The sequence below is a fragment of the Schistocerca serialis genome, chromosome 4, assembly GCF_023864345.2.
Source record: "Schistocerca serialis cubense isolate TAMUIC-IGC-003099 chromosome 4, iqSchSeri2.2, whole genome shotgun sequence".
In the NCBI taxonomy this organism is placed as follows: domain Eukaryota; kingdom Metazoa; phylum Arthropoda; class Insecta; order Orthoptera; family Acrididae; genus Schistocerca; species Schistocerca serialis.
In genome coordinates this window covers 405,593,937-406,170,652 of record NC_064641.1, presented here as the reverse complement: position 1 = coordinate 406,170,652, position 576,716 = coordinate 405,593,937, and the positions used below count along the sequence as shown (strand labels likewise).

The 576,716-nt window shown below is 41.3% G+C and overlaps 2 protein-coding genes across 2 annotated transcripts; one reads left to right on the top strand and one right to left on the bottom strand.

Moving 5' to 3' along the window:
- The first annotated feature begins 162,506 nt into the window (after positions 1–162,506).
- On the top strand, positions 162,507–312,149 carry LOC126473809 (uncharacterized). Its single transcript, XM_050101113.1, has 6 exons — positions 162,507–163,384; positions 209,618–209,850; positions 223,355–223,644; positions 235,989–236,223; positions 249,329–249,537; positions 310,153–312,149. Exons 1-6 carry the CDS (start codon positions 162,673–162,675, stop codon positions 310,295–310,297), a joined length of 1,824 nt encoding a protein of 607 aa, XP_049957070.1. The 5' UTR covers positions 162,507–162,672; the 3' UTR covers positions 310,298–312,149.
- An 11,782-nt stretch (positions 312,150–323,931) lies between these two features.
- On the bottom strand, positions 323,932–433,755 carry LOC126473702 (uncharacterized). Its single transcript, XM_050100942.1, has 6 exons — positions 433,650–433,755; positions 397,097–397,300; positions 367,577–367,872; positions 353,109–353,454; positions 339,772–339,873; positions 323,932–324,935 (listed from the first exon to the last, which is right to left on the bottom strand). Exons 2-6 carry the CDS (start codon positions 397,273–397,275, stop codon positions 324,803–324,805), a joined length of 1,056 nt encoding a protein of 351 aa, XP_049956899.1. The 5' UTR covers positions 397,276–397,300; positions 433,650–433,755; the 3' UTR covers positions 323,932–324,802.
- Positions 433,756–576,716: the final 142,961 nt, after the last annotated feature.

The following is a 576,716-nucleotide window of genomic DNA, read 5'->3' as shown; positions in this document are numbered from 1 at the left end:
GAATTACAACAGTGAATGTCAGAAATCAAAGCATAGTGTCAGTCAGAAACGCATACAGAATGTCAAGATTGCAGTTAACTTACATCTTACACAAATGAATGTAACTGTCAAAAAATTTTCGTTCAACGCAGATCTGCAAATTTCGAGAACTGCGATTCACACACAGGCGGAATTATAAGAATACTGGCAGGGATATAACGTTGCCCTTTATTAAGTGATTACTCTTATTTGCAAAAATCTGACAATCAGTGCGCCACTATGCTTTAGATTCACATCTCCCATTTGGCATTTTTGTGTATTTGCTTGTGAAGTAGTATTCTGACGAGATTTCCACCAAACAGCCGACTGAAGATGTATTTGATCACTTGTTATTTCCAATGCTCCTTCATTGGACTAATCAAATTTTCCGTAATTTAGATTCTGATTCGGCAGGTATTATTAAAAGGGAATGAAAAATATGATGCGCCAAACATCAATATAATCACGGCATTCTTTTCACGGCTGATATGTTAATACGTTACGGCAACATATAACAAACACTATCTAGCAACGACTTTTTATCTGCAGTGATTACATAGGAGACTTTTCCTTAGCAGTCCAATCCCTCTAGTACGACGGAAGCATAAACGAAGTTTTACGAGCTCACCAGACAAACCATTAGTCACCCACATAAGACGTCATACTGACGGTGGGTAACACCACCTCTAGTTTGATCAAAGCCTCAGTTCGGCGATGAACAGAGTCCACAGGTTTCTTCAGATGCGCCATCCAAAGTTGAAGCATCGCGTTAATGATAAGATCCCGCAGCGCTACCAAATTGCAGGAGTACTGACTGCTACGTATCGTTCCAAATACTTCCTGACATTTATACGGAATTAAGACAGGGTGATTTAGCGGGACAGTCGAGAGTCGATATGGTCCATGAGTGCTCGCAAACCACTTATGTGTGCATGCAGCCCTGCGAACATTGTTGTTGCCATCTTGGAAGATACTATGCACGCCTCATGAAGACGTGAAAGAAAGGGCAACAACTGGTCACAGAAAATGTTCAGTTAAACATCCTGGTTCATGTTACAGTAGCCTGAATGAGTGAGACTAATTGATGACACAAAAAACGCACCCAAAACATCAGAGAACATTCTTTCAGCTGAAATACATCCTTCACGCACCGCTGGTTAAACGCCTAAATACACTCCTGGAAATTGAAATAAGAACACCGTGAATTCATTGTCCCAGGAAGGGGAAACTTTATTGACACATTCCTGGGGTCAGATACATCACATGATCACACTGACAGAACCACAGGCACATAGACACAGGCAACAGAGCATGCACAATGTCGGCACTAGTACAGTGTATATCCACCTTTCGCAGCAATGCAGGCTGCTATTCTCCCATGGAGACGATCGTAGAGATGCTGGATGTAGTCCTGTGGAACGACTTGCCATACCATTTCCACCTGGCGCCTCAGATGGACCAGCGTTCGTGCTGGACGTGCAGACCGCGTGAGACGACGCTTCATCCAGTCCCAAACATGCTCAATGGTGGACAGATCCGGAAATCTTGCTGGCCAGGGTAGTTGACTTACACCTTCTAGAGCACGTTGGATGGCACGGGATACATGCGGACGTGCATTGTCCTGTTGGAACAGCAAGTTCCCTTGCCGGTCTAGGAATGGTAGAACGATGGGTTCGATGACGGTTTGGATGTACCGTGCACTATTCAGTGTCCCCTCGATGATCACCAGTGGTGTACGGAGAGTGTAGGATATCGCTCCCCACACCATGATGCCGGGTGTTGGCCCTGTGTGCCTCGGTCGTATGCAGTCCTGATTGTGGCGCTCACCTGCACGGCGCCAAACACGCATACGACCATCATTGGCACCAAGACAGAAGCGACTCTCATCGCTGAAGACGACACGTCTCCATTCGTCCCTCCATTCACGCCTCTCGAGACACCACTGGAGGCGGGATGCACGATGTTGGGGCGTGAGCGGAAGACGGCCTAACGGTGTGCGGGACCGTAGCCCAGCTTCATGGAGACGGTTGCGAATGGTCCTCGCCGATACCCCAGGAGCAACAGTGTCCCTAATTTGCTGGGAAGTGGCGGTGCGGTCCCCTACGGCACTGAGTAGGATCCTACGGTCTTGGCGTGCATCCGTGCGTCGCTGCGGTCCGGTCCCAGGTCGACGGGCACGTGCACCATCCGCCGACCACTGGCGACAACATCGATGTACTGTGGAGACCTCACGCCCCACGTGTTGAGCAATTCGGCGGTACGTCCACCCGGCCTCCCGCATGCCCACTATACGCCCTCGCTCAAAGTCCGTCAACTGCACATACGGTTCACGTCCACGCTGTCGCGGCATGCTACCAGTGTTAAAGACTGCGATGGAGCTCCGTATGCCACGGCAAACTGGCTGACACTGACGGCGGCGGTGCACAAATGCTGCGCAGCTAGCGCCATTCGACGGCCAACACCGCGGTTCCTGGTGTGTCCGCTGTGCCATGCGTTTGATCATTGCTTGTACAGCCCTCTCGCAGTGTCCGGAGCAAGTATGGTGGGTCTGACACACCGGTGTCAATGTGTTCTTTTTTCCATTTCCAGGAGTGTAGATCGTCGGGCCAAGAGACCACCAGTTGTCTGTGCTATACACCTTACACGGAGCTACAAAGCGACCAGTTACTCACATGAAGGGGGAGAGGGAACTAATATTTTGTCTGGTAAGCTCATTATACAAGAGACGAACGGTAAGAATTTCATGAGAATCGTACGCACGAGGTAATCTTACGAGGATTTCTAGTCTGAAGTCTATAGGTAAATTATGCTCTTCTGCACATTTAGGACACTTTAAATTCTTCTTTACATTCCCATTATCTTCCTCTCGTTTTAAATACAATGAGGTGATATAAGTCATGGGATACCTCTTAATACGGTGTCGGACCTCCTTAACTCCAAATATCGTGTGGGATCTCCTTTTGCCCAGCGCAGTGCAGCACCTCCACCTGGCATCGTTGGAAGTTCCCTGCAGAAATACTGATCCATGCTGCCTCTGTGGCCGTTCACAATTGCAAAAACGTTGCCGGTGCATGATTTTGTGCAAAAACTGACCTCTCGATTATGTCCGATAAATGTTCGGTGGCAGTCACGTTGGACGATCTGGGTGGCCAAAATATTCGGTGGAACTGTCTAGAATGTTCTTCAAACCAGCCGCGAACAACTGTGGCCCGGTGACGTGGCACGTTGCATCCATAAAAATGTCATCGTTATATGGGAGTATGAAGTCTATGAATAGCTGAAAATGGTTGAAATGGTTCAAATGGCTCTGAGCACTATGGGACTTAACTGCTGATGTCATCAGTCCCCTAGAACTAGTTAAACCGAACTAACCTAAGGACATCACACACATCCATGCCCGAGGCAGGATTCGAACCTGCGACCGTAGCGGTCGCGCGGTTCCTGACTGCAGCGCCTAGAACCGCTCGGTCACCCCGGCCGGCAGCTGCAAATGGTCTCCAGTTAGCCATACATAAACATTTCCAGTCAATGATCAGTTCAGTTGGACCAAAGGACCCAGTCTATTTCATGAAAACACAACCCATAAACTTGTGGAGCCGCTACCAGCTTGCACAGTGGCTTGTTGACAACTCAGGTCCATGGAGTCGTAGAGTCTGCGCCACACTCGAACCGTACCATCATCTAGTACCAACTGAAATCGGGACCCATCTGACCAGATCACTGTTTTCCAATCGTCTAGGGTCCAACCGATATGGTCACGAGCCCAGCAGAGGCGTTTCAGGCGATATCGTACTGTTAGAAGGGCACTCGCGTCAGCCGTTTGCTGTCATAGCTCATTAACGCCAAATTTTTCTGCATTCTCCTAACGGATACGTTCATCATACGTCCCACACTGATTTCTGTGATTGTTTCACACAGTGCTGCTTGTCTGTTAGTACTGACAACCCTACGCAAACGCCGCTATTCTCGGTCGTTAGGTGCAGATCGTCGGCCACCGCGTTTCCTTGATGAGAGGTAATACCCGAAAGTTGGTTTTCTCGGCACACTCTTGATGCTGTAGATCTCGGAATATTGAATTCCATAACGATTTCCGAAATGAAATGTAGCATGCTTCTAGCTCAGACCACTATTCCACGTTGGAAGTGTCTTGATTCCCGTCGAGTAGCCATAATGATGTCGGAAACCTTTTCACATGAATCACCTAGCTCCACTAACGCACTGGCCTTTTATACCTTGTGTACTCGATACCACCGCGATCGCTACATGGGGACACCGCTGTTCCACTACTTTCGTCATCACAATGTAATTAAATTGTTTTAACTTACTTTGTGAAAATATTACTGCTGTTTATGCTTGACACATTTCCATTAAATATGAAGTAGTCCTCTATATCATTCTGTATACACATCTTCTTACAACCAGGATTGCCATTGACACTAAAGTCTTTATACAGGGTGAAGAAAAATTGGTGCACTCGGTCTTCGCAGTGCGATTCCTGACATGCTAGCAATTAAAAAAGTCTCTCAAAATATTTCGTCCTGTGCAAGTTTCCGGCGGTAAATGGACGTTAAAGGTTGGCAATGTGGCAACATTGTAATAACATGTACAGTAACTGTCACTTCGGCAAGTAGGAGTACTGCTGTATAGATCGTGCAGTGGTTAGTGTTTTGGGTGAGCATACAGGAGGTCGAGGGTTCGGTTCTGGGTCGACGTATATTTGTTTTTATTTGCCAATTTCATTCTGCCATACAACACTGTAGCATACACCATTTCTTAGGCCAAACCTATCCTACATTTACATAGTACAGTGATTTGTAACGGAGAACGAAATACAAACTTGGTGAGAGAAGTCGGAAGTAGACAACTGAAACAAATGACCTGTCACAGGACAAATAACTACAAAAACAATATCAGTTTCGAGATGCTAAAGATGATCGCACGGTTAAATAGCTCAACATCTTCTAGTCGTTTATACTACATGCAGTACGTCCGCTTAAATGTAAAACGTAAGTAGCCAGTGACAACAGTAATTTCCATATTAATGACTACATGACGTTTACAGTAGAATACGTCATCCTCAGAGCAGACGTTAAAGTGACCCCTGTGCACGTCCAAACATTGCGCGACCCTCTGGATGATAGAGGTCTGGCCGGCCGGAGTGGCCGAGCGGTTAAAGGCGTTACAATCTGGAACCGCACGACCACTACGGTCGCAGGTTCGAATCCTGCCTCGGGCATGAATGTGTGTGAGGTCCTTAGGTTAGTTAGGTTTAAGTAGTTCTAAGTTCTAGGGGACTTATGACCACAGCAGTTGATTCCCATAGTGCTCAGAGCCATTTAAACCATTTTTTGATAGAGGTCTGGACTCTACGTAAGAAGACTGCATCCACAGATACAAGAACAGCATGAACACGCGGTATCAGTTCTTCCGTGTGAGTCGGCGGAGTGGAATGCTTGTGTTCCTTTAAGTGTCCCCACAGTAAGAATTTACGAGGATTTAGGGCAGGTGAAAGCGAAAGCCATACTACTGGACCTCCCCGTTCCAGCCACTTCTCCGGAAATGTTCTGTCCAAACACTGTCCCACATTAATTCCAAATTCTGGAGGTGCACTATCGTTTTGGAACCATAACCTCTGCCGAACATGAGATGGAACATCTTCCATTGCATCAGGTAAATAGTTTGAAAAGAATGCATGATACCTTCCTGCAGTCAACCAGTAAGCAACGAGCAGGAACCGAAACTCCTGTCCCCCCAACATTCCGGTCCAGCCGTTGAATCCAAAGCAAACTTGATATCCTAGGTCGCGGTCACTGATGACATGCTGGTTAAAGACACATTAATGGTAGGCATTGTGCATATGGAAGACACTCACACGAGTGATCACTGCTTCATCCGACCACATTACAGTGTTCATGAAGTCGTCGGCTTCCTGTTGCCTTTGGAACCATTCACAGAATTGCATCCGTAGACGGTAGTCTGCATCATGCATGTTTTGCCTTAAGGAATAATGATAGGGAAGCAGCCCATTCTCGTGCATCATGTCAACTACCATGTGTTGCAAGACACGCAGCTGCCTTGCTACACTACGTGTACTTAGCTGGGGTTCTTGATCTATGACCTCCAGAATATCTTCCTCAGTAGCTGGAGTAAGGCGAGTCCTTGGACGACCTCTGTAACGCTATGATACAGGGAGACAACCTGTCTCCCGAGGGCGAAGCTGCAGACGACGAAACACATTTTTATCTGGATGACGTAGATCAGAATATCTAGTAGCATATACATGGGCGGCAATACCATCACGGTTATCAGAGGCACCAAGAACCAGAATCATATCCACATATACATCGTCTCTGTATGCCATACGTCTGCCACGCTATTTTAGAAAAACACAAGAGGAAAATACGACATATGTAAATACCTCGAAGGAAACGGTCTATTGACACACAGTCAACATAGGTTTAGAAAACATCGTTCCTGTGAAACACAACTAGCTCTTTATTCACATGAAGCCCTGAGAGCTATTGACAAGGGATTTCAGATCGATTTCGTACTCCTGGATTTCCGGAAGGCTTTTGACACTGTATAACACAAGCGGCTCGTAGTAAAATTGCGTGCTTATGGAATATCGTCTCGGTTATGTGACTGGATTTGCGATTTCCTGTCAGAGAGGTCGCAGTTCGTAGTAATCGACGGAAAGTCATCGAGTAAAACGGAAGTGATTTCAGGCGTTCCCCAAGGTAGTGTTATAGGCCCTTTGCTGCTCCGTATCTATATAAACGATTTGGGAGACAATCTGAGCAGCCGTCTTCGGTTGTTTGCAGATGACGCTGCGTTTATCGACTAATAAAGTCATCAGAAGCTCAAAACAAACTGCAAAACGATTGAGAAAAATATTTGAATGGTGCGAAAAGTGGCTGTTGACCCTAAATAACGAAAAGTGTGAGGTCATCCACATGAGTACTAAAAGCAACTCGTTAAACTTCGGTTACAATAAATCTAAAAGCCGTAAATTCACCTACATACCTAGGTATTACAATTACGAACAACTTAATTTGGAAAGAACGCTTAGAAAACGTTGTGGGGAAGGCTAACCAAAACCTGCGTTTAATTGGCAGGACACTTAGAAAATGTAACAGACCTACTAAGGAGACTGCCTACACTACGATTGTCCGTCCTCTTTTAGAATACTGTTGCACGGTGTGGGATCCTTACCAGATAGGACTGACTGAGTATATGGAAAAAGTTCAAAGAAAGGCAGCACGTTTTGTATTATCGCGAAATATGGGAGAGAGTGTCATAGAAATGATACAGGATTTGGGCTGGAAATCATTAAAAGAAAGGCGATTTTCGTGGCAAGGGAATCTTCTCACGAAATTCCAATCACCAACTTTCTTCTCCGAATGCGAAAATATTTTGTTGACACCGACCTACATAGGGCGGAACGATCACCACGATAAAATAAGGGAAATCAGAGCTCGTACGGAAAGATATAGGTGTTCATTCTTTCAGCGCGCTATAAGAGATTGGAATAATAGAGAATTGTGAAGGTGTTTCGATGAAACCTCTGGCAGGCACTTAAATGTGATTTGCAGAGTATCCATGCAGATGTAGATGTAGATGAATGTACACGGAGTCTGTCTCGGGTGCGTTACTCCGCTAGCAACTGGTGCCTCTCTGGGGAACAGCGCTTAAAGTGTAAACACGCCATTTATCGCAGTGAACTGTTCTGAATAACGCACATGACCTCTCTTACAGCGTTTGTTCTACATGATTCATCCCGACACTGCTAATTGTTAAATGTTCGTTTTCGAATTGCACTATTTCCCCATTGGTATTGGACGTGATGTTTCCACATTTCCATCGATAATAATAATAATAATAATAATAATAACAGTAGCACACAGGTATTAAACAACTTGCTTTTATAAGACTCAATGTTGAAAGGCATAATTAGCGGTTCTATGGTGATAATGCATACAAATGATAACCGAGTAGGAAAATTATTTGCAAAGCTCATAGCCAGCCAAACTGGTGACGAAAGGTCCTAACGAAATGTAATGGACCTGAACGTGGGAAGAATAATAGTTGGTACTGATCGATGGGACCACTGGGAGACAGAAAACAGATTTGCAATCTATTAATGCTGTGATGCGGGACAACTCGCGTCCACGACATGCAAAAGGCTTAAAATAAAAAGCCGACCAATAAAAACGACTGTTCTTTCATTTCTTTGCTCGTAGTACGTAAGAGTAAATGTTTTGTAGATGAATCACTGTAATCGTTGTATGACGAGCAAGTCAACAGATATCGTACCAGGCAAACTACATTTATAAAATAAAAACAAATATGCCTTGGCCGGCCGCGGTGGTCTCGCGGTTCTAGGCGCGCAGTCCGGAACCGTGCGACTGCTACGGTCGCAGGTTCGAATCCTGCCTCGGGCATGGATGTGTGTGATGTCCTTAGGTTAGTTAGGTTTAAGTAGTTCTAAGTTCTAGGGGACTAATGACATCAGAAGTTAAGTCCCATAGTGCTCAGAGATATTTGATTTTTGATCTGATTTTTGTAATCTGAATGGGGACGCGCGCATTCGTCTTCGACTTTATTCTGTAATTTACTACGCACGACACTGTTTGTATTTATGGAAGGTAACATTGGTGTAAAAACATCAATGTATTTATTGGTTCATATCTACGTCGCCTAACTAGTTACTTTTCCCAAGACGTACGTTTTTCGATTACTTATGTTTGTTTCGTCTCTACAGGAGTACTGCGGATAACGTACTCGCGGGTCTATGTTCAGTAGGCCAGTTTATGTTGGTTCATGCAGCTTTTTCCCTCTACCCCTCCTTCGACGAGCTAGCTCTTGCTGAAGTCTTTCTGACTTCACTGTTCACTCATTATTTTGTGTTTCTTTTTATTAAATAACGCCTTTCCGTACCACTCATTTTCACATGGAAAGCGCATTGGTATCTAACGTTTGTACTTCATTCGGCTGTACTGCAAGCGTTGCTTAAAAGTGTTAAAGAATATAGGTCTGTCAACTATACGACTACTTTTGCTGTAAGCAGTTCCGAGTGAATCTGTACTTTCTAAGAGTCCCCTACTCGTTTTCACCAGTAGATGCCCATCATTAGCGAACGCCTTGAAATATTTAGTATTTCACGCAGAAGTCTTACCTGTAGAAAAAACTGTGGCTGTAAAGTACCGTACCCTCCAAGGCGCTCCACTGACACAGCGAGGACCTTAATGGATTCTCAACGCAATCACGAAGTCGTGAGAGAGCGCGACAAACCAGTAGTTATTAACACTTCTGCTGCCTGATCATCACCCACTGACACTAAAAGATTTTGTTGAAACCCTATAAAAGGTTGGAGCTGTGTGGATCGTGGCATTTCTCGCGATGTGCCGTTGAACTGAGCAAGGCGTTTTACTGTCAGTGGGAAGTTTTTACGTGGAACTTGTCGGAAGAGTTCCGAGTTAAGGGAAATGTTTTCCTTGTTGTTCCTTCTGTGTCTGACGCCGCTCCGTTGTAGTGTGGCTAGGACGGTTACCGCAAGACAATGGACAACAGTTGAGAGGCGTCTCTCGAGTGACAGTGACGTGTTGCGATCGGTACACCTCCCAGGTGACGAAGTGGCGACAGTGGAGCATGTGAGTAGTTCTGTGAACGTTAGTGGAGATTCTAGGTGGTCGGCAGTGCCCCGCCTCCTCATCCAGGCCGGAAGAGCCATCGTAAGAGACGTGTTTTACTCTGCCAATGTGTCCAACTCGACTGGCCGCAGAGTTGCCTCAGAGACACTAACGGACTGCGTCTTGGGCCTGTCACTTCCTTGCTTCGGTAGGAAACTCATTTTCTTTGTTGATCTAATAGACAAAAAGGACAGGATACGCTTGCTAGGAGACAGTGTGGTTTTGGTCAAGCGAGCACAATCACGAAGTCAGTACGGGGACACGGATGAGGGCAACGAAGTAGCCACAAACGACGGCGACTCTGCACTGGAAGACCTGGTGGTGGAGCGGTTGGAGGACTTTGCCGAGAGCCGCGCTCTTCGGATAAGGATGCCTGCCTGGACTTCGGTCACAGTGTCGCCCGGTGGAGAAGAGGGTACCAGCAAAGAACTCGACTTCGTGCTTGACACGGAGGTCAAGGAGGAAGAAGAAGGTATGTTCACTAGTGAATGTTTCCAATAATATCGCTGTCCATTTCCCTCTATATTACACAAATAAAAACAGTTATTTGAGCAGCTACGTTGTAAACAGTCAAGCTATAAAACAGATTCCTACTTCGACTACACAACACCTGCTTTTCTTTCCAATGAACCATTCCCTGGATTTTTCTGCAGTCTTTAATTGGTTTTAATATGTCTCGTCTTGTTAACATGATATTCTGTCTTCACTTCGTCCTATAGCGTTATAACATCACTTCTAAATTTGATTCGGCTGAAAAGGAGAGGGCATAAATTTCTTCAGGTAAGCAGCATCAACCTCAAGCCACTCATAGATGATCTGATCTAAAGAGCTACCGAATTGCGAAAGTGATGACTGATACGTTTCTCCCACTGTCAAATATTTCTTTTGGGACTACTATCGGGTTACTTAGCGGGCCAATCAAGATGCTTTAGAGTAACCCAGCGTTCGAAAAACCATAAACGCGTGTGTGAAGCACTGCGTGCATGGCTGTTGTCGTCCTGAACGACGATTGTGTTCACAGCAACCCCTCATCGTGATGTAGCAGGAAGGGTGACACTTGATCACCGATAACGTACAACCAAACATCCTGGTTCATGTTCATTGTAATCTGAATGAGTGGTCCAAATGAATCTTAAAAGAAACTTATCCAAAAATATCACAGAACCACCACTGACCTGGACAATACCCTCAACACACAGCGCGCTAAATGCCTAACAGTGCAGTGGGTGCACCTGACATGTTGCATCATCTCAAAAGAGGGCAAATCGCAACTCACCAGCTCCCGCTACTCATCTTCAGTTACCTATTGTCCATTTTCTAGTTTGCAGACATGGAATTTCATGAACCACTGTGAGCAGTTGTCTTTTGCTAGGCATCCTGTACAAATGTCCAATCGCGTAATTCAATTTGCCATCGTTGCTGGTGAATTGATTGAAACGGACATAGATCCATTGACAGCCGCAATTCCTGTTGCATTTGAAACCGATTGTCATCGAGAACGTGTGTTGCTCGTCTCTAGTCCCTGCGGCTACGAGGGGCGTTCAGTAAATAATGCAACACTTTTTTCCAGATAGCAGGCCGGTTTTATTCAGGATTCCAGTAGACTGTATTATGCCCCATTCTTTCGGCTACAAAACCATGTTTTTCAACATAACCTCCTTTCAGAAGGACAGCCTTACCCCAGCTTACTGGGAGGGCACGTATGACCGCATGGTACCACTCTACTGGTCAACGCCGGGGCCAAAACATAGCTGCATCAATAAACTGCCCGTCATCCACGTACTGCTTCCCGCAGAGGGCATTCATTGTTGGGCTAAACAATTGGGAGTGGTAAGGTGAGAGATACGAGCTGTAGGGTGGATGAGGAAGAACAGTCCAATAGAGTTTTGTGAGTTTCTGTCGGGTGTGCAGACGTGTGTAAGGTCTTACGTTGTCACGGACGACGAGAGGTTCGTTTGCATTTTTGTGGCGACGAACGCGCTGCAGTAATTTCTTCAGTTTCCTGAGGGCAGCACAATACATTTGAGAACTGATCGTAGCACCATGAGGGAGAACATAAATAGAGTAATCCCTTCAGAGTCCCAGAAAATCCTTGCCATGACTCTACCGGCTGAGGGTGTGGCTTTGAACTTCTCCTTCGGAGGAGAGTTGGTGCAGTATCACTCCACGCATTGCATGGATTTCCGCTTTGTTTCCGGTTCGGACTGATGAAACTATGCCGGCCGAGGTGGCCAAGCGGTTCTAGGTGCTACAGTCTGAAACCGCGCGACCGCTACGGTTGCAGGTTCGAATCCTGCCTCGGGCATGGATATGTGTGATGTTCTTAGGTTAGTTAGGTTTAAGTAGTTCTAAGTTCTAGGGGACTGATGACCTCTGAAGTTTAGTCCCATAGTGCTCAGAGCCATTTGAACCATTTTTTGATGAACCTATGTTTCATAGCCCGTGACGATTTTCGAGAGAAAATTGACGCGATCACCCTCATAAGGCGCAAGCAGAACCGCAAAGAAGGTCCTTCGCTCCTCCTTGTCATCCTTAGTTAGTCGCTGTGCGGCTGGTCCCGGCGGAGGTTCGAGTGCTCCCTTGGGCATGGGTGTTTGTGTTGGTCCTTAGGATAATTTAGGTTAAGTAGTGTGTAAGCTTAGGGACTGATGACCTTAGCAGTTAAGTCCCATAAGATTTCACACACATTTGAACATTTTTTGAGTTAGTCGGCGAGGAACGCAGAGAGCACACACCATTGACTACGCCAACTGGTGAACGAGTGTGTCGGTACTACCAACAGAGACGTCCAGTTGAGCAGACAGGTGTTTGAATGTGATCCATCGATCATCTCAAATATAAGTGTCCGCACACTCCCACAATGCAGGAGTTAAAGCCTAATGCGGCCTGCCGGCACGTGGGAGATCGGGCAAATTTGCGCGACATTGTTGCGATAATGACAGACACTTCTACCAACGACTCACCGTGCTTTTGTTCACTGCCAAGGCTCCGCAGACATTCTGCAAGCGCCTGTGAATATCTGATGTTCTGGTTTTCCACCAAATGAAACGCAATGACAGCTCTCAGCTTGGAATGAACGTCCTTTACAGACGCCATTATGAAGGGTACGTATAGCACCGCCATCTATAGGAACTTCATGAAACTATAGGAGGTTAAGCGGGAATATTCCACGAAGTGCCAAAACAAATTCCGCATTTTTTCAACCGAAATTTGGTGTGAAATAAATGTGTTGCATTATTTATTGAACACCTCTCGTACCACTGTTCTTACGCCATGTTGTATGGCAGCGAGTGGAACACCATTCCTCACAGAAGCCATGGACGGTTCGCACTGATTCGCCGACGAATCGGCTAACTTCGTTCATAGTGTGAGAATCGACACGCTCAAATACGACAGCTTCCTTCTGACTTTTCTACCGTTTCCACGTCAACCCATCTTACCGCTCTAATTCCATATGACCAACTAACACATACACTATGTGATCAAAGGTATCCGGACACCCCCACCTTCATTTTACTCCAAAGAAAAACCAGAAGAAGAAAAACTTCCATATAGCAGTAATACATCCAGAAGGTGTACAAAAAGTCCAGAAACTGTCAGAAATTCCAGCTTCTGCAACTGATGGCTCTCGTCAAATTGCAATACAGGCTGTTGTTCTCAGCGGCTATGACGGTTGCCCAGCCTATTCCGGATGAAACAAGGAGTATTAAGTGCCCCGTCCTGTGCCGATGCATTGCAGAAAGTGTTGGAATCAGATGTGTCAATGAACGTTCCAGCAGTTTCGAGCCGCATTCACCTTCGCTCCTCAATCACAGACACCTCTACCAACGACTCACCGTGCTTTTGTTCACTGCCAAGGCTCCGCAGACATTCTGCAAGCGCCTGTGAATATCTGATGTTCTGGTTTTCCGCCAAATGAAACACAATGACAGCTCTCAGCTTGGAATGAACGTCCTTTACAGACGCCATTATGAAGGGTACGTATAGCACCGCCATCTATAGGAACTTCATGAAACTAGACATTACAAGCAGTCGGTATTTGGTAACTGCATGTCACATTTCTCAGAACCCCTCTTATTCTTAGCCCTGTCATCGGTTTTCTAATGGTGTCTTACAGTTCGCTAAAAGGTTAGTGAAAAATAGGGTTAATCTTCTCCTTTCTATACCCTTTATTATTATGTTAGTCTGAGAGGCAGACTCCGATTTGAAGCCAGCAGCTGCACGAGTCAGTTTCATAAAGCCAATTTTATGATCGTCCATAATTTTTATTTACTCTTTGTATCAGTCTACATATCATCTTCACGTATAATAACATTATTTAGAATAGTCTACTTGGCAACGCTTTAACTGGTGCACCAAAAAAGTAAAAGGCATATAGACTTAAGAAACGTATCTTCGTAAATTGTAATAATCATGTTCCACCTTTTCCTGTACCGATCTTGTATGTAGAATGCCTTCAAAACGCAGATGGCACTCATTTGTTCGATATAGATATCGATTCAGATCGTCTTCCCCTGCAGTTTTTACCTTCTACAGCTATCTCGTTTACCATGGAGGTTATTCCCCGATGTTTTAAGCCATGTCCTAAAATACTATCCCTTCTCTTCAGTGTTCTCCATACTTTCCTTTATTAACCGAATCCGCACAGGAACTTCTCCTTCCTTATCTTACCAGTCCGCCAAATTTTCAACAGTATTCTGTTGCACCATATCTCAAACGCTTAGTATCTCTTCCGTCCCAGTTTGTGACGTCCATGATTCGCATTAAATGGCAAACAATTTTATGATATCTCACTGTGATCAGAAAATATGAATTTGTGATAAACAAAACATTATCTACAAGCACCTCCTGGTGGTTTTGCAGTATGACTTTTTTCAAATAGTTACGAGCTTCAGGCCTTTATATGCACTACTTTATATTCTCTTTAACTTCACGACTTCCCCTGCACTAAGTCTGACTTTCTCCCCGTACCACTAGACATTACAAGCAGTCGGTATTTGGTAACTGCATGTCACATTTCTCAGAACCCCTCTTATTCTTAGCCCTGTCATCGGTTTTCTAATGGTGTCTTATTTTCTCACAGGTCGGAAGAAAAAGAAGAAGTTAAAGAAGAAGTTACTTAAGATACTGAAGAAGGTGGCTATCGGACTGGCAGTGGTCTTGGCGGCCAAACTGCCTCTTGTCCTCATAGCGATCAAGTTTATAGCCATCAAGGCGAAGATGATGAGTATAACAGCGATGGCCATGCTGCTGGTGCAGAAGCTGATGATGAGCGGAGGCGGCGGCGACGACTGCAGTAGCAGCTGCGACAGCGGCGGTGGAGGCGGCGGCGGCGGCAACGGTTACAGGCCTTCAGGTGGCGGAGGTGGAGGCGGTGGCTTTGGCGGTTGCGGCTGCGGAGGCGGAGGCGGCGGCGGTGGCGGCGGCGGCGGCAGCTGTGGATGTGGAGGCGGTGGAGGAGGCGGCAAACTAGGAGGTCTGGGAGGTGGCCTGAGCAGCCTTACCAGTCTCTTCATGAATGGTGGCGGAGGCGGTAAGGGAGGCTGTGGTGGAGGCTGCGGCGGAGGCGGCGGCGGAGGAGGCTGTGGAGGAGGTGGCGGTGGCTGTGGGCGCGGCTGCGGAGGCGGCGGATGTGGAGGCGGAGCTCCTCCTCCTCCTCCACCGCCCCCTGCATACGGGGCGCCGTTTGGTGGAGGAGGAGGTGGGAGCAGTTATGCTTCTGCCCCCAGTTCCAGTTACGGTGCACCGCCCAGTTCAAGCTACGGGGCTCCTTTCGGCGGCGGGGGAGGTGCAGGTCTACTGACCACGGGTGGTGGCGGCGGTGGCGACAGCTACGGTGCCAACAGCCAGTGGGTCTCTGCGTGGTCTGAACGAAGTCTCGCACACCGTACGTGGCCTGTTCAAGCACCTGTAAACGACACCACCGTCGCGGAAGATTCTGTTGTGGCTAGCATCATGTAGTGGCCACATGGTCACTAGATGTCAAAACAGGATTAGCCACTCGTGCTGCATAATTCACCGTTCCATAGATTTTATGTACATAATGCGTCCAAATAATTTATTTCATTACAAAAATGTGAAAAACTATTGTAATAAGATTACGCCAACATATTTTATCACAAAGTGAAATCATTTCTCACCAACCTCTTATTATGTAAGTACTTATTTATTTAATTACGATTGTTCATTAAATTACACAAATGCAGTGTAATAATGTCAGTTGTTATTTAATCCTAGAAAACCCTTGGTATCCTTTTTACACCAGTTTTCTGAGGACATCTACGGACCTATGAAACTGACGTTAGCCGGAAACAAAATGCAGTGTCAACAGTACCTGAATTGTAGAAATCTATTATTCCATCACGTCTTATGTACACTACAGCTGCGGAACATATAAACACATGGGCGGTTATGGGAAACAAAATAAAGACTTCTCATTATAATTTTAAAAATTAACTCCTATCCCATCACAACGCTTTATACCTAAACCAAATGTGAGTGCTGATTTGGAGCTTAACATTGTTCGTTCTGTTAAATATTTTATTGATCAATGACAAAAAATATGTGCGTAAAAGCAAGGGAAGCGATCCCAATTATGTGCAGACTTGAGTTCTTCATAGGTCGATGGTTTCTAGCGAGTAGATTACTCTGGTCAAGTGCCTGTTGTCTGTTAGTAGTGTTAGAAACTGTTTAGTTCTCGTGTGGTGGAGTGTATTTGTACTGACGTTGTACTGCTGCATGGATTAGTTAGGTATTTGTAGTTCGTTTGTTGCACCAATCAGAAAATATTTTGTCTGGTCCTATCGCTAACAGTCATTCGTTACCTCTGTGACCTTATTCTACGTTTCAATAAAAAAGTGTCCGCTCCCGGTAGCTGAGTTGTCAGCGCGACAGAATGTCAATCCTAAGGGCCCGGTTTCGATTCCCGGCTGGATTGGAGATTTTCTCCTCCAAGGGACTGGGTGTGTGTTGTCCTAATCATCATCATTTCATCCTCATCGACTCGCAAGTCCCCGAAGTGGCGTCAAATCGAAAGACTTGCACCCAGCGAACGATCTACCCGACGGGAAGCCCAGCTCACATGACAATAAAAAGGTTGTAATGACGATTCTCCCTCCAAATGCGGAATAGCCATTTCAGTCAGAACATTACACGAATTTTCCCGCTTAGGAAAACAATGGGAAATCGGGCTACTGTAAATTAAACAAAATGAAGCTTCCTCTCGCAAGAGACGATTCTTCACAAATTATGAAGTCTTTAACCAGTATCACTTTGTCAATGTGTATGTTATTCGCTCTTACACGCAACAGACTCATGCTAATGTTGTATAGCTTCTTAGATGATTATGGTACATTTTCTACGCCAACATCATTCGAGTTGCAGATATCAGGGTTTTCTACACCTACATCTACATCTATTCTGCATATATACATATGTACTTACATACATATATACATACATACTCTGCCAGCCACAGTACTCTCCATGGTGCAGGGTACCTTGTGCCACTAGTAGTCATTTCCTTTCCTGTTCCACTCGCTAACAGAGCGGGGGAAAAACTATTATCTATATGCGATAGTAAGAGCCGTTACTTCTCTCTCTTATCTTCGTGGTCCTTAGGCAAAACGTATGTTGGCGGTAGGAGAAGAGTTCTGCAGTCAGCTTCAAATGTCGGTTCTCGAAATTTTCTCAAAAACGTTTGGCTAAAAGAACGTCGTCCCCGCTCCACAGTGTCCCATTTGAGTTCATCAAGCGTCTCAGTAACACTTGCGCGACGATCGAACTTACAGGTAACAAAACTAGCAGCACGCTTCTAAGCTGGTTCGATATCTTCCTTTAATCCGACTTGTTCGGATCACAAGAACTCGAGCGGTATTCAACAATGAGACACACTTGTGTTCCATACGTAGTCTCCTTCTGCAAAATTCTCTCAGTAAACCGAAGTTGAACATTCGCCTCCCCTACTACCGTCCGTACGTGCTCGTTCCATTTCATGTCGCTTTACAGCACTAAATCTAGATATTTATCCGAGGTCACTGTGTCACGCATCACGATACGTTACAAGATTTATTTCCTGTCATTAATAATACCAACCAGAAAATTTTCAAAGTCATCTTGTATTCTCAGCGACAACTCCTTCCCGTACACCACAGCATCATTAGGGAACAGATCACTTACGTAGCTATATAAAGAATAAGAGCAGTCCTGTCACACTTCCTTGGGGCATTCCTAATAACTTACTGGGATCTATTACTAAAGAAGTCTTTGAGCCACTCAGATATCAGGGAACTTAATCCGTATGCTCGTACCTTCGTTAACAGTCTGCAGTGAGGCACCGTGTCAAAGACTTTTCGGAAATCGAGCAGTATGAAACCTGCAAGTTGTTTTCTCAACTGACTTCCTTTATCATTCCATTGGGATATGTGGTTGCCAAATCGATCTCGCTTTAGCTGTCGTTAATCTGTGTAGTTTTCAACGTGATAGAGCTTTCGTCTTAAGCTGATAGTCTAAGATTTATCATTTATCTGAGTCTGCAGTTTCTTGGTACTTTATGGAAATACCTGTTCGGATATATGTTCGGAAACTTAATCCAAATTCTACATATCTTCTGAACATCATGATTCTAATATTTTTGAGTAGGTATCATTTACGAAGTCTTCTAGGTACATTTTACATGTCTTACTACGTCATTTTTATTGTTTATCTCAGACGTCATTATTATGTTTTCACCCTGTTAAATGATCAAAAAGATCGCATAACTGTATTCGCTTGGATATGAGCTTCAACTAAGCTTTTTCAAATAGAACTATAGTAATCTCTGTTGACAGTATCGTAGTTCTAAAACAGACTCACTCAATTGCAGATTCACTCTTCAAAATCTGATGAGTTGTTTCGGACAAATTACTACATTTAGTATTTGGAAGTTATTTAAAACTGACACTAACCACACTTGGCTACATATGCTTGGACGACACATCAACCTGAAAGCAGAGAATGTGGCACGTAATGATGATCTAGCAGTTAACTACGACAACCCGCTTTTGTTTCTGCCAGAGCCTTGAAAGAAAGGTGCCCATGAAAAACTGAATGGATCTGTCAATCAAGGAATTGAGGTATAAACATTGTTAAATAATATCATCGGATCCTGAGTTTAAGGTCAAGATAGCAACTTACATTTCAAACTTACATCAGCAACAACAGAAAATAAATAACGAAATTATGTGGTCATAAACCCTTACCTAAAATTCCATTTATGTCATCAAACATTCACAATATCCACCGTCTACTGCATTACGTATCTGCTGCCGATGGTTTAAGGGCTTCTGGACAGACTGATTCTTTCGACGTTATTTTGCATGCATCATGAATGCAATGTTTTTGATCTTCTTGGTTCGTCGGAACTTGAGCGTAGACTTCATCTTTGAGGGAAAATTCCAGTGGTGTGAAATTAGGCGAGCGTCAAGCAATAACGCCTCCTGTTTAGTGATCAGGAAAACGCCACAAACGAGTATTGATCTATGCATCTCTTTTACCTGTTAACGTTTCTTCAGTGTAGCATTCGCTAAACTTTCTCTCTCCATTGCCTCCGATGTTAAACCTGCGGCGGCCAGTGCGGTCAAATAATGTATATTCCGTACATTCAACTTTTGTAAACGTCTCTCCAACGGTAAAGATAATTCTCAGACCAAAGAACCTATTGTTCTGATGCCACATTAGAGCCAAGCATTAGAATACCATGCGTCTTCTGTAGTCCCGCTGTTTAATCTACAGGCGAAATGTACTGGATGAGGATGGAAACAGTTTGCGCGCAAAATGCGAACAAGTCTTTGCCGACTTACTCCAGAGGCGTTCGTAGAATGTCTAGAGCTAACGTACCAGAACATCTATTTCGCTCAGTGCGCCCGTTACGGGCCCTTTTAATAGCAGTTTTTTTTTCCCCCTGAATTGTCATTCTTGTTGGACACCGTCGGTCGGCACACGCTTGTGCCTACAACTCAGCTGTTCTCTTCGAGTTCCCTCTGCATTCTCTATAAAGAATTAGACATCTAGCTTCTCTTGATTTGTGAAAGACATACATTTTTATTCAGACTAAGCAGTACTCGATACGTGGTAACGTCAAACACAGAGTCAGAGCCACACGTCCTGTGTACGACTTTTATACCGGAATCTCGGCGATGCACTACTCCGTATCCTTCTTACCCATTTGTCACGTATTTCGTTATTCTATGACTAGCTTTGCGACCGCTGCTTCGCTCGCCTAGACTGTATGGCCTGCAGAGATTTTTTTGTTCTCATTTCATCGAATTTTTATGTCGTTCACAAATTGCAACAGTTTCTACGCTTTTTGCGTTAATTAAGGCCATGTAAGCACGGTCTCTTTCGAATAGGCTTCCGACCAAAAAGCGATTCTGGCAGCAGTAATCCAAAGCTTGCTAATCATGCTTTTTGCATTGTTTTGGAGATATTTAAACAGTACCTTTCACCCCTAACAAATATTAATTTACATCTAACCGAGAAGTGAAACACAAATTTTCATAAATTTATTAATGTAAGGAAACATTTTCTTAAAAATTTCATGCCCTATTGCACTCCCTTAGGGGTTGAATTTCCAGAAACACTGAAACACGTATTTTTTTTATTTATAACCGAGAAGTCGAATACCAATAGTCATTGATGCATCATTCAAAATTATTCTTTAGTAATTATTTATTTTAAAGAAGTTTTAGGCTCTATTTTACCCTGTTAGTGACTTAATTTCCAAAAATGCAGAAGCACATATCTTTTTATCTTCTGACTGAGAAACCAAATACCAGTTTTCGTAAGACTAGCTTCAAAATTCCCTTACGAGCGACATACTTTCAACAAGCCTTTCATCCCCTTAGGAGTGAGAATTCCGACAATCCGTTCTTAAACTATACCTACACTGTAAGATCCAAAAACTCTCCAAACTTCAACTATCTATCCTTAGTGTGTTGGGCTGGGCTACGATGAGTCAGTGAATCACGATACTACTTCACACCCTTGGGGGGTTTAATTTCCAAAAACATGGCATGTGTACGTTTTATTTCTAACAGAGAAGTCAAATACAAATTTTCATAGATTTAGCTTCAAAAATGCTAGCACATTGAAATATTTCGTAAAAGCTTTCATCCCCTGTTTCATCCCATAGGTTTGAATTTACAAAAGCACCAAATTTAAATTTTCATAGATTATGCTTTGAAAACGCTTACATAATAAAATATTTTCATAAAAAGTCTCAGACTGATGACCTCAGAAGTTAAGTCCCATAGTGTTCAGAGCCATTTGAACCATTTGAACCATAAAATGTCTCAGCCCCTATTTCACCTCCTTTGGGTTTCAGTTTGCAAAAACATTCAAGCATCTGTTATTTTGTTTGTAACCAAGAAGTCTAATAGCAATGTTCATAGATATAGCTTCAAAAATACTTTAATAGTCCTTTAATAACGTTATATTTTCAAAAAAAGCTTTCACCCATTATAAAGTATCAGGCCCATAGGCTTAAATTTCCAGAAATCCTGAAACACTTATTTCTTTATTTCTGGCCAAGAAACCAAATACCAATTTCTGTAGGTCTAGCTGCAATATTGCCTTAATTGCTACATTTTTCAGAGAAACCATTCACCTTTATTTCACTCCTAAGAGTTGGAATCTCGAAAAACCCCTTCTTAAACGACACCTGCGGTATAAGATCCACACCTTCTCCAAATTTCAAGTTTCTATCCTTAGCGGCTTGGACTGGGCGATGATGAGTCAGTCAGTTAGTCAGCCTTTTATATATAGAGATGAAATCTCGAAATTTCGCATAATACACCAACTGGTTTCATATTCGGAAAAGATAAATCCTAAGTTCTAAATACTGTAACTGCTTCGAAACTGCTAATTCGACTTTGAAAACTGAAACGGTGTTGAATTCGTCTCTTTTATAACCACAAATTCGCAGGAGAAATTACTACAATTCCTATTGAAAAACTATCAAAAGAGATCCCATTGCTTTGGACACAAAGTTTATCGTTAGAGGTGCAACCATGTTTGGATCAATAATATGCACTTTTCTTGGTCGCTAAATTCTTGTCATATTATTTATAAGGTGTTTTGTTTTAACATCACATCATGAGCTGGATCTGTGGTCCAACGAACTAACATTAGAACTGATGGACAGACTTTTCTAAAATAAGTGTTTATGGCACGTTCTGTGAAGCATAAGCTGAATTACATACATTATGGCTACATACTATATCATCGCAGTTACATCTAACATAACAACAATTGACAAACTGGCTCTCTTCGAGAGGAGCATTACAAGATAGATATGTGCTGACATCGGATGGCTGATACGAACTGCATATGATTTCCTTCAGCATTTTAATGTGGAACACTTATTCCCACCATAAATATAATTTTTGCCTCTACATATTACATTATAAAACACATTTACAGTACAATTTTTAAAAATAACTAAAACTGCAGTTAATACATGCGTAACAGAAAACATATTGCTGCAGTCTTAATAATATAAACCATAAATAGCGTTCTGACATACATACAAGAGAAGGAAACTTTATTTTGACGTAGGCAGAGGAAAGAATCGTTTATATGACATTCTAAATAGAGGCTCATATAAAAACAGTAATTATAGTAACAGCAGAAATAATATTGACAGTACTGACAAGAATACACATTGTGACACGGATGTAGGTATTGTCCTAACATTTTTGCGAAATTTGTGTTCTATAAATCAGTTTCTAATACTTGATATAAAATATGTGTAACGTACGTAGTTTTGCCCAGGTATACGATGAAAACAAAAAAAGCATCAATAGTATTTGTGATGCAACACATAAAAAATCCTGGGTGACATGCAAGTCAGTTATTACCTGCACATGCAAATGAAATAAATCCCCAAGAAAGCGACGCTGTATAAACGGAGGCTGCAAGTCTCTTAGTGAGGATTGTTTCACAATTATATGCCCAGACACAAAATTACGGTACCTCAAACGTGTCAGGAAATTTCTCAAGTGAACAAAGTAATTGGATGACACCGTATATATATTTCAAAAAAAGATAAAAGAGAAGGAGCAGTTTGATGAAATTATAAAACTATAAGTATTACATTAACGAGAAGGTAATCGTGAATCCAATAAAACTACAGATCATATACATAACACCAAGACAAGCACAATTACAATAACAAAGAACACAATAACATGATAGAAAGTGTTACAGTTGCTTGGTGGCAGCGCTGGAAAATGGAAACCCAGATCGCTACAACAAGAGGTTTAGTGACGGAACAGAATATCCTGTAAGTAATGATGTAATTCGAAGTCATAGGGCGCCACAACCGTTTATGACGTAAAAATACGCTTTCGCGATGTATTTACTGTGTAATTGTATGCTGTAGACGGCTTCATAATATTTCGCTCCAACAAACTTCGTAAGTTTATAACACAACATATTTTACTTTTTAACTTGAGCTATATTAATTTGTAGTCAGTTTTAAAAGAGCGATTTCAAATTAGTGCTTGCAACAAATTACAACTGACAGTTCTGCCGGTAATTCATGTGTTGCTAAAAATCTGCAATTATTTCTGCTTAGTAGAAACTATATATCCCAGTCAGTTGCTCTATTTCAGTATACAAACGACCTAAGTAGGTGGTGGTCCAATTTTTTTTCAGTTACTTTTTTACTAACTTATTGTTCGTAAAAGGCAAATTGAGTAATCTCTTTGGACTTTTGCATTCCCCTCCTCTGCCTTTCTTCACTCCCTCTCGCATCTGCCCAGCCCCCCCCCCCCCCTCTAATGAGTCCTCGTCCTCCGTTGGCTCCTTCCCCCCTCCCCCCCATTTCGTTTTTCCTCTCTTTCCTCCCCCCCCCCCCCCATTTTCTTTCCCATCATCTGTCCAGGTTCCCCCCGTCTGCCCTCGGCTGTGGTGTGTCATGCTTGTGCCAACTTTTTAGTGCAGTGTTCAAGTGAGTGTTCAGTGTTGTGCGTATTTCCAAAGTGTTGCGAACAGAAATCATGCTGTCACTGTGTGTGATTTTTATATCTCTTGCGAACAGAAACCAGACTGTCGCCGTGTTTTTTAATTGTCTGTCTATTATTTTTCCTGTCTGTTTCCTGTGTATTTTATTAGCATCACCAACCCTTTGTTTTATGTTTTAAGTTCCACAGTTTTTCGCCATTTTACCATTTCAAAAAATGGCTCTGAGTACTATGGGACTTAACAGCTGAGGTCATCAGTCCCCTAGAACTTAGAACTACATAAACCTCACTAACCTAAGGACATCACACACATCCATGCCCGAGGCAGGATGCGAACCTTCGACCGAAGCGGTCGCGCGGTTCCAGACTGAAATACCATTTCAGTCACCGATTTTATCGCCTGCTTTCACTATTTATTATCTTCATTTCTTTAAAACAAATCCCATAGGCTGAAGAGCGGCGTACTAAGCCGCTGCCAGCCGGCCCCCTTCGGGGGGAGTCGAAACTCAATAAGGAAAAAAAAAAAAAAACTAGTGCCCAAATGAGTGCGGATAACACCTGACGATCACACTGCGGCTGACACACAGGTCGGCAATACCAGCCGAACTGACTCGGAGCGACTTGGTTTCGGAACGAGACAATACTTATCTCTTGAATTTGACAGCCTTTACGTGTTACCTCACAGATACTTCATAGAAGTAACTATTTCCTTATTCGTAAGGACACAAAACACAGAATGACATATTTAATTATCTACCGGTCTAAAAAATATTTTTTCTAGCTGCGTGAATGGAGCAAATCAAAGTCAGTCAGATAGTTTCTCTCGTGAGTAATGTTTAGTTTATTGGTCAGATAATGTTTCAAAATTCAAACCGCTTAGCATCTGTCAGTGTTTAAATAATTGAATCAGTGTGTTGTTAGAAGCTGCCTTCAAATATTACAGAGAAACAAAATAATGCACTTAAAAATACCACCACCTATTGAAGATATATTTGTCAGTTTTTTCAGTTGGATATTAAAATTTTACGATCACGTTGCAAACTTAGCATACTATAAACTAATACTGGTACGTCGAAAAGCCTATGCAGTAACGTGAGTAGAGTAAGGTAGAACAAAGTGGTGATTCTCATATTCAATAATGTATCACAAGAAATATTTTATGCGAAAAATAAAGAAATACCTCTCTGAAGACCTACGTTGTGACCACTTTTTGCTACAAATTGGTGTAATGTACCCTGTGCCACCGCAACGTACCTTCGTTTGACCATCGAACAACTGCTGACGGACGACATAGTAGTAAGTATCCCTGGCGCAGAGAAACAAGTCAAAGAAGAGAAAAAAAGTAAGTTACCATGTCCGAATGGAATCTCAAAATGGAAATGAGCATATGGCATTGCTGGCCGGGTGGTCGCAGCCGGGGGAGTTCGGCTGCCAAGTGCGACTCTTATTACAGGCGACGCCACACTGCAGCACACTGGGTGACTCGAGTGCCGGTGATGAGGATGACAGCACAACACCCAGTCCCCGATCGGAGAAAATCTCCGACCCGGGCGGGACTCGAATCCTGGCCCGCTACGTGGAAGGCAAGCACGTTACCATCCGGCTAAGCAGGCGGACAATGGAATCCCAGTTCGGTTTTACAAAGAGTACCACTCTACTACAGTGGTCTACCACTTAGTTTGCATTTATCGGAAACCTCTCGCCCAGCACGATGTCCCAAGCGACTGAAAAAAGCGCAAGTGACTCCTGTATATAAGAAGGGTAAAAGGACGGACCCCCAGAATTACAAACCGGTATTCCCAACAGCGGTTTTCTGCGGAATCCGTGAACACAGTCTCCTTTCGAATATAATAAATTTTCTTGAGACGTAGAAGCTTATGTCCACAAATTAGCACTGTTTTAGAAAGCCGCACACTTGAGATACACTTGAGATGCACTTTTCTCACATAATTTCCTGAGCACTATGGATGAAGGGCAACAAGTGGATTCCATATTCCTAGATTTCTGAAAAGCGTTTGACACTCTGCGTCACTGCAGACTGTCAACTAATCCGAGTACTCGGGTTTGGTTCCCAGATATGACAGTGGCTCGAAGACTTTTAAGAAATAGAACCCAGTAGGTTGGCTTCGACGGCGAGTGTTCGTGTGAGACAAGGATATGGTCATGAGTATCTGGGGGAATGATAGGACCGCGATTATTCTCTAGATACATAAATGATCTGACGGGTAGGGTGAGCAGCAATTCACGGTGTTTGCTGATAACGCTGTTGTGTACGGGAAGGTGTCGTCGATGAGCTACTACAAGAGGATACAAGAAGACTAGACAAAATTTCTGGATGGTGCGATGAATGGCTGGTAGCTCTAAATGTAGAAAAATGAACGTTAATGTGGATGAGCAGGAGATCCAAACCCACAATGCTCGGGTAGAGTATTAGTAGTGACCTGCTTGCCACAGTCACGTCGTTTAAATATCTGGGCGTAAAGTTGCAAAGTGATATGAAATGGAACGAGCATGTTAAGATTGTGGTAGGGAAGGCGAATGGTTGACTTAGGTTTATTGGAAGAATTTTGGGAAAGTGTGACTCGTCTGTAAAGGAGACAGCACTCACGACGCTAGTGCAACATATCCTCGAGTACTTCTCGAATATTTGGGATCCATACCAGGTCGGATTAAAGGAAGGCATAGAAGCAATGCGGAGGCGGGCTGGTAGAACTGCTACCAGTAGTTTCGAACAATGCGTAAGTATTAAGGAATGCTTCGGAAACTCAAATGATAGTCCCTGGAGGGAAGGCGACATTCTTTCCTAGAGACACTATACAGATAATTTAGGAAACAGACATTTGAGCCGGCCGATGTGGCCGTGCGGTTAAAGGCGCTGCAGTCTGGAACCGCAAGACCGCTACGGTCGCAGGTTCGAATCCTGCTTCGGGCATGGATGTTTGTGATGTCCTTAGGTTAGTTAGGTTTAACTAGTTCTAAGTTCTAGGGGACTAATGACCTCAGCAGTTGAGTCCCATAGTGCTCAGAGCCATTTGAACCATTTTTGAACATTTGAAACTGACTGCAGAACGATTCTGTTGTCGACAACGAACATTTCGTATGACTATGAAGGTAGGATATAAGAAGTTAAGGCTTATGGAGGCAAAGAGACAGTCATTTTAACTTCGCTCTATTTGACATTGGAACCGAAAAGAAATGACTATAGTCCGATCCACGAACGATGGCAGTTCGCGTAGTTCGAGTCGCGAACAGGGACTGCATTGTTGTCTGTTCCTAGAGACAGTTGCGGTACGCACATACACACAATTTTTCCTTGATAAAAGGGTGTATCCTGCAATTTATGTCTCTCGCTTGCTTGTGTAGAATTTGCCGCTTACCAATACCATCTGTGATGACAAGCCGCAGCAAATAGAATAAAAATTCACTAAATAATTCGCTGCAGTCACGTTTAATGTTTGCTTTGGCTACAAGATTCAGAACAGAGCGCTCAGAACACTACTAAACGCCAGTGCCGGATTCAAAAGCGCGGGACCTGTACCAAATTCTGATAAGGTGCCCTTAGTTTGTTCAGGTCGTATGGCTTAGGACACAAAATAAAACAAGATTGTTACAAGTAAAATTTTCTCGACTTAATTTCGGCAAATTTAGAAATAATATAAGTTAGATCAGTGTCTCTGAGCAAATCGTATTCAGTGTTCATTATACTGAGCTTAATTAAACGTTCCTCTCCCATTGTATTTCTTAATTAATTTTTAAAGCGCTTTAACATTGAAAAAGAACGTTCTTCACTGCAGTTGGTGATCATTAAAGATAAGTAACTGCGTAAGGCCATTTGTAAATTCGGAAAACAGGATCCTAACGAGTTTTCCATTAAAATTTGTAAATTTGTAGTTCCAAAGCTTCGTTCTTATTTCTGTCGACAGCAGCAGCGATATCCGTTTTCAGCAGTCCCACGAGCTGTACCTGTCCGTCGCCTAGCGACGCTTCTAAATCATCTGCGTAAGTATTCGCAATATTAGGAGTTCTTTTCAAGATCTCTTCTGCTGTAAGAGATTTAAGGACCCGTAATATTCCAAAAACATTAGTCCCATGATGGTATTTTTCCATGCGTTTAGCTAATGCACTCAGCACATTGGCAAAAATGGCTCTGTGCACTACGGGACTTAACAATGGCCGGCCGGAGTGGCCGAGCGGTTCTAAGCGCTACAGTCTGGAGCCGCACGACCGCTACGGTCGCAGGTTCGATTCCTGCCTCGGGCATGGATGTGTGTGATGTCCTTAGGTTAGTTAGGTTTAAGTAGTTCTAAGTTCTAGGGGACTGATGACCACTGCAGCTAAGTCCCATAGTGCTCAGAGCCATTTGAACCATTTTGAACTTAACAATGCAGGTCATCAGTCCCCTAGACTTAGAACTACTTAAACCTTACTAACCTAAGGACATCACACACATCCATGCCCAAGGCCGGATTCGAAAAGTGCCTAGACCCGTTCGGCCACAACGGACGGCAGCACATTGTCAATTATCGCAATAAACACCTGAAATTCAAAATATTTTCCATATGTTTGATTTTCTACAACTTCATCGAGTGCAATTGACCCACTAAAATGGTCGTACTTTGTATTTCGCTTGTGTAGTCTTGAAGTTTGTTGCTGATATTCTTCACAGCTAGTCAGGAATTTGGCTTTTGCCTCAATTTCTGAAAATGTGAACCTCATTGCTTGGATATACTCATGCAAGGATTTATAAAGTGCATAGCCGGTGCTCAGATCTTGATCAGACGACTGCAGCTAACAGCTGGTCGCTTGCAAGCGTTCTAGGACTCTGTTCCATGCGACATACATTATTCCCGTTTCCAACTTACTCATCTTCAAAACCAGTCCGTGAGCCTTATTGCGGCACTCTACCTTTCGATGCATATTAGTAGATATGTCATTCAAAACATGATGATCGTATCAAAACCAAATAAAAGAGCCTTTGTAGCATCAGCTCTGGCCGACCACCTAGTGACCGATAACCTTTTCACAATGGGAATTTTAGTACTATAATTTCTCAGTGCTTTCAAAAGAAGGCCCCATGGATAGGTAGAAGCGGAAAAAATATATAGAGGCTTTCAAGGAAATTAAAGAAAATGGATGCTTCTATACAACATTCTGCAGCACACTTGGTGACTAAATGTAGCGAATGTGAAAAACAGGGAATTATTCATTGTACTTATTTATATCTTTAATTATTGCTTCTAAGTCGGTGTACCTGTCACTCATGTTACTAGCATTGCCATAGCTTTGACAAAGACAATCTTTGATGTTAATGTCTTTCTCTGTTAAAAAAGATAGTAAGCTTTGGGATAGTTGTTCAGCAGTATGACCTCCCATATCCAAAAATTTCACAAATCTTCTCACTGATGCGGATGGTAGGATATGGGGCACTTTCAGAGTCAGTTGATCTGCGTGAGATGTATCAGGAGTAGAATCCAACGCGACTGAATAGTATTTGAATCTCTTAACTTCGCATATAAAATGATCCAGTATGGCTGATGAAATTAGATGGATAAATTCCTCGCACGTTGTTTTTGACAAATATGACATATGTCCCTTTCCTTTACTTGCGTGAATACGTTTATGTTGGACCAGAAACATCAAACTTTTATATTAATTCTAATGAACCTAAATAATTTCTGTTGTGGGCTGAACCAACAATTTCATCACTACCACGAAATGCTAGCCCTCAGTCAGCTAAAAAACTTGTTGGAAGAGTGTTCGCCAATACTTTTGTTCGCTCTCAGTTTGGCTTACAAGCTGAGAATCGACACGTTCATCCTTGTTTTTTCGAACTAATCGGGTAGTTATAGCTTTTCTATACAAATTGCTTTCTTCACGTCTCTTGAGCAAAGTATTTTCATTCTTCCAGTCATGTAATCCGTCTTTCGTAAACCGTGGCGAGCCGTCAGGATCTGCCACTTTTACAAACAAAACAGAATAGTCGTCCTTTGCTTTCTGAATAGCACAACCAGTCCCTGATGTAAATTTTATTCGTTAATTTATGATTACACTACTGGTCACTAAAACTGCTACACCACGAAGATGACGTGCTACAGACGCGAAATTTAAACGACAGGAAGATGATGCTGTGATATTCAAATGATTAGCTTCTCAGAGCATTCACACAAGGTTGGCGCCACTGCCGACACCTACAACGTGCTGACATGAGGAAAGTTTCCAACCGATTTCTCATACACAAACAACAGTTGACCGGCGTTGCCTGGTGAAACGTTGTTGTGATGCCTCGTGTAAGGAGGAGAAAAGCGTACCATCACGTTTCCGACTTCGATAAAGGTCGGATTGTAGCCTATCGCGATTGTGGTTTATCGTATCGCGACATTGCTGCTCGCGTTGACTGTTAGCAGAATATGGAATCGGTGGGTTCAGGAGGGTAATACGGAACGCCGTGCTGGATCCCAACGGCCTCGTATCACTAGCAGTCGAGATGACAGGCACCTTATCTGCATGGCTGTAACGGATCGTGCAGCCACATCTCGATCCCTGAGTCAACCAATGGGGACGTTTGCAAGACAACAACCATCTGCACGAACAGTTCGACGACGTTTGCAGCAGCATGGACCATTAGCTCGGAGACCATGGCTGCGGTTACCCTTGACCCTGCATCACAGACAGGAGCGCCTGCGATGGTGTACTCAACGACGAACCTGGGTGCACGAATGGCAAAACGTCATTTTTTCGGCTGAATTCAGGTTCTGTTTACAGCATCATGATGGTCGCATCCGTGTTTGGTGACATCGCGGTGAACGTACATTGGAAGCGTGTATTCGTCATCGCCATATTGGCGTATCACCCGGCGTTATGGTATGGGGTGCCATTGGTTACATGTCTCGGTCACCTCTTGTTCGCATTGACGGCACTCTGAACAGTGGACGATACATTTCAGCTGTGTTACGACCCGTGGCTCTACCCTTCATTCGATCCCTGGGAAACCCTACATTTCAGCAGGATAATGCACAACTGCATGTTGCAGGTCCTGTACGAGCCTTTCTGGGTACAGAAAATGTTCGACTGCTGCCCTGGCCAGCACATTCTCCAGATCTCTCACCAATTGAAAAAGTCTGGTCAATGGTGGCCGAGCAACTGGCTCGTCACAATACACCAGTCACTACTCCTGATGAACTGTGGTATCGTGTTGAAGCAGCATGGGCAGCTGTAAATGTACACGCTATCCAAGCTCTGTTTGACTCAATGCCCAGGCGTATCAAGGCCGTTATTTCGGCCAGAGGTGGTTGTTCTGGGTACTGATTTTTCAGGATCTGTGCACCCAAATTGCAGTTCTAGAACAATATATTTGTCCGATGAATACCCGTTTATCATCTGCATTTCTTCTTGGTGTCGCAATTTTAATGGCCAGTAGTATATGTGAAAAAACTTTCTAAAGAATCTTATCTTATTTTCCTTCTGCATATTTTTATTGAAGACAAAAAACAACTTTTCATATACTGAAATTCGCTGCTTCCTTTTATAATCCAATAATCTCTGTCAAAGTTGTTTGACCACTCACCATTATCGTTAGAATGCATTTTAGTACCACTTTGTGTTCCACCTGTACAAGATGCAGTAACATCAGAAGCCTGTAACACTTTTTCGACTTCTCCTTGTCTTGAAGTTGAGCGGTGTGGTGTCGGATGCATGAAAGGGGTTTGTTGCATAAACTAGATGCCACTAAGAAGCTATTGGTGGCCATCGAGGTTAACTCCGTCACACCGATTACCCCGTTCTTCATCATGTCGCCAGAAACATTATTAATCAATTGGCAGAATGTTGCGAACTTAACCAAATGGTGAGCTAATTCACCTTTTCGCTAGTCTACTTGCAACAAACAAATGCTGTACTTGAAATGACTGTTAAAAAAGAAAAAAGAAGAAACCTCTAACTTGACAAGAGCTTTCGCGCCCAGGCCCGTAACATTTGCTAACTCCTGCTACGTGACTAATCCGGCACTGGTTAACGCTTGCCGCCATCATTGGGGACTCGAGCTATACTCGTTGTACAGGTACTCTCCGCCACACACTGTATGGTGGCTTGCGGAGTACGGATCTAAAACAGGGTCCCATGTTTGTTGTTTTTTGTTTCCGGACACAATTTGTGAGCATCTTTAAACGCTAATATCAGAAACGGTGGTAACCGGCTGCAACAGACCGTCTTCAATCGGATTTTTGTACTGAGACGAATATAATGAAACCCGGTTTCAAAGTACGTTAATTAATTCCGAATGGTCACTAAGTGATAAAATGACTGATGATAGCTTCTTATAGGTTTTGAAGCCAATCTCATCTCTAGTATTATGCGTAATCTCTGGAAGTACTGTCTTACTGAGAGAAATACATTAGACGCTTTGATAAACACATTGGCCACTTTTCCCGACGAATAGTGTCATTATTTTACCCGATTGGACTCCATGTTGGCATTAGCGGTTTACAGAGGAAACTATCAGACCGGGAGGAACAACAATGAAATATATTTGTAAGCCAAAACACGTTGTCTAAACATTTACTGTAGAGTAAGTGAGGTCGCAACAATAGTATAAACGATTTACTTTATATCTGACGACCGAAAAACATGTAACTTTTTTCTAAAAAATAACGAAAGAAGTTTCCTCTGTGATAATAATGATGGTATATATTAGAACCAGCGTGACTACTACTCGCCAGGCTGCAGCACTGCTCATGACAAAAATTTGCAAGGTTTGCTTTTCCCGCCAGGAATAATTCAACTCACTTTCCCCTACGTATTTTGGAATAAGACCTCTCAATCTTGTCCGTGATATATATTGTTCTCTTTTTCGCCCCTCATAGCCCAAACCCAATGCTCCTGATTGTCTCATCATGAGTATAATTCATCCGTGGAAAAAAGTATTCCAAAATGGAGTAATACGAAATTGACAGAGCTGATGTGTACAGTAGCCACCTGAGTAACAGTTCTGTTTGAGGGCATATAAGCCATAAATGTGCTGTCTACATCTACATCTACATGTATACTCTGCAAATCACATTTAAGTGCGTGGCAGAGGGTTCATGGAACCACCTTCAAAATTCTCTATTATTCCAATCTCGTATAGCGCGCGGGAAGAATGAACACCTATATCTTTCCGTACGAGCCCTGATTTCCCTTATTTTATCTTGGTGATGTACGTCGGTGTCAATAAAATATTTTCGCATTCAGAGCAGAAAGTTGGCGATTGGAATTTCGTGAGAAGATTCCGTCGCAACGAAAAACGCCTTTCTTTTAATGATGCCCAGCCCAAATCCTGTATCATTTCTGTGACTCTCTCTCCCATATTTCGCGACAATACAAAATGTGCTGCCTTTCTTTGAACTTTTTTGATGTACTCAGTCAGTCCTTTCTGGTAAGGATCCCACACCGTACAACAGTATTCTAAAAGTGGACGGACAAGCGGAGTGTAGGCAGTCTCCTTAGTAGGTCTATTACATTTTCTAAGTGTCCTGCCAATAAAACGCAGTCTTTGGTTAGCCTTCCCCACAACATTTTCTGTGTGATCGTTCCAATTTTAATTGTTCGTAATTGTAATACCTAGGTATTTAGTTGAATTTACGGCTTTTAGATTAAACTGATTTATCGTGTAACCGAAGTTTAACTCGTTCCTTTTAGGACTCATGCGGATGACCTCACATTTTTCGTTATTTAAGGTCAACTGCCACTTTTCGCACCATTCCGATATTTCTTCTAAATCGTTTTGCAGTTTGTTTTGATCTTCTGATGACTTCATTAGTCGATAAACGACAGCGTCATCTGCAAACAACCGAAGACGGCTGCTGAGATTGTCTCCCAAATCGTTTATATAGATAAGGAACAGCAAAGGGCCTATAACACTACCTTGGGGAACGCCAGAAATCACTTGTTTTTACTCGATGACTTTCCGTCAACTACAACGAACTGTGACCTCTCTGACAGGAAATCACAGATCCAGTCAGATAACTGAGACGATATCCCATAATCACGCAATTTCACTACGAGCCGCTTGTGTGGTACAGTATCAAAAGCCTTCTGGAAATCCAGAAATACGGAATCGATCTGAAATCCCTTGTCAATAGCACTCAGCACTTCATGTGAATAAAGAGCTAGTTGTTTTTCACAGGAACGATGTTTTCTGAACCCATGATGACTGTGTGTCAATAAATTAACTAAAAGCGTACTCTTAGAAAACACGTCGACTGAGACTCTACATTTCTTACTTTCAGAATTCCGAAAAATTCACTGGTGCGAGCACTACTTTGTATCATTATTTTTCCAACGGGAACACACTCGAGACATTTATTTGCTCTCCAAGAATGGAAGACTCCAGCGCATGACGCACCTGACACAGTTGTTTCTCGTACGAGGAACTATGTACTTGGATGGTGCTGCTACACGGCGGCAAGTGGCTGAACTGTAGGGTGGAGTTGTCTTCCAACGGTACAATATACTCCCAGTAGGTGGCATCACGATGCAACTTGCGCACTCAAAGCTGCAAGCTTAACGTTTGGTGTGCTTAAAAATGTTACATGTTCACTTTCTAAAAACAACTTTTTTCTCTGTTTACATTTTTCTGGGACTAACAGCAGTCCTCAATGCTGTTGTATGAGGAAATAAGAGAAAGTGCTATAAACTGACGGCGTTGCTTAAAATGTTCCGAATTTCTTCATCATTGTCATACCTCAGTGGTACGAGAAAGAAATGTAGCTAGCGGAAAACCATAGATAGAAAAATTTTTCAAGAGGTAACCGTTTGGTGTGTTTTAGATGAAGTAAATAATTCTAAATGTGAAACTTCAACGGGTTTCGATTACGTCTGGCGAACAACAACCTGTGGCACAAGCCCATTGTTGTTTTTGGAAAATAACTGACACTTGATAAATTCGACATCCTTACACACGATTACATGAGGTAGACTTTAGCACGTCTCCTTAAGCTCTTCTAAAACGTTACCCTTCATAAACAAGTATAAATCATATTTAAGTCTACACCAACAATCTTTTCGTAAGACATGTTCTGCTTGAGTTATACTTGGGCTCATTTCTTCTCTGCATCTGAAATACTAGCTATATTAACCAATAATGGGAGAGAGAATCAGGAAGCGCCATCATATTGACCGGATTTGTACAGACACGCGCGATCGATCACGTAAATTTTCTGTAGTTAATGTAAAGTCTTTGAAACCTTTAATGATAGCTTGCTCGGTGGCAACATGTGTGTTATACAAGGAAGAATGTGAGTAAGGATCCAGTCGACGATTCATGGCGATCACGACAAACGTAAATCTGAACAGCTTGGAAAGTTTCTGAACTCTGATTGCGAGTCCAATACATCATAACAATTACGCGAAGTAGCGGGTATGAAACGAAACGTCTTTTCTCTAATAGGCTAAATAATCGACTGTTGAAAATTGATGTCGTCTGCGGGTCGGATTCTTTGCGCAATGATATAAGGGATAACAGACGTTTTTGATAACAGTTTTTATTTCATGGTTTACGTGTGAAGCTGTTTACTTTTGAAGGGACAAATGAGATAAAATACGCAGTTATTATCGTTATCTTCAGTTCGAAGATTGGTTTGATACAGATCTCCAAAATTCTGGGCAATTCACTTCTTCTCTGCATAGCTACTGCAACCTGCATAAATTTGAACCTGTTCTTCTTGGTATTTCTCCACAATGTTTGTCTCCCTCTATTACCAAAGTGACGAGACCTCGATGCCTCAGGATGAATCCTGTCAACTGATCCTTTCTTTGATCTCACAGACTACTGATATTTAGTGTCTTAATCTCGAACACATCTACTTTCTTTGCAGTTTGTGGACGTTCCTGGAAGACATCATCGTGACAGGAGTATCTAATTTAAAGAAGTGCTTCTGCCAACAGAAAACCTCGGTGAAAGGTGAACATCGCTGTGGATCGGTCCCCTGCTATTCGAGGTCAGACGATGAAAGCGTTCAGTAGCGGTAAGGGCGAACGTCGGCAAACAGTCCGGACAAGTGGCAGTCGTGTCGGTACTGTGTCTGAACATTCGCGGCCACCACAGCGGTGTCTCGCTACACGGAGGGTGCAGAAAAGGTACCACAAAAGTCAGAAAACAAGCAAATTTTAACGAATACACTTACGAGGAATCAATAAACAACAAGAATACGAGATGCTTGTTTAAGGTAATGTGTAATGTTGAAATTTCAGGCATGATTTCCAATATAAAATCTTTCGACAACTGGGCTACAGCCACAGTTAGGATGCGAATTGAGGGATCTGTCGACAGTGGTCTGGTCTGAAGAACACACCATAAAATGTTTCTTAAATAGTTCAGAGTAACTTCGAAAAGTTTTGAATTATGTTCATCCTTCATCACAAGGGCTAGGATTTTCATGATGGGGCACATATTTTCAGTAAGACTGGCAATTTCTTAAATACATGTAAATCCTTGTTAATGAAAAACCTAAATGAAATACTGTATGTTCCTGAATCAGGTTTGGTCCCATTGGTAAGCAGTTGTGCTCAGAGAATGTATATACATCAAGCAATAGACGGTACAACAATAAGTCGCAAATAATGTTAATTGCATATCCAGATTTCGATCACTGTGTGGCCATCTTCTCTGCAGTTAATGTAAGTTAAAACACTATAACCACTAATTTGCATAAATGTGCACAATACTACATATTTTACTTAAACAGTTTCCTCATTGTGAACTCAACCTTTGACATGAATTGTCCAGCTGGGACTGTGTGTGTATATGCGGTTTTAAGGGTTTCACTTACATTTACTGCACTTAAGATTGCCCTTTACTACTTGATGTAATTTATTAAGTAATATTTATACACATGTGACCATTCCTCTCCAATGGAGCGTAAGTGCTGTCATATTCGATATATTTTTATTCTTTCAAAAACGAGCTGAAGAACTTTTCAAGTCCAATTTCTTTCTTCCGAGCTACATTTCTCAGAATTGAGAAACTAATTTTTTCCCTGGAAAATGATAAATATCTACCTCCCTTCTCAAGATGGAAATCATAAGGAGGGATAGACGGCTAATTAGAAATCTACATTTGAACCAGAGAGCAGGAGTAAGAATAGGAGGTGTGACTAGTGAGCAAATTGAATTGGGAAGAGGTGTAAGACAAGGTTGTTGTTTAACACTAACACTGTTCAGTATCTATTTGGAGGAAATTATTAATGGAAGTTTTGATGGAAGGAGAAGAATTTGTATAGGGGGTCGGAGAGTGGAGTCTACAAGACTTGCAGACCACATGGTTCTGCTGGCAGAGAGTGCAAGAGAGATGGAACAAATGTTAGATGATCTAAACACAAAATTATAAGAATATGGAATGAAGATTAACAAGAAGAAAACAAAAAGCATAGTAATTGGAGGAAAGGGGAGAAAATGCTGTTTGAAAATAGGGGGAGAGAAAATAGAACAAATGAATAACTTCAATTACTTGGGAAGTGTAATAATGGATGATATGTATTGCTCAACAGAAATTAGGAAAAGAAGTGCAATGGCAAAAGATGGATTCAAGAGAAAACAGAAATTACTTTTCGGACCACTAAACGAAGATCCGAGAAACAGTCTTGCCAAGTGTTACATCTGGAGAGTCGCATTGTATGGTGCGGACACCAGGATGTCGAGGAAGGAAGATGAAAGAGGATTGGAGGCACTAGAGATGTGGATATGGAGAAGAATGGAAAAAGTGAAATGGGAGACTGAGTAAGGAATGAAGAAGTATTAAGAAGAATTGGAGAAGAAAGAAACAAGCTGAAAGTCATTAGAAAGAGAAAAGGGAACTGGATTGTACATTTTCTGAGTCGGGCTGTTTATTGAAGGAAGGAATAGAAGGAATGGTGGAGGGAAAAAGGGGAAAAGGAAAATGAGGATATCAAATGCTGGACAATGTCCAAGGATACAAATATTCAGACATAAATAGACTGGCTATGGACAGACAAAAGTGGAAGAGGCATAACCCATGACAAGACCTGCCGTAAGGCAGAATACCTACTACTACTATTATTATTATTACTGCTGCTACCTCCCTCCCCTAATTTCGTTGGATTTCACAATACGGGTTTCACCATTGCGCAACAGTGAGTTTGCATAGCCTATTCTTATCTGATGAGCAGGTAGCTGCTTACGCCATTATGGAGCCTGGACTGGATACAAGTGTCGCGTTGTGTTATTCAATCTAGTTGAAGTCGGTAGTGCGTAAGCACCTGAAGTGAAGCAAAGTATTCAAGTAAAATTACAACAGTCAGCGTTTCAGTAAGGTGGAAAGTATTTTCGACTTATGGTAGAATACTGGATTATAAACTGTGAGACGTTAGAGTACCTGTAGGTAAGTTATTTAACGTTCAGCAGCATGTGGCAACAGAAAAACACAAACGTGGAGGGCAACGGATTGAATATGGAAGAACACTACAACAAATTCTTCTCGGGGAATCCCGCCAATATTATTCACCATTCTGTGAAGAACTTTGTATGGCTTTCTATTGTGCTGACATTCCCTTAAGGAAACTGAATCATTTAAAATTTCTTTTATTCTCAAAAAAAAGTACACAGGCAAACCTCTTCCTGATTCTTCCACGTAGAAAAAGGAATAAGTCAGCCGTACCTACGAAAAAACAGTACAAGAAGTCAGACAATGTGTTGTAAATAAATAAAATATGGCTATCAGTTGATGAAACCACAGACATTATGGAAAAGACATATTGCAAATGTCATTGTGAGAACTTTGGAAGATGGGCCAGGCGAAAAGTCCCTAATAAACTGAAAAATTTAGAACATCGAAAAAGAAATAAGTTTTTCCGGCGTTAGTAAAATCTTCGACAAATGTTTGGGTGACATATGACTTGAAGCCATTAAACATGGCACTTGAACTACTACTCATAACGGGTGCTGCAGCTCATATGGTGAGAGCTGTCGATTCACTAGAAGCATTAGTTTGTAAAATGTTGCATGTGGCTTGTTTAGCCCACGCTTTACACAGAGTTGCAGGAGATTCATAGTAAACCCAGTGACAAATTTACTGGGTGTGCCAAACTGGTATTTCTGAAAGACCTTTCACATGTTGCAGTATTTAAGTTGTTAGCTCCAGACATTTTCATACCACCATCTCCCATTTTGAGAAGATGGGTGTCCTGTATTGATGTCTGCCAGAAGTTCAACGTTGTGAAAAGCATCATTGATTCATTCGGTAGCAGTGACGTTGCTTCAGTTGGATTGACCCAAGAGGTAATGTGTAATGCTGAAATTTAGGACATAATTTCCAACATAAAATAGAAATTTCATCTGCCATAACTGCTTTGTAGCATTGAGAAAAGAAACATCAAAGGATCTGTAGAAGGTGTTGGGAAAAAAAGACAGAGGGTATCATACCCTGCGTTCCATTTTAGTGATCTGTTGTGTGAAAAGTTCTTTCTTAATAATTTTGATTCGAGGGATATCGTCAGTTTCAAATACACTCTTTCTGTATCAGCTGTAGCAGAAGCGACGTTTTTGAAGTACAAGGGTCAGTAGGTTGACAATAGCAAATCGTTTTTATTTGAAAGTTTGCACATGGTACTCACTGAATATTGCAACCCAGAACTGATAAAGTAAAACTGAGGACGTAAAAAAAACACACCATAGGCTAACAGTTATGATGATATTAATAAATATCACATTACAACGCAATTTTGTTTCTCACGTTCATTATATTCTTAAATAGGTGTATTACTTGATAACAGCGAATTTATCTCTGTTTAATATTTTTAGTCCATATATTTTGGGCTTGTTCTGCATATGTTTGTAAATTCTTGGTCATAAGAATATTTTTGTGCGTGTTATGGTGATTTGTAGATCATTAAAATAGTTGCTCTACTCAACATTTTTAATTTTGTCTCATCTGAACTGGGCCATTACTTTAGTTGTCAAAAAATGCCCTTGTCTTGACGTTCTAGTTTTCTTTGGTTTAGTGATTTATGTTCACAAGCGCTGATAAATACAACCTGCTCGTTTTTTACGGCACAAGAAGTAAAACCTCGTAATAAATAGACTGACATAATACTCATGATAATAGTATTAGGTATGCGTAACGTACCTTAACATTGGCAAAGAGCAACGTTTTTCGAAATAACGTTCCAACGAGAACCACCGCTGATAGTCATAAAATGCAAGCAAGCTTTCACCGCTGCTGTTTGAATTTTAGGTCATATTTGTTCTATAGGCATTAGGCCGTGGTCCAAGACATGTTTATGTTCCTAACGTTTCGTCTTTCAACGAACCGACCGTTGCCTGGAAACGTATAATCAGCTCGACTAGACTGAGTTTGCAACTGCCTTTGGAGTCCTTAAGGCCTCCGACGACGTCTACAGCACTGAAAGACGAAACGTTAGGCAGAAACATATGCCTCAGACCACGGCCTAACAAATATTACCAAAAATGCATTCTTGGTACTATGGGTAAATTCAGGGAATCTAAATCAGATGGACGGGTATCTGCTAAACTTAAATGCACTTGATGCATCACTTCACCATGCGTGGTCGGTTTTGCTTATTTGCAATCAGCATGAGAAATTTTACATATATGAAGCATCTTAAATGTCCCATGACTGAAAGTGTGGTAAGTTGTAAAACACCTCTGGGCAGCCAAACTGTGACATTTTCAAAAGATTGGATTTCTAAGTTTTCCTTTGTGGACGTCTAAAATAACAACATGCTTACACGCCCTGGATCTCTACGCATGCACATCAATGTTACCCGAATGGATTTTCACTCTGTAACAGTGTGTGCACTGATTTGGAACTTCCTGACAGATTAAAACTGTATGCCGAACCAGTATTCGTGCCTGGGATCTTTGCCAGGCTCGAGTCCGGGCCAGGTACTCAACTTTAATCTTTCAGGGAGTTTCACGTTCTATGTTGTCTGATGTTCCAGAATCAACACATTAAGAAACCCCGTTTAAGTTGAATGACGTCTGTTATATACTACATTTTTGTCGCAGTGTCAAACTAGTTTTGACCTCATGATCACTCCTGTGCCTTTTATTCATCTAAAGTAAGCATCGTTTCGCTTTGAAAAGATACATTTTATCTGTAACGAGTCTCTGTAATCAAAATGTTCAGTTTTATTTCCATCTTAGGACTATAAAAATCAATTCCATGCCTTCATTTTTTCTATTGTCTACTTTAGTTTTCCTTTTACCAACAGTTCTTTATTCTTTCAATTTGTTTTTTCTTAATTTCCTTCGATCAGCAAGCGTTTCCTTTTTATTTCTCTTCTACTAAAAACTCATGCAGTTTTGTACCAAATTTCCGAGTACTGTTCGGTTCACGTCCTTCCTCAAGTGTTTCTGTCATGTCAATCTTTCTTTCTTGGATTACTTGGTAAACATTACTTTGGTAGACATGACTGCAAATTAGTGTGACGATTCAATTATCACCATACAGGCGAAGAATCTCCTTGCAGTTTACTTACATTGTCGATCTTTTACAATTTGTAGAGCTCATCAGTCTTTCTACGTCTAATACGGTCTTTCTTTGTTCTTACTGATATCAAGCTCCTTGACCATAGATGTGTTCTTCGTTCTTTACTGTTTTTCCTGGTGTCCACATGATAACTACTATCTTCTCTCACTACAATATTCAGCATCTGCTTGTGTTGTAGTCTGTGTGATTCTTGCTACTATAGCTGCTGTCGTAATTTCAGGCTCGTCACTGCCGATTTATGAGCTAGGAAAATGAGAAATACTTTTTTTTTGTTACAAATTTGATTCAAGTTTGTGGCAACAAACGCGAGAGCTAGTCATGGACTGTGCGGCTGATCCCGACGGAGGTTCGAGTCCTCCCTCGTGCATTTGTCCTTAGGATCATGTAGGTTAAGTAGTGTGTAAGTTTAGGGACTGATGACCTTAGCTGTTAAGTCCCGTAAGATTTCACACACATTTGAAACGTGTGAGCTAAGTGACGTATCGTATTGGAATATACGCCTTACCAGCCTGTTTCGATAGTTTGGTTATTTATAAAATCTACTATTCACTATGTAGCGGACAATGCGCTCTCAGAGGAGGGCTGAACCGTAAAAGCATCGTTCGACTCCTTGTCCAGTACACAGTGTTACTCTCTCTGGAGGCTTCAGATTGTCCGTTTATTTCATAAGCTTCAATCTATAGAGCAGCTACAACATTTCGTAGTGTTTGCGAACAGCTACCGCAATACAATTACGCGCATATTCGAGAGGTACGCTAGTAAAAAGTGTAAGAATTGCCTCATAGTTTCACAGTCGAGTTAAATCGAGAACGAGTACATGCAAGATTATTAACATCAACCCTTGCAGACAGTTTTCCTGAAAGCCTACGCTAGTCTCACTATACATTTCAATTTTGTATGCCTAGACACATGGAGGACGTATTCTTTCCAAAAGTGTTATACTTGTAGCAGCCAAGAGCATGCAGACAACGCTTGCTGGGGCCAACATCGTAAGCACGTTAGGACTGGTAATAATCTTGGTGTGGTCCATACTGCCTCCTCCCTTTATAGTTGAGGAGATTTGTTTCACAGTATCTAAGATGAAGAGGCGCTTATAGCTCTTACGGTACGTATTTTACAACCCATGTTTGCTAGCCTTCTTTTGCTTCGAATGATCGTCCTGTCATATCCAGGAATATCGGCAGTTCCTCCCGAGACATCCTGTCGAAGAAATCACTGGAGGCTGTAGCAGGTTCTTCATTCTACAGAGGTATCGGTGACCGAAATAAAGAGAGATCTCCATATTATGCTGAAGCCACTGATTTTTCTCTTCGTACCTGCAAGCTTTTTCAGTTTTACGTAAATATTTTTTCTCTTCCAGTGTTCAGCATCGTGAAACATATTTACAGAAAAAATAACAATTGTCTCTTTCATTATTCCAGCTCTTGGGAATTTTCTTCCAACGGTACTCACGTAGATTGTGGTTAGTGGAAAATCCAGTTCAGAATCACTTACTCAAAAAGAGGTCTAGTTTAAGCATTCCTTTCCTTATAAAAAGTATCATATGTCTCATTGAGTCCGCAGCTCGTGGTCTCGCGGTAGCGTTCTCGCTTCCGGAGCACGGGGTTCCGGATTCGATTCCCGGCGGGGTCAGGAATTTTTCCTGCCTCGAGATGACTGGGTGTTGTTGTATCGTCTTCATCATCATCATTCATCCCCATTACGGTCGGAGGAAGGCAATGGCAAACCACCTCCACTAGGACCTTGCCTAGTAAGGCGGCGCGGGTCTCCCGCGTCGCTCCCCTACGCTCTGTAAAGGAGTATGGGACTTATCATCATTATGTCTCAGTGAGCAGATTTACGTTTTTTATTAGTCAAGACCTTGAGTTCCTTTACTTAATGGGGTTATGTGATCTGCATTACTACACATCTCGTTGATGGGAGCGGGGCTGGAGTACAGTTTCAACTAACATCATTATCACTTCCTTTCTTTTCCTTAACCCCTATCTTGTCTATTAAGTGTTCGGATGGAAAGTTAATCTCACCGGACGAAATATGAACCATCCAAGGAGAAGAACACAGTTGTCGCTTTGGAGCGCTGTACAGCAGAAACCATGCGATCATGTCATCTTTCACCGGAGTCGTAGGTCGTAGTAGTGAAGTGGTGCCCATCGTTGTATGGAATCCAAGTAAGATGGGTCAGACACACAAATAATTGCAATTTCAGAAAAAATGAATGCTTCATTCGAAAGAAAGAGCTTCACAAGTCAATAACACGTTGGTACACTTGTGGTCCTCATGCAAGGAATCATTTGGCTTGGCATTGACTGACAGAGTTGTTGGATGTCCTCTTGAGGAATATCGTGGCAAACTCTGCCCAATTGGCGGGTTCGATCGACAAAACCCCGAGCTGGTTGCTGGGCTCTGCCCATAATGATTTTAACATTCTCAACTGGGGAGAGATCCGGCGACTTTGCTGGCAAGGTAGGGTTTGGCAAGCACTAATACAAGCAGTGTGCGGGCGGGCTTTATCTTGCTGAAATGTAGGCCCAGGATGGCTTGCCACGAAGGGTAACAACGTACCACTGTGCTGTAACGGTGCCGCAGATGGAAACAAAAGAGGTATTTTTTTGCTATCAAAATAAATGGCACCCCGGACCATCGCTCTTAGTTGTCGGCCTCTCTTGGCGAGCAACAGTCAGGTTGGTGTCCCACCACTGTCTGGGATGTCTCAAGAAACGTATGCGCTGGTCAGCGGGGCTCGGTTAGAAGTGAGATTCCTCCCTGAGGACAGCTGTGCTACACTTAATGATATCCCAGGATGAAGACGTGTCTGGAGACGACCCAGACAGCGTAGGGATATCAACCCTTTTGTCTTTCATAACAAGCTACCCTGGGCTTGCATTTCAGCAAGGTAATGCCCGCCCGCAAAGGTCAGAGATTCTACTGCTTGTCTTCGTCTTTGCCAAACCCTAATTTGGCCAGCAAGGTTCGTGATCTCACCCCAGTTGAGAACGTTTGAAGTGTTATGGGCAGGCCCTCCAGCCAGAATGGGATTTTGACGATCTAAGCGCCAATTGGACAGAATTCGCGTCGACATCCTCCAGTTCCAACAACTCTGTCAATTTAAACAAAGCCGAATAACTATCTGCGTAAGGACCAGAGGTGGACCAACACGTTATTGTCTTGCTCAGTTTGTGAGGTTCTTTCTCTTGAACAAATAATCGAGTTTTTGTGAAAGTGTAATTATTATTTGTCTGCACTTGTACATCACATCTCCCGATTTTCGTTTCATTCTTGGTTTATCAGGGCTTAGTCTCGAATATGTTTACAAGGAATTCTGTAACAAAAGAGTCATAAAACAAGGCGCAAGAACAATTGTTGTAGAAAAAACAAAACCAACATAGGCAAGAGATGGGGTTTTCGCCTTATCATGGCAAATCGTTTCTAAACCTACAGATAAGTGAAAGCAGGTTTATCTCAACCAGTTTCGGAGCAAACATTACAAACAGAACTGCACCCACAGAACATTTTTAAGGGGGTTCCACGTAAGAGTAATTGCTCACGGCACTTGCCTGCAGAAACTCAATAGTAGTTAACTGAAGTTATATAGTGTGGTTCAGCTAGCGATTTTGTTCCTTTTTAGATGAAACAAGGTGTCGGAATTCACGGAGGGCCCAATAAGTCGTTTAACAAGCAGTGTGTACAGGAGATAGTTCAGGCTGAACGTGCTGCTACGATGTTATGGGGACGTTTTTCGTAGCATGACTGGGGCCTACTCATTCGGTTATCGAGAACATTAATCACGTTGCTTACTTCAGCATCGACGCTGACCAAGTGTTGCACTTTCTTCTACATCTTCAAGATGAGTGTGCTCTGGACATCTCATTTTACAAAATAATATCAGCCGTGTCAAGCTGCACGAATATATTTCTGGTCTGACGAACATTGGGACACCTTACCACGCCTCCTCTGGCCAGCTAAATTCCATTGATGATGCCTTGAACTGAGAGCCAATTGGAGTGAGGTGATAAAATTCATGGGATACCTCCTAATATCGTGTGGGCCTCCTTTCGTCCGGCGTAGTGCAACAATTAGAAGTGGGATGGACTCAATATTTCGTTGGAAGTCCTCTGCAAAAAACTGACCCATTCCCCTCTATAGCCATCCACAATTGCGAAAGTATTGCGATGCAGAATTTTGTGAACGAACTTGTAACAGCAGAGCTCCATAGCTCTACTGACATAAATATTCTTTTTTTGTGTGTTCTACCTTTTATCATTAAGATATTGCAAATACTGTTTGATTGCATTGATAGAACAAGAGTGTTCGCTTTTTCCTTTGTAAAAACTTTGATTCTATGCAATGTAGTGTATCTGTCATTTAAATTCTTTGTCTCATTTGGAGGGAGACAAAACTTACTGTATATATTTGGAATATAGGTGAATAATTTTTTGTATAAATGTCAATATGTGCAAATGTTCTATTTTATGTAATATGTTTTGTTGCTGTTATGTAAATTGCTGACCTTCACTTAGGGTTCTTAGTTATTTTGTTTGTAAGAGGTGTTGTGGTTCCCGTCGGGAATGGAAGCACGCAGCGCGCGCAAAATGTGGTTGGCATGGATAGAAAGGTGGAACCAAGAGTCAGTCGGAGATGACCTGCTGAACCACCAACAGCCCACGAAAAGGTTGTGAATTGTGCTGGTGCCGAGAGGGGCTTTTTGTATCGTTTTCCGATGTGCCAAAGCCTCGGATGGATGCAGTAACTAGCTGGAATCATGTTGGAATTGATATCTATAATCGCCACCAAGAAATGACAGAGTTCAGTAATTCTACCTGCAAATCCACCATCAACATGCAGTCGCCACCACATTGGGTAATTACTGCAATGGAATAGTAGAACTATAGTAATGTACTCAAATGTAGGGTAAATTACAACTGAACTCTTGTACCTACCGTGATTTATCCTCAGTCACATATCCACTGAGGGTCCCTCCCATGGTAAAGTGCTTACTGGGTGTCCGTTATTGAAAGCATATTAAAGTTAATGTGGCAATAGAGTGTGCTAAAATTAATATTGTTTGTTGAAAGGATCTTACAAATATCTCAATTTTGTGTTTCACTGCAGTAAAAGTTCAGAACTGCAACTGTTGAGAGTTACATGTTCATGCTTGCTAAGTGCTTGTTTCACAAATGTAATGAAAGTGTGTTAATTTTTCTCTACTACAGTGGTCAAGAATAAGCCCCCCCCCCCCCCCACACACACACACACACACAATTGAAAGTAGTCCAAATGCACAAAGTTACTTAATTATAGAAAGTTTCAATTACTCCTGCTATTCCTGTCAAGTTCTGTATAGTACTGGTTTCCTCTTGTGTATTGAAAGTGCTTATTAATAGTGTAACAGGACCCAAAGTTTGTCTATTATCCTAAGTTAAAGAATGATTAATAGAAAGACCACTATCTATGATAACAGTAACTTCTTTTATTCAAAGGTCAGTGAAAAAGTGTTTGTTAGTGAAATACATTTAACTTTCGTTCTAAATAGAAAAGTATTTAGCTGAGAGAGACTTAATCTATGCCCAGCTCAAAATTTTGCAGTGAACTACATTTACAATTTTTTGTCAGATAGGAAAATGTTTGAAAAGTAATACTGAACCTATGTCCAATTTATGAATCTACAGTGAATATTGATAGTAATGTTATTGAGACCATTCATTTTGACTATGTCCTGAAGGTAATAGTGTGTGTCGTTATCTGTTATATTTATGCAAATAGTTTGTTCTGCTCTGTCAGCTCCAACCATAACGCGAACATATGCAGGTGCCAGAGTTCATTGCACTCTCGTGAGACAAAGTATAGGCTGTGTTTGCAAATTGAAGTTACTTATTTTCAGTTTCTTGAACAAGAATGTTACTCATTCTTATGCCTAATTAGGCTGGCGACCGTTTTTATTATCATTTGGACAGTGTGGATAGGGAAATTATTGTTTGTTACTGTTTAAATATTTACGTAATTCTGACTTTCACTTCCGATAATCCACCTCCTTTAGGTATATCACAGTCAACACAACTAAAGTCCTTTCAGAGGGTAACACTGCACTGTTGCTTTATACCATAATTGCTTTAACAAGATAGTTTCATTATACGATCTGCCTCCAACTTTAAGGTTATGGTATAGCAGTAGAATCGGACGGAAGTGTTATAAACTGACCCCTCGATTATGTCCCATAAATGTTCGGTGGGATTCAACGCGGGCGGTCTGTGTAGCCAAATCATTCGCTCAAATCGTCCAGAATGCTCTTCAAACCAATCGCTAATAAATGTGGCCCAGTGACACGACATCGTTGTTGGGGAACATGAAGACCATGAATGCAAATGGTTCCCAAGTAGCCGAACATAACTATCTCTAGTCAATGATCGGTTCACAGAAGACCCAGTAGATTCCATGTAAACGTAGCATTCACCATTTGGAGCCACCACCAGCTTGCACAGTACCTTATTGACAACTTGGCTTCGTAGGGAGTGCTCCACACTCGAACACTACTATCAGCTCTTACTTACTGAAACTGGGACTCATCTGACCAGGCCACAGTTTTCCAGTCTTTAAGAGTCCAAGCGATGTAGTCACGAGCCCAGCAGAGGCGCTGCAAGCTATGTTGTGCTATTAGCAAAGGCATTTACGCGGGTCGTCTGCTACCATAGCCCATTAACGTCGGAATGTCATAACGGATACGTTACCCGTACGCGCAAGATTAGTTTTGGCGGTTATTTCAAGAATTGTTGTCTGTTTATTACCACTGACAACCCTACGCAAACGCGGCTGCTCTCGGTCGTTATGTGAAGGCAATCTGCCCACTGCATTGCCCTTTGTGAGGGTAATGCCTGAAATCTGGTATTCTCGGCACCCTCTTGAAACTGTGGATCTCGGCATATTGATTTCCCTAACGATTTCCGAAACGTCTAGCTCCAACTTCCATTCGGCATTCAAAATCTTTTAATTTCCGTCGAGCGGTAATAATCAAGCAGGAAAACTTTTCGCATTAATCACCCGAGTACAAGTGACAGCTTCGCCAATGCACTGCCCTTTCACACCTTGTGTACGCGATACTGTGACCATCTGTGAATGTGCGTATCACTATCCCATAACTTCTGTTCCCTCTGCGTATTTGGTCCAGCGGACGAAACGTAGCAACAAATATCCCCGCAATCTGGTAGCTCTGCCGGATGTAATAGTCAATGGTTCAGCTATGTAGAGATACCGGAAGAAATGTGTGAACTCTTCTCCTCGACGAACTGAGGCCTTTACTACGGCTGGAGGCGACATTACACTGTATCAGCTTCACGTCTCACCGGAGTGATCATTTTTTGTCATCTGTGCTTATCTTTTGATTAGTGCGAATACGCTGCTTGGTGGCCACGTGTATGAATTTGAAATAGAACTTGATATGAATGGGTCTAAACGTTAGGACTACCTCAGCTGTTTCAAATGTAAACAATGAACTTTTATCTTATGACAAAGATTCCGAGTATTGGTGGGGGCAAACGAAATAGGTGTAATGACCTATATATTCGAGAAACTGTTAGTCAGTAAACAGTACTTAGCAACACTGTAGGTGTCCATAAATTTTTTTAGCAATAAGCAGCAGTTAGAAGCCACAGAGCAGTGCTGATTGACAACTATTTTGATACGGATGCTACGAAATTCAGCCCCATCGTTCACGGTAGTAGCCGTCACTGATAGCAAACAAACATTCCCACTATTCAGACTGACACTCACTCATTAAATATTGAGACAAAAACTTTTATGGAAATGCAGTGGGTCGACGAAAATGTGGCAATACCGAAAACACAACACATTATCATGTCAAGCACTGTGTAGGAAATCCAGTCGCATCCACAACGGCTTCCAGTCGTCTAGGAATGCATAAATACTAGTCCTGCATGGTTTTCAAGCGAATCACATACCACCTTTCCTACAAAACAGTGGCAAGTTCAGGTAACGACGATGGAGGTGGATAGCGATCACTTCAACCTTCTCTCTAAAGTAGACCACAAAGGCTCAATACCAATCAGATCTGGTGACTGTAGTGGCCAAGGAAGATGAGAAAATTTATCCTCCTGGTCACAAAACCAGATCTGGACGATGCTAGCTGTATGAGCAGGGCCCCTACCGTAAAGGAACACAGTTTCACCATTCGGGATGGAATTGGCCAGTCAAAAGGTCACATATTCGACGGCAACGCGATCTTTCAGAGTAACCAAGCGGCCAATGGAAAACCTCGATATGGCGGCTAAAATCATAAGCGAACCCCCGCCACATTTCACTCTTTGACGTAAACTCGGAGAGAAGTTGGAAATAGTGTGAAATAAGACTCATCCGACAAAATAACATTCTTCCATTGTTCCATAGTCCAGGTTTTCTGGTTACAAACATTTGCCTCATGGATGTGCGTGTTTGGAATTCCGAATTCCAGCTCGCCCTACAACTCCTTGCTTCTTGCTTACGGTTTTTTTTTTTTTTTTTTTTTTTTTTTTTTTTTTTTTTTTTTTTTTTTTTTTACGTGGCTCACGAGTGCAGCACACATTTCTGCAGTTACTTTTGCAGCTGTCGTCCCATTATTGGTCGCCTCAACCCTCTTCGTTGACCGTCTCCCACGATATTTCAAAACACTTTCGTCCACATTGTGACTTAGCGGAGGATGTTTCTGTGATTTCTTGTGTGCATCATAAATCTTCGTTATTGCGCCGCTTGAAACAGCAAACACTTCAGCTCCCTTACTTATCGAAGCATCTACCATACGAGCGCCAACAATTTTCCCACATCCGAATGCACTGAGTTCTGGCACAATACACTCGCAACTGCACAGAACACTGTGATGACCACGAGTGACACTTGTGACGTAATGAGGACATCGCACATTTGTCGTTCGCGGTCAGATCCAACAGCGCAACCTGCAGGTTTGGCTAGAATCTTCATTTGTATTCAAGCACGCATTTCTCGCAGCGTTTTCATATTTTTTCCGCCCCCTGCATGTCAACAGAAAGTAACAAGTATCATTGCACTTAGTGATTTATCAATAAGTTATTTTATCCAATAATATTGCCATATGGTATGATCCACAAGTGATCCATATCATGCACGTATAATTCCCATGTGCTTACTGACAGATTCCTGTAGATATTCACCTTCATTTATTGTACTTATGTAATTACTCGAATATAGGTCTCTGGCTTCTATAAATTTTTTGAATAGTGTCATCTTGCTTTCAGTTGTTAGTGTTTTATTTTACGACAGCAATTTCCGCTTTAAACCATTTTCAAGAATAAGATTTGGACACATAGGTTTACGTTGGTTAGAGACAGCAACGTAACTACGTTGCATTACCATCTGCCTGCGTAGCCGAGTGCTCAACTTAGACGGCTGCTATGCGGTGGACCACGGTTCCACACCGCATATGCACGACGCCGTAAGGCATAGTATGACACGGTAGCTGGTAGATATCTCTTATGCCTTCACGGCCGGGTGAGGAGCCCTTTTGCTTCTATTAGCATTACTGTGCAGAACATGTTCTAGCACTCTACTAAAAATGTCACTTTCAGTTCTCTGCATTTTGAGTCCATAAATACCTCAAACCATTAAAATATTAGGAAATAATGAAGTTTAAGACCTCAAAATGTTAAAATTGCAATAAGTTTTCCGTAACATAAAGGGTACAATTTTTTAACTATATGAAAAAAATGTAAATTAGTTACATACTACGGCGTGCTTCCACTTTATTCAACATGTAAACGTCGGTACAGGCGTTCGGATTTAGATTATGACGTGTTCCATATGCCTGCCGTCATTGGTGATGATGTGGCGCAGATGAATAGCGAAATACCGCGTGACCCGCGGAAGTGTCGGAACATCGATGCTGTCGATGACCTGCTTAATGGTTCTTTACAGCTCCGCAACGGTTTTTGGGGTTATTGCTGTACACTTTGTCTTTACTATACCCCACAAAAAGGAGTCGCATATGTTCAGATCCGGAGAATATGGCGACCAATCGAGTTCCATGCCAGTAGCCCCTGGGTAGCCAAAGCCAGATTACGATCCCCAAAGTGCTCCTCCAGAATATCAAACATTCTCCTGCTTCGATCGAGTCGAGCTGCGTCTTGCATCAACCATATCTTGTCGAAATCAGGGACGCTTTGGATAATGGGGATTATACTATTTTCCAAAACATTCACGTATCGTTCCGTATCCACAGTGCCATCAACGAATATCAGTGACTGTACATGGCATAACACACAGTCACCCGTTGAAGGTGGAGAGACTTCTCGATCGCCAAATGTGCATTGTCAGTCCCCCAAATGCGCCAATTTTGCTGATTGACGAACCGATCCAAATGAAAGAATGCTTCGTCGCTAAACCAAGCTATAAATGCGCATACTAATTCCCATCACGCCCCGCGGCCAACCGTGAAGTTTGAGCATTCTAGCGCAAACCGTTCAGAAGTTACGAAGATTTTATTTCATATAGTTCAATATATGTCACCCTGTATCTAACAGTTACTGTCGACAAATATTACCAATCGTGTGACACTAAATTTCAGAATGAAAGAGGGTTTTGTGAGACCTATAAGTAGTAGGCAATATCTTTTCCGGAAAGAGTAAACCTTAAAGGGAATGTCGCAGCGTAGCGTCCAACTGAAGACTACAATATTTAAGCTGGAGTTTACAGCGGGCAGCAAGAAAAACTACCAGCTGGAAATCTGCCAGTAAATTATCTAAAATAGTAGTAGCTAAATGATTTCGAAAATTATCACAACATCAGGTAGGTAGGAAACATGCTGATAACTGGAAATAAATCTAGAGCTCGAAGGCGTATTTGATGTAAGGAAACCTGCAACTTAGAGGAATATATATGTGTCAGTGGAACGAGCTTTCGTGTGAACGAAAGATCATAAATTATCACAGGCTTACGGTTCGTATGATTGCCTGCAAATTTTTATGTGCCTTTCTTATCACTGAAATTCAACTTCTTCTTTTATTATTGTTTCTAAGACTTGCGCGCGAATATGTGAGTTGTATAAAATTAAAGCGTCTTGTGTTATAACGTGTCTATTCTGAACAAAAATGTCTTTCTCTTTTGTGTTGGCAACAAAAAATCTACTGACAAAACCTTCTTAAAACCGTACTTCAGCGGTTTTATAACAGACATTTTGTTGTAAACCCATCAAAAGCTGTTCAGTCTCATTTCCTTTTCAACTTTTTAAAAAAAAATTATTATTCTGCTACTAGTTTCAACCTTGTCCCATCTGGCAGCTCCTGGACATCAAACGTAATATGTCTGTGCAAGTTTCTTAAGAAATTGCAATATGATTATCACGTCAGTCATCATGAACTTACTTTTAACAGTTTTTCTAGTGAACACCACATGTCTACACTTTTAAGATGTAATGCACTACTATTTATCACTGTAAATATGTACGGTCTTACGTTATGGCTGTATACTTGTCTATTCATGGTGCAATGATAGTATCTTGAACTAACGGTGTTTATGTTTTATAGCATTACAGCCTAACGTTCAGTACATTTACTTGATGTTATATTCCTATTGAAAAGGATATTTTCTTAATGAAACTAGATAATTATAGCAATGCGAGCTAATTTTTACGTAACGAAAACCTAATATTTTGTAAAATTCGAGTATCACAAGAATTAAAACAATTTTTTGGCCTGCAGAAACTGTTAAACGTATGTCTTGTAAGAACTGAACAAAACTTTGGAAAAATGTACAATAATTATATTTTATTGTAGACTTACGTGAATTGTGTAATAAATATTTTCATGTATTATGTTTAAACATGGTATCTAGAATATGGTCAATGCTTCGATAGCTGTATGCTAATGATATTAACATATACATTGTCAAACATTAACTTATTACGAGATACGACCATTATTTCAGAATAGGAAGTTAATTGTAATATAAAAATGCACTACAAAATTGATAATTTTAAAGTACGAGTAACAGGTTGAGTATTAGTATGCTTGGTCCCTAGAAAATATAAGTGTCATTGTCGTTTGAGACATAGTTGCTACAAAACGTTATGTGTCAAGCCCAATGCATAAATACAGTCATTATGTGTATACGAATGAGCGAAAAAGTGTAATGTATTTATAAACATAGATCATTTAATTTACCATAATAAACATTAAAATGTGATATGCAAAAATGTTTTATCGGTTGGTGACGATAATTAAATATTTTATTAGAAATGCTGTTCGAAACGGCATACACCAGTTTCCATGTAGGCTCGTTAAAGTCTTGAAGTCAGATGTGTCATGTGGGATAAGACTCTCTTTGAATCACGGACGCTTAACATGATGGACAGAGCGTCCCATTCAATCATGATATTAAGATCCACTGAACTGACAGATAAAAGCACTCACTTAGCAAAGGTACCCGACACCCAAACATTCAGTGAACTGTCCTTTATAGTTTAGTCGAGTACGTTGTTCTAAACTGGCTACGCCAGAATGAAAGACTCATCTTTCCCATTCTGACTGAATAAAGTTTTAGGATCGGCTCTGAACGTAACTGCGGAACATACATTAGAGCCCTGCTTGATACAAATGTACCATCTCCTGTCGCCAGATGATGGTAACGTCATCGTAGGAAGATAAGAGAGACGTGCTTTAATGATCAATAGTAATCTATATAGCGAATTTCTCCTTAAAATCAAATTTCGAACAATAGCTTTCATATGACTAGTTTTGACTCTAAACTAAATAACGACGGCACCAAGAGAAAGTTATGGCAACAAGCTAAGTAAAAGAATCAGGGATGATTGTAAATGTTTATTAATGTGACGTGAATGTTTTGGAGCAATACCACATTTCAGAATACTGACAAACGTCATGAATCGGAGAAGGGAGAAATAAGGTCAGCCTGAGTATAGAGATATCGATGTAGACGAAAGCTTTGACTAACATAGCGTTCTCGTTATGGTTGTAGTTGTAAAAATACAGACAACAACATATGTATGCAGGTGCATGTTGTTTTACAGAAGAAATAAATAAACCCATCCCAGCGTTTAGGGAAACACTGAAAAGACCACAGCCGAATGAATGGACACGTATTTCAATGCAGCTTCACTAGAATACTGCACCGTATCCCCCGGTACCTCGGGATACGAGACCAGTTACTCTTGTCTCAAAACGACGAGTGACGTCGATAGCATCCTTTACGAACATTTCTTCTTCTTCTTTCATCATGGTCTAGCTCATAGGCCAGTTCCGTCTTCTAAGCATCCAGCCATCTTCATTGAGGTCTTGCTGTGGATATTGCACATATGGGTTAAAAATTTAAGGCTTGTTTTGGTAGCCTTGAATGTGGCATTCTTTATAGATGTTCTAGCCAACTTTGTCTATTAGTCATCTTATCATTCACAGCACATACCCCAATCTCTGATCTTATGTCTTCTTTTCTTAGACTATCTAATCTTCCGCAGCCCTTAACTCCTCTTCGATACTTCATTTCTACCGGTTGGATTCTACTTTCTTGCTTTTTAGTAGTTGACCAGGTTTCGCTTCCAAATAGTGATGTTGGGGTGGCCATTAGCTTATAAAACTTCATTTTTGTGTCTTTCCTCATTTTATTTCTCAGTGTTCAATTAATTGTTTCGCGTATCATTTGATATTTCTGCATTTTATCGTCAATATGGAGTTCATTCTGGTAACTTATAATATTTCCAAGCTAATTAAAGTGACTCACTTGTTCAGTAGTTTGTTTCCTATTATGATGTTAGTTCTCAGTGGTTTTGTCCCTTTGAAAGCCATCACTTTTGTTTTTGGAATAGATTTTTCATTCTTCAGAAATTTTGTTCAGTCTGTAGATGGATCTTTGTAGCGTAGTCTCGCTATCCTGTACAGTTGCAACGTCATCTTCGAAAAGCATCATATTAAAAAATATGTTAAGTGATAATCTCAAGTCGAGATCAATTTTTTTTTTTCGTGTTTCAATCATGTTGTCAGTATTGTTGTATGTGAGGTCCGCCAGTTATGCAAAACATCGTTTCTCTCAGGACCCATAACATAACCCATTTGCATAACTGGCGGACCTCACATCCCATAATTTTAACTGTAAACACGGCCAATACAAGGAGCTGCAAATCAAAATGATGGACATATTGTCAATGTATATATTAAAAAGGGTGGGTGATAAATTACATCCTTCTTTCTCGGCATATCTTCTGATACAGCACGGCTAGTCTTCATTCTTATTTTTGTACCTTTATATTAGCTTTCTGTCACATTTGCTATTTGCTGAGGGTGTCTATTCCTGTGGAATATGTTCCATAAAATTTTCCTGTCTGCATGGGTGAAGGCTTTCTCTAAGCCTACAACTGCGATGTATGAACTCTCTCTCTTTTTCTAGAATTTGTTTAAGTGTAAAAACATAATCGCTGAAGGATCTTTCTTTTCTGAAACCATTTTGTTCTTCAGATAACAGATTTTCGACCATCATTTGCAGACGTTGATTAATTATGTGGTGTAAATTCTGTAAGCAGTGTCCACTAATGTTATACCACGATAGTTATTGCATTTATTTCGTTTATCTGTTTTAAATGGTGAGATGACATCTGCAACTGTCAATGGTTTTGGGATTTGACATTTTTGCCAACAAATTCTGCTAACATGAAGAAGTATAAGTTTTAAAAATAGTCATCCGTATTTAAGTAACTCGGTATTTATGCCGTCGGGGCCTGTTGCTCTCCGGTTATTTGTTCATACAGAACCCCGTTTAGTTCTTGGATCGTTACGATATCGCCATCATATGGTTCCTCCGTTTCAGGGGGTCCTCGTCTAAACCAACGTTTTCATTAGACGAAAGCTGTTTATAATCTGCAAGCCATGTGTATTCTGGTATTACATTTAGGTTTGTTGTCCCTTTGTCAGTTCTATTTAAATGCCTTATCGTTTTGTAAGCTATGGGCTGTCTTTCAAGCATGTCATGTTCAATTCTGGTCACGAAGCTATTCCATCATTCCTCATCTGCTTTCCTGACAATGGTTTTTAATTTATTTCCTTCCTCTTTATATTCTTGTTTCGTTAATTCTATTAGGGATACTACATCTACATCTACATCTACATGGATACTTTGCAAATCACACTTAAGTGCCTGGTCGAGGTTTCATCGAACCACCGTCACAATTCTCTATTATTCCAGTCTCGTATAGCGCGCGGAAAGAATGAACAACTGTATCTTTCCGTTCGAGCTCTAATTTCCCTTATTTTATCGTGGTGATCGTTCCGCCCTATGTAGGTCGGTGTCAACAAAATATTTTCGCATACGAAGGAGAAAGTTGGTGACTGTAATTTCGTAAGAATATTCCGTCGCAGCCCAAATCCTGTATCATTTCTGTGACACTCTCTCATATATTTCGCTATAATACAAAACGTGCTGCCTTTCTTTGACTTTTTTCGATGTACTCCGTCAGTCCTACCTGAGAAGGATCCCACATCGCGCAGCAGTATTCTAAAAGAGGACGGACAAGCGTAGCGTTGGCAGTCTCCTTAGTACGTATGTTACATTTTCTAAGTGTCCTGCCAATAAAACGCAGTCTTTAGTTAGCCTTCCCGATAACATTTTCTATGTGTTCTTTCCAATTTAAGTTCTTCGTAATTGTAATACCTAGGTATTTTGTTGAATTTACGGCTTTTAGATTAGACTGATTTATCATGTAAACGAAGTTTAGCGAGTTCCTTTTAGTACTCATGTGGATCACATCACACTTTTCGTTATTTAGGGTCAACTGCCACTTTTCGCGCCATTCAGATATTTTTTTCTAAACCGTATTGCAGTTTGCTTTGGTCTTCTGATGACTGTATTAGTCGATAAACGACAGCGTCTTCTGTAAACAACCGAAGATGGCTTCTCAGATTGTCTCCCAAATCGTTTATATAGATAAGGAATAGCAAAGGGCCTATAACACTACCTTGGGGAACGCCTGAAATCACTTGTGTTTTACTCGATGATTTTACGTCAATTACTACAACCTGTGATCTCTCTGACAGGAAATCGCAAATCCAGTCACATAACTGAGACGATATTGCATAAGCACGCATTTTTACTACGAGCCGCTTGTGTGGTACAGTATCGAAATGCTTCAGGAAATTGAGGAATAGGGAATCGATTTGAAATCCCTTGTCAATAGCACTAAGCACTTCATGTGAATAAAGAGCTAGTTGTGTTTCACAGGAACGATGTTTACTAAACCCATGTTGACTGTGTGTCAATAGAACGTTTCCTTCGAGGTAATTGATAATGTTCGAACACAATATATGTTCTAAAATCCTGCTGCATATCCACGTTAACGATATGGGCCTGTAATTTAGTGGATTACTCCTACTACCTTTCTTGAATATTGGTGTGACCTGTGCAACTTTCTAGTCTTTGGGTACGGATCTTCCGTCGAGCGAACGGTTGTATATGACTGTTAAGTATGGAGCTAATGCATCAGCATACTCCGAAAGGAACCTAATTGGTATACAGTCTGGACCAGAAGACTTGCTTTTATTAACTGATTTGAGTTGCTTCACTACTCCGAGGATATTTACTACTACGTTACTCATGTTTGCAGCTGTTCTCGATTCGAATTCTGGAATATTTATTTCGTCTTCTTTTGTGAAGGCATTTCAGAAGGTTGTGCTTAGTAAATCTGCTTTCACAGCACTGTCTTCGATAGTATCTCCATTGTTATCGCGCAGAGAAGGCATTGAATGTTTCTTGCCGCTAAGATACTTCACATACGACCAGAATCTCTTTGGATTTTCTGCCAGATTTCGAGACAGACTTTCGTTGTGGAAACTGTTATAGGCGTCTCGCACTGAACTCCACGCTAAGTTTCAAGTTTCTGTAAATGATCGCCAATCTTGGGGATTTTCCGTCTGTTTAAATTTGGCATGTTTGTACCTATTAATTTTACTTATGTTGTTCTAAGTCGTTTACAGAGGAAAGTGTAACGTCAGGCGAACGCTTGCTTGGTGCGATCGCGAGACGGCCCGTGTTCTGGTCAATGTGATGTTTACCCTCGCAAACTTATAAATAGGCACGAACTGGCGTGAAATACAGCGGGACTGTGTGATTAGCTAGCAGTTTAAAGAAAACAACGTTCAGGAGGCGAAGAGGCTAGCGGGGCATGCCGGAAACTGGTTAGCAGTGAGTTAGACACCGCAGCAGCGACGGAGAATTCGAACGTGGTATGTGGACCAGGGGCGTGCAGGCGTTGGGCAAACGGATGCTGGATCCGGGAAGCGGCCTTCCTATGTGGAGCAGCGGGTCTGGCGGTCGCCCTGAACTCCCCAGGAGACACGTGGACCACCTGTCCGCTGCTCGGCTCCACCACACAGTGCCAAAAGAAACAAGTAGTAGATCACTCCGTACTATACTGAGCAACAGAATTAAAGGATTACTTTTTCGAAACCCTGTAGTTCCCATCCACAGCATCGCCTTAGTCTGAAATATGGCTCAAAAGTTGATACGACTTTGTAATGATGCAAAAACGTGGTGCCCTGTAACTTCACCCTCAAGCTCGGAGACGCTTCAAACAGCAACATGCGACAAAAAAGGGCACAGCTCAGAAGCTCATGTGATGTGTAAGGCGGGTTAATGATGCCACATTGGCACCAAGTATCACAAAATTCTGCTCATCGCCACCTTGGACGTGTCACGCGATCGGAAGGTCGTCACACTCCCTCTTGTACACATTTCGCCCATTATTTTGACGCCTATGCGATTAAGGTCAGAAACACGACGCCCAGCGTTTAAATCATCAACTCTTTTAGGAGTGGCCGACGAATACATTCGAGACACACCGTCTCTCAGAATCAAAAATGGTTCAAATGGCTCTGAGCACTATGGGACTTAACAGCTGTGGTCATCAGTCCCCTAGAACTTAGAACTACTTAAACCTAACTAACCTAAGGACATCACACACATCCATGCCCGAGGCAGGATTCGAACCTGTGACCGTAGCAGTCGCGCGGTTCCGGACTGCGCGCCTAGAACCGCGAGACCACCGCGGCCGGCCTCTCAGAATCGGCACAAAAACTCCGCAGGGGGTCAATGAAACCAGCACTTCCCTGGGGCGTTGTGTGCGTAGCCTGTTTATATGTTGGCAGCGCTTTAGATTGCATTAATATCACTGACAGCGCTGTGCGCCGTCTGTAAGAGACCCTGAGGCTGGTCGGACTCGCAGTTAGAAGTTAACAGTCAGCAGTCATGGAGGTTAGAAGCAGTGTTAGAGCGATTGGGCGGTCTGGACGTATGTACGTTATGGAGATATAATATTGGTTGGACATGGATTGTAAATGTGGGCAACGGAACTATTGACGATTACATAATTTTTGTAACTGGATGTCACATGATTAAGGTAGAATCCGCTAAATACATGGTGTGCTCTGCAACAAAATCTTTCCTTGGTTAACCAGATGCCTATTAGTAGTTAAGAGCCTACAGTAGTTAGAATCTTTTTATTTAGCTGGCTGTGTGCTTGCTGTTTTTCCTGTAGTTCGTGTCATGAAGATTTTCTGTGAGGTAAGTGACTTATGAAATGTGTGGGTTATTGTTAGGATTTCTTGTAAATCACGGCCATTATTTGCTGTTAATTAATAGTCAGATTGCGTTACGTTTGTATATTGTGGATCATAAATGAATAGAATAAGTCTGAGTTGTATTTGCCAGGGAAAATGCTGTAGGTCAGTGTTGAAATGATAAATACAAGCAAAGTGACAGTACGTTCAGTTTCACTCAGCAGTTTGAGAAGGTTCACTTGCATTCAGTTTCTCTCAGCAGTTTCAGAATTAAATAAAGAAGTTTCAGTTGATTCTTGCACGTTTCGCGGACGGAAACAACAGTTGAGCAGCAGGAAGCCGTTCGTTAGTACCTGTGACACTGCTGACAGCATCCGGTGTTTGAACCATTCTCCACGTACATTGTGGGGCTACATCCTCGTCGCAGATCGGCAATCGCTTTGAGACTCACCAATTACGGATGGCCTACTGTCAGGCGCAAGGGCAGCATTGTAGTGGTTTTTTGATTTCTGAGTCAACGTCTCATCCTCCAGTGATCACGCCACAGGAGGACACAAAAGAGCAGCTCTAAAAAAGCATTATATCCCTTAGTTTCTTTGTCTCACGTTCAGGTTTCACCGAACGGTTTCGATCGATCGCTCTTGGTTCCAGCCTGTACATGAGTGAAAAAAATGTGGTCGCGCTGCGATCCGGGGTGTGATCACGTTCAGGGAGGGTGAGGCCCGCAATGTACTTAGAGAAGGGTTCAAACGTACGACAGAGTCAGCAGTTCAGCGGTTGTGACGAAAGTCTTCGTGTTGCTCATCGCACTGTGAAATGTCGTTTTCGACCGCCAACTGTGTGAGAGGCAACGCCCCAGGGAAAGGGTGGTCTGATTAACGCCCTTTGTGCCACTGCCTGCGAGGTTCTCGTGCTGATTCTGAGCTGCGGTGTGTCTGCAATGTTTTCCTCGGCCACTCACAAGAAAGCCGTGTGATTTCAACGCTGGGTGTCGCGGTTCTGACGTTCATCGTATAGTCGTCAAGAGAACATGGGGCGTGACGACCTTCCCATCCTGTGATACGTCCACGGTGGTACTGAGCAGAACTGAGGTGCAATTTTACACGTCACACGAACTTCTGAGTTCTGGCCTTGTTTTCCGATGTGTCGACACCGTGCTGTTTCAAGCGTAGGCCAGCCCGAGAGTGACGTCACAGGACGCCATGCTCTAGCACCATTACAGACAAATACCGTATTTCAGTGCCTGCGTTACGCAGAATTACTATGCAATGGTGCTTCGGACATGCATGCGTGTCCTAAGGAACATATTGATCGTAATTTGGAATAACACAGCCACGGAAACATCGTATTTATCAGCCGACCCCGGACAAGAGACTTTCAAGCAAATGTCTCCACTATACAGGATGTACGAGTACAGGTTACAGGCATATGGTTGACGACACATGGAAGTTTCGGTCTGGCCACGAGTCGTGCTCGGATGGCCAAATGGAAGGCGACCGCTCGCGATAAGCGGGAAGGCTGGGTTCGAGTACCGGTCCGGTAAAAATTTTCATTGGCGTTATTCTGTTACACTGCTGCTGGTTGTCCATATTCGCAATTATGAATGCATTTCATGTATTACAGAGGAAGTTATACGAACCCTTGAGCGAAATTTCAAACTTAAGGATCGCAATGTGTTGGAATTACGGGGTTTCGAAAATGTGGTGCTTTAGTTCTGTTGCGCAGTGTATCCCCTGGCGCTGTTAAGGTCCGAGAAAGAGCTAAAAAGACTCACAGGTACATGCCGTATTCTTTGATTTCCAGAAGGCATTTGATACAGTCCCGCATTGGCATTAAATGAGCAAAATATGAGCTTAGTATCAGACTAGATTTCTGATTCGGTTCAGGATTTCCTCCCAGGCGCACTTCAACACGTCCTTAATGGAAGATAATTTTCAGATATAAATGTAATTGCTGGTTTACTGCAAAGAGCGGAAGGGACCATTACTGTACCTACTAATTTTACTTCTGTTACTCTCATACTTTTACGGAGGAAGGTAGAATGGGTAATGGTGGGGCCTTTGTGAGGCTTTGTGGTGGAGGCATTTTTAGCGGGTGATGCTGCTACTTACAGGGTGCCTGTATTCCAGAAAAATGTAGCGAAATGTGGAGAGACCTGCACGGGATCGTCGACTGTTTCAGGGACAGTCAATTGACCAAGAACGTAAATAAACGTTACGTATGTTGTGAAAATAGGCGGAGGAGTTCGCTATTATTCTGTTACGCCTTTGGCGGCAAATCACCGGAAACCATAAAATACGTAGGACTACCGCCCTCAGATGGAACAACCGCATTAAAAAAATGTAAATAAGGAGACGCCAGACTGAGCTTTGTTAGGAGAATCTTAAGGAAATTCATCCATAAGAAAAGCCGCTTACAAAACACTTGTTAAGTGATTCTTGACTACTTTAGTGTCGGACGCGTATGAAGTTGAATTGACAGAAAAAACAGAGAATATCCAACAGAGAGCGTCGCATTTCGTCAAAGGATCGTTTAGTCGACGAAAGCGTCACGGATGTGCTCAGCAAGGTGCAGTCATAGACGCTGGAAGAGAGACATTGTGCATCACGGAGAGGCACTCTAAGAGAAGTGGGGCAACATACACAGAGATGACAAAAGTCGTGGGATAATGATATACACGCATACAGACAGCGGTAGTATCACGTACCCAAGGTCTTAGGGCAGTGCATTGGCATACATGTCATTTCTACTCAGGTGATTCATCTGATAATGTTTCCGAAGTGATTATGGCCGCATGACGGGAATTAACAGACTTTGAATGCGTAATGGCTTGGGAGCTAGACGCATGGGGCACTTAGTTCAACAAACTGTTAGCAAACTCAATATTCCGAAATCCACAGTGACAAGAGTGTACCGAGAATACTAAATTTTTGGCATTACCTATCACCACGGACAACGCAGTTGCCGACGCCCTTTACTTAACCACTGAGAGGAGCGGCGTTCATAGAGAATTGTCAGTGCTGAGAGACAGGCACCACTGCGTGACATAACTACAGAAATCAATGTGGGACGTACGACGAATGGGCTATGGTAGGAGACCACCGACGCCGGAACCTTTGGTAACAGCACGACATCGCCTGCAGCGCCTCTCCTAGGTTCGTGACCATATCAATTGGACCCAAGTCGGCTGGAAAAGCGTGGCCTGGTCAGATGAGACCAGATTTTAGTTGGTAATAGTTATAGGGTAGTGTGATGTAGACCTCACGAAACCGTGGACCGATCTTGTTAACAAGGCGTTGTGACAGCTGATAGTTGCTCCATAACGGTGTGCGCTGTATTTACATGGAATGTCCCGATCATTGACTGGGAATTGTTATGTGCGGCTATTTGGAGACCATTTGCGCCATTCATGAACTTCGTGTTCCCAAACAACGATGGAATTTTATGGATGATAATGCGCAATGTCATCGGATCGCAGTTGTTCGCGATTGGTTTGAAGAACATTCTGAACAATTCGAGCCAGTGATTTTGCCACTCAGATCGCCCAACATGAATCCCATCGAACATTTATGGGACATAACACAGACCAATTCGTGCACAAAATCATGGACCGGCAACACTTCCGCAGTAATTGTCGTTTATAGAGGCAGTATGGCTCCATATTTTCGCAGGGGGCTGCCAATGACTTGTTGAGTCCATGCCAAGTCGAGTTGCTGCTCTGTGCCGAGCAAAAGAGTCCCGTCACGATACTAGGAGATATCGAGTGACTTACGCCACCTCGCTGTATTAGTTTCTGACACATAAATCTCAATAATGATCACGACGGAAACACAGATAAATTACACATCATACGAAGGTTTATCGACGTTGGTTCAATGCGCCCCCATTCGTGAATAAGGGAAGTGTGAGAAAGATAGTGGTACAACAAGAAGCTTCCGCCACACATTGTAACGTCGGTTGTGGAACATAAAACATTTAGATCTAGATGTCTCAACAAGGACAGAGTGAAATAACTGTACATAAAAGGACTGTAATTCATTGATTATGATACTATCAGGCCTGTTGATGTATCACTTCGAGATAACAAACCATCGTCCAGAAATGACTAAACTCAAATTTAATAGCAAAAAAGGGGACCGTTGGTATGCTGACGATCATAAAAATCACAGGAAACAATGCTGTATAGTAGTTATTCGGCTGTTGGAACTGGTGCACCCAGCTTCTCTGCAGGCATGACTGTACCACACTAAATTCTGTCGTACCTGTTTAAATAACCACTGCACAGTTTAAACATTATCAGATGCAGTGAGAGTTCATCACGGAGACCAGTTTCGGCAAGTGTCTCGTACTGACGACGTCCCAGGTGACTTCGCAAGAAAATTCAGCTACCAGATAAACCCGTTTCAGTCGACCTTAGTTTGCACAGTAAATTTTTCCGAAGACAAACTGTCAAAAATAGGCTTTCAAATATTGTAGCTTTTTGCATCCTGCACATGGTATGGACGAGAAAGTAATGACAACAACCTCATAAAAATAATCCCTCTCTGCCAGGTTGAAAGCGTGACAAACTCGAACCTAAGACCTTCGGTTTTTGCATATCTTGATAGTCCATTTGGGGATGGGGGATAACTTCTGTGAATGTTTTTCTTTTTTTTTCAATAACTGCTTGTACTACTAAGTTTTATTCCACACCTGAAGCCAAGTCACGCAGGCAGTCAGTGCTAACAACATCTAACATTCTTTGCGTTCTATGTTTCTTCAAGCAATGGTTTTAAGATAGTAAGAAGGTCATCTATCACATATCCGTTATTTGATATCGGTAGTCAGTGACTGTCAGATCTGACTTGTAAGAAACAGGTAGGTAGAAAAAGAAGGTGCCATTTCGAAACTGTGATTAAGTCTTTCCGTATCTAATTACACTTGTTCCAGCGGCTGCGTGAAACCCATTTTCCACGCTGTGCAGAGATCTGCGGCCTCTCAGTTTTCACCAACCGTTTACATCGGAATGTCAGTTACTCTGAGCTGCTATATGTGCGAGATATTTCCCTGAGGATGAAGGCCGGGATTAGTGTTCAGTGACGTCAAGAACACTTTACTGAAAATTAAACAGAAAATCATATCTGAAGGAGTGTTTTCAAGAGACGCATTCTACAATAGTGATATAAGAGAGCTAAGAAACCTGGAAAATAAAACTTCCTGGCAATTTAAAACTGTGTGCCGGACGGAGACTCAAACTCGAGACTTTTCTCTTTCACCGACAAATGTTCTACCGACTGACCAACCAAAGTACGACACTGGACCCGTTATCACAGCTTTACTTCCGCTAGTACCTCTTCTCCCACCTTCAAACTTCACAGAATCTCTCCTGCGAAACGTTCAACACTAGCACTCCTCGAAGAAAGTGTATTATGGAGTCATGTCTTAGCCACAGCATGGGGGGATGTTTCCGGAACGAAATATTCAGTCTGTGATGATATGAAACATCCTGACAGATTAAAATTGTGCTCCGGACCGAGACTCGAACTCGGGACCTTTGCCTTTCGCGAGCAGTGGACCTACCTACTCAGCTACCCATGCGGTGTAGTCGGATAGGTATATCACTTGCCCGAGAGAGGCAAAGGTTCGAGTACGAGTTTCGGTCCGGTAAATGGTTTTAATCTGCCAGGGTATTTCATATCAACAAACACTCCGCTACAGAGTGAAAATTTCGTTCTGGAACTTAGATAATGTCGAAGCGTTTTTTGTAGTGATACAAGTCTCTGAAAAGTGAACTAGAGCACAATTACTTTCTATTAAGATAAATGATGAAACATTTCAGTCCAAGAAAAGTGCCTAAATGGTGATTATTTTCTTTCCTTCTCAGTAAGAAGTGCTTTTTAGGTACTGCACTATTCGAATAAAAACTTATGTAAGTCATGTACAAAAAATCAATCTGCTATTTCAGTGAGCTGTGTCTTTGAAGAGATTTTTGTGGATCGCATTGCATCGCAGAGATATTTGTGCTGAGAGTTGATGCTTATTTGGTAGACTGATATCCGCGCACCTAAACCGTGTTAAGATACTGCAGTATCAACGTATGCGGTTTCGAATTCTTCTTACGCGTAAGTGGTTGTCAGGCAGAAAATTCTTTCTAAACTACTAAGGAAATATTTTTAGAAGGCAGGTATTTGTTTTCTTAACACTCTTTCAGCAAATGAACTCATCACATTTTTATTTCACATTATTGTAAAACCAAAATCGAGTGCTGTAGGTGTGTACTAAGTAGTATAAAACAGAGAAGTCGCTTGAATATAAACTATGCATGCCCTTAGAAAAGTGTCTGCTTTTCACATTGTCATACATTTCAGTCTGCAATGCATCCACCAAATATTTCCCATCGAAATGCTACTGAAGGACAGGTAAATTTCTGTTACTGTAGTAGTCAACATCAATTTTTATGAAATATCCTGATGTTAACCCACGTCTCGAATATGCGATACACGTGATAACATATAAGCAGTTACTCCATTCAGTACCTGTTGTAGCTAATAAAAGCGTTTTTTTGTGGTATACGAAAATTAATTGAATTACAACGCTGGACTGTTTTAATCCAAATCGTTGTAATACTTCTTCAGGACACGAATATTTCCTTTGATACTACAATCTGATTACTGTTTTAATGCAGACAGATATATTTCGTAGTTGAGCTAATCTACAAACATTAATTTTCCAGAACGATGTAGTAGTTCCTCCTGAAGTCACGTACATTCATGTTTCCATATTTAAAAAAAAAAATAAAGGACGTAATAAAATACGAAACGTGGTATTAGTAATCCAAACAACGTTTTACTTTTCTTTTAATCTGTTAATTAAATACGTAACGTGAAAACAATATGTTCCAAAAATTCTCGAAGTTTTATTGTACGTGTTTCGCATCAAAATTTAGTATTCAATATTTAGTTGTCAGTTTTCTGATCGTAATAGTGTAGTTAGTTTTATTTTGCTTAAAGCGGAAAATTGCTCCTAATGGAGGACAAAAATTACGAATATGCTCCTGTTTATTAAAAGACACTGGCTGGAAAGTGGGGTGCCACATGAATCACTCTACCTTCCTCAGCGTCTACAAAAGTTTTCTCAGAAATTTTGGCATACGAACATATTTGCGTTCTTTTTAACATGCAGCTCACCTTTCACTCCCATAAGCTCTCCTACCTGTAACTCCCTCACGTCCACTAGTCCATCGCTGTTTGCCGCTCATACCCATCCACTCCTACTTGCCCAACCTCACTCACTCATTCAGCACAACTCATCGTCATTATCGCTTTGCGTCTTTCTGGCAGTGTCCCCTGTCTCACAGCTGCAGTCTCCCCCGTTATGTCTTACTAATACTGTCTATTCTCACTGTCACTGTCTCCCTCCTTCTCTCTCTTAGGGCTACTATTTCATTCATTCCTTTCCACTGCTGCTGTCTCTTCTCACTGTCACTATCTGTCTCTTCCTCGTTGTCACTGTTACAGGTGCTACAGGTTTTGTCTCTCATTACCACTGACGTTCACCCACCTTCACTTTCTCTTTCTCTTTTTACTCATCTCTCATTAGCACTGTCTCCTGTATTCCTTTCTTAGCAGCATTTAGTCACTGTCAACTCTGATCCACTTCCACGGAATGCCTCTCTTTCAAATGTTCAAATGTGTGTGAAATCTTATGGGACTTAACTGCTAAGGTCATCAGTCATCACTGCTTAACCTAAATTACCCTAAGGACAAACACACACACCCATACCCGAGGGAGGACTCGAACTCCGCCGGGACTAGCCTCAGTCCATGGCTGCAGCGCCCCTGACCGCTCGGCTAATCCCGCGCGGCCCTCTCTCTTCCTCTCACACTCTCTTCGTCTCCTTCTCTCTATACCACAACCGCTGTCTAGTATCTTCCTGTATTTATTACTTTTCCGTCTCTTTCCCACTGCCACTCTCACCTTCCCTCTCACATAAAAAGCATGGATATGTTCACATGCCGAATTTTTCGGGAAAATTTACAAAGGTGCTGAGGAAGGTATAACGAGGCTGCTGGTACCTACTTTTCAGTCAGTCTTTTAAGAAACAGGAGCATGTTCGCCATTTTTGTGCTGGTTCCCTTTCTTTCTCTGCAGCAACAGAGCACGTCACTCATATGAAAAGAAGTTCATGGGTCAGTAAGAGTGTGATAGTTTTCTTGTGTGAAATTGAAACAATGCAGAACCTTATAACCTTATACCTCAGATTGAATTTTATATGCTCAGAAATTCATAAATTTTGCATGTGTTTCAGTACTGATGATGATGATGCGGTCCCATACTACGAGGAGCGTAGGGGACGATGAGGGAGTCTGTAAACACGGCTGAAAAAAGGTGTAGTTGAGGGCCAGTATGTTAGCCACAGCTGCGGGCAAATTGGTTTGTTAGTTGACGATTCCCTCGGATGAAGCATTAGTCGACATGGGAATTTGTCACTAGGTAACTATTAGCCATACCTAACTTGTTACGTTAATTTGTAATAATTGCATAAATTGAAACAGCTCAGATGGTCTGAAAACATACAAAACGTGACTGCAAAATAACTCGATTTCTTCAGATGATCATGTGTGACTGATTACATTTATGAAGACACCTTTTCGCAGTTTCCGTACGATTGCAACACTGCACGGAGTCGCCAATTCAAATGGACTTTGTCCTCACACTGGCCATTACGCCTGACCTATAAATTGTCTGAAATTTCTAGACAATTATTTGTCTTAGCCTTGACATGCCTCAACTGAAACACCCTTTTCTCCACTTATGAAAGAGCAATAGGTGGCAGCCTCACTACGCCACTTAATTCGCGCAGTGCTCGTAACGTAGCAGGCGGTAGTGGATATGGTCGCGTGGGTAGGTGGATGTGGCCGGGGGGGGGGGGGGGGGGCAGGTGGGGGACGGCGTGTCATTACTGGAACCTTCAGCGAAGAGTGTCGCGTGTTAAAGGGCTGTCAACAACTAAGACGATAGAAAGCGAAAAAAGAACAAGTGATCTGATCTGCTTATATCGAGATGGAATACAAGAAGTATGACCAACAATATCGAATTTTTATTCAGTATACTTAAGGAAGAAAAATAGGTAGAGCTTTTACAACAGCCGCAGAAAAGAAACTAAAGGGCTCAATAGATTTAGTGGAATACTCAATGATCTGTCGTAGGGTCCTATAGGAAAAATGAGCATCAGCAGGAACAGCAATTTTTACAAACAACAAATGGAAAAAAAGTTTCACACATATTGAGGGACGAATGAAAGGATCATAGCAGGTTTAAAGTGGAAAGAGGGAAGGTGACGTTCTTTTCAAGAAACACAATTGAGAAAATTTATAGAACCGACATTTGAAGCTGACTGCCGAAAGATTCTACTGTCGCCAACGTACATTGTTCATGAGGACCACGAAGATAGAATACTAGAAATTAGGGCTCATACGGATGCATATAGACAGTCGCTTTTCCCTCGCTCTACTTGCGAGTGGAACAGAAAGGAAACAACTAGTGGTGGCACAGCATACCCATCGCCACGTGCCCTACGGTGGCTTGCGGAGTATCTATGTAGATGTAGACGTAGATGTAGATGCATTAAATGTCACATACACTTACTCAGCAGAATATGGAAGGGGGAGACGGACAGCTATGAAGTTTTGTGAGAGACAGTGAACTCCTTAACGACTTTGGGGCTATTGGAGAAGACATGAATGGTAGAGCAGGAAATGCCCCAGCTGTTAATATTATGGGGAAAGGGAGAGAACGTGTTAAATACAAACGGCAAACTGCTGCGAGACTTCTCATGTTTTAATCACTAACGGATAAGGAATTCATTTTTTCTTGTTGTTGTTGTCGTCTTCAGTCCTGAGACTGGTTTGATGCAGCTCTCCATGCTACTCTATCCTGTGCAACCTTCTTCATCTCCCAGTACCTACTGCAACCTACATCCTTCTGAATCTGCTTAGTGTATTGATCTCTTGGTCTCCCTCTACGATTTTTACCCTCCACGCTGCCCTCCAATGCTAAATTTGTGATCCCCTGATGCCTCAAAACATGTCCTACCAACCGATCCCTTCTTCTAGTCAAGTTGTGCCACAAACTTCTCCCCAATCCTATTCAATACCTCCTCATTAGTTACGTGATCTACCCACCTTATCTTCAGCATTCTTCTGTAGCACCACATTTCTAAAGCTTCTATTCTCTTCTTATCCAAACTGGTTATCGTCCATGTTTCACTTCCATACATGGCTAACTCCATACAAATACTTTCAGAAACGACTTCCTGACACTTAAATCTATACTCGATGTTAACAAATTTCTCTTCTTCAGAAACGATTTCCTTGCCATTGCCAGTCTACATTTTATATCCTCTCTACTTCGACCATCATCAGTTATTTTACTCCCTAAATAGCAAAACTCCTTTACTATTTAAGTGTCTCATTTCCTAATCTAATCCCCTCAGCATCACCCGATTTAATTTGACTACATTCCATTATCCTCGTTTTGCTTTTGTTGATGTTCATCTTATATCCTCCTTTCAAGACACTGTCCATTCCGTTCAACTGCTCTTCCAAGTCCTTTGCTGTCTCTGACAGAATTACAATGTCATCGGCAAACCTCAAAGTTTTTACTTCTTCTCCATGAATTTTAATACCTACTCCGAATTTTTCTTTTGTTTCCTTTACTGCTTGCTCAGTATACAGATTGAATAACATCGGGGAGAGGCTACAACCCTGTCTCACTCCTTTCCAAACCACTGCTTCCCTTTCATGCGCCTCGACTCTTATAACTGCCATCTGGTTTCTGTACAAATTGTAAATAGCCTTTCGCTCCCTGTATTTTACCCCTGCCACCTTCAGAATTTGAAAGAGAGTATTCCAGTTAACGTTGTCAATAGCTTTCTCTAAGTCTACACATGCTAGAAACGTAGGTTTGCCTTTTCTTAATCTTTCTTCTAAGATAAGTCGTAAGGTTAGTATTGCCTCACGTGTTCCAACATTTCTTCGGAATCCAAACTGATCCTCCCCGAGGTCCGCTTCTACCAGTTTTTCCATTCGTCTGTAAAGAATTCGCGTTAGTATTTTGCAGCTGTGACTTATTAAACTGATAGTTCTGTAATTTTCACATCTGCCAACACCTGCTTTCCTTGGGATTGGAATTATTATATTCTTCTTGAAGTCTGTGGGTATTTCGCCTGTCTCATACATCTTGCTCACCAGATGGTAGAGTTTTGTCATTACTGGCTCTCCCAAGGCCATCAGTAGTTCTAATGGAATGTTGTCTACTCCCGGGGCCTTGTTTCGACTCAGGTCTTTCAGTGCTCTGTCAAACTCTTCACGCAGTATCTTATCTCCCATTTCATCTTCATCTACATCCTCTTCCATTTCCATAATATTGTCCTCAAGTACATCGCCCTTGTATAAACCCTCTATATACTCCTTCCACCTTTATGCGTTCCTTTCTTTGCTTAGAACTGGGTTGCCATCTGAGCTCTTGATATTCATACAAGTGGTTCTCTTCTCTCCAAAGGCATCTTTAATTTTCCTGTAGGCAGTATCTATCTTACCCCTAGTGAGACAAGCCTCTACATCCTTACATTTGTCCTCTAGCCATCCCTGCTTAGCCATTTTGCACTTCCTGTCAATCTCATTTTTGAGACGTTTGTATTCCATTTTGCCTGCTTCATTTACTGCATTTTTATATTTTCTCCTTTCATCAATTAAATTCAATATTTCTTCTGTTACCCAAGGATTTCTATTAGCCCTCGTCTTTTTACCTACTTGATCCTCTGCTGCCTTCACTACTTCATCCCTCAGAGCTACCCATTCTTCTTCTACTGTATTTCTTTCCCCCATTCCTGTCAATTGTTCCCTTATGCTCTCCCTGAAACTCTCTACAACCTCTGGTTCTTTCAGTTTTCCAAGTCCCATCTCCTTAAATTCCCGCCTTTTTGCAGTTTCTTCAGTTTCAATCTGCAGTTCATAACCAATAGATTGTGGTCAAAATCCACATCTACCCCTGGAAATGTCTTACAATTTAAAACCTGGTTCCTAAATCTCTGTCTTACCATTATGTAATCTATCTGATACCTTTTAGTATCTCCAGGATTCTTCCAGGTATACAACCTTCTTTCATGATTCTTGAACGAAGTGTTACCTATGATTAAGTTATGCTCTGTGCAAAATTCTACAAGGCGGCTTCCTCTTTCATTTCTTCCCCCCAATCCATATTCACCTACTATGTTTCCTTCTCTCCCGTTTCCTACTGACGAATTCCAGTCACCCATGACTATTAAATTTTCGTCTCCCCTCACTACCTGAATAATTTCTTTTATCTCGTCATACATTTCATCAATTTCTTCATCATCTGCAGAGCTAGTTGACATATAAACTTGTACTACTGTAGTAGGCATGGGCTTTGTGTCTATCTTGGCCACAATAATGCGTTCACTATGCTGTTTGTAGTAGTTAACCCGCACTCCTATTTTTTTATTCATTATTAAACCTACTCCTGCATTACCCTTATTTGATTTTGTATTTATAACCCTGTAATCACCTGACCAAAAGTCTTGTTCCTCCTGCCACCGAACTTCACTAATTCCCACTATATCTAACTTTAACCTATCCATTTCCCTTTTTAAATTTTCTAACCTACCTGCCCGATTAAGGGATCTGACATTCCACGCTCCGATCCGTAGAATGCCAATTTTCTTTCTCCTGATAACGACGTCCTCTTGAATAGTCCCCGCCCGGAGATCCGAATGGGGGACTATTTTACCTCCGGAATATTTTACCCATGAGGACGCCATCATCATTTAATCATACAGTAAAGCTGCATGTCGTCGGGAAAAATTACGGCTGTAGTTTCCCCTTGCTTTCAGCCGTTCGCAGTACCAGCACAGCAAGGCCGTTTTGGTTAATGTTACAAGGCCAGATCAGTCAATCATCCAGACTTTTGCCCCTGCAACCACTGAAAAGGCTGCTGCCCCTCTTCAGGAACCACATGTTTGTCTGGCCTCTCAACAGATACCCCTCCGTTGTGGTTGCACCTACGGTACGGCCATCTGTATCGCTGAGGCACGCAAGCCCCCCACCAACGGCAAGTTCCATGGTTCATGGGGGGTCATTTTTCTTATGTCACCAAATATGCTAAATAACCAGGGCTGAGACACGACAAGAGATTTTTTTCTTGACAAATTAGAAAAGAGCTGCAACATTTACAGATATGAGAGTACACAGGAAATGAATTGAGTACACACCATTATTCGTTAATGGCAGTCATACAGGTTAAAGCACAATGGACGAAGAACAAGGCTTCAAAAAACCAGGAGACTAACATAAGGAAAACATATTTGATAAAAGTAAATTCCATCAGCAACTTTTACGGAGAGGGGATAGATTAACAATGTAATAAAATACGACAAGCCAAGATCAAGAGTTGGAATGGAAAAAAAATATTTAAACCGTAACAGAGCCTACAGCTGCAGAGGCTCTACGACATCGAAGACAAAGAAAGAACAAAGAAGGACTGAACTACTGGAATAATGATGAAGACAGGTTGACGAAGAAGAAAAACGTGTACTTGAACTGTTGACAAAATGGAACAGCTGAAAATAGAGAGGAATATAAAATACTTGAAGCCACCAAGAGTTAAATTAATGTAGGTATGTCAATATTGTTGAGCATGGAAGCATAAATCTTCAGGAAAATTAGGTAAGGATGTTCAGTAATTATGATTTCTGTTTTTCGCCTAAGCGTTAGTATAAATGAGTTGGCTGATAACTTGTAATTCTTGAGTAACCCCGGAATGAACGTAAACTGTTTTGAGAAAAAGGCTAGTTAGATACTTCATGTTTGTAGCTCTTACGACTTGTTAACAGAGCTGTATATAATTTGATGATTTACATTTATTTTGGATTAATGAAGTTTGGTAATACTTGCTGTTTAAATCTTATTGTTTGTGAATCAACTGTGAGTCTTGTAGCTCCAAATGTCAGATGTTTTTTAAAAGACAAACTTCACTTGCAACATAAATTTGCTAAGAAAACTAAATGTTAATAATTCATCATAAAATTTACCACCTCCAGTCCAGGTCATATATATTTTTTTAAAGAAGTTGTATTTTCTTAAATGTTCTCCTTTATCAGCCAAATGAATTTCGTGTGCATTTCAAGTATTATGGCCAGCATTGCACACTGCTGAGCCTCTAGTTGGCATATTCACATTTTTTTATGAGAGACCAGAATACATCGCGTTACTCTGTTGCTGCTTTAGAAGTAAGACAATTTGATTTATTTGTTATGTGAACAGGGCCTTAGGGTTCAGTGCTTAAGGGGCTGAGCGTGTTTTCCAGTGACTGTATTTCTTGATTGGTATTGGGAATTGCATTGCCGAATCGATTCGTAAAGTTTTGCTAACAATAAGACGGAGTAAGCACACCACTTGCACTTACAACATGCAACACGACAATTCGAGTTCTGTAGCCATTCTACAGTTCAGACATTCATTCAACGTAATCGTAAAGATATCATTCTCTCTAGAGAAGCTGAAGAACTATATCTAAAAATTAATAAAGAAAGCGGGAATAGAGTCTTTTCGGAAATGGTAAATGATGTACGTGATAGACAGGAATTTGCTTATAAAATGATGAAGAAATTGAATAGAAATATAAAAGATTATACTAAAAAAAAGCTATAAGTAAGACACAATTGCTTGACTGCTATAAGAAAATCTGAACAGGAGACGATGTAAATAAATATCTGGACGAAAATGATATGAACTAAGAACAGAAAGAGGCAACATTACATAGCGTATAAATGAATTAGAAGATGTAATGCATAAAACGATAAACGGAAAAACGCGGGAACTAATTAAATATGAGCCTTCCACACTGAACTCAAGATTTCTCAACTCTACTATAACGGGCAGGACAAGTAAGAAAATTCCAGAGTACTGGGGATTAGCCACAATATAAACTGTGTATGAAAAGGAGACAGAAGTAATTGCGAAAGCAACGTGGGCATCTCTCTGATCAGTACGGGATGTAAAATATATTCTAAAAACAGGGACCAGTAGTAGTCGATCCTTGTCCAGAGCGTCAAATACAACTTTTTTTTAATTCTACTCTGGCTGATATTTTAATTCTACCATTTCAGACGCCAATCTGTGATTCACTTACAAGCTTGTATTTATTCAACTAAGGCGTTAAGATGTTTTCATAATTCATTTTATATACTTTTCAGAATGATGACAGCACGCTTATTGACCGGTAGTTTGCTGCCTTCTGCATTATCTTCCGTTAGCAGACGCACACTTTTTGCCTGTTTCGTTGAATACTCTACAAATTTCTCTTATGTGAATCACGCAATTATTTTTAATAAGGAAGCTTGTATACCAAGTATCCATTGTTTCAACACACAGAGAGTATTGATAGTTCATTTAATCATATTGACGTTTTATTTTTAGGTTTTTGTATAGTTTTAGCGATCAGAGTCAGTGGTTGGTGATAACATTATTGTACTTAGCGCATAATTACTAACGGCGTTTATTTGTTTTTGGGAATTTTTATTGTAGTTTCTCTGCACCACTTGAAGAGTGATCATTTACATAGTTTTCTAGATGCTGTGAATCATTTATGACGTTATCTTTTCGTTATCAGTATGTTATTATGCCCTTGCTTGTCTCTTCCTATTTCCTGGAACTCAGGTAGTTGAGGATTTGGGAGAATTACTTAATACCCGCTGTTATCCATTTGTTTTTGTAAGATTTTGCCGGCCGGAGTGGCCAAGCGATTCTAGGCGCTACAGTCTGCAACCACGCGACCGCTACGGTCGCAGGTTCGAATCGTGCCTCGGGCATGGATGTGTGTGCTGTCCTTAGGTTAGTTAGGTTTAAGTAGTTCTAAGTTCTAGGGGACTTATGACCTCAGAAGTTAAGTCCCATAGTGCTCAGAGCCAGTTTTGTGAGATTTTGCCACTGGTTTGTTAGTTTTAGAAATGTCTTACGAGGAGTTTAGGATAATCTCTCATTTGCGAAAAAGACAAGTGCACAGAACATTTTTTCAACATTTCTTTTCTTCTTCTTCATCTTTTCCGCATTATTATTTGTTCTCTGGTTTGTCTACTTTAACCGAAGTTATGGGATTTAGGTTTATTTCCGATGTTTCAGTTTTTGTGCGTTTTGAGAGATACGGTTGATTCTGATAGTATTTTTAGTGGTAGCTTTCCCCTATGTGCTGACTCAGTAAGTCACTGTCTGTTCAGGTTTGCCCCAAAGCATTTTTACTGGAAATGGGATATCTTCATAACTCAAATAATTGTGTGGACAGCGTGAACCCTCATATATAACCCATGTTCTTAGTTATCAACTTATATATCATCTTTCCCTTTACTTTACAATGGAAAGCCCGAAATTCTGGCACGTATGTATCATCATTCAATGATGATCGTAACTGATTTTCCTATATGTAACAAAACCTGCTTTCAGAGACTGAGATAACTGCTACGAAAAAATCGTCCAGAAAACATTCGTATGTTCCGTAGTCATAAAATCTGAGTGCAATCAATAAAGCGTTGGAAATTACACAGTCTATAGTAAACAATGAGAATTTACACGGTCGACGTCTCAGCGACATTTTATGTTGTCAGTGCAACGGATACGATTGTAAGCATTATTAAACCATTCTCGCAGAGTTAGACTATACAAGCATTTCCATAGAATGTGTGGACGTATCATCACAGATTGCGTTGCGAGTAGACATGTGATGCTGTACAAAAAAGAAGGTTGTACGAAATGAAGAACGTGGCACGGGTGGAATAAAAATTATTTCTCACGGTGATACATAAGTAGCCCTCTAAATGAGTGAAAATTAGCATCCCACAGTCAAATCACATAAATTTAATCACATGCACCCTACGACAGACAAATTTAATAATATAACACGATGAAAACCAGTAATTACAGTGTGCGTCAAAGGCTACTATAGGGACTCTATTTCTAGCAAATACCTGTCCATTCATTGTAATTCTTGATAGTGGTAGTTAATGAGTAAAGTAGTAGTAGTTACCTAAAACGAAAGTTGCGCGTAATTTGTATAAATTTTGTAATTGGTCAGTTGCATAATTACATCTGTGCAATAGGTGCCATTATGCTACCTTATGTTCTTTTGACATCCGCAGTATAAATGGCCAAATAGGCACAATAGAGGCACCTGACAAGTTACCCAATGTTTTTGTGCAGGTAATGTACGAGAAGCTACCCGCCAGCGAAATCTAAAGCAGTATCTGACAGTTACGTTATGGGCACCTTGTGGAGTTTGTAATCTGACACCAGATTTCCCCTCATCCTGGTACGCACCAGTCTCGCCAGGGATCAGGTTCGTGGTGGTGACGACATCCGGTTCGTGCCAGGGAACGGTGCTGGGCAGTAAAGAAGAGCCACCAGGAGCAGGCGTTGCGCAAGTGTCTGGTGGCCGCTGGGTCACAGCTGGCGCCAAGCCGGTCTCAGGACGCGGTGATGGCAGCCGTCACCAGCCTACCAGCCTGCACACCGTCGTCAACGTGAGGACGGAACGTTTTCTTACAGTATTTGATGGACTACAGTGTTTTCACTAGAGGTAGACCTGTTTCAGACCCACGTGCTGGTAGTAAAGCTTCTAACATAAGGCTCGCCACCCAGAAACTTCAGCCAAACACGATCTAAGACTACGTGATGCCCTTTTGAAACTGAGTAATTCTGGTGGATTCATTACTAGTGTATATCGTTTTGTTGGTTTGAATCTCGACATAATGGTACTTAGAGTCACCTTCTCGCACTCCTGGAGTCCCCTTGTCTAGTAAAATAATTTTGAACCGATAGTTGTCAAGCGCTTTAAAATATACTGCATAATTTTAAAACAAATTCTCGTTGAGCATATCAACAATATAATATTGCTAATCGTATTTAAGTAGCAACAATCCTAGTCTTTAATCCACACAAAAGCATTTAAGACCGGAGTGGTAAAACTAAGTAGAATGTGTAACAAAATATTCGTATAAACGAAGCTGAAACCTAATTACATGGATCTGCATTCTAACAGTTTATTTATTACACAATAATCCGAAGCGAAGAATTAAATGTAGTGAAGAGCAGTAGTCGAACGGGACCATGAGATGGCTTCATGCTAACTCTGCAGTTGGTAAACATTGATCATTCAGCTCACTGACCATCACAGCATGAAACTACTATGTAACTGAAATGTATATAACCGTTTACATTACGCAGGAAGTACTGAATCTTTAAGGCAGCGGTACATGCAGAACAACATCATAGCAAATCATAACTAATTTCCGATGAGCGATAAAACTGAGGACCAGTTCAGAGAACTCTAACTCTTTTGCAAATGGTTTATTCATATGTTAAAAACTGCGTTCAACTAGAACGGTGTTAAACGTAATCATCTATTCAACGAAATTAGCAGCTGCCAAAAGAATTTCAATAATCAAAACTAATCGTTCCACATAGCCAACCAAATTATAGCATGTCTTTAAGCGATAGTGGGTCAGTCTGTTAAAAGTGCAACAGGAATATGAATTAAAAGTTAAATATAAAATGGCCCTTGTTGTCACACATATCCTTCTCCAGGCTGAATTTCGCAATACGTAATTATTTAGTAATCACAAAGAGCTGACTACAAAATGAACAGCATAACATTCTCATGCAACACCAATACACACACAATCACACACACATACGTAATGAGTAGTCGGTTATTCTTACACTTAACTTTCTCAGGACTACCGTTAAGTTTTATGTAGATATAAGAAATAAAATGTTAGAAAATACAGAGTCAGGGGAAAATATTAAAATAAACAATAATAAAAACGAATCGTTTAAGTATAAAGAGATATTAATCGTCGATAAAATAATGCTAAAGAATGTCAAACAAAACGGGCGTAATCTTAGCGCTGCAAGGATAGATTACAGAAATTCGTATGAAAATACACCGCACCACTGGATATTGAAATGTCATGAGCTGCAAAAAAAGACTCCAAAACTGTTACATTTGTTTAAGTACTGGTACAGCATTTAGTGGTGTTAGTTGCATGTAGCTTGGAAGTCACAAATTTGGCAAAATTTGTGCAGTTAGAGGAAACCTTTGTGAAGACAGACCAAGATCACTTATATCAGACGCGCACTTACAAATACCTAGGTTCGGAGCAAAATTATGAAACTCTACAACAAACACTGAAGAAGAGAGTTCTTCTACAATACTACACGAAAGAAAACCTGGTGCTAAGAACCGACCTCTACTCCAAGAACAAAGTCGTGGCTATATGGTCACTAGCAGTTCCTGCAATTGGAAACAGCTTCCGTCTCGTAGACTGGACCCAATAAGACATTTTATGTGCAGAACATCAAACGCGAAAGTTGTTAATCATGTAAGGTGTTGTACACCCCAGAGCTGACATCTACAGACTATGCGTGTAGTGTAGGGACCGCGGTTTGTGTGAAATACAGGTGACATCCTATAATTTCACGGATAGATTTGCCCAATATGTGATCCAGCCTTTGAATCATCCACCAATATCTCTGAGATAGCAAATGGAACCAGAGGAGGTACTCCGCAAGGTTTTTGTGTGTAGAGACTTCAAAAAGTAAGTTATCCATGCCTTCCCATGCTAATATCACTGTGCAAAGACGTAGCATAGAAAAGAGTACATGTTATGGCTTTTCTGCAAGCATAGCTCCGCTGCGATACAGGTGACAGATGCATCACAGTGTGCGACTAGAAAGGCGCGAAAACTGCAAACATACTCCTAAGCTGAAGCACTCCAGACTGTACGACTCTCGTGGGCAAAACTTCTAAATTACAAAGAGATTCATCGTGATTTTTGGCCGTGTATGGACAAAACGCAATGACGCACCCAGTCTTGGTGAAATGGTATCAACGAGTTGCCAAGGCTGCACATTCGTGGAGTATGCTGATAGGGAAGTTCCTATTTTTGTTAGTCTGTAAGGACATCTAAGGGGGAAGGAGATTTTCCAACGACGAAGTCTTTCACATGGCGGTTTTCGAATAGCTTCGTGACCAAACACCGCATTTCCGTCGCCGAGGAACTGGACGATTGGTAGAGCGTTCCGAGCGTTGTTTACAGAGATATGATGACTGTATTGAAAAAAGGTGTCGTATATCTGTGTGACTTTGAAGTGTAGTGCAGCATTCAATAAAAGCTTCTTAGCTTTTTCAAGTCCCTCATAAGACGGTCGCGAGAAGTTCTAACAATGCAGAATCACTGATACGAACACAAGCATTGCAACTTAAAAATTGAAACTGACGACAAGCTGAAACAAAGCATGAGACAAAAATCCTGTGGCTTAAAAGAGGAAGAAAAAACAGAAACAAAAGCTGTAATAGCAGATCCACAAGATTGAGCCTTGAGGACGAAGAACTATGAAATAATTACAACAAGAATGACTCAAGACTATATATATCGATTTTGTAGAGTACGGTTACTGAAGAAAACTTCACAATCCATGATCGCTAGAAGAGCATTTTATTGGTGACAACGTAATGACCACTGTGGCGACAGTTCCACCTGGTGGACATATGTGGTGATCGTTGTGTTTTCCCCATTTCTTTGCCAGTCATCAGCTGGTGGAGAACACGAATACTTGTAATCGGCGGAGAACACTTATGTTTATGTTACAGTAGTTTTACTTTTCACTACCGATACGTTGTACTAGAGGAAAGTGTATACACAACGTGAAACGACTTTCAATACTGATGGACAATATTTTGTAATATTTTAAAGCATAAGATCCGATGATGACAACATAGCTCTGTCGAAACCGGTCGTGTAATAAAATGCTTTTTAGTGATCTTGGCTTGCGAATATTTCTCCAGCTAGCATAAATTGCAGATCTCCCCCATATTGACAATGTCAGGAATATACATTTGTAGAGTACCTTCTGAGGTCATGGGCCACATAATAGTCTGTCCTATCTTGCAGGAGAATGAATACTTCAAGACGCACTCTAAGTTGCACTAACAGGCTGAGTAGCAAATGTCTCCAATAAATGGTACGACCACTCACAAAGCTCCACGTCACCTGGACGTAACACTGTCCTGAAAGAGAACAAACAGATACTGCCCGAAGTGCTCCAGTAAGATGCCTGAAATCATTGAACGACTTACAGGTTAAAGATCACACTTTTTAATTTGTTTATTTGCCCTGTGTGATCGGAACATTAATCGTAAGCTGTGAAATCAGAGCTCTCTGTCATCCACTGCAGGTGGTCGTCATTCTAGGAAACTTCTATGAAGAGATGGCTCACTGGATCCATTCAGGTGGTATAATTTGCAACGTTCTGCGTTGTACACATAGCTGTATTAGCCAATGACTAAAAGTGGGACTGCCAGCGTCAACTGAGGACTTGCATGAGAAAATGACACCGGCTTGAATAGACTGGACCTACAGAGAATCAGTCGTGGCCTTACATCTCCACCAAACTGAATGATTTTAGTTGTGTAGGTCGGAAATAAGAGGGTATAGAGGAAAGTGCTCAGAAAGATGGTGGAAGGAAGACAAAAGAATTTTCTAATAGCATTCACGAGTGATGGAATAACATAAGCATGAAAAAGCTCAAGAGGCAAATTTCTTGAAGAGATCAAATGGAGAAAATAGTGAGTTATCAGCAGCTTCTCCATCAGGAAAGATGGAACTCTCTGAGTAGGAGCTGGTGCTCAGCGAGAAGACAAGAAATCCATCACTGTATACCACTATGAGACGACATCGGGCTCGTTTGCTGAAAGATCAGCGCACACCAACGTTGACAAAAGAGGCTGTGGTTGACCGTGAAGAACATAACAGAAAATATTATTATTACCATCAATAGAATTACCTGCTACAGCGAGAAGGAAGGAAGGAAGGAAGGAATGAAGGAAGGAAGATTGGGTTTAACGTCCCGTCGACATCAAGGTCATTAGAGGCGGAGCACAAGCTCCGATTGTGTCAAGGATGAGGAAGGAAATCGGGCGTGCCCTCTCAAAGGAACTGTCCTGGTATTTGCCTTGTGCGATTTAGGGAATCACTGAAAACATAAATCTGGATGGCCGGACGCTGGTTTGATACAGCGAGACGTGATTTGGGTCCAGACAACAACATCAGTAAGGAAAACTTTTTATGAGTTGGCATAACGTCTTTGTTTAGCGCCGTAGAATGCCTGCGTATAGAAAGACGACCCAAGGTGTGCCCGCGCTAGCGCAGAAGCCCCCGCACCTATGTGTGTGTGTGCGTGTGTGTGTGTGGGAGGGGGGGGGGCGGCTTTCGTGGTTGTTAAGAAGACAGGAAAAAAGAAGAGAGTCTTTTCAGCTAATCACTAACCGTCCTTAAATGAGTAGACAGTCAAACTGTACTATTCCGTGATTTTAAAACGCAACCGGACTTCATTTTATAAGGCAATCCGCTTCATCAAATAAACCTAATTAGTTGGTCACTCTTCAGGTTTTCCGACAGTGTGATGGAAGTGTCTGGATATCGAAGTAGTGATTTGCTTTGTAAGTAGCGAGATTTCCTTCTGTCTCAAAAATGCTGGAACTGGAAATCTCTTCCCAAATTATCCCTCTGCCCTGTTATCAGCTCGTCCGGTATTTGACTAACACGTCCCGTACCACACGTGGGTCTCCATGCGAGCAGTCGTTCTGTCTTTATGGGTAGGCAATGAAAAGTACGTTTGTGTGTTTTTATGTAGTAGAATAAATGTATCTGGTTGCTGCGTGTTGGAACTTTATTGTCTTATACGTACTTAGTAACTGCTCTAGCTAAAATACTGGAGTAGCTATTTTGGAGCCACGCAAGAAATATTAATTTACTGGGATGAGTTCCCTGCAGTTCAGCCTTGCCAAAGGAAAATCAGTTAGGATACGATGAAGCGCCCACCTCTCAGGCGCCAAAAACGTCGTAGGCACGGTGTTTCATACAGTTGGGGCATTTTACAGTTTATGATGGCTTGCGCCTCGTGTGTGAATTCCTAAGGGACCAAACTGCTGAGGTCATCGATTCCTAGACTTACACATTACTTAAACTAACTTATGCTAAGAACAACACACGCATCCATGCCCGGGGGAGGGCTCGAACCTCCGGCAAGATGGGCCGCGCAAACCGTTAATGGCGCCTCTAACCGCGCGGCCACTCCGCGCGGCTGATGGCTTGCTCTGAACAGTATACAGAAATATGGCCTTCGAGAGTATTCCACAGGCAGACAGACGAATCTGGAATGTAAAATTGCGGTAACATCACCAAGGGCTCACACGAAGTCTAGAGTTATTTCGTGGAATAGAGCCGCTACTAGATGGGGCTCGTCATATGTGTACCGCCCAGTCACTTTAATGTGACGTTCACTCAACCAGCTTTTGCAGCACGGATCGCTCTGATACTTGCAGGAAGAGAGTCAATGAGATTCGAAAAAGTACCGACAGATGTGGAGCCATGCAAACGCAAATGCCGTGGCCAGATGCACTAGGTTTCTTGCTTCAGGATCCGTGGCGCGAACAGCCCGATCGAGACGGTTCGTCCGTAGCTCGTGGTCTAGTGGCTAGCGTTGCTACCTCTGAACCACGTCGTCCCGGGTTCGATTCCCGGCCTGATTGGTGATTTTTCTCCCTCCGGGGACTGGGTGTTTGCGTTGTACTCATCATTCCATCATCATTCATGAAAAGGGCGAGATTAGACTGTGTTCAGATTGGGAAAGTGTACGGACGCTGATGACCGCGCAGTTGAGCGCCCCACAAACCGAACATCGACATCATCAAGACGGTCCAACAAATTCTAGATTGGGTTTAAACCTGGATATGTTAGCGGTCAGAGGAGTATAGAAAACTCATCGTGGTGCTCTTGGAACCAAGTACGTACAATGCCTGCTGCGTGACGCATTCCATTCTCCTGCTGGTAAATGCGATCTTGTCGAGGAGAAAGCAAACTGCATGTAGGGGTGGACGTGGTCGCCAACGGTAGATGCATACTTGTGTTCACCCTCTGTGCCTTCCAGAATGAGAACGTCACCGAGGAAATGCCATATAAACTTCCGCACTCCAGAATTGTTGCAGGGTTTTTGCTTTCAGAAGTTTCACGTTGTACGCGCCAAATATACACGTCAAAGATAATCTCTCCTATGGAACATAATACATGATTAATCTGAAAAGGCTACCTGCCGCTAGTCAGTGGACGTCCGGCTACGGTGCTGGCGTGCAAATTCCAGCCTTCGTCGCCGACCAGCAGTCAGAATGTGTGCATGAACCAGGAGCCTGCTGCGGAGGTCCGTAAACAGCAACGTTCGTTGAACAGTAGTTGAGGAGACACGGTTGGTATCCCTTTATTTCATCTGGGTGGTCAGTTGGTCAACAATTGCACGTCCATTCGCCTGTACTCGTCTCCGCAGCTGTCGTTCACTCCTGTCACCTACGACCAGTGGTGAACCACTGTTGCATCGGCGCCGGTTTTGGGTAGCGCCATTTTGCCATGCGCTGCTGTAACCACGGCAGCATACGAACTGTTTATAAACCTACTCGTTTCGGAAATGCTTCCACCCTTGACCCGAAAACTAATGATCACGTCCTTTTGGATGTCAGATTTATCCCTCCGTTTCCGCATTAGTACAACGGCGGTCTTTTACCGCGTCCCCTCCTACACGCTACACACACACACACCACTGCTAGTGGTACCACCTGCCATCTGTGAGTGTTTATTCCATGCTGACATCGACCATAGGGGGTGGTCACAGTAATGCAACTGGACTGTGTAAATGGTAAAAGCTTGTAAGACATTTTAAATACTGTCAAAGACATGGTGATCGTCGGCAGGAACCCACACAGTTCCAACACATTACGAGTGAAAGAAGACAAATTAATTTTATATGTTCTTACGTTGACAACCAAGATAGGACAAAATATCGTCCTGGTTGAACGTAGTCAACTCTAAATTTATTTACGTTTGACTTTACACAACAATCAAAAATGAAGAATGAATCGCAGGCTGAGTTTCAATGAGTAGATACACTTTTTTTTTTTAATTTAGCATCCCACGAACAACAACAATTACATTAAAACCGTAAGTAATTCTGCCGTTTCTATCGTTTCAGCATTACGCATGCTGCCAGTGTAGGGTCATGGCACATATGTGCACCTGTAAATCTTGTCAGATACATTGGCAAGAGAGACGGTTGAAAGCCTCCTACACAACCAATTTTCTCTTATTTTCTCTCAGTTAATACCGTTAATTTCTATTTTTAAGACTTTCCCTTTACGAGACTTCTGTTCTCGATTTGTAGCTTGCCTCTATTATCTGTTTGGTTATTCTTTCGCAGTTAAGTTGTGAGTTCACGAACATTTCGCTCTCATTTCAGTATATGGCCGAAGGAATCAGACTTCAGGAATTGTGAAATCAACCCTGTCGTCCAGGACTGGATGCCACAAAGAGTGCAAATTCACCACGAGAAGGGGAAACTCACAGGCGTCTATTGTCTATTGAGGCCCAAGCGCTGTAGTGTGCGAGTGAGACAGACGAGAACCTACGTCTTAGGGAAAGCCTGTATAAGACTTTTGTGTCCAGTGAGACGTAACAGTGTTAAATATGGCGGACCTAAGATCGGCCATAAGGGAAACATTTATGAAAAATATTTAATTTGTAGAAGTGCAAGGAGTCAAGCCACAGTAATTTTGATCTGCCATCCTCCATAAATTTTCATAGTGATCCCAATAAAACTTGAATGTTGATAACATGTACAATAGTTTACGATTTGCTGTTAAAATGAAATTAACAAGTTTTGTAAGAAAGACCTGAATGCTAAAATCTGAACGCTTTTGTCGATCTTAACGATTGACATTTCATACAGAAGCGCATCTTTAACATGACAAACGTTGTAAATATCAACTTTGTAACTTTATTTATTTAAGAGATGTAGTACATTTAATTTATCAGTATTTTCAGTAAGCATCACATCATCATTTCCTCCACACAAAACATATTGAACGATCACAGCATGACACCTTACTGAATTATTAGGTAATTGAATATTTGTTGTAAAGTTTAGTGCATAATAGTTACTTTTGTTCTTTATTTATTTATCAGAAAGCACATTGATGCAAGGCTACGGGCCGTGACACTCAAAGTTAAGAAGGAAATTATATTCGTTTTGCGTAACAGAATTGTTTTATTATGTAATGGATATTATTGTCATTTTATTTAGAACGTAAAAGTGGTCAAGCTTTGATTATTTAAATATGTTAAAGTGTAAAGTAATGTAGAATAAACTGTAGCCAATCAGATGGGCGGCTTCAGGAAAGAGATCTGATCAATCAGTTGAGCGAAAATGTTCAGCGCGCGGGAAACGCGGTCGGAGACGGACAGAGGGCAGTGCTGGTCGAGACATCAAAGGGGACAGTTTTGGTCTAGACACCAAAGGGGCAGTACGAAAGTGGGCGGACGGTCTTTAGGTAGCTAGGAAGTTAAAGGACTTAGAAAATTTCGAGTTGTGTGGTACTGCGAAAACTCAGTCTGAGCGGTGAGAAGCCGCGCGCCTGGTGTGAGCTCTACATTTCGCTTAGTTAACGAGTTGGACTTGTAATTTGCGATCAGATTGAGAATGATCGAACTGTGTCCAATGGATAGGCGTTCGAGTGTAACAGTAACTCTAAATACGACCAATTTCGCTATTTGTTTGATTTCTGAATAAAAATTATTCTAACCAAATAGCAACTGTGTGGCCTACTTCATTTATGGGTCTTTAATTTAGTTCCCGATATTATTATTATTCTTATTATATGTTATATCGACTTTGTATTTCGCTAACTTGCCATCAGCCAGACAATTTAACCAAAGTGTCACAAGTATCTAATTTAAGGCGTGTAATGCGACACTTGCAGTTCACCCCCTAGATGAGTTTGAGCCAAGACATTTCTATGAAGGGCACCCGCATGCGAGCCCTAACATATATGGGATGTTAGCTCGCAAAGTCAAACAGAGCAAATGCCACAAAGTGGCTAATGACATTCAAGTTGCGATATAAAGTCACTACGTCCCACCGCAAAAAATTGGCCCCTTGGAAACACCGGTCTCTTCCTGGGAGTGTAACAATGATTCTTCACTGCTCTTTTTGAGCAAACTCGCTGCCTATTAGTGTTATTAATCTATACTATGGCCATCTGTCTAGTTGCAGATAAGTTTGTACGTTACTTGTGAAAAGGACATTACCTAATTGTTCCATACGCAAACACAAATTACTCCCTCCCTAAATGCACATAAAAGTAGAAACTTTCAAATTACACTGTACCACGGATGAATACAATAGAACACTGCAATTTGCAATGCTGTCTTATATCAATATGTCGACTAAATTTCGACGAACTGTAGTGAGAAGACAAAATTAAACACATTCCCTCAGACTGTACTGCGAGTGGGACAGAATGTTTTGTGGACTTTAAACAGACTCTGAAATACATGAATAGTGGTGATAATAATACTAAAGTAGCACAATTAATATTTCTCGAAGTTTATGAATGTACGAAATTAAGAGTCATCGTAGAGGAACGTGGAATGTGATTCGAAACTAAGTAATAAAATCGTATGCACGATTTATTTGATGTAGCAATACACGTGCAAGAGGAAAAATAAAACGGGTCTTGAACATGTTTTATGACTATCGTGGAGCTGACCCTTGTTAATGAACAGGAGAGAGCTGCTCGTCACAGAAGCCGGTAGCTTCTGAGTGAAGTGGAATGAGGACTCAGTTTTCCATTTCTTCAGATGAAGCCTGGCTCAACATGCCAGCGATAAGTGAACTCACAGAACATGCACCATTATGAACCCGAAAATCTCTATCTGTACTTTGAAGGAACGTTTCTTAATCTCAAGATTGGCGTTTGTTGTGCATTGTCTCGTGTCCGTACCGTAATTCGAACCTTTCAGCACGGTGTTAATGCTAACCGGTTTGTTTAGAAATTGTTTAATCCACATATGGATCAGCTCACAAAGATGAACGACTGTACGGATATTTGCACTTGGATGAAGCAACGGCACACACCGCTTCGGCAATTTTGTCATGAGTGGATAAGGTGTTCGGTTATGAGCTGACTAGACAGTTAGCGGAAGCAATGTACGAGTAATCTCCTGGTAACCTCGATCACCTGAGATCTCTCTCTATCTCTCGCTCTCTCTCTCGCTCTCTGTGCTTTTTACTTGTCGGATAAACAGGTCAAATGTACTCAAATAATCCTCACACAATGGAGGAGCTACAACAGAGCAATGAAAAACGCTGTTGCTTCTACCCCTCAGAGAATACTGCGACATGCGAATTGCACAGAATTACAATATAACTAACCTTGAAGTTTTTACTATTTCTCCTGTAATTTTAATCCCTTTTCCTAACTTCTCTTTGGATTCCCTTACTGGCCGCTCAGTGCACAGATTAAATAACATCTGGGAGACTCTCTACTTTTACTTCCCTTTCACGTCCTTGCAGTCTTACAACTACACCCCAGTTCATGTACAATCTTCAACAAGTGCATCCTGATGAAATATTACTTCACATGTTTTTTCCCCAACTGATCGCCCCCAAGTTTTTCCATTATTCTGTAAATAATTCCTGTCAGTATTTTGTGAACATGATTTACTAACCTTAGGGTTCGGTAACATTCACACCTCTCAGCAATTTAATTATTATACTCGCCTAGACGTCAGCGTGTATTTTGCGTAGCGGGTGGAGAAATTTTTTCGAGTTGTTTGTTCATACAGCTATCTCAATAATTTTGAGGGAAGGTCTTTCAGCAATTTGTCAAATTTTTCTCGCATTAACATATCTCCTTTCTCATTTTCATATACCTCCTTCTCCATTTCTATAATATTTTGAGTTCATTTGCCTTTTTCAGAACTTCTTTAAATTCCTTTCTTCTTCCAGCCGTAGTACTTGTTCGCCATCTGCGCTCTAAATACTTCATGTAGATGGCTATGTTTTCCCAAAGGTCTCTTTAATTTCCATATGGGTATGAATTGTGTTTCCCTTAGCCATCCTTTATTACCCCTTGTCCCTTTATGTCAGTCTCATTTATTTGATTTCTGTGGTCATTTTGGCGCCTTCATTATTAGCATTTTTTATGTTCTACTTTCGTCAATCTCAGTGTCTCCAAGTATTTCTATAGCCCTTTGTTTATTTTTTTCTGTTGGATCCTATGGTCTTTCCACTTTTTTTATTCTCAGAGTTACCCATTTGTCTTCTACTGTATTCCATTTCCCGGTTTTACTCAATCGTTGCCTAATACCGCTTTTGAAACTCTGAACAGCCTCTGGTGTTTGAATTTATTTCGTCTTATCTTCTTACTTTCCAACGTTTATTAAATTTATTTAGTTTTGTCCTGCAGATTATAAAAAATAAATTGTGGTCAGAGTCCACATCAGCCACTAGAAATCTTTTACTGTCTAAAATCCAGTTCTGAAATTCTGTCTTACCACTGAAAGGTCTACTGCAAACCTTGTGGTGACTTTAGGTCTCTTACACGTACACGACCTTCTTTCATGTTTCTTAAGCCAACTGCTACTGTAACAGATTAAAGTATGCTCTGCACAAAACTGTGTCAGGAGGCCTCCCCTTTGATTTCTTTCCCACAATCCATGTTCTATTTTCTTCCTTCTCTTTCTTTTTCTGATTTCGAACTCCAGTTCTTCAACAGAAATGAATTTTCATCTCTCTTATCTGAATAATTTCTTTCATCTGACAATACATTCTTTCAAATTCTTTATCTGTGGAAAACGTATGCACATAAACGTATACAACTGCAGTGCGTCTTGACTTGTTACGATATTATGGCCCAGTATAATGCTTCGGAGAAGTATGGGAAACGTTTCGATAACCCGGCGAGGAAATGTGTGTCACGAACTTCGGTAGCCATCGAAAGGCCTCAGGCGCTGATTTCGGAGGACAAGGGGCAATCATTGTATTGAATGTCAGTGAGCGAACGATGCGTCGGATGGCAGAGGAGAACTCATAAGAGCCTTTTAGTCCAAAACTGGCTCTCGGGTAACGTCGACATGTTCTGGTCAAAGTCGTTCTGGTCCCAGAATAGCCAGTATTTGAACCTCGTCGACTACTATGTTTGGAGCGTAGTCGAAGAGTTACCAGTAAGACGATACACCCTAACGTCGCATCTCTAGGCATCGCAATCGAAGAAGCTTTTGCGAATATTGACAGAGCTGTTTTAAAGAGAGAGTGATATCGCTTCATGACAAGTCTGGAGGAGGTCATTGTGGGAGAGGATTACATCGAGTAATGTTACTCTTGAAAGTCACCGCAACTTACACGCAAAAGGATTTTCGTTTGTACTTTGTTTTAATAAATTTCCTTTTTTAAAAAGTTCCACTTGTCCGGATTTAAGCGCTGCACCCGTACGTTTCCCACGCTGTTCATAGTAACTTATCCATATTCATAATTTGTTATGCATTACCACAACTTGATTTTGTGTTGGTAATCACCCGATCAGAAATCCTACTCTGCCTATTACACTTTACGAATACTTGCTAATCGTAACTTCAATGTTTCTATTTCTTCTTTTAAGTTGTGTAACCTACCCACCCACTTAAGCGGTGTAACATTCCATGTTTAGATCATTAGAACGATAGCCGGCCGAAGTGGCCGTGCGGTTAAAGGCGCTGCAGTCTGGAACCGCAAGACCGCTACGGTCGCAGGTTCGAATCCTGCCTCGGGCATGGATGTTTGTGATGTCCTTAGGTTAGTTAGGTTTAACTAGTTCTAAGTTCTAGGAGACTAATGACCTCAGTAGTTGAGTCCCATAGTGCTCAGAGCCATTAGAACGATAGAGTTGTTTTACTGATAGATCGGATATTTCCGCTCCTGGATGCCACCATCATTAAGGGCCCATTCTCCTACAACACTCGCATGAACGATTTTACGATATGCTATTGATATTTTTTATTCTTTGGGACAACTAATGAAACAATCATCGTAAATCATTTCGCATATTCTTTATTGATTCTAGGACAACATTTTCTGGATTTTTAAGAAGTCCAGTTATCATTAAGCTCCCAATCCGAGGAGTTAAAGTTGCCCTGTCCTAAATGAGATGTGTGCATCATGAAAGTCTTGCAGTCAGCATGTCTTACATGAAATATTAAAAAAAAAATTCTTAATCTGTAGGATATAGCACACAGATAATAGCACAGTTTGTTTTATATTTGACAAAATAGTAGAACGGTGGACATTTGAAACTAAGGTGTAGTTTGTCGTCTGTTTATCGTACATTTTTTTGCAGTGACAAGTGAATAAATTAAGGTTAAAAACAATAGCCTACTACGCCTTGCGGAAAAGCTCGAGGAGTAATTCACTCAAATTTCGGAAAGATATCCTTATTAGTGTGCTGCAGTCCATTCCATCATCTTGAGATACACTGTATTTCAAGTTGACGGAATGGATTCCGGGCACACTAATAAATATATCGTTCCGAAATTTTGATTAATTCCTCCTTGGACAAATCCTCAAGGTGTGATAGATTATTTCTTTAATTTAATCATTTATTATTACGTGTTGCAAAAAAGTGAACAAAAACACACGAGAAGACTGCATCTTTGTTCCAGACGTTCGCTGTTTTATTAGTCTGTCAAATTTCAAAATACTGTTCAATTACTCCGTGTGCAGCATGGTACAGAGAAAAAACATCCCTAAGCTCTGCAGTCCGCGCAAATACATATTACTGCTAGTCTAACCCCATCATTTCCTGACGTGAAATCTAACGGTTCTAACCCTCGTTTCGTATTCAAAACTTCGCACTTCACGCCGTTCTCACCACAGCTGGTTCGATGATTGCGGCTGCAGATGCCGCGATGCCGCTGCAAGTTGCATACATAGAACGTTGGTAACGTAGTATGCCTCTACATCTCCCAGTGCAGAATGGGAGACTTAGGTCTCGAATCAAGGCAAGCAACTACTCATTGAAGACTTCCCGTCTCCGAATACGAGCGACTGCTCTCTACAAACCAGCTGCTCACCGAGGAATGAGACTGAGTCCCTCTCCATAGCTGAATCCTGCCTCGAGCATGGATGTGTGTGATGTCCTTAGGTTGGTTAGGTTTAAGTAGTTCTAAGTTCTAGGTGACTTATGACCTCATATGTTAAGTCCCATAGTGCTCAGAGCCATTTGAACCATTTTGAACCTCTCCAGCACAGAAGATCCAAATGAACGTGCTCCACCCGAACCAGACCTGCGCCCAAACTCTCCCATCAAAGTTCTCATCTAGCTGTCGCGTTCCTCAACCACACCAATGCAAGTAAAAAGGCAAATACGTTACTTTAAGTGCTATATGCTTTCACAAGACACTGGAAAAGATATTACGTGCCCTAAAACAACCTGCAGCCACCTTCCTAGGCATCGTTCTAGCAAAGGAAGTTTTCTGGCGTCCCTTCAGCCGGCTGAGCACGGCTTGAAGGCTTAGTTTTAAAACGCAGAGGTTGTTTCTGCGTTGTTCACTCCCTGCTTCTAGAGAAAAGACCTTCTGTAGCGAGACTGTAGAGCTACATTCCCTGCCATTTTCAGACAGAGGTGGATGCCACAGCACCCTAGTAAGTGGCTCGGCCAGGAGTCGCATGCCTCACTGTACCACATCCTCAGCCAGGCAGGTTCCCAAACAGGAGCACGTCGTACATTCCTCTCTTTGGACCAGTGCGGAGGAAGGGAACTTTTGGCGAACGCTAGCTTCCTGCCTTATGTGGCAATTCCACTTATACTAAACTCGAGAGAAAAGTAAGGAGATGAAATCAGCTAAAGGAACGACTACATATTAACGGAGTAATAACTTATTCCCTATTTGTAAAGTAGCCAGATGTCGAATGAGAACGAAGTCATGTAAACTCGATTTTAATTTAGTGAAATATTAAATTAAAAATGAGAAGAGATGGCCCAGACAATGCTGATGACCCTCTGACTTCCCCAAGTCTGCCTTTTTCATTATTATCTGCAACTAACTAGAGGCCACGTGCTCTGGTACCCCGCTTCTACCTACAGAGCTAATGCGCGCTCACTAAAAATGCATCAGTTGTCTTGAAAACTGCTAGGCTAAACAAAAATTCCATGGCTGCGTACACGAACTCACTTGTGAACTCTTTGAAAGCTGTCAAAAGTGGCAGTGGTAGAAAAACTTGATGGTTTACACACTCGTAACTTGATACCCTCAACACTTTCAAAATCACTTCCATACTGCCCGCGACTAGCTTATTACAACCATGAAGACTCCAAATCAACTCCCGATTTCTCGGCATCCTCTCCACGAAATTGTTTTAACAGCTGTGACTTTCAGCCAATCATCTTTAGGAGCAGAACTGCAGGCACTGTTATTAACAATTGTCTGCTCCCATATCAGTATTCCTGGGACGGCTTTTCAAAAGTTTATTTCCAGCAGTAACCAGAAAACATCTGATATAATGAGACCATCGAAGCTAGCATGTTGTCCCCTCCCTTTTGCGAGGATTACAGAATTACCAGTCCAGCATCTCCAGACTGTACAAAGCACTCTCTCCCCAGATTCTAGAAACTGGCTCTGGAGATCGCAGTACTAAAAGTGCCAATACATGGCTGTGGCCAGGAATGGCGTGCTAAGCACTGATTTAAGTATCAAATAGAGCAACAAATATTTACAGCACTTACAGCGCGTACCTGAATCCAGGACAGTCGAACTAGCTTCGCAATAGTAACCAGTTTGTTGGTGGAGACAGAGGCAGCCTGATAGAAGGTGGCAAGATCAGTAAAAAATGGAATAGGTCTTCAAGTCTAAACGCTGATGATAATGGTGACTAATTATCATAATCCGTGTTCCTGATGAAAATCATTGGCTTTATATGGTCTGGGAAGCGCAGCGTGGGGACACATTAAGATCGTTTAGACATTTGAACACACAGTGGAGGGAAGCTAAGTCTGTCTTGTACAGCGACTGAGCTCATTTCTACGAGGGCTATTCGGAAAATGAGGAACGATAAGTCGCGAAATGGAAACCACAGTGAAAATCAACACCGTTTTATTTGCAACAGTTAGCTACAACTTCCAGCTACTTATTCCATAGTCGCCGATCCGACTTAGACGTGTGTCGTAGCGTTTTACCAACTTTCCAATACCCTCGTTACAGAAGGCAGCCGCCAGTGCTTTCTGCCAATTCTCTACGCTGGCCTACAGCTCGTTGTCTGTGCCAAAATGTTGTCTTCATAGCCAGCGGCTCATGTCAGCAGAGATGAAACTAGAGGGAGACAATTATGGGCTGTATTGTGGGTAATCAAACATTTACAACTGAAAACAATGCAGGAGCATCTTCATTGCCCCTGTAGAATGCGGCTGAGAATTGTCTTGAAGAAGAAAACGTTCGACAGTTATGTAATGTTGGCTGCATAGCTCCAGGCGAAATTTCTCACCAGACCCTCGTACTTGGCGGGAGACACTATTGTTCTAGGTATCTTTGTGTGCTCCCTGTGTGCTCAGAACTAAAAAGAACAACGTATCACGATCGACGGGCATACTAGACACACTCCCCAACACACGTGTGCAAAACTTCATCGGATTTTCACTGTCATTTCCATTTCGCGACCGATCGTTCCTTGCTTTCCGAATAACCCTCGTACTGCAACGATGCTAATTATTATAGGCGCATAGGTGTCCGTAAGGGAGAAAGGGAGGTGGTAGCGTCTGCCAAGCATTTTGAATATTGTTTTTGAAGATTTACTACATCCCATCCGTTAAGAATGTAGAAAGATGAATCTATAGTAGACTTTCTATTATGTTCAAAATTCTAATGTATTTCTAGAAATGATTGTCTCCGATTGTTCTGAACCGCATGCGAGAGTAGTACAATGACTTTAGTAAATATTGCCTTGTTTGACTCAATTTGTTAACGGCAAATTATACTGTTCTCTCGTCGTGCTGGTGGTTTCGCCATTGTTTGTCTACAGTCTCGATTGGGGGAGAGATCTTTACAGATTATTGGTGAAACAGAGTGACAGATCGTTTCTCTGTTGCTTCATTGCATAACCCTTCAAGGATTACAGGAAGGGATAGTTCCAACACCCAGCACAGTACGAATGTGAATGCATTATACCTGTCCTAAAATCGTCCCAAATTCCTAGATGAACTGCCCTTTCATTTGCGGGCATCTTAATCTCAGCATTAAGTCTGCATTTGACCCTTCAATGCTTGCTGAAACATCGCTCTGTTTTACATAGTAGAGTGATTGTAATGGAGTATGGACGAAATGGCAACGCTATACTGTAGGTGTATTATTCACTTATACATCATCTACCGGTCCAAATACAGGAAAAATACACATTCCCGGGGTCGAGTAAAGGTCAAATGAGATCGCAAAGGTATGTGTACATTCTTAAACTATATGTTTCTTAAGCTATAGGGGGTGATCAAAAAGTTTCCGTTTGAAGGCCGTACAATCCAGAATCAGTATGCTAATAAGAAAAAATCGCTGTGAGCACTGAGGCAATCATCCCACCGACGCCACAGGTTGAAGATACCCGTTTGGTAAAACACCGTGTCTTGAAGCGTGAAGAAGTCCGTAACTGGCTGCTGCGCATCCTCGTCCGACAGGAATTGTCGACGCTTCAAGGTATTTTTTAAGAGACCGAAGGCGTCATAGTCGCTCAAGGAGAGGTCAGGGCTTTAACAAGGGTGCTCCAGTGTGTCCCACTGAAATTGGGATAACTTCTGCGTTACGACATTTGTGATACGGGATCGATCGGCGTCTTGCGTCTAACAGCTACCAGCAGGGAACTTGGTACACCATTCCACAACTGTGGTTTTCGACAGACGTTCTGCCATAACAATTATTCATTCTCTGTTGGGTATCTACCGGTGTTTGTCCTTCGGCAGGCAAGAAAAGAATAACAGCATGTTGGTCATGTTTGGACGTATATGATAATATTGTCACCATAGTCCACTCATTTACCGGCCGCACGTCGAAAGACGTGAATGCCACACTAATTCCTTGTCTACATGTCGGTGCCAATATGCACATATCCGGGCCGCACTACGTTGCATATACGCTGCTGCAACGCCCTCAACCGGAAACTTCTTCATTCCCTTTGTATAGGGGGTGCAAAATGGTTCAAATGGCTCTGAGCACTATGGGACTTAACATCTGAGGTCATCAGCCCCTACAACTTAGAACTACTTAAATCTAACTAACCGAAAGACAGAACACACATCCATGCCCGAGGCAGCATTCGAACCTGCGACCGTAGCAGTCGCGTGGTTCCCGACTGAAGCGCCCAGAACCTAGGGGGTGCAAACCCGTGCGACGTCCAGTCATAGTGTTCTCTAGTCAATTTGGTATTCTACACTATAACGTTCCAAACAAGGGAGTGGAAGACCGTTCTGGTTGAGTCCTAAGCTCTAAAGAGTAGCGTCCACCACGCATTTTGATGGTTGTTTTCAAACGTTTCCTACATCCATCCTCATGTAAATAATGCAAAAAGGTGAATATTACTTCAAAAAAATATTGACTGGATAAATACCAACCCATTGAAGATACAATAAGCTTTGTGTAATTCCTGTCAAATTGGGTACGACACGTTTTCAAACTCAATGTTCCGTATCAAAATGGAACTATCACAGCGTTTCCCTTATTTGGACGCAGTTCTCCGAAGTCTCACGTCTGCTTTTAAAACAGTAAATGGATATCAGTAGTTTTAGATACAGTAAGTTTAGTGTAATTAAATTTAATTCTTGGGGCACGATAAAATTTCTAACTCACGGAGTAAATAGTTTGAAAACTGCCAGTTTTAAAACCTTTTCCCTCTTGGTAAAATTTCTACGGGCGTCTATACGTAGATAGAACGTAAGTGAGGACATATGCAACGTTGCAATGCTTAAAAAGAAACAAAAGCTTACAAAATCCATTGTTCTCAAGGCCATGTAACTAAATTTTACACAGTTGTTAAGAAATATTAAATGGATACACATATACGTTTTCAAGCTTATTAAAGGTATAAGTCTTTACTTATAAACAATGGAAATTTTTTTCAACAACGTGAGTACAAATCTTCATTCTTTTAAAAATATGTCTTAACGAAATTAATGTATTTTTGTTCAAAGTTTGATATAGCGTTATTACAAATATTTGTGTAACAGAATCTTGTTATATCCTTTTGCTAGATTTTTACAGCTTTCTGTGGAAAGATATATCTTAGGGCTTTTCTCTTAAATAAATTCTTTACTATTTTAGTAAATGAAAATCCCTTCCACAGAATGTATCACTATAGCACTGACTAATAGCATGCCAAACTTAAGTACTATAATGTCAGTGGTTTGTGAGGAAAAGGGGAAAATGAATCAAAGATTTGACAGTGCTTATATTAGACCTTACATTATCTGGATCAACTAGTGCAAACCATATGCATTCTCCTCTTCATCCACAAAGAGTCTTTTCTTTGGTTGTCCTCTTAGGTTAACCAGATTTTCGAACTGAGTAGCAGTAATATAAGCTGCATCTATTCTCCTGCTTTCGATTTCCTTCAGTATCGACAGTGTGAAAGCTCCTGTATCATATCCCAGCCCTGCAGAGTCTGTAGTCTATCAAGATATGCGCAGTTAAAAAATAAGAAACATCATACGCTGCAAGTTCATCAGCGGTTGTGGAAACAATGTTGTCTTTGTTGTGGCACGGTTTTGCTATCAGTGAGTTGTAGCTTTCATTGGCATTTTGTGTGTTTCCATGTACTAGCTTTTATAGAAATTCCGGATCTGCTAAAGAAAGAAATGTGACTGCAATAAAACTGGAGGAAAACGCCACAGGAATAAATAATATGGGAAACGCGAAGCAACAAAAGGGCATGTCCCTGTCCAGGCTTTTGTTAATTATTATTTTTATCTCACTTCGGACTGGAACTGGAACGTAATATTCAGGAATAGGAATTTCAATCTTCTTCTTGTTCTTCTTCTTCGTTTGCTGCTGCCTTTATCCCACATTGTGCGCAGGGTCCGCAGGGTCAACTATGGAATTGGCATGGTTAATTTTAAGGGGTGGCCAGATGCCCTTCCTGCCGCCACCCCATACCCCCCAGGACGGAAGTAGCGTACCCCAGCTGTATGCATCGAGTGTAAATCGTGAAATAGTGTTAAGGTGTTTCAAATGTCTGCGAGTCGTGTAACTGAGGTGGGACCTGGAGACCAGCCTGGCATTCAACTAGTATGATGTGGAAAACCGCCTAAAAACCACATCTAGGCTGGCCGGCACACCGGCCGTCTTCGTTAATCCGCTGGGCGGATTCGATTCAGGGCCGGCGCGCCTACCCGAATCCAGGACGCAGCGCGTTAGCGCTCTCGGCTACCCTGGCGGGTAGGAATGGGAATTTCAATACCATGTAGTAAATGAAGATGCAATAACAATTTTTTTGCATTGTTGATCATTTTCTCGTAAGTCCCCCTTGAGATGAAAGAGAGCTCTGCAGTGACAGAAATGACAAAGAGCTGGCAGTTCTGTTCAAGCATCGTTACAACATTGCCTTACTAGACTATGCGAGTTCCAGAACAAGACGATTCGCTGTGTTGTGGCTAGCCCACGAACAACGTTGTGTGGGCGGTGGCGCAGTATACCGGTGAAGGCACGGACAGTCAGACGGCTCTGCGGTGGGGCGGCCGCTGCTTCCGGTGTCGTGTCGTGCACGGCGTGGCCCACTGACGGCCGTTAACAGCAGGTCGAGGCCACGGCCGGCGCATGCGCAGCCTTGGCTGCGGTGGGCGCGCCACCGGTCACAGGGCACCGTTGCTCCCGCGCCGTCGCAGTCACGCCGGACCGAGACACGGATACGTGACGTCGCGGTGTCAACTAGCGCCTCCACGTAGCACTGGGTCGCCATTCCTCTTACTGATGACAATTATTTGCTGCCACGTTATGAGAGTGGCAGAAGAGAACAACTGATGTACAATACACTATTTTATTCATTACTCTTAAAGAACACGACGGCTAATATGAAAATTCCTGGCAGATTAAAACTGTGTGCCGGACCGAGACTCGAACTCGGGATCTTTGCCTAGAAACACGACAGCTGTTTCGGTAAATTATACTGTAAGAAATGTTACAACCTCCCACAACCTCTTTTAGAAATGATTTTATTGTACCGTTATTGGTTTCGGGCCTGAGCCCATCGTCAGACTGTAGCATTCATTTCTTGGTAACTTTTACATTTGTGTCTTAAAATATAATACAGTTTTTGTGGTTATGTAGGTTACAAAAGATTTTAATTTGATTCATAACTTACAGCAAACTTTGCCGGCCGCGGTGGTCTAATGGTTCTAGGCGCGTCAGTCTGGAACCGCGCGACCGCTACGATCGCAGGTTCGAATCCTGCCTCGGGCATGGATGTGTGTGATGTCCTTAGGTTAGTTAGGTTTAAGTAGTTCTAAGTTCTAGGGGACTGATGACCACAGAAGTTAAGTCCCATAGTGCTCAGAGCAATTTGAACCATTTTTTATAGCAAACTTTACAGAAAGTTTTGAACCATTTATAAGCTCTACACATAATACTTACTTCCCGATCACGAGCTGCTCGGGGTAGCCGTACGGTCTTGTGCGCCTTGCCACGGTTCGCTCTGCTCCCCGCCCGTCGGATGTTCGAGTCCTCCATTGGACATGGGGGTGTGTGTTGTCTTTATTGTAACTTAGTTTAAGTTAGATTAAGTAATGTGTAAGCCTAGGGACCGATAACCTCAGCAGTTTAGTCCCATAGACCCTGCCACGAATTTCCAATTTTCTCGATTACGATATCATTTTGTTTGGCCTCCTGAGGCCGTTATCGGAAACAATTGGTGATGTTGCAGTAAACAAGTACTGTAGGACGTTTCAAGACAGTTTTGCTGTTTTGCATATAGCATTAAGTGGTTCAGCGTGTCTTCGTGAAAAATCACGATTAAAACTCACGATAAACTGACCGAAGAGCCCTCACTCCAAAGTACATTAATCTTGAGGGCGACTAATATTTGCCGGCCGCGGTGTTCGAGCGGTTCTAGGCGCTGCAGTCCGGAACCGCGTGACTGCTACGGTCGCAGGTTCGAATCCTGCCTCGGGCATGGATGTCTGTGCTGTCCTTAGGTTAGTTAGGTTTTTAGTAGTTCTAAGTTGTAGGGGACTGATGACTTCAGATGTTAAGTCCCATAGTGCTCAGTGATATTTGAACCATTTGACTAATATTTCATGAAAAGCTCTCACTATATATTATAAGAAAAATGTTTGATTCGGTTTTTCAATCCATGTTGATCCATGAGCTAAACTAAATAAAAGATGACGGATACATTTGTTTACATCGGCGGCTGAATTAATGTGCCAAAGCTGGCGCTACGGCAAAGATACTTCTTTGTTGTACAGATGATTTTAAAACTTCGTAGTGCAGATCATTTTAAACCTTTACATTTAAATACTTAGGAAGGAATATTGGGTTTAACATCCGGTTGACATAGAAGTCATTAGAGACGGCGTACAAGCTCTGTGTCGAGGATGGGTAAGGAAATCGGCCATGTCCTTTTGAAGGAACAATACCAGATTCACGGAAAACCTAAATCTGGATGGCTGGACGCGAGTTTGAACTGTCGTCCTCCCGGATGCGAGTCCATCGTGCTAACCACAATTATTTAGTTCGAAAGCAGCAGGTAATGACCAATGAATAATATTCCCTCTGTCTGTAAACTATTATGCCTATCATTTCACAGTATAAGAGTTGAGCTAACCTCCAAAACGTAATACAACTCTTATGATTTGAAATGATAGAAATAATAATTAACTAAGAGAGGGAATTTTCTTCATTGGCCATTACCAAGAGGTTTCAAACCTAAATAAAATGATCTGCACTACGAAGAAGTACCTATGTACTAACTCCAGAAGCATGCTATATCTGTACGCATGTCATGTTCTCTGGCAAAACAGATCAGCATCGGATGTAAATAAATGTATCTGCCATTTGGTTTAGCTCTTGGATCAGTACGGATCGAAAAAGTGAATCAAAGTACAGCTTTTCATGAAGTAAGTACAATGTATATAGCTGATATATAATGTAAAACCTTTTGCAAACTACACAATCACAAAAGCTTTTTTATAAACTTAGAATCAGAAAATAATTTGTTATATTTTAGGACACGAATGTCAAATTTTCCAAGAAGTCAACGCTACCGTCTGACGATGGTCTCACACCCGAAACTAGTAACGTTACAACAAAATCACATCTAAAGAACTTGTGGCTGGTTGCGTTTACTTCCTACGGTGTAGTTGCGAAGCAGAAGAGATCTAATTATGCACCCAGGCCGCAAGAAAGTACTTAAAGGTTTAAGCGTTCACCAGTACTGAAATCGGACTTGTATTATACACTCCTGGAAATGGAAAAAAGAACACATTGACACCGGTGTGTCAGACCCACCATACTTGCTCCGGACACTGCGAGAAGGCTGTACAAGCAATGATCACACGCACGGCACAGCGGACACACCAGGAACCGCGGTGTTGGCCGTCGAATGGCGCTAGCTGCGCAGCATTTGTGCACCGCCGCCGTCAGTGTCAGCCAGTTTGCCGTGGCATACGGAGCTCCATCGCAGTCTTTAACACTGGTAGCATGCCGCGACAGCGTGGACGTGAACCGTATGTGCAGTTGACGGACTTTGAGCGAGGGCGTATAGTGGGCATGCGGGAGGCCGGGTGGACGTACCGCCCAATTGCTCAACACGTGGGGCGTGAGGTCTCCACAGTACATCGATGTTGTCGCCAGTGGTCGGCGGAAGGTGCACGTGCCTGTCGACCTGGGACCGGACCGCAGCGACGCACGGATGCACGCCAAGACCGTAGGATCCTACGCAGTACCGTAGGGGACCGCACCGCCACTTCCCAGCATATTAGGGACACTGTTGCTCCTGGGGTATCGGCGAGGACCATTCGCAACCGTCTCCATGAAGCTGGGCTACGGTCCCGCACACCGTTAGGCCGTCTTCCGCTCACGCCCCAACATCGTGCAGCCCGCCTCCAGTGGTGTCGCGACAGGCGTGAATGGAGGGACGAATGGAGACGTGTCGTCTTCAGCGATGAGAGTCGCTTCTGCCTTGGTGCCAATGATGGTCGTATGCGTGTTTGGCGCCATGCAGGTGAGCGCCACAATCAGGACTGCATACGACCGAGGCACACAGGGCCAACACCCGGCATCATGGTGTGGGGAGCGATCTCCTACACTGGCCATACACCACTGGTGATCGTCGAGGGGACACTGAATAGTGCACGGTACATCCAAACCGTCATCGAACCCATCGTTCTACCATTCCTAGACCGGCAAGGGAACTTGCTGTTCCAACAGGACAATGCACGTCCGCATGTATCCCGTGCCACCCAACGTGCTCTAGAAGGTGTAAGTCAACTACCCTGGCCAGCAAGATCTCCGGATCTGTCCCCCATTGAGCATGTTTGGGACTGGATGAAGCGTCGTCTCACGCGGTCTGCACGTCCAGCACGAACGCTGGTCCAACTGAGGCGCCAGGTGGAAATGGCATGGCAAGCCGTTCCACAGGACTACATCCAGCATCTCTACGATCGTCTCCATGGGAGAAAAGCAGCCTGCATTGCTGCGGAAGGTGGATATACACTGTACTAGTGCCGACATTGTGCATGCTCTGTTGCCTGTGTCTATGTGCCTGTGGTTCTGTCAGTGTGATCATGTGATGTATCTGACCCCAGGAATGTGTCAATAAAGTTTCCCCTTCCTGGGACAATGAATTCACGGTGTTCTTATTTCAGTTTCCAGGAGTGTAGAATTCGCGGATCACACACTGAAACGTATAAAACAAATGAAATACAATACATACTTTAAAACAAGCAGAAATTGTCTGTACGTATCATACTTGGCTGCACCCGTCAGCTCGACCTCTTTTCTGCTGTGGATGCCAGAGCCGGTTACCGGTGTCCGGTGGTAGGGGGCTTTTCACAGTCTGGAGATGATGGCTTGGACTTCCCGTAATCGTTCCTACTGGGTTGCCGTCGGGACATACTACGCAGGACTAATTTAGTTTCACTTGCAACACAAACTCGCGCCGGAGGCTTCCGACCGTTATATGAATTGCGAGCGCGTCCTCAGCACCGCTTTTTGCTCGCTTTTAAGTGCAGACCAGATTCCTTATTTACGTCTTTTGGGACTAATATCTTTCTCGTGATGGCAGGATTTTCCAGCATAAGTCGGAAACAAAGTTTTGAGAAGTCTTCGCAGAAAACAGCACCTTAATGATGAAGTTTATTAATGATAGCCAGAACTGACCTATGATAGATCTGTATGCTGCTCCGAAGCCTGATTAGCTGAAAGGGATAAATATGAAAACAATTCAGTGGTGCTGCTAGGAGCTCACTGAATCGAGTACTCAGGCAGCAGCTCCATGGGGTGCAGAAGGTGAGGTTTGGGCCCTACGGGGTGTGTATACAGTGTGAGGCATTTACTATTGCCACCTAGAATAACTCCAAAGGTATGATAGTAGCTGAAAAGTTTGTGGGACATAACGTTAGTTTTTTGTTGCTAGGTGGGATCGCGTCGGAGATATGAAGGTCAACTTTGTTTTTTTAAATGGGATGCTATAGTACGGTACTTATTTTCTGACAACGGCTGTCGAGATGAATCCAATGATGTGTAACAGTAAGGTCTTTGAAGGTTAACGAAGATCAAAAAGGTGGTATGAACGTCGATTTACAGAAGGTGTTCAAAGTAATGACCATTGGTATAACCGCAGTGCTGCAATCTTCTAATCATGGATTGAGTGGTATTCCTTATCACTTCGGCACTTATCGAAGCACATGGTCTGACAGTTCTCTCTTGTATATCGCGCAAATAGTAAATATACGCCGAATACGGCGTATGCATCTAACGTGCCATTGACATGTAAACGCCATTCGATGGTTTTGCAATACGACACTAATAGGAATGGTAAGACTAGTATCGTTGAATCAAGCTAACGTGAATTATCTATTCCTTCGAAGAACAAGTCGATTTGCTTCTCATTTACGGAGAATGCAAATGAAATTCAGTAATAGCTAGAGACTTAAAAGCTGAAAGATATCCTCAACGTACACACCCTACACGTCGTACGTTTAAATATGTGTGTGATTGAGAACGACTGGATCTTTAACGCATCGGAAATATATGCGACAAAGGAAAGTTACTAACGAGGAAACGGAAATTGGTACTCTTGTCACTGTGGTTCGAGATCCTTGTGTTAGTTCGCCTCAAATAGAAAGGGAATCTGGTATGAGCCAGGGTGGTTTTGTCCGTGTTCTTCATCCCCATAAATATTATCCTTAACATATCAGCCTCCACCACCTGGTACGGATTGTACACGTCGCATTGAATTCTGTCGATGGGCTAAACTTCAGATTCAGAGGGATGACACATTTATTAAGTTGATTTTAGTTACTTACGAGACTACATTCAGGAATCTGGAAATGTTAATTCGCATAACATGCATTATTGGGTAACTAAAATCCACGTCGGCTGCGGCAAGTTGCACACCAAAAACCGTGCTCGGCGAATGTATGATGTGGGATTCTGGAGGACAGAATCGTAGGCCCCTATTTCATGAAGGAAATCTTAATGGTAGGAAGTACACCACATTGCTGCAAGTAACATTAGGTAAGTTATTGCAATAAATACCTTTAAAAGCAAGGAACAGAATGTGGCATCAAAGCTATGGGTGTCCTGCACATTTTTTGCTGATGGCTAGAAATGAATTGCAGAGACAATTCCCAAATCGTTGGATTGGACGCGGAGGAGATGTGTCGTGGCAGGCTCGTTCGCCAGACATGACGCCTCTGGATTTTTTTTTTTTTTTGGAGGATTCGCAAAAGACATTGGTTATAAAGACGTTCCAACTACACCTGAAAATATGCGAGAGAGAATTGTCAGAGCATGTGCTTCGATAATTGCCGAAGTGATGAGAATACCATTCAAGATTGCAGCACTGCATTGATACCAATGGTCATCACTTCGAACACCTTCCGTAAATGGACGTTCGTGCCAACTTTTTGACCTTCATTGACCTTCAAAGATCTTACTGTTACACATCATTTGATTCGTCTTCATAGCCTCTATCACAAAATAAGTACCAAACTATAGCATCCCATTTAAAAAAAAAAGTTGACCTTCATATCCCTGAAATGACCCCACCTAGCAGCAAAAGACCAACTTCATATTATAGACCTCGTTATCCCAAGCAGCTTTTGTTCGACATGCATTTCAGCTACTATCACACTTTCGGAGTTGTTCTAGGTGGCAATAGTTAGTGACTTATCCTGTATAGTCGGTAGTGAGTCATCAGTCGTGCTCCACTCTGCCTTTAGGGAAAGCTTTGACAGAGTTCCCAAATGTGCACCCTTGCGCGAACATCACAGGTTGCTTAATTCATTAGAGAAGGTAAACTTTTTTGCCAAGATCACTAATAATAACCTTCATTCTCGATAATCGGTTTCGGTAATTAATGCTATCATTCTCAGACCTGTAAAGATTTGTTGAGCGTGACAATGTACAAAACGATTGTAATACGCAATATCAGGTACAGTATGAAAGAAAAAATAGAAATACAACATACCTCGCCAGTTATGTTATTGCATATTTCTTAAAATAGCAGCAAAAGTTCTCTTTCTCTTGAATAGGCAAGTACGTAATAAACTAGAAGACTGAAGCAACGGCGCGTCAAGACTAAAGCAACTACATACACAGCTATTCGCTGCGTATATCTATCTTCACTCACATCAGAGCACATCACTGGAACTAGGGCGCAGTTAGGGTGGCAGGCTTCGACCAGTGACGGGAAAACGCTGATAACTGAAACGACATGGGTCGCTAGTGTAACTTGTGCATTCTTTCTTAAAATAATTTATATCGTTCCATTACGGTGTGCTAGCTTAGACGAAATTAAAAAATTGGCAATAATTAATTAAGGCAGACTCCAAAAATTATTCTTATAGCGTTAATTAAGCAATGCACCTAGATCAATGCTGACTGTGTATTTGGTACAGTTACGGCAAACCGACAAATAATAGCTTACTTAAGACAGGGTTTAACAGTTTACAAAAACAACAGGCACGCCTACAAACCCATTAAACTATTTAAATTTTCTAAAAAAATTTACTATTCTTAAAAAATCTGGGATAAAAATTGCAATATGGGCTCCAACAACGTCAATAAAGCAACAGTGTAAGCTGTGGTTGCATCCAAAGAAACGACAATGTACACATATGATAACACAGTAAAAATTCGGTATAAAATTCGGAAATATAATTATCAGCAGAGCTTGCACAAAGTCATTTGTTGGTTGGTTGGTTGGTTTTGGGGAAGGAGACCAGACAGCGTGGTCATCGGTCTCATCGGATTAGGGAAGGATGGGGAAGGAAGTCGGCCGTGCCCTTTCAGAGGAACCATCCCGGCATTTGCCTGGAGTGATTTAGGGAAATCACGGAAAACCTAAATCAGGATGGCCGGACGCGGGATTGAACCGTCGTCCTTCCGAATGCGAGTCCAGTGTCTAACCACTGCGCCACCTCGCTCGGTAAAGTCATTTGTGTAACCAGGGCTTGTATCATGTCATTTAAGAGGCAGTGTAAGCTGTGGCTACGTCCAGAGTAACAACAATGTACTCAGTTGTAACACAGTGAAAATGGGAATAAAAGAATAAAAAATTAACCATTATTTTTTTAATTTTTTTAAAGATGTGGAGATATAGTTATCAGCAGAGCTTACACATGTCGTCTGTGTATCCATCCATGCTGCAGAGAAACCTGAGTGAAAACTTTGTGATCCAAAAAGGAATAATTACAGCAATAATGCAAACAGTTCAGCGAGGCAGCAGTAGATCGACGATGTGATCATCTACTGCAGAGACATAGTTTCCCCATACAGTACAGTGTGAATGCTGATATCGAGGAAGAGCTCTAAAGGTATGTTTTTAAAAAATGCTAAATAATTATCGTTAGCAGAAGCAAAAAAGTATTCTTATAGTACTCATTATATAATGTACCTGCATATAAGTTGGATTAATGTTTGATGCAGTTACCAGAAATGATATACAATTGATCACTTAGTACTTGCTTAGTAATTTATAAAATCCACAGACATTTATACAGCTCTCCGAAATCCACAAAAAGATTTAGAGATTTATTTTACATTCCGAAAATTGCAGAGGAAATGTTGCGAACGGAATAGCCAGTAACCTCCCCCTTCGTAATAGGCGTACTAGACTGCGATATAATTGACAGTGATAACATATGCTAATTAAATTTTTCCCTGAGTAAGTCTATCGTTACCGAAGGAAAATAATGCCGGTTAGTAGCAGCAAAGTGTACAACAGACCCTTCTGAAGGAGGGATCTGTTCTAAACCTAATTTAAATACTGATAATAATTTTGAAATGGGTGGAATGTAGTGCAATCGCTCACGAACCACACAGAGGGAAAGAGGGTCCTGTGCAATATTTAATACAAATAATATTGACTAGCAAAAAATAACGATAATTAAATGGCCACTAGAATAAAGAAATTGTGCACTCTTAACTTGTGCTGTATCTTCAGTTATTACTTTTGCCAGTGACCTTTTACTTGGCTTTAAGTGACTGAAGTTAATACTCAAAATTGCTAATTCGTTAAGCCTCTGTTAAACAGTACAAGAATGAACAGTTACTGAGGCAGCAAAATTTAAACTGAAACTGGTCACTAGCAAACAAACAAAACTGGTAGTAAATAATTAATTTTCGTATTTTTACTACACTCTGTGATTGCGTGGAAAAGAAAGGGACGCTGCTTGGTAATAATGTCTGAAGACAATGACAACACAGATGCCCTACAAGGTTTAGCTACTGCAGGTTATTATTCATTTAAGTTAGTCAAACTTTGTGAAAGAAATGTTACTGGGTAAAGCCTGCACATTGATAGTTACGATGTTGTAGCTGTGCGGACGACGAAGAATATATCCGACGACAGTGCTGAACTGCTGCTGCAATAGTTAGGATTGCAGCTTCCTCTGCGTATTCCACTCATACTGTGCTCTGAGTACTCGCAGATTAACGAAGTTGGATCAGCTACACTGTCGCGATCATAGCTGCACACGGCATCTGAGGGAGCGCCCGACAAGCACTTCCGCACTCTTTCATGACTCAGGCTGCTCTGCTTCCTCTCTGCCTGCGATGAAGACTCTCCATACACAAAGATAAATAACGGTACAGCTACTGCCATTTCATCATTTCCATCGACACATTTAAATAAACTTCCTAGCAATTTACAATATGTTCGTTATAATTACAATCAATTACAGTCAGAAATAAATACACTGTTACATCAATTCCGAATTAAATATACTTTCTGAAATAAAGCTTGCAGATTCAGAATAAGCAGTACAGTAGAAGGTATCAACACATATTAAATAGCGAAAATTTTTGGATGGTGCATAAGGCATTTTATCTGCATTTTCGATGTTACAGGCCACAGAGTCACTTGAGCAGCAGTGTATGTTGCGGTCATATCTTTAAAAAGAGGCAGTAGTTGCAAGCTGGGCTTATTCAGTCACTTAGGTAACAGTCTATGATGTGGTTACGCCTAAGTGAACACCAGGTGAATAAAGACTACTGAAACAGTAGTAGCGCACTTAACGTGGTAGCAGTAGACAGACGATATGATGGCCCACACCAGGGTCACAATCTACACTTGAAAAGTATTTCCTTGGGTCATCACGATAATTAAGTAATGGGATTAAGTCAATAACAGCACGCTGACCTATACGACACAACTATCAGTAGTGAAAATGAAGTCGTTTGCTAAGTGTATGAGACTTCAATCAACGCTCGGTTACTATGTTGTGTTAAGGGTATCATGCACAGTATTATTGTTCCCTGCCAGGAATTCATATTTTCATTACTTAGTATAGAAAAGGTATCAAGAATATTACATGTGGAATAATGCGTAGCTCAAGTTGTACTTGAATAGTGGTATAATGGAAACTTATTGGAGCACGCTACCTGCATAGGCTTCCATAGACCTGGCATTGGAGATAAGGAAAATATAAACCAATTAGTTAATGAAAATAGCAATTAGTTGAATGTAAATAAACCAGTCCCAATGGAAAATTTAGAGTAGTGTTATCTGGTAAACGAATAACAAAAACGGCCACATGTATTAATTTACGGGGTCAGCCACAAGTGCGCCCAGATAAAGTACATAGTGGATTAGCGTACAACGGGGTAGGCGATTCGGAGATGAGAGAAATAGCCTCACTAGACAGAGAAGCAGTGGTCCAATGGTTACTACTGTACGCATTATGCAGCTGGACCGAGAAAGTCGTGAGCCAATTCAACAGTTCAGGAATAGTCTAGCTACGATAAGTAGTGGATACCATTTACAGCCATTACATCGACGCAATACAATAACAATGCCGTGGCCCGGCGAATACGTGCACGCCAGTAGACCGTAATTCGACTACAATAAATACAGAGATTACCCGAAAATATGTTCTCCACCCGTTACACTGAAAACTGAAGGCCAACACAGAGCACATCTCTAGGTATTCAAAAATGAAAGTAGAAACTAATCATTTGTAAAGTGTATCATACCTCGAATAAAGCTCACTCACTGTGTTGTAATAAGGTTAGCAAGCGTTTTGTGTTCACTGCCCGTAATTGCTTAATATTCCACTTTTCTCGTCGAATGTTGCTTTCTAGAGAGCGTATAAGTCGTCTTATCTAAGCGTGGGGCCAGTAGTTAGCTGAAGGTGCTGCTCGAACTCGTTTTCAATTTTATTTCTGTTACGTCTTTGTAAATATTGTTCTCTACCTTCTGACGTTCATGATTGTAAGTTGTCGGATAAGATATGAGGGACAGTCAAGTGAAAACCGAACCCCCCCAAAAGCTCGGGACCATGGGATGGCTCCACTTAAAAGGCTGCAGCGATTTGGTTGGTTGGGAAACACTAACATCCCAGATACTCCACCGTGTGGTTTTCACGTCTTTGGCGACGTGCAGGACATTTATGAACGTCGGTTTCGGTCGGACGAGGAAAGTGCAAGAGTGGGTGCGGTCAGCGGCCGATCGTGTTCTACGGAACAGGAATAAATCGTCTCGTCTCCCAGTGGAATAAATGTCTTAACGCCTGTGGTAATCACTTTATGGCGGGTGTTCGGTTTTTAATTGACCGCCCCTTATGACACTGAGAAAGATATAAAAACTGAAGAGTTGTGCAAGACAGTCTCTTTGGCTTTAAGGGTAATAAACATCAAGACGATACAATGAAAGCGTGATTGAAAAGTGTCGTTTTTGCGTAGTACTGCATGGAAGGGAAATCTTCCAGCAAGTAAAGTCACATTTCTACACACAAAGAAAATTAAATTAAGAGTAAAAATACTTAATATCCTTTTATAAACTGACTTTTTCCAGGAACGTAACTATAAAAAGCTAGAATGTTGTCTTGAAACCGGAACTAGCCACACATTTACTTGGACTCTTCATTTAAAGACACGCCGTGGCCTGTTTTTCGTCTTAAAACATCACTATGTATTACCAATGCTTTAACGCTTTGCATTGTAGTGTATGTATGGTGCTGTTCTGTAGACCAGGCTAATGGACATGGAAATCATCGTATACAAAGATGGCGCGTGCACTGATATTAATGTTATATAATTTCTTTTCGTAAGACGTAAAAAGTGCTAATTCCACTGGATGGTCACCAGATGTTCGTTTTAAAAGCATCCAACATGTGAGACGAGTTGCTTTTGAAGGCTTCAAGCATCCGGTGAGAGTACAAATAATCACTAACCAACTGAGAAAATCACACGTTGAGGACAACGTGAGTAGATTATCGTAGCACTGTTTAATCTTTGTGTAGAACAGGCACTGGAGCTAATACAAACCAAGATCAGAAAAGAACGCAGATGGACATGGTAATGAACGTCGGAAATCGTGAATATTGATAACAACGAAATGCAACAGGAATGGGAAGACGATTCTGTCATCGAATTAAAGAACATCATGAATAGAGAAATTTATGAGTCCTGAAAGACTGCAGTTTTTACTCCGACATTGAAAGTTACCGCAGTTACACGAATATACTGCATCAGACAATGCCCGATCTACATACTTAACTCTCTCCGCTGGCGTGTCAACACTTCGGTCACACCAGCATGGTTTTGAGATGACTAGTTATGTGCGGAAGCTGCGAATCAGCTGCCCACGAATTAATTGCTCAGTTCACTGCACTGAGTTTTGTTAATTGCACCCAGAACTATTCATTTTGGAGCATAGGATTCCCAGTATTCACAGAAGAGAGGAAAATATAAGGCGATAAGAACAATGAAATACACTCCTGGAAATTGAAATAAGAACACCGTGAATTCATTGTCCCAGGAAGGGGAAACTTTATTGACACATTCCTGGGGTCAGATACATCACATGATCACACTGACAGAACCACAGGCACATAGACACGGGCAACAGAGCATGCACAATGTCGGCACTAGTACAGTGTATATCCACCTTTCGCAGCAATGCAGGCTGCTATTCTCCGATGGAGACGATCGTAGAGATGCTGGATGTAGTCCTGTGGAACGGCTTGCCATGCCATTTCCACCTGGCGCCTCAGTTGGACCAGCGTTCGTGCTGGACGTGCAGACCGCGTGAGACGACGCTTCATCCAGTCCCAAACATGCTCAATGGGGGACAGATCCGGAGATCTTGCTGGCCAGGGTAGTTGACTTACACCTTCTAGAGCACGTTGGGTGGCACGGGATACATGCGGACGTGCATTGTCCTGTTGGAACAGCAAGTTCCCTTGCCGGTCTAGGAATGGTAGAACGATGGGTTCGATGACGGTTTGGATGTACCGTGCACTATTCAGTGTCCCCTCGACGATCACCAGTGGTGTACGGCCAGTGTAGGAGATCGCTCCCCACACCATGATGCCGGGTGTTGGCCCTGTGTGCCTCGGTCGTATGCAGTCCTGATTGTGGCGCTCACCTGCACGGCGCCAAACACGCATACGACCATCATTGGCACCAAGGCAGAAGCGACTCTCATCGCTGAAGACGACACGTCTCCATTCGTCCCTCCATTCACGCCTGTCGCGACACCACTGGAGGCGGGCTGCACGATGTTGGGGCGTGAGCGGAAGACGGCCTAACGGTGTGCGGGACCGTAGCCCAGCTTCATGGAGACGGTTGCGAATGGTCCTCGCCGATACCCCAGGAGCAACAGTGTCCCTAATTTGCTGGGAAGTGGCGGTGCGGTCCCCTACGGCACTGCGTAGGATCCTACGGTCTTGGCGTGCATCCGTGCGTCGCTGCGGTCCGGTCCCAGGTCGACGGGCACGTGCACCTTCCGCCGACCACTGGCGACAACATCGATGTACTGTGGAGACCTCACGGCCCAGGTGTTGAGCAATTCGGCGGTACGTCCACCCGCCCTCCCGCATGCCCACTATACGCCCTCGCTCAAAGTCCGTCAACTGCACATACGGTTCACGTCCACGCTGTCGCGGCATGCTACCAGTGTTAAAGACTGCGATGGAGCTCCGTATGCCACGGCAAACTGGCTGACAGTGACGGCGGCGGTGCACAAATGCTGCGCAGCTAGCGCCATTCGACGGCCAACAACGCGGTTCCTGGTGTGTCAGCTGTGCCGTGCGTGTGATCATTGCTTGTACAGCCCTCTCGCAGTGTCCGGAGCAAGTATGGTGGGTCTGACACACCGTTGTCAATGTGTTCTTTTTTCCATTTCCAGTAGTGTACATTTCATGTTGTGAGATGGAGAAGACATTTAATGCCACATGTCGACCTATTTTTGTGAAGTTATTTCTCTCAGTAAAGAAAGCTCCCGTTCCAAGCTCCACTGCTGGCAACCAGACACGGACAGTCAACACAAACCGGCACCTATAGGTGCAGTCGAGCATCAGCGAAAGTGGCTAAACGACATGCGTGTAAGAGAGGCAGTAGTGGTGTACCGGTAGGATGCTGGTTGGTGAGTAGAAAGGCACTGGAACCGTAAAATAAAGTGTACCACAACAATAATTTATTAACAAAATTATTAAACCTTTTACAATGAGGAAAAATCAAATACAATTGTTGAAATGCATGAGAGTGTTATCACAATTAAGAAAATAACAAAGGTCGCCCCACGTTATGAAACGTAGCGCCCCCCATCGCGCCTATGCAAGGACGAGAGCAGATAGCTCCATAAAAACAACGGGTCGTGACTCTAGCATGACAGATGTTTGATTCCGATCAAGCAAATCTGTTTGTTCCAAATAGTAACGAGTATGGCCGCAATATGTCGGCACAAGCTCCGTCCTGAGCATGTTGACTTGCTTGCTGCAAGCCCATAACGGTCAAGCTCTTAATCTGGTCTATCCTCCGTAACAGTGTGCGTCCCATAGGTCTTCGGTTGTCGACATCTCCTTCCTGCGTTGTTCTTTCCATTGCGTCTTTTCTTCTGGCAATGTGACCAAAGTATTTCAACTGACTTAGGTCGACACGTATCGACAGTCTTTCTTTGATGCCGAGTTGCCTCAGAGTCGACTCATTAGTCCGATGTGCTGTTCATCGTACTCGAAGTAATCTTCTATAGGACCATATTTCCAGACCATAAATCCTGCGACAATTCGCCATCGTTCAAGTTTCTTGTGCATAGGTCGCGGTAGGGAAGATTAGAATTTTGACGAGGGTGAACTTCGTCTTGGCAGTCATGGAGATTTCCTTCCAGATGCGCACAAGGTTTGCTGTACAATTTCTGGTAGTCGAAATGCGCCTACGGATTTCAGGCTCGAAAACTCCAATATCAATGACAACAGATCTCAGATATTCGAAGCGACTGACGACCTCGTAGCCAGCAATGTTTGTGATGTCGGATCTGCTGTCATTATGGTGATCTACAATCATCACCGTGGTCTTTGTATTGATGATTGCAAGACTATATTCTCTGCTTTGTTCGGCCAACCTTCACATGTTGGTTTCCAGTTGATGCTCGTCTGTTGCAATTATCAGAGTGTCATCTGTATACACGAGATTGTTAATTTTCTGTCACCTACTACGATGCTGTCGTACCAGTCCTCATAATGTGGTCAGTATATGCATTAGTAGAAAAGATTCTGTGGAGGCGTTATTGAGTCATAGTGTCTCAGGGTTCGAAAAATACAATTGCAGGATCAGGTTCAAATGGTTCAAATGGCTCTAAGCACTATGGGACTTAATATCTGAGGCCATCAGTCCCTAACTAACGTAACGACAGCATACACATCCATGTCCGAGACAGGATTCGAATCTGCGACCGTAGCAGCCGCGTGATTCCGGACTAAAGCGCCAGGAACCGCTCGACTACAGCGGCCGGCGTAGGATCAGGTGTACCAGATTTCTTGATGTATCTATCTTGAGGATAGTCCACAGCTTTCACCATTTTATCTTGTCGAAAGCTTTCTTGTAATCCACAAAGCACATGAACATCTTGATATTATATTCCCTTACCTTTTCTATGAGTTGCATCTTCCGGCGTAGGAAATCCTCAGTAGTCAAAGCCCTATATTTTAGAAATGAAACTATGTTCTGTGAATATTACATCTTCTCTATCCTTTTGTCGTTCAGCTCTCGGTCCCGACTTGCATAATATGTCACGTGATTTGTAGTTAATTCAACAGTGACAGTTTATACAGAACATTCGGAATTTCTCGTTTTCCTCTTTCCCATTCGTACACCATTACTTTGCGACACTCCACTGTCAATTTTTGCACATAATTCCGCTAAGTTATTAGACCTTTACGGAGCTCTTAATACACGCGTCCAAACATGATAGAGGCTGAGCTTCGAAGCACCCTATACTCCCCAAGGCAGTTCACTTTGTCCATAAAATTCGTGCCAATGTACTCCCCTCTTCTCAATGGCTAAGAGCCATTACAGCCAATGATCTGTCAATACAGAACCGCACTATCCCACGTCTGTTACTATAAACCAATCACAACATAATAGCTTTTCTGATTAACAAATGTATATAAAAAACATATATATTTAAATTACTTGTCTCTCTAAATAACTGAATTATCGTAATATGTTTCTTGGAGTATTTGAGATAGCATTCTATCACAGATTATCAGTTTTGTAATCGTTTTGGTAACAGGTTCTATTAAATGCAATAAACTGTCTAGTACGAGTGACTGTGATTGCGTGTGTGTCGAAATTGTAATTTCAGACTAGCACGGACTTGGTGGTGTTTTGTATGAAAGAATCAGCAATACATTGAAAATTTTCACTCAGAAACAAACTATCCGTCAAAATCTCAGTTAATCTGATACGAGAAAACATTTGGTGCGACTGTTGCGACGTGCAGTACAACTATTTTCCGCTTAATTTTTTCTCTAGCCGAGGAACGGTACTCATTTTCTAAATCAGTAGGTGTGGACTGCATTGCAAAAGAAAAGAAGTTCACCGAAAGGTTGGAGGACAGTTTTCTGTAGGAAGACGTTTTAGACCTAACCATTGCAGTTGGAGGTCGAAAATGAAATTATCAAATAATTCAGATACTAATCAGTTGATTCCTTAATTTTAATCGCCCTATAACGTAGCTCGTTAACAGTTAATTCAAGAACATCAATTGTCTATGCTTCGCAACTGAACAGACGTCTTAAGGTCCAATAATATGAAGATTGCGCAGCGAATCCAAAATAGAAGTTTTAAGCAATCGCAGCGCAAAAGTTACCAGCGAAGAACAATAAAACAATTATTCTTAGCAATTGCACAAACCGCTAAGGCCCAATTTATTTATTCTCGAGTCAGAAACATACAAATTTACAGTAACCATACACATCAATATACAAGGGTGTCCCTTTTATCCTGACCCCCCTAAATAACTGTTCGTTCAGATGCAAATTACAAAATGTTGCAAGCAAATGTTCTTTAGCCGTCAGAGGGACATCAAACAGAATGATTGCCTTCGTTGTAGCTTTGTTTTTTACAAAGATACGAACAGCGGTATGACTTTTTTTAATTGGCACCCTATATTTTTTATTAGGTAATTCATTTCCTCTTCTAAAGACGTATTCAAAAATGTGTCACAGTGTACAATTCACTGAAACGCAACGTTATTAATTACATAACACAACAATGACGTTAAGCTCCCAGCGCTTAATGCAGGTACTCGGGATAATGGAACCCATCCACGTGCTGACGTTGACAGAGGACAAATGTAAACATAAGTAGAATGCACCCCCGTCATTCCGTCAGCCATCGTCAGTTTAAGAGTTGTGTGAGTAGAATGTACATCAACGAAGAGAAGGTAGAAATGCTACACATCTATGGGGAATGTACGTTAGCAGAGCAGTAATTGCAATACTGTTTTCTTAAGTCCTTTAGACCTTTTAAATACTGTTGTGTAGATTAGGCATACAGTAAAGGCTGTCCTTCCTACAAACTGCATCGACATAACTTTTCTTTTATTGTAGATGTTGTTGAAGGCAGGCGAAATGCTACGCAGGCAGCGGAACTGTACAGAGAGCGATATCCTGAAAGGAACCCACCTTCCCGATGGATGTTTTCTCGTCTTGCTCTGACGCTTCAGGAAACGAAAAGTTTCAACCCACGACAACGCAATCGTCGTAGCACTCGCACAGACGAAGCTGCCGAAGTTACTGTTCCCACCTCCGTTGATATGAATCCACATGTGAGCACACGGCAGCTTAAACAGGAGGTTGGTATTCCTAAAATCAGTGTACATCGTATTCTTACACGTCATCGGTCCCATCCTTACCACGTACACCTACATCAAGAATTGCAAGGGAATGATTTCCAGAATCGTGTACAGTTCTGTCAGTGGGAACAGCAGCAAATCTTCGCCAATCCGAACTTCTCCAATGTCCCATTTACCGATGAACGTTCCTTCTCAAACAAAGGACTGGTAAATACAAGGAACATACTGTACTGGTCCAGTGACAACCCACGATGGCTTAGACAGGTGGAACATCAGCGTCAATGGACGGTTAATGTACGGTGTGGGATGCTTGGTACTACTATTACTGGCCCTTATTTCATCAATGGCAGTCTAAATGGCACAGCGTATGCCAACTTACTTAGACGAATTCTTCCTCCTCCTCTGGATGAAATGCCGCTAACAACGAAAATGCTCATGTGATATCAACGCGATGGATTTCCATCACATGATGCCTTTCGTGCACGTCGTGTTCTAAACCGAAAGTATCCTGCAAGATAGATTGGTCGATGTGGAAAAGTTACTTGGCCTGCTAGCTTGGCTCAAATGGCTCTGAGCACTATGGGACTTAACTTCTGAGGTCATCAGTCCGTAGAACTTAGAACTACTTAAACCTAACTAACCTAAGGACATCACACACATCCATGCCTGAGGCCGGATTCGAACCTGCGACCGTAACGGTCTCGCGGCTCCGGACTGTAGTGCCTAGAACCGCTTGGCCACTCCGGCCGGCGCCTGCTAGCTCTCCTGATTTAAATCCTCTGGACTTTTTTCTATGGGGATGCATTAAAGACGTTGTCTTTCGCGATATTCCAACAACTCCAGAGGACATGCAGGAACGTATCGTGCTTGCTTGTAATTCTCTTCAGCAGGCAACACTGGAAGCAGGAAATAATTCTTTCCTTCAACGAGTGCGCCAGTGCGTCTGAGTAGACGGTCACCACCTTGATCTCCTTTGAATGTTCTACACCTGGACAATGGCGCAGGAGAGTCAAAGTCAATTTTGTATTATGTTTTACTTGATTTTTCATTTGTTTTCTGACAACTCCAGCAAGTGGACGAGTTTGTGATCCCGGGCTCAAAGTCAGTGTTGTGTTATGTAATCGATAAAGTTGTGTTTCAGTGAACATTTTCGAATAGGTCTTTAGGAAAGGAAATGAATTACCGAATAAAAAATACAGGGTTTCATTTAAAAAAGTCATACCACTGTTCATATCTTTGTAAAAAAGAAAGCTACAACGAAGGCAATCATGCTGATTAATGTCCCCGTGACGGCTAAAGAACATTTGCTTGAAACACGCTGCACACACACACACACACACACACACACACACACACACACACACACACACACACATATATATATATATATATATATATATATATATATATGTATGTTGTTGTTGTGTGTGTGTGTGTGTGTGTGTGTGTGTGTGTCTGTGTGTGTGTGTGTGTGTGCGTCTGTGTGTGCCAATTGTATTTATATTACATGTGCCCAGCACTTTGTAACCTCCAAGGCGCTGGGAGTGGCTTACAGGAGATCGTTCGCCGTGCAGGATGTAGGGCACAAAGGGTATTGAAGCCTGTGGCTTGTGGCTTGTCCTTTTCGCCGACCCGTGTGGCCGAGCTGTTCTAGGCGCTACAGTCTGGAACTTTTTTTTGTGATGACACGAATAACACTCCATGGGCCTGGCCGCTGCCTTCCAGCTATGTTCAGCTCAACTAAGCACTTGCATGTGCTCGGTATATGTTTACCTCCAGTTGCCCACTGCCCACTGATCCCAGCAGGTCACTTCCCCACAGCTAGCCGCGCACTTCTCTAAATCACCGTCAGCCGTTACTTACGCGACCTCTAGCGGTCAAGCGTCCTCTGGTCTCCCAGCAACGGACAAAAGACAGAAACCGGACAGATATAATCGGTAGCTGGCTGTCACAGATGTCTTGCACGCATGGCACAATCCTCCTCACATTAAGTCAGAACCTGCGGGGGCAGGAGCAGCAAGGTATGAGACAATTCCACAACATCCTAGATTCCAGTGGTGACCTTCGGCTGGCTGATATGAGCCCTGCTTAATTTACCAGTTGAGAGTTGCAGGATCAGCAAGCTCACTGATGAAGTGATTCGGACCACCTCGTGTAGTCCCAAAAACCAAGGTAATTTCTTTTCGTGGAAGTGACTTCAGTCTCCTCTTTCTTTGGGTCCAAAAGTTTATAAGGTAGACTCTGCGTCCCAGACGTACCAAAGTCAGACCCCAATTCTTCTACTTAAGTATAAAACATAAGCATAAAATAAGTTTGACAAGCACTGAAAGCGTTAAACAATATTCGAATAAAATAAAGGAGGCCAATGAATTAAGCCAATTTGGCAAGCACTAATCACTAAATACTGTTATAATCAAATGCGAAACCATCAGTATCTAAACTTCAGGAAAAAATTCATTAATAGACTGGAGGGTCGAACGTAGCGAATTAAACGGTAATGCAAATGTGACTTTGGAAGGCATGGTCTGATGAGTCTCATACACAGCGATGTTAAAGGCAAAATTAAACCAACCAATCATTCATTACACTTTGTCTGCGACCTCCCATGGTAGATGGCTAATGCCGACATATGATTGCGGTTCAGGTGCTCTGCAAATCAGGGTTGTCAGTAGTAGGGAGTGGTGGTTACATGAGACATAGCGCTTGTAAAACAGAGACACCAAAGCTGCCGGTTGTCACTAACCAGAGCTTTCGGTATCCCAAAGATAGAGCAGATATGCCTAAGAAGCTTAATGGTTACATTCTTAATACCCACCCTACTTGTCAGCCGTCAAATATAATGGGAGAAGGCGCCCACGATCAGCAACACGTACCGATTACCTTGTTTAGTTTGGGACAGGGGAACAAGATAATCAAAGAACACGTTCCCCATAGAGTGCTCCACCTTATCAGGGCTATGCTTCCTGGGTGCTGGGCTTGGTTTTAGCTCTCAAGTATTGCCACTCTGCCGCACTAATTTGTGGCAATTGCCATTTAGTGTAGGCCTCATAATAGCCTTATGCACCCCCAGGTGCTCTCCACACAGGAAACAATGACAGTACCTCAATATTCGAGACATCAGCTCCTGGGGCAGGCATTCTGCAAAGCAATTCCTCGTTAATTGAATACATTGGCACCTCTTCCTCTCCTTTCAGCTGCTGTATTCTTTTCAAAAGGGAGGATCGGTATTCTGTTTTCCAGCTAACCCTCCAAACAGGCTCGGAATCTCCCTGAGGACTGTCCCCACACAAGTCATTCCTTTCTCTCACTGAGGAGTTCTGCTGCCACAGATTCGTGTGGGAACCTTCAGCTAGGGATATAAGCCACGCGGTTAGCTGTACCCGTTATATGATTAACGTTAAAACGGAAGGTTTTTATCTGTGCACAGCTTGTCTAGCTATCCTTCCCGTCTTCCATGGCCTAGCTAGTGCTCACGTCTCGATTGTCAGTCTCTAAATGGAATGGATGATATTCAACGTAAAATTTGAATCATTCCAACCCAACTAAACGGCTAGTGCTTGTAGTTATATAATTGAATGTGATGTCCTCTACAGATAAAGATCTGAAGGTGTAACAGCTAAGCCTTCTCTCTCCCTCCTCCTCATGTAGGACGGCCGCAAAACCAGAATTGTAGGAGTCTGTCTGCAAAATAAATTCAGTGATGACATTGCTTTAGCTAGGACGGGTCCACCAGCCAGTGTTGCCTTTAATTCAGCGAAGAATGTCTTGAATATCACCCTATTGAAAATGCTCACCTGTCTTCTGCTGTGGGTTAAGGAGGGGACAGCCAGCTCCGTAAATTCGGGAATGAATTTGCGGAAAATGTTTCCTGTCCCTTTAAACGTAGCTACATCCTTTTTATCCTTGAGTATGGGGAACAGATGAATAGCTTTAGTTCGACCATGGTCCACTCGCGTACTTTCACAGGACACAAGATAACCAGGAAACATCTCTCGTCAGGCCTCGTTGCTCTTAGCAGATTTTACGGTCAGTGTGGCTTCTCGGAGACGGTGAAGGACTAGACCTATATGATCTAAGTTCCTCAACGAAGGTTTTGTTGTAAATAACCACATCGTCTAGACATACCTAAATTTTAAGTCGCCCAGCACAAAAACCAGTAACGGCAACAATACAGCTGCTCAAGTAGCCAGCACAAATGGCAGTCTTCTGTATTCAAACAGATTACAATCTGTGCAAAAAGCAAAAAAGGACATGGACTCCTCCGTGAGAGACACCTGGTATTAGGACTGATTCAGGTCAAGAACAGTGAAATATTTGGCCCCTGCAAACCACGTAAAACACTTACAATGGTCAGGCAGTGGCACGGATTCCTGAATCATCTTTTGATTCAGTGCCCTCTAATCCAAAACTAGCCGGTACTTTGCCAGAGGGTTTGCGAACCAAAATGATTGGTGATGCGTATGGTGAGACCGACGGTCAAGTTACAGCGTATGGTGAGACCTACGGTCAAATTACACCATCAGCCTAAAGCTAATCAATAATTTTTCCTAATTCTCTCATCTTCATTAGTGACAACTATAAGGTGACTGCCGTACAAGCAACGGATGTGCCTTCAAGATTTTATACTGGATTTATTCACCCGAAACTCCTTCAACAAGGAATATCCCTTCTCTTTATTCAACTGGGGTATACCATATAGCGACCGCACTGCCTTCTGCAGAACACTGCCCACTCTTGTGCCGCTGCCTGCACAAAAAATACTCCCCTGGCCTAAATTTGAAAATAATTGCCCTGTCTAAGTAATTTAATATGCACGAGATGAGCTCAAGAAAATCGTACCCTAGCAACGTGTCAGTGTGCAATCCTTCAATAACAGTTAATTCTGTCGGCAAGAGAGCCTCTGAATTCCAAAATGCAAATGCACCTTGTCCACCACCGCTAATAACCTTCCATTCACACATCATACTACAATGCTGTACATGATACACTTTGCTGCACCTTGCCATTTCACCAGTGATGCATTACTACCAGAATATGACAGTGCACAAACCGGTTCACGGTAGCGCACATGAACGAGGTCAGTCTGTGCAAGAAACTTGACTTAACCGCATCGTTCCTTCGCACAGGCTCATATAATGGCCTACGATGGATGGCGTCAACTCTGCCCATTCTTTTCTCATGGCACTGGGCAGCCCAACACCAAATGCTCAATTTAGCTGCACTGAAAAAATGCTCTTTCATAATTTGATTTGATATTAGGTTGTTCAAAACCAGACGGATGACCTTGTTCTTATGTTCTAGAAATAGAAGGTGCCAGAGCACACTTCTCATTTTGAATGGTGTACACAAACCTATCTAACTCAGAGATAATTTGGGTATAACTGGAAAATGAAATCTATGACGTGTTCTCTGGATGCATCACTTCTGAAATGTTAACAGCAGCTGATTCAGAACATCAACGCACAGAAATATCATGATGCGAACATCTTCGGTACACCACACAAAAATTTCATGATCTTCTTGAACCCACTAAACATATCGACTCGTTAGGTCAGTACAGTATTTACTAGACAAAGTTTTACCTAAGAATCTCCACCAGAACTCACTCATTGTTTGACACATACAAGGGTTCTCTTTGTTAGGGGTTAGATAACGTTATATTTTATTGAATTAGCAATGCACAACTTAGCGGATTGGTCTTTCAAGTGCACAGCTGACCGTAATAAGTCTACCAGTTATTCATTAGTGCCAATAGATAAGCTAGCGATTTATAGCACCGAAAGGCCAGAGACGGTTGGGTAACATGAAGAATAATTTCCGCACTTTTACCTACCCCAAAAAAACCGACAGACACTTTTTACTGATCAACCTGCCAGTGGCAGCCGGTGATAATGTGCTAATGTGTTACAGTACACTGGAAATATCGCTCTAAAATTATGCCAGTTCTCTTCGAGTGCATGATGGTATGAAAATAAAATGGACGAAAGCAAGTTTTGTAGAGTTTTCTTCGCGATAACTACAAACCAGTATCGAATGATGAAATGATGGTCAACCGTGTTATGGTCAACTCAGAAGGAGATGCAGGTGTCTGTTTTCGTCTCTGCATCCGCTGATGTGACGTCATCCCTGTCGACACTGACGGTGCTACATTCCACACAGCACCACATCAGTATTTTTCTTTGAGCGGCCCATGTAAAGTATTGTGCAAGCATAGAGTATGAGAGATTGCAGAGCAGCACTTGTCATAATAGCAATGTGGCTCAATATTTTAGCGTTTAGACTGATATTTCGTCTGCTCAGGTTCGAATGGCAGTTTTTTTTTTAATTTTATTTTATCCCTCTCATTGTTGGATACAGACGTAATATTCCCTAGGAGAGGAAGGACCGAGAAAAATAAGGACTGATCATCATTCGTATTAAGATTTTTGTTATCACTCCTCAGGAAAAGGAACTTTACCGTTTAGGCCAACAAGGTTTTGACCTATTCAGAAAAAATCTTCAAGTTAGATAAAAGAATTTAAGAACAATTACTGTTAATTGATAAAAAAACTTTTAAAAGGTTCTTTCCCTTTGTTAAAAGGATAAACGATTAATTGCAAAACTCAAGAATGCTCCAAATAACAGTGTTTTATAACAAGTATAACATGATAGGAAAACAGTCTACGAGACAGGCAGGCAAGAAACATCTTTAGAATGTGTTTGACTAAAATACAGCAAATAATTCAGGTTTATCTAAAACCAGTTCATTAAAAGGAACCCAAAAAAATTAAAGCTGCCACCACGCCTCGGGCAATGTGGTCCGGACGGAAGGCCCCGAAATTACTTAGGGCAGGTAAATGGTCACGGCAACCACCTCCATTTACACTTGATTGTAAACAAATTCAGTGTCCAACCGAGATTCAGTTTCAAATCATGCCACGAGGCGGAAACGGCAAGTACTTAACCGTCGCGCGGGACGGAAAACTTAGCCGGAAGAGAGCACCGAACGGTTAGCTGCTGAACCTCACCTACATTAAACACAAGCTTGGTTTTTAAGTTTAGCCACCAAAATACTTGCAACATGATTTGCCCTCGTAAGAAACATAAGCTTGGGGCTCCAAATAGCTAAAGAGAGTGATTTGGCGATTTAGTGCACAATGCACCAAGCAAAAAAATTTGAATTTCACGAGTTGTGACACATTGACACTGAACCTGAAAAAAATCTGCTTAACTCCAAGCAGTTCAAAAACCCCAATAATTTATTACACACGGTCAGGCCACAACCATATGGAAATTATCAAATTAAAGCGACACGCTCCTCAAATCGCCCAGCCAGACATAAGAACAGGCAACAACAGGAGGCTGAACAGGGTTCCATGTAGAAGCAAGGCACAAACACGATCAGGAACAGGAACAGTCACAATTACCACGCTCATAGCGATGAGAAAGATCAACCTTTAGGAATGCCGCATGGTCTCGGAGTCGAAGCGATGAACTAAAAATAGCTCAACGATCATAAAAAGCCACTGTGCGGTTAAAAACGTGGAAAAACTTGGAGCCGCCAGGACATGGCGTGGAAGAAGATGACGCACCCCCCGCCTCCAAATCTCGCCGGCCAAAGAAATAATGTATCCATTCCCGTTCCCGGTGACGTCCCTCGTGTCCGGAAGATTCTCAACCAGGCAAACTTGGAAGTCACAAGGTTGACCTATGCTGTTCCTTGCTGCTTCTCTCACTGCCTCTCTCGGAAAAAGGTCTCAACGGTACTCGCAGAAAACGTACCACGCACCCTTCATGTCAAATATCGTGTTCCAGGAAATGTGGCGCGAGCTATCTACCGCGCAACTGTTCACTTTTAATTATAGAAATTACATGCTCTCTGCATTTCTTACTGAGAGCGGATTTGTTGTTACTATACTGCTCATCTATGCTGCTACCATTACTGAGCGATGGCACTGCGACCGCTATGAAATACTAGTCAACCGATTTTAAGAAAACTATTATAGAAACATTTCGCTTTTGGACATCTTACAATTTGGCGTATTCGTCCGACAGAGGACTGAATTTCTTTTCGTCACTGTGTTGCACCAAATGAAGTAAAACATGTCTTAGCATAGAATTACATTAACTTTGCGTATGGTTGATTTTAGCCCAAACATTACTATACATGAAATATAGATATCAAAATTTAATTTACAATTAAGAACAAAATGCTATCACTGTTCGTTCTCGAGTTACTGAATTTTAATCCGATAGTCGGTCGCGCACGATGTGCCCAGTTCTGTCCACACAGTCTTCCCAGTTGCTATGAAGTATTTATCATCCGATTTTCAGAATTTAAGTTAAAAAAACATATTTTTGCACATCTTACTGTCTAATATATTCACTTGATAAAGGATTGAATTTCTTCTCGTTATTAGTTAAAGTTCCTGTGCTGCATCAAATTAAGTGAAGCATTGCGCAAAAATTTTAAGCAGTTAAAAATGTGTTGCATAAATTATGTAAATTGAAGTTGGATGGGGGAGAAAAGAAAGGAAAGAGAAGAGACTATTGATACTAGCTGTGTTGGGACTTCATGCGGAATCAGCGGCGATGAGAGAAAATGCTTGTTGGACCGAGTTTCGAACATTCGATCTTGTACTTACTATGTTACATCAGACAAGCTGGACGCAGAATCGAAGTTCGGTTCAGTGAACATAACACTCGAACGGACGGATGCGGTGGAAATATCAAATTTTGCTACCCACGTAATCCAGAGCGGACATGCAACTCTGTCTTACTTATCATATGTTAAGTTGTTGCATCACGAAAAGAAAGGAAGGGTTTATCGACCTGTTCGAGGAGGTTGAGATTTTTCATCATAAAAGATTGGTCATAAAAGACATACGAGTATACGTCGCTGTTACTGCCACAATAAGGAACACATCAGTGGTATACATCGTATCCGCGACTTTTCAAGCCGGCACGAATAACTTTTATGAGTGCTATTTTAACTTATTATACTGCTTTCATATTTTTATTTGCTTCTGATTACATAACGTCAAAAAATTACACTGAACTTGATTATCTTATTCCTTAGTTGGTTTCGTAAAGTACATTAGCCCAGAGAGGACGCACGTTTGAATAGTACAATCACATATTCATTTAACCCCTGTTTGTTTGAATATATTTTATTGCCCATAACACTGATAATTTCCTTTATGATGGCTAACGTATTTTTACAGACTATACGATTTTAGTTGATGAATAGGAAACCATGATTTATTGTACTACTTTCATTCCTTTACATTTTAATTATCTTGGTACATTATTTTAATACTGTACTTTTCGCTGTCGTTTGAAACTGTAAATGTATCTCCTTGCAGTAGTTTGTAATGCTAAAATACTTTACATACTATCCCGTACTTACTGATTTTTAGCGGATTACACTTATAGCGTCACACATGAGATTTGTTTTCTATGATTTAACCATTACGTGTGGGTTTATTATTCAGTACATTTAAAAATGAATTATATTGCTTCACTATTATTTAAATATTCATCAGTACTAAATAGAGGGCACCATACATCTCTGACCCATATTTTCTTCCTGTTCAACCATGTAAGCAAGTAAAAGTTTCAGTTCATGTTAGTCTCCTATATGGTCTGCATCAACCAACATTGTTTACTACGTCACACTTTGGACCAATGTTACTTGTTGTTGTATAATATGTAACTGCATGATTATTATGTTCATCTTTATAATACGTTGTTCACTATCAATATGTGTCCCTGATTCTCCTGTTTTGTAATTTTTAGCACTGAAGATGACAACATAATGGGTGAAATATAGACCTTCTGCAACAAAAGGAAAGAGCTCACTATCGATTGCTGTTCTTTTTTCCATAGTCTATCTTATTATTAACTCGGCACATGAAAAAATATTAAGAATGTAACTTACTATCAAGCTTATTGTTTATTGAATGTCATTCTGATTAACCTTTAGGATAGTGCTCAGCTGAATGTTTTGGTGTGATTTTAGGTGTCGTCAGCTAGTGGTGCTGTTGCTTGAAATGACATCAAGTTGATTACGAAGCTCTTCACAGTGCTTCCATTTCCCGCTCATCCTTTACTATCAGCAGTTTAGAGGTGCATGACGTCGTTGCTGCCGGCTCCGCGCTTGGCGAGATTGTCGGTTTCTCATATCCCACTTCACTCTATGGACGTCGGGTGTTCCAACATGGCGTCCGATGTGAAGTTTTTTTTTTTTTGTTTTTTTTTTGTTTAGGAAATCTGAGTTTAGAGTATTAAATGGAGGATGGAAAAGCATACATGTATCAGCTCAATACCCTCAGTCACAAACAACTGAGTGCTCCACTTGTAACAACAACAACGCTGTACTATTATACAAATAATATTTTTTTCTGATTTTTCGATAAATTAGTGTAATCGATGTTCCGATTTCATTTCTTTTTTTTTTGTTTCATGCCATTATGTTAAAGAAACTGTAAACAATTTTCAGTGTGAATACTAATGTTTATGTCAAATTTCAAGCAATATTGTAATAGAATTGAAGTGTAACAAACGTTGAATCCATTGTAACATGTTTAAAATCGTAATTGTGCGTCTGGTCCATACGTAGGCAATGTGTTAGGATATGTAGAATGCAAAACCGCTGGTGAATACCCTGTCTGTAGGGGAGCGGTAAAAGGTGGATGGCAGGCGAGCGCGGGAAAATGCACACGGGCGCTGCACGGCACAACGGGCTCAGCAGTAGTAGTCGGAGTTGGGCATTGGTCTGAGCAACACGTTCTGGATCGAGGAGGCGATCCTGGAAGACGTAGTTTCATTGAGCCTCGGATATGCCGTTCCGACGCCTATACAGCATGGCAAAATTCCATAGGCACTAAATGGAAAAGTATTGCGACGCTATGAAGAAGTAAAGTGCCGATACATCAAGAGCCATTGCTGTGGTTGTATGTGTGCTCCGTGCCTCGCCATCTCGCCGCCCGCCAACCACCGCATCGATATGAACAGGTTGAAACTTTTAGTACTGTATTCATGTGGACCAGTGTTACTTTTGTTCCAGACTGTTCAATAACAACTTAAATTTTACCAGAACTGTCCTATCATTTAATTATCCTCACAACTAACCTAGCCAGGGTCCTTTCCAAATGTTGTGCAATCCGAGTGTCCCGAAATGAAGAATTAAAGTTTATGTTAATAATAATTACCTGCAGACCTAGCTATGTTAAAATGATGTTTAAAGAATTTTTTTGTTAATGAACTAATAGACGAATAACAAAGCTCTGACAAAGTTGGAAGATAATTTTGATATTGATTTAGTAGTGAAGTTTAATTATTTCGAGACAGATATAATGGTAGGAAATAAGACAAAAAGAGTAGTAAATCATATATTGGAAATCTTGAGGACATAATGATTTCAGTAATTAATTGTTTTAATACAGTGATCATAACAGTTTCAGGGTCCCCCCCCCCTCTTTTTTTATTCATTTGAATTCTGAAGTGTTCTAGACTGATTTGATCAGCAAAGTTAAAGTCAATATAAAAAACCAAAATTTATCAGTGTTTTACCTTTATCAAAATTGACATTGTGTGTGTGATTCGAAAGTGCTATTTCTAGGGTAACCTATGCCCGATTTTAATCAGATCAATAGACAGTACGAAGTTTTGTAGTAAACATTATAGTGTAGTGTTATGTATTTAGGGTTTATCCCTACCAGTACAGAAAGTGAAATTATCAGTTCAATAGATTTTCTGGTTCTAAAATTTACCATATTATGCTGTGTTACTACGTGTTGTTTTGCTTGAACGTATATCAACTTATACAGGGAAGAAATCAGTTAATGCCTAATTAGGCTGGCGACCATATTATTAACAAATTGGTAGCATCTTCTGTGTTGTTTCTTGTCCGTCCTGACGTGTAGTTGCATTTCGGACTTGCTTGACGTATCATTGTTATTACAGAGTGGGTGTAAGTCTAATTTGCCTCCATTCAGGTACACGCGGTCGATTTCTATACAACAATCCTTTCTCATAAGGTGAAGCCCGTCAACTTACCATAGTACAGGCTTTAATGAGTATCGTGTGCAGAAGCGCAGCGTTACACACTCCCCAACCACAATCCTGGACGTTTCACCTACGTGAAATTTGTAATAAGCTACCGAGAAGCATTACATTAGCCACAGCTGGCCGCTTTAAGTACAGTGTTGCGACATGTACGTTATAGCAATATGTACGCAGAAGTACTGCAGAACGGGCTGCAAAACATACAGTGGCAGTAACTGGGGAGAGGGGGATGCAGGACAGTGCCACCAAACCAGGGCTAGAACTATGTTATGAGCTACGTGACTAGGAGCGAGAAAATAGTGCAACAAATACCCTTCGCCTCCTCCATCCAGGGAACAGCATAAATGACTGTGAATTTTGAGACAGAGGTATTCGGAGCCCAGCAGTACTACCACGATGCCAGGGCTACGTTAGGCGACAACAGGATGGGGTGCTGACGACTGCAGCCATGGTTTCAAGACCAGGGAGGGCAGCAGCCTCTCGCAGCACCGTGGAGGGGTCGGTACCATAGCGCAGCGGACCCGCCGCCTACGCCAGCCACCGTGACACTTCTACCAGGAGGCAGCAGATCATACCCCGTGCACAGCAGTCACCCCTCGTCACCACGAAAGATGCAAGCCACGTTTGGATCATGAGCGTTTGACATCAGAGGGCCGACACAGCCCTGTCGAAGGAGTGCGTTATTGACGACTGAGCCTTGGCCTACTGATGGGCCACTGGGTCATTTCACAGTTCTGACGTCAGCATCACTGGGCGCCGACGCAAATACCGTCCGTCTGAGGGGAGGGGGGGGGGGGGGCACCAGCTATGTACTGACTGTCGCCGGCCTGTTGGGCCAGAGTGGGGCACGTTCGTCTCTCATTGGCGACGGAGAAATGTTGTAATCCAAACTAACAAAGTGTTTTCTCAGTCAGCAGTCTGCCCCTCTGGCCCACCACCCAGCCCCACCATCGGCCAGACGGATCCTACAACTGAAAGTAAACTGAAGAAGGAGATACATAATAAGAAAAAGCAGAAATGACATTAGCGATAAACTTAACATCAAAATTTGTACTATGAAGTAGAGAACGTTAAGAAATTTTGCTACATTGGAAGCAAACTAACACATAATGGACGAAACAAGTAGGATGTAAAATCCAGACTTACATAGAAAATAAGTTTGCTAGTATCAAACATTGCCATTAATTTGAAAATGAAATTTATGGTAGTGTACTTTAGGCGCCCTGCCTTCTGTGGTAGTGACTCATGGTTGGAAAACCAGAAAATAAGGCTCTCGAAGTGTTTGAGATGATGAAATATGTCTCATTTCACCAAGAAAGTACTTCCATAGTCCTAAAGGGAGATTGAGGGTAAGACACGGATTTGAATACATCCAACAAAGAAAAGTGGGCCTTAACATCATGTATGTATCCATGCAGATTATGTGAATTGAAAACTTCCTGTATGTTCATTACTCATTTTCATATGATTGCACAGCTTTGTCATCTCAAGTTTCTACAACGGTCCCTTTGCTTTCGTATGCTGGATGCCTGATTGTTTGCAACAATTGGAAAATGTGGTAATAATAAAAAAAATTCACTGCAATTAATAGTGGTAAAACATGATTTTGATAAGTGTCTGTAAGCTGTGAAGAAGTCTCAGCAAAACAATACAACAAATCTAATAATGAATAATGTTAATTTGATGACCAGCTGTGATTCCCAGAACTTAGAGGTACATGAAGAAATGTTGGTTGTATAAATAGCAATTATTTGTTCCTTATAAATTGAACCTATAAAAGTTTGAGAAGCACAAACGAATCTGAGGCATCCCTTACTGAAGATACCCGTTCTGATTTATATATTTCTTTGCTACCTTTCAGTTATCTCATGTTCTGTGTTTGGATGATCTTTCTGTTCAACCAACCAAGGTTATATTTTGCTGCCCCGCCAACTCGCTTTCATCTTTAATGTCCTGCGCAATCCTAACGAGGAGCATTACCACTTCACTCCGAGCACAAGACTGCCATCAACTTCTCTAAGTATTTTAAGATGGTTGCACCAAGTTTTAGGAATACTGTCCCATAATTTATTTTGAGAAGGATGTAAACTTTTTAACTGAAAATTTTGGGAAATTCTAGAAGGTAGTAAAATTTAAATACAAAATAAACAGCACAACGTTATAGACGGTCATGTAAACATATCTGCGGGTAAGATTGTGGTAGTATCAACTACATTAAAAGTGAATGTGAATTCAAACTGCGAGAAGAGTACAAAAACGTACCAGCGATAGAAAAGTACTCACGCTAACAGAAATATATGTATACATCGGGTGTCTGGCCATGAAAGTCAGTAAATATGTTCACAAGAATTTATGTTCCAACCAGGTTTTTTTTATTAAAAACTGCCACAACAGATGTCGACAGCTGCTACAAAGTTCAGATGGAGTTCCCTCCGTTATCCAACTATGAGTCTAGAGAAGTTAAGACGTATACATAAAACACAAATTAACTAAACCGTTGCGAATCATGATAGTAGAGGTATCAAATATCACGTTACCGTTATCATACTCACTTGCAGTGCAAAATTTCCTTGTTGTGGAGTTTCAGTTTATAATAGTAAGAATTAGTTAAATGGGGCCACTTACCGTGGTTATGGAAAGTAAATGACTAGCGACGCGATTGATGTCTATAAAAGATTAGTATATCTCGTACTAGATGTCAGAGGTATCGCTAATTTTGGACCATAATGCACAGTTTCTAATCAAGAGGTCATGTCGTAACTTTCTATGCTCATTAACAAATGCACCTTTCTTAATAGCTCTTGGTAGACACTTTAAGTGTGACGTCCATTATATGCCTTCTGAAGACAGGAAGCTACTATATGTTGACCAACCTCACCGTTTTGTCTTGCGTTAGTGACTAAATAGTGACATCTATCGACGACTATAGGGAAACACGATACAGAACATACACCAGTATAAGACAGCATATGTGAATATTCCTCTTCAGCAGTTATTCACCCTGTAAAAAGTAAGCTTCTTATTGTACCAATCGAGTGGTTGCAAGACTGCTCAAGACTAACAGAAATCAGAAAGTCTAACAGGGACATTCCAAGATCATCCTGCCGTAAAGATCTTGAGGGATGGAGCTAGGTTGGTTAATTGCCCCTTGCATCCTGCCCACGGTCGTCACGCGAGACGCCCGTGGTTGCTCTCTACAGCCTCTTCTGCGAAGCGACGCTCGCCAATTTCACGCCAAGCTGCCGCCTCTCGTCCCATAACGCAACCAGGCTAGCTAGCGGGACCATATCAGCCCTCAGGCCACGCCCGGACTCTTGCTGCTGACGCACGTAAGATACCTGCTGGAAGTACTCCGAGGCGCTAAACGATTGTAAATGGTGCAAGAGGCCTTGTGGGGTCTTCATATCGCCGATACACGATGCAGTCATAGGCAGCTTATCAGTCTCACTCGTGAATATATGCGCTGCAGTAACTTTAAGGTCCGCCGTCAAAATATTATGACGAACAGTACGTCTCATTAATAATCAAGTACCAATCATAATTATAGTAATGAAATCATACACATTTCATCCAACCAAAACATGTGCATAAGTGTAAATTGAGTTTGCAATAACAGTACACAACAATTCTGTTAAACAACTTATTGCGTCAGGATCTCTTAGATACCATTACCCGTTTCAGCAAGTAGCTGTCATTTTTAGACGTGTTTAATCAACTGAAACACTTCGTACAGTCTGTTTCATGATATGGCAATATGATGTACATTCTTTAAAATGTGTTGAATGACTTCCAAAGCCAATGTGCAACAAAACTCCAGTGAAAACATACCTTACAGTCGTATTAACAATATCCACACGAAAACATATTGTACAAACATCGCTGTAGTAATGTTAATATGACATAAGGTACGTCATAATGCTCGATCAAAATGTAAATCGAAGTTAACCAGATCAAGGACACCATCATCATCATTATCACCATCATTTTATATTCGGGGATTAGGCCCTTTGGCCTGTTCCGACCTCCGTTTACCTTTACCTCGGTCTTCCTAGGCCTCTTCAGGCAGCAAGTCTATATGGCAGAGAAACTTTCGGAAACATTGTGTTGTCCATTCTTTCGAAATGCTCTTCCCATTTGCTTCTATACTCGTCAATCTTATTCTGTATTGCAAGTATTTGTGATTTAGTATATCCTGGTTTTTTAATTTTAGAAAGGAATGTGTTTCCCAGTAGTGCCCTATGAAATTTCTTTTTTGTGGCTTGTCTATGGCTGTGGTATTTTTGTCTAATATCCACGTGTCACTGCCATATACAATAACCAGCACTGCCATCACCTTGTACAGCTTCAGCTGTGTTTCGGTCCGCGCTGTTTTCAGTGTTCTTGGAATAGTTCCACACACTGCATGGTATCTTCCTAACTTATATGAGAAACGACGTATTACAGTCTAAAGAATTAAAATGTTGAACATGTTCTTAAATTTTGTCATCCAACATAATCATTGCTTCTATTGAGCGTTTACCTTGGAATGCAATCGTCATTGATTTTGAGGTCGAAATTTTAAAATTATTCTCTATAAATATTACATAGTAAATAAATAGCTCTTTGACGATTATCTTCAGATTCTTGCATAATCACTAAGACATCAACATATGCTATAACTTTTAATGTGGTCCTTCCTAACACAATCCATGTAATGACTGATACTTCTGTATAGGATATCGTCCTTATAAACGTTAAAAAACGTGCGTAATAATAAATACACTTGTCTTACTCGCTGGTTAATAATTATATTTCCCCGTCTGCAACTTGCTAAATCGAGACTGTAGCAGGTGTCACTATAAAAGCTTCTTATACACGTTACTATGTGTTAAGGATAGCCCCATTTATCCATTATATCCCATAGTTACTGCCTGTCTCCCGTATCGAAAGCTTTCTCAAGATCTACAAATGCCATATAGATGGCTAAATTGCATTCCCTTCTTTTCTCTTTTAGACGTTTCATAGTAAATACAATATCAGTACAAGCTCTTCCTTTTCGAAAGCCATTCTGTTCTTCTTGAAAAAGTGACTATATTGCTAGGTTTAATCGTTATTTAATATAACAGTGTATGGTTAATAAGTTGAATTTAATGTACTTTTACGACGATAAGTTGTGGGTTTATTTCTTTTCCCTCTATTAAATACAGAAGAGACAGTTACCGTTAACCATTTGTCATGGACCCCTCATTGTAAACCAACAGATGTTTAAAAGTTGAAGAAGACGGACTTTGAGTACTAGTTACAGTATATGGTATAGCTCCATACAGTAATGCAGAACAGACCTCCAAAATAGTGCGTTCAGTTAACAATTTAACAATTCAAAATTTTTGGGAAAGCTTGCAACAGCTATATTGGGATGAGGTGTACAGGGAACAAGATGCTAACTCAAAATTTAACCTGTTTCATGATACCTTTGTGAGTATATTTGAAAACAGCTTCCCTAAGAAAACAGTAAAATGTAATTATAGGAAACCATGTAAAAAGCCATGGCTTGTCAAAGGGATAAAAATATCTTGTAAACAGAAAAGCGAAATGTATCTTATGCCTACGAGGAGTAATGATCCTGAAACAGTGAAACATTATAACAACTAGTCACTGTATTAAGAAAATTTATTAAAAAGTCCAGAAGTATATACATTATGTCTGAGATCAGCACATCGGATAATAAAATTAAAACAATTTGGAATATTGTTAAAAGGGAAACAAGGCAACTGAGAGCACAGGAAGACTGTATTTCTATTAAACTTAATGAAAAGTTTGTTAACAAGAAGTCAGAAGTAGAAAACATTTTTAATACTCATTTTTAAGTGTTGTAGAGAAAATAGGATCCAGCTATTCAATAGAAAATGCAATTCAGTATATGGAAGTGGCGGTGCCTATGCAGTTTGATAAAATTGAAATTCACCCCACCTCTCCTACTGAAATTAGGAAAATAATAAATTCACTCAAAAGTAAAAGCTGACATGGAATTGATGGCATTTCCAATAGAGTACAAGAAGCTTCTTTCCATCAAATAAGTATGATTTTCAGTCATATAGGCAGTAGCTCACTGAAGCAGGGCATTTTCCCAGATCGACTGAAAAAGCTATTGTTAAACCATTGCATAAAAAAGGGGATAGGTCTGATGCTAACAACTAACGCCCAATCTCACTTCTGACAACTTTATCCAAACTTCTTGAAAAAGTAATGTATTCAAGAGTAGCATCACACATTTGTAATAATGAAGTACTAACAAAATATTAATTTGGTTTTCAGGAAAGCTTTTCAACAGAAAATCCTTTATATGCTTTCAGTGATCAAATATTAAATGCATTGAATAACCTAAAATTACCCACTGGGATATTTTGTGATCTCTCAAGGGCTTTTGATTGTGTGAATCATGAAATTCTTGTAGATAAGCTTATGTATTGGGGTACAAGTGGGACAGTGCACAAATGGTTTAATTCATACTTAATGGGAAGAATGAAGAAGGTTGAAATCAACAGTACAGATAGTCTGCAAAAATCAGCAGAGTCCTCTAACTGGGGAGGTATCAAAAATGGTGTCCCATAGGGTTAAGTCTTGGGTCCCATATTGTTCTTAATATATATTAACGACTTTCCACTCTATATTCATGAAGATGCAAAGCTAGTTCTTTTTGCTGATGATACAAGTATAGTAATCACATCCAACAAGCAAGAATCAGCTGAGGAAATTATAAATAATGTGTTTCAGAAAAATTTAAGTGGTTCTCTGCAAATGGACTCTCATTAAATTTTGGGAAAACACAGTTTACACAATTCTTTGCAGTAAATTGCATGAACCCATTGATAAATATGGACTATGAACAGAAGTCTGTTGCTAAGGCAGAATACTCCAAATTTCTAGGTGTGTGCATTGATGAGAAACTGAATTGGCAGAAATGCACGGATGATATCCGGAAACAGTTACATTCAGCTACTTACGCTATTAGGGTTATTGCAAATTTTGGTGATAAAAATATCAGTAATTAGCCTACTATGCCTATTTTCATTCACTGCTTTCATATGGCATCATATTTTGGGGCAATTCGTCATTAAGGGAGACAATATTCATTGCACAAAAGCGTTTAATCTGAACAATAGCTGGAGCCCACCCAAGATCACCTTGCAGACATTTATTAAAGGAACTCAGGATATTCACAGTACCTTCGCAATACATATATTCACTTATGAAATTTGTCATTAATAACCCATTTCAGTTCAAAAATAACAGTGAAGAGCATAGCTACAACACTAGAAGAAAGAATGATCTTCACTATTCTGGGTTAAATCTCACTTTGACACAGAAAGTGGTGAATTATGCTGCCACAAAAATCTTTGATCATTTGTCAAGTATCATTAAAAGTCTGACAGATAGCCAACCTATATTTAAAAGCAAATTAAAAGAATTTCTGAATGACCACTCCTGCTACTCAATAGAAGAATTCTTAGATAAGAGGCAGTAACTGTAAAAAAATTAATTAATTATTTTGTGCAAAGAAAACTTACTACAAAGTGACACTTTCCACATCGTTACGAAATGTCGTATTCATGATCTATGGAACATGGATTAATGTATGTATCTAGTCCTCCATGCTTTATGAGTTCTATATTTAGACCCTCTAGCCCTGCTGATTTCTTATTTTTTCGTTTCCTTTTTTATTGTTCCATCTAACTCTCCAAAAGTAAGTAAATCAATATTTTTTACTAATTCTCCGGACCTATCTTCAGGATTAGTAGAAATGTCTGCGTCAGAGTTAAATTAAATACTTTTGTAATGTTCAGTCCGTTCATTATGTATTATCACGTCTATTCGTGCGTTGTCCCTGCGTGGTTGATTTAAATTCCTTAACAACTTAACGGCGAAGTGTTGTGTCCCACACACAATGTGTTGTCACTCACGAACTTTATCCAAAGGTCTGTATGTGTTCTTCTTTTACAGTATTTCCAGCAGCTCCTACAATGTTGTCTACCTTGATCTGTTTTTAGCTGTAGGCGCGTTTCGTAATCTATTTGCTTATTCCTGAGGGCCATTTCCATTCCGTCATTCTCAAACGTTACTTTCGTTTCCAGGTGGATTGTTATTGCCCAGTGCATCATCTGCTGCTCTTTTCTTACAGTTCTTAATCCTTTCAATTCTTCATTAATATCCTTCTATGTTTCATTTCCTAGTAAATATATGTTCAATATTTGGTGACAGGAGTCTGTTACTGATTTTTCTTTCAACAGTGTAATCTATAATTTCACTCTTTTTTTTTCTAGTTCTGATTTGTTTCTTAGTTTTCGACCATTTAATTCTTAAAAGCAATTTGTTCATCAATGAATAATGGTCGCTATGTACTGTTACATCATTCATACAGAACCCCCTTTTCTGTTAGCTACCACAATATTTTTGATTGATCTAGAACCTCCATTGCTCCAGGTGTACAGATGAATATCTCTGTTCCTAAAGAATGTGTTAGTACCTTCAAGGCACTGTATGTGTAACACGCTAACCTTATCTTCTAACTATTAGTGTTAAGTTCAGCTTCCCCAAACTTTCATACAGGAGTGTTCCCACTTAGGGCTTTCCAGTCTCCACAGAGGTGCAGTACATCTGTTTTCTTAATCTCTTTGAGGACAGATTATAATTTATCATACAATTTCTCCATCTCTTCTTTTCTGCCTTCTTCTGGATTATGAATCCCTTTTGTTGTCACGTGGTCTCTGGATATTTTAAAAACAACTCATATAACGAACTCTGGAGAAACTCCAAATGGCCACATCGCTAGTAAAGTATTTATTTAGATCTTGGCTGTCTGTAGTTTCTCCAGGCTTCACTATACTACAGGTTAGCCTAATTCTAGCAATGGCAGGAACATATGTGTGCCCACAGAAATCAGTCGTTATAAAAGCTGTACGATATCATTCTTTTCTTTCCATTTCTATCTACCATTATGGCTTCCTGCTAGAGCTTATACTTTGTTCCAATCTACTGTGAAGTAAAGCATATTCTTGTAGACCTACTGTTTCCTGTACTTTCTGTTTCGTTTAACTTAATATAGCCATATTTATATTCTTCTTTTGTGTAGACACCTCTGACATTCCAAGCTGCTAAACTGAGTATGTCTGCTCTTCCACATCCTTTGGCCCTATCCTTGCCGAGGTTGTTTTCGTTAAATCTGTCCAAGTTTCTTACTAACTGAGGCTTATGTGTGAAGTTCCTTTGATACAGAGAGGACACCAACCCAGATGCACAGCACCAGCTCGGAGAACTTGGGAGGTTTCTTTTGGGGCCTCCTGCCCTTGGATGGTTGTCTTCCTTATTCTTAAAGGATTCCTATCCTGAATTACTTTTGGAGTTTCCTTCTCCTCCTACGTATAAAACCCCATGCGAAGGACTGCTGCTTCCGCTCCTTAGTCTACAGTTGTGAAGGCTTGATCCCACCTTGCCTTGCACAACGTTATAGTCTTCAGTCAGAACCCGAGAAAGTAGAAGATGAAGAAGAAAATGAAAAACACCCACTGACCTCAAAAACTATAAGCATCAAGTCTGAAAAAGAAGTTGGCTAGTGGAAGCCAAATGAAAAGAAAACAGAAAATTCTGACACAGGTAAGGGGGAACAGTGTGAGATTTAGGTAATGGTCCATGTGGTTGCTGCCCATATACTCCCAAAAAGGGAGCCCCTCTAGATCAAGGAAGCAAGCAAACTTACTAGCACTGTGTAGATGGGCGTACAGTCAGCGAAGTTGCCACCAGGTAGCAGTATGATAATATGTGGAGTGTAATAGAATACCCTAATTAAATGGAGGAAATTTTCTAAGATAGTAATTTAAAGACAAATGATATAACTGAACAGGTGAAGAATTTCTACCATGCTAGCAAACGCATGGAGCAGGGTAGCACTCGGAGTAGTGGGCTCCAGTTGAGGAAGATTTTAAGTCACAATTTTTTTATTTCCTAGAGGCCTACAGAAAGGAAATGTGGAAAAATAATTTAAAACAGATATTCCAGTTAGTTCAATGAAGTTTAACCAAAGCACCCTGAGCCAACCAAATCATGATCAAATAAAAAATATTAGTGAAGCAAGCAGTGAACTGAAATCAATTAAAAATATTTTTAAAGTCTTGCCTATGAGGGGTATAGTTTCAAGAAGGAAATTACATTTATCAAAGAAGTTTAGAGTTATCAAAGCAGTTTTAAACCAACCAAAGAACCAAGTAACATTCTTTATTTTGATAAAATCGCACACGACCGGCTTTGAGGAAGTATATCTTATCTTCAGGTGCCTGACTGCGTACGAGAAAATCGTTTTTAAAACGAAGAATGTAAAGAATAAGTTATTGTTAGTGTTAATTCTCTCTTTGCGATATTATTAGTTTTTCATAATATTACATCATTTGTAGGAGTCTTCTGTATAAGCAGCTTCAGTGTTATTACACAAATTTTAATAATTTTTCAGCTCTAGCTACTAATTTTAAATTACTATTTTAGTATTCTCTCCCTTTTAAACATTGCATGACATCAAATTACACTTAGTTATACTATACCGCCGCCTGGTGGCACGTTCTCTGACCTGTGAGGCCATGTACCTAGTGCCAGTCAGTTTGTTTGCTAATATGATCTGGTTAACTTTGATTGAAACTATGACGGGGCATTATGACTTAGATCTCATTCAGTTACTGCACCGATGTTTGTACAGTATGCTTTACATTACATTAAGTATGATAATACTGTTATGACTGTCTGACGTATTCTCTTAATTTAGACACTACTTGTTTGTATGCTGGTATGTACTGCTAACTGCTGATGCATAATTATTCATGTTAATGCTATTGTATTCCGAAATATTACTGACTTATGACTATTTATAGCACTATCTAGATCTGAAGTTTACCGTTTTAGCGGTTTAAATTAGTGATTACTGTTTACTACACTGTGATCTTACCTAAATAAAAGTTTTAATAAAGTCTACAGCACTGAAGTTTACATATCGCTATCTCCAAGCTGACTATGACAGATAGTTACAATTATTATTTAATACAGCCAGTTTCTTGACCGAACAATCTGAGCTATCGTGCCGACTGCTTGGCATTCCGAACAATTGTCGTAGCTTTAGTGAACTAAACACCCTCGGAAAACATTCAAGTCGATTTTCCTCGAGAAGTTTTGAGTGTTGCATTGCGATGCTTTCGCACCGTAAGTATGAGAAATTACAAAAACTCGATTGTAATACGGTCTCCTTGTTAGTCAGTAAATGTTTTCTGATAATTACTTTGGTTGACTCATTTATCCAGTGAAAAATTTGCGAAGTGTCTGACGTGGCAGATCTTAGTCACTGACTTGTTGGACTTCCAACACACGTTCTCACTCACATTAATGTGACCACCTGTCGAAAGTCGGAATACCCACCTTTAGCGGCGTGAACCACTTCGAGACGTGCAGGTAGAGAGTCAATGATGTTTTCAATGGTACCAACAGGGGAGAGGGCCATGCTGAATCCAGTGCTGTGGGCAGCTACGCTAGTTTTCTTGGTTGAAGTTCTACGACCGAACAGCCCGATCGAGATTACCCTACAGATTCCCGATTGAGCTTAAATGCAGGGAGTCTGGTGGTCAAGGGAGTATGTTAAATCATCCTGGAGCTCTTCGAGCTACGCAGGTACACTGCGAGCTGTGTAACACGTTGCATTGTCCTGCAGGTAGGGGCCATCGTGCTGAGGAAAAAACGATCTACACATTGACATGGACGTGGTTTTCAAGAACAGATGCATACTTGTGTTGGTTATTGTACCTTCCAAAATGACGAGATCGACCAAGGATTGCACTATTTCCGCGGCCACCGATACTTTCAATACGCCCTACATTGGTAGTGCTTGCCACCCGCCGACTGTGAATGGTTCTTGCATGTTGACGTGGGACATAGGCGGTGCCTACATTAGTGTGCTTGGACCATGTAGTTTCTATTCCTAATTGACCCACATCCTATCATGCTTCTATGTATCCATATAGTTTACCGGCTATTAATATTTTTCGACTTTTCCTCTATAGACTATCCTTGTTCTTACTTAGTGTTAATCCCGTCTAGCACAGGGTCCTCTTTACGCAAGAGTTAGAAAGTTTATTTTGTTTCTGGTTGTGGCCGGATGTCCTTCGAGTCGTCTGTTACCAGAGAGAGGGAAGTTTGACACGCTCCCCGTCGATAAAATGCGTAAACTTTATTCTGTGTGTGATCGTATTTTGACTGTTTGTCTACGTATTTTCTGAGGCCGAAATTGGGGACCAGCCCCGCTTTTACTTAAACGAATGTGGGAAATCACCTAAATACCACACTGAGGCTATCCCACGCATAAGCCATGGTCTTTAACCCTACGTCCATATTCGATCTTGGCCTTGCTTACAGTCCTTTCTCACAAGCAAATGCGCTGCGTGTTACACTACACTCGCAGGTTAAACTTTAATGCATAATCACAGAGTGTTCTTGTAACTGATGTATCTAGAATACGCATAATCTACTAATCTCCTCAAACAGTTAATCTGAATGTCTTACCGTTACATGAAATTTTTGTTTTTCAATTTGCAGCTGGGAGCCAGCAGTTATTTGTAACATCTATACTGGTTTGTTGTTCGTTCTGTTTCCTCTAATATAAGCCTAACGGTAGCTCATTATAAAGATCGTATCTTGAATCTTTGGTTGCAGTTCTGCGTTAGAAGTACCATCTCTTGTTGGATCACCTGTAGCTCTAGGCTACTATCACGAAGTTGTAATGGTGTAATTAGTCCATATTGTTATTCTTGGTCACTTTCCCGACAGACTCTTTTCGCGGTATCTCAAGTTTTGCTTCCTGTATCGCGAGAAAACCGAAAACTTTTTCTGTGAATAAGATAGGATGGTCTTGTGAGGAGCCGTCAATGTTGCCTGGTACCCGGTATGTTTATTCTACACTCAAACAAATTAGATTGTATACGATGCTATTTATGCTGACTGATTTTCTACGGGTCCTTTCGAACAGATGATAAACTTGCCTAACTTCAGCAGATATGGATGTCTTGTATTTTGATATTACAGTACACTCTCATGTTATGGACATGGCTTACTGCAGAACGACAGAAACAGTGTGCCGACAGTTGCGAATAACGTAGAAATCGCTTGGTAGATGGTGAATCTTGGGGAGAACAGTATTGCTGTCATATTTCGGGGGTTATATATAAATCCATTTTTTACACGCGAGATTCCAGCTTCCCCCTCCCCCCCCCCCCCCCCCCCCGCCACCCCACTCGCCCACTCCCCACACGAATCATGGACCTTGTTGTTGGTGGGGAGGCTTCCGTTGCTCAGCGATACAGATAGCCGTATCATAGGTTCAGCCACAATTGAGGGGTAACTTTTGAGAGGCCAAACAGTCGTTGGTTTGTTAAAGAGTGGCAGCATCCTTTTCGGTACTTGTAGAGGCGATAGGTTGGATGAGTAACTGATCTGGCTTTGTAATATTAATCAAAGCAGCCTGGCTGTGCTGGTACTGCGAACGGGTGAAAGCAAGGGGATACTCCAGCTCTAATTTTTCCCCCAGGGCATACAGCTATACTATACACTAAAATAATGATGGCATCCTCTTCGGTAAAATGTTCTGGAGGTAAAATAGTTCCCAATTTGGATCTTTGGGCAGGGACTATACAGGAGGATACCGTTAACAGAAGAAAGAAAATTGGCATTCTACTGATCGGAGCGTGAAATGTTATATCTCTTAATCGGACAGGTAGGTTAGAAAATTTGAAAAGGTAAATGGATAGGTTGAGGTTAGATATAGTGGGAATTAGTGAAGTTCAGTGGCAGGGTGAAGAGGACTTCTGGTGAGGCGATTACAAGTTTATATATACAAAATCGAGTAGGGGTAATGCCAGTGTAGGTTTCATAATGAATAAGAAAACAGGAATGTGCGTAAGCTGCTGTGAACCTATAATTGTAGACAAGATAGACACGCAGACATAACTCACCACAACAGTAGAAGTTTGTATGCCAACTAGCTCCGCTGATGATGAAGATATTGAAGAACTGTATTATGAGACAAAGTAAATTATTCAAATAGTTAAAGTAGACGAAAGTTTAATAGTGATGGGGGACTGCAATCCGATAGTAGGAAGAATAAAATAAGGTAAAATAGTAGGTGAATATGGACTAGCGGAAATAAATGAAAAATGAAGCTGTCTGGTAGAATTATGCACAATGCATAATTTAATTATGTGAATGGTCTCTGTTGGATTCCTTTCATGTTAATTTCTTAAATATGTTGTCATTTACGGCATAAATTCCTCTTCTAAATTTACTGTGGTGTTTCTGACTATCTGGGAGGAGGCTGAGCAGTGGAACGTGTCACTTTTACACATAAACAAGAACGATCTGTCACACTACTACATTTTAAAGTACAGTTTATATGTAATTCTTATTTGTAATTCATGTCACACAGTCTCATACGGAACCTAAACCCGCTTTCTTTTATATACGGTATATGATAAGATACTGTCATCCCCCTTCCCTTCTGTGTGAGAGGATGAATGAGCAAATGTATTTCTAGTTGCATGCTTGAGGGTAGCAGACAAGCCTGTCGGCTAGAGAACAGTAGGACCAACGTCGGAACAGGTAGCTACGCTTTCTAAAATCAGAGAGGTTTCTATTCTTAGTATGGACCTGTCCGCCCCTTGTCATGTTGGTATAGGAAGCTGCCTCTCTGGCCACTTCCGTTTGTATTTGTGAGCCACCCTCAGGAAGGGACCACGTCAAACTGTCCGCGGGCGAGCGTGTGAAGTGGTAAGATCTCCAGTTAAGCACGTGTCTGCTAAGTCTGCAGGACAATGGATTTCTTAAGTTCAGCCTAACTGAAAATTTAATCACCTTCAATTCAGGTTTAGCTCTAAGATATCTAACGCTATCTTAAATTGCAATGCAGTGTAATTCGAGTGTGAAGTTCAGAATATATTCCGGTAGTTGCTTTGTCACTACTTTGTGAGTAAAGTGGAACCACATGTAGATCAGTAACTCTAACTAGCATCATCAATCTTCAATGCGAATGTGCGTGAGATTATAAAGTCTTGCCTTGACAATATTTTTCAATATAGCAACTTTTCTTTATGTTCAACCCACGTGGGGTGTACTTTGTGAGACCAGTACCACGTGCTTATACAATTGTTTGACCCATCAGGTTAATAGTAAGACGATAGTAACCAGTTCGAGGTTTTCCTTTTGTAAATTGCTTTTCGATCTAATTGATTTTAACTATCAAAATTATTGTGTAGTTACATTCTTTGTGTAAATTTTGGGGGATACATTTATTTTGATTAGTGTGTCGCGTACCGGGTATAAATTGAACGAATGCAGACACTTAACCAAGCTAAAAGTAGGCGGTCCAACAACTTAAGCAACATGGACCAAGGGGATAGTTTGATTTCGAATATTAACGCGTCAGATGGTTCCGAAAATGCATTGGGGAATACTTCAGAGGAAATGCAAAACAGGACAAACGGGCTCACATCAGAGCCAGAAATTAATTTGCCTCCAACTAGCCAAATTGATTTGGCAGAACTCATGAGAGCCTTATTGCAACAAAATAAAGAAAACGCAGAGAAATCTGAAAAATCGATCCGAGAGCTAGGCGATCAAATGACGCAGAAATCTGAAAAATCGATCCGAGAGCTAGGCGATCAAATGACGCAAAAATCTGTAAAATCGATCCGAGAGCTAGGCGAACAAATGACGCAGAAATCTGAAAAATCGATCCGTGAGCTAGGCAAACAAATAGACGAAAAACTAATTCAGCAGACAAATAAAGTCGACAAGTCGATGCAGAATGTCCGATGATATCTCACAAAGAATAAACAATCTGGCAAGTGAAATAAAAAGTGATATTTTGAAAGAATTAGGCCGTACATTTCAACAAATTGATGATTGTCTGCAAGCCTTAGAACAGGGCAAGCGGAGTCGCGATGCAGAATCGAAAGAGAGCGAAGAACAGCTACTTGGGAATTTCCAAGCGCTGAGAGAAGAATGCCAAAGGAAACGGCAGCAGGTACTCTCGAGGGTCCAGGAGGCGGAAACGCATTGTCCCGCGTCCATTAGCAACACAGTAGCGGACAACAGTCTAGCGATTCACGCACTCAAACAGAAAGTAGAACAATTGAAGCAGACTGGGGCGGAGGACCACAGACAAATACATGATAAGATTTCGGCATTAGCGGAGATCGTAGGCATGATGAAGGTGACAGAGAGTGATAACAATACTACACAGGTAGTGGCCGCAGAGACCGAAGAAGTGCGTTCGCTTCTTAGATTTCAGAAGGGACAGTTCGAAGTGAACAGGCGGCACAAAGCTGTAACAGGCGAATTACAAGAACGCGTGGCGCATCTGGAAAGCTGGATTGGGTGTGATTCCAAACTCGCCAATAGCACTAAAAATAGCCGTACGAACAGTGCAGAGAGGGACTCCGGCCAAGAGGGAGATTTTGACGACAGGGAAGAATGTATTTTGAGGCGCTGACATAAGAAAAATAGAAACAATCAAGGTCCTCGCCGGGAGGAGAAGTGGGGATTTGATTTCAAACATTTCCTTATGGTGAGAAAGTTTGAGATATTTCAAAATTCGCAAAAAGGAATACATCCACAAACATGGCTCGAGCAATTTGAGTTCTGTCTTCCCCCCGACTGGGCAAGTTCACATAAGATAGAATACATGTGTGGCTATTTGGAAGGCGAACCGGCGATTCGCATGAGGTCGGCAGCGCGTCACTGCAACTCCACTCGGGAGTTGCGACAAGCCTTTCTGTCCGCCTATTGGTCGGAAGCGGCACAAGATAGGGTCAAGCATGGCATAATTATGCTGCCAAATTTGAACCAGTCTGGTTTTGGCAGCCCAGCACACCTATTCGACCACATGCTGCAGGCAAATCAATTTCTATACGACCCATACGGGCCTGCGGAACTAATTTGGATATGCATCACCAAATTGCCGAGGCACTTGCGCTACATCATCCTTGCAAAGAGGACGTGGAAACGTTTAAGACACTTCTCCAAGAGTTGGAATATAATACAGCAGAATGCCCGCCTAATCAGGCACAAAGTTATTATGGGGCACAGCAGCACGATCGCAGTCGTGGCCGTAGTACTAATCAACGGCGTGACTGGTCGTCGCGACGCGAAGGGAACAATAATCGGGACCGGCCGTATAGAAACTGGTGTAACAGTCGCGAACACAGGTGGAACAACGGAAATGATCGAGGACGTGGACAAGATCGTGAACGCTACAGGTACAGCAACCAGAATCGATACTACGATGAATACGGTGGGAATAGGACTGTAGGCGGAGCACCTCATGATGTTGAAATTCGGCCGGCTAACCCTAGACATAATCCAGCAAATGGAAATGAACAAAATCGGCAATGACAAACGATCAGCGCAGAAGGCGCCCAATTGGAACAAATGAGCGACATGGCAAATGAGTAGAAAGGACAGTGAGAGGTAGAGAGGACAGTGAGGAGAAAGAATTGATTAGTTTAAATTTGTGGCGTATGCATTTTGAATAATATGTTGGTAAAAATAATGATAAAGATGTTTCTATGTGATTGATTGAAGTGATGTTTTTAGTTTTTTTTTCTTTCCTTGTGCAATTAGGATTTAGGTTGGTTCAAATGTGAAGATAAAGGTTTCTTTGTGAACGAGTAAAATGCTGTTTATGGTTTTTTTGTGTAAATTGAAAAGAGTCGCTCCTGAGAGATGCAAGATCTGTGTTGAATTCATGCAAAACTCAGGGGAATATCCGATCTGTGGGTATTAGGTCTGGCAAACCCAGGTCCCCAGCTGTTAGTAGCCGTGTTTCCGATTTTCTGCTTTCAGTGCTACTATCTATCTATTAATATTCTATATCTGTCAGTATAAATGAGGATATCTTACTATAGTATGCGTGCTGTATGAATATTTTAAGATAGGAGAACTCTGAGAAAGGAATGAGTAAGTTTAGAATCTTGAAAACAGGATGCAATACAATTGTTTAAGCGTTGGCTTCCCAATATGCAATGATATGTTAATATTGATGATATATGTTTTTTTGTTCTTTATAGCTGAGTAGGTAAAGTGCTGTCTGTGGATTTCGTCAGTATATTGATTCCCTTCAAGGTGAAAGAAGAATTGTGGTTTGTGTAATTTACGTGGCCCTGAAGTATTATTGTGGTAGTCAAATACAAGCAGTTTTTCAGCAAATGGAGAATGGAACAGAAATATGGATCCTTTCTGTAGTCTTGATTGATTTTGAGCCAAAGCCTGAAAAATTATTCTGTGTTAATACTTGTCCTAGAAAAGTGACGTTTATGTGTTTTGCTGATGCTGTGAGCATTACAGCTTACTGTTTTCGCTGGTGCGGGATGCACTGCAGCCTATATGATTTGTACTGAGGAAATTTCCCTCTTGAAGGTAGAGGAAGATTAAATAATTTTGATTATGGGACCGAAGGAAAGCTTGGTTTAAGGTAATAAGGATGAAGCAAAACATTTGTCATTTAAAATACAGGAGGATTCGAATCTTTTGTGTCTGTTGTAAGTTCAATATGTTAAGATGAAACTGTTTTACAGAATAGAGGAGACCACAATTTTGCAATTCATGATAAATGAATCCAGAATGACCAGCACAGGCGAAATAACTGATTTGGAAGCGAAAGGTAACTTAAAGAAGGAACGAAATGGGTAAGAAAATGTAGTATAACCTGTATAATGAAAATATTTTTACCCTTCTCAGAGTCATCTGTGTGCTTAATTCTTGTGATAACGTAATCTTAGATGAAACTGTCTTACTGTTTTATGTATGAACATATGAGTATGATAAATGTATAATTGCGAGTCTCTTATCAGGTGTGTCAACTGGTATAAATGTTTTGGCGTGCAAATAACCATTGTTCTTTTTACTATTTATGTTTAAGGAAAGTTTCTCCATATTTATCATGCAACAAGACATATGCCGCGAGTGTCAAGAAGAGGACGAATTAGAACAATGTTGTAGTGGTATAAACACGGTGTTAAAGTAGCATTGAAGTAGCTTGTTGGATTAACTAGTAGTGGATTGAAGCAGAATTTTCAGTAATACATGTTTATGGGTAGTTAGTTTGTAGTATAGACAACAAGTGTGCATGTGTGTGTGTGTAAATAACATGTGAACCCTATGATGCCCTGACCTGTACTTGCACAAGGCATAATCCTATTCATTTTAGTGAATTAATAAGTAGCATTTGATTTATAAAAATGCAAGTGAACCACATTAGTGATGTGGATTTAGAAATTATATTGTCAGTTCATTTAATTTTTATTTTTTACATTGTCAAGTCATTTCACTTTTATTTTTTACATTGTCATTTAACTTTTATTTTTATATTGTCGATTCATCTAACTTTTTTACTCAAAAAAAATTATGTCTCACTTTTGTTCTTAAAAATTGTGAAAGACAATACTAAGTGGTATTATGTATGACATTGTGTAATCACATAACTATGATGAACAATTTCTGTGAATGCAGTTGAGAACGTGAAAGCGAACCGGGTAAACTCTTACGAGACAGCAGAAGCTGCCGGACTAGTTGTAAACAGGCGGGTTTCCCAGCAGGACACAGTGTCAACCGGGCCACTTCGGGAGCGCGGTCACAACAAAAGAAGGAGACGGGCAAACACTTTCCCTTGCACCCGGAGCTAATGGCCGGCCGCACCAGTGCGACCCTTCGTGGAGGCGATGACCTGAGATGGCCGAGCGGTCCACCGCGCGGAAATCCATCCGCTGGCAACGCACCACACGCACGCGACCGTGACAAGATGGCGGATGCGCACTGTCAAGGGACAGTAAATCATAGTTCGATGTTCTCTGGTTGCTAGGGTGGCACAAAGAAGAGCCATTAAGCGTCATCCTTGCCCAGGAATATCAAACTGGTGAGCCAATTGAGGATAAGAATTTAACAACACAAGGGGCGTGGAGCCTTTTGACATGTACTGTCCAGAGAAATTGGCAGACTTCAACGACGCCTATCAACATTTCCTGACGGATGCCCACTGTCAAGCGACAGTAAATCATGGTTCAATGTTCTCTGGTCGCTAAGGGCGGCACAAAGAAGAGCCATTAATAGTCATCCTTGCCCAGGAATATCAACCTGGCGTGTCAAACGAGGATACCGCATGAATTTGACGACACAAACATGGAACCAAATCGAGATGTACGTGACACTGGCCACCAAGAGAAACTTCATGAGAGGGTAGAGACGGCGGGATTGCACGCAACAGATGGACAAAAATCCCTACTTACAGCAGCGGCGACAAACCCCCCCCCCCCCCCTTATAATGTGCCTCGGAACAGTGGAACTACTGAGTGTGTCAGTGAACAGTGATTATACGGTTCCTAATCCAGTGCGTATATGTGTGTTTCTGTCAGAGAAACTCTGACTCTTGTGTTTTGCAGGGGTTCGATTTATTGGTGTTTATTAGACTGACTCTTGTACTTTGCAGGTGTTCTATTTATTGTCTTTTTTGAGACTTTGACTATTGTATTTTGCAGGTGCTTTATTTATTGTTGTTTTTTTTAGACGTTTACTATTGAACTTTCGGAGTCGTTTTATTTATCAATGTTTGTTTTTGTGTGATGTATTAGATTTGTGAATTTTTGTTTCGTAAATTCATTCCTGTGGCATTGCTTCGTTTATCAGTCAGATAGCTATTCATTCTCATTGGACTGTGATCGATTAGCCTTTGCATGGGTCATATTTACAGTGGGGAACCCCATAATGGTAACAATCACATAATTAATTGTTGTTTTGGTATAATGACACAATGATCATTGTTTGCTAACTAACTGAAATATAGTAGAGTGATTAAATTAGTGCCACAAAGTTATTTTAATTCTGCAAATTATTAGTTTAATAAGATTTATAATTTTTTTGCGATAACCACTTTGTAAAACATGTTTTATCTCTTTTTTTTTTTTTTGCTTTTGTGGATTGTGCATTGTAATGTTCTGATTTATAATACTAATGTTATTTTCATATTTTTTTAAAAATTGCTGTGGCACCTTCGCTATTTTCATAAATTTTACTTGTTAATAAACAGTCATAAATTTTCCTGTGATCAGTTGGCTCTTGCAGTGAGCAGATACTGGTGAACTCCATACGGGTAACAACCAGAAATTGTTTTCATATTAATGACACAGAGACCATTGTCTTTACTTGCTGACCGAATTAGGTCTACACTATCTTTTAAATAGGTGTCACAGACTGTTTTTTTCTTTTTGAAATTGGTAGATTCTAAAGATGTGTTGAAATTATTGTGTTTTAGCAAGTAGCTGGTGACCTTTTCCCTCTTTTTTACATTTTTGGTTTTAGTTGGGTGTGAGAAGCCTGCTTGGGAATGTCCTAGCATGGCCAGAAAATTCCCTTCACAGTCTTCTCCCGGAGCGTTGGGGTTATGAAAGGTCTCTGTTGGATTCCTTATTTCTTAAATATTTTGTCATTTATGGCATAAATTCCTCTTCTAAATTTACTGTGGTGTTTCTGACTATCTGGGAGGAGACTGAGCAGTGGAACCTGTTGCTTTTACATATAAACAAGAACGATCTGTCGCACTACTACACTTTAAAGCACAGTTTATATGTAATTCTTATATGTAATTCATGTCACAAAGTCTCATACGGAACCTACATCCGATTTCTTTTATATACTGTATATGATAAGATACTGTCATCCCCCTTCCCTTCTGTGTGAGAGGATGAATGAGCAAATGTATTTCTAGTTGCATGCCTGAGGGTAGCAGACAAGCCTGTCGGCTAGAGAACAGTAGGACCAACGTCGGAACAGGTAGCTACGCTTTCTAAAAGCAGAGAGGTTTCTGTTCTTAGTATGGTCCTGTCTGTCCCTTGTCATGTTGGTATAGGGAGCTGCCTCTCTGGCCACTTCCGTTTGTATTTGTGAGCCACCCTCAGGAAGGGACCACGTCAGTCTGTCCGCGGTCAGCGTCTGAAGTGGTAAGATCTCCAGCTAAGCGCGTGTCTGCCAAGTCCGCAGGACAATGGATTTCTTAAGTTCAGCCTAACTGAAAATTTAATCACCTTTAATTCAGGTTTAGCTCTAAAATATCTAATGTTATCTTAAATTGCAATGCAGTGTAATTCGAGTGTGAAGTTCAGAATATATTCCGGTAGTTGCTTTGTCACTACTTTGTGAGTAAAGTGGAACCACGTGTAGATCAGTAACTCTAACTAGCATCATCAATCTTCAATGCGAATGTGCGTGAGATTATAAAGTCTCGCCTTGACAATATTTTTCAATATAGCAACTTTTCTTTATGTTCAACCCACGTGTGGTGTACTTTGTGAGACCAGTACCACGTGCTTATACAATGGTTTGACCCATCAGGTTAATAGTAAGACGATAGTAACCAGTTCGAGGTTTTTCTTTTGTAAATTGCTTTTCGATCTAATTGATTTTAATTATCAAAATTATTGTGGAGTTACACTCTTTGTGTAAACCAAGTTGACCACATGAAGCATGTGGTGTAATCATCAAAATAGCCCTCAGCTATTCTTTTCGGGAAGATTTCACAGAGAGTTGGTATGAATTTAGTATACCAGTGTGTGGTAATTACATGACGGACAGGATTGTGCTACGAACGTAACTTCTTTGGGTGAAAATTGAATCGGTTGGTTGTGGTTAATTTCCTCTTGCATATGTTTCAACGTTCTTCATGTGTTATTTTAAGAATGCAGTGTTGTATGCAGTCTCCGAATCTTGGCTCCATATTTGATGTGTTCCGTAAGATTACAATCTCACATTTTCACAATCCTAAATAAGGCACCAGTTTAGTTATGAATCAAGTTTAAGATGCTGAAATTTCAATGATCAATGTTAAAATAAATTTCCAAAGATAAACTGATTTATTTCTTTTTATTTAAATTCTCTTTTATATATATATATCACAGGTTGTCGTATGACTGTTAAAAGATTATAATTAATGTTAGTCTGGTTGGGAATTTGGTAAGCTAGACTGGATACCTGGTGAAACAGATGCGCAGTAATGCAAGGTTAACTTCCCCAGACAGCTCACAGCTTTTAACCCGCTTTTATTGAATATCAGCACCGTAATGAGAACAAATTAAAGTAACAACATTACAACAGCTAACACTTGGTCTAAGGATCATGAAAGAAGGTTTTTTACGTGGAAGAGACCTGGAGACACCAGATGGTTTCCGATTGATTATATAATGGTAAGATAGAGATTTCGGAACCAGATTTTAAATTGTAAGACATTTCCAGGGACTCTGAACACAATTTACTGTTTATTAAGTGTAGATTAACACTGAAGCAATTGGGAAAAGGTAGGAAATAAAGAATACTGGATCTGAATAAGTTGAAAGAACCAGAGATTGAGAGTTTCAGAGGGAGCATTAGGGAACAATTGATACTAACAGGGGAAAGGAATGCAGTAGAAGAAGAAGAAGAAGAAGTAAAGGCAGCAGAGAATCAAATAGGTAGAAAGACCAGAGCTGATAGTAATCCTTGTATAACACAAGAGGTTTTAAATTTAATTGATGGAACATGAAAAAATAAGAATGCAGTAAAAGAAAGCAGTCGAAAGTGGATATAAAAGTCTATAAATGAGATTCATAGGAAGTCCAAAATGGCTAATTAGTGACAGCCAGAGGATAAATGTAAGGATTTAGAAGCGTGTATCACTAGAGGAATGATAGATACAGGTTACAGGAAAATTAAAGATGGCTTTGGTGAAAAGAGAAAGGGAAGCAGCCGTGAGAATATCGAAAGCTCAGATGGAAAACCAGTCCTAGGCAAAGAAGGGAAAGCTGAAAGTTGGAAGGAGTACATAGAGGGTTTATACAAGGTAGATATGCTACAGGACAGTATTAAATAAATGGAAGAGTATGTAGACGGAGATGAGATGGGAGATATTATACTGCGTGACTAACTTGACAGAGCATTGAAAGACCTAAGTCGAAACAAGGCTTCGGGGATAGACAACATTCCTATAGCCCTACTGACAGCCTTAGGAGAGCCAGCGCTGACAAAACTCTTCCCTCTGGTGAGCAAGAAGTGTGATACAGGGGAAATACCCTCAGGCTTCAAGAAGAGTATAATAATACAAAATCTAAAGAAAGTAGGTGTTGACAGGTGTGAAAATTACCGAACTATCAATTTGATAAGTCACGGTTGCAAAATACTAAGACGAATTCTTTACAGATGATTGGAACCAAATGGTAGAAGTAGACGTTGGGGAAGATCAGTTTGGTTTCCCGCGAAGTGAAGGAACACGTGAGACAATATTGACGCTACAACCTCGTATAGAAAATAGTTCAAGGAAAAGCAAACCTACTTAGTAGCATTTGTAGACTTAGGGAAATCTTTCGACAATGTTGACTGCAATGTTCTCTTTGAAATTCTGCGGGAACCAGGGGTAAAATACGAAGAGAGAAAGGCTATTTACAACTTGTACAGAAACCAGATGACAGTTACAAGAGTTGAGGGGCATTAAAGGCAAGAAGTGTTTGAGGAGGGAGTAAGACAGAGTTGTAGCCTATCACCGATTTTCTTCAATCTGTACATTGAGCAAAGCAGTAAAGGAAACCGAAGAAAAAATTTGAATAGGAATTAAAGTTCGGGGAGAAGAAATAATAACTTTGAAGCTTGCCGTTGTCATTTTGAGTTTGTTGGAGACAGCAAAGGACTTGAAAGAGCAGTTGAATGGGGTTGACAGTGTCTTGAAAGGAGGATATAAGATGAACACCAACAAAAGAAAAACAAGGATAGTGGATTGAAATAGAATTAAATCAGGTGATTCTGAGAGAACTGGATTAGGAAACGAGACACTTAAAGTAGTGGATGAGTTTTGTTATTGGGGCAGCAAATAACGATGATGGCCGAAGTACAGAAGACATAAAATGTAGACTGGTCATAGCAAGAAAAGCGTTTCTGAAGAAGAGAAATTTGTTAACATCAAGTATAGATTTAAATGTCAGGAATTCTTTTCTGAAAGTATTTGCACAAAGTGCAGCCATGTACGGAAGTGAAACAGGGACGATAAACAGTTTAGACAAGAAGAGAAATGTGGTGCTACGGAAGAATGCTGAAGATTAACCCGCGAGAACTCGCGCCTTTAAAAGTTACGCGATTGCTCTCGTGTCGAGCATTTTGCTCACACTCAACAACCAGACTGAAATGTACCTAAAATGTGTAAATTATTGTTATTTTTATAAAAAAACACTCATATTTTATGAGTAATTTATTTATTTGCAGATCACAACAATGAGTTTATCTACATTGTTGGTGATAATATTAGGACAATTACAACCACTAGTCTTATGAGGCACTTATAATTTTTTTTTTTAAACGCAAAGAAAACAAGCATTTCTTATTACTTAACTTTTGTGACTTAATCTTCGTCATGTATCTGAGCTTTGCACATATCACAGCATGTTCACTGCAGAAAATTTTTTGACAATGCCTACAAGCGTTTTTTGTCTTCTGATTTTTGCGTCTTGGACCGACCTAACACATACCACTGGGTACTTCAGAGTCTGAAAATTCAGTTTCATTGGTAAATCGTTTTATAACTTGCCTTAGAGGATAAGTTTTGCATTGTACTCCTACGCACAATTTGTAGTCGTGTTAGCTCTAGAGCCAGCGTTTTCAAGCACTGTCTCCTAGTAATAACCACATCTGTATTCTCTTTATATGTTATCTGACTGTTTAAGCCAGTAATACTTAAAATTTAAAAAAATAATCTCAGTGGCCACCTACATGCTACTCCAGCCAAGGAATATTCTTCTTTAGTCGAGCCACCACATCGACACTTCCTTTTGTCCGATTACAATACGTGATGATTTCGGATTTTGCGTGTTCCCCAGTTGTTGGATCAATCTGATCATTGTCATGGTGTGTACTTATCATAAGCACAATATTTTCCTTTTTTTCTTTGGTATGTAGGAAACCAGAACCTTGTTCTCATGAAAGCCAACGATACTACTGGGTGTTGATCTTATTTTAGTATCTGGGAACAAAGGAGGGATTTTTTTCTTCTTCTTCCTGAGAGTACCAACTAAAGTTATTCGTTTGCACATCACTTCGTCAGCCAATGGAATCGAGGAGAAATAATTATGAATCGTTATATTTCTACCAGTATATAATATACCTTGTGATAAACGATTCACGACAGCAGATGCAGTGTTATCGATGCTTTTGGTTGCTTGCCTGGGTAAATTTCTACATTACTTGTGTAAAAGAGAATTTCAGTCACGTAAAGCATACACCTCAATTCCGTAGTTGACTGGTTTATTTGCTATGTACATACGGAATTTACAGCAGACTCGAAGCGCTTCTAACGAAAAAAGAAGTGCTGCGTACATGATGCAGAAGGGTGTGTCACTGCTCTCCTTACGCTTCATCATCCAGGTACGTCTTCACGTATGTCGTATATTATTCCACCGAGAATCTGACTTAGTCTTGTAAGCTCAGTCAATGGGTGTCTTTTCCTGCCTGTTGATGATCCAGCTGCGTGGAGGGTCGCGTAGGGCACTCTCTAAGTAATTAGAAAAGTACTATCCGTATTTTGGGTTCCGTACGATCTTGCAATGACGTTCTTGTACGTAGTTCCAAAAGTCGAATACATCTTTAGGTCCATCGCGAAATAAGTAGTGTACCGCATGCCCACGGATCCACGTGCCTGCGTTGGTTTTGGTGCGCGGGAAATACTGTTTATCCGGAAATAGTAGAAACTGAGGTGCAATGTGTTCCGGAGTCACTCGTAGAAAATACGACAAAATTTGTCGCACAAAGCGCCATACGTCTTCTGCCGCACCACATGTGAGACGGTGTTCGTCCATGTCTGGCATTCCACAGTCTACACATAGAGGCGATTCCGCCGTATTTATCTTGTGGAGGCGTGATCGGGTGATCTGTTTACCGTTGACTGTGATGTACCATGTGCATCGGACGTCTGTATCCAGTGTAACCACGTGTATCGTCAGGCACATCACCTTCCAATTAACCTGTGGGCTTTTGGTCTCCACGATGATTGGTCGGCGACTCTGCTCTAGGACGTGATATATATCCCGCGCCGACGCCTGTTTGGTCGGTGGTACTGTGATACGGAGGTAGCTGTGTTCAATGTAAAAGCTCCCGAAGAAGTAGAAGGGTGGGGGTATGTCTTGCGACGTCAGTGGGGGCATAAGGGAGGGCGGAGCTAAGGACTCCAGCAGAAAACCTGTCAAACTTTCCGGGTGGTGGCGCCACAGCTTGATGTGCGTACTGACATACAGGACATCTCACTGGAATTTGGTTTCTTAACGGACTCATTAACTATTCTGTTTGGCGCATGTCTATTTCGAATAAGGCCAATGATGGAAAACTCACATTATGTTCTATTACATTACGAGACAGACTCTGTAAGTTGGTAAAGACTCGTACACAACAACTGTAGAGGAAGCTCTGGTACTTCTATGGGTATTCAGCAAATTCCACTATTATCTGTATGGAGCAAGGACGACTGTGTACAATGATCATCAAGCTCCAAGTTTTCTACAAACATGCAAGCATCTACACCGTAGATTGACTAGGGAGACATTATCATTGCAAGAATATGACTTTTGCATAGTTCATATTAAGGCCAAGGAGAATATTATTGTGGATGCTTTATCCTGATCACCAGCTCAACTAGAACCAGAAATCACTAAGCCAGAGCAAATGACATAATTTTCTGTGCTGTTAATAAAAGATACGATGATACCAGAAATACTATTTAGAGCTATTTAGAAACATGTCGTACCTACAAGATTCTGATGTACGTAGGTCTACCATACGAAGAAAATTTAAGCAAGAGGAACTAAGCTAAGGCAAACAGTATTATAAAATAGTGCATGGGGTAATATTCCATGGGGCGAATGATTAGCCTGGTAGCTAGTGTGTTTGTATTACAGCAGATTACGAAGAGAAGGTAATATCGTACACTTACTATGCCTGGGGCCATTTTAGTTTCTTGAAGTGTGCAAACAAACTGACAACTTATTGTTATTTCCCGGATCTTAGGAGGAAAATTCAACAAACAATAAAAACGTGTGTAATGCATCAAAAGTCAGAACCCAATAATAGAGGAAGTAAAGGACTTTTACACCCGATAGTTCCCAAAAAAATCATTCTACATTGTATCAGTTGATGTCTGCGTCCCTCCCAAGGGCTAGAGGGGGATGCAGATATGTTGTGTCATTCTCAGACACCTTATTGAAGTATCTTAAAATATATCCAGTTAAGACAGCTACTACTAAACCAATTATAAGCTATCTGGTAAATGACTACATTCCGCATATTGGGAAACTACAAGCAATTTTGTCAGATAATGCAGCCAATTTCACTTGTTTCCAATGGAGAACTACTCTGGCACATCATGAAATTGGTCAAATTCTACATCCAGATATCACCTAGAACACAGTTCCGTAGGAAAGACATTCAGAGAAATGGGGATGTAATAAATGGCAGTCTCTGTGGACAGAGTACATAAAAATCTGTGAAGATATAATGAACAATATGTCACGTAAGAGAACTCAGTTCACTCCAGCAGAATTGATTTTTCAAAGGAAAGAGAGGACGAATAGATAGATAAAATTTCCGGAATAGAGAATGATAAAATGCTGCGGGAAGAGATCAGACAGGCATTGATCATTATGAAAAGCAAGGCAATCAGAAGGACAGAAATCTGTAACAAGAAACGGATTCGTTTGTAACAGTTTAAGGTTTGAGAAAAGTTACCAATGTGCCTCATCATTACATAGATAAAATAAGAAGTGGCAACTTCTTTATTAGGGACCGTTAAAAATAATGAGATGTCCGCATCCTGGAGTGTATTTGCTGGCGTATCCATGAACGCAACGCCTTAAAAGGCTGAGTCTCCATCACAATTTGAAGAATTTTTATGCTTAAAAAACTTTTGCAAAATAATAGTGAGCGACGTGAAATAAGCAGAATTAACCCAGAAGCGGACAATAATAAGAGCATGTGTAAGTACGAACAGCATGGAGTTGCAATGAACTTATACGTAAGTAAAGAAAAGTGTAGCATAGAAAGGGTAATTATCACTCATTTCAAGAAAACTAATAAGATACCTATTAATAGGTTAACTGAAACTATTTTGTATATGTGTATGTAAATGTATCTGTAATTAATCTGTTTCTTTAAGACCTGAGCTGAGATAATAATACAGTATAATAATAATCCACAATTTTCTTAAGTTTTTCAGCAAAATATAGTTATTAATTTTTTTTCTTGATTGTAGAGATTCAGAGTAAAAGTTCAGGATGAGACCAATTGAAGATTTTTATTTACGAGACAACGTATACTTTCACTTAAAGCAGTCAGAAAGAATTAATGTCTGAAAAGAAAAGACTGTTACTCATACGTGAGTGTACTCGTAGAGGAAGCCTTAGTTTGAGTCAGACTAATGATAGGTCATGGAATGTGGATTGTACAGAATTTCTAGACCAAAGACCGTCACAGCGTAGTACCAGTACTTAAAAAACATTGGCTCTGGGTGTGGTGGCTTTATATGAAATGTCGCCCATAATTCTCTGAGTTTGAGGGTTTGAACGTGGTCGTTTCATTAAAATTTCTTAATCATTACAGCAGTTCTGTGAAATGGTAAAATAGATGATCAAGATGTAGTCGTTTTCAAAACGAATAAGAAACAAAAAAATCCGCGTTGAGCTTCGAGTGAAGAAGTGCTGCAAGATGAAAAGTTAAATAACATGGTAATTATGATTCACAGCAGCTGAGAGAATCTTGACGTGCACTGGTACACGAAAAGACTGTCCGTACAGAAATAAAGCGTGTGTAAGTTTGCTGGACCGAGGACAATACATGAAAATATTCTGCGGCATTCCTGTATTATAAGAAAATGTAAATCGCAAGGAGTTACTGATTGAAAAGTAAAGACTGTTACTCAAAAGTGAGTCTACTCTCAGAGAAAGTGTCAGTCTGAGTCAAATTAATGAGCGGTTCAAGGGATGCGGATGTAGAAGGAAAAGTATAGTCGGAATAACATAATGAGAACGAATAAACCGTCCGAATCCGAGAATTCAGTCAGTAGACCAATGATACCTACTAATCCGTTTTCTTTCAACTGTACTGCAGTTTAGTACTGACGATCGTTCGAAAATTTGTTGCACGTATTACCCGCAATTGATGTGGCATTCAGTCACCCTGTTCCTGTCCATTCCATACTTCACAAGCACCGAAGATGTCTGACTACTCATCCTTCCGAAATCCAAACCCACACCTCTTCAATCCGACATCCAGTCACCAATATCCGACTGCACCTACCTCAGAAAAAAAACAATTTAAATAAATAGTTCAAACGAAATGCAAAGAAAGTTGCGTCCACCAGAGACTGTTACAACAACTACAGGAAAGAACCTTGACTGTGTATACAATAATGTATTACTGTGTATGTACGACGCCAATGTATGAATTCTACTTCTCTAGCGAGACTGATCACAGTACTATACTGTAATCCACAATAATTGTTGCAATAGTATTCAAGTAATAAATGAATTATTATAATATGTAAACTAAGGCAGAAGATCCTATTTCCAAGGTTTTTAGGATTTCAATCTAGAAACAGCTCTAGAATAAGCAGGCTTGAAGGTCCAGTGCAACTAGTCCTTGGCAGCACTAACGGTTTTGAGAACTAATACATGGTACTAATTGCAATAAATTTCCGTCCTTGCTAAAAAAGACAATTAGAAGATTAATGTCTTTATTCTACAATGAGATAAACTATAACTGAAATAAGATTTTCTATGAACAGTTGTCTAAAGAACGCTCCATTATCTATAACAACTTCTCAGATCTGCGTATTGTGGAACATTCGCGTCACCCACGAAGAGACTGGTATGCTTTTGAATGATAGTGAAGTGTTTAGGACAGTAAAAACTTCGCTTCCACGTGCGACTATTGTGGTACATCATGAGACCGCGTGTGAACGGGAGTTTTGTGCCTAGTGGGAGAAGAGACGACAGGTCGCTAACCGAAGCGTTATTGTGTGATACAAATGTTTAAAAATATGATTACATTCCACTCTGAGTCGAACGCTGATAATCGGTAAACTACTTCTGTTTGCTATGTCAGAGGAGAGAGACGGACGTATTATAGATACGCGGAAAAAGTACATATAATTTTCAGTTACTGAAATTTTTATGTTCAAATATCTACAGGGTGAAGGTATCTTACGATAGTAAAAGAAAGATTTTAATTGTCAACAGTACAACGAAGTTTATTTAAATGTACAAAAGTTTAGTTGAAGTTTTATTTTAGTCACATCTAAATACGAATCTCATGTTTTGGTATGATTCACGTAAAGCAAGCTGAAAAGTGTGTACTGGAATCTCGGGGAGAACCTGCAACTTACTCGTTCAAATTTTGAAAGTAAATTTTCAAGAATAAAAATATTTCTTCTACACATAATTCCTTCACCTCGGAAATTCAGTAGACACCTGAGCCCTGTTACTGCATACGAACGGACGCCGTAGAGACTGAGCTCTAACTAAATCATCAATCAAGTCAATCAGACAACGAGGAATGAGTTCAACTTTACCGGCTTGTACAATATAGTAAATGCGGAATGTTTTCGTAGCATTACCTGGGTGATCTCGATTTTCTGGAAGGCACAATGGATGAACACAAGTATGCATCCATCCTTGAGTCCTATGTCCATTCCTAAAGGCAGTTTGTCATTCCTCGGCACGATGGTATTTACCAGAAGGTCGATGCGACGTGTCACATAGCTCCCAGTGTAAGGGCTTATTTCGAAGAGCACCAGGATCAGTTTACTGTACTCTCCAGACCACCAAACTTCCCGTTTTTAAAGCCAACCGTCAACCCGTAGGGCCACATCTATCATGTTGTTAGCACTATAAAACCTACATCTACATATATACTCCGCAAGCCACCCAACGGTATGTGACGGAGGGCACTTTACGTGCTACTGTCATTTCCTCCCTTTCCTGTTCCAGTCGCGTATGGTTCGCGGGAAGAACGACTGCCGGAAAGTCTCCGTGCGCGCTCGAATCTCTCTAATTTTACATTCGTGATCTCCTCGGGACGTATAAGCAGGGGGAAGCAATATATTCGATACCTCATCCTGAAACGCACCCTCTCGAAACCTGGACAGCAAGCTACACCGCGATGCAGAGCGCCTCTCTTGCAGAGTCAGCCATTTGAGTATGCTAAACATCTGTGTAACGCTATCACGTTTGCGAAATAACCCTGTGACGAAACGCGCCGCTCTTCTTTGGATCTTCTCTATCTCCTCTGTCAACGCGACTTGGTGCGGATTCCACGATGATGAGCAATACTCATGTAAGGTCGAAAGAATCTTTTGTAAGCCACCTCCTTTGTTGATGGACTACATTTCCTAAGGACTCTCCCAATGACTCTCAACCTGGCACCCGCCTTACCAACAATTAATTTTATATGATCGTTCCACTTCAAATCGTTCCGTACGCATACTCCCAGATATTTTACAGAAGTAACTGCTACCAGTGTTTGTCCCGCTACCATATAATAAAGGATCCTTCTTTCTATGTGTTCGCAATACATTACATTTGTCTATGTTAAGGGGCAACTCCCTGCACTAAGCGCCTATCCGCTGCAGATCTTCCTGCATTTCGCTGCAATTTTCTAATGCTGCAACTTCTCTGTATACTACAGCATCATCCGCGAAAAGCCGCATGGAACTTGCGACACTATCTACTAGGTCATTTATATATACTGTGAAAAGCAATGGTCCCATAACACTCCCCTGTGGCACGCCAGAGGTTACTTTAACGTCTGTAGACGTCTCTCCATTGAGAACAACATGCTGTGTTCTGTTTGCTAAAAACTCTTGAATCCAACCACACAGCTGGTCTGATATTCCGTAGGCTCTTACTTTGTTTATCAGGCGACAGTGCGGAACTGTATCGAACGCCTTCCGGAAGTCAAGGAAAATGGCAGCCACCTGGGAGCCTGTATCTAATGTTTTCTGGGTCTCATGAACCAATAAAGCGTAGATGACCACGAAACTGGAGTTACCATGATTCCATATTCCTCTCGGTACCTTCCACAATCTCGCTGACTCTTTTGCTGCACATCTCGCGCTGCAGAAGGTGGTTACTCCGGCTTCTGACATTAATGTGACTAGGCGGTGTATAACCAAGGTTTCCACGAAGTTATCCATCGTTGGGGAAAAAGTTTCACCAACTTCATCACCAAGTATCGTGGTCGTAGCTTGGTAATTTTTGAGGTGTCAATTAAAACTCTGTGAGCTCCCTTCTAAGATGGGAAGTCATTAATACGCCAGTAGAAATTTGTCCCGAATCACAGATGATGAGAGCTGCATATGACCCTTTGCTCAGTATCAGTTAAATACTCATCGTACTTCGGGAGCGATAAAATGTCCACGGTCAAATGAGTAGAGACACATCGTAAGAAATCTCATTGAGTGAAATCCTGTCATTCAGATGTTTTATATGTGATCAGTGGAGAGTCCACTCTGGACTCCAAATCGTGACTAAGTATCTTACATATGCAGATTTGGTCAACCATTTTTATATCCATTATTCTTGTTGTAACTTCACGTCATCTGGGTTTGTATGTGGCGTACTGAACAGGACACCGCCAGGGATATTAGACCTTACTAACAGTGGAGTAAACACCGGTCAGTTGCACGGCACCTGCTCGGGAGCGATAAGGCCGAGTTTCGCCTGGCGGAGACGGCGCGCTCCCCACTCGGCGGTGCGGCCTACTCTGCGCGGCGCGGCGCGGTGGAGGAAGGAGGAGGCACTTCTCCGCCGGCCGACACGCGGTACACAAGTTCCGGCGGCTGCTGGAATCTATCTGCCTACAGTGCGGTTGCGAAACGCGTCGCCGTTAAAACCAGCGGGCGCGGGGCTGGCCGGTAACTCTGGCCGAAGACGCTGTCCGAGCGCGGGCAGCATGCAACGGCGCTGCCACCTGTCCGTACTGCATCACTAACACCTGCCGGATCCCTCGAGCGGAACCATGAGTGGGAGTGTCGGATGGTCTCGCGGTGCGTCTCTGTGGCGAGTGCTGTTCGTCTCCTGTCTGCTGCTCACTGCCGCGAGAGGACAGAATGATGCCGAGGACCAAGTGGACAGTGAAATCGATAGGCTAGACAAGCAGAAGCACTCTGGACTTACGATCCTCGGGAAAGTAGTAGAAGCGTTCGTGAAGCTATCGGCGCCGCGGATGGGAGGATTGAGTGGCAACAGTAGTAACGGGAACGGAAGCACGTGGTTGTACGGCGACAACGCACTGTGGCGGCAGCTCTTCACCAGCTGTGGGTCGGACTTGGGACTGCGCTGCGTCAAGAAGAACGTCTTTCTGTATCTGGACAGGACTGTTAGCACCGTCGGTGACTTGCACATCACCGACAGCCTCGTCTTCACCAGGAATGGCGACCTGGTGGAGAACAAATACTCGAGGGGCAGCAACGAAGTGGAGGACAGCGACGACGAAACGGAGGCGGGGCGGTCGTCATCCATCGACACGTTCGCCGGCGTGACGGACGCGCTGTACGACAAGGGCGCGGCCTTCCTGCAGACGCACGACCTGACGCTGCAGCTGCCGGAGACGCTGTTCGGCGGCGCCGTGCTGCGCCTCTCTCCGCGCGCCATCTCGCAAGATGGCGGCGCCCTCATTACCGTCGAACCGCGGCACGACGCTGCGGAGCCCAGGATATTCTTCAAGAAGCGTGAGTGCCATTTGTCAGGAGATACACTGCGTCCAGTATCTCTACCGCTATAACAAGTAGAGTAATGATTTATTCAGATTCCCAGTAGCAAACAATACTTAACTTCGTGACTAATTTCGTATTTTATGAGAGCTATCGATAGTTCGTAATCTGCAACCAGTTGCATAAAAGAAATTTTATTTCCTTAACGGATTTCAGGAACTTCAGAAGGTTATAGCTATCGCATTATTTGCGAGTGTCAACAATAGGATGCATACAGCATATTGCTCTGGTCATGTGGTTAAAGGGAAAAAAAAGAAAAATATACAAGGTATTAGGGTCTCACTGCATATAATTTTATTGGATGCTGAGGACTGTGTACTGAACGTCGTTATATCACTACTTACTTCATTTTCAGACTATTAATTAATGCTATTAAGAACAGTATTTTAGCAGGTTGGTTAGTACCTCCTAATAAAAGAAAACTGTTAGCATATATTAACAGGCACTGTCCACTTAACGATGCTGTTATGACTGTGGAGAAAACATCTGGTAGTATGTGACTCTTTTCCAGTAAGACTGTTCTGTTCAAATGTTCAAATATGTGTGAAATCTTACGGGACTTAACTGCTAAGGTCATCAGTCCCTAAGCTTACACACTCCTAAATTATCCTAAGGACAAACACACACACCCATGCCCGAGGGAGGACTCAAACCTCTGCCGGGACCAGCCGCACAGTCCATGACTGCAGCGTCCTAGACCGATCGGCTAATCCCGCGCGGCAGGAAGACTGTTAAAAAACAACTAACACACTGAAGTAGGCACATATTAAGGTACCAATGATCACAATATCTGGACTTATCCCCCCCCCCCCCAGACACACACCCAGCGTACAATTTCTTTCAGACAGTCCGTACTTACATGTTGTCATTACTTTTCCACGTAGTCACCATCCAAATTCAAATAGCTGTCGTACCGCGATACCAGCCTCTTCATCCCTGCATTAAATAATGGTGCCACCTGGTACCTCAACGAGTTGTTGACAGCGTACTTGAGTTCATCGTCGGTCGTGAACGGTTGAGTAGCCCGCCAAGCCTTCATTTTAGTGACGAAATGAAAGCCGCTTGGTAACAACTTCGGCCTGTAGGGAGGATGTTGAAACGTGGCAGCCATAAAAGTGTGAATTTTTCTCTGGTTCGATTCCAGGAATGGGATCGTGCATTGTCGTGAAGGAGAATGATTCAAAAAATGGTTCAAATGGCTCTGAGCACTATGGGACTTAACAGCTGTGGTCATCAGTCCCCTAGAACTTAGAACTACTTAAACCTAACTAACCTAAGGACATCACACACATCCACGCCCGAGGCAGGATTCGAACCTGCGACCGTAGCAGTCGCGCGTTTCCGGACTGCGCGCCTAGAACCGCGAGACCACCGCGGCCGGCGAAGGAGAATGATTCCTTCGGTAATCACCCCCTGCTGTTTGTTCTGCATTTCTCTTCGAAGTTTGATTAGAGTCAGTCAGGAAACATGGGAAGTCACTTTGTCGTGAAGGAAATTGAGTCCTTCGGTAATCATTCCTCGCTGTTTGTTTTGGATTAACCTTCGAAGTTTGATTAGTCAGAGTCAAGAAACATGTGCCGCCACAGTATTTTCACGCCAGTATCATCACCATTCCTTTGCGATCTCAAAAAAATGTAACCATATTGGATAGAGTTATTGGGAGAAGGAGTTCGCTTGCACTGTTTGGACAGTTCCTTACTTTCACAGTTAACATACAGCACACGTGTTTCTTCCCCATTCACGATTCCGTTCAGAAATTCCACCCCCCTCTTCACGGCAACGCTGAAGAAATGTCTTTTAGTTTTGTGAAAATCAATAAAGACGTTTTGTCACCGACCATACACAAAACGTTTGATAACCTAACGTCTCTGTGACAATGTTACATAGCTAGTCCTTGAAATCTGAGGCCCTTCTTCAGAAAATTCGAAAATTTGTGAATCGATGTCTCGCATGCACAATTTAGTCAACATGTTGCCCAAGTTCATCAGTCACATCTGAATGTCTTCCTCGACCATTTTCATCATGCACGTTTGTCTGACCTGCACTGAAATTTCTGCATCACTCCCTCATAGTACCGTCACGCACGACTGACTCCTGCTGCTTGCAGGTGGCGAATGACACAATGCAAATTGCAAATGGCGCGAGAAGCATGAACACTGTTTGTTTGAATCGCTAGCTGCTTAGACACTGTCGAACAAAACAGAGCTGTCCTTCGAAAATCACCTTTTCCAACAACGCAAGTTCCATGAAGATACAAGCATTTGTTTATCCCAACCGGAGGTTAATTTATAAATATTCACGTATAATAATGGCCAGGTTTGGTAGTGGGTATTGACACATATAACTGTAGGCCGTACCTACAAGTACTTCTTGCGATTACTTCTGTTATAACATCATCTAGAAGTTGTGATGATATACATCTATATATACAGGGTGACAATGATTGAACTATATGAAAAAAGCGTACTTGCAGACTACGTGGTGTAAACACTTTATTAAAAATGTAAGCGTCACTGAAGATATTCAGATTTTGGTTATGACACGTTCGAAATTCTTGCCATCAATGGCGATGGTGTGGCGCAGACGAATAGCGAAATTCTGAATGACCCGCTGAAGTGCCGGAACATCGATGCTGTCGATGAGCTCCTGAATGGTTGTTTTCACGTTACTAGTGATTTGGGGTTAATGCGGTCTCAACAGTTGTTCGTCTGTTCGTCGGTACACATCTCCGCAGCCGTTATTCATCTCTGTCAAATACGGCCCGTGGTGCACCATAGTTGCCTCGGTGCTGGTTTTGGATAGCACTGTTCTACCATGCACTGTGTACTTTAATCTCGGCGGCGCGCGAGTAGTTTACAAACTTAGCTATTTTGTAAATGCTTCCATCCTTGCCCCAAAAGCCACTGAACATTCCCCTTTGTGCGTCTGATAAATCGCTCCGCTTCCACAAAAGACAATGTCTGCACTGTTATCCACGTCCTGCCGGCCTCGCTTTACATCATACCCTCGACTGCTAGTGCTCCCGTCTGCCGGCAGTGAGTGGTTATTGAACGTTGACGTCAAAAATGGATGGGGGGGGGGGGGGGGGTGGTAGCATTAATGTGACTGGACCATGAATAAATAACACTGAACAACAGGAGGCGACGTGAATAAAAACCTGAATGAAAATTATAAGCACGAAGAAGAGGAGCCAACTGCAGATACAATAGAAAAGAAGTAATTAGAAGATAATAAAAAGCAAACACCATCCAAACAGACCTTGAAGGCGCAACCGTACCGACCGGTCGCAGTGTTATCCTCAACCCACAGGCGTCGTAGTGACGGGGGGGGGGGGGGGGGGCATGTGGTCAGTACGCCACTGTCCCGGTCGTTGTCAGTTTTCGTGACCGGTGTCGCTACTTCTCAGTCAAGTAGCTCCTCAATTGGCCTCACAAAGGCTGAATACAACCAACCTGCCAACAGCACTCGGCAGCCCCAGACGATGACCCATCCAAGTGCTGGTCAAGCCCGACAGCGCTCGACTTGGTGAACTGACAGCAAGTGGTTTACCATTGTGGCAAGGCCAAGATGCAAAGCATGAAATGAAAAATAAGAAAACACAGGCCAGTGATGGAACTAACACAGAACTAATTAAATGTGCATCTCCTACACCGAAATCCTGATACCTCAATACGTTAACTGATACTAGACAAATATGAAAATTCCAGAGGACTGGAAATTAGGTACAATAACACATATTTACAAGAGAGGAGACGGAAGTATAAACGGCTGTCAAATGAAAACGACAGGGATGGAAAAGAGTAGGTAACTTCTTTATTACAACAAAAATAATTGCCATAAGTGTTAATAGATTTGATCCTTGTGAGATAAGGCGGTCAGTGCCTTCGTGGGAAAATGTTTGCGGTGCCTACGGAACCGTGATTATATCTAGACGTGCAGCTCTTCGTCCGAAGCAAATAGAGGGCCACGAATGTCTTCTTGCAGGACTCCAAATGTATGGAAATCACATGGGGAGAGATTGGAAGACTATGGAGGATGTGTGAGGGCATCCCAGCGAAACTTGGAAACATGTAGGCATAACATTCCACTTATTTCCAGTTTCTGGATTTGTTTTAATTACCTCCCACCACATGTTCCTTTTGTCCTACTGGAGTTTCATATCATTCTTATTTTAACATTTTTAAAGTCCTTAAAATAATTGATTTTGTATTGCATTGGTATTTACTTTTAAAAATGGTTTGGTTTCTGGGTATCTCCAGATTATCAAGAAAGCTGTCAGTATCTCACAAGCTTATGAATGACCGCCATTACATAAGACAAATTTACCTTCCCCAAACTTTTTAGCCTGACTGAACTGATGTTCTTTATCTTCTAATATCACAGTAAAAATTACAAAAAAATATATTACTCAGTGCGAATGATACCTACTGGAGGTAACTTTTCCAGATGCGGAGTCAACACCACAGTATCAACAAGACTTGGAAACATTTATCTACGCAATGAATTTACGAACAGATATCTAATTTTTTTTCTGGTTGTCTGTGCCTTTTTCTGTAGTACTAATAACGTCATCAGGGAGTAACTACACGGATTAGAAGTGCCGTGAATACAGAGGTGTGCCTAAATGCTCCTCAAACCAGGAACAGCCCTGTGTATATTGCTGTGTATATACTGGAAGATGGGAATGTCCACAGCACAAGATCCAGAGGAATGCGCCAGATTCGGTCACCGAGAGTGTTTAAATACATTTCCTGTCACATATTCACGGTAACCTGAATGAGTGAGATCAAGTCGTAGTCAGGACAGCATCCGAAACTTCACAGAAGCACCTCCGGTCATAACCGCAGTCTCCAGCCACTGAGATTTAAACGCCCCACTGAGTTGTCAGTGCAATCGAAGTCTTCCAACATCTGAAAAGAGGGACAGACTTTCCGTCTGGTAAGCTTTGATATATAGTGATCATCCACACTTGTCACCACAGGTGGGAGAGTTTGGTGCGCGCACACGAAATTGTTAAAAACCAAACAAAAACAAAAAATCAATTTTGTGTGCACGCACCGAATTTTACTGAAAATTTTCCTCTCCTATTACAGTTTAGCTTTCAGGCTGATACTTTGATTATTATAACATTGGTTGAAGTGCTGTCTTTGGTCTCACTGCAAATCATCTGACCGAAAGAGTTGGCGCAGTGGTTAGCACACTGGACTCGCATTCTGGAGGACCGCGGTTCAAGCCCAAGTCGGGCCATCCTGATTTAGTTTTCCCATGATTTCCCTAAGCCGCTTCAGGAAATGCCATGATGGTGCTTTTTTAACGAGAATGACGGTTTCTTCCCTATCCTTCTCTAATTCGATATTGTGCTCCGTCTCTAATGACCTCGTTGTCGATCCGACCTCCTCCTCCAAATCATCTGCTAAATGGCCCATTTAACGGTGGGTTAACTACCCCAGTGGCCTTTTCACGCCCTCTATGCACCAACGACATGTGGCTCTCAGATATGAGCTCTTGTGAAGGTACATCATCCCATAATACACACACGCGCATACATACACACAGAGAGAAAGAGGCATATCAGTGTAGACAGTGTCAGGCGTTCTTTGTTTGGAGGGGTAATTATTTTTCAAAATTTTACGTTCACTGTAACTCAGCAGTTAGACGAAGTCAATTCTTTGCATTAAGCAGTGCCGTAGAATAAGCCAGTAGGGAGCAGGAAGCCGGTTCCCACGGACAAGGTAGTAAACGGCCGTAAGGCGTGATGGTGAATCAGGATAGTGGAGAGGCTAACGTGAACCTTGAGAACGGATCTTACCACACAGTAAAAATGTAGCGGAACCATTAGTGTTCTCACGAGAATATCTGATTTCATTTTATTAAATATTAATGATTAAACTCGTCTTTTGGGATAAATGGCGCTCGGAGGAACCTACAAGTCATCAGGGCTTCACCACAATGATAAAGCTAAGCAGTAAACTAGCAAATTCATAAACAAAGAAGTGTTGTTAACTTACGACGTGTTACGAAGTGTTACGACGTAAGCAAGAGATTTCGGCTACGCGCCAAGCTCTCCAGCCGGCGATAGGACACACTGTCAGCCTGGTAATATGTGAAAGTTGGCGACAGAATGTATTCAGGTACTGTTCAGTTATAATATTCGGCTTTACCATGCTCTCGGAACTTATTAACGTTTTGAAATGAATCGCTTTATGATACTAACTAGCTAAACTACTTCAGAACAAGCTTCGTAAGGCCCACGTTACCCACCGAACACCGTGTCATCCTCAGCTGGTAGGTGTCGCTGGATGCCGATATAGGGGGCATGTGGTCAGCACACCGATCTCCAGGCCGTTGATAGCTTTCGTGACTGGAGTCGCTATTTCTCCGTCAAGTAGCTCCTCATTTGGCTTCACAATGGCTGAGTGCACTTGCGAACAGCGCTCGTCAGACCTCTATGGTCAACCACCCAAGTGCTTCGCAAGCCGGACACATTGGTGTTTAGACGGGAACCGGTGTTACCACAGTGACAAGGCCGTTGACCTTTCATAATGCCAAACTGTTACTATTTTACGGTGTTCCACATAAACACATTGTACTGTCTTCTCCGAACTTCTTTCACGTAAACTAGCTGCACGCGCCACTAATTAGAATCACAGGTCACCTGCTTCCATCATGTGAATAATCTACTGCGCTGCTAGGTCTGTTTTTGGAGACATCATCTGCGAGAGATTCACAGAGCACAGGTAGGAAGAAACGCTACGTGCCGATTGCCTAAGGTAATCCAAGAAAGGATCATTTTAACTAGTGCTGTCCGTGGTGAGAAGGCTTGACCAGGAGATATGTCACGTATGCCACTTTCTACAGAGTCGCGATCGAACTGAAAAACTTCTATCAAGTGAGAGGGAATTTCGCAACTTTTCAATGTGTCTGCGAGGAATGATATACCACTCGTACGCACATAACATGACGTAAGAACAGTGGTGGTTAAAATTGTTACCATCAGGAAACTGTGACGAATGACACTATTTTCAGTGACAATCAGATTCAGACCCTCGAGGAAGTGATGTTTGCAGTGAATGTAAGTCCATCTCTAGCGAACGTTTCGAGGGAAACAGCACGCAACGGACATTTGAAGTTTGATACTTCGCAAAAGGCTACTGCTCGCAGTGACAAATTGAGCTTCATGTCTGAAATGGGCCAAACTACACAGAAATCTGAGTGCAATTAAGTAGAGGTGTGCAGTGTGATTCGATGAGTCGTGACTGTGTTTCTCTTCAAATGACGGAAGGCATCAAGTGCGCCGACGATCCAGTTGGACATTTAATTCACAGTGTCTGCAGACTGCAGTTCAGACTGGAGATGCTTCTGTGAAGTTGTGGGTGCTGTTCGCACTGTGACTTGGACCCACTCATTCAGATTACCGTGAACATGTGACAGGAAATATGTTCCAACATTTTCGGTGGCCAAGTGTTGCCCATTCTTCTCCATCTTGTGGAAGAATATGCTGTAGATACTCCCAACATTACAACTGCCATATGCACAGGGCACATCCTGTTTTGACGGGAAATTTAGGTACACTTTCACATGAGTACTGGTCCGCTAAACCCTCTGATCTAAGTGCGATAGAAAACATGTGAGACTGTTTTGGACAGGGGTGAAACGTAACCATCAACATTTGAGCAATTCGGTTCCTGTACAGGATCCGATCACCAATGAGAAGTTTCAGCTGGTATGGCCCATTTGAGGCAGTTACCCTGCCAGACGCGTAGTTAAACGGTATTAGCGTCTTCTCTCCTGAGGGTCAATGGCTTTTCGTCCAGTATTGCTTCAGTGCAGTAGGATGTAGGTGCCGGAAAGCCGGACTAATGTTCGCAGATAAGTCTCACCGCAAATGGAAGAAATTTGTCGCTGTGGGTAGAAATTTACGAGAAATTGTGTCTTTGAAGGTTCTAGACAAATAGTTGTTCGTCTGCTAGATTTTCAGGGGACAATGTTCGATCGTCTAGTAGAAGATTAATCAATGATCGCCCACCTAGGTGACGCTGATATGCTCACTCCGAAGAACACAGCGTGAAAAGGCAATCACACGAGTATCACAAAACTGCGGAAGTAATGGGGCCAGTTGCTTATGAGCGAAAAGTTCATATCCGTCAAGGTATTACGCAGCGCAGTATTGCAGTTCGTATTGTTCAGACCTCTTTCAACTGTGACGGTGTTTCCACCAGGCGCAATATCTGTATCTGCTGTGAAGAATGTAAACCACGGTTGTCTCAGCAACGATTCTCTATTAGTTCGTAAACTGGAATTCAACAAGGCAGCTAATTTGACTTTGTTTTCCGAATAGTGCATGTTGCTTGCATTCAATTCGAGATGTGCAGATATGGTTGCTATACATTATACCGTTTGCCCGCGAAAAGATGTGGTTTCAACACGTCTGTGCACACTCCTACACTGTTCTGTAAGCAGCGGAACATCAGAGATGCTCGTCGCTGAATTGGGGTGTGAGGTCCTGTCTCATTACTAGGGCCATCTAAGTCTCTCACCTCTATGGATTCTTTTTTTCGTTTTTTATTCTGAGCATTTGCTACGACCTTCAGATGTTTCCGTAACGTGTAAGTTGTTTATGTAAAAAAAGATAAGTATTGGTTTCCGACCACTAGTTCCTTATCTCATGGTACTCTGTTTTAGATCCTCTGATAGCTGTATAATTTTGAGCTTCAGATTTGGGAAAACCCTGTATATACCACACACACGATACAGTGATACAGGAACATCAATACCTAAGTCCCTAGAGAACACTCACTATCGAAAAGGAAGTAGATCTCACTGCACAACCAATAACACTTGTGTTACTCATATTATTTATCAATAATATTATGAAATCATACGGTGCATTGTTTCTTAAAGAATATTCTATGTCAGTCTGTTCTCGCCATTACCCCATAGAATATCGTACTATAAATGTTTCCGTTTGATGTACTTTCTTTAAAGGTCTAAAGGGCCCCGATACAAGATTAGTGGTAGTCTAGTTCCGACATAAAACGGACTGAGCATGTGAAAGCGGTACTAAAGTGAGATGCACCTCGGAGGGAGGGCGGTGAAGCGACACACAGTAGCAAGGAATGATGTATCATGTAGTACTCCAGTCAACCGTGCCATTCTGTATGCACTTCTGGGCGATCACTGAACATTTTGTGATGATTTTCACGTTAATTTACGTATGGTGAAGACATTTTGCCGTTTTACTTTTCATTATGAGTGATGTTACTGGCGACAGCTAATAAAGTGCATGAGAAGCAGACACGCTGGCCCAATGTGTTGAATTCCTTAGTGTTGCCAGTTACTACGATAGGCAATGGCTGGAGCCAGTTTTGTAAGACAGAAGGATTACTCATCGTCTCTCTCTCTCTCTCTCTCTGTGCGAGTGTGTGTGTGTGTGTATGTGTGTACGTGTGTGTGTGTGTGTGTGTGTGTGTGTGTGTGTGTGTGTGTGTGTGAGAGAGAGAGAGAGAGAGAGAGAGAGAGAGAGAGAGCGCGCATAATTCATTGTACACCGGCCTTCTTCCTTTCACTGTAAGATAGGAAATGTGAAAGAAAAATTTATTGGGGTGATTCTGGTAAAGTGCATTGCTATTGCACCTGTTGCTAGTGGGACCTGGATAACGTCTCCCACATTTAATAACTGTAATGATAGGTATGGCGTTAGATATCGTTCGTATTCACAGACGCGCTGCTAAATTGTAGTAGGCCACAGCAGGTCATTCAAAACTTCAGCGGAACTAGTTAGGGAGATTCAACAGAAAATTTGGAAAGTACTTACATTTTTCTGCAGAACGATGACAGGTAAATTCGAAAAACCGGTTTTCGATGAAGGCTTTCGCAATAATTCTACAGTCACCAAGACACGTCTTACGTACGAACTACGGAAATAAGAGAAAAGAAATTAAGGCATATATCAAGACATGTGTACGATCCCTTGCTCCATACACTAATGTAATTCAGGAGATAATAGTGACAATTTCCCTCTGACATACACTGCACAGAATCATAAAGTGTGTAGGTGAAGACGTGAATACAGATTATGACACTCGTAATGTCTGCAGTGCACTTTTGGAAAACTGTTATTCTCGTACTGACAAAATGTAGTCGCATAGCTGAAGTCGACACAGCATAATTTTGTCATTCAGCCAACCGTTTCACGACATGAGTGGAGCCTTGCACGACAGCATTGTCAGAATACCACAGTAATACTGCGAGAAGTGGCTCATTGTAATTCCAAGTGCTTCAACTAACTCTTTTCTAAGTATTATTTATAAGGACACTATATATACGTTCATCTGACAAGTTAGCATATTAGTGAGTATCGGAATAGCATTTCAAGCTAACAATGTACCTCTTCTTTTCCACCTTAGACTTAATTCCTTTCAGACATCACTCGCAGGACTAAAAGGCTCGTTGGGATTGAGAAAGGGGATTCAGCATTGCATGACAGTATTCCTGAAACATACAGGGTGAAAATTATTGAACTATATTTTAAAAAAACGTAACTTAGTTACAAACTATGGCGTGCACACACTTTATTCAACATGTAAACATCACTAAAGATATTCGTATTTAGGATGTGACATGTTCGGTGTGCCTGCCATCATTGGCGATGATGTGGCGCAGACGAATAGCGAACTTCTGCATGAAGTGTCGCAGCGTCGATGCTGTCGATGACGTCCTGAGTGGTTCTTTTCAGCTCACCAATGGCTTTGGGATTATTGCTGTACACCTTGTCTTTAATATAGCCCTACAAAAAGAAGTAACATGTGTATAAATTCGGAGATCATGGTGGCCAATCGAGGACCCTGCCAGTTGCCTCTGGGTACCCCAGAGCCAGAATGTGGCTCCCACAGTGTTACTCCAGGACATCAAACACTCTCCTTCTTCGATGGGGTCGAGCTCCGTCTTGCATGAACCACATCTTGTCGAAATCAGGGTCACTTTGGATAATGGGGATGAAATCATCTTCCAAAACGTTCACATGCCGTTCGGTAGCCACCGTGCCATAAAGGAAAATCGCACCGATTACTCCTTGACTGGACGTTGCGCACCACACAGTCAACCATTCAGGTTGAAGAGACTTCTCGATTGCGAAATGCGTATTCGCAGTTCCCCAAATGCTCCAATATTGCTTACTGACGAACTCATCCAAATGAAAGTGGGCTTCGTCGCTAAACCAAACCATGTTCGAATACTAATTTCCATCATTTCTCGCGGCCAACCATGCAGTTTCGACGTCCTAACGCAAACCGTTCAGCGGTTATGACGACTTTATTTCATACAGTTCAATAATTGTCACCCAGTACCAAGAAGATACACTCAGAAGGTGCAGGAAGGATCACAAAAATGGTTTCGCAAATATTACGCCCCTCATATTTAACGCCGCTTATGTATATCGACACAGAACGCAAACTTTACTCTTACGTCTGTGTCCACTACAAAGAAACAAGCTACTTACGAGAAGTTACAATGAAACAATCCTCAGCAAGAATCCACAAACAATTAATTCAACGTACTGTTAAGCATCCTATAATCCTCGCATAAATTATTCACAAATTTGGAGAACTGTCCAGGCAAAGGGTTTATCCATCAAATATAAGAGCTGTGTAGCTACATATCATTATTGTAACTTACTCAACCCTTACTAATAAACGTAAAATCAAACAGACCCCCTCAGACTTGTGTGAAGTGTGGAATGTTGAAACGAACGTCGAACGTACAGGCTGATTATAATTAGAGATCCAAATCACTGTAAAAAAGAAGAGTCCCTGCTCAGAATGATGTCAGATTTGAAGGAATATTATCTAAGAAGGGGGAAACGTTATGGAAACAAGAAGTTTAACGAAAATTTTCTTGCTAGGTGGCGCTATAAACATAATAACATGGGATGGGAAAATCAGTTTTTAATTGTCCTGAGGCTAAAAATCGCATAAAAAGCAACAATGAAATCGGTTTTTAAATGTCCTGAGGCTAAAAACCTCAGAAAATGTAACAGTGACATCGGTTTTAATTAGAGTGTGACTGGCACGAAACGTGTTCAGTATGCAGTCCACAGCTTTCTGCCACGACCTGAAATCGAGAAACAGCATGCTCCACATCAGATCGGAGTGTCTCAGCTCTCACATTCAGAATGCGTTGGGCAGTGCGTGCCTTCAATTCAGTTAAGTTCGTAACTAGAGCACTGAATGCATCATCTTTCAGATAACCCCACAGCCGTAGCCACTCATGTTAAGCTGATGTGATCTGGAAGCCCAGACTGTAGAGAAATAACTGCCGATAATTCTAGCATTTCCAAAATGCCTCTGCAACAGCTGCTTCACTGGTTGAGCACCATCTTGCCTAAAAATGATCCTACCCACACAACCTCGCTGTTGAAGGGTTTGAACGACGCTGGTAAGTAAAAGGCTCTCATAGCGTTTACCAGTGATGGTACAGGTAATAGGACCCGCAATACTCATCTCCTCGAAAAAAATACGACCATATGATAAACGATGCCGTAAACCCCCAGTCACTTTTGCAGATGTTGCGGTAAAGGTTGATGCGCGAATTGATTTTCCGTTGGTGATATTCGGCAATTCTGTGTATAAAGCTATGTCTCTGGAGACGGAAATCAGCTTCGTCTGTCCACAGAAAGTTCCATTGCCATTCATTGTTGACTTCCATGCGAGCAAGAAATTCAAGAGCAAACGTTTATCTTAGTGTCAGGTCAGCATGAAGCAAATCCTGAACACGAGTAATTCAGTGTGAATAGCAGTGCAGAATGTTTCGTAGAGTCCGCAGCTCGTGGTCGTGCGGTAGCGTTCTCGCTTCCCGCGCCCGGGTTCCCGGGTTCGATTCCCGGCGGGGTCAGGGATTTTCTCTGCCTCGTGATGACTGGGTGTTGTGTGATGTCCTTAGGTTAGTTAGGTTTAAGTAGTTCTAAGTTCTAGGGGACTGATGACCATAGATGTTAAGTCCCATAGTGATCAGAGCCATTATTTTTGTTTCGTAGAATTTATGAACCGTGCTCACAGGCCTGTCCAAAGTTCGAGCAGTGCCCTGTGCACTGCACGTTTGTACACCACCGCTGCTGCGCGGAGCGGCCGCTCCGTTTGAGGCGCCATGTCACGGATTTGGGGCCCCCTCCCGCCGGAGGTTCGAGGCCTCACTTGGGCATGAGTGTGTGTTGTTCTTAGCATACGTTAGTTTGATTAGTGTGTAAGTTTAGGGACCGATGGCCTCAACAGTTTGGTCCCTTAGGAATTCCAACATTTTTACGTCACCGTACGATGCTGTGGCCACATCTTCCACTGACGTCGGATCAGTTGTTTTCCTCCCTTTGCCACACTGAACTTGAAAAGAAACTGTCTTTTCTAATTTGGCGTCTATTCTCTCCAGACCCTTGGCAGGCATCAGGTTCAAATGGCTCTGAGCACTATGGGACTTAACATCTGAGGTCATCAGTCCCCTAGACTGAGAACTACGTAAACCTAACCAACCTAAGGACATCACACACATCCATGCCCGATGCAGGATTCGAACCTGCGACCGTAGCAGCCGCGTGGTTCCTGACTGAAGCACCGAGAACCACTCGGCCACAGCGGCCGGCCAGACATCAGGCCAACGCCTTTTTTTTATATATATCCTTGGGTGTCCGGAACTTCCTGCAGAGCTGTTGGCGCACAGTCACCGTCCTAAGGTTTACCCGCAGCGCGCGATCCTGCGTTGAGACATGCCGAGCGTCTCACAAGGGAACCTCCCCATCGCACCCCCCTCAGATTTAGTTATAAGTTGGCACAGAGGATAAGCCTTGAAAAACTGAACACAGATCAATCGAGAAAACAGGAAGAAGTTGTGTGGAACTATGAAAAAATAAGCAAAATATACAAACTGAGTAGTCCATGCGCAAGATAAGCAACATCAAGGATAATACGACCTCATGAGCGCCGTGGTCTCGTGGTTAGCGTGAGCAGTTGAGAAACAGGAGGTCCTTGGTTCAAGTCTTCCCCCGAGTAAAAATTTTACTTTCTTTATTTTCGCAAAGTTATGATCTGTCCGTTCGTTCATTGACGTCTCTGTTCACTGTAATAAGTTAAGTGTCTGTGTTTTGCGACCGCACCGCAAAACCGTGCGATTAGTAGACGAAAGGACGTGCCTCTCCAATGGGAACCGAAAACATTTGATCGTAAGGTCATAGGTCAACCGATTCCTCCACAGGAAAACACGTCTGATATATTCTATACGACACTGGTGACGGCATGTGCGTCACATGACAGGAATATGTTGTCGACCCATCTAACTTGTACACTTGGCGAATGGGTAAAAAGATTCTTCTACCTTGCCCGATTTAGGTTTTCTTGTGGATGTGATAATCAGTCCCAAAAAAGTGATGAAAACATAAGAGTTTGTCACATAAACTGCAACAAATGAATGCAACAGTTTCCCAGTCGCACAGTTTTCCCTGTGCTCTGTCAAAACATATGTTTTTAACGTTTTCAAATTTTTCCGTGTGTAGGCCGTCAAATCCTGCATATGCCCAAGGAAATCTGAACATGTCCTGGAATTTTGGAGAGCGAAGATGATTATGTGTGAGTGCCTGAACTTTGATAATTGTCTGAAAATAAAAAATTAAACTTTTCGTTCCAGGGAAGACTTGAGCCAAGGACCTCTCGCTCCGCAGCTGCTCACGCTAACCACGAGACCACGGCGCTCTTTAGCTTATAAATTCCTTGATGTTGCTTATTTTTCGGATGGACTACTCAGTTTGTATATTTTTCTTTTTTATTTCATAGTTCCACACAAGTTCTTCCTGTTTTCTCGATTGATCTGTGTTCAGTTTTTCAAGGCCTATCCACTGTGCCAACTTATAACTAAATCTGAGGGGGGTGCGATGGGGAGGTTCCCTTGTCAGACGCAAACTGAGGAACGGCCGTGCAACCTGCGTACTTTGTTTTGCACGTTCTACTGCTTACAGCCTCCTGTAATGGTTAATTGTAGTTGTGTTCCTTTTTTTTCCTTAACGTTTCCCCGTTCTTCGACAATATTCCGTTCAAATTTGACGTCGTATTCTGCAGTGGTTCGTTTTCTACAGCGCTTTGAAACTGAGACTATAATTACAGTATAACCGCCCTGTATATATCTACATAAAAAAGAACAGTACGTGGAATTACGAAAGGAAAAAATCTCTCAAAAGAAGATAAACGTCAACCAAGTTTTGCGACCAGATTAGAAATTTTTTCTGAAGCCATCCACAATGCGTTTATCTTCCTTGTTGGACACTTGAAATGTTTTTCTCGAAAACCCAATGGTACTGATATGCAGGAATTTATCGACTATCTGTCAATGCAATATTGAAGCCTTAAATCGCATGTAGAAACCAGATGGGGACAGTCAGTGCACAATTATCTATTTACAAGATCAGCAGTTCTTTGGTTGGGTCGGCAATATGCTTCGATATTTCCGGCTGAAGAAAGCTCCAACACTACACACACAGTTAACAAAAGTAGTAACTTACGATTTATGAAGTATGACATGAACAGCGGTATCACGATGAAATAATATTTATTTCAGTTTACTGGATTCTGCCATCAGTTAGCAAAGTATTGCTTAGTTCGTTATCCCACACTTACTGGAAACGTATTTGTATGACAGAGAGCTTCCTTATTATTATTAAAACTCTACTCGATAGTTGTTGTTGTTGTTGTGGTCTTCAGTCCTGAGACTGGTTTGATGCAGCTCTCCATGCTACTCTATCCTGTGCAAGCTTTTTCATCTCCCAGTACCTACTGCAACCTACATCCTTCTGAATCTGCTTAGTGTATTCATCTCTTGGTCTCCCTCTACGATTTTTACCCTCCACGCTGCCCTACAATACTAAATTGGTGATCCCTTGATGCCTCAGAACATGTCCTACCAACCGATCCCTTCTTCTGGTCAAGTTGTGCCACAAACTTCTCTTCTCCCCAAGTAGTACTCGATAGTACATCTGAATTTTCCAACTAATTCCACGTGCTCCTCAAGGCTACACCGGTTCGCAAGTACCATGTCCCACTCTCTAGTCAGACACGATCACACTAAGCCACTGCCACCTTCGCCTTCTCATCCAAGTCTCTCTCTCATCCCCCCCCCCCCCCCTTCCTTTTCAATCTCTCACTGAAAAATCACATGACTCTCTCTGTCTTCTGAACGACCACGCAGTTGGCTGTTTCTGAATGCACCATTTGCAGCTTCATCAATGCTTCCCTTCCAGATTCCAGACGCACTTATTACTTTTGTCTCCCACCTAATAAAGTGAGGTATTACGTAATCAAGATTTTTAAGTTGTGAACGAATTTTTCGTTTACCAGAGAAAAATTGACAAATACATTATTGCATTATGAGAAATCGCATTACAGACAGCCTATTGGTGATAAAGAGTAGCCTCTTTCGCACTGATGGTGACATACCGTAGTGTGGCATCCAACAAGATACCGATTGCGTTGGGGAACCACCCTCCCCAAAAGAACCGCTGCCTCAGTCATCTCATATTAACCGGAACTGAGTCCATCCAGCTGGAAGTTCGCCCAAGGTGTCGCAGATGTGCTCAGCAAGATTAAATCGGGTGATCCGAAATGTAGCTGCAGATCGGACGTGGTGGCTTGTAGCGTGTGCTGAGCAGGAATACACGCCTGGGACGGAGTCCTGTACACTACACAGCAGCGAGTGTCTCATGGATCAAATGGCTGATCACCCACTGCTGCTTTCCACCTCTTAATTGGCAAATAGCATATTGTAAAGTGTCCTGTCAATTCTTTTTAATTTGACGTATTACCAGTAGGAAGTAAGTGACTTTTGCAAACGTTTATATAAAACTTCATGACGTCACGATCGTTAAGAGAAATGAAGAAAAAAAAAAATTTACCCGGTTCGACAAGCGCGACTTCGATTCGGGTACACAAGCACCGACATGTAGGCAACGGATTCATGTGGCATTCGTGTCTTTCCAACGTGCAACGCACGTGGGCGACACTCGAGCATCCGCCCCATAGTCCTGAACTCTACCTAAGCGATTATCAAGCAGTCGGTCTCTTGAAAAAGGCCTTGAAGGACCGAAGATTCTTGTCGGACGAGGAAGTGCAGCTGGCAGTTACAGGCTTCTTCACGCAGCAGGACGCGGTGTTTTGCCAAATTGGTATCTTCAGCCTTGTTCGTCGGTGGGATGAATGCCTCAGTGCTCATGGTGATAGTGGCTGATTGGCTTATCGACTATGGACTGTACGGTCTGCGAAAGGGAAGCTTTTGGTCGACCCTTATATCGCTTATACAAACGATCTGACGGACATAGTGAGCAGTAAATCTGCGACTGCTTGCTGATGACGCTCTCGTACACTGGTATCCGTCGTCATTGGAAGGCTGTAGGAGGATGCAGGATGACTTGGACGGAATTTGTATTTAGTGTTGTGAACGGTAGCTTACTATAAATGTGAAAAATACAAGTTAACTCAGATGTGTAGAAAAAACCAATCCTGTAATGTTCAGGTACAGTTATAGTGATAAGCTCTTTGACCAAGTCAAGTAGATTAACTACCTAGTCTTAACGTTACAAGGTGACATGACCGAAGTCGGTTGTAGGGAAGTCTAACGGTCCATTTTGGTTTATTGGGAGAATTCTAGGACAGTGTAGCTCATTTATATCATCTGTAAAAGACGCCATGTCCAAAACACTTGTCTGTCCCAATGTTGAGCGCTACTCGAAGCAAATCAGATGCGTTCTGCTAAATATGTTGCTGGTAGGTTCCGCCAACATGGGAGTATTTCCAATATGGTACGTGAACCCAAATTGAGTCCTTCGAGGGAATTGCTATTACGAAAGTTTAAAGAAACCAGAATGCGCTATTGACTGCAGAACGACCTTACTGCTACCAACAAAGACCGCAAAAACAAAATAAATCAGGGCTGGTACGGAATCATACCGACAGACGTTTTTCCTTCGCTTCATTTGCGAGTAGAACAGAAAAAGGAATGATTAGCAGCGGTACAACGTACCTTCCGCCACGGACGATGTTGTCAGTCGCTCTATTTTGTCTCTCTCTCACCCTCCCCCCCCCCCCCCCCTCTCTCTCACTATTTCTGTCTGTCTTTCCTCAACACGGAAGAGTGTTAAATGGCCCCCGGTAGCCAGATGAAAGCTCATATTCAGGGTCCTGTTTCACTCGTGATCATCTCTTCTTCATTATCTGCGTGAAAAGTACAGAACAGAACAGAATGGAAGGAGAGAATCATGAATGTACTACCAGTTGTGTTTCTTCAACTCTACGAAAGTAACGTGCTACTTTATTGCGACTGATAACCAGTTTCAGCTTTGCAGGCATCATCAGAGCTAAAAATTATAGCTGCAACACTTAGTACGTGTGTCCTGACGAGATGCTGCTGTGATTCTTAGATCTGATGATGAATGGAAAGCGATCACATACAAAATAATGCTTCAGAACTATTCCTAGTGCATTTTCTTAGGACTTTTGCAAACGATATGTTATTAACTGACATTTCATTATAACAAATAGCTCTAGCGTGATAAATCTTCGATTCATCTTTCCCTTAAAACGTCACACTTTCATAAAACGCAAGTAAAGCCGGAACCATTTATCAATATCCGTACAATAGCAGATGACCAAGGTTGAGTTTTATAATCTAATCCGATAGGAAGGTCACAGATCTACACTGTAGGTCCCAAGTGCCTCGTTTCGTGTGATAGGAAACTTAGTCTGCAGTATGAGACAGGCGAAATACCCTCAGAGTTCAAGAAGAATATAATAATTCCAATCCCAAAGAAAGCAGGTGTTGACAGATGTGAAAATTACCGAACTATCAGTGTAATAAATCACGGCTGCAAAACAGTAACGCGAATTCTTTACAGACGAATGGAAAAACTGGTAGAAGCCGACCTTGGGGAAGATCAGTTTCGATTCCGTAGAAATATGGGAACACGTGAGGCAATACTGACCCTACGACTTATTTTAGAAGCTAGATTAAGAAAAGGCAAACTTACGTTTCTAGCATTTGTAGACTTAGAGAAAACTTTTGACAATGTTGACTGGAATACTCTCTTTCAGATTCTGAAGGTGGCAGGGGTAAAATACATGGAGCGGAAGGCTATTTACAAATTGTACAGAAACCAGATGGCAATTATAAGAGTCAAGGGACATGAAAGGGAAGCAGTGGTTGGGAAGGGAGTGAGACATGGTTGTAGCCTCTCCCCGATGTTGTTCAATCTGTATATTGAGCAAGCAGTAAAGGAAACAAAAGAAAAATTCGGGGTAGGTATTAAAATCCATGGAGAAGAAATAAAAACTTTGAGGTTCGCCGATGACATTGTAATTCTGTCAGAGACAGCAAAGAACTTGGAAGAGCAGTTGAACGGAACGGACAGTGTCTTGAAAGGAGGATATGAGATGAACATCAACAAAATCAAAACGAGGATAATGGAATGTAGTCGAATTAAGTCGGGTGATGCTGAGGGAATTAGATTAGAAAATGAGACACTTAAAGTAGTAAAGGAGTTTTGCTATTTGGGGAGCAAAATAACTGATGATGGTCGAAGTAGAGAGGATATAAAATGCAGACTGCCAATGGCAAGGAAAGCGTTTCTGAAGAAGAGAAATTTGTTAACATCGAGTATAGATTTAAGTGTCAGGAAGGCGTTTCTGAAAGTATTTGTATGGAGTGTAGCCAATGGAAGTGAAACATGGGCGATAAATAGTTAGGACAAGAAGAGAATAGAAGCTTTCGAAATGTGGTGCTGCAGAAGAATACTGAAGATTATATGGGTAGATCACATAACTAATGAGGAGGTACTGAATAGGATTGGGGGGAAGAGGAGTTTGTGGCACAATTTGACTAGAAGAAGGGATCGGTTGGTAGGACATGTTCTGAGGCATCAAGGGATCACAAATTTAGCATTGGAGGGCAGCGTGGAGGGTAAAAATCGTAGAGGGAGACCAAGAGATGAATACACTAAGCAGATTCAGAAGGATGTAGGCTGCAGTACGTACTGGTAGATGAAGAAGCTTGCACAGGATAGAGTAGCGTGGAGAGCTGCATCAAACCAGTCTCAGGACGGAAGACCACAACAACAACAACAGTCCGCAGTGTGAGAGAGACCGCCTCCGTTTCCGTTTCACTAACAGCTCGTGTGAGCACTGCCGTCACAGGAGAACGAGTGACTAAAATTAGGAAGTGCGTCTGGCATTCGGCTGAAATCGGGAAGCTTTCACGTGACATCCCTCGCTCGCTACGACTGAGACGCCATGTGGGTTTTTTCCGTATTATAATTCACGTATTATGAAAATATGGTGTTTTAAGCCAAAGGCACAGTGAAGATTTACCACTCTAGGAGCGATTTGTTATAATTAAATGCCAATTAATGACTTATCGTCTGTAAAGACCTAAGAAAATCCACTATAAACAGTTTTGAACTATTACTTTGTATGCGCTCGCTGTTGTCCTGTGGTTAGAGACGTGTTGTTGTAGATCTGAAGGAAGTAGATTCGTATCTAGGTACATGATTATACTTTTTTTTCAACTTCACGTTTTTACCACATTCTAGGAGTTTTTCATTCATACAACAGATGCATCTTCTCCAATATTCCATGTTATTTATTTATAAGAGTGTGTTCTCTCAGTGAAGAATTCCTTCCACTATGCTACTTTAGTCTGATTAAGAAACTGAAGATGAAATTGCTGCGAATGTAACAACCAGCACTGACATTTGTATTCCTTCTTGTCACAAAAGTGAAAAGATAGGAGACGTCGTAAGAATCAAACCAGTTGAAATTTGCATATGCCGCTCTGGAGTGACGTAGTGAGACATCTAGGGACCCGAATGTAATGTTGTCAATTCCCGCTAAAAAATTCACAGCTGTTGCGTGAGCAGGCTTCCCTCGAGCACGGGTAAGCCATTAATAGTGACGTGTTCTGTGACGCTCTGTAGCCTTCGGAAGACCAGCAAAGTAGAGCAAACGGCCTACGCTGCCCACGGAGGAAGTGACTCTGCTCCACGATAGCGTATGTCCATACACCTGCAAGGTCTGCAGGTGTAATGTTCAATTTCAGATGCGAGTTGCTTGAGCATCTGACCTACAGCCCGGTCATGTCGCCCTGTCCATGTGTTTGGTTCGCTGAAGAAACATGTCGAAAGTAAGCGCTTCAACTCGAACGATGAACCGAAAGACAGGGAACCGTTTGGCTCGTGAAAAAGTGGGATAATTGTACTCAAGAACTGTCTGGTGAATTCCAAGTACAGAGGGGGCTACGACAGGGAGATGTAATCTCTACAATGTTATTTAATTTAGTTTTAGAAAGGGTGATACGGCAAATGCCGATAAACTCAGGAGGAACAATACTTAATCGTCGGCAAGTTCAAGTGGTAGCATATGTGGATGACGTAGCATCAATGGCAAGGAATGCAAGGGCCCTAAGGGGGAACTACGATACGTTAGAGCAAGAGAAGTAGGTTTAGAAGTAAACATAAACAAAACAAAATATATGGTAATGGGGGAGCCCAATATAAACGGACAAAAGAATTCAATAATAATGAATGGGAAAAAATATGAACGAGTGAAAACATTTAAATATTTGGGTTCTGTAGTAGCAGTAGAAATTCAAGAAAGGATAGCGAGTGGAAATCATTGCTATTTTGCCTTGCAGAACGTATTTAATTCCAGGAATGTTAGTAGGAATACAAATATAAAAATATAGAAGACCACATAGTAATATATGGATCAGAAGCCTGGGTATTGACATTAAAGGAGGATAACTGTTTATTGAGATGGGAAAGAAAGATACTGAGAAGGATTTTTGGAGCAGTGAGAAAGGTAGATGGCTGGAAAGTAAGAACAAATGTAGAACTACAAACACTTTTTGGACAGGTTGCTATTTTTGTTAAAATTAAGCAGGGAAGAATAAGATGGGCAGGACATGTACAGAGAATGCCAGAAACTCGGAATGTCAAGAAAGTTTTTTATGGGAATACCTGACGAGAGAAGGAGAAGAGGTAGACCCAGGGAAAGATGGCTGGACGATGTGGAAGAAGATCTAAAGGCGGTGGGAATAAGAAATTGGAGAAGGAAGGCGATGGACAGAGGATAATGGAGGCAGGTGATACAGGAAGCCAAGGTTCTTGAAGCACTGTAGAGCCAACCAAGAACAAGAAGAAGAAGAAGAAGAATTGTACTCGGCGTTTTGTTCCGTGCCATTTTGTTTCGGACACCCATCGTTTTGACCTTTTTTGCGACTGTGTTGCCATTTCCTGGTGTTTCTTTAGGCGGAATCTAAGCGTACAGCTTAAACTGATGCAAGTAAAACGAGCTGAAAAGGATGATTCATGAAGATATGTGAATATTTAAATATGTTATTCTACAAGTAAAGGTAAAGAAAAAAGTTCATATAAACATAGGTCCGCAAATGTTTAGTTACGGAGTTACGGCTAACAAGGGATTTTGCCTGAAAATAAGCAACTTCGCTAATATGAATTCATCGCAAAACTGTACGAGGTTAAAGTAGAGCACGATCTCCATTTTTTTGTTGTTGTTACTGATCCGGTGAACCTAATAAAACTTGTCCCAGACGTGTATCTGAAGTAGTTTTTCAATACATCCAGATAAGAAAGACGTCATTTCGTAAAATTTTTAATTTAGTAACTATTGACCCCATTTGTTTTTTAAATTCCAGACAATTGCACAAAGTTTTCAATAGAAGGTGTAGAGAACTGAATTTGGGAAAAAATGATGGTAATAACGTTAACTGAAACTATATGAATGTGTCAGATTTTATTAATAGCATAGCACACGCGAATTAAGTATTGTTGTACAGTGTACATACATTTTCACAATACATTCACAATAAATGATCAAAAATATCAGCACAGAGTTCAATGCATTTAGCTGCACGTGTACGATCAGATTTTGTTGCTCGTTTCACTTTCACAGGTTTGTTCTTAGTTCGTCTATTGCATTCATAGTGCGAGCAAGTAATGCAAATACACGTCTGGGACATGTTTTATTAGATTCACGAGACCAAAAACAATCAAATAAATGGAAATCGTGCTTTCTTTAACCTCGTACAATTTTGCAATGGCTTCATATTAGCGAAGTTACTAAATTTCGGGTAAAATTTTTTATTAACCGTAACTCCGTAACCAAACATTTGCGGACATCTGTTTATCTGAACTTTTTTCTTCAGTTTTACTTTTAGAATAAGGATATTAAAATATTTGCATATCTTCGTGAATCACCCTATATTGTTGCATGTCATAAATACAGCATGGCGAAAACAAAAGTGGCGCGGACGGGTGAATACGATTGAACGTGAATGCATGCATATAACTACACCCCGTGACGCGAATACCAAGTGTACGCCCACCAGGTGATCCACACCGATTCAGAGTTCAGTGCGGGCTATGTTAATGTGAGCAGAGCAGTGCAAACGGGACGATGGTACTCACAGTGGACCAGCGCTTGTTCGTTGTGCCAGTGGCAAATTACTTGACAACAAAGTCGTGGAAGTGGTATATTCGGATGTTTGCTGAGAAGTTTAATGGTGTCAAAGTGCCAGCAAAGAGAGCCGTGCAGCGCTTAGTCCGAAAATGGCGTCAGACAGGATCTATTTTGAACAAGTCATAAAACGTTTCGAAACATTTCGCCACACACCAAAAAAATGTGGGTGCAGTTCAACAGAAAGTGCTTCAGAGTCCTACCAAACAACGTGACGCCTGTCGCAAGAGACCGGCATATCACATCGATCATGCGGACGAATACTCCACCTGGATCTGCACAGGCTTCCCTTTTGAGTGTATGTTGCTCAAGCATTAAAACCAGCAGATGCTCCTCACCGCTTCCAATTTTGTAAGTGGCTCTTCACTGAGATAACAATGAATGGTCTGGACCTGGATCTATTGTTTATTTCCGATGAAGTCTGGTTTCACATGAGTGGTATGTCAACTCACAGAATCGCAGGTTCAGAGCAGCGCAGAACCCGAATAACTTCCACAAAAGACCACTGCATTATTAGAAGGTTGGGGTTAGGTGTGCAGTGTCTGCACGACGCATTATTGGTCCCATCGTCTTTCACCAGACGCTAACTTTGGCGTGTTAGATGCCAATATTTTGAAACAGTCTGTGGCAGCATTAACGGAGTGGGAAACGACTTCCAGTTACTTCCCGGCAGACAGAGCTGCTAGCAGAGATCAGCATGACCGCGGTCCGAGCCAGCTACCCAGGTCACCTGGTCTGTCAATGTACGATCACTTTGTGTGGGGAGCCATCAAGTCTCAGGTGTATCGCAACAAACCTTATAGTCTTCAAGAATTGCAGCATTACATTTCAGATAAGATTGCAGAAATTCCAGCAATCCTTCTTCGATCCACCTTTAGGAGCTTGCTGACCAGGGCCCAAAAGTGCCAAGAGACGAAAGGTGGCCATTTCCAACATCTCCTATAGTCACGTTAGTACTGTATTTCCTTTCCTCTGCTGTGTTTCTGTGTACCCTAGGATTCAGTTCTCCAGCCCAGTCTCATCTGTCGCACCCTCTACTCTTGAATATGTGGCGATTTCTGATGGAGTAGCTAGGCAGGAACCGAAGAGTATAGTTTACGTTTCTGCGAGTAAAACGAGGGTAATCATGTTTATAGTCCTCCTTGTCACCAGTACTTTTCTTCTTTATTCGCAATATGTCGTGATTTTCGAAGGTTTGGTTAGGTGGGAACCTAAGTGCACAGCGTAAATAGCCGCGGATGTAAGGTAATCATATTTATAGTCTTGATTGTCCTTAATATACAGCTACTACCGAATTCTTGACAACGCTTAAATAAATTTGTCGGTCAAGACAAAGATTGCACCACACGAGCTAGGGACATCATCCAAGATGCGCTTCCGATGTTTAGTCACCAGCAGGAGAGCCACTTGAGCGTTGCCTGCCGTGAGAGGCGAGCGCGGGCGCTAAGCGGTAAGTGTGCCACGCCTCCCACGCCGGCACCATTCCCCCGCGCTGAGCTGGCCACGCCACTCAGCGGTAGAGCCAGCACCGGCCCTCGCGTCCGGTCCTTCCGCAGGCGTGTCGCGCGCTCCAGACTGCGTCAGCCAGCCCTAGGCGCGGACGTTTCACTAAAACTTTATTTACCAAAGAAAAATCACCAAACAGCCGTATGTTTTCGAAAATAGTTATTTTACTTAGACGACCTGTTTTCGCGTCTCATTAATGCCCTCTTTAGGCCCCTGTACACTCCGTATATAAAGAACCAGATAAGTCGATGCATGCATAACCAGAGCCATCAACACCTGGATTTCGTGAATGTTTGTATAGTGTGTAATTCGAAGACTCGACAACAAGCTGCATAGATTTATGCGATTTTCTATACATGGAGTGCATAGAGGCCTCAAGATGGCATTAACGAGATTCTGAAACAGGTCGCCTAAGTAAATTAATAATTTCTGACCTTATACGGCTGTTTGGTGATTTTTCCTTGGTAAATATCTGACTGACCGCTCTTCCGTATCCATGAAGGCTCAACAGAGAAAAATCTTTATATTTTTACGTATATCAGTTTAAAAACTTACCTGCCAACTTTCGGTGAGAAAATAGTAAGAAACTGTCTCGAAAATGGCAAGGATTGTAGAAAATAACAACCTAAATTTACCATAGGATGATTTTTAGTTGCTTGCCTCAGGGCGTGCTCACTTGTCTGTACTAGCAGGGAACGATAGAAGCATGGCAAGACGGCATTCAAAGACCAGTTAAAGCTATACAGGTGTAGCTACTGCTAACAACGAATTCGACACGGCTTGTGAGCACGGTAGTAGAACGACAAACCTCAGGAAGAAAGGAAAGACTCTACACTAAAAACAGTAACGAAAACTGACTTTCCAGAATGTTTCGCAAACGACTGGAATAAATAGCATTCACCGCCTTATTTTTTTTCTATTGCTAGTCATCAGTCTTCTGACTAGTTTGATGTGGCTCGTCACGAATTCCTGTGGCAACCGTTTCATCTCAGAGTAGCACTTACAACCCACGCCCCCAATTATTTACTGGATGTATTCCAATCCCTATCATCCCCTCCAGTTTTTTGCTTCTGCTGCTTCCTCCAGTACGATGGAAGTCATTCCCTGACAGATGTCTTACCATCCTGTCCCTTCTTCTAGTCAGTGTTTTCCATAAACTCCTTTCCTCTCTGATTCCGTGGAGAACCTCCTCATTCCTTATCAGACTACCTAATTTTCAACACTCATCTGTAGCACCACATCTCAAGTTCTCCGATTCTCCTCTGTTCCGGTTTCCCCATAGTCCATGTTTCACTACGATACAGTGCTTTGTTCCAAATGTAAACTTATTTGATTTTAAGTCTTCCAAAGTTCTTTTAAATTCTGATTCTAATACTGGATCTCCTACCTCTTCTACTCCTGTTTCTTCCTCTATCACATCAGGCAAATCTTCCCCCTCATAGAGGTCTGGCTCTCCTCTGCATTTAATGGTGGAATTCCCATTGAACTCTTGATATTACTACCCATGGCTTTAATTTCTCCGAAATTTGTTTTGACTTTCCTATTTGCCAACTCAGTCCTCTCGACAGTCGCTTCTTTTCAGTTTCTTCATATTTTTCATGCATGCATTTCCTCTTAGCTTACCTGTACATCTTTTTTATTTCAGTCCTCAGTGACTTGTGTTTACGTATTTCTGAATTTCTCTGAACATTTTTGTACTTCCTTCTTTCACCGATCAACTGAAGTATTTCTTCTGTTATCCATGGTTTCTTCGCAATTACCTTCAATGAACTGAAAATTGAGTATCTATAGCCTCAGCGAATATGAAGCGTATGCCTTCATTTTTTAGTTCTTGCGTATCAACCTTTTTGCGCATTGATTCCTTCTGATTAGTCTCTTACGCCTACTCTTCAACACTACTAAAATGTAATTTGAGGCTATATCTACTCCTGGATACGTCTTACAATCCAATATCTGATTTCGGAATCTCTGTGTGACCATGGTGTAATGTAACTGTAATCTTCACGTATCTCCTGCCCTTTTCCAAGTATATCATAGTGGGTTCAAAAGAGCAAATTAATCTTATTATGACATAACTTTCCAGCTGTTCATGCCAGCTTATGCTAGATAATTGTCGTTTGATCGAAGCTAGTAGCGAAGCGAACTCTGAAAAATAAAGGACAGCTGAATGTTCACCATGAATTTTAATAGTTGTAGGAAGGGACACAAATTTAGCACTCGTGCCTTGATATCAGTTTAGCCTAGTTTTCAGTTAAGAACTTTTGCATCTCACTAATTATAGCAACGTCGATGGATGATCGTCGAACCTAAAATTCTGTTATACAAGACACCCACCAAAACGCTTAAACGCTGGAACAGACAGAAATCACCACCTAACAAGCGTTCAGAAATATGTGGTTGAAAAGACAGTCTACGTATTAGTCTATGCGACCTACATTTTCGTTCTCCTTTGTATGTGGTTATGGTGTATACTTTCGACATTTCCAGACTTCTTCAATAGCTTTTTCGAAAGATGAACAGGTGTTTATTTACTTCAGCAGCTAACAGAACGAGTGTTTGTTTATTAGGAGTAATAGTCCAGCAAGTTATGTCGTAGAGCTTCTGTAGATTGAGAGAGTAGGAAATAGATACCAACTGGCATGATGCTCTGAAGCCGGGTCGTGAACAGTTCGTAGATGGAACTGTGGTTAACATCTTTAAGATCATTGAAATTGAAGGGCAATGGTGAGATTCGAGTTCCAGTCCGAAACTGACTTTACACTTCTCACTGCAAATTCCATGGAGATTGTGATATTCATTCTGTATCTAATAAATTGATACTTTTTGTAAATATTAGAACACAAATTCGTCTTTCACACACGGAATATTACATGTGTTGGTTTATATTTATGTGGAACTAGTTTTTACTGGCAACTGCCTGACTTTGTTTAGTTTGCGTCGAACAGTTCTGCCACTTCCATCACGTGTAAATTTCAGACAACCATAAGGTCCACTGGTTAAGGGGAGTTAGTTCACGCCACACAGGAAAATTAGCTTTTGTTGACAGGAGATTGCATAGTCTCAAAATCTTTCAAAGTTACGTACTTGAGAAAATGTTCGTAACTCATGTATATTAATCTACTAGTAGTTAGCTGATTAGTGTTTTTTAATTTATGCGTTAATGATGCTGGAACCACGGCTATTGTTAAAAATGTTCTGGACTAGTAATCCCCCCTTCAGTCACGCCTGCATTTTATTTAATTTTATTTACTATACAAAATACATTTCAGAGCCTTTGACTTTCTTTGCAAGATGCTGGATTATGAACCGATATCTCTATTTTTGCTAAAGAACACCTTGTTTTCTCACTCTATATTGATGACTGTTGATGAAATTGTAGTAAAATACGGCTCTTTTTCCCAAAGAAGCACGGAAGGACTGAAACGTAGGGAGCTGTGCTCCAGATAAACAAACATAATCTTTCCAGAATGAGATTTTCACTCTGCAGCGGAGTGTGCGCTGATATGAAACTTCCTGGCAGATTAAAACTGTGTGCCCGACCGAGACTCGAACTCGGGACCTTTGCCTTTCGCGGGCAAGTGCTCTACCAACTGAGCTACCGAAGCACGACTCACGCCCGGTACTCACAGCTTTACTTCTGCCAGTACCTCGTCTCCTACCTTCCAAACTTTACAGAAGCTCTCCTGCGAATCTCATTCTGGAAACATCCCCCAGGCTGTGGCTAAGCCATGTCTCCGCAATATCCTTTCTTTCAGGAGTGCTAGTTCTGCAGGTTCGCAGGAGAGCTTCTGTAAAGTTTGGAAGGTAGGAGACGAGGTACTGGCAGAAGTAAAGCTGTGAGTACCGGGCGTGAGTCGTGCTTCGGTAGCTCAGTTGGTAGAGCACTTGCCCGCGAAAGGCAAAGGTCCCGAGTTCGAGTCTCGGTCGGGCACACAGTTTTAATCTGCCAGGAAGTTTCTTAAACATAATCTTACTTTTGTTATCCCGATTACTTTTCTTTGTGTTAAGACCATTTACAAAAGGGAAAGTCCTTTAATACGCAATCACCATAACGTACATCATGAAATAATGCAACAACTCCCAGACAGGTGCAAAAGTACTGTGACGTGGGTGCCGTCATTGCGGGAACAGCTCAACGCATCGTCGTCGTGCTGCTCTTCCACTGCATTGAGTCAAGCCACACACCAGGCGCATGTAGGCGAACTCTTCGTCAGTAAACCAAACCATACTGCTGTAAAAATCCTGTAAACATATGTTGTGGTAGGGTGCTACAGCAACCAGTTTAGAATTATTTCAGAATAAAAAAAAGTCTTGGTTGTGAAATTACGAAGTGTAATGACAGTAATTTTTGTTTGCACGCCAAATAGACAGTGTGCTGCATGAGGCTCATACCGCGTTCATTTCGTAAGCGCGGCCCTATTTTGTACTAATACGGCGGAGTTTGCTGGTATGCTGGTGTGCTGAAGGTCCACCTTGCATTCTGTGTGTTTCTATGACGAATGGATTATATGACCAGTTACTGTTGCTTCCATTTTCCATTTTATATGAGTGTATGACAGGTGGGTTACATATCCAGCTACTTTTTACACAGTCTGATGATACCACAAAAGGGTTAAACGCGTCATAGATGTTATATAATTTCGTAACCAAGACTTTTTTTATCCTGAAATAGATATAGCTGTACATCACGGTTATCGTTTTAACTAGCTCTACCGAAAAAACTAACCGAGACAGAACTGAAGAGTACTGAATGAAAGCTTGAGTCCGAAGAGTAAAGTGAGTATGAGTGCAGTCAACAGCAAGTACCGTGAATGAATGGAGAAAGTCTATTTCCAAACAAGGCACATATTGCATGCCGTCGACATTCGCAATGGTCTGCAGATATTTTAAGTGCAGAACAGATACAAAGATAAAGGGAGGATAACGAATCAATCGAAATTCAATTACTTTTAATGGCCCTCCTATGAGCACGGATTCTTTATACCAAAACTCTCAGCAAATATCACTGAATGACCTAATCTGTATATTTTTGGTTATATGTAACATGCTCCAGTAATCACTTTAGTAGATCCGCTTCACTTATGGTGCCCCATGACGACATCACTTCAGTTTTATCGTGAGGTCATTGGCTGCGATGCAGTATCTGTGGACAGGCAGCTACATTTCCTCTTTAGTATCTTACGGCACTGTGTGCCTGGACCTAACGACCGCGTTCTTTCCAGCTCTCGGACGGAATCCAGGACAGGCGTGTTGCTCCTACAGGATGTACCAGGTTCTCCGGCAATAAGTAACAGAAACCGGATACCATCCTGATGACAGAAAAACATATATTACTCCTTTTGCAGCGTACAAATAATTCACCAAATATTAAAACTCGTGCTGTCCTTGTGTTGCTTGCTTGATTAGTAAGTGATACTAAAAATCGAAATATAGAAAGCAAGTTTGAATTAATTGCACTACAGCCCGCTCTTATTCGAAGAGCTCAAGCGAGTTTATACAACAGTGAAACTGTTAAGTAATCGTAGTTTACCTGTTATGTAGGGACAAAACTAGAGTGTGACAGAAACAGTCTGAAAGTCTGGGAGACTGTGCTGTGAAATAAGTGTTTAGCAAAACGTCTGATACGTTGGCCCGTTTCCAAGTTAACTAGTATTGAGGTTAACCAATCACGTCGTTGCGAGTGCAAATTCAAGCGGCTCGCCAGATAGAATTAGTGTCAGTTGTTCTCATAGCGTAGACGATTGTGCACGAGATTTCTCAACCTTTGTCTCGGGTTCGATCCTTTCTACCGTCCCGAAACTACGCAACCATCTCCGAAAAAAAAAAACCTCTTAGTTTCAAATATACAGCAAGTAACATTCGGTTTCAAAACTAATGTCTTTTGCGTTGGCATTCACTCCTGATGAACACTTTTTCCTTGCACTGGCATGAAAGGAGATAAAATAAGAATATCACTTTATCATATCCTTTCATTTTCCTTGTTCCTTGCGCCCCCTTAGATCTCACACTAGAAGGACTGTTTTATAGAAAATTTAGGTGCGTCACCAGCTATAATTATCTACTCTTATGTTGCGACTTGAGAAGTTTCGAAGCAGTGAAGCCCGTCTACTTTAGGATGTTTCTAGATGGGCACAAATTACGTTTGTGCATATCGTCCAAACTGAGTTTCGTTCACAGTTATCGTATAAATCCTCACTATTCACGAATTTTTGCGCATTATGAGAAAATTATTTTTAATGAGATATAAAACGACAGATAATATAGCTATGACCTTTCTCAGCCGTCTTCGCTACTGGCTATCGTGATTTGACACAGAAAGGTGTATAGTGGCAAATAATGTCTCCAGCCTCTCTTGTGGCTAAAGAAAACCACCAAAATACTTGCGTTGGAACAATGAGATTTTGATTTGCCAGTGGAAGTTTATCATTGTGAGTTGGACATACTTTGAATATTTACTAGCTATGAGATTTCTTTCGCCTGCAAAAATTAATAAGATGTAAATATTTTTGTCGAAATAGTGAAACATTTTGTATCAGCGCTCCTTTCAGAATTTCGGTTTCTGTATCAGAAATTCATATGCAACTGCTTCTGAGCGACTTTTACTTTCGTCTAATTCGCTTACTTGTTACTAAAGTCCTTAGGAGCAACTCATGTATTTTTTTTAAATTTTTCCTTTCTTTTATCGGAATTAGTGCTCCTCGGCGACGGTCCCAGACAAGAGTAGCTACATTCTCTATCAGCAGCACACGTTCCCAGACAAAGAACAGATTCCCTAATGGAGTTGCTTATTTGCTTTCGTTGTGCTAACCTATAGACACAAAGGAGTCCTTCTATCAAACACATTTGCTATAATAAAACATAAAATAAAAATTTAAAAAAGAAAACACAAAAGACTATAAAAATAAAAAAGTAATATGTATTACCCCTTTAAGTACTAGTATTCTGATCCAAGAGTCATTGCGTCGGGGAACCGCTAAGTGAATAAAAAAGAAAGAAGCTAGCTGCAGCTATTGTTTCTAGACCAGCCTACTTTCATTGTTACTGAGTATAAGCCTCTTCTCTTTGGCGTAATCTCTTCCAGTCCTGCGCGTCCCGCATCCACACCTCAATATTGCTAGTGAAATTATAATTGCTTAGTGTATATAACAAGAAAACCAGTCAGTCTATAATTAGCTTAACTTTGTTAAAGAACAGAGTTATCTATTTTGTATCATATTTTTACGTAATTACGCGGAGCGTGAGCAAGAGCGGCGACCCGGAATGGCAGTCGCGGAGTAAATTAATTAGGACTTAGACTCAACGTGTTGATATTGTTGTTTCGATATGATCCTACGTTGCCTAGGTAGCTTAATTATATTTAAATCACGTACATTATCATTGTAGATGTGTTCTGGGAGTCATTTTATCTACTTGGCTGTCGCAAGATGTGACGACACTTGGATAAAAATATTACTACTTATCTTAAATGTAAACGGACAAACATACTATTTATTTTTACTTTTTTGAAATTTTTTGTGCCGAGGTTTATTCAAATTTTTAATTTGAGTTTTATTCATGCTTTTTAAACGTTATATTTCACCAGTGGACACAATAAGATCGACACTCTGTTCGTACAATTCACACCAACAATCTCTGGAATGAAACACGATGGAGTGACGCGAGATCTTGCCTCGCCGAAATCTGCATATTCTGACAAGAGAGGTATTTTCATAAGTATTATTACAGTTGCAAGATTTCGGCAAGGCAGTATCACATATGCGATGCAGAGTTTCACAATGAACTCATTATTCCGACTTTTTCTTTCCTTTGATATTTTGGTCAGCTATGCAGTTACGTGTTTCTTTTTTAAATTCGCGCATATATTCATCGACTAAGTTTTGGTATACATTTAGCTAATTTAGATAACATAAGCATTAACCAGAAGACTGGAAAAGATAATCGAAGATCTGTTAGATGACGATCAGGTTGGCTTTAAGAAAAGTAAAGGCACCAGAGAGACAGGGCTGATGTTGCGGTTGACAATGGAAGCACGACTAAAGAAAAATCAAGACAGTTTGTAGGCTTTGTCGACATGGAAAAACGTTAGAAAAAGTCAAATGGTGCAATATGTTTGAAACGCTGAGGAATATAGGTAAACTATAAGGAAAGACGGGTAATGTACAGCATGTACAAAAACTAAGACGGAATAATAAGAGTGGGCGACCAAGACCGAAGTGCTCGGATTAAAAACGGTGTAAAACAGGATGTAGTCTTTCGCCCATAGTTTTCAGTCCATACATCGAAGAAGCAGTGACGATAATAAAAGGAAGGTTGAAAAGTGTAATCAAAATTTACGGTGAAAGGATATCAATGACAGGGTTCAGTGATGACACTGTACGGGACCTGCTGAATATAACGGATAGTCGTATGAGCAGAGCGCTGGGACTGAGAATAAATCGAAGAAAGCCTAAAGTAATGAAAAGTATCAGAAATGAGAACAGCAAGAAACTTAACATCATGACTAATGGTCATGAAGTAGATGAAGTTAAGGAATTCTACTGTCTTTGCAGCAAAATAACGCTAGACGGATGGAAAAAGGACAATAAAACCAGCAGACTAGCACTGGCAAAAAGGGCATTCCTGGTCAAGAGAAATCTACTAATATCAAAAATTGACCATAATTTGAGGAAGAAATTTCTGAGAATGTAAGTTTGGAGTACAATATTGTATAGTAGTGAAACAAGGACTGTAGAAAAACCGGAACAGAAGAGAATCGAAGCATTTGTGATGTGGTGCTACAGAAGAGTGTTGAAAATTAAGTAGACTGATAAGGTAAGGAATGAGGAGGTTCTCTAGAGAATCGACGAGGGGAGGAATATATGGTAAACGGTGACAAGAAGAAGAGACGGGATGCTGGACACCTGTTAAGACATCACGGAATAACTTCCGTGATACTTTGATACTTGAGGGAGACTGGAATACATCCACAAATAACTGAGATCATAGGTTGCAAGTGCAACTCTAAGGTGAAGATGTTGGCACAGGAAAGGAATTCATGGCGGGCCGCATCAAACCAGTCAGATGGCTGAAGACGCAAAAAAAGCAATAAGCAGTGGCGATAATTATAAATCAAGTCGGAAGAAAGTGGGTTCTCTTCCAGTAGGCTGCCTGAACTACTGGGACAAAATCATTTTATTTAGTACTGAATTTTAGACCTCGAAAAGAACTACAAAAAGTTTTCGAGAGCGTACGTTATCTTTTACAGTTTACTCATAGTCACCTGTTTTCTGCTTTGTAGGTGCTGTAAGTGGCGACTTCAAAAGGCAAATATTATCATTGTTGGTCAAGGATAAACATTTCTTCTGGCGGACTTTCATTTAGATCTTTTGAGCTCTACAATCTGGTATTACATAACGTGATGTAGCTGTTATGTATTACGTAGCGTACCGGTATATCAAAAGAGCGCGCTGACGGAAAACATTTCACTTAATTTAGCTGATAAAATTTAAACGGTTGAACAGACTTTCATGGAACATAGCTAAGAACCGTCCCTATCAAATCAGTTTTCAAACAGAAAAAAACTGCGTTAGCAGGGTTTCCAGAAGTAGAATATACCGACCTGTTCGTCGCTACCTGGGGTATACTAACTCGGAAATGTCACATCCTGCACTAAGAACCTTGTCCGCACAGTAGTTTATTAATAGATGGCTCTGAAGCGCGGCTTTCTCCCGGAGTACAGTACTGCAGTTGATTTGTGACTAACAAGTAGTGTGCTGTGAAGATGGAGTTCACTGACACCGCTTAAGGGAAGCCTTTATCCATTAATAACAGGCATCAGCGTATAATGCACTACACCGTAAAAGAAGGTGTAATTTAATGGCGTTGTGTAAACACTATTAAGAACCGATATAAAGAAAAAACATCCACTAATAGTAACACAGTTTTGGACGAAACCAGCCACGTCTGTATTCCAGATGAAGCAGCTAAAGAACTGTGAAAACATTTAGAAAGCTTGAAAGAACGTGCAGTAAAAACATATATTATAATTTTATCAATTTATGCTGAAGAAGCAGAGCAGCTCTTCAATCGAGACTATGACTTAGCAAATATCAATACCATTGCAGAGAAGTGCGGAAAAGTAGCTGCTTCGCATTAGGAGAAAGTAGATGGGACCTACGCAAGACACGACCAGTTCTGTAAGAATATTCTTTCAAGAAAGTAAATTACTGCTGAATGATGGAAACAAATTTTTGTTTGCAGATGAAGAAAGGAGACAGAATGAGGGAATATTGGTGTCTGCCAGCGAAAATAGGAAATCGTGTTCATCATACTCGTTCTTTGTGGACGGAACGGTCAAGAGTTCGAACAAACAGTTTGGAAAGTTGTTTAAACTTCACGCATATCTTACTTCTTGGTAGGAAACAAACATTATTCCACTTGTGTATGTTTTTTTACCGAACAAAGATCGACGAGCGTCTTTTTTGAAAAAAAAAAAAGTATTAAAACGTGCATGGATGGAACCCTGCGTGTCACATGACTGACTTCAAAACTGCTACCGTCCTATCAGCTACATGTTTTAAACTGGGGTACAATTTTCATTTTAATCAATGTTTGCGGAAAATAGCTCAGTGTTGTGGCCTTGTTCCTGCTTATGAGGAACCCTGGAAATATAGGATGATGATTGTCTGTCTGTTCAGGAGAGCACATCTGAAGACCAAAAGCTTCAGGATTTCCACGACTATTTCTGTAGCAGTGGCTAAATACCGAGGAGATGCCAAGAGATATTTGAAATAACAGTGGAAAGCACCGTTGTACTAACAATGTCTCAGAAGGCTAAAGATGAAGGATAACAACGTTAATATCAAAGGTTCATCGACATTTATACTGATTAGCAAAAAATCTCCAGGAAACGCTCAGTACCACGGCCTCGAATCTAAACTGACGAGAGTATTGCAAATGCGTTAAAAATCTTCCAAACTGACGGCAACATAAGATCATTTCTGACTTGTGTGGCCTACACAGATATTACAGCAAAGAAGAAAACGTACACCTATTGGAAATTAAATAAATATCGAACAACAGATTAATGCACATCATACTCATTGGCTAACTTGCAACTGCTGAAGATAAATTTAATGGGGGACGAAATGAGACTGCCTCCTCGTGGTTTTCCTTGGAAACAAAACAAAATCAGCGAATGTCTCTTGCAATTTGTAAACTATTCGCTAATGAAGCCAGACAAGAGCATCTCATTGAAGTATTCCCCTTGAAAGACTCATAGAATTAAAATCTGTGTGGGTGGACACCGCAAATCAAATCGTTGCAGCAGAAACGAAGACAAATCACATGCAACTACACCCATTTTTTCTCGCTCCGTCTGAAGACGTGTCGTAGATTACAGAACGCTGTGCTACACTTTTAGACTTCCTATACCTGTGAAAAGCCGCTTATCGCAACAATAGACCCAAGCGCTGTCTACGTGTCACGCTGTATCACACTGTGAAAGTGTTCCATCCACCCTCAGAGGATAATATGCAGTCCAGCGACGGCGAACTGTAGCGAAACCGTTCACAGTAACGCCACACCAGGGTTTAGGTTAAAGGTTCTAACAAGGGAGTATAGAACATGTCGACAGATGTAAATAAGATAACTTATATTTCTCTCGTCCTGTAATTCAAATTACACAGAAATACTGTGCTGTTCCAGGGCAAATTGTACACTTTAAGATAAAAAGTGTAGTCTCGGAGTAACGAAGCAGCTTAAATCACTTAATAAAGGCAGAGCCTCCGGTCCATATTGTATACCAGTCAGGTTCCTCTCAGAGTATGCTGATAAAATAGCTCCATATTTAGCAGTTATATACAACCACTCGCTTACAGAAAGATCCGTACCTAAAGACTGGAAAATTGCTCAAGTCACACCAATAGCCAAAAAGGGAAGTAGGAGTAATCCGCTGAATTACAGGCCTATATCACTAACGTCGATTTTCGGTAGGGTTTTGGAACATATACTGTATTCGAACATTATGAAGTACCTCGAAGAAAATGATTTATGGACATATAGTCAGCACTGTTTCAGAAAATATCGTTCTTGTGAGCATAACTAGCTCTTTATACTCATGAAGTAATACGTGCTATCGACAGGGGATGTCAAATTGATTCATATTTTTAGATTTTCAAAAGGCTTTCGACACCGTTCCTCAAAATCGTCTTCTAACCAAACTGCGTGAATACAGAATATCGCCTCAGTTGTGCGACTGGATTCATGATCTCCTGTCAGAAAGGTCACAGTTCGTAGTAATAGACGGGAAGTCATGGAGTAAAACAGAAGAAATATCCGGCATTCCCCAAGGAAGTGTTATAGGCCCTCTATTGTTCTTGATCGATATTAACGACATAGGAGACAATTTGAGTAGCCGTCTTAGATTGTTTGCAGATGGTGCTGTCATTTACCGACTTGTAAAGTCATCGGATGATCAAAACGAATTTCAAGATGGTTTAGATAAGATATCTGTATGTTGCGAAAAGTGGCAATTGATCCTGAGTAAGGTAAAGTGTGAAGTTATTGACATGAGTACAAAAAGAAATCCGCTAAATTTCAATTACGCGATAAGTCATACAAATCTGAAGGCTACAAATTCAACTAAATACTTAGGGATTACAATTACAAATAATCTAAATTGGAACGATCACATAGATATCATTGTGGGTAGAGCAAACCAAAGACTGCGAATCATTGGCAGAACACTTAAAAGGTGCAACAGGTCTACTAAAGAGACTGCTTACACCATGCTTGTCCGCCCTATTCTGGAGTATTGCTGTGCGGTGTGGGATTCGCATCAGGTGGAACTGACGGATGACATCGAAAAAGTACAAAGAAAGGCAGCTCGTTTTGTATTGTCGCGAAATAGGGGAGATAGTGTCACAGACATGATATGTGAATTGCAATCATTAAAACAAAGGCGTTTTTCGTTGCGACGGGATCTTCTCAAGAAATTTCAATCACCAATTTTCTCCTCAGATTGCGAAAACATTCTGTTAGCACACACCTACATAGGGAGAAATGATCATCACGATAAAATATGAGAAATCAGGACACGCACAGAAAAATTTAAATGCTCGTTTTTCCCGCGTGCCTTTCGAGAGTGGAACGGTAGCGAGACAGCTTGAAGGTGGTTCCCCCTGCCAGGCACTTTATTTTGAATTGCAGGGTAATCACGTAGATGTAGATGAAAAAAAAGAAGGAAAGGAAAGAAAAATCCCCTGCAATGGAATTATCCGAATGGGACAGAAATCGGTAAATGTGATGTACGTGTACAGAGAAACAAATAATTACAGTTTCTGAAAAAAACTGGACTATAGGTTTAAGTAAAAAAGCTTCATAAATTAAGCAACTCAATAATGCGTAGGGCCACCTGTGTTTCTGATTCAAGCGTTTATTCGGTTTGACATTGATTGATAGGGTTGTTGGTGTCCTCCTGATGGATGTCTTGTCAAATTCTGTCCGACTGAAGTGTTAGATCATCAAAATCCCGAGATAGTTGAAGGATCCTGCCAATAATGCTACAGGTAATGACAAAGAATAGGCGGAAGTGAAAGACAATCGTCAGGAGTAAGCAACGAACAAGCAATTGGGATACTGAAATACCGAAAAAGAATAAATCAGCTACGAAACTACTTTTGTTGTTGAAGCAATGAACTGAAATTTGTTGTGTTTAGCACATCGGGCTAGAAAGTAGAACTCCCCGGTTCAAGTCCCGGCCGTGGCACGTATTATTACAGTATTTCAATAGAAAACAAACGTGATTTTCGGCATTCTCTTCGATTTCGGTTGGATTTGATTTGAAATGTAGTTGATATGCACATCAGACTGACTCTCATTTTCATACAAAATGTGGCTAGTTTGCATAATGATGTATTTCGGAACGAAAAATGACGAGGCCTACTGCTTCGCCATTTTTAATGTGACGTAACATCACACTTGCAATTATAATATTTATTATCACCCAATTACACTTTAAAAATGTATGGCGAACGTCAGTTTGTACTGTAGCCATAATGTTTTCGTTTTACACGTTGCACCGGTATACTTAAATATTGCTACAAGGCCTGAAATTGTCCGGAAGTGAAAAATACTAAAGAATATTCTATTACAAGTAATGACAGCAAGTGCGACAACCATTGTCAATCGTAACATTCGGCTGTGGAATGCTTTACGCTTAAAATTATCATGAAACTTACTGACAGATTGAACTCTGTGCCTGAGAGGAATCCGGTCCTGAGGCGTTTGCTTTCCACAGGCATCCTTGTCCCGCGAGGCACGCAGGAAACTTCTGTGAAGTTTGAAAGGTAAGAGACCAGGTAGTAGTGGAAGTTAAGCTGTGAGGGGAGAGGATATGGGGAGGGGAGAGGTGGGTTCTACTTTGATAACGCAGTCGGCAAAACACTTTCTCGCGAAGGTAAAGGTCCCAGTTGCGAATCCCAGCAAGACACATAGTTAGAATCTGGCAGGAAGTTTCAAATCAGCCGATATTCCCGCTGCAGAGTGAAATTCATTCTGAATCAAATGCTCTTATTCTGAATCCTGTATAGAGTCAAAACGATACTAACAGAATGACTGATATAGTGCACTGTTGTAATTGATACGTCTGACAACAGTATCATAGCGGAAAAATTAAACGAATAGAAACATCAGCAATCAGGAAAAGAGTAATGAACCTCAACAGGAAGATAGCCTGGAGCACTGAATGCTAAAGTATTTTTATAAGATTTTTTCTGGTTTTTAACTGTACTGCAAACTGCAAGAAATAAGACACATGTTTTTAGCACCCGTGGTATGTGAGAGATAGATCCAATATGAGTAAGTAGTAGTTGCTATATTACATTGAAACTGATATTAATGGGCTACTGCTATCTAATTTTAACAGTTGTAAATTGTCTCCGATAATGCTACGTTACTGTGTACGTGAACAAGTAACAAGCTATCTGACGCGACTGGTGTGACTAGCTGCTGGTGCCTCCGTGCCGGGTGTGTTGTGTGCTCGGCGTTGCGGAACTGGCGGTGCGGCAGGCCGTGAAAGGCCGGCTGCGGTCACGGAAGGACGCGCAGATCGTCGACAGGCGTGGAGAGGTTTGCGCCGCTTTCTCAGTGGGTCGAGACACGGGAAAACCCGCTCTACAGGGACCTGATTTCCCGTTGATACCACACTTACCACGGGGTATACTAACATTATTAACACACAAGAGTATCCGTTACTTTCCCCTGTTACAAATGCTCGCCAAAATGACAGCTATAATTTCCTCAATTATTAAAATCGTGTATAATGTACACTGAAGCGCCAAAGCAACTGGTATAGGCATGCGTATTGAAACACAAAGATATGTAAACAGGCAGAATACGGCGTTGTGGCCGGCAACAACAAGTTTCTGGCGCACTTGTTAGATAGGTTACTGCTGCTACAATGGCAGGTTATCAAGATTTAAGTGAGTTTGAAAGTGGTGTTATAGTCGGCGTACGAGCGATGATACACAGCATCTCTGATGTAGCGATTAAGCAGAGATTTTCCCGTACGACCATTTCACGAGTGTACCGTGAATATCAGGAATCCGCTAAAACATCAAATCTCCTACATCGCTGCTCCTAGAAAAAGATCCGGCAAGAGTGGGACCAACGACGACTGAAGAGAATCGTTCAGCGTGACAGAAGTGCAACGGTTCTGCAAATTACTGCAAATTTCAATGCTGGGCCATCAACAAGTGTCAGCATGGGAACCATTCAACGAAACATCATCGATATAAGCTTTGGGAGCCGAATGCCCACTCGTGTACCCTTGATGACCGCACGACACATACTGTTGGAGGGAAACGTGTTGTCTGGTCGGACGAGTCTCATTTTAAATTGTATCTAGCGGATGGACGGGTATGGAGACAACCTCATGAATCCATGGAGCCTGAATGTCAGTGGTGGACTGTTCAAGCTGGTGCAGGCTCTGTAATGGTGTGGGGCATATGCAGTTGCAGTGATTGGGACCCCTGATATGTCTAGATACGACTCTGACAGGTGACACATACGTAAGCATCCTGTCTGATCACCTGCATCTATTCATATGACCCCCCCCCCCCCTCACAACCCCAGAACTGCTACAGAGTGGGTCTAGCAACACTCTTCTGAGTTTAAACACTTCCTCTGGCCGTCAAACTGTCCAGAAATGAACATTATTGAGCTTATCTAAGATGCCTTGCAACGCGCTGTTCAAAGGAGATCTCCCCCCCCCCCCCCCCTCCCACCTCTACTCCTACGGATTTATGGACAGCCCTGCAGGGTTCATGGTGTCAATTCCCTCCAGCACTACTTCAGGCATTACTCGAGTCCATGCCACGTCGTGTCGCAGCACTTTTGCGTTCTCGCTTGAGCCCTGCACGATATTACACAGGTGTACCAATTTCTTTGGCTCTTCAGTGCAAATATAAGTTCTCACGATGAAACAGTGTTTGCTCCTCAAAAAAAAATGAAGAAAGTTATTCAGAGTATAGATGGACTCTTGGTGCAGAGACTGATTGTTGACTATCAACATATGTAAATGTAAATATGTCTTACGCAGAAACAGACTTAATTTCAGGTGAATCGCGTTTTATACTCCATCAATCAGATGGCTGTTGGTGTGTACGGCGTGAAATGCCCTTCAAAATCGTTTGAAAGCTCTAGGTCGCAGAGCATTCCCTGGGCAATATCTTCATTTTGGAAGGCACGGTGGATCAACACTAATACGCGTCTATCCTTTGGGACCATGTCCACCCCCACATGCAATTTGCTTTTCCTCAGCACGATGGATTCTACCTGCAGCACATCACGAGGTGCCACAAAGTTTGCAGTGTACGTGCTTGATTCGTAGCGCACCAGTATGAGATTACTGTACTCCCCTGTCCACGAAACTCGTCAGATTTAAACCCAATCGAAAATATATGTGACCACATCGATTGGACTGTTCGCGCCATTGGTCATCAAACAGAGAAACCTGGCAGCGGCACTGGAGTCGGCATGGCTCTACATCCGTGTCCGTACCTTCCAGAACCTCGTTGCCTCTCTTCCTGCGGCCCGTGCTGCAGAAGGTGGTCATTCAGGCCTTTGATTCATGCTTTTGACACGGGGTCACGTTCATGGGGCTGGAAAATGTAGTACAATGGTCACAAATTTCTCAGGCGACATCGTTTCGAAAGTCAGACCTGTTACTGTTCGATTATAGTTAAGGATGTAAAGCACTGGCAAAAGTACCAACATTATAATATGTGAGAGTATTCATTCATAGTAACCTAAATAGGATTAGCTACATGGTTGTAGGTAAAATGCCTTAGCAAATCTTAAGCAAATTAAGTTGATACACGAAGGAAGTCGCTTGCAAGACACTAATTCGACGAATTCCTATCTACTGCTCGTCAATGTGTATCCAGGTAGGAGTTAAAAACACTTTATATTCGGTAAGGTTTTATTACAATTTGCCATCTCCTCCTATGTGGAGCCGCCCACGGTGGCGCTTTCAGTCCGGAACCGCGCGACTGCTTTATACCAACATTTTTAAAATATTGTATTCAACTCAGGTTTTTCAAATTTGCAAATTTAAAAAAAAAAATACGTATTTTTTTAGTGAATTATTTTACCAGATCCCGAAAACATTTTACATTTTTCAGCTAAACTTTACCCAAAAATATAAGTCTTTGTAGTAGAAGTCGCTTTCCCCAGGGAATGTCATACTCAGTATCTTCAGGTTCAGGACCTGACTTACTCATCACTATCTCTTTAAAATGTATATTGTGACTAGAAGTCAACAACAAATTACGAAATCAGCATTTTAAATTTTTTATGGTGGTCAAAATAAGTTGAGAATATTGTGACTAGAAGTCAACAACAAATTACGAAATCAGCATTATAAATTTTTTATGGTGGTCAAAATAAGTTGCGAATACGTGTTATTGAAAGCGCCTTGATGTTGCTGTGTGTGTGCTGCACGATATTTTTATGTTCTGGACCTTACTTGTACATCAGCACCTCCTTAAATTGTATATTGTTAGTATTAGTCGACAACAATTAATAAACAATGCTGTTTTTAAACTCTCTGTGGGTTGGACATAAGCAACCCCCTCAGTCTTCTCTTGGTAATGCACGCTGTGGAAAGTGCGTTGGTATTGCTAGGGTAGTAACGTGTGACTCAAACATAACACGCTGAAACGCCTTAGTCATGTAGCTCCACTCTGACATCTATAGCATAGAACTGAAATTATGATATGCAACATTTCTTTTTCCTTTTTTTCTTTTTCTTGCCCTTTTTTACGGAAGGTATAAGAATATACCGATTGCTCCATCGATAAGATATGTAATACCTACAGAGAACACAGTTTTCTTATTTTTCTTCATACATTCAGAATAACGTGACTTGCAGGTGTAGGTAAACTTTGGGTTTCTTCTGTGAGAACATACAGCTTTCACTGGTATTTCTCCATTAGTCATCCTTCCGCAACAATCATCTCTTCACCGACGACTATAACAGAGTGATGGTTGCGGAACGTGTTGGTGACATTCATGTCTGTCTGAACAGAGCACAGCAATGTGGATAGATTTCTCCAAGCAGTGGGCGCATTTACTTGAAGTTCTGCAGAAAAACAGTTTCATCAAACTAATTGCGGCTTTTGCTTCATCTGTTTGACATTTCTTACACTGCATCTATAGCGAAATCAAATAAAAGATGTGATCATATCAGGAATTGTGACGGTGTAAAATGTTTAAATTACTTTTTCCACTTTGTGCTGTTCGATGCTATTTTTACTTTTTTTAAAAAAAATCAATACATTACTAAAAGAAGTCTGTGACCTTTTCAATCTTTCTGTGATAATTTATTACGTCACGATTGCTTACATACATTAAAAATATTCACGTTGCCGGTTTCGGGAAGTAGTTGTCATTTGCAGATATGCTTCATTCACTAAGAAACTTCGTACAAATATATAAAGAAATATAGTTAGGCGCTTTCAACATCATGAAGTCGTTTAACATTTCAATGAATGTACGGCATACCGTGACATGAATGATGAATATAACAGATCGCGACGTAAATTTCTATACAAACCATTACCAGTGGTTGTTATGTTTTCATATAACGTTCTTTTTTCTTTCCCATGCAGCGCTTTGAAAAAATCGTGGTCTGCTAGGTAGGACTTGCCAGCTAATTAAATGGCAGAGAGAACATTTCAGATTTGCAGGTAAAAAGTGGGCGGCGTATTGGTTGTAATGCGTTTTTGGTTTTACGTACCGAGATATTTTATTAGGCCTTTTAACTGATAAATTTTATTTCACATTATGAGAGAGGAATTTGTTTCGGTCTTAACATTTCTCGTGTATTTACGCCAGAGTATTTCAATTGCAGAAATATATTATTTGTCACACTCCTTCATGACTATTCTTTAAATATGAAGTTCCCAGATACATTTTTCGAGGCTTCTGTTAGCCTAGTTAATGGGGGCGTGACACGATACCCCGTCGTCCGTTTCGACACACAGGTAGAACTAAGCACAGAAGTCGCTACTCTGGATACAGAGAATAAGTTTTTATTGGACTAATGCTCGTCGTCATTAGATACAGCTAGTCGGTTATGTCAAATGGTAATCCAGGGAGTTCTATTCTCTTGACCCGAGATTATCCTAAAAGTGAGTGCTTGGGACGGAAACCGAGTCGATTCGAAAATTCGGTGTACTGATATTGGAAGAAGTTTGAATATTTCCATGTTAGTTCCACACACCAGAAATGGTCACCGTATAGCAGCGATTCTCAAACGGTTACGTGTGCCTATTAGGGTGGGAGGCGGGGAGGGGAGGGGGGGGGGGGCGGAGTGCGATAATACTAAATGACTCGCGCGAGCATTTCGGGCGTATGCGAGCTTAACGAAAGAAGAAAATGTTAATTCAAAAGTTGATCAGTTTTTTAAAAGAAAAATAAATCATAATACATTCTGACTTTATATAAAATCAGAATTCACCTTTACACTGATGTAATGCGCTTATAATTAGAACTGTATCAGTACTGCACCATGCATTTAATAATTAACGATTTAACACTAAGTTAGAAACAAATTTTGTAATTATTAGTGACTCCCTTGTGCCTGGCTTGCAGAGAAAAGTTTTTCGGAGGTAGCTTCAGTATTAAAAACACACACTGATTTCTTTTTCTGTTTATCTGCGATCTGTATCTCGTCTTGTAAGCAGCCAACGCAGAAAATCCGATTTCGGAAAGACAGGATGTTCAAAATGGTAACAGCATACGAAATGTTCTTGTATTCAGTGCATAAAAGTCATCAATCCACACTCCACAAAATTCAAAGAGGGACTTATTACTAATTTTTGCTGTGAAGCCAATGAAGACTTTTACGGGCTTTAAGAGACCTTCGGTAGTATTTTCGCGCGGTATATGTAGGCAATACAGAAGTGAATCAGGAAGTATACATAAATTTACTCTGCACATCACAGAAAACTTCAATTATAAGTAGTTTATTTATGTAATAACAATGAAGGTATATTACAGAAAAAAGATAGGCCATCGCTTCACATCTTAAGATAGTGAATAAGGTTAATGATCTGCTATAGTTGCTAACAAGGGAACCTCCCCATCGCACCCCCCTCAGATTTAGTTATAAGTTGGCACAGTGGATAGGCCTTGAAAAACTGAACACGGATCAATCGAGAAAACAGGAAGAAGATGTGTGAAACTATGAAAAAAATAAGCAAAATATACAAACTGAGTAGTCCATGTGCAAGATAGGCACATCAAGGACAGTGTGAGCTTAGGAGCGCGGTGGTACCGTGGTTAGCGTGAGCAGCTGTGGAACGACAGTGTTCACTTTTTCAAGGCCTATCCACTGTGCCAACTTATAACTAAATCTGAGGGGGGTGCGATGGGGAGGTTCCCTTGTAAGTAGTAAGTTGAACGTCTGCGCCGTCTTCTTCGCTGTGTGTCTATGCACTGAGGGGCTGCGACCAAGCACGAGGATAGTATCGGTTCTTATGACTAGTTTAGATTAGCTGAAAGTGAAAGAAATATGCACAACTACCTAAAACTGAAATTCAATAATGCACACTGAGCGAGCTATCCGCGTGACCGGCACCCTCTTGCCTTCCAGACAAGTATTTCAAGAAGAAGCTGATGATGAGCTTCTTCGCGCTGCTGATGGTGATCAAGATGATCAAGGTGAAGCTGATGTTCCTGCTGCCCGCGCTGCTGGGCGCCGGCGCCGCCAAGAAGCTCTTCCTCAAGGTGCTGCTCTTCCTCTTCCCCGCCTTCGCCGGCCTCTTCAAGTTCTGCGCCTACTACCACGGCCTGCACGCCTCCAAGTACCACCACCATCACCACCAGGTGAGACCCGACCTTCCTCTTTTTGCCGTGCTCCTTCATTTATTTGAGCCTAATGCAGAAGTACTTATTGGTAACTGTATTACTTGCTTACATTTGCATTATCACGTATTTATTTCATAGCTGATAAGTTAATAACCACTTACTTTGGCACTGCTTGTGCTTCCAGTTATTAAGTCACTTGCAGACACTAATGAGTAAACAGCATACAATGCTCTCTCTCTGTGAACGTTGGCGACGTGTCGTGACATGGACCATTTGAGAAAGCGAAAGCGTAGGGGAACGATCTTGAACCATGACGGCTAATACTCATTGACAACCACAAGGGCAACTCACAAATATTCGTTGGAGCGCTCATTCCGGTCGGTGGAATACTAAATACAGGCTGACAATTGTTGATTTACGTGAAAAAAAACGTAAATTAGTAACAAACTACGCGTTGCACTACCTTTATTCAACGTGTAAGCGTCACTACAGATATTGGGATTTAGGTTATGACATGTTCGATATGTCTGCCATCATTGGCGATGATGTGGCGCAGACAAATAACGGAATTCTGCATGACCCGCTGAAGTGTCGGAACTCCTATGCTGTCGATGACCTCTGTCTTCAGATCAGCAATGGTTTGCGGTTATTGCTAACCGCTGTGTCACCGTGTCATCAAGGAATATCACACCAATTATTCAGTGACTGGACACTGCACATCACACAGTCACCTGTTGGTGAAGAGACTTCTCGATCGCAAAATACCGGTTCTCAGTGTCCCAGATGCGCCCGTTTTACATATTGACCAACCCATCCCAATAAAAATGGACTTCATCACTAAACCAAACCGTACTAATTCCCACCAGGCCCGCGGCCAGCCGTGCAGTTTAACTTCCTAACGCAAACTGTTCAGAAGCCATTACGATTTTATTTCATATAGTTCAATAACTGTCCCCTGTGTGTTCAGTATTATGTGACTTCCGGTTGGAAAGGTGTGGAGGGATATCGTGCAGGCACCCTTATATCTTTGGAGCACTTGGAGCACCATTTTGGCAGAATTTAGAGGCAGAAAGTGAACCGATAAATAGGCGCCCACTTAGGTATTCCGTGGATTAACCGTTAGATGCTCAAGACTGAACAGCTTCTGTTGTTCGCTGGCAATAGATGACGGCAGACGTATTCCATTTATTCATCCTATACAGGACAAGAGCAATTACTTGAACGGCACTCCGCTTGCAAACAGGATGCACTTCTTCCACGTTTTCGTCTACCTCCACCATCGTGAACTTCAGCTGCGCGTCCGATGCCAGGGCTCCCGCATTTTTATTGACATCTATGCCGTGTAACATGGCCTCTGTGCACCACACTTTAGTAACCAAGGAATATCGGGACTGTACTTCGTGCCTTGTCAGTGACGATATCATTACAGTCGTGGAAGAACTTCTTTCTGTAGGGCAAAGATGTGGATGTGAACCGGTCAAATCGCATCATTGGTGTGAATCGAATTATGAAGATAGCAGAAAATGTAAATCAGGACAAAATTTAGCTATCTCGTCTATTTCATATTGACGGTTGGTGCGCTTCCAGGCTTTCGTTGGCCAGCGTCCTTATCTTTTTTAATTGGCACTAACGCGTAGCATTGATCACCTCACATTTGCTACGAAAGGTACCTGCTTTCGCTCTGTTTTGTCTTTGTAAGTCACTATCTTCGTATGTAAACAGCCATGTGGTGCTCCATCCTATCGGTGTCTTTAAAGTTCAAAATGTGTGCAGCCTTGCTTATTGTTCGTAGAAATATGAACTACTTTCAACGCGCTCAACAGTTCCTTAAACAGACACAGGATTTTTCAATGGAACCACCACCGCAAGAAACTTGCGACATAACGAAATCAGCTAGTATCCCATATACTTCCTCAGCTATAGGTAATTTTAAACGCGAACAACACTCTCAAGAGGCTGTCAATTCGAGGCCGGTAATGGCGGTACTCGTTCTCTTTCTTTATATATATATATATATATATAACATTTTTAACAGTGACTGCTTGCTGTTTTTTCTCGGAAGAATTAACCCGCTCGCGATTGTTTGCGGAATTTTCATTCCGCTTTGTAGTCGTATAAGATGAAAACTTTTAGTGTGAACAAGGTGCCAGTGGCCCAGTAGTATGAATGAACAACCACAGTTTTCACCTGAGACAAATAGGGAAACTACAAAAACGCCGAACAAGGGCAACTGATCGGACAATTGGATCCCAACCCTCTTGAATTGGAATCCATAGTCTTAACCGCTAAGCCACTTCGACCCGTTCTACAGAACACGCACACTGATCCGTAAGGACGTCTTGAATTATACATGGGAATACAGACTTTATCGCTGAATTTCATTGATGAAATCTTCTTGTCACTTGCGTCAAACAATGTTTCAACGAGTTTTACCCTCCTTCAAGCACAGCAGACTTTTAATGTTTCGTCTTAGGAAGACTGATCAACATTTTATCCACATGATGAGATTTGTTAGAATAATATGTCATTAGCCAGCTTAAAAGCAGCTTATTTGGAATAAAACTAATTACCACTATTCCATGGACTGCACTGCAATACTAATTACAAGTTCACACTTTGTATATCATCGACATAAACCTCATAAAGCGCTTAAGATAGTGGTAAGAACATACTTCATGTATCTTTGATATAAACCTCACAAGGTGGTCAGGGTAGTAGTAAGGACTAATATAGTTATTGAAACCGTCATAGTTAACTGCATTTCACGGAGGTCTTTTTTTTCCAACTAAGTGCCATTTTATTTCTGTACGCAAAGAGCTAATGTTATCCATTACCATATTTGGAAATCATTTTCATCACATGCCACAGCTTTAACACTGACTCTTTTGTCATTTATAAATAGAAAAGTTTTGAATGTTCTAGAATAGGTAAAATTTATTTTGTCTCTGTAAGTCACTTAAAGCGACAGGATGGAATAAAAACATACTCCAAGGGATCGTAGAGAATGCATTGAGCGACAAATGAATATTTGAGCCAAAGTCTCGAAACATCATTCAATGGCTCTGCAGAGCATTCAAGTTGCAGTTGAAAACGCCTGCCTCAGGGTTACCCCTACGGCACCAAAGTCGAGTTGTATCGCTCACAGGTCGCAGGCAGATCTGCTCGCAATGAACCTTATAGTATACAGGACAATACATTGAGTATAAGAACTGTAGACATTTTAATGTACAGATAAACAGTCACAGCCCCCCGTATGACTTAATTTCCTAGTAGCGTCACTCTACAGACGAGAGCATCTTCTGATATTCATTGCTGCGATGGTAACAAGTTTAAAGTTCAAAGTTAAGGCTCAATGACACACAGTTCTGTACTTTAACTCCCCTTCTCGATGAGCTGTAGTTAGCTGTCCTGACGAGCCCGACATTGCTTCTTCTCTCGTTTGGTAACAACATATTGACAGAACAAGATACCAGTCTCCCAACTGACACCGATTTAGAACTGATAAGAAAAGCTCAACAGAAGTGTTACAGGATCGACTCGGTGTAATATGATGTGCAACATGGTTTGGAAGACCGTACCCTACAACACCTGTGACGTTTGTTGCGCAATGCAGGGTACCTCCAGCACATCGTGCTGTTCATTCTTCTCGCTTGCACAACGCCAAGAAAGTTGTCATCTCTCTGCAGAGCAATGAACAAGTACACATTTTTCGCTTTATTCAAAACGCCGTCTTCTCTAAATAAGACGACCAACGTACCCCATTAAACATGTCGAAGGGTATAGGGTCTTGGCTAGTCTGCGTTACCGACAATACTCGTGAATTACTGTGGCAGGAGACGAAAGAAGTATAAACAAAATCTCTCAAAACCAAATGCAACACCTCTGCGACGATCTCAGATCAAGAATAAAGGTTTTACAAGAAAATTGTACGAGTATTATTGTACCTAAGTCCACTGATAGTTTCTGTTTACAACTAATATATTTTATCAATACGAAAGGTTTTTAGGCAAATTTCTCTTATTTTTATATTTGTAACGTTCCTGAGAATAACAGCAGTTCGTTTTAGTCCGTGTGGTAATGTTGTTTATTTGAAACATTGATAAGATTAACAGCAATTCATTTTTTCTAGGTAGCGACTGCACTCACAATGCTGCTAACTTATCTGTTCATTTACCATACAAACAACACTTCATCATAGAAATGAAATATTGAATATATTCGTTACAGTAGGTCTTCACACAGCTATAATCTTGCTTTGTGCATATGGGCCGATATTCTAATACATATTGTCATCAGATTCAACATTTTATATTTGAGTGTGATGATATCCTCGAGTCCTGGAAATAGTGTAGGATATTAAGAGAGCCGAGATGGTAGAGGTGGGAGAGAAAAATGATCACTTTGCCGAATGTTTTTCGTGTGTGTGTTTGTATGTGTGTGTGTGTGTGTGTGTGTGTGTGTGTGTGTGTGTGTGGAGGGGGGGGGGCATTTCACTAAAAGTGTGACTAACTTTAGTGTCTAATTGCTTGCTGCATTGATTTGATGTACGAGAAGCTGCCTATAATGTCATTCCATATTTTTACATTTTTTTTCCTTCCACTGCTAAGAACATGTTCGCATGTCTTTCACCAAGCATCTACGATACAACTCCGTTGTTTTCATCCTGTAGTGTTTTTTTAAAACCTGCTTTTCCACTGCCATTGAATTAATTTATTTTCATTAATCTCGTCAAAAGCGCTATATCAAGTTCTACTCTAAACGCTACCTGAATATACAGAATATTAACAAGTTTTTACTTCATTTTTCAAAACCTCCACTTAAAGGTATTTTGAGTGTCTCCATGAGACGTAGTTTCAACTATATTTCATTACATTATTATGACACCTCAGAATTAAGTAGCTAATAGCTGGCAGGCATGCAGTTTTAACACGGGTACAGAAACAGAGTACAAGGAGCAGCTGTGTCACTGTGGGAACTTCCCAGCCTAACTGCAGGTTGCTTATCCTGTCTGTTATTAAATAAGCCTCTCATCAGTTACACCGTAACTGGCTTCATGGAGTGGCAGATAACCCCACTGTAAGACAAAGAAAACAGAAATGCAAGCGATACTATAAAATAAATCTCAAGGGTTATAATAACAGAAACGTGCGTCTTGCAATAAACAACAAAAATACCTTATTAGATAATACGTGGTAAACGTCGTGAAATGCCATAAGCCAGAAGCAAACAAATTGACACAAGTAGTTTGTAAAGATGGCATACAGTAGAATATAATATCTCCTTTGTTATATAGAGAAAGACAGAACAAAGTGAACGGTCCTCGTAAGAATATAACTGTGATGTTGCTAGGTCTACAGATTATTTCCAGACCACTACCGAGGTTGAATCTTTGACAGTGTCAGTTGCTGGTGGTGGCGAAACGTCGGAAAAATAACTGAAGAAACTTCGGCCGAAGATCCAGAGACGAGTGCTAACAGGCAATATCTCAGGCTATTCACTATTATTAGTTGAAATTTATTGCAGAACTCAATCTTTCTCCTCTCTCATCCCCCCTAACGAGCCCATATTGCCGCACAAAGTGGGCGTGCTGTTTGAGGCGCCATGTCACGGATTGCGCAGCCACTCCCGCCGGAGGTTCGAGTCCCCCCTCGGGCTTGAGTGTTGTTCTTAGCATAAGTTAGTTTAAGTAGTGTGTAAGTTTAAGGACCGATGACCTCAGCAGTTTGGTCCCTTAGGAATTCACACACATTTGAACATTTGAGCCCACATTCCTTCGTAACACTGTTTCCTCCTCCAGTATTACGTTCCAGAAACCCATAATTACTGGAATTTTAAAAGCTAATTAATGGTAATAAAAACAGCATGTTTGAGTGCATAGAACGTAACGTTATGTATCTTAACAGTACACAGCACCATTGCTATTGACTATCTCGTATGGCTTAGCGTGTTTGGGGCTTGTTCGTAAGACGGAGATGCGAGCCACATGTGTATCGAAATGGCAGCCTGGACAAATGACCGACAGTCTGGTACATCGACCAGTCCACTGGTGCTATTTGTATACACTGGTGTGGTCACTACACCATGGCAATCGCCCGACAATGTAAACAAACGAGAAATTTGGCTGCCCGATGAGGGAAGAGCGGTGTGGGTACAAGCACGCACGTCCTCTCGTAGGGCTGACAGTGCTCTACGCTCTCAAAGAAAACGATTTATTGACACATAGTCAGCACGGCTCCAGAAAACATCGTTCTTGTGAAAAACAACTACCTCTTTATACTCGTGAAATAATGAGTGCTATCGACAGAGGATGTCAAATTGATTCCTTTTTTGTTGATTTCCAGAAGGCTTTCGACGCCGTTTCTCACTGCGTGCCTACGGAATATCGCCTCAGCTGTGCGACTGGATTTGTGATTTCCTGACAGAAAGGTCACAATTCGTAGTAACAGACGGAAAGTCATCAAGTAAAACAGAAGTAATATCCTGCGTTCCCCAACGAAATGTTATAGGCCCTATATTGTTCCTGATCTAAATTAACGACATAGGAGACAATCTGAGTTGCCCTATTAGACTCTTTACAGACGATGCTGTCATTTATCGTCTTATAAAGTCATCAGATGACCAAAACGAATTGCATAATGATTTAGATTATATATCTGTATGGTGCGAAAAGTGGTAATTGACCCCGAAAAAAGAAAAGTGTGAAGTTATTCACATAAGTACTAAAAGAAATCCACTAAATTTCGATTACGCGACAAGTCACTCAAACCTGAAGGCTGTAAATTCAACTAAATACTTAGGTATTGCAATTATAAATAACCTAAATTGGAACGATCACACAGATAATGTTGTGCGTAGACCAAACAGAAGACTGCAGTTCATTGGCAGAACACTTAGAAGGTGCAACAGGTCTACTAAAGAGACTGCTTACACCATGATTGTTCGCCCTATTCTGGAGTACAGCTGGGTGGTGTGGAATCCGCAACAGGTGGGACACACGGATGACATCTAAAAAGTTCAAAGAAGGACGGCTCGTTTTATACTATCACGAAATAGAGGACATATTGCCACAAACATGATACGTAAATTGGAGTGGCAATCATTAAAACAAAGGCGTTTTGCGTTGCGACGGGATCTTCTCATGAAATTTCAATCAGCAGTTTTCTCCTCCTATTGCGAAAACATACTGTTGGGATCCACCTACATAGCGAGAAATGATCATCTCAATAAAATAAGAGAAATCAGGGCTCGCGCAGAAAAATTTAAGTGCTCGTTTTTTCCGCGTGCCGTTGGAGAGCGGAACGGCAGAGAGACAGCATGAAGGTGGTTCACTGAACCCTCTGCCAGGTACTTAATTGTGAATAGCAGAGTAATCACGTAGATGTAGATGTTCTGTGAAAACACGATACATTATCGCCATCCCGGCTGGTGTGAGAGTTGTACTCGAACTTGTAGTCGAACACCGTGATGGGCCGGGATTAGTCTCTGCACTCATTTAAAAATAAGAAAAGAAAACAATGAACAATACAAAATAAAAAGGTGTACTCAACGTATTTATTAACGGCTACCGCGCAGCTGCTTGCTGACGTTGGCAGTGTAGGGGAGACGTGATAGTTCAGACCCTAATTCTACCGGAATCTTAATATCTTATACAACCCCCATTCCCGTATCTAACTAAAACTGCCAAGTTAAAGCATTCACATAAAACCGTATCACATTTTCACTAGCATTTACATTTCCATAACTTTCATTTAGAAAAGAATCAGCCAATCGACTTTCCTTCTCTTTTGTTACAATGCGAATGCCCTAAACAGCTGAAGGTATGTTTTTCCCTATAAAAAATGATTGCCATTGGAGTAGTACGTCATTTCGCTAAAGTTGAATATTTAGCAGTAAGCTATCCAACCGGAGCGCTATTTTCGATGTTTTCACTTTCGTTGACAGAGACTCGAATATAGTAGCTACATTAAGTAATAGCACAGGAGTAGCAGCGCTAACATCAGTTACACTCTACAGATAAATCTAATGAGGTTGGATTAATATATAGACCCAAATTTTAATCTTGGAACAGTGTCTTTATACTTCTGCTACGGTTTATATGGCAGTTTCTTGATCTCAGAATGGCAGACGACTGTGTTGTGTAAAGTAGATGTCATTTGATTTGACAATGTCTCCAAAACATAGTCTAATACGATTTGCGCAGTAGATGAACTATTCCATGCCACCACGGAGAATGAATTCTTGACAATACCAGTCGCTGGTGCTGGTGAAACGTCAGAAATCCCGAGACGAATGCTAACAGGCAGTACGTCAGGGTATCACTATTACTTGTTGAAATTTGCTGCAGAACTCAGTCTTCCTCCTCTTTCATTTCCCCTATCGAGCCCACATTCCGTCGTAACATTATCTTCTGTTCAAATGGTTCAAATGGCTCTGAGCACTATGGGACTCAACTTCTGAGGTCATTAGTCCCCTAGAACTTAGAACTAGTTAAACCTAACTAACCTAAGGACATCACACACATCCATGCCCGAGGCAGGATTCGAACCTGCGACCGCAGCGGTCTCGCGGTTCCAGACTGTAGCGCCTAGAACCGCACGGCCACTTTGGCCGGCTATCTTCTGTTTCCTCCTCTAGTATTGCACTCCGGATACCCATAATTATTGAATTTTATTAACGTTTCATTTCCCTTTGAAAGTCCTCATATACTTCCTCTATCTGATTACCTTCTAACAGGGACATCTTGATGTGATAGCTGAACTATTGTTTGCTATCCATTCACATGAGAATAATTCTAACACTGGACGGTTCACAAAACTCGTTCTCTACCCCACTTTAGCATTCATGATGACTTCTACCCCCTCTGCTGTTGTTGACATTTCCCTGCATTCATCTGACCAGAAACCCTAATGTTCTATGTGTTTAATTTCGCTGACCGCCACTTTGTCCAGATTGGTCCTTTTCATCTCCCTTTTCCGATTTTCTTAGTATCTCTACCACATTAGACTTCTGACATTCCGTTATCTGACTCGTAGAATGTTACTTCTTCGTTGGTAATCAATCTGATGGACACCTACATATTGGCAGTCCTCTTTCGGAGATCCGAACAGGGGAATTATCTGTAACGTTTTGCAATGGAAAGATTAACATGGCCTTTCTTCAAACACAACCACATATGCAGAGTGATCAGGAGAAATTTCTCAGCACAACCTACTCTGCAGCCCCCTTAAAAATAATTGTTAAGAAAAAACTTCGATTAATTCCGCCTTTTCCGAGTTAATTAGCACTGAAGTTAACCGGTCAAGCCGTTGAGCACGCAAATTCAAGCGGCCTACCAGAGACGGTGTTACCAAACGTGTTTTAAGTACGGTTTCCTAAAACCGAATAACTGATACAAAAATTCGAAATGGAATGTAAGCGTGTATCGAATTCGAGTCAAAGGCTGAGCAGTCTCGTGCACTATTATCTTCACTATGTGAACAACTGGCACTAAATGTATACGGCGAGCCGCTTGAAGTTGCGCACGCAATGGCCTCATTGGCTAATTTCAATGTTACTTAACCCTGAAACGGCACAACGTATCGAATTCTTTTCTTAACAATGATTTCTCAGCACAACCTACTCTGCAGCCCCCTTACAAGCTTTTAAGACTGTTTCTGATCACCCCGTATATGTCCTTAACGCAGTTGTTTCCGTTATCTCCTGTACGCACATGTCGTAGACAAATTTTGACTCTTCCCTATTTTTGGGGCATTTTTCACCCTATGAGCAAGTGCGTGTCCCGAATCTCTGTCTGCTCCATCGCCCTCGTTGACAAGCCATTAGAAAGAACGAAGAGGATTTCTTAAACCACAAGCCTTCGGCCACCGTTGTTGGTGATTTATATTGAAAATTCAAGCAGTTGCTGGGAAAGAACCCGGCCTCTGAGTGTTTTGGTTATTAGTGACAAAACGACTACACTACGAGACATACGTTTCAACAATCACATCATCGGTAACTTAAAAAACAAAATTTCTCTCATTGTTTTGTACATCTGCTGTTGGGTCCCACTGATCTCAGACATGTAGAATGCGGTAAGACATTCCACATAGGCATCAGAGATACATCCAGCAGTGGTACAGGTAGAGAAACTATTGTGTCTCTGTTGGCTGTGAACTGTTTAGGTTACATAGTAGTGCCTTGGTAGATAGCAAAACGAAAGCCATAAAAACATATGGAATTAACATCACATAGAAGTATGATGTATACGGATGCTAAGAAGTCTTTTACAGGTAAAAAAGAATACAGGCTACAAATTTCTGTTGCATCAAACCGAAACAGAAATTCCTCTGAGAAAGAGACAAGGTACAAAAACACTTTACAGTCTACAGGTATATTAGTTAAGCATAACCTGAAGAGAGACCACAGCACGAAACTAGGAATGACTGCGGAGGAGACGACGGTCTGGGTGTTCATCTCGAAGAGCCTAATACTTAAAGTTTCTTTCACTTGAACTAAGGCACTTTTCAAAGAGAAAAAAAAGAGAAAAATGACAGCCAGTGTGGAATGCAATGTCTTTGTTAATCACAGACGAGAGCTGCTCTGCCTGGCACGTGATAACAGCTCTGCACTGCTAGCCTGTAAGACTGCAACAAATGGCTGAAATGGCTCTGAGCACTATGGGACTTAACATCTGAGGTCATCAGTCCCCTAGAACTTAGAACTACTTAAACCTAACCAACCTAAGGACATCACACAACTCCATGTCCGAGGCAGGATTCGAACCTGCGACCGTAGCAGTCGCGCGGTTCCGGACTGAAGCGCCTAGAACCGCTCGGCCACAACGGCCGGCTGTAAGACTGTAACCTCAGGAAGAATAGCAATTGAAAACCTTATTGTTCATATATAGGACAGCAGGAGGGAACTGCGAAAGAGAGGAGATGTGTACCCAGTTACACCCCGTGCCATCACGCCAGGTGAAGAATGCATCCTGGCAACATTAAATTTCCTCAGAGCTTCCATGCACGAATTCCTCCACCGTGTTGCTATATCATAACTCTTGTGTGTACTATCGGTGCTCCGCTTTCGTCTGCCTTGTTGTGGGAAGTTACAAAAATTTTCGCCGTTTGTAAACAGCCCATGGCGCTCCTCACGTGGTCGCAATGTCTTGCTGCAAAACAAGGCCATTTTATGATTCTCGTTACGTGGCGCGGCTGTACGATGATGATAATGATGACGATGTTTGGTTTGTGGGGTGCTCAACTGCTCAGTCCTCAGCGCCCGTACAATGTCCCACTTTTTTCACACTCCAATTTTTACATAATCCAATCTAGCCGCTTTCACGAATGATGATGACGATGAAAGGATGAGGAGAACACCCAACACCCAGTCCCTGGGGAGAGAAAATCCAGATCCCGGCCGGGAATCGAACCCGGAAACCCGTGATCCAGAGGCAGCAACGCAAGCCACTAGACCACGAGCTGCGGACGTGCGTCTGTACGATGAAGCGGGTTCGAGTAACATTACATCTGTCCTCTCTGGCGCTAGTCGCGTGGGCCTGTTGAGATCCTGCATGGCGTTGGATTTGATCCTCCTGAAATTTACTTCATATTCACGTGATGGTCGTTGGATCCCTGTAAGGTGTCAGGCAAACCCAACACCTTCTATGAAAACCCTGACATGATGGAAAATCCGGCAATATGTCACATAGCTCCTAATAAATCCTGGCATTAAATTAACCAAAGTAATACGATCAACGAGTGAGCAAATGGAATACCACAGACTAACACAAGAACGTCCTAATGCATGTCATACCTTCCCACCATGAAACAGACACAGTTCTGAGGGGAGAAACGAGAGCAGAGGCCGAGAGCAGAGCCATGTCGGCTAGAAGGCCCTACGATAAGAGCGGGACAATGGGACACCCATGTTGCCGGCCGACCGCCAGGAGATCCATCCCCCAGCCCATGTTAAAAGATAGGGCCCTCCAGAAGAACAGTATAGATCTTACGAGAACACTAAAAGGGCCACCCCAGATGCAAGTTTTAGCGTGAGACTACACGCGTCTCTGTTGCGTAGCAAACATTAAAAACATTGCCCCACCATGAAAGGTATAACGTTTCTCATTGGATAGACAGAATTTTTGTAGGCAGAGCTTAACGTTAACATTGAGACACTGATTGGTCAGTTGAAAACACAGCCAGATACCTTTTTCTTAAACCAATTTCGGTAAACAGTAATAAGGAAAAGTTCGAGAGAGTTGCTACCGAGATGGGGAGGTGTGTGGAGCAGCGGCGCCAGCCGCCCCTGACGCTGCCTAACCGCCGACAAGGTAATGAACGCACGCCATGTCCCATAAGAGCGCATAAGGTTTCACTCAGAATTGCAGAAGTCTCATCTGTTACATCCCCTTTTTACGTAATACTAGTGTCGATCGTCAATTAAACTTCGTGATATTCACATTTGCTACTTGAAGTTAAAATCTGAAACGCAATGATTTTTCTGTTATATAATTATTGAGAAGCCACATCAGCCACTGTAATTTACGACAAGTTAAATAGAGTAATTAACGATAATTGAGGGTCACTGTAGACCATTTTTGATAGTTTTCTCTTTTATGAAAGTTAATTTAAACCTAGATTATAGATATGATATGGCATAGGTCGTCCTTCGATCCATTATAGAACTTGGAAACGCATTGAGGGAATATTCGTTCACATTTTTGTTAAACGCAGTTGGTTTTTATCATCCTGTACTAAAATATTTCCTTTTATCAATAGTACAATTTATAAAGAATGTTTTGTGAGTAGAATAAAAATTCCAGTGGTAAACTTAACTGCTTTTTCGACGTTACTTTACCAGCCAACTAAAAATAGGAAACCCTTGAACCCCTTCCACTAAATTTAGTCAGTATTAAGATTCTTTTACAGGGAGTGCAGTGGAGCTGACGCTGAAATCATTAAGTATTTGATTATATCATCGCTAGTCTCACTGAACTCTTCTGAACTCTACATGTCATGTGTGGCCTGGCGTCTCCTTATCAGCAACAGGTCCCAGGTTCAAACTAATCAATTCCCTAAGAAACACGCTAAGACCGTCGTTGCGCGAAAGTGGTAGGGAGACACGACTTAGAACAAACAGACACCACGCAGAATGTTAGATCCTGAGTAACGCGAGGTAGAATATCACGGAATGATGATCTGTAGCTTCAGTAAGCCACGATAACGTCTGTGTCCGACATGTGCTGGTAGAAGTATCTCCATCTTACGCTAGGCATAATCCGATAATGTCACAAACAACCAACAGGCAAGTGCGACTTCTGAATCAGGAAACTGCTTTGTAATCTTTCCTTGCATACTGAATGTAGCACTTTGTGCTGTTGCACTGAAATGCTGTGTAGTACCCTCCATACCAACATGACATTTGTTACATGCTTTTAATTTGAACAGTCACTTTCGTAGTTGTCTCCAAACTCGCAGCATTTTAACTATAAGTAAGCTGAGTCCGGTGCAGCCATCACCACAGCTGTGGCCGTGCACATTTGCAGATCGCGCACCACCACCACCACGTGCCGGTGCCGGTGCCGGTGCCAGTGCCGGTGCACCACACGGAGCACCACATAGAGCACCCGCCCGAGGTGTACCACACGGAGCACCACGCGCCCTGGGAGTCCGGCCCCAGCGGGCACGACTACGTGAGCCGCGGCGACTACGCGGCCGCGGCGGCCGCCATCCGCCACAACGAGCAGGAGCTGGCCAGCTGGGGGCTGGACGCGCACAGCCTCGCCTACGGCGGCCAGCTCGACGAGCAGCGCATCTCCCGCAGCCCCGCATCCAGGTGAGCGACGCACTACGCCTCCAGAGCCACACTTACGGGTGCAGTTGACGGGTCTACTACAAGGTTTCACTTATTACTGGCCCCAACGCCTGTAGTAGATCCGTCGTTCAAAATTACTCGGCTACTTTTGCAAGAATAGCAGACTTTATGCAAGACGCTTTTCGGGCCTAATGTGGAACACCATGTTTCTTTATACACTACTGGCCATTAAAATTGCTACACCACGAAAATGACGTGCTACGGACGCGAAATTTAACCGACAGGGAGAAGATGCTGTGGTATGCAAATAATTAGCTTTTCAGAGCATTCACGCTAGGTTGGCGCCGGTGGCGACACATACAACAAGTTAACAGAAAAAAACCTTAATATAAAAGATATGTTGGCTGTCTCCACCCGTGGGTTATGCAACCTGCAACGCTTTCGAACACCATGCACAAGATTTTCATATTCTCTCGCTCGCTACACACAAACTATTAATCCTAAACAAAAATTAACAGCACCTTTTTTAGTAAATTTAAGTAGTTCAATTTTGTACTGGGCTACGTTTCCGCTAGAGGCCGCAGTTTTTGAGTTATTAAAAAAAAACGTACAAAAGTGACCTGCCGCGCGGAGTGGCCGCGCGGTTTGAGGCACAATGTCACGGATTGCGCGGCCCTTCCCGCAGGAAGTTCGAGTCCTCCCTCGGGCAGGGATGTGTGTGCTATTCTTAGCATAAGTTAGTTTAAGTATTGTGTAAGTCTAGGGCCCGATGACCTCAGCAGTTGGGCCCCTAAGGAATTCACACACATTTGAACATTTTTTAAAAAAGTGACCTTCAAATGCGTCTTTCTCCAGTAACTGGAAACCGTGGCCTCCAGCGGAAACGTATTCCAGTCCTATACCTAACTACACTAAATTTCCTGCAGAAATTGCTTTCTTTAGGAATTACTGTTTGTGCATAGCGAGATAATGTGAAAATCTCGCATCTAGCTTTTGAAGGTGGTTTGCATAAAACGTGTCGGTAAAGGCAGCTGACTCACCCGGTATAATAAGTTTCCTATACATTTATATTCCATCCTCCACTGTGGGATGCACTCGGAATATACAGGTCTGGGAAAAACGTATTTACTCACTGCATGCGATATTTTTGCCGAATTATATGTTTTAAATGTCGCAAATCCTAAAAATGACTTGCATAATTCCCATCACATATAGGTTCTTTGAGAAATGAAAAGAAATGTTTGATGGAAACAGGTATTTATTACTAAGAACTAAACATATTATACACTCCTGGAAATGGAAAAAGGAAAACATTGACACCGGTGTGTCAGACCCACCATACTTGCTCCGGACACTGCGAGAGGGCTGTACAAGCAATGATCACACGCACGGCACAGCGGACACACCAGGAACCGCGGTGTTGGCCGTCGAATGGCGCTAGCTGCGCAGCATTTGTGCACCGCCGCCGTCAGTGTCAGCCAGTTTGCCGTGGCATACGGAGCTCCATCGCAGTCTTTAACACTGGTAGCAGGCCGCGACAGCGTGGACGTGAACGTATGTGCAGTTGACGGACTTTGAGCGTGGGGGTATAGTGGACATGCGGGAGGCCGGGTCGACGTACCGCCGAATTGCTCAACACGTGGGGCGTGAGGTCTCCACAGTACATCGATGTTGTCGCCAGTGGTCGGCGGAAGGTGCACGTGCCCGTCGACCTGGGACCGGACCGCAGCGACGCACGGATGCACGCCAAGACCGTAGGATCCTACGCAGTGCCGTAGGGGACCGCACCGCCACTTCCCAGCAAATTAGGGACACTGTTGCTCCTGGGGTATCGGCGAGGACCATTCGCAACCGTCTCCATGAAGCTGGGCTACGGTCCCGCACACCGTTAGGCCGTCTTCCGCTCACGCCCCAACATCGTGCAGCCCGCCTCCAGTGGTGTCGCGACAGGCGTGAATGGAGGGACGAATGGGGACGTGTCGTCTTCAGCGATGAGAGTCGCTTCTGCCTTGGTGCCAATGATGGTCGTATACGTGTTTGGCGCCGTGCAGGTGAGCGCCACAATCAGGACTGCATACGACCGAGGCACACAGGGCCAACACCCGGCATCATGGTGTGGGGAGCGATCTCCTACACTGGCCGTACACCACTGGTGATCGTCGAGGGGACACTGAATAGTGCACGGTACATCCAAACCGTCATCGAACCCATCGTTCTACCATTCCTAGACCGGCAAGGGAACTTGCTGTTCCAACAGGACAATGCACGTCCGCATGTATCCCGTGCCACCCAACGTGCTCTAGAAGGTGTAAGTCAACTACCCTGGCCAGCAAGATCTCCGGATCTGTCCCCCATTGAGCATGTTTGGGACTGGATGAAGCGTCGTCTCACGCGGTCTGCACGTCCAGCACGAACGCTGGTCCAACTGAGGCGCCAGGTGGAAATGGCATGGCAAGCCGTTCCACAGGACTACATCCAGCAACTCTACGATCGTCTCCATGGGAGAATAGCAGCCTGCATTGCTGCGAAAGGTGGATATACACTGTACTAGTGCCGACATTGTGCATGCTCTGTTGCCTGTGTCTATGTGCCTGTGGTTCTGTCAGTGTGATCATGTGATGTATCTGACCCCAGGAATGTGTCAATAAAGTTTCCCCTTCCTGGGACAATGAATTCACGGTGTTCTTATTTCAATTTCCAGGAGTGTAGTTTCTTAGAACTAATAAAAAATTAGTTTTTGATTTATGCATAATTTTAGTTCTACTCCTTTTTCTTGTGAAGCATTTTCTTCCTCTCTTTGACGATGCTCTGAACTCGTTCCAAATTCCTTCTCTGATTTCTCAATTGAACATTACCCTGTAGTCAGTTAACACATTGACATGCATCCTCCTTGGAAACCTCTCACTATACTACGGGCATCCTGGTGAAAGCTTTCATTCCTGTTCTTCACTGTAGGTCGCTACACTTTTTGGAGAATAGTCAATATGGGAATGTAAGAAATGAACTATTAAGCTCATCTTACAGCCTTGACCCCCATACAATACCAGCATGCGTTGTACAACGGTTTTGTAGTCAGGGTCCTTAACATTCCCCCAAAACTTGGACACTACATTCTTGAAAGATTACTGCTGTTTTTTTTCTTTTCTCTCACTGTTCCAAAAAGAAGGTGATCAGATAAAAGATTTCTTATGTCAGAGCCACTGAAATCTGTCTTTTTCAACTTGGCTTGAAACACTTACGGCAACTTAGAACACAGATATCTGAAACAGTCCCCATCAGTTGTCAGTTATTTGACAAACTGCTTTATGAGCCCAAATTTAATATGAAGAGGTAAAAATAAAACTTTTTCTCGTGGAACAAAGGTGGTATTGATAACGGTTATCTCACTCGCGTAAAACCATCTCGTAGTGACCAGTCAGTTTTTGTCCATTGCAGCTGTCTGGCTCTACTATACAATACACAAAAAAAGCAAGAATAATTCGTATAATGCCCCTGCTGACGCAACAAAGTTGTTAATATTTCGAAACTTCCGCAAACCATTCATTGACGCTCTTGATATTTTATTTTCTCAAGAATCATAGCCAGGTCATAATAGTTTTCTAGCATATGAAACGAGTGGCCCACAGACACAGATGCAATTCCATCAAATAGCAAGAATGCTTTCTTTGAAGCTAGCTTTCGAGGAATCAGTGAAACGTCTGATCACTCAGATTCTGTTTCAGACTCAGAACATCAACATCACTGCAATAAACCAGATATCCCTCTTTGGAGAAAAACTGAGTAGATTTCCTTTACGATGCTTGTACCACGTAAATAAGGTCCCAGATGAGAGCAGGTTTTTGTTTTTTAACCTTCAACCTAGTAATTCGGATGCATCTTTTTACAGTCCTTAGTCTCCCACTAGATATGTTGAGCTCACTCTAAGAAAAAAAATTTGGGTCCGTCGTCAAGAAGGAAATCTAAGCTAGATTCGTCCTGAGAAGCTAATCTGAATATTCTGGCTCACTCAGGATGTCATCTGTATTAGGTGGCTGTCGAACTGTTGTTTCAGAGACATGGGACACTGGACGAATAGCTGAGTCAAGGGTACGGTAAATTTCTTTTCTTTTTATTTATTTATTTATTTGTTTTTGTTAAATCCTTTCGCATGTACCGACAGAAGTAGCAGTCAGTTGTGTGATTTTTCTGTTCACGCCATATCATATGAATGCCAAAACGAAATCAGTCTTTTTTAACTCTTAAACCATTAACGAAGACCTTCGTCGCATTTTCTGCGTACCTTATGCTGAGCCCACCTTATGCAGAGCCCCTGCTTTGTCTTCATCTCCAAGTTTCAATCTGAATTACGTAAAATAATTTTTTTTCACAAATTCACATTTCATTGTTGAATTTTCACTGTTTAGTCACCACAAACACAACAAAAACAGCCCAGAGAAATTACACAGCCTCAGTGAACCAGATTCCAGAAATAAGAACACAAGCACAGCAGCGTTATAATACTGGGTGCAAATTGAGTGCGCCGTTAGATGGCCAACAAGATAGTGAACTTATTTAGCTCGATGAAACATGATCTGATGCAACAATGGGGTTGTTCATATTTATTGCTAGTACCACAGATGAAACCCCGTAACATGCTCAACCTGACCAATAGTATTCCTCAATTTAATCTGCTTCGATACGATTTTGCGATCTTTGGCTTGTCCGCAACACCACTCTCTCCAACCATTAATAATTATTTTTCATTTGTTGCTCAATATAGCTTTAATTGATAGAATTCATACCAGAAATCTTAATTTTAAGATCGATTTTTCAATTAAAATATGATACTAAATATCACGCTAAATATAAACAAAAACTTGGCGTCACGAACAAATTAACGTGATGGAATTTTTTTGGATTTTTTTCGATTTTATGAAGTCCAAATCTATAAAAAAATTGTAATGATCCTGCGCGGTTTTTTATTTGCAGACCTGTGATACGCGAGTCTGGAACTTGAAATTCTGCATTCTGGCACTACTGAAAAGGGTATGTGTGTCGCACACCACTCGCCCCACCTTTAATGTCCACTTCAGAGCCCAGAGCCGTCAAGTAACACGACGTAATTTCTCAAGAAATGTCAGTGAGTGTGTTTCAAAGACGGAAACTCGGACTCAGTTTCTCTGAGAACATCTGTCATCTGTAAAGAATACCTCTCGGAAATGGATCGGGACCATCCACTAAATCGAAAGACGAACAGAAAAAATACCACAAACAACAGCCTCAATACAGCTGAAAGTCTCTTTCGGACAGCCTGTCTGTGTCACACAGGCACCAAATTGCTCCAAGTGGGCCGTATTTCTACTGACATTTTATTATTAAAGGCAGTACACTGTAGCAACGCAAGCTCTATTGACCACAGTTTTTTCGTAAAACATACATGAAAAATATGTCAAATATTTCAGCTACCACTATCAGTCGCTTGTGCAGTGGTTTGTCTCACTTGACGCAATGTTTGCGCCACCTTTCGTAATAAATTGCAACAGAGGAGAAAAAAGATCTGTACATCAACGAAGCTATAATGGAAGTGAAAGAAAATTCCAAAACATGAATGAATGTTCTTGGGAAACAGAGAGAAGTGCTAAGGGTTGGAGACATTATAGGTCTTCTGGTAGCCGGGAACAAGCCTTAAAGAAACTAAATTGCCCAGATGAAATTGGACTCGCCCATTGAGGGTTCCATAAAGATTTAATTATGTATGTAAAGACTTCATCCATTCCGGGAACTGAGAGTCTCGACCATTTTTGCGTCTATTCGGCTTTGATACTCGCAAGGTATCAGTCCCAGAGATTCCAAGATTATCGAGAATTTTTTGATTTCAAGTTAGAAGTCGGATAGCAAATGACAAAATAAATAGTTTTTTCATGTGACATAATTAAACATTCACAGTTTTTGAATTTTTTTCCTTTACTTGTACAGTGAAATATTGATGGTTCTAGACCATCAGGAAGTACCCTATAGGTTTTGATCACTGAGTTAGCGACAGTCAAAATATATGACAGAAATGGCAGTATCTTTTGACTGCCTTGACTTAGAAGTTTACACATATTCAACTGCCAAGGGACCGTTGACCTTAATGGGATAAACTGATTTCAGCTTGATATTCTACCCGGTCCTGAGAAAAAAAGATTTTAAAAGTCGGACAGACAGACAGACGGACAACAAAGTGCTCCTATAAGGATTCAGTTTTTACCGACTGAAGTACGGGACCCTAAAAAATGAACAAAAACAAAGATGATGAAGAGTAATAGATAGGAGAAAAAAACTTCCTTAACATTGAAATTTGGAAGATTGTTGTATGAACGGCCTAAATACGAAAATGCAGTAGACGGTTGGCTCAAGCGAAGAAAGCATCCTTCAGTATTACAGCTTTGCTGCTAAGTTGGTGCATAAGTTTTCGTTTTGTATGTTGATATTCCGTCTGCTATGGGTTTACTTATCGATTGTCATTTTTTAAATAGTAGTTCACTATTACTTTTTGAGTTTTCATATTGTCATTTTGTCATTTGGAGATAACGAGTAGAGCCGTGAACGCTAGACAATGGAGTCTCAAGTGGAGAAATCCGAACATTTACGACATATTCTTCTGTTTGAGCTCAGTAGAATGTTGATAGCGTCGGAGGCAGTCAGAAACATTTGCGCCCATGGGGATAGCGCCGTTGGAGAGAGCACGGGAAGAAAATGGTTTTTTTCGTTTCAAGCAGAATCCTTTTGACATTACTGGCTGATCACTCCCAGGAAGACCTTCAGGGTTTGATAAAGATTGTTTAAACACATTGATTCACAATGATAGACACCAGCGTACACGAAAACTGGCAGTTGTGATAAAATAATCATCCCCCCATCGTGCGACATTAGCATGCAATGGGGAACGTTAAAAGATTGAGTGTACGGATATCGCATCACAAAAATCAGCGGATGGCCTTATGTGCATCTCTGCTTGCTCGTCATCAATACGAATGGTTGAGCCCAAACAAAGGAGCTAATCCCCGTACAAGGATTAATGCGCCTCCACAAAAGATAATGTCATGAATTTGGTGGAACTCCGATGGTGTGGTGTACTACGAATTGTTTCCCCGATGTGTAACCATCAGCGCTCAATTTGCTGTCAACAACTTTCAGACGCAATCCAAGAACAACGACCAGAGAGATTGCATGAAGTGATTGCCAATCCGCGATAACGCCCGCCCGCATTCTGATAGACTGACCAAAACACTATACGGAAATTGGGTTCGGAAGTCATTCCGTACCCATCTTATTCACCTGATCTTGCACCCCCAAATTTTCACTTTTTCCGGTTTCTCTCTCGAATAACGACCAAGAAACATCCTTTTCCGGATGAAAATGGCTCCAAACATGTCTCGACGAGTTCTTCGCCTCAAAATCACATTATTTCTACAGTCGCGGAATCGAAAAATAACCCCAGCGTTGGCAGACTGCTGTAAATAGTGAGGGAGAATATATTTTTGATGGCAACAATGATATGACAAAAGTAATGCGATAGCACGTATGCAGATGGCGATGGTGTCATGGCACAGCTCTCACTTTACTTACATGATTCATATCAGTAGGTTCCCGATGTGGTTACGGCTACACGACGGGAATTAACAGATTTCCAACGCAAAATGGTGGTTGGAGCTAGACGCATGGGACATTGCATTTTCGAAATCGTTAGGGAATTCACTATTCCGAGATCCACAGTGTCAAGAGTGTGTCGAGAATACCAAATTTTAGGAATTACTTCTCACCGCGAACAAAGCAGTGACCGACGCCCCTCACTTAACGACCAAGAGCAGCAGCGTTTGCGTTGAGTTTTAGTGCTAACAGACAAGCAACACAGCAGGAAACAGCCGCAGATATCAATTTGGGAGGTGCGATGAACGTATCCGTTAGGAATGTGCGTCGGAAAATTTGGCGTTAATGGCCTGCGGCGTCAGACGACCGACGCGAGTGCCTTTGCTAACAGCAGGACATTACCTGCAGCGCCTCTCCTGGGCTCGTGACCATATCAGTTGGACTGTAGTCGACTGAAAAACCGTGGACTAGTCAGATGAGTCCAGATTTCAGTTGATACGGATCGAGTGCGGTGGAGAACCCACGAAGCCATGGACCCAGTTTGTCCACAGGGCACTGCGCTGCTGGTCATGGGTCCCTAATTGTGTGGGCTGTGTTTGCATGGAATGGATTGGGCCCTCTGTCCTAACTGAACCGACTGTGGACTGAAAGTGGCTAAGTTCAGTTACTTGGAGACTATTTGCAGCCGTTCATTGATGGAATTTTTATGGATGACACTGTGTGATGTCTTCGGGGCACAACTGTTCGCGATTTGTCTGTTCGTGTACAAAATCCTACACCGGCAACACTGTGGCAATTATGGATGGCTATAGAGGCAGCATGGCTCAGTATTTACTCCGAGCGAAAGAAGGTCCAACATGATACTAGGAGGTACATCCAGCTTTTATCACCTCAGTGTATGTACTAACCTAATAGTATTATACACTGAAGCTCCAAATAAACCGGTATAGGCATGCGTATTCGAATACAGAGATATGTAAACAGGCAGAATACGGCGCTGCCGTCGGCAACCCTTATATAAGTTAGATCGGTTGCTGCTATTTCAATGGCAAGTTATCAAGATTTAATTGAGTTTGAACTTGGTGTTATATCCAGCGCACGAGCGATGGGACACAGCATCTCAGAGGTAGCGAGGGATTTGGGATTTTCCCGTATGACCGTTTCACGAGTATACCATGCATATGAAAAATCCGGTAAACAATCGGATCTCCGACATCGCTGCGGCGGATAAAGATTCTGCTAGAACGGGACCAGTGACGACTGAAGCGAATCGTTCAATGTGGCAGAAGTGCTACCCTTCCGGAAATGGCTATGGATTCCAAAGTTGGACCTTCAACAAGTGTCAACGTGCGAATCATTCAACGAAACATCAATGATACGGGCTTTCGGAGCCGAAGGCCCACTCGTGTACCCTTCATGAATGCACGACACAGAGCTTTACACCTCGCCTGGGTCCGTCAACACCCACACTCGACTGTTGATTACTCCAAAGATGTTGCCTGCTCGGACGAGTCTCCTCTCAAATTGTATCGAGAGGATGGACGTGTACGAATATGGAGACAACCTCATGAATCCATGGTCTCCGCATGTCAGCAGGGGACTGTTCCAGCTGGTGGAGGTTCCTAATGGTGCGTGGCGTGTGCAGTTGGAATGATATGGGACCCCTGACACGTCAAGATACGACTCTGACAGGTGAGACGTACGTAAGCATCCTGTCTGACCATCTACATCCACTCATGCCTATTGTGCATTCCGACGGACTTCGGCAATTCCAGCAGGACAATGCGACACCCCACACGTCCAGAATAGCTACAGAGTGGCTCCAGGAAAGGTCTGAGTATCAACACTTCCGCTGGCCACCAAAGTCCTCAGACATGAACATTGTAGAGCCTATCTGGGATGCCTTGTAATGTGTTATACGGAAGAGATCTACAGCCCCTCGCACTCTTACGGATTTGTGGACAGCCCAGCGGGATTCATGGTATCAATTCCCTCCAGCACTACTTCAGAGATTAGTCGAGTTCATGCCACGTCGTGTTGCGGCACTTCTGCGTGCTCGCAGGGGCTCTACACCATATTAGGCAGGTGTATCAGTTTATTTGGCTCTTCAGTGTACATCGACCAAGAAATGAGGAAGAAGTTCTTGAAAGAGTTCGTTTCCATGGATGGGAAAAGTCAAACATAGAAAATGCAAAGAAGAAGAAATTGAAAATATTTTAAGTGTAGAGCTATCGAAGAAAGTCAAAAATTAAATGGACTGGTTAAATATGATTTGACGAAGCACTGAAGTCTATAGATGAGAATATGGAAACCACTGACACCCCTGGACGTTCTGCATCCCCATTGAACTTGATCGCATCCCTTCGGAGGGCGGTTCGACCGTAATTTTTGCTCCAGTTTATAGGTTGGAACCTCTAGGGACAGTTCAAAACCATACGACGAAATCTGACTGTGGTCTGAAGCGGCAATAATTGTAGTCGCGCTGCATTCCAAAGTGGTACGATCACGTTCAATGGGGATACAGGCCCACAATGTCGTTAGAGAAGGAATGGCAGGTGCGTCAGAGGTTGACAATGACGTCGTCCTGTAGGTCATCGCCTCGAGAACTATTATTTCCGACCGTGAAACGTGTGGAAGTCAAGATCCCAAGCAGAGGGGTGGTTTCATTGATACCCTTTATGCCATCTTCTGATGCCTTGTGGTGTCGATTCTGAGCGACGGTGTGTCTGAAACCTTTTCCCCGGCACCCATAACATACTTCGATAGCAGAGGCGTCAACAGAAGGGGTGAAATGTGGGTACGAGCCGGCCGCGGTGGCCAAGCGGTTGTAGGCGCTTCAGTCCGGAACCGCGTTGCTACTACGGACGCAGGTTCGAGTCCTGCCTCGGGCATGGATGTGCGTGATGTCGTTAGGTTAGTTAGGTTTAAGTAGTTCTAAGTTCTAGGGGACTGATGACCTCAGATCTTAAGTCCCATGGATGTGCGAGATGTCGTTAGGTTAGTTAGGTTTAAGTAGTTTTAAGTTCTAGGGGACTGATGACCTCAGATCTTAAGTCCCATAGTGCTCAGTGCCATTTGAACCATTTTGTGGGTAAGAGGGGGTGACGACGTTCTCGTCGCGTCACACGTCCACGGCGGTGTGACTTCGCAGATGTGTACACTTTGCCGCTTGAAGCTTAGCCGAGCTCCAGGGTGACGTCACAAGGTGCCCAACTTTTGTGTGATTACAGAGGAAGACTGTAGGCATGTTTGAGCATAATTTCAAACTTGTACATTGCAATGGGAAACAATTACGGAGTTTCGAAAAAGTGATCCTTTAATTCTGTTGTGCAGTGTAGTTACTCGCCGATAGATCGTTTTTGGGGCACATCCGTCGCCTACGAGAAGTCTCTCTATTTAACGTCACTTCCGCGAGTTGTGCGTGGATGATAATGAGATTAAATGGTACTGAAACCACAAACACCTACTTCCTGATCAGAGAAAATGTCGACCCGGAAAAGAATCGAATACGGAACGCCAGGCTATAGCGGCACCAACGTTAACCGCTAGATGGGAAGCTAAGGACTCGGTCTAGCACTTACGAAGAGATGAGAGAAGATTAGCACAACAGCGGGAAGGAAATGCGTGGCAGACGAAGCATCGAGGATATAAGAAGAAGACTAGCACAGGAAAAGACAGTCGTGCTCTTCAAAATGAATCTACTAATGTCGAAAGCAAACCTTAATTTGAGAAACAACATTTCTGAGAATGTACGTACGGGGACATTTCATTGTACGGGGATAAAAAAAAGGATTGTAAAAAAATCGGGATCGAGAATCGAAACATTTGAAATGCGGTGACCTAAAACGATGTTTAAAATCATGTGGCCTGATCACATAATAAGTAATCAGAAGTCATGAGGAACGGAATACGTTGAAATCACCCACAGGAAAATAGCAGAGTAACAGGGCAAGGGTAAAAAATTCCTGGTTTTAGAAAGAGTTGTCAAGGGTAAAAATTCTGGGTGAAAACAGTGACTGGAATGCAGCATACAGATAAATGAGAACTTTAGAAATAAGTTCTGTTCTGAGATGGAGAGCTTGGAAGGGAAGAGGGCAGAGGCCGCATCGAACTAATCAAATGAGTAATGACCCAAAATGGGGAACTGTCTACGACAACATCCAGCCAATCAAACAAGTGATGACTATAAAATGTTCAGATTTGTGTGGATTTCTAAGGACCAAACTGCTAAGGTCATCGGTCCCTAGACTTACACACTATTTAAACTAACTTATGCTAAGAACAACACACACATGCATACCCGAGGGAGGACTCGTACCTCCGGCGGGAGGGGTCTCGCAGTCAGTGACATGGCGCCTCTAACCGCGCGTCCACTCCGTGCGGCTGTGATCACTATAAATAATTAAAATTGAGTCGTTTCCAAAATGCGTCAGTTCACTCGCATCGTAAGAATCAAGCAGATTTTCTGTATATCGTCACTTTTTGAAAAGTTTTATTAACTTTTAGATCCACCCGTTTCGTCATCTGTGAAATATAATTAATCTCGTACATGTGGTTCTATTTAAAAAGAGCGCACTTCTTGGAGTATGTTATAAGATTAGATAAAAACAGACGCTTGCTACCATCATCTGTCGAACATTGTGTTACAGTATGTTATTGTCTTTTTACGAAACGTTGATGGCATCCCCGATGAGTGAAATGTCATGCTTGCGACGTGCTCTGTATGTATCCAATGTCGCGTTTCGTGTGAACAGTAACTCTGCGGGAGCACCGACGGCGGCGTCGGTGGGTGTGCGGCCGTCTCCCGTGTACAGCCCCGCCGTCGCTACGCACACCAAGGCGTCTTCAGCGGAGGCGCAGAGCGACCGGCGCACCGACCTCACCAAGCTGTACCAGCTACGCCTGCAGCAGCGGCAGCAGCTCCAGCAGCAGCAACAGCTCCAGCAGCAGCAGCTGCTGCAACAGCAGCAGAGCAGGATACGCCTCCAGGTACGCTGTCTTGTTGTCCATTCACTTTAGCAGCAGCGTGCCACAGTCCTGATGTAGTCACGTGTCCTGTTCCACAGTGTCACAGAACAATATTACAGATGTTCTACAAAGCAGTTCCGCACCAGTGTAGTTAAGGTCATCTACACTACTGACCATTAAAATTGCTGCACCACGAAGATGACGTGCTACAGACGCGAAATTTAACCGACAGGAAGAAGACGCTGTGATATGCAAATGATTAAATTTTCAGAGCATTCACACAAGGTTGGCGCCGGTGGCGACACCCGCAACGTGATGACATGAGGAAAGTTTCCAACCGATTTCCTATACACAAACAGCAGTTGACCGGCGTTGCCTAGTGAAACGTTGTTGTGATGCCTCGTGTAAGGAGGAGAAATGCGTACCATCACGTTTCCGACTTTGATAAAGGTCGGATTGTAGCCTATCGCGATTGCGATTTATCGTATCGCGACATTGCTGCTCGTTGGTCGAGATCTAATGACTGTTAGCAGAATATGGAATCGGTGGGTTCACGAGGGTAATACGGAACGCCGTGCTGGATCCCAACGGTCTCATATCACTAGCAGTCGAGATGACAGGCATCTTATCCGCATGGCTGTAACGGATTGTGCAGCCACGTCTCGATCCCTGAGTCAACAGATGGGGACGTTTGCAAGACAGCAACCATCTGCGCAAACAGTTCGACGACGTCTGCAGCAGCATGGACTATCAGCTCGGAGACCATGCCTGCGGTTACCCTTGACGCTGCATCACAGACAGGAGCGTCTGCGATGGTGTACTCGACGACGAACCTTGGTGCACGAATGGGAAAACGTCATTTTTTCGGATGAATCCAGGTTCTGTTTAAAGCATCACGATGGTCACATCCGTGTTTGGCGACATTGCGGTGAACGCACATTGGAAGCGTGTATTCGTCATCGCCATACTGGCGCATCACCCGGCGTGATGGTATGGGTTGCCATTGGTTACAAGTCTCGGTCACCTCTTGTTCGTATTGACGGCACTTTAAACAGTGGACGATACATTTCAGATGTGTTACGACCCGTGGCTCTACCATTCATTCTATCCCTGCGAAACCCTTCATTTCAGCAGGATAATGCACGACCGCATGTTGCAGGTCCTGTACGGGCCTTTCTGGATACAGCTGTACAGGCCTTTCTGGATACAGAAAATGTTCGACTGCTGTCCTGGCCAGCACATTCTCCAGATCTCTCACCAATTGAAAATATCTTGTCAATGGTGGCCGAGCAACTGGCTCGTCACAATACGCCAGTGACTACTCTTGATGAACTGTGGTATCGTGTTGAAGCTGCATGGGCAGCTGTACCTGTACACTTCATCCAAGCTCTGTTTGACTCAATGCCCAGGCGTATCAAGGAGGTTATTACGGCCAGAGGTGATTGTTCCGGGTACTCATTCCTCAGGATCTATGCACCCAAATTGCGTGAAAACGTAATCACATGTCAGTTCTAGTATAATATATTTGTCCAATGAAAGCCCGTTTATCATCTGCATTTCTTCTTGGTGTGGCAATTTTAATGGCCAGTAGTGTAGTTTTGGTATCACTGATCAGTGAAAAATTAATAAAAATGCTGTTTTTACATTTCTGCTGTCCTACAAATAGCGAATTACCGCTGTTAAGCATATTGTCGAAGTGAACGTTCTAGATGCTGGCTACGATACAAGAAAGCAATTTGGTTCATTAAGGCCGTTGCGTAAGATTTCCCTCTTACATAACAGAACAATTTAGAATTTAACGTAGGTGAACCAAGCTTTACGTTTTAACAATTGGGGCTGTTGTAGAGATTATGTGGTGAACGTTTCTGGGGCCTAAGTACAGTAAGAAAATATCTTGCTGAAACATTTTTGTCTTCCTGCCCTACTTAGAGGTAGCCATTGAGTTGTTAATACTTGTAATTTTACTTCAAGTTAGTACTGATTACTACAGGTTGCCGTGGAAGATTTTCTAGTTCCATGTTGAGATAGATGCTTAGACTAGTTAATTTATTTAAACTTTTTTCCAGTGTTTGGTTTGAAAGAAGGCGCCTCTGAATTCAGTGGCAGAATCATCTTTTTCGCTGTCGCGTCACATCTCATAGATATACAGCAGAATCAAAAACAGTACTTGCAAACATTGACAGACTCAAAACAAAGAACAAATAAATATTCAGAAATTTGGAACTGAATAGTACTTAATATGTGTACCAGGTGTCTCTCCTACGGGTCCACAAGTACATTTTCGCAGGAGAGCTTCTGTAAATTTTGGAAGGTATGAGACGAGGTACTGGCGGAAGTAAAACTGTGAGGAGGGGGCGTGAGTCGTGCTTGGGTAACTCAGTTTGATGCCGGCACGGTAGCTCAGCGTGTTCGGTCAGAGGGTTAGCTGCCCTCGGTAATAAAAAAACTGAGTTAATCGATCAACAGCGAACTTAAACGGAAGTCTTACGACGACCGCCCAGAGCAGATTCAACGAACAAAAGCGAACAAAATGAGATTTTAAATAAAGTTGGTAGAGCATTTGCTCGCGAAAGGCAAAGGTTCCGAGTTCGACTCTCGGTCCGGCACACAGTTTTAATCTGCCACGAAGTTTCATATCAGCGCACACTCAGCTGCAGAGTGCAAATCTCATTCTGGAAACATTTTCTCTAGATTTCTGCAGTTATTTGCAATTTTGTTTTTGCAAGATGTACCTTGTGTCAGCCTAAACAGATACTGCTCATCGCGTCTTCCATGTGATGCCTCGCATCGAGGGAATTTGTCGGTTTGTTTCCCGTTTCAAATTAAATGATTTTTAAATCGGGGATTTATATGCCCATTCGATAGAGCGCTACCAGATCAGTCTAGTGCAATAGTCTATGTATATTAACAGAAACGGTAGAACATGAAGAATAATCAATACTTCAACAGCGACCGAGCAAGACGCTTCTGCATAACGGTAGCAGCCAACGGGGTGTCGCTGCTGGAATACTAGTTATTCCACATGTTTTACTGTCCCTGTTGGCACATATCGGAAAAACGAATACCGCGCTAGACTAGTTTGGGACGGCGCTGTCGAATGGGGACGGAAAATCCCACTCCAAAAATCGCTTTATTTGTAACAGGAAACAAGCTGACGCTTTCCATCGATGCCGGGAGTCGCATGAAAGACGAGACGAGCAGTATTCGTTTGGACTGACTCCAGCTATATGTGACAAAAATAGAATTGCAAATATTTGACGAAACACCAGAAGAAATGCGGCTCACGGCTCTTAGAGAGATACCATGTATATGGACATGATGCCAATAGAAGGTCTAAACTACCTCACAACTTATTTTCAGCTTTAATTTTCTTCGGAATATGAAAAGTGAGACAAAACGGAGCTCTTCTTTAGTTTTCCGTTACATAACTCTCCCTAACAAGACCCAAACTGTGGTCCCCTGTCACCAAAGGGTTCCAGTGACCTTGATAACGGTGTAAATGTCGTAGTGAAAGCGGAGAACCTGCTCATCGCTTATGGTTCTCAAATTTTCCCTAGGTAAACCAAGGTGAGAATGTAAAAAGTGAATTTTACGCGACATTCTACACCCCACGTTCTTGTGACTGTGTAATAGGCCATCCTCAATAAAAATATAATTATCATCTCTTCTGTTGCCCAATACGCCTACCCCAGCAACTTTGAAAGAGAAAAAACAACTACTTCAGATACCACAGCTTCGAAGTCAGAAACAGGAACAAGTAACGCTTCACCTCGGGGGCAAAAAATGCACTCGAGATACATGTGGATACTTTATTTTGGGCCTAGCTTTGTCTATCAATGTCTAGCCCTGCAGTATTTACAAGACAGAAATAACATTCTGAGAAATGGTCTTCAGACTCACGTCATACCACTGGAGCAACGAATGGCATGGTTCTTTTTTCTTTCAGTCATTCGGTTAAAGTGACAGCAGAGGTAGTCCAATCAATATGACATGCAAAATTTTTATCTTGATCATCAAGAAATAGCTCTAAATACGGTTTACATGCCTTCCTAACTAAATCAGTTACTGGTTTTCTTTGAGATTTTGGGCTAAATTTCCCACGCACACACACACACAGTAAAAGTTTGGACAACAAAGACGTTTGCCAGTTGCCACTTATAGTAAGTGTAAGTTTTAAACACCAGAACGTTTCATTATCTCTCACAAGAAAAACTCACTGAGGTAACAGAAACTCGCAACGTACTGTTGCGCCGAGGTGATCCTCAGAATTGCACCACGTGAGTTTCAACGTGGACTAGATCACAAAGTCTCTTTCACACCGTGCATTATGTTGACCTCAGGTATGTAAAGTGAACAGTCTTTATCAAACTGTCGTCTAGGCTTTTTTTTTAGGTATACCCAAGAAATTTTAAAGTAACATACATCTAAACAAAAGACGAGTAAGCATCGAAATACGAAAATTAACAATAAACCGTAAAAACTAAATTTTTTTTACGTGCTAGTACATTTTGAAAGACAGATTTGGATTCTCCACTCTAGAATACACACTAACTGATATATCGCAGCACTGATGCAAAATGGCTGTTCAGTAGTGATTTATTGGTGCCTTTATTTTATTACTGGGAACTATTCGAAGGACTTGCAATCCTTCAGCATCCATGCTATTCTATCTTCACTGATCCAAACCTCACGCTTTTGAAATACATGATGATTACTAAGCATTCAGAACCTAGAAGAAGCTTTTAGTTCAGTGACCCACTGACAATGAAGTCGGTAAACGCGGAGAAACGGCATAGTTTGACAAGGCTATGTTCTCATTTTATTGATCGTTGCAGCATTTTTAATTTTGGAATCACGTGACTGCAACCAGATATAGACCGTTTATCGAGAGAGCCATACTGCTTCCATCTTCTTTTTCTATCTAGTGTGAGCCAGGGCGCTGATCAAAATAGTTAAATGAACATCAACAAAATTATTTAACTAAATATTCTTACTACCCAAGAATAAAAGAACCAATCATTAAATGAAACAAAAGTTCGACAATATTAAGCTTTTTTTGTAATGAACACACCACCATTTGACTGTTTACAGTCGAATGGTAGTGTGTTCACTGTATGACTGTTGCTCAGAAACATAAAAAAAAGTGTTCTTCTCTAACGCAGGAGGCGTTTTTATTGCATTACCATCCTTGTGTTAAAGTCAGAGAGAAATCCAGCCTTAATTATAAAAAACCTAATTTCTTGTAGATTGATGCAAATAAATTTAGAAATCAGACTGAGAGCTTACCCGTGAAAGGCGTGTATTACAATCAGGTAAATGAATTTTAGGTACTTGCATGATTTGTAGACCACAGGAAAACACATACTAAATTTGAGAAATGTTAAATACTTTTGCCTCTACGGGTATACATGAGACAACCATTGTTTTATTTTTTCTTCCGTATCAAGAATTAAGTCCGGTGTCAGTCGTTGTTCAAAGACGTCGATGGAAAAATTAGCCGACCAGTGTACTGCAGAGCTATTTATCGCGTTTTATGTGATCCATTGTCATGCTTGTACTTGTTATTCATACGAATGGCTATATAGTGCATCATTAGTCGATAAAAATATGCACAGTTCAGAAATGCTGGTTAAAAGTTGCTTTATGAACTGTCTACTCATGAATTCTGCTTTGTAAGCTGAAGTTAAGCATAAATGAGATATTTCAAACAAGACATGGAAAGTACCGAATGTGGAGCATAATTCAGTCTTCAGAAGCTGGCTATACGTACTACAGTGTCTAGAACGAAGATCATCTACAATGTGTCGTACGTGCAACATCACAACTTAGTCCTGTTTTATGGGGTCTCCTTTATTTCTTGCTACCACTGCCCCCCCCCCCCCCCCTCCACAACCTCTCACAGCTTGTGTGACAAAAAAGGAGTGCACAGAAGGCCGTGACGAATGGAATGCCTCGCTAGAAGATTAGCGGAATAACCCCGATGCCTGTGGTCACTGACAGCAGCGAGCGAAAGTTCGTATCAAGCACAGTCCTACTTTGTGTCCTGTTTTTCTTGTCTCCGGAGACGAACGGCGATACGGCGAACCCCCACGTGGGCCACTTTCGCAGATATCCTCCTGCAGTCACTCTACACCTTCCGTTTAGTCACACAGATGCCAACTTCAAACGGAGTCTTTAAAACCGTTGAAGTCATATCCTTGTATCACATTCAAACTCAGTTTTCACGGTTGCAAATCGTAAAATAACGTTATAACGATTCAAATGTTGGATGATCCAGTGGTACGAAACGTTTCAAAAACCAAAATAATCCAGACTTCATTAACAGTGATGCAATGTCGTTTCCACAGAAATACTGTATCGATAGGTTTCTGTTAACACTGAAACTGAGGATATTATCTCAATAGTACAGTGATCTCCAGCTGAGAGAGTCACCATTTCTATAATAAGCTCATGTTTGCAATATTGCTGAGTGAAATAAGAAATTGTAAGACATGATTCACACCACACCTACCAATGCACAAACAGTTCACTGACTAAAGACTTAAAGTTAATAAAATTCTTTTAGGTCCGTGACCACATTGTCATTGTGTAAAAATGCTACACATTGTCTAAGTGGTTCAGACCCAGAAGAACTGTGACAATGGCCACGGAAGCCTACGTTTATAAAATTTCAGTGGTTATTAAAGTACATTTTCTGAGTATTTTGGCAGAATAGACAGTGGTCTCTGGTGGCTTCTAACAGAGTAGTAATATATATATGATTTATTCTGTTTGCTACCCAAGTCAGCTTCATTTCCGTTAAAATATCTTCACTGCGTGAGAAAGCAAGTAATATGCAATCATGAAACGGTACAATATAAAACGCAGAGTAATGTAACAATCATCAATGCAAAACTACTGTAGTGATGTTGCTGTCACTGTGAATCAGTTATGTATAGAGTCGCTCTCTAAACTCTTATTATTCCTGCTATATGTTGGGAAACAATTTGTTTTAAACATTGCCAATGACATCGGTCAATATATGTGCACCTGTAGTTTCTAAAATAGCCTCACAAGAAGAGGTCACAATACGGATTCTGTTATTGGCAAGTCGTGATCATAACAGCTGTTGGACTGAAAGTTTGATGTGCAAAGGAGCTCAATCCTGCGTGAACCCTATTCTGCGGACTCTCTTGAAAGCAGTGCCATCTTTAAAAAAGTCCTTGCCTGTCCATGCGACTTTAATAGACAGCAAATATCATTCTCCACATTTGTAGAAGAACCATACTCAAAATTCTCGACTTCTTGCTGTCAGTTCAACGGGTTTCTAGTATATATATATGTGTCTTCATGTCAACGTATGGAAACATCAAACTAAAACGTAATTATTGACATGACAAGTCGGATCGACGAACGCAATTGCTGGCGTTAGCAAGGTTCATCCCCCTGTTTCCTACTTAATTATAAAACTGAATATTACACATGTGAACCGGACCATAATTCATTAAGCATAACACAGACGGAAAAATCATTGCGCAGAAACTTGGCCAACATGAAAAAGCGAATACTTCACAACCTTTACTAACGGATGTAGTCATATAAACTGCACAGGGCTATTACAAATGATTGAAGCGATTTCATAAATTCACTGTAGCTCCATTCATTGACATATGGTCACGACACACTACAGATACGTAGAAAAACTCACAAAGTTTTGTTCGGCTGAAGCCGCACTTCAGGTTTCTGCCGCCAGAGCGCTCGAGAGCGCAGTGAGACAAAATGGCGACAGGAGCCGAGAAAGCGTATGTCGTGCTTGAAATGCACTCACATCAGTCAGTCATGACAGTGCAACGACACTTCAGGACGAAGATCAACAAAGATCCACCAACTGCTAACTCCATTCGGCGATGGTATGCGCAGTTTAAAGCTTCTGGATGCCTCTGTAAGGGGAAATCAACGGGTCGGCCTGCAGTGAGCGAAGAAACGGTTGAACGCGTGCAGGCAAGTTTCACGCGTAGCCCGCGGAAGTCGACGAATAAAGCAAGCAGGGAGCTAAACGTACCACAGCCTACGGTTTGGAAAATCTTACGGAAAAGGCTAAAGCAGAAACTTTACCGTTTACAATTGCTACAAGCCCTGACACCCGATGACAAAGTCAAACGCTTTGAATTTTCGGCGCGGTTGCAACAGCTCATGGAAGAGGATGCGTTCAGTGCGAAACTTGTTTTCAGTGATGAAGCAACATTTTTTCTTAATGGTGAAGTGAACAGACACAATGTGCGAATCTGGGCGGTAGAGAATCCTCACGCATTCATGCAGCAAATTCGCAATTCACCAAAAGTTAACGTGTTTTGTGCAATCTCACGGTTTAAAGTTTACGGCCCCTTTTTCTTGTGCGAAAAAAACGTTACAGGACACGTGTATCTTGACATGCTGGAAAATTGGCTCATGCCACAACTGGAGACAGACAGCCTCGACTTCATCTTTCAACAGGATGGTGCTCCACCGCACTTCCATCACGATGTTCGGCATTTCTTAAACAGGAGATTGGAAAACCGATGGATCGGTCGTGGTGGAGATCAGCATCAGCAATTCATGTCACGGCCTCCACGCTCTCCCGACGTAACCCCATGCGATTTCTTTCTGTGGGGTTATGTGAAAGATTCAGTGTTTAAACCTCCTCTACCAAGAAACGTGCCAGAACTGCGAGCTCGCATTAACGATGCTTTCGAACTCATCGATGGGGACGTGCTGCGCCGAGTGTGGGAGGAACTTGATTATCGGCTCGATGTCTGCCGAATCACTAAAGGGGCACATATCGAACATTTGTGAATGCCTAAAAAAACTTTTTGAGTTTTTGTATGTGTGTGCAAAGCATTGTGAAAATATCTCAAATAATAAAGTTATTGTAGAGCTGTGAAATCGCTTCAATCATTTGTAATAACCCCGTATTTTTAACTGCTGACAATAAAAGATGAAACCTTCGTCTGGGGGTTGCGTCTTTGGTAAGTAAGCAAAACATCCTCCCTCACTGGGTCGAACCTAGTCACAACATAAATTTTGAATGAAAACCATTAGCAATGACATAAGAAATCATATTCGTTCTGCCAATGGCCTTGTCAAAGAGCCTGGAGAAGTGGACAGAGGTTCAGGGCACTATCTTGCCCTTGGACGGGAAACTTCCCCTGAAAGGCGGAAGAATCAGCAATGATCAAAGGCATGAGGATTCAGCAGGCAATGGAAAGCAGTGTATAAAGGACACATCAAGTGTACGGACAGGACGTAAGGCCTGTAGTTGAGAAAGGGCGATGACTCACAATAAACTCTGTTTCAGTGCGGGCAGCAGCGAGCATGACCAGTTTCGTTTTTGCTTCCCTGATAAAATCAAATCAAGAGGGATGATGATCTCTCCACTGTCAAAAGACCCTGGATTTAGGATCTCAAGGAGAAGAAACCACCATAAAAAGATGGAATAACCAACGAAACAGTAACACTACAAGTTTGAACAGGGAGTGTTAGAAGTTAGAACTTAGTAGAGAACAGGGAAACTGTAAAACCTGACAAGGGAATACAAAGGCTCGGGAGAGTGGGGGGAGGAGGAGGGTGCGTTCAGAGAAGTAAAGTAAAATGGAAAAAAAAGGTAAGGCTTTCCGGTTAGAACACAAAGGCTAATAGTAACAGCAGCAGATGATGGCTTAACGGCAGTACAATTTGTTATGATTTGAAAGGTAGGGTTGAGAGAGCGTCACTGTGGTTCAGTGATAGGGTTGTTATCAGATTTGACAGCAAACAAACGCTGACAGCAGAAGTCCAGGTATACATGTCGACATCTCAAGCAGAAGATGAAGAGATACAGAAATTATACGAGGGTATTAAACGAGTTATTCAGTATGTAAAGGGAGGCGATAATCTGATAGTCATTGGGGACTGAAATGCGGTTGTTGGGAAAGGAATGAAGAAAGAGATACGGGCTTGGTAGTAGGAATCAGAGGAGAGAATGAATAATTGAAGTATCAATCAATTTCAGCTAGTAATAGCTGAATAACAAAAGGAGGGGTATACTTGGAAAATCCCTGGAGACACAGGAAGACTCTAGCTGGATTGCATCATGGTCCGACAAAGGTTCCGAATGAAATATTGGATTGTAAGACATATACAGGAGCAGATACAGATTCAGATCACAGTTTAGTAACAATGAAGAGTAAACTGAAGTTCACGCGAATCGTCCTGAAGAACGAGTGTGGACGGAAGTGAGATACTGAGGGATGATGAGGTGCGTTTGAAGTTCGGTAAAGATGAGGATACTACGATAAGGAAAACACAGTAGGCTGCACAGTTGAAAAGGAGTGGACGCTATAAAGATAGCAGTCACAGACGTTGGACGGACAAACACACAGTAGGTACCAGGAAGGTAACTGCAAAGAAAACCATGGTCAACAGGAGAGAGAGTTCAATTGATCGACGAAAATAGGAAGCATAAAATTTTCCAGGGAAAGACAGGAGCATGGAAGGCAGAGCGCAATGGTTTGCAGGAAAAGTGTGAAGAAATCGAAAAATAAATCACCGTCATAAAAACTGATTCAGCATATAGATAAATCAATACTAACTTCCGTGAAACGAAAAGCAATGGCAACATTAAGAGTGCAATATATATTCTACTGTCAAATGCAGAAGACAGAGAGAGAGGGAGGTAGGTAGGTGGGAACAGTACGTTGAAGGATTATAAGAGGAGGAAGAATTGTCTGATGACGATATAGAAGAAGAAATTGGAGTTGAATTAGAAGAGATAGGGCATCCAATATTAGAGTTACAATTTCTAAAGTCACTGAAGGATGTGACAACCAAAGGACGATTCGTGTTTAGAATCTATGAGATAGGTGACGCACTATGAGATTCTCGCAAAAATATCGCGTATACTATTCCGAAGACAGCAAGAACAGATAAATGAGAGAATTGTCGCACAGTCAGATTAACATCTCAAGCATCCAGCTTGCTGACAACAACACTATACAGTAGAAGGGAAAAGAAAATTGAGGATTTATCAGATAACGGTCAGTTTGGCTTTAGGAAAGGTAAAGGCAGCTGCGAGGCAGTCCTCACGCTGCGCTTGATGAGAAGAGTCAAGACATGTCCAAAGGATTTGTCGACCTGGAAAAAGCGACAATGTAAATTGGTGCAACATGTTCGAAATTCTGAAAAAAATATGGTAAGTTATAGAGAACCACGGATTTTATACAATATGTACAAGACGCGACAGGGGACAATAAGATGAAAGACCTAGAGAGAGGTTCTTGGACTGAAAAGGGTGTAAGGCACGGAGTAGTCTTTCGGTCTTATTGTTCAATCTATACTTCGAAGAAGCAATGTCGGAAATAAAAGAAGTGTTAAAAACTTAGAATAAAAATCCGGGCGAAAGAATTGCAGTGATAAGGTTCGTTGATGACGTTGCTATTCCCAGTGAAGCTGAAGAAGAATTACAGGATTTACTGAATGGAATAGTCTAATGCTTATAGCATGTGGATTGAGTGTAAACTGAAGAAAGACGTAAGTAATGAGAAGTAGCAGAAGTGAGAATGACGAGAAATTTATCTTCAAAACTGATGATCACGAAGCAGACGAAGTTAAAAGATTCTACTACCTTGAAAGGAAAAGAACCAATGACGGGAGAAGCAAGGACAAAGTAAGAAGCAGACTAGCAGAGGCAAAGATGGCATTCATGGCCAAACGAACTCTGTCAGTGTCAAACATAACCCTTGATTTGGGGAAGAAATTTCTGAGATAATTTTTGAGGACACACTGTATGTTAGTGAGTCACGGGTTATGGGGAAACAGGAAATGAAGTGGATCGAGGGGTTTGAAGAATGTTGCTGTGGAAGGAAGTTGGAAAATGTGTAAGCTGATAGGATAATGAAAGCGGAGGTTCTCCACAAAATCGGCGAAGAAAGTAACATACGAAAACACTGACAAATAGAAGGGACAGTATGATAGGGCATAGTTAAGACATGACCTTCATGGTAGTAGAGAGAGATGTAGAGTGTAAAACGAGTAGGGGACGACAGAGATTTGAATGAAGCAGCAAATAAATTTGGATGTGTAGTGCTAGTGCTGCTCTGTAATGAAGAGGTTAGCGCAAGAGAGGAATTCGGGATGAGCCGCATGAAATCAGTCTGAAGACTGGAAAGGGAAAAAATATATACTTTGATACTGGCTTCGCCCATCTCCTTCAGTATAGGCCCCATAACAAATATTTGCTAAAGGTAACTACACTCAAAGAATTTACAGATCTGTAAGTGCCTTGTCTCACTTTGACGCAGTTTGTTCTATTTACAAGGGCCGATCAAAAGCTATCTGTTTGAGGGCATTTCTGCAGCATATATGCAACGTAGCACGACATAGATACGGATATACAAGCACAGATATGTAGTCAAGGGATTAGTGTAGAATCCGTGTCTTACCAACATGCATGCGGTTATTGCGGAAATGTGAACTACGGTGATGTTATTACCAATTTCGCCCAAACGCGACCAACGTCCTGTTACTTTTTTTTTGGCTGCCGAAGGAAAAATACCTGCTGGCCTCCATCGAAGAGTGAAGGATGTGTATGGGGAAGCATGCCTTTTGAAAAGCAATCGTGGAAATGTGCGCTAAGTTAGGTGCTGGTTGCGATTCAACACAAGACGCAACAAGTTCCTTGAGCGCATTGTTGCAGGTGACAAAAGCTGGTGGGAGACACTCGATTATCACGCCTTCGCTCCTTAAAAAAGGTCCTGAAGGATCGAAGATTCCTGTCGGAAAAATTTGCAGCAGGCAGTTACGGACTTCTTCACGCAACGGGACACGGTGGGTTACGAAACGACCTGGTGCATCGATGGGATACTTACCTTAATCCTCACGGCGATTTTGCCTGATTGACTACCGATTCTGGACTGTACGGCCTTCGAACAGGAACTTTTTGATTGCCTCTTATACCTCAATGAATTTCTAGTGCACTTACTAGTTTTTTAGTAGAGCTATGTAAGGCATAGCTCTTATTCTCTTTTGATGGTTGATCTATCTGGCGCGTGCCAGCATGTGAGTATTGTCTCTCTAGCTGAGTACGCTGTTGTACGCAAACGCAGCCCTCTTCCACCGCCGCCCTCTGCCACAGGTGCTGACGCCGAAACCGTCGCCGGCGGCCACGACGGTGCAGGTGGCGTACGACCCGTTCTACAGCCCCATCCTGCAGCGCATGGACAACGTGTTCGCGCAGCTCGGCTTCAACGAGGAGGCGTGCCGCGAGCGGCTAGTCTGCAGCATGTACAAGCGGCCGGCGCGCTACAGCCCACACAGCAACCTCGTCTCCAACGAGCTCAGCAGGTATGGTACGCGCCCCAGCCAGTTTCCCCCCATTCATCTCACGCAGTGCTGCTCGTCTAAGTACTGGGGGTCTGTTGGAAGACTGGAATGAACATCAATGCATCTGACGAATACCCATAAAGAGTCACGTACAAAATAAGGAGCGGGTTTTACGGATGGGACCAGTTTGGCAAACTATTTCCAGGTGGCCCAGTAGCGCAAGATGAAAATGTTCACAGCAGTGAGAGACAAGAAATGAACTTCTCTCTCGACGTAGTCCCCTTTAGAGTACTGTGCTTCGTCCATTATTTTTGCAGTGAATTGGTTCCATCCAGACATCTCATACAGGAGGGTCAACGAAGTACCCCAGTACAGTACCCATATCTTCTTCATTAGATTAAAAAGTTATCGAGGCGAAGTTCATTACGGACAGGGATAGATGACAAGCAAAGTGTGCTATAACTGGTAAATAAAATGCATGTTACAGTAACTTGTGTCTGAATTTCACTGCCTCTTCCTAACGACAAATGACTTTTCTGACCAGACGTGTTATCTTCATGAAATGTGATCTACATTTATATATTCCGCAAGCAAATTTATGGTGTATCGTGAAGGATACCATGCACCTCAACTCGTCACATCATTTTATATTGCACTCGAAAAGGGAGGGAGGGAAAACGACTGTCTTTGTGCCTCCATACTAGCCCTATTTCCCTCATCATCTCTTCAGGGAGAAGTGCGCGTCGTTGGCAGGAGAATCGTTCTGCAGTGAACTGCAAACCCATATTGGTAAATCCAGACTTCTTATCATGTATTTTACTGTTTGCTTATTTTAGAAAAAGTATTCAAATGTGTGTGAAATCTTATGGGACTTAACTGCTAAGGTCATCAATCCCTAAGCTTACACACTACTTAACCTAAATTATCCTAAGGACAAACACACCCACCAATGCCCGAGGGAGGACTCGAACCTCCGCTTATTTTAGAACCCTTACACTTATTAATAGCCAGTTACTCTTCTACTTTTTGCAACGTAGACAGTGAGAAGCAACCATTTTGCATCGCAGAAATCGCAGATCAAATGCAGTCTGGTAGATGAAATTAAGTTCATCTCTTCTTGCTTGTCCAGAGCTTTCACCAACTTCTTTACTAACTCATAGAGTGCGGACTTTTACGGTCGGTATTTGTATTCTTGGCCACATTAGTTTGTGGGGATTAGGCACCAATACAACACATATTTCCGTTGCTAACGTTTTTTTCCTTATAGCGGGAGACATCCTCAGAACTATAAAGACGTAGTTAGATGATTGTGAAACATAAACTTGTTTAGCTGGCCGACAAAATTCGGAAGGCGGGGATAGCTAAAAAGTTTACACTTTAACGTACAAGTCTTAACAAAGAATAAGATACTGAACCAGATTGAATGGCAAGGACGAATATTACATCACTTCTACGATGGAAGGAAGTAGTCGTTTGTCAGAAGCATCGTAAGACACCAAGAAACGCACACAGTTTGCATAATAACCAATTTTACAAATTTTTGGAAGGTATATTTAGGACCTCTCTCTCTCTCTAGTCCTCCAGCCAACTCGATTATACATGACCCAACCGCGTCCATTATAGTTTAAACTGATCCTATCTGCACTTCAGTGCCAACATTGGATGCGTTGTGAGGCATGTTATTTCTGGTCGTTCATGTAGGCTTATCGACTTGACCTTTGTGGACTCCAGAGCTAGTATCCAGTATGTGGTGAAAAGGGCACTTTTGTCTAGCCCAGAGGAGATGGATCTGAGTTTCCTAAACCCTTGTAAATGGGCTTTGGTCGGGGCCTGCTATGCTGGCTAGAGTTCTGCCCTCCTCCCGAGGCACGGATTCGGACAGTTGCCGGATGCCCCACAGGTGGTGGCCCAGTGTTTCGCAACATCCGTCACCGAGCCGTTCACGGGGTCGCTCGGTTACTGGGCAAACCAGTAGCAGACCGGCCGTCGCGCCGCCTGTCCTCCGCGGTTGCGTCCGCACTCAGCGTAACGGTCGCCACTCCGAGCGTCTGGCACCGTTGCCGTCGCCCGGCGCCCGCAGAACTGGATTGCCTTACGAAACAGCGCACAGATGTGCTGCTCGTTCCCAGGAGCCCAAAACGTCATCGTCTCGCAGTGCCGGCGCTTCTCTAGATGGCACGTCCGGTGTAACCTGATTATAGTTCCCTGATTGGCGTTTCCTACTCTCTCCAGGTCTTCATGAACAAAAGAGTAGTCTTTTAGGACGACTACCGTGGACCGATGAAAACATAACAATTCATATGTCGAGCAGCAGACGGCGGAATGTGACATTAGCGCGGGATGATAGCGCTATCATCATGGCGGTGACGGACACGTAGATCTTCATGCCAAGTGTGGGATGGAAGATGGAACGTGCTGCATGTGTGTCATTGTCTATTCTCAATGTTCACTGATGATCGTTTGTCCGCGAGTTTGGTGCACATTACTCTCACGTCAAGACAGATGACTAAATAGCTAAATGAAAACAAGGGGCCGGCCGGCGTGGCCGAGCGGTTCTAGGCGCTACAGTCTGGAGCCGCGCGACTGCTACCGTCGCAGGTTCGAATCCTGCCTCGGGCATGGATGTGTGTGATGTCCTTAGGTTAGTTAGGTTAAAGTTGTTCTAAGTATTAGGGGACTGATGACCTAAGTAGTTAAATCCCATAGTGCTCAGAGTCATTTTATTTTTTAAAACATGGGTTCATAACTGACGGAATTTGTAATCTTTTTTGTCTTACAGCAGTTTCGAGATTTTTAAATCCTTTCGCTGAAGCAAATTTCGTCAAAACTATGTCTGCGCAAAAATAAAATCATTAACATTTATATATTAAAGAGTATATGTATATGTTTGAGAGACCATAACTATTTCTTAACATAATTCTATATGTTTATCACTCTGTGTTTTGCACAAATTTTGACGGAACTTGTTACTGTACGAGTATTTGAAAACACTAACACAAATAAACGATACAAACTCAACCAGTTGTGGAACATCTTCATCTTCGTACTGACTGAAGTCCCCCAAGCAACAAAATTAATGACTGCGATAACGTTGCACGGTCGATTGTTGAATATCTCACATCGGAAACCGTACTGAGATAACCGTCATGTTCTATGCCCTCTTACCCGTCGTGCCGTGCGAATGGTTGCATTCTGTTCTGCAGAATTTCAGGGACTATCAATACCGATAGCGGAAGTTACTTAAGTAAGATAGATTACAGTACTCCAAATGAACCTTGTTCACCTATTATCATCGAAGGACGCATTATACGGCCATCTGCCATTATTGAATTCTTAAAAAAAATATATGTTACAAAACATAAAAATCTTGGGAAATGTAATGAGCGTTGGTAATCAGGATGTCCTTCTACGCTATTTGCCTTAAATACCGTTGCAAATACTGAAAGTTGTTTCTTTATATGTGTAAGTATGGATACTTTTGATCAGATAGTATATGTCTAACGATAATGACATACTCTTGTTATGTTTTGAGTGAAACGTTCACTATAGAAATGGGGTTAGGACTACTTATTCAGTAATGAAGGCAGAGTAAAGGTGGAACTTCTGTCTCGTTACCGGTGGCCGAAACCAAGTCACCGATGTCACTAGATGCTTAGTGAATATCCACTGAAGCGCCAGAGAAACTGTTAGAGGTACGCGTATTCAAATACAGAAATATGTAAACAGGCAGAATACGGCGCTGCGATCGAAAACACCTATAGGGAACAACAAGTGTCTGGCGCAGTTGTTAGATGGGTTACTGCTGCTACAATGGCAGGTTACCAAGATTTAGGTGAGTTTGGTGTTACAGTTGGTCCACGAGGGATGGGACACAGCATCTCCGAGATAGAGAGGAATTGGGGATTTTCCCGTATGACCATTTCACGAGTGTGCCGTGAATATCAAGAAGCCGGTAAAACGTCAAATCTCCGACATCGCGGAGGCCTCAAAAAGATCCTGCAAGAACAGGACCAACTACGACTGAAGAGACTCGTTCAACGTGACAGAAGAGCAACAATTTCACAAATTGCTACAGATTCCGAAGCTGGGCCATCAGCAAGTGTCAGCTTGCGAACTGTTCAAAGAAACATCATTCAAATGGGCTTTCGGGTTGGAAGGGCCAATCTTTTACCCTTGAAATGCGCGACACAGAGCTTTACGCCTCGCCTGGGCCTGTGAACATCGACATTCGACTGTTGATTACTGAAACCATGTTGCCTGCTCGGAAGAGTCTCGTTTCAAATTGCATCAGCAGATGGTCGTGTAAGGGTATTCAATTACAAAATGTCTCCCGCATGTCAGAAGGAGACTGTTCAAGCTGGTGGAGGCTCCGAATGGTATGGCGCGTGTGCAGTTGGAGTGATATGGGACCCCTGACACGTCAAGATACGACTCTGACAGGTGAGACGTACGTAAGCATCCTGTCTGATCATCTGCATCCATTCATGTCCATTGTGTATTCCGACGGACTTGGGAATTCCAAAAAGACAATGCGACACCCCACACGCCCAGAATAGCTACAGAGTGGCTCCAGGAACACTCTTCTGAGTTTTGACTCTTCCACTGGCCACCAAACCCCACGGACGTGAAAGTTATTGAGTATATCTGGGTTGTTCAGAAGATCTCCACCACTCGTACCCTTACGGGTTTATGGGCAGTCCTGCAGGATTCATGTTGTCAATTCCCTCCAGCACTACTTCAGAGATTAGTCGAATCTACGCCACGTCGTGTTCGATATTTCTGCGTGTTCGCGAGGGCCCTACACGATATTAGGCAGGTGTACCAATTTGTTTGGCTGTTCAGTGTAGCATACCTATTTATCCAGCGGGCAGGTATCAGCTTCAATCCAGAGTAAATGTACACTTCCAACATTTAACACTGTATTCGCAGGACCATTGTAAATTTTGTAGTGCCCCTTAGAAATAAAGCAATAATAACAATAACAACAGCACCAACAATAACAGTAATAATAATTTTTGAAATCTTTCCGGGTCTGCACCTACGGAACTCTCTCGTCCTCAGATTCTCTTGAGATGTAGCACACTAGAGAATTAGGTAATGGTGCAGAATTTCCAAGAAAGCAGGCCCGTGGTGCAGCTGAGAAATCATTGTTTGTCTTCTCCTTTTTACGACAGGGCGTAAACGAAAGCGGCCCCTGCCTTCTCTGCGGCTGCCGTGACTCTGCGCTTTCCGCCGCCGGTCTTGACACCCAGCTCTGTAGCGGTCGCACGGTTCTCGTACCACACTCGCCTTGTCTGCGGCGCAACTTTTCCTTTTTATAGCGGCACGTCGGCATGCTATGGCCCTTGTCCTACCAAGGTCGAGGCAACGAACCCGCTGTCTTCGTAGAGCGAGCAAATAGCTTTCTTCTCTTTCTTAATTCGCCTGCTCGTCATCAACCAATTAGCTGTCGTCATTGGACGTGTCTAATGCATTGTATTCCACAAATTTCATTAATATTTACTTGGAGGACGGTATGTGAAGTTTCATTCTAATGTATCCTATTAATCGTATTCAGATGTATTTAGACACATTCAAAGACCACAGGTACGCTCCGGGATAAATTGAAATATGCAATTTACCAGAAGCCAGGCTGAGATCTAAATTGACTAAAGTAGATTTCCCTCGCTAAGCATAACCAGTGGCCTCAACATCAAGTGAATGACAGAAGGTCGTCCACAGTAAAAGTGATGAAGAATTGCAGAATCAGATAAATGGAATGAACAGTCTGGCGGGTACAGAATATGGATTAGAGTAAACCGAAGAAGGACGACATTAATGAGAAGTAGCAGAAATGAGGATACTGAAAAGCTTAAGATTAAACTTGTTGATTCCTAGGAAGAAAGTAACCCATATCGGATGAAGCAAAGAGGGCATAAAAAGCAGACTAGCACAGGTAAAGAAAGTGTTCTTGGTCAAAAGAGCCTCTTTGTATAAAAACATAGGTATTAATTTGAGCAAGTAATTGCTGGGAATGTACGTTTGGAGCACGGCATTGTATATTAATGAATCATGGACAGTGGGAAAAACGGAAGAGGAGAGAATCGAAGCGTTTGGGATGTGAAGTTACAGAGGATTGTTCAAAAAAACGTGGACTGATAAAATTATGAATGAGGGATTTCTCCTCAGAATCGGCGACGTACACAGCAAATAGAAAACACTGACAGTAAAAAGGGACAGCTTGCTAGGACATGTGCTGACGCATCTAGGAATACCTCCACGATACTAAAGGCAGCTGTAGATAGTAAAAAACGCCGTGTCATCCCCTGTCGTAGGACGTCATTCAGATGCGGTTTGGAGAGGCTCGGGGTCGGTGCTCAGCACACAGCTCTCCCACCCGTTGTCGGCTTTCTAGGCCCCAGAGCCACTACTTTTCAGTCAAGTAACTACTTAAGTGACCTCACAAGACTGAGGGTACCCCTTTCAGGTACTGTCATCAAGAACTGAATCCGGGTCCTCTGCATTGCATGAGACGTTGACCATTGAGGTACAGAGGCAATTACTTGGCATTCATACAGCGCAAGCTTTTTCGCTGGTCGAAGACATATCACTTATATTCCTCCATTACTTTATTTCTGAATATTTTCGATTCTGTAATTCATCAGACTATCTTTTATGGCTGCACTTTTCCGAAGTTCGTCCTTCAATTTTCTCTATGAGTTTGAGGATTAGCTCGTGTTGCGTTCATCGACGAATGTGCCTCACCTCTGCTAAGAATAATCTGTTGCAACTTAAGTCAAATGATTGGTACTAATATTTTATGTTTGTAGGTACAGTAATGTTACGATGATTTCCTTTCTCCATAGGTAGAGAGAAACGGATTCTCATAACTCTTTAGTGAAATCGTTCTACGAAATCTTTTCATAGGGAACCCGCCACAAAAAGTCACTTTACGGAGTCAGCACTAATGAAGACGTACCACGTCGCTCTACGAAGGCGTATTGGTGCTAGTCAGTAACAGACTTCACGGCAAAAAGTGTGTCTCCAGCAAATTTAAAAGTAGCTGAACATTTTCGACTTGAAACTGCATGACCAGTAATTTTGAAACTGCTGTCATAACAGATTGCCAAAGGCCTTGCCACAGTGGTAACACCCGTTCGCGTCATATCATCTAAGTTAAGCGCTGTCGGGGTTGGCTAGCACTTCGATGGGTGATCGTCCGGTCTTCCGAGCGCTGTTGGAAACCGGGGTGCACTCAGCCCTTGTGAGAAAAATTGAAGAGCTGCGTGACTAGGAAGTAGAGACAGCCTTTTCGGTCGGAGGTTAGTTTAATCATAAGAGACTAATTTATTCGAAGAAATGTCCCTCTGAAAAAAAATTTGTTTATGCCATCAGCGTCAGTGAAATTAGTTATATTTTATTCTCTGAGAACTCCAGTTTCCTAAAAATATATTTCTATTCAAATTCGATTCAGCGAAATATGAAGGCACATGATTCCATTTTCAACAACAATTTATCTTCATTTTCATTGTCAGTGGCATGTATCTAATCTTCCTGATATCTGTTTCCTCAGTTCGTTTACCTCTTTTGACTGCTTATTTGTAATAACACTTTTCTGCTGGGTTGTTTGTATTTTACAATAAAATTTTTGTCGTCGCCAATAATAACTTCAGCTAGTTCGCCAAAGAGAATAGTAAATGTATGTTCTCTCATCTACATCTACATCATACTCCACAAGCCACCTAATGGTGTGTGGTGGAGGGTACTTCCGGTACCGTTATCTGAACCCTCCAACCCTGTTCCACTCGCGAATAGTGCGGCGGAAGAATGACTGTCGGTAAGCCAATGTATTGGCTCTAATTTCTCGAATTTTCTTCCCGTGGTCAATACGCGAGCTGTATGTAGGGGAAGTAATATGTCGTCCGACTCCTCCTGAAAATTACTGTCCCGAAATTTCAATAGCAAATTTCTCCGTGATGCACAACGTCTCTCCTATAAGGTCTACCAGTGGAGTTTGTTTAGCATGTCCGTAACGCTCTCTCGTCAGCTAAATAATCCCGTGACGAAAAGTGCCGCTCTTCCTTGGATCTTCTCTATCTCCTCTATCAGTCCTACCTGATAGGGATCCCAGATAGATGACCAACACTCAAGAATCGGGATAACAAGCGCCTTACAAACCACTTCTTTCCTTCGTAGATGAGTTACATTTCCTTCAAATTCTTCCGATGAATCTGAGTCTGGTGTCTGCTTTTCCCACTATCTGTTTTGTGTGGTAATTCCACTTAAGGCCGCTCTGTCTAGTTACTCCTAGATACTTTACGGCAGAGGCTGTCTCCAGCCGTTTGTCATCAGTAGTGTAGCTGTACAGTAGTGGATTTCTTTTTATTAGTATGCACAATGTATTAAATCTATTTACGTTCAGGGTCGACTTCCAGAGAGTGCATCGTTCATCAGCTCTCTGCAGGTCGTTCTGCAAATTCTTACTATCTTCTGGCGTTGTTACTTTGGTATAGACAACTGCATCATCTACAAATAGCCTTAAAGAGCATCCGACGGTTTCTACTAGATCATTTATATACATTGTAAATAGCAACGATCCTATAACACTTCCCTGTGGTACTCTGGATATTACCTTTACATCTGCAGATTTAGTGCCGTTAAGAGCGACGTATTGAGTTCTATCTGCACGAAAGTTTGAATCCAAATGCAAATCTGCTCCGATACCCCGTAATTTCGTATTTTGTTCATTAAACATCAATGTGGGATATTGTCAAATGCCTTACTCAAATCAAGAAACACGGCATCAACCTGAGCACCATTGTCCACTGCACTGTGGATCTCATGGAGGAACAGAGAGAACCGAGTTTAGCAGGATCTCTGTTTGTGGTGTCTATGTTGATTTTTATAGAGGAGATGTTCATTTTCCTAAAACGTCGTAATTCTTGAGCATAAAACGTGTTCCATAATTCTACAACAGATTTACGTCAACGATATACGCCTATAATTGTGTGGATCTGTCTTACGGCCTTTCTTAAAAACGGAAATGACCTCCGCTTTTTTTCCAGTCGTTAGGTATCTTTCGTTGCTCAAGGGATCTACGATATATTACTGCTAGAAGAGTAGCAAGTTCTTTTGGACAATCTTTATAGAATCTTATAGGTATCTCATCAGGTCATGACGCCTTTCCACTACTAAGCAGTTTTTCCGTTTGTTCTCCACATCTTCGTCCTCTCACCGAATATTTGACGCTGACTGCTGAGATATTCTGAAAATTGTGTCGCGGCACTCTTACTGAGCAAATGACTCTTCCTACCTTTCTTAACATTCCTTCTAGGACCCGTCGTCATAGATGCTATCACAGCCTTATAACTGATACCTTCTACTATGTTAACTGATTCGATAACTTTAGGCCTGTTTGTTGCCAGGAGATCTAAGACGTTACCCTCACGAGTTGGTGCTCTGTCTATGTTTAAACATATAATCTGAACCACTTGCTCATTTTATTATGTCAAGAACTCTACTGCATTTTACGGCGGTAGCAAACCCCATACCGCTATAAATCTTTATCTAGGCAATATTTCCGATCATTTATGTGTACTACTTTGTACAGCGTATTTGCCGCTGTCCTATCCTTCATACATGGTCATTATTTGCTACTGCATCCCTTTCAGGATGTAACGATTCATGTCGTAGAAAGTCAATGGAAACGAATTTGTCTGAACTAAGTTTTATATTGACGAAATAAGTCTCGCAGAAACTAAAAGAGGAAGTAAACTTATAAATGTAATCCGAGGACACAAGCAGTAAACATTAATGAAGAAGATGAGAAGAGCGTCGGCTTCTTTCGTTGTATATAGTTTTGTTTCCATCTCCTGTTAGCTTCCACACATTTCAGTGTCAAAAAATTGTGAACACAAACTATGAAAACATCTTTCTTACCAAATACTTCTGTAGTCGATAGATATAACAACACATGAATTTACATACTAATTAAATGCCAATGAAAAATCACGTGTTAACATGTTTAACGTGAACTAAAATAACTGTGAACCAAACACTTATTTCAACGTCGTCGCTGGTAACTGATTTCCTATTTATACGTTGAGACGACATTTAGCATTTGCTACTAGAAGGTATAATTTCTTTTCCAGATATATCTGCATTGTTAAAGATATATTCCCAAATGTTATTGCACACAGTGGAATTTAACACTCCACAGACAATGTAATTTATAATGGCGATCTTCAAATTACGCATTACAGGTTCTTCTCTCTCATTTCGGTAAGGTACTAGAATTCCTCGTTGATTATGAAGTGGACGTTAATGAAACACACAGAGCGACATTTCTTATTGATAACGTTAAATACCAGTCAGCAAGTCCAAGATGCTAACACTATAATGACCCACACTGCAAGGCATTTCATACATTTTAGAGACGGCAGCCAATTGTTGACGTACTTAATGGGTTCTAACCATACTGACAGTTGTCACTCCATGTTAGTACGACACCGTGTCGAGAATATACCTTGAAAGAATGGTCGGTGCTCGAGGAGGCAGTATGACATTTTCAGGTTCATCCTTGTCACCATAAATTGCGAGGTGATATATTGGTAGGTCTCTGGACTCGTATTCGAGGAAAGTCAGTTCGAATCCCACCTGCCCATCCAAATTTACATTTTCCGTGATTTCCTTTAATGGCTTTTTCTTCTCCGTCCTTCAACAATCCAGGCATGCACTGTCTCTTATTAGCTCATTGCCGATGAACACGCCTACCTGAAGAGAGAGGGGTAAGTGAAACGTCACGAATTCATTCGTTTTATGGTTTTAGTTCAGTGATTACAAAATCCAGTTAACTGATCAACAAAACTAATAGCGAGAAAACTGCTGCTCCCTTGCCAGTTTGATGTTGCATGCTAATGGAGTTGGATGCATGCACTGATTCATTTGAGAGGTTTCCGTGCTTACTGAGGTGTTTTGGCTTACGATATCGTGGGTATTGATGTGAAGTTGACTTTCAATATATACTGTCCACCTGTGCTGAGTCCGAGGATTTTGCTGGCCCGTCAGGCAGAACACAAAGGCAAGAGAACTATAGTGTCTTGTTGAATGATGGTATCATGATACTGTCCCGTGAGAATTGAAACATATCTCAGAATGTCTATGAGGTACCATTCTCCCTGAACAGCTACCATGGTGACTCTAAGTCATATCCTGTAATTCCCCACACTTCGACACCAGGGAGTACAACGACGTGTCTCTCAGCAACACTGTGTGTGGTGTTCTCTCCCCTTGGCACATAATATTCCTAGTCAATGGTCATCAGAGACTATGATGAGATTCCTCACTGAAAATGATTCGGTGCATCTAATCAGATACCCTTGTATCTTATGTACGGTATCATAACAAACATGAGCCGTCTATGTTGTGTTGCTCTCTGCCTAAGTATTGACGTAAATTAGTAACAAGTTTCTGCTATTCTCTAACTAACGACAAAGAATGACACGTGATGGTAGCAGAAGACGAGCAGGGTTACGACGTGCATGCCGAGAAACAAAGTGGTCTTCTCTTATTCTCTTTACATGTGGACATTTAGAACCGTAATTACCAGTATGGTTTCCCTAACGTTTCTTGTCAGCTAGACATCTGATCATTATCACATCCAAATGAATCACATGCCTAGATATTGCTCGATCTGACCAGTCGACAACATCGTCAATCACAATGATGGCTTTCCACCTATGTTATCTGATGAAATTGGAATAATTTTCACTTGACAGCTCCTTTCATTTTATAGATGAATTTGTGAATGGATGATATGTGTGTTGCTGAATAATATTTTTTAAATAGTATTGTGAACCTAGATTTCAAAAAAGTTATATAAATGGCGAGCACGTAGTCATGTTTTCACAATAAAAGTGTTTTATTTGTAAACCTACTGGTATATTATACATCACATCGAGAAGTCGTGACAATGATTTATAGAACATTAAAAAACCACGAAAAACTGGTTGCATACTCCCTGACTAACACTTAAAATTCAAAGTGTTCACTGACCATTTCACGTATGCTAACACCCATTATTATATCCTGTCAGGCCTGAAAACATGTTCTCTGATACACTCTGGCACCTTTCTTGTGCGGTACACATCTTTGCAACAGTAAGCATCTCATCCCCACAGATATTGTTGAGGACTATGTTTTGTATTTCACGAGGCTCATTTCCCTTCATTAGTTGGTAAGTGGATGAGGAGATCAGTCTCGGAACCACATTTTCTACAAAAATGAGAACAGTTCCTGTCAATGTTAACCACGGGTTGATGCGTATTATTTATCATGAAGTTCTCTATCTCTCTCTGATGGTTCCACTTGTCTGATCTTAGTCTTCCTTGTTATTGTTCGGAGTATCGTGTACCATTGTAAACAGATCGACACCATCTCAGACAGTCGGAGACAATGGTTTCCCGATTATCGGCGTTGAGTTGCTTTTTCTTCTTTCTTTATGATCAGATCAAAACGTCTTTCTACCATTTCAGTTGTCTTCTTTATTTAATTTGTACTTCTTTGACTTGGGTTTGCAGTAACTGTTTTGATAGGTATCTGTCTGGTATGTGGATAATAAGCAGACGAACTTGGTGTTTCATGAAAATGGCTTCTATGACGGTAGTACTTGTTTTGTCGAGGATTTTGACACGCTGGATGTCATTTTCAGTATTCTTCTGAGGAAGCGCTGATAATACGTCTGGAGGTGCTTAATACGTCTTCTGAAGGTTATGCAGGCCTCACACCCATACTTGAGAGATGGTACAATGGTAGTCTGATAGACAAAGAGCTTGATCAATATGCTGTTATAGTTGTCGAAAACCGTCCCAGAAACCGCCGAAACCCGTGACTAAACATATTATTCGGTACTATATTTCCGTGTCAATATTTCAGTTAGTCGAGATGTGACCGCCAAAGTACGAAAAGTGAACATTTGTCTAATTATTTGCGTATCTGCTGATGGTTTGTACGTGCACAAAATTGCATCAATTTCGAACTATTTCGTTTATCGGAAGAAAGATTATGTTGCTTGCTTCTCATTCAGCAGTCAGATTTGAATTTGTGTGTGTGTGTGTGTGTGTGTGTGTGTGGGTGGGTGGGTGGGGAAGGGGTGGTTGCGAGAGAGAGGGGGAAACAAGAGCATGTAAGAAGGAGAAATATCTACCTGCACATGTCTGAACTTGACAGAGGTAAGTTCGTGGCTTGTCGATGCAGTGGTTTATCGCTTCGCTTTGGCTGGGATCCCAGGACGGTCAAGAAAATATGGTATCGTTGAATTCACAACGGCCACACCCACTGTCATGCAGGATCTGAGATCATGTCTTCACACGACTAGCGTCCGAGAAGACAGTTGTATACTTCACTCGCCCGCCCATGATCATGCAGCGACGTCACGTGCTGAGTGTCAGGAAATGGGTTTGTCTTAAGCAACACAAGTATTCAAACGAAAACTACGACGGGGACGTCTCGAGTACCAAGGGCTGTCACCACGACTGTAACTGTTACGGCTTTCACTGACGCAGCAGCTGTGGGGGGTGTGCCAGTAGTGGTGTGTCGAACGACAACACTGGACGTAGGAATATCACCACGTCGTGTTTACAGGCGAATCCCTGTTGTGAGTACGATGAATGTATTGTGGAATTTCCGAGGAGAACATTTCCAGATTGCATTCGTTTTAGTCATACGGACGTAAAAATACGTGGCATATATTACAATACGATCATCACCTCTGGTCCGTGTAACCGGTAATTTGGAGACAAGCCGTTACAGTCCGTATTTGGTAAGGTCGGCGACTATGTGGTACCGACGATATGACAATGATATCTTACAACAAAATGATGCAAGACCGCGTGTTATCTCTACAGTCCTGAATTACCTCGATACAGAGAGTACTCAACTGCTTCCTCCGGTCAGTATGTTCCTTAGATCTCTCACACATTGAAAATATTTACTCGTAGGTTCCCGCATGCCACCATTCACCAGCCACTACGACTGATCAACTTCGTTACAGAGTCACGTATCCCTCAAGCTCAAAGTCAGATCGATTCATTGCCCACCCGGGATAGAGCGATTGTTGCTACCAGACTGAATAGATCTGTGTTGTCAGTATTGTAACCTGTGTAAACCCAAATCAGCTACAAATTTAACCATACATTCTTCTTTCTGCACCGTATACGTTAATGATTAAAATTACGTTATATAATAATCTTCCTGCTGTTGAAGTTACAGTGTCTAGCAGTGTAGTATGTCTTAGACGCTTTCTTCGGTTCTGTCGTGGTTTCTGCTAACTACAGTTTCATTCAACAGCAGTACGGATAGAAAGCTGAATGAAGCTTGCAGGCTTGTAGTAGTAGCGGCTTAAAAGCCGTCTCCGTAGAGCGGTGCGCAGCGGTTAAGAGATCCGCAGCCGCCACGAGCGGCAGAACGGCGCACGCAAGAAGCGCCGTTAACGGCGGCCGTGAAAGCTGCCTGCTCGGAAAAAACCCGGGCCCCTCCTCTCTTCTCACCTCTCACTTTTGTCAATGAGGACGAAACTAATAGAAACCGACCCGCTTCTCCACCTAGTACCTCAAGTCAGACAGGCACTTAAGTGGACGTGTGGAAGAATGAATCGGTGTCACCATAAGAAGTTATTAAAGTTGGTGACCTGTACCAAATTTTACTAAGAATGAGAGAAGAAAACAAAAACATCAGAGACATCGATATTTAGGATCGAAACTGGCTGCGCGCTATATCGAACTTCTTAGAGGAACGAAGTAGTTTGCAGAGGCAACACGTGAGGTGAGCCTGCATCGTTATAACGTGCACACATCACAACATCTATGTGCTCGTATGTATTAGTGATAAAACACGAGTTCGATTACACTTCCCTGGAACGACTTATTGTCCTAAGTTAAAAGTGCTGTGCGCAATAGTGGCTGCAGATAAACACTGTGTACTAGATTCCAAAGGATATGGCCGCCATTGATTGCTAATCATTTAGTACAAGTGATACATGTATTTCGGGCTGTGGCTCCAGTATGGACACCTGCTTTTCGTGGTTTTCTTCCTATCGGATCACCTGGTGTTTTCCACTGAGTCGGAGCATGGTGGCTAATCGATGATTCCTCCAAGGAGCACTTCAGTGTTCGAATTCCAGTGTGTCTCATAAGTTCGACTTTTTATAAATGATATAAATATTTGTGCACCCGTTTTTCGTTAACGGCTTTACGTTCTTCATTTTAACTTGTAAACAAACGTGAAACATTTAACACTCATCTCTTGCACGCTACGGGGGAAATTATAGGAAGGTAATCACTTATAATTTGGTTTCCTAGCAATTAGATGAAAACTTCATTTGAGTATCTCATTGTTAATATGGTGGACATATTGCGACACACAGCAAGAAGGTAATTTAAGCCGGTCGATGGTGTTAACGATAGTCTTCCATAACGCTGCTTGCCAACTAGTCTACAACTTCGTGCAAACCAGTTGTCTTTACATCTCAGAAAAATACACACATCAAAAAAAGTTTCGCATCATCCCGGTTCCCAGAACTCCCTTTGACTGTTCAGAGATGTCACTAATCCCGCCCAAATATGTAAACAACCATGCATGAGCAGCGCCTATTAGACGGAGGGGTTCCGACAGCAGATCAGTTCAAAATGGTTCAAATGGCTCTGAGGTCATCAGTCAACTAGACTTAGAACTACTTAAACCAAACTAACCTATGGACATCACAAACATCCATGCCCGAGGCAAGATTCGAACCTGCGACTGCAGCAGCAGCGCGGTTCCGTGCTTAAGCGCCTAGAACCGCTCGGCCACAGCGGCCGGCACTTTGATGACATGAATTGTGTGTGGCTGTGTACTAGAAGGCAGCGGTGAGACCAATACGTGCTCCACCTCTGAACGACTCGCTGTATGGTGGTACAACATGCGATGAGTGGTTTTTATGAGCAGTTAAAGGAGCGTAAATGATGTTTATGATGTTTATATTCCAATTTTCTGCATGGGTCCCGGAACCCTCGGAACCGACGTGATGCAAAACTTTTTTTGATGTGTGTAAAATACGGCGTCATAAAAAGCAACATTCAAAGTTTATTGTCATTCACTTTAATTAGGTGTAGACTTATCTCAATCGTTTCCCGGATGACCCAGATTCTTAATATGAAAAAATGAAGTACCACGAAGGAATTATCCGAATGAGACCAAAATCGGTAAATGTGATATACACATGCTTACAAACAAATGATTAGAAATTCTAAAACATTGGATGATTTATTCAAGGAAAGGATATTCAATAATGCATTGGTCCTTTTGCAAGCCAATTCGGATTCGTATTGCTTGACTACGTTGTTGGGTGTCCTGCTGAGGGATATCATGACTTCTGTTCGATTAGAGAGTCAGATCATCAAAATCCCGATCTGGTAGGAGGGCCCTGGCGATAATGTTCCAAAAGTTCTTACTTGACGAGAAATCCGGTGACCTTGCTGGTCAATCATGAAGACAACCAGTAGAAACTTTCGTTCTCACAGGCATGGTCTTGCTGAAATGTAAACCGAGGATAGCGTACCACGAAAGGAAATTAAACAGTGTGCAGAATACTGTCTATTTACCGCTCTGCTGTAAGAGGGGCGTGGTTATCGACCAAAAGGGTCTTCCTATGAAAAGAAACAGCACCCTTGATCATCATTCCTCGTTATCGGGCTATATAGCGGGCAACAGGCAGGATGTTATCTCATCGTAGTTTCCTTGGTAACTTATACCTGCGATAATTTTCCTGCCGTTGATGTTGGTTGAGAACCGAGACCAGTAGCAAAATAAAATAACGTTATTACAAACAGCACAGTGTTATGCATTTTCTAAAATGTTATTTAACAACTTAGAGAGATCTTCTATCTACATTTATGTGTCTGTTATGTACCTGTCTTGAAATTTTCGCAGCGATGTGAATAATACTTTATGTATTTATTTATAACATTTTTTTGGCTACTGCCATCACCAGATCGAATCACAGACTAGTAAAACAATATTTACAGTCTGTATCAATAAAACCTCCGCTTAAAAAGGGAGTTTGCAAGTAGCAGAGGTTTCACTGTACTCACACGGGACGTTGGTTTATAAGATCTGAGTGTTGATACGATAATGGTAGTAGCTGATACGACATTATAATTAAAGACACAAATTACGATCTAGACTACTTCAATCAAAAAATATTCACGACTGGGAATTCATTCAAGAAATTTATTTCCTTTATTAATCTTTTATTTTTGTCTGTCTGTCTGATTGGTACAAATTTTGCAATAGATTTTAAACCAAACACAATATGAACTAGGTTTCGTCTTGGTCTGATCGGTACGAGTGGGGGTGGGGTTGAAGAAGTTTGGTAACGACTGACATTTTGCATGCCCATCATGTTCTGGGACTATTATCTGAATGTGTTTACTATCTGAATGAGTTCCAGGTAGTATGCAAGTGGACTGGCATGCTTGAGCAGAGGGAGAAGGGAAGAGGTGACGGAGAGAGAGAGGGGGGGGGGCAGAAGAGGAAATATGTACAACATAGAAAGGGCGATCAATGAGTTTTAGTCTGAGGGCGTGGTTGCAGCTTTTAGGCAACCTAGCGCATTTCCAATGCAGGTATATGAGCACTGACTTGTTGGTAAGGCCTTAGTGTAGCCTTAGAAGGGAAACATTGCCCGTGATACGTGACATATGTGAACATGGGCTGACCATGGGTAAAAAGTAATTATGTAGAGAACATAATGTCATCAAAACGCTTAAAATCAATTGAGAAGTTTGAAACACACTAGACTTAAAGATATAAAATACTTATTTAAAAAAAAAATTTTTTTCATTTAACACCCCTTTAAATAGTACTTTTATACAATAATTTCTTTTTGTCCGGTTCAGGTAGTGCTGAAAATTTATTATTTTGATTTTCTTTTGCTATGACGATACTCATAAGATTTATAATGAAAATGGAGGGCCTATGCAATACACAATACAGGGTGTTCCATTTGTCTGATGACCGCACGCACGGCGAAGTAGATGGCAGGCAACTAGCGCTCCGTTGCCCGGCGAATCAGATGCCGTGCTGCCCATCTACTACCTGAGTATAAACTTAAAATATATGCAAATACATTTTGTACTCGCACATGTCATGCAAGAGATACTGGAACTGCCTTCCATTTCTTCCACGCTTTTCTGATATATATAATGAAATTATTCATCACACGATGTAGTTCTCTTTAAGAAATTGAATTAACTGACTCGCGAATATTATCCTTAAGTTCCTATAATGTGTGCCGATTTGTTGTATACACTTTAATCTTAAGTGCTGCTCACAAACAGAAAATGCACTGGTCTAAACAGAAATTGCACTGGGATAAATTGGGACTTCCAGGGAGCCAGATGTTTTTACTAATGACTTCATCATGAAACACATTAAACATTACGCGCAAAGAAACATGATCCCTTGCCGAATCCTGTTGAAAAAACGAGAAGCTTCGTGCTCTTTCACTCAATTCGTTAACAAACGGTAGCAAAATGTTTTGCACAAATCTTTCACTGTTAACTGCGTCATTAAAAAGATTAGATCTATTATTCTGTGAGCGCCAACTGACCAACTCATAGCAGTTTTCTGAACGTGAAAGGGTTCCTCATGAAGCAGCATAGATCCATCACCGCTCCAGCCAGCCGCGGTGGTCTCGCGGTTCTAGGCGCGCAGTCCGGAACCGCGCGACTGCTAAGGGTCGCAGGTTCGAATCCTGCCTCGGGCATGGATGTGTGTGATGTCCTTAGGTTAGTTAGGTCTAAGTAGTTCTAAGTTCTAGGGGACTGATGACCACAGCTGTTAAGTCCCATAGTGCTCAGAGCCATTTGAACCATCACCGCTCCAGTGTCGACAGTTTTGGGAAATAACATACCTGTGTAAATCGAACCAAGCCTAACCTGAAAACAGAATGAAGTAAAGATCCATTTCCATCCTGCACTTGTTTCAAAACCCAGTCCGCCTGCTTAGCTGGGTGGTGACGTGCTCGCCTCCCACGCAAGCGGGTCCGGGTTCGATTCCCGGCCGGGTTGGGGATTTTCTCCGCTCGGGGACTGGGTGTTGTGTTGTCCTCATCATCATTTCATCCTCATCACCGGCGCCCGAGTGGCCCATTGCGGCGCTGAATGAAATAAGACTTGCACTTGGAGGCCGAACTTCCCCGAAAAGGGCCTCCCGGCCAATGATGCCGTTGGCTCATTTCCATTTCTTTGTGAAACCCATTCGCAAAACCTGACGCTGTGAACCGGATCACCAGGTTTAAGTCCTTGCACAAGTGTTATTTTACAGCATCTTACCCCAAGTGACTTAAGAGCTCTTTGTAATGAGGTTCAAAAAATTTGCATGTACTGTGGGAAACACCTAATCGACTTTTTAGGGGAGTTTTCCAGCCAGTATGCAATGTCTTCGAGATGAGCTTCTGTGAGCACTAAACAACGTCGTTTACACTTGTTGCATGAACGCTTCCAGTTTCACAAAATTAATTCACTAATTTGTGACTTACTTCTCGACACGGAATTTGAACGTCTGGAAAGTTCTGGTGAAACCCTGTCGGGACAACACAAGCGGTCTCTGTAAGCATACACTAATTATAAATAAGGATTTGTTATGGATTGTAATAATTCGGTCTTGCTAATGTTGCGTTCGCAGGCTTCACTTCTACATTCGTAATGTTTGTTTCACTGTTCGAATGGCACTGGCCGAAAAAGAGGTAGTGCGGCGTCAACAGGAAGATGCCGGACACATTCGACCGGCCGGCGCGGCTCCGGTGGGCAGCAAACAGAGCCCCCACGTGTTGTCATCAGATTACTGGAATATCCTATAGTTAGGAGGTGTACTACTCATGCATCAGTTATGTACTGCATGCGTTATAAATCTTACGACCCTTGTCGTACCTATTAAAAATCGACAAACACAAATTTTCAGAACTACCTGTCTGATGGTGTTTGGTTTGTGGGGCGCCCTAGTGCGCGGTCATTAGCGTCCATACAAAGTCCTAATTTTTACACAGTCCAATTTTTACACAATCCAGTCTATCTCTGTTACGAATGATGATGATGGAATGATGAGGACAACACAAACTCCCAGTCCCCACTATCTGTCTGGAGTTATGAATCAGTATGGTGCAAAGAGAAATTGTTTTATACTTTTTAGTCCGATTCAGGTACGTTCTATGTGAAAAATTTATTTTAATTTACAAAATTATTAGCAAACTCAGTGATTCAAAGTCACAGGTTTATCAACAGTCTTAATCCATTTCACCCTTCGAGATTGAAATAGAAAGAGGGAAACGACGGTGGTAGACGAAGTAACCCCCGTATGGTGTCTTGCCTAGCATAGACGTAGCATACAGAAGCCTGCGTGCGGCGAGCGCGATAGGCTGCAAGGCCGCGGGGTCGGCGCGCCGACACGGCTGGCCAGAATGCGGCCACGCGTCCTGCGCGAGCGCCTGCCAGATGTGGAGCGGCGCGCCCGCCGAGCTAACGGGACCCGCCAGCTGCCGGCTGACGGCCGTGTCGCGGGTTGCGCGCTCTGCCCCTGCCGGACGCGCAGGGCCACACCTCGCCTCGCGCTCTCGGTCAGTGTCACACGTCTGGCCCCGCCTGGCCCGAATTCCTCTCCTCCCGCATCGGTCACGGGCTCTTGGCAATTAATTAACAGGTAACCAAATTTATCGGGGGCTCGAGAGTACGCTCTGGTTTGCGGAGACGCCACGTGTGGTCAACTTCCTTCTTGTTCCTCGAAGGCATTCAAGGAAAACAAAGTAGAAAAGCACCTGAATCGGAGGTAATTAACTCAGAAGTGATAATATTTGGTGGAAGATTTCTACAGATTGCACCATGTCTGTAACATATTTTTCCATACAGATAAAATTCTAGAAGAATGGAAATCCTCTACAGTTATTTTACTGTTTAAGAAATACTGAAGTAAGGCAAGTAATTACGAGGGAATCAATCTTCAGAATGCTTCTTACACAATTTACGGAAAAATTATCAATGGAAGAGCTCAGAATATCTGTGATTAAAATCATACAATATTTTCTGAAAGAACACATCACAATTTGACTGTATAATACCGTATTATTCTTCTGTGCATCCTAGATTTCGGCTTTGCTAAAAATTCTTTGAACTGACTTCATCAAATATGTGGCAATCGTTTAAGAACCTTTAGCATTGTACTCGATAATGACGTAAAAGCCAAGATTTATAGTGTGTAGAAAAAATAAATTAATATACAATCAAGTAGTAGTGTGTTCTTTCAAATAATCTGCGATTCAGCACTATCTGGTCAGCAACAGGCTTTCGTAAAGGAAAATCCTGCACCGACGATGTTCTCATACTGGAACAAATTCTACGAAAAAGACGAGAGTTCGATCTGGCAACGCAACTAGCATTTGTCGATTACGAAAAATCAATTCACTGCACCCACAGGTAAAGGCTCTGGTCAAAAATGGAGAAAAGAAGTTACCCCAGGCTACCGATACAAAAACACAAAATTAAGACTATCTACTGGCAAAGAGCTGAAACCAGAAATAGAGATAAGGCAGCGAATACTGTTCTGCATCTCCATCAACGACCTGGTCGGGGTATGGATAAAGGACAGAATATTACAAGGTATAAGCGTTGAGTTAAGCAACTTTTTGAATACAGTGCGTTTTATCGAAGTCCAGGTAATCATACAGGACAGTGAAGACAATGTACTAGGTGGTTATAATTAAAGAGCAGTGACTCATAGAGATCCAATGTGGGCCATAATCGTCGCATGGCAGCTAAACTTGGTAGATATTCTAATGCGTTAATGTGGAACCTATTTACGCTGAAAAAATTGTTCCGGTTTTTGCCACCAGTTGTAAATCAGGCACTGTGACTGTAAGAAACACGTATAGAAATGTATCCTTAAGTAATGGATTAGGAATGGGACGTGGTCAGTCCTTCACTGAGCGAGGTATTGTTCAATCTCGCATGAAAACAGTGATTTCCACGCAGTTGCGCTCTTTCAAAGCAGAAATGATATGCTCTACAAAAGGTCTCGATAACGTGCAGACGCCACGGTAAACTTGACATGCTCTCTGGGTGTGTCCTCTTCAAAGAAGAACGGACCGAGAATAAGGATCCTGAAAGCGACCACCATTCATCTCCTGGCACTTTTTGGCCCCGGTCAGCAAGGTAATTGTGAATCCACACCACAGTTGCATAAGGCAACTGCGATGGATTTTCGTGCACAACATGTGATTTATCAGCCGCGCGGGATTAGGCGAGCGTTCTCAGGCGCTGCAGTCATGGACTGTGCGGCTGGTCCCGGCGGAGGTTCGAGTCCTCCCTCGGACATGAGTGTGTGTGTTTGTCCTTAGGATAATTTAGGTTAAGTAGTGTGTAAGCTTAGGGACTGATGACCTTAGCAGTTAAGTGTCTTAAGATTTCACACACATTTGAACATTTTTTTGTGATTTAACAGAAAGCCATATTCAGCAGTTCTGTTTACTGACTGCACCCTGTAGTGCAAAATGTGCCTCGTCACTACACTGAATATTCCCCAGTCACATGTATCAACTTCGATCCGTGCCAAAATCCGAAGAACAAATTCAGAACGTTGCCGCAGATCATGATGTAATTGTGGCATCGTCCGGACCCCTTACGAGCACCAGTATAAAATAGGCCTTAAACCTTTCCGTACTGTTGACTATGGGATGGACAAATCTCGTAACACTGCGCGAGCAGTAGCGCTATGTTCGCATGTGTTGCACGGTCAGATACAGCCTCTTCGTCAATAACTTCCACCGAAAGAGGATGCCTGCGTCTTCAAGATGCCACATCAAGCTCACAACCTCACTCATGTTTTCGAATTCCATTATCATCTTCTTTAAACCACATAATGAAATTAGGTCTTTCCTCAGATCTTCCAGTCGATGATACTCTCTCAATTCAGTACTGTAATTTCTGCTCTTCACATGAAACAGTTTCTCTAACAGTGCCCAGTCTCTCTTTTCGGTACTTATACTGTTCATTCACGTTATCACTTTTCAAGTGACAACATGGGTATCATACCGTAATACGAACAGCCTATAGTGCAAGATTTGCAGCTAGTGCCTAAAACAGGAACCAAATTTTTCCAGCGTAAATTGGTTGCACGTTAACGCATTAGCATAGCCTTCAACTTCCGTGGCCATACGATAATTACAACCCACACCTCTGCGAGTAGCTGCAATTTAACTATAACTACCCAGCACAAATAACGGTACATTGATTAAAAACTACAATCCTAAACCTGAAGATATCAATAACCAAAACAAAAACAGCAACGTTTCTTAGAAAAATACTTGCATAAGGGCCGGCCGGTGTGGCCGAACGGTTCTAGGCGCTACAGTCTGGAACCGCGCGACCGCTAGGTCACAGGTTCGAATCATGCCTCGGACATGGATGTGTGTGATGTCCTTAGGTTAGTTAGGTTTAAGTAGTTCTAGGGGACTGATGACCTCAGATGTTAAGTCCCATAGTGCTCAGAGCCATTTGAACATTTGAACTGCATAAGGACCAAGACAGTCATCTGTAACATAATAACAGAACAGTGTCTCATTTGTAGTACACAGAATGTGACAGAAATTAAAAGAAGACGTAAATAAAAAATTAATACCTATCAACATATAATTGCCAATATAAAAAGAATGTTGAAATGTAAAACGAGAAATGAAAACCAGATAAATTTTATAAGTCATGGCACTACCCACAGTACTATATGGAGCAGGAAGTTGGACGTTAAGAACACAAGACCTAAGACTACTTTAAGCATCAGAAATGAAGTTCGTCAGATCAGTGAAAGGCTGTATAAGAGAATACAAAGTAAGAAGTGTAGAAATATGGAATTTGAAAAGTAGTCCAACGAAAGCATTATTGGAAACGGCATGTATTGAGTATATCACCTTAGAAAATATCTAGATGAACGATGGAATACAATATCATTGGAAGAAGGAGTGTGGGAAGGCCAAGCAGAGGTCGGAATATGCCATGAAACTTAATTCTCGCTTGGAAAAAGATGATTCCTTGCAGAAGGTGCTCATTAGACATTGCCCAGGCCTGGTGGTGTCCATTATTTCTTTGGTAATGCCTTCTTCTCCTAAGTGCCTGCACGCCCGTCACCTTCAGAAATTTGTTTAATGCCATGTGTTACGATTTACCATCGTGCATTTTCAATGGTGATAACGGGCTGCCGTAACTTCCAGAACTTATTCGGATCAATAGTAGTTATTGGAAAGTCAGTCAGTCCCAGATGCTGTACGCAGCGTCCATACTTCAAGAAGGTCTTCTTGATTTATGGCTTCTGATAACTTAATACAACGACTTAAGAATATATACGTTCAGCACAGCACCATATGTAAGTCATAAAGAACAGTGGGAAAACCGGAAAAGAGGCGAATCGAAACGTTTGAAATGTGGTGTTAAAGAATGCTGTAATGTTATTGGAAAGATAATGTAAGAAATGTTTGGTCCTCTGTAGAATCGGCGAAGAAATGTATATGTGAAAAACACTGATAAGAAGGTTCGCCAGTTTGATCAGTCTGATAGAGCATGTGTTACGACATCAGGGAATAACCTCAATGGTACATAGTGGTCCATAGAGCTCAAAAACTCCAATTGAGGAGTACACCATACAAAAAATCGAGAACACTGAATACCACTGCTGGTCTGTGAAGAACAAATGGGCACAGGAGAGGAAGTCGCAGAAGATCGTATCAAACTAATAAGAAGACGGTGACCAGAAAAGAAATACAACAAAAGTGAGGGCAAACAGACGGAATCCAACAGGCTTATGGATTGCTCTTTTGTGCACAACCCGGACAAGTTCGTATTAGGAAAGCACTGACAATGTTTCCCAGTGAGTAGAAACCCGTATTGCTGCGACACTAATGACTTCGGCAGTGCCTCCCAATATTTCTACTATTATCGTTTTCTGATACGCTGGTTTCATTTCCAAACACAGCTGTATAGCACATATTACATTTTTGAAACGTTGTTGTCAGTCACAGGCCGATTTTGGATACCTCAGATTTATCTTTTCTTTTGGCATCCACTACTTACGTCTACATAGCTAGCCAAATATCTTCAAACCTGGCAGCGAAAGTCAGCTTGACGTTAGTTTTGCTTTCCTACTCTTCTTACTCGTGCTTTTTCCTGTTTTCTCTCATGCAAGCAAACCAAAGCGAAAGTCAATGTTTCCAAAGTTAGTTTTGGGCATATTATTGCATTAAATTCTGAGTACTAACTAGAATTGCGCAAACAACTTGCGATAAACTACATTTCTAATTTGAGCAGCTCTTACACACGAATATTATCCAAGAGTGGAACTAAATTTGTATATATATATATATATATATATATATATATATATATATATATATATATATATATATATGTACGCTAGGAGTACAGAAGTCGTAGTAGATTGTCTATGTAGTTTAAACGTAAAAAAAAAATCCTCGACCCATTTTTGCACCACCGACGTGACTATGGACAGTATAATACATTGTTCAAGAAGGGTAGGGAATGAAAGAAGAAGCATTTTGGGAAAAAAAAGAAATAAAAACCGTTTACTGTGAAATAAAAACAAAACAATTCCCGAAATAATAACAGAGTTTTCGAAAGTGCACGTCTCCCCGTATTTGTAAAATCAAAAGCTGCTGATGGATAACGTTGCATTGTAACATGTTTCCATGCTCATCGATATGACGACCATAAGTGATCGAGACTGTGTTGTTTAAGCTTGTTCCTCAAGAATCCATCCAGTGTCCGAGGGTGCCTAGTGACGGAGCACTGTCCGTTTCAAACGGCTCCAATGCGTTTTACCAGGTACATGGCAGCAGGTATCGCAGGCTGTTTCATTTCTCCCAGGATGACGGTGTCCACAAGCGCTCTGTGCTCTGTTGTAAATGCTGGTAATATTGAAAACAGCTGGACGCAGCAACTGTAGAACGCATTTATCGTGAGTATAAGGTGAAAAACATTCAAATCAGTTGTGTTGTTGAAAATATTTTATAACCCCTTGATCTAAGTTTCGACGTCTTTAAAAACTTCTTCTTCAGAAGGATCAATGACTGCCACCTAAAATTGTTAACGTTATATACACTGATTAGCCAGAACATTATGATCATCTTCCTAACAACCAGTATGTCCACCTTTGGCGGGGATAACAGCGGCGACGCGTCATGGAATGGAAGCAGTGAGGCCTTGATAGGTCGCTGGAGGGATTGGCACCACATTTGCATACACAAGTCACATAATTCCCGTAAATTCCGGGGATGGAGGCTATGAGATCTGATGCCACATTCAATTACATCCCAGATGTTTTTGATCGCTTTCAGATCTGCCGAGTTGGAGGGCCAGCACGTAAGTTGAAACTCCCACTGTGTTCCTCGAACCACTCCAACACACTCCTGCCATTGTGACACGGCCCGTTTTATTGTTGAAAAATGCCACTGTCTTCGGGAAACATGATGGTCATGAAGGAGCGTACCTTGTCTGCAACCAGTGTACGATATTCCTTGACCGTCATGGTGCTTCGCAAGAGCTGCACTGGACCCATGGATGCCCACGTGAATGTTTTCCAGAGCATAACGGAGCCGCCGCCAGCTTGTCACCGTCACACAGCACAGGTGGCAAGGGACTGTTCCCCTCTCATCGGCGTGATGAAGGAAGTATCGGGATTCTGCAGTTGCGCCAACGTCCAGAGCCGATGGTCACGTGCCCATTTCAGTCGTAGTTTCCGATATCGTGGTGTTAACACTGGCACATCCAGCGAAAGCCCATCCTTAGGAGTGTTCGGTGCACTGTGTGTTCAGACACACTCTGCCTAGCATTAAAGTCTGATGTTAGTTTCGCCACAGTTCGCTGCCTGTCCTGTTTTACCAGTCTGCCCAGCCTACGACGTCCGACATGTGTAATGAGAGATACCCCCCCCCTTCCCCCAACCTCATGACGTCTGCACATGGTTTCGCCTTCGTTTCGCCACGTGTTGAGGACACTCACCACTGCACTCCTAGAATACCCGACAACTCGTGCAGTTTCCGAAACGCTCGTACCCATTCTCCGGACCATCACGATCTGCTCTCGGTCAAACCCAGATCGCGCACATTCCCCATTCTACACCAGACAGCATGCTCATTGATACTACGTGCAACGTGCGTGTATCTGACTAGCAGCCATTTCTCTTCAGGTGACTCTGCTATAGCCTGGACGGGTGTATATAAATAGCAGATCGGTGGTCATAATGTTCTGGCTGATCAGTAATCATTGACTTAGAAATTATATTTACACTTACTAGTTACATAATGTTGTGGAGGCACGTTAACAATGTAGCCGTACGGCACAAACGAAGATCAAATTTACTTCCTTAATAACAAAATCTGAACATATCGTGTTGACTGCTATTTGAAAGTGCTTCACAACTGCACCTAGTGAACTCATGTCGCTCCGACATCTCTTAACGAAAATTTGGGACGCTAGAGGGGAGTACATGTAAATGAAATGAAAACCCTTAGCTGCTTACAGGCGTCAACGGGGACAGATGAAAATGTGTGCCCCGAATGGGACTCGAACCTGGGATCTCCTGCTTACATGGCAGACGCCCTACCCATGTGAGCCACCGAGGACACGAAGGATAGGCGACTGCAGGGATTTATCTCTGGCACGCCTCCTGCGAGACCCACATTCTCAACGTATTGTCCCGCACTACATTCGTAGTGCCCCCGCCCATTATACTCATTACTCGGGGTGGTTGCCGATTCCCGTAAGAGTTCGGGCACTGTTTGTGCATCCGCACAGAAGAAGAAGATGGTCAAATAGCCGGTGAGTCTTAACCATATAAAACTAAAATTTTAAAATATTGACTTAAAAATGAATATCACATATACACTGGAAGACATCAAAACTGGAGCACCTTAGAGAGGGCACGCAGCAAATATCAAATTGGCATGAAGAGCATTATAGTTTTAGATTCATAAACTAGCAATTCAGCGCAACCGCTGAAGATAGATGTAATACCATGTACATTCTATGTGTAGGAAAAGCTTGCACAGCGCGTTTCTCATATTATAGACTCATTTAAATTATTATGATTCGTGTAAGGAGAAGAATCGTGTATGGAGAAGAATCATTCACCTGCACGTGTCGAAGTGTGACTGCAACAGAGTCGTGGCCTATTAAGGTTTATCGCTTTTCTCGCGTCAGTCAGGATATCGTAACTGTATGCGAATACGGAATTGATGGGTTCAGGAGTGCCATTTCATCGCTATGTAGGATCTCATCAGCCAGGATGGATGGATGTTCCCTCGTCCGCGCAGAATCGTACAGTTATGTCACGTACCTTGAGGCAGGAGATGGGAGTGTTTTCAATAACACAAGACAGATTGACAACGTCAGGAGCGCCATGGACTCTCAGCACGACTACCAGTGCTACCAGGCTAAAAATCTCGGATCGACGTCGACGGAAGCTTCAAGAACATCCTCACCAGAAGGTGTAAGTCATCGCCATGAAGGCCCGGCACCTGGTATAATTGTACGGGCTGCCACTGGGTACACAACGCAATTAAGTCTCTTTGACATAGCCGTATTTTGACAGCAGCCGTTTCATTTCTGATGAGTCGAGACTGGTGAATGTACCCAATCTCTAAAGTTCAAATGGTTCAAATGGCTCTGAGCACTATGGGACTTAATTTCTTAGATCATCGGTCCCCTAGAACTTAAAACTACTTAAACCTAACTAACCTAAGGACATCCCACACATCCATGCCCGAGGCAGGATTCAAACATGCGACCGTAGCGGTCACGCTGTTCCAGACTGTAACGGCTAGAACCGCTCGGCCACCCCGGCCGGGAATCTCTAAAGTCTCTGTGTCGTTATCTTTAATCATGATAACTGAAGGCCGCATGCTGAACATGCTGTTCTAGCCTACCTCGATGCAGAAGGTGTTGCCTTGCTCAATACGTTCTCCAGATCTTTCACTCGTAGGTTTCCCAGAGGGGGAAGGATAGGTGCAACACTAATGCAGATCTTGGAAGGTGTTGATAGTGTTCCTCTTAAAAAAAATGAAGATGGCATATGACGTTTCTGCCCACAGCAGACAAAAGATTCACGAAAATGGATATACCCATTGTCACGAATTGAGACATCTTGGTCTGTCTGAAAGAAGCGAAGAAAGAAAGCTTTGCAGTAAGTTATTTCCAACCTTGCTTATACGGCTGATCATTCACTGATGTGAAGCAGGATGAGTAGCCTCAAAGATCCAAGGAGTGCAGTTTCACTGTAGTATACTACCAAAAGAGTAGGATAGTGACTGCCTTTCGTGGAATTTATTTGAAGCACATTACACAGCTGATGATATCCCAGTCATCACTGCACTGGCAAACACCGCAGCTCAAAAAAGCTAAGATAAATCATTACTGAATAACACAGAGGCGTTAAAGAACGACGAGTGTCTCACAGGAATTACGAACTAATGCGATTGAAACGGTTGCTAATCATCCCGTATCATTTACGGCGAGCCTCACAGTTTTCACGAAGTTCTGACTTCAGGTAATCTGGGATTTACGAAGACGCTTGACAGAATTAGAAGCTGGTGTCAGACTCCAGGTCGCTGCTGATTTGTCTGGTACTATGTAAGCCACTGAAGGGAAAAAAGACGGCAGAATGTGTATCAGTTCCCTTTGAACACCTGGTACCAATTCCTCCAGCAGTTGCTGCGTTTCACTGGAGTGAAATTGACCTCTTTGGGAGAGTCTCTTGTCGACAAATGAAGTAAAAGAACAGCATCGTTCGCTACCTCACGTGCTGCGCTGTCACCAACGTTGGACCGATTGCGTAGGTCCGTATATCTCCAGAGTTTTGTAGAAGACATAATTTTGAAACATGAAACACCATGTGTAGTAAACTCTGATCATGGAAAAGTGAGTGAAGACGGGTAACAGAAATCATTTCAAGGTACATCATCCACAGTATAACTGCTTGCAACGCACAGACGAATTTCCTCACCGAATGCTGTAACAAGACATTGGCAGGTATGCTCTCGATGTACAGTGATGTCGAACAGATACATAATAAATCTATACTGCTTACCGTGACATTCGTATTTAACGCAGCAAAGCAAGACACTATAGAATTCATTCCGTTTTTCTGCAACAGTCAAGAAGCTAACCGTGTCAATCCAACGATGCTGTGCTGGATTACATCAAACAGTTCACCACCCAAACTGAAGAGTCAAGGTAGCAGGCACGCATCTTGATCTCGGAAGCCCAGTATAGTGACCGTGTACGTTGTAACACAAGCCAGAGACACGTAAACAACAATCTGGCGATCTAGGACGAATTTTTACACTTAATCGAGAGTTCGGGCAATGAGGAAAATTATTAAAACACTGCTTTGAGCAGTACCGAAACCTACTTTACTTGTCACACGTCTACGAAGAAAGAAATGATGATGCTACGTCAAAAAGACAAAAATGCAAAATCGTCGTCAATGTCCTTCACATTAATCAAATGGTTCAAATGGCTCTGAGCACTATGGGACTTAACTTCTGAGGTCATCAATCCCCTAGAACTTAAAACTACTTAAACCTAACCTAACATAAGGACATCACACTTATCCATGCCCGAGGTAGGATTCGAAACTGCGACCGTAGCGGTCGCTCGGTTTCAGACTGTAGCGCCTAGAACCGCTCGGCCACTCCGGCCGGCTCTCATTAATCACCATCATTCTGCCGCCGATCGATGATAAGAGCTATCGATACAAGCAGCATGGGTCAATGAAATTAATTCCATTTCAATGTTGCACTGTTCGTAATTACATGACATAACGAACAGAAGGCGAGGAACCATAGCGGTGTGTAATGGCGTAATGAGGTATTTGTAGTATGTACCCTGACAGAACTGTTGAAATCTCCGTAAAGTGTCCAGGTCAGGATAATATCTAATTTACCCATCACGTCAGATAAATCAGTTAAATAGTGTTTCTGACAATACGCCAGGTATATGCTCTATACAATACCCTTCTTGACACTGTCACAAACTATTTTACTTTTGTTCAATTTGATCTAGATATGAGCTGTTTAGGGTGCCGCTATACTGACTTCGTAAAAATAGCTCAAAAGACTCCATAACTCGGTGCTGAAGATGGTTTTTAAAAAATAAAAAAAACAGCTCATACGAACTGTTCATATCAGTACACAGTTACGAATTCGGTACGAGTGATTATTTAAAAAGGTTATAATTGTATTAAAAATGTGTGGACACAACGCACTAGAGATGCTTGTTACTACTCCAATATTTACTGCCTTTATTTCTCTCTCTGTCTGTATTTTCCGTTCTGCGTCTTAAAAGGATTAATAGTTTACGACAAACACACGCAATTCTCTTGTCATCTGTCTAAATCAGAATAACAAAGAACATCTGTCTGATCTGTTGGAGCTCCATTTCCATTAAGCCAGTCTCTGGTTTGAATTCAAAACAAAATATTAAATTAATTAATAAGCCACAATCTGTTGTTAATTCGTATCCTAAAACATTTTTCTACCTATTGATATGCTTGACATATTAATACGTTCTATTTTAAAATTCGTGTTATTTATCAAATTTTGAATTATCACTCTTTTTCTCCTATCAAAGCGATATCAATATTTTTGAAATCACATCGCTCTGTATCAATTCGCTAGTGGGAGTTTTACCCTTTAATAACCGAGTACTAGATCATATTCCTCTTTTTTTATTTATTGCCCATCGGGGTGTGCCTATATAGCCATCTAAAGAGAGAAATGTCAATTGTGAAAATACGAACGTAAGGACAAAAGAACACACAATCCCAGAACGGAGAAAATCTCCGACCCTGCCGGAAATCGACACGGGCCCCTTCGGTTAGCAATCCGCTGCTATTCTTTTTGAAATACCGCTTCAAGTACTACCTTCGCGTCGTGAATACTTTCTGTGACGACTCTTAGTAGGTGCCTATTCGCCATAAAATTGGTAATCCTCTGTCAATATAGAAATAAACAAAAAATCAGCAATTTTCATTTAGCTTCCACTTTTGTCTCCTCTTCTCTTTTTTCTCTCCAGTGCTTTATTCATTTATAATTTTCTTTAGATGCAACTTACCAATCAGAAGCCTTATGAGAGTGTCAAATTTACTCATCGACCTCTTCTATACAAAATAAAAATATTGTTCCATCGCCATTTATACGCTAAAGTTAGTTACAACACCAAAAATTATTTCTCTCTTCAGGCGTTCGTTACTAGCCTATTTAAACTCTCACTTTGCCACTGAATAAAGGACCCTCCTCATACAGTTGAGTAAAGGTCAATAACATGCTGCTCGGTTCGGCTAATAGTCAATTACATTAAATTGTCGCAAGAAAGCCTTCCGTCGCAGGAGTCACAGATAATAGCTTGGAGTTCACCTAAACCACCACCCAAAAGCATAATGCATAAAACATCACCAATGCCGCTGAGACTTCAGTTCACTCTCAGTGCACCTATTCATAGCGACAATAATTCAAATCATAAACCGGACGCACTCAGTTCCCTTAAAGCGCTCCGAGAAAATGTCCCCTCCTAAACAATGGGAATTATGTATCGCCCTATGGTCCCATACCATAAAAATTAACTGAATTTCAGTATCGCCTCTTCCACTCGCAGTCATCTGCGTTTCATATTCAAAAACGTCAGATTGTGAATAAAATGAAACCAAGCTCAATACTGCCTACACCTGTTGACCCAAAAGTATCCATGCGTCTTTAACCGCCGTAGACAGATCACCAATCACTAAAAAACGGTCTCACAAACATCGCTTACGGTCAGATCAAGTATTTGACTCACTGCCTGCTTCCAGTTACTTCCGATTTGCGGTGGAGCATCGGACTTTTTTTAAACAGATAAATACAGGATGCTACCAACACACAATAATGCATATACAGCGGTGGAAATGCACGAATAGCCACTAGCAGACAGTAAACGAAAACCAGAACAGCGCTTTCCGCCCTTATGAAAAGAAGAAAGTTTTTGCTCGAAGCCGTCGGTCGCTGCTGTGACGTCCAGTTGCTTCTCATTCGCTGCTCTTTCTACAACAATAACTCATTTCAAACTTTAGTAAAACATTATCATATAACAATATAAACACACTGTGCAAAAAAGGTACCCTAAAATATAATACGTAAGAGCGGAATGCGAACAGAGAAACCGTGGAGCGCCAATGAAAAGTATTTTGACGCACCACAGGCACAATACGAAAAACGGTTGAGTAGAATGAGTCCCAGGAAGCCAAAATCTTTTCTGAAGCAGCACATCACTGGTTTGCGTGTAGAGAAAGCATTGCATTCTGAAATGCGTCTTTCGCCTAACTGCTGGCTGCTGGCATGGGGGTCACTGGCTCGAACCCCGCTTTCAGAAAGTATCATGTGACATTTGGTATTCATAGAAGGTTCTGCGGCCTCTAGATCGTTCTACGTATAAATAAGAGCGCCCTCTGCTGAGGCAGAAAATTTTCAGCTCGGTCTATACTCTTGTGCGTGGTTGGTAAATGTGCTTTCAGTGTAATCTGCTATAACTTGTTAATATCTCGTTATCATAACTGGTACTTTATTCCACATTGTACGTGACAATATAATTTTGGTTATATAAAGAATTGATATTAATCGTCTAATGTGTTACTGAGTTTCCACGTTTAAAGCACCTACCTCACATGATGCTTCAGATTGGTTTCTTCGTGACTTTGGATGTCGTACGTGTAGGTGTGGTAATAAATCATTACGTGTCAATCGTTTGAAAGACAGTACTATGAAATAGAGAATCACTATGACCTTCATTAGAATCCATCTAGTGTTTCTGATTGTTTCCTGTGAAGCAATTCTTTCTTCATTTCATTTTTTGAACGTCATATAGTTGCAAGTCATTTCGCCTGTCCGTAACATGAGAGTGTGCTGCCCTTGATTCATGTAATATGTATGGGTATCATTCATATGCTTATAAAAATGTAGCTAAATTTGGTGTATTTAAGATGGGCTCTGTAAACGTGATGTATTGGACCTGTAATGTGATATTCACAGTGCAAACGTCGAATAATTTTGAGATCTTACCCTGACGCGCATAATGAGGAAAATACACGTCATTTTGTCAACCTGTCTGTTTCATGCAATTAGTCCTTACAAAACCCTGCATTTACATGACTTTACTGTTTTCGATCATTTTTTCCGTAGATTTTAGAGAACATAGTATTTTGATTATTAATGCTCCAGTTTACGCCCAAAGTTTGAGAATATGATAGGAAGAACCTAGCGTTGGTTTCTGAGCATACAGACAAAGAGTGATCTATTCCACCTGAACAGGTCTGTTTTCGCGGGGCTACAATGCGCAACACCAGCTAGTACGAAATGAGGAGGACGCGATGCGAGGATTAGAGCGCTGGGGGTACACAGAAGCGGTACTCCTAGTGTCTCCTAGGCCGTTGATTGCAGGTGACACGAGGGTCTCCTCTACAAACTCTTTGTGTTGGGGGTACCAATGTCATATGTCAGACTCGTCGCGTCTTACCTGCGTGACCGGACCTTTAATGTCCGTGCTGTAAAAGGCACTTCTATTGCTAGGTCAATGAAAGCGGAAGTGCCGCAGGGGTCTGTCCTCGGCTCCCTGCTGTACTCCCCGTATACCGCTGACGTCCCGAAAACGGAGCGTGCACCGTTGTACGCGGGGGACACCGCACTCTACGCCTGCTTCATGAAAATCGACGCCTTGCACCGCAGTCTGCATAAAACATGCTGCATCCAGGGGCATGGGCCACAAAGTGGTAAGGTCCTCATAATTACGCGGCTTAGAGTGCCATTGGACCTTCAGCCATTGTGGCTCATGCGAGGTCACAACCATGGTCTCGCACAGCCAAGTACCTCGGGGTAACCCTGGAAAGGAGCCACACTTGGAAACCACACATCCGCGAGGTTTAGGGTAAGGCATGAGCCAGGGTGAAGCATGTGTCAGTGTGAAGGCGCTTTACCCCTTCTCAGCCCACAGTCGAATCTTCCACCACACTGTGGTGTTACGCTATATCTAGCGCTGATCCGACCTGCGTAACATCTCATGCATCCAGGGAAGTGAAAAGAATAAAGTACAGAAGAATGCGAAAGAACATTAAGCACCTACTAGATGACGGCCAGTTTGACTTTCGGTAAGTGAAAGGCGCCAGAGAGACGCTTGGTAGATTTTGCAAGATTTAGGAAAAATCAAGACACGTTCGTAGGATTTCGCGACCTAGAAAAAGCCTTCGACTATGTATTTGCAAGACATTCGAAATTCTGAGAAAAATAGGAGTAAGGTATAGAGAAAGACGGGCTACGTACAGAAACCAGCAAGGACCAACAAAAAGGGAAGAGCAAGAATAACGTTCTCAGATCAAAAATATGTAAGACAGGAATGCTGTCCTTGGAATTAAAATTCACGGTGAAAGGATGTCGACGATGAGATTCGCTCATAAAGAGTTACTTTTATCAGTGAAAGGTAAGAATGGAATGAGCAGTTAATGAGTACAGAATATGAACTGAGAGTACACCCGTGGAAGACGAAAGTAATGATCAGTCGCTGAAAACAGAATAGCGATAATAGTAGCATCAAAATTAGTGACCACGAAATAAACAAATTTAAGGAACTCTGACACTTTGAACGAAAATAACACATGACGGACGAAGCAAGGAACACATAAAAACCTGACTAGCACAGGCAAAACCAAAATTAATCTACTAGCACCTGACTTAATGTGAGGAATACATTCCTGATACTGGACGTTTGGACCACGGCATTATACGGTAGTGAATCATGGACTGTGGGAAAGCCGACAAAAAGGTGGCAATCGATGTATTTGAGGTATCGTGCTATTTAAGAATGCTGATAACTAGGTGGACTGATAAGGTAAGGAATAAGGAAGTTCTCAGCATAATCATCAAAGGAAGTATTCGTTGTAAAACACAGACAAGAAGGACGGACGAGACTGGAGGACATGAGGTAAGACATCAGCGAATAATTTCAGTAGCCAGGTTACCTTCCATTAGGAACGTGGATGCACTCAACGACCGTGATACGACTTTCAAATGATAGAGCACAGCAATCAGTCGTCCTTTTCTTGCAAGTTTTATTCGGCAAATCTAGATTCTTGCTAGAGCCTAGCCATTATCAATCCACCATTTCATAGTGTCAATGCATGTTCTATCCGAAATCTAGGTTTTCTGAATAGAACTTGCAAAAAAAAGACGACTGATTGGTGTGTTCTGTCATTTAAGAGTTGAATTTCAGTAGTATTACATGGAGCTGTAGAGGGAAAAACGGTAGGGGATGTCAGATACTGGAATACATACATTGAATAATTGAGGAGGTAGGGTGCAAATGCTAGTCTGAAATGCGGAGTGTTCGCAGAAGAGGAATTCATGGCGCGTCAAAACACATAAATCTAAGATAGATAATGACTTAAAAAAGTGCATGGAGATTATGGAAGGTGTTTGGCTAAGTGGAAATGCCTATTATTTTTATTTTATCTGCTTTCCTTTCACTTTATATTACATAAATTGTGGAAATTTCACCTCTTTTTATGTTTGTTGGTGATTTTATTAAACTGCAAAATTACTTTGGGAGTGACGTAATTGCTCCTGCAGAGCTAGTATTATATCAGTTACGTTATGACAAGAAAAAGACTCTGCCACAGTTTTTTCAGAGGGTCATTTGGAGTAACGGATGAATGTGAGGAAAATTCCAAACTGGAACGTAGCTCAGCTTCTCCTTCGTAGTGGTTATTTTTATGAATCCTTTTTATTGCACCATATCGTTCAGGCTAGCAGAGTTGACAGATGGTTTTCTCACTCTAATACACACTGAACAAATCTCATCATTCTTTCATGTCCTCTTCATCTATGCGGCCTACAAAACGGTGAAGCTCACAGAAAACATGTTAGGATATCACTGCAAGTTCGTACATATACACATCAACGGCAGATACGTAAATGATCAAGGTTGCAGTTCACTGTGACAGGTAGAACAGCCACCATATGCTTTACTGCTGTTCGTTAAGGAACAGTAGGAACATGAATGGCATCAGACGTTGAGTGATCACTGTGTAGGGCACGAGGATACCGTTTGTACGTGTGAGACAGCGTTTCCAGGACTTGACAGAGTTTCTGATAGATCTCATTGTGGATCTCCATTTTGCCGGTTGTTCCAGTCGGGCAAAATCAGGACACATGTGGCTTTCAGACGTGGCCCAATACTGGACTGCATGGGACCGTGAGGGCACGTCTACTCTTCGTCAAGATTCTGGTCGACAATGTCTGATCATTACAAGGGACGACAACCATATTGTGCACCAGGAAAATCATAACCCATTTATATCTGTGCCTGTTTACTGAAGACAGCATAGACCCCTGCAGTACACTGTGCCATGTGCACCATTGGTCGGAGACTAGCAACAGCCAGATTAGGAAATTTCCGTCCCTCGAGTACCCTGTCGTTAACACCACAAAACAGATGGCTGCATTTGAAATGATGCCGAGTCCGGGCAGCATCGACTGCTGGTGAATGTGTCGTGTTGTGTTCAGCAGTGTGTTCTGCACTACCCCGTATGAATACCGTCAGCGAATACGGTGGCGAGCTGGTAGCAGGTACAGTTCTTCCATTGTTTTGAAGGTACACAGCGGGTTTACTCTTGCCGTAGTGACGACCCATTGGCTGTGATTCCAGCTCACGGCTGGTATTTACTGAAGGAACACCTATGGCAAAACGGTGCGTCACGGACACCCTATCACGTGACAGTTTCGGAACGCAATTATTCGCAGGAGAATGCTCGTCGACACGTATAGCGTAGTCTACGAATTGTCTGTGTGACGTTGGGGTATTACCGTGGCCAGAAAGACTTCCAGATTGTCCCCGATGGAACACGTGTGGGACCACCTCGGACGTCATGTCCGTTCCAGTGCCAATATCCACGATCTGGATACCAGTTACTATACTTGTGAGTCAGTGTGCCTCAGGAGAGGATGCCGAAACAGTGCATTCATCCAGTCCAGAGAAAGCGGGACGTCCTTCCCATAAGTGGGCTCATTCTGCCAAGCTGTTTGTAAACTTCACTCGATATTGTGTTCTCTCCAAAGCCGTGAAAAATCATCGTTTCCTCCTTTACTTCCGGGTACCAAGTTTTTTTTTTCGGGCTGTGTATATTCACGGTGATTACAATTCATTTCACGACTCTGATAATTTAGAGCATCGCGATAATAATTTGTTTCATGTCTTTGACAGTTTCGAGGGTCATATTGACACCAATAATAACTCCGAAAGTATGCTAGGATCTGAAAAGCTTGTGGGACAAAAGTTGCATGGGACAACGGGGGCCATAATATGACGTTGGTGTTTTGTTGCTAGGTGGAGTTGCTTCAGAGATATGAAGGTCAACTTTGTTTTTTTTTTTTAAGGGATTCTATAGTATGGTACTTAGTTTCTGATAGAGGCTATCGAGATGAATCCAATGATGTGTTACAGTAAGGTCTTTGAACGCCAACGAATGTCACAAAGGTAGCATTAACGTCCATTTACAGAAGGTGTTCGAAGTGATGACCATCGGTATCGATGCAGCGCTGCAATCTTCTTATCATTGATTGAATGGTATTCCTTATCACACCGGCACTCATCGAAGCACATGTTCTGACAATGCTCTCTTCCAAGTCTTCAGGTGTAGTTGGAATGTCTTTATAAACAATGTCTTTTACGAATCCCCACAAGATAAAATCTGGAGGCGTCAAGTCTGGCGAACGAGCCGGCCACGCAACATCTCCTCTGCGTCCAATCCAACGATTTGGGAATTGTCTCAGCAACTCATTTCTAGCCATCAGCGAAAAATGTGCCGGACACCCATCGGGTTGATACCACATTCTGTTCCTTGTTCCTAAAGGTATTTCTTCCAATAACAGACCTAAAGTTTCTTGTAGGAATGTGGTATACTCCCTACCATTTCGATTTCCTTCGATGAAATATGAGCCTATAATTCTTTCCTCCAGAATTCCACACGATACATTCACCGACCACGGTTTTTGGTGTGCTACTCGCTGCAGCCAACATGGATTTTCAGTTGCCCGATAATGCATGTTATGCAAATTAACATTTCCATGGCTCGTGAATGTAGTCTCGTCAGTAAATAAAATCAAATTAATAAATGTGTCTTCCTTCTGAATGTGAAGTTGAGACCATCGACAGAAATGCGAAGCATACAATCCGTACCAGTTAATTCTTGGTGGAGACTGGTATGGTAAGGATGATAGTTATGGCTATGCAGAACACGAACAACAATACTCTGGCTCATGTCAGATCCCGTTGCAATTTGACGCGAACTAACACAAAGATCTCGAACCGCAGTGGCGAGAGTACCAATTTCCGTTTCCTCGTTAGTAACTTTTCTTTGCCGGATATGTTTTCGACACGTTAAATATCTAGCTGATCTCAATATATCATACACATATTTAAATGTACGACGTTTTGGGTGAGTACGATGAGGATATCTTTCGGCGTATACGTCTCTAACTCTCACGGAATTTTGTTGGCATTCTTCGTAAATAAGAATCATATCGACTTGTTCTTCGAAGGAATACATCATTCACATTCGTCTGATTCGACGATACTAGTCTTACCGTTACTATTAGTGTTGTATTGCGAAACCGTCGAATGATGTTTACATGTCAATGGCACGTTACATGGATACGCCTTATTCGGCGAATTTTTATTATTGCACGATATACGAGAATTCTCATACGAGAATTGTCAGAGCATGTGCTTCGGTAAGTGCCGAAGTGATAAGGAATACCACACAATCCATGACAACAATATTGCAGCACTGCATTGATACCAATGGTCATTACACCCTCTGTAAATGGACGTTCATGCCACCTTTTAGATCTTCGTTGACCTTCAAAGACCTTACTGTTACACATCATTGGAGTCATCTCGATAGCCTCTATCAGAAAATAAGTACCAAACTACAACATCTCTTTAAAAAAGCAAATTTGACCTTCATATCTCTGACGCGACCTCACCTAGCAAAAAAAAAAAAGAAGTTATATTATGGTCTCCGTTGTCCCATGCAACATTTTTCCCACAAACTTATATATATATATATATATATTCAGGGTGAATCACTAACTATTGGCACCTAGAATAACTCCGTAAGTAGGTGAGGTCGCTTCAGGAAACTGTTAGATGTATTATGGTCTTTTACTGCTCTGATGACAGAGAACAATGCTGGTGCAGTCACATCACAATCAGAATACATCGTTCAGCGTACATTGTTGAACACAGGGTTATGCCGCCTATGACCCCCACGTATTCTCATGTTGACTCAACAACATGGCAAATTACGATTGCTGTGGACACAGGAATATCGATATTGGACCGTATATCAACGGAATGTGTCGGTTAGAGAGGTAGATCACGTTTACTGTTACAACAGCTCAATGTTCGTGTCCGGATACACCGTCACCCAGGCTCCATGCCATGGCTGCAGAGCGGCCATTACCTACGGTTGTTTCGAGAAGTACTGCTAACACTGACACCTACACGCAAAAGCCGCTGCTTTTGGTCGTTAAGTGAAAGCCGTCGGCCACCGCGTTGTCAGTGTTGAGAGGTAATGCCTGAAATTTGGTAGTCTCGGCACACTCTAGACAATGTGTATCACGGAATATTGAATTCCCTAACGATTTCCGAAATGGAATGTCCCATGCGTAATACCAACTATCATTCCACGTTCGGTGTCTGTTAGTTTGCGTAGTGCGGCCGTAGTCACGTCGGAAAACTTTTCAGGTGAACCACCTGAGTACAAATAACAGCTCCGGCAATGCATTACCGTTTCGTACTTCGTGTACGCGATACCACCGACATCTGTATACGTTCATATCGCTATCCCACGACTTTTGCCACCTCAGTGTTTAACATCAAAATGATGCTTGTGTTTCAAACTGAGTTATCTGGAGGATGCTTGTGGTGAAAAACCTTTCCGTCTAGGTGGTGTCCCACTGGAACTTAAATACTTACGTTTAAACGATAATTTTGTCACCGACGAGCTTGACGATAGTGAGACATGTATGAACGTCTCAGCCGTAGCAACGTTTCCCATTAAAAGCAAGGGCTTCGACCTCGAGGCTAAATCCGACACATTCCTGTAATCTGTCAATAAATTTTTAAGCAACGCACATTCCGCTACAAAGTCAAACATTAAGTCTTAATTTGTGTAATCATTGTAAACTTAACGTATGCCCCATACGCAACAGCAACACATTGATTTCTAGGTCTCTTCTATAGCAATATAATAATGCTTTCACCAATGATGCAAGGACCTTAACATTGTAACCAGAAGAAAATCAGGTGAACATGCTGATCTGCCTGAATCTCGTCGCATACTTTTGGAATGAATGAAAAGAGTCAGAAACGTGTAAAGTGTTTCGGCGAATAAACTGGAGTCATTCACCATGCTTCAGTAAAAAATTATTCCTCCTTCAGAGTATCATTGAGTGAATCAGACCTTGGTGGCGAAGATTCCATGAGGACGAACAACTGTGACAGTAGCTGTTACCTAAATGCCTGGTGTCTTTGCAATGAACAGGCATGGGTGTCAGTAGATTTTTTAGTTCGCGAAGTGTATCTAGAGAGAGGTAATAAATACACATACACACACACACACACACACACACACACATACACACACACAAGAGAACAACTAACATAGTTAAACGAACGTGGAGGATCTACGTTCAGCGTGGTAGATTGCTTACTCAGCTAGATTCAGTATGGCATTGGAATGATTAGTTATCATATTGCCCATGCGGACAATGTGATGAAATTGACTGTACAGTCCAGTAACATGCTCCACGCTTACTAATTTTGTATAAGCCATTTTTAAATGAAGAAAAATTGTCAAGTAATTTACGAGAGCTGTCTTTCTTTTTTTTTATGTCAACCTCTGGTCGGCCGCGAAACGTAAAACACAGTGACAATCAAAAATGTTTTATTTGCAGCATTTGCCTGTATATTCCAACAATTTCTTCTCTATATAGTCACCGTTCCAAGTTAGACATTTGTCGTAGCGTTGTACCAGGTTTCCAATACCCTCGTCATAGGAGGCAGCCGCTTGGGCTTTCCGACAATTACCTGCCCTAGTCTGCAGCTCGTCTGCCGTGCCGAACTGACGTCCTCACAGCCAGCGGAGATGAAATTGTGGGTGGTCAGACACTTCCCATCGAGAACGTTGCAGGAGAGCCTTTGTTGCAATTGAATTGAGTTTCTGCAACGTTGCCACACTTCGCTGTCACGCATAACAATTACGACATGTGGCCTACATAAAATGACGCCAAACCCCTGAGCGAATGACAGCACACACTTCACACTTCACGGTACACTCTACTTTTCTAGCTACATTTACGAGGGTCACTCCAAAAGAAATGCACACTATTTTTTTGAATACATCTTTTATTCTGCATGTTTGAAAGTTTTATAGTGTGTAGATATATCCTTTACGAACAATATTTTCATTTCTCCACATAATTTCCATCCCTCTTAACTGCCTTACGCCATTTTGGAACCAGCGCCTGTATATCAACACGGTAAAATTCTGGACTAACCTGTTGGAGCCACTGCTTGGCAGCGTGCACAAGGGAGTCATCATCTTCAAACCTTGTTCCACGAAGAGAGTCTTTCAGTTTCCCAAAGAGATGATAGTCACATGGAGCCAGGTCAGAACAATAAGGCGGGTGTTTCAGTGTTGTCCATCCGAGTTTTGTGATCGCTTCCATGGTTTTTTGACTGACATGTGGCCGTGCATTGTCGTGCAACAGCAAAACATCCTGCTTTTGTCGATGTGGTCCAACACGATTCAGTCTAGCTTGAAGTTTCTTCAGTGTCGTCACATATGCATCAGAATTTATGGTAGTTCCACTTGGCATGATGTCCAAAAGCAAGAGTCCTTCGGATTCGAAACACACCATAGCCATAACTTTCCCAGCAGAAGGTATGATTTTGAATTATTTTTCCTCCCCTCTTGTTGGGTGAATTTACATGATGCCACTCCATTGATTTCCTCTTCGTCTCTGGTTACAAATGATGGAGAAATGTTTCATCACCTGTCACAATTCTTCCAAGAAATTCATCTCCACCATTCTCGTACTGTTCCAAAAGTTCTCTGCATACCGTTTTTCTTGTTTCTTTGTGAGCCACTGTCAACATCCTAGGAACCCACCTTTTTTAAGGTCAACACTTTCAGTATTCTGCAAACACTTCCTTCCCATATCCCAACGTAGCGTGACAATTCGTTCACTGTGATGTGTCTGTCAGTAGTCACCAATTCTGGAATGTGTGCAGTAAGAGGTCTGCCGCTGCGAGGAATATCCTCAATATTGCCGTGCCCACTTTCATCACGTAACCTGCTTGCCCACAGACTAACTGTACTGCGATCGACAGCAGCATCTCCATACACCTTTTTCAACCTCTTGTGGATGTTTCCCACAGTCTCGTTTTCACAGCACAGGAATTCTATGACAGCAAGTTGCTTCTGACGAACAAGTGTAGCAGCCATCTTGAAGACTTGCTGTGACGGCGCCACTCACCGGAACAGGTTGAACTAAGTTTGAAAACAAGCGGGAAGGATGTATCTACACACTGTACAACTTTCACACATGCAGAACGAAAACTGTATTTTTACAAAAATAATGTGCATTTCTTTTGGAGTGACCCTCGTATTTGCTCAATGTGCGCTCAGAACTGAAATGCTTGATCGGATTTTCACTGTAGCTTTAATTTCACGACCGCTCGGACTGTCTGCGACCCACGTACTATTCGCATAATGACAATCTGATGTCGCAAGTGCCTTTTTTCTACACTGGTTTCAAGTTGTGTCCTCTTCTAAACTACTGATAGCTGTTAACAATGAATATGATGACTGAGATAAACTGAAGTGGAAGATGCATTTGACAGGGGAAGGACATACCCAATGGGCCACAGATTTTGCTTATCTCGCGCACGACTGTAGTTTATACTTACGTGTAATAAATGTTCATCTAGTGCGATTTGCATTTTTAAGAAAACGAAGTTCAATGTTTTAGGAGGTTGTTGAATTCCATACGAGTAGCCCTGTGTTCGAATCTCGTCATTCTTTTTTCTTTCTTTACTCTTCAAGGGCAAGTGTAAAACGAATCACGTTTCCGTAGTGGTGCATAATAACAACAATAACAATAATAATAATAATAGTAATAATAATGAGCGTCATTGTGATACAATAGTTGTGAGGTTTAATCGAGATAAAATAATTTTCTCTCTTCGTGTCCTGCCTTACGGCAGGTCGTGTCATGGGGGCAAGCCTCGTCAGAGAGTTCCACCGCATGAGCATCTGGGGAAGTGATTCCAGTGGTGGCTTCCCGTTGCCTTCCACTGATGATGATGAAATGATAATGAAGACAATACAACACCCAGTCCCTGAGCGCAGAAAATCTCCATCCCAGCCGGGACTCGAACCCGGGCCCATTGGCGTGACAGAATGTCGCGCTGACCACTCAACTATCGGGGCGGACAGATAAAATAAGGAACGTGATTAAAGAAATATTTATGCATCAGTACTTTCATCTGCCTATCGCTAATACAGGGTACGTCATTCAAAGCAAGTATCGATCGTTACGACTTCACTGCGATACCCGCATACGATCGATAAAGAAACGCTCGTTCCGATTCCTTGTAACACCTCTGTTATACTGATCCACGAATGTACCATAATGACTGTCATTATTATTATAGTTCCTCGATAGAGTATTGAACAGGCTCATACAATTAGGATTCTCGGTTTCACGAAAACATCTGCGAATATCACCGTACAAGAGCGCTGATTGTTACATCTTAGGACCACTACAATTGTCGTAAAGATGAACAAATTCGGGCACTCTGCGAGTGTACGTTTCCCTTGCGAGATTTTAAATGATGCAAAACATGTAAACTCAAGCACTAGAAAGGCTGTGGGTCATTTTCCTTTATCTGCTAAGTTTCTTTTCTTACTTGACGTAATGTACTGAATTAATTTCAGCTCCTAATTTTTTTAAAAATCCTCTCTTTACTGTCCGCTAGTGACACTGTTACCTCACTAAGAGTGAAAAGTCGTTCGGGCAAAGCCATTAATGGAAACGGCACACATTTCCAGGAAGAAGCTCCCTCACTTAGCGCTAGGTGACAGTGGGTCGATGTGCGGACATAGTCACCTAGGTAGACGGGCATTCTAACGACAGCGTCCGTATGAGTAACCTCCTTGGGCTTGGACCGTTTGCCATTTGAAAGTTCAGGCTCCGGCGGAATGAGTCACATATTATCATCCCTAGCTCCGTAGCTTATACGGAACACAGAGAAGATTCATAAAATCACTTTTATCACAGTTTTCATCGCAAAATCCTTACCAGTTTCAACTAGTACCAGTCATCTTCACATAACCTCGATTCTCGCTTCAGGGGCGTTGTCGCCTGACGGCAATAGGCACGGAAACCCAGCTAGTGTCTAAGTAAAGGCTTTCTCTTATCATGATCATGTTCTGCTAATCATAACCAGTAAGTTCAATTAATCCAGTAATCATGCACAAATTAAGCTGTACCTAATGTTCACGGTCCTTTCCGCTCAAAAAATTGAGATTTCGCCCATTACCTTCGTCTGTTTCAGAAGTAACTGACTACTTTGAATGCTGCTATGATGACCTTCGGTTATCTAGAAATGCTAAGCTCCACGACATCGTGACGTTTTACTGGCAAAGATCATGTCGCTATCTGAGAGGACAAACGATCTTTGGCACCAAATGCAAGCGCTTTAGGAAAAGTACGGAAGGCGAATATCAGAGACAGAGGAACACAGATGTGGCATCTTGCATCAAGGATTGTTTCTGTGTCCACTTTTGTGAAAAAATAGCAAAGATACGAACGACTATCGCCCAGCTAGAAGTGCAGCAGGTAAAATCACTGCTCTCGTATTCAGCAGAAGCGAGCCTTCCTTCCGGTAGATTGGAATTTGGATTTCTTTCACAAGGCTAATGAAAGGATGATTCAGTCCTTTATCACTGACTACTACTTCATTATATTAAGTCCGATTATTGTAGCGTGTTTTACGTTGAGTTAGACAGAAATAAATTAAATTAGAATAATCTCTAACATTTATGTCTCGTAGTCTGTAGATTGGAGGATTATGACTCCAGTCATTACCATAGCTATCAGATCTCTTTGTTCAGGGTTTGGTCAATGGTTAAACCCATAAACTCAGTAACATTCAACAACATGTGGAAGATATCAAGTTTCCCCTACATCTCGACAATTATCCCTGAAGCCTTTATATGATATGTGGTGGAGCGCAAGTCTTGTACCAGCTCTCCTCTTGCCATGCTATTTGCGAACTAACTTCACAGACACTATCGGTGATACCTATGAAGAACAATAATATGTTTCTCGACTCAGTTTGAGACGATAGTTCCTTATTGATGTAGATTACCTTTCCTGCAGCGTCTCTCATACGATTGTTGATATGGTTTGTGACACGTTCATTCTCACTAAACAAGCAAGACCCCAATCGCATACCTTTCATTAAGAATCCGATGCATTAATTTTATGTGGTATCTTCTATGCTCATGACGTTCATCTCCAATGAATCTCGGTCTGGCATCTGTTTCCCGACATCTAGCTTTATGTAAGTCATATTACAGCTCCTACATGTTTTACGGATGTGACTAATTCCAGTGACTGTTGTCTGTGTTGTAATCGAAAAATATCAGAACATTCACTCGTCTTTACAAACGAAATTTCGACTGTTTATGTTGAAGGTCACCCGTTAGTCTTTATATCAAGCGCTGACAACTGCAAGACCTCCTGATTTTCGCTCACTTGTAATGAAATCCAAAATTTTAATAAATTCGTCTACAGAGCCTCAGTGACTGATAATCAAGAAACAGCCCGACACTTTTAGCTGTTCGCAGTGACCTATTTCAATTAAACTATCTTCAGACGAACTGTTATATGGAAGAAGAAAATCTGTAAAAATACATACAAGGAACCTGACAAAATTTCGTAAACTGTTCAGGGAAATTCTCGTACAAGAGTCCCGTCATCTCGGGCTCGTTACAGAATAGTCACATAATTATAATTTATTTTATTTATTACCCCAGATTTCTTTCCGGGAAAATACGTTCATTGAGAAAGCCTGTGCTATGCAATCACCAAAACGTACATAACAGTACGCAGAGTAATACAACAACACTCAAATGAAAAAAATATTTTGACAGTTGCCCTGGCTGCAGGATCAGCTCTTGCATTGCTTTTTTTGGACTCATACACGGGGTAAACATCAGACTTTGTACATAAATCTATACATGCTGTTTTGTGTCACTGTTAACGTGCAACTAACCCAGCCGAAAAACAAAAGCGCAACAGAGCTGAGCAGTATTGAATGCATACTTGAGAGCGAAGAGTAATGTAGGTTTCATTGTTGAGCAGTTGGAGAGTGGAACTAATTTGTTTCCGAGCAAGATATGCAGCGCTTACCATAGATTTTTGCACTGTTGTGTAGCTATTTTCATTGCAATACACATACAAGGATAAATGCAGGTAAGAAATCAGACGAAAAGTAATTAAGCTGTAACGAGTCAGCGGGGTCCACAGGCACTTTATACCAAAATAATCAGAGAATACGCTGAACGACCTCCGAAAGTCTTTCGATGCAGTTCATGTTTGCTCCAGCGAGTATCGACTTTCGTCATCGTGGTGACAAATGTCAGCATGTAAGTGAAACAGACTCGTTGGAAGAATCCCCAGGAAGTGTAGTCCATCCACAAAGAAGGTAGTTTACAAAACCTTTGTTCGATCAATACTTGAATATATAGTCGATGAATACATTGCTTCCTCCTACGTGTATCCTTGCGAAAAGACGATTAAGATAAAATTAGAAAGAGTCTAGGTCACAGGAAAGCTTATCAAAAGCAGCTCTACCCGCGGATTATTGACGGCTGGAACAGGAAAAAGGGGCAGCGGAGAGACAGTACCTTTACACACACTGTAAGACGACTTGTGTAGTATAATGCCAATGTAGATATTTCACATCACTACATACAGCATGCAAAAAGTGACTTGAGTGGCCTTATTATAAACTTGCCTTCAACAAAATATTATGCACAGAACCTATATAACTTGTTTGACAACTTTCTATTGTATTTTTAAAATCTGACTGGTTTCATTAACCTGTTTCATATTTTATTTGCGTTGAATTAATGTATTTATAAACTATACAAGGTAACGTAACCATATATAAGACTTGTTTCTACTCAGTCGCAAGTTACTTATTTTAAAGAGCTGACTAACATCTACTTAGTGTTTCTTGACGCAATAATTTACCAACAGCCGTATGATTTGTAGAAGTTTATTTTATTTTATGAACTACTTAGTATTGTCGTCATCAGTAGGAACACTGGTTTGATGCAAATCCCCACACTAGTCTATCCTGCGTAAGCATTTACTCTCTGCACAACTACTCGATCTTTAAGCAGCTTACCGTCATTTTCCTCTACAATTTAGCCCTCACCCCCCTCCTCCCAACCACCACCACCACACACACATTCACAAACACACGTTCCTCGTATACCAAACTGAGCCGGCCGGAGTGGCCAAGCGGTTCTAGGCGCTCCAGTCCGGAACCGCACGACCTCTACGGTCGCAGGTTCGAATCCTGCCTCGGGCATGGATGTGTGTGATGTCCTTAGGTTAGTTAGGTTTAAGTAGTTCTAAGTTCTAGGGGACTGATGACCTCAGATGTTAAGTCCCATAGTGCTCAGAGCCATTTGAAACATTTTTATACCAAACTGACGATTCCCTGATGCCTCAGGATTTCTCTCGTCAACAGGTCTCGTAGTTTTTTCAATTTGTGCCTCACTTTGATTCAGTAGCTACTAATTAATTATCCGATCCCACCTTTAGCATTCCCCTGTAGCATCACATTTCTTACATTTCTGTTCCCTTCTTTTCTGAAATGTTTAATGTCCATGTTTCACTACCATACACGGTCACTACTAGACAAAAATCTGTATCCGATGCTAACAAACTTCTGTTCCTCAGAAAAGGTTTCTTACTATTTTCGTTCTATATTCTATGTCCCTCTACTTCCGCTGCCGTCAGTTCTTTTGTTGTCAGTTCTTTTGTTGCCTGATACGCGCCGAGCGGGGTAACCATGTGGTCTGGGGCGCCTTGCCACAGTTCGCGAGTCTCCCCCCGTTGGAGCTTCGAGTCCTCCTTTGGGCATGGGTGTGTGTGTTGTCGTTAGCTTAAGTTAGTTAAGTTAAATGGCTTCAAACGGCTCTGAGCACTATGGGACTTAACTACTGTGGTCATCAGTCCCCTAGAACTTAGAACTACTTAAAACTAACTAACCTAAGGACATCACACACATCCATGCCCGAGGCAGGATTCGAACCTGCGACCGTAGCAGTCGCGCGGTTCCGGACTGCGCGCCTAGAACCGCTAGACCACCGCGGCCGGCTTAGTTAAGTTAGTTTAAGTAGTGTGTAAGCCTAGGGACTGATGACCTTAGCAGTTTGGCCCCACAGAACTTGCCACAAATTTCGAATTTTCCTGATACGTTTCTCCGTCTGTGTATGAATGCTATCTGAGGTAATACTTTAGGGATTTTGATACGGTTTTCACTAATAGATATACTGGTTCACAAAAACGGTCTCCCACCATAATTTATAAATTTACTGAACTCTGATGACATTTGTTGATTAACTTGTAACTCCAGATATGTTTCCTGGCATGCGCTCCACAAATCGTTTGTGATATGAAACTAGAATCAGGAGTTAAAATGCACTTTTCCTAATGTTACTCTCTTAGTATTAATCATAGTTCTAAGCAGTGTCCCCTTGGGTAAGTCCGGTGAGCTGGACCAATGTGTGAGATAGACCAGTGGCGTATTTCACGAATGAGGCGCTAGAGAGCGGCTCCCGCCACTTGTGAGGAAGCTCTTTTGTGGAAAAACGTGATGCAAAAGTGTTGTTGTTTTTTTTTTTTCGAGTTAATTCTGGAGAAAAATCACTTCCTCCATTCTCGTAAGCCAAAATACTTCATCGAGTAGTTACATAACTTTAGTATTAGGGCTTAGTTTTCACAATACTGATGCAGTATTTTACTTCGAGCTTAACAAATGTGTGGGTATGAGACTAACCTGCAAATAGAATCCGGGGTGATCCATGCCTCCCAGACACTCGGGAGAGGAAGTTAGGTTAGCTTGATTTTATTATCTTTAATGATTTTAGTTGGTAGTTTTAATATATTTGATTTTAGACCAGCGTTGTTTGGGAGAGATCATGTGTTTTTATGTGGGGAAGATGTACTACAATTAAATTTAGTTTCAAGGCATGTGGAATAACCACATCGTATGCTTATTTGTCGGAAGATCTGTCTGTACTAACAAATGTAAGAGCAGAAGCTCACACATAGGCGAAATAACTACTTCAAAGATCATCAAAATACCTAGTGATCCCAAGAACATAAAAAGAGCAGAGTTATTGGAAAAAATGAAATTCCTCCACTGACACGTCTTCGAACTCCACTCCTATTACACCTAAAACTTCCAAAATTACCACTTCTAATCTGCCTACTCTGAAGCCAACACAGGTAAAACTTTTGGAAAAAATGTCACCTGCTCTCTATTGACAAAATCATGACTTTTAAGAGGAAGGCGGCAACTGAATCCAAACTGCTAAAATCTACTGAAAATACTGAAACTGTAAAGAAGGTGAAGGATAAGAAAAGAAAGGAAACAGAAAAAAGGCATTTGTTTTTTGGTCATCAGTGTTCTGACTGGTTTGATGCGGCCCAGCACGAATTCCCCTTCATCTCAGAGTAGCACTTGCAACCTATGTCCTCAATTATTTGCTGGATGTATTCCAATCTCTGTCTTCCTCTACAGTTTTTGCCCTGTACAGCTCCCCTTAGTACCATGGAAGTTATTCTGTGAGGTCTTAATAGATGTCCTATCTTCATGCCCCTCCTCCTTGTCAGTGTTTTCGATATATTCCTTTCCTGTCCCATTCTGCACAGAACCTCCTCATTACTTACCTTATCAGTCCACCTAATTTTCAACATTCGTCTATAGCACCACGTCTTAAATGCTTCGATTCTCTTCTGTTCCGGTTTTCCCACAGTCCATGTTTCATTACCATACAACGATATAAAAATCACCAAAGTAAAATAATAATGAAAAGAAAAATAGAACGAAAAAGCTAAAAAAGGGAAGTACTGCAAATAACTCACAGTGTTTATGATATGCAGAAAGCTACAACATTGAAAACTTTGTAATGAAAGTAATTTTGATGATTCGGATGAAGAAGAGTGTGTTGAGTCTGGTGAAAGCTATTACTATACTAACAAAAAAGAGGATTGGATTCAGTAAGTTTCCCGTTCGCGATGGTCACATGAATGTTGTTTAAAATTTGGTAATAAGTGTAATTGCTGTGGTGAGAGAAAGATAGGTTAATGGTTGAATAAAACCAACATCTCATTAGAAAAGCCAATGTTGAATCAAGATTTAAAATAAACTGATAAAACTGTTTTGGATTAAAATACTTAATAGTATACTTCTGTATTAAGTACAGCATATTCGAAATAAAAATATATAATTTTAATTTACTCTTTTCTTCTTGTAAAGCCTTTTTTTATATGATCCATCTCTCCCAGTACACTGATTCTACTCACCCATACATATATTTTCATTTAGAATATCTCTTGTATTTTAAGTGGCAGTGCCTCAATAACATGTTGTACTTCAGTTTATATGACACTCTGTACGAACATGCTGTCAGAAGTAGAGAAAATCTGAAATCACACAAATTTTATGCTGAATGAAAAAATTGATCCAATTCTCCCGGACTTATTCTATATAAAATTACCGCTATGCCAGACAAGTCGTCCGTCCGCAGAAACCAAGGACGTGTCACTAGTTGCATATAATCGGAAGATTCTCTTTATTATTCTCTGTTATCAGTTGCTCTGAAGATGGTTTAACTGAAAACAGTCGCCAAGAATAAGTAAAAAAGCGTTTTTAACTGTTTTTATATGAATATATGCGTAAAATATCACAAGCAGATAAAAGAGATGGCAGTGTTACATTTTTGAGAATGAAACTGTATAATAAATTCAATTGGAAGAAGCACACCACAGAACAGCTGAAGTGTCGAGTTAAATCTTTCCTTGTTGTGCAGATATGTCAAACATAGCTAATATAAAAAATAAAAAAGCTATCATACTTCACTTACTTCTATTCCATAACGTCAAGTGGGATCATTTGCTGGACTAACCTATCAAGCCATGCTAAAGTCTTTAGAGTACAAAAGTGTGTAAAACGATTTATTTGCTGCAGAGGTCCGTTCAGGGAGCTGGGGTATTAACTACTGCTTCCCATGAAAAAGAAACTAGTCGTAAATAATATTTATCGTTCTGAAACCAATAGCTCAGTTCGTGGAATCAATAAGAGGAATGGGAATAATCTACATAAACATTTAAAGTCACTTACTAAGATCCAGAAAGGTGCCTGTTCTTGAGGGACATATATTTTCTATAAGTTGCCAGCAGCCCTAAAAATTACCGCGAATAAAGTTCAATCTAAAAGGAACCTAAAGGATTTAATGGTTACCCACTCCTTCTGCTCCACTGACGGATTCATTAGCAGAACCGACTGACGTGTCTGTACTATTAATAATATCAAATGACGTGGGTGTTACGTAAAATATGACGTCTGCACATCTTCATTGTAATAATGTGATGTAAATAAGTGTTTTAAAATAATTTTTCTGTCTGATAAGGCTTGGCTACAATATCCTAGGAATAACCATGTGCACCTCAGTTTACATTTACATATTTTGTGGCAATCTATGAAGACCAGTTCGGTTGGGATCTGTGGCGGAGGGAACGCTAGCATATTTTTTGTTTTGGTAAATATGTATTATGTAATGTTGTTTTACGACATGTTCGACATCCTAGAGGATCTTCTTACTAAGGTTCTGTGGAACAAAATGTTCGTCTAACGTAATTTAATATAACGGTCATCTTAGTTGCAACTCTATATTAAATTGTAGATCGCTCTATAACTATACTGGAATGCTACCTCTCAGGTCGGATGAAGTCAAGGTCATGTCACATCAATGTTATTTTGAGTCAGCGATAAGGTGGACCACTGCTGAACTTCGATTTTACCACACGATGAAGAAAAGTTGTTATGATGTTGTAGGTCGCGCTCCGTCTCACCTTAAATATGCAACCATGTCTAATCAAAATTTGATATTATATCTGACTTATATTGAATATTACATCTGACTAAAATTTAGTAGTGCATCTGAAACATATTTCACCGGGCTAAGATTGACTATTACATCTGACTAAGACCGAATATTGCATCTGACTGTGACTGAACTGCATCTGTCAAAAGAGTAGTCAGACCCGCTAAAAATATACAGAGTAGTCAGGCCCACTAAAAATATACAAAGGCGAAACCCTGACCATGTTCAAGTCCTTGTCCGACGCATTCCGCAACAAAGAGAAAATTCGATAAGTAACCCATAACATCAGTTGTGCTGTTCTGCACGTAACAAGATCTGGAACATCTTAACAGCACTGTGGGAGTAAGAAAACTATTTAACACCTACCTGTAATCTTTCCCATGGATCACTTTACAGTGTAACAAAAAGATTGAAGAAAAATGATATTCTGCTATAACCGGCCAAGGTGGCCGAGCGGTTCTAGGCGCTTCAGTCCGGAATCGCGCGACTGCTAAGGTCGCAGGTTCGAATCCTGCCTCGGGCATGGATGTGTGTGATGTCCTTAGGGTGGTTAGGTTTAAGTAGTTCTAAGTTCTAGCGGACTGATTACCTCCAATGTTGAGTCCCATAGTGCTCAGAGCCATTTTTTTTTAATATTCTGCTATAGCATGTAATAAGTGATCATGCAGTGGACTACTTAGGTTCTAACTGCGAATATACGAAGATTTTATACGTTTCACTTTCTCACCGTTAATCAACTGAAATCGTATAAAAACTGACGAAGAAGTAGAAGTTCCCGTCCAACACAAGAGAGCACGCCTTTTTTCGTAAAAACCGCACAGACCCCGGCTTTGTTGTCTCCATTCTTGTAAGATACAGAGCTTAGTACTCACTGACATCCACGTGGTATGAAAAATCTGAAATTTACAAAGATAAATTACTCCCCAAAATGTTATGAGTGTATCACATATTTTCATTCAACAGGTATATGGCCATGATGCGTACAGTCATGGCACTTGATTTAACACAAATGAACAAAGCAAGGAGAAGAATCGACTGTTTTGCATGCTAGTTCACAAAGTAATATACACTCATGTTCAGAAGAGAAAAAAAACCGAATACCTTCCATGACTACTGATAGGACGTCCGTATTCGCAGAACATGTACATTAACATGTTCTGCAGAAATGACCAACATTTCAGTCATCTCGGTTCAGCATGTGTGCTGTTGCCTAGTACAGGGCCCACCTTGGCCCTTGATAACTTGTTCCATGCATGATGGCATCGACGAGTACAAGGCGCGACTGGCTGTTCCAAAGTTCATCTGTGGTGGTTGGCATTGAGTCACAGCACTGCATCCGTCGCTTCACCATATCCGATACATTTTCTATCGATGACAAGTTTGGTGATCTGGTGGGCCAGGGCAAGAGGCTGACATCCTGTGACACCAAGAACGTACGTGTTGGTGCAGCAATATGTCTTACTGAAAAATTACGTCTGGGGTGTTGTACAGAAAGGGTATGGCTACAGGTCGCAGGATGTCATTCACGTAGATCTCACTGCTCACAGTGCCCTGGACACGCACTAACTGTAATTTGTCGTTGTAACCAACAGCAAACCGCACCATAAGGCCTCGAACTGACTCTGTGTGTCTTACGAGAATCCAGTCACTGTGATGCCGCTCCCTCTGTCTGCGGCGAATCAAAATGCTGCCATCATTTTCAAATAAACAGAACCTGGATTCGTCCATCGATGCCATTCCTGTCCCCAGTGACATCCATACACCATTGACGTCTAGCATGTTTCTGCACGTACTTCAAAGCTTGACGAGGAAATGGACGACGCACACGTAACTCATGCTGTTATAAACGGCGACGGACGATCACCGCTGATAGTGTACGATGTGTGACATTGTTGCACCAGAGTCGAGGAGGACGCAGGTCTATTCTGCAGTGCCGTTCGGATGACGTGTCGATCTTCTCAGGGGTTGCCGTGGGTTGTGAGACCTGACCCACTTAGTCGTGTTCTACGGCCTTCTGTGAACCATTCTCCACACAGTCGTTGCACTGCCGAAACTCTTTGTCCAACATGAGCAGCAAATTCCCGAATGGATGCATCACATTCTCTCATACCCATAATCTGTCCGCTTTCAAACTCACTAATTTGACGGTACGGTTCACGCACACGCCTGCAAGGCAGCCTGAGTGTCTGCTCAAGCCACACTGATCCATTACTAATGGTTTATAGCGACAACGACAGACACAGGCACATTTTACCAGTACGTAGCGTTGGCGCCGCGGTATAGATGTTAGCCTTGAACTCGTGGGCCGACATGGATCAAATGGTAATCAATTCTGCAGAACATACTAATGTACATGTCCTGTGAATATGAATGTCCTGTCTCTAGTCGTTCATGGTGTTCTGTGTTTTTTTTTTTCTTTTCTGAATGTGAGTCTACCTACAGGGTACGAACCGCACAATAACCCTGGGTTCGCTGTGGGGCGGCGGTGGGGTGAGTGGGCTGCTGTAGCCTGTTGTTTGGTTGTGAACCGCTGAGGGCTACGGCGGGGACGAAGCCTCCCCGTCGTTTCTTGGTCCCCGGTTCAGTACACACACACAAAATGAACTGTGACCTTTCCAACGGAAATTACGAATACAGTCGCACAACTGAGACGATACTCGATAGTAGCTTGTGAGGAACGGTGTCAAAAGCCTTCTGGAATCAATTCGATATCCCCTGTCCGTAACACTCAGTACTTCGTGCGAATAAAGCGCTAGTCGTGGTTCACAACAACGATATATTCTGAGTCCGTGTTGGCTATTTGTCGATAAATCGTTTTCTTCGAAGACAGTATATGGTCCAAAATCGACGTTAGTGGTATGGGTCTGTAAGTCAGTGGGCCGGCCGTTGTGACCGAGCGGTTCTAGGCGCTTCAGTCTGGGTCCGCGCGACTGCTACAGTCGCCGGTTCGAATCCTGCCTCGGGCATGGATGCGTGTGATGTCCTTAGGTTGGTTAGGTTTAAGTACTTATAAGTTCTAGGGGACTAATGACCTCAAATGTTGGATCCCACAGTGCTCAGAGCCATTTGTAAGTCAGTGGATTACACCTATTTCCTTTCTTCAGTACTTGGTGTGACCTCAGCAACTTTCGAGTATTCAGGTATGAATCTTCGACTGTCAGGCAATTGGAACGATCACATAGACAATGTTGCGGGGAAGACAGACTAAAGACTACGTTTTATTGGCGGAACACCTAGAAGACAAAACGGGTCAGATCGCTGTTGCAGAAGCAACGAAAAAAGCATGCCAAATTTAAAAAAAACGCCAAATCCCCAAGAGTGGCAAAGTTTTGCAGAAGTTAGAAATATAGCGCGTACGTCAATGCTAGATGCTTTCAGTAATTTACACAATGAAACTCTGTCTCAGAATTTGGCAGAAAACCCAAAGAGATTTTGGTCGTACATAAAGCACACCAGTAGCAAAACGCAATCAATACCTTCACTCCGCGATAACAACGATGAGGTCACTTATGACAGTGCCACTAAAGCAGAATTATTAAACACGGTTTTCCGAAACTCCTTCACCAAAGAAGACGAAAGGTTCCTTTCAGAGTATGCTGATGCAATAGCTCCATGTTTAGCAATTATATACAACCGCTCGCTCACAGAAAGTTCCGTACTGAAAGACTGGAAAACTGCTCAAGTCACACCAATACCCAAAAACGGAAATAGGAGTAATCCGCTGAATTACAGGCCCACATCACTAACGTCGATTTGCTGTAGGGTTTTGGAACATATACTGTGTTCGAACATTATGATTTACCTCGAAGAAAACGATCTATTGACACATAGCAAGCATTCAGCAAACATCGTTCTTGTGAAACACAACTACCTCTTTATACTCGTGAAATAATGAGTGCTATCGACAGAGGATGTCAAATTGATTCCTTTTTTGTTGATTTCCAGAAGGCTTTCGACACCGTTCCTCACAAGCGTCTTCTAACAAAACTGTGTGCCTATGGAATATCACCTCAGTTGTCCGACTTGATTCGTGATTTCCTGTGAGAAAGGTCACAGTTCGTAATAACAGACGAAAAGTCATCGAGTAAAACAGAAGTAATATCTGGCGTTCCCCAAGGAAGTGTTATAGGCGCTCTATTGTTCCTGATCTATATTAACGACGCATGAGACAATCTGAGTAGCCTTCTTAGATTATTTTCAGACGATGCTGTCATTTACCGTCTTGTAATGTCATCAGATGACTAAAACGAATTACAAAATGATTTAGATAAGATACCTGTATGATGCGAAAAGTGGCAATTGACCCCGAATAATGGAAAGTGTGAATTTATTTACATGAGTACCAGAAGAAATCCGCTAAATTTCGATTACGCGATAAGTCACTTAAGTCTCAAGGCTGTAAATTCAACTAAATACTTATGGATTACAATTACAAATAATCTAAATTGGAACGATCATATAGATAATGTGGTGGGTAGAGCAAATCAAAGACTGCCATTCATTGGTCGTAGAACACTTAGAAGGTGCAACAGATCTACTAAAGAGACTGCTTACACCAAACTTGTCCGCCCTGTTCTGGAGTACTGCTGTGCGGTGTGGGATCCGCATCAGGTAGGACTGACGGATGGCAACGAAAAAGTTCAAAGAAGGGCGGCTAGTTTTGTATTATCGCGAAATAAAGGAGTAGTGCCACAGACAAGATACGTGAATTGGAGTGCAATCATTAAAACAAATGTGTTTTGCGTTACGACGGGTTCTTCACATGAAAATTCAATCACTAGTTTTCTCCTCCGATTGCGAAAACAGTCTGTTAGCACCTACATACATAGGGAGAAATGATCATCTCGATAAAATAAGAGAAATCAGGGCTCGTACAGAAAAATTTAAGTGTTCGTTTTTCCCACGCGCCGTTCGAGAAGTGGAGCGGTAGAGAGACAGCTTGAAGGTAGTTCATTGAACCCTTTGCCAGGCACTTAATTGTGAATAGCAGAGTAATCACGTAGATGTGGATATAGAAGATGTAATAGGTCTAGTAAGGAGACTGCCGAAACTACGCTTGTTCGTCCTCCGCTGGTGTACTGCTGTGCTGTATGGGATGTTTACCATATACGATTGACTGAGAACATCGAGAAAGTTGAATGAAGCGCAGCTTGTTTTTTATTATTGCGAAATACATTGGAGAGACAAAGAAACTGGTACACCTGCCTAATATCGTGAAGGGTCCCGGCGAGCATGCAGAAGTGCAGCAACACGACGTGGCGTAGACTCGACTAATGTCTGAAGTAGTGCTCGAGGGAACTGACACCATGAATCCTGGAGCGTCGTCCATAAATCCGTAACAGTACGAAGGGTGGAGATCTCTTCTGGACAGCACATAGCAAGGCATCCCAGATATGCTCAGTAATGTTCATGCCTGGGGAGTTTGGCGGCCAGCGGAAGTGTTTAAACTCAGAAAAGTGTTCCTTGAGCCAATTTGTTTGGGGTGTCTGATTATCCTGCTGGAGTTGCCCAAGTCCGTCGTATGCACAACGGACATGAATGGATGCAGTTCATCAGACAGAATTCTTACGTACGTGTCACATGTCAGAGTCGTTTGTAGACGTATCAGGGGTCCCACACAACTCCAACTGCACACGCTCCACACCATTTCAAAGCCTCCACCAGCTTGAACATTCTCCTGTTGGCATGTAGGGTCCATAGATCCATTCGGTTGCCTCCATACCCGTACACGTCCATCCGCTCGATACAATCTGAAACGAGACTCGCCCGACCAGGCGACATGTTTGCAGTCACTAACAGTCCAATGTCGGTGTTGACGGGCCCAAGCGAGGCGTAAAGCTTTGTGTCGTGCTATCGTCAAGAGTACACGAGTGGGCCTTCGATTCGGAAATTTTATATCGGTGGTTTCGTTGGATGGTCCTCAGGCTGACACTTGTTGACGGCCCAGCACTGAAATGTGCAGCAATTTGCGGAAGAGTTGCACTTCTGTCACGCTGAACGATTCTCTTCAGTCATGGTTTGTTGCGCTTTTGCAGGATATTTTTCCGGCTGCAGCGATGTCGGAAATCTGAAGTTTTACCGGATTCATGATATTTCACGGTACACTCGTAAAATTGGCGTACGGGAAAATCTCCACTTCATCGCTACCTCGGAGATGCTGTGTCCCATCACCCGTGAACCCACTGTAACACCAAATTCAAACTTCCTTAAATCTTGATAACGTGCCATTGTAGTAGCAGTACACTTGTTGTCTAATACAAGCCTTGCCGACCGTAGCGCCGCGTTCTGCCTGTTTACGTATCTCTGTTTTTGAATAAGCATGCCTACACCAGTTTCTTTGACGCGTCAGTGTAGAAGAGAGTGTCACGGCTACGCAATCATTAAAACAAAGGCGTTTTTCGCTGCGATAAAATCTTTTCACGAAATTTTAATCACCATCTATCTACACTGTATGTGAAAATATTTTATGGTCGTCAACCTACGAGGTAGAAATGGTCATCGTCATTAAAAAAAGAGAAATCAGAGCTCGTACACAAATATTTAAGTGTTCATTTCTCCCATGCGATATTAGAGAGTGGAACGGCAGAGTAATAGTCTGAAAGGAGTTCAAAGAACCCTCTGACACGAACTTAATTGTAAACTGCAGAGTAGTCATGTGGATGTATAGGATTGCTAAGTATGGAATTATTGTATCAGCATACTCCGAAAGGAACCTAACTGGTATACTGGTATACTGGTATACTGGTATACTATCTGGATTTGAGGCCTGGCCTTTGTTTGGCGGTTTAGCATTAGAGCCCTTAAGGGGGTGGGTGATGTCACCATTCTAAACTTTACTACTACATTTTTTTATTCAAAAGAAGTTATAATTGTAGCTTATGCACTAGTTAATTACAATTATAAGGTCTCCCGTGATACGTCACATACAAAATAAGTAGAAAATTTCCTGTTTTACATCTTATATTGACAATACCAGATTGAAGGGAACCGTGAATTGACACCAACTGCAATTGTAAATTTTTCAAGGGTGTAGTAATCTAGGATTAAGCTGCTTTGCTCGAAGCTCGAAGGACATCTACATCTAAGTTCCTCATGTTGGCAATTGTTCTTGATTCGAATTCAGGAATACTTACTTCATCTATTTCTTTTTTTGGGTGTACTCCTTGTTTTAGTTGTTGAAATGTCGGCTCGGTCCAGTTTCTCAGACAGGCTACGACGTGTCCGCAGGGACCCCGAGGAGCTGCAGCGGCCCGCGGTCGCCAACTCGGCGGTGGCGCGCTTCCACCGCTACGTGCAGGCGGCCCGCGACGGCCAGGACCAGAAGGACTGCCTGGCGCTGTACCCGGCCTGCACCGTCAACACCGAGCTCTGACCCAGTGACCGCGACCAACCCCTCCAGGAACTGGAATGCCTCAGCCGCCTGGACGCCGGCCAACCTGCCCAGACAGAACCCGCAAAACACACTCGCAGTGGAGTCTGCCGCAGCGGCTTCTGTCTTTGGGACGGGAAAAACCAGTCTGCCCTTCTAGCATTCCAGTCGTTTCCTCAGAACCATTACTGAATCACTCCCTGCACTAGACTGTTTGTTCCATTTAACCGTAATGTCGAGGCATGGAACATTTCTCTCACGCATTCTGTACAAATCCCATACCTGCTGTGTATGGTCTCATTAGTCCCTCGGCCAGAACTAATGTAAGCAGGTACACCGCTTCACTGCAGCATCCTGATGGCGAAAATCTAAAGCATCAGACATACGATATCACAGACTGATTATCGTGTTTGAATCAATTACGGGTCGTACTTTGATTAGTACGAACATTAATCAGGTGCTATTAAGTGATAAAGGACCTAAGTGATCTTTCTGCACTCCTCTAGAACTGCTCAAAACATCGTCACTGATAGCAATGGATTTTTGACAAACTGTATCTGAGTATTTGAGAATTCGGAAACATTAAACGCCCTGCATCGTTGGCAGTGTAGTAAGACAAAATGATATCTTCTTGTTCCAAGAGAAAGCCATGGCCAGCAACTCTACCAAATAACAATCGACAACTAAGAGATATAGGAGCGGATGTATTAATAAATTAGAATGCGTTGATGTGAGCTCAGCTTGTTCCGCTGTCTAAGTAATCTTTACAGCTCTTACTTCAACTGCCGGTGTCAGGGTGCTGCAATACTGATTATCCGTTTATTGTAATCACCGAAAGCCGCTTTTTTTTTTTTTAAAAAAAAAAGGTCATTAATTAGATCCTTTCAAAAGTACCGTTGTTAAGGAAGGCGTGATCAATGTAATCCATTTCTAAGAACAAGTGTATCTTGTGAGTGAAGCGTGTACCTGGCAAGGGATTAATTTCTGTGTAACGTACGCTACGTTCATAGAATGTGGGGAGAAACATCGAAATGTATAATCTTTCTTTGAAAGTAAAGCGAATTACATTTACTGTTTAATTGATTAGGTGGATGTAGCTGCGACCAAAAGTCAAAAACGAGTCAATAAGAGCAAAGGAAGTTGCTTCGAGGCTTAGAGATGGGTTGTGCATCAGTACTGATTTGGAACACTCACGGAACTTGTGGTCGTTTTAATAGATATGTTATCAAAACACGAGCCACTGACTCAACGTGCTTTTAGTGCAGTGGAGGTACTCGTTATCGTCAATCACTACGCAGGAAATTACCAAGACATCATCTTAAACACCTTAGATTACGAACCTTGTTCAAAATGTAGATTTGAGTGATATTGCCCGACGGGATTCTAAGAGGCGTAAAAGCTAAAATATATTGCTTGGTGGCAATTGTGCAAGAAAAAGTATCTTCCACTGGTATTAAAATGAAAAAATTTTCAAATACCACCGATTTCAGATATTTATAATACATCAAATGACTTCGTTCCTTAATATCTGATGTTGACTTCACGGTTGATTCAAATACAATTTCTTTCAGCCGACGAGGACTTTAAAAATTTACTGTTCAATTTTTTTTTAAGTGTATGATACTTACTAAGCACACAGTGAATTTTTTCCAAATATTTTGTTTCCTTGAGTTCGACGAACAAATTAGACGTATAAATAACACAGCCATTGATAATTTGTTAGTTATACAAAATTTCTTGTCGTAATTATTACACATGTTAATTCGTACATTTACATGAAGTGTCCACCAATAGCGTTAAGCACTATGTTTGTGTGATCGCTTATCGTATGTTCGTTAGTACAGAATGTAACTTAATATCCGTTTCTTTAAATTGCTACAAATTTTGCATGTATAGAATAAGAACATGTACCTCTTGCTCAATTATGAAGACCACTGCTTAAGAAACTTAAGAAAATGCATCTCTGTCGCTACAGTTACATAGTCAAATTGTAAAACGATGGGTTTATTGCCCCTCGCGTGTTACTATTTCTGTAAAGATGATTTTGATGCATTTGTTCATTGGTGATTTATTTAGTTATTTATTTAATTTATTTATTTATTTCCTGAATAGTTTATTCTCTTTTGAAATAAACTCGTTTTATAAAGGAATGGGATTCTGATTTTCTGCAATAAACAGGGTAAGGATTTGCATGCTTATATTTAATGCTTGTGTACTCTTACTTATAAATAGGGAGTACGTCATACGGTAAGAAAAAAGAGCTCACAGATGGATTCTGTATTGCATGTAAGCAGTGGGCGTCAGAAAGGAGACAAATTTAGTTCGTATAGTTTGTCGCTACTTTCTTTATACTTGGGTGGAAAAACTTCTACTTACCTCTGTCATGTGGGTGCCATATTTTGGTGAGCTGATACTTCATGTTCCAGGATTTAGGGATCACGACCTACGCGATCTACGTTTTGTTTCCATATTGTTATAGTTATTGATTTTGGGTATTCGCTGGTATCGCTTGGAATAAAAGAAGTGTCATCATATAAAGCGCCTATGTGGCAGTTAGGTGAAGGATGAATTTTAACGGAAGCAGGGAAGGGGTCAGTAAGTGTCGACGATGGTTAAATCTCTCGTAGAACCTCACCAATGGCGACCGTGCTATACAGTTTCGTTGTTTTTCCTTCCACCATAAATATTATTTTCCTGAGTATCTTCTAAATCAAACAAATCCAGAACCGAAATACTGAGTAATGATAAATATAGCACGCTGTCACTAGTTTTCAAGCAAGCGTCTTTCATATTGTCCCACGGCTGCTCTTAATATAACTGTGTAAATTCCTGTAGACACTGTATTTCTTGCAGTGCGGAAGTACTCGAGATCAGCAAAAAATTTTGAACTTCTGATGATACTACATCCCTCCATTAAATACATTACCTGTCCAAGTGGAAAAAGTAGTTGCTAAGCCGATGGAGATGATAAGTATTTCCAGTATATTTACAAGCCGAAATTCTATCCCTTTTATCTTGCCTTTGAGACAGAGATGTCGAGAGTTTAACTGAATTCCACTGATTCCGATTCAATGCTCAAACAGCGAATTACATCAGTAGAATTTAAATGCACACTTGCACCATTTGCAATTTTTATTAAATTACTTCTGTTTGTGCTAAGCCTAATTACGTGTCTGATAAATTTATACAAAGTAGAAACATATTATTGTGACTCTCATTAACGTACTACAGTAAACAAGGCGTATCTTCGTTGTCAATGTTTAAAAATATAGTATTTAACATTTCCCCGGAGTATTTTTCCATGAAGTTATGGAAGAACTGGCAGATATCGGTGACTTGCCACCATGATATTTCGAAGCAGAGCTTTCAGCTCATCTACAGATACATACAGCCGAAATTACACGGAGCTTTTCTATTTAGTGTGCGGATCATCTTCGTTCGGTAAAATCGCAGAAATATGTCGGTGGCCAAACTTTTTGTGGAGACTTGTGAGAAGCGGCACTGGACTCAGTTTCATAACTTACAGTATTCTGGCAATATGTTGACAACACATTTGCACTATGTGCCTTCAGCATTCTTGTACAATTGTGCCGACTGTTAATCTGTATGATAAATTGGCTGGAAAGTTCTTTATTGTGATGCGAGATATTGGAGATGCTCTGTCCTTACGATTCTTTCTCGTGTGCGTGACTCAGAGTTTCGACATTCTCCAGAAGTTTTTTTTAACATCTTATCTCCACACAGCACTAGACAAAAACTACTATGGAGTTGAAGAAAATCATATTCTCCTGTTTTCACACATCTTATTGGCCCGTAGGAGTGACGCTACACACGGACATTACATCGACGGTGTGATGAAATGCCACTCCCACAGATCCGTCTTACAAGGAACCCTTTGAGTGCGAGGTCGCAAAAGGCCAATGATGTTTACGGCATTTTGCGTTCCAAATATTATCTACCATGTAACCATAATATTAGCTGCTAATGGCAAAACGGGACGGGACTGGAGGTATCCAATGTGAGCATAGCATGAGGCTACGGAGCGTAGTTGAACCTCTTAATCGACGAATAATTCATAACAGTGCTACAAGGCTAGTGCTGCTGATATAAAGTATAGCAATAGCTACCATAAACAAAGGAAACATTGGATTGTATCTACAACAGCAGTTGCCGAAGTAAGACTACATCAAAAAGAAGTGTAACAAATTCCGCAGAGTGAGGAAGAAGAGGAAGATGAAATATTAGAGTTTATGAAAGATGGGTCACTGGAATGTGTGGTGTCGTAAACGCTGGTCTGTGCGGACAATGTACATGAGGGCTACAATGACGACGATACGTGCGTAACAAGTGAAAGTAATACTGAAACAGGCGCCGAGCCATGTAGTTCATCATCCTCGTCGGACAGGGAGCCAAAAATACCGTCTCCAGTGGAAAAAAGGATAGTCATTGTCGAAGGAGGGGGTACTAAACATAATTACTTACACGGAAGATCATCCGCATCATAGTAAAAAAGAACTATTATGAACACATTTCGAATAAATCCGCAGCAATATGACCGTGTAGTGCATAAGAAAAACTACGGACATTCAAGGGAGGACAAGGTGCACTTGTTACAAAACCCGATGTGCGTTTGATGGATGCTCGATGCAATTTACAGGATGTGCACGACAGTGACCTACTACGTCATGCACATCAAACTGCGGGCGACACAGATTACAGTGATTTCAAGAGAAGCAGTGGATAGTAAAACCACTTCAAACAGTGCTACAGAATTGGAAGACGTAAGATAAAGAAATTTCAAACAAATCATCAACTTGACGATGCACAGCAAACTGCGGAATCGGCCGGAAATTTGAGGATAAGTTAAACAAACTTATCCCGCCGTTCAGTAAGGAATTTTTTTCAGCTCCGACGAAAGGGGCTTTGACGATGGAACGCAAATGAAAGGGACCCTAGAAATTAGAGGTACCAAGAGAGCTGTATACGGATCAACTAATATCAGTGCCTGAATAATTCTTGTACAATTGTGCTGACTGTTAATCTGGATAGTAAATTGGCTGAGAAGTTATTTATTGTGCTGCGAGATGTTGAAGATGCTCGATCCCCTACCATTCTTTCTCGTATGTGTGATCGTGCAAGGCCAGTAGGGAATATTTACGTCACAGCAAGAGAGAGTGGGAAAATGGAGGTAAGAGAACTAGAACTATGGTATGATCACTGCTTTTGGCCAATACCTGGTCAAAATAATTTGTTTTTGCTAGATTCCTAGGCTGCGTATAAAAATCGTACTCTTTTAGAGCAAACTATCTTTCCCGAAAAGTGTGTGACATTGCAATTCATATCACCTAGAACCACTGGACCAAATCACTTTCTGGATGTTTGTTTTTTCCGTGCCTAAAAAACATACTATCGCACACCTGCAGCTACGCCTTTTAAGGCGTTTCACGATAATCTCCACGGCAGACTGCTTCGCATTCTGTTGCATGCTGTGACATTCCATCAGTCCTCATCAATCCGTCACACTAATGTGATTCCATATGCATTCTTTAAGAGTAGGCTGCTCCCAAGCAGTTCGCCTTCGATCTTAATGGTGTGAACCTCTGTGATTACTGTGGGGCGCAATTTTTCATTTTGTGTTTAAGATGCAAGTGAATGGTTTGTTTAGAACATTTCTAGAATGTCGAAGACGTACAGTTTGTGAAGGGTTTTGTGTTGGCAGAAGAGCCAACACCGTGGTACTAGAGGAGGCCGAAATGCACGCCTTTTAGCTCAAGCTGGCTGGCGTGAGGAGGGAAGAACTACACTGACGTGAGGTCTGGAACATGCCAAGGAATTAGAATTCAGAAAGCGGACGTTATTAGTTTGATACTTAATTTTAACCCATTAATGATGAACGTCGCTCTTGACGGTACATGATTCACAATATTATCAGTTCATAATACATTCTTGAAGAATATTGCGCCTTGCTAGTTCGTAGCAAATGACGTAGCTTTAGCTATGCTAAACTGTCGTCTCTGCAAATGAGAGCGTATGTAGGCAGTGAACCATCGCTAGCAAAGTCGGCTGTACAACTGGGCGAGTGCTATGGAGTCTCTCTAGACTAGACCTGGCGTGTGGCGGCACTCGGTGTGCAATCACTGATTGGGTCGACACGCGGGTCCGACGTATACTAACGGACCGCGGCCGATTTAAAGGCTACCACCTAGCAAGTGTGGTGTCTGGCGGTGACACCACAAAGGGTAATCCATACATCCCATAGAATGTTGATTTCTGCACCTCTCGGACACTCCTTTTCTGTCATCCTTCTGATGCGTATGATTCATTAGCAGCTAATATGTTTCCTGTCGTAATTGTTAACACAACACTTTCAAATGAGACTTACTAAAGATTGAACTTGCGACGTCGCACTCAATGGGTTCCTTTCTACAAGTTACCAGTAACTGGCACGGACCTTCTCGAAACCTTCATTCACCGCGCCCATACAATTTCAGATTCAGACAGACTTCATACACAATTGCAACAACTGCTAACTGTGTTTTCTTTATTCTTCTCGTAAGATACTGAGGGCGCTACATGCATACAAACTAGAGAAGAAGAAGTATAGCAGTTTATATCACGTCTATCCATATCCATTGAGTATTTCATTTTACATTAGTTCCCATTTCTCACTGCGACTATTAGGTGCACTGAAGAATACGGCCCAACTTAATTTACGTACAATGATTTTGCCATTTACATTTGTGAAATACGCCGTCGTATGCAATTAGAGCGTTAAGGCACTGTAACCGAGTGAGAGCCGATCGTGCGACACACAGAGTTAGGGAACGGCAACAACACGATAACACTGCATATGGGTAACACGTAATCGACATGACACTGTTGTATACATAAATAATTACATACATAAGGCTTTCATATTTTTTCCTGGAATACATTGTCCCAGCGTTAAATTTCAAGCAGTTCCCATCCCATGGTTCTGACTAAGGTTCTCGGGAGACCTCCCTTAGTCCTTTGGCATATGACGAACTGAAAATTCGCTGCTAAGTGTTTCCAAGTGGGGAACGCTATGGCCCATTACCAGCTCGCTTTCCACTTCTCTGGAAAGAGCCTACTGTTTGGTTAGGGGCTGAGAATTACAAAAACAAAACAAATATAAAAAAGCAGAGTTATTACTTCATTTCCAAAGAAATCATAGTGGAAGACAAGTTCCTTTTCCAGTTATCAGACTAAGAACAGCCGACCAGTTGCAAAGGATAAAGTAATCTTTACCTAGGTTTCAATAGATATAAATCTATCTTCTTCAGAAGACGGCAGTATTATAACATGAAGTGATATGTCCTTATCGTTTAGGCAAACATCTGCATAGTTACATTAATCATATAAAATATAGCCCTGAAAACGGGGTTTGTCAAACAAATAAAATAGGTACATAGAAGTTGCAGAGCGCCTAAGCGACTCAGTTATCTTTCCAGTTATCTTTTTTAAGAGTTACCGGTTTCTTGGTTTCAGATTCTTGTCAATAATATCTCTGTACGTAGTGAATGCTGTACACATTCTATGGTTTTCTGTAATTTTTACAGGACTGGGTTTCTCCGCCATGGTAAATGTTTTCTTTGCTGGAACACGAATATAACACAGTAGTATTTCTGATTGTTTTCTCTTAAAACGTAACAAGGGAATTTTTGTATTGTAAAGTGTTTCTAAACGCAAATGGTTCTCAAAATAATGGAACAAATAATTATCAGGTCGTGGTATCGAACTGAGGTTGCTCTACTGGAGGTCGATTAGTATACACGCATGCCGTATAGGAAAAGCTATTCCACTTCACTCATATACTCGTATAGTTACTTCAGTTACGTTACAGCCGATTCTATTTTGTATAATTTTTTTTTTTTCGAAAGAGCTACTCTGTCGACCAGAGTTGAAACTCAGATCTTCATTCATTCTTACTCTGCGACCGTTGATTTTGTTGTGAAGCAGTCTGAACTTCTAATATATTTTTGTCAGTCTCCTTGAATAGACTACAGGAAACGCAAACGATAACTTCATGATATTTAGAATGGTCGTGTTGCAAAATTTGAGGTAGATTTCAAGCACCATTATGGCTCATAAGTACGTTCCACCGTTCATTACTGATGGTATGAATTCCAAGGAATGAACTGCATGTTACTATTTTGTGTTATATCACAGTTATATAACAGGAGCCGAACTAGTAAGGTAAAGTTCACTTTGGTGTTCCCACTATTTTGATAAGAATTTACAAAGCAAGCACCAAGTGGTGCTATATCGAGGGGCAAGCATTCCGTCTTCAATGTTATTAGTTTTTCATGAAATGAATTACTGAAACAGCTATATCTCCAAATTAGAATTATGTGTTTAAGATTTCGCGTAAAGAATTTGTTATATTTGAAGATCAACTTTATATTCGACAGGAAAGATAGTGTTACACGTACGTTCAGCAAAATGCAGTGGGAGACATTACAAGAAAAGACATGGTGTATCACGAAGAGACCTACTCACAAGATTCTGGAAGCCCACGTTCCAAAATGGGCGAAGAAAACTTACTGCTTTCTCCAGCATTAATTTCGCTTGACGTCTAAGACCTTAAAATTAAACCGACACTCTTTTTACACACGGACCATCCGACAGTGGATGTGGAAGAAGGGGTAATAACATTGGTACACTAAATACACACCGCCACTCACGTTACGTTGGATCGTGGAGTTTCTCACTCCAAAAAATGACCAGTTCGAAGAAAAGATACTTTTATGCTATCGAATGTTTCCCTGACACAAGCAGTTCGTGGAGGTCCCTGAGCATGTTGATAATGCGAGCAGCAATCGTCGAACCTCCGTCTACATCACATATAACAACTTCAAGAGCGTGAGAGACGTTTGATGGTCGTTTAGTTTGCAGATAAGGTCGGGATAAGTTATGACAGCACTCTGGCGATTGTCACAGATAAACTAGGGTTTCTTTTGACCACTGCTCAAAAATTGAACCGTTTGCAGGGGTCTGAACGTATCTTGGCTACATTTCACAAGGAGGGAGCTTCGTTTCTGACTCGCATTATCGCCTTTGATGAAACGTGGGTGCATCATTTACATCCCTAAATCAAAAGAAGTAAGCAGGGAGAGAGGAGATCGGTGATAATAAAGTCTCGGTTGTCAGCTGGAAAGTTCATGGCAACTGTATTTTTTCTTCCTTTACGCGTGGTTTGTTGCTTATCGACATTTGCGCGGATGTAGGACAATAAAAATTGTATGCTACTGTGACTTAAGAAAGGCGTTTTGTGGCAAACGAAGTTACTTCTCGATAAGAGAATGTTCTTCTGAAAGTCGACGTATATACCAGCACAGTAGCCCGGACCAAACAAAAATTAGAGCAACTCGCCTAGTAAACACTTTAAAACCCTCTCCGCAGCCCACACCTACCTGTTTGTGACTTTCATGTCTCGGTCCACTCAAAGAAGCTCTGGGAGTTCAATGATTCAACGAGGACTCTGGGCTTGAAATGGCTGCAGCCACGAACGACTTCATTCAACGAGGGAGGGATATCAAAGTTACCTATTCGCTGGAAAAAATTGTTTAGAAAGCAGGGGTTTATTTAGAAAAACGACTTGTACTTGTATTATAAATTATTAAAAACATAAGTTTCGTTATTTTTTATCCACTCTCGTAGACACTACATTTTCTGTGAATACATGAACCACTTTTGGCTACTTTCTGCTATAGATCCAGTCTCTATTGACCCAAATGTACAGATCCTATATCAGATACTATATCAATAGAACTGGTATACACTGAAGTTGAAAAGCGAAAGCTTTGTACAACTACATCGAGATACAGACCATCACGTTCTGAACTCAGTGTCAGAATGCTTACTAACTTCCGTCGCTCAAATAAACAAGTGATTAATGACTTTAAATACCACAGTACCACATGGGCGTAAGAGCAGGATAATGAGATTGGCACAGCACAACTCGGGGCGTACGTAACCATCTGAGTCTTATACAAGAACCGAAGTAACCCACATAATTTAACAGTGTTATATGGAAACGCGGCTATAGTCCACTGATATTTAGCAGTGACAGTATATCCCAGCAGTGCATAAAAGTAATCTTAAATTCTGTTCCAAACACACAGCGTTTACCAATCATTACCAAATACAGTATATGCAGCAGTTAGATCATAGCGTTCCATTTCGAAGGAGGTATAAATTCAAGAAAAGTTACTTGGAGAAGTTTAAAAGCTTGTTGGATGCTGCAGTAGTCCAGCCTCAAGTCGACTCCTGAATCACAAAATGCACCCGTTGAGACTGTAGGGTAATGTTCCAGAATGTCGATACCGTGTGATTGAGGCACCTAATCACTTACTGTTCGGTTTGCAAGACACGGTACTACGAAGAAAGATCGTTCTGCTCAAGCAACACTACAATCTGACAGCATCGAAAATGAAGACTTAGAAAAACTCGTGCAAGAACTGGATCTAACCAAGAGCAGCCACAAGGCATGGCAGTGGCTGAGACGCCTCAGTAACGATTGAACTACTCGTAGGTTAATTCCACATTAGTATATCGTTACTATCCAAGTACCTCCCCAGCTACTCGCGAGTGAGAAGTCAAATACGAAGTACCGACCATACACCAAAGACATCGGGAAGAATCGGATGAACCAGTGCATTTCAAATGTCAAAACAAGGCTATCGAGGAGAGCTGTTGGCAGATTAGATCACGTCCAGGGGGTACGGCAAGAGCATGTATCCTATATGTCTTCAGCAATTGCGTGAGCAGGTGCCAAATACCGAAGATAAGGAGAAAGAGCAGACTGACAGCTCATGTCCATTATTATTATCCGGGCTGTTATGCCGTGGTCGGTTGATGAATTTTGTGTCGATTCCCAACGTTTCGTCTCCGACTGCGGGAGACATCTTCAAGGGGGTCCGTAGCTCGATGGAAGGTCCAACACACCCACTGGCTCGCTAGCGAGCGATATTTCCGGCCGCGAAAGTCTACATTTTAGTATCAGACTGACAGCTCTTCTTAAACCAGAGAGGAAGCAAATCATGCGAAGAACATTAAGCCAGATTGCGTTTTAAGCCACCTCTACGAACTCACGATTCTGAATATAATTCTAACAACAAATGAATACTTGCACAAGAGGAGGCAGGGTTTCAAAATGGGGAAAACAGTACAGAGTAGCTCTTTAATCTTACATCGTAGAGTATGAGTCTGAAATCCGTCAAGTTACTGCTGAAACTTTCGTGGATCTGACGACAACCTATGACACTGTCAGTCACCAATCAGTGCATGTCACAGTGTACAACCTGCTTAAGGACATCTAAGTGAATTTGTCGGCACTTTTCTGCAAAATCTCGGGTTTTTTGTTGATTGCCGATCACAGAGTAATCACTGGAGATAACAGAAAAGTGGTCTGCATCAAGGAAGTGTTCCAACTTCACTTCCTAACGAAGTCTGTACCAACAATCAACGGTTGACTTCTAACACAATGACATTTCTGTGTGCCAGTGAACTAGCAATCGCTGCACATGGAAATAGCTTTGCCACTAGGGAGAAATCTGACAACTTCCCTCAGTAATCTTTAGGAGCCAGATAAGAATAAACCTTTTTAGATAGGTCTGTGTATTTCATCAACGGAACGGAGAATCTGTGAGCTGTATACAGGGAGAGTGGGGTAAAGTAACAACGGAAAGGGAAATTCAGTTAAACCATGGTTCCTGGTAGAAGCCTACTGCTTACAGATTCTGATACTACGCGTTATACCACACCAAATATTTATAAGGAAAAAAGAAAATATTGTATATACCAAAGGATTTAATTTAGGCAGCGCCTGCCAGCTTTTCGGCATAGGTTATTAGTATAAAAATTATATGGTATTCTATTCTGCTCTGTCAGCTGGAATCTGATCTCCGAAGGTCATTCACCGTAGACTGATAAAATCGCTTTTCCTTTGCAAAAATTTAATTAAGGACATCTTGTTCTTCTTCATTGAATAGACTCCTCAAGTTTCCCATAGTGTTTTTACTACCTACTGCATCTCTGTTTTATCCCAGAACTCTTTTCCGCATGTTACTTGAAATATTAAATTACTTTGCTGCTGCAGAAAGAAACATCTTTTCATTCTTCACCGTCTCAATCGCATTTTACATTCTAATACAATGCTATGTTTGATTCCCTGATTTTTGGACTTATTTTTAAAGCCTCTTGATGCTCCAATATTTTAAAATATACCAGGCGGCGGCAGAAGACAGTTTTCAATCTCATTTTTGTACTCCCTTAAATATTAATAAACGGAGACAGTTTTAAACATAATTAATTAATTTACTCGAAATCATCAGTAAGGGATAGAAACATAGACGACAGCTTTGTGTATAAAGGGATTTAGAAGCCAAGGTGTAGTATTATGCGTGATATACAGAAGTAACTAACTTTCGATGGGGTAAGCAGATAAAAAATAACTGTTGGAGAAAGTGGACACTGAGCGAAAATACATTGTTTAAACATCGATATCGTAAAAAAGTATTACTATGGATTTAAATGAGCTAACAGGAATAACATAGGTCACTTACCTTACATCAGACAACTGAAAATCAGAAGAGTTTTTACTAAACAATAACGGAACTAGCTTCCTCTGTCAAACTCACAAACAACAATGATGCTATCTATTAGAACTAGTGTGAGCCTTCTCGGCAGTCACAAGCACCGTTCAGGGCAAAATGTAAGTAATGGCCACTTTTCCCACCCTGGCCACTTTACAACATCTTCACCTATTATGGGCAGGGATCCAACAAAGGACTTTCACTCATCAGAAGACCTGTGACTGATTCTTAACACAAACTCTTAAATTCCAAAACTATTAAAAGAATAGCAGAATGAACATCACCTCACGGAACAATCTCATTTGCAAACTGGTGGGGTCAAAATGTGCCTGACTTCCTCCATTCAACAAGCTGGCACGTCAGCAATGGCACTGTATTTTCTGCTGCTGAATACACCGGACTGGTACAGATCATACATCGGACAGGTACATTCAAAGCTAGCCGTCAAGTCTCACCACCGGTTCTCACAGCTTTAGTTCCGCAGTATCTCACCTACCTTCCAAACTTCTGGAAACAACCACGGGCTGTGGCTAAGCCATATCTCCGCTACATCCTTTCTTTCAGGAGTGTTAGTCTTGCAAGAATTTTGGAAGGTAGATGAGATAATGGCGGAAGTAAAGCTGTGAGGCTGGAGCCTGGGTCATGCTTGGGTAGTTCAGTGGGTAAAACACTTGGCTGAGAAAGGAAAAGGTCCTTTGTTCGAGTCCTCCCAGGAAGTTACATAGGCGTTAAAGCGTTGCATAAGAGAGGCAAGGAGTGCTGGGCTGGCAAATTGAAGATTCACTTACTTTGGAGTGTAAATATTGTGTATTGTAATAACAAAAATGATTCTGATACAAAATTTGAATTCACACACAAACACACACACACACACACACACACACACACACACACACACAAACGCGCGCGCGCGCACACAGACACGCACACACACAGCCCTTATGATATCATGTTTACTCCCACACCTGGAAGTGATATGTATTTTTCACTATTTCATAATATTACTTTAAAAGAAGGACATTATTGACTATAGCTTATTTTTACAGTATTTTGTTTTGTTTATGAGACTTTTATTACAAATGGATACATGGGAAGGCAATTGGAATACGTCTTTAATTATATGATGCACCAGCACCGACCATCCTCTCTCAGTTCTTTTCCTTTGCTTCCCGCAGCACACGCTATTCAGCCTTACTTTTATGTATGGAACCTGGCGTAAATTCAAGTATTGCTATATTCTAGTTGAAAAATATCATGTTCAGCTCTTCTTGCGAAAACAATGTGCGCATGGCTAGAAACCAAGCGTTATAAACAGCACTGTGCGACAATTCCTGGAATAAAATAAAGAGCATCCGAAAGCGAAAGCATGATATCGGCATCAGCTGGACGACTTCTAAGTTTTGTAACATTATTTTCGGAATTTTATTGTTCAGTAAAGAGTAACATGAGTATTTGCCGTCTACTTCACCAATGGAGGCGAGTAGAAAGACGGAAAGACCAGCGTTTGTTCCCTGGTAATCGTTCTCTTCGTCACATCGGCTGATGGTAGCTAAAAATTTTTGAGTTATGAAGATATTTTAACAATTTGTTGTTCGTCAGAACTCTGCAGAGAGTAGATGGATGAATAATATAGATTTGCTCCACTAGCAGTCCCCTGAAACAAACGCACACAGCATGTAATAAGAGGACATAGGACATAGATGAATCTGTCCAAATGCTAGTCTTGATACATGGCGAAAGAATGAGAAACTACTTTTGATACTTCCGCAAAAGCTAATAACCGAAAACCAAATGCGTCTGCACTACGATAATATTCTTCGTCCGGTGGAGACGTGCAGTGAAATCCCGTCCACCCAAACCCAGGCTGGCCGCAGGTGGGTGGAGGCCCGGCTCAGTTGTTGGGTGCGACGATGTGTATGGTGAGCCAGCGCACCATCTCGCGCCAGAGGCACAGGGCGTCGTAGTTGATCATCTCCTCCGTGGCGGCCGGGCAGCGGTACTGGAACACGGCGCACGACCGGCCCCTGCGTGCAGACCAGGTCAACGTGAGTGGGCGGCCACCTCAGGCGACAGACATTCGTTATTGCTCTCATTTAATAACAGACCTCAGACGGTTAGCTCCATTATCATACTAGTTGGTTCTTCATTTATCTTGGTAGCAATATAAACAAAAAGTTGTATGACCGGTTTTAGTTGTTGAACAACCATCTTCAGATCTACGAAATGTAATGGGAAACATTTTTTAGTAACCGAAATTACATTGATGAAAGCTCGGGATATATAGTCGACTCTCGATAATTCGAAATTCAAGGAAACTCAGAAATACACTCTTGGAAATTAAAATTGCTACACCACGAAGATGAAGTGCTACAGACGCGAAATTTAACCGACAGTAAGAAGATGCTGTGCTATGCAAATGATTAGCTTTTCAGAGCATTCACACAAGGTTGGCGCCGGTGGCGACACCTACAACGTACTGACATGAGGAAACAACAGTTGACCGGCGTTGCCTGGTGAAACGTTGTTGTGATGCCTCGTGTAAGCAGGAGAAATGCGTACCATCACGTTTCCGACTTTGATAAAGGTCGGATTGTAGCCATCGCGACTGCGGTTTATCGTATCGCGGCAATGCTGCTCGCATTGGTCGAGATCCAATGACTGTTAGCAGAATATGGAATCGGTGCATTCAGAAAGGTAATACGAAACGCCGTGCTGGATCACAACGGCCTCACATCACTAGCAGTTGAGATGACAGGCATCTTATCCGCATGGCTGTAACGGATCGTGCAGCCACGTCTCAATCCCTGAGTCAACAGATGGGGACGTTTGCAAGACAACAACCATCTGCGCGAACAGTTCGACGACGTTTGCAGCAGCATGGACTATCAGCTCGGAGACCATGGCTGAGGTTACCCTTGACGCTGCATCACAGACAGGAGCGCCTGCGATGGTGTACTCAACGACGAACCTGGGTGCACGAATGGCAAAACGTCATTTTTTCGGATGAATCCAGGTTCATTTTACAGCATCATGATGCCTTGGCTCTACCCTTCATTCGATTCCTGCGAAACCCTACATTTCAGCAGGATAATGCACGACTGCATGTTGCAGGTCCTGTACGGGCCTTTCTGGATACAGAAAATGTTCGACTGCTGCCCTGGCCAGCACGTTCTCCAGATCTCTCACCAATTGAAAACATTTGGTCAATGGTGGCCGAGCAATTGGCTCGTCACTATACGCCAGTCACTACTCTTGATGAACTGTGGTATCGTGTTGAAGCTGCATGGGCAGCCGTGCCTGTACACGCCATCCAAGCTCTCTTTGACTCAATGTCCAGGAGTATCAAGGCCGTTATTACGGCCAGAGGTGGTTGTTCTGGGTACTGATTTCTCAGGATCTATGCACCCAAATGGCGTGAAAACGTAATCACATGTCAGTTCTAGTATAATATATTTGTCCAATGAATACCCGTTGGTGTAGCAATTTTAATGGCCAGTAGTGTATTATCAATAATTGAGAGTTCGATTAAACGAATGTTTGGCGGTCAAGGAGGAATTATGAGAAAGTAGGCTTCCAAGATCTCTTTTCCACGCTGAACAAACTGGGTCATCAACAGCTGCCCTTTCATCACAAATCTTCTTAAAAAGGATGTTTTTAACAGTCTTCAAGCTACCCGCAACTAGAGGCGAACACTTAAATGTTGAAACTAACAGCAAATGATGTAGCCTTTCCTTTACGCAATCTACACTAACTAGGCTTTTTGAATAAGTTTCTTCAAGCCGATGGAACTTAAGTTGCCAAGACTCTCCCTCCTTCCGTAGCAAAGGTTTTCAGCAATCTGCTTGCTTCTGGAATGTCGACAGAGTGATGACCGAATTGTCAGGGTTTTCGCTGCATCCATCTTTTTTTCAGTATTCCTTCTATAGTATCAATAATTTCCTACCTTCCTGCTAGAGTTTTCTTTCAAGAAATTGCCATAAAAGATACTATAATACATCTTGTATCGCTGAGTCTCGATGTGAGATGAATGACGAAATATGTACCGAAAAAAACTGATAAACCATTCGAATTATGTAGTGTAACATAGCAGCAAAGAATGTTTCCGGGTGGTCTGTCACGAAAATCATTCGATTTATCGACTGTTCCCAAATACATGTCATGTCTTCGTTGTATCCAGGGTTTTTCAAGGGAAAAGATAACTAATCCGGTTTATCTATAAATTCAATTTTTAGAGGCTTGAGAGTCAACTGTAACAATATTTACTTTAACTTTTTACATTTTGAGCTCTCAACAGTGTAATTTCTCCAATTGCTGTTTCATAGAGTTGAAAATGTTTGCTCAACAACTGAAACCAGTTATCCGCTTCTTTATGTAGTGACCAAGATAAAAATATCGACAATTATGAATCACTTGTCACCTAAATCGACTATGTCTCGTCTTGCACCTATACAGTTCTACTGAAGAGAGGTCATCATGAAATAGACAAATACAGATTCAGTTTGATAAAGACAGGAAATGAACCATTATTAATTCTGCATGCTCCTAAAATAGTCTAGGTAGTCTAAAGATCTGTTAGGAACTAGAAAACAGAGCACACACAGCTGCAATGAGGAAGATTCATTCTGAACACAATCTACTGTGACTGTGGCTAAACTCTTTGTAAGCGATATCCTTTCTTCCAACGCTGTTAGTCCAGTGCCAAAGTATCTCACGCTCAAAACACAGAGATAAGATACGCCGGTGACATGTTCTTCGTGGTTGACTCTGCTGACGGGATTCAAAACTTAATTTCCACATTTCTGTGAATTTTAGAGAGTTACAAAGTCATACGTGCCTCACAAATTTTAACACACAGAAAGGACACGTCCTCAATGTAATAAAGCTTTGGCGTTGGAGGAGCGAGAGAGAGGACAACATAAAGCAAATTACATGGTTGCGGCCATATTTCTATCTCGTTGCCTCACGAGCTGGGTTGGGCCTCCACTGACCATTGCTGAATCCCGCTATTCAAGAATTTTATAGAGGAATTTCAAGTTGTTGTCGGAGAGTAACTACCAATAGTGGTAGGGACATCCGTGAATACATAGAATCTCTGAGTCATGTTATGGTATACATAAGCAATGGTTAAGAAACCTGCAATCCGAAGCAGCAGTGTGCAAATTCCAGTGTCTTGTTTACATCTGTGTTTTGACTGAAATCCAGAAATCAGTTCAGTCTAATTCTGGAATGACACCTATGAAAACAGGACAGTGACTTCCAATCCTACTGTTACCCAAGACCAGCTTCTGCATCTCTGATAACCTCAGTGTCAGACTGATGTTAAACTTTGAAATTCTACATACGAGTAAACATAGGTGGTATATCTATGGAGCCTTTCCCTCACAGATACAGTTTAGAAGACAAGTCAGATAAGCATTCGTGGAATTTCAGTTTCTGTTAGTATTTCAAACTCCAAGATGACAGATGGCGGGAAATTAAAAAACGCAAGATAGCACTAGCGGAAACTTCAAACAGTAGGATGGTGGGAAATTTAAACAAAAAATTTGAAATAGATTTCCAAGGAATTTTTAAAAATTTTAGAAAAACAAAACATTCAAGACGGTGGAACTAGCCTGGGTGTGGTTTCTAAACGCTTCTTTGCTCCCTCCCCTCTTCCCCCTCTCATCACTTCCAAACCCCTCTAATCATGTCCCAGTATCTTACAGTCTACGAAAATGAAACAGCCAATCACAGAATCACAATTTAGCTACAGAGCAGCCAACCTGTCTGTACTCAAACGTATCTAAAGTGTCTCAATTTTTATGGCCAAGTTTTCACCCAAAAATTATGTAAAGGGTCTACTTACCGTATTTCTACGTCTGAAATACATCAACAGATCTCAGCTCACAGACGAGAACTTTGTAAAAATAGCATTATTTCTCAATATACGGAAGACTATATCAGAAAATACGAATGGCCCTTCTGTTGCAGTTTAACTGTTCTACAAGGTTTTAAAAATGTGTCGCTTGCGTATTGCCACTACTGATAAATCTCAGACGTTAAGCAGCACTTGCTGACGACTGGCCTTTGATTTGCATACCACTCTTTGTTACCACAATAGATTTTCAAATTATATATTTCCATATCTAAATTGTGTGTATTACTTATTAAAATACATGCGAGTTGCTTACTGGCACTACTAAAACAAAAAAAGTAGACTACTATAGTTAGATCTACATACCACACGTTGAATACAGGAAAATACATAAAATTTAATTCTATAATATTGGAAAATATACATAAACACTGCAAATCTAACTTACAGTCTAAGGTGCACTTGTCGACGTGAATTACCAAAGAGAATAAGGTTTTTCTTACATCTCAATTAGTCAGAATAGCGACTCTAACTGATACCAAAGTCAGCCAAACACCATAGTGACCCCGTGCCAGAGGTTAACTTCATCTTGCCGTTCAAAACGTCTGTTGCACAGAGGACACTACATGACCCTTTAGGACTATGAACAGCAGTAATACACATTCACATAGGTAAAAAAAAAAAAACGAGGTTTGCTATTCTTTCACCATCACCCAAACATTATAGTGACGCTATGCTAGGTTATTCATTTTATCTTACAGCGCTAAAAGTCTGTCATCTTAAGATGATAATGTTAATCAGCAAGACAGTAATACTTCACACAAACCAGTTAGTAATGAAGGAGCAATAATGTTCAATTTACATTATATCTACTACTGCTCCGTAAAAGCATATGGACAGGGTTTAGTACTGCCTTCCTTACATCACTCAGCACATTCCGGTCACTTCTGAAAAATTTGCGAATAGGTGCAACTACAACCCGCTAGTTCTGACTAGCTCTAAGATGACATATTGTCATTTATAGTAAAATAACAGGTGGTTACCCCAAGATACTATTGGGTGGGGCAATGCTAGCCAATTCAAATGGTGAGTGACGTGACCCTGGATACGGTTGGGTGGTGCAGTGATGGTCAATAGACAAGATGACTACCATTACTCCTCGATAATTTTGGTGAGGCGACAATGACAGTCAGTTTAGATGATGACTGTCTTACATTGGACGCCCATTTGAAACTGTAACATTCACAGGTTTTGAGATTGTGTCAGTACATTTGCACAGGACATTAAATTAAGATTACCACTGGCTAAAAGGGCATTCTTACCACACAAATTATACTAGTATCAAAGACAGGCCATAATTTGAGAAAGAAATTTCTGGTAATGTACATTTGGAAAGCAGCACTGTGTGGTAGGAAAACATGGACTGTGGAAAAACAGGAAACAATCACAACATTTAAGACGTCGAAAATTAGGTGGACTGTTAAGGTGAAAAACAAGGAGGTTTTATGCAGAATTGGTGGCGAAAGGATCATCTGAAAAACAGTGACCATAAAAAGGGACAGGATGACAGGACATGTATTAAGACATCAGGGGTTAAGATCTATGGTACTAGAGGGAGCCGTAGAGCGTAAAAACTATAGAGACAGACAGAGTTTGGATTACATCGAACAAATAATCAAGGACGTAGATTGCAATTGCTCCTCTGGGAAGAAAAGGTTGTCACATGAGAGGAATTGGTGGCAGACCTCATTATACCATTCTGAAGACAGATGACCCAAGAAAAAAAAAAACACTTTCAAAATATGGAAAGCAAAGTACTTGCACTAAAATATATTTTTTTCGCAGTATCAAAGGTGAAGAAGCATTCATAGGTCTTAAAGTATGCTATTTAGAGCCCATGTATACTAGATTTTTGTACTTCAAATCATCTTTCCCTGAATCCTGACCATTCCTCCAGGGACAACTTGTACTGTATAATATGATGCTGTTACCACATTAAAGTAAGAATAATTCTTACTTTAATGTGGTTATATATATATATATATATATGATGCTGAGATGGAAAGAGAGAGGGAACTTATTAAATTTACTGTGCCTGACATTATTGTGGTGAAGGTAAGGCAGATTAGGAAATATTGTTCATAATTTTTTGACATGTGCGTACACACATCAACTGTATCATTTTGACCTGAAGCTGTAACTTGTCTCCACAACTACACCAATTTGCCCAAAAAACTGTAGCAACTTCCCACCCCTTAAAGAGGTATCATCTTTCCCCAAAACTGTAAAAACTGGCACCAAAACTGTAACACATGCCTCCCAAAGCTTCTGTTGTAATCAAGCTTAATACATAATACAAAAACTTTTGCGTGTAAATGGAAAACAAGTTTTGTAAAAATCAATCTGTATAGCTTGCAACTAGCCATTTTATCGAATAGAAATTTAGCGTTTCTATAAATAAACCAATTTCTATAAAGCAGTTTGCACAAACGTTTGTAATATTTATTTGTCAATTTATTTTAAACTGAATATCTTCGTTCACATCTGTGTAAATGATTGATATCTTTCACCACACAATGTCGTCTCTGGTCTTGTTGGACACACATGATTTTAGTGAACTGCATGAGCATCCAAGGAAAGGTCCCAGAATTATTATCGCTAACTGAAGGTTATAATGCACAGATAGTATTGGGAACAGAAAGCTTTCGAAACCAGAACTCAATGACAAGAAAATCCTAAATTCAGATGGGAATGCTTATCGTAAGGATAGGTTAGTGACAAATGGTGGCTGCCTGTTAATTGCAGTAAAAAATTTGATAAAATCTAGCGAGGTTACACGGATCCCGAATGTGAATTAATATGGGTGAAATTTAGTATCAAATAACGGTCAAAAATGGTGATCGGATGCTTTTATAGAACACCTGTGTCAGGATCTGTAGTTGTAGAGCGCTTCAGACTGAACTTGCAGAATATCATTAGTAATTTTCCTGATCATGCCGATGTAATAGGGGGGGGGGGGGGCGCACTTCAACTTCTCAGGTATAGATAGGGAGTGTTATGCCATCAAACCTGGTGCCAGAGGCAGCGATTGGTGTGTCATTGTTCTGGATGTCCTCTCCGAAAATTACCTTGTGCAGATGGTTAGAGAACCAGCTCCTGATAGTAATGTTTTAGACCTCCTGGCAACAAACAGACCTGAACTGATCGAATCAGTTAACGTAGAGGAAGGTATCAGTGATCATAAGGCTGTGACAGCATGAATGACGACGGGTGCTACAAGAACTGCTAAGAAAGGTAGGAGGAGATATTTGCTCAGCAAGGGTGGTAGGACACAAATTTCAGAATATCTCAGTAGTCAGCATCAAATAGTCGATGATGAGGACGAAGATGTGGAGAACAATGGAAAAATTCAAAGGCATCGTTCAATACGCTTTAGAAAAGTACATTACGAGCAAGATTTTAAGAACTGGAAAGATCCACCATGGTTTAATAGCCGTGCTAGAAAAGCGCTACGAAAACAAACAGCACTTCATCTCAGATTCAAGAGAAGTAAAAACCTAGGTGACAAACAAAAGCTGAACGAAATGAAAATGAGCGTAGGGAGAGCAATGACTCAGCGCTTGTTCCTGAACAACCTTGCTCTTTACCTGAAGTCCCGTTAATCGCGACATAACCTGAAATTTTGCGTGACATAAACACAAAACATTCTATTCAAATTTCCTTGATACTGCAAAATTAGTTTAAAGAAGACAGCTACTAGTTTCATCAGTGTCTATTGTCGCATAAACGTTTCTAAATAGCATTTAACTAACACATTTCATACTGTTCACTAGTTAGATAGACGCGATTTTGGCCAAAATTTTCCGAGTTATAAAAGTTTAAAAACCTCACCAAATACACCTGATAACGTAAGTTCTCTGAAAGCAAATTAATTACAAATTTATTCTTCTGTCATTGAATCTCTAAATCAGTACAAAAACAACAACCACCGCACGTAAGACCTTTGCGTCGGTTTTCTTTTTTTTTTTTTTTTTTTTTTTTTTCACGCACACAGCCAATCTCACGTCCTTAACAAATTTAAAACTTTCCTTAAACTTAATTATTCTTCATAAACTGACCATGAGTGAGAAATGTGGGAGCTGTTATAGGGTAGTGAATAGAGGGATTTGTTGCGAATCTTGTAGTAACTGCAGAGTACGCAGTAGGAATATTTTGACTGCGGAACAGAAAAGGAAAATCTGTGCCCTTCGGTCACAGCTGGAAGCAGCAAGGAAGCAACTCATAAGAATCAAGGGAGATAGATGGAGGAGGGTGGTTGGGAACTGGCAGCTGGTAGGAGGATAGGAAGAAAGAGAACTCAATCTGACAGCTTTATCATCAACACCAAAAACAGGTATCTCCCATGCCAGAGTTAAGTGGAGAAGAGCCTCAGGTAGAACGAGGACCAGGAAATGTGCAGCACACTTCAACCGAGGCCAAGGAGCCTAGGAATGTACAAAGTCTTAGGAAGAAGAAAGTGCTGCTGCTAGGCAGAAGCCATGTGCGAGGTGTAGGCCCTCAGTTACAGGAAAGTTTAGGGGCAGCGTACTAGGCCACCAGCATCTCCATGCCAAACACAGAGCTAAGTCATGTGATAGACATAGGATCTTTATGTAAGGACTTTACAAAAGAGTACCATGTAGTGACAGTGGGTTGGGTGGCAAACAGTTTGGACGGGATGGGGCATATGACATAGGTGGTGACCTGGACAAGATAGCTTCCTTGACTCACGGCACCAACGTACACTTCGTTGGGCTGTTCCGGCGTTATGATCGACTATGGAGCTGTGAGGCGAATCACTGTGGGGCTAGGGATGGCTCTGAAGGCAGCCAACTTTGCTCATGTCTCTCTGGTGCCCGTTGGGACTATCAACAGATGGGGTTTCATTAGGCATGGCATACACCTAAACAGGACTGGGAAAGGAAGATTGATACAGCTGATTCATGAAAGTATAGGGGGTGCATCTCGGGCCACACATGGTCAAATATCTGTTGTCATAGGTAGGAAAAGTAGGTCTTTTTTAGGATAAATCCAGACAACAGGTTCCTCTGCCTAAAGAGTATTTCCAGCAATTTAAAATACACTGAAACAATCACTCACAAGACAGATTTTAACACCTCAATATCACGTATAACATAAGACACAAAGAAAAACAAACCATTGGAAAGAGTAACATGGGGCATTTTACAGACTTAACAATCCTCCTCCATCAAAACATGCAATCAATAAAAAATAAAATACAACTATTAGAAGTTGAACTCCAATCTTTGAACTGCACAGTAGTTTATATCACTGAGCATTGGTGTAGAGACACAGAAATCCAACACATAGTATTATCATTGTATGAAATGGCAAACTCTTATGCAGAACTACTTCAAGAGGTGGAGGATCATGCATTTATATCAGAAAAGGAACACAGTTCAAATCAAGACAAGACCTCAGTACACTAAGTGAAGACAAACACTTTGAAATATCAGCTATTGAATTAACAGGGCTCGATATCACAAAGACATTTATCATTCTGTGTGTGTATATATCTCCCAGTGGTAGTGTGGGCACTTTCTTAAATAAGTTAAAAGTCTCAAGTACAAAGGTCAACATAATTCTGTGTGGGGACATGAACATCAACAAAAATATCGTAAATGAATCCAGCAGCACCTTCATAAACATTCTTCAAAGTCTTGGCATGTCCCTATTTAGTGCAACAATGGTTACTACAACGACTTCATCAGTAACTGACCATGTAGCCACAAATATGGACAGGGAGAAATGTGATGTAGATGTAAAAGATCTCGGACTATCAGACCATCTCTGTCAAATAACAACAGTAAAATAAGGCATCGAATCATTACCTAAACTACAAACCTACAACCAACATCTATCAGAAGTCAAAATAAAAGATTTTTCAAAAGAACTAGAAAAACAAAGCTGGGATGAAGTGTATAAGGAAACCAAGGTGAAAATGAAATTCTCTAAATTCTCCACATTGTTTAAATTGACCTTTGAAAAGGCATTTCCAAAAGTATGCATATCTGTATCAACATCTCACAAAAACAGATGGGTAACAGTAGGTACAATGATGCCCTCCAAAACACTTAAACACCTCAGTCCAATGAAAAATATACGCAATGAACAAGCATTCTTAAATTTCTATCATAGATACAACAAGATTTATAGGAAGGTGTTGATTTCTGCAAAAAAGTCATTTAATGAGAAAATAATATATAATACATAGAATAAAAGCAAAGCAGTCTGGGATGTTATAAAAAAGTAAACAGGGAGAGGCAAACAGACACGGAATATCATACTGCTAGGGAGTAGGATAAGATAATAAATGATCCACAACACTTAGCAAACGATGTAAACGAGCGTGTTTCAAGTATTGCAGAGACGTTACAGCAAAAATTCCCCCAAATATATACGTTGTTGTTGTTGTTGTGGTTTTCAATTCTGAGACTGGTTTGATGCAGCTCTCCATGCTACTCTATCCTGTGCAAGCTTCTTCATCTCCCAGTACCTATTGCAACCTACATCCTTCTGAATCTGCTTAGTGTATTCATCTCTTGGTCTCCCTCTACGATTTTTAAACTCCACGCTGCCCTCCAATACTAAATTGGTGATCCCTTGATGCCTCATAACATGTCCTACCAGCCAATCCCTTCTTCTAGTCAAGTTGTGCCACAAACTCCTCTTCTCCCCAATTCTGTTCAATACCTCCTCATTAGTTATGTGATCTACTCATCTAATCTTCAGCATTCTTCTGTGGCACCACATTTACGAAGCTTCTATTCTCTTCTTGTCCAAACTATTTATTGTCCATGTTTCAGTTCCATACATGGCTACACTCCTTACAAATACTTTCAGAAACGACTTCCTGACACTTAAATCTATACTCGATGTTAACAAACTTCTCGTCTTCAGAAACGCTTTCCTGGACATTGCCAGTCTACATTTTATATCCTCTCTACTTCGACCATTATCAGTTATTTTGCTCCCCAAATAGCAAAACTCCTTTACTACTTTAATTGTCTCATTTCTTAATCTAATTCCCTCAGCATCACCCGACTTAATTAGACTACATTCCATTATCCTCGTTTTGCTTTTATTGATGTTCATCTTATATCCTCCTTTCAAGACACTGTCCATTCCGTTCAACTGTTCTCCCAAGTCCTTTGCTGTCTCTGACAGATTTACAATGTCATCGGCGAACCTCAACGTTTTTATTTCTTCTCCATGGACTTTAATACCTACTCCGAATTTTTCTTTTGTTTCCTTTACTGCTTGATCAATATACAGATTGAATAACATCGGGGAGAGGCTACAACCCTTGTCTCACTCCTTTCCCAACCACTGCTTCTCATACATGTCCCTCGACTCTTATAACAGTCGTCTGGTTTCTGTACGAATTGGAAATAGCCTTCGCTCCCTGTATATTACCCCTGCCACCTTCAGAATTTGAAAGACAGTATTCCAGCCAACATTGTCAAAAGCTTTCTCTAAGTCTGCAAGTGCTAGAAATGTAGGATTTCCTTGCCTAAATCTATCCGCTAAGGTAAGTCATAGGGTCAGTATTGCCTCACGTGTTCCAACATTTCTACGGAATTCAAACTGATCTTCACCAAGGTCGGCTTCTACCAGTTTTTCCATTCGTCTGTAAATAATTCGCGTTAGTATTTTGCAGCTGTGACTTATTAAACTGATAGTTCGGTAATTTTCACATCTGTCAACACCTGCTTTCTTTGGGATTGGAATTATTATATTCTCCTTGAAGTCTGAGGGTATTTCGCCTGTCTCATACATCTTGCTCACCAGATGGTAGAGTTTTGTCAGGACTGGCTCTCCCAAGGCTGTCAGTAGTTCTAATGGAATGTTGTCTACTCCTGGGGCCTTGTTTCGACTTAGGTCTTTCAGTGCTCTGTCACACTCTTCACGCAGTATCATACCTCCCATTTCATCTTCATCTATATCCTCTTCCATTTACATAATATTGTCCTCAAGTACATCGCCCTTGTATAGACTCTCTATATACTCCTTCCACCTTTCTGCTTTCCGTTCTCTGCTTAGAACTGGAATTCCATCTCAGCTCTTGATATTCATACAAGTGGTTCTCTTTTCTCCAAATGTCTCTTTAAATTTCTTGTAGGCAGTATCTATCTTACTCCTAGTGAGATAAGCCTCTACATTCTTACATTTGTCCTCTAGCCATCAATGCTTAGCCATTTTGCACATCCCGTCGATCTCATTTTTGAGACATTTGTATTACTTTTTGCCTGCTTTATTTACTGCATTTTTATATTTTCTCCTTTCATCAACTAAATTCAATATTTCTTTTGTAACCCAAGGATTTCTACTAGCTCACGTCTTTTTACCTACTTGATCCTCTGCTGCCTTCACTACTTCATCCCTCAAAACTACCCATTCTTCTTCTACTTTATTTCTTACCCTCATTCCTGTCAATTGTTCCCTTATGCTCTCCCTGAAACTTGTGATAATCTATCTTACGATTCCATTCGACGCTTTTATGATCGTTTGCATGCTAGAATACACGCATGCGTTGCCGACAGAGAAGCGTACACTATGTATTGAAGTGACTGTTTGAGTACCCATTAAAGTGACACGTTTGTTTCATTTGCTCTGCCTCAGTTACCACATACCCCTATGAAGGTGAACTAGCTGACACTTCATTTGACAATAAAATGACCGTGTCCTCGAGGTTATTTCCCTTCTTTTTCAGCAAGTACACCTCTATGTAGCAGCACGCCTCTGAACTGCTTCGATGTTCTCCTTTAATCTGAACTGGTGGAGATCCAAAACACTCTAAGAGTACTCAAGAGCTCGCATCTCGTGGTCGTGCGGTAGCGTTCTCGCTTCCCACGCCCGGGTTCCCGGGCTCGATTCCCGGCGGGGTCAGGGATTTTCTCTGCCTCGTGATGGCTGGGTGTTGTGTGCTGTCCTTAGGTTAGTTAGGTTTAAGTAATTCTAAGTTCTAGGGGACTGATGACCATAGATGTTAAGTCCCATAGTGCTCAGAGCCATTTGAACCATTTTTTAGTACTCAAGAATGGGCTGCGCAAGTGTTCTGAACGCGGTCACCTGTAGGGTGAACTATACTCCCCTGTAAACCGAAATCGCCCATTTGAGTTCCCTAAAACTACCTAAAAATGCTTGTTCCATTTCGTGTGACTTTGCAACGCTAGACCTCTATATATAACCTATATGTCTGTGTCAAGAAGCAAATCTATCCATCCGCACTAGTTTACGTCTACATCTACATCTACAAGGATACTCTGCAAATCACTTTTAAGTGCCTAGCAGAGGGTTCATCGAACCACCTTCACAACTCTCTATTATTCCACTCTCGTATAGCGCGCGGAAAGAATGAACCCTATATCTTTTCGTACGAGATCTGATTTCCCTTATTTTATCATGGTGATGGTTCCGCCCTATGTAGGTCGGTTTCAACAAAATATTTTCGCATTTGGAGGAGAAAGTTAGTGATTGAAATTTCGTGAGAAGATTCCGTCGCAACGAAAAACGCCTTTCTTTTAATGATTTCCAGCCCAAATCTTGTATCATTTCTGTGACACTCTCTCCCATATTTCGCGATAATACAAAACGTGCTGCCTTTCTTTGAACTTTTTCGATGTATTCCGTCAGTCCTACCTGGTAAGGATCCTACACCGCGCAGCAGTATTCTAAACGAAGACGGACAAGCGTAGTGTAGGCAGTCTCCTTAGTAGGTCTGTTACATTTTCTATGTGCCCTGCCAATAAAACGCAGTCGTTGGTTAGCCTTCCCCACAACATTTTCCATGTGTTCCTTCCAATTTAAGTTGTTCGTAATTGTAATACCTAGGTATTTAGTTGAATTTGCGGCTTTTAGATTTGACTGATTTATCCTGTAACCGAAGTTTAACGAGTTTCTTTCAGTACTCATGTGGATAACCTCACACTTTTCGTTATTTAGAGTCAACTGCCACTTTTCGCACCATTCGGATATGTTTTCTAAATAGTTTTGCAGTTTGTTATGATCTTCTGATGACTTTATTAGTCGATAAACGACAGCGTCATCTACAAACAACCGAAGACGGCTGCTCCGATTGCATCCGAAATCGTTTATATAGATAAGAAACATCAAAGGGCCCATAATGCTACCTTGGGGAGCACCAGAAATCACTTCCATTTTACTCGTCAATTACTACGAACTGTGACCTCTCTGACAAGGAAATCACAAATCCAGTCACATAACTGAGACGATATTCCATAAGCATGCTATTTCACTACCAGCCGCTTGTATAGTACAGTGTCAAAAGCCTTCCGGAAATTCAGAAATACGGAATCGATCTGAAATCCCTTGTCAATAGCACTCAACACTTCATGTGAATAAAGAGCTAGTTGTGTTTCACAGGAACGATGTTCTACATTTAAAGAACGCTGTCATTTATCACTCTAAATGGGGATTCTTCCCGACTCATCCTGTATCCTCCTACAGACGCTCAACGGTGTCACTTTTCCGTACGTTTGAGAATCATCAACGAACAGTCACAGATTTGTACTCGCTTTGTCTGTCATATCGTTTGTGTTTACAGAGAATAACGGCCATTCCTTCACACTTTCGTGGGGCACCTTTTTGGTATTAAAATTTCTTCCCGTACCGATGATCCTCAAAAACTTGAGCGTTATTTTCAACATTACGCGAATTCTGTATCGTAATGATCGCGAGAGACTCTGTAATCGGCTTACTGCGCTCTGCAGAATCTTGGCCGCCACCGTAGGGCGCAGCAGCTAAATCGGCCTAATAGGGCGCCACTAATGCCGAAATTGCAGCGTATCGCAGCGCGCACCCTCCAGGATGTGCCACTTGGCGCCACTCAGGCAGGCAGGCTGACCTGCATGACTGGTGGCAGGAGGCGCTAGTCAGCAGCCGCTGGCATGCCAGCCGCGAGAACACAGAAGCCTGCAGCTCACCTGTCTTGGCCGCGGTACGACGCTTCCATGTACGACAGCAGCCTGGCGCCTTCTGTCGTGTTGATCAGGTGCGACGTAACGTACTGGTAGCTGCCACTGAAACTGAAAGGAAAAAACAGAAAAAGTAAAGTAGTCATCAGCCCAAAAATTAGTTTGAAAATCATAGTGCTTCACCACACACAGTTCTATTGGAGGTGGTATATCGTTGCTTTTTCCGACCTTTGTAGTACATACTGCTGTGTACATAGATCCGCGTAGTCAGCGCGTACACAACTTTCCCACTAGAGCGCGCCCCGCTAAGCACAACAGCGCAGGCGCAGCGCTCGTCCGTCTCCGCACTACGAGATGGCGCTGTCATAGAGACGGACCAAATTCTGCTTCCGCCGATCTGCGTATTAATATGTCACGCAGCAAATGAGATTGCTGCTAACGTAGAACCTTTTCTCCTCGCGGATCACACTCCGCAGTGATACCTGAATGCTCGAGGTATTTTAACGATTGTAAAGATCTCCGATCAGTCAGTCTGCATTAGTCTGTAGTCAAGTTTCAGTCTGCGCCTAATCAGATTATCATATTCCTGCACATAGCCATGAAGAGAAATGTATAGACACTTTGTCAAGTATCAGAGATATGTGAGAATAAGATTAAATTACCAAGACCAAAGGAACTTCAGATTGTCAATTGTAAACAGCATCCAGAATCAAGTTATGTAATATCTATGATTTTTATTATTTTAATAAATGTGCGTGAAAATTAATCAAGTTCTGTTTAAAGTTGGTCACCATCAATCTGCTACTCTAAGCGTGCAAGTTGCATTTCTATCGTCTGACCTAACGGCAGAAGATAAACACGCCACGATAAGACGATGAGACATATTGCTGACACTCGCCTACGTCGTTAGAGCGACAAGTCAACTAATCTGATGGTGTGTGTACCGAAGGTCTTACAGTACGCACACCACACATACCCAACCAGTCATAGGAAGACCCAAAGTTTCACGTGGACTCCCAAATGCGGTTCAACTAAGATTTTTTTTACGTTTATAACGGGCGGTCGTATGTTTCCGTTATAATGCCGTACAGTCCAGAATCGATGTGCCAACAGCGCAAAATCGCTGTGAGCGTTGAGGCAAATCATCCCACCGACAGACCAGGTTGAAGAAATCCGTTCGCGAAAAAAAAAAAAAAAAAAAAAAAAGCAATGACCTGGTGGGTGAAGAAGTCCGTAACTATCTGTTGCACTTCTCGTCCGGGACGACAGGAACCTTCGACCCTTTAAGACCTTTTTTTTAAAGGACCGAAGGCGTGATAATCGCATGGGGACAGATTAGGACTTTAGGGCGGGTGCTCGAGTGTCCCCCACTTGTCATGCTAGCTTGTCAGAACGACCGGGATCTTGTGTCGAATCGCGACCAGCACGGAAACTGGCGCACCACTCCACAGAGGTAATATTCGACAGACATGCTGCCCCGCGCATATTCTTCGTTCTCTGATGGATGTCTACCGGCGTTTGTTCTTCGGCAGCCAAGAGCGAATATCAGCACAACGGTACTGTTTGGGTGTATTTGTTAATAACTTCGTCAGAGTTTACGTTTCCTCATTCACCGCCACCACTTCAGAACGGCACGAATACCAGACTAATTTCTGGGGCCCAACGGAGTCGCGATACGTTGCATGTGCACTCCTTCAACGCCCTCAGAGGGAAATGTTTTCATCGCTCCTTGCACAAAAACTGCCTTAGGTGAAATAGGTCGTAATAAAATTCGTAGGGCTGAACAAGAATTAAACCCGAGACCTCCGGATTACTATTGTAGGAACATACACTATTAGCCATTGTTTTTGAAAACTTTATTTTGGCTTCTAGTTTCAAATCCCCAGCTTCGTCTTCGTCAGGTCTCTATAAGGTTACAAGAAATTGTTGGTACAATAAAGTATAAAATAAGTTCAACAGTATGATAAAGCTTACATCAAATAGATACAACCAAATAATTATGAAGTAAAAATAATATGAACAACGCTGTTCATAGATAAAAGTCGTGAGCACATCAGGTCTATTAAGATAACTGTGGAACACAAAGTGTCATTGTAACGGGATGTAGCTAATCTGCAATTCAATGTGCAATACATGAAGCACATTTAGTAATAAATCAAAAATAAGAAATTCATAATGAAAATGCAATAGGAATGGTGTAAATAGATACAGTTATGGTGTATGAAAAATATGTAGAAAGTAGTAGTAGAAAATGGCAATAATTAAACGAAATGAAAAATAGTTTAAGGTAATATTATGTATAATGGGTATGCAACATCAAAATAAATTATTTATTAGGTTTAAAACAAACCAGTAAAAGATAATGTCATGTACAAAAATATGCCAAGCTATAGCGTGAAAGCCATATCTATTCGTACAATGCAAAGCAGGGTGAAAACATATAAACAGGCAACAAGAAAGAGCGGTCATTCAATTGCAAGAACATTCCGTCAGTAAGAAGTTACGGAGTACTTGTCATATTATTCAAGAAAAGACACAGGTTATCTTCATGAACTTTGGTTTTATTCACCTGGAGGAATCTTGTATATGCGAACTGCACTCCTCTTTTAATGAAGACTGCATATAATGTAGCACTGTGCTTAACAAGGATATAACTTTTTAGATATTGGGTCTGTTACAACACAGCTTTACTGTTTTACGGAACATGAGTTTTGCAGCTTTCGACGTTCACATTATGGTGTATAAATTTCAAGTTTAGCTATTCGATGAGCAACCTTTTCAGAGATTACACAATTAATTGGTTTACAGCTTGAGCGCTGGGACATCGTACACTTTCTCTAGCTGTATGAAATGCATAGTTGTTATCACCCGAAGATGCACCTATAATGGTATGGTATGTTACCTAATAAAGGTATTTGTTTACAACTAATTCGGCCTTGAAGAATTTCCAATCATTTAATAAAAATCTTTTATAGGATTTTTAAGATTATTTTGGAGAATTTTTAGAAATTTATTTACAGTAACAATGAATAATCTAAGCAGCTGTTGCCGTAACTACAAAATAGCCTCTACAATGGTAACTGTTATAACAGACCGAATTACTCTGTGACGAGCACCAATGATTCCTTGGATTACCAATATCAGCATTCTCACCAGTCTACTCTCACAGACTCAGAAAATCCATCAGTTTATGTCGGATTCGCCCACTATATAAGTAAGACTTTACCTGATGCTAATGTGCCGCTATCAAAAAACAGTAAACTTTTAAGTTACGTTGAGCTAAAATAAGGGCTTGGAAACGTCTCAGAAGTGAATCGGAAGGTGTTCACTGTATCTAAGAAGAACTGACCAAATGTCTAGAATTGTTTGTGCCTTTTGTTGTCCATCTGATATGTTGCGTAGAATGAAATTTTCCCTCTGCAGTGGAGTGTGTGTATTGTTATGAAACTTCTTGACAGATTAAAACTGTGTGCCGCACTCGGGACTCCATTGTGTTTGAAAAAAGGATTAGACATTTTAGGTACCGCGTAGTATTTAATTCACAAGCTCGGTTTATAAGTGAAATAGTTTCCGTCTCCAGACGTCCCTAAAGCAACATAGCTAAAGCGACACACTGAATCAGATGAAGTTTTCCAAAACGTAACCATACGATTTTTGATTTGATTATTTTATGGATCACTTTATGGCCTGTACTCCAATTACTGTGCTGGACTGAAAAAATTCAAAACGGCGCCTGTAACTGAGGTGCGTTCAAAGAAGAGAGCTGTCACTGAATTTCCTTTGGAGAACCTGACCTATCTTCCACGTGTCGGCCGGCCGCATATGGCTGGAACTCCTGCAATGTTGGACATCAGCGTGTTAGTTGCCACAAAATTACAAATGAATTTCTTCTTCTCCATGACAATGGAAGGCCTCACAAGTCTGCACATTGAGAAAGAGATCACAAAACTTTATTGGGCTGTTCTTCCTCATTCACCCTACAACCTGGATCTAACGCCTTCTGAATTCCATTTTTTGGGCCAATGAAGGACGTACTCCGTGGAAGCAGTACGTGGATAATGAGGAAGTTACCGATGCAGCAGGACATTGGCTCCGACAGTGACCAGTAGAGTGGCACCATGCGCGCATACAGACATTTCCAGTAAGAGGGAGGGGGGGCTAAGGCTGTCCCATTAAACGAAGACAACGCTGAAAAAAATATGGTTTTGTAGTCCAAAGAGTGGGAAATAATATAGTGTATTGGAATCCTGAATAAAACGAACATGCTTTCGGAAAGTAATTGTTTCATTACTTACTGAACGTTCCCCATATTACGTTTTAAAAATGTGATCTGTTCTACTGATTGTAGTTACTGGGAGTAATATGTGTAATTGTATGATTATTAGCACCTGTTCACGATTAGAGCCAAAGAAACTGGTACACCTGCCTAATATCGTGTAGGGACCCCGCGAGCAGGCAGTAGTGCCGCAACATGACGTGGCATGGACTCGACTAATTTCTGAAGTAGAGCTGGAGAGAACTGACACTATGAATCCTGCTGGGCTTTTCCATAAATCTTTAAGAGTAGGAGGGGATGTGGGGTGGAGGTCTCTTCCGAATAGCACGTTGCAAGGCATCAAAGATATGCTCAATAATGTTAATGTCTGGGGAGATTGGTGGCCAGCGAAAGTGTTTAAACTCAGAAGAGTGTTTCTGAAGCCACTCTGTATCAATTCTGTACGTTTGGGGTATCGCATTTTCCTGCTGTAATTGCCCAAGTCCATCGGAATGCACAATGGAAATGAATGGATGCAGGTGATCAGAAAGAATGCTTACGTACGTATCCCCTGTCAGAGTCCTGTTCAGTCGTATCTGGGGTCCCATATCACTCCAACTGCACACGCCCCACACCGTTACAGAATCTCCACCAGCTGGAACAGTCCCCTGCTGACATGCTCCATGGATTCATGAGGTTGTCTCCGTAGCCGTACACGTCCATCTGCTCGACACAATTTGAAACGACTCGTCCTACCATTAAACATGTTTCCAGTCATCAGCAGTTCAATTTCGGTGTTGACGGGTCTAGGCGAGGCGTAAAGCATTGTGTCGTGCAGTCATCAAGGGTACACAAGTGGGCCGTCGGCTCCGAAAGCCCATATGGATGATGTTTCGTTGAATGGTTCGCACGCTGACACTTGTTGATGGCCCAGCACTGAAATCTGCAGCAGTTTGCGGAAGGGTTGCGCTTTTGTTACGTTGAACGATATTGTTCAGTCGTCGTTGATCCCGTTCTTGCAGGATCTTTTTCTGGCCGCAGCGATGTCGGAGATTAGATGTTTTACCGTGTTCCTGATATTCACGATACACTCGTGAAATGGTCGTACGGGAAAATTCCCACTTCATCGCTACCTCGGAGATGCTGTGTTCATCGCTCGTGCGCCGACCATAACACCATGTAGAAACTCACATCTTGATAACCTGCCGTTGTAGCAGCAGTAACCGATCTAATAACTGCGCCAGACACTTTTCTTATATAGGTGTTGCCGACCGCAGTGTCGTATTCTGTCTGTTTAAATATATCTGTATTTGAATACGCGTGTATATACCAGTTTCTTAGGCTCTTCAGGGTAGGTTGCGATATCCAAGGTATGCAACCGTGAAAATACAAACAGTGATTACAGAAGGATTACGGACCATTACCATTTTTTTGTGAACGGATTATTTGATGCAACAAGTGCTGCAGCTCATCATCATCCTAAGGTCAAGTTCCCAAAGGCACTATATCAAGACAGCGGAATTCTTAATTTGTCAGCACAGTTGCTAAATGTGTAAGAAATTTTCAATTCTTTTTACGGCAAGCTGAAGAAGTTCAAAATTGATAATAAGTCTCTATTTCCACAAGTATAATGTGTTAGTTAGCGTTAATTGAAAGTTTAAAGCAGTTCAGGCAAGGACAATCGTAATTTTGATCATAGACTTTGCGCTAATGAAGAATAAAGTGTACTCGTCGAATTGCTACTCCTTGTGTCACTAGTGATTTGGAACTATACATGGAACTAGTAGTACCGATCTATTGCTTATATTCACATACCTCGACTCTTATGTTGATATTAAGCAAGCCTTTCCCAGTTCACTCGATAGCAAATTCATGGTCAATTCTACTTAAAACAGAGACCCTTAGGTTTGTCGACGTGTGCTATCAGATACGCTGCAAACTCATTCATGTCTTCGCATTCTTCTGACGGATCCAGTGTAACTAAAAAGTATTTGGTAACACTATAATAAATCGTAGCTAACATACGAAAAGACCCTAAAACACAGGCAGCGACTTTCAGATTCACGCCACGCATCAGAAAAGCTTACATGATCATCGACTAAAACAATAGCCGCAAGAAGCAGTGTGTTCGTTAACATAGTCGATCTTAAGTACCACAAGTCGTTTTCAAACAAAACCTTCTTCGCCTGAGAAGTACGGAAGAGAAAGGTAACGCCCTTCCTTATTTCTCACTTCAGCGAAACCAACGTCTGTGTCTTTCCATATATGTAAAGATTAATTACTGAAACCGGTCACCAGCCATTATTTTGATGATTGAGACTCTTGAACGTAAAGTTTCTTAGTCACTAAGTGCAGCATTTTATCCTTTGTTGACAAATGTTAGTGTTACAAAACTCGTTAGTTGGAAATAACGAAAGCTTCTTGACACCACAGCCTACCCGTTTTTCTGGTTGACATAGCGTATGCCAAGTACCAGACACAAAAATGCATAAGAACTTTACTTAAATATTAAACCTTTACATAATATTTGGACTAATCTATTCCCCTTTAGCCTGTTTGAATACCATATTATTTATTGCGGGGAGACAGGCTGGTGCTTCCATCACGGAATCATACGTGGGGTGAACATCTTGAGAAGTGTGATCCTCGAGCGGTCTAAGGCGCTGCAGTCATGGACTATGTGGCTGGTCCCGGCGGAGGTTCGAGTCCTCCCTCGGGCATGAGAGTGTGTGTTTGTCCTTAGGATAATTTAAGTTAAGTAGTGTGTAAGATTAGAGACTGATGACCTTAGCAGTTAAGTCCCATAAGATTTCACACACATTTGAACATTTGAACAGTGTGATCCTCATTGTCTTGAGATTGCATCCTGCAGGTGTCAGACGGGACGATTCACCGTTTCAGACGTCTCTTGGGCGACCGTTGCTTGCACATGTGATCTTCAGTGTCCGAAGACGTCTGGGGGTCAGGCACAAAAGCTTCGGTAGACACAATCATGTAGTTATGGGGTGTCCCCTGCACCAAAGATTGCACGCCACTGCACGGAAGGGAGGTATCCTTCTTGGTCACATCCCGAGCACCTCTTCGGCTGGCCATTTAAATTATAATTGCAAGACATCCACCAATATATAAGTAGGACAGCACGTGTTTCGTTAGATCTATGCGGACCTGTCGAACGCTATTTAGAACCGGGTATGTGGTGAACTGAAACTACTTTTCGGCTGTATGACTAATCAGCTTTCCAAATGGGTGGAACGCAGATACCACTACCTCTGAAGGCACCTCTGAAGAGAGTTCAAAAACACGTATCGTCCGCAGTCCAAGTCCCGCATGTTCCACAGTTACGTCACCGACGTGTCCATCTGAGCGACGGAAACACTTCGAGTTACACGCAGAATTCTGTCACATACTACTTCATTAACAAATTTCACGTACACCACACTGCTCATTAAAGACAGGTGGATGCCAACAAGATCTTTGCAATCAATCTTCACTTCTTCTCGATAAACTGTTCGATTTCAAGTGCTTCTGGTCTAGCATATTCAGTGTCGATTTTCTGTAGGAATAAACCATTCTCTTTCTAAGGAAATATAGCGTGCCAAGACAACAGAATCACGTAAACAACTCCGCGACCGAGTCGCGCGGCGAGGAGGTAAAAAAGACGTCCATGCCGCTAGCTTGCCAAAGGGCGACTGCCCTAGACCAACGGTGTATTTGCCAGTAACGCGGGAAAACTTCTCTTACTATCCAATGACGATTGCCTACCAGTGTCAGTCCAAAATTTTTCCCCAATAATCCTACTTCTCCAGCACAAACGAGGGAAAACTCCTCTTTATAAGAGAAGGTGTCACTGGTCTCTGACAGTGCCCAGTCCACAGTGAACTTCACAATAACGTGAAGAAGATCCTAGCAGAGGGGTCGAAAAGTCGATTCATTGAAGGAATATGACACTGGCCAGCAACCCAGAAGCTTTTTAACTTCAATAATTAAGTGGTTCAGTTTGTAATAGCATTAATCATGAAAGAAACATATTTTTTCGGGTTCTGCACCGGCGTATCTATATTACACGAGTCAATAGGACGGTCTTGCGAAGAGATTACACGAGACAAGGAAAAATAGGCTACGTCAGGGAGCGGTTTCAAATTGGAGACGAGAACTATACTATACTAAATGAAATAAACTACTATTGGGAAATTTGAAGCTTGACCTGCTCGTATAGCCTAATGCCTAGCGCGCTAGATTTGAAGATAGGGTACTGATAGAGATTCGGATCAACACCATGCAGCGTATTGAGGATCACGGGCTACAAAACCGGACACATGCCCGTGAGTTTTTGACGGTTTCTTGCCTTCATTTGTTCAAATGCTAACCTGGTCCCCAAATTAAAGACAATACGCAAAAAGATAAAATGAGTAAACACACAGAACAAAATGAGATATCCACTCTGCAGCAGAGTGTGCGCTGATATGAAACTTCCTGGCAGATTAAAACTGTGTGCCCGACCGAGACTCGAACTCGGGACCTTTGCCTTTCGCGGGCAAGTGCTCTACCATCTGAGCTACCGAAGCACGACTCACGGCCGGTACTCACAGCTTTACTTCTGGCAGTACCTCGTCTCCTACCTTCCAAACTTTACAGAAGTTTCATATCAGCGCACACTCCGCTGCAGAGTGGAAATCTCTTTCTGGAAACATCCCCCAGGCTGTGGCTAAGCCATGTCTCCGCAATATCCTTTCTTTCAGGAGTGCTAGTTCTGCAGGGTTCGCAGGAGAGCTTCTGTAAAGTTTGGAAGGTAGGAGACAAGGTACTGGCAGAAGTAAAGCTGTGAGTACCGGACGTGAGTCGTGCTTCGGTAGCTCAGATGGTAGAGCACTTGCCCGCGAAAGGCAAAGGTCCCGAGTTCGAGTCTCGGTCGGACACACAGTTTTAATCTGCCAGGAAGTTACACAGAACAAAGTTTACACCATTCGCAGACATATTGCGCACAAGACTTCCCTCCCTTAGGTTACCTTGAAGGCTCTGGAATCAGCTAGGGCATCCGGCTGCGAAGCTGAGTAGAATAATAAAATTGTACAAACGTTGGAAAAGTGGACATGGTTCTAGACTCTGGATAAAAATATGCAAGCGTCTATTGATTCTTGCAAGAGAATGCAGTATACCAATAAATTCCAAAACGCGATACTCAGTCATATCTTGTGTTTCATTGATCACAGCGATAAAATATCGAGTGTTTTGGATAGCCCTTGCCCTAGCGACTATTTGTATATCTAGCGGAATAACGGACATTCTGCTGCTATCCTACAGCACAGGACAAAAATTTAACCATTACGCACTTCCTTCAGCCCAGCAAAATTGAGCAGTTCAGTAGGTTGTTTTGCATTAGGTGTGGTCAATAGTGGACCTTAGACGGCTTATAAAAGCACCATTTGTCACGGGCGGTTCCTGAGGAAACCCGCAAAAAGCATGATTTCTGCCTATGAAAAATACAAACTATGAGGATGGTCTTTCCTATAATTTCTGTTCATGGTAGATCATCAAAATTTTTACCATATATTCTGTAGATGACAATATCGGGGAATTTTGAAACTTTTTGTCAATACCATTATCCGTTAACGAGATCTAGAGGTTCAAAGTTACCTTACCTATCCACAAAACCGCCAAAATTCGGTTTTAGCTGTTCTTGACCCTCCGTCTGCAATTATCTAAATAACTAATCACAGCAAAAGACTCAAATTTTAACCGTACACTCTTACATTCATCTAGAGCCGCCATTCTCCGGTTATGGATAAAATATATCCGTTATCAAGATACACGCGAAAAACATGATTTTTGTACCAAAAGTAACAGTTGTGCGGATGGACACTTCTATAATTTATAGCAAATAGTCGAAATTTTGCCATATGTTCTTATGATGATGTTCTCAGGAATCCTTGAAACTTTTTAAATATCATTATCTGTTACCGATCTCCAGATGCTAAAACTTACTGCACTTATGCACGTAGTATTCGGCTTGAGGGGTAAATGTAGTTTCAACTGACATAGTGAAGGCACGACAAGGAATCTATGGTCTTCCCAAGGGTTCAGATATCAGCAAACTATGGTTTTAGTCAGCATTTTTTCACCAATAAAAATCTATGACGCGCTATCTCTGTCTAATGTGAACTCCACGCCTATAACATATGCCCAAAGTGGTACTGCAGTGACAGAAATGTGTTAAAAATGGTCTAAGCGCGCCTGAAAAGAACTTACAGTAACTGCCAAAAATTATACAAAACTGAAAAGATTGCAAATTCAGTATAATACTTCTAATAACATTTTTGCTCTTTAAGATACAAATCAGAAGCCGGGTGTTTCTGATAAACTGCGATCGATGAGCAACGTATCCAGAAAAAGCATAAAGCAAAAGATTTTGTGTTAACTATTTTTATGGACACATATTTGTTTCTTATATCTGTCAAAGTATATAAATGTAACGAAATGAATAAATAAACTGCCAAAATTTCGCTCACCTACTGATTTCGTCTTTTGTATAAGCAGCACACCTTGCTGTAACAGGGAAAAGAAGAGAAGCAACGGAAAAATGGTCTTGTCGGAACACAAAAAGGCGAGTATGTTTCTCTGTAAACGACTCTGACGGGAAAGTGAGAAACCTCAGTATTCATTCTGCTTTCCTCACTAAAAGTTTCCAAAAGTTCTTGGCCGAATTACTTCATATTTTAACTAAATACTCTAATGAACTTCCGGGCAGACACAGGCTATATACTTTAATATAGCAAACAGCAAAGCCCTGCTTATGGCTTTTCAGTTTATTATTAGAATACAACTACAGAATCTCCAGTCACGAAAACTGACAACTGCCGGGAGAGCGGTATGCTGACAACATGCCTCTCCGTATCCGCATCTTGTGCCGCCTATGAGATGAGGATGACACTGTGGCCGGTCAGCACCGTTGGGCGTTAAAGGCCTGATCGGACAGTGTATTGTTAAAGAATCTGAATTTGCAATAACAGCAAACAAGTCTCAAGGTCAGAGAGCTGGAGGAAGAGGAGATGGACAGAGGGATGAAGGAAAGAAAGGAGGAGCTGGACAGAGAAAGTGGGCAGGAGGAGATACAGAGAGAGGGGTAGGAGAAGATGGACATAGAAAGGGGGACGAGGACATGAATAGAAAGAGCGAGAGAATGTGATAGCAGGAGGAGACAGAGAAAGAAGAGAGAAGGAGGACAGAGAGAGGGGGAGGAGCTGATAGAGAGAGGCGCAAGGAGGAGTAGATGGACAAAGAGAGGGGAAGGAGGAGATGGACAAAGACAGGGGGAGAAGGAGATCAGGTTTTATGTCAGTATTAGAAATGTGTATTAGAAATGTGTACGTTCGCTTTTCTTTCTTTTCCACTTAACGAGAATGCGCCCCAGCAACGCGTGGCCTAGAACAGCTAGTACGTCTCATAAAAAACAATGTAACATTTTGTGTTAAGATATTTCAGTGTACCTAAAACTGTCCTGCTACGAATCACGAATTTAATAGTGCTTGCTGACGAACTGTAACGTAGGGAAAAATTCGACTACATATTTCTAATCTGCCACTAAAATGCTGTAATATTAATGGAAAGATACACTACTGGCCATTAAAATTGCTACACTACGAAGATGACGTACCACAGACGCGAAATTTAACCGACAGGAAGAAGATGCTGTGACATGCAAATGATTAGCTTTTCAGAGCATTCACAAAAGGTTGGCGCCAGTGGCGACACCTACAACGTGCTGACAAGAGGAAAGTTTCCAACCGATTTCTCATACACAAACAGCAGCTGACCGGCGTTGCCTGGTGAAACGTTGTTGTGATACCTCGTGTAAGGAGTAGAAATGCGTACCATCACATTTCCGACTTTGATAAAGGTCGGATTGTAGCCTATCGCGATTGCGATTTATCGTATCGCGACATTGCTGCTCGTTGGTCGAGATCTAATGACTGTTAGCAGAATATGGAATCGGTGGGTTCAGGAGGGTAATACGGAACGCCGTGCTGGATCACAACGGCCTCTTATCACCTACAGTCGAGGTGAAAGGCATCTTCTCCGCATGGCTGTAACGGATCGTGCAGCCACGTCACGATCCCTGAGTCAACAGATTGGGACGTTTGCAAGACGACAACCACCTGCACGAACAGTTCGACGACGTTTGCAGCAGCATGGACTATCAGCTCGGAGACCATGGCTGCGATTACCCTTGACGCTGCATCACAGACAGGAGAGCCTGCGATGGTGTATTCAACGATGAACCTGGGTGCACGAATGACAAAACGTAATTTTTTCGGATGAATTCAGGTTCTCTTTACAGCATAATGATGGTCGCATCCGTGTTTGGCATCATCGCGGTGAACGCACATTGGAAGCGTGTAGTCCTCATCGCCATACTGGCCGATCACCCGGCGTGATGGTATGGTGTGCCATTTGTTACACATCTCGGTCACCTTTTGTTCACATTGACGGCACTTTGAACAGTGGACGTTACATGTTACGACCCGTGGCTCTACCCTTCATTCGATCCCTGCGAAACTCTACATTTCGGCAGGATAATGCACGACCGCACGTTGCAGGTCCTGTACGGGCCTTTCTGGACAGAGAAATTGTTCGATTGCTGCCCTGGCCAGCACATTCTACAGATCTCACACCAACTGAAAACGTCTGGTCAATGGTGGCCTAGCAACTGACTCATCACAATACGCCAGTCACTACTGTTGATGAACTGTGGTATCGTGTTGAAGCTGCATGGGCAGATGTACCTGTACACACCGTCCAAGCTCAGTTTGACTCAATGCCCAGGCGTATCAAGACCGTTATTACGGCCAGAGGTGGTTGATCTGGGTACTGATTTCTCTGGATCTATGTACCCAAACTGCTTGAAAATGTAATCACATGTTAGTTCTAGTATAATATATTTGTCCAATAAATACTCGTTTATGATCTGCATTTCTTCTTGGTGTAGCAATTTTAATGGGCAGTAGTGTATTAGCCTATTGTAACTCACTCATGTTCACAAGCTTCCTTATGCAGGGATAACCAAATAACAGAAAATAAAAGTCGCAATGCTGACCTCGTAGCATCCTCGAGGACACTGCTGAGAGGGTAGAAACGTGACGGCTCCTTGGACACCTCGCAGAGCATGCGCTGTCGGCAGTCCTCAGACATGACCTTGAGGAACTCGAAGTAGAAGTCGAGTTTCTGGAGGCGGTGGCGCACATAGAGCAGCTCGAGGTCCGGCTCGACGCCCGCCTCCAGGTAAGCGGTGGCGGCGTGGTGGGCGTGGCCCTGCAGCAGCATCGGGTCGTCGTCGTCGGCTGGCAGCGGGCCCGCGTGTCCGGACACCACCCCCGCAGCCGCGCCTGCTGGCGCCGCGTAGCCCTCCACCACCAGCGGGTCGTCCAACACGTACACGCTCGCTGTGTGCCACGCCAACTTATCACTGTTCTTAATCTAACATTTCCTAAGTACAGCACTTGATTAACGATTCGTTACACAAAATGTTCTGATGAAAAAAAATCGCTACCCCAAAAAGTAATTAATGTAGTGTATTGAAATTTCTGGGATACTTTTTATAGGTAACACATTTAAGTGATGAATATTGCAGGATCACTGTAACTGCGAGACAAGCGTTCTAAATGTGAAATGCTGGTTCATTAATAACCGGTGTAACCCTCAGAATGTTGAATGCAGACTTGCAGACGTGCATGCGTTGTGTTGTACAGGTGCCAGATGTCAGTTTTTGGGATGGACTTCCATGCCTGTTCCACTTGGTCGGTCAATTCTCCGACTGTTGACACTGTATGTGGATAACGCTGGAATTGTGGTCCTTTGATGTGCAGTTTTTGCTCGATTGGAGACAGATCTCATGATCTAACAGGGCAAGGCAACATGACGATACTCTGTAGAACATTTTGGGTTACAACAGAGGTATGTGGCCAAGAGCCATCCTGCAGGAAAAATCGCTTAGATGCTGTTCATGAATGGCAGCACAACAACTCGAATCACCAGATTCATATACATAGTTGCCTGTTGCACTTGGTCGGTGAGTTTTGCGACTGTTGATACTGTATGTGGATGACTCTGGAATTGAGGTCCTTTGATGTGCAGTGTGTGCTCGATTCGAGACAGATCTGATGATCTAACAGGGCACGGCAACATGACGACACTCTGTGGAACATTTTGGGTTACAACAGAGGTATGTGGCCAAGAGCCATCCTGTAGGAAAACATCGCTTAGATGCTGTTCATGAATGGCAGCGCAACAACTCGAATCACCAGATTCATATACAGACTTGCAGTGAAGGGGCGTGCTCCTGCTCCTGCTGTCATACGAAACTGCTCCCCAGACCATAACTCAATCAAGGTATAGATACAGTGCGCCTAGCACGCAGGTAGGTAGAAAGGCTGGTTGCAGGCCCCCAACTGGCCTCTTTCTAACCAACACACGGTCATTACTGGCAATGAGACAGTACAGCATTCATCACAAAACACAACTCTGGCCTCCAATGTGCTCTCCCTTGACACCACTAAAGTAGTAAATTGGGATGGTGTGGGGTCTGTGGAATGCACGCTACTGGGCGTCTGGCTCGGAGCTGTCCTTGAAGTAACTGATCTGTAGCAGCTCAAACTGCTGCTGCAGATCCAGTAGGATGCGCCAGAGTATACCGAACGCGATCGTCTTTCTTCTCAGTAGTGCCACCTGGGCGTCCGCAGCCTGGTCTTCTTGCGACAGTGCATTCTCGTGACCACTGCTGCCGGCAATCAGGTACATATTCCAGGAATGCCTTTGTGCAATATCACGGAAGAAACATCAAGATTCTCTTAGCTGTTTGACACGACCTCGTTGAAGCTCACAGAGCTGTCGTCTTAAATGCATTCTAAACTAACTTCAGCTCACCACGTCCGGTCTCAAAGGTAACTAACGCTCTTGACGGTTACGGAATGTATTTAAAGAACACCTGATTTTCATCCTCATAGTGGCGCTACTAGCGCCACTCTTATGCGACTGGCGGGAAATCTGAACAGACATCATCTTTCAGATGTAGAAACACGCCTACCAACTTTAATTTATGACGCGCAATTTCTTCTTGGTCTTGCATTGTTTTCGGTCCGTGTTCTTTCGAGATTCTGCAAAAATGGAAGATTTTCACGGTCTAAATTATATTAAAATAACTACTCTGTTCTATTTGTTTTCATTCTAAGGTCTTTTAGATTTCGTTAGAGAGACCCAGCTGTAACCTCCATGTCCATTTTTACTATTTAGTTCGTTAATATTTACGCAACAGACTCGTTAGCAGGTAGCGCTCACGTCAGTAGAATGCATTCGTTATTAGCAATGACAGGGTAGCTTAACTATTACGAACAGGTTTAGGTTTCTTGTTACACATTACTTATGAAAGAAAATTTTGAAATAGTAACAGTTTTTAACCTCAAGTTTCAATGTTCTCTACATTTTTTCTCAACAAATCTGTTCCAAATGACACACGGTCATGCGACGTACCAATATTCTGAGTAGTCCATTAAACGAAATTTTCTGACGGTGATCACTAGTTTTCTATCTGCTTTGATGGGGCCCGCCATGAGTAACTCTTCTATGCCAACCTTTTAATCTCAGATTATCACTTGCACCCAACTTGCCCCATTATTTGTTGGACACATTCACTCTCCTTCTTTCCCTAAAGTTCTTATCCTCTGCAGCTCCCCCAAGTACCGCGGAAGTTATTCCTTGATGTCTTAGCACATGTCCTATCATTCTGTCCCTGGCTCCTATCGGTGTTTCCCATATCTCGCTCTACCCGCCGATTCTTTAGAGAATCTCATTTCTTATCTTACGTCTACCTATTATTCAGCATCCTTCTATAACATCACATCTCAAACGCTTCGATTCTTTCCGGTTTTCACTCAACTCATGATTCGTCCTGTATACAATGCTGTGCTCCATTCTACATTGTTGTGGGCATTTGTAGAAATTTCTTCAGATTAAGGCCGAAGTAAAGTTATTTTCATCAAGATGCCCTCTTTACCAATTCTAGTACGCTTTTTATGTTCTTGTTCCATTCGACATGTATTTTTTTTCAGAGTGGTATAATTCCTTCACTTCGTCTGCTTCGTGGTCCACAATTTTTTTATTCATTTTATTGCTAATCTTACTTCTGCTATGCCTATTTACTTTTCTCTTACTTCGGTTTACTTTCAGTCCACATTTCTATTCTACAGGTCCTACAGTTCTTCTTCACTGTCACTGACGACAGCAATGTCATCAGCGAAACTTATCACTAACATTCTTTCATCGTAAATTTTCTTTCATTTCAGTCACGTTTTATCGATATGTACATTGAACTAAAAGGGCAAAAGACCATCTCCAAATCTCATACCTGAACAATCGTTCTTGACATTCCGTCTTGTTCATTATGTATCAGATGATGAAGAGACAGAGAAAGTGTACGAGAATACTGAAGGGGTAATTCATTACGTAAAGCGAGATGAAAATGTAACAGTCATGTGGGAATGGAGTGCTGTTGTAGGGAAAGAAGTGGAAGAAAAGAGTTACAGGCGAATATGGGATGGTACTAGGAATGAGAGAGGAGAAAGACTAAGTGAGTTCAGCCAGTATTAGGGAATACTCAGTTCAAGAATAACAAGAAGAGGAGGTACACTTGGAAAGTGCCGGCAGTTACGGGATGATTCTAGTTATATTACGTTATGGTCAGACAGAGATTCCGAAGTCAGGTATTGGACTGTAAGGCGTATCCAGGAAAAGATACAGACTCGGATTGCAATTTATCAATGATGAAGGACAGGTTGAATTTTAAGAGACTAATCAGGAGGAATCAATGCGCAAAAAGGTGGGAATACGGAAGTACTTATGAATGAAGAGATACGCATGAAGTTCTTTGTGACTATAGATACTCCGATAATGAACAGCTCAGTAGGTAGTTCACTTAAAGAGGAATAGGTATCTCCAAAGAGGGGAGTCACGGAAGTTGGCAAGAAAGCCATAGATACAAGGATGGTAATTCCGAGCAAACCGTGGGTAAAACCGGTACTTCAGGTGATCGACAAAAGAACGAAGTAGAAAAATGTTCAGGGAAACATAGGAATACAGAAATGAAATTCACTTGGGGATGAAATAAAAGGAAAGTGCTGGAAAGGTAAGGGGAAATGGCTGAATGAAAAATTTATAGAATTAGCCTTATGTATCCAAGTTGCTGACAAGAACAATATAAAATTGAGGTTATGTAAGAAACCGGTCAGTTTGGCTTTAGGACCTGGAAAAATCTTTCTATAGTGTCAAATGGGGCAAAACGTTCGAAATTCTCTGAAAAGTAAGAGTACACTGTATAGAAATACGGGTGACATACAATACCTACAAGAACCAAGAGGGAATAATAATACTGGAACATCAAGGACGAAGTGCTCGGATTAAAAAGGTTGCAAGACAGGTATGTAATCTTTCGCCCCCACTGTTCAATCTCTACATCGAAGAAGCAATAACGGAAGAAAATCAATGATAAGATTCGCTGATGACACTGCTATCCTCGATGAAAGTGGAGATGAATTACAGGATCTGTTGAATGGGCTGAACCGTCTAATGACTACAGAATATGGACTGAGAGTAAATCGAAGAAAGACAAAAGTAATGAGAAATAGTGAAATGAGAACAACGAGAAACTTAATATCAGGACTGATAGTCACGAAATAGATGAAGTTAGGGAACTCTGCTAACTAGCCTGCAAAATAACCCTGATGGACGGAGCAACCTCTCGCAAAAGGGCATTCATGGCCAAGAGAAATCTACTAGTATCAACCATAAGACTTCCTTTGAAGAATAAATTTCTGAGAATGTACATCTGGAGCTCAGCATTGTATCGTAGGGAAACATAGACTGTGGGAAAACCAGAATAAAAGAAAATCTATGCATTTGAGACGCGTTGCTGCCGGCGAATGTTGAAAATTATGTGGGCTGGTGAGGTAAGGAATGAGGAGGTTCTCCGCAGCCTCGGCGAGGAAAGGAGTATATGGAAAACACTGAGAAGAAGAAGGAACAGGACAATAGGACATCTGTTAAGACATCATGGAATAACTTCTATGGTACTAGAGGGAGCTGTAGAGGCTAAAATCTGTAAAGGAAGACAAAAATTGGAATACATCCAGCAAGTAATTGAGGACGTAGGCTGTAAGTGCTACTCTAAGATAAGGCGGTTGACATATGAGAGGAATTCGTGGCGGGTGACATCAAACCAGTCAGAAGACTGATAATTCAAAATAAATAAATAAATAGATTATCTCAAACTCAATTTAGCCTGAGTTCGATTTCTTGCTCCTGTCACTCGCGGTCTCAAAACTTTGGATTTAATATTTTAAGTAAGTATAACCCCTTGTAGGTGTGATCCGTCTATGAGAAATTTCAATGAAGCCAATAAAAACTCTGTCTATTTTAATACTCGGTGATGTTGAAAACTTTTAGACGCTTGAGGTCAACATAAATAAAACTTCCACGAGAGATCATCATTATAAGAGCTACTAGTGCCTCGCATTTCTGAGCCACCACAGTCGCACCAAGCGGAAGATTCCACAATTTTCGCAATTGTGAGTGCGATAAATTGAAGATACAGTTTTCATCTTTGGCGCGCCAGTCTAGAGGGCTAAAGTCCGTGTAATTTGCACGATTATTTACGTATATAAGCCGACTTAGAATTTTCATTTGTGTGCCATCTCTTATGCCACACAGGTTTCATTCAAAATTCTACAATGTAATATTTTACGATTTGAGTCTTTTCCAATAACGTTTTTGCATCATCACCCGTGAGTATCACAGTATATCGTACATTTTCGAACATTTGCGAGTGCGAAGAGAAACTCGTGCCATATCGTCATTTGCGTATTGTAATTGTGCTTTAAAGAAAACTCGCTCAAAAATAATCCCTCCTTGATTACATTGTATATTTAAGTGAATAAAATATATTTTTGAGAATTTTCGAATGCTTGCGAGTGTTTGGTATGTGCTTTATACAAATTTAGTACGTTAAATGTGTCTGTAGCTAAGGTTTCCCGTCGGATAGACTGGTCGCCAGATGCCATTTCGCAGACTTGCTTATCGATGAGGATGACATGAAGATGAAGACAACACAACGCCCAGTGATTGAGCGGAGAAAATCTCCGACCCGGCCAGGAATCGAACCTGGACCCCTCGCATGGCATTCTGCCGCACTGACTGCTCAGCTATGGAGGGAGACTGTAAATAGGTGTATTTAAAAAAATAAACTGGTGATTCCAAATTTCAGTGCTTATCTACGTGAAGAAATATACGGTTTCATGATTTTCCTATGTCCGAGTGTTACTACGTAGTAAATCGGCGTTTGTGTTTTACACTTGCTGTGAATAACTAACATGTAGTGCCACATTAAGTTTTCTCGTTTAACAGGAGTGCATTATATTATCTTGATTAATCGTAAATTAACGCTCTTGCCCAATTTGTTTTAGGGAAACAATACATTTTATACCAAATTTTTCTGTTATCGTGATAGCTATCTTGTTTTGGCTCTTAATCGCTTTCGTTCTTAATGGCAACTGGTAATACTTGTAGTATGTCAAGCACATAAATTAAAAGAGAATCAGGAACATTAAAGTTGTTTCTTTATTTTTCTGTAAAATAATGCACCAGCAAAATTTCAGCCCAACTGTGTCTACTGTTCTCGGACACGGAATGAGTTAGTTGCTATTCGTTAGTAGTTGTAAATCGTCCTGGACTCGCTGTAGGAAGCTGCTGTGCATGGATGTTTTGGGAGGCCTACTGAGAGGCATGTTCCTGGTAACAATGGTACCTCAAGTGTCCTGTCTTGTAGACACTGTCTCATCGACAGGAAGTACAGGATCCGTCACTACTCCTCCACTTCACTGTGAATGGAATACGACACGTAAGGATTACTTTCCCAATAGAAAGTAGTCTCAAGATGTTACTAACAATTTCGAGGTGCTGCCTTGCACTGAAACTGAAACTGAGCCAGTGAGATTCTTTTCAGCTGTTGTGAAACGTGCTGCGTCCCATGTTAAGGGAGGCAAACGCAAAAGTGTAGTGTGCTATGACGAATGATGGTACCCCTTAGAGAAGTGGCAGCAAGAGTTAGGAAGAAGTGCCATGACCACTTAGTCATTGCCTGTGGGAGCTTATTCAGCATGATGAAGATGCTATTCCGGTAACCACTGAAGGTTCATCCATTGGCACATTAAGGTGAACGTTGAGACAACCGATGCCTGTCGTTTGTGCCCGGGTGTGATAACTGCGTCATTCAGAGAAGGTCTAGAGTACCAGCCTTGCGCACGGAGTTTAAACGAAGATCACACTCTACAGAATTGTACCCATAGCTTATCGTGGCCCCCTGCCTATGAGTCGAGGAGAAGGTCTACCTACAAATGCTATGAGCATAAGTTTGTCTTTCCTTAACCTATCTGCCAAGCTAAGTCGTAGGGTCAGTATTGCCTAGGGTGACCAACTTTCCAGTTTTTCACGGGATATCTGGTTTCACAGCAGTTTTTTTATCCTACCCGCTCCATTGCTGACAATCTGTTTTTCCCGAGAATTTAGTCAGTGATCCCTGTTATAAGTATTAATACAGTGAAGTACTGTCGACATTTGGGCATAAATCACATTAAAAATCGGACAGGTGAACTAGCAACAGTTTTTCGTACCGTTAAATATAACATCAGCTATAGAGGTACGGACTGTGGAAATAAACTAGGGAAGGATGCTTTCCATAACACTAATTTGTAGATGTAAATAAATACTTAAAGGATTCATGTAATATAAATATACAAATCCGTTATTTTTTCCGATTATATCTGTGTGTTACACTGAAGCCCCATAGAAACTGGTATAGGCATGCGTATTCAAATATGGAGATATGTAAACAGGCAGAAAACGGGGCTGGGGTCGGCAACGCCTATATAAGGCAACAAATGTCTGCCGCAGTTGTTAGATCGGATACTTTTGGTGCAATGGCAGGTTATCAAGATTTAACTGAGTTTCAACGTGGCATTATAGTCAGCGCACGAGCGATGGGACACTGCATCTCCGAGGTAGCGATGAAGTGGGGAGTATCCCGTAGACCATTTCATTAGTGTACCGTGAATATCAGGAATCCGGTAAAACATCAGATTTCCTACATTCCTGCGGCCGGAAAAAGATCCTGCAAGAACTTGACGAACGACGAATTAAGAGAATCGTTCAAGGTGACAGAAGTGCAATCCTTCTGCAAACCGCTGTAGATTTCAATGCTGAGTCATCAACAAGTGTCAACGTACAAACCTTTTAACGCAACATGACGTGATTACCCTTGATGACTGTACGACACAACTCTTTACGCCTCGCCTGGGCCCGTCAACACCGATATTCGACTGTTGCCAGGTCGGACGAGTCTCGTTTCAAATTGTATCGAGCGGATGTACGGGTATGGACACAATCTCATGAAACCAATTACCCTGCATGTAAATAGGGGACTGTTCAAGCTGATGGAGGCTCTGTAATGGTGTGGAGCGTGTGCAGTTGCAGTGATATGGGACCCCTGATACATCTAGAAACGATTCTATCAGGTAATACGTACGTTGGCATCCTATCTGATCACCTGTACCCATTCATGTCCATTGTGCATCCCGACGGACTTGAGTAATTCCGGCAGGACAATGCGACACCCTACAAGTCCAGAATTGCTATAGAGTTGCTCCAGAAAGACTCTTCTGAGTTTAAATGCTTCCGCTAGCCACCAAACTCCCCGGATATGAACATTATTGAGCATATCTGGAATGTCTTGCAGTGTGCTGTTCAGAAGAGATCTCCTCCCCTTCGTACTGTTACTGATTTATGGACAGCCCTGCAGGATTGGCTCTGAGCACTATGGGACTTAACTTCTGAGGTCATCAGTCCCCTAGAACTATTTAAACCTAACTAACCTAAGGATATTACACACATCCATGCCCGAGACAGGATTCGAACCTGCGACCATAGTGGTCGCTCGGTTCCAGACTGTAGCGCCTAGAACCGCTCGGCCACCGGCAGGATTCACTGTGTCAGCTCCATCCAGCACTACTTCAGACATTAGTAGAGTCTATGCCACGTCGTGATGCGGCTCTTCTGCGTGCTCGCGGGGGCCCTACACGGTATTAGGAAGATATACCAGTTTCTTTGGCTCTTCAGTGTACACGTCATAACAAAATAAATTTTTGTACAGACTAGATCAATATTTTCCTCCGTAGACCCAAAAATTAAGTGATCATCGCAGGTGTCGGAAACATCAGAAGCATAATATGGTGTGTCCCAGTAGAAAAGTTCAAGAATCACGGTTATGACGGGACCGAACATTCGAAGCAAAGAAGTCAGTAAATATGGGCTCTAAAATCAATACCTTAAGTGCTATGACCGATCCACCTTCTAGGTTGCAGAAGAGAAGATTTGTTTGACAGTGTCGTAGCTCTTAACGTAAGCATTTTGAAGCCCACATTTGTTAGTCTCCTTTGCTTCGAATGATCATTCATGTCATATCCTTGAATATTATATCTGTGAAAAGGAGTGGCCTTACAGCTGTCAGATAATTGTGAAACTTTATTATACACTCCTGGAAATGGAAAAAAGAACACATTGACACCGGTGTGTCAGACCCACCATACTTGCTCCGGACACTGCGAGAGGGCTGTACAAGCAATGATCACACGCACGGCACAGCGGACACACCAGGAACCGCGGTGTTGGCCGTCGAATGGCGCTAGCTGCGCAGCATTTGTGCACCACCGCCGTCAGTGTCAGCCAGTTTGCCGTGGCATACGGAGCTCCATCGCAGTCTTTAACACTGGTAGCATGCCGCGACAGCGTGGACGTGAACCGTATGTGCAGTTGACGGACTTTGAGCGAGGGCGTATAGTGGGCATGCGGGAGGCCGGGTGGACGTACCGCCGAATTGCTCAACACGTGGGGCGTGAGGTCTCCACAGTACATCGATGTTGTCGCCAGTGGTCGGCGGAAGGAGCACGTGCCCGTCGACCTGGGACCGGACCGCAGCGACGCACGGATGCACGCCAAGACCGTAGGATCCTACGCAGTGCCTTAGGGGACCGCACCGCCACTTCCCAGCAAATTAGGGACACTGTTGCTCCTGGGGTATCGGCGAGGACCATTCGCAACCGTCTCCATGAAGCTGGGCTACGGTCCCGCACACCGTTAGGCCGTCTTCCGCTCACGCCCCAACATCGTGCAGCCCGCCTCCGGTGGTGTCGCGACAGGCGTGAATGGAGGGACGAATGGAGACGTGTCGTCTTCAGCGATGAGAGTCGCTTCTGCCTTGGTGCCAATGATGGTCGTATGCGTGTTTGGCGCCGTGCGGGTGAGCGCCACAATCAGGACTGCATACGACCGAGGCACACAGGGCCAACACCCGGCATCATGGTGTGGGGAGCGATCTCCTACACTGGCCGTACACCACTGGTGATCGTCGAGGGGACACTGAATAGTGCACGGTACATGCAAACCGTCATCGAACCCATCGTTCTACCATTCATAGACCGGCAAGGGAACTTGCTGTTCCAACAGGACAGTGCACGTCCGCATGTATCCCGTGCCACCCAACGTGCTCTAGAAGGTGTAAGTCAACTACCCTGGCCAGCAAGATCTCCGGATCTGTCCCCCATTGAGCATGTTTGGGACTGGATGAAGCGTCGTCTCACGCGGTCTGCACGTCCAGCACGAACGCTGGTCCAACTGAGGCGCCAGGTGGAAATGGCATGGCAAGCCGTTCCACAGGACTACATCCAGCATCTCTACGATCGTCTCCATGGGAGAATAGCAGCCTGCATTGCTGCGAAAGGTGGATATACACTGTACTAGTGCCGACATTGTGCATGCTCTGTTGCCTGTGTCTATGTGCCTGTGGTTCTGTCAGTGTGATCATGTGATGTATCTGACCCCAGGAATGTGTCAATAAAGTTTCCCCTTCCTGGGACAATGAATTCACGGTGTTCTTATTTCAATTTCCAGGAGTGTAGATTACGATCAGCTGTTTTTTTTATGCTCAATGCTACCGCTTTCGAACAGCAGGCTGTCGTCAAGCCGAAGCCTCATCGACAGGCAAAACCTAAAAAGTGTGCAGTTCGCAACACTGAGAAAATAAAAATTATGGCTTTAAATAATGCAGAAATTGTTTACAAAGTGGAACTGGATTCCCACTACAACTTTCAAGTGAACAAGTACGATGGAGGTAGAAAAACGTATTTTGTGTTACAGTAAGTAATCTCCAAAAGATACTAATCTGTAGGAGACGCACACAAGACGAACATACATTTCAAACTGAAGAAAAAGGTAGCGGACATGTAAAAAAAATTAACACCAAAGATGAAAATTAATTTGCTATGAATCGTGGAAAAAGGTCATAACGACGTGTTTGTGGCTATAACATCGATAATGTATACATCTCAAATGTGAGGTTTTTGGAATATTTTGGACTACATCGCCGGCCGAAGTGGCCGTGCGGTTAAAGGCGCTGCAGTCTGGAACCGCAAGACCGCTACGGTCGCAGGTTCGAATCCTGCCTCGGGTATGGATGTTTGTGATGTCCTTAGGTTGGTTAGGTTTAACTAGTTCTAAGTTCTAGGGGCTAATGACCTCAGCAGTTGAGTCCCATAGTGCTCAGAGCCATTTTGGACTACATCTACTTAACAACGACGTAAACAGTGAAGTGCCTTCACGAAAAACTTACTTAATAAACGGCATCAGCAAAGCATAATCATAAAAACACATATAGCGACATGTGTGGTGAAGGAAAGCTTTACAAAACATGCAATGCCAAATTGATAAAAAGGACATAAGAAAACAACGAGTTAAACTCGTTTAAGGTTATGTGTCACGCATAAGTGTATGTGAGAGAACTTGTGTTTTTTAATGATATCAGTCAAAAAAGTGTGTAAACAGTGGGGTGTCAAACAGCGTTGTCATAACAAAGCAATATTCGTATATACAATTAACCAATTTTGTATCACACTGATCTTTTAACAATGTAGTCAAGCAGCTATTGCAAAACGTTTTAACACTGTCAAACAGGAATCTTATAAAGTTAAGCCTATGTAAACAAATGTCAAGAAAATATATAATAAAACATCATATTATAACCTATACAGTCTTGTCTCATAAATAAAATATGAATATGAGGGGGCTACAGATTTTATATGAAGGTTACAACATAAATTGGACATTTATGTACAGAAAAAATTGGATACTTCATGTAGTACAGATATGGAAGGGGGGACTGGGATTGAAAGGGGCTGTGTTTGAAAAATATAATGGTCAGGGAAATATATTATGCAACGCAACGAGCTTATCAAGGAAAATGAAATGTGTTAAAATATAAACTGGGCTGGGGGGGGTGGGGAGAGTGGCGCGGGGGAGGTGGGGCAGGGAGTGTAGGGATACGAAGACATATACAAGTGATATACAGAATGCACTCGTTATGTTGCTCATTAACAACCTACAGCGAGGGCAGTGGGTCAACAGAACAATAATACAATAAATAAGAACAGATTTCACACATATGGCAGCACTAAGCAGAAAATTATTATTTTAATCAGTTATAGCTACCATAACAGACAGTAAGGGCACAACCAACTATAACATTGGATATGTTTACACAGCTAACTGGTTAAGAGAAAAAAAGGGGGGGGCGGGGTTATATGATAGTTTACTGCAATATGCTGCGCCTTAACATTTGTTAACACCCAGTACTAGATTCAAAATTTTTGTAAAAGTGTGCCAAGGTTGTTGCAACTAATATACAAGGAACGAAAAAATTATTATAAAAAAACAATTTCAGAAGAGAAAAGAAACACAGGACTCATTCATAGAGTGTTGTCTTATAAGCTGTGTATTTATACACTTGCCACATTCTGTATAACTAATTATTCCTGTAATACATCTGAAAGTGCCTACAATATTTATCTTCAAACAAGATGATTGTCAGCCCATTACATTAACCAGAAATTATTAAAAGTGGGCTGTGGCTTCTATAGGAAGGGGCGAAGAAAGGAGCAGTTGACTTATTATCAGAACAATAGGCTTATAAAAGTTGTACTAGCACACAGTAAATGTGGCTAAGGTCAAAAGCAAATCTGGGGTGGATATAGGATGGGGAGGGGGTGGGGGAGTGGGTGTAGACTAGGATGGGTAACGGAGACAGAGAAGGAATTGACGAAATGAGACGGACAAAAGAGGTACAAATTGGGGAGGTTTCAAAAAAGGCATGCTGAAGGAACATACCAAAAATCACAAGTAAAATCATGCTACACCTGACAAGGGCTGATTGGTTTACTTGGTGGGTATACTCCTTAGGTCTGATCATTTCCATCTAGTTTGTCCTACACAGAATTTGTTACAATGCTACCACTTAATTCCAACGTTTCAAACCCAACATTATCAAAAATCTTTAACAAACAGTATTAAAATTAAGTTGCAGACAGTGTATCCTCTGGCAAATGAAGCTTGTAATTCTTAAAATATCTTGTTATTTTTGGTACTTTTAGCTCTTATGATACCATATTCTCCGAAAGATAATTGAAAACTGGATATTAGTAAACTAGCTGTCTATCGCTTGCTTAACCTCCCAGCATCCCCTACAGAGGGACCAAGTTGCAGGAGTCGAACAAAAATACGGAAATTACATTGCGATGTGGTGACCATGGTGGCCAGGGAAGATGCGACAATTCATCATCGTTCTCACAAAGTCAGTCCTAGACGACACGAGCAGTGTGGACAAGAGCTCTGTCGTCTTGGAACACAGCATCACTGTTGGGGAACGGTCATTGTATCATGAGATGGACCTGATCAGCCAATATAGTCACATAATCCACTGATGAGTGGTTTTGTAATTCCAGCTCGTTCTGTAATTCCCAATTTTTGGACCTCGCTTTGACTGATTAGGTGTTGACAAGATTCGCGACTGCGACATTCAGCTCTGCAGTGACTTTTGCATCTGTCATCCTCTTATTCTCCGTTACAGTCCTCTTCAATGACCGTCTGTCAACACACACTTTCGTTCGCCTTGTGACTTAACAGGTGACGTTCTTTCGCCTTACTCGTACGCGATATAAATCTTCGATTCGGCTCCATTGGTCGTGGAAGTACCCACCATAGGAGCACCAACAATCTTCCCACGTTCGAATTCACTTAGCTCCAACATAATGGACTAACAGCTACATAAAACACTGTTCTGATCACGACTCACGCTTGCAACGTACTGCGGACATTGCACAGGTGCCGTTCTTAGTCAAATTCAACAGCGCAACATGCAGGCTTAGCTAGCGTCTACGTTTATGTTCAAGCATGTATTTCTTACGGTATTTACACATTTTTTTGGTACCTTGTATATCGTGTGTATAGCAGGCTTCAGTTAACGCTGATTAAAATGGACTCAAGATTTTTTTTTAAAAAAAAAAAAAAAAAAAGAACAGTGGCGCTAGCCATTGCTTCGGACAAATGAAAAGTAGCAGGTAGTATGGTGCGGCAGCTCACCGTGGTCGTTGTCGCGTTCACGGTCGAGCTCCCTGGCGGTGTCCGGCGGCCGCGCCGCCTTAGCTATCTTGTGCGTGCGTGCGTCGCGGAAGCGCGGCAGCCGCTTGCCGGACGCGGCGGCGTGCCACACCTTGGCCACGCGCGCCGCCGCCCCCGACAGGAAGGAGAGCCGCTCCGACGCCGACGTCGGCTTCGCGTCCACTTCCGTCACCGTCGCCCAAGCTCCTGCCGGCGCCCCTGCGTCTTCGTCGTCGTCGTCGATCTCTGCCTGCGCCTCCTCGTCCGAAATCTCGTCGCTGCGTCGTCCAGATGCCATTAAACAACGACAGATCACTTCTCCTGTCGCGCACTAGGCAAGGACTGAGAAGTTCAAATGAGTAACTTGTCGTCCAATCCCGATTCCTTGTTCAAAAAGTGGAAAGGCAGTCTTATGTCGAAACATAGATTATTCCTTTTTAGCAAACTTCAGAAGTTGATACATATCCTGATTCCTAGTTTCAGCAAAGTTATATTGTCATCTTCAGATCATTGGATAAGTGAATTATAAAGCCCTATGTGTCGCACATTTCCATGTGGCCATTGAAAACATGAAGGTAAACTAACAAAAAAGACACTCACATGCAACTCTAAGTACACTGAAATGAAAGCCATAACTTCATCAGCAAGAGGAAGAGTTGTCACATACATAAGATGGAGCACATTCACTGCTGTGTCAAATGTGTTCAACTAATTCCTCTCCTACGCCAACCTCTTCATCTCAGAGTAACACTTGCAACCTACACTATGTGATCAAAAGTATCAGGACACATATCTGAAAATGACTTGCAGATTCGTAGCGCCCTCCATAGGTAATTCTGGAATTCAATATGGTGTTGCCCCACCCTTAGCCTTGATGACAGCTTCCGATCTCGCAGGTATTCGTTCAATCAGGTGCTGGAAGGTTTCTTGGGGAATGGCAGCCCATTCTTCACCGAGTACTGCACTAAGGAGAGGTATCGAAGCGGGTCGGTGAGTCCTCGCACGAAGTCGGCGTTCCAAAACCTCCCAAAAGTGTTAAACAGGATTCAGGTCAGGACTCTGCGCAGACCAGACTATTACATCGATGTTACTGTCATGTGTCATGTAATCACTCCGCCACAGGCCGTGCAATACGAAAAGGTGCTCGATCCTGTTGAAAGATGCAATCGCCGTCCCCGAATTGCTGTTCAATAGTGGAAGCAAGAAGGTGCGTAAAACATCAATGTAGGCCTGTGCTGTGATAGTGGCACGCAAAACAATAAGGGGTGCGAGCCCCCTCCATGAAAAACACGACCACACCATAACACCACCGCCTCAGAATTTTACTGTTGGCACTGCACACACTGGCCGATGACGTTCACCGGGCATTCGCCATACCCACACCCTGCCATCGGATCGCAACATTGTGTACCGTGATTCGTCGCTCCACACATTTTTCTACTGTTCAATCGTCCAATGTTTACGCTCCTTACACCAAGCGAGGCACCGTTTGTCATTTACCGGAGTGATGTCTGGCTTATGGGCAGTCGCTGGACCGTTAAATCCAAGTTCACTCACCTCCCACCTAACTGTCATAGTACTTGCAGTGGATCCCGATGCAGTCTGGAACTCCGATGTGATGGTCTGGATAGAAGTCTGCCTATTACGCATTACGACCCTCTTCAACTGTCGGCGGTCTGTCAGTCAACAGACGCGGTCGGCCTGTACGCTTTTGTGCTGTACGTGTTCCTTCACGTTTCCACTTCACTATCAAACTGGAGAGTGCGGACATACAGATATTTAGGAGCGTGGAAATCTCGCATATAGACTTATGACACAAGTGACACCAAATCACCTCTCCACATTCGAAGTCCGTGAGTTCCGCCGAGCGCTTCGTTCTGCTCACTCACGATGACTAATGTCTACTGAGGTCTCTGATATGGAATACCTGTCACTAGGTGGCAGCACAATTCACCTAATATGAAAAACGTATGTTTTTTGGGTGTGTCCCGATACTTTTGATCACATAATGTACGTTTTCAGTTATTTCGTGGATGATGTATTCCAATCTCTGTCTTCCTCAGTTTTTACCCTCTACAGCTCCCCGCAGTACCATAGATGTTATTCCCTGGTCTCTTAAGCATCCCCTATCATCCTGTCCCTTTTTCTCGTCAGTGTTTTCCATCCACTCCTCTCCTCCCCGATTCTATAGAGAACATGCTCATTCCTTGTCAGTATACCTGTTTTTAACATTCTTCTGCGGAATCACATCTCAAATCCTTCGATTATCTTCTGTTCCGATTTTCCCACATTCCATGTCGCAGTACCATACAATGCTGTGCTGAAAAAATACATTCTCAGAAATATATTCCTCAAATTAAGACTTATGTTTGGTGCTTGCAGGCTTCTCTTCGCCTTGAATGCCTTCTTTGCCTGTGCTAGTCTGATTTTTGTGTCCTCCTAGCTCCGTCTGTCATTGGTTGTTATGCTGCCTCGGTAGTAGAATTCCTGAACTTCGTCTACTTCCTGATCACCAACCCTGATGTTAAGTTTCTCACTGTTCTCATTTTTGCTGCTTCTCATTACTTTTGACTTTCTTCGATTTACTCATTACACTGTTCATTTCATTCAGCAGATCCTGTAATTCCTCTTCACTTTCACTGAGGATAGCAACGTCATCAGCAAATCTTATCATTGATATACTTTAAATTTTAATACCACTCTTGTACCTTTCTTTTATTTCCGTCATTGCTTCTTCGATGCGTAGGTTGAACACTAGACGCGAAAGATTACATCCCTGTCTTAAATCCTTTTTAATCCGGGCACTTCTTTCTTGATCTTCGCCTCTTATTGTCCCTTGTCGTTGTATCACATGTTGTTGTTTGTTGTTGTGGTCTTCAGTCCTGAGACTGGTTTGATGCAGCTCTCCATGCTACTCTATCCTGTGCAAGCCTCTTCATCTCCCAGTACCTACTGCAACCTACATCCTTCTGAATCTGCTTAGTGTATTCATCTCTTGGTCTCCATCTACGATTTTTACCCTCCACGCTGCCCTCCAATACCAAATTGGTGATCCCTTGATGCCTCAGAACATGTCCTACGAACCGATCCCTTCTTCTGGTCAAGTTGTGCCACAAACTTCTCTTCTCCCCAATCCTATTCAATACTTCCTCATTAGTTATGTGATCTACCCATCTAATCTTCAGCATTCTTCTGTAGCACCACATTTCGAAAGCTTCTATTCTCTTCTTGTCCAAACTATTTATCGTCCATGTTTCACTTCCATACATGGCTACACTCCATACAAATACTTTCAGAAATGACTTCCTTACAGTTAAATCAATACTGGATGTTAACAAATTTCTCTTCTTCAGAAACGCTTTCTTTGCCATTGCCAGCCTACATTTTATATCCTCTCTACTTCGACCATCATCAGTTATTTTGCTCCCCAAATAGCAAAACTCCTTTACTACTTTAAGTGTCTCATTTCCTAATCTAATTCCCTCAGCATCACCCGACTTAATTAGACTACATTCCATTATCCTTGTTTTGCTTTTGTTGATGTTCATCTTATATCCTCCTTTCAAGACACTGTCCATTCCGTTCAACTGCTCTTCCAAGTCCTTTGCTGTCTCTGACAGAATTACAATGTCATCGGCGAACCTCAAAGTTTTTATTTCTTCTCCATGAATTTTAATACCTACTCCTAATTTTTCTTTTGTTTCCTTTACTGCTTGCTCAATATACAGATTGAACAACATCGGGGAGAGGCTACAACCCCGTCTTACTCCCTTCCCAACCACTGCTTCCCTTTCATGTCCCTCGACTCTTATAACTGCCATCTGGTTTCTGTACAAATTGTAAATAGCCTTTCGCTCCCTGTATTTTACCCCTGCCACCTTTAGAATTTGAAAGAGAGTATTCCAGTCAACATTGTCAAAAGCTTTCTCTAAGTCTACAAATGCTAGAAAGGTAGGTTTGCCTATCCTTAATCTTTCTTCTAAGATAAGTCGTAAGGTCAGTATTGCCTCACGTGTTCCAGTGTTTCTACGGAATCCAAACTGATCTTCCCCGAGGTTGGCTTCTACTAGTTTATCCATTCGTCTGTAAAGAATTCGTGTTAGTATTTTGCAGCTGTGACTTATTAAGCTGATAGTTCGGTAATTTTCACATCTGTCAACACCTGCTTTCTTTGGGATTGGAATTATTATATTCTTCTTGAAGTCTGAGGGTATTTCGCCTGTTTCATACATCTTGCTCACCAGATGGTAGAGTTTTGTCAGGACTGGCTCTCCCACGGCCGTCAGTAGTTCCAATGGAATATTGTCTACTCCGGGGGCCTTGTTTCGACTCAGGTCTTTCAGTGCTCTGTCAAACTCTTCACGCAGTATCATATCTCCCATTTCATCTTCATCTACATCCTCTTCCATTTCCATAATATTGTCCTCAAGTACATCGCCCTTGTATAGACCCTCTATATACTCCTTCCACCTTTCTGCTTTCCCTTCTTTGTTTAGAACTGGGTTTCCATCTGAGCTCTTGATATTCATACAAGTCGTTCTCTTATCTCCAAAGGTCTCTTTAATTTTCCTGTAGGCGGTATCTATCTTACCCCTAGTGAGATAGGCCTCTACATCCTTACATTTGTCCTCTAGCCATCCCTGCTTAGCCATTTTGCACTTCCTGTCGATCTAATTTTTGAGACGTTTGTATTCCTTTTTGCCTGTTTCACTTACTGCATTTTTATATTTTCTCCTTTCATCAATTAAATTCAGTATTTCTTCTGTTACCCAAGGATTTCTACTAGCCCTCGTCTTTTTACCTACTTGATCCTCTGCTGCCTTCACTACTTCATCCCTCAAAGCTATCCATTCTTCTTCTACTGTATTTATTTCCCCCATTCCTGTCAATTGCTCCCTTATGCTCTCCCTGAATCTCTGTACAACCTCTGGTTCTTTTAGTTTATCCAAGTCCCATCTCCTTAAATTCCCACCTTTTTGCAGTTTCTTCAGTTTTAATCTACAGGTCATAACCAATAGATTGTGGTCAGAGTCCACATCTGCCCCTGGAAATGTCTTACAATTTAAAACCTGGTTCCTAAATCTCTGTCTTACCATTATATAATCTATCTGATACCTTTCAGTATCTCCAGGGATCTTCCATGTATACAACCTTCTTTCATGATTCTTAAACCAAGTGTTAGTTATGATTATGTTGTGCTCTGTGCAAAATTCTACAAGGCGGCTTCCTCTTTCATTTCTGTCCCCCAATCCATATTCACCTACTATGTTTCCTTCTCTCCCTTTTCCTACACTCGAATTCCAGTCACCCATGACTATTAAATTTTCGTCTCCCTTCACAAGCTGAATAATTTCTTTTATTTCATCATACATTTCTTCAATTTCTTCGTCATCTGCTGAGCTAGTTGGCATATAAACTTGTACTACTGTAGTAGGTGTGGGCTTCGTATCTATCTTGGCCAAAATAATGCGTTCACTATGCTGTTTGTAGTAGCTTACCCGCATTCCTATTTTCCTATTCATTATTAAACCTACTCCTGCATTACCCCTATTTGATTTTGTGTTTATAACCCTGTAGTCACCTGACCAGAAGTCTTGTTCCTCCTGCCACCGAACTTCACTAATTCCCACTATATCTAACTTCAACCTATCCATTTCCCTTTTTAAATTTTCTAACCTACCTGCCCGATTAAGGGATCTGACATTCCACGCTCCGATCCGTAGAACGCCAGTTTTCTTTCTCCTGATAACGACATCCTCTTGAGTAGTCCCCGCCCGGAGATCCGAATGGGGGACTATTTTACCTCCGGAATATTTTACCCAAGAGGACGCCATCATCATATAATCATACAGTAAAGCTGCATGCCCTCGGGAAAGATTACGGCTGTAGTTTCCCCTTGCTTTCAGCCGTTCGCAGTACCAGCACAGCAAGGCCGTTTTGGTTATTGTTACAAGGCCAGATCAGTCAATCATCCAGACTGTTGCCCTTGCAACTACTGAAAAGCCTGCTGCCCCTCTTCAGGAACCACACGTTTGTCTGGCCTCTCAACAGATACCCCTCCGTTGTGGTTGCACCTACGGTACGGCTATCTGTATCGCTGAGGCACGCAAGCCTCCCCACCAACGGCAAGGTCCATGGTTCATGGGGGGAATATTAACCGTCTTTCAATATAGCTTACCAAAAATTTCTCAAAATTTCGAACATCTTGCATCATTCGACACTGTTGAACGCATTTTCCAGGTCGACAAATCCTATGAACGTGTCTTGACTTTTCTTTAGTCTTGCTTCCATCATCATCATCACAACGTCAGAATTGCCTCTCTGGTGTCCTTACCTTTCTTAAAGCCAAACTTATCGTCATATAACACATCCTCAATATTCTTTTCCATGTTACTGTATATTATTCTTGTTAGTAGCTTGAATGCGTGAGCTGTTAAACTGACTTTGCGATAATTCTCGCACTTATCGGCTCCTGCAATCTTCGGAATTGTATGGATGATGTTTTTCGAAAAGTCACATGGTATATCGCCTGACTCACACATTCTACACTCCAGCGTGCGTAATATCATTTTTTTTTTTTTTAGCAATTGCGATAGTGATTTTTGAAATTCTAATGGAATGTTATCTATTCTTTTTGCCTTATTGACTGATTATCAACATACAAACATCCGACAGTAAAGTACGTACTTTATTTTATCTATTTGACGCGTAATTGACTTGTAGATACAGTTATGGATTTTATTTTAGTATACTTAATCCTCCATAGGAGCGTCTTTTGTTCAAAAATGGTTCAAATGGCTCTGAGTACTATGGGACTTAACTTCTGAGGTCAGCAGTCCCCTAGAACTTAGAACTACTTAAACCTAACTAATCTAAGGACATCACACACGTCCATGTCGGAGACAGGATTCGAACCTGCGACCGTAGCGGTCGTGCGGTTCCAGACTGTAGCGCCTAGAACCGCTAGGCCACTTCGGCCGGCGCGTCTTTTGTGAGTTAACCTCCATGTTTCTACTAGCCACATGGAAATGTGAATGTGCGACACGTATCCAATGATCTGAAGATAGGAATATAATTTTGCTGAAACTAGCTATCAGAATATGTATCAGACACGATCTGGGGAATAAAACTATTTTGGAAGCTTCGATACAGAGATCTGTCTCCTTCTGACAATGTCAGGTAATAACAAGTTTCCATTTTAGAATAAGAAGTATACCGGTGATAGATTAGATTAGATTAGTTTTTAGTTCCATAGATTCGTGCTGAGGAGATCCTCGTGGATGTGGAACATGTCTTTTTTTTTTTAAGCTGAAATAACAATACTAATAGTATGAATATATACAATACATCATTTGTTTCTATTAAAAAATTCGTCAATGGAGTAGAAAGAGTTGGCCTCTAGCAAGTCTTTCAGGCTCCTTTTAAACTGATCCTTATTTGTAACTAAATTTTTTATGTTTGCTGGCAAATTATTGAAGACGACTGTTCCTGAGCAGTAGACCCCTTTTTGAACTAAAGTAAGTGCTTTTTAAGTCCTTGTGCAGATCATTTTTGTTCCTGGTACTGTATGTATGAACTGATCTGTTTGTTGAAAAAAGAGATATATTATTTAGGACAAATTTCATTAAGGAGTAAATATACTGAGAGGTAGTAGTTAGTATACCCAGTTCTTTGAAGAGGTTTCTACAGGACGTCCGTGAATTTACTCCACAAATAATACGTATTACACGCTTTTGGACTCTGAAAAATTTTGTTTGACTTGAAGAGTTACCCAAAAACATTATACCATATGACATTATGGAATGAAAGTAGGCAACGTATGCAAGCTTTTTCATTTTTACGTCGCCTGGGTCTGCTAACACTCGAATCGCAAATACAGATTTGTTAAGGCGTTTCTGCAGTTCTGTGGTGTGCTCCTCCCAACTGAATTTATTATCAAGTTGTAATCCCAGGAATTTAAGACTGTCGACCTCTTCTATCTGCTCTTCTTCATAGTTTATGCATATGCTGGGTGGGAAGCTCTTACAGGTTCTGAATTGCATATAGTGAGTCTTTTCGAAGTTTGATGTAAGTGAGTTGGCTTTAAACCACTTATTAATATCCATGAAAAATCATTAGCAGATCTTTCTAGAACTACACTCGACATACTATTTATTGCAATATTTGTGTCATCTGTGAACAAAACGAACTCTGCTTCTGGCAGTGTAACTGATGAGAGATCATTAATGTACACAAGAAAAAAGCAATGGCTCTAAGATGGATCCTTGTGGGACACCACATGTAATTTCTTCCCATTCTGATGATGACTGATGACTTAATTCACTAGTCCCTTGCACTGACACCCTTTGTTTCCTGTTAGTGAGGTATGACTTGAACCATTTTGCAGCACTGCCCGTGACATCATAGAATTCTAATTTATTTAAAAAGATGTTGTGGATCATACAATCGAATGCCTTTGACAAATCACAGAAAATACCTGCTGCTTGTAACTTGTTATTTAATGAATTAGGTACATTTTCACTGTAGGTGCAAATAGCTTTCTCGATATCAAAACCCTTCAGAAATCCAATCTGTGTTCTTGATAATATGTTACTTGTGGTCAGATGGTTGAGAAGCTGCCTGTACATTACTTTTTCAAAAATTTTTTAGAAAGCTGGCAAAAGTGAAATCGGTCTGTAGTTTGATGGTACAATATGTCACAAATTCCTTACACACGTGCGGAATTGTTCAACTGTAATTTTAACTGAAACATGTAATCAATTTTTTGAAATATATTTTGTATTTATTATGGAAAATTTCACTGCCTGACAAAAAACTGAAACACCCATAGCCGGAGGGGAAAAACCCTCTTTGAGAAGGTATGTGATGTTATTTCGATAATTACATTATTGAGCCAAATTTAAAAAGAGCTCGACAGTTTTCTCCCTCTCGCCTGCTTCGGTGTGGCGGAGGTGACGTCAGAGGTGGTCCCACATGTGTTCTGTCGGGAACAAAACTTAGAGTCTTGCTGGCCATGGACGTACCAAATATCACACAGCCAATTCGTAGAGGGACTTTCCTTGGGTCGACGAGCGCTTTCCTGATGAAAAATGGCACCACAATATTGTCACGTGAGAATTAATGCATGAGGACGGTGGATGTCAGATATGTGCCTTTGTGCGAGTAAAGTTCCATCAATCAGTACCATCCGTGGCTTGAAACCATATCCAAAGATTTCCCACACCATGAAATAACAATGCTGTGTCTCTGCAAAACGTTTGCAGAATGGGTTCTCCCCAGGCCACCGCCATACTCACCGACGACGGTCACCCAGGGTAGTGCACTAGTTGCTGAATACAATACGCAGCCATTCATCAGCAGTATTCCTGGCCACATAAACATACTAAGTGAAGCTGTTTGTGTTGTGATATTAACGGGAGGTTACAGTAATTCCCTTGACCAGTTGCTGCTATGTTGCAACCAATGGTGTGGAATGGCACAGAATGTTGGAGGGAGTCCATAACTTGTTCTTGGATGATAGACACAAATGTGAAGGGTTTACGAGATGCTCGGTGAGCAGTACGACAGTCCTCCCTTATGTCTCTCTCGGTTCCACTATGGCCAGGGGACATCGGCTGGTACTTACTTTTCAATTCAATGAATTTTACCAACTGCCGTATACTTCAGGTTATTTTATTTTATTTCGAAAACAGCCTGTTTCGGCCTTTCATTTTGCCATCTTCAGGACCCACACGCTTTTTTCGGATCAACGGACTTATCGTATAGCGCCATAAAACTGGATACCGTGAATCCCAGTCGCTTTGCAACTGATTGATACGAAAGCTCCGCATTAAAATTTTGTCTTATAAATTGTGGTCAGAAACAGCCTGAAAAGCTTGTAAGGATGTTTCAGAGTAGCTTGTGCTGAGAAATAATTATTAAGAAAAATATTCGTTACGTTGCGCCGTTTCCGAGGCAATTACCTTGAAGTTAGCCAATCAGATCGTTGCACGCACACATTCAAGCCGCCCGTCAATACAATTAGTGTCAGTTGTTCTCACAGTGTAAATGATAGCGCACGAGAGTGCTCAGCCTTAGAGGCTCGTGTTCGATCCTTGCTACCGTCCCATGTCCTATTTCTACATCGCTCTCTCGTTCGGTGTTAGGAAACCAAGTGAACGTTACAGGACATAGTCTCTGGCAGGCGTCTTTAATTTTCGCGCAACAGCCTGACTAACTTCAATGACAATTAACTCGGAAACGGCAAGACGTATCGAATTTCCTTTCTACGCAATTATTTCTCAGTACTACCTATCGTGCAACACCTCTACACGCTGTTCAGACTGCTTCTGACTACCGTGTACGAGGACATTTGTCTGGGACATTTGCTTTTCCTTGTTAACTGAAAATTTGGTTTAAAAAGTCTAGAAAAAATAAATAAAAGTGACATTTAAAAGTCTTACATGATCTTAAAGTTTTCTGTGAGTGATGTCTATTTTAGTGTTGTTTTGCCAGTGCGTGATTAACAGAGCTGTTGACTGCATTGTTTCCAGCGTTGTTTAGTTCAGTTTTTTAAGTATTCTGAGTAAAACTATAATGGATGACAATGAAAGTTATGAGGAGCCAAAAAGTACATATCAATGTTTGAAACTGAATTTTAGTTTGAAATCTCATAGGGTTCACAAATCGTTTATTAGCGGTCTTCTACGTAATATATGCTTCATTATAATTACTTTAATGCAAGTATAGATAGGTAAATTGCATTTATCAGATATTGTTAAGGAAAGGTACGATCAATATAAGTACATGTCATAACAGGATTGACAACCGTCTGTAACTAACACAAATTAAATAAACTATATTTTTCTTAAGAGTAAAATTACAATGAACTTGCATTGTTCTGTAACGTTATGATTTTTTACCTTCGTAATTAACATTTATTGTGAATGTCAGGTCATATTGTTATTTGCCTCATTAATATAACTTAAGTCTGATTTTCCTTATATAAAATTCAAGGCAAGATGCACACGGCCCTAATGATCTTTAAATCTTGTAGAAGCGAAAGATACTGTAAAAACATTATACAAAACAATCATTCCATGGTCTCTTCTGGCAACACAAAATTAATAATCCACACTGGTAGGGAAATTTGGCGTAAAAGGAAGGAGAGTAAAGAATACGCAAAAGAGTATCATCAAGATGCTGGTACAGTTAGTAAAAAATAGTCGCTCCCAGGAGTCCACACAGCAGCGTTATCAGAGCACATAGTCCTATATCGAAAAAAATATGCAAAATGTTGAAGGAGCCACTAATCAGTTGTAGTAACACACTTGCTGTGCAACCCGCGTCCATCACAGGCGTCGTTAATTCAGGCTTATGCTATATTGTCATCTAAGATGTAGTCGTGTCAAATTCTTTTTCTCTCTTCAGGTAGCAACATTTAAAATTTATTACCCATGTCCTTGACTTTGTTACTACCATTTAAAATGGACACAAAATTTTGTAAGAACGGAGACGCTAGCAGCACTTTTGGACTAAAGAGAATTTATAGTGAGACAAACTACATACTTTTTCTGTGGTACTGGATAGAGCCTTTGAAGAGGACTCCAGGGACATAACACGTGTAAAATTTCATCAAATAGTAACAGCGCCGAAAACATATAACCCGATTTCAAGAAAAGAGGCCCCATAAATATCTGTCTAATATTGCAACATGATAGCAAAAACGAAACTTAAGTCATGGTTTGAGCGTTTCTTATTATGACTGTCACATCAAGTGCTCAAAATGTATACCTTGAACACAGATTCAGGGCAGACAATCATGCGTGTTGAATTCCGAGTAGACATATGTAGCTCAGATATACGGCATTTCATGTTTTTGCCAGTGGTCGATGTTTGTTTGTATATTTCTTGTTTTAATTTTCTCTACAGATAAAAGCCTAGCGGTTTTCAGTCTGATTACCGTGCAGACCATTTCGTGTTTCCTGAACTAGGTCCAACAACGATATCTTCTTTTAAGGTGGTCTATAACTGCGTGTGTTTCCAATGGACTTGACATCCATCATTTTGTCACCACATGAATTGCCTTATGTTCTATTCGATGTCTTCCAATAACTGCGACAGCATATGCTGGGAACTGTCTCTGTAATTACTTAGAGTCCCATTATTAAAACAGGGACCACTTAATCGATTACTGAAGCCCGCATCACACAGGCGGACGAAGGTCGTTGTTTACTCACATCTCTCAGCGAGGTCGGATTTCCAATTGACCAGCAGTGTATCTCACAAAGATGGTTTGTAAATTAGGCGACATATGTAAACAAAATCTAGCGTCGAACATCGAATCGCTTTTTGCAGCTTATGTAGACATTATTCGGAGAACTGAAACCGATTTTAAAAGAGGTTACCTCAAAGACGTTCACAGAGCGAAATTTGGAAATGATTAAACGCAGTGAGGCTCAATATTCGAAAACATTCTTCTCATTGATCCAACTCGCACAGCCAAGCTACTCAGTAGCAGCCTGTGCGTTGTGTATTACCACCGCTAAAATATCTCAGTAGTGGCATGCGCCTTGCGTATTATCACTGCTAAAATATTAGTTGTATTTCTCTCATGACTTACTGTTATTTACCGTGGACTTATTTTATTCATCACATTGCCATTTCCATGAATATTTTTATACTGTTTGCGAAGGCAGATCTTGAGTGCTACCGTGATCAGAATCTCTTTCAGAACGGTACCGAACCGCTGCTCTTAACAATTTGGTGATTTCCTCCATAAGCAAAAATGTGTTAACTTGCTCAGCTGTCGTATAAACTGTGAATGTCCGGATATGTTCACGAGTAAGTCATCCGTCCTACAACATCAGAGCACAGAATGAGGGGCAAGTGCACAGGTAAACACAGGAACCGTTCCTGAGGCGATTTGGAACACTTGTGCGGCGCTGCCCTTCTGCGGAAAGATGTTTCTGCTGAGTGGCCGGGCGGTTTGAGGCACCATGTCACGGGCTGCGCGGCCCTTCCCGCCAGAGGTTCGAGTCCTCCCTCATGCATGGGTGTGTGTGTTGTTCGTAACATAAGTTAGTTTGTGTAAGTCTAGGGACCGATGACCTCAGCAGTTTGGTCCCTTAGGAATTCACACACACTTGAACGGCATTTTCTACCAAGGAATAAAACTGTACAATAAATTACCAAAAGAGATTAAAGAAATTGCAAAAATACACTTATTTAAAAAGGCAGCTAAAAAGTACCTGTTATGCAATACATTTTATACATTGAAGGACTACTTAGCTAAAATAGAGTAGGGGTTTGATAAAAAATGTCATACAAATAAATAATAATAATAATGATTATAAAATATCCGACATTCCACATTACCCTTCATTTTATGTTTTTTATCCTTCTTTCTTTTTTCCTTTCTTGAAAAACCTACCCCCAAGCTATGCATAGCACAATACTAACACCTCTTCCTCTTTCTGAGCTCAACATCTCACTCATTATGGAGGGATGCTGACTCAGTTTTTCAGGATACAAAATGGGAATTTGCGGTACAGAAAATGGCCAGAGATCACCAGCGCGCCTGTGTGTGTGTGTGTGTGTGTGTGTGTGTGTGTGTGTGTGTGTGTAGTGAGTGAAGTGTTATGAAACAATGTGAGTATAGTGTGTGCAGTGACTAATAGTGAGATATGAGTGAACAATGTGGCATTACATTATTTAATAAGTTATTTGTAAAAAAAGTATTTTATACAAGGAGAAATCTAATGATTGTCTCTAACTAGAAGTCTGTAAATACATGTGTAAACGAATTAGCTTATTTTAAATTGATCTAAATTTGTAAATACTTTGACATTTCCTATACCCCTGTAAAAAGAGATCTACGGATGAATAAAGCTACTACTACTACTGCTACTTGAATATTTTTTTTGTGGAGCCTGGGACTCTTCCTTGCTCGGCTTTTCGCAGGTAGCATACAGGCGTACTAAGAAGTAGCTCGCTGTCTTATAGTGTAGTAAAGCGTGCTGTAGTCTTCGATACGTTCTACTAGGAATTATTTTCAATACACGCCGAAATATCAAAAAAATTGCAACCAGACACTGTTTTTGATAATTTATTTTGTCTTTACCAGTTTCAGGTTGGTTTACCCATTTTCAGACGAGGTCTAGGTTAGCTTGTAATGTGACAGTCGGTTGAGAGTCGGCGAAACCAAGGAATGTGAAAGTGAAAAAACTACCTGAAGTGTATTGACCTCAGCTGACGTGCCAACAAATTCCATTTGTGCACAGGTGTCATTCCACACAACTGTCATTAACTCATCTGTGGTACGTGGGTGCAGTAGGGCAGAGCTTTATGGAACAGTACTTTGAGGCTTTATTACCCTGTTACTCTTTGAGCAAGTTCTACACACATTACGCCGTTCAGATTCCCTTGGATTATTCATTTTATTACCACATAAAATGATATAAATCCATTTACAATCATGATCAGGCAGTTATAAACTTTGTAAGATACTAGAGTACATCTTGTTTGCCATAGCTTAGCAAAAACTGCACCTCGGTACATTTATCCTCTCTAAATATATGTGAGGTAGTGCGCCTGAAGAGCGTCGCCGTGTACATTAATGAGTCGTCACTTAGCAGTTAGAGGGAGACCCGTGGCGCCCGAGCACTTGGCTCGCATCAAGTACCGTACGCAGTAGAAATAAGTATAGCCCGGTAATTGCAATTAATAGCGAATACGTTAAGAAAACAGTGTGTAATTTATTTTGTGTATACTGTTAGTTAGTTAAAGTAATATTACCAAGCTGAGCAGACAACCGCACGATCAGACGTTGATTACTTCTGCTAAGTGCGAGGTAAACTGTACAGGCTGATAGAGCAGTTCCAAACACTGCAAGTTATTTAGTTTTTTAAGTACACAATTCCTGAGTCTTGTCCAAGTGGAAAGGTAGAGATTCGACAGAAAGAAGACTGCGAGTACTGTAGTACCGCCTGAAAGTGATTCTACAGTAACTAATTACTGCAATAAATTCAGCTGAGTATTCTGTCAGTCTAGTTCATTCATTTGTATCATTTAATGGCAAGAGCATATCATATAATAAATAATTTTCAATACGCCGAGATTTTCTTAAGGTAGTGCCCAATAATCTCAAACCCTGTGTAGCCTCTGCCCTCAGCGACTTCGTTCTCAAGAGTTGCACATCACAAAAACATTTGATGCAAGATAACACAGGAGGGGGAATTGGAGAGAGAGAGACGGGGATAAGCTAACATTTGACAAAGGTATAAACTGCAGAAATAATGCAGGAAGTGATAATTAAAAAGACGTCTAATGTTTTAAGACTGACATAAAACTGGTGATCAAATTGGGAACTTTTGTTAACGCTATAAAACATAAGAGAGTTCTCAAGCGTTTTTCTTAATTGTTTTCCCGTTATTTGCTCTTTGGTGCAGTCATTATAATTATACCCATAAAATACGTACTGCTGCCCCAGTGTGTTCTTAAAGACAGTCGTCAGTTATAAACTCTGACATAAACTAAAATTTATTGACAATAACTTCAACAGCATACAGTTTTCTACGGTCATTAAACTTCCCTATGAAATATGCATCAAGAACCCTGAATTACATGTGTAAAAGGAAACTGCTCACTTAAAGGAACGTTGCCCGGCTGTAATGTCTTGAAGGCCTAGCACAGTTCACGTGTGAGTTATATTCGCAACTTATGGAGAGTAGAATCTCCTCAGTAGAATCTCTCCACTGAAGTGTTGCATTGGAAAATACAAGCTCCCTGATAATATGCTGATATAGTTGAAGCTGCAACTGGTGACAATGATCTCCCTGTAGAATTTGAACATAAGCTTTACTCTTTGTATGCTGCATTAACCGTCAGAATTCAAAGACAGAACAGATTCCACAATGACTATAGTGAGATGTATACACAGTTTTTTTTATTAATTCTACAAGTGATGTTGACCGATGGAGTAGATCTTGCACAATGCATTGCACAATTACTAATCAAGAGAATTCAGTAATTGGCACAATCAAGCTTATATAAGAAAACGTATGTAACTGGAAATAATGAATTTCGGTGTCGCCCAGTGTCGGTGCAAGATTAATGAAGAATTTTGGAAAAGTGTCATGGAAGTCTTTCGAAGCATAACTACTGAGATGGTCTGCAAGATATCGAAGTAGAGGTAGAGACGCTTATACGAGGGTCACTCCAAACGAAATGCACACTACTTCTTTTTTTTAAATCCATCTTTTATTCTACATGTTTGAAAGTTTTACAGTGTGTAGATACATCCTTTAGGAACAATATTTTCATTTCTCCACACAATTTCCATCCCTCTGAACTGCCTTACGCCATCTTGGAAACAGCGCCTGCATACCCACACGGTAAAATTCTGGACCTACCTGTTGGAGCCACTGTTCGAGAGCGTGCACAAGGGAGTCATCATCTTCAAACCTTGTTCCACGAAGAGAGCCTTTTAGTTTCCCAAAGAGATGATAGTCACATGGAGCCAGGTCAGGACTGTAAGGCGGGTGTTTCAATGTTGTCCATCCGAGTTTTGTGATCGCTTCCGTGGTTTTTTGACTGACGTGTGGCCGTGCATTGTTGTGCAACAGCAAAACATCCTGCGTTTGCCAATGTGGTCGAATACAACTCAGTCGAGCTTGAAGTTTCTTCAGTGTCGTCACATATGCATCAGAATTTATGGCGGTTCCACTTGGAATGATGTCCACAAGCAAGAGTCCTTGGGAATAAAAAAAAAATGGTTCAAATGGCTCGGAGCACTATGGGACTTAACTTCAAAGGTCATCAGTCCCCTAGAACTTAGAACTACTTAAACCTAACTAACCTAAGTTCATCACACACATCCATGCCCGAGGCAGGATTCGAAACTGCGACCGTAGCGGTCGTGCGGTTCCAGACTGTAGCGCCTAGAACCGCTCGGCCACCCCGGCCGGCCCCTTGGGAATCGAAAAACACCGTAGCCATAACTTTTCCAGTAGAAAGTGTGGTTTTGAATTTTTTTTTCTTGGGTGTTTTTGCATCATGCCACTCAACTGATTGCCTCTTCGTCTCTGGTGAAAAACCTTGGAGCCATGTTTCATCTCCTGTCACAATTCTTCCAAGAAATTCATCTCCACCATTCTCGTACTGTTCCAAAAGTTCTCTGCATACCGTTTTTCTTGTTTCTTTGTGAGCCACTGTCAACGTCCTGGGAACCTACCTGGCACAAACCCTTTTTAACGCCAACACTTTCAGTATTCTGCAAACACTTCCTTCCCCTATCCCCACGTAGCGTAACAATTCGTTCACTGTGATGCGTCTGTCAGCAGTCACCAATTAACTCTCTGCACATTGGAGTGTGTGCAGTACGAGGCCTGCCGCTGCGATGACTGTCCTCAGTATTGCCGTGCCCGCTTTCATCACGTAACCTGCTTGTCCACCGACTAACTGTACTGTGATCGACAGCAGCACCTCCATACACCTTCTTCAACCTCTTGTGGATGTTTCCCATTGTCTCGTTTTTACTGGACAGGAATTCTATGGCAGCACGTTGCTTCTGACGAACGTCAAGTGTAGCATCCATCTTGAAGACATGCTGTGACGGCACCACTCACGGGAACAGGTTGAACTAAGTTTGAAAACAAGCGGGAAGGATGTATCAACACACTGTAGAACTTTCACACATGCAGAATGAAAACTCGTATATACAGATTGACCCAAAAAAGTGCATTTGGACGCCACAGCGAGATTCCTCACATACTAGAAGTTTAAAAATATAACAAAATGTCGTCCCGTGCGTATTTTCGTCAGAAAAAGGGGTGAGAGCAAGGCTATTCTGCACCACAATAATCATATATGCGAGATTTACTGCTGAGGGCAGGGTTTTGTCGTTAGAACACTAGAGAGACTTCGCTTCCGGATCTCGATGTAATCATTTTTTATTTGCTAGACTGCATGATATGGTATCTTGCTTCTTCATTGTTATGCAGCGGTTACGGGAGGTCTTATACAAAACATGTGCAGTTATTAAGTACTGACACAGAGACAAGAGTCCAATCTTTTTATTTAGTTATTATTTTTAATTATTCTATTTTTAAAGGAATATTTCAACTGTTTTTCTATCTTCCACGCACTAGCCGCATCAAGATCGATTTCCAGCGCTGTTTCTTATCGTCTTCAATTATATCTCCAAACCAAACAAAAAAAAAGATAATGCCGACTCCATGTCTCTACTTCTTGCTCTATCCTTGTTTCTTCTATCCTAGGTAGTCCCTGTGCAACCAAGCAAATTACACCGTCGAAGTAAATTGTTTCGCACTACTTCATCAAGTACATTCGAACCCATTTATCGTCACTCCTCCCTGCCATAAATTCAATAGATTAGCACCAACTAACACTGTTATCATTTTCATGCCCATTACATTTCCATTGCACATTACGTCTTCTATAGAACTATAAACCATCCCAGGCGATTACAGAACCATGTTACTATTTTTATACCCATCATCATATTAACGACTGATAAGTCTGTTAAGTCTGTTACCGGTCAGTCAACAGCCAACAATTACTGAAAAAAGTGTGTAGTTCTAACATCGCCATATCGGTAAATTTTGTAGCTGAGGCCGGTATTTCACTATCATATTTCTTTGTCAAAGTTGACATGTCAAACATTTATGCCAAGGAAATATGATGGTGTAATGGGGAACTTTGTCAAATCTCGCCTGTCGTCAATAAATATGACCAAATCTAGGGCCTCGCCGTAGGTTTGATCATAAAAGTCGTTCGTCTTCTGTTCACAGCAATGTGAAATGTAACCGCTTGGAGTGCTGGCACCGCTACAGCTATTTGACGTCTCTGTAGTGTGTTTGTAAACATGGATTCAAGGTTGGTGTCATTGTTTGACTCTCTTTATATATATATATATATATATATATATATATATATATATATATATATATATATATATATATATATATATAATAAACTTGCTTCGTATGAAGGCTGAGCAAGGGGCACAGTGCCTCTTATTAATTGTGTGTTGACGGGCGGATGGAATATGCTACAAGTGACTTCATGCCCACAGTCACGGGTACTACCATCCACCTTTCCATCTGGAAATATCCAGGCAGCTTTTCAGCAAGCCGGAATACAAGATGTGCTCACAGTCTAAAATAAAAAAATTCTTTCTTAGTTTTCCATTCTACTCTGTCTATTTTTGAACTCTGGATGCCATTAGTTAAAAAGCGCCTCATCTATTACGTACTTTCTATTAATTTTGTGTTTATTGGAATACTAACTCATTTAATTAAATTATTCAAAAATAAAAGTAGTTCTTATTGCCCATGTAGTGTACTAGGCATTTATTTACCTTCACATATTCTCCCTTCAGTGCTTTATAAATCGCTTCACACGTTTCTGGAATTATTTTAGTTAATGTGCAATATGATATTCGAGCACCTGTTGTAAAGTAGAATAGCTCCTGCATCAAGTAATCCCAGTGTTACAGTTTGCCTGTCTTCTGCACATATAACATTTCCCAAGAGAGTACTCTGTTTTGTAATATGAGAAGCCACTTTACTGAGCAAATACTGAAATACACTCTCATCCATTCGTAAGTAATTTATATATAAGACTTGACGTCCTCCACTTGCAGCTCCCGTAAGAATGTTTTGCTGAATGCTTTTATTACCTCGACGCAATACTTATGGCTTCAACCAAGTGTGTTTCCTTTTTTGCTTCCAAATACACACACACAGCAATTGTGATACTAGCAACTGCAGCGCACAATAACAATTTGTTTGCCGCCATCATGAAATTTGATGAAAAATATGACGAATGTGTAATACCCGTTTTAAGCGCCACGTCAAAGATATTTGTCAAAGAAATTTGATGTAAATTGATCATATTTCTTTGTCAAATACATGTAATACCGGTCTACAAAAAAGAAAAGAAGATTATTATTTAACGTACCATCGACAACGTGGTCCTAGAGCATTATCGAGCAGATCAGAATAAAAAACAAACAATATTAAACCTAGACCCGGAAACGTAATCTCCATCTTGAGCAATCTAGCACAAAATTTTACTAACTCTGCAGCGCAGTCGAGCACTAACGAATAGAAATACTTATTTTACGTGTAATTAAAGCGTTGCGAAATTGACTTCCTTTTAAGCCGATTTTCTGCCGAAAATTTGCACAGAATGAAATTCTGTTACAGTCGTTTTCGAACTGTTAGTATGCGATGAATTGTGCTGTGGCGTCGGTATGCACGAATTTAGATTCACCCCGTACAACTGTGTAATACAAGATGGTGCACACGCAGATCTCCAGCATACGATGTTTTTTTTTTATATGTAAGCACTCCAGTGAACGATATACTGTTTAAACCTTTGGGTTCGAAGATTTTGCTCAAACGGACACACACACACACACACACACACACACACACACACACACACACACACACCGGTACTTGTAATAGAAAACTGAAAAGAAGAAATACCTGCAGTGGAAAGACAAGCGGAGAAAGAGGGACAGACTTGCTCGTAAACGGCGATGAAAAACTGGTTCTTATTACCCCGAATTCAAGGCTCTTACTGCCGCCCCCGGAAAAAAGAAGACCTCTCTAAATTAGCACCAGATATAGAATTACGGCGTCGCAGACGACATAAAAAGTTGTGAAAGAGATTGCAAGTGAGCAGTAATGATGAAACGACCAGTATCAAGGTGACACAACGAATTCAGATTAATGGGTCGTAGGAGGGAGCTAGTTTCGGCCTCAAAGAGGTAAAAAAGTGATGGGTTTAACGTTGTTGGACAACGACGTCATTAGCGAGGGAGATAAAGCTCGAAATGGACAGAAATGGGGAAGTGAACATGTACTGCTCCTTTAAAAAGAATCATCCAGTGTCGGGTACATAAAGCACTCCGTCTTCAGGCCACAAGTGGCCCATCGGAACCATCCAACTGCCGTTTCATCCTCAGTTGAGAATGCAGATAGGAGGGGCATGTGGTCAGCACACCGCTCTCCCGGTCGTTATGATGGTTTTCTATGATCGGAGCCGCTACTATTCGGTCGAGTAGCTCCTCAATTGGCATCACGAGGCTGAGTGCACCCCGAAAAATGGCAACAGCGCATGGCGGCTGGATGGTCACCCATCCAAGTGCCGGCCACGCCCGACAGAGCTTAACTTCGGTGATCTCACGGGAACCGGTTATCCACTGCGGCAAGGCAGGAAGGAAAACTTAAATCTGGACTGCTGGACGAAGATTTTAAATCCGCTCCACGTGAATGCGAGTCCATTGGATACACTCAAAATGGACGGTATACAAGTGCACCACAACGCTTAGAGTCAAAATTATGTGGATGGTAAAAGATTTTAAATTATTTAGAATTCAGAAAATAGTTGTCAGACATGAATATTTTCAGGCACGTGGGATTTATATCGTAAACTGCCATTAGTTCGCAACCACCAACTGCTTAAAGCACCAACGTTGGTGAAGTTTCCTTAAAACAGAACACATTATCGTCTGTGGTTGCGTCCACCCTGGCTTTTACAAGCGTTTGCAGTAGGTGACTGTAGCAGATGGAGCGTTAGCCGTTACTAGGTGTAGCAGTCATGTATTCACTCTGTGGTGCGTTAGTACGAAGTGCCTGCAAGGCCGAACGAATTTGCTCAGAGAAGCGGTCAGCATAATCTGAAGAAACAAGATCGTCGCGGATAGAAACTTAGCGATGATCTGCGTCGTCCAGACAACAGACAGCTGCCAGCGGATCTCGAGAGATGAGTGTCCGCGGTGTACTAAGTTTGTGTTTAATGTTTTTTCCCCCCTCTAATCACGACTAGAACCCAATAATGTTAACTATATCCATTCCTTACATGGCAATTAATTTTGTATTTTAATCCACCAGTCCTAATCTTCAGCATTCCAACTAACTGAGTACGGTTAAATGATCAAGTAATGTGCTACGTAATTTGTTCATCAATCTACTTTTTAAATCGTATGTAATATGTAACTATTAAGCCGTTAGCTGCAAAAATATACACCTGAGAGATCTGAGACGAAACACCTTTTTATTTAAAAAATGAAACTAAAGAAAAACGGTGTCGTCTTCCGTCGCTCTGGACCCAAATATTAATCACAGACTTTAGGAATTTGTTTAATAAGGATACCAATAGGCGCCATGTCACTGAGTGCGCGCGCGGTTCGAGTCCTCCCTCGGGCAAGGCTGTGTGTGTTGTTCTTAATTAAGTTAATTGAAGTAGTGTGTAAGTCTAGGAACCGATGAACTCAGCAGTTTCGTCCCTTATGAATTCACACACATTTGAACATTTTTGATACCAATAGGGGTTCAAAACTGCATACAAATGATGCGTTGCACTGAACGTTGCTGTAATGCCACTAACTTTTACATCACTACAATGCCACCAACTAACTTTTAAGAACATGAAAGTACCAAGAAGTAAAGCGGAAGACTGTTCAAACTCAGCAAACGATGAGATATTTGGAGACCAGGAGCTTTGGTAGATCATAAACTGATGCTCAGACACCGCATCGTATCAGAGAATATCTGTTGCCTGAACAGAAAACTCTCTGCTGATACGTGAATTTGGTGCCTGTCTTTCTGAAGCACACGTGGTTCATGGTGGTGGCTAATTAAAACTCTCTTAGGTCTCATATGTCATATTTGACGAGGAGATCTTAGGCACTGGCCCTTTACTTCAATTTCACAGTGGTACGTTTCAGTCCACTGCTGGACTGGCACACCTCATGTGTTATTCATAACTGATTTAAAATCATTACTATCTCAGTTATGTTCTCATCAAGTGATAAACTAATTCTGCAATTAGATACCTCAGTGACTGCTAGGAATAAGCCGTCTACTTGTCCATTAATTCCTTCTCTTTCCTAGGGGCAATTTGAATGAAATATTCTCAGTAGTTTAGCTGGCTCTGTGAAGAGGAGTTGCCGCTCTCCTTTCAGAGGGAATGGCGAGGGGATGAGATGAGTTCACCGCTAGGGGCAGGTAGTGGATGGGGACACGGACATTGTTAGTAGTGGCACCTGTGAGTCGCGTTGCTGCAGTTTTTCGCATAATACGCCCTGCGCGATGTGGGGTGGACGGCTGTATTCACAGAAATCGTACAGCGTAGCCCGACAACGCCTGTACCTGCAAAGAATATCAGTTTTTACAAGCAATGCCATTTGGCCAAAACACATTTCAAAGGAACCTTGTTTTGTGCTGAAGGGTTGGATCCGGTAAAGGCTGTGCCCGGGGAGTCAATGACAGATGTTCCATGAGAAGTAACAGATACCTGCACCGTGGACTGGAATTTTCCACTCTTTTTAATGTGATGAACCGACTTTCTGTTGCCGTATTTCCGGTAATAGTTATTCATATACGTTAGCAGCAAACTTTGTAATAAACATGCATTAATTTGTATCACGGTTTCGTATTATAGTGAGTTGATAACCCCTCTCCCCCCCACCCTTGTTACCTTCTTTGAGATGCAACACCTCTGCCCCATGTTTGCTATGGTCACACCTGTCCTCGTTACCCGTTGGGCGACATCTTTTATCGAGTGGTCATGAGGCCTTTCTGAGTGACCTAACTATTAGACAGTCCAACTAATGCGGATCATTTTGACATCCGCAGAGGTATGAAATTACAATGAAATCCAGACCATTACCTGCTTACAGGTGTTGATAAATATGAACGGGGACAGATGAAAATATGTGCTCCGACCGGGACTCGAACCCGGGATCTCCTGCTTCCATGGAAGACGCTCTATCTGACTGAGCCATCGAGGACACAGACGGATAGAGAGTCCGCCATGTAAGCAGGCGATCCCGGTTTCGAGTCCCGGTCGGGGCACAAATTTTCCTGTCCCCGTTGATATTTACCAACGCCTGTAAGCAGCTAATGGTCTGGATTTCATTGTAATTTCATTCTTCGAGAACTGCAAGATCACTAATGGTATCTGTCCGAAAGAACAGATACCATCTTCATATATCAACAGAGGTATGTCGAAAGCTCAGGTGAACCAGCAAAACGTGGTCTGAAAGCCAATGTTTTAACTAAAGACGATATACCGTACTTATCAAAGCATTCGAAAAAAAATTGACTTTGAACAGTTACAAACCCTGTTAAGTATGAAAAATATCGTAATTGTTAACAGTGTGATCCTTAGCTACGTGTTTAGTATTCTAGTCTTGTAACTGAGTGATTGCTGGTTCGGTTCTCGCCAGAAGCAAATACATTGCCTGACAAGAAAAGTAAAACTCCCAGAAAGGGAGGAGGAAACGAAGTGAAGTTTCACGGGTTGTCAGTGTATGCAATATTATTTCAGTAATCAGAAACTCGAGTCAGATTGACACAGAAGTTGGCATAATAAGCCCACTTACCAGTATGACATAGCACCCACTCTAGACTGGATATACGCACTGGTGCAAGATGTCATAAAACCATTGTATCCTATCCTGAGGCAAGCTGGTCAACAATTATGACAGGTCCTTGATATCACAGATCCTCGATAATGGCACTGGGCCTAAGCTGACGCCCAGGCTGGTCCAACAGGTGCTCTTTCGGGAACAGATCTGAGAATCATGTATGATCACGAGACTTATTTCAGCATCACGCAGAGAGTTCCTAGATACACGTGCCCTGTGAGTAAGAGCATTCTCGTGTTGATAAATGGCAACACAGCACTGTTGCATGAGCTGTAACATTTGACGATGAAGAATGTCACTACCAGACGTAAACTGAAGCCACATCCGATGGCTCCCCTCAACATAACGCCAGAACAAACACCGCTGTGCCTCTCCGAAACACTACCGAGAGAGGTGGCACAGTGGTTAGCACACTGGACTCGTATTCGGGAGGACGACGGTTCAAACCCGCATCCGGCCATCCTGATTTACCAGGTGTACCGGTATGAAATGGGCGTTAAGATACAAATGTGTCGATAGGGAACATTTGTTGTGAACGAACCTTAATATTTTTTTGTTTGGTTGGTATGACATCTGTCAAAGATATTTAGTATACATCAAAACATGGAACAAACAACATCATATGTTTTCATCGTGTTAACAATGTCGAATTTTGTACCAGAAAGTGATGATTTGCGGAAAGCATTAATTTTTTGTTTTCATTTGAAAAAAACTGCTGAGAGTCGCATCGAATGCTTGTCGAGGCATATGGTGATCATTCTCTATCAGAAGCAACATGCAAAAGATGGTTTCAACGGTTCAGAAATAATGATTTTGATGTAAGAAATGAAGAACGTGGAAGACCACCAAAAAAGTTCGAAGGCGCAGAATTGCAAGCAATATTGGATGATAATGATACTTGGAGTCAGAAGCAAATGGCAGCAATGCTAAATGTTGCACAACAAACAATTTCTGACCGTTTGAAAGCTATGGGAAAGATCCAAAAATGTGGAAAATGAATTAAATGAAAGACAGATGGAAAACCGAAAAACCATTTGTCAAATTTTGCTTCAAAGAGATGAAAGAAAATCAATTTTGCATCGAATTGTTACTGGCGATGAAAAATTGGATTTATTTTAAGAATCCTAAACGGGAAAAATCGCGGGTTAATCCGGGACAACCATCAACATGGACTGCACAACCATATCGATTCGGCAAGAAGACAATGCTCTGTGTTCGGTGGGATCAGAAAGGTATGATATATCATGAGCTTCTAAAACTCGGTGAAACAGTGAATACTAATCGCTACAGACAACAAATGATCAATTTGAACTATGCATTGATCTAAAAAAAGACCAGAATGTGCCAGAAGACATGGCAAAGTAATTTTTTTACACGACAATGCACCTGCACACAAAGCAAAACTGGTTCAGGACACAATCAAAACACTTGGCTGGGAGCTGCTATCACACCCGCCGTGTTCACCAGACTTGGCCCCTTCCGACTACCATTTGTTTTCATCAATGGGACACGCATTGGCTGAGGAACACTTCGATTCCTACGAAGAAGTCGAAAATTGGGTGTCTGATTGGTTTGCTTCAAAAGACGGACATTTCTATTGGCGTGCTGTCCACAAATTGTCAGAAAGGTGGTCAAAATGTATAAAAAGCAGTCGTCAGTACTTTGAATAAAATGTTTTTACTTTTCAATTGAAAATTAGTGTTTCATTTTCACAAAAAACGCTCATTTCATACCGGTACACTTGGTAGGTTCTGCTTGATTTTCCTATATCGCTACAAGCTAATGCCTGGATGGTTCCTTTGAAAGGGAACGGCCGTCTTCTTTCCCTATCCGTCCCTAATCCGATGGGACCGATGACCTTGTTGTATGGACTCCCCTAAATCAACCAACCAACCGAAACACTGGAATAATAGAACTTTGTCTTCAGGTCGCCGTTATGCTCGCTGACGTTGGTATTCTGAGATAGTGCAGAACGGCAATTCATTGCTGAACAAAGAGTGACGCCACTCTTCAGGAGTCCACTCTTCCCGGTCACGGCACCACACCAGTCGCAATAGTCTGTGTGGTGTTAACGGCAGCCTGCGCATGGGTATGCGATGTCACTGTCCGGCTGCGTTTAGTCTCCGATCACTGGTGCGGGTGACACAGCACAGAAAATTGCAGCGAGTCCATTACTTGCAGTCGAAGGGCAGGCACAGAAGCGAAGGGGTTACGATGTGCTCGGTACACAGTACAGCGATCCTCCGTCGTCGTCCTCAGATTTGGTCGACCAGAAGATCGGCGACGAGTATGGATGCGCTCACGTTGCCATACGGTCCAACCTCGGTGCAGTCTTCCATCAGAATGCCCCACAAATCTGGATACTGCACGATTAGACCATTCAACCAAACGGAGACCCACAACGAGGCCGCTTTCAAACGCTGTCAGACCTGATAACGCTGCCCAATACGTCTGTGCAGCATCTTCAGAGTCCTTCACGGTGATCAATGGACATCTGACGCTGTTCACCTTCTTTATGTACACTACAAGACCTGGTAACAATACAAGATAGGAGCAATGTTACTGGTTCCCAGCGGCCGTCCTACCTATCTGGGAAATTTGCATCTCTAACTATTTTCATACCTGGCAGCGGTGTGTACATGTATGAAGTTACGTTGATAGCGACCATGTCTTATGGCTGATTCACTGTTTTGTCGTGTAGTGTATTTTCTTAAAATTTTAATTGCATTCTATAATTTCCATAAAACTGAGAAGTTAATCAACAGATATTGAATAATGTTTTTTAAAAAAATTCATTTTGCTATTTTTACTAACTAATTTTATGACAATACTGGTATTCATAATCAACTGCAAAAGTCTTATGTTAAATGAAAGAAGTACGGGGCTATTACAAATGATTGAAGCGATTTCATAAATTCACTGTAGCTCCATTCGTTGACATATGGTCACGACACACTACAGATACGTAGAAAAACTCATAAAGTTTTGTTCGGCTGAAGCCCCACTTCAGGTTTCTGCCGCCAGAGCGCTCGAGAGCGCAGTGAGACAAAATGGCGACAGGAGACGAGAAAGCGTATGTCGTGCTTGAAATGCACTCACATCAGTCAGTCATAACAGTGCAACGACACTTCAGGACGAAGTTCAACAAAGATCCACCAACTGCTAATTCCATTCGGCGATGGTATGCGCAGTTTAAAGCTTCTGGATTTCTCTGTAAGGGGAAATCAACGGGTCGGCCTGCAGTGAGCGAAGAAACGGTTGAACGCGTGCGGGCAAGTTTCATGCGTAGCCCGCGGAAGTCAACGAATAAAGCAAGCAGGGAGCTAAACGTACCACAGCCGACGGTTTGGAAAATCTTACGGAAAAGGCTAAAGCAGAAGCCTTACCGTTTCGAACTCATTGATGGGGACATGCTGCGCCGAGTGTGGGAGGAACTTGATTATCGGCTTGATGTCTGCCGAATCACTAAAGGGGCACATATCGAACATTTGTGAATGCCTAAAAAAACTTTTTGAGTTTTTGTATGTGTGTGCAAAGCATTGTGAAAATATCTCAAATAATAAAGTTATTGTAGAGCTGTGAAATCGCTTCAATCATTTGTAATAACCCTGTACATACAGCTATGGCACTGTTTTTAATATTGTGTTTATACTTATTCATAATCACTAAAAATAAAAAAAGTCTATTTGGAGTTTCACATTTAGCTGGCAAATTTTAATTTATTACGAATACCAGAATTTTCATGCGATAAGTAATGAAGTACATTGTTTTCATTAAAATTGTGAGTCAATATTTGTTGATTGGTACTTCAGTTTGACATGAAATAAAGAACGCAAACGCAACTAAAAGAAACCTCACGTCTAGTATGAATCGAACCACCAGCCTTTCCATTACAAGAGCAGAACGCGAGGCGCTATGGGCCATTGTCCTAGGATTTTTTTTACAATTATCAAAACTCGGAAGTCATGCAACTCGACTTTTTCATGTATTTTGAGAAGTGCATGTCGGGACTCTGGCCTTCAGGTGCTACAGGTATATCCCGGGTTCGATTCCCGGCGGGGTCAGGGATTTTCTCTGCCTCGTGATGGCTGGGTGTTGTGTGCTGTCCTTAGGTTAGTTAGGTTTAAGTAGTTCTAAGTTCTAGGGGACTTATGACCACAGCAGTTGAGTCCCATAGTGCTCAGAGCCATTTTTTGCTACAGGTATGAAGAAAAAGAAAGAAGGTCAGTTCGTAAGGATCACTTGCGAGACCTTTAACATAATACACCCATATACAGGGTGTTTCACGATTCATGTGATACACTTCAAGAGGTTTTAGAGCGGACGTAGCAGTTCAAGATGTACATAGGAACACCTGTCCGAAAACGTCATCCAACGACGCTACAAGGCGTCAAAGTCATAGACGCCAGTGCCTGTATAGTGATTCCGCAATGATTTTACATTCTTGGATGATGGAGGACGATAAATTTATCAAATTGAGGTAAGGAAACGAACGAGTAGAAACTTATTAGCAGAAATCAATCTGAGAGCTCTGAAATTGGAATACGTGTACTGGTACTGTTGCTAAGGTTGTAATGTAGGCAACTTTCAGGGGTGGTAGTATGGATCAAAACAAGGACCGGTACATGTATTGCACTGTTAGAGGTACCAGAAGAGTTGTCTCACATAACTTTCACCTCGTTCATTTCAGGTACAGGGATCCTTAACTCAAATTGATACATTAACTCTTCTCCATCACTCTAGAAAGTTTGTAACATCATCACGGAATCATCTGAATACACATACAGATAAAGAAGCCGGCGTCTATAACTTTAGTGCTCTGTAGAGTCGATGGATGGCGTTTCCAGACACGGGTTCCTATCTGAAACTTGATCTACTTAGACTCCTCTAAAGCCACTAGAAGTGTGTAACATGAATTGTGAAACATCCCTTATATTTCAAATGTAAGTGATCGAACAGCAACTAACAGGCTCAAAGTAAACAACACCAGAGTGAAAAAAAGTATTGTAGAACGAGCCAAGCAGCAGTCTACTTGCGGTGCAGCCTGCGCACACTACCTGTCGTCCTGCGACGGATCAGTCTCAATGGCCTCGATCCTTTCGTCGCCATCATCGCCGTCGACGGCAATGTCGACCAGGACGCGCTTGGTGGACGGCGTGGCGGCGCCCAGCACCACGGCCACCACCACCACCAGAAGCACCACCAGTGGTGCCCACAGCAAGCGGTAGCGCATCATCGCTGCAGAGAGGTCAGCTCTTCTTCTGAAACACCACGGCAAAGATCGTTTCATCGCGCAATATGCACTATGTGATCAAAAGTATTCGGACACCCCCAAAACCGTACATTTTTCATATTAGGTGCATTGTGCTGCCACATACTGCCAAATACACTATATCAGCGACCTCAGTAGTCATTAGTCAATGTGAGAGAGCAGAATGGGGCGCTCCGCAGAACTTGCGGACTTCGAACGTGGTCAGGTGATTTGGTGTCACTTGTGTCATACGTCTGTATGTGACATTTCCACACTCCTAAACATCCCTAGATCCACTGTTACCGATGTGATAGTGAAGTGGAAACGGGAAGGAATACATACAGCACAAAAGCGTACAGACCGACCTCGTCTGTTGACTGACAGAGACTAGCGACAGTTGAACAGGGTCGTAATGGGCCATAGGCAGACATCTATTCAGACCATCACACAGGAATTCCAAACTGCATCAGGATCCACTGCAAGTACTATGACAGTTAGGTGTGAGGTGAGAAAACTTGGATTTCATGTCCGAGTGGCTGCTCATGAGCCACCCATCACGCCGGTAAATGCCAAACGACGCCTCGCTTGGTGTAAGGAGGGTAAACATTGGACGATTGAACAGTGGAAAAACGTTGCGTGGGGTAACGAATCACGGTACACAATGTGGCGACCCGATGGCAGAGCGTGGGTATGGCGAATGCCCGGTGAACGTCATCTGCTAGCGTGTGTAGTGCCAACGGTAAAATTCGGAGGCTGTGATGTTATGGTGTAGTCGTGTTTTTCCTGGAGGAGGCTTACACCACTTGTTGTTTTGCGTGAACCATTTGAACCGCACGGCCACTCTGGCCGGCCAGACTAAGGGTGGGCCAACACCATACTTAATTCCAGCATTATCGATTGAGGGCGCCACGAATTTGTAAGTCATTTGCAGCCGTGTGTCTAGATGCTTTTGATCACATAGTGTATTTGGTCTGAAAACAGTTGGTCTGAAAACACTTATTCAGCTAAAGTTTTATCTGCTGCTAATGACAACCTGTGAAGCAGAAGACTATACTAATGTGAAAAAACTCATGGGATAGCCATATGCACATATACAAATGGCGGTACTATCGTATACACCAGGTATAAAAGGGAAGCACATTGGCAGAGCTGTCAGTTGTGCTCAGGTGATTCATGTAAAAATGTTTCCGAAGTGATTATGGCCGCGCGACGAGAATTAAAAGACTTCCAATGCGGAGTGGCAGTTGGGGCTAGACGCTTGGAAGATTCCATTTCGGATAACATTAGGGAATTCAGTATTGCGAGATCCACAGTGTCAAGGGTGTGGCGAGAATACCAAATTTACCTCTCATCACGAACAATGCATTGACCGACGGCCTTCACTTAACGACTGAGACTGAAAGCAGCAACGTTTGCATAGAGTTGTCACAACTAAAAGACAAACAACACTGTGTGAAATAACCACAGAGATCAACCTTGGACGTACAGTAAACGTATCCGTTAGGATAGTGCGGCGAAATCTGGCGACAGTAGGCTTCGGTTACAGACGACTGACGAGAGTACCTTTCGCTAATGTACGATATCGCCTGCAGCGCGTCCTCTGCCTTCGTGACTATTTACGTTGGACCCCAGACGACTGGAAAACAGTGGCCTCGTCAGATGTGTCCAGAACTGATGGTAGGGCTCGAACGGCTCGCAAGCCCACGAATCCATTGACCCAAGTTATCAACAAGACACTGTACAAGATGGTGGTGGCTTCATAATGGTGTGGGCCGTCTTTACATGGAATACCGATCATTGATAGGAAACGATTATTTTCGGCTGCTTGGAGACCATTTTCAGTCATGTTCCCAAATAACAATCGAATTTTTATGGATGTCAATGCACCACGCCACTGGGCCACAATTGACAGCGATTGGTTTGCAAAACATTCTGGACAGATTAGACGGTATCCCTTGACTTGTCTTCTCAGTGTATAATTGGGATGAGTGTGACATGTATATATAATGAGCTACTCTACAAGTATGGCGGTAGGTCCCGATTTTGTGGCGATGTTGGGTGAAGCTCTCCCGTAAACCACACACTTTCTTTGGGCCCTTGAAGGAAATATATAATAAATTTCTGATAGTAGTGTGTGGCGTTAGATGATGTAGTATTTGTAAATATTGGCCTACCATTTTTATATGAGTGTCGTTAAACAACTTGTGTCGATTACGGTAGACGGTAAATCCAACAAGTTACGGCCCTCTCTGCTTCGAATCAGTAGTTTACACATCAAGGATTGATGATAGTACTGTAGTTTTATTATAAACGTTTCCGAAAATGTTTAGCACGACTCTTACATACTCTAGATTGTGCTTCTTTCGTCAGATTCCTCCTTCCTATACTCTTCCGACCACAGGAAATCTATAACTACGGCCTCCTGCTTTATGGAGGTAAAAGTAAACCTGCATTCTTAGAGCAGTTCAGTAGAGATCGCTAGAGCACGATGTTGTCTCTCAACAAGCCACAAAGGGTCGTAACAAGCTTAGGCCGTCCGAGCACAGTTACTTCTAGAGGAGCTGACAGCACTGAATTGGCACGCATCACAGTGACACAATTCGAATATTCAGCCGGTATCGTGAGACGCACTGACTGGTGGCCCAAGCTCAGCAACACCTCTTGATGAACGCTACTACTATTTACAGGCCGGAGTAGAAACAGATTAATACTGCCCTGGACTTTTAGGAAGTAGCTGTAAGGATTCTGTCGACTGAGTGTGAAAAAAACTAGTCTAGGGAGCGCCTGGAACTATATCTGGATCGTTGGCATAGGGTTTCCTTTATCCACTAGAGTAGGACTTGTCTGACACCCAATAACTGTCGTAGATGAGTGTTATAGCAAACAGAAATCAGTAGGCGAGCCCGGGAAACGTTTATTGGTAGGGCCCAACTACGTAGAGTAATTTTCTCGGGAGCCGTTCTTCCTAGAGAGGTATCGGAACTGAAGGCCAGTGCTGCCGTCTAGTGACGGCTCTCGCCAACGTTTTAGCGCGAAGGATATAGTTAAGTTTTTATGCAAGGTGAAATAATCTTGTTACTTCTTTATCGAAGCTCCTACGAAGCGCACCTTGTAGAACTAAGACTAGATACATATACGCCAAAGTGCCAAAGGAACTGGTATAGGATTGCGTATTCAAATATAGAGATACGTAAACAGACAGAATACGGCGCTACGGTCGGCAACTCCTACATAAGGCAACAAGTGTCTGGCGCAATTGTTAGATCCGTCACTGCTGTTACAATGGCAGCTTATCGATATTTAAGTGAGTTTGAACGTGGTGTTACAGTCGGTGCACCAGCGATGGCACGCAGCATCCCTTAGGCACTGATGAAGTGGGGATTTTCCCGTGCGATCATTTCATGAGTGTACCGTGAATAGCAGGAATCCGGTAAAACATCAGATCTCCAACATCGCTGCGGCCGGAAGAACATACTGCAAGAACGGTACCAGCGACGACTGAAGAGGATCATTTAGCGTGACAGAAGTGCACCCTTCAGCAAATTGCTGCAGCTTTCAATGCTAGGCCATCAATAAGTGTCAGCATGCGAACCATTCAACGAAACATCATCGATATGGGCGTTCGGAGACGAAATCCCAATCGTGTACCCTTGATGACTGCACGACACAAAGCTTTACGCCTCGCCTGGGACCCATCACCGGCACTGGTCTGTTGATGATTGGAAACATGTTGCCTGGTCGGACGACTCTCGTTTCAAATTATATCGGGCGGATGGACGTGTATGGATATGTAGACAACCTCATGAATCCATGGACCCTGCATGACAGCAGGGGACTGTTCAAGCTGGTGGAAGCTCTGTAATGGTGTGGGACGTGTGCCGTTGGAGTGACATGGGACCACTGATATGTCTGGATACGACTCTTACGGGAGTCACGTTCGTAAGCACCCTGTCTAATCACCTGCACCCTGTCTAATCACCTGCATCTATTCATGTCTGGGTGATTCCAGCACGATAATGCAACGCCCAAAACGTTCAGATCTGCTAAAAAGTGGCCCCAGGAACACTATTCTGAAATTAAACTCTGCCGCTGGACAGTAAAGTCCCCAAACATGAACATTATTGAGCATATCTTGATGCCTTGCAACATGTTGTGCAAAAGAGATCACCACCTCCTCGTACTTTTACGGATTTATGGACAGCCCCGCGGGATTCCTGATGTCAATTCCCTTCAATGTCATTTCCCTCCAACACTACTTCAGACATTAGTCGCGTCCATGACACATTGTGATGCGGCATTTCTGCGTGCTCGTGGGGCCCTACACTATATTAGGCACATGCACCAGTTTCTTTGGCTCTTCAGTGTATTTTCATTTGCAAGAGATTACTGTGCAAACTTAGCTTACCACTTAGCACCCAAATCGACAAAAAATCTAAACTGTATTCTCAAGCCCAAGGTGTTAAACAGACATCCTATATAACTATGAACCTGGCCCTGTAAATCAGCTAATATCATGTGTGGATCATGATTTAAATGCTGCTGTCACTTAACTAGAATGCATCAATTAATAAAGTAAAAGTTTGGGGTCTATTCAAGAAAGATAAAACAGTTATTCCCTTTTTTATTCTACATCCAGACTGTAGGGCCTAGATCCGCTCGGCCACAGCGGCCGGCTATGGTTCTCAAAGTGCTCTTATATAATGGTGATCTCCCCATTGTATCGCGTCTGCGTCGCCCAGTATGGTTTCAGCCAATCGCCATCTCTCTAGGGTAATTTATTTTTCTTGCCAGGTCACAGCCTAGCCCTGTTAAAGCTGACCAGCCACTTACCCTCTGTCCCGGCCCTATTTACGTTAAAAGGAATAATGCATTGTTCTGGCCTTATACCTTTCTGTGCTGAAGCTCACCATTCTCTTGTTAAGTGGGGTTTTCCGATGTCATTAACCACATGCTCGGTTCGTCTGAATCTCATGCAGAAAGAATTAATTCTGTGACAGCAAGGAATGGAAAGGACACAAAATGGCTAAAAACAAGAACAAGGAAAATGTGAATAGGATAACTTCTGATGTCATCGTCAGTGCCTATCCAAAGACAGGTATTCGCATGCTACTTCTCTATGCTCTGCTGTCTTCTGCCATCCTCTTTAGGTTCACGTAATTTCCACTTCCTGTCATCTCTTACTTCTTCTCAAATTCATCTCAAATACTAGCCCTTCCAAAGCGTCTGTTGACAAGCTCTTCAGTCTCAGCCAATGTCCCATCCAGTTCTTCTTCCTTTCTCTTATAATCTGCGGCAGTGTATTGAACGGGATGAAAATTGCCTTTGTATTTACTGCTTGAAACGACACAACCAAACAAAAAGAAACCGAGAATGGATCCTCTCAGGGGACACCGCCTTATAGTAGGCACCTTCAGTGCCGGGCGGGAGGGTTTGCGTGCTTCGGTGAAGTCGAGAGCTATGCCGGCGGTAGCATAGCTACTGGCAGGGTCTCCCAAGCCGGACGGGTCCCGACAGAGGAGACAGACAAAGTGTGTCCCACAACATAGGGCAGGGAGGGCTCTAGAGGTGTAGTGAAGCCAGCTTCCCTAGAGGAGTAAACCTCATACAAATTCTGGTCCTCCAGGTTGGGGGTTGGGCATGGGGCTAATAACACCATACTGTAAAAAAAAAGAATATTACGGAAATTCAACAGAAGCCTCGGAAACTGGATGGAAAGCATGTATCACGACCCCAGCAAAGGAAACGGATAAAGGATCTAACAGTAGCATCATGGAATGTGAGGACAATGCTTCAGCCTGGAAAGATGAAAGAAATAGCCAATGAAATTTTAAAATTCAAATATGATATTGTAGGGCTACAGGAAATAAGATGGCAGGGGAATGGGCAGATAGATAAACCTGAGTACTCATTGGTATATAGTGGACCAGAAGAAAGAACACGCCAACTTGGAACAGGGTTTATAATAACTAGGGAAGTTAGGAAAAGCCTTCTAGAATTTGAACCCATAAATGAAAGGATGTGCAGACTCAGATTAGAAGGTAAATTTAGGAATATATCAATAGTTAATGCACATGCACCAACAGAGGAAAAAGAGGATATAATTAAAGAACAGTTCTACGAAGACTTGGAAAAAGTATACGGTGCAGTACCTAAATATGACCTGATGCTAGTAATAGGAGATTTTAAGGTAAAAATAGGGAGGAATTAACATCTGTATGGAGTTTCTGGAAAATATTCACTACATGAAGAAAACAATGAGAATGGAGACTTACTATGCCAATTCGCAGCAAGGAATAATATGATTATTAAAAGTACCTGCTTTCCACATAAAAGGATCCATCTGGGTACTTGGAAGTCTGCAGCCAATGGAGTAGTCAATCAGATTGATCATATTTTAGTGATTGCACGCCACTCCACGTCAGTTACGGATGTACGGAGCTGCAGAGGACCAAACTGTGATTCAGACCACTTTCTGATAAAATCAGTCTTGAGAGAGAAACTGTCACTAACAAATGGCAACAGAATGGGAAAGATGATGAAATGGAATACAGACAAACTGAACATCCCTGATGAAGTAAAAAAATACCAAGTAACACTAAGCAGAAAGTTGAGCAATGAAGAGACCACAGTAGGAGTAGATGAAAGGTGGAACAGGTTTGAAAAAGCCATTAAGGATGCTGCAGAGGAAATAATAGGCATAAGAAGGAACAGAAGAACCCAGGAGTGGTTTGATGAAGATTGCAGGTCAGCAATAGAGAAAAAGAACAGGGCAAGAACAAAAATGCTACAGAGAGAAACCAGAAATAATGTGGAACAATATAGAGAATTAAGGAGAAGAGCTAACAGACTGTGCAAGAGAACGAAAAGAGTGTGGAATAAGAAGAAATTTCAAGAACTAGAAGAACTAAAGGAACAGAGTGAAATAAGAAAGTTCTATCATATCATAGGCAAAATGAAGAATAGATTCCAACCAAAAACAATGGCCTGTTCCAGTAAAGATGGGAAAATGATAAGGGAGGAAGAACAGATAGTGGGAAGATGGGCAGATATTTCAAAGATACACTAAGCACCAGCCTAGAAGATGAAGAGGCAGCTGCACAGGAGGGAAGAGTGGAGCTGGAAGTAGACAATGAAACCAATGAGGCAAGAAAACCAACAATACAAGAGGTCTCCCAGGCTGTGCACAAGTCAAAAAACAACCGAGCCCTGGGGAAGACAGCATAATTGCTGAATTAATAAAAACTGGTGGTGAGGCTGTAATAAAGGAATTGCACACATTAACATCAGATATATGGGAAACAGAAACTATGTCAGATAATTGGAAAATTGGAATAATAGTCCCCATTTATAAGAAAGGGGACAGAACAGCATGTGAAAACTATGGAGGTGTAACACTCCTAAGTACAGCTTGTAAGATCTTCACAAGTATATTAAACGAAAGGATACGGAAGTGTGCAGAAGGCATACTAGGGGAATATCAGTGTGGCTTTCGACCGGGCAGAGGAACAACTGATCAAATATTTGTGATAAGGCAAATGATGGAAAAGTTCTATGAATATGATATAGATCTGCATTTCTTATTCATCGATTTCAAACAAGCCTTTGACAGCATAAATCGGCAAGAACTATACAGAGTACTGAAAGAAGTTGGTATATGTGCTAAATTAATAAGACTAATCAGAATGACAATGACAGAGACAAGAGCAAAAGTAAAGGTCCTTAGCAGAACAAGTGAAAGCTTTGACTTTAATAAAGGTGTGAAGCAAGGGGATAGTCTCTCCACTGTCCTATTCAACATTGCCCTGCATAGTGCAGTAAATAAAATCAACAAAAGAGGCACCATATTTATGAAAACTAGCCAGATATGTGCATACGCTGATGACATTGCTATAGTAGGAAGAAATACCAATACATTCCTAGAAACATACCGGGCAATGGAAACAGAAGCTTTAAAAATTGGCCTCATAGTAAATGTAAACAAAACAAAATATATGGTAATGTCACAATCTGAGTCCAGAAGAACCCCTAAAAACCTAAACATCAATGGGAAATGCTTCAATGGAGTGTCCTCTTTTAATTACTTGGGAGCCCTAATAACAAATGATAACAGTATTGGAAAGGCTATAAGGGAAAGAATACAAGCAGGAAACAGAGCTTACTTTGCAAATATGCAGCTTTTCAAAAGTAGCCTTGTTACAAGAAAAACTAAATTGCTAATATATAATTCCCTAGTCCGCCCAGTTATCACATACGGCTCAGAGGTATGGACGTTGACAGAACACGATAAAAATTCTCTAAGAAGCATTGAGCGGAAAATACTACGCAAAATCTATGGGCCAATAAGGGAGGAAGAAGGCTGGAGAATATTCTACGATGCTGAATTACAGGAGTTAATACAAGGCAGGGACATAGTAAAATTTGTTAAATCACAGCGAATACGATGGCTAGGACACTTGGAGAGAATGGCAGAGGATAGAATTCCAAAGAAAATGATGAAAGGTATGATCCATTCAGTTAGGCGAAAAGGGAGACCTAGAAGAAGATGGATCGATGAGGTAATAATGGATATCAGCAATATGGGAGTCCGGGGGTGGAAAAGAGCAGCAAATAACCGATAAGTGTGGAGGAAGATCGTTGAAGAAGCCAAGGCTCACCAAGGGCTGTAGAGCTACTGAAGAAGAAGAAGAAGATTCAGATGCGAAAGGTGGACTCAAGGCGATTGTGTCACAGGAAACACAGGCTATTATCTTTTGTGTGCATAAATTGCAACTCAGACAATGATGATGAACAGGCTTTTAATTAACAACCAAACATCTAAATATGCAGTATTGTGCTAAAAGGATCAAGTTCGCAAAGAAGTAGGTTTTCTACCAGTAAAATTTTTGTATTTTATCCTGTTAATTGGTATAATTAAGCTTGTAATTTTATTTACTGCCCGTAAAAGGTGTTTTGACGGTGTATTTTGTTTACTTATAACTGTGTTCCATGATATGAATAAACGTGTCCCTGTAGGTGCCTAAATGTGCCCTATACCCTGGGCATGTTTGCCCAATCGACTCTAGCCCACATAAAATTATTTTTCACTCTTAAATGCAAAGCTGAGTTAGAAATGTATACAGCAGTGATTTTAATTGCACAATGTACAAACCCTATTGATTGATCGATGAGAGGATACAGAGTAAAAAAGGTCTACATATATCCCTAAATGCATGGTTTCCATGTTAGAGACAGGTTATTCAATCATACATTGTTAAAGAGACTGCGGTCTAATACGCTATGTACCATGCAGCCACAGTTTCCTCCTACTACTGTTTCTCAAACGTCATGCCCTAGAGCCCTGTCCTGCCATAGTAATTGGTAATGTTGCGTCCGATTCACTTCTCTTGCTGCCTCACCTTGTAGTGGACGTGATACAGCGTTATACGCAATGATTCCGTATTCAAATCGAGAGGTTGTCGACGTGGTGTTTACTTATTGAAAACAGGAAATCATGAAAGGCATATCCGAAATGTTCGGACGCCAGACTTCGAGGAAAATATGATTTAGCCTCGTGGAAGACGAGCGCCGTGTCAGTACCGGGCAGTTGGCCCGCCAGTACAGGGTAAGCCAGTCGAGTGTGTGGAGCATTCTCCACGACATTTGTTACTACCCGTATCATTTACACCGTGACCAGGGTCTACTAGCGACAGACTTTCCACATCGGGAGCAGTTTTGTCACTGGTTGCTTCACCAGGCAACCACGATTCCAGTATTTGTGTCTTCCCTCCCATTCAATGATGGGGCCACCTTGACACGAAGTGGTAGCTTCAGCTTTCGTAACAGTCATTTGTGACATAGTATGCAGAACCGCCATGGTATGGTGACAGCGAATCATCAGCATCGGTGCAACTGGAATGTGTAGGCCGCGATAATTGGCGACCTAATTTTGGGACCAATCTTCCTTCATGTCGGTTAGCACGCCAGAACTATCGGCGTTTCTTGGGGGTGACGTTGCCTCCTGTGCTGGAAGAAGTGCCATTGATGATTCGAAAGATTATGTGCCTGCTATATGATGGTGCTCCACCCACTTCGCCATTAACGTCCAGATGTATATCAATCGTGTTTTCCCTGGTAAATGGATCGTGCGAGGGTGTCCAGTTCCATGGCCTGCTCGTTCACCGGATCTCAACCCATGCGATTTCTGGTTAGGAGGTGGTCTGGATTCGATTCCAACTTTTGTCAATGATTTTAGATAGGGAGAGACAGATTCCATTTTCTGGCTACACCAAGTGAAGAAGAAATAATGGCCTGTGGTCTGAAATTAACATTAAAATTCCTTTTCTACCAAGTAGACGTTAGGTTGAACCACAATGAAGTCTGGAGTGGCGACATATAGAAACTCTATCATCAGTAACCTTTCTTATACTAGTTATTTATTTCTAGTGACGAAACAAACGCAATGTAGGCTCACAGGACACTTATTCCATCATTTATCTGAGCTTCTGAATGTCGATAAAATTGGTTCTGAACTGGGAATGCAAATCAGACCGTCCTTAAAGCGGAATTTGATACCTTCGTGACAATACAGCTGGGCTACAATTTGTTGTTTGTTCAAAACTGCAGATTCCTCAACATCTCCACATATTGCGCGTGAATGGGTTCGAATCCTCGCCTGGCACTAAAGATTTCAATGTGTATTATCGAGCTCTAGCATGAGAACACCTATCTGAAGGTGGATAATAATTTTGATTTCTAATGTATTTTCATTCGTCGTCATCACTAACGATATGTGACGTTTTTGACTCCCAGTGAGACACAGAACTATTTACGAGATCACTGTAAGTTCAAGATGTTAGTCCGAGCTGGAGAAAAATTCGGTAGCTGACGTCTCTTTGTGTGTGTAGTCAACAACGATATGTGTGGAGCCCTATTCCTAGTCAGCACTGAACTCTTCGTCATATTATTTCTAGTTCAAACATGCTTACATGTCGCTGCTGGTGCAACAAACCCATATTTAACGTTCGTTTTCTCTAGAATATAACAGCGATAGGTGCCAGGTTGGAGTCCTGGCAAGGAAAAAAATTAATGTTTCGTCTCGTCATTTCAGTTAAAACATCTAGCTACTGCCGAAAAAATCCGAAATGTCACAGTTGATTGTGCGTCGATATCTATCCGATTAGGTTTTGGGTTCGAATCCCTGTCCAACACAAAGCTTTACCTCACGGCAATTCAAGTAAGTTACTTGTTAAGAAGCAATATTTAACATCTCTCATAGTTCGTTAACAGGGACAATAGGTGCTGGGTAGGAATTCGCGTCCGTTAAAAATGCTTGCGTTATGTAATTTAAAGTTGGTATTTGCTAACTGATACTGTCTAAAATCGAGGTATATCACTCTTGTATGCCTAATCAGTAATGACTGTTGGTTTCCGTCAGTCACTAAATCTTTGCTTAGTCTGCATGACCTGGGTTTGAATCCATTTGCAGAACGAGACGGTTCGTCGTGTCATTTGAAGTTCATACATATCCTCAACTAGCTGCTCGCGAATAACTTAAATTTTTAATCTCATTTTGTGTTAAATAATAAGCACGGTATATTACTTTGACGAGGAAATCATGAATACGACGAACTTACTACGTGCATTACCTATCTGATGTAATAATGAGAGTGGTAACATTTCAGGCATGTCATTTATTGTAATAAATGTGAGCTTACAAGCCTTAAGGACAGTCTTATCTGTGATAAGGTGTTCCCCGATATTTGTAGTATCGTGGTATTACTTTACATCTTGAGTTATTGCGATACAGAGCAGTGTTTTCTAGTGGTGACTTGTTGGGACCATTTTCAATAGTCAAACGACTGTACCCAGGAGCGATTAGAGGAGCTTCTAGACAGCTGCGTTATGTGGGTTGCATGGAAATCAGGCGAAATTCAGTTCAGGTCGTTCGGATACTTTTGAGCACGACTGTACATGGAAGCCATTTTCAACACGTAACGTAATTGTGGCTGTGTGGTACAGCTAGTATTAGGCCGTTTTCTGTACCAATGTATGACTGAATAAATGCTGTCTAGCATGGAAACCATGCATTTCTGGACATTAGTTCATTAGATCTGTTTTGTTCCCTTTATAGCAATTTATACTTTAACAACAAGTAAACTATTTTAAAAATCAAACAATTTTTGAAAAATTTGGGAAGTTTTCCGCGTAAATAGTCCACGGTCTCCCTACTTGTTTAAGTGCTCATCTCAAGCCCGCAGTATCACGGTTTCTGCAGGAAGTTGGGCCAGTCGCGTTTTGTGCCGCTACCATGTATTGATGTTGGACGTCTCTCATAACAGTCTCGGGAAATTTCCGGGACGTACATTATCGGGACAGGATTCCGCATCCTACTGCCCAGTCTAGCAGTCAACATTTCGGCAACGTGTTCCCCTCTCAAGACAATAATACGTGATCACACCACGACCACTTCGCGGAAACCTTCTTCCACAATTCAGGAGTCAACGAACGGAATGGACTGCGGCATCGGCTCTCCATAAACCCAACTGAGCATGCTTTTGCTCAGCTCTTAAGTTCTAACGCACCGTCATTGAACTCCTCCTAAAACTGCATGTCCCAAGATGGTGCGCTCAATACGTGGCCAATATTGAGCAGCAACGTCCCGACCATCCTGTGGACAGCGTGCTAAAGCGGATCCAAGCGTGTTGCAGTACATAGTGTGGAGTAATGCAGAACTGGATGTTACATATTAGGAGGTTTTGATTTTGGAATGTGCATTTTCGAGTAGATCATTTATTTTGGTTTTTGCATCTCTTTTATTTAGAAATAACGTTATTGTTTCTTATTTCGAATGGCATTTTCTCTCATTTCCCGCTCGCCTTGAATCTAAACCGACTTACATTCCCAGCTAAGCAGCTGGTGAAAAGAATGTTTTCTGAATAGTTTATATTTGAAGGTTTACCACATTCTACGTCAGAAAGACGTTTGTCACCAGTTCGCAGGTGTAGAGTAACTTTGCGAAATATCGTGGCATTACAAGAAGCACCTGACAGATGTAGTGAGTATCAGATACAACGCATTGAACAGTAACTGCAGCTGTCTTTCTTAACCACTCATTGATGGCATCTTGTTTGAGGTGAATGCCTACTCGTCTTTGTTCCGTATTGACCATGACATCACCATCGATACCTTTAGCGGCAATAAAGGTTATAATTTCACATACCAAATCAGACTGGCTAGATTTCGCGGCAGTTTCAACCCCGCATCTAATAATTTCAGACCTTTGGGGAGTGTTACCCAAGTGATTGATACAAACTTAAAATGCTACTAAAATCACAGGAACATTCTTTAAATGCTACAGATGATAATTTATCACAACTTGTAGAAGTTGGTAACTGAAAGTGCTAGCAAGGCAGCAGCTAGTTTCGTACTGACAAGTGAGCCAGGCGCTGAAGTGGTTAGAACACAGCACTTGTATTCTGGAGGACGGAGGTTCAAATTCCAAATCCATCCACCCTCACTTAGATTTGAAGGCAAAAGTTAGGTGAGTCCTTTGAAGAGCATGGCCGACGTCTTTCCTCGTCCTTTCCAAATTTAAGACTGCACACCATCTCTAATCACCTCCAAATACTCAAACGCCGCATGCCACCATACAGTGCCTGTACGGGGTGCCTTATACCACTTCTAGCCATTCCCTTTCGTATTTCACCAGCAAATGGAGCGAGGGAAAAACGAATGGCCGTATCAGGCACGGGCAGCCGCTGGTGACCCGCGAGGCCTTATTCAAATACGTACTTAAGTTTGTGGAGCGGGTCTTCACGTGACGCGACATCAGCACTTGTAGCTCACCAAGTCAAATCCGTCGTGACCGTGAGATTAATGTTCATGTAGTAACGCACCAATATGAAAGGAATCCATTTCCCGAAACACTTCACCAACAAATTTGCCTCAAGACTTGCATTTTTAGAGTACAGTCATGTTATTTTAATCCCATTTTCAGATGTTTACATTTATTTATTTACTATCTTGAAAACTTCCATCGCAAAATTCTGCAACGCCGTTAGTAAAGAAACAATGTTCAGAATACATTGTTGTTGTTGTGGTCTTCAGTCCTGAGACTGGTTTGATGCAGCTCTCCATTCTACTCTATCCTGTGCAAGCTTCTTCATCTCCCAGTACCTACTGCAAATTACATCCTTCTGAATCTCCTTAATTTATTCATCTCTTGGTCTCCCTCTACGATTTTTACCCTCCACGCTGCCTTCCACTACTAAATTGGTGATCCCTTGATGCCTCAGAACATGTCCTACCAACCGATCCCTTCTTCTAGTCAAGTTGTGCCACAAACTCCTCTTCAACAAACATGTTTTTCATCCAAACAGTGTATTTCCAAGCATAGGTTTCTTGTCGAAACTGCATCCGTCAAGTCCCATCTACAACTCCTAGAAGCCTGTAATAGCACGAGTACAGTTTCCTAAAAAGTTTAAAAAATTAAATATGCATGTTTAATTATTAAAACTGGTTGTATTAAAAAAAGGTGTATTTCAAGATTTTAAGTAAAATATATGTGCCGTGCCGCGCGACGTCCTAGGTGATCAGTAATCGATTGTATCTCCCCCGCGCATGTCTCTGCCCCGTTGCTGGGACAGCGTGGTAAGGCTAAGCAATATCTTCTGGGAGGAAATCTAGTGTCTGGGTTAGCCATTGCGCAGTAAAGCTCACTGTGTTTATAAGCCTGATACCCTGCCTGCCTACAAGAGTGTGTTCAGATGTAAGCATGAAGCCGTCGAAATAAACTGACGGAGAAAACCGCAGTATCAAAAAATGATAACTGTAGAGTAATGGTCTTTCGGGAATACACTTGTCTAAGTAAAATGTTTAAGTGATTAACATTGCAAGATCACAGGTTTATTAATATAAGTGCAAGATAAGGCATTCCTAATGTGAAATGCTTGTACAGTAATAACCGAAGTAACCGCCAGAATGTTGAATGCAAGCATGCAAAAGTGCACGCATTGTATTGTACAGGTGCCGGATGTAATTTTGTGGAATGGAGTTCCATGGCTGTTGCACCTGATCGGTCAATACAGGGACGGTTAATGCTGGTTGTGGATGACGAAAGCGATGTCGTCTGATGAAGTCCTACTTGTGCTCGATTGGTGACAGTTCTGATGATCGAACAGGGAAAGGCAACATGCCGATACTCGGTAGAGCACTTTGGGTTACATCAGCGGTATGTGGCCGAGCGTTATCCTGTTGGAAAACACCGCTTGAAATCTGCTCGGGAATGGCAGCACAATAAGTCGAATCACCAGACTGACGTAAAAATTTGCTGTAAGGGGGCGTGGGATAACCACGGGAGTGCCGCAGCTGTCATACGAAATCGCACACCACACCATAATTCCAGGTATAAGTCCAGTGCGTCGCATGCAAATAGGTAGACAGGTTGGTTGCAGACCCTCGACTGGCCTTCTAACCAACACAAGGCCAGCATTGACACTTACATAGAACTGCTTTCATCAGAAAACACAACAGACCTCCACCCTGCCCTATAATTAACTTTCGCTTGACATCACTAAAGTCGCAAATGGCGATGGTTTGGGGTCAGTGGAATGTATGCTTCAGGGAGTCTGGCTCGGAACTGTCCTTGAAGTGACTAATTGGTAACAGTTGGTTGTGTCACTGTGGTGCCAACTGCTGCTCAAATACGATGCGCCAGAGCGATACGCCAAACACAATGGTCTTGCCCCTCGGTAGTGCAACGTGGCGATCCGGTGCCCGTCTTCTTGCGACCGTACATTCCCGTTACCACCGCTGCTAGCAGTCACGCACAGTGGCTACATCCTTGCCAATGGTTTCTGCGACATCGCGGAAGGAACATCCACCTTCTCGTAGCCCTATCATACGACCTCGTTCGATCTCAGAGGTGTTGATAATGGCGTCTTAGTCGCCTTAAAGGCATTCTTTACTAACATCAGCTTACCGCCTCCAATCTCAAAGGTACTTAAAGCTCAAGACCATTACAGCGTGAATTTAAAGCAAACCTGATTTGCATCCTCATAGTGATGCTGCTAGGGCCCTTCCTACGCAACTGGCTCGAAATATGTTTCAAATGGCTCTGAGCACCATGGGACTTAACTTCTAAGGTCATCAGTCCCCTAGAACTTAGAACTACTTAAACCTAACTAACCTGAAGACATCACACACATCCGTGCCCGAGGCAGGATTCGAACCTGCGACCGTAGCGGTCGCGCGGTTCCAGACTGTAGCGCCTAGAATCGCTCGGACACCCCGGCCGGCCGCGAAATCTGAATAGACATCATCTTTCAGATGTAGAAACACGCGTATCAACTTTCGTATACGTCTACAGCTGCTTCTTGATGCTGGTTTTTTTTCCCCCGTCGGTGTAGTTACTAATCGATTTCTTTTGTTGCAAATAAACGTATTGTAAACTCTGAAGCAATTTCACCAACTGTAAAGCTGGTAATTGAATTGTACTGTTTCTGTATGAGATGATGGCATCATGCTCCTAGATAAAATTTGTATGTAAAATTTACATATGTTAAATTATTTTAGCTTCATCATGGTAGGCATTGAACATTGGGCCTTAAGCGGTTCGTGCATTAACTAAGTGTAATTACTTTCATGTTCAATTGATGTTCTAGATTTATTATTATCTGCCGGCCGGAGTGACCGTGCGGTTCTAGGCTCTACAGTCTGTAACCGAGCGACCGCTACGGTCGAAGGTTCGAATCCTGCCTCGGGAATGAATGTGTGTGATGTCCTTAGGTTAGTTAGGTTTAATTAGTTCCAAGTTCTAGGCGACTGATGACCTCAAAAGTTAAGTCGCGTAGTGCTCAGAGCCATTTGAACCATTTATTATCTGTTAACTAGCAACGCCGTGTGTCAATTAATCAATTTACTGAAAATACTTAAGACTTTAACTTACTTGAATAATTTTAGTTTGGTCCGCCAACGTGGCGCGCTTTTTGTTATCTTTTCAAATTATCTTATTGCCTCCTAGCATTCCAACGATCGTATTTACGCGGTCATCCTTGACCTTGACTGCTTTAACTGCATTACTCAGTACTCCCACTGTGAAATTGCATCTTTTATCTTTGGAGAGAGTTTAATTGTTTCCGATAATAAATTGCTGTTCTGGTACACATCTACATCTTCATCTACATTTATACTCCGCAAGCCACCCAATGATGTGTGGTGGAGGGCACCTTACGTGTCTTGTAATAGCAGTACGTTTCCGCTCCGCTATTATTTCCCTGCCACTTCCATATTACTGTCTAAAAGTAAACAACATGGACGATACTCTTTATAAAAGAGGGGACACTTCAGTTTCCTGGACTAAGTTACATGAAGCGACCAGAAGCTTTTGGAAAGGGGGGTCGATGACCCGTCATGGAGAGGAAAAGGAGTGTGTTCTGTGGAAGGGTAGGCAGATATCTGGTCAGCTAGCGGAACGTGGTTATTCTTTGGGCTATAATGTGTTACCAGCATGACGGCAGATAATGATTTTATGTGATACACGCATTTCAGATCTAGACAGGGGTCAATACTAACTTTACGCCAATCGTATATTGTTATATGCCCATGGTTTTCAACCTTTCTGAATTCGTGGGTCCCTTTGACCAACTGTGTTCACACACACACACACTTAAAAACTATTCAAAATCCAAGCTCGCACAAAATATTTTTTATTCAAGACAACCGGTTCCTACAGTGTTAGCTGTCATCTTCAGATCTTAAACTTTTTTTTTTAGTAAAACATATTCCTTTCAGGCTGATCTCATGCCCAAGATGTCAAGCGGATAAAACTCAGCACATTATAAAGGTTTGCTATCGCTAAAATATTTAAAAACACACAGCATATTAGCGATGCCTGAAAAGTCAATGAGTGCTGCTATAAAATAAGAGAGATGTAAATTCATGCCCCATACCGTGACACATTTGTCTAAACAATCTTGCTTCTGAGGACAAGCTTTAATAAAGTTCACAACATTTATGACAGTTTGCAGTCAGATTCAGATCAGCACCTGCTTCTGTAGGGAAAACGCAGTGGGCCACATAATGCCAGGAGCATTGCTGCAGGTAAGTGGTTGTAGACCACTGTAACGCCCCAACGTGGATCGCACTTCATGTCATAGTTTCACTCCTCGTTGTCTTATCTAGCTATTTCCTGGGGCAGAGCAGCATAAGAAAAAAGGCATAAAATGTTTGCTCAGCAGAAGTCAGTAGTAGGATATCGTGCAAAGCAGGAAACTATATCCCTAGCGAAAGTCTTCTTAAGGATGGGCCTATGGAAATTCTTACACTCACTATCCACTACATTTATTCCTGATTTGCTCTTTTTGCATATAATAAAAATCACTCTCAACTGAAGTGTGATTTGTTTGATCACAATAATGGATACAAAAATTATTTTCACATAAATTTTGTCTTATTGTTATCTAGGGTTCAGAGTTGAGTTATATAGTCTGGAGAATAGATATTCAGTAATCTCCCATCTAAAATGAAACAAATAATCGAGAATCCCTACCAATTAAAAAATTCAAAACATATAACATTAGCAATTCTTTCCACAAATTATTTGAGTATCTAAATTAAAGGATTGAACCTTTCCGTTAACTACATCTCAAGTAGCAGATTTCGTTGTACAGCTTCATGACAACCACTACGTAATAGGACTCAATATTTAAAGATGTAGGTAGATTTGTTCGTTGAAAAATACCATTGTAATCAAGCAGTATCAGATGAATGACAGATCTTTATTATTACTGAGAAAGCTGCTGCTTTTTTTCCGAAGCAGCCTCTTTCTTTCAAAAGTACTTAATTAAATTTTGTTAGTAAATTGGTGAAGGCCATCAAGCAGTGCAGCGACAGTATGTTAATAATATATCACACAAATTAAGTTTCTGCGATTTCCTTCACTTTTTGTAACGTACCCTTTAGCTCGTTCACAATCCTTGAATGTTCTTCTTCAACGGATCAACGGAGCACGACGATTTAATAAATGAACTAACACTCTCTCAAACTGTGAGACTGTATTACTTCTTATCGGGAGAAATATCGAAGAATATCCTAAAGAACACATCCCTGTTATGTCATAGATGTTCTCATTTCAGTCCCGACAAGATTGTCGTGTTAAAAAGTTAGTCATCTGAAAGTTTGTAGAGAGTTGCCGTTGACTGCATCGCCCACAATCGACAGACACAGCTACAATGCTGTAATAACTACATTGAACCACTGGTTGGTTGGCTACTTAATATGGGGAGGGGACCAAACTGCGATGTCATCGGTCCCAACAGATTAGGGAAGGATGGGGAAGGAAGTCGGCCGTGTCCTTTGAAAGGAACCATCCCGGCATTTGCATGAAGCGATTTAGGAAAATTACGGAAAACCTAAATCAACATGGTCGTACGCGGGTTTGAAGCGTCGTTCTCCTGAATGCGAGTCCAGTGTGCTAACCACCACATTGTTTCACATTAATTTATACTCCGTTTCAGGAGAGGACCATTTCATCGCATCCACTTATCCATTCTGACTGAACTTCTTAGGATTTCCAAACTAAACTAGGAACTGTTCCTTTGGTTTTCAACAAAAGCCACTATTTAAGTAGCAGTTCATTCTGAAGATCCACTGCTTTACTACAGCCAACTATTCAAAGACGCGACTGTAAAAACCCATCCTTGTCCCCATTTCTTTAGAAGTGCTGTGGATACATTCTTATTAGGAAAATACTGAGACTCGTTATTCGCTGAAAATAAACTGTAATTCCCAAAGATTTTAGAGAATTCGCGCAAAGGCTTGCCTTTCCACGGACAACAGAAAATTAAAATTCTGTGAAACTTCAACTGCTATCTAAATCATCTATAAAGATTAGAAGGTGCTACACATTTTTTCACAAGAATTCAATGTCCACGTGCTATAGACTCTTTTCACATAGGTGCCAACACAGCGCTTTGCATCAGTGATGTTGACGTGTGTGTTCAGATGGCAACCTGTTGTTCATGGGATTGAGCCAGAGAAATTGTTAAAAACCATAACCGTCGCCCAGTTCAGAAACCACAGAATTCTTAAACATTCTTGATTTCAATTAAACGCGACTTTTAATTTCGTGATATTCTTTCGCATTATAATGAAGCGTTAAAATATCTTTTTATATCCAACAATAAATCGCGTTCCAAATGGCTGTCACTTAGTATCACATTCGTTGCCAACTTAGAAAACAAGCCAACAGTCTCCTTCATTGTAATAGAGAAGCAATCACTTCTCAACAATAGTTTTACTTCAGTTGTAACAAGTTTTACCTTTATTAAAGTGTACCAGCATAAGTAAAATCAGTATCAGATAACATCAGTTATTATCATATTGTTAATCACAGTAGTAAAGATTTCTAGAATTTACTGCAAGCAAATTTTATTTATTTGACTAGTTTCAATTCGCCTAGTGATTCATCATCAGTTGGTACACATTTATTGCATTCCTGGAGCGTTGTGCGGGTTGAATAGCTGTGGCAAGATGTAAAAATGAAACATGTAAACACTGAATGTGACGGCACTGAATGGGTTTAAAGGCATTACTTACAGATATTAGTGACACTGATCTATCAATTTGTGCCGTTTCGCGACCGCTACTGTCGCAGGTTCGAATCCTACCTCGGGCATGGATGTGTGTGATGTACTTAGGTTAGTTAGGTTTAAGTAGTTCTAAGTTCTAGGGGACTAATGACCTTAGAAGTTAAGTCTCATAGTGCTCAGAGACATTTGAACCATTTTTTTGTGCCGTTTCCGACCTCTGTGCAGAATACCAACGGCACATTAAAAATCGGGAACCCGAGAAATTCGCAACTACTGAGCACAGCCTCACAAATAAACATCTAATATTAGTATGCGTTGGTTTAATTCTGGTGCACTCATTATTCTGGAAAACATGACGGTTGTTTTCCAGTAATATTAATTGAACAGCACTTCACAAACATGGTCACAAGTAGCAACACCCATGTGATTTACGAAACGTAAATAAACCAAAGATCAAGACTAAAGTTGTGCTTAAGGACTGTGGCAGTGATATTTTAATGTCTGGTGCAAAGTGATAACAAAAGTGCGCGAGAGTTTCTTTCTGGTCATGTGTTGTTTTTTTATCTTTGCCGTAAGACTACAGAGTCTCCTAGTTTTTGTTACTTCTCTGTTGTTTTAGTTATTTCTCATTGTGAGTTTTTGCGAATAAATATTTTTTCGTTAATACATTATACCGGACGGCTATGCAATTATTTGTTGTAGGCAAGTCACCTACAGGACTTTGAATGGGTCAGAGACTTACTTTGCTCAGCGCTCGCGCTGCACTTTGGCGACAGTAAGTACATATCGGTTTATACTGCAGTCATTATTACAAAAGTAGCATGTACTCAAATTGCAAAATTGACGTGCTGTTTACAAAACCTATCAGACTATGAGTTTGGGATGATATTTCGTCTACAGTTTTGGTAGTGAAATTACCTTTGACATGGTTTTTTTTTGGTCAATAAGCATTTATTTCTCTTTTTGTCATTAGTCTGCTGACTGGTTTGATGCGGCCCGCCACGAATTCCTTTCCTGTGCTAACCTCTTCATCTCAGAGTAGCACTTGCAACCTACGTCCTCAATTATTTGCTTGACGTATTCCAATCTCTGTCTTCCTCTACAGTTTTTGCCCTCTACAGCTCCCTCTAGTACCATGGAAGTCATTCCCTCCTGTCTTAGCAGATGTCCTATCATTCTGTCCCTTCTCCTTATCAGTGTTTTCCACATATTCCTTTCCTCTCTGATTCTGCGTAGAACCTCCTCATTCCTTACCTTATCAGCCCACCTAATTTTCAACATTCGTCTATAGCACCACATCTCAAATGCTTCGATTCTCTTCTGTTCCGGTTTTCCCACAGTCCATGTTTCACTGCCACACAATGCTGTACTCCAGACGTACATCCTCAGAAATTTCTTTCTCAAATTAAGGCCGGTATTTGATATTAGTAGACTTCTCTTGGCCAGAAATGTCTTTTTTGCCATAGCGAGTCTGCTTTTGATGTCCTCCTTGCTCCGTCCATCATTGGTTATTTTACTGCCTAGGTAACAGAATTTCTTAACTTCATTGACTTCGTGACCATCAATCCTGATAAGTTTCTCGCTGTTCTCATTTCTACTACTTCTCATTACCTTTGTCTTTCTCCGATTTACTCTCAAACCATACTGTGTACTCATTAGACTGTTCATTCCGTTCAGCAGATCATTTAATTCTTCTTCATTTTCACTCAGGATAGCAATGTCATCAGCGAATCGTATCATTGATATCCTTTCACCTTGTACTTTAAATCCACTCCGGAACCTTTCTTTTATTTCCATCATTGCTTCCTCGATGTACAGATTGAAGAGTAGGGGCGAAAGGCTACAGCCTTGTCTTACACCGTTCTTAATACGAGCAGTTCGTTCTTGATCGTCCACTCTTATTATTCCCTCTTGGTTGTTGTACATATTGTATATGACCCGTCTCTCCCTATAGCTTACCCCTACTTTTTTCAGAATCTCGAAGAGCTTGCACCATTTCATATTGTCGAACGCTTTTTCCAGGTCGACAAATCCTATGAAAGTGTCTTGATTTTTCTTTAGCGTTGCTTCCATTATTAGCCGTAACGTCAGAATTGCCTCTCTCGTTCCTTTACTTTTCCTAAAGCCAAACTGATCGTCACCTAGCGCATTCTCAATTTTCGTTTCCATTCTTCTGTATATTATTCTTGTAAGCAGCTTCGATGCATGAGCTGTTAAGCTGATTGTGCGATAATTCTCGCACTTGTCAGCTCTTGCCGTCTTCGGAATTCTGTAGATGATGCTTTTCCGAAAGTCAGATGGTATATCGCCAGACTCATATATTCTACACACCAACGTGAATAGTCGTTTTGTTGCCACTTCCCCCAATGATTTTAGAAATTCTGATGGAATGTTATCTATCCCTTCTGCCTTAATTTGACCGTAAGTCCTCCAAAGCTCTTTTCAATTCCGATTGCAATACTGGATCCCCTATCTCTTCTAAATCGACTCCTGTTTCTCCTTCCATCACATCAGACAAATCTTCACCCTCACAGAGACTTTCAATGTATTCTTTCCACCTATCTGCTCTCTCCTTTGCATTTAACAGTGGAACTCCCGTTGCACTCTTAATGTTACCACCGTTGCTTTTAATGTCACCAAAGGTTGTTTTGACTTTCCTGTATGCTGAGTCTGTCCTTCCGACAATCATATCTTTTTCGATGTCTTCACATTTTTCCTGCAGCCATTTCGTCTTAGCTTCCCTGCACTTTCTATTTATTTCATTCCTCAGCGACTTGTATTTCTGTATTCCTGATTTTCCCGGAACATGTTTGTACTTCCTCCTTTCATCAATCAACTGAACTATTTCTTCTGTTACCCATGGTTTCTTCGCAGCTACCTTCTTTTTACCTATGTTTTCCTTCCCAACTTCTGTGATGGCCCTTTTTAGAGATGTCCATTCATCTTCAACTGTACTGCCTACTGCGCTATTCCTTATTGCTGTATCTATAGCGTTAGAGAACTTCAAACGTATCTCGTCATTTCTTAGTACTTCCGTATCTCACTTCTTTGCGTATTGATTCTTCCTGACTAATGTCTTGAACTTCAGCCTACTCTTAATCACTACTATACTGTGATCTGGTCTGCTGTCGATTCATATTAGAACAACCCGGTCACTGAACTGTTCACAGTAACATACCTCTGCCCTACCTTCCTATTCATAACGAATCCCACACCTGTTATACCATTTTCTGCTGCTGTTGATATAACCCGATACTCAACTGACCAGAAATCCTTGTCTTCCTTCCACTGCACTTCACTGACCCCTACTATATCTAGATTGAGCCTTTGCATTTCTCTTTTCAGATTTTCTAGTTTCCCTACCACGTTCAAGCTTCTGACATTCCACGCCCCGACTCGTAGAACATTATCCTTTCGTTGATTATTCAATCTTTTTCTCATGGTAACCTCCCCCTAGGCAGTCCCCTCCCAGAGATCCGAATGGGGGACTATTCCGGAATCTTTTGCCAATGCAGAGATCATCATGGCACTTCTTCAATTACAGGCCACATGTCCTGTGGATACACGTTACGTGTCTTTAATGCAGTGGTTTCCATTGCCTTCTGCATCCTCATGTCGTTGATCATTGCTGATTCTTCCGCCTTTAGGAGCAATTTCCCACCCCTAGGACAAGAGAGTGCCCTGAACCTCTATCCGCTCCTCCGCCCTCTTTGACAAGGCCGTTGGCAGAATGAGGCGGACTTCTTATGCCGGAAGTCTTCGGCCGCCAATGCTGATTATTTATCAAAATTTAGGCAGTGGCGGGGATCGAACCCGGGACCGAAGACGTTTTGATTATGAATCAAAGACGCTACACCTAGACCACGGGTAGAAGCATTTATTACTGTTAATGAATGAAACACTAGTGCTTAGCGTTTGGATGATAATAATTAAATATTGAGTTATGTGGGCATTTGGGGGGGGGGGGGGGGTATACGGAGGGAGGGGATTTCATGTGTGTGTGTGTGTGTGTGTGTGTGTGTGTGTGTGTGTGTGTAGTATTTTTTCCTGGGTTGTGTAGTTTTACAAGTTCGAAGATCCCTTAAAACTTTCAAAAATGAGTTAGTTGCTGAGTAAATCTGTTGGTTTAAGATTTTGTGTTGTGAGTTATTGTTATGTGGTGAAAATCTGTATTTGTTCCGGAAGGTCCATCTTTGTTCCTTTATCTACAGTGTTTTTGAAATGGAGGTTTGTTTTTTCGTCGAAATTGCATGATATTTTACACTAGGTGTGCTGCAAAAGTTCATTTATTTACATCTATTAAATGGAGTGCGTCAATGTGTTCATTGCATCGAATTTCGAAGTTTCTTCCTGTTTGCCCTATTTAGTAGCAAGAGTAGCTGTCACAGTTTATGTGAACCAAAGTTGTGAAAAGATGGGTTGGCTATTTTCGTGGCATCTGATGATGAGTTGCCAGGCGATTGTAAACCGGTCGAGGTAAATAAAAACTGAAGAATCACAAACGGCGACCGCTTGCAGTAATTTCTGGAAACCTTTGTTTACTACAGTCGCAATGGAGAAACGTTTTGGTTACAATTACTCAGTCCGTACATACCTTACAAACTTGCAAGTTTTACGCATAGAACACCGATAGCATTATGCACGGCAGTCAGAAAAACTATTTCGCGTTAAGCGATTGCTTACCGGAAAATGAGAAGGTTGAAAATGATAGACTATTAAGAAGATGGAGGATAGACGTGAAATAAGAAAATAAAATGAATAGCATTTTTAGGTAACTGAGAAGCCATTGTCCCCCCTCCCAAGTTTTCTGAAAAGAAGCGCTGTATTAAATTCGAACATAGCTTGGACATTCATCAGCCATTAACATCTTAAAGGACTCATCACTGACTGGTCCCGTACCTGCCAGGCGCATAATCGCCTAATTTTTGCTCAGGTACTATTCACATATTCGTGGACGGCTGCATACCGTGTCATTATTGAGGTGCGTGCTTAACGAACATCAGAGTGCGGTTTCGGCTCCACATGCAGTAACCTGGCAAACAACACGATAAAGCATAAGAAGAGAGGATAGGACAAAACCATTTCTATAACAGAAGCGAGGTAGGAAAAACGGGTTAACTTCCGGTGTTAGCAGAAGCTGCCATAGTCCCTTGTCCCTACACATGCGCAATGTGCAGCATACTCGGATATTTGTAACGTCACACTCGGCACAGTGTATAAATCTTTGACGTCGTAGAGACACTCGTGTCGTGACTGATTGGGGATTTACACGCAGGCACGGAAGGTGCACACACATCGAGTAGTCGCTTTTGATCAGAAATCAGCTTGTGTAAAAAGGGACTCGCAGTTTCTGTAATTTAAGTCACCAAGTCAATGAGTGCCATAAAGTAAAACAGTTATTAATACGAAGACAGTTCGAACATCACAGTGATTTACTAGGTGTGGTCCTGTTGATGGTGGTATGCCGTTGCATCCTCTCGACGCTTCAGCTGACTTATCTAGCCAGTCATTGGGGGACTGGATTCTAAACCGCTGTGAAACTTGGCATTCTTAACATCAAAGAACACTCCCCCGGGTGAAAGAAATGGTGACAGGGAAAAACCCTAGTACCGACAGGGGTTCGAACACGAGACCCGTGGACCTATAGTCCAACACTTCACCACTGTGTCACTGCACCACCCTTAACTGACTCAGTACCGTGGAAATCCAAAATCCGTAGCGAAATTTGTATTGCCTGTTGACATTATATTCGCTGTAATTTATTTCATTACTTAGTATAGAAACACTACAGTAAACATCACATTAGCAACGAACAACGAATTCCGTACAAATTCAATCGTGTCTCACAAATCAGAGCAGTCTAATCAGATTTAAGGAACCAAGGTCCTCGAAGTATACAAAAGGATGCACAGGAATAAATTTCAGTATTATTTTGATTTTTTCTTTTAGAAATACGAAGTGGCATATCTTACCACATACTGGGAGATATGCGCGTATGCAAGTGTAGAACAGTGTGCCGGAAAAATTGAGTCACTTGTACTTGCTGCACTTAAAGGGTGATAATGAGCCGTTCGGTGTGAGTCAGACTGCTAGTCGGCAGTGTAAATATGGCTTAACATAGATGAAAGATTTGATACACCGGCTGATTTTCCTAAATAAAGAAAAACTGCAAGTAACGCTCCCTGAGAGTATAAGGGGTAAAAAAGATCGTATGGACATATGTCCCCGAAATGCGTTTCTGGTGTAGTACACCCTTTTGAAGGTGGAGATAAGAGATCTTTAAAAGTGTTAGTTTCAATAATTGAAAGCACCCATGAGAACACGACAGGCAAATGGGACTGATCTGTCTGCACTAGTGTTTTAGCTTCACATTCAGGAGAAAGTGTCGTCCACTCCCGCACGCTAACACATCGACTCTTGTAGAGGCAATTAACCTTCCACGACACTTTGCAAGCAAGGCTATCTGCTGTTCCTGTGGGCGACCCTCCCTCTCCCGCATTTAGTTGTACGAAGTGCAATGTACCAACTGCATGGTGGTGATCTAGCTCACTTCCGCATCTTCGCAGAGGCGTCTCGACAATATTTATCCCGATCACACATTGAGGCTGTTGAGGTGCTGATGGTTCGCCGCCACCATACCCCAAAAACATTAGTACAGACAGAACATTCCCTGTCGCCTGCTGTGTTCCCATGTGTTATCTCTACCTTCAAGTGCATGTACCTCCCTTGGAATGCATTTCCGTCCGTATGTAAATATGACCTTCCTTTCTCCTTCTCCTGTCAGAGATGGTTTCCAGCTGTTTGTCCCCATTTAGCAAAATCATTCTATGCTGCCGGAGAAAACCAATACCAACAAATAATAAATGTAGAATATAGTTAATTCGGGAATAAATTTGTCTGGGCAACATATTTAAGTGATCAACGCTGCAAGTTCAGAGGTCAACGTAGGCGCGGATAAAGAAATAGCAAATGTGGAATGCTGGTACATTAATAAGAGGTGAAATCGTCAGAATGTTGAATGCAATCATACAAACGTGCATGTTTTGTATCATACAGGTGCCAGATGTCAGTTTGTGGGATGCAGATCCAGGCCTGTTGGACTTGGTCGGCCAATACAGGGACGGTTATTGCTGGTTATGAATGTCGCTGGAGTTGTCTTTCGATGATGTTCCATACGTGCTGGTTTGGAATCAGATCTGGTGATCGAGTGGGCAACGGTAATATGTCGACATTCTGTAGAGCATGTTCGGTTACAATCGTGGTATGTGGGCGATCATTAGCCTGTTGGAAAACACGCCCTGGAATTCTGTTAATGAATGGCCGCACAACAAATCAAACCAGCGGACTGACGAACAAATTGGCAGTCAGAGTGCGTGGGATAACCACTAGAGTGCTCCTGCTGTGATAAGAAACTGCACCCCAGACAATAATTGCACCCCTCCCCCCCCCCCCCCCGGACCGTACCTCCAGATATACACTCCTGGAAATGGAAAAAAGAACACATTGACAACGGTGTGTCAGACCCACCATACTTGCTCCGGACACTGCGAGAGGGCTGTACAAGCAATGATCACACGCACGGCACAGCGGACACACCAGGAACCGCGGTGTTGGCCGTCGAATGGCGCTAGCTGCGCAGCATTTGTGCACCGCCGCCGTCAGTGTCAGCCAGTTTGCCGTGGCATACGGAGCTCCATCGCAGTCTTTAACACTGGTAGCATGCCGCGACAGCGTGGACGTGAACCGTATGTGCAGTTGACGGACTTTGAGCGAGGGCGTATAGTGGGCATGCGGGAGGCCGGGTGGACGTACCGCCGAATTGCTCAACACGTGGGGCGTGAGGTCTCCACAGTACATCGATGTTGTCGCCAGTGGTCGGCGGAAGGTGCACGTGCCCGTCGACCTGGGACCGGACCGCAGCGACGCACAGATGCACGCCAAGACCGTAGGATCCTACGCAGTGCCGTAGGGGACCGCACCGCCACTTCCCAGCAAATTAGGGACACTGTTGCTCCTGGGGTATCGGCGAGGACCATTCGCAACCGTCTCCATGAAGCTGGGTTACGGTCCCGCACACCGTTAGGCCGTCTTCCGCTCACGCCCCAACATCGTGCAGCCCGCCTCCTGTGGTGTCGCGACAGGCGTGAATGGAGGGACGAATGGAGACGTGTCGTCTTCAGCGATGAGAGTCGCTTCTGCCTTGGTGCCAATGATGGTCGTATGCGTGTTTGGCGCCGTGCAGGTGAGCGCCATAATCAGGACTGCATACGACCGAGGCACACAGGGCCAACACCCGGCATCATGGTGTGGGGAGCGATCTCCTACACTGGCCGTACACCACTGGTGATCGTCGAGGGGACACTGAATAGTGCACGGTACATCCAAACCGTCGTCGAACCCATCGTTCTACCATTCCTAGACCGGCAAGGGAACTTGCTGTTCCAACAGGACAATGCACGTCCGCATGTATCCCGTGCCACCCAACGTGCTCTAGAAGGTGTAAGTCAACTACCCTGGCCAGCAAGATCTCCGGATCTGTCCCCCATTGAGCATGTTTGGGACTGGATGAAGCGTCGTCTCACGCGGTCTGCACGTCCAGCACGAACGCTGGTCCAACTGAGGCGCCAGGTGGAAATGGCATGGCAAGCCGTTCCACAGGACTACATCCAGCATCTCTACGATCGTCTCCATGGGAGAATAGCAGCCTGCATTGCTGCGAAAGGTGGATATACACTGTACTAATGCCGACATTGTGCATGCTCTGTTGCCTGTGTCTATGTGCCTGTGGTTCTTTCAGTGTGATCATGTGATGTATCTGACCCCAGGAATGTGTCAATAAAGTTTCCCCTTCCTGGGACAATGAATTCACGGTGTTCTTATTTCAATTTCCAGGAGTGTAGATACGTCTACACCTTAGGCACGTTGGTTGCAGGCGCTCACACACAGCCATCCCTATCCCTGGCACCTAGGCAGAACCAGCTTTCGTCAGAAAACACAAAAAGCCTCCATTCCACCCTCCAATGACCTCTCGCTTGACACCATTGAAGTTGCAAACGACGATGGTTTGGGGTCACTGGAATGCATGATACAGGGCATCTGCCTCCAAGCAGTCCTCAAAGTGACCAATCTGTAACAGTTCGTTGTGTCACTGTGGTGCCAACTGCTGCTCGAATTGCTGCTGCAGACGCAGTACGATGCGCTACAGCCATACGACGAACACGAGGTTCTTCCTTCTCGATAACGGCTGTCCAGTACTCGGTATTCGTGTGACGATACCTTCCCATAACCACCGCTACCAGTGGTCACGTACACCGGCTACATTCCTACCAAGTTTTTCTACAATTTCGCGGAAGGAACATCCAGCTGCTCGTAGCCCTATTAAACGACCTTAATAAAACTCACTGAGTCGTTGATAATGGGATTCTTGACTAACACCAACTCTACGTCCAGTTTCAGAGTTGACTAACGCTCCCGACCGTCACAGTGCGTATTTGCATCATGGTGGTGTCGCTACTAGTTCCACTCTTATGCGACTACCAGGAAATTAGAATAGACGTCAGCTTTCAGATGTAGAAACACGCCTATCACTTCGGTTTATGTCTCACAACTCCTTCTTGGTGTTATTTTTTTGTCAGTGTACGATGAAAATCCCTCTGCCAAACTACATTGTGCTGGTTTTGAGAGAGTACAGTGGCGTTCGACAGGACGGCGGTTGAAAACTGCGCCCGACCACATAGATCAAAGCTTTTTGTGCTTTTCGTGGATCTGCCAAGGTCAATGCAGGCGCGGTTCTCTTGGAAAAAATGCGGCCTATTTCCTTTCCTATCCTTTGGGTGTGTACTTTGTTTGTAATGGCTTAGTCATCGTAGAAAAGTAAACACTAATAATGGTCCTGAAATTCACCACGATCGTAACCAAGGCCAGTAGGAGTAAATATTGGCATGTAAAGCTACACCCGCACGCGGGAAAAGAAATTCTCAACTTTTGGAGGAGTAGACGCTGTATATATCGGTCGCTGGAAGTTAAAAATGTGTTAAAACAGGGATCAAACAAGGATATATTTCGTGGATGAGCAGTCCTTCTTCCATTGAACCGACTAAGAACCGAGTCAAAAACGTCATGATGTCACTGTTTCATCTAAATTTCTTCCAAATCCCATCTATGAGACGTGTTGCAATTTCTCAACTAGAATAACCTCACAGACTAAACGTAGCTATCCTAATATGAACACCTTTTAAGTCATCACAAATGGACTAAAGGGCTTACAATCAAAGTTAAAGATATACATCCATTTTCATGTTTTTTAAATTTAAAAAAGCACGCATCAGAGCAGAATTTCAGTAGTTAATTGTCAGGATACATTCAGAGACGCTACTGGTGCCTCACAGTTGTTTGTAACAGTGGCCTCATGAATTTGTTAGTGGAACAGGAAGGTAATTTAACAGAACTGATGATTCACGCACAAAACGCCAATAACTTCCAGGTAGTGTTCCTTACTGAACGAACGACCATAATGCAGGAACTCAGGATGCACTGTCTCATTGTAAACTATGCAAACAATGCGAAGTACTTTCACATGTTATCGAAGTTGTCGAGTTTTTTTCGGTCTTGGCTCTTCAGGCAGTTTCCGTTGGGACGATTGGGCCTGTATACCCAAGTTTCCTCATCCGTTATACTCTTCTTGGAAGTTCTGGGTCGTTGTCGACTTCATTTTCTTAGCGATGTCTATAAGGCTTCGTTTATGGCTGACATTCAACAATTTCGGAATCAACTTTGCTGCTACACGTTTCATGCCCAAAACATCCGAAAAAAATTGCTTAGCATGTGTCAAAGGTAATGCCGACATCATCAGCAACCTCTCTGATGGTAATTCGTGGATGTTTCAGAGGCATTTCCTTCACTTCTTCCTCATTGTCGTCACTCCTTTATGTGCTAGGGAGGTCGTCGTCGTCAACATCTTCTCGATCCTCTTCGAAACGTTTATAGTACTCGTAAACTTTTGTCTTACTCATAGTAGATCCTCCAAAGACCACAGTCAACATTTAAAATGCGGTGCTGAACTATATTCTATTTTTCAAGCAATATTTAATGCAAATTCTTTGAACCATTTTTTTCGAAATTAAAAATTTTCAGAGGACTCGAAAACACATAACATTTTGGACTGTCAAACAGAACTAAATATTCAAAACGACTGAAAAGGCAAACACGCACCAGTAACATGTGTACCAAAAAGTTAAAACACAAATTTTAATAATAGGTTGCATAAAGCCCAGGTAATTAAAAAATTCCTATTACTTCTTCTTCCGTGTGTTTTAGCTTTTAGGAAGCTTTAATTATGAAGTGCTAGTAATAGTGTTCCATAGATTTCGTGTTTGTCTTGAATACAGTCAGAGAGTTTCTTTAGTCAACCATAGTGCCAGTAGTGCTAGTGTTTGTTTTCAATACAGTCCAGAGACAGGTAGTGCTATTTCCATTGTTTTCTACAAGAAGTGTCTAGCAACCGCTGTTTAGTCAAATATCAGCCGCCTTTAGTGAATTAGCAGTCTAGTTAAAAGTTGATTAACTCTCTACAGTAAATTGATTTCTTAGGATGGATAGGATGTGTGACTGGCGTGTACGGACGCAGGAGGAGCTGGCCACTGTTCGCGAACAGCTGAACGTGTTGATGGCCGCGGTCAGCCGTCTTCAGGCTGCTGCCTCGGAGTCTAGCGGCAGTGGGGAGTCTGGTGCGTCGCATGGTACACCCCAGGTGTTACATGCTTCACCCACTGTCCCTGCTGTCGAGACATCTTCGAGGGTACCGGGCGCGGTTGGGCCACCCTCTCCCCAAGGGGAGTGGAGGGTTCAGCGGCGTTCGCGGCGCACGAGGCGGAGGGTCAATGTGGAAGCTGGCCGTGTGTCATCGCCCGCTCTGCCTGTAAGTGGACATGTGGCCGCTCCTTCAGCAAGGTCCGAACAGGCACACGGGGGGGACGGGTTTATTAGTTATTGGGAGCTCCAACGTTAGGCGGGTGATGGAGCCCCTTAGGGAAATAGCGGAAAGGTCGGGGAAGAAGGCCAGTGTTCACTCTGTCTGCTTGCCGGGGGCTCTCATCCGAGATGTGGAGGAGGTCCTGCCGGCGGCGATAGAGAGCACTGGGTGCACCCGACTGCAAATGGTTGCTCATGTCGGCACCAGTGACTCCTGCCGTCTGGGTTCAGAGGTCGTCCTCAGTTCGTACAGGCGGTTGGCGGAATTGGTGAGGGCAGAAAGCCTCGCTCACGGGGTGGAATCTGAGCTAACTATTTGTAGTATCGTTCCCGAACCGATCGCGGTCCTCTGGTTTGGAGCCAAGTAGAAGGCTTAAACCAGAGGCCCAGACGATTCTGCGGAGATCTGGGGTGCATATTTCTCGACCTCCGCTATCGGGTGGAGAAATGTAGGGTCGCCCTGAATAGGTCAGGCGTGCACTACACGCCGGAAGCGGCTACAAGGGTAGCGGAGTACGTGTGGAGTGCACATGTGGGTTTTTTTAGGTTAGAGAATTCCCTCCCTAGGCCCGACAAGACGCCTCTTGAGACGCGGCAAGGTAGGAGTAGGCAAAATGAAACTGGGAATAATAATATTAATGTGATAATAGTAAACTGCAGGAGCGTCTGTAGAAAGGTCCCAGAACTGCTCTCATTAATAAACGGTCACAATGCCCATATAGTACTAGTGACAGAAAGTTGGCTGAAATCAGATGTAAACAGTAATGAAGTGCTAAACTCAGATTGGAATGTATACCGCAGAGACAGGCTGGGAAGTGGAGGGGGAGGCGTGTTTATAGCGATAAGAAGTGCAATAGTATCGAAGGAAATTGACGAAGATCCGAAATGTGAAATAATATGGGTGAAGGTCACGGTTAAAGCAGGCTCAGACATGGTAATTGGATGTCTCTATAGGCCCCCTGGCTCAGCAGCTGTTGTGGCTGAGCACCTGAAGGATAATTTGGAGCCGGCCGATGTGGCCGTGCGGTTCTAAGCGCGTCAGTTTGGAACCGCGTGACCACTACGGTCACATGTTCGAATCCTGCCTCGGGCATGGATGTGTGTGATGTCCTTGGGTTAGTCAGGTTTAAGTAGTTCTAAGTTCTAGGGGACTGATAACCTCAGTAGTTAAGTCCCATAGTACTCGGAGCCATTTGAACCATTTTGATAATTTGGAAAATATTTCGAGTAGATTTCCCCACCATGTTATAGTTCTGGTCGGAGATTTTAATTTGCCGGATATAGACTGGGAGACTCAATCGTTCATAACTGGTGGCAGGGACAAAGAATCCAGTGAACTTTTTTTAAGTGCTTTATCTGAAAACTACCTTGAGCAGTTAAACAGAGAACCGACTCGTGGCGATAACATATTAGACCTTCTGGTGACAAACAGACCCGAACTATCTGAAACAGTTAACGCAGAACAGGGAATCAGCGGTCATAAAGCGGTTACTGCATCGATGATTTCAGCCGTAAATAGAAATATTAAAAAAGGTAGGAAGATTTTTCCGTTTAGCAAAAGTGACAAAAAGCTGATTACAGAGTACCTGACGGCTCAGCACAAAAGTTTTGCCTCTAGTACAGATAGTGTTGAGGATCAGTGGACAAAGTTCAAAACCGTCGTACAATATGCGTTAGATGAGTATGTGCCAAGCAAGATCGTAAGAGATGGAAAAGAGCCACCGTGGTACAACAACCGAGCTATAAAACTGCTGCGGAAGCAAAGGGAACTTCACAGCAAACATAAACATAACCAAAGCCTTGCAGACAAACAAAAACTACGCGAAGCGAAATGTAGTGTGAGGAGGGCTATGCGAGAGGCGTTCAATGAATTCGAAAGTAAAGTTCTATGTACTGACTTGGCAGAAAATCCCAAGAAATTTTGGTCTAATGTCAAAGCGGTAGGTGGATCAAAACAAAATGTCCAGACACTCGGTGACCAAAATGGTACTGAAACAGAGGATGACAGACTAAAGACCGAAATACTAAATGTCTTTTTTCAAAGCTGTTCCACAGAGGAAGACTGCACTCTAGTTCCTTCTCTAGATTGTGGCACAGATGAAAAAATGGTAGATATCGAAATAGACGACAGAGGGAGACAGAAACAATTAAAATCGCTCAAAAGAGGAAAGGCCGCTGGAACTGATGGGATACCAGTTCGATTTTACACAGAGTACGCGAAGGAACTTGCCCCCCTTCTTGCAGCGGTGTACCGTAGGTCTCTAGAAGAGCGTAGCGTTCCAAAAGTTTGGAAAAGGGACAGGTCATCCCCGTTTTCAAGAAGGGACGTCGAACAGGTGTGCAGAACTATAGACCTATGTCTCTAACGTCGATCAGTTGTAGAATTTTGGAACACGTATTATGTTAGAGTATAATGACTTTTCTGGAGACTAGAAATATACTCTGTAGGAATCAGCATGGGTTTCGAAAATGGCGGTCGTGTGAAACCCAGCTCGCGCTATTCGTCCACGAGACTCAGCGGGCCATAGACACGGGTTCACAGGTAGATGCCGTGTTTCTTGACTTCCGCAAGGCCTTCGATACAGTTCCCCACAGTCGTTTAATGAACAAAGTAAGAGCATATGGACTATCAGACCAATTGTGTGATTGGATTGAAGAGTTCCTAGATAACAGAACGCAGCTTATCATTCTCAATGGAGAGAAGTCTTCCGAAGTAAGAGTGATTTCAGGTGTGCCGCAGGGAAGTGTCGTAGGACCGTTGCTATTCACAATATACATAAATGACCTTGTAGAGGACATCGGAAGTTCACTGAGGCTTTTTGCGGATGATGCTGTGGTATATCGAGATATTGTAACAATGGAAAATTGTACCGAAACGCAGGAGGATCTGCAGCGAATTGACGCATGGTGCAGGGAATGGCTATTGAATCTCAATGTAGACAAGTGTAATGTGCTGCGAATACATAGAAAGATAGATCCCTTATCATTTAGCTACAAAATAGCAGGTCAGCAACTGGAAGCAGTTAATTCCATAAATTATCTGGGAGTACGCATTAGGTGTGATTTAACATGGAATGATCATATAAAGTTGATTGTTGATAAAGCAGATGCCAGACTGAGATTCATTGGAAAAATCCTAAGGAAATGCAATCCGAAAACAAAGGAAGTAGGTTACAGTACGCTTGTTCGCCCACTGCTTGAATACTGCTCAGCAGTGTGGGATCCGTACCAGATAGGGTTGATAGAAGAGATAGAGAAGATCCAACGGAGAGCAGCGCGCTTCGTTACAGAATCATTTAGTAATCGCGAAAGCGTTACGGAGATGATAGATAAACTGCAGTGGAAGACTCTGCACGAGAGACGCTCAGTAGCTTGGTACGGGTTGTTGTTGAAGTTTCGAGAACATACCTTCGCCGAAGAGTCAAGCAGTATATTGCTCCCTCCTACGTATATGTCGCGAAGAGACCATGAGGATAAAATCAGAGAGATTAGAGCCCACACAGAAGCATACCGACAATCCTTCTTTCCACGAACAATACGAGACTGGAATAGAAGGGAGAACCGATAGAGGTAGTCAAGGTACCCTCCGCCACACACCGTCAGGTGGCTTGCAGAGTTTGGATGTGGATGTAGACTTTTTGAACACACCTCTTATTGGTGCCAAAAATCTTTATCCTCCGGTGAACTGCGATTTACAGACTACAACGAAGGTAGGAACTAGTCTTCTTTGTTAACTGCAAGCGGGCACTCAAAAACCAGCCTCTGCCAGTTAGGTTGCCATTACAGTGCGAAACAGTTACATAGCAGTGAAATCTTACTTACGCTGAATTCCAGCAGGAGATGTCGAGGAAGCGGTGTGCCGAGCGTGGCGCTGGTGCGGAGGCGGAGTGTGGGACTGCGGCGCAGCAGCTGACGAGGGGCGGCGGGGGCGGTGGGGGCGGCGGGGGCGGCGCCGGGGGGCCGCGGTTGGCCGAGGTCTGGGCCGCCACAGCCGCCGCCACCGGACGCTGCGTCGCCAGCCGCTGATGGCCCCATCCGACATTGCCCAACCTTCTCGCGCCCCTGGCCACCACATCACAGGAACCCAAACGCCTGCAGGAGCGTTGATCAGCAGCAGCCCCTAACATATCACAACCGTTGAAATAGATTTAAGGGTCTATTCTCCTCAGTTAGCCAATAATATAAGAGATATTTTCGAAAACACTTATGAAGTAATCAACTTAAATCTTTTTCCACATTATTTTTATTGATTCTTGGAGAACATTTTTTTGATATATTTTAAAAAATTGTCCTCATTCAGCCCCCTATCCTAGGTGTCAAAGTTAGTCTGTCCAGAACGAGGGGTGTCCATTACGAAAACCCTGCAGTATGCAAATCTTATTTGAAATTTAACAAAAAAGAAATCTTATCCTTGTGCTGAATAGTGTCCACTACAGTGGACAGCCGTTTCTTCTTTGGCTTTTTCAGTCAGTCATGAGGCTGCAAGTGCATGCTGGGCACAGCACCAACAACGGGTGCCCACTGCAGCCAGAGAAGTCACCATTAAAAGTTGTCCGCTGCGGTGAAAATCATGCACCACAGGGCTAATCTACAGGACACTGCACACGAGCTAATACCTCAGGTTTTTGAAATTTGACAAAATAATAAAATGGTGGAAGATTCAAACAAAAATGTCGTTCTGCCGTTTGTTTTCAGTCACGTTCCTCGCTACACCACTGAATAAATTAAATTAAAAAAGTGTCTTACTACGTCTTGCTGAAATGCCCGAGGAGTAAGTCAGCCAATTTTCAAAAATAAATCATTGTTAGTGTGCCCGCAATCCATTCCACCAGCTTGAAGTATAGTGTATTGCAAGCTTACGGAATGGACTGCGGGCACGCTAATGAAGATATTTGTCTGAAACTTAGCTGAATTACTCCTCGGGTATGTCCGCAAGGAGTGATAGGCTGTTTTTTTTATTTTATTTGTTAGTGATCGCAAAAAACGTGACCAAAAATACACGACAAATCTACATACTTATTTCATACTTCCGTCATTTTATTATTTTGTCAAATACGAAAAAACTGTACTATTAGTCCGTGTACAATATCCTACAGATTAACGCTGTGGATCATGATTTTCACTGCAGTCTACAGCTGTTAATGATCACTTCTCCGACCTTTTCAGTCAGACATGAGACTGCAAATGCACGCAGTACATAACCCAATAGGCAGTGCCCTCTGCTGTCGACTGTGCATTTATGGCCTCAGTTCTGACTGAAAACGCCCAAGAAGTGACCGTTAACAGCTGTGCACTGTAATGGACGCTGTGCGGCCTAAGGTTATCAAACGTGTTTGTTTCTTGATTTCAGATAAGACTTGCGGGCTGCAGGACTTCCGTCATGGAAACATATCCTTTTGGACGGAGCAACTTAGTGATGACTGGATTTCTTTAAAAAAAATCATAAAATGTTGTCCAAGAATCAATAAGTAATGTGCAAAAAGATTTACGTTGATTGCTTAGTTCTTCCAAAATGAATATCAAAAAGTGCTTGTTTTATAGGCTGACTCGGGATAATGGAGCCTTAAAACAATCCGTTCTACACCAGACTGGTTTTACCGGTCTCGCCGCGAATTCCTCCCCGAGTCAACTTCTTAACTCAGAGCAACACCTGCATCCAATGTCCTCAATAATTTGTCTTAACACATGTCCTACAATCTTTTCCCTTCTTCTTGTCAATATTTTCCACATGTTCATTTACTCTTCGATTGTGCGGAGAACCCTCTCAGTTCATATCTTATCAGTTTACTTAATTCTGAACATCCTATATGGAGCCATATGTCAGACTCTTCGATTCTGTTCTGTTCCGGTTTTTCCACAATGCTATGCTCCAAACGTACATTCTCAGAGTTCTTCCTCGTCTTAAGGTCTATCTTTGATACCAGTAGACTTGTCCTCTTTGTATGTGCTTGTCTGCTCTTTATATACTTCTTGCCTCGTAAATCACCCATTGTCTTGCTTCAAAGATATCAGAACTTCTTCACTTCGACTATTTCGTGGTCCTCAGTTTTCATGTTTATTGCTAATCTCATTTCCGCTGTACCTCACTACTTCTGTCTTGCTTCAGTTTACTCTCAGTCCATATTCTGTGCTCATTAGACTGTTCCATTCAACAGAGCTTGCAATTTTTTTGAACTGTAGTGCAGCATTTAAAAGAGGTTACTTGGCCTGCCATGATAGTGTGTAACATTCTTTGAGAAATCCTCTCCTACATTTTTCCGAAAGCCTAATGGCACACCTACAAACAAATTTGAAACTCGCTTGGCCACCACTTATCACAATTAATTTAGAAATTCCGAACTATGATATCTATATCTTCCACCTTACGTGATCGGAAGTCTTCCAGAGCTCTGTATTAGTGGACCCCGGATGTGTGCCATATCAATTCCCATTTCTTCTTCTCTCATCACACTAGACAATTCCTCTCCCTCGTAGAGCCCTTCAGTACATTCCTTCCCCCTATCGGCTCTCTTCTCTGCATTTAACAATGACATTTCTCTTATACACTTTATGTTGTCGCCTTTGATTTTACTTTCACAGAAGCTTTTCCTGACTTTTATGTCCACTGAATAGTCATTCTGATGACCGTTTCTCTTTCAGTTTCTTTGCATTTCCCTATAGCCACTTCGCTACACTGTATTTTCACTTAAAGCAGTTGGCATTTGACGGTTAACGAGTTCGTTTGTTGCCACAACCAAGACGGTAATGGTAGCGTGCCTCTGTCGGCTCCGAATGTGCAAAGCATTGTGGCTGACAGTTTTTAGTAAGCCGTTGTGGTAGGAGACTCATTTAGTTTTGAGTTCCTTTCGGATCTCCGGCCAGGGATTACTAAAGAAGATGTCGTTGTTAGGAAATTTTGGAAATTTGTGGTAAGTTCCTAAGGGACCAAATTGCTGAGGTCATCGGTCCCTAGGCTTACACACCACTTAATCTAACTTAAACTAACTTACCCTAAGGACAACACACACACTCATGCCCGAGGGAGGACTCGAACCTCCGACGGGGGGAGCCGCGCCAACCGTGGCAAGACGCCCCAGACCGCGCGGCGCTACAACGCGCGGCCGTTGTCAGGAGTAACACATCTACGGAGCAGGGAGGTTAGAAAATTTAAAAAGGGAAATGGGTTGGTTGAAGTTGGATTTAGTGGGAACTGAAGTTCGGTGACAGCAGGAAGAGGACATCTGATCAGGTGAATACAGGATTATACATTCAAAATCAAACAGGGGTAACGCAAAAGTAGGTTTAATAATTAATAAGGAAATAGGAATGAGGGCAAGCTACTATGAACAACATAATGAACTCATTATGGTAGCCAAGACAGACACAAAGCCAATACCCACCACAGTAGTAGAAGAAGTTTATATGCCATCTTTTTCCGTAGATGATCAGGAGACTGAAGAAATGCATGAATAGATAAAAGAAATTATTCAGATTGTTAAGGGGACGACAATTTAGTTGTGAGGGGGGAACTGGAATTCGATAGTAAGGAAACGAAGAGGGTGAAAACGGGAAAAACTGTACGCGAATATAACCTGGCAGGGGAGGGATGAAAGATGAGGATACCAATTGGTAGAATTTTGCTTGGAGCATAACTTAACCATCGCTAACAACACCTGGTTTCAGAATCATGAAAGAAAGCTGTACATGTGAAAGAGTCTTGGAGACACCGAAAGGTTAATTATTTAATGGTAAGGCAGAGATTTCAGAACCAGATTTTAAATCGTAAGATATTTCCAGAGGCAGATGTGGACTCTGAACACAATCTACTGGTTACAAACTGTAAATTAAAACTCAAGAAATTTCAAAAAAGTAGGGAATTAAGGAAATGAGACCTGGATAAATTGAAAGAACCACGGGTTGTTGAGAGTTCAGAGGCAGCATTAGGCAACGATTGACAAGAACAGGGGAAAGGAATACAGTAGAAGACGAATGAGTAGCTTCGAGAGATGAAATAGTGAAAACAGCAGAGGATCAAATAGGTAAAAACACAAGGCCTAGTAGAAATTTATTGATAATACAGGAGATATTAAATGTAACCGACGGAAGGAGAAAATATAAAAATGCAGAAAATGAAGCAGACAACAGGAAATATATGCATATTAAAAATGAGACTGACGGGAAGTGTAAAATAGCAAAGCAGGAATGGCCAGAGGACAAACGTAAGGTAACCTCCGCCACGCACCGTATGGTGGATTGCGGAGTATGTATGTAGATTTAGAAGCGCATATCACTACGGGAAAGACAGATATGCCTATGAGAAAATTAAAGAGGCCTTTGAAGAAAAGAGAAGCAGCTGCATGAATCTCAAGACAGATGGAAAACCACTTCCCAGCAAAGAAGCGAAAGCGGAGAGGTGGAACGAGTACATAGAGGGAAAGGAACTTTAAGACAATTTAACGAAATGGAAGGGGCCGTAGATGAAGAAGAGATGGGAGATATAGTACTGCGAGGAGACTGAGAGAGCACTGGAAGACCTAAGTCTAAATAAGGCCCTGGGAGTAGACAACACTCCGTCAAAACTATTGATAGGCTGGGAGAGCCAGCCGTGAAAGAACTCTTCCATCTGGTGTGCCAGACGTATAAAACAGGAGAAACACTCTCAGAGCCCAAGAAGAATATAATAATTCTAATTCAAAGAAAGCAGGTGCTGACAGTTGTGAATATAACTGAACTGTCAGTTTACTAAGTCATGGTTGAAAAACATTAACAAGAATTTTTTGCAGACTAGAAAATCTGGTAGAGGCCAATGTGGAGAAGGGGGAGAGGGGGGGAGGGGGGGAATCAGGAATGTAGGAAGATGCGCAGGAATGTAGGAACACGCTAGGCAATACTGAACCTACGACTTCTCGCAGAAGACTGGTTAAGGAAAGGCCAACCTACTTTTATAGCATTGGTAGTCTTAGAGACAGCTATCGGCAGTGTTGACTGGAATATTCACTTTCAAATTCTGAAGGCATCAGGGATAAAAAAAAAGGGGAGCGAAAGGTTATAAATCCAGGGAGAAGAAATAAAGACTTTGGAGTTTGCTGATGACATTGTAATTCTGTCACAGAGAGCAAAGGACTTGGAAGAGCAGGTGAACGGGGTTGACAGTGTTTTGGAAGAAATACGTAATATGAACATCAACAGAGGCAAAATAATGATAGTGGAATGGAGTAGGATTAAATCAGGTGATGCTGAGGGAATTGTATTAGGAAACGAGGCAAAGTAGCAGGTGAGTTTTGATATTTCGACAGCAAAATAACTGATGACGGTAAAAGTGGATAGGATATAAAATGTTGACTGACAATGGCAAGAAAAGTGTTTCTGAAGAAGAGAAATTTTTTAACATAGAATATGGATTTAAAATGCCAGGATGTCTTTTTTTAAACTATTTGTCTGGATTGTAGCCATGTATGGAAGTGAAACATGGACGATAAACAGTTTAGACAAGGGGAGAATAAAAGCTTTTGAAATATAGTGTTACTGAAAAATGCTGAAGATTAGACAGCTAAATCACGCAACTAATGAGGAGATACTGGATAGAAGTAGGGAGAAAAGAAATTTGTAGCACAACCAGAATGGATGAAAGGTTCCATTGAAAGGACTGATTCAGAGACATCAAGGGATCACCAGTTTAGTATTGGAGGGAAGTTGGGAGTTAGAAATTGTAGAGGGAGACCAAGAGATCAATACAGTAAGCATATCCAGAAGGATGTAAGTTGCTGTAGTTATTCCGAGATAAAGAGGCTTGCACAGCAAATAGTAGCGTGGACAGCTGCATCAAACCGATCTTCAGACTGAAGACCACAACAACAATAATAACATCAACAACAGGATTTGCCATGAAAGTAGCTGAAAGAGGGACAAAGGGTAGATACTGCAGATGCACGGGATTTTCAAAATTTTTAAGTAATTTTTTTTTGTGGGTGACGGAGAGGCTAAACTTCACACTTGTTGACAGCAAAATGTTGACAAAATTGTAAACCACTGTTTTCGGAAGCTTGTACCTATTAAACATAATGCGTCACGCAACCTAGGAAACATGCTTTGCCGGCCGGGGTGGCCGAGCGGTTCTAGGCGCTTCAGTCTGGAACCGCGCGACCGCTATGGTCGCAGGTTCGAATCCTGCCTCGGGCATGGATGTGTGTGATGTCCTTAGGTTAGTTAGGTTTAAGTAGTTCTACTACAGAAATTAAATATTTCAGGAAACACAAAAAATTGTTTTACTACATAACGGGTGTAAGCGTGTGTTATGAAGCTGTCATCTAGCAGTTGGCCCCAAGGTGAAACAATGTACATTACAACGTACTGTAGCCATTGGCTGTGGTCAGTAGTCGAGTCTGATTGTATTGGAGGTGAACTCTTTTCGAGCCTGATGATGTGTGATATTAGCATACTGGCTTATTCATGATGTACCCAAAATACAACCACAAGTAACCATCCTTCTCTGGCCACTGGCAGATACGGTTATAAAATGGCTTCTGCTCGTCAGGTATCTATTGTAGAATTTTCTTTATCTCGTCTAGTTTCCTCTGTTTTATTGCAACGGGTCCACTGTACACTTGTTTATATGTACATGGCTCCCTCACTAACTCAATACACATTTAAGGGGCACTTTTGTTGATGCGAGAGACCCCGTGTTTTACCAAACGATGCGTACACATATAGAGATCATTTATCACCGGTAAACATAATTTGAAAAAAAAAGAAAAAAAACATGTGGACATGACTCATTTCCCAACTCATCGATTCAGTTGTTTGTAATATATGCCTGAAAATGTTTCACGCAAGGGAAAATTTCACCAGTTTTAAACAAATTGGCATAGTTCTGTCCATAAGTAAAATTAAGAACATGCCCTCGATATCCCTGTACACAATATAAACATCTATAACTTATAGAATTTCAGATTACGTGTCTTTCTTGGGAGACAGACTTAAAGCGATATTGTATCGTGGTAGAGAGAAAGGCGTCTGGCTTTGCCTTCAGACAGTCTTGTCATGACAGCTTCGCAACTTTGGATCTTAATTTTAGATACCATTTAATTTAAATTGTAATGTCCAATAGCTAAGCACTGTCACAGGAAGTGGGCATATACTCTGAATAGGATGCAGAGAGGATTACGGGACAAGTTATGCTTTACCACAAGACGTATGGCGCACAGCTGTTTCCACAAGGTGTAATTAGTTCTGAAATAGGAAGTAAATATTTAAAAAAAGAACAGTTAATAAGACATATGGTTATCCCTATGTACCTGACATGCTTGGCAATGATGGAAAACTTTCCATAGAGCGGTTCAAGAGGTCCACTGGAAGTTCTATCCGTTTCTAAGAAAAAGAGCAGTCTAAAGATCTGGAAGATCCCTCGCTAGTGGCTAATGAGTTGGTGTCGCCCACACCAATGCAACGCCCACACATTCCCTTTAAGAATGAGGTCCTAAAAACTCGCTGGTCCTCTAATGTAATAAATATCTTCGCCAGAGCAATCTGAAGCTTTCGAACACTCTCGTCGAAGCTTAAATATGGAACAACAGGGCCTCCGAATGACCACACATGAGGTTGCTGTCTCTGTACCTCAGCATATTAATAGTATGCCTCCGACCACCAACCAAGATATAAAATTCTGTTAACGCCAGTCAAACATGATGTCTCCCCAAGGCAATAATGACGTGTCGCCGAACTAGTATCTGTGATACCACTTTCCTTTCTTATGAACGTGCGATGGGAACGTTTCCGCAAACACTATCTATCCGTTAATAGTGTACAACTCCATGTATGAAATAGGCCCGTCTATGCACGCCAGTGAATTACAGATGTTAGACAGGCTATTAAAGATACAAGGAAGGTAACTGCGAAAAAGCCTTGGGCAACAGAAGAAATAGTTCAACTTATCGATAAAAAAAGGAAACACAAAACCTTTTAGAAAAATACGAGAAATCTGCACGGTAAGTCACTTAAGAATGGTGTAAACAGAAGGAGCAGGGAGGCCAGCAAGTTCAAGAAAAATGTGAAGAAATCTAAAAGGAAATGTTCGTTGGACGAACTGACTCAGCGTAAAGAAAATCCAAGACAGCCCTTGGTGAAATTAAAATCAAAGCTGTCAACATTAAGAATGCAAGAAGAGCTTCGCTGCTAAATACGGTGAAGAGAGAGAGAGAGAGAGAGAGTGAGAGAGAGAGAGAGGAGAGAGAGAGAGAGAGAAGGTAGGAGCCTGGAGACATCGGACTTTCAGAAAATACTGAGCAATTTCGAAAATAAGAAGAGCAGATAAATGGGAGAACAATCGCACAATAGGCGTAACCTGTTCATTCATCCTAGTTGCTTACAAGAACTGTATACAGAATAACGGAAAAGCAAATTTAGTATATGTTAGGAGACGATGACTTTGGCTTTAGAAAAGGTAAACAAAGGCACAAGAAAGACAGTTCTGACGTTTCACTTGTCAATGGATGCAAAACTTAAGAGAAATCTAGACACGTGCATATGATTTGTCGACCTCAAAAAAGCGTTCGACGATGTAAAATACTGCAAGATGTTCGAAATTCTCAGGAAAATAGGCATAGCTTATTGGGAAAAATGGGTAATATACAACGTGTAGTAGAACCAGTAGGGTACTATAACTGTGGAAGACCAAGAACGAAGTGCTAGCATTAAAAGTAGTGTTAGGCAGGGATGTAGTCTTTCGTCCCTCTTCTCAGTCTATTCATCGAAGAAGCGATGGTGGAAATTAAGGAGAGGTTAAGGGGTAGGAATAAAATACAGGGTGAAAGGATATCCAAGATAAGATTAGCTGATGACATCGTCAGTGAAAGTGAAATGGTTCAAATGGCTCTGAGCACTATGGGACTTAAAACTTGAGGTCATCAGTTCCCTAGAACTTAGAAAAACTTAAACGTAACTACTCTAAGGGCATCACACACATCCATGCCCGAGGCAGGATTCGAACCTGCGACCGTAGCGGCAGTGAAAGTGAAGCAGAGTTGCGTTACTTGCTGGATGGAATGATCTAATGAGCACACGCTACGGATTGAACAACGAAAGAGGAAATTAATGACAAGTTACAGAAATGATGTTAACTTGAAACAACATCAAGGCTGGAACACGGACTAGAGGAAATGAAGATAAGAAAAAAAAAAGGTTCAGAAATAGATGAGGAGAGGACCAGTGGAAAACAATGACATCAAGATGGAGCACGAGATGTAGAGGGTAAAAACTGTAGGGAAAGATAGAGATTGGGATATATCTATCAAATAATTAAGACACAGGCTGTAAGTGCTTCTCGGGGATGAATAGGTTGTCCGAAGAGGGAAATCTGTGGCGGGCCTCATCAAATTAGTCAGAAGACCAATGGAAAAAAAAGAAAGAACACTTGTGCTGGAGTACAGAATTTACAGGTTGAAGGGACAAGTAGAATACAATAAAGTTGTAGCTAATGGGAAACATTATAACACCAAGGTTCAAATTCTAGTAAATTAACAATGAAAAGCTGACTAGAAAACCTTGAAATAAAAGTAACTTTAAGAAACAGTTAAGAAAGAATAAGGAGCGAGAGGAAGCATGAAGGTGAAATGGTGGTTGTAAAATAAAGAAAGTTTGTACCTAGAACTCATTACAGTGTTTCACTATTGATACTTCCTCTTCCTAACGATACGGTGTTCCTTAAGACGCCGCGCGGTGTAAGGCGCCTTGTCACGGTCCGTGAGGCTCCCCCCCCCCCCCCCCCCCGTCGGAGATTCGACGCCTCCCTAGGGCATGGGTGTGTGTGTGTTGTTCTTAGTGTACGTTAGTTTAAGTTATATAAGTAGTGTGTAGGCTTAGGGATCGATGACTTCTGCAGTTTGGTCCTATAAGACCACAAATTTCCACTTTTCCTTAAGACGTTTCATACCCGTAGTTCCTTAACGGTATTTATATGCCAACTTACCCATACTCCACTTGTTGAAAGGATTCATCTAGGTTTAGTCCCATTACTGAATGTCATGCATGCATTATGAGTTTTTACAACTGATTCTCTCGTAAATTTCATATTCTGTTGTGTAATCAATACAAAACGTATGTTCTGCTTGTGTCAGAAATGCGTGATATTTTGGAAGACTTTTGTTTTCGTTTTAGAGCATTCGTGACTGCACTGTAAGTTTCCTAATTATAACGTAAGGCTGTTTTCTGTGGATTAAGACAAGCCCTGGTCGTGTGTTAACTCGAAAGACAGAGGAGAAAATTACCGACCGCAAAAGCATCTAGACTTTGAAATATGTTATATTATGTTTGGGTTTAATTTTATGGTACACTTCCCTAACTCTGTCATGTTATTCTGAAAAATCGCAGCCATGACCGAACTCACTGCACTAACTTGTACGTTACTCGTTTTCATGTGGACATGGAACAAGTCTCAGAATGGTGGTTTCAAACGGAAAAGTATCATGCAATGTTGTTTTTTATCTAAGACAGCTCGAAAATCATTGAACATTATGGTAACTGGTTACAGCTGACGTAACAAAACAAGACAACTAGGAACATTTAGTGAGTTGTTTTTGCTGTGTTCTGTCACGTGTGATCGCCTATACTACTCGAGAACGTGTGTTTGGACTATGCAACCGTAATTACTGGCACCTCCTTTAGAATGAGTGTATTGTTCAGAAATGAACCGTTGATTGAGTGTTTTGTAACTAATTTTGCTTTAGTTAAGACTATAATGTAAGCTGCATAAAACATTAGATAGTTTTGAGGATGTGAAACGTATGTACTGACATGTAATTGGGCGCCAAGAAGTGCAGCCCTGTCGCCATCAACAGAGATTATTGCCGACTTCCAGAGTTTACATCCCGCGCAATGTCTGTGTATTATGTGCGTGTGGGATGGGAAGCGGGGTATGATGTTACAAAACGCTACACCGGACAAACTAATATATAATATGGGGAGTCGCTATGGATCATATATGGCAACGTTCAGTATGCCACCACTTGGGGAACACCGCACACGATAGTGCTCACCCGCAGCCCATTATTATATTTCCCAGTGTTCCTTGCATCCTACTGTGTCACACATGTTGAGGTGACTAGAGCGTCATTTAATACACACGTTATCGGCATGCCTCATATTCGTTTGTTAGTCTGAAAGATCCTTCAGCTTACGTCATAATCGCTCAGATAGCTACAGTGGTTCACTAGCCTTTGATAGCGCTGACCTGGAGACAACAAAACATTGAAACAGGTATAGAAATGACATGAAACTTAAACGAGGGAAGGGTTTCACTGAAATTCATCCGGTTGTGTGACAGTGTCATTATGTTATAAAATGACCAACACTACAGCGAGGCTTGCTATTAGATGCAGTATGTGGATTGTACATGTGATTTCAGCTTAATGGTTCTGACTGCGGACTGTCTGCAGTATTCGGGTCACCAAGCAGCAGAATGCCCTCAGCGATGTTATGGGTGGTCGGGTCAATTACAGATGCGAGGCCGATCATAGTCATACCTGGACTGCTGGGAGCCGATTGTTCCCCATAGCGTCATTCCTAGACTGTGGAGATTCCAGGAGGGCGGAACAGTGAATACCGTTGTTAGCGACCGTATGCAACAGCCCAGCGTCAGGATCGTTATCTGTAATCAGATGCCTGACGACATCCATTCAGTCAAATACCTAATCCCGTGCTCTCGCTAGAGACCTCTCAGCATCCTCCTTGTCACACTTCTCACGTCATGCTGTGTATGATTGAGTTTGTGAGACTGGTCTCTATTTTCACCAATTTACCATACGTATTTTCCTCCACAAACTGATCGCTTGCCTCGACAAATGCTGTCTTTCCCTTTGTAAGTAAACCAAGGAACATTTGAATAACCATCTCCCCACAGTTTATTATTACTGCTGTATGACATTACATTCTTTATTCTTTACAGACGAATGGAAAAACTAGTAGAAGCCGACCTTGGGGAAGATCAGTTTGGATTCCGTAGAAATATTGTAACATGTGAGGCAATACTGACCTTACGACCTATCTTAGAAGAAAGATTAAGGAAAGGCAAACCTACGTTTCTAGCATTTGTAGACTTAGAGAAAGCTTTTGACAATGTTGACTGGAATACCCTCTTTCAAATTCTAAAGGTGGCAGGGGTAAAATACAGGGAGCGAAAGGCAATTTGCAATTTGTACAGAAACAAGATGGCAGTTATAAGAGTCGAGGGACATGAAAGGGAAGCAGTGGTTGGGAATGGAGTGAGACAGGGTTGTAGCCTCTCCCTGATGTTATTCAATCTGTATATTGAGCAAGCAGTAAAGGAAACAAAAGAAAAATTCGGAGTAGGTATTAAAATCCATGGAGAAGAAATAAAAATTTTGAGGTTCGCCGATGACATTGTAATTCTGTCAGAGACAGCAAAGGACTTGGAAGAGCAGTTGAACGGAATGGACAGTGTCTTGAAAGGAAGATACAAGATGAACATCAACAAAAGCAAAACAAGGATAAAGGAATGTAGTCGAATTAAGTCGGGTGATGCTGAGGGAATTAGATTAGGAACTGAGACACTTAATGTAGTAAAGGTGTTTTGCTATTTGGGGAGCAAAATAATTGCTGATGGTCGAAGTAGATAGGATATAAAATGTAGACTGGCAATGGCAATGAAAGCGTTTCTGAAGAAGAGAAATTTATTAACATCGCGTATAGATTTAACTGTCAGGAAGTCGTTTCTGAAAGTACTTGTATGGAGTGTAGCCATGTATGGAAGTGAAACATGGACGATAAATCGTTTGGACAAGAAGAGAATAGAAGCTTTCGAAATGTGGTGGTACAGAAGAATGCTGAAGATTAGATGGGTAGATCACATAACTAATGAGGAGGTATTGAATAGAATTGGGGAGAAGAGGAGTTTATGGCACAACTTGACAAGAAGAAGGGACCGATTGGTAGGACATGTTCTGAGGCATCAAGGGATCACAAATTTAGCATTGGAGGGCAGCGTGGAGGATAAAAATCATAGAGGGATACCAAGAGATGAATACACTAAGCAGATTCAGAAGGATGTAGGTTGCAGTAAGTACTGGGAGATGAAGAAACTTGCACAGGATAGAGTAGCATGGAGAACTGCATCAAACCAGTCTCAGGACTGAAGTCCACAACAACAACATGACATTACAGAAGTTACACATACAAATACTCTATCTACTTACGAGTTAATGTTTACAGAGGGCATACAATAAGTAATGCAACACTTTCTTTTTTGAAAGGACGTTGGTTTGATTGAGGATTCCATCACAACGTAGTATTGATTACAAACTCCTATTTTTCACATCATCATCTACATTGAATGTGATGGCCTTTCGCCACATAACAGGCAGTGCCTGTATGCCCCCATGGAACCAGTCTATTGGTCCACGTCAGAGCCAACGCTAGTATTCTATCCATCACCCATATACTGCTTCCCGCAGAGTGCATCCTTCACTGGTCCAGACAGATTGAAGCTGGAAGGCGAGATCGTGGCTGTAGGGTGGATGAGGATAAACAGTCCAGTGAAGCTTTGTGAGTTCCCCTCGGGTGCGTAGACTTGTCTGAGGCCTCGCGTTGTCATGGAGAAGGGAAAGTTCGCATTTTTGTGGCGACGAACATGGTAAGTCGTTTCTTAAATTTATTGAGCGTAGCAAAATATACTCCCGAGTTGATCGTTCACCATAAAGGAGGACCTCAAACAGAATAACCCCTTCAGAGTCCCAGATGACCATCCACTGTCGCTTCACTGGCTGAGGGTGCGACCCTGAACTTTTTATTGGGAGGAAAGGTGGTGTGGCGCCACTCGATGGATTGACCTTTTGTTTCCGTTTCGAAGTGATAATCCACGTTTCATAGCATGTGACGATGTTCGACAAAACATTGTCACGATCATCCTCAAAATGTGCAAGCAATTCCGCACAGGTGTTCTTTATGGTCTCCTGTTAGGCGATGAGGAACCCAGAGGGTTCTGTACCCAGACTGGTCGACGGGTGCGTCAGCACTACCAACAGAGACGTCTAAATGAGCAGCGAGGTGACTGTGATCCGTCGATCACCTCTAATGAGAGTGTCTGCACGTTCCAACATTTGCAGAAGTCACAGATGGTGTACGGCCGGCCAGCACGCGGGAGATAGGACAGGACTGTGCGGCCTTGTTACAATGATGACAGACGCTTCGCCGAACGACTCACCGTGCTTTTCTTTACTGCCAGCTCTCCGTAGACATTCTGCAAGCACCTTTGAATATCTGCGTTGCTCTAGTTTTCCACCAAAAGAAACTAAATGAAAGCTTGGAACGCACTTCGTTACAGATGCCATTTTGAAATCTATATACAGCACAGCCACCTGTAGGAACTCCATGAAACGATAGATGTAGAAGCGGGAATATTCCACTATGTCCCACGACAAATTCGCATTTTTTTAATCAAAATATGCCAAGAAAAAAAATTTTGCGTTACTTATTGAATGCCTCTCGTAAATTTGACAACTACATCGCGGTACTTGTAACATCTGATTCAAGTCGTTCAGACCGGAAGTGAAAACCTCTTCACAACTCGTATTACTGTCATTTTCTCTATGCCAAAGTCACATGCAGCACTTTCATAATAACCTCACTTATTCAAGATGTGGTCATCCGCCTGAGTAGCCGAGCGCATTAACAAATCGCTTCCGTGGCATTGGAAGACGACCCTGACCAAATCGAATTCGCTTCGCGACGTAACGACGAGGCCTGTGAAGCGACCATCCTGGATATGGTTTTAGGCAGTTTCCCACATTACACTAGGTTACTGTGCGACTGGTACCCACGTCCAGCCTGAGATACACGCTCCACAAACATTTAGAAAACGTTCTCACACTTGCACATGAGATTTATTCTAGATGCAGACAGATCAGGTACACAGAGTCTGTCGTGTGTGGGGGATGGGGAGCGTATGGGATTGATGATCATAAGCTCACCGGACAAAAATCATCATTTAGTACCGTGTAATTCTGCCCGTGGACTTGATAGCAGCCTGTATTTATTTAGGTACATCGGAGCCAGGTTAAGCAACTCGCTAAAGATCTGATCGCGCAAAAAATGGTTCAAATGGCTCTGAGCACCATGGGACTTAACTTCTGAGGTCATCAGTCCCCTAGAACTTAGAACTACTTAAACCTAACTAACCTAAGGACATCACACACATCCATGCCCGAGGCAGAATTCGAACCTGCGACCGTAGCGGTAGCGCGGTTCCAGACTGTAGCGCCTAGAACCGCTCGGCTCTGTCGTGCAGTTTCATTAAAATTGCGGGGTTGCTGACGTCAGTGTTTTACTCGCTATTCGGTATGTCCCACGGATTTGCTGTGGAGTTGATGTCAGATGATTTTGCAGGCTAGCCGAGATGTACGAGTAACAGTGTGGGGAAATGTTCAGAAAAGCAGTAACATATTATTCCGGCCCGATGAACATTGCTGTTCATTGCATGCAGTTCCCGTCGCTAACAGGTTGGGATGGTCCCTTAATCAGTGCCTGCAGAAATTCCCGGTGGGTTGGAAGTGATTTTGATTCACAAGCAGTGAAACGCGTCTCCGACACTCCCTCCCCCCTCCCCCCCCCCACCCGACACCCCTACCAGTCAGCAGTCAGGGATCTTTTTCTGAGCACAGTTCTGACGTCGTGTTACGTTGCCACGTGTGTTACACCACTGCTTGTAGACACGGTAAACAGTCCGCGCCAAATACATACAAATGCACCAACTTACACAACGTATGACCATGACCACGGCCAAACACGATTGCCCGTTTTTGCACCTCTGTCAATGCCTTACATTTACCGGTGTTATCGCCGAATATTCGCTTGAAACATAAATGTCTCACTTATCGCTACTGTCTTAGGTTAAGCGTAATCTGAGACGCGTATAGTACGTGGTATGTGACACGACAATACCGTACAGCGCGACGCGAAAGTTCCATACGTGTCGCGAGGATCCAACGCATATTGAGACGCATACACATACTTTGCACGCACCGGTTGGCGACGCTCGGCACTGACAGAAACGAAGCGCGCGCACGCTGTAATCTTTCTCAAACGATTTTACAGAAACTATCCAGTAAAAATATTTCATTTTTACCTTGCTTGTAGCGTTATATGTCAGCATCGTGGCGAATGCCCATCATCTCGCTAATGGTCATACTTATTGTGTTATACACATTTTAATAAGACGCTACGCAAAATTCGAAAATAGGGGTCGCTGTTATTTTGCGTTTGGTGCGTATTACACCACGTGTTGCTGCGTAAGAAATTTAGTTAAGATGTTGTATTTTTCTTTAGATTAGGAAGGAGATCTCTATCTGCCTCCAATCTCGAGAAAACAGCTCCTATGTGGCGCCTTCATTCCCCATCTCACGCCCGCGGGAATGAAATAATCACAACATCCCTCATATCTCCTAAACCACTCGAGAGATCGAAACGTGATTTTGGCGAATGATAGCACGCAAGGAAGAGAGTATTTTGCCAATTCGTAAACACACAGAACTTGCTTATGTACGGCGATATATCAGTAGTTATACTCCCTTTTTTATTTTTTCACTCCAGTGACTGTAATTTCTTAATAGTTATCGACAGCTAGTGAAACAAGAGTTTCCTAGTATGAAAATAAATATGAAATTTCTTCTCTAATGTTACTGCAAACCGACACTATGAGGCTTTTCGTAAGCTACTGAGCTCTCTGATTGCCAGTTACTTGTTTAATGAGTTTACTGTTCCAGAATTCTGTCGCAGTAGCTGCTGTGAGATGAGTTTGAGCACTGTGTTTTGGCAAAGGAAGTACAGTTAAACCTGTCAACAAGAGGAACGTGGCCGTTACTCATTAATGGTTATGCTTCTTCAAATGAGAAAAGGTTAATAATTCACACAAAAATAAATTTCCAGTTCTGTTGGAATTTTGGTTGAATCCCCGTAACCCATCGTATTTTTAACACTGAACGAGTGGAACGGAAACTTCTCTTGATCTGAGCAGTATTAAAATAACGACGAGCGTTCCCTTCAGGCGGAATGATAGGCACACGCCAGATACTGGCTACTCACTTACGGCTTGCCAAACTGACAATGTGTGATTCTCGAATAAAATAGTTGTTATTGAGAAAAATAAACAACTGATCTGTCGCACAACACAATGTTAGTGAATGTCAGCAGCTGAGAATATTGTGCGACAGGAGGGCGAAAGCTAGCCATGTCACCGAGAGTTCACGTCGTTCGAAAAACACTGTCATGAAAGTAGATCTGCCTTTGTCAGCAATACGTTTCAACAAATTAAATAAATCTAATCACCGGAATAACTAATCGTATATCTTCTTCATTAGGTTTTGAATTAGATGGGCGCTCTGGGATTCATTACAGTGGTCATTCCACTTACATAGTGATATCGAAACGTCGGCGTTCCGATGATTTATCCAAGTTGGCTTGCGTGACTTCAGACATGTAACTTGTGAAGTCTGGAAAGCGCTCTTACGGAATTCGGTCTTCTTAAAATGTTGCAAAAAAATGGTTCAAATGGCTCTGAGCACTATGGGACTTCTGTGGTCATCAGTACCCTAGAACTTAGAACTACTTAAACCTAACTAACCTAAGGACATCACACACATCCATGCCCGAGGCAGGATTCGAACCTGCGACCGTAGCAGTCGCGCGGTTCCGGACTCAGCGCCTTAACCGCGAGACCACCGCGGCCGGCCTAAAATGTTGCACCTCGGGAGCTTTCTTGCATAAATCTGGACTAGTATTGGATAAAACAAGCAATCGCATACGCAGAAGAGCTAAAACATAATGGTCTCTACCCACCGCGAGAGTGAATACCGCTTGAAGGTTTTGCGAGCACATAACGCGATAAAAAAGTGTTATAAGCGGAGAAGAGACGATGAGGAATCATATAGAGACCTGGGAAATACAGAGACATAAGCATCTTTGAAAAAAGTCGATTGTATATAGGAATGGGAAGGAAAGGGAAAGGCTGGATGGGGACGTAGTGAATTCCAGCCGCACAGGGCATTGTGGAAATACAATATCGATAGTTGTAAACCTGTGCCGGACCAGGCCTGGTACCCAGAGTTACCGCTACTCATGCGCAGTTGCCTTAACCGCTTCGGTCATCTGGACACGGTCAACGACTGACCCAAATTTCCAACTCCCTCGTCCACTAACCTACACTCGCAAGTTACTGATTCCCATACGTGTTCGGACAATATTTGTGCATCCGCACTGAGGTAAATGTTATATATTCAAAATTCAGATTGTTACCGAACGGGGCCCAGGAACAAGAAACTCAGACAGGGGAAAAATCCAAATAGCCCAAAGTGCTTACGTATGTGAAAGTCAGAAAACTACGTTAAAACGAAAAACTGCTAGAACAGAAAGTGTGTGACGATATATTTTTAGTTCTGAAAATGTAATACGACATGAAAAACTTTAAATTTGTGACAGTTTTTTTTCTGTTTCAAGTTTCGCAGAATTACAAGAGCCTCCTTTGCTGCTGTAAATAGCAACATGCATTTGAAGTACAACACAGTGATAAATCACTGGTTTTTTTTCTATTTCAGTGAAGATTAGACGCTAAGATAAGTAACATTTACAACGCCGTCGCTAATTTTGGGCGCTACTGTGAGAAAAGCTACCCCGCTGCATCAGTATGTGAGGCGTGCACGCAGGCGCAGAGGCTCTAGTATGTGATATCATAAACGAGCTTGTCTATCACACGGCCGCTAGGCCGAGACGCATAATCTTCGCGATGCCACAGGATAGCTGTGCAGCTACTAACCAGCCTGAGGGGAGTTTCCTCATCATTAGGCAACGAAGCTGTTCTGTACGTGCCAGGAAACAACGTATCGACTCAACAAATATGCCATCAGTCACTGCAAATGCCGTGTGAGCCTAGTACAGTTACACGGAGTCTGGCAGCACTCTCCGCGACACCAGGCCACGCAAGTCTCCACTACATTATGGGCCAGCGAGCAGCCGACACCGGTCTGGGCAGCCATCTCCACCAGACCAACTCGCAAGGTTAAGTCTGCGACCGTGGACTTAGAGCAGTACAACGAATGAGCCGTCTATGGGCTGAACAGCAGCAGCCAAATTTCTGTCTTGGAGTGCAGCGTTTCGTAGCCAGGGCGATACCACCAGCATCCACGCAGACCAGGGGGAACTTCTCATCCGGTAGCAGTGGACCTGTATGAGAATCTGGGCGACGATAGCGTCGCTGGCACCTCATGCTTTCTGCCACACAGTGCTAACAGGCACAAGCGGTGATGAGGGAAGCAAACAGTACCAGATAAGCAGGATGCGGACGTCACACGTCCAGCACACCACCACGGCCACAGAGGTACTCCACGGCCTTCCTCAGCTGATGGTGCAGTCGGCAGACCATACTGCTGCAGGGGGTCGTGTCCATGGCGTCCTAGTATTTCTACCATTGCAGCGTGGGACTGAAGAGCGATATTTTTAACTTGGAGCCGAGTTCTCCTAGCCACCACTGGCCAGCACCACCGCGTCAATTCCCCACCACTCCATCACCTTTAGATCGTATCGGCCGCACTCACCCCGCGGATGTTACGAGCTAGTTTTCATTTTTCATTACTGCGTGATCATCTCCTGCTTTTCATCAATTCAGACAACGCCGACGCCAGATGAAGAATACTTTGTTGAGAATGCAGTGTGTTAACTTTAAGTTGGCTAATTAGCTCCCTAGTTCTAAACCGGTACGAGTCGACTGAAGTCAGAAGACTTCGCCCAGGAGAATTTTTTTCTGTAGACAACATTTAACTAGCTGGTAGTACTGTGTGAGGTAGTTATTGTCGTCTGCTTTGTTAGTTTGTATTACTTTGTTTCATACTGTTTCCTTCCTTGTGATGACTGAATATAATTTTTGCAGTTATGGTGTTCGCTATACGTATTAATGTATAAGACGATGTCAGTTTCGGTTCTCAACAACATTTCAGCGATATTTACCTCCGTGTTTGACTTCTGCTGTCACGGGAGCGTTAGGCACATCTCCCCACCCTTGGTGGGCAATGTAAGGAGGAGGAGAGGGGTTGGCCTGTTTCCTCCGCTCCCTGCAACCCGGTCACGCTATCGCCCAAATTCAGTTAACACACTGTATGTACAAAATTTTAAAGCGTTTTGCTTTATAAACATTAATTGTGTCATCATACACTGAAGCACCAAAGGAACTGATAGAGGCATGCGTATTCAAATACAGAGATAAATAAACAGGTAGAATACGGCGCTGCGGTCGGCAACGCCTATATAAGACAATAAAAGTCTGGCCCAGTTGTTAGATCGGTTACTGTTGTTACAATGGCGGGTTATGAAGCTTTAAGTGAGTTTGAACGTGGTGTTACAGCCGGCGTACGAGCGATGAAACACAGCATCTCCGAGGTAGCGACGAAGTGAGAATTTTCTCGTACGACCTTTTCACGAGCCTACCGTGAATATCAGGAATCCAATCTCCGACACCTCTGCGCCCGGAAAAATATCCTGGAAGAACGGGACCAACGACGACTGAAGAGAACCGTTCAACGTGACGGAAGTGCAACCCCTCCACAAATTGCTTCAGATTTAAATGTTGGGCCATCATCAAGTGTCAGCGTGCGAACCGTTTCAACGAATAGGTTTTCGAAGCCGAAGACCCATTCCTGTATCCTTGATGACTGCACGAGACAAAGCTTTATTCCTCGCCTGAGCCCGTCAACACCGACATTGGTCTGTTAATGACTGGAAACATGTTGCTTGGTCGGCGAGTCTCGTTTCAAATTGTATCGAATGGATGGACGTATACGGGAATGGAGACAACCTCACGAAACCATAGACCCTGCATGTCAGCAGGGGACTGTTCAAGCTAGTGGAGGCTCTGTAATGGTGTGGGTGTGTGCAGCTGGAGTGAAATGGGACCTCTGATATGTCTAGATACGACTCTGACAGGTGCTGTCTGGTCGTCTACATCCATTCATGTCCATTCTGCATTCCGACGGACTTGGGCAATTCCAGCAGGACAATGCAGCACCCCACACGTCCAGAATTGCCACAGAGTGACTCCAGGAACACTCTTCTGAGTTTAAACACTTCCGCTGGCCACAAAATTCCCCAGAAATGAACATTATTGAGCATATTTGGGATGCCTTGCAACTTGCTGTTCAGAAGATATCTCCACTGCCTCGCACTCTTACGGGTTTATGGATAGCCCTGTGTGATTCATGGTGTCAGTTCCCTCCAGCACTACTTCAGAGAGTGCAGTAGCGTTCTCGCTTCCCACGCCCGGGTTCCCGGGCTCTATTCCCGGCGAGGTCAGGGATTTTCTCTGCCTCGTGATGACTGGGTGTTGTGTGACGTCCTTACGTTAGTTAGGTTTAAGTAGTTCTAAGTTCTAGGGGACTGATGACCATAGATGTTAAGTCCCATAGTGCTCAGAGCCATTTGAACTACTTCAGAGATCAGTCGAGTCCATGCCACGTCGTGTTGCGGCACTGTTGCGTACTCTCGAGGCCGTACACGATATTAGACAGGTGTACCAGTTCCTTTGGCTCTTTAGTGTAATAGCTAGCACATAAGGAAGTATTGTCAGCCATGGTCGTACTGTGCAGAAGATACTAGCGGTTCTGAAAATGAATGTTTCTACCATAAAATGATGAAGACAGAATAGTTAATCATTTCTGTTCATTGCCTTGAAACGCAGGTTACGACTTGTAATATGCAACAAGAAATTTCGATGTGGTCACGTGACAGAGCCAGTAGAGACAATAGTGGTTAAAGCTGCTGTTCGGAGGTTTTGAGTTGCTTAGTTTTACGGTTCGTCTCGCGCCTAGAGACTGGAGATAATCCAGAACTTCAATGACTCGAGAGCTTTGCTCTCCAGAATCAAAAGGAGTCGACAACAATTCCGAGAACTGAGAACACCTAAGAGTGCAGCAGTGAACCTATTTCTCTAGCAACGCATTCGCATTCCAGCACCCCTTTAGTTTTTGCGAGAGAGGTTAACTGGTTTCTCAGAGCATAGCAGGGAGCAAAATGATGTGTTTCTGTTCCACAAAAAATTCTAATGCGTTCTCTTCTTTCTATAAATTTTCAGACTGTCCTCCAGAGATTTATATAACTGAACTTAAGAGATAAATGCCGTTCGACCTGTTAACAGTCTGTCCATTGACTGAGAATCTGACACTAATATTGGTCATTTTCGATGCACGTAAACCTCTTCCTGCTGCCACCTGTACACATTAAGTGTGCCAGGGCAGTTTTGTCCTCACTTACTTTCCTCCATATATAAAGTAGTATATCTAAGGCGTCCGGTTGATATTGTTCCGGGCCTTCAAGAGGTACGAAGAAGCATACACACAGACATTCCTTTCAATCTGTTCGTCGTTGCGAAATGCGTAGTTTCCATCACAACTAGTGTTGGACAGCACATCGACTAAAATCTGACCTTAGTTGACAATATCATTCTGGTCCTTATGGAAGACGTGCTCAGCATCGGACCATATTCAAATTAACAGTCACGCAAAACTCGATTCCGTCAAATTAGTCACTGACCACACGGGCGCCATTTAGGAAATGAATGACATATATTACATGTTTTTAATACATCTTTCAATATGGCGTTGTACTTTGTATAACAAGGTACCGTGCCGGTAAACAGGTCATGGACGTTTCTGGAATTTCTGTAATAACCGGCACCAAGCACAAGATGAAAACGAATACAAATTCCACAATCGAGAACTCTGTTCTTGTTTTAGCTAATGGAAACGAATACGCTTTCGAAAACTGAAAAGCGAGAGCAAAGAAGCAAGAACTGAGAGCTGAAGCCCGAGACCTGTGAACTGAAAATATAGAACCGGAATACCGAGAACTCGACGTTACCTTAACTTTGCGGCTGTCGGATTGCTCGTCACTAGTCAGACGCGTGACATGAAAGTTTGACTTGAGAACGTCTAAGCCTCTAGGTTCGCGGTTACAGAATTGTTGCGCTGCAAACATTAGGCCTACTGACTATTGAATATGTTCCCTACGTGACGATTTATAAAGGCTTTCAGCGGTGATGGAAAAGAGCGGGTCTATCAGACTGAGATACGGAAGGTCATGAGGCAAAACGTACTATAGGATAAGTGTGCCAGCAGAATAGAAAAACATACAAATCGTTTCTTATTCGACGTTTCTGTGATAAATTTATCATGTATATAGGCCACTAAAATTGCGAGTTCGACATAGCCTGCCAACATGTAGGCTTGCTTACATCACGATTCATGAGAGGGAACATAAAACTTACCCAATTCACAGCACCTTGGTTAGAGATTTACTAAGGCGCTGCAGTCATGGACTGTGCGGCTGGTTCCGGCGGAGGTCGAATCCTCCCTCGGACATGGGTGTGTGTGTTTGTCCTTAGGATAATTTAGGTTAAGTAGTGTGTAAGCTTAGGGACTAACCTTAGCCGTTAAGTCCCATAAGATTTCACACACATTTGAACATTTTTGAGAGATTTACTGCAGCGTGGTCAAGAAACGGAGGGCTGGGTTCGTGGCCAGCTTGTTCCGCTGATCTTACCCAACTTGACTTCCACATGTGGGATCATTTGAAAAGTTTTGTATACGAGATACATGGCGAGAATAAAGAATATTTCCTGGAAATAATTCTCGGGCTCTTTGATGTTGCTCCAGCAGCATACGGGTTGTTTTAAGTAAGTGATACGGCTGACTTTATGCCACGATGGCATACCACCGTACAAGTTGTGGACCGCAACTTAGAACATACCGCATGTTGTGAATGTAGCAAACTGTGCAAGATATACGGACGATTCATTGTGAAGTTGATTTGAATTTTTGTCATCATCAGCATATCAACAGCACTGGTATCGGGTACCGTTAAAACTTTTTAATTTTTAGTACAGATTTCGAATCAGCTGTTTCCGGGCCTGGGTTCTTTAACTCAAATTGACGCAGTTTCTTTTCCCAATTATCGCTGAAAAGTTGTACCACCGTTATGAAATCACGCTGTACGAGAGAAAACGCCTTTGTTGTATAGACAGGGCCTACACTGACTGCTCTTTTAGCGTATGTTCATTATGGGCATCAACAATACCAACTGCGATCGCTGACAGCAAAGGGAAAGAGAATATAACAAAAGAATATACGCAAGCTATCAAGAAATAACAACACATGAAGTGTTCATTGGCTCGTTTCCGTTAACAGTGCACCGTCACAGAAAATTTCAAGTAGAAGACTGGCTACATCATTTAAGTTAGTTGACAAACAGTGCACAACTGGAAAATAAACTATATATTGTAAGCGAAGAACTGAATGTTGGTCACGTGAAACGTCGTCAACTTCGAAAGCATCCGAAAATCTTCCAAATTTATCTCTTCTTAGAGGTAAGTGTGAAAAGTAGTATTTGAAAACATTTGCGAATTCCGGTACCGGTACTGAGTACCGTTAAATCTTTTTAGTTTTTACAGCATTCGAATTAGCCGGTTTACACAAAAGTGAGTTTGGAAGTTAAGAGACTCAGAGCTGCAAGCTAAGAAATAGGCTAGTGTGTTAATGCATAATGGATTTGGAAAGTTATAGACACAGAGCTGCAAGATAAATCTGACTGGTATGTGTTAACTGATCTGCCCCGTCTCTCCCCTCTCTAGTCATCGCATTGAAATCTTCATTGTGGTGACAGACGGACGTTGGCCCGTAGTGCACAGCAGTCCAAAGTCTACCTTCGTGCCATCTTAACGCACTTGGCCAGATTTAACGCACCTTTCATTATGAAAAACTAAAACTACAAAGTAATTTCAGAAAACCGAAATAAGGACAAATATTGTGTTTTGATGCGTATTATGTAAATAGACCGTCTGCAGCCTACGTAACCATCGTAAGAAAAAAAAAAAAAAAAAAAAAAAAAAAAAAAAAAAAAAAAAAAAAACACCGTATGTGTTTACACTAATCTTGTAGGAGTGCTTCAGCTGGATATAGAACAAGTCACATACGGGTCCAAACATGCACCTGCCAGTAACCGTTTCATACATTTCCTATCTTTAGCAGAAAATTAAGACTTCCTGGATTATTTTGAATTCTGAAAAACCAACTTGCAACGATCAAGTCTGAAAAGTAGTAAATTAGGGGTAATCAGAACCGAAACGATAGGTATAAAATTTTGCTGGTGAGACTTTCGGTGCAATTTTGGCGGCATTGTTTTCAGACATCGGTTTATTCTATAATCACTTCTCTTATTAATTGGTGAGCTTTTATGTTGCTGTGTATAGCAGTTCACTGCGTACAGGGTCCGGAAGTAAGAAAATTGTATTTTTCCTCGATTTATTGGTGAATTAAAGACAATTACGGTAACGTAAGTTAAATGATTTTGTAATCCCCAAATGAGATTATAACAATGAAAATACTTGTTCCCAAACTAAATAAGAGCCGTTGCGTGTTTACATTTTCTCAGAATTAAAGAATAAAAAGGACGATGGCTTGGATTTAAGGACGAAATTGCATGCATCACCTCAAAAGCATCCTTTCAAAGACAAGCCCATTTTTGCTCCCAAAAGATTTGTTCTTCAAAACTGCCCTAAACGGCACAAAATCGGCTTCCATTCCCTCTGTAAGGGAAGTCAACCATCATTTGCAGTTTGCAACAGCTTCAGTATGCAGAATTGTTAACAAATGGAACTGTTTTATATCAGCTAAAGGAAGCTGAAGAGAAGAAACAGGAAAGAAAGAAGCAATAGCAGAAAAATAGAATTGAGTGATGACTCTGAAGATGAGGTGCAGCTGCCACTGCGTAATCATGATGTACTTGAAGATGTTGAAGATTTTAGTGAGGATGATCAGGATCATGTTGATCATTCTGTCCCATCTGAGTCGTCAATTCAAGCCGGAGTAAATGTACTACTCAGAGTTATTTCTGGAAAAAGAAAATCTGTGAACTATACCCACACAGCTATAGTGCAAGAAGTGGAGAACCAAGAAATCAAAATATGGGCCTCAGATCTGTGGACAGAAATAAGAAGATACTCTAAACACAGCAAGAAGACACATTTGATGTTGATAGGAATGACATTTTAGCTATTTTACCAGAACTAGCGCTCCAAAAATATGGATACTGAATGAAATAAATTTTCCAAAATTCCGTACATGTCCATGAGGCTTAGGGCCTAACCATATATATATATATATATATATATATATATATATATATATATATATATATATATATATATATTTGTGTGCCAGTTTGTGTGTACTATCAAGGAGTATGTTACCTACTACCTCAATATTATTTTTATTTGTTAAATTCCTTTGAAAAATTGCTTATTTTGGAATTTTAATTTCATTGCTTATTTTGGAATTATAAACATTCAGTAAAACGTTCCTAAGTCACAGGACAGTATTGGTGTACTGTTACCCCTGCTGGCAAATCCATACCTAGTTCACACATGGAGACTGCAGTTCCCATTTACCTCTGGGATAAGTGTAAACTTATTAAGATGTCAGAATCAATAGATTAATGAACCCAAGAGCAAAATTTGTATTTCAGGCCTGTTACATCTTAAAATTACAAAAATAACTGGTTTCAATTTAGCAAGCTAGCATTTACTTCGTGTCAATGTCAAAACTATTCAAAATTATTTCAAATCACCCTGCCTGACCCTACCAGATGCAATTGGTCAGTTGCTTCCCTACACATACAATGAGTGGTTGAGTTCACTTCAGCTCTGCTTTTCATTATTGTGTTAGGATTGTATTTGTATTTGATACTGTTGTTTCAGGAGGTAAGGTATAAAGCTGCTGTGTTTTCTTATACTATGGCCTCATTCATAGATTGTGTTTTCTTCTTCTTGCCCCAGAAATATTTTATCTTTTCTCTTCTTCTGTCCCTATTTTCTCCTGACATACAGCCTCGTCTTCTCTTATATGCTCCACTTGTGTCTCTCAGTCTTTCCCCTGTATCCTTCTGTCATCGATCTCTGGATGCTGGTCACTACATGCTTGCTTTTCCATGATTTCTTCCCTCCCATCTTCATTCCCAATTCTGATTAAACCTTCCAGAGTTCAAAAATGCTCTTGCTTTCTGTTTGTTCACTTGCCCTCCTGGTTATTTCTCATACTCTTTCCGTGATTCTGTCCATGTTCATCCTGATCACACTTCCAGTAAACTTTGCTATTTTCAGTCTGATATCTGTCGGTATTGTTCTCATACTCTGGTACAGTTCTGCCCTAGGTATTCACATCCAATTCTCACCACTCCTTTTATGGTGATCACTTTAATATGTGAGAAAGCACTCTATAATGTCACAGGCCCCTGTCACCTGATGTTCAATGGATGCAACTGGTAGTCAGATTTTAAACATTTTCTTAGCAGATGGTGAGCTGGTAACTAGCTGTAATTTAAGGTAAATTATATCTGAGTCATTTTTCCTACACTCACTGCGTAAATGGAATAGGATGGAAAATCACTAACATTGGCATGGAATTGTCTGCATGCAATGCATAGTATACAGTGTACATAGATGTAACAGCTTGACATAAGGAGTAAAACAAGGAAAAATCTTGTCATGGAAAAAGTTATGAGTAACGTACTTTGGCAGTAAAGAGAAAAGAAGTGGTGGTATTAAGTTTGAGATCACCAGTCAGTCTGCCATTACCCAGAGTCAACATCTATGTAATGTCTCACTTAAAGGGGGTTAATGGTTGTATATCCAGCAGATGAGGACATTGAACCTGTCTGCTTTTAAGGTGCTTATTCAAGAGATGTAGACTATGGTATTTGCCAGCACCAGATTTCATTTTCTTCACTTCCAATAATAAGCTGCAGCAACTTTGCACAGTCGTTCAGTACATGGTCACCCTTATAACATGGTCACCATTTCTGTACATCCTGTGAACGTCCATGATAATGTGATTGATTTGAGTATGTGATAAGGTGTCAGTTATACATAGAATTGAAGTCATGAGCCGCAATAATCATTTAGTGAAGCTGTCACTCTAATGGTAGTACAAAATAAAATTGGTGCACAGCACTGTGGAAGAAAGTAATAGGATATGTAAATACAGAAAGGCGGGCATTGATTGGATTGCATTATATGCAATTTTTTTTTTTTTCCATAGATCCATAGGAGAAGATCCTCAAGGATATGAAACATGTATTTAAAAAGAGCTATGGTAATGTCCCTTCACAGTTCTTAATTTAAATGGTTCTCATGGATGTGAAGCAAGTCAAAAAAAGTCTTAAATATTTTCTCACATAAGAGATAATCACGAACTTGTCTCAAAATGTAAATGCACAATACACTGAAGTGTGAGATGTATGTATATTTTTATTTTAAAAGGCATTAATTTACACACTTACCATAAACTTCCAAATCTGCAGGAGCACAAAATCCACAGCTCCTGTGGATTATTTATCTCATAGTTGGTTGGATTACTTATCGTGTAGTTGTTTGTTGTCCAGGGTTGCCGGTCGACAGCTTCACATGTATATCTTTCATGATCTTGTAACTCCATAAATGACACAATCTTCAAATAATGTTTTTATTATTATTCTGTACTTCAACAATAAGGCGAGATTGATGCATTTAAATACTCTGCTATCTCAATGTATTAGTGTTGCTGTCTTCACCTTGTGCAGTGCCAGCTGGGAAACATATGCACATCTGTTATCTGCTAAAGCATCTGCCAAGACTGTCACAACAACAACCATTCACACTAGAGCCACCCTTCAGCTGAGGGTGCTGTTTTCATTCTAGTGTGTAGTGGCATCATTACCATGGTGTCAGACAAACCATACACCAGAATTATCTGTAATGATTTGAATTAAATGTTTAAATTTAAGGTAGGCTATATATTGATGGCTAATTGTGCAGATATTATGGTGCATCCAGATGGCACTGGAAGCCTCTCACAATTTGTCAGTTCTGATAACATGCAAATCGTACTTATAAAATATTGATTGATTGAACACACATATAAAAAGTATTATAGTTTTGAAAGCTTTTGAAGCTGTTGGCTAAGGGTTGAAGGGGAAAGAAGAGGGGTGTACAAAAAGGACTTATGAGCCAGATAATCTATGAAATGGTTGGAAATTTATCTCATTCCCACCATTCACCTTGCTTGTCCCTGTTGATGCCACCTCCCTCTATAACAACATCTTCATGTATGTGGCCTGTCTGCTGCTGAAAATTTCCTCAGTCAGTATCCAACTGATTCCAGACCCAAGCCATCCTTCCTGCTCATCTAAATCTACTTCATACTTACCAACAACTACTCGCCTTCGAGGGGTGGACATACAAACAGGTTAGGTGTATTTTGGGTACAGCCTTGGAAACCAGAAAGGCTCCTTCCTATGCCACCCTTTTCATGGGTCACTTGGAAGAGGCTTTCCTGGGACCAGTAAGTTTTCAGCCTCTGGTATTGGTTAGATACGTGGATGACGTCTTTGCCATATGGAGTCATGGTGAGCTGACATGTTAAAATTTCTGGAAGCACTGAATACATTTTCCCAATTCAATTTCATATGGTCCATGACTTGAAGAGGCCACATCATTTAATGATTGAATTGGCTGATGATGATGATAATGATGATGATGATGATGGTGGTCCTATTCTGAAACCCACTCCACTTCCCTTGACATTGATCTCATCCTAACCGAAATTCAGCTACACAGTTCTATTCACATTAAACCTACTAACAAACAACAGTTCTTATATTTTGACACTTGCCATGTCAATGTTGCCTCCCATACAGCCTTGGAATCCAAGGCAAACATATCTGTTCACATGCAGAATCCTTACAGCAGTACACCAGCATTCTCACCCGAGCCTTCACTGGACATAATTATCCCACCAGCCTAGTTCAAAAGCAGATTTCCTAGGCCATCACATCCAATCCTGGTACTGCTAATCCCTCCACAGCTTAGGAGTACACCACTTGTCACTTAGTATTATCCTGATCTTGAATGTGTTAATCAGCCACTTCGGAAAGGCTATGACTTCCAAAAATCATGCCCCCTGAAATGGGGTCCCCTGTCTGAGATTTTATCCACGACACTTAGAATAACTTTTTGTCAGCCTCCCAGTTTCTGCAACATCCTTGTCGGACCCTATGCTCCTTCTGCACTCATCTCCCTACCCTACGGCTTCTACCCCTGTGACCATCCCTGCTGCAAGATGTACCCAGTGCATCCACCACCACATATATCAGTCCTGTAACTGACAAAACGTACACTATCAGAGGGAAACAACACATGTCACATACCAGTTGTCATGTAAACACTGTTCAGCCTTTTACATCAGCATGACTATGACAGATTTATCAGTTAGGTTGAATGGGTATAGGCAGAGGTTGTATAATTGGCAACACACAATATCCTCTTGCAGTGGACATGACAGTTGTGACCTGGTGCCTGTTTCACCACCTATTCCGTCTGGATTCTTCCTCCAGACACCAATTTCTCAGAACTCAGCAAGTGGCAACTGGCACTACAACATGTCCTTGGTTCTCGCATTCATTTATTCACTGTAACTGTTCCTTTCTTCACTCCCTTCTAGTTTTCTACATCTTTCATTTTTTGACTTTTCTATGTTTCGCCGTCCCCCTCCCACTACTATCACATACAATGTACTTAGCCTTTCCCTCATATTAACTCGTGCACGATGTTTTAGCAGTAGTGTTTGGCTTGCGTAATATCTTATTTTCCACCTGTAAACTCTCAGGTTTTCAAACCTCATCCAGTGCAGGTTCCAACAACCAGTCTTTCCTTCTCATCCTCTGTGGTAAGTCTCCCCTGATCTGGTGTTCTGAGTGACTTTTGTGAACTCTACTCATTTTCCTAAACCTCACCAGTCCTTTTCCTTCACCCCTCTTCCTTCCCCTCCAACCCTTCCGCCAGAAGAAGGAGCCAAGGACTCTGAAAGACTGCAAACAATACCTTTTATATCTATGTTCTTCTGCCACCTCTTGGTGCTTCATCTGAAGCAATCAATTTGGAACAGATCAGTTGGTCACAACTGAATTTATGAAAAGCATCTTGGGATTTGTAGAAATACATCACAAGTGCATATGATAATTCTTAGCCTATTGTGGTCAACACTTTTAAATTTTCATTCACATCAATCAGGTACAATATGTAAAATATTTCATTAGTGTATAATTAGTCAGTGATGGATGATGCACTCAAGATCTATTTCGTTAGGTTTAGAAAATATGTGTTGCAGACAGCATGTCATTATAGTTACAGAAAATTACATTCTTCACATTTCCAAAGATGGTAGAAGCACTTCATTTTAGATTGTAGCTATCACCAGTTTCATGTACTAGGCCCCCACATTCCTAGCTAAAATAATATCAGAAGAGCAAATGGCAGTTATTTGGAAAAGAAGAGGCTATTTGAGCAGCTATTGAGGGAACAGGGTGCAAAACACAGCAGATTGTGGCCCACAATGGAACAAATGATGCCTGTCGTCTGGACTCAGAGGTCATACTTGGGTCATTCAAATGACTGGCAGAGGTTTGACAGGATGAGCCTTGAGCACAATTCCTAGCATTGAACCCAGAACTGATTGTGGCCTTTTTGTTCTGAGTTGAGTGGAAGAGCTGAACCAGAGACTTTGAAGGTTCTGTGATAATCTAGGCTGTGACCTCCTGGACTTGTGCCACAAGATTGAGAACTGTAAGGGCCCCTAAATGGGTCAGGTGCGCACTACACATCAGACACTGCTACTCAGGTGGCTGATTGAGTGAAGGGTACACACAAGGGCTTTTTAGATTAGGCAACTCTCCATCCAATCCAGATAATGATAGCTGTAGGAAACCCAGAAGTATTAGTGTAAAGTCAAAAGAAATGTTTCTCACAGGTGAGAGCATTAAAATCCTAATGTTAAAGTGCTGAAGCATTCACAACAAAATGCCAGAGTTTGAAGTGCTCATGAAAAGCAGTGAATTTCACATAATAATAGGTACAGAAAGCTGTTTGAAACCTGAAATTGAGCAGTGAGATATTTGGGGAACATTTAAGTGCATGTCAAAAGGATAAGCAAATGAGAGGTGGTGTTTGTTGCAGTAGACAAGAAACTGAAATCCATTGAAATAGAAACTGAAGCTGCGTGTGCTATTTTTCAGGCAAGACTCAGTATCAGGGGTGTGCATAAAAGGAAAACTGTATCCTTCTGTTGCCCAACAGACTCGTCTCCTGATGTAACTGAAAACTTTAAAGAAAATCTCAGTTCACTTGTACTTAAGTTCTCCTGTCATGCTGTAATCATTGATGCAGACTTTAACCATCCAACAACTAACTGGGAAAAGTGCAGTTTTGTTTGTGGCAGATGCGATAAGACATCCTGTGAAACATTACTAAATGCCTTCTCTGAAAACTACCTAGAACAGATAGTTAGGAACCCCACTAATTATGGAAATACGTTGGATCTAATGCCAACAAAAAGCCTTGACCTCTTTGAGGATGTCCAGCTCAATACTGGTATCAGTGACCAAGATGCGGTTGTGGCAATATCAATTGCCAAAGTGCAGTCATATGTAAAGGCTGTTAGTGGCACCAAAGTTGGTGTCTAGTCCTTAGCGAATGAGACAGGAACTGCAGTTGAGGGTACCAAAGCAAAAACTGAAATGCTTGACTCGGTTTTCAAATGTTCCTTTACAAAGGAAAACCCAGGAGAATTGTCCAAATTTAATTTTCATACCACTGAAAAATTGAATGAAATAAGCACTAATGTCAGTGGTGTTGAGAAACAGCTGAAATAGTTAAAACTGAATGACTCCAGGGTCCAATGAAATCCATGTTAGATTCTATACTGAATTTGCAGCTGAGTTTGACCCTTTTATAACTATAATCTATAGTAGATCCTTGAATATTAAATCATGCCCAGTTCTTGGAGAAAAGCACAAGTCACACCCATCTACAAGAAGGGTAGTAGATGTGATCCACAAAACTACTGTCCAATATCCTTGATGTCAGTTTGTTGCAGAGTTCTTAGAACGTATCATGAGTCCAAACATAATGAGATACCTTGAACAGATTGACATCCTCATTGCCAACCAGCTTGGATTCCAAAAACATTGATCCTGTGAAACCCAACTTGTACATCATGCTTTTTGCAGATGGTGCCGTTATCTATAATAAAGTGCTATCTGAAAGAACCTGCATAAATATTCAGTCAGATCTTGATAAGATTTCAAAGTGGTGCAAAGATTGACAATTTGCTTGAAATGTTCAGAAATGTAAAATTGTGCACTTCACAAAATGAACAAACATACTAGTATCCTATGACTATAATATCAATGAGTCACCCAACTCATACAAATTCCTGGGTGCAACAATTTGCAGGGATATGAAATGGAATGATCACATGTGCTCAGTCATGGATAAAGCAAGTGGTAGACTTTGGTTATAGGTAGAGTACTGGGGAAGCGTAATCAGTCTACAAAGGAGTCTGCTTACAAATCGCTCATGTAACCCATCCTAGAATATTCCTCAAGTGTGTGGGACCTGTACTAGGTAGGACTAACAGAAAATATTGAATGTATACAGGGAAGAGCAGAAAGAATGGCCACAGGTTTGTTTAATCCATGGGAGAGTGTCATAAGATACACAAGAAATTGAACTGGAAGTTTCTTGAAGACAGATATAAACTATGCCAAGGAAGTTTATGAGCAAAGTTTCAAGAACTGGCTTTAAATGGCGACTCTGGGAATATACTACAACCCTCTATGTATCACTCACATAGCAATTGTGAGAGTAAAGTTAGAATAATTACTGCACGCATGGAGGCATTCAAACAGTCTTTCTTCCTATGCTCCATATGTGAATGCAACAGGAAGAAATCCTAATAACTGGTACGATGGAATGTACCTTCTACCATGCATGTCACAGTTGTTTACCGATTATAGATGTAGCGAAACTGGAAATACAAAATTTTGTTCTGATGGTAAACGATAATATTGGATACCACTACTTATCAAGTAATAGCTTTGGAAGTGTGTACTGAGACAGATCGGTAACATACAAAATTTACAGACATTACATAGCAGAAAATTTAAAAATTGGAGATGATCTCATATTAATAATAAAATAATGAAGAGTGTTTTCTGTTTTTGTTTTATTTCTGTCATTCATTACACATTAAATGTTTTATTCTGTAGTTGATTTCATATTAAATCAGTATCCACACAGCAGCATAGATGAAATGATGCTTTGGTTGCAATGTCACAGTTGTTTACCGATTATAGATGTAGCGAAACTGGAAATACAAAATTTTGTTCTGATGGTAAACGATAATATTGGATACCACTACTTATCAAGTAATAGCTTTGGAAGTGTGTACTGAGACAGATCCCGTACTGCATTGAGTTGTAGGCTGTTATCTTTGTTGTGAAAGTTCTGTATTTTGATTTCAGTTGCTGCTTTTATATTGTCATTTGAAAGACCATTGACCTGTCATTATGGCTACAAAGAGTTTCTAGGGTAGTGTACTAGTATACTCCTGGAATACATGTGTAACAATCCATTACTCAAAGTATACATTCATATTGACTTAAATGTTTAGCAGTGACAAGAGATCTATAAAAACTGAGGAATGGGAATTACAGACGCATTTCAGTACTTCCAGTCCTGTCTCCAGCTAGAGAAAAATGACACATTTTCATAGCTTTTCTCTCAGTTTGACTGTCATGAAAGATTCTCTACAAAGAAGGCTATATACAGTATGATCTGACAGATGAAGTCCTGGCAAAGTTACGCAGCAAAAAGTGTAATGTTGGTATATTCTGAGACATTGATGAGTCTACCAATGGCTTACTGCAAATGATATAAATATTCATTTTGCTATGTCTCATATAAGTTAATTTCATAAGTTAAAAAATAAACTCTGGTTTCCAGAAACAGGCATTGATATTCTGCCACTAAAAGAAATGCTGTATGAAAATTCCTTTGAATTCAGCTTGATAACAAATAAAAAGTGGGTCAACAGTTTTGTCATGCTGATAGACCTACAAATAGCAATAAGCAGAACAGTGACAGCTTACTGTTAATGAAATGCACAGGTTAAGTTTCTGAGAAATGTTTATTTTGTTAATGTATGTCTCAAACATGTTCCACATCCTTGACTTGTCCCCCTCCTTCACAGGATGCACAAAACATGAATGAATGAATGGATAGATAAATTATATTCACAGAACAAAACATGAATGAATGGGTAGATAAATTATATTCCAAGTACACAATACATAATATGAGTCACTTCTTTAGGAGCACACTGGTTGCTTTAGAGTGCTATAGATGGCAGAGGACTGTTATCAAACAGTCATGTGACCTCAGGTGGTGGATATAAGCCATGACAGTGAACTGTCTGTGATGTGCCAGTTAGTTATATGGAATTAACACATTAAGACTAATTGATGTGCACTATGGCAGAATGGCAAAGAGGACCTATCACATTTGGATGTGCCCAAGACTGCATCATGAAAGAAGCTAGCAAATTGTTTATCCACTAGGTCTGGAATTAATTGTGTGCTACTCCCAGCCACATAACACAGTGTAATAAAAATGGTCATAAGATCTTAACAGAAAGAAACTGGAGGTGAGTGTCATGCCTTGTTAGTGACAATTGGTTTCAAAGAGCACATGAATTGCTGATGTTAATGTATGTATCTCTGTCTCATCTAGTTTCTGAGCATTCAGTGGCCATTTGGAGTCTTGTTCCTTGCAAAGGTCATTGCTCAGAGTAGCACATAAAGTGACAGCCCAATGACTCATTTAACCTGCAGTTTGTAAAGGGTGTAGGCCAGTTGAGAGACAGTTCTGTGATGTTTTGGGCCTGATTTTCTGGCCTTGCCTTTTATCTACTTATTTAAGATACTATGAACATGAACCAGGATATTTATTTCAACATTCTGAGTGACCAAATGTTATCCTGTTTTCTAAATCTTTGTGATGAGTAGGGGTGGACTCCATCATTCTCCAATATGACAGCAGTAGTGTTTACACAGCTGCAAGCACATGTTTCCAGTGTGATGAACTGAAACACCCAATTAAGCCTCAGCTGGCCCACTAAGAATCAAATCAAATCTTTATTTTAGGACTATTTCGAACAGCAGGTGAAACCGAGCAATCAGCTTGTAGTAGCTCTACGAATCTGATCATCAATTACTCGCTTCTACTGGATATAACATACCTCAAGAAAATTGAGGACTCTCTTCCTCACTGAATTGATATTAACAAGGCTAGATATTAGTTTGATGTCTTTTGTGGGTGACTAATTTTTTTGCCAATGTTCTTGTAATATGTATGAGGGGTGTTCAACAAGTAATGCAACTTTTTTTTCTCAACCAGTTCCAGTTGAAAAAACGCAGAATTTGTTGTGGGACATCGTGCAATATTCCTTCTTCAGCTCCTGTAGTTTCATGATGTGCCGACTGTTGGCAGTGCTATACATAACCTTCAAAATAGCATCTGTAACTGGCACATTCGAAGCAGAGAACTGTCATAGAGTTTCTTTTGGCAGAAAAGCAAAGCATTGCAAATATTCACAGGCGCTTGCAGAATGTCTACAGAACCTGGCAGTTAACAGAAGCATAGTGATTCGTTATTGAGGCTTCTGTCACCATAGTAACAATGTCGTGCAAATCTGTCCAATATCCCGTATGACAGCCAGCTGCACATGGCTGTGATGCCTGTAATGTTGGAATGTGTGGACACTCTCATTGAGGTGATGGATGGATCACAAACACCTCACTGCTCAGCTGGATGTCTGCATTTGTAGTGCTGACACTTGTCTTCACCAGCTGGGATACTCAAAGGTGTGTGCCTAATGGGTTCCTTCCAACCTAACAGAAGACCATCAAGCTCACTAAAGGATTGTCTGTGGGGAACTGCTTGTGTGTTACAAGGCTCATCATGCCAATTTTTGTTGAACATTGTCAGAGGCAATGAGACATGGCTTCATCACTTCGAATCAGAAACAAAGTGGGAGTCCGTGGAGTATTAATAACAAAAGAAAGATTAGCATTAGTTGCTCAAGCAGAAATCCTTATTTGTGTTGTAAATTGATTTCAGTCACTGTGTGACCATCATCAGTGCTAGTATTAAAACCCTGTGGACTTACAAATACACACAACAAAACTGCAATATCTGCACATATCAGTGAAGAGTATTTGTCAGATGGAAGGTACCTTCGGTCTGACAAGTACTCTTCTTTGATATGTGCAGACACTGCAATTTTACTGCTTGTGTTTATAAGTTCCAATGCATTAATACTAGTGCTGATGATGGTCACACAGTTATTGAAATCAATTTGCAACAGAAATAAAGATCTCTACTTCACCGACCAATGCTGATCCTCCTTTTGTTATTAATACTGGTGTGGTGGTTGTACTGCACATGACTCCTGTTGAAGTCCCCATTAAAAAAATCCATGGAGTGGTGCCACAGCCCCGCTCCTCCAAAGAAAAGTTCAAAACCACCCCTCAACTGATAGTCGTGGTGATGCTCTTCAGGACTCTGAAGGGGTTATTCTGTTTTTTGTCCTCGTTCATGTTGTGACAATTTATATTGGAGTTTACTGTGATTCTGTCAGGATATGGAAAAACAACTTCAGCATGTTTATCACAAAAATGCAAAAAAAATTGCTTCTTCTCCATGACTGTGCAAGGCCTCATACAAGTATGCACACATGAGAAGAACTCACAAAACTTCATTGGACTTTTCTACCTCACCCACCCCACAACCCAAATATGGCACGTTCTGAATTTCATCTGTTTGGCCCAATGAAGAATGCAGTCCATGGGAAGAAATAAATAGACGATGTGTAGGTTACTGATGCAGCAAGACATTGGCTGTTGACCTGTAGGAGGTACCATGTGGGCATTCAGGCCCACCAGGTAACATGACATGAGGCCATTTCATTAAGCAGAAATTATATTGAAAAGTACGGCTTTGTATCCAAAAGAATGGGGAATAATATGGTATGTAGGAATCCTGAATAAAAGCAGCCTGATTTCAGGGAAAAAAATGTGTTGCATTACTTATTGAATGCCTCTCGTACTTGAGATTGTGGATCATGGACATGTAACTTATACCTCTATGATGACAAATCTATGTCAAAAATAGTTAATAGCAGAATTATGTATTATTTAATAGCACCTCTTGGTGTTTTAGAAAATGTTTTTCATGCAATTTATCAAAGCCATGGAGCCCTGTTTAAAAAAATAATATTGTATTCTCTTTTCTATTATCTCTCTTTGGTTGCTCCATTTCAACTTGGTCAATTTTTTTATCCAAAAGTTTGTTGTTCATTACACACTCCATGGAATAATCACCTGAATTTAATGTGACAGCATTATTTTTTATCTTTAAACTGAGTTCATGCTTTTGTATGGTCAGTGTCAATTTATTACATATCAACCAAGTGTAAACATCCCTGAGGTTTTCATTTGCCTCCTTTGCCAGAAATTGTGGCCTTTTATCTACAATTACAATGTTGCAGTTATCTGGCAAGAGAATTTTTTCCTCATTATCATAGTGACTGATGCAAGTAAACTAAACTGAACAAACAAATTACCTGAGCTTAAAAAAGTGGAATAAATTAATCTTTTGTAATGGAAATGCTTGACAATCAATCAATTTTTAGTTCCACTAATGGGATTCAAAATTTGGGATTCTAAATTTGGAGTGAATAACACAAGGCCAGTTAACAAAGACATTTATGTGTCCCCTATTATTGTTAGATACTCATTCCACTTTGTTATGTAGCAGAGTACCCTGCCTAACAAGAAACCCATTGAATGTAAGGTTGCAGGATCAATTTTTAGTAAAGCTCTTTTGAAAGTGTTGTGTTTATAAGCTCCCTTCTCCTTGGAGATTATATGGGTTAATTAATGATTATTATGTTACAATCCTCTTGTTGTAGTTGACCGTGTATATCGAGACTTCGTTCATTGTTAAATGAGTTGGCTTCCGGTTCTCAGAACTGCTTCTTGTAATTCAAGTGGCTTCTCAGTTGGCTTCACAGTGCTGTGTGGTCTCCGATCTGAGAAGGAAATGTACCTAGCAGTTTCGGGAACTGAAACCAGTTCCTTCACATGGAAATCTACAACTCTTCTACATCCTATCTTAGTTGTCTTAGTCGCTGTTTTTTCTTGAAGGGACGCAGATTCCAAATTTCATTTGATGTCTGACATCAATACTGAAGTTTGAATAACAAACAACAACTTTTGAGTGTTTGTTTGTTCTTAACATCCATCACAAACAAAAACAAATATCTGACGCAATCTAAACATTCCATTCTAATCAATTTAAATCAATTTAAAATATCTGTTCATTTCATACCTCAATAAAGGAAGTGCTTTGTTCTTGCTGTATTATGACAAGTCACATTATAGCATCATTGGTACAGAAATCCTAACAAACATGAAATCAACACAGTAAAATGGACTTAAAATTACAGCAGTAAATGTAACTCAATTTTTAAATGTAAAGCAGGATGGGAAATTGTCAAAAAGATGCCATTCCTAGAATATCATTTCAGCCAAGCATGTTAAATGTGTTTTTGAAGGCCCGAGTACAAACACCAATTATGTAGTTGACGTATTTGTAAGTATTAAATTCATTCAACCATTCATCATGTTCCTCAGATTCTGCCACAGATGAGATCATTTAAGGATTTGAAATGAGTGAAGGTATACATTAATAATAATAATAATCCTAACATGGCATGTGCTGTATTTATACAATCTCAGCTCAATATGGTAAATTAGAAAGCAAGACGGTACTTAAAAAAGCTGTTGATCTCTCATTTATATTAAATACCTTTTAGAAGCTTAATATTTACTTTATTTAACTGCTATTTTTCAAAGTAAACTGATTATTATGCCTGTAAGAACAGAAAACCTACTCACAGAAAACTACTGCTTATTATTTAGCTTTACAATGAGCACTGCTATTTGTCATATAGCTAACAGCACTTTTTAGTCTTGAATCTACATATTCGTATAATTTATAGGACTTCCTATTGAGTACGTTTTCAGCTTTGTTTTGGATTGTTTGGTATACCCATCTTCTATCTTTGTGTTAGATGGAAGCTTATTGAATATCAGAACATCCACTTCCACTCTGAACCATAAACAAGTAGACAAAGTCTACATGAAAATTATTTTTGTGTTTTGTATTGTGATTATGTGGATCACAATTCAGCTGATATTGAATATAATTTCAGAAACAAAAACTAAGGAGTACATGTATCTGAAAGTGAGGGTAAGAATTCCATGATGATTCTTTGAAGGTTTCTGCAGGATGTGTGGTTACGTACTTTACACAAATCATTACTGCTCACTTATGTTAAATAAACAGTATACTCACTTTAGATACCCAATTCTGAGAAGATAATTCTGACTCCATTTTAACTTGTTAACCACATGGACCTAGTAAATTTTACACAAATATTCTTTTGTATATTTTATTTTTAATATTTCTATTGCTGGCAGGCCATTATTGCTTGTTTGAAATTAAGTAATATGAGACTTTGTGAGATTAAGACAAACAGCTTACTATGAACCAATTATATAGACCTGTTTAGCTATGATCTGAGCTGTGTTTGATATTATTGAGATTAGAGCCTTGAGCAGCATATGTGTTATTAGAAGATAATTTAAGTAGATTAAGAAGAGAGGGCCAGTATTGACTTTTATGGAACTCTGCATATTGTATTAATCATTTGGTGGTTAGTTACATGTCTATGATACAGTTGCCAACATGCCTTTCATATATCTGTTATGAAGGTAAGACTCCACCCATTCAAGAAGGGTTCCATTAGAGTCATAATACATAAGTTTGTTTAGCATAATTTTGTCATCCCGTCAACAAGAGATATGCCATGATCACAGAATGGATCAACAGAGTAAATTACCTTGTTTATCTATGCCAGGACTTCATACACAAGATCTTTTGTTGTTTCCTCTATGGGGAATCCTTTACAAAATCCAGGCTAAAAGGTAGTTAACAAGTTCTGTTTGGGTAAATATGTCAATATTCTATGATAGGCCACATTTCTTTAAAAATTTCAAAAGAGTGAAAGGAACTGAAATGAGTTTACAATTAGAGATACATTCCTTATCTCCAGTTTTTTGGATTGGCTTTAATCGAAGTGTGGAATGTTACTGTTTAGATGGATGTTACTTCAGCTTATATAAGTCTGTCAAGAAATATGCCTTGAGACAGTTTAAGCATAATCCAACCAAGTCAGATAAAGATTTTAATAATCTGCTTGAAACACCATAATGCTACTAATAACAATAGGGATTATTAACATTTCAGTTCAAAGAAATATTTATTATTTGCAGAAGTGGTACTGTATTCACATGATAATATCTTCGTTCTTGTAAAATGATAACTCAACCTTCTTGAATGAGAGATGTTGAAGACTGGTATTGATATGTAAATATTTTTTTATTTGTCGTAGAAGTCCTGTGGTGATTATTCGGATTTTGTCATGTTCTTAAGTGGTTTCAAGAATTTCACTTAATAAGAAGTCTTGAAACAACTGATTTCCTTTTTTAAAGATCATCATTTATTGACACAAATCAAACTGAATTCAACAGCATTCCTGCTGACTGACTCACTAACTCCCTATGGACTTAATGATTCATTGTGATAGCTGTGTCAGCTTTATAATCTTGACAAAGATTATAAAGGTGCTTATGGCTGTGAGCTCTTTGCTACTTTGAAACACATCTCTTCTAATGAATAAGTGCTCATAGCTCTTAAGGTATGTATTTTAGGTCATATGTTTACAGAACATTTTTTCTTGTTTTGGCCTGTACTGCCACTTCCCAAAATGTAGAAAGCAAAGAGCTTGCAGTAGGAGGGATTTGTTTACACTATGAAGATCAAGAATTGCTCATAGCTCTTAAGATATAAGCACATGTTTCCTCAACTTCTGTGTTTTGAATGATCATCTGAATGATCATTCCTGTCATATCCCCGAATATTGACATGATTCTGAAACACCCTGTATAATCATGTGATAAAATTAAAGTGTATCACGATGTTTAGTAATGAGATGTGCCAATGCTACAAGAGGTGAGTCGTGGTATTTTATTTGCAACCGACAGAACTACTATAATTTAGCAATCTGATGAATTTTATAACCTCATTAGTGTTTGTGTTACTAAAACTAGAGTCTGTTGATGCTACATCGGGTGTCAAGAGAGGTAAAATTAATGCATATGTTTCTAGCAATGTTTTCTACTGCTTTGAGGAAGTAATCAGTGACCTTGATGGCCAAAGAATTTAATGTGTCACAATTTCTGCAAGAGGTATTTTCTAGGGGCTCATTTGGATCACTATTTTTGTTTATCTCTATTTAATAGTGAATCAGATTGTTTTTTTGATTGTTCTTTGTCTACATTTTAGCATATTTCATATGTTTAACTTTTTCAATAATGTACTGGAGGATTTTGTAGTACTAGTGACGGGGATCCAAATTTTGCATACAGCTTGTCATCTACATTGAGTAGACCCCCCTGCGGGTTCGGGGGTTAGAATAGGCCTGCGGTATTCCTGCCTGTCGTAAGAGGCGACTAAAAGGAGTCTCACATGTTTCGTCCTTATGTGATGGTCCCCTCTCGGGTTTGACCTCCATCTTTCTAAATTTCTCCGAAGAGCGAGCCAATTGGGGAAGGGCGCCTTACATGGTGCACTGTATCCGTTGTGCAATTAGACCTTTAGCCAGATTGCTCGTCGTTGCAATGGTGTCCCGCTCGTTTTCGATCTCTTGGGCGAGAATACGTCCCTGGGTGCGATTACCACGCTGGCCTCTGCAGTCTTTCTTTTAACTGCGACGACGACCTTGGACATTTTTGCACCTAAGATCCAGCACGGTAGCCAGTCCATTGTGGTGGGGCCGCCATGTACCCTCTTGGTTGTAGCCCCCTGACAACACAGGGATCGCTCTACTGATGCCTGCGCCGTTAACTCCCCACGTATGCCAAGGAGTGGATGCCTATCCTCCTGGGGTATCGGGACTCCCGGCAACGGCCATCCTGCCAGGTGGCCTTTGCTGTGGCTGGGTGGCGCCCGTGGGGAGGGCCCTTGGTCGGAGTAGATGGCATCAGGACGGATGACCCGCAATGAAGCGTGGTACATCATCTCTCGCTGGCGGCCAGCCGCCAGCAGTCTCTAAGCGTTCTCGGGCTCAATTTAATGCTCAGAAGTACGATCCGAAAACGTTCCCCTCCCTGGCCACGCCATGGGAAGAGCGTAAGTCTCAGGATGGAGGTAACAGTTATTCGCCCCGATTCTTAGTTTGTACGAGAGCTGATGGGGAGTCTTTTCTCTCCACAAAGCCTCAGTTCTTCGTCGAGCATTTAGAGGACAAGTTTGGGGAGGTGGAGGGCTTGTCTAAAATGCGCTCTGGGTCAGTACTGATACAAACGGCATCCTCCGCCCAGTCATGCAGGTTACTTGCTTGTGACAAGTTGGGGGATGTTAACGTTACTATTACACCGCATAAGAGTTTAAATATGGTCCAGGGTGTTATTTTCCATAGGGACCTCCTTTTGCAGTCTGATGACGAGCTGTGCGCCAACTTAGAACATCGAGGTGTTCATTTCGGCCGGCGTGTTCATTGGGGTCCGAGGGACAATCAGGTTGCTACCGGTGCCTTCATCTTGGCCTTCGAGGGTGATACGTTACCGGAAAAGGTCAAGGTGATGGTCTACCGATGTGACGTCAAACCCTATATCCCTCCCCCGATGCGGTGCTTCAAGTGCTGGAAGTTCGGCCATATGTCTTCCCGCTGCACTTCCAGCCTCACATGTCGAGATTGCGGACGCCCATCTCATCCCGATACTCCATGTGCCCCGCCTCCCATCTGCGTCAACTGTGGGGAGCACCATTCACCTTGCTCGCCTGACTGCAAAGTCTTTCAGAAAGAGCGCAAAATCATGGAATATAAGACCCTGGACCGGCTGACCTATACTGAGGCCAAAAGGAAATATGACAGACTCCATCCTGTGAGAATGACATCTTCTTATGCAGCTGCTACAACACCTGTGCTAGCCCCATCAGTTTCGAGACTTCCAGCCAGCTCGATAAGCGGTAAGACTCCTCCTGCCCCCTTGCCCGTGGGGGGCTCTACCCAACTGGTTGCTCCTGCACCACCTAACTCAGGAGCAACCTCCTCCCACCCGTCGGGGACGTCCGTCCCCGCTTCTCAGCCGGAGAAGCGTCTCACTTCTTCGGCTACTCTCGCCCGTAAGAGTTCCCTTGGGACCCTCCCTTCCCAGTGTTCCACCAGCGGGAAGGATGACGGCCGCCAGTGGCATAAGTCCTCACCAGCGGCCGGGCGTAGGGCTTCACGATCCTCCTCTGTCCCGGAGACTGAATCGGTGAAGCCTTCCCAGTCGGTGAAACCCAAGGTTCAGCGAGAGAAGTCCAAGAGAAAGACCTCTAAGGCCAAAGAACTTGTGGTGGCACCAACCCCACCACACCTTTCGCGCTCTGCGTCTGACGATGAAGTCGAGATTCTAGCGTCCGCTGAGGACCTTGATCTCGCTGGTCCCTCAGACGCCATGGATGCCTCTCGTACGGGTACTGAATCGGTGGCAGTGAGTGAACAAGCGGCGTAAATTGCCTTCCCAGTCCTTTCACGCCTTTCTCAGCCATGGACAATATCATCCTCCAGTGGAACTGCGGCGGTTTTTTCCACCATCTAGCTGAGCTCCGCCAACTTATCAGCCTTCGCCCTTTCTTCAGCATTGCTCTGCAGGAAACTTGGTTTCCAGCAATGCGAACCCCCGCCCTCCGTGGATTTCGGGGTTATTTTAAGAACCGGGCTGCTTATGAAAGGGTGTCTGGTGGCGTCTGCATATATGTCCTTCACACTCTGCACAGCGAGTCTGTCCCTCTCCAGACGCCTTTAGAGGCTGTCGCTGTACGCGTGTGGACGCCACAGGCTGTTACCGTCTGCAGTCTTTACATTCCACCGGATGGTGATGTCTCGCAGCATGTGCTGGCTGCACTGGTCGCCCAATTACCGCCACCTTTCTTGATATTGGGCGACTTCAACGCCCATAACCCTCTGTGGGGTGGGTCAGTGGCCACAGGTCGAGGCGCCATCGTTGAGCATTTATTGTCGCAGCTCGATCTCTCGCTGTTAAATGATGGTGCCTTCACACACTTCAGTGTGGCGCATGGCACCTACTCCGCCATTGACCTTTCCATCTGTAGCCATAGCCTCTTACCGTCTGTCCAATGGAGTGTGCATGACGACCTGTGTGGTAGTGACCACTTTCCGCTCTTTTTGTCACTACCACAGCGTCACTCTTCTCATAGCCCTAGCAGATGGGCTATGAATAAGGCTGACTGGGATTTGTTCTCCTCCACTGCCTCTTTTGAGCCTCTCTCTACTGATGACATTGATGCGGTGGTTCAATCGGTCACCACCGGAATCGTTACTGCCGCCGAATCTGCCATTCCCCGTTCTTCTGGGTCCCCTCGGCGGAAGGCTGTGCCTTGGTGGTCGCCTGAGATCACTGAAGTGATTAAAGATCGCCGGCGGGCGCTCCAGCGTCACAAGCGACATCCCTCCTTAGCCCACCTTATCGCCTTCAAACGGCTGCGTGCGCGGGCCCGCCTCCTTCTCCGCCAAGGCAAGAAGGAGTGCTGGGAGCGGTATGTGTCCACCATTGGCCTCCATGTCACTCCTTCGCAGGTCTGGGCCAAGATTCGACGTGTCTACGGCTATCGGACCCCTGCCAGCGTCCCTGCGCTCTCACTGAATGGAGCCGTTTGTACTGACTCCGACGTCATTGCAAATCGCTTAGCAGAGCATTTTGCTATGAGTTCCGCTTCTGCGAATTACCCCCAGGCCTTCCGCTCCATTAAAGAGCGGCTGGAACGTCGGAGCCTTTCGTTTCGCACCAACCACCTGGAATCTTACAATGCTCCATTCAGTGAGTGGGAATTTCACAGTGCCCTAGCTTCTTGCCCTGATACCGCTCCTGGGCCAGATGGCATCCACTGTCAGATGCTGAAACACCTTTCAGTGGACTGCCAGCGGCGCCTTCTCGATCTTTACAACCGTCTTTGGGTCGAGGGGGAGTTTCCGTCGCAATGGCGGGAAGGCATTGTCATCCCTGTTTTGAAACCTGGAAAGACCCCTCTGGAGGTGGACAGCTACCGCCCCATTATCCTCACCAACGTTCTTTGTAAGTTGCTTGAACGGATGGTGAGCCGGCGCTTGCATTGGGTTCTGGAGTCTCGGGGCCTTCTGGCTCCGTCTCAGGGTGGGTTCCGTAAAGGCCGCTCCGCCACCGACAATCTGGTGAGCCTGGAGTCGGCCATCCGTACTGCTTTTGCCCGCCGTCAGCACCTGGTCGCTGTCTTTTTCGACATGCAGAAGGCGTACGATACGACATGGCGTCATCATATTCTTTCTACGCTTCATGGATGGGGTCTTCGGGGTCCTCTGCCGATTTTTATCCGCAATTTTCTGTCGTGTCTTACCTTCCGCGTGCAAGTCGCGGCCTCATATAGTTCCTCCCACGTCCAGGAGAACGGTGTGCCAAAGGGCTCTGTTTTAAGTGTCTGTCTGTTTTTAATAGCCATTAACGGGCTTGCTGCGGCCGTGGGAAATTCTGTCTCCGCTTCCCTGTATGCTGATGACTTCTGCCTTTACTACAGCTCTCCTGGCATTGCAGCTGTTGAACGTCAGCTACAGGGCGCTATCCGTAATGCGCAGTCTTGGGCTGTAGCGCATGGGTTTCAGTTTTCGGGAGCCAAGACCCGCGTTAAGCATTTCTGCCGGCGCCAAACAGTCCATCCTGAGCCGCGGCTTTATCTTGCCGACGAACTCCTTGCTGTGGTGGAGACCCACAGGTTTTTGGGGGTGGTTTTCGATGCCCGGTTGACTTGGCTGCCTCATATCCGGCAGCTGAAACAGACGTGTTGGCGGCATCTAAACGCTCTGAGATGCTTGAGCCACACCCGCTGGGGCGCCGACCGCTCTACACTGTTGCGGCTCTACCAGGCGTTAATCCAGTCCCGTCTGGATTATGGGAGCCTGGCTTATGGCTCAGCATCCCCATCTGCGTTACGGGTGCTGGACCCGATTCTCCACAGCGGAATCCGCCTTGCCACTGGTGCTTTCCGCACCAGCCCTGTGGACAGCGTACTAGTGGAGGCAGGTGTACCTCCACGGCGGGTACGACGCCAACAATTACTGGCTGCTTATGCTGCCCATGTTTTTAGTTTGCCCAGGCATCCAAATTACCGTGTCCTGTTCCCGCAGTCGGTCGTCCATGTGCCGGACCGTCGGCCCCGGTCGGGTTGTCCGATCGCCGTACGCGTCAAGGAGCTTCTCTGCGGGCTTGGGTTTTTCCCTGTTCCGCCTCCTTTCCAGGCGCCTCTGCGTACACCCCCGTGGTGTGTTCCTCGCCCTTACCTTCGGCTCGACTTGGCACAGGGCTCGAAGGACTCGGTCCCTCCAGAGGCCTTCCGCCGCCGCTTTTATTCCATCCTTGCCACGTATCAGGGCTCTGGAATTGTTTACACCGACGGTTCGATGGTTGCTGGTCATGTCGGGTATGCGCTAACTCTAGGGGACCATTCCGAACAACGGTCCTTGGCGGCTGGCTGCAGCGTTTACACGGCTGAGCTAGTCACCATCCTTCGGGCCCTAGAGTATATCCGCTCCTGCTCAGGTGAGTCCTTTGTGATCTGTAGCGATTCCCTGAGCGGTTTACGAGCTCTCGACCAGTGTTTTCCTCGGCCTCGTCTGGTGATTGCTATCCATGAGTCCCTGCATACTCTTGCGCGTTGCGGCCGCTCTGTGGTCTTTGTGTGGACCCCCGGTCATGTCGGTATCCCGGGCAATGAACATGTTGACTGCCTGGCGAAAGAGGCCACGTGTAAACCATCTCCGGATGTTGGCCTCCCAGAGACTGATTTGCGGGCAGTCCTCCGCCGAAAAGTTTTTGCGCTTTGGGACGCTGAATGGCGCGATCGGATTACACCCAATAAACTCCGTGCCATTAAGGAGACGACGACTGTGTGGCGGTCATCCATGCGAGCCAACCGCAGGGACTCCGTCGTCCTTTGTCGGCTCCGCATTGGCCACTCCCGGCTAACACACAGTTATTTACTGCGCCGGGAGGACCCTCCTGCATGTCGCTGCGGGGCGGCTTTGACAGTGGCCCACATTCTGTTGGCCTGCCCCCTTTTAGCTGTGGTCAGACAGACATTTGCGCTGCCTGATACGCTCCCTGCCCTTTTAACAGACGACTCCACTATGGCTGACTTAGTTTTACGTTTTATTCGGGCAGGGGGATTTTATCATTTAATCTGAGTGTTTCTGTTTTATTTTATTGTTTTGTGTTGATTCTGGCCTTTGGCCTATGATTTTCAACTGATTTTTTTTAATGTGTTTCTAAGTGGTTAGCTTTTCCTTTTTTATTTCTATGGTCGGCCAACCACCGTCACACTCTGTGTGGTTTTAGTTCGTTTTGTCTTGTCTTTGTCTCAGTTTCTCTTGTTCTGTATCATCTGTGATCTCTTCTGTTCCTCGTTTTTATTCTCTGTGGGTGTTCTTTGTCTTTGGAAAAAGGGACCGATGACCATAGCAGTCTGGTCCCTTTAATCCCCCAAACCAACCAACCTACATTTAGTAGAACTCTCCCTTTCTTGCACAGTTCCAGGACAAAATCATTTCACATTCTATCTTCTGTTTATTTTTCCCAAATTTTATATATATATATATATATATATATATATATATATATATATATATATATATATATAGAGAGAGAGAGAGAGAGAGAGAGAGAGAGAGAGAGAGAGAGAGAGAGAGAGAGAGAGAGAGAGAAACACGAAACTTTTAGAAATGCGTTTTGAGTTACATTTTCCATCTACACTGATAATCTTATAAATCCTTTCCGCATTTTCTACCTGTAATTTCTCTCTAAACACCCTATAGAGCCATTGTTTGCCATTTTATGGTGCAATAGTTTTCTTCTATGAATGATGTCTAATTGGTCAGTATATTTTATTATCAGCATTTTACCATAATGATCAGATAAAATATTTGCTGTTGGTTTTATATCTACATCATTAAAGGTTTTTGGGTCTACAAAAAAATTGTGAATGACATCCACACGATTTCCTCAGATATAAGTAGGGAATTTTAGTGTGGAAAATAGTCAGTAGCTGCACTTCAGTAAGCTTCAGGGGTCCTCAATCTGTATGGCTTGGCAGAAAAACAATAATTAAGTCTCTAGAAACAATTATTCAAGGATCAAGAATCTTTTTTTGCCACTGATCATACAAAAAATAGGTAGGCTTCCTAATTGGCACATAGTTTTTTTTCCCTTTGTTTGATCATTGTGGATGTCACATGACATCCAGTCAAGTTCGTTTGTTGAATCTTGGACTCAGTTTTTTTATTACAGAGGCCAAACAGCTCTCTGACCGAACACGCTGAGCTACCGTGCCGGCACATAGTAAGTAACAGAACCTATGTTGTCCGCAATGACAAGAGTTCATTAGGAACATGGGTATCATCAAGAGTGCCCCATGGAATCATCAAGAGTGCCCCATGGAAGTGTGACAGGACCAATGTTATTTTCTATGTACACAACTGATCTGACAGACAGGGTGGGCAGCAATTTGCTGTTGTTTGCTAATGATGCCATGGTGTTTTGGAAGGTGTCAAAGTTGAGTGATTGTAGGAAGATACAAGATGAGTTAGACAAATTTTCTAGCCAGCGTGATGAATGACAGCTAGCTGTAAATGTAGAAAAATGTAATTTTGTGTGGATGAGTAGGAAAAACAAATCTGTACTGCTCAGATACAGCATTAGTAATGTAGTAATGTTCTGCTTGAGACAGTCAGGTCATTCAAATACCTGGAAGTACTTTGCAAAGCAATATGAAATGGAACGAGCATGTGAGGATTATGGTAAGGAAGGTGAATGGTCGACTTGGGTTTGTTGGTGTTGCTGTTGTGATCTTCAGTCCAAAGATTGGTTTGATGCAGCTCTCCACCGTACTCTATCCCGTGCAAGCCTTTTCATCTCTGAGTTACTACTGCAACATACATCCTTCTGAATCTGGTTACTGTATTCATCTCTTGACCTCCCACTGTGATTTTTACCCCCTTTGCTTCACTCCAGTACTAAATTGTTGATCCCTTGATGCCTTTGGATTTGTCCTACCGACTGATCACTTCCAGTAGTCAGTTTGTGCCACAAATTTCTCTTCTCCCCAATTAGTTATGTGATCTACCCATCTAACCTTGAGCATTCTTCTGTAGCACTGCATTTCAAGGGCTTATGTTCTCTTCTTGTCTAAACTGTTTATTGCCCATGTTTCACTTCCATACATGGTTACACCCCATACAAATACTTTCGGAAAAGACTTCCTGACACTTAAATCTATACTCCATGTTAAGTTTTTCTTCTTCAGAAATACTTTTCTTGCCATTGCCACTTTACATTTTATATCCTCCCTACTTCGATCATCATCAGTTATTTTGCTTCCCAAATAGCATAACTCGTCTAATAATTTAAGTGTCTCACTTCCTAATCTAATTCTCTCAACATCACCTGATTTAATTAGACTACAGTCAATTATCCTCATTCTACTTTTTTATGTTCTTCTTATATCTTCTTTTCAAGATACTGTCCATTCTGTTCAACTGCTCTTCCACATCATTTGCTGTCTCTGACAGAATTACAACGTCATCAGCAAACCTCAAAGTTTTTATTTCTTCTCCCTGGACCTTAATTCCTACTCCAAATTTTTCCTATGTTTCCTTTACTTCTAGCTCAACATTCAGACTGAATAACATCAGGGATAGCCTACAACCCTGTCTCACTCCTTTCTCAACCACTGCTTGCCTTTCGTGCCGCTCAACTCTCATAACTACCATCTGGTTTCTGTAGAAATTGTAAGTAGCCGTTTGCTCCCTGTATTTTACCACTGCCACCTTCAGAATTTGGAAGAGAGCATTTCAGTCAAAATTGTCAAAAGCTTTCTCTTAGTCTACAAATGCCATAAATTTTAGGTTGCCTTTCCTTAAACTTTCTTCTATAAGAATTAGTAGGGTCAGTATTGCCTCACATGTTCCTACATTTCTCTGGTGTCCAAACTGATCTTCCCTGAGGTGAGCTGCTTCCAGTTTTTCCATTCTTCTGTAAAGGATTTGTGTTAGTATTTTGCAACTGTGAATTATTGAACTGATAGTTCAGTAACTTTCACATCTATCAGCACCAGCTTTCTTTGGAATTGGGATTATTATATTCTTCTTGAAGTCCGTGGGAGGGTATTTTGCCTGTCTCATACATCTTGCTCACCATATGGAAAAGTTTTGTCATGGATGGCCAACCCAAGGCTATCAGTAGGTCTAAAGGAATGTTGTCTACTCCTGGGGCCTTGTTTTGACTCAAGTCTTTGAGTGCTTTGTCAAATTCTTCATGCAGTGTCATATCTCCCTTCTCATCTTCATCTATGTCTACTTCCATTTCCATAATACTGCCCTCAAGCACATCTCTTTTGTATAAACCATCTGTATACTCCTTCCACTTTCTGATCCCTCTTTTTTGCTTAGGACTGGTTTTCCATTTCAGCTCTTGATATTCATACATGTGGTTCTCTTTTCTCTAAAGGTCTCTTGAATTTTCCTGTAGGCAACATCTTTCTTACCCCTAATGATATATACTTCTACATCCTTACATTTGTCCTCTAGCCATTCCCTACTTAGCCATTTTGCACTTCCTGTTGATTTCATTTTTTAGAACTTTGTATTTCCTTTCATGTGCGTCATTTTTTGCATTTTTATATTTTCTAGTTTCATAGGTTAAATTCAATATCTCTTGTGTTACCCAAGGATTTCTGCTAGCCCTCCTCTTTTAACCTACTTGATACTCTGCTGCCATTACATTTCTCAAAACTACTCATTCTTCTTCTAATGTATTCGTTTCTCTTGTTCTTATCAATCGTTTCCTAATGCTCCCTCTAAAACACACTAAAACCCCAGTTCTTTCAGTTTTTTACAGTTCTTTCAGTTTATTACTGCCCCTTATCCATAAAATCATGCCTTTGTGCAGTTTATTCAGTTTTAATCTGCAGGTCATAACCATTAAATTATGGTCAGAGTCCACATTTGCCCCTGGAAATGTCTTACAATTTAAAATCTGGTACTGAAATCTCTGTCTAATCATTATATAATCAATCTGAAACCTTCCGATGCCTCCAGGTCTCCTCCATGTATACAACCTTCTCTCATATTTCTTAAACCAAGTGTTAGCTATGATTAAATTGCACTCTGTTGAAAATTCTGCCAGTCAGCTTCCTTTGCCATTCCTTTCCCCAGTTCATATTCACCTACTAGTTTTCCTTCTCTTCCTTTTCCTACTATCAAATACCAGTCCTCCATGACTATTAAATTTTCATCTCCCTTGTTGTTGTTGTTGTTGTTGTGGTCTTCAGTCCAGAGACTTGTTTGATGCAGCTCTCCATGCTACTCTGTCCTGTGCAAGCTTCTTCATCTCCTAGTACCTACTGCAACCTACATCCGTCTGAATCTGCTTAGTGTATTCATCTCTTGGTCTCCCTCTGTGGTTTTTACATTCCACGCTGCCCTCCAATACTAAATTGGTGATCCCCTGATGCCTCAGAATATGTCCTACCAAGTGATCCCTTCTTCTAGTCAAGTTGTGCCACAAATTTCTATTCTCCTCAATTCTATTCAATACCTCCTCATTAGTTATGTGATCTACCCATCTAATCTTCAGCATTCTTCTGTAGCACCACATTTCAAAAGCTTCTATTCTCTTCTTGTCCAAACTATTTATTGTCCATGTTTCAATTCCATACAAATCCTTTCAGAAACGAATTCGTGACACTTAAATCTATACTCAATGTTAACAAATTTCTCTTCTTCAGAAATGCTTTCCTTGCCATTGGCAGTCTACATTTTATATCCTCTCTACTTTGACTATCATCAGTTATTTTGCTCCCCAAATAGCAAAACACCTTTTCTACTTTAAGTGTCTCATTCCCTAATCTAATTCCCTCAGCATCACCCGACTTAATTCGACTACAATCCATTATCCTCATTTTGCTTTTGTTGATGTTCATCTTATATCCTCCTTTCAAGACACTGTCCATTCCGTTCAACTGCTCTTCCAAGTCCTTTGCTGTCTCTGACAGAATTACAATGTCATTGGCAAACCTAAAAGTTTTTATTTCTTCTCTACATCTACATCTACATCCAAACTCTGCAGGCGGAGGGTACCTTGAATACCTCTATCGGTTATCCCTTCTATTCCAGTCTCGTATTGTTCATGGATAGAAGGATTGTCGGTATGCTTCTGTGTGGGCTCTAATCTCTCTGATTTTATCCTCATTGTCTCCTCGCGAGGTATACATAGGAGGGAGCAATATACTGCTTGACTCCTTGGTGAAGATATGTTCTCGAAACTTCAAAAAAAGCCCGTACCGAGCTACTGAGCATCTCTCCTGCAGAGTCTTCCACTGGAGTTTATCTATCATCTCCATAATGCTTTCGTGATTACTAAATGATCCTGTAACGAGGTGCACTACTCTCCGTTGTATCTTCTCTATCTCTTCTATCAACCCTATCTGGTACGGATCCCATACTACTGAGCAGTATTCAAGCAGTGGGTGAACAAGCGTACTGTAAGCTACTTCCTTTGTTTTCGGATTGCATTTCCTTAGGATTCTTCCAATGAATCTCAGTCTGGCATCTGCTTTACCGACGATCAACTTTATATGATCATTCCATTTTAAATCACTCCTAATGCGTTGTTGTTGTTGTGGTCCTCAGTCCTGAGACCGGTTTGATGCAGCTCTCCATGCTACTCTATCCTGTGCAAGCTTTTTCATCTCCCAGTACCTACTGCAACCTACATCCTTCTGAATCTGCTTAGTGTATTCATCTCTTGGTCTCCCTCTACGATTTTTACCCTCCACGCTGCCCTCCAATACTAAATTGGTGATCCCTTGATGCCTCAGAACATGTCCTACCAACCGATCCCTTCTTCTGGTCAAGTTGTGCCACAAACTTCTCTTCTCCCCAATCCTATTCAATAGTTCCTCATTAGTTATGTGATCTACCCATCTAATCTTCAGCATTCTTCTGTAGCACCACATTTCAAAAGCTTCTATTCTCTTCTTATCCAAACTATTTATCGTCCATGTTTCACCTCCATACATGGCTACACTCCATACGAATACTTTCAGAAATGACTTCCTGACACTTAAATCAATACTGGATGTTAACAAATTTCTCTTCTTCAGAAATGCTTTCCTTGCCATTGCCAGCCTACATTTTATATCCTCTCTACTTCGACCATCATCAGTTATTTTGCTCCCCAAATAGCAAAACTCCTTTACTACTTTAAGTGCCTCATTTCCTAATCTAATTCCCTCAGCATCCTAATGCGTACTCCCTGATAATTTATGGAGTTAACTGCTTCCAGTTGCTGACCTGCTATTTTGTAGCTAAATGATATGGGATCTTTCTTTCTATGTCTTTGCAGCACATTACACTTGTCTACATTGAGATTCAATTGCCATTCCCTGCACCATGCGTCAATTCGCTGCAGGTCCTCCTGCATTTCAGTACAATTTTCCATTGTTACAACCTCTCGATATACCACAGTATCATCTGCACAAAGCCTCAGTGAACTTCCGATGTCATCCACAAGGGCATTTATGTATATTGTGAATAGCTATGGTCCTGCGACACTCCCCTGCAGCACACCTGAAATCGCTCTTACTTCAGAAGACTTCTCTACTTTGAGAATGACATGCTGCATTCTCTTACCTAGGAACTCTTCAGTCCAATCATACAATTGGTCTGATAGTCCATATCTCCATGGATTTTAATACCTACTCCATATTTTTCTTTTGTTTCCTTTATTGCTTGCTCAATATACAGATTGAATAACATCGGGGAGAGGCTACAACCCTGTCTCACTCCCTTTCCAACCACTGCTTCCCTTTCATATCCCTCGACTCTTATAACTGCCATCTGGTTTCTGTACAAATTGTAAATAGCCTTTCGCTTCCTATATTTTACTCCTGCCACCTTCAGAATTTGAAAGAGAGTATTCCAGTCAACATTGTAAAAAGCTTTCTCTTAGTCTACAAATGCTAGAAACGTAGGTTTGCCTTTTCTTAATCTAGCTTCTAAGATAAGTCGTTGGGTCAGTATTGCCTCACGTGGTCCAATATTTCTACAGAATCCAAACTGATCTTCCCCGAGGTCGGCTTCTACCAGTTTTTCCATTTGTCTGTAAGGAATTCGCTTTAGTATTTTGCAGCCGTGACTTATTAAACTGATAGTTCAGTAATTTTCACATCTGTCAACACCTGCTTTCTTTGCGATTAGAATTATTATATTCTTCTTGAAGTCTGAGGGTATTTCGCCTGTCTCATAAATTTTGCTCACCAGATGGTAGAAATTTGTCAGGACTGGCTCTCCCAAGGCTGTTAGTAGTTCTAATGGAATGTTGTCTACTCCCAGGGCATTGTTTCGACGTAGGTCTTTCAGTGCCCTGTCAAACTCTTCACGCCGTTTCATATCTCTCATTTCATCTTCATCTACATCCTCTTCCATTTCCATAATATTGCCCTCAAGTACCTCGCCCTTGTATGGACCCTCTATATACTCCTTCCACCTTTCTGCTTTCTCTTCTTTGCTTAGAACTGGGTTTCCATCTGAGCTCTTGATATTCATACAAGTGGTTCTCTTTTCTCCAAAGGTCTCTTTAATTTCCCTGTAGGCAGTATCTATCTTACCCCTAGTGAGATAAGCCTCTACATCCTTACATTTGTCCTCTAGCCATGCCTGCTTAGCCATTTTGCACTTCCTGTCGATCTCATTTTTGAGACGTTTGTATTCCCTACATGAGCTATTTGATTGGAATAATACAAAATATATTAGATTACTTTATGACAGTCACTACTGATCACAACTGTAAGTTACCACAGAAGGTAGAAGACTTGTGAAATATTTGTTTTAGACGTGGCTGACAGATGCTAAAATAGGTTTATACTTTTTCAGAATTCCACAGTGATTTGTTTCATTAAAGCCAGTGGAGTGCATATTCACTTCATTCTTACATAACTTTATCCAGACCTGAGATTTTCTGCTCTGAGAAAAGAAAAGTTGTGTCATCTGTATAGTATATGAGAGTCTGATCTATGTAATGAGGTACACCATCGATATCAGTCATGAAAAAGTAGGGTGGAACATGAACGCTTATTTCTGTTAAGCAAGGGTTTTATGCTTGATTTAGACAAACTTTCTTCCACCGGTAAAATAGGAAGTAATTTCTACTAATACACTGTTACACACACCATAAAATTCCTCCTTTGCTATTAGAAAGTCAAAGGGAATGCAGACACATTACTCACATGGTACACTAGTAATATCTTGTTTCCAAAGACTGTTAATGTTTGATCAGTAATTTCCTATACAGCACAATGGCAGTAATTTCCTATACAGCACAATGGCATTTCTGCCGTACCAGAATGCAAACTGAATTTTACATAGAAGATTATATGTGTCAAATTTGTTACTTAATTGTGAATTCATAAGTGACTAATACAGGGTGTCCCAAAATAATGTATACACCTTTTGAAACTGAACATCTCTTTAATGAAAGGGGTTAGAAATACAATTTTAGTGGTGTTAGGTGCCGACTTAAGGTGGTAAATGTTCCAACTGGTGTCCATCCATTGCAATACACAGTCGACAACAACGTACAATTGAGCAACATGCCAACCTTATTGTTTCTAATGGAATGGTTGTTTCTAATGATCATCCAGTGTATGTGGTCTCACAGGGTAACTGTGTTCTTGAGAGTACCCCACAGAAAGAAGTCTAGAGGAGTTAAATCTGGAGATCGAGTGGGATACTCCACACTCCCTCTTCATCCTATCGATCTGGCAGGGGATGTACAATTGAGAAATGCTCTCACATCCAGATGAAAGTGAGGTGGCAACCCAAACACAATTCTAAAACCAGGAGTTATCATTTCCAAGTACCAGTCGCCTGTGACAGTGTTGTCAAAGAAACACGGCCTGATTAACCCTCTAGAAGATGACCACGCCAGACTGTTATTCCTTGTAGATTAACATGCCTTTGCTCATTTACATATGGATTCTCCCTGCCTCGTACATGCAATTATGGCAGTTAATTGTTCCATCAAGTTTAAATGTCACTTCATCTGACCAAAGAATTCGATCTAGGAAACGTTGCTCTTCTTCACATCTGTTAATGAACCACTCACAGAATTCACTTTGCCTATCAGGATCATGCTCTTATGATGAAGTCTTGGAATGTAAAGCTTAAAGTTCTGAGGGTGCAAAATTCTATGAACACTGCTTCTGCAGACCCCAGTCTCACGAGAGCATTACCTCACAGATTTCTTTGGGGATCATGTGTATGTCTGGATTACTGCATCTACACTCTCATTGTCTGTTGAACTTGCCTTTCATCCACTATGTCCCTTCTTCATTTTGTGCACCATTCCTTTGAGTTTAAACTTATCCCTGATTCTTGTCGGTGGTGGTATTCCAAATTCAATTCTCCAACGTGAGCGTACCGAACTCACATTCTCTGTTTTCCTGTAACATTTTAGCACCCATTTCCGTTGTGCAAACACTAACACCATGTTTGTTGCAGTTCTGAAACAAAAGAAATCATTATTATGTTTTTCACCACCTTCTAAATTATTACCCATAAAAACTATATTTCTGTCTCCTTTTATTAAAGAGATATTCTGTTTTGAAGAGTGTGTACATTATTTTGGGACACCCTGTATATTTAAAAATATTTCGACAGCTGATACTGGATGACAGCATTGTGATCAATATTTATCATTCTTAAACGTTGGAAAAATATTTTGAAATCAAACAATGCAAATTCAGGGATGGAAAAATGACAATGTTATGAAAAGAAGGGATAGCTACTTATTATATAGTGGAGATGTTGAGCCACAGGCAGGCACATCGAAAAGACTGCTAAAAAAGTAAGCTTTCTGCCAAAAGCCTTCTTCTGAATTAGACAACAAGTGCACAAACACACATACACACACAAACACACACACAAAAACACATACATGCAAACGCAACTCACACATCCATGAGTTCTGTCTGCCTGCTGAGGCCAGACCTTACTGAAACTGGACCAGTGGGAATGGGTTCTAACTTATAGCAAATAATGGTAGGTACAACAAGCAGCAATGGCTAAGAAGTATCACTGTATGCCCCCAGATTTCTGTTGTTACTAATGTTTACACCTGTGGTTTAAGTTGCCCCTGGGGCCATACATAGATGGCATAATGGTTGAGGTGGCTCCTTCTGATAAGGAGGAAATATGATTTGGGTCCTGGTCTGACACAAAGTTTCACTTGTCACTAAACATTCATTACATTACAGGTTCAGCAAATCTGAACAGTGTGCACTGTACCTTCCCCAATTTCACACCTATCAATCCATTCATTGCATTTGAACACATTATGTATATACACACAACAGGGTTTACTTGAAATGGATGTCTAAAATGAGAGGGCTGATAGAGTGGGTCATAACAAGCATGTTCCACCTAGCAACCCTAGCAATCCCTGTCTGCCATCCGTTAGTGTATGGCACTAGGCATTGCTGAACAGTGTTGTGTGCTGCCAAGAGGATAGGTACACAACATGCCATCCAAGTTGTCATGGTAGCAGGTCTGCATGGCAACAATTTCATTATATTTGTGACAGTAAGAGACATTGAGTTGAAGTTTTATTACCTTTATTTGTAACCACTCTAATCAACATACTTGCGAGTTTTCCAGGCGAGACAACACTACAGGGTTTACTCCTCTTACTGGGACGTGAACTCATTGCTTTTGTCTGTGCAAATGCCTGTTTTATCGGTGCTGCATAGAGGGTAGCACCTTTGCACACTGCAGAGTGTGGTTTGCCCTGCATCAGTTTGTTATCAAATGGGGACACTGTTATGTTTCTTAGTGTGTATAGCGGACAGAAAGTGGTGCACTGTTCTTGTGAGGAAAGGAGACATGCACTGTCCTTACATGGCAGTGGATGGAAACCTTATGATGCCCAGTGTTGTATGTTTGGCAGTTTCTGAATCATCGAGTGTCAGATCCAGGCTCATTTACTGATATCCATGGACCCCTACAAGTGACAGGTTCACTTCAGGTACCTTTTCCACTGGCACATTTTCGTAATGGCATCTGTCTGTTTAGGGCCTATTTCGAAACCCAGTGTATTCATTTCGTGTTACAGTGCAAAGGCTTGATGGATGCGGTCGTCAATGCATGGTGTCTACACCAGGGCATGAAGAGGAGGCATTAGCACTGCTGGAAAACACACCGTCGACAATCTCACAGTGTGTTGCACAGAGGATGGGTGTAAGCCATTCCACAATTTGGCATATGTGGCAGGAAAGTGATTAGCACGTCTGATGCCTTCAGAAGGTTCATACCTTTAACCCAGACCATTTTCCACCTCAAATCGAATTCTGCCAGTGGTTTTTGCAAAGGTGTGCCATTCAACCAGACTCTCCGAACCATTTACTTTTTATAGATGAGGCATCCATTAAATGACATGGTATGTTTAACAGCCACAATCAGCATGTGAGGACATGGGAAAATCCACTTGGCACCATTTTTGTGGTTACCAAAATAACTTGGTTGTCAGTATTTGAGCCTGGTTGGTAGATGATAATTTGGTTGGTCCATGTGAGTTTTCCTGGCAACTGAATGCAAACAGATACTTAATCTTTTTATGAGAAACTCTGCTGGAATTTTTGGAACATTTTCCACTCAACATGTGATAGCAAATGTGGTACCAACAGGGTGGTGCACCTGTGCACTTCCCACATGCAGTGTAAATGCATTTGGATGAAACATTTGATGAGAACTGGATAGGGCACAATGAGCCTGTGGCATGGCCTGCACGTTCCCCCGACTTGATGCCCATTGATTTTTTCTTCTGGGGCAATTGGGAAAAATTATGGCTGTAGTTTCCCCTTGCTTTCAACCATTCGCGGCACCGGCACAGCAAGGCCGTTTTGGATAGTGTTACAAGGCCAGATCAGTCAATCATCCAGACTGTTACCCCTGCAACTACTGAAAAGGCTACTGCCCCTCTTCAGGAGGGGCTGCCACCTATTGCTGTAGAAAACACACATGAATGTAGTGGTGCCATAAGGACCCAGTTAGAATTCATACTGTAAATGAGAAGTAAACTTCTTGGGTCCATTTGGACCCATTGGGCTGAATAAGGATTCTATCCTTTGCAGGTCTCTTCATCTCTGCAACCTACATCCACTAGAACCTGCTTGCTGTAGTCGAAGGCTTAGTTTGCCACCTCTAAAAAATTTTTGCCCCACTCCCTTCCAAACATAACAAAGCATGCACACACACACACACACACACACACACACACACACACACACACACACATACACACAGAGAGAAAGAGAGAGAGGGAGAATATAGCAACACATTTCATTTCAAGCAGCCCGCTTGACTGAACTCGGCATTTTGAAATCAGAGGTAAGATTACCTCTCAGAAAATCAACCTCATCTTTGCATATGAACACTGAACACCCTGTGAAGGACATTTTCAATTTATTTATTTATTTATTTAAAAAAGAGAAACTGTTAGACAGGATATACCTTCCTACTTCTTCTTCAAACACTGATGATACAAAGTTATTATATACCAGTAACTTGCATTTTGCATTAAATTATAAAGCTGTTTGAATTATTTCCTCTTTATTTTGGTAGTATAGTAAATAGTATCTAACCCTGGGTTCCTGTACTAATGAATTTTGTTTTGTACAATTTTTTGCTTGTAAATTAGATGGAAGTAGCCAGTTTGTTGGTATGGTTTTCCTGTTTCAACATTTGAAAATTGAATCAGCAGCCTTTGTTTCATATGAAGTGCAACTATGATTATCTTTATTGTGCAAAACTAACTCATTCGTTTCTGTGTCTGGTCAGCATTTTCATAAAATAGCAGCTGCAATAGCGTTGTCATTTCCAAATGACTCTTTACATTAATGACAAATGATAATGTGGTTTTCTCTTCCCCAAATTCAGAGCCTGCCAATGTTGACTGGTTGACCTGAACCTAATTTTTGCATGTGAAAGAAAGTAACTCATATGAGTAAAAACTAATTTACGCCATATGAAAAGACAAATGAAGCATATACTTTGTGATTACATGTTTTCTTTTTATGTCAGCAATATAATGTTCCTTTCTTCGATAACATTTTACTTTCATGAGTGATTTTAAGTGACTTTTCAACCTTTCTCCATGATTCAGTTGAATACCTCATTACCAGATATCCAATTGACCTATCTATAAGTTGCATGTGAGTGTGAACATGTGTGTGCATATGTGTTGTCTAATCCAGAAGAAGACCTTTTAGTGAAAAGCTTACTTATTGAGCAGTCTTTTTGTTGTTCCTGTCTGTAACTCATTACCACTATATGTGAATAGCAATCTTCCTTTTTCATAACATTGTCATTATTCCAACCTGGATTTTCCATTGTTTGGCATTGTCAGTTATTTTTCTAGCCAAATAGCTGTGTTCATCTACTACATTCAGTCTTTCTTTTCATAACTTAATTGCCATATCATTTGCTGGTTGACTGTACTCCATTATCCTTGTTGATGTTCATATTACGACCTCTTTTTGAGACACTATCCATTCTGTTCAACTGATCTTCCAAGTCCTCTGCTGTGTCTGTCTTTAATATCCATTCTGCACTTTTGACTCCCTTTCCAAATTTATCTGTGGTCTCCATAAATGCTCGTTCAGTGGATAGGATAAATGACAAGGGGGATAGGATACAACTCAGTCATCACCTCATTCTCAACTACTGCCTCTTTTTCATGATCTTCATCTGTTACTACTGCAGTCTGGTTTCTGTAGAAGTTGTAGATAACTTTTAGAACCCTGTGGTTTACATTACTAACTGAAGTATTTGAAAGATTATATTCCAGTTAACATTATGAGAAGCTTTCTGTAAATATACATTTTATGTAAACACGATTTTGCCTTTCTTAAGTAAATTGTCTAAGAGAAGTTACAGGGTCAGTATAGTTTCTCATGTCCCTACGTTTCTCTAGAACAAAACTGATCTTATGTGAGGTTATGTCTACCAGCCTTTCCATTCTTCTGTAAATAATGTGTGTTAGCATTTTGTGATGGTGACGAATTAAACTGCTTGTTCTGTGATACTTACACCTTTCAGTACCTACAAAAAAAAAAATGGTTCAAATGGCTCTGAGCACTATGGGACTCAACTGCTGAGGTCATTAGTCCCCTAGAACTTAGAACTAGTTAAACCTAACTAACCTAAAGACATCACAAACATCCATGCCCGAGGCAGGATTCGAACCTGCGACTGTAGCGGTCTTGCGGTTCCAGACTGCAGCGCCTTTAACCGCACGGCCACTTCGGCCGGCTCAGTACCTACAGTCTGTGGAACTGGGATTATTACATTTATAGAAATATGAGTTTGTTTTGCCTTTCTCATATATCTTGAATACTAAATTGAATTATTTTGTTGAGGTGGCTTCTCCCAGGTTTTTCAGTAGTTATAAGGAAGTTAATTTTAGTCCACTTGAGTTGTTTCAACTTTGATCTTTCAGTGCAATGTCTCCCATATTTCCTCTTCCTATTCTTAAAACTGTTTTCTTTGTATAGCCTTCTACATATTCCTTCTGCCTTTCAACCACCCTTCTTTACTGAATACTGGCATGTTATGTTAGCTCTTGATTATCCTATAATTGCTTCTCTTTTTTCAAAGGTTTCCTTAATTAAGTGGGAGCAAATTACAGCTCCAATACCAATTTTATTTTTCTAACATGATGACCAGTTCCAGCCACCAAGGCCATTTTCAAGGCACACATGTAGACACCACTGATGAGCACTGAACTTTTCCTTAAGGCAAGCAGTCACAAAAGAACAAAATGTCATTTTTAAATGTGAAAGTATTATAAATGTGATGAAACTGCATCCTTCCCCACCTTTTTAGCAAATTTGTTGATCTCCGTAAAGTAAAATTCAGGTTGAGCCTTAAACTGTTGCAGGAAATCCTTTTTAGTTAACCAATAGGGCTAAGTTTGTAAGCCTTTCTTGAGTTTGTGAACCACATACATAGTTCTTTATCCTTTTTAGTGCTGAAAAATCTGTTTCGACTCTGACACTGTCAGCAGGAAGAGTCAAAATAAGTTCACAGAGTTTAATAATTTCAAAGTATAATGTTTGGAGTCCATTTAACTTAATAAAATACACAAATCATCAGCACTTTTATGGCACATTTCCGTGAAATATATATGTAACCACAAGCTGTAATCTTAAGCAGGAAAAATTAAAAAAAATGATTCTCAGCAATCCTTTGGTGACTGAAAAGCAATTTAAGGGTGAAAACAGCTTATACTGGTCAAAAATACACACATTTAAAACTTCCTAAAGTAACATAGTCCAAGTTGCTGAATCTTACTTGTAAATGACTGAATACTGTGGTCAAAATTTACACCAGAGTCTTCTAAAATTAGTTTCCAAACTGCCTTTCTGATACCTCTGACACTGGAATACATGCACCAGTACTGTTGTTCCTAAGACTGAACATTAGACAACTTTCAAAGATCAACCAAAATAAGAAAAAATTGTCTAGTATAAATGAGCTCTAAAATGCACACCTTAAGGGCTGTGAGCACTTGTTCATCTTTGCTATTGCAAAACTCATCTCTACCACCGAACAAGTGCCCAGAGCTCTTGAAGTATGCATTTAGTTCCCATGGTTACTAAGTAGTCAGTTTTTATTGTTTTGGGTCTGTACTACCACATCTGAAACCTGTCTACTCTTGAATCGTAGCCACAACAGTACCAGTACATGTATTCCACTGTTAGAGGTGCCAGAAACATTTTTGTTTATAACTTTTGACTGGGTCATAGCCATAATCCATACAAAATGTGGCTATGGAGCAAAGCATAGTATACAGTTATCAGAAACTGGTCTGTAACACTTTTTTAAATCTTCGTACGAAGTATGTTACATGAGAGAGTTTCTTGCATACATGCACAGTGTGTCCATTCCATGAGAGTTTGTGGTCAATTGTGAAGCCTAACAGTTTCACAGATTCTATATGGTCAGAGTATGTGTTTTTGCTAAGGCTGCATACCATGCACTGGGTTTTTTCCTTTGTTTATCTTCATCTTGTTGGCGATGAACCATTTTTTAGCATTTTCGATCTGTACGTCAGACTTCATGACTGCTTGGGCAGAATTTTCCACTTTGGTAATAAGAGTGGTGTCATCCACAAATTGTAGTGTCTCACCAACTTCACTTAGAACATTTACAAAAATGAGGAACAGGAGTGGGGCTATGACCAAACCTTGTGGCACGCCGTGTTCTACCTTCTGTTCCTGGGACGTTGTTCCTTGGATTGAAACAATTTGCCTTCTGTTTTCCAAGTAAGAATGAAGTGTAGCTAGGGCTGTACCTCCCACACCATAGCATTTTAGTTTTTTGAGCAAGATCTTGTGGGGGATGCGGTTGAAAACTTTGCTTGGATCGCACAGTGTGAGTGCCACAAGCTCTCTCTCCTCGAATGCCTGCATTACTTTTCTTAATAAGTCTAACACTGCAGTGGTACAGGCCTTTCCCTCCCGGAACCCATGTTGTGCATCTTTGAAGAGATTGTGTTCTTCAAAATAAGTTAGGATCTGATCTTTCATGATGGATTCAATCACTTTGGCTAATATAGGGATGATTGATATCGCCCTAAAACTTGACACATTATCTGGGTTTCCTTTCTTGTAAACTGGTACTCTCCTTGCAAGTTTCAAGAAATCTGAGAAAACTCCTGCAGATAGGTAGTTGTTTATAGCTGTTGCTAATGGCTGTGCTATTTCTCCGATAATTTTCTTTAGGACAGTACGAGACCTTCTGTAGATATCTTCACTCTCCGAAGTTTTGTAAAATTTTACTATTTTCACTATGTCATTTGCATGTACTATGTTCCATGTTTCAAATTTACTGTGAGTTTTATTTGATAAGTAAACAGCAGGATCTATAACTGAGTCTGGGATTTCAGCAACAGTGTTTTCTATAACTCTGATAAAGTAGTCATTGAAGTCATCAGGACTGCAGGCATTAGAAGTGGAAGTAGGCTTCTTTCTAAGTTCATTTACTAAAGTCCAGGCTGCTTTACTTGGTTTATAGGCTTCTCTTATGAATCTATCATTCCCCTTCCTTTTAGCTTCTTCTACATTTTTTCTATAAAATCTCTTGTCCTCTAAGTAATTTCTGTGTATCAATTGTTTATTATACAGTAGCGATCACTATATTAATTACTGTTTAAATTGCATGTATAAATAATTTAGCCTATATTTACTAGTTCTGCAGAATTGTAATCATAATCCTAAAACTCAGTTTCTATGCTACTTATATCCAAGAATTTTTTTAAACTGTAGAATGTATTGTCTATTAACTGGTTATATAACTTACTTTTAGAATTATTGAAAGGTATATTGATTGCAGAAAGTGGCAAATTATTAAAAATGTTTAAGGCAGTTCGCTTTGTGAGAGTTGCCTGTTTTTGTCAGCCCCTGCCTAGGAATGTCAATACTCGTTTTGTTTCGAGTATCGTACCAGTATATGTTCTCTCTGGTATCAAAATCTGCTACACTGTTTTTAGCATGCATTGCATCAATGATGCATAGATATACAGATTTATCAATGACATTTTTTTATGTTAGTGAACAAAGTATGGCAGTGTTCCCTTGGGATAACCTTACACATTATTCATAGCACTTTTTCTGAAACAGTAATACATCACTGTCATGACATGAGTGACCATATAACAACAGCTTATAAGATATATGAGACTGAAAAAGTCCAAAGTAAGTTGTTCTAAGATCTTCATTTCTCACTAGATCCCATAATTTCCATATAAGGTGCGACACCCTTGGTATTCTTCTGCAGACATGATTAATATGGGATTGCCAGTTTACTTTGGAATCAATATGTCATCCGAGCAGTTCTACAGATTTTGCTTGTGTCTTTAGCTAGTCGCAGCAGCACATGTTGAGTTTTCTCTGGACTGCACAGTAGCTAATTAGGTGAGAACCAGTTTAGTATTAAGGAGAGAGTGTCCTGTGATCTCTTATGTAACATAACTTGACGTTTGGTGATTAAAGGTGTCTCATCTGCATAGCAGTTAACTGACTGTAGCCCAACATAATGCGGAAAATTGTTAATTGCAACAATAAAGAAGAATGGCCCAAGGACAGAGTCCTAAGCCACACCACATGTGACTTTCTTGAGGTAAGAAGTGTACTTTGAATTGACACAAATCGTCTCTTGTTATTTAGACAAGAATTAATGATTTTAATGATGTATTATTTATTCCATAATACTATAGTTTGGCTTGTAAGATGTCATATGGGATACAGTCAAATGCCTTACTCAAATTGCAGTGCTCTTGAGAGACTTGTGTTTTTTTCATGCAGTTAATGTTTAGTTAACAATTTCAAGGACTGTAGAAATGTCATTTTTTCCTAATGAAAACCATATTGTCTTCTACAAGAAAGGTTATGTTTTTCAGAGTAGTCACTATCTATATGTGAAAAACTGCTTCAAATAATTTGGAATAGGATTTTAACAGTGGACACTGCCAAATGGTGTGTAGTTCTTGGGAAGATGCTTTTCCATAATTTGTATGTAGGTATTACTCTTGAAATTCTGAGCTGGTCAGGGACAACTGCAGATTCTAAGCATTTATTCATAATAACAGCAAGTAGTTTATAAATAAGGTGTATTATCCTTTTTATTGTGTAGTTAGATATCCAGTAGCATGCCATGCCTTTTGGGTTAGAAAATTTTGAAATGCATTTACTGTATCCACGGTTGGTAGAAGGTCCGAATGGATTTCATGTCCTATAGGAAGATGCTCAGCAAGTATATCAGTTGCTGATGTGTGCAACTGGTTAATTTATATCTCAATTCATTTACTGTAATAGTAAAATATGAACTGGGCTCTTCTACCTCAAACAGAACTTCTTTAGTTTGGGTAGAATTGGATTTTTGTGGCATAATATCCCAGACAGTCTTGCATTTGTTAGGAGCCTCTTCTGTGTAATTTTCATAGCCAACTTGTTTGGCAAGTTGAAGTTTAGTTTTATAATGGTTTTTACATTCCAGGCAAACTTTATAAGTAATCGAATACTGCTGTGTGCCCTCTGTGCCATGTTTGACTAAGGCTGCAATCCAGCTAAGGCTATGGTCCAGGCTTCCTAACACTTGAATTGATATTACTTTTTTTTTCAAAAATGCTTTTATTGCTATTACCACTTCACAATTTATATGCTCTTTGTTTTGAGTAGAACCAGTTATTTTACTGCCCGAATGGGGAAACTCACCTACTACTTTCAACGTCTCATTTCCTAACCTAATTCCCTCAACATTGTCAGATTTAATTGGGCTACATTTCATTACCATTCCTTTGATCTTGTTGATGTATGTCCTGTACTATACTTTCAAGATGGTGTCTATTCTTTTCAATTCCTCTTCCAAGCCATTTGCTGTCTCTGTCAAAACTATAGTGTCATCAGCAAACCACAAAGTTTTTATTGCTGTTCCCTGAACCCTAATTCCTATTTCAATTTTCTCCCCGATTTCCTTCACTGCCTGCTCAATTTACTAATTGAACAACATTGGTGATAGTCTATGATCCTATCTCACTCCCTCTGCTGTAGCCTCCTTTTCATGTACTTCAGCTTGGTAGTCTGCTTTCCATACCAGTTGTAGATAACCTTTCATTCCCTGTATTTCATCCACGATATGTCCACAATTTCAAAGAGTGTAGTCCAGTGAACTTTGTCAATAGCTGTGTCTAAACCTATAAAATGCTGCAAACGTAAGTTAGCTTTTCTTCAACCTATCTTCTGTGATAAGCCATAGGATCAGTATTGCCTCACGTGTTCCTACATTTCTCCTGAGCCCAACCTAATCTTCTCCAAGGTCAGCTTCCAGCAGTTTTCCCATTCATCTGTAAGTAATTTGTGCTAATATTTTGTAACCATGTCTAATGAAACTGATTGTACAATAGTATTCACACGTTTCAACACCTGTCATCTTTGGAATCAGAATTATTACATTCTGCAAAAAGTCTAAGGATATTTCTCCTGTTTCATATCTCTTGCATATCACATGGAATAATTTTCCGTGGTTGACTCTCTAAAGGATCTCAATTATTTGTTACAAATTAGGTCTACCAGTGCCTCACCAAATTCTCGCAGTATCATATCTCCCATCTAATCTTCACATACCGTATTTACTCGAATCTAAGCCGCACTCGAATCTAAGCCGCACCGGAAAAATGAGACTCGAAATCGAGGGAAAAAAAATTTCCCGAATCTAAGCCGCACCTGAAATTTGAGACTCGAAATTCGAGGGGAGAGAAAAGTTTTAGGCCGCACCTCCACATCGACACAAAGTTGGGCCACAGTAATATGAGAAACAATTTAGGTCGAATGAATGACGATACAGCTATAGTAGTTTGGTTCGAGTCGTAAGCTTAGCAGTTAAGCTTTACCAGGTAGCCATTGCTACGCGTCATTCGCTCCGTCCCTATTCATACGGGTACCCTTCCTTTTTCACGTGCTTCGTCTGGTTTGAATTGATTGCTCATTTTTCTTTGATCTGATAAGTGCCATTCTCTTTGTTATAGGTGTTTACGTCACTCTAAGCTGAAAATGCATTACTGTACTGTGTCATGCATTGTTTGTCGCATTCTCATACTGCGTGTTTACGGCCTGTCGCCTTTCACGGCATGGCTTGCTTTTGTGCACGCTACCGCCGCTTACAATTAAAAAAAAAAAAAAGAGAGGAATTGTCTCATTAGCAAAAGTATGGCAAGAGACTGCTATTTGTTGTTACTTACACTGTTGCTTTCTTTGATAATGATCAACAAGAACCAAATAATAGACTGCGTATGAAAGAACATGTTCTGAACGAGAGTTAGGCGAAAATTTTTCTCCGTTTGAAAATCTTTGCGGCCGCTTCTTTAGTACATCAAATTCTGCACAGAAATTAGAGTCATCTTAGATTTAAAAATCTAGTCAGTTGCCGTGCTTCATTTCTGACTGTATCACTATTACGCATAAGAATAATACGAATATAAACATGACACGATACGTATATTCTTCCGCGTTTGCTGTTGTCTCACTCTAGTTTCATAGTTTATTAGGCGGACAGGATTTAAATGAGATAGCAGCAAACACGAAAGAATACATGGCAAAATGTTTATATTCGTATTATTCTTATGGTGAAGAGAATACTGCATGTGATTCATATTTCGTCAGGTTCGTATTAGCAACCAGGAAAAAATTTAGAACGTAGAGTTGGCCATATTGACAAACATCCCAAACAGTCTTGCCAGTCGGATTTTCGTAGTACATTAAAATTCTGCTACATTAGAAGATAACAATACGGAATTTGTATTTACTTTGTTGGATAATGTATGAAAATGCAGTGGTCAAAACTCGAGGCGGAGAAAAAAAGCTCGTCTTCCACCTTTTTTTTAAATTTATTTACTGACGCAGAGGTTTTGGCGCCAGTATTTATCTTTGTGCCTACAAAGCATGTAGCGCTACATATATTCGACGACAGAAGTTAGTTGTGGCGGCACCTACCAACATTTTTCAGAACTTCCGCTTGCTTTGCACTGGATTCTAAGCCACAGGCGGTTTTTGGATTACAAAAACCGGAAAAAAAGTGCGGCTTAGATTCGAGTAAATACGGTACTTCCCCTTCTGTGTCTATGATACTGTTCTCAGGTTTGTTTCCCTTACACGTATATTTGTTTCAACTTTCCCTTCTGTGATTAGCACTGACTTTCCATCTGTGCTTTTGATATTTATACTGCTGCTTCTCTTTTCTCCAAGTCACCCTTTGATTTTCCTATAGGTGGTAGGTATCTCTGCCCTAGTTATGCGTGCTTCCATAGCATTGCATTTGCCCTACAGCCATTCCGGCTTAGCCAATCAGCACTTTGTCAGTCTCATTGTTTCGATGTCTGTATTCGCTTGTGCATGTATTATTTCCTGCATTTTTGTATTTTGTCAGTTAAATTCAGTATCTCTTCTTTTATCTAGGAACTTCCACAATGCCTTTTCACCTACGTGATCTTCTGCTGGGTACACTACTTCATCACTCAAAGCTACCCATTTGTCTTCTATTGTATTCCTTTGCCTTGTTTCAGCCCAACGTTACCTGAAGCTCTCGCTGAAATTTTCTTCAACTCTGGTTCCTCCAGTTTATCAAAGACCCATCTGCTCAATTTCCTATCTTCTTGCAGTATCTTCAGCACCAGTCTGCAGTTCATAGCCAATAAATTGTGGCCAGAGTTCACATCTCCCCCTGTAAATGTCTTGCAGCTTAAAATCTAGTTTCTAAATCTCTGTCTTACCTTTATACAGTATAATCAGTCTGAAACATTCTTGTGGCCTCAGGTTTTTTTCCATTTGTACATTCTCCTTTTGTGATTCTTAAACTGATGGCAGTGATAAATTATCTTCTGTGCAAAATTAATTCTACCAGACAGCTTCCTTTTCTTTTGCCCAATCTATATACTCTTACTATTTTTCCTTCTCTTTCTTTTCCTACTGCTGAATTCCAGTCCCATGTCACAGTAAAGTTTCTCTCTCCTTAGCTACTTGAAAAATTTCTTTTATCTCATTATATATTCTTTTAATCTTTTTCTCATCTGTGTAGCTAGTTGACAAATGAACTTGTACTACTGTGCTAAATGTTGTCTTTGTATGTATGTCAGCTATGATAGTGCTGTTCATAGTAACAACATGCATTCCTGTTTTCTTGTTCATTATCAGCCCTGCTCCTTCAAGAACCCTAAGGGGTATCAAAAGAAACTGTGATTGGATTTAGTATTTTTGGTAATGCGGATGAAGCAGTTCATTTTGGAAGTACAGTCATCTGTAGATGTTGAAGTAACTTCAGGTATGCTTCCAGGAATGCATTTTGTGATCCTTAATGTTCATGCTTTATATTTATTTATTTATTTGGTCTAGTAAATAATTTGTAGTACATTGTTTGTATAAATGATAGGGGAAAGTCACAAATGACACAATCTGTACATATAGAAGACAATATCACGACTGATTGACTCATTCACTGGTTCATCGCTGTGCAACCCAAACCACTAAGGACAGAAACATGAAAATTGTAGAGGATATTGATCTTATGCTGTAGGCATCATTTAAGAAGGAATTTTTCAAAATTCCATCAGTAAAGTGGTGAAGTAGGGTTTGAAAGCTTTTGAAAACATTTTGCTATTAAGGAAATTTTGAAGCTACATCTAAGAAAATCAACCTAGGTTGTACAGTTAATGCACTTGAAATGGGCTTATAACCCGAAACGTAGGGTGTGCACTACCCATAATAGAATTGTGAAACAAGGCAAAAAATTGTGTTTGTTTGGTAACAGAAATATGTATTTCAGCATTTTTAAATGTGACTCCTATGAGGGTAAAATAGTAGGTGACAGCTTTTTTTTTTTTTAATCGTTATTAAATAACTACTAAAGTATTTTTAAATCTAGATCTATGAAAAGTGTATTTGACTGCTTGGTTGAAAATAACAAAAGTATGTGTTTTAGTGTTTTTGGAAATTCAACCCCTAAGAGGTTGTTTTATGAAGTACTTCATTATGAAGGGATTTTTAAAGCTAAAACTATGAAAATTTGAATTTTGTTTCACTGTTTTTAATTGAATTCCTATGTAGGTGAAATAGGGTTTGAAAGTTTTTATGGAAATATTTCATTATGCATGCATTTATGAGGGTAAATCTATAAAAAAATGTATTTGACCTCTCTGTTAGAAGGGAAAACATCCATTTCATTGTTTTCAGATACTCAAAACCTAAGGGGGTGAAATGAGGGTTGAAATGTTTTATGAAAATATTTCATTGTGAAAGCATTTTTAAAAAAATATGTCTATGACAATTGATATTTGGCTGCTCAGTTAGAAATGAAAAACTATGTATTTCACTGTTTTTGGAAAGCAAGCCCCTTAGGGGGTGGAAAAGGGCTGGACAGATTCATCGACTTATAATCACCCAGTCCAAACTGCTAAGAATAGAAACTTGAAATCTGGAGAGTGTGTGGACCTGATACTGTAGGTATCATTAAGAAGCAAATTTTTAAAGATAAATATATGAAAACTGGTACTTCACTTCTCAGTTAGATATAAACAAATATATGTTAGACGATGAAGTATCTATTGAAGTGCCACCAGAAATACATTTGACATTAGCATGAGACATTTAGAAGATGTTGCAGTTTGTGAACAGCATAGAAACTCAATTAAAGAAAAACAGAAAAACAAAACTCTTTGCAGATCATACAGTCTACACAAGCAAAGGAGTGGTCACTAAGCTAGTAAGTTTGTAATTACCATAGTTATTATGAGACTACATGATCAATGCAGTCAAAGTTAATGATAAAATAAAATGACATAAAACATAATTATGTAATCAACAAACAATATTTCTGGATGTCAGAGGTGAAATACTGTATGTGGCATTTCACTAAGTTTACAGGAGTGCACAAAGAAGCTTCCACATCAGTTTTGGCTACCTGACAGTATGCCAAATACACAATTGTGAGGAGCTTTAAATTTTATATCCGTACCCACTAGTCTCTTTGTATATTTTCTCTTTATGAATGCTTTTCTGTAATATCACAGAAGTGGGGATAGCACTTGTGATGTTTTACATTTCAGAAATATATTTGCGAACCCATCTATATTTACCCTTACAAAATTGTTAAGGTGCTTAATACAATAAGTTTTGTGTCCATTTCTTTTCCTTTTTATGTTTATATGTGTTTTTATCGTCATTATACAAAATTATTGTATGATAAGTGAATGGGAATATTAGAATTATTGGTATTGAAATTAAGAAATAAAAGCAGTCATACATATTGTATACCAATAGGTACCTTAAGAGATACAATGTTTTCATTTCAAAAATGCAGGCACATGAATTATTTTCTGAGCAAAGTTTAAATAAATAGAACAAAAATAACAGTTTCAGCCATAGTGGCTTGCTTCTATAAATTAAAGTAAGTACAGTCACTTTAAAATGTTAAAATGACAAACATTTCTGTCCAAGTTCAACACTATTTATTAATAAATTTAAAGAGACCTCAAAATACAGTATGTAAAAATTGTTCACTTAGTGAATTATCTGATAGTATCTTCATTGTGTTCAATTCCTTGTGGGTCCTTCTCGCCTTGTTACTACATATATGTTTCCGTAGCTATAGGTCTATTTCTTATACCCGGAAGTTCTTTAGGCTGTACTGCCCCTGTTTTTTTTCCATTGTACATCAGTCTCTTGAAATGCAACATCAAATGTTGTTACATAGAACACAGTCTATTCTCTGCCCTTACTTTTCGACGCAGAACTTTACCAACCAAAAATTTTATGGTTATAAACTTTTGGTTGTCTGCTTAACTGATAGTGATTATGGTCCTTTAAAAAGACTTTCAAAGTTTGTGAACTATACCATTTGCTTGTCACACACTTCAGTCAGCTCCATGAAGTGGCATTGGCAAACAGACTGTTGTCAGTCCCAAGGTGTCACAAGTATGGTATTTGAGCTCAGTCTGCTTTTGCCTCATTCAGTAACAGCATGAACACCATCTAGCTGCACATTGGAGTGTCCCTTTAGTCAGAGGTCTTGTGTTTGTAACTTATACCTGCTTCTGACAAGTGGGCATCATAATCTGATTTAATCTGTATTACTTCTTCAACTGTTATATCATTCTTTAGGTTCATCAAGATACAGTCGACCTGCTTTCTCTTGCCTGTAGTGACTCATTTGTAGCATCATTCTGATGAGCAGTCTATTGTGTCATCTTTCTTTGTTCAACTTACTGTACTTGATTTAACAATTTCACCAGTAGCTTTTAAGTCAAAGGTGTTCTGATGTACATTTCTGAAATATTCCCAAGTTCAAAGAAAACTGTTTCTTAAACTTAAAGTCTTTGCCCACGAACTTCAAAGAAGAAATATAGTGTCATGTTACATATGAACTCCCTGTCTTGTACCATCTTTTGACCGCCACTTTTTGCAATTATGTGTGAAACTACTTATAATCTCTTAAAGACATTATTTTGTTCTCTATTGAAAATAAGCTGCCTATATTCAGAAGTAATGTTTTCTGTACATTTTCTTTTACAGGGAGATTTGCACTCAGGCTTCACACATTTTATCGAAACTGTTGCACTTGTTTTAAATGTATAACCTGCACCTGCTTCTCTGCATTTCTCCTTGTATTACACTTTTACTCACTGTGACACACTCACTTCTGGCATCTTGCAAATTCCATTTCTTGTTTGGTGAGAGTATTAATGTCATCCAAGGAATTAGATGCAACATTTAAGGAACCAACCTCACTTCCATTATCAGCATCATCACCAACCTGACGTGGCTGATCACCCTCATTGTTGGAGGGAACTTCAATGCCAGAGTTCTCTGCCTAAATATAATAGCATTCAATCTCTTCGATTTCATAGTAGCATTTCTTACAAATTCCATCATGATCAGAGCTGCTTACATAGTCAGACCCTAAACACTTATCCTCAGCTACCATCAACAAAAAGCCAGAGATCTCAGAACATAAGGAATAAAATTATTGCCCCTTCAAATGATGTAATCACCATTAGTTGAATTTAAATACCAGTATTCATATTTGGGTCCAAAGTAAGTTTGTTTAGGTCTATGTACGTAAATTTATATCATGAGATCAATCTAAATGAAAACTGAAGATTACACAAATGGGATTCTTCATTTTTAGCAACATACTGATTCTATCACTAATATTGTCATAATGTAAGGTCACAACAACCACTACATTAGAAGTGTACCTTTGGTTGATCGTAATGCCAAGTGTTCAAATTATGTCAGTTCTGTATATTCCAACAACTCATTTTTGTCAGAAGGAAGAGCTGCTTCTGTAGTTATTGTATGCTCTGGGAGAGTTTAGATGTTAGTACCACAGACTGTTAGTAAAACTTCTAGACCTATAATCTCCTAATTTAGAGAATGTCATTAAGAGCTTTGTTACTTTCCATTATAATGAATAATATCTTACAATCTGCAAGAGTTATGCATACTGACTTGAAGTTCGAAGGATTAAGATTTTAGGATAAAATATTTATTCGTGAAGTACTTGAAATACAAATTTGCTTACCTGCACCAACTTTAACTCTAATTCCATAATTCTTTTATTTCTGCTACTAATAGAACATCAAAGCCTACAGAAGTTTTTAATTTGCAAGTGATAAACTATGTTTATGAGAATCAAAATAAAATATCACCAACATGTAAACTGCTGTAACAGCTGATGTGATGAAAAGTGAAACAGACTACATTCGGCTCAGGATCACTTACCACTATATACCACTGGCTTCTTCTTGCACATGTGGTAGTACCATGTTGCCGAATTTATTTTCAGTGACAAAAACACATACAATAGTTGACCCTCAGGAAGGTATGACTTAAACAACCCACATATGATAAAAACCACAAATTCTTCATTTTTGCCTGTTTACCTCTGACACCCAAATTTGATAAATCAAAAAACTAGAAATCTTAAGTGGTCCCTGTCTTTATATTTTATTTCTGCAATCTGTTGATGATCGTTGACATGTGATAGGATCCATCTTTTAGAAAGGCCTCTAATTCCATAATTACTTAACATATCCAAGAGACTGTCATAAGAAATACTCCAGATACATGTCATCCTCATCCACTGCTTTTGGAATTTCATTTAAAAACGAAAAATTGATGAGTGCTCTGTCTTTCCAGCTTTGAAACTATGCTGTGTGTTGTGTATCAGCAGTTCTAATCAGCATTTCTATATTGTAGAAGGCTGTTAATATTCTAAAAAACAATTTTTTCATAGTTTTGCTGAAGCCTAACAAAACTGAAATTGGCCCATAAGCTGCAGTTTCATGTTTTGCACCCTTCTAATTCAGAGTTGTCACTTCTGTAGTTTATGGTCTGCTTATAGAGGGGTGATGCAAGGCACACAGAAACACACGATAGAAAACAGTTAACACTATATTTTGGACTCTGTCTCTTTTTTTCCCACACTCAACCACACAGACACACAAACATGCATGGTCATTGTAATGGCAAGAATGACTATTGAATACTCATTCAATAATATTTCAGTAATTGCATAATAATTCAATAATAATAAACTAGCTTTAAAGCTCAAAACCTAATGTTAACTGTTTTCTGTAATGTGTTCCTGTACACCACACACCAATCCTCTATAGGTAAGTAGTTACCTTTCACTTTTTTTGTGATTTTTCCATCCAGGAATATCGATTATTGTTTCAGTCTGTTTGGAAATACACCACTTTGAAATGGCAAATTTTCTATGGCTGCTAGTGTCTCTATGATAAATATTGCACTAGCTTCGATGATAGCATCTGGTATCTCATTGGCACCTACTGAATGTTTATCAGGTAATCTATTTACTATTTTAGACAGTTCTTCATGTGCTGCTAGACACATTAATAATGTATTTGCATTAATTGTTTGAAATTACTGTACCCCTTTACTGTCTGGCTGCACATTGAAATGTGTACCAGTATTTATCAACTGCTGTTCTACATTGACAAATGATGGTTGAAAGCACTAGCTATCTGTCTAGGGTCAGTTTCTTGTTTTTCTGTATTAGCTCTATGTAACAGTGATTCACTGACCTTGCACCTATTTCTCTTTTTAGAACTTGCCAGGTTGCTTTAGTTTCGTTCTTGGTGTTGCACATCAGTTCGTTTTTATTGCTCTTGTAGAATTTTAATGATCATCTGTACATATACATCTACATGACTGCAGAACTATTCATGTTTAAGTGCTGAGCAAAGGGTTCATTGAATCACTTACTTCTCTACTGTTCCATGACATTTGTGGCATCTTTTTAAGTGTCCTGCCAATAATGCAATTTTTGGTTTGCCTTCTCCACAATATATTCTATGTGATGGTTCCAATTTAAGTTGTTCATAATTGTAATCTCTACATACTTAGTTGAATCAACACCTTTTAAATTTTTGTGATTTGCCATGTAAACAAAATGTAACAGATTTCTTTTAGTACTCGGCTGGAGCACTTGCACTTTTTATTCTTTAGAGTCAGCTGTCAATTTTTGTACGATACAGAGTTTTGTACGATACGGAGATCTTGTATAAATCATTTTGCGGTTGGTTTTGATCTTCTGAGATGTTCAGTAGGTGGTAAATGATAATATCTCAGATTTCCAAAGAAGCTGTCAAGAATCAGGTCTCATGGTAATGCAAAGCCAAGTTCTTGGATCACAGCTGGCATTAAAGTTTCTATTGGAACTTTAAAAAAACTAATTTCTCAAATGAAAAACCCATAATTAATAGAATATGTCAGGAATTAGAAGAGGATACATTGCAAATTAATTGCCAAGGCAAATTTTCTGATTAGTGACAGCTTATTAAAAGAGTCTGATAAGTTGAAAGCCATATTGGAGTTAGTGAAGGCTGACTCAGGGAATATTAAAAAAAGAATATTTGCCAAATTATAAAAATGATTATTTCATAAATGCATAACTTCATTACGCTCAAAATTCACAAATCGGGCTATGTCAGAATGTTCAGAATCTGCTTGTAGCATGAAGGTAGATCCAACAAATGACTGTGAAGCTTTAAAAATGATAAAGTGCTTTAAACCTAACATTTTGACAGAGTAGGAGAAGTGCCTGTGTCTGTCATAATCAACACCATTCCACAGATTGCAAGACCCTTGGTGTACACGGCCAAGTCATCGTTTAGTGAAAGTCTGAAAAATCTCGTAAGTGAAGCCATTATTTAAACACAGCAACAAGTATAGTATAGAAAATTATTAGCCAGTATCACTGTGTTAAAAGTATTGGTGATGTGCTGAATCAACAAATATCTAAATGACTAAGTTATTGAACAGTAATCTGCATAGCTTACAGGCAGGAAAAAAACACAGAAACAGCATTAACTTGCTACACTAAACAAATAATTAGAAACCTAGAAAAAAATGATAGTATTATTGGAGTTAATTTAGGACTCGCCAGAGCATTTGATATTATCAATCATGACACACTTTAGAAAAATTGGAAGCATTGTTATTCAGGGGACATCGAAAATGTAGTTTGAATCATACGTATGGAGCAGAACACAGCTGATAATGTGATAGGAGTGTTCCACAAAATATGAGTACCTACAACAAGGCAGTATTTTAGGTCCTGTATTGTTTTTAGTCATTGTAAATAACATTAACACCTTCGATACTGTAGCCAATGACATGCCATTTACAGTTGATACTAGTGTGATAATAAGTGTGTTGAAGCAGCTGCTGCATACAGTTGCTGATCATGTCCTCAAGTATACCAACTTTCATCCAGTACCAACAGATTGACATTAAATGTAAATAAAACAAATTTACATGAAATTTGAGAAAATAAGTTAAAATGTAAATGTAGATTTCATGTTGAGTAACAGAGCCATAGACATAGTAAGATCTACAAAATTGCTGGAGATTCATATCGATGGAAAAACATTTATATATATATATATATATATATATATATATATATATATATATATATATATATATATATAGTTATAATAGAGGGAAACATTCCACGTAGGAAATATATATCTAAAAACAAAGATGATGTGACTTACCAAATGAAAGTGCTGGCAGGTCGACAGACACACAAACAAACACAAACATACACACAAAATTCAAGCTTTCGCAACAAACTGTTGCCTCATCAGGAAAGAGGGAAGGAGAGGGGAAGACGAAAGGAAGTGGTTTTAAAGGAGAGGGTAAGGAGTCATTCCAATCCCGGGAGCGGAAAGACTTACCTTTCCGCTCCCGGGATTGGAATGACTCCTTACCCTCTCCTTTAAAACCACTTCCTTTCGTCTTCCCCTCTCCTTCCCTCTTTCCTGATGAGGCAACAGTTTGTTGCGAAAGCTTGAATTTTGTGTGTATGTTTGTGTTTGTTTGTGTGTCTGTCGACCTGCCAGCACTTTCATTTGGTAAGTCACATCATCTTTGTTTTTAGATATATATATATATATATATATATATATATATATATATATATATATATATATATATATATATATATATAAGTTTGAATTACTAAGTTTTGTATGCCTTTCCATCATTTTGTGTGTATTATTTTAAATGTATATTTGTATGTACCACTTCCTTGCAATGAGTTCACATTTAATGTACATGTGCAGGGTGTCAAGAAGTCAGAGTTAAGTTGTAATTTACAGCCATGGCAGATGTGAACAGTCATAGGTACACACTGAGGAGCACTTAGTGACAGGTGTGTGGATACATGAACAACAACACACACGGCAGACAATAAGAGAAATTTTGGGAGCTTTCCAGGAAAAATTTAATAACACTTCACAATGAAAGGCACCACTTCTGGCTTGGGAAAGATGTTTTTGTTTTTGGCAGTGTTACAGAAAAGCTGCAGAGAGGAAGAAATAAGACACAAGAAGAAAAATGTGCCAAGCTCTCTGCAAAGGCTGACAGTTCAAGAAATCTGGCAAAGCACGTATTGTTTGAGACAGGCCCGATTTAAGATATGTAATCACAGAAGTTCTTGCTGTGAATAGGAACTACCATGTCTGCTTCCATATCTTCATCTACACGACTACTGTGCAAATCACAATTAAGTGCCTGGCAAAGTGTGCTTTGAACCATATTCAGACTATTTCTCTACTGTTCCACTCTCTAACAGTACATAGGAAACACGAACGAGTAAATCACTCCATACAAGGTCTGATTTCTCTTATTTTATTGCAATGATCATTTCTCCCTATGGATCATGGTGACAATAAAATATTTTCCCAATCAGAGGAGAAAGTTGGTGATTGAAATTTCTTGAAAAGATCACATTGTAGGGAAATGAGTTTATGGCATCGTTGGCTGGGAGGCCCCATCCTGGGAAGTTCGGCCGCCAAGTGCAAGTCTTATTTCAGTCAACGCCACATTGGGTGACTTGCGTGCCGATGATAAGGATGAAATGATGATGAGGACAACACAACACCCAGTCCCCAAGTGGAGTAAATCTCCAACCCAGCCGGGAATCGAAGCCGAGCCCACTTACATGGGAGGTGAGCATGTTACCACCCAGCTAAGTAGGTGGACTGTAGGGAAAAACACCTTTGTTTTAATGGCTGACACTCAGACTTGTCTTGCCATTCTGTCGCTATTTCACAATAATACAAAACATGCTGCCCTTCTTTCGATTTTTCAATGTTTGAGGAAGCCATATATATCCACCAACATGACAACAGTTCATTAAGAAAGAGGAAGTTGATAACTTTGTATCCACTACTACTGACAGGTGGAGAAATCGGCCATGGTGGGGTGCCCACTGTGTGGCTACTTGTTCAGGGAAGTCAAAGAAATCTACAAACAGGACAACATTCTCAATAAGGCAGAGGAAAGCCTCATGCTAAATGGATCCTGGATTCCCAAGCTGCAGCAAATGAGCACAGTAAGTAGCAAGGAAAGAACCTCAGTAGTTATGACCTAGGAGAAGCCATCTGATATTGATGTGACCCATACAGATGGAGTGATTGCTTCTGTTTTGCTGTAGTAAGGTAGACATCTCAAAGATTGGAGAGGAGTGCTGAAACAGATGTGCAAGAAGATGACTTGAAGTATGTGGTAAAATAATAAATTTAATGGGATATAGATCTCACAAACATCACACCATTTCATCTGACTTTAATTACCTGCCAGGAAATGGCCTAAAGCATATGTCTGTATCTCATCTTGAAAAATGTGCGACTGATTTTAGTTCCAAATATAGAACCTACATTGATGCAGTGGAGCTAGTTTATGACAGAACTACTTTAAAGTTACAGGTGAAAGAGCCAATGAATGACACGTACAAAGCTTCCACATTTTTTCATTGTATTGGTTATGAGATGCTTAAGCAACAAAGGAAAAAAAAAATTGAGGAAATTTATCACAATTCCACTGACTGCAGCTTCTTGTGAACACAGTTTCAGCAAATTAAAGGTAGTAAGAAAAAACTTAAGGTCAAGTATCAGTAAATGCAGACTATAAAATTTAGATGTCTTGCCAAGAGACTAAGATAGGACTACTAATTTGACTTCAGTGTCATAGTCAATTTTGGTGCTTCGCCCAAAGCTACAAAATGCGAAGTGGAATTATAGCAAAAACAAAATTTGTGAAAGGAATATTTTTCAGTTCTTGATTGTAAAACTTTTTCTTTTTCTAATTAATAATGTATGCTTTAATAATAATTTATGATGAGAGAATAAAATCTATTTTTATTGTATATTGTATTAGAAATAGTATACAGTAGCTACCATAAGAAATAAGTAATAGATTTTAATGTATGTGATGTTGGTCATCAGTATAGTTCATTTAAGTAATATCATTCAGTAATGATTCATTTTTATTAAAGGTACTCACATTGTTTGTTAACTTTATGTGAAAAAATAAGGAACACTTGTTTTATGTTTTGAGGGGGAAAAGGGGGGAGGGGGGGGGGGGGAGGATCGCAAATGTGGCAGTTCTGCCAGTGCACATAGGATCACCCTCGTACGGCTCTGGCTTCCATACACACAGTAATGTCTCTTGGTTTATTCTTAGGGTGGTTAAGCAAGATTTACAATGGAACCGGAAGAGAGTTACACCATGTTTCTCAAATAATGACTCTTTAAATACTCCTTGTGGGCACATTACCTACAGACAGTTCCATTACGGTGGCTTCTGGAGACATCTTTGTATGCTGCTTTCCGTCTTGGCGATATTTCAAACATTGAATCAGTGATGTCTTGTCACATCAGTTTGACCATGAAAAATGTGCCTGTCACTCTTAGAATATTTATATACATCACAGTGTTAGAAATAGTGATTAATAGTATAATTATCATGATATGTAACCCAGTGCTTTACAGCAAAAGTACTAGGAAAGTACAGTTAACTTCAGAGTTTGAAGAAATAAGAGCCAAGTTTTAAAAATTGTGTATTTTTTTCCTATACATATGGTATCTTTCTTGAGAGTTTCATTTTTTAGATTGTATGATTTTTGCTTGCTTTGTGTTTACACACTAGCTAACTATACAGATCAGAGTTCATGCCTTCTGTGTTGTTCATAGTTATCCAAACAATTACTTCTCTTGTACAAAGATATATAAACTGAAAGTATTATTTACAAAGAATTTATAAGATTCAGTTTTTGACTTTCTGGTTCTCTTCAGTTATTGGCCCTGGTGCCACGTTTCATTTGTTACATGCACTGTCCTGCAGATTTCCTCATTATCCTATCATGTACATGTTATCTTAGGTTTCCTTCTCCTTGAAGGCTCCCTCTGGCCCCATCTCTTTTTCACCCACACAAATGGCAGCAAGTGACCAAAGTAAATCACAAGTAAAGTGGAAAAAAAAAAAAAAAAAAAAAAAAAACAGTTAAATACATGGAAATAGATCTAGTGTGTGGATTGTGGTCTGGAAAATCCTTCCACAATGATTGTGTAGGCCTCAGTAACAGTTAATGTTGTGCTGTGACATGTCCAAAAGAGAGAATTAACTTTCATTGTGAAGCCTATGAGGAGATGTTGGGCCTACAACTTTTCACAGATAAAGAAACACAGGAACCAAAAAAATTAGAGAAACATGTGAAGAATTGTGTCAGAAGAATTGTGTCAATTTATTGGAGTTAACACAAGAACTGCCAGTAATAGCTCAGCAAGATCTACAAAGCTAGATGCAGTTCTTAACTGAAATGCACAGTTAGAGAAATATTTATTTCATTCATCTAAGTGCTTTGAAAAGTGGTGTTGCGGTTTTTGTCCGTGACATGCACCACTCATCTGAGCTCCCTCTCGTTACAGACTTGCAAGCAGTTGCAGTTGACCTTCTTGTGGGGCGGAGGCTCACAATCTGTTCCATTTACTTACCACCTCAAGATGCAGTAGACTCTGAGGCTCTCACAGACCTTATTAGCCAACTCCCCTGCCCATTTCTCCTTCTGGGGGACTTCAAAGCTCATAATGTCTTATGGGGCTCTACGAGTACTTGCCCCAGGGTTCGCGTTCTGAAAAGCCTCATGACATCCAAAGAACTGTGCATTCTCAACTCTGGTGCTCCCACTCATTTCAGTACTGCTTCTGGGTCGTCGTCAGCTATTGACCTTTCCTTTTGCTCTCCAGCACTCGTGGATTCTGCTCTGTGGGAGGTTGCTGCTGATCTCTATTCTAGTGACCACTTCCCCCTTTGGATTCGCCTCCCGGATGAGGATGCATTACCAGTGCCACCCAGGTGGCACCTCTGCAGAGCTGACTGGACACTTTTCAGCCATCTGGCTGTTTTGGAACACCATGCCAGCATCCATGAATGGGTCGACCATGTTACAACCATGATCTCCCATGCTGCTGTATTGTCGATCTCCCGGTCCTCAGGTTATCCCAAGAGGCATTCTGTCCCTTGGTTGACCACTGAGTGCCCCTCAGCCATCCGAGCTCGCCGTGCATCTCTGCTCCGCTTCAAGTACCGTCCCTTAGCTGACAATCTTGCGGCCTTTCGGGTGGCAAGGGACAAGCCATGGCGAGTGATTAAAGAGAGCAAACGACGGTCATGGCAATCGTTCTTGAACTCCATCTCCCACTCCACTAGTTCTACGAAGGTATGGGAAGCCATCAGGAGGATTTCCGGGAAACACAGCCAACTACCTGTCACGGAATTTCTGCATCAGGGATGTCTCCTCACGGCACCGAGTTGCCCAGATTTCTGCCACTACCGCACTGCCATTGAGAGGGGTCACTTGGACTTCCGGTCTCCAAATTCTGAACCTTACAACTGCCCCTGGGAACTGGATTCGGCACTGTCTGTGGCTCATGATACTGCGCCTGGTCATTATCAAATCTGGTACAGCATGATGCAGCACTTGTTGCTGCCATCCAAGGAAGCGCTCCTGAATTGTTTTAATATGATATGGTTATCCAGCATGTTCCCTGACTCGTGGAGGGAGGCGATATTGATTCCCCTCCTCAAACCAGGGAAGGACCGAAAGCATCCCAGTAGTTATCAGAGTATTGCTTTGACGAGCTGTGTTGGGAAGACATTGGAACGTATGGTCAACTGTTGCCTGGTTTGGCTGCTCGTGACCAGGCAGCTCCTTAGCCACTCTCAGTGTGGCTTTCTGAGATGTCGTTCAACTTATAGACAACTTTACCCTGCTTGAGGCGGCCATCCAGCAGACCTTCCTACGTAACCAGCATCGTCTAGGTGTATTCTTTGACATTAATAAGGTGTACGACACTACTTGGTGCCTCCTTATCCTCAATCAACTCTTATCAGTGGGGCTTTCATGGCCATCTACCCATCTTCATTCGGTCCTTTCTTTCCCACCGCCTATTTCGATATCAGGTTGGTAATGTGCTATCTGATTTGTACATGCAGGAGAATGGTGTTCCTCAGGGAAGCGTTTTAAGTGTCACCCTCTTTGCCATCGCCGTTAATAGTATCACGTCCACTATCCAGAGTCCTGCCCTGTGCTCCTTGTTTGTGGATGATTTTGCTGTTTTCTGTTCTTCCTCTGGTCTTGTAACTGCTAGTCAGCAGTTGCAGCATATGATAAAGCCATTAGAGGCATGGAATGTGAAGATGGGTTTTACCTTTTCTGCAGACAAATGTGTGTGTGTTCATTTTAATCGTTCTTGACGTCTTTTTACCTCCCCTGAATTGTGTCTGAGGGACACCATTTTTCCTTTTAGCGACACTGTGAGGTTCCTGGGCATCACTTTTGATTCCAAGTTGTCATGGTTGCTGCACCTTAAAGACCTCAAGGTGCGGGCCCTGAAGGCACTGAATATTTTGAAGTGTCTGAGCCATCCGTCCTGGGGAGCAGATCGGGTGCGTCGGCTGCAGTTTTATAGGGCTTTTGTCCGGTCGCGTCTTGACTATGGATGCACCGGGTATGAGTCAGCGAGGCCTTCGTATCTGAAGATTCTTGATGCAGTACCTAAGGGTATCAGGCTGGCCACTGGTGCCTTCCGTACCAGTCCCATCCCCAGCCTGTGTGCTGAGGCAGGGGAACTGCCGCTCGCCATCCGGTAGAAACTCCTCATGGTGCGATGGGTGTGTCAATTCCTTGCCTGTCCTACCTCCCCTGTGTACCCTACTGTTGCCCGACCACCTATGGAACATCTCTTTCCCAGTCATCCCAGGGCAACAAGACCATTTGGGATTCGTGCCAAGCATTTGCTAGAGTCCCTTGGTGTGGAGCGTGTGGCACCCCAACTCCAGGGTTTTACCCGCCTGCCTCCCTGGTTGCTCCGGAGGCCCAGCGTCCTTTTAGACATGTCAGAGTACCGGAGAAGCTGCACTCCTTATTTTACGATATTTTAAACCAGTATCCCGACCATGTACCAGTATTTACGGATGGCTCTAAACAGGAAGACTCTGTTGGTTGTGCTGTTGTTTTCCCTGATTGAATCGTCAAGTTATGGCTTCCTGCAGCGTTTACCATCTTTGATGCCAAATTGTTTGCGATCTTGCGGGCATTGGAGCAGATTAGATGTGTTCCCAGTCTTAAGTTTCTCATCTGTTCTGACTCCCTGAGTGCCCTTCAGACCATGCAACACTTGTACCCAGTGGATACGGTCTTCCAGAACATCCATGATGCCCTACTCCACCTGCAACAGCAGGGGAAGGAGGTTTCCTTCTGCTGGGTGCTGGGGCACATGGGTATTAGCGGAAACGAACTGGCGGATGTGGCTGCCAAAGATGCATGTTCCCTTCCTCACGTCGTTGAATGTGCAGTCCGCCTCCGTGCTGTTACCTCCCTTTTGCGTTTTCGTGTTTTGCGTCAATGGGAAGAGGAGTGGCTGTCAGTCGATGGTCAAGGCCAACACACAGCCATATGGTGTACATTCTACCAGTCATGCAGGCGGGATGAGGTTCTCTTTACTCGCCTCCGCATCGGGCACAGTCCCTTAATGCATGGTTTTTTACTCTGTCGGGAGGACCCCCCAATCTGCAGTGCTTGTGGCGTCCAGATTACTGTCCGCCACATTTCACTTGATTGTCTTTTATTCTCTGACCAGAGGGTGCTGGTTTCCTTGCTACCGGATTTGCCTTCTATTTTGCAAGATGACGCAACGACTGTGGTTAAGATCTTACGGTTTTGTGTCCTGTCCAATTTGTTGCCTCGGATTTTAGGGAGAGGATTTTAATGTGCTGCTGGGTGACTGGCTCACCCAGGTTTTAGGTAAGAGGTCCGCCAGTCACGATTACCTACTTGTTTCACTTCGATTTCTGTTCTCTTTTCCTTGTGTTTCCTTTCCTTTTTTAGTGCCTTTCTTCTCCTCTTGTTTTGCCTCTGTATGTGAGGATTTGGAACTGCGTCAGGTCTGTGTCTTTTAGCCATTCTCCTTGTTCGCTGTCCGTCTTCGTCCCTTCACCGCATGTGTTCCTGTTTCTATGCGTTTGGGCGCTGATGACCATGTTGTTTACCACCCGAAAACCTCAAACCACACACACACACACATGCTTTGAAAAATGAAGTGAACTTAACTAAAATGCAAGGTTAGAAAAATATTTATTTCATTCATCTAAGTGCTTTGAAAAATGAAGTGAACAATACCCTGAGAAGAACCTTGAGTGTGTATAAAGTGACTCTCAAAAACAGAAAACCTAAGTTCATGAGCAAGAGGATGTGAACTCTCACAACCAAAGCGTAAATAATTAACAACTGAAGGGTTTTGCACCGGAGCTCTCAAGACATCAACAAGTTGAAGACAACAGTTTGTTACATACTGCATGTGGTTCACCCAAAAATGTAACTGATAGCCAACAACAAAATGCTGCAAAAGGTTGTGGTTCAAACATAAGTAAGAAAGAATCCAACAAATTTGAAACAAATATGTGCAATTACTTAATATGTACAAGTAACTTCTCAAGTAAACTAAAACCTGATGTTACAGTGACATACGCATCAAATATAAACAGCAAACAGTTGAGTGAAAATAAAACAATCAGTGTCTTGATCTAAATAGCCCTAACTGTTTTGAAAATTCCATATATGAAAACTCTGTAAAAAATGCAAAGACGCCCATCTAAGAAGTACTCAGGAAAAGGAGAAGAGATGTACATTTCGGCAATGGAGCTAAAACTTTTGTGAGTACTGAGGGGGGGAAAATGTTGGGACAATGGCTGAAGAACACAAGCATTCATTCAAAAGTGTGCTAATAAGTACCAAACAGACTGTAGGCTCACTACCCCAGAATTCTGTTGCATGTGGATATGCCAAATCTAAAAGCAGGATCAAAACAATGTTTGGTACAGGAGACAAACAAGGAATACTGTATGCTGAAAAAAGGATATGGCTACATCTGAACAGAATCAAAAGTAGCACAACTCCTGGAAATATCTTTAACTTCCTGCAAAATACCTTTTTGAATCATAACAACTTTACAGGAGCTTAATAACAATTTCAAAGTTAATGTTGACTCTGATCTTAGAGATGAAGTAATGGATAAGACTACATGGCCCAAAACTATTATGATAAATAATTTTTTATTACAGAGAATGGACAATCTTCCTGTGAAATAAACTTGTCTGTGACAGACATACACCAAAAGTAACAAAGTTTAAGGGGCTGATATTCTGCTCAGAACATCACTCCCATAGTTATAAGGCGTGCTAATGTACAATGTCTTAGAGCAAACTTGATGTGGTATCATTCTTTATAGAAGTGAAGCCATATGTACTGTATCTGTGTGAACACTGGTTATTAGCACAAAAAGTTGAGTACTAAAACTGTATCGAATACCTAAATTAGGTAAGTGCACAGTACAGAACAACTGCTTCATTTGACGGTGTATCTATATACACACCAACAGAAAATTCAGTATTAAAGAAACTGACTTATAAAAGTTTTTGTGTGGGCCTACATTTAGAGCTGGCTGCGTTGGAGTTACATTTCTTCTTCTTCTGTGGTGCTACAGTCCAGAATGAACCTTGGCCTTCCCAACAAGCTTCCACCATCCATCACGGTCACAAGCTACCCTCTTTGTCCTCCTGGATTACCAAAGAGAATCTTCTTTATCGCCTCAGACTCCTCCATTCTTGCCACATAACATGCTCATCTTATCCTTCCTGGTAGTATGATTTTTGCTACAGGAGCATCGGCATATATAGTCTACAATTCTGCATTGTACATTTTCCTTTATTGTTCTCTTTCATTCATAAGGCCAATTATTCTCCTCAAAACTTTCCTTTCAAATCCGCCGAGGAGCCTTGCATCAGTTTCCGTTGGGGGCCATGTTTCCGAAGCATAAGTGATAACGTGTCTAACAAGGGTTTTATAAACAGTGAATTTTGTTGGGCAGCTGATGAATCTTGACCGGAATAAGTTACTCAAGGTGAAATATATCTTGTTTTCTGGTATCAGCCTAATCTTAATTTTAGTTGAGATGTCATTAAAGCAAGTGACTGTGGAACCAAGATACTTGAAGCTATCAACTCTTTCAAATGTATATCCATTCACACTGAAAGTTGACAGCATATTGGGTTGATATGATTTCCCATAGACCATGTATTTAGTTTTATCTTCATTTATCATAAGACCCATCTTCTTACATGCATGACTTAAGGCTGTAAAAGCTTCTTTCAGTGCTGGTAGTGGTTAGCACACTGGGCTCGCATTCGGGGGACAATGGTTCAATCCCGCGTCCGGCCATCCTGATTTAGGTTGACTGTGATTTCCCTAAATCCCTCCAGGCAAATGCCAGGATGGTTCCTTTGAAAGGGTATGGCAGACTTCCCTAATCCGATGAGACCGATGACCTCACTGTTTGGTCTCTTCCCCTAAACAACCCCAGCCTCAGTGCTGGTACTGTCCGTGCTATGATGTTTATGTCATCTGCTTATGCTAAAATCATCACTGACTTATGCTAAAATCTGCACTGACTTGTAAAAGATGGTGCCCCTGGTCTGTAGGCCTGCTTCCCTAATCACCTTCCTGAGTGCTACATTAAATAATAAGCATGCTAATGCATCTTATTGACGTAGCCCATTTTTTACTTCCAGGGGTCTGAGTAATTTCCTTGAACTCGAATGCAGCTTCTTACATCAGACATCATCGTTTTAACCATTCTCAAGACTTTTCCATGTATCCCCACTGCCTGTAAGGCATGAAACAACTGGTTTCTGTTGACACTATCATACGCAGCCTTAAAGTCAATAAAGAGGTGATGTGTTCCAATTCTATATTCAACAGTTTTCTTTAAAATTTGGCGCAGTTTGAAAAACTGGTCTATTGTTGACCTTCCTCATGAAATCTGCTTTGGTATATTCCAATTTCTTTATGCACCTGTGGAAGTAGCCAATCAAAAATAATAATAGAATACATCTTGTACCCCAGGTTCAGGAGGGTGATGCCATGTGGTTTCTACACTGCATTCGTTCGCCCTTTTTATGTATGGGACATAATATTCCTTCATTCCTTTCATCTGGTATCCTTTCCTCTTCCCATATGAGAGTTGATAAGTTCAAATAGAGACTGCTCTAATGTTGCTCCACCACATTTTAGCAGTTCTGCAGGAATGGTATCGGTGCCAGGAGCCTTGTTATTCTTCAGTTTCCTTAAAGCTTTTTTAACATCCTCTAACCTTAGGCCATCCAGTGGCTGTCCTTCATCCAATCCTTGCTCACAATCATTAGAGATATCCTCTGCTTGCTCTATCTCTCAATTCAGCAGTTCATTAAAGTATCTTCCCCATCTTTCCAGAGTCTGTTTAATCTCACGTATTATGTTTCCGTCTTCATCTCTAATCAAGCTGGTTATTGGAGCAAATTGTCTTCTAGCATTGTTTACTTTTATAAAGAACTTCCTTGTTTCATTCTTCTTCTTAGACAATTCCATACATTCTATTTCAGCCTTAGTCCTGCGAGAATTAAAAAAAAAAAAAAAAATGTGTCCCTCAACTACGTACCCTCAGACTCAGAATTGAAATATTAAAAGTTTTGGCTGGTTTCGTTGTCTAGGGGCTGGGATACATAGTTGCCACATTAAAAGCCAAATACTGCTAAGTCTACTGTATACAATATGAATATACACATGAATCGAATGGTCGAAGGTTCCTATCACTCGGCACTTGCGAATCTTGAATTTAACATAGAAGTTTATAATTGAAAGATTGTAATAAAATAAAATCTGCAGGTACTATTTTAACGACTTTACATGATGAGTATGATAGCAGAAGTACCTTTAAGAATGGCATTCATTGCTGTAAAACACTTATTGGTGTCAATGATCCAGCAATTAAATAAAAGATAAGTTGAATAACAGGGAGACAACAGATTCCTACTTCACATAATTAGTTATGAGCATTAACACAGTTCAGATATATTCACTTCTAAATGCATGCTACATCTTCACTGCAGAAGCCATGAAATCTCACAAGTGCACAAGTCGGCACTACGAAATATTTCTATCTCACGCAACCACGCACAAACTGCTCAACGCTCTCCAAATATTTCCTGCGACAGTCCATCGCGCCTTCCTATCCAGCACTCTCCCGTGTCCTGTGTGACACATTGCTCCTGCCCCACTTTCGTACAGTCTCTCCATTGACTTCGGTAGTCGCCTGCCGTAGTAATGAGCGCTATGATTGGCTAGAGCACTCCCACCATGTCTCCAGGCCAACGCACACTCACAAACATATAGAAACACATACAAAATACTGGATTTACATTTAAATAACTTGAAATTAAATAAATATTCCTATGACTGGACCGTAAACACGCCTGTAATTCATACCAATTTAGGTTTACACTAATAGCTTCCTAAAAACATGTCGATTGACAAAATCGGATGAACTGTTTAGATTTTGGAAATTCGTTGCTGGGTGTTACTTGTATAATTTTCAGTCAGATACTGAACTTTAAAATAATAAAGATATTGAAAATCTGATTACACCACCAGAACCGTCTTGCAAATAATGGTAATGTACATGTTTCTTTTTAAGGCCTCATGTTTCCCCTGTCTATTATTAATTTCTACTTGAACTGTGAAATGTCTGCCATTATGGTTTCACAGAGACGACCATCTTTGGCACTCCAGGCATACAAATCTCCTTCATTGACACAAAACACAGTCCTCGACACAGTGTCAACATGGAATTCCCACCCATGCAGTTGGCCTGGACCACACGCTGGGGTTACCCCTCTTGCTCTGGCTAATGTTCGGTACCATGCGGTTGCTGATGAGCCCCGGCTTGCCGAGCGGCCCATGTGGCCATGCCAACTCTGAACTCAGAATATTTTCAGGGTGCCACAACTCACCCATTACCTCACACACCTCCACTTATTAACATTCTGGCTTGCCCGAATGTTCAGAAGTAGCACCCTTCAGTTCATACAAGTACATAGAAAACAAATTACAAAGAACAGAATTAAATGATTCAAACATCAGGCCAATAGTGTTTACAAATCTTTTTGTAGTGGTGTGGGGCATCATGAATATTGAAATAAACTTATACTAACACAAATTATGAATGAAATGGCATATTAAATAAAATCCTGTATTTCAGTTGTGCATAAATAATTTTTTGGACAAGAAATAAAATTTGTAAATGCACTTTCGCTTATGTACAATTTTGTAAGCACTTCTTGTGCCACTCACTCAGTACTAATGCCACTTCTTGCACTAATTTTTCTGTCACACTACACACGCCACACAGATTTTAGCATGAAGTATTGATCAACTCCCATCAGTCTTTTGACCAAGTGCCTTGCAGGAATCGTGTCTGCCTCTGAATTCTGAGCTCCACCGTTTATCATGACAAAGCTGTCTACAGTGAAAACCAAAAGTAAAAACCCATCAACAAACTATTTCCCAAACCCAACCAGGATCCTCCCTAAAGATTTCCTCCAGCAGAAAATGATACTTTAGGACCAAAGTCACAAGGCAAATGACTGAATCACAGTAAGCTCAAATTCCCACAAGTTCTATTTAATTGACTTTAATAAATCCTTCCTACCTGCACACGCCAAAAAATTCATGCACATACAATTATAATTTTAATACCCTTAAAATTGACCACTAAATTCTTTGCCACAATCGTATACAAAGCATAAATCAATACATATTTTACTTAAATCCATGAGGTCACTGACCTCCACACACCCTCAGTGCCCAAACTTCCCCCTCTTGCACACGTACAGTGCCACCATAAACTGACAAATTACTAATGAATCCCCAATTAAAATGTATAAAATCATTCCTCCAAAATTACTACCACTAATTACAAATTAGAACATCTTTTCCTTTCTCTCCTTTCTCTATATTCAGCCTCAACTCTGTCACATTTCTTAGACCCAAAGGTTTTTCTGAGACAGGGTATTTTAAATGGTATGCATTTGGGTGAGGGTGCTCTGCCACAACAAATGGTCCATAGTATAACCCGAATAATTTCTTAATCTCCCCATCCACTTTGCTGGAATGCTCTTTGGTGCGTACAAGCACTTTGTCTCCTACTTTCTTCTTCATCGGTTTGTAGTGCCCATCGTGTCGCTTTTTCTTTTCAGCAGCTAACTTTTTCATGCAGGCCATTACTGCCTGCTCTCTTTCAGCAGCCAATTCAGCTTTTTGCGGTGGGAATTCTACCGTTTCTGTGAGTTGGAACTTTGGTTTCACCCCGGTCATGACTTCCAAAGGTGAGTACCCCATAGCCTTACTTTTTACGCTGTTGAGTATGTCCTCAAATGCGCTCATGTACTCCACCCATTTGGAACAACGATTGCTGGCATATGTCCTACATAAATGTCCTACTTCCCACATATACCGTTCACACAAGTTGCTTGCTGGGTGGTAGATGGATGTATGGATATGTTGCACACCCTGGTTGCTCATGAACATGTTCCAATTGTTGGAAGTAAACTGTGATCTGTTGTCAGACAACAGCCTTACTGGTTTTACAATATTCTTGAAGAAATCTTTTCCAGTTTGGCGATCAGAGTTTTTGTATTCGCTTTCCGTATCGGATACAGTTTAATAAACTTAGAGAACACCTCCACCACAACAAAGTTGTACTTCATGCTGTCGCATCCTGTGGGTAGTGAGCCAAAATTGTCCACAGCCAGTAAATTACTCACTGGTATAATGCTTTGCATTTCCTCCTGTTGCGCGGTCATGCAGTATTTGACCTGTTGGCAATGGTCGCACACCACCAGCTGTGTGTGGACCCGTCTGGCAAGGTTATTTACGTGGGTGTATTCCTTGATGATTTCAGTGCACTTTTCAGCCATGTAATGTCTGTGACTTAAATGGATGTAGTCTATTAACTGTTCTACATACCTATTGGGAAAACAGTCTGCATTTGTCCATCTCTTCAACTTTCCAACAGAGTAACACTCCCTTGTGTATCTTAAAATATTTGTGTACTTTCTTGTATCCCTTGCTGTCGAAATTCATCTTGATGAGTTTCAGTTCAGGATCGTTGTTTTGTGCTCACCGCATATCTTTGCACACTGCACGAATTTCTTTCTTGCCCGCTACCCCCTTCATATACAGTAGCTTAAATTCGTTTGGCTCCTCTCTTCCATCGTCTTCCGCCACCACTGGTAATCGGGACTGAGCATCAGCAACACAATTTTATGTACCCTTGATGTAGCGGATTTAATATTCGAATTGCTGCATGAACATTGCCCACCGCATTAAGCGGTCATTCAATATCCTGCAGTCCTGCAGATAACTCAGCACCTTGTGGTCCAACAACACTGTCACTTTTCTGCCCTCTAAATACATGCAGAATTTCTTAAATCCATGCATGATCGCGAGCATCTCCTTCTCTGATATGCTGTATCCCTGTTCATGAATATTTAGCATGTGGTTGGAGAATTCCACACTAATGTGTTCAATTTTTTCATCGGCTATCTTTTCCTGAAAGAGCTCACAACCTATTCCATAGTCCGAACTGTCTGACACTAAATAAAAAGGGAGATTCTTATCTGGGTAGTAGAACATGCAAAGTAGAACATTGCACAATTTATCCTTTATACCCTGGAATTCCGTTTCACATTCCTCGGTCCACCTCCAAGCTGCATTTTTCTTCAGCGATTTGCCTAAATTTGGAATATTCATTCCACCCTCCCCCAAGAATTTTCTGTAGAAACCGCATAAGTGCAAGCATGACTTCAGTTGTTTCCTACCTTCAGGTCTATTACATTTGGCAATGGACCTTAATTTTTCATAGGTAAAATTCCTTCCGAAGTAAGGATATGCCCCAGGAATTGAATTTCTGCTTAAACTAACTCACATTTTGTGAACTCTAAAGTCATTCCACCTCGTTCCAGAGACATGAGTACCTCCTCCAAAACTCGACAATGCTCATTCCCAGTTTCTGCAGCGATCAATATATCATCTACGTACATCACGAGTGTGGTCATTAGACTCTCCCCCAGGACATGACTTGATGCTCATACAAAAAGTGCCACAGAAATTGTAAGTCTGAATGGTACTACCCTAAACTGGTAGCTTCACCCTTCAAAAAAGAGAAAGAAGTGTACCATCTGCTACCCTGTGCCAACGGAGTATGCCAAAATCCCGAGGTCAGATCAACACTGGGCATTAAATTGATATTAATATTCTGGAGCATTTCCTCCATATTGCCAGGCTGATCTATTTCCCTTGCAATTATTTTATCTATTTTTCTCACATCTAATACAATTCTGACTGAGTTATCACATTTTTTTAACAATAATGGTAAGATTGCAGTAATCATTCCTACATTGTTCGACTATAACCCAATCTAACATTTGTTTTAATCGAACTCTGACAGCATTCTGATCCGTTATAGGTATTACATACAGTTTGCACTTTATTGGTTCATGAGGTTTCACTTTTATAGAGTATTCAAAATTGGTGACTTTACTAGGTCGATCCAAGAATATGTCCTCGTAGCAGTACAACCACCCACACAACTCTTTCTTTTCTGTTATGATTTTTTCCCCTTCTGATATACCATTGACTGCATCAGTCACTTCCTTAATTCAGTTATGCATCGACTTCCTCAATGACTTCCTCAGTGACTATGGTATGAGCAATCTGATTTACTTGCCCTTTTTCATTCTGAAATTCAAATTCTAGCCATTTCCCTACACAATTGAGTGAAGTATTGTATTTGCACAGAAAGTCAGTTCCTAAAATTACCTCCTTTACTAGACCACTCACTACAAAACATCCTGTCTCGAATTTATTTTCTCCACATTTAAATTCTAAAAGTGTTTGTTGTCTTATTGGCTTACTCATATCACCAACTGCTGTTTTAATCTGAATGCTAGTGACTGGGAAGATACTAGCTTCCTATTTTTGATCATGTTCATAAAACTTTCCAACACTGCTGACACATTGCTACCTGAATGTAGAAGTGCATCTATCGTTTCTTTGCCAACTTTAATTTCAATATTTGGCCGTACATTTACCATTTCCTTTCATTCTAAATATTTCTCCCTTAATAAATCATTTTCTATGTCTTGTCCCTTCTCCTCCAATCCTAGCGTACACACATTCTCTTATATCCATCCCTCAGTCTCATATTCATACCAAAATAAATCATTAAACATTTCCTTCATCCTAAATTCATTTCTTTCCCTTTCTAAACCTCTAGCAATTTTAAACGTTTCTCGTTTCCACATATGCGGTAGTAACGACCATAATGTTCTACCATACCAAAGCCAATCAGCCCTCACTAAAATCGCACCCCTCCTTCATATACCAATTTGTATGAACTTCATTACACAAACTATTCCCATCCACACTATTTACTTCAGCCCTCTGTAAATTTTCTGTTAGTTCTTCCACACATTTCACCAATTCACTACCCACAGCATGCACAACTTTACTGTTTTGCCCCTCCAAAATATCGATACTTGCAGCTTCAACAAAGTTACACATCAATTCACTGTTAAAAACTTTATCTTCCTGAAATAATACACCGATGTCTAAGCCATCATCACCATAAATATTCATCTCAGCAACCTTATCTGCTGATACATAAATTCACATCAGAAACCTTACTTTCCTATGTCGACAAATTAACTTTACATGAATTGTACACAACTTTATCTTCTGCCACAACTTTATCTTCCAGCGCTACATTACACATATTGCTGCTACCTTGTCGTACCATTTTGGGACTTCCAGACTTGCTACGTTCCGCTGTGATCGGACAAAAATCAGCACACACTGTTGTTACTGCACACTTTTCATCCAGATTAACATCTGATTCTGCTCTACATACACTCTCACATTCATACTCTGACAAACATTTTAGATCCACACATTCATCAATAACTTTCGTTTCACCTTCATTCATGACTAGAAACGCATAAATTCCTTCCTCCGAAGTACCAATACCAGTAGTTTTTACATCATTACATAAATTACCGTTACTCTGTTCCTTTAAACAGAAATCATCTACCTCCGCCAATACATTTTTAACTTCAGCTGCTGGCGAGACCAATGCTGAGCCTCCCTTAGTAACATTGACACTTTCTGCTGAAACACAATCACCCTCACTTGCAGCTGGCAAGACCAAAGCTATGCCGCCTTCATTAACATTGACGCATTTTGCTGACTCACAAATACTTGCTACTACAACACCTTCCTTACTGCAACTACTGCTTTTTGCTAATACCTCTCCAGAACTCTCCACACAATTTGTTTTCACAAAATTCATCTCCTCTTTAACTTTTTTTTGAATCACTGACTCTTTCCATTTATCACCGTTCACACACTCATTCATTACACATTCATAACTTACATCATTCCCCACAAATTTATCCCCATTAATTATACTTAAATCTCTCACAAATCTATGCTTCTGCCATTCACACCTGCTTTTATTGAAAGAGCCACCTATATAGCCTTCCTATTTAACATACTCCATATTACATATTTGTTACCTATCTCTAAACCTATCAACATTTCTACCATTACCATTATCTCCAGTCCTTTTCACCACCTGTTCAGATCGCCATCCCCGGACCTGAGGTTGCGAACATCAGTTTCCTGACCGGTTGTGACGCAACTGCATTTCTTGCGAATTTCCCCTGTCAAACCTGCATTCTTTACTTGGGTCCCGTTCATGGAAGTTATCACTCCTGTTCATTCTTCAACCATTCTGCTCATTCCAGCTAGTATCTCCCTGACAACTCCTTTGATTTCTCTCACAATTATTATTTTGCGTTCCCGTTTTGATAACTACCACCCAGTTTTCTCTGAGGTTTGAACTTCAAAGTCCTCTCTGATTTTTCTACAAATTCTAGAAATTCGTCCACAGAATCACATGGACCATGGACGAGATCCCACAGCAAATTTTTGAGTAATTGCCTTTTTAATGTGGTGATTTCCATTAAAACCCCCAACGGATGTTACACATGCATAAGCTTGCCAAGTTCGTGCTTGCAAAAATCTCTCATAGTCCCATTACTATACCTGTAACTTGGCCCATTTAAAAATTCATTTTGGACCCACGTCTGTTTTGCCTCACTCCAAAATTTATTCAAAAACACATTTCGAACTCTTTGTGCAATTTGCATGAACTACATTTAACATTTGCCCAAGACTGTGGGTCTCCCTCCAAATGCCATTTAACATATTTCATTTTCGCTTCGTCCGACATGCCATGAACACAAAGGTGTCCCTACACGCAGCCAAGAAATTTACTGGGTGATATTTTCCATCATCTGTGTAACATTTCACAGATCTGGTATTTGCCCAAGGGATATTTATAACCGGCGTGGCCTGTTGGCAGGCTAACAAATTTAAATCACTTTTTATCTGTTGCATTTGCTTTTTTTTAAATTCATTTTCACTAGTGGTACTGGACTTTAATTTTGCCAACTTCTTTCTCCCCCTCACCTATATGATTGGTAATGTCACTAATTGCTAAATTTATATCACTTTTATGAGCGTCTTGTGCCTTTATACAGTCGCTTACCTTGCCCCCAAGTTCTGTCTGCATCTTATCCATTTGTTCCCCAAGATCTTTTTCCACTGATTCAAATTTAGATTTTATTATTACAACTTTGTCTGTAATTTTCCCCATATCCACTCGGACACATTTTAATTTATCATCAATTTCTTTTTCAAGGTTACCCATAATTTTTTCAACTTCCATTTTCATAGCATTTCATAGCATTTCAGTTCGCATTGTACCCATAGCAGTCCAAATTGTATCCGTAATTGTTTGCAATGTGCCCATATCTGTTCGCAATGTACCCATATCTGTTCGAATTGTACTAATATTATTTGCCATTGTATTCATATTATTTCCCAATCCCTGGATTATTTGCGTTAACTGAGACATCATATCTCCCCCACATTCATTCCCCTTGCCTGAGTTCCTACTAGTTACACTTTCGTGGTCCAATTTCAGGCTAACTGGCTCACTTCTGTTTTCAGAATTACACATACTAGGTGACTGTTTTATATTCACGAGATCTATAAGTGGAGCATGAACTTCGGAGTTAAACACTATCTTACTATTTGCACGGGCACTTATCTGGATTCCCTCTGCCGTGGTGATGATGCCGCTGGTTGTAGTGGAAGTCGACATTGAACACTGCCTTGGAGTCCTTGAAGACACTGTCATCGTACTGCTGTTGAACTGCATCTACCACTGGAGAAGTCACCTGATGTAACTGTAGCTGCTGTCAGTTACCCCGTATTCCTACAGTCTCTGATACCACTGTCCATTAAATGCGCTAACTGCTACTGTTCCCTACATTCAACTTATTTAGGCTCTGAGCCCCCACACAAATTGCCTTTAACGTGATAGATTAGGACATCTATTGATAGTATGTGTTAGTTGTGAAAATGTAAGGATGTAGAGGCTTATCTCACTAGGGATAAGATAGATACTGCCTACAGGAAAATTAAAAAGACCTTTGGAGAAAAGAGAACCACTTGTAAGAATATCAAGAGCTCAGATGGAAACCCAATTCTAAGCAAAGAAGGGAAAGCAGGAAGTTGGAAGGAGTATATAGAGGGTCTATACAAGGGCGATGTACTTGAGGGCAATATTATGGAAATGAAAGAGGATGTAGATGAAGATGAAATGGGAGATATGATACTGTGTGAAGAATTTGGCAGAGCACTGAAAGACCTAAGTTGAAACAAGGCCCCGGGAGTAGACAACATTCCATTAGAACTACTGACAGCCTTGGGAGAGCCAGTCCTTACAAATCTCTACCAACTGGTGAGCAAAATGTATGAGACAGGTGAAATACCCTCAGACTTCAAGAAGAATATAATAATTTCAATCTCAAAGACAGCACATGTTGACAGATGTGAAAATTACTGAACTATCAGCTTAATAAGTCACAGCTGCAAAATACTAACGCGAATTATTTACAGACGAATGGAAAAACTGGTAGAAGCCGACCTCGGGGAAGATCAGTTTGCATTCCGTAGAAATGTTGGAACACGTGAGGCAATACTGACCCTACGGCTTAAGAAAAGGCAAACATACATTTCTAGCATTTGTAGACTTAGAGACAGCTTTTGACAATGTTGACTGGAATACTCTCTTTCAAATTCTGAAGGTGGCAGGAGTAAAATACAGGAAGCGAAAGGCTATTTACAATTTGTACAGAAACCAGATGGTAGTTATAAGAGTCAAGGGACATGAAAAGGAAGCAGTGGTTGGAAAGGGAGTGAGACAGGGGTGTAGCCTCTCCCCAATGTTATTCAATCTGTATATTGAGCAAGCAGTAAAGGAAACAAAAGAAAAATTCAGAGTAGGTATTAAAATCCATGGAGAAGAAATAAAAACTTTGAGGTTTGCCGATGACATTGTAATTCCGTCAGAGACAGCAAATGACTTGGAAGAGCGGTTGAACAGAATGGACAGTGTCTTGAAAGGAGGATATAAGATGAACATCAACAAAAGCAAAACGAGGATAATGGAATGTAGTCGAGTAACTCGGGTGATGCTGAGGGAATTAGATTAGGAAATGAGACACTTAAAATAGTAAAGGAGTTTTGCTATTTGGGGAGCAAAATAACTGATGATGGTCAAAGTAGAGAGGATATAAAATGTAGACTGCCAGTGGCAAGGAAAGCGTTTCTGAAGAAGAGGAAATTGTTAATATCGAGTATAGATTTATGAGGAAGTCGTTTCTGAAAGTATTTGTATGGAGTGTAGCCATGTATGGAAGTGAAACATGGACGATAAATAGTTTGGACAAGAAGAGAATAGAAGCTTTTGAAATGTGGTGCTACAGAATGCTGAAGATTAGATGGGTAGATCACATAACTAATAAGGAGGTATTGAATGGAATTGGGGAGAAGAGGAGTGTTTCCACAACTTGATAGAAGATGGGATCAATTGCTAGGACATGTTCTGAAGCATCAAGGGATCATCAGTTTAGTATTGGAGGGCAGCATGGTGGGTAAAAATCGTAGAGGGAGACCAAGAGATGAATACACTAAGCAGATTCAGAAGGATGTAGGTTGCAGTAAGTACTGGGAAATGAAGCAACTTGCACAGGATAGAGTAGCATGGAGAGCTGCATCAAACCAGTCTCAGGACAGAAGACCACAACAATAACAACAACAACAGTTGTGAAAATTTCTGTGTAATTTTACTATTTCCAGAAACCTACTTGTGGAAAAAAAGAACCAATCTTACACTGTGTTTTGTGAGAGGTTCACTTTACCGAAATCTGTACTGGTTTCACATTTCGCATAGTACACTGAATAACAGAGAGCAAAGGAATTACCCCATTTGTGGTCATGTAAAAAAAAAAAAAATAATAATAATAATAATAATTTGTGGCCCTCAGCTTTGTACCATCAGACTCAGAGTTAAAATATTAAAAGTTTTCGCTGGTTTCGTTGTCTAGGAGCTGGGATACGCAGTTGCCGCATTACAAGCCAAATACTGCTGAGTCTACAGTATACAATATGAATATACACATGAATCAAATGGTCGAAGGTTCCTATCACTCGGCAATTGCGAATTTTGAATCTAACGTAGTAATTTATGAATGAAAGATTGCACCTAAATAAAATCTGCAGGTACTATTTTAACGACTTTAAATGATGAGTACAATAGCAGAAGTACATTTAAGAATGCCATTTATTACTGTAAAACACTTTATGGTGTCAATGGTCCAGCAATTAAATAAAATATAAGTTGAATAACAGGGAGACAATAGATTCCTACTTCATTTAATTAGTTATGAGCAACAACATAGCTTGCGAGATAGTCACTTCTAAATGCATACTACGTCTTCATTGCAGAAGCCACGGAAATCTCACAAGTGCACAAGTGGGCACTATGACATATTCCTATCTTCCACAGCCATGCGCAAACTGCTCAACACTCTCCAAGTATTTCCTATGACCGTCCGTCACGCCTCCCCATCCATCACTCTTCCGTGTCCTTTGTGACCTGATGCTCCTGCCCCACTTCTGTACAGTCTCTTCACTGACTTCGGTAGTCGCCTACCGTAGTAGCGAGCGCTGTCATTGGCTAGAGCGCTCCCGCTATGTCTCCAAGCTAACGCACACTCACAAACGTATTGAAACACATACAAAATACTGGATTTACATTTAAATAATTTGAAATTAAGTAAATATTCCTTCAACTGGACCATAAAAACACTCTAACACACATTATTAATTACGTAAACAAATTAAATAAACATATATCAAAGGAAAAGAAGCAAAAGTTGGCCAGTAGCCTAATGTCTCTGTGCTTTCTAAAACACAGTAAATATCTGACCAATTTCTTCGTGAACAGTGATCCAATGATTAAATAAAGACATAGATGAGTAAATATGTATTTATAAGTATGCTTCTACCGTTTCTTCGTGTAACTGTGGAGTACTTATTGCCCGATGTGATCAATAGTAATCGGCCACTTTGACCTCCAATAACACATGTACTATTCAAGTTACATACCTGTAACCCACACCAATTTAGGTTTACACTAATAACTTTCTAAAAACATGTCGATTGACAAAATCAGATGAACTGTTTAGATTTTGGAAATTTGGGGCTGGGTGTTACTTGTATAATTTTGTCAGATACTAAACTTTAAACTAATAAAGATATTGAAAATCTGATTACACCTCAGAATTGTCATGCAAATAATGGTAATGTACATGTTTCTTTTTGAGGCATCATGATTCCTCAGGCTATTATTAATTTCTACATGAACTGTGAAATGTCTAACATTATGGTTTCACATAGACCACCATCTTTGGCACTCCTAGCATACAAATTTCCTTCATCGACACAAAGCACAGTCCCCGACACAGCGTCAACATGGAATTCCCAGCCACGCAGTCGGCCTGGACTATGCTCTGGGGCTAACCCTCATGCTCTGGCTAATGTTAAGCACCACGCAGTTGCTGACGAGCCCCAGGTTGCCGAGCGGCCCGTGCGGCCACGCCAACTCTGAACTCAGAATATTTTCAGGGTGCAACAACTTTCCCGTTACCTCACAGTCCATTCCCTTTTCTTTCGGTGATGTGTCATCTTTTCGATCCTCCTTTTCTCTCAATAATCCTCCAATAAGCTTCTTGTGCAGTTCGCCTGTAATGTCTTTTGCTATGCAGTGTTCTTTTCTTCAGTCACTCTCTTACACTCTTCATCAAGTCATGTGGGCCTTATTGATTTTCTCTGCATCCGTAGTGTTTCCTTAGCTCAGATGTCTATAGCTCTTTTTATAGTCAGCCATTTTCGTTCTATGTCATTACTGTCTCGCATTGTTGCTTGTTCTTGTTCTAGGGCCTGAGAAACTTTGTGACAGTACAATTGGTAAGTGTCTGTTAATTGCAGTTCTGCAATATTGTACCGTTATTTCCTAGTATGTATTTCTTTCTGAGCATTTGATATCCTTGCTCGTATCTTGGCCATTACAAGAAAATGATCTGAATCCATATTAGGGCCACAAAAGGTTCAAACATCCAACAAGTTAGATTTATGCCTCTGGTCTATCAGTACATGATCAATTTGATAAATGGTTCTACCTTCAGGTGACTTCCGTGTTCTCTTGTGTATCCCCTTATGAAGAAACCTGATAGATCCCACTATTGTATTCTGGGAGGCTGCGAAGAGGATCAGTCTTATTCCATTATCATAAGTGGATCCATGTTTACTATGGGCTGCAATTATGGGTTGACATGTCTTCCCCTTCAAGTTGTGCATTAAAATCACCCAGCATGATCTTTATGTCATTCCTTGGACACTTATCATAAGCTTTTTCAAGGGCATCATAAAAATCATCTTTTAGGTCTTCAATAGATTCTTCTGTTGGTGCATGTCCATTAATTATACTGTAAATAAAGAATCTTACTTTAATTATAATTACTGATAGCCTTGAATTAATGCTAAAATTCATCACCAAATGTTTCAGATCTTTATGAACAAGGAAACCTGTACCAAACTCATGTCCGTTATCATCACGGCTATAGAACATAGTGCCCTCTTTCTTCTCCAATACCCCCTCTCTGTCCATTGAATGTCTTGGATGGCAATTATGCTCTCCTTGATCTTCCCCTGCTGGTGTAATAACTTCTTTAGAGAGCCTGGCCTATATAAAGATTGAACATTCCAGACACCAATTCGAAGATCAGTTTCCAACTTTTTAACAATTCGTTGTCCAAGATCCATGCCATGCTGTCGTCTATAATTCATCCAACTTCTGCTCTTTGGATTTGTGTCACTTTTTTTTTTTTTTCTCCCAGGAAGAAGGAGTTAGCCTCGAGCCCAACACTCAACCTGGAGGACCAGGATTTGTATTAGGTTTACATTGGAGTTACTAGATCGTAATATAATGTTGGTATTAGTACACCAGTCTCCAAACAGCAACTTTGAAAATTTTCTCACTCAAATGCAGTCTTGCCTGTGCTATTTAAAGCACTTGAAATCAAAAATTTGTTTACATAGCAACTTCAGTGTACACTTTGGTAAAGAGAGTACTAAGCAGAAAGAATTTATGACCCTAGTAGCCAGTTATGTACTGATTGTAGCAAACCATTAACCAGTGATGATGCCTGCCTTGACACTGTGATCACAAATCTAAATAAAAGGGTCTATCAGCTGATAGTCTAATTAGTCTGATTGGTCTAATGATCTCTGATCACAGAGCACTTCTCATGGAAATATTTAAAAAAAGGAGCTAATAGTGAACCAACTGTTTCCTGGCATTCTACTTATGTATATACAAAAAGGATCATAAATAAGGAAACATTAACTGCTTTTGTTCAGAAAGCACTATCTTTAGTAGAGTGGCAGCCTGAATTACAGGAAATAGCAGTGATTCATGCATTTGGTCTTTTTCCAGACCATAAAAGAAAAAATGTGGTATACTAGTGAACTGAAGAAATTAAAATGCATTGTATTGCTATTACATAATCACTTCAAAACAGTAATAGATCCCAGTGCAAAGGAGATCTTTTACAGCAAATATTTACAGGCAAAGGGACTATATAGGAAGGATGTAGAAGAAGCCAAAGAGAAAGGTAATGATAGGTTCGTTGAAGGAGGTTACAACCCATGCAGGCAGTATGGGACTTGATCAGTGAACATAGGGAAAAACCTACCTCTCACTAAGTTTGAGTTGTCCAGATGACTTCAATGACTTCAGCTATGATTTTATTGACATTGTACCTTGTGTAGTCCAGATGATTTCAACAGTCATTTTATTGACATTGTGAGAAACACTAAAAGTGCAATCTCTGATTTGAATGTAAATCCTGCAGCTGCTGTGAGAAATGGCAGAAAATTCACCAAGATGAAGTGGAGGGAATTACAAATAAATGAAATAATAAAGATTTAAGGCTTCTGACAGTCAGGATGTATATAGGATGTCCACTAATATCATCAAGAAAATTATGATATTGCTGAACCATTAACTATTGTAATTAATAAGTGTCTCTCTGCTGGTGTATTTCCAGGTTTTCTGAATCGTACATGGATTCATGGTTTCCAGAAATGGAAATCTACAACAGCAGTACTAGATCTGGCTACTAGGATAAAGCACAGTTTTTGAGAAAATGAATCTTGTGACATTAGTAAATTGTTTGACTGTGTTCCTAATAAGTAAGCTCAGTCAGTATGGAGTCAGAGGCACTGTTCTGGCAACCCTCAAATCTTATGTGGAAGACAGAAGGCAGATTGTATCAGTTCAAAGAGTGCTTTCATGAAAACGGAAGTTGGAATCAGGTGTGCCACAGGGATCGGTAATGGCCCCCACGTATTCCTGGTTTTTGTAAATGACTTAGGTAAGCTCTGCTGGACAGTTCTTGTAATTTGCAGATGTCAGTTTTGTAATTTTTAATGCTAGCTATCCAGCTATGGTTGGTGAATGGCAAAGACTTTGTAATAAACGGTAATAAAAAATTTGAGGTATTTTTGGTTGTGTCATTCAGCCTTCCGTGTATAGCTTGATGATAATGTTGCTTTCTGTCTTCATATGAACCATTATCCGCTTTCTGTCTTCATATGAACCATTATCCATTATGCTTTCTGCTAACTCCTTATATAGCCAGCCATACTGTACCATGTGTCTCAGAAACAAATACTGTTCGCAAGAAATTTCCCAGGACACAAAATTCTGCTTGAACTCTGATCTCACCTATGTTTAGTTCATCTTTAAGAGTTTCTGATAAGATATGCTTTACAGAGCATTGATTATTACAGTCTTGAGTTTTGTTTCATATAATCAGTGTCTGTGAAAAGTCCACCAGGTCTCCAGCTTTTTTGATAATTTCGCTGTATGGATAGCTTATTAGTTTCATATTCTAATAACTTCTGCTAGGCCATGGAATATCAGTACTGTTTCCGCAGTTTACTCAGCTGATCAACTTTTCACACAGTACTTTCATATTTCGCTATTGTTTTTGTTTATTATTTGCAGTAACCTTTTGAAACATAGGAAGCTGGAACATTCCAGCTGCTATGAATCTACTTCTGTAGAATAATTATTTTTTTCTATTTTTTTAATATATTTTTAATATTTTTCTAACCTTGCATTCAGTTAAGAACTGCATCTAACTTTGTACTTCTTGCTGAGCTGTTATTGAGAGTTGATTTGCTAACTCCAATAAATTAACACAATTGTTCACATGTTTCTCTAATTTTTTAGGTTCCTGTGTTTCTTTTTCTGTGAAAAGTTGTAGGCCTAACATCTTCTCATACGCTTCAAAATGAAAGTTAATTCTCTCTTTTGGACATGTCACAGCACAACATTCACTGTTACTGAGGCCTACACAGTCATTGTGGAAGGATTTTCCAGACCACAATCCACACACTAGATCTATTTCCATGCTTTTAACTTTTTTTTTTTTTTTTTTCACTTTACTTGTGATTTACTTTGGTCACCTGCTGCCATTTGTGTGGGTGACAAAGATATGTGACAAGAGGGAGCCTTCAAGGAGAAGGACACCTAAGATAACATGTACATGATAGGATAATGAGGAAATCTGCAGGACAGTGCATGTAACAAATGAAACATGGCACCAGGGCCAATAACTGAAGAGAACCAGAAAGTCCAAAAAATGGAATCTCATAAATTCTTTGTAAATAATACTTTCAGTGTATATATCTATGTTAAAGAGAAGTAAAGTTTGGATAACTATGAACAACACAGAAGGCATGAACTCTGATCTTCATAGTTAGCTAACGTATAAACCATACAATAATACAAAGCAAGCAAAACTCATATAATCTAAAAAATGAAACTCTCGAGAAAGATACCACCCATATAGGAAGAAAAAGTACACAATTTTTAAAACTTGGCTCTTATTTCTTAAAACTGTGAAGTTAACTGTACTTTCCTCGTACTTTTGGTGTAATGTACTCGGTTCCATATCATGAACATTATACTATTAGTCACTATTTCTAACATTGTGATGTATAGAAATATTCTAAGAGTGACAGGCACATTTTTCACAGTCAAACTGATGTGACAAGACATCACTGATTCAATGTTTGAAATATCACCAAGACGGAAAGGACCATACAAAGATGTCTCCAGAAGCCATCGTAATGGAACTGTCTGTAGGTAATGTGCCCACAAGGAGTATTTAAAGAGTCATTATTTGAGAAACATGGTGTAACTCTCTTCCAGTTCCAGAATAAACCAAGAGACATTACGTTACTGTGTGTATGGAAGCCAGAGCCGTACGAGGGTGATCCTATGTGCACTGGCAGAACTGCCACATTTGCGATCCTCTCCCTCCCCCCCCCCCCCCCCCCTTTTCCCCCTCAAAACATAAAACAAGTGTTCCTTATTTTTTCACATAAAGTTAACAAACAATGTGAGTACCTTTAATAAAAATGAATCATTACTGAATGATATTACTTAAATGAACTATACTGATGACCAATAGCACACACAACAAAATCTATTACTTATATCTTATGGTAGCTGCTGTATACTATTTCTAATACAATATATAATAAAAACAGATTTTGTTCTCTCATCATAAATTATTAACAAAGCATACATTATTAATCAGAAAAAGAAAAAGTGTTATAATCAAGAATTGAAAAAATATTCCTTTCAGAAATTTTGTTTTTGCTATAATTCCACTTCGCATTTTGTTGCTTTGGGCAAAGCAGCCAAATTGACTATGATACTGCAGTCAAATTAGTAGCTCTATCTTATTCTCTTCACAAGACAGCTAAATTTTGTAGTCCGCATTTACTGATACTTGACCTTAAGATTTTTGTTTTACTACCTTTAATTTGCTGAAACTTTGTTCACAAGAAGCTGCAGTCAGTGGAATTGTGATAAATTTCCTCAATTTTTTTTCCTTTGTTGGTTAAGCATCTCATAACCCATACAATGAAAAAAAAATGTGGAAGCTTTGTACATGCCATTCATTGGCTCTTTCACCTGTAACTTTAAAGTATTTATGTCATAAACTCGCTCCACTGCATCAGTGTAGCTTCTATATTTGGAAGTAAAATCAGTCGCACATTTTTCAAGATGAGATACAGACATATGATTTAGGCCATTTACTTCAAAGTCATCTTGCACATCTGTTTCAGCACTCCTCTCCAATGTTTGAGATGTCTAATTTACTACACCAAAATAGAAGCAATCACTCCATCTGTATGGGTCACGTCTATATCAGATACCATCTTGGTTATAACTACTGTGGTTCTCACCTGGCTGTTTACTGTGTTCGTTTGCTGCAGCTTGGGAATACAGGATCCACTTAGCATGAGGTTGTCATCTGCCTTATTGAAAATGTTGTCCTGTTGGGAGATTTCTGTGCCTTCCTTGTACAAGTAGCCACACAGTGTGCACTCCACCGTGGTCGATTTCTCCACTGTCAGTCATAGTGGATACAAAGATTTCATCTTCCTCTTTCTTAATGAAACTGTTGTCATGCTGGTGGATAAATATGGCTTCCTCAAATTGAAAGAAGGGCAGCACGTTTTGTATTCTTGTTAAATAGCAACAGAATGGCAAGGCAAGTCTGAGTGTCAACCATTAAAACAAAGGTGTTTTTCCCTACAATGTGATCTTTTCAGGAAATTTCAGTCACCAACTTTCTCCTCTGGATGGGAAAATATTTTATTATCACCAAGCTCCATAAGGAGAAATGATCATTGCAATAAAATAAGAGAAATCAGACCTTGTATGGAGAGATTTACTTGTTCATGTTTCCCTTGTGCTGTTAGAGAGTAGAACGGTTGAGAGGTAGTCTGAATGTGGTTCAAAGCACCCTTTGCCAGGCACTTAATTGTGATTTGCACAGTAGTCGTGTAGATGAAGACATGGAAGCAGATATGGTAGTTCTTAATCACAGGAACTTCTGTGATTGCAAATTTTATATTGGGCCTGTCTCAAACAACATGTGCTCTGCCAGATTTCTCGAACTGTCAGTATTTGCAGAGAGCTTGGCACATTTTTCTTCTTGTGTCTTATTTCTTCCTCTCTGCAGCTTTTCTGTAACACTGCCAAAAACAAAAACATCTTTCCCAAGCCAGAAGTGGTGCCTTTCATTGTGAAGTGTTATTAAATTTTTCCTGGAAAGCTCCCAAAATTTCTCTTATTGTCTGCCGTGTGTGTTGTTGTTCATGTATCCACACACCTGTCACTAAGTGCTCCTCAGTGTGTACCTATGACTGTTCACATCTGCCATGGTTGCAAATTACAACTTAACTCTGACTTCTTGACACCCTGCGCATGTACATTTAATGTGAACTCATTGCAAGGAAGTGGTACATACAAATATACATTTAAAATAATACACACAAAATGATGGAAAGGCATACAAAACATAGTAATTCAAACTTATATATATATATATATATATATATATATATATATATATATATATATATATATATATATATATATATATATATATATTTCCTACGTGGAATGTTTCCCTCTATTATAACTATATATATATATATATATATACGGGCTTCGGTTACAAGTTTATAGGCTGCTTTCCATAGACCTTCACTTATGTTTTTTCATCGATATGACTCTCCAGCAATTTTGTAGATCTTACTATGTCTATGGCTCTGTTACTCAACATGAAATCTACATTTACATTTTAACTTATTTTCTCAAATTTCATATAAATTTGTTTTATTTACATTTAATGTCAATCTGTTGGTACTGGATGAAAGTTGGTATACTTGAGGACATGATCAGCAACTGTATGCAGCAGCTGCTTCAGCACCCTTATTATCACACTAGTATCAACTGTAAATGGCATGTCATTGGCTACACTATCCAAGGTGTTAATGTTATTTACAATGACAAAAAACAATATAGTACCTAAAATACTGCCTTGTTGTACTCATATTTTGTGGAACACTCCAATCCCATTATCAGCTGTGTTCTGCTCCATACGTATGATCAAACTACATTTTTGCCTGTCCCCTGAATACCAACGCTTCCAATTTTTCTAAAAGTGTGTAATGATTGATAATATCAAATGCTCTGGAGAATTCTAAATTGACTCCTAGAATTTTTTTTTAGATTTCTAATTATTTATCTAGTGTAACAAGTTAATGCTGTTTCTGTGTTTTTTACCTGCCTGTAAGCCATGTGGATTACTGTTCGATAACTTAGTCATTTAGATATTTTTTGATTCAGCACATCATCAATATTTTTAACACAGAGTACTGGCTAATAATTTTCTACGCTGTACTTGCTATTTTTAAATAATGGCTTCACTTTTGACATTTTTCAGCCCTTCACTAAATGATGACTTGGCAGTGTACACCAAGGGTCTTGCAATTTGTGGAATGGTGTTCATTATGACAGACACAGGCACTTCACCTTCTCTGTCAACATGTTAGGTTAAAAGCATTTCATCATTTTTAAAACTTCACAGTCATTTGTTGGATCTACCTTCATGCTACAAGCAGATTTTGAACATTCTGGCGTAGCCTGACTTGTGAATTTTGAGCGTAATGAAGTTATTCATTTATGGAATAACCATTTTTATAATTTGGCAAATATTCTTTTTTAATATTTCCTGAGTCAGCCCTCACTATTTCCCATATGGCTTTCAACTTATCAGACTCTTTTACTAAGCTGTCACTACTCAGAAAATTTGTGTTGGCAATTAATTTGCAATGTATCCTCTTCTAATTCCTGACATATTCTATTAATTGTGGATTTTTCATTTGAGAAATTAGTTTTTTTAAAGTTCCAATAGAAACTTTAATGCCAGCTGTGATCCAGGAACTTGGCTTTCCATTACCATGAGACCTGATTCTTGACAGCTTCTTTGGAAATCTGATATTATCATTTACCAACTACTGAACTTCTCAGAAGATCAAAACCAATTGCAAAATGGTTTATACAAGTTCTCCATATTGTACAAAAATTGACAGCTGACTCTAAAGAATAAAAAGTGCAATTTCTCCAGCCAAGTACTAAAAGAAGTCTCTTACATTTTGTTTACATGACAAATCAAACAAATTTAAAAGTTGTTGATTGAACTAAGTATGTAGAGATTACAATTATGAACAACTTAAATTGGAACCTTCACATAGAAAATATTGTGGAGAAGGCAAACCAAACATTGCATTATTGGCAGGACACTTAAAAAGATGCCACAAATGTCATGGAACAGTAGAGAAGTAAGTGATTCAATGAACCTTCTGCTCAGCACTTAAACATGAATATAACTGCAGTCATGTAGATGTATATGCACAGATGATCATTAAAATTCTACAAGAGCAATAAAAACGAACTGATGTGTAATACCAAGAACGAAACTAAATCAACCTGGCAAGTTCTAAAAAGAGAAATAGGAGCAAGGTCAGTTAATCACTGTTACATAGAGCTGATACAGAAAAACAAGAAACTGACCCTAGACAGATAGCTAGTGCTTTCAACCATCATTTGTCAAATGTAGCAGAGCAGTTGATAAATACAAATTGCAATGTGCAACTAGACAATAAAGGGGTACAGTAAATTCAAGCAATTCATGCAAACACATTATTCATGTATCTAGCAGCACCTGAAGAACTGTCTAAAAGAGTAAATAGATTACCTGATAAATATTCAGTAGGTGCCAATGAGATACCAGATGTTATACTCGAAGCTTGTGCAATATTTATCATAGAGACACTAGCAGCCATAGAAAATTTACCATTTCAAATTGGTGTATTTCAAAACAAATTAAAACAATAACGGATATTCCTGGATGGAAAAATCACAAAAAAAGTGAAAGGCAACTACTTACCTATAGAGGATTGGTGTGTGGTGTACAGGAACACATTACAGAAAACAGTTAACATTAGGTTTTGAGCTCTAAAGCTAGTTTATTATTATTGAATTATTATACAATTACTGAAATATTCTTGAATGAGTATTCAATAGTCATTCTTGCCATTACGATGACCATGCATATTTGAGTGTCTGTGTGGTTGTGTTTGGAATGTATGTACTCCTACTAGAAAGAGAGAGTGAGTCCAAAAGATTATGTTAACTGTTTTCTATTGTGTGTTTCTGTGTGCCTTGCATCAGATGCCGGAAGCGAATGTGTCACAGTGAGTACAAATGTAATACAAGGGAAAATGCAGAGAAGCAGGTGCAGATTATACATTTAAGACAACTGCAACAGTTTCAACAAAATGTGTGAAGCCTGAGTGCAAATCGTTCTGTAAAAGAAAATGTACAGAAATCCATCAGCAAATTGTAGTAAATAAGGTAAAGTCTGAACCTCCTCACCAATGTATAAAAAAATTAAACAAAAAATTTCTTGATCTAAAAGTATACATCCATAATGTACAAGGGCTCAAAACCAAACTTAATGAATTAGAAATTTTGTTATCAAGTGCAAGTGAACTGTCAGATACACAGATATTATGTATTAATGATCATTTCGTGAGATCTATTGAAATATAAAGTGTTGTGATACTAAATTTTAAACTCATAGGTCACTTCTTAAGAACATCTTACAAAGGTGGAGGTAGTTGCATATTTGTAAAAGACAACATTACTCCTACACCTCTTGATATTTGCAGTTCGTATAGTATTGAAAAAGATATAGAACTGTCATGTGTAGAGCTTACAGATCTAAATGTTTATATAATAGCACTTCACAGGTCACCCTCTGGTAACATAGGGGCTTTCTACAAAAATCTAGCACCAGTAATAGAAAATCTAAGTAAAAGAAAATCATATAGTGTTCTAATATGTGGTGACTATAATATAGATTTTCTCTCAGAAAACTCTAGCCATCTAAGCATTAAAAATTTTATGAACAGCTACAACCTAGACCTAATGGTCAACACTCCAACCAGGATAACAAATCACAGTACCACTTGTCTGGATCAAGTAGCAAGCAATATAAATTGTACTGTATCCTCCATCAAACTAGGATTTTCAGACCACAATGCATTAATTATGCAGGTCTGGTTGCAAAATAAGTCACGAACACAATCAAATCCTGTACAAAGGAGAAATTTCAATAAAACCCACATGCATACCTTCCTCTTTGATATACGTAGACAGCAAATATGAAGGATTCTTGGATATTTTCTGTTATTATTTTAATTGCCACTTTCCCTTACAAACAAAATGTATCAACAAAGATAGAAAACTCTCCAGCTGGATCACCCCAGGAATCATTAGATCATCACAAAGAAAAGGAGAACTTTTTTACATTAGCAAATCCAAACTAGGCAGCAGTGAAGCATTTAAGTCATACTTTACTCTATATAAAAAATTAAGGAACGTAGTAAATGCAGTCAAAAAGCTACAGAATGATAACTACCTCAAATTGTCATTAAATAAGAGCAGAAGCATGTGGCAACTTATTAATATGAATACTAATAGAGGAAAACAACTACAAAGTGATATTACCTTAAAAATAAATGGAAAATTAGTCTCCAGTGGGAAAGAAACAGCAGAGGAATTCAATAACTACTTTACAGAAACAGTAGAAAACCTGGCTAACCATCTTAAAAAATAGCTGTCCCTTACAACTAGAACCAAACTTATGCTCTGAGACTCTATTTTTAAGGCCTACATTTGAAATTGAAATAGAAAAGACACTTCATAGCAAAATTTAAAAAAAAAAATCATCCGCTGGACAAGATCAAATTCCACACTTCCTCCTTCATAATTGCAGTAACTTTATCAGTAAACCCCTAGCCCACATAATAAACTTCTCATTCCTGAATGGTGCATTTCCTGGTATGCTCAAAATTGCAAAAATTGTACCTATCCACAAAAAAGGAAGCAAAGAGGATCCCAGTAATTATCAACCCATTGCACTGCTTTCAACTTTTAGTAAAGTATTTGAATATATAACGGCTACCAGAATCACGTCCTTTGTAGACAAAGAAAAATCCTGTCACCTGCTCAGTTTGGCTTCCAAAGTAAGAAAGCTACAACTGATGCAATACAAGAATTTCTAGACCATGCACTGGAGCTTGTGGACAAAAAAACCCAAGCCATAGGTATCTTCCTAGATCTAACAAAGGCCTTTGACATGGTTAATCATAGTGTACTTTTGCAAAAGATGCATTCCTATGGAATAAGAGGAAATGCCTATGACTGGTTTAAAAGCTGTTTGGAAGATCGACAGCAGTATGTCAAATTAAATGAAACTAAGCTCTCAGGTACAGCTAGCACTGTACATTCCTCCATACATACCATAAAGTAAGGCATTCCCCAAGGCTCCGTCCTGGGCCCCTTGCTGTTCTTACTATACATAAATGACCTTCCTCATAGCCTACCAGACACAAAAACCCTTTTGTTTGCTGATGACACCTCTGTACTCATATCTGCACCTGAACAAATTCTCCAATCTAATCAAATAAGTTGATGGCTTCGAAGTAACAGGCTGTGTCTTAATCCAAAAAAGACAATTGGAATAAGCTTCCACACTGCCCAAAACAGAAAGCCATTACTACCAGCTATATCACTGGAAAAAAATAATCTTAAACTTGAAAATGAAATAAAATTTTTGGGGGTCACTATTACTGATATGCTCACATGGAAAAGGCACATTGACGTTACCAGCACAAAACTTAGTAAAGTATGCTTCATGATTAGATCAATAAGGAATGTCACAAACACAAGTACCCTAACCACAATGAACCATGCACTCTTTCACTCTGTACTTAACTACGGAATCATCTTCTGGGGCCAAAATTCTGAATCAATTAAGATATTCAAACTGCAAAAGAAGATAGTCAAAACAATTATGTTCAAAAACAAAGAGACATTTGTAAACCATTATTTAAGAAACTAAATATTTTGCCCCTCCCATGCCATTACGTACTAGAATTATTATTCTTTACCAAAAAAAGTATCAACAAAATTAGCAAAAATATAGATTACCACGAATATAACACAAGATCAAAAGCATCTCTAAGAATACTTCCCCACTCAACAAAACTGTACAGTGATGGTGTCAAGTGCATGGGAATAAAATTATATAACCATCTTCCAACTTTTATACAAGAAATCCAAGAAATAAATAAATTCAAACAGACAGTGAAATCTCTTTTAATAAAAGACTGCTTTTATACCATCCAGGAATATTTGGAATCAAAATTGTCTTAGTGCATGATAATGTATCAAAGCTGGATGTTATTAAGTCAATTCATGTAACAATTCTCTGTAAAGCTGTAACTTTAAGTAACATAATTTGTAGGTAATGTAAAATAATCATTTTTCTGTGTTCTTGTTTACTGTTTTAGACTCGTGTAAACTGCATATTTGTATTGACTTACCCCATATCAGTTGTACAAGCCATTGTACTGATTTGATCTACGGGACAAATAAGTAATAAATAAAAATAAAATAAATAAATAAATTACCTCTGAAGATAGGCAGCTTATTTTCAGTAGAGAACAAAATAATGCATTTAAGAGATTATAAGTAGTTTCACACATAATTGCAAAAAGTGGGGGTCAAAAGATGGTACAAGACGGAGAGGCCACATGTAACATGACACTATATTTCTTCTTTGAAGTTCGTGGGCAAAGACTTCAAGTTCAAAAAACAGTTTTCTTTGAACTTGGGAATATTTCAGAAATGTACATCAGAACACCTTTGACTTAAAAGCTACTGGTGAAATTGTTAAATCAAGTCCAGTAAGTTGAACAAAGAAAGATGACACAATAGACTGCTCATCAGAATGATGCTACAAATGAGTCACTACAGGCAAGAGAAAGCAGGTCGACTGTATCTTGATGAACCTAAAGAATGATATAACAGTTGAAGAAGTAATACAGATTAAATCAGATTATGATGCCCACTTGTCAGAAGCAGGTATAAGTTACAAACACAAGACCTCTGACTAAAGGGACACTCCAATGTGCAGCTAGATGGTGTTCATGCTGTTACTGAATGAGGCAAAAGCAGACTGAGCTCAAATACCATACTTGTGACACCTTGGAACTGACAACAGTCTGTTTGCCAATGCCACTTCATGGAGCTGACTGAAGTGTGTGACAAGCAAATGGTATAGTTCACGAACTTTGAAAGTCTTTTTAAAGGACCATAATAACTATCAGTTAAGCAGACAACCAAAAGTTTATAACCATAAAAATTTTTGGTTGGTAAACTAATGCGTCAAAAAGTAAGGGCAGAGAATAGACTGTGTTCTACGTAACAACATTTGATGTTGCATTTCAAGAGACTGATGTACAGTGGAAAAAAAAAAAAAAAAAACAGGGTCAGTACAGCCTAAAGAACTTCCAGGTATACGAAATAGACCTATAGCTACGGAAACATATATGTAGCAACAAGGCGAGAAGGACCCACAAGGAATTGAACACAATGAAGATACTATCGGATAATTCACTAAGTGAACAATTTTTACATACTGTATTTTGAGCTCTCTTTAAATTTATTAATAAATAGTGCTGAACTTGGACAGAAATGTTTGTCATTTGAACATTTTAACATGACTATACTTACTTTAATTTATAGAAGCAAGCCACTTTGGCTTTGTTCTATTTATTTAAACTTTGCTCAGCAAATAATTCATGTGCCTGCATTTTTGAAATGAAAACATTGTATCTCTTAAGGCATCTATTGGTATACAATATGTATGACTGCTTTTATTTCTTAATTTCAATACCAAAAATTCTCATATTCCCATTCACTTATCATACAATAATTTTGTATAATGAAGATAAAACCACACATAAACATAAAAAGGAAAAGAAATGGACACAAAACTTATTGTAATAAGCACCTTAACAATTTTGTAAGTGTAAATATAGATGGGTTCGCAAATATATTTCTGAAATGTAAAACATCACAAGTACTATCCCCACTTCTGTGATATTGCAGAAAAGCATTCATAAAGAGAAAATATACAGAGAGACTAGTGGGTACGGATATAAAATTTAAAGCTCCTCACAATTGTGTATTTGGCATACTGTCAGGTAGCCAAAACTGATGAGGTAGCTTCTTTGTGCACTCCTGTAAACTTAGTGAAATGCCACGTACAGTATTTCACATCTGACATCCAGAAATATTGTTTGTTGATTACATAATTATGTTTTATGTCATTTTACTTTATTATTAGCTTTGACTACATTGATCATGTACTCTCGTAATAACTATGGTAATTACGTATTTACTAGCTTTGTGACCACTGCTTCACTTGTGTAGACTGCATGATCTGCAAAGAGTTTTGTTTTTCTGTTTTTCTTTAATTGAATTTCTATGTTGTTCACAAAGTGCAGCGTCTTCTAAATGTCTCATGCTAATGTCAAATGTATTTCTGGTGGCACTTCAATAGATACTTCACATCCAACATATATTTGTTTATATCTAACTGAGAAGTGAAGTACCAGTTTTCATATATTTACCTTTAAAAATTTGCTTCTTAAAGATACCTACAGTATCAGGTCCACACACTCTCCAGATTTCAAGTTTCTGTTCTTAGCTGTTTGGACTGGATGATTATAAGTCAATGAATCTGTCCAGCCCTATTCCACCCCCTAAGGGGCTTGCTTTTCAAAAACAGTGAAACACATGGTTTTTCATTTCTAACTGAGCAGCCAAATATCAATTGTCATAGATATAGTTTTAAAAATGCTTTCACAATGAAATATTTTCATAGAACATTTCAACCCTCATTTCACCCTCTTAGGTGTTGAGTATCTGAAAACAGAGAAATGCATTTTTTCCCTTCTAACAGAGAAGCCAAATATAGTTTTTTATAGATTTATCTTCATAAATGCATGCATAATGAAATATTTCCATAAAAACTTTCATACCCTATTTCACCTACATAGGAATTCAACTGAAAAACAGTGAAACAAAATTCAAATTTCATAGTTTTAGCTTTAAAACCCTTTCATAATGAAGTACTTCATAAAACAACCTCTTAGGGGGTGAATTTCCAAAAACATTGAAACACATACTTTTGTTATTTCCAACCAAGCAGTCAAATACCACTTTTCATAGATCTAGCTTTAAAAATACTTTAGTAGTTCTTTAATAATGATTAAAAAAAAAAAAAAAAAAAAAAACGTCACCTACTATTTTACCCTCATAGGAGTCACATTTAAAAAATGCTGAAATACATATTTCTGTAACTAAACTAACACCATTTTTTGCCTTGTTTCACACTTTTATTATGGGTAGTGTACACCTTACGTTTCAAGTTATAAACCCATTTCAAGTACATTACTGTACAATGTAGGTTGATTTTCTTAGATGTAGCTTCAAAATTTCCTTAATAGCAACATTTTTTCAAAAGCTTTGAAACCCTACTTCACCCCTTTACTGATGGAATTTTGAAAAACATTCCTTCTTAAATGATGCCTACAGCATAAAATCAATACTCTCTGCAATTTTCATGTTTGGTGGTTTGGGCTGCACAGTGATGAACAAGTGAGTGAGTTAGTCAGTTGTGATATTGTTTTCAGTATGTGGAGATTGTGTGATTCGTGACTTTCTCCTATCATTTATACAAACAATGTACTACAAATTATTTACTGGACCAAATAAATAAATAAATGTAAAGCATGAACATTAAGGGTCACAAAATGCATTCCTGGAGCATGCCTGAAGTTACTTTTACATCTATTGATGACTGTGCTTCCAAAATGAACTGCTTCATCCTCATTCCAAAAAAATCCTCAATCCAATCACAATTTCTTCTGATACCCCTTAGGGGTCATGCAGGGGTAGAGCTGATAATGAACAAGAAAACATGAATGCATGTTGCTACTATGAACAGCACTATCATAGCTGACATACATACAAAGACAACATTTAGCACAGTAGTATAAGTTCATTTGTCAACTAGCTGCACGGATGAGAAAAAGATTGAAAGAATATATAATGAGATAAATGAAATTTTTCAAGTAGCTAAGGGAGAGGGAAGCTTTACTCTGATGTGGGACTGGGAATTCAACAGCAGGAAAAGAAAGAGAAAGAAAATTAGTAAGAGAATATAGATTGAGCAAAAGAAAAGAAAGAGGATGCTGTCTGGTGGAATTAATTTTGCACAGAAGATAATTTATCACTACCAACAGTTTAAGAATCACAGAAGAAGACTGTATACATGGAAAGAACCTGAGGCCACAAGAATGTTTCAGACTGATTATACTGTACAAAGGTAAGACAGAGATTTAGAAACTAGATTTTAAGCTGCAAGACATTTACAAGGGCAGATGTGGACTCTGGTCACTATTTACTGTCTATGAACTGCAGATTGGAGCTGAAGACACTGCAAAAAGTCAGGATATTGAGCAGATGGGTCTTGGATAAACTGAAGGAACCAGAGTTGAAGAAAATTTCAGAGAGAGCTTCAGGTAACATTGGGCTGAAACAAGGCAAAGGAATACAATAGAAGACAAATTGGTAGCTTTGAGTGATGAAATATTGTACCAGCGAAAGATCGTGTAGGTGAAAAGGCATTGTGGAAGTTCCTAGATAAAAGAAGAGATCCTGAATTTAACAGACAAGAGGAGAAAATATAAAATGCAGGAAATAATACATGCACAAGCAAATACAGAAATCTAAACAATGAGATTGACATAAAGTGCTGATTGGCTAAGCCGGAATGGCTAGAGGAAAAATGCAAGGCTGTGAAAGCAAGCATAACTAGGGAAAATACCACCTATAGGAGAATCAAAGGGTGACTTGTAGAAAAGAGAAGTAGCTGTAAAAATATCAAAAGCACAGATGGAAAGTCAGTACTAATCAAAGAAGGGAAAGCTGAAAGATGAAAGGAATATATGTGTAATAGAAACAAACCTGAGAACAGTATCATAGAAACAGAAGTGGAAGTATGTGAAGATGAGATGGTAGGTATGATACTGCGAGAACAGTTTGGTGAGGCACTAATAGACCTAATTTGTAATAAATCCCCTAGAATAGACACTATTCTCTCAGAATTATTGAGATCCTTTAGAGAGAATTATTCCACGTGATATACAAGGGATATTGAACAGGAGAAATACCCTTAGACTTTTGCAGAATGTAATAATTCTGATTCCAAAGATGACAAGTGTTGAAATGTGTGAATGCTATTGTACAATCAGTTTCATTAGACATGGTTGCAAAATATTAGCACGAATTACTTACAGATGAATGGGAAAACTTCTGGAAGCTGACCTTGGAGAAGATTAGGTTGGGCTCAGGAGAAATGTAGGAACACGTGAGGCAATACTGATCCTATGACTTGTCACAGAAGATAGGTTGAAGAAAAGGTAACATGCATTTTCAGCATTTTATAGATTTAGACACAGCTATTGACAGAGTTCACTAGACTACACTCTTTGAAATTGTGGACATATCACAGATGAAATACAGGGAACGAAAGGTTATCTACAACTGGTAGAGAAAGCAGACTACCAAGCTGAAGGACATGAAAAGGAAGCCACAGTGGAGATGGAGTGAGATATGATCATAGCCTATCACCAATGTTATTCAGTTAGTAAATTGAGAAGGTAGTGAAGGAAATTGGGGAGAAATTTGAAATGGGAATTAGAGTTCAGGGAACAGCAATAAAAACTTTGTGGTTTGCTGATGACACTATGGTTTTGACGGAGACAGCAAATGGCTTGGAAGAGTAGTTGAAAAGAATAGACACCATCTTGAAAGTATAGTATAGGACATACATCAACAACAGCAAAGGAATGGTAATGAAATGTAGCCCAATTAAATCTGACAATGTTGAGGGAATTGGGTGAGGAAATGAGTTGTTAGAAGTAGTAGGTGAGTTTTCCCATTCAGGCAGTAAAATAACTGATTCTAGTCAAAGCAAAGAGGATATATATTGTAAAGTGGCAATAGCAATAAAAGAATTTTTGAAAAAAGCTAATAACAGTTCAAGTATTAGGAAGCCTTTTAAGGAGGTAATTGTCTGGACCGTATCCTTAGCTGGACTGCAGCCTTATTTAAACATGGTGCAGAGCAGTATGCCATTTCTTATAAAGATTGCCTGAAATGTAAAAACCATTATAAAACTAAACTTCAACTTGCCAAACAAGTTGGCTATAAAAATTACACAGAAGGAGCTCCTAACAAATGCAACACTGTCTGGGATATTATAACACAAGAATCCACTTCTACCCAAACTAAAAAAGAAGTTCTGTTTGAGGTAGAATAGCCCAGTTCATATTTTACTATTACAGTAAATGAGTTGAAATATAAAATTAACCAGTCACACACATCAGCAAGTGATATACTTGCTGATCATCTTCCTATAGGACATGAAATCCTTTGGGACCTTCTACTACCTGTGGATACAATAAATACCATTTTAAAATTTTCTATCCCAAAAGGCATGGCGTGCTGCTGGATATCTAACTACACAATAAAAAGGACAACACACCTTATTTAGTAACCACTTGCTGTTATTATGAATAAATGCTTAGAATTTGCAGTTGTCCCTGACCAGCTCAGAATTTCAAGAGTTGTACCTACATACAAAATATGGAAAAGCATCTTCCCAAGAACTACACACCATTTGGCAGTGTCTACCGTTACAATCTTTTTCCAAATTATCTGAAGCAGTTTTTCACATATAGATAGTAACTACTATGAAAAACCTAACCTTTCTTGTAGAAGACAATATGGTTTTCATTAGGAAAAAATGCCATTTCTGCAGTCCTTCATATTGTTAACTAAACATTAACTGTGTTTAAGAAACACAGTCTCTCAAGAGCACTGCAATTTGAGAAAGGCATTTGACTGTATCCCATATAATATCTTACTAGCCAAACTATAGTATTATGGAATAAATAATACATCATTAAAAACCTTTAATTCTTATCTAAATAACAGGAGACAATTTGTGTCAATTCAAAGTACACTTCTTACCTGAAAAAGTCACATATGGTGGGCCATTCTTCTTTACTGTTGCAATTAAAAATTTTCTGCATTATGTTGGGCTACAGTCAGTTAACTGCTATGCAGATCTGACAACTTTAATCACCAAATGTCAAGTTATGTTACACAAGAGATCACAGGACACTCTCTCCTTAATACTAAACTGGTTCTCATCTAATTAACTACTGTGCAGTCCAGAGAAAACTCTACATGTGCTGCTGCGACTAGCTAAAGACATACAAGCAAAACCTGTAGAACTGCTTGGATGACATATTGATTCCCAAGTAAACCAGCAATCCCGTATTAATCATGTCTGCAGAAGAATACCAAGGGTGTTCCACCTTACATGGAAATTATCTGATCTAGTGAGAAGTGAAGAAAACTGGCAGTGATAAATCTGTATATTTTTGCATCATTGATGCGATGTATGCTAAAAATAGTGTAGCAGATTTTGACACCAGAGAGAACATATACTGTTACGATACTAGAAACAAAACGAGTATTGACATTCCTAGGCATGGGCTGACAAAAACAGGCAACTCTCACAAACCGAAATGCCTGAAATTTTTTTAACAATTTGCCACTTTCTGCAACCAATATACCTTTCAATAATTCTAAAAGTAAGTTATATAACTAGTTAATAGATAATACATTCTACAGTTTAAAAAAATTCTTGGATACAAGTAGCATAGAAACTGAGTTTTAGGATTATAATTACAGTTCTGTAGAAATAGTAAATATAGGCTAAATTATTTGTACATGCAATGTGAAGAGTAATTAATATAGTGATTGCTACCTTTTATCGATATACATCCCATTCCACTACATGTGGTCAATGTCTAATAAAAAATCTGAATTTGAAGTGGGTGGAAGTGAAATTTGGATGATAAGTAGTTCAGGCCAGAGGAGAACAGTAACTTTTAGTTACAGTACTATAGAAAAACACTGAAGATTAGATGGGTAGCTAGAGTAACTAATGAGGACATACTGAACCGAACTGGAGACAAAAGAAATTTATGACCTAACTTGGCTAAAAGCAGGAATCAGTTGGTAGGACATATTCTGAGGCATCAAGAAATCATCAATTTGGAATTGGAGGGAAGTGTGGAGGTAAAATTTTTAGAGGGAAATTAAGGATCAAATACAGTAAGCCGGTTCAAGTGGATGCAGGTTGCAGTAGTTATGCAGAGAGGAAGAGGTTTGCATAGAGTAGAATGGCATAAAGAGCTGCAGCAAACTGGTGTTTGGACTTGTGGCTGCACTGGTGTAACGCAACAGACCTTTTCACAAGAGAAGACTTACTAAGTCCACCACTTCTCTTGGTCCTGCAGCTTTCAAATTGTCACTTGAGAGAAATTAGAGTTGAGTATTGTATATCTGGTATTTTTAAAATCTATGCTGGTTTACCTGGAAGAAGCCACCTCAACAAAATATCCGTTCACAACCACCATCTACCATCATGGTGTGTGGTCTCAATATGATCTAAAACAGATTGAAACCAGAAACCTCACCAAAAAAGAAGTTCCTTGCGGTTGTGACTGTTCATGTTAAGTAATTAAAAAAGAACTACTGTCCTCTGAGAGAAATGTTCTCAAAAATTAGACGTGACATAGTTGCAAATTCTGTACAGATCCATTGGACCCTAGGCATTGCTCAGTTTTAGTCATTTGAGTTGTTTCTCAATTTCACTGACTTTGTAATTAGAGAATGATTCTGTAATTATGTCACAAGTTTTCATGTTTGATACAGAAGGTAAATGTACCAATTTGAGGTAAGGGACCTTGGTCCAGAACTGACCCAGTCATAAGTTACAAACGAAAATATTTCTGATACATCTAACAGTGAAATACGTGTACTGGTACTATTGTTGCTCTGATTGTAGTGCAGACAAGTTTCAGAGGTGGTAGTACAGAGACAAAACAATAAAAAAGGTCTGGTAAACATGGGCTCAAAATGCAGAGTTTAAGAGCTATGGGCACTTGTTCAGTGGAAGAAATGTGTTTTGCAATAACAGAGATGAACAAATGCTCAAAGCTCGTATATTGTCATGAGATTCTCAGAGATTATACCTGACTATAAAATACCACAGACTTGCTTTTGACAATTGGTTTTCCTCACATCAGCTTTTAGTAGCTCTGAGACAAAGGGGTATATGGACATGCTGCACAGTTAGGCCCAATAGAATGCCAGGGTGTATGCTGAGCTGGGACAGAAATCTTAAGAGAATAGAGTGAGGTTCCAATGATGTCAAAACAGATGAAGAGAACAAAACAACTTTTGTCAAGTGGCTTGACAATAAACTTGTTTACCTAATGTCCTCTTCCGCTGATGTTCAGCCTTAGATACAGTAGAAAAGATGGTCAGTGAAAGACAATGGTAATATCAACATAAGCAGACCAGCCATTGAAAGAGAATACAATAAATTCATAGGGGGGTGTTGGCCTTTTGGAGACACTTGGATAAGCTTGTCAAATTGTATAGAATAAATATTAAGGTAGAAAGATATTATCTCAGAATCATCTTTCAGCTTACTAACATATGTGCTATCAGTGCTTAGCTTCTTTCTAAATGACAATGCCAACAACTGAATGAAAAACTGAAGCCTCTATTCCTCTTCTGACTGGAAATAGCCAATGCATTATTTCAAAGAGGAGAAGTTGTCAGGTGAAAACATGGTCAACCATCCACAGAAGCAGATGACATAGTACAGCCTCCAAAGAAACGTGGTGTGTATGCAGCATCCATTAATAATGTGCAAGTTGATAAGGCTGCACACTAGTCATTATGTTTTCATAAAAAGAGGAATTGTTTCTTACTGTACCATAACAACTGATTGTTTTCATGCTTGCTTTATTAATTTTGTTGGTGTGCACTGTAAAGTATTAGTAATGAATAAGCAGCTTCAGTTTGCCTATATGCCATGTTCATGTGACACAAAATTCACTTGACTAGTAATGAACAGAAATCTAAAAACTACATATCATTTTTTTTAATCATGCCGCCCCCCCCCCTCCCCTCCCCCCGTCCGAGACATTCCACTGTTTCTAATTCTTCCCCCCCCCCCCCCCCCCCCCCCCACTCACACACACGCACACATTCTCCAAGGCAGGCTATCATGGAATGGTATGTCCACAACTGTTCAGAACAGAGGAAACTGGATAATTAATTTTTATTTCATCCGCCTCAGTTGCATTGATACAAAAAAATGAATTATCCAGGGTCTCATGTGTATTGCCTTGATGCTGTTTTCCTGATTTTTTAAATGACTTTTGTATTACATGTTACCTACAGTTTGTTCATTGATTAAAGGAATTCATCCATGGGTCCATATGGACCCACTTAAAAATCATGTACCAAAAATTTCACAGACTAATATTCTTTATGTTTCTGGAAACATCTGAAACCATAAAACAGTGTAAAGTGTTTCCTATGTCCCAATTAATTTGAGCTGGACAGGGTTAAAGACCAGAGTTTATTTGTTACCATTAGATCTAATATAGTTCGTTCATAAGTGGGTTTTTATAATAGCTGTTATAAGTAGGCAATTACAATTGGTGAACAAACTTATTAGTGAGCTAAGGTTTTGCCCTAATATTTTCAATTAGATCTTGCACTCATCTGATGATAAATACACTGATGGGAAAAAAATGGCAATATCAAAAAATAATTAATGTAGGCTAATGAAATTTTGTGAATGCATTTATCGGTGTAATGTATCTAAGTGATTAACAGTGCTAGATTACATTTTACTGTATGTGTGAGAGAAGCCATTGCAAATGTTAAATGCTGGTACATTAATAACTTTTGCAATGGCCAGTATACTTAATGCAAACATGTAGTTGTGTGGTACAGATGCCAGATGTCAATTTGTGGGATGGACTTCCATGCTGTTGCATTTGGATGGTCACTTAATGCTGGTTGTGGATTATATGGAGTTGTCATCCTGTGATGTCTCGCATTTGCTCAACTGGAGACAGTTCTGGTCATTGAGCAGGCCAAGGCAACTTGTCAACTCTCGGTAGCGCATGTTGGATTACAACAGCAGTATGTGGGCGAGCATTATCGTGTTGGAAAATGCACACTGGAATGCTGTTCATGAATGGCAGCACAAGGTGACTCACCAGACTGATGTACAGACTTGCAGTCAGGATGCATAGGATGACCATGAGAGTGCTCCTGCTGTCGAACAGAATTACATCCCAGACCATAACTCCAGCAGTAGATCATGTGTGCCTAGCACGCAGAGAAGTTGGTTGCAGGCCCTCAACTGCCCTCTTCCTAACCACCACACAGCCATTACTGGCACGAAGGCAAAACCAGTTTTCGTCATAAAACACAACAGACCTCCACCTTGTCCAATGAGCTCTCGCTTGACAGCACAGAAGTTGCAAATGGCAGGGGTTTTAGGCCAGTGGAATGCATTTTATAGGGCATCTAGCTCAGAGCTGTCCTGGAAGTAATCGACTCATTACAGCTTGCTGTGTCACTTTGGTGCCAGCTACAGCTCGAATTGCGGCTGCAGACGTGGTACAATGCACCAAAGCCACATGCCTAACGCAATGGCTTTCCATATCAGTAGAGCCATTTGGCCACCCAGAGCCCACTTGCAACCATATATTCCTGTGACCACTGCTGCCAGCAACAATTTGCAGTGGCTAAATTCCTTTCATGTATTTCTGCAGTATTGCAAAAGGAATATCCAAGTTCTTGTAGCCTTATAACACAACCACATTCAAACTCAGTGAAGTGTTGATAATGATGTCTTTGTTGCCTTAAAGGCATTATTGACCAACATCAGCTCACCAAGTTTAATCTCAAAAGAAACCAACAACATGACCGTTGAAGCATATATTTAAAGCAAATCTTATTTGCTTCTTTGTAGTGGTGCTGCTAGCAAAGCTTATTTGCTTCTTTGTGGTAGTGCTGCTAGTGCCACTCTTATGTTCTGTTTAGAAGTTCATGTAACAAAACAACAACAAACTTAAATGGATAACTCAGAGTATAAAAATTTCTAGTCCCTGGAAGAGGTAACTCCACAGTGAACTGAAATATAATAAAAACAGATATTTTACTGAGTATATTAGTCATTATAAAGCTATATTTAAAAAAGTTGTGAAGGCAGCCAAACAAATGACAAACAATTAGTTCACTGTACATCATAAAAGTAAAACAAAAGCAGTGTAGTCCCTTGCCAAATCTGAGTTAGGTATTAGATTTAGTAGTAATGAAATATCTAGGATTAAAGTAGATGGTAGCTTTATTGTAACCCAGCTCAAATATCAGAGTGTTTAAATGAATTCTTCATACATGTGTCAAAGTCAGATGTTGATGTAGCAGAGTGTCAGATTAAAGTAAAACCTTTTGGATTCCACCAAGAAGCTGAGTGTCTTACACATTTTAAAAAGGTTGCAACAAAGGATGTGCAAAATGCTGTATTACCATTAAACAAAAAAAACTCTGCTCGGTAGGATGGGATACCCACTCAAATGATTAAAACAGTGTGTGACATAATAGCACCTCCCCTAACTACGATATTCAACCAATCTATTGAACAGGGATGCTTTCCTGATGTTTTGAAGTTTGCCGAAGTCAGACCTCTGCTCAAGAACGGGTTGAGGGTAGACATAGGAATGATTAAAACAGTGTGTGACATAATAGCACCTCCCCTAACTACGATATTCAAACAATCTATTGAACAGGGCTGCTTTCCTGATGTTTTGAAGTTTGCCGAAGTCAGACCTGTGCTCAAGAATGGGTTGAGGGTAGACATAGGAAACTATCACCCTATTTCTATTCTTCCAGACCTGTCAGAAGTATTAGTGAAAATAGCAGCAAACCAGATCAAAACTTTTATTGCAAAAATAGATATTATTATAAGTAATCAATTTGGATATCAACCATGAAAAAAAACTGTTATTGAAAAGACATGCTAATCATTGGACCAGAAAAGTAAAGTTACAGGTGTCTGCTGTGATCTCACAAAACTGGGAACCACGACTTGCTTCTCAACAAATTAGACAAATACAGGATTAAGTCCAATGCTCTAAACTGGCTCACATCATAACTATGCAAAGGAAAACCAAAGGTAACTATTACCTCAGATGCAGTGAATTATTCTAAATGGAATGCAGTATCACAAGGCATGCCTCAAGGATTGTTCCCATTCTCCATAAGTAAATATAAATGCCCCTTCAGTTATGTTTGCAAACAATACCTCAATTTTCATTGAATATGATGATACAGAAAAAAATCCGAGCTCCATTGTAGGTGTATCGGACACCTTAGGAAACTGGCTCCAGCAAAATGGGTTGAAACTGAAGATTGAGAAAACCCATATGGTACATTTCAAAACCAATCATTCAAAGTGCATGAAACTTAAAATACAACGCAACAACTTATGAAAGAAGTTGACATGATCAAATTCCTGGAATTAAATATGGACTAGAACTTCAGTTACAATACACAAATTGACTTCCTATCAAATGAACTATGCAGTTTTGCATTTGTAATCCAAACACTAGCAAATTCCACTGACATGAGGACACAAAAAATTGCTTATGTAGTTATTTTATGTCTGTTATCAGATATGGTACAATTTTCTGGGGAAGTTCAAGTAATGCATCTCGAATATGAAATTGTGAAAGAAAATTGTCAAATGCGTATGCACTGCACAGCAAACAGAATCTTGTAATCCATTACTTTGGAAACTACAAATTCTAACTGTTCCCTACACATAATTTATGAAACTATAATCTTCCTACACAACAGGTGAAAATTATTTGAGGAGAATTATTTTAACCACACATATAACAAGAGAAACAAAAATAATTTTAGGCTACCCACACACCAGTTGAAATTATATGCGCAGACCCCACAGTATATGGAGACGACCATATATATCAAGTTAATGGGAAAAAACGTATGTAATATCAAGCCACAAATTTTAAAAACAAAGCTGCAGCAGATTCTGTTGGAGAAATGCTGCTTTTCAATGGAAGAATCCATAAAGGGAGAAATGGTAATTTGAGCAAGGGATAGTTAAGTGTTAGATTTTACTGTATGTGTATATAACAAAACTGTATTATTATTATGCTGTTTGTTTACATCAGTTGTTCTGTGTAAGTGGTGAACTTTTACAGCAATTCTGATGCGTCTCCTGCAGCTGAATCAAATGATTCAGATTATATATCTTATGAGACAAATAAGCCACTATTCCACAGAACAAGGTTTCTCTCAAACCCATGGCATTAACAAACCCAAACTCATTAGGGGCTATTTGTTCCTCACATAGTTTATATATTCTTCTGTGTATCACACTCAAAAACAATTTCAAGATATGGCATGCTAAGCTTCTTATATGATGATCTCTGAATTGTTTTGCATTTGGCTGATTGGGCAGAGTAATGAACTCTGATGGAATAGTTCCAGACACATAAATTTGATTGAAAATTTGGGTTAACCATTTACATGATTTTCATCCATCTATTTTAAGAACTCTGCTTCTACTTTATTTGGTCCCACAGCCTTTCCGTTCCTCATCTGATTAACCCTTTGGTGGGCGTGGCTTTCATTTTCCCATCAGTAATAAATAGGTAAAATGGATCAATTTCTTTTTCCATAATTTCAGCACTTGCTTTTGTACCTGGCAAAACTTTTAGTATGTTCTTGGCCTTGGTTTTAGGAGAAGAAGGAAGCCATTTACTTATCCAAATAGTTTCTTTATCTTTTTGTATGTAAAATTGGTAAGCCCCTGTTTGTTGTCTCCGCTCTTCAACCAGGTGGTCATCTGTTTCCTCTGTTGATTGTTCAGAGTCACTGCTGTGGTTTTCTTCTTCAATAACTTCCTCTTCTGACTCAGATTCACATGATTCTGACAATTCTTGTAATTCTTCTTCTGACAATTCTTGCAGGACTTTGTCATAGTCTTCAGGACATACAATTAGATGGTGCCTGTCAAATGACTTCTTTTTCTCCATTTCCACACTTTTATGAGACCTAATGAAACACATGTTTTTGTAAAAGTAATATATTGTAGCAAATCAATATCCAAGACTGTAAAAAGTAATGAAAATTGCATATGGGAACTTTGATTCGATTTGAATATTCATTATATACTAGTATAAAAGAAAGTTTGCCTTGAGGTGAAAGAAAAACACAAGTATAGAAAATACTTACATCACAAGGCGCGTAGCGGCAAACACACCGCAAATGCAACACTCACATTTCAAACGACAATAGCGACCAAACTGCCGAAAGCATGAATAGCGCAAATGTAATAAGTGTGACATCCATTGAGAACAACAAATACGTATCTGGACGTGGACACAACTGTAACACTATCTGTGATACTAACAGACAATAAATCTTGTGGCTATCTGCCACAGGCGTGTGCACTGAATGGTTAATGGCTGTTTGAACCTCTACTTCTAACATATCTGTACCACTTATTTCATTTGTTCTTGAATTAAAAGCAAATATAGTGTCATTAAATAAATTTTCTATACATTTTTTTCATTTCTCTTTCTTTATCTTCTAATTCCACTATCAAGTTCCCTACTTCACCACTAGTTTCCCCTTGACTCTCTTCCTGTGTTTTCCTGTTTTTTTTTTCCCCCGCTTCTTCATTTTCTTTTGCTTCCTTTATTTTTCTGCTGATGTCCGTATTTATCTTCCTGTATTTCATGTGGTCTCCCTTATTTAATCTCCTTTCGCCCATTGGATTCAGTATCTTCCATCATCCATGACTTCCTCTTCTTTCTCTCTGGTTTCATATACTTTTCTTTTATTTGCTGTGCATCATTCTGTAATTTGTTCAATTCTAAACTGACATTGTTACTTGTGATGTCTTCTGTAAGTTGAGTTCTGTTTGTATATTTCGTTTTGCTATCAGTTCTTTCATTTTTCTCAAATAGTAGATCTGCTCTTTCTTTATCTTCATTCAAACTTTAAAAACTGTTACAAGTGGTCTATGTGGAAGTTCAAACCAAATGTTCATAATCAGTAGATCATTTGGCACTACAAAATTTCCTGCAAATATGCAGGATGAATTATCACTGAATGTTCGGACATTAGTGAAGAGACACTTAGAGACATAGTATTGTCTTTCAGAAATATGGTTTCAATGTGTGTTGCAGAAAATGAGCACCATTTCAGACAGTTCCTTCAGTAAAAGAGAAAGATTTGTGGAAGGCAAGGAGACTCACATAAAACAAGCACCCCAATGGCGAGGGTCAAAAGGGCTCACATAAAACAAGCACCCTAATGGCGAGGGTCAAAAGGACTCACATAAAACAAGCACCTTAATGGTGAGAGGGGACTCACATTAAAAAAGCACCCTGAAAGGAACAAAGCACTACTACATCCATGTCGTTGTGCGTGGATGATGCTAAATGTAGTTGTTACTGCATCTATAAACAAACAAATGACCTGTTCCAACCGCTTTCCATGTCAGTGCCATCTGTGACAATAATTACACTAATAATGTGGTCAGAGTAATGTGTAATGGTCTGGAGAGTCACACTGGTTTGCTCTAAAAACCCAGTGTCACCTCTGTCCTCCTGGGATCGTAATTTGTGTGGTAATTTCCTGAGATACTGTCATGTTTTAACAGATTGTAACCTATTTTGATTCTTTCGATTAAGTACCATCTACCGCACTACAATAAAATTGTTCTATACAAAAGTTATGTATTTTTCCCGAAGAACCCTAATCAGCAATAAAAACTGCGTGTTCCTATTGAAGATTTTAAAGTTGACTACTGTCCCACCACCTGGAGGTGGGGCATGGGGGCTGAGTGTAGTGTCATTATAGTCCCCATTCGAGACAAACAATGTCCCACAATGTGTACAGGGTGTATCTGAAATTAATGTAGAAAATGAGAGGGTTGCTAGAGTGGATCAGAACAATGATATTTCACATAGTAGCCCATGTCCGCATCCCTTCGCATATGGCGCTAGGCATCATTGAACAGCATTGTGCACTACCAAGAGGTTAGGCATGCAACATTCCATCCAAGCTGTCATGGTAGCAGGTCTGCAGGGCAACATTTTCAATTTATTTTTATTTGTGGCATGAAAGTAAAAGTTAATTCAGGGTGAAGTTTTATAACCTTTATTTGTAAACAGTGAGAAAGAGTTCTCAAAATTATTCCCTCTTTCTTGAATGCATGCTATGCATTGACACTGAAGTGTCTGTTTTACTCTTTAAAACACACCTGGCAAAGTGAAAATTGCATCGGAGGATGCCATAATGCACGCTATCAACTCTTCATCAGTCTCAATGAGTGTTTCATAGACAATAGATTTCAGGTGTGGCCCCAGAAGAAAAAAATCGATGGGTGTCAAGTAGGGAACATGCAGGCCTTGCCACAGGCTCACTGTGCCCTATCCAGTTCTCACCAAATGTTTCATCCAAATGCATTTGCACTGCATGTGCAAATTGCGCAGGTGCACCACCATGTTGGTACCATATTTGCTGTCACATGTTGAGTGGAACATGTTCCAAAAACTCTGGCAGAGTTTCTCATAAAAATATTAAGTATCTGTTTGTATTCAGTTACATGAAAACACTTATGGACCAATCAGATTAACACCTACCAACAAGGCAAAATGTTGACATTCAAGTGATTTTGGCGACCACGGAAAAAGGTGCCAGTTGGATTTTCCCATGTCCACACATGTTGATTTTGGCTGTTGAACATACCGTGTCATGTAACGGATGCTACATCTGTAAACAGCACATGGTTTGGACAGTGATTGAATGGCACACCTTTGCAAAAACCAGTGGCAGAATTCAATTTGAGCTGGAAAATTGTCTGGGTTAAGGGCATGAACCTCCTGAAGGCAGCAGAGGCACAAATCACCTTCTTGCCATATACGCCAAACTGTGGAATAGCTTACACTCATCTTCTCTGCAACACACCATGAGGGTGTTGAGGATGTGTTTTTCAGCGGTGCCAGCACCTCCTTTTCAAGTCCTGGTGTACACACTGTGCGTTGATGACCACATCTGTGAAGCCTTTTCACCTGTAACACAAAATGAATATTCTGGGTTTCCAAGTAGGCCTTAACTGCACAGGTGCCGTTACAAAAATGTGCCAGTGGAAAAGATACCTGAAGTGAACGTGTCTCTCAAAGGAATCTGTGGATAGCAATAAATGTACATGGATCTGCCACTCAGTGATTCGGAAATGCCAAACGTACAAAGATGCGGCAGGAGGTTTCCATCCATCGCCCTGTAAGTACAGTGCATGTCTGCCCTTTCCTCTCAAAAATAGTGCTCCAATTTCTGTCCGCTCCACACAATAACAAACACAAGAGAGTCCCCTTTTGATAACAAACTGACGCAGGGCAAACTGTACTCTGCAGTGTGCATAGGTGCTGCCCTCTATGCAACAACTATCAAACAGGCATTTGCACAGACAGAGTTCATGCCCCAGTAAGAGGTGTAGTGTTGTCTCGTCTGGAAGACTCGCAAGTATGTTGACTAGAGAGTTTGCAAATAAAGGTCATAAAACTTATACTCTATGTCAAGAGTATTACTAGTATATTGTGTGTATAATGTGACTGAATCAAATCGTGTGGCTGCATTGTTTTTGACATTCTAATAGCAAAGGTGGAATTTTATGGTGTGTGTAACACTGCATTAGTAGAAATTACTTCCTATCTTACCGGTGGAGGATAGTTTGTCTAAGTCAAATATAAAACTCTTGTTTAAGAGTACTTTGTTCATGTTCTAGTACCTCATTAGGTTAATCAGACTCTCATATACTATACAGATAACACAACTTTTCTTTCCTCAGAGCAGAAAATCTCAGGTCTGGATAAAGTTATGTAAGAATGAAGTGAGTATGCACTCCACTGGCTTTAATGAAACAAACCACTGTGGAACTCTGAAAAAGTATAAAGCTAATTTCAGCATCTGTCAGCCATGTCTAAAACAAATATTTCGCGAGTCATTTACCTTCTGTGGTAACTTATAGTTGTGATCAGTAGTGACTGTCATAGAGTAATCTGATATATTTTGGATTGTTCCAATCACATAGCTCGTGTAGTCTTTTGATTTGCGGACACACTCCTCATATTACTGATATTTTAAAAGCAGTATACCACAATATGCTCAAACCACTGACTGTTGTGGTATGAAGCTTGCTACCAAGGAAGAACCATGTGGCTACAGCACCAGAAATAAGGTTAGTTACGATGTTTCCAAACACAGGTTCACGAACTCCATGAACTTGCACAGAGTGTGAACTCTCAAGTTACCTTGGTCTGATTGTGGGTGTTCTCCTAAGTTGTTATTTTTATTTTACTCACACTATTTCAATGACCAACCAATCTGTCTTCTTCAGGAGCTATGAGTTTTGTTGTTATGTATATTCACTGGCTGGCCTTCAACCAGATGCTAAACTGTTTGTCTTGCATCACTGTTTATTGTGGAGTTCAACTCATGATGTATACTACCCTCTTTTATGCTTCTTTGTCCACACTGATATTCCATGAAATACACATTCTCTCAGCCTTTCCCAGCTCTGATGGATGTGATGCTCAGCAAGATCTTAATAAATTGAGTGCTGGACCCTCAACCTTATTTAAATAGAAATTTTCAGCAACATTTATCTGATTTTCTGAGAGCTGTTTCAATATACTCCTTAATTATGCTGTCCCAGAAACTTGACATTTTTACCCTGATGCTTATCTCATCACATTTCATTTCATGACTATATTCGAGACTGTGCTCTCGACAGCTGATTTACTTGGTTGTTTTAACTGGGCACGTCACTGATGTTCCCTGTATCTCTCTTCAGTCATCAACTTCACATAACAGCAAAACTGACACCATCTGAATCATACAGCTAGGTAAGTCATCATAACATTTTGCAGAAAGTGAAACAACAACTATGCAGAACACCAGGAAGCACACAAATGCACAAAATTATTCTCTCAAATACCATAATTGCCACTACCTGATTACGCCATATCATTAAATGGCCATAAAGTAAGCCAGCATAACTGGTCAGGTCAGCAGATGACCTACTACATAACGTAAAAGAGCTCTATGAACTAACCAGTTCTGATATCAAGTTCGTCGTGAAGAAAAATCTAATATTGTTTTGGAATGCAATAATTATAGTCAAAGTCTTCCTCAGTCTTCTTTATAGGTACCGTGGCTACTGGTTTGTAAGATGTTATCTGTATTCACTGTCTTACTAGTTCCACTTCTATCTAAGTTTATATTTATTTATTAACAATATTTAAAACCATGGCTATTTAACGACTTTAAATTTTAGCATATATTGTGTTTAGTAAAAGTTTGCACATTAAATATATTTATTGACTGTATAGTTACTTTTATACATCTACCTCTTCATACATACTCTGAAAGCCACCATTTTGTGGCCGAGGGTACCCTGTATGAATACTAGTTACTTGTGTTACACTCACAAATAGAGGGAGGAAAAATGACTATCTACATGCCTCCATAATAGCTGTAATTTCCCTTATTTCCATGGCCCTCACCAAACTGTGTGTCTGCAGCAGTGGAATAGTTCTGCAGTCAGCCTCAAATTTCCGTCTCTAAATGTTCTCTGTAGTGTTCCTTAAAAAGATGTTTGCGTTCCCTCCAGGGGTTCCCATTTGAAGCATCTCGATTATACTTGCATGTTGTTTGAACCTACCAGTAACAAAACTAGCAGCCAGCCTCTGAATTGCTTCACTGTCTTCTTTTTATCTGACCTGGTGCAGATCCCATACACTCGACCAGTACTCAAGAACAGGTCACACTAGCATCCTATATGCAATCTTCTTTGCAGATGAACCACACTTTCCTAAAATTCTCCCAATAAGTCTCCCGTCTCCATGAACCATGGACTTTGCTGTTGGTGGGAGGCTTGTATGCCTCAGCAATACAGGTAACTGTACCGTAGGTGCAACCACAACGGAGAGATATCTGTTGAGAGGTAAGACAGACAGGCGGTTCCTGAAGAGTGGCAGTAGTCTTTTCAGTAGTTGCAGGGGCAACAGTCCGGATGATTGACTGATCTGGCCTTGTAACATCAACCAAAATGGCCTTGCTATGCTGGTACTGCAAATGGCTGAAAGCAAGGGGAAATCAAAGCTGTAATTTTCCTGAGGGCATGCAGCTCTACTGTATGGTTTAATGATGATGGCATCCTCTTGGGTAAAATATTCTGGAGGTAAAATAGGCCTCCATTTGGATAAAAGAAATTATTCACATAGTTAAGGAAGATGAAAATTTAATAGTCATGGGGGACTGAAATTCGATAGTACGAAAAGGAAGAGAAGCAAATGTAGTAGGTGAATATGGATTTGGGGAAAGAAATGAAAGAGGAAGCCAAGTGGTAGAATTTTGCACAGAACATAAGAATCATGAAAGAAGGTCGTATACATGAAGGAGACCTGGAGGCAGTGGAAGGCTTCAGTTGATTACATAATGGTAAGACAGAGTTTTCAGAACCACATTTTGAATAGTAAGACATTTCCAGGGGCAGATGTGGACTCTGACCACACTTTACTAGTTATGACCTGCAGATCAAAGCTGAAGAAACTGCAAAAAGGCAGGATTTTATGGAGATGGGACTGTAAGAAACTGAAAGAACTGGAGGTTATAGTGTGTTTTAGATGGAGCATTAGGAAACGATTGACAAGAACAGGAGAAACGATTACAGTAGGGGAAGAATGAGTACCTTTGAGAAAAGAAATACTGAAGGCAGCAGAGATTCATGTAGGTGAAATGACAAGGCTGGTAGAAATCCTTGGGTAACACAAGACATATTGGATTTAATCGATGAAAGGAGAAAATATAAAAATCCAATAAATGAAGCAGGTAAAAGGGAATACAAACGCTTAAAAAATGAGACCGACTGGAAGTGCAAAATGGCTAAATGGGAATGGTTAGAGGACAAACGTAAGGATGTAGAAGAATATATCAATAGTGGTAAGGTAGATGTTGCCTACAGGAAAATTAAAGAGAACTTTGGAGAAAAGAGAACCATATGTATGAATATCAAGAGCTCAGATGGAAAACCAGTCCTAAGCAAAGAAAGTAATGCAGGAAGGTGAAAGGAGTATATTGAGGGTCTGTACAAGGGAGATGTACTGCAGGGCAGCATCATGGAAATGGAAGAGGAAGTAGATGAAGATGAGAAGGGAGATATGATACTGCATGAAGAATTTGAGAAAGCACTGGAAGAATTGGGTCAAAACAAGGCCCTGGGAGTAGATAAGGTTCTGTTTGAGCTACTGATAGCCTTGGGAGAGCCTGCCATGACAAAACAATTCCATCTGGTAAGCGAGGTGTATGAGACAGGTGAAATACCCTCAGACTTCAAGAAGAATGTAATAATTCCAATTTCACAGAAAGCAAATGCTGACATAAGTGAAAATTACTGAACTTGTGGTTGCAAAATACTAACATGAATCTTTTACAGAAGAATGGAAAAGTGGAAGAAGCTGACCTTGCAGAAGATGCAGCAAAGTGTAGGAACATGTGAGGCAATACTGACCCTATGAATTATTATAGAAGTCAGGTTAAGGAAAGGCAACATTTGTAGACCTAGAGAAAGCTTTTGACAATGTTGACTCGAATGCTCTCTTTCAAATTGTAAAGATGGCAGGAGTAAAATACGGGGAGCGAAAGGCTACTTACGATTTTTACGGAAACGAGATGGTAGTTATAAGAGTTGAGGGGCATGAAAGGGAAGCAGTGGCTGGGACGGGAGTGAGACAGGGTTGTAGCCTCTCCCCGATGTTATTCAATCTGTATATTGAGCAAGCAGTAAAGGAAACAAAAGAAAAATTTGGAGTAGGAATTAAAATCCATTGAGAAGAAATAAAAACTTTGAGGTTCGCCGATGACATTGTAATTCTATCAGAGACAGCAAAGAACTGAGAAGAGCAGTTGAACGGAATGGATAGTGTCTTTAAAGGATAATATAAGATGAACATCAACAAAAGCAAAACGAGGATAATGGAATGTAGTCGAATTAAATCAGGTGATGCTGAGGGAATTAGATTAGGAATTGAGAGACAAAGTTGTACATAAGTTTGCTATTTGGGAAGCAAAATAAATGATGATAGTGGAAGTAGGGAGGAGATAAACTGCAAACTGCAATAGCAAGAAAGACGTTTTTGAAGAAGAGAAATTCATTAATATCGAGTATAGATTTAAGTGTCAGAAAGTCTTTTCTGAAAGTATTTGTATGGAGTGTAGCCACATACGGAAATGAAACAAAGGCAATAAACAGTAAGTAAAAGAAAAAAGTAGAAGCCTTTGAAATGAAGGGATCGTTTGGTAGGACACATTCCGAATCATCGTGGAATCAACAGTTTAGTACTGGAGGGAAGCATGGGAGCATAAAAATCATAGAGGGGGGCCAAAAGATGAGTACAGTAACCAGATTCAGAAGGATGTATGTTGCAGTAGTTACCCAGAGATGAAAAGGCTTGCGCGGGATAGAGTACGGTGGAGAGCTGCATCAAACCAATCTTTGGACTGTAGACCACAACAACAACTACAACAACAAACCGAAGTCGACCTTTCACCTTCCCTATTACAATCCTCATGTGCTTGTTCCATTTCATATTGCTTTGCAAAGCACTTCCAGGTACTTGAAGACCTGACCGTCTCAAGCAGAACACTACTAATGCTGTACCTGAACAGTAGAAGTTTGTTTTTCCTACTCATCCACACGAAATTACATTTTTCTACATTTACAGCTAGCTGTCATTCACACACTGGCTAGAAAATTTATCTAACTCACCTTTATCTTCCTACAATCACTCAACTTCGACACCTTCCCAAACACCACAGCATCATTAGCAAAAAACAGAAAATTGCTGTCCACCCTGCCTGCCAGATCATTTATGTACATTGAAAATAACTGCGGTCCTATCACACTTCCATGGGGCACTCTTGATGAGACCCATGTTTCTGATGAACTGTTGCCATTGGGGACAACATATTAGATTCTATTACTTATTATGTGCCAATGAGGAAGCCTGTCTATTTTTTATATGATCAGTGGCCAAAGAAGATTCTTGATCCTTGAATAATTGTTTCTAGAGACTCAATTATAGTTTTTCTGCCAGGCCATACAGATTGAGGGCCCCTGAAGCATATTGATGTGCAGCTTACAGACTGTTTACAGAAAAATTTGCTACTTTTATTTGAGGAAATCGTGTCAGTGTTATTGATAATTTGTTTGTAGACCCATAAACCTTTAGTGATGTAGGTATAAAACCAGTAGCCAATATTTTATCTGATCATTGTGGTAAAACGCTAACAGTAAAATATACTGACCAACTGGACATCATTCATAGAAGAAAAGTATTGCACCATAAAATGGTAAACAATGGCTCTATATGGTATTTAGAGGGAAATTACAGGTTGAAAATGGGGAAAGGATTTATAAGGCAAACAGTTTAGATGGAAAATATAACTCTTTGTTTAACATATTTCTAAAAGACTTTGAGTTATGTGTTTCTCTAAAACAAAAAAAAGGAAAATTAAACAGAAGCTGGAATACGAAATGATTTCCTCTTGGAACTTTGCAAGGAAGTGAGAGAGTTTTACTCAATGTATATGACAAGCTGCATGCAAAAGTTGGATCTCCATTGCTAGTGTTATAAAATCCTCCTGTATGTTGTTGAAAAAGTGAAACGCATGAACTATGTTAAAATATAGCTGAAGAATAATTGAAAAAGCAGTTTGTAATATTATTAAGTAGAAATAAAAAAAAATATAGATCCAAATGAAACTGAGCCCCTAGAAAATCGCTATAGCAAAAATTGTGACAAATTAAATTCTTTGAGCATCAACATCACTGATTGCTTCCTCAAAGTGGTATAAAACATTGCTAAAAACAGATGCATTAATTCTACTTGTCCTGACCCTGGATGTAGCATCAACAGACTCTAGTTTTAGTAACACAACCACTAATGAGGTTACAAAATTCATCAGATTGCTAAATTATAGTAATTCTGTTGGTTGCAAAGTAAAATACCAAGGGTCACCTATTGTAGCATTGGCACATCTCATTACTACACATTGTGATACATTTTGATTTTTTCACATGATAATAAGGGTGTTTCATAAGTCATGTCAATATTCAGGGATATGATAGGAATGATCATTCAAGACAATGAAGTCAAGCAGACATTGGCTCTAAAGCACATATCTTAAGAGCTATGACCAAGTCTTGATCTTCAATACTGTGAAACAAATCTCTCCTACTGCAAGCACTTTGTTTTCCATGTTTTGAGAAGTGACAGTATGGATCAAAATGAGAAAAAATATCCGGTAAACATGTGCTCTAAAATGCATACCTTAAGAGGTATGAGCACTTTTTCATTAGAAGAGTTGTGTTTCAAAGTAGTAAAGCACTTATTCATTAGAAGAGTTGTGTTTCAAAGTAGTGAAGAGTCCACAGCTGTAAACACTGAGCATTGTCAAGATTATAAAGCTGAGGCACCAACCACAGTGAATCAGTAAGTCCATAGGGAGTTAGTGAGTCAGTCAGCAGGTATACTGTTGAGTTCAGTTTGGTTTGTGCGAATAAATGATGAGCTTTAAAAAATGAAACCAGTTGTTTCAAGACTTCTCATTAAGTGAAATTCTTGGAACCACATAAGAATATGAAAAAGCCAAAGAATCACCACAGGACTTCTACGACAAATACAAATAATATTTAAATATGAATCCCAGTCTTCAACATCTCTCATTCAAGAAGGTATATATACAAAGCTGATTTATCATTTTACATGAACAATGATATTATCATGTGAATACAGTGCCACTTCTGCAAATAATAAATATTTCTTTGAACTGATATGTTGACTTAATAATCCTTCTTGTTAGTAGTAGCATTAGATGATTATGATGGTGTTTTAAGCAGATTATTAAAATCTTTATCTAACTTGGTAGGATTATGCTTAAGTTGTCTCAAGGCATTTTTCTTGACAGACTTATACAGGGTGGTCGATTGATCGTGACCGGGCCAAATATCTCACGAAATAAGCGTCAAATGAAAATACTACAAAGAACGAAACTTGTCTAGCTTGAAGGGGGAAACTAGATGGCGCTATGGTTGGCCCACTAGATGGCGCTGCCATAGGTCAAACAGATATCAACTGCATTTTTTAAAATGGGAACCCCTCCCCATTTTTAATTACATATTCATGTAGTACGTAAAGAAATATGAATGTTTTAGTTGGACCACTTTTTTCGCTTTGTGATAGATGGCACTGTAATAGTCGCAAACGTATAAGTACGTGGTATCATGTAACATTCCGCCAGTGGGGATGGTATTTGCTTCATGATACATTACCTGTATTAAAATGGACCGTTTACCAATTGCAGAGAAGGTCAATATCGTGTTGATGTATGTCTATTGTGATCAAAATGCCCAACGGGCCTGTGCTATGTATGCTGCTCGGTATCCTGGACGACATCATCCAAGTGTCTGGACCATGCGCCGGATAGTTACATTATTTAAGGAAACAGGAAGTGTTCAGCCACATGTGAAACATCAACCATGATGTGCAACAAATGATGATGCTCAAGTAGGTGTGTTAGCTGCTGTCGTGGCTAATCTGCATGTCAGTAGCAGACAAATTGCGCGAGAATCGGGAATCTCAAAAACTTCGGTGTTGAGAATGCTACATCAACATCGATTACCCCTGTACCATATTTCTATGCAACAGGAATTGCATGGCAATGACTATGAACGTTGTGTGTAGTTGTGCCACTGGGCACAAGAGAAATTACGGGACGATGACAGATTTTTTGCATTTGTTCTATTTAGCGACGAAGTGTCATTCACCAACAGCGGTAACGTAAACCGGCATAATATGCACTATTGGGCAATGGAAAATCCATGATGGCTGCGACAAGTGGAACATCAATGACCTAGGCGGATTTATGTATGGTGTGGCATTATGGGAGGAAGGATAATTGGCCTCCATTTTATCGATGGCAATCTAAATGGTGTAATGTATGCTGATTTCCTACATAATGTTCTACCGATGTTACTACAAGATGTTTCACTGCATGACAGAATGGCGATGTACTTCCAACATGATGGATGTCCGGCACGTGGTTGAAGTGGTATTGAATAACATATTTCATCACAGGTGGATTGGTCGTTGAAGCACCATACCATGGGCCACACGTTCACTGGATCTGACGTCCCCGGAAGGATATTTGCTATCGTGATCCACCGACAACGCCTGACAACATGCATCAGCACATTGTCAATGCATGTGCGAACATTACGGAAGGCGAACTACTCGCTGTTGAGAGGAATGTCGATACACATATTGCCAAATTCAATTAAGTTGACGAACATTGTTTTGTGCATTTATTGCATTAATGTAGTATTTACAGGTAATCACACTGTAACAGCATGCGTTCTTAGAAAAGATAGGTTCACAAAGGTACATGTATCACATTGGAACAACTGAAATAAAATGTTTAAATGTACCTACATTCTGTATTTTAATTTAAAAAACCTACCTGTTACCAAATGTTCATCTAAAATTGTAAGCCATATGTTTGTGTCTATTACAGCGCCATCTATCACAAAGCGAAAAAAGTGGTCCAACTAAAACATTCATATTTCTTTATGTACTACACGAATATGTAATAAAAAATGGGGATTCCTATTTAAAAAAACGCAGTTGATATCCGTTTGACCTATGGCAGCGCCATCTAGCAAGCCAACCATAGCGCCATCTGGTTTCCCCCTTCAAGCTAGACAAGTTTCGTTCTTTGTAGTTTTTTGTTTGACACTTATTTCGTGAGATATTTGGCCCGGTCACAATCAATGGACCACCCTGTATAAGCTCTGTATAAGCTGAAGCA

What these genes read in the sequence shown, in the direction of transcription:
- LOC126473809 (XM_050101113.1), top strand. Translation starts at nt 162,673, where the DNA reads ATGAGTGGGAGTGTCGGATGGTCTCGCGGTGCGTCTCTGTGGCGAGTG. An exon ending in ACCACCACCATCACCACCAG is followed by an intron (nt 209,851 to 223,354) that starts GTGAGACCCGAC and finishes GCACATTTGCAG; the next exon opens with ATCGCGCACCACCACCACCA. An exon ending in GTCTCCAACGAGCTCAGCAG is followed by an intron (nt 249,538 to 310,152) that starts GTATGGTACGCG and finishes ACGTGTCCGCAG; the next exon opens with GGACCCCGAGGAGCTGCAGC.
- LOC126473702 (XM_050100942.1), bottom strand. Translation starts at nt 397,275, where the DNA reads ATGATGCGCTACCGCTTGCTGTGGGCACCACTGGTGGTGCTTCTGGTG. An exon ending in GTCCTCGAGGATGCTACGAG is followed by an intron (nt 339,874 to 353,108) that starts GTCAGCATTGCG and finishes TTTTCCTTTCAG; the next exon opens with TTTCAGTGGCAGCTACCAGT. An exon ending in TCGTACCGCGGCCAAGACAG is followed by an intron (nt 324,936 to 339,771) that starts GTGAGCTGCAGG and finishes GTCTGCACGCAG; the next exon opens with GGGCCGGTCGTGCGCCGTGT.